Raw genomic sequence first — 576,716 nt, 5'->3', positions numbered from 1 at the left:
ATATGGCAGCACCACTGGACTGGACTTATACGGCAGCACCACTGGACTTATGGCAGCACAGGACATTACCACTGGACTTATGGCAGCACAGGACACCACCACTGGAGTGACTGGACGGATGCAGCACAAGACAGCACCACTGGATTGAACTTATACAGCACCACTGGACTTATACGGCGGTACCCCTGGACTTATGCGGCAGTACCCCTGGACTTGCCCTCCTATGCTGTCTCCTTGAAGCCATGCTCGTACTGATGGTGACCAAGTGTAATTCTCATAATGAAACACATTTACGTTGGTCTAAAAATATGCATGCTTCCTGGTGTAAATCTCTTGAGAAGCCACATGGGAGTTACGTATGTGTCTGAATACTTGCACCCTATTACATTGCATGAGTTGTGGAAATGTGATCATTGTGATCCCAGTGGTCACCATGCCAACACAGAATCCCAAGCACTCAAAATGCCAGCTGACGGAATGTAGACCTACCTGGTCTATTCCCACTCGTGGATGTGCATGGCACCCATAGAGTGGGAATAGAATCTGTGGCGAGCATAGCAAGCCACGTAGCCCGCTGCGTGGTGAGAGCAGTGAGCTCATAAGGGGCTTTGTTGTGCTCGCCCTCCCTGATGGCATTCTGCTGCCGGGATCCCGGGGTCGGTATGCTAACCGCCGGGATTCCGGCAGCCGGCAATGCGATACCAACCCTTGGAAGCAGCTCAACTAGCACAAAAAATGTACACCCTATTACATTTTGCCCATGGTTTTGACATTATAACTTTGAACATGATGCTCTACCAGTATTTTTAAATTGATAATATTGATACTGTTAAAATGCTTTAAATAACATTACTAGTGTGTCCCCATTCTTTGGTCAACATTACAATACCAACATTCTGACTTTTCACATTCTCACTGCTGACTAAATAACTATGCCCCACTGCAATGGATATTTCACCTTCCCCACTTTTTACAGCCTGTTCTTGACTGCGATGTCCTATATCTGGCAGCATTGTTTACATTTGAGCATATGATACTTTTTGTGGCGCATGTATGCTCATTCCTGTACTGCAGATCATGCAACCATATTTCAATTTAGACATAAATTTGAGTTGTGAACCTTTACGCCTGAACAGACAGAACAAGGTGTACAAGTGTAAGTAAGAACTAGAGAAACTGTCAGTACTTGCCACATGGAGATGCTTCCCATCGATGAGTACAGTATTTCTTGTCATTAAGCCCTGCTCCCTCATGGCAGAGTGCTGTGAATTGTGAAATTATGTACCCTGTCCCACCCATTTCACTTGCAAGTTGGCAGGATGCAGAAGACCGGATTCAGTATGCTTTACCGGCGGCCAGGATGCTTGCCGTCAGTATACCTACAGCGGCATCCTGGCAACCAGTATGCCGGCAGCTACGCTCGCCACAGGTTATACTCGCCCTCTATGGGTGTCGCGGACAGAGGGAAAATAGCCTGTGTCACCGGTTTTCCGGCGTCAGCATTTCACTGCTTGTCGGGATTCCTGTGTATGTATTCTGATCGCCGGGATCCCTTCTGGCGGTATTTTAACCGCTTCCCAGAAGAGCCACCTACTCTTTTGGGAGTGTTTTGGGGCTCTGTGAAAATTTGTGAGACTCATTATGTTCTTATGAAAGATATTTTGTGAGTAATGGAAGGCTGGACTATAAATATGTGATGATAATGATGCCACTAGCAGTCTAGATGGTTTTGATTCAGTATTTAAGTATTGACCCCGCTAGCAGGTATTACATTATTCATTAGTGATGCAGCTATAATATATCCAGTCACCACTGTCTATTAACATTTATTATTTGAAAAAGGTTAGATTTAAAGAAGATTAGAGCAGTAAATTATGGCTGCATGGGTGCTTCAGCCTAATTATATTTTATATGAAAAATACATTGACAGTTATTTAAAACATTGTGAAGACACTTCTTTACATTATATTGTGTATGACTAGGGTAATGTGGTATTGCATTACCTGTCAAACCATATCTCTGTGCTCAGGGGTGTTTTAATAGAGGAGGGGATCCGCGTGCAGTCTCCGTCGCGGGCCCCCTCCTCTCCAGCAGTCAGTAGACTGGCATAATGCCAGAGTCTACTGCGCATGTACAGGTCTCCGGAAATATGGTGCCTGCACCTGGTTCCCTGGGGACATCTCCAGTGCGCGTGCACAAATCACTTGAAAGGTGGCCATATTTTAAGTTATTTGTGTCCACACTGCAGGGCCATCACCATGGAACTCCGGAGGGGAGAGTATAATATATGGGTGTGGGGTGGGTCCCACTGGACCCAGGGCCCCGTGTGCACCGCATACACTGCACCCATTTTAGAAACACCTATGTGTGTGCTATTGTGTGGTGTAAGTATATGCATTTGAGTTAAAGAGGGTAATCCACAGTTTCAAAGGCAGTGGAGAGCTGAAGGGAGATGAGTAAAGTATCCAACGTGTTTGCAAACTAAAGCAAATGCAGTAAATTGTTAAAGAATGCTGTAAGACTGTACCCAACAATCCACCAACGAGAACTTGATAAGGGAGCACATCAAAGACACAGGCTCCTTGGACAGCTTACACAGAGATTTAGGGTTTGATGTACTAATACACCACTTACCATGGATAAAAAGCTGCTACAGTTTTACCTGTTATCCATGCAAATGAGGAGTCAGCTTCCATGATATGTGCTAAAAATAGCCACGCTGAAGAGAGTGAGGAGAGTGAACGTTAATCACCCCCTTGGCAGTGCCAACTGAGATGCACTCTGACTCCTCTTGACTGCAATGTGTGGACTCCCCACTATCCCCTAATGTGCAGCTGCAGCAGTGAGATTTTTTTTCCCCAAAACTGGACAAAAGTGACAGAACTCACTTCCTGGTAGTTCCTGTTTCTTACTGGATTTCAAGCGAGGGGAAGCAAATAACAGCAGCTGGAGCTTATGAAGCCAGCACTGGAGAAGACAGCTGAGTGACCTCTTCTCTTAGTAATAGCTGCGTCACTTAGCACTGCAAAAGTGTCTATGGCAGTGTCGATATTCTAGCTTTCTGTTAGCGCTAGCTGGCAGAAAGCAGAGAAATCTCTTTAGTTCATATTGAGAAGTGAAACTCACTGGTATTTTCTCTCTTTTTTTTTCGTTTGGTCCCCTTATCGCTTAGTACATGAAGCCCATAGAGGTGCATAGTCAGCATAGTCACATCCCTTACTGTATTCAACCTACAGTGTAAGTCAATTCTGTATAATATAAATGAACCAGGCTTTTGTACATAAAACATCTTTTAGTCACTTTAAGGCATTGAGGCTAATTGCAGTGAACCGATCTGCATTACAAATTTTTTTATTGTGTATCTTACAATTGTTTGAAATTAGGTACTATGTTTCCATTTTGCTATTAGAAGGATATAAAGTATCTTCTATAATTTTTAGTCTATTTTTGAAAAAAAATAAGATTTTAAACCTACCGGTAAATCTTTTTCTCGTAGTCCGTAGAGGATGCTGGGGACTCCGTAAGGACCATGAGGATAGATGGGCTCCGCAGGAGACATGGGCACTTTAAGAAAGACTTTAGATCTGGTGTGCACTGGCTCCTCCCTCTATGCCCCTCCTCCAGACCTCAGTTAGAGAAACTGTGCCAAGAGGAGACGGACAGTACGAGGAAAGGATTTTTGTTAATCCAAGGGCAAGATTCATACCAGCCACACCAATCACACCGTATAACTTGTGATATACTATCCAGTTAACAGTATGAAAACGACATAGCATCAGTCCAAGACCGATGAGACTATAACATAACCCTTATTTAAGCAATAACTATATACAAGTCTTGCAGAAGTAGTCTGCACTTGGGACGGGCGCCCAGCATCCTCTACGGACTACGAGAAAAGATTTACCGGTAGGTTTAAAATCTTATTTTCTCTTACGTCCTAGAGGATGCTGGGGACTCCGTAAGGACCATGGGGATTATACCAAAGCTCCCAAACGGGCGGGAGAGTGCGGATGACTCTGCAGCACCGATTGAGCAAACCGGAGGTCCTCCTTGTGAGGATACTGGGTTAAAAATCACTCAAGCTTGGTAGTAGATGAAAAACCAACAGTGGTTTATTGAACAGAATGGGTTATAAACAGCTCAGCACACTTCTGTGATCCAATTCTACACGACAATTCCCTCCTGGAACTCCTGACAGAACATTACTTCTTAGCCAGTCTCCTGCCACTCTCTCACCTTCTCTCCCAGATCCCTCTCAACCCCCTGTTTGCTATTATCAAAACCTTTGTCTTTTCTACCAGAAGGCAACACCCCCAGAACAGTTTCAGAGCAAACCTACTTTCACATGTCCAGGCATGTCCCCTAGGCCACAATAGATGTTAACTAAATTAACCTTACTTAATCTGATTGTGTGGCCAGGAATCCATTGTGTGGGGAAGAATGAGGGGGTTGTATGGCCTGACATCTGAGACTGGCTGTATCTCCAACAGCAAACACACAGGTTATCTGAGCAGTCACATGGGGGGAACATTGTTTTACAAACTATAACACAATAACCAATACATTCATATATATACATCGAAAACATAACTGTACCCTTGTAACAATAACATCATACAATATAATACAATATTGCCTAGTACATAGCCAAATACAGATCAACAATTAGTGTAGTCCATGGGTAAGACCAGGGCTAGGGAAGTAGCTGTGTGTCTTTTACCACTGTGTGACACAACGCGCCGGCTGTGTTGTCACATTTCCTCCCTCTACTTCCAAGCCCGGTGTCCTGGGTGGCTTAAGCTTGCTGAGAGTAATGGTATTCTTCTGTAGCCTGGGTATTGGTAGCGAGGGATCTCCTGGGTTTGCTCAGCACTGGGTCTGGTTCCTGCTGACGGGACAGGCCATCTGCGTTCCCATGATCTCTGCCCTTTTTGTGAGAGATAGAGAAATTGTATAGTTGTAGGGCTAAGCTCCATCTCAGCAGTCGTCCATTGTCTCCGGCAGTGCGCTGTAACCAACTACGGGGACTGTGGTCTGTTACCACTGAGAACTCGCGCCCGTACACATATGCCTGCAATTTCTTGAGTGCCCAGACTATGGCCAGGCACTTCTTTTCAATAGTGGCATAGGCTATCTCACGGTCCATAAATTTTCGGGAGAGAAAGGCAACTGGGTGTTCACAACCATCCTCCCCTACTTGGCTCAACGCAGCTCCTGTTCCACAACCCGAGGCATCTGTTTGCACAATGAACCGCCAGCGGAAGTCGGGGGCTGCTAACACTGGGGATTGGGACAAAATGTCCTTCAGCTGGAAAAAGCCTGCTCACACTCTGGGCTCCAGTCAATTTGTCGGGTGTACTTTTTTGTCGTTAGGTCAGTCAGGGGTTTGGCAATGGTGCTGTACTGGGGCACAAATTTACGGTAGTACCCTGCTGTTCCAAGGAAGGCACATACCTGTTTTTGGTTAGTGGGCCGAGGCCATTTCAGGATGGCCTCAATTTTCGCTGGCTCTGGACGAATATGGCCTATACCAACCCTATGCCCGAGGTACAACACCTCTGCCATCCCCATCTGACATTTGTCAGGTCGGATTGTTAACCCTGCCTTGCTGATCCGTGCCAACACCTGGGCCACATGCTGCAGATACTCCTCCCATGTCTGACTAAAATGGTTATGTCATCAAGGTATGCCTGGGCAAAGTCCTGACACCCTGTCAGTAGGTGATCTATGGTACGCTAAAAGGTGGCTGGGGCATTCTTCATCCCAAAGGGCATGGCTGTAAATTCAAAGAGCCCAAATGGGGTGCTGAATGCAGACCTCTCCTGTGCCTCCCTGGTAAGGGGTATCTGCCAGTATCCTTTGCTAAGATCCAGAGTGGATACATAGCGTGCCATTCCCAACCTGTCTAACAGCTCATCTACCCGGGGCATGGGGTATGCGTTTGTCACTGTCACCTCGTTCAGCCTCCTATAGTCCACGCATAAGTGGGTACTGCCATCTTTCTTGGGCACTAGGACTACGCTGGCGGCCCAGGGACTATGGGACGGTACAATAACACCAAGCGCCAGCATTTCATCGATCTCCCTTTTGATCATATCAATCACCCCAGGGTTCACCCGATAAGCGGGTTGCCTAGTGGGCCGAGCCTCTCCGGTGTTGACATGATGGGCCACTACATGAGTGCGCCCTGGCCTGCTTGTGAATTGTGGCCTCTCTACCTCCAATACCTCCCTCATCTGTAGGGCCTGGGTTTCGGTTAACTGCGAGCCTATGGGCACCGCCTCCACTCATAGGTCCCTCTTGGTGGCTGCTAGAATGTCAGGGATGGGGTCAGTCTCTGGGTCATCCATAGGTGGGCAGCAGATTGCCACCGCCCCTATCTCCCTGGTGACATATTTCTTTAACCTATTTATGTAGTAGGTACCCACCCGCTTCCCTGTTTGGTCTAGGGCAATAATGTAATCTACCCGGCCCTGCCGATCCACTACAGTATAAGGCCCTGCCCAGGTCGCCTGTAACTTATGCTTTCGGGCAGGTACTAGCACCATCACTTTCTGTCTAACCTCTAGTTCCCTGTCCTGCGTTCGTTGGTTATAGTACCGGCACTGTCTTTCCTGCGCGCCCAGGGTGTGGTCATGCGCAAGCTGCATCAGCCTGTGCAGTTTCTCCTTCATTTGGACTACATATTCCAAGATGGGAACCTCAGGTTCCTGAAATGACCCTTCCCAGCTTTCCCTGACTAGGTCAAGTGGTCCCCTTACCCTTCGGGTATATAGTAACTCGAAAGGAGAAAATCCGGTTGAATCCTGCGGCACTTCGCAGTACGCGAATTATAGCTGTTGCAAGGACTTCTCCCAGTCTGCCCCCTCGGATTCAGCAAATGCCCGCAGCAACTGCTTTAGGGTTGAATTGAATCTCTCACAGAGACCATTAGTCTGGGGGTGATAAGGGGTGGTGCGTAAGGGATGGACCCCAAAGTTGTCCCATACTGTCTGCAGCAATTCCCCTTGAAATTGCGTACCCTGATCAGTAACTACTTCTTGGGGAAATCCTACACGACTAAAAATATCCATAAGAGCCTGGGCGATATGTTCAGCATCTATGGATGCCAGTGCCACTGCCTCAGGGTATCTAGTCGCGTAATCAACTACAGTCAGTATGTATCTCTTTCCTGTTCGGCTCGGTTTCTTAAAAGGCCCCACAATGTCCATGGCCACTCTCTTAAATGGCTCACTTATGACAGGCATGGGTTGTAGGGGAACCCGGCGTGGGGGTCCCCCGAGGCGTTGGCAGACCTCACATGACTCTCTATACTGTTTTACCTCCTGGTTAACCCCAGACCAGAAGAAATGTCACAGCAGCCGGGCATGGGTTTTCCAAACCCCTAAGTGGCCTGCTAAGGGAATGTCATGGGCAAGGGCCAGCAACCGGGCACAGTACTGCTGTGGAACAATCAACTGTTTTCTTAGGACCCCGGGCTCTAATGGGTCTGCTTTTGCTGGCACCCAGTACAGTCTCCCCTCCTCCCACATAATGTGAGCCTCCTGAGGCCCCCAATCTGTTCGTCCCGCTGCCCTGCGGAGGCTAGCTAGGGAGGGGTCGGTCCGTTGGGCTTCCCTAAAGGCTACCCTATCTACTTCCCCCAGATTCTCATCACAGTCAGGCAAGTCTGGTACAGGGTTACTCACCGCCAACGGTTCAGGGTTTGTGGCCGTCACTTCCACCGAGACTCCTGGTGCTGGCCTGAGAGGGTCCTCATGCACTGTCTCCAATGCCTGTGCTTAGCTTCGGGTGATAGCTCCCACAAAGTAACTAGACAATCCAGCACCCAGATCGTTGCCCAGAATGACGTGAGTGGGTAATCCATCCAAAAGTCCCACATTTACCTCTCCAGAGTCCAGGCCCCAGTCCAGGTGTACCCTTGCCATAGGTATTACAGTGATCTGCCCTCCTGCCATGGAAATTTTAACTTTCCTTTTCTTCAGTATTTGGCAGAGGGGAATTAATTCTGGCCGGATAAGGGTGATATAAGCTTCAGAGTCTCTCAACCCTTGCAGCTCCTTCCCATTAACGTTTACAGGTTGTAGGTGGGTCTTCATATTATCCGGGGTGGATTTCCCAATAGCTGCTACCACCTCTACTTGGTATGCTACTTCCTCCGCCTCTGGCGCATCAGGAAAGTAGTCCACCTCCCCCATTCCAAATGATTCGTGGCACACAGCCACCCGCGACATGGCAGATTGGGCACCTGGGAATGGCCGTCTTACCCGTGTACAGTCCCGAAGTACATGCCCCACCTGGTCACAGTTGTAGCAGCGTCGGCTTGCAGGTGACGCTGGTCCCCGAGACTTTGAATTTCTGGCTAGAGAAGCTGGGGTATGTATTGGGGCCGGCTGGTGGGGGAGCAATGGTAGATCACGATCCTGCTGGGGCCGTCGGAGGGTTGTCCTCTCCTCTGTGTTGGCACCTCTCCACCGAGGCCTGTTAGCTGTGAACTCATCTGCTAGGTGTGCTGCTTTTTCCGGAGTGGTAGGGTTCCGGTCTGCCACCCACTCCCTGATCTCTGGAGGCATCTTGTTTAGCAACTGCTCCAAAATAAAAGCATTTTTAATGTCTGCTACAGTAAGGGCCTTCTTCACGGCCAGCAACTTATTACGGTTCCTCCACAGCAAGTTATTGAACTCTATAAATGAGGCATCTCCTTTCCGTGCCATAGACCGGAACTTTATGCGATACAATTCAGCGGTCACCGCATATCTGGCAAGCAGCACACTCTGTACCTCCTCATATATCAGGATCTGCTCTGGGCTCAGGGCATGGCATGCCTTCAGTGCCCGTCCTCTCAGACTGGGTATCAAATATCGAGGCCACTCTGCTGCCTCAATTCCATGCATTATCATAACAGATTCAAACATCTGCAAATGAGTATCAATATCCGAACTGACCTCATCAAAAGGTGGGACCTCATTATACCTCAGCCGGGATGTCTGCCTTACCGCTACTGCCGGGGCGGTTATACCGGTCTGCGCCCCCAATGCGGCTCCCAGTACTGATGCTCCTTGTCCTAGTGCTGCCAGCAACTCCCGCAACTGATCTGTACTTCCAACGGCCAGTGCAGGGCTCGTTGTAGCAGTTCCAGTGGTTCCTTGACCCTCGGCCTGCTCTGGGATGCAGTCCTCATCATCCTCCTGCCCAGGGTGTTCTTGGTCCCATTCAGCTAGCTTTGCCATTAAGACTGCTCTGGTGTCCGATGCATTAAACTCAATCTGTCTCGTTCGACAGAGGTCCTGTTGTTGATCCTTCTTGCTGTATCGGTAGCATAGCGGGGCAGAATCCATTGCCTGCTGTGGTTTATTCCTTTCTGCTGGTGTCTTGAGTGATCCCACCGCTGCCGCCAAATGTGGGGATACTGGGTTCAAAATCACTCAGCTTGGTGGTAGATGAAAAACCAACAGTGGTTTATTGAACAGAATGGGTTATAAACAGCTCAGCTCACTTCTGTGATCCAATTCTACACGACAATTCCCTCCTGGAACTCCTGACAGAACATTACTTCTTAGCCAGTCTCCTGCCACTCTCTCACCTTCTCTCCCAGATCCCTCTCAACCCCCTGTTTGCTATTATCAAAACCTTTGTCTTTTCTACCAGAAGGCGACACCCCCAGAACAGTTTCAGAGCAAACCTACTTTCACATGTCCAGGCATGTCCCCTAGGCCACAATAGATGTTAACTAAATTAACCTTACTTAATCTGATTGTGTGGCTAGGAATCCATTGTGTGGGGAAGAATGAGGGGGTTATATGGCCTGACATCTGAGACTGGCTGTATCTCCAACAGCAAACACACAGGTTATCTGAGCAGTCACATGGGGGGAACATTATTTTACAAACTATAACACACTAACCAATACATTCATATATATACATCGAAAACATAACTGTACCCTTGTAACAATAACATCATACAATATAATACAATATTGCCTAGTACATAGCCAAATACAGATCAACAATTAGTGTAGTCCATGGGTAAGACCAGGGCTAGGGAAGTAGCTGCGTGTCTTTTACCACTGTGTGACACAACGCGCCGGCTGTGTTGTCACACTCTCAGCCAGGATATCAAACTTATAGAACTTTGCAAAGGAGTTTGAACCCGACCAAGTAGTAGCTCGGCACAGCTGCAGCGCCGAGACCCCTCTGGCAGCCGCCCAAGAAGAGCCCACCTTCCTAGTGGAATGGGCCTTGACCGATTTAGATAACGGCAATCCCGCCGTAGAATGCGCCTGCTGAATCGTGTTACAGATCCAGCGAGCAATAGTCTACTTTGAAGCAGGGGCACCAATCTTGTTGGTTGCATACATGACAAACAGTGCTTCTGTTTTTCTGACTGTAGCCGATCTGGCCACGTAAATTTTCAAAGCCCTGACCACATCAAGGGACTCGGGATCCTCCAAGTCACGCGTAGCCACAGGCACCACAATAGTTCATATGAAAGGATGAAACCACTTTTTGGCAGGAATTGAGGACGGGTCCGCAATTCCGCTCTATCCATATGGAAAACCAGATAGGGGCTTTTATGTGATAAAGCTGCTAATTCCGACACTCGCCTAGCCGAAGCCAAGGCTAATAACATGACCACCTTCCAAGTGAGATTTTTCAACTCCACCATTTTAAGTGGTTCAAACCAGTGTGACTTAATGAAACTTAACACCACGTTAAGGTCCCAAGGCGTCACCGGAGGTACAAAAGGAAGCAGAATATGCAGTACTCCCTTCACAAAAGTTTGTACTTCAGGGAGAGAGGCCAATTCCTTTTGAAAGAAAATGGATAAGGCCGAAATCTGAACCTTAATAGATCCTAATTTTAGGCCGAAATTCACTCCAGTTTGCAGGAAGTGAAGGAAACGGCCCAGATGGAATTCTTCCATAGGAGCATTACTGGCCTCACACCAAGAAACATATTTTCGCCATATACGGTGATAATGTTATGTCATGTCCTTCCTAGCCTTTATTAGCGTAGGAATGACAAAATCCGGAATACCCTTATCCGCTAGGATCCGGCGTTCAACCGCCATGCCGTCCAACGCAGCCGCGGTAAGTCTTGGAATAGACATGGCCCCTGTTGCAACCGGTCTTGTTTAAGAGGAAGAGGCCACGGATCTTCTGTGAGCATTTCCTGCAGATCCGGATACCAGGTCCTTCGTGGCCAATCTGGAACAATGAGGATTGTTCTCATTCCTCTCCCTCCTACCATTCTCAACACCTTGGGTATGAGAGGAAGAGGGGGAAATACATAGACCGACTGGAACACCCACGGTGTCACTAGGGCATCTACAGCTACTGCCTGAGGGTCTTTTGACCTGGTGCAATACCTCTGTAGCTTCTTGTTGAGGCAGGACGCCATCATGTCTATCTGTGGCAGTTCCCACTGACTTGCAATCTGTGCGAAGGCTTCCTAAAGAAGTCCTCTCTTGGATGCAGGTCGTGTTTGCTGAGGAAGTCTGCTTCTCAGTTGTCCACTCCCGGAATGAACTGCTGAAAATGCGCTTACATGATTTTCCGCCCAGCGGAGAATCCTGATGGCTTCTGCCATTTCCACTCTGCTCTTTGTGCCGCCTTGGCGGTTTACATGAGCCACTGCGGTGATGTTGTCTGACTGGATCAGAACCGGTAGGTCGCGAAGCAATGTTTCCGCTTGCCAAAGGGCATTGTATATGGCCCTCAGCTCCAGGATGTTGATTTGAATACAAGTTTTTTGACTTGACCCAAAGACCTTGGAAGTTTCTTCCCTGTGTGACTGCTCCCCCACCTCGGAGGCTCACGTCCGTGGCTACCAGAATCCAGTCCTAGATGGCGAACCTGCGACCCTGCAGAAGGTGAGCACTCTGCAGCCACCATAGGAGAGACACCCTGGCCCTAGGGGACAGGGTGATTAACTGATGCATCTGTAGATGTGATCCGGACCACTTGTTCCGTAGATCCCATTGGAAAGTCCTTGCATGGAACCTGCCGAAGGGAATGGCCCCGTATGATGCCACCATCTTTCCCAGGACCCGAGTGCAGTGATGCACTGACACCTGTTTTGGCTTTAATAGGTTTTTTACCAGAGTCATTAGTTCCTGGGCCTTCTCTATCAGAAGATAAACCCATTTCTGGTCCGTATTCAGAATCATACCCAAGAAGGGCAGACGAGTCATAGGAACCAACTGTGACTTCGGGATATTGAGAATCCAGCCGAGTTGCTGTGACACCTTCAGCGAAAGTGACACGCTGTTCAACAACTGCTCTTTTGATCTCGCCCTTATTAGGAGATCGTCCAAGTATGGGATAATTGTGACTCCTTGCTTGCGTAGGAGCACCATCATTTCCGCCAATTACCCTGAAATTGGTAATGACAATACTGTACCGTAATTCTCAGGTACGCCTGATGGGGTGGATAAATGGGAACATGAAGGTATGCAGCCTTTATGTCTAGATACACCATAAAATCCCCCCCTTCCAGGCTGGCGATGATCGCTCTGAGCGATTCCACCTTGAATTTGAACCTTTTCAAGTATAGGTTCAGAGATTTTAATTTTAAAATAGGTCTGACCGAACCGTCCAGTTTCGGGACTACAGCCAAGGTTGAGTAATATCCCCTTCCTTGTTGAAGGAGGGGAACCTTGAGCACCACCTGTTGGAGATACAATGTGTGAATTGTATTTAATATTATCTCCCTTTCTGGGGGAGAAGCAGGTAGGGCCGATAAGGAAAAACGGTGAGGAGGCACCTCTTCGAATTCCAGCTTGTAACGCTGAGAAACAATTTCTATTGCCCAGGGATCCACCTGTGAGTGAACTCAGATGTGGCTGAAGAGTCTAAGACGTGCTCCCACTGGGGCGGACTCCCTTAGCGGAGCCCCAGCGTCATGCGGTGGATTTAGTAGAGGCCGGGGAGGACTTCTGTTTCTGGGAACTAGCTGTGCCCTGCGCCCTTACCTCTGGTAAGAAAGGACGCTCCTCGTACTTTCTTGTTTTTCTGCGACCGAAAGGACTGCATTTGATAATGTCGTGCTTTCTTAGGCTGTGAGAGAATATAAGGCAAAAGATCAGATTTACCAGCTATAGCTGTGGAGACCAGGTCCGAGAGCCCTTCTCCACACAATTCCTCACCCTTGTAAGGTAAAACCTCCATATGCCTCTTTTAGTCGGCATCAACTGTCCATTGCATGTTCCACAGGACACGTCTAGCAGAAAATGACATAGCGTTGACTCTAGAACCCAGTAGACCAATGTCTCTTTGAGCATGTCTTATATATAAGACAGCATCTTATATATATCCTAAGGTCAATAACATGGTATCCTTTTCTAGGGTTTCAATCTCCGCTGATAAGGTATCTGTCCACGCTGCTACAGCGCTATAAACCCCTGCCGACACAATCGCCAGTCTGAGTAGTGTACCAGAATGTGTGTAAATGGACTTCAAAGTACTTTTCTGAATGCTATCTGCAGGATCCCTGAGGGTAGCTGTATCTTGGTATGTCAGCGCTACCTTTTGGGTAAACGTGTCAACGCCTTGTCCACCCTAGGGGAGGATTCCCATCGTAACCTGGCCCTAGCAGGGAAAGGATACGCCATAAGAATTCTTTTGGGAAACTGCAGTTTCTTGTCTGGAGATTCCCGCTCTTTTTCACACAATTCATTTGGTTCATGAGAGGGGGGAAATGTTATCTCAGCTTTCTTCCCCTTAAACATGTGTACCTTCGTGTCAGGGACAGATGGGACATCAGTGATATGCAAAACATCTTTTATTACAATAATCATATATTGAATACTTTTCAGCCAGTTTTGGCTGTAACTTTGCATCATCGTAGTCGACACTGGAGTCAGACTCCGTGTCGGTATCAGTGTCTATTATTTTGGATAGTGGGCATTTTGAGACTCTGAAGGTCCCTGCGACATAGGGACAAACATGGGTAGATTCCCTGTCTGTTCTCTAATCTTTTGTGCAATAAATTTACCTCAGCACTTAATTCCACATATCCAGTCAGGTGTCGGCGTTGTCGACGGAGACACCACACACACATTTGCTCCATCTCATCCTTAGAAGAGCCTTTTACCTCAGACATGTCGAGACACACGTACCGACACACCACACACTCAGGGAATCCTCTTATCTGAAGACAGTTCCCCCACAAGGCCATTTTGGAGAGACAGAGAGAGAGTATGCCAGCACACACCCAGCGCTAATACCCCAGGAAAAACACACAATATGTTTGCCCAGTAGCGCTGTAATACTATTATTTGCTGCCAATTATGTACCCCCCCCCTCTTCTCTGAAACCCCCTTTCACCGTGGATAAGCAGGGGAGAGTCCGGGGAGCTTCCTCTCAGCTGTGCTGTGGAGAAAATGGCGCTGGTGAGTGCTGAGGGAGAAGCCCCGCCCCCTCGGCGGCGGGCTTCTGTCCCGCTTAAATATAATAAAAACTGGCGGGGGCTCTTTATATATACAGTGCCTAGCTGTATATATATCTATTTTGCCAGAAATTAGATTTATATTGCTGCCCAGGGTGCCCCCCCTGCGCCCTGCGCCCTTACAGTGACTGCTGTGTGTGAGGTGTGTGGGAGCAATGGCGCACAGCTGCACTGCTATGCGTTACCTCAGTGAAGATCATGAAGTCTTCTGCCGCCTCTGAAGTCTTCTTTTCTTCTCATACTCACCCGGCTTCTATCTTCCGGCTCTGTGAGGAGGACGGCGGCGCGGCTCTGGGACGAACTCCAGGGTGAGACCTGTGTTCTGACTCCCTCTGGAGCTAATGGTGTCCAGTAGCCTTGAAACTCACAGAAGTAGGTCTGCTTCTCTCCCCTCAGTCCCTCGATGCAGGGATGCAGGGAGTCTGTTGCCAGCAGGCTCCCTGAAAATAAAAAACGTAACAAATATACTTTCTGTCAGAAAGCTCAGGAGAGCTTTCTGAAAAGCACCCAGTCTCCACTGGGCACAGTATCAAACTGAGGCCTGGAGGAGGGGCATAGAGGGAGGAGCCAGTGCACACCAGATCTAAAGTCTTTCTTAAAGTGCCCATGCCTCCTGCGGAGCCCATCTATCCCCATGGTCCTTACGGAGTACCCAGCATCCTCTGGGACGTAAGAGAAATGCTGTACACAGCTAGTGTTTCTTATGTATTTATTTGGAGTTATTGTATTGGCCATTTTTATATTTAATAAATGGATACACATCTTTTACATTAACTATATTGGAAGTTTTTGAAACACTTGATCCAAAAACACATGCATATTGTAGTACTATACTATAAGTGCCAGGGACTTACCAAGTGTTGTTATATATTTTATATCAATATTTCAGGGGAACCCTTGATTATATGGTATCTGGACTCTAGGTTGACACCCATTAGGTCGACACCTATTGATCAACAGTGGCTAAGTTGACACTAGAAATAGGTCAACACGGCCATAAGGTCAACATCAACAAGGTCGATATGAAAAAAGGTCGACATGAGTTTTTCAAATTTTTGGGGGACTTTTTCATACTTTCTGATCCACGTGGACCACGATTGGAAACGGTAACCTGTGCCGGGCGCAGCGGTAGCAGAGTGAAGCACCTTGCAAGGGGACGCGGTGCACTAATTGGGGTTCCCGGTCACTTGACGTAGAAAACGACACCCGAAAAAAACATTAAAAACTCATGTCGACCTTTTTTCATGTCTACCTTTTTTTCATGTCGACCTATTTCTAATGTCGACCTAGCCACTGTCGACCAATGGGTGTCGAACTAATTGGTGTTGACCTTGAGTCCCATACCCGATTATATAGATATCTTATGGAAGCTAAATCCATACAAAACACTGGAGCAGCACTGGTATACCCCTTTATCTGATATTAATTGCCCTTACATTTAGAAGCAAGAAGGTCAATACTGTATTTAGTGAAGACAGTTTCAGTGGAGTGGACAGGATAAAAGCCAGACTGAAGAGGGATCATGATATTAGAGCAAATGAGGCACCAAATCCAATAATAGTGTGATGATTTGGTAGCCCAATAATAATTCAATCAAAATTATTATCCTTCATGATGAATGTGTTTGGCAGTCCAAACTGCTGCTCTATACACCAATGTAATTGGTTGACATGTCAACTGCAGTCATATGACTGCTATCAGCCTATGGGCTTGATTCAGAGATGTAACCAAATCTGATATTTATGTAAATCTACGATGTGTAATGTAAATCTATTTTGTGCATATGCAGGAGATGCATTTGCAGTTGGTTCTGTGACATGTACTATTGTACTGTACTCCATGAATGTGCACAATTATGCAAAACCACAGTCATCTTAAGTAAAAAGATGCCCTCTGCTGGCTTTTATGATCCACTGCTGCGTTCGAAGACTGAGCAAAAGATCAACTATGCAAAAAACATGTATGGGGGTAAATGTAATAGCCTGAGAATTGCAGGCAGCTGCAGGTTTTGTGCGAGTCTGACTGTTGTTTTAAAGTAGCAATCATTAAAAAGACAAAACAAACCAGGTTTTGTTTTTTAAATGATTTCTATTTTTTGGTGGGATACAGAAAAGAAAATGAAGGAAGGAGAGGGTATACAGAACCAGGGACAAGGGATGTAGACATATATAGACCAAACATGTCAAACATAAACACATAACAGTGTCAAATAAACATAGGCAATTGCAGTACTTCAGGAAAAGAATATTTAATGAGGCATAAGTCAAGCAGTAAATTATACCAGGAAGTATCGTACAAGACTATAAGTCTATACTGGACAGTAAATAAATTAAGATGTATAGGGGGGAGGCACCATCACCTACTGACATATATTCTAGAGATGAGCGGGTTCGGTTTCTCTGAATCCGAACCCGCCAGAACTTCATGTTTTTTTTCACGGGTCCGAGCGACTCGGATCTTCCCGCCTTGCTCGGTTAACCCGAGCGCGCCCGAACGTCATCATGACGCTGTCGGATTCTCGCGAGGCTCGGATTCTATCGCGAGACTCGGATTCTATATAAGGAGCCGCGCGTCGCCGCCATTTTCACACGTGCATTGAGATTGATAGGGAGAGGAAGTGGCTGGCGTCCTCTCCGTTTAGAATTAGAATAGATTAGAGAGACACTTGATTTACTAATTTTGGGGAGCATTAGGAGTACTCAGTAGTGTACAGTGCAGAGTTTTGCTGATAGTGACCAGTGACCACCACTTTTATTTATAATCCGTTCTCTGCCTGAAAAAAGCGATACACAGCACACAGTGACTCAGTCACATACCATATCTGTGTGCACTGCTCAGGCTCAGGCCAGTGTGCTGCATCATCTATTATCTATATATAATATTATATATATCTGTCTGACTGCTCAGCTCACACAGCTTATAATTGTGGGGGAGACTGGGGAGCACTACTGCAGTGCCAGTTATAGGTTATAGCAGGAGCCAGGAGTACATAATATAATCCGTTCTCTGCCTGAAAAAAGCGATACACAGCACACAGTGACTCAGTCACATACCATATCTGTGTGCACTGCTCAGGCTCAGGCCAGTGTGCTGCATCATCTATTATCTATATATAATATTATATATATCTGTCTGACTGCTCGGCTCACACAGCTTATAATTGTGGGGGAGACTGGGGAGCACTACTGCAGTGCCAGTTATAGGTTATAGCAGGAGCCAGGAGTACATAATATATTATATTGTGAGTGACCACCAGACACACAGTGCAGTTTATTTAATATATCCGTTCTCTGCCTGAAAAAAGCGATACACACAGTGACTCAGTCAGTCACATACCATATCTGTGTGCACTGCTCAGGCTCAGGCCAGTGTGCTGCATCATCTATATATATTATATATCTGTCTGACTGCTCAGCTCACACAGCTTATAATTGTGGGGGAGACTGGGGAGCACTACTGCAGTGCCAGTTATAGGTTATAGCAGGAGCCAGGAGTACATAATATTATATTAAAATTAAACAGTGCACACTTTTGCTGCAGGAGTGCCACTGCCAGTGTGACTAGAGACCAGTGACCTGACCACCAGTATATAATATTAGTAGTATACTATCTCTTTATCAACCAGTCTATATTAGCAGCAGACACAGTACAGTGCGGTAGTTCACGGCTGTGGCTACCTCTGTGTCGGCACTCGGCAGCCCGTCCATAATTGTATATACCACCTAACCGTGGTTTTTTTTTCATTCTTTATACATACATACTAGTTACGAGTATACTATCTCTTTATCAACCAGTCTATATTAGCAGCAGACACAGTACAGTGCGGTAGTTCACGGCTGTGGCTACCTCTGTGTCGGCACTCGGCAGCCCGTCCATAATTGTATATACCACCTAACCGTGGTTTTTTTTTCTTTCTTTATACATACATACTAGTTACGAGTATACTATCTCTTTATCAACCAGTCTATATATTAGCAGCAGACACAGTACAGTGCGGTAGTTCACGGCTGTGGCTACCTCTGTGTCGGCACTCGGCAGCCCGTCCATAATTGTATATACCACCTAACCGTGGTTTTTTTTTCTTTCTTTATACATACATACATACTAGTTACGAGTATACTATCTCTTTATCAACCAGTCTATATATTAGCAGCAGACACAGTACAGTGCGGTAGTTCACGGCTGTGGCTACCTCTGTGTCGGCACTCGGCAGCCCGTCCATAATTGTATATACCACCTAACCGTGGTTTTTTTTTCTTTCTTTATACATACATACTAGTTACGAGTATACTATCTCTTTATCAACCAGTCTATATATTAGCAGCAGACACAGTACAGTGCGGTAGTTCACGGCTGTGGCTACCTCTGTGTCGGCACTCGGCAGCCCGTCCATAATTGTATATACCACCTAACCGTGGTTTTTTTTTCTTTCTTTATACATACATACTAGTTACGAGTATACTATCTCTTTATCAACCAGTCTATATATTAGCAGCAGACACAGTACAGTGCGGTAGTTCACGGCTGTGGCTACCTCTGTGTCGGCACTCGGCAGCCCGTCCATAATTGTATATACCACCTAACCGTGGTTTTTTTTTCTTTCTTTATACATACATACTAGTTACGAGTATACTATCTCTTTATCAACCAGTCTATATATTAGCAGCAGACACAGTACAGTGCGGTAGTTCACGGCTGTGGCTACCTCTGTGTCGGCACTCGGCAGCCCGTCCATAATTGTATATACCACCTAACCGTGGTTTTTTTTTCTTTCTTTATACATACATACTAGTTACGAGTATACTATCTCTTTATCAACCAGTCTATATATTAGCAGCAGACACAGTACAGTGCGGTAGTTCACGGCTGTGGCTACCTCTGTGTCGGCACTCAGCAGCCCGTCCATAATTGTATATACCACCTAACCGTGGTTTTTTTTTCTTTCTTTATACATACATACTAGTTACGAGTATACTATCTCTTTATCAACCAGTCTATATATTAGCAGCAGACACAGTACAGTGCGGTAGTTCACGGCTGTGGCTACCTCTGTGTCGGCACTCGGCAGCCCGTCCATAATTGTATATACCACCTAACCGTGGTTTTTTTTTCTTTCTTTATACATACATACTAGTTACGAGTATACTATCTCTTTATCAACCAGTCTATATATTAGCAGCAGACACAGTACAGTGCGGTAGTTCACGGCTGTGGCTACCTCTGTGTCGGCACTCGGCAGCCCGTCCATAATTGTATATACCACCTAACCGTGGTTTTTTTTTCTTTCTTTATACATACATACTAGTTACGAGTATACTATCTCTTTATCAACCAGTCTATATATTAGCAGCAGACACAGTACAGTGCGGTAGTTCACGGCTGTGGCTACCTCTGTGTCGGCACTCGGCAGCCCGTCCATAATTGTATACTAGTATCCAATCCATCCATCTCCATTGTTTACCTGAGGTGCCTTTTAGTTGTGCCTATTAAAATATGGAGAACAAAAATGTTGAGGTTCCAAAATTAGGGAAAGATCAAGATCCACTTCCACCTCGTGCTGAAGCTGCTGCCACTAGTCATGGCCGAGACGATGAAATGCCAGCAACGTCGTCTGCCAAGGCCGATGCCCAATGGCATAGTACAGAGCATGTCAAAACCAAAACACCAAATATCAGTAAAAAAAGGACTCCAAAACCTAAAATAAAATTGTCGGAGGAGAAGCGTAAACTTGCCAATATGCCATTTACCACACGGAGTGGCAAGGAACGGCTGAGGCCCTGGCCTATGTTCATGGCTAGTGGTTCAGCTTCACATGAGGATGGAAGCACTCAGCCTCTCGCTAGAAAACTGAAAAGACTCAAGCTGGCAAAAGCACCGCAAAGAACTGTGCGTTCTTTGAAATCCCAAATCCACAAGGAGAGTCCAATTGTGTCGGTTGCGATGCCTGACCTTCCCAACACTGGACGTGAAGAGCATGCGCCTTCCACCATTTGCACGCCCCCTGCAAGTGCTGGAAGGAGCACCCGCAGTCCAGTTCCTGATAGTCAGATTGAAGATGTCAGTGTTGAAGTACACCAGGATGAGGAGGATATGGGTGTTGCTGGCGCTGGGGAGGAAATTGACCAGGAGGATTCTGATGGTGAGGTGGTTTGTTTAAGTCAGGCACCCGGGGAGACACCTGTTGTCCGTGGGAGGAATATGGCCGTTGACATGCCAGGTGAAAATACCAAAAAAATCAGCTCTTCGGTGTGGAGGTATTTCACCAGAAATGCGGACAACAGGTGTCAAGCCGTGTGTTCCCTTTGTCAAGCTGTAATAAGTAGGGGTAAGGACGTTAACCACCTCGGAACATCCTCCCTTATACGTCACCTGCAGCGCATTCATAATAAGTCAGTGACAAGTTCAAAAACTTTGGGTGACAGCGGAAGCAGTCCACTGACCAGTAAATCCCTTCCTCTTGTAACCAAGCTCACGCAAACCACCCCACCAACTCCCTCAGTGTCAATTTCCTCCTTCCCCAGGAATGCCAATAGTCCTGCAGGCCATGTCACTGGCAATTCTGACGAGTCCTCTCCTGCCTGGGATTCCTCCGATGCATCCTTGCGTGTAACGCCTACTGCTGCTGGCGCTGCTGTTGTTGCCGCTGGGAGTCGATGGTCATCCCAGAGGGGAAGTCGTAAGCCCACTTGTACTACTTCCAGTAAGCAATTGACTGTTCAACAGTCCTTTGCGAGGAAGATGAAATATCACAGCAGTCATCCTACTGCAAAGCGGATAACTGAGTCCTTGACAACTATGTTGGTGTTAGACGTGCGTCCGGTATCCGCCGTTAGTTCACAGGGAACTAGACAATTTATTGAGGCAGTGTGCCCCCGTTACCAAATACCATCTAGGTTCCACTTCTCTAGGCAGGCGATACCGAGAATGTACACGGACGTCAGAAAAAGACTCACCAGTGTCCTAAAAAATGCAGTTGTACCCAATGTCCACTTAACCACGGACATGTGGACAAGTGGAGCAGGGCAGGGTCAGGACTATATGACTGTGACAGCCCACTGGGTAGATGTATGGACTCCCGCCGCAAGAACAGCAGCGGCGGCACCAGTAGCAGCATCTCGCAAACGCCAACTCTTTCCTAGGCAGGCTACGCTTTGTATCACCGCTTTCCAGAATACGCACACAGCTGAAAACCTCTTACGGCAACTGAGGAAGATCATCGCGGAATGGCTTACCCCAATTGGACTCTCCTGTGGATTTGTGGCATCGGACAACGCCAGCAATATTGTGTGTGCATTAAATATGGGCAAATTCCAGCACGTCCCATGTTTTGCACATACCTTGAATTTGGTGGTGCAGAATTTTTTAAAAAACGACAGGGGCGTGCAAGAGATGCTGTCGGTGGCCAGAAAAATTGCGGGACACTTTCGGCGTACAGGCACCACGTACAGAAGACTGGAGCACCACCAAAAACTACTGAACCTGCCCTGCCATCATCTGAAGCAAGAAGTGGTAACGAGGTGGAATTCAACCCTCTATATGCTTCAGAGGTTGGAGGAGCAGCAAAAGGCCATTCAAGCCTATACAATTGAGCACGATATAGTAGGTGGAATGCACCTGTCTCAAGTGCAGTGGAGAATGATTTCAACGTTGTGCAAGGTTCTGATGCCCTTTGAACTTGCCACACGTGAAGTCAGTTCAGACACTGCCAGCCTGAGTCAGGTCATTCCCCTCATCAGGCTTTTGCAGAAGAAGCTGGAGGCATTGAAGAAGGAGCTAAAAGGGAGCGATTCCGCTAGGCATGTGGGACTTGTGGATGCAGCCCTTAATTCGCTTAACAAGGATTCACGGGTGGTCAATCTGTTGAAATCAGAGCACTACATTTTGGCCACCGTGCTCGATCCTAGATTTAAAGCCTACCTTGGATCTCTCTTTCCGGCAGACACAGGTCTGCTGGGGTTGAAAGACCTGCTGGTGACAAAATTGTCAAGTCAAGCGGAACGCGACCTGTCAACATCTCCTCCTTCACATTCTCCCGCAACTGGGGGTGCGAGGAAAAGGCTCAGAATTCCGAGCCCACCCGCTGGCGGTGATGCAGGGCAGTCTGGAGCGACTGCTGATGCTGACATCTGGTCCGGACTGAAGGACCTGACAACGATTACGGACATGTCGTCTACTGTCACTGCATATGATTCTCTCAACATTGATAGAATGGTGGAGGATTATATGAGTGACCGCATCCAAGTAGGCACGTCACACAGTCCGTACTTATACTGGCAGGAAAAAGAGGCAATTTGGAGGCCCTTGCACAAACTGGCTTTATTCTACCTAAGTTGCCCTCCCACAAGTGTGTACTCCGAAAGAGTGTTTAGTGCCGCCGCTCACTTTGTCAGCAATCGGCGTACGAGGTTACATCCAGAAAATGTGGAGAAGATGATGTTCATTAAAATGAATTATAATCAATTCCTCCGCGGAGACATTGACCAGCAGCAATTGCCTCCACAAAGTACACAGGGAGCTGAGATGGTGGATTCCAGTGGGGACGAATTGATAATCTGTGAGGAGGGGGATGTACACGGTGATATATCGGAGGGTGAAGATGAGGTGGACATCTTGCCTCTGTAGAGCCAGTTTGTGCAAGGAGAGATTAATTGCTTCTTTTTTGGGGGGGGTCCAAACCAACCCGTCATATCAGTCACAGTCGTGTGGCAGACCCTGTCACTGAAATGATGGGTTGGTTAAAGTGTGCATGTCCTGTTTTGTTTATACAACATAAGGGTGGGTGGGAGGGCCCAAGGACAATTCCATCTTGCACCTCTTTTTTCTTTTCTTTTTCTTTGCATCATGTGCTGATTGGGGAGGGTTTTTTGGAAGGGACATCCTGCGTGACACTGCAGTGCCACTCCTAGATGGGCCCGGTGTTTGTGTCGGCCACTAGGGTCGCTAATCTTACTCACACAGTCAGCTACCTCATTGCGCCTCTTTTTTTCTTTGCGTCATGTGCTGTTTGGGGAGGGTTTTTTGGAAGGGACATCCTGCGTGACACTGCAGTGCCACTCCTAGATGGGCCCGGTGTTTGTGTCGGCCACTAGGGTCGCTAATCTTACTCACACAGTCAGCTACCTCATTGCGCCTCTTTTTTTCTTTGCGTCATGTGCTGTTTGGGGAGGGTTTTTTGGAAGGGACATCCTGCGTGACACTGCAGTGCCACTCCTAGATGGGCCCGGTGTTTGTGTCGGCCACTAGGGTCGCTAATCTTACTCACACAGCTACCTCATTGCGCCTCTTTTTTTCTTTGCGTCATGTGCTGTTTGGGGAGGGTTTTTTGGAAGGGACATCCTGCGTGACACTGCAGTGCCACTCCTAGATGGGCCCGGTGTTTGTGTCGGCCACTAGGGTCGCTAATCTTACTCACACAGTCAGCTACCTCATTGCACCTCTTTTTTTCTTTGCGTCATGTGCTGTTTGGGGAGGGTTTTTTGGAAGGGCCATCCTGCGTGACACTGCAGTGCCACTCCTAGATGGGCCCGGTGTTTGTGTCGGCCACTAGGGTCGCTAATCTTACTCACACAGCTACCTCATTGCGCCTCTTTTTTTCTTTGCGTCATGTGCTGTTTGGGGAGGGTTTTTTGGAAGGGCCATCCTGCGTGACACTGCAGTGCCACTCCTAGATGGGCCCGGTGTTTGTGTCGGCCACTAGGGTCGCTAATCTTACTCACACAGCTACCTCATTGCGCCTCTTTTTTTCTTTGCGTCATGTGCTGTTTGGGGAGGGTTTTTTGGAAGGGACATCCTGCGTGACACTGCAGTGCCACTCCTAGATGGGCCCGGTGTTTGTGTCGGCCACTAGGGTCGCTAATCTTACTCACACAGTCAGCTACCTCATTGCGCCTCTTTTTTTCTTTGCGTCATGTGCTGTTTGGGGAGGGTTTTTTGGAAGGGACATCCTGCGTGACACTGCAGTGCCACTCCTAGATGGGCCCGGTGTTTGTGTCGGCCACTAGGGTCGCTAATCTTACTCACACAGCTACCTCATTGCGCCTCTTTTTTTCTTTGCGTCATGTGCTGTTTGGGGAGGGTTTTTTGGAAGGGCCATCCTGCGTGACACTGCAGTGCCACTCCTAGATGGGCCCGGTGTTTGTGTCGGCCACTAGGGTCGCTAATCTTACTCACACAGCTACCTCATTGCGCCTCTTTTTTTCTTTGCGTCATGTGCTGTTTGGGGAGGGTTTTTTGGAAGGGACATCCTGCGTGACACTGCAGTGCCACTCCTAGATGGGCCCGGTGTTTGTGTCGGCCACTAGGGTCGCTTATCTTACTCACACAGCGACCTCGGTGCAAATTTTAGGACTAAAAATAATATTGTGAGGTGTGAGGTATTCAGAATAGACTGAAAATGAGTGTAAATTATGGTTTTTGAGGTTAATAATACTTTGGGATCAAAATGACCCCCAAATTCTATGATTTAAGCTGTTTTTTAGTGTTTTTGGAAAAAAACACCCGAATCCAAAACACACCCGAATCCGACAAAAAAAATTCGGTGAGGTTTTGCCAAAACGCGTTCGAACCCAAAACACGGCCGCGGAACCGAACCCAAAACCAAAACCCGAAAAATTTCAGGCGCTCATCTCTAATTATATTCATGCCATGGCATCCATTTAACCATTGGAGAGGAAGATGAAGAGGAATAAGGCATAAACTCTGTTTCCATGGTGGAGTGGAATTGTATCTTATTAATAACCAGAGTTATAGGAGGGGCAGAAGATTGCTTCCAATGTTGGACTATTGCCACCCTAGCTGCAATACATATGTGTCCCAACATATACCTGTGACGAGATAATACATCCACAGGGAAAATATGTAGTAAAGCTAAAGCCAGAGATGGGAGTAATGACAAGTGCAATACTTTGTTAATCAACTTAAATATCTCAACCCAGAAATTTTGGATGGAGGGACAGGTCCAGAAAATATGAAAGCTATTGCCTACTTATCCACAAATACTCCAGCAGTAATTAGAACAGGATTGCCAGAAAGTGTGCCGTCTATCAGGAGTCAAGTATAATCTATTTAGAAGTTTTATATGCATCTCTGTGTGATTCAGGCACCTTGACATACGATAAGATGATGTCAATATCTGTTCCCACTGAGCATCAGATAGTGGAAGTCCTAAGTCCACCTCCCATTTCAACTGTGCATGTGACTTAGAAATATGGATCAAGCTTAATAGAGTCTGGTACCAAAAAGATATATCTCTGTTCGAGTTACTGTGGGAGAGACGCGCTAAAATGGACTTAGATATTGGACACATTGGGGGTAATTCTGAGTTGATCGCAGCAGGAACTTTGTTAGCAGTTGGGCAAAACCATGTGCACTGCAGGGGAGGCAGATGTAACATGTGCAGAGAGAGTTAGAATTGGGTGGGTTATTGCAATTTAGATTGCAGATTGAACACACCACACCCAACTGCTAACAAAGGCCATCATTCCGAGTTGTTCGCTCGCTAGCTGCTTTTAGCAGCATTGCACACGCTAAGCCGCCGCCCTCTGGGAGTGTATCTTATCTTAGCAGAATTGCGAACGAAAGATTAGCACAATTGCGAATAGAAATTTCTTAGCAGTTTCTGAGTAGCTCGAGACTTACTCCTACACTGCGATCAGTTCAGTCAGTTTCGTTCCTGGTTTGACGTCACAAACACACCCAGCGTTCGCCCAGACACTCCCGCGTTTTTCCCAGAAACGCAAGCGTTTTTTCGCACACGCCAAGAAAACGGCCAGTTTCCGCCCAGAAACACTTACTTCCTGTCAATCACAGTACGATCACCAGAACGATGAAAAATCCTCGTTATGCCGTGAGTAAAATACCTAACTTTTGAGTAAAATAACTAAGTGCATGCGCTCTGCGAACCTTGCGCATGCGCAGTAAGCGACTAATCGCAATATAGCGAAAATCGGCAACGAGCGAACAACTCGGAATGACCACCAAAGTTCCTGCTGCAATCAACTCAGAATTACCCCCATAGCCTCCACTTGTTTAAGTAAACCTTTGTACCAGTGCTGAACCTGAATATAATGAAATAATTTCCTACTTGGGAGGTTGAAACGGGACTGCAGTACAGTACAGAATATGGAAGGATATTATTACCGTCCAAAAGATCACCTAAAACACTCATATTGCAAGCATACCATATAGAAAGATTAAGATTAGGAATTATTTTAGCTATAGCACGCAATGAAATTGAAGCATAGGGAAATAAATGAGCAGGGATACGACATATCAATTTGTCCCAGATCTTCAAAGTTGTTTGTACGGATGGGAGAAGTGTTAAGAAAGAGGGTCTTAATCTCGGTTGTATTTTAAGAAGGTCATCTAAAGGAAAAACTGAACTACTCACATTTTCTATGAACACCCAACTCGCTTCAGGTGACACATCCAACCAATGTTTAAGCTGAGCTAATACACAGACCTCCTGGTAAAGAACTAAGTCAGGCATACCTAGTCCTCATTTCTACGAGGCAAAATCATTTTGGTTGGGGCTAATCTAGGCGGGTGTGTTTTCCACACATAACGTAATAGGATAGAATGACACTTATCTAAATACTTTTTGGGGAATAAGAAGGGAATAGTGTGGTATAAATACATGAGTTTGGGCAGGAGAGTCATTTTGAAAGCCGCTAGGCGGCCTAACCAGGAGATATCATAAGATAACCATGAAGTAGTCAGACCTAGAAAATTATCAAGTAAAGGGAGTAAGTTGACTTCAAAGACAGAGCAAGTAGAGGGAGGAATATGGATCTCTTAAGTATTGAAGGGAAACAGAGCACCAATTATATGGATATTGTGATCTAAGGGTGGATATTATCAGGGCTGGGATATTAATAGGGAGAGCGTCTGTTTTTGTCTCGTTCATTTTATAGTATGATGCTTCACTATATTTTTGCAACAAATCATGTAAGCATGGGTAGAGAGGATAGCGGATAAGTGACGACTAAAAGGACGTTGTCTACAAACAGGCATAATTTATGTGAATAATTGCCATTCAACACCCCTGGGAAGCCACTGACCATACAAATTTTTTCAGCAAGAGGCTCAATGCCCAAAGTAAATATCAAGGGTGACAAAGGGCAGCCCTGCCTTGTACCATTAGTAATTGGAAATATATCGGACAGGAAGCCATTGCTAAATACCCATGCAGAGGGAGAACTATATAGAGCTAGCACCGAAGAAAGAATTAGACCAGTAAAACCAAACTTTTCCAAAACCGAGCGCATATAGAACCAATTCAGCCCGTCAAAAGCTTTCTCTGCATCTAAAGAGAGGAGGAGAAAGCTAGAGTTGGGAGTAATAAAATCAATGATATCAAATACTCTATGGGTATTGTCAGAGGCTTGTCTACCAGGTACGAATCCAACCTGGTCAGGATGGATCAGGGATGGCAAAAATTAATTCAAGTGAGTAGCAATGAGTTTAACGAATATTTTAACATCTACATTCAAGAGAGCAATGGGCCTATAATTTTGGCAATGCGCTGGGTTTTTACCTGGTTTAGGAATGGTTATTACCTTCTGCTCCACGGGAGGTTTCTATCCTCCCTGAGCTCGCCTTTCGGAAAAACGCCAAGAGAAGACACTTTATTATATAGTGAAGTTAAGGTATGGGACGTATGGTTGCTCATAGAAACATAGAACTCATTAATGAAACCATCCGGGCAAGGGGCGTTACCATGAGGGAGTGATTTCAACACCTTTTCTACCTCCTGAGAAGTCCATGGGGCATCCAGTAATTCTAGTTGGTCTGTTTTAAGAGAGTGGAGGTCAATATCCGCTAGAAAGGATTGTACAGAATCATGAGTGGGTTGAAAAGTTAAAGGGTCAGATGCAAGATCTTATAAACTAGTATAGTATTTGGTGAACTGATTTGCTATATCATATGGGTTGGACAATTTATCAACGTGGGGAGAGATCAGAAATTTGATCCTATTCCTGGCCTGGAGAGCACAGCGTTTGCGAGCCAACATTCTACCCGATATGTTACCAGACAAATAGAACATCTGCTTCAACCTATTTAAAGCAAATTGGGTCCGTCTCAGAAGGAGTTTTTGGAGTTGACTTCTAATATCATCTAGTTTTTTGCGAAGGGATCTAGAGGGATGGATCTTATTTTTGTCCTCAACTTCTTTAAATTTAGTCTCTAAGTCCTTTTGTTGTTGTACAGCTTGTCTATTAATTCTAGCGCCAAATTGCGGTTCCCCATACTATCGCCTTAAGTGCGCACCAAAAAGTGGTGATGGAGGTATCTGAAGGGGAGTTGGTATCCATATACATAGAGATGCTATCAATAATTGCTCTCTTAGAAGTAGGGTCTGATAGTACAATGATTACTCCCTCGCTACTTACATCTAAGCTGTATTATGTTTTGAGAATTGTGGTGCTCTTTGTAACCTGCACTCTATTTTTGTTATTTATTTACTGTTATGCTAAGTTTTGTCTCCCTGTACTGACCTTTGTACAGCGCTGCGAAACACGTGTGGTGCCTATAAATAAAATGTAATAATAATAATAATAATAGGAGATGTGGGGAAAGGCGCCTTGGTCTTGGCGGTATATATTGATGGGAAATATTCCATGTCCAGAGAAGTGGAGCATGGTCTAACCAAGAAATAGGCAAAATATCAACCTGGCCCGAAAGTTGCAAAGTCCATTTATCACATAATATGACATTTATGCGAGAGTAAGACTTGTGGACTGGTGAGAAGTAGATATAATCATGTCCAGAAGGAATCTGAACTCTCCAGAGATTGTATAATATAGATCATACTCCGCAAGTAAGTTGCGAAAAGCTAAGGAAGGGCCAATCTGTGATTTAGCTGTCTGAGAAATGGGCTGGGAGGATCTATCTAATTTCGGGTCCAACACTAACAAAGTCACCCATAACAATTAGAGCGCCTTGACAGACTTTCGTTATAGCCGAACAGAGTTTTCTTAGGAACGGGACTTGGTTGGAGTTTGGAGCATAAAGGGAGACTATTGTGACCAATTTATCTTCCAGTCTTCCAGTTAAAATAAGGTAGCGACCATTTTTGTCAGCTGTTTGAGAATGTAAGTCAAAGGAAACAGAGCTCCGAAAAAGAATGGCCACTCCGTTTCTTTTGAAGGGCCATTTGCAAAGAAACTGATAGGCGCGGCGGTCTTCGGCCATGCCCTGACTGAGCAGCGGTCACGGCCGCCGTGCCTCTCTCCTTCCCTGTCCCCCGCACGGTGCTTAGCAACGCCAGGACGCCGTGCGCACGATAGCCGCCGGGTCCCTGGCAACGCAGGACGCCGTGCGTGCAGGGCCGCCGGGTGCATAGCAACGGGGATGCCACAGGTGGACTGCGTTCCCCGTTGCTAAGAATAGTTAATTAGGTTGCTCGTGCAGCAGGGCAGCTGCACGGCAACTAATAATTAGGGTCTGGGGGTTGGTCCTGCTGGCCCTCCTGTTATTGGCCAGCAGGACCTTTTTATGTGAGCCAGCACACTGCAGCCCCGCCGGTGATAGCTTCTTGTATGCTGTTCCTGTCTTGCAGAACTCTGTTCCTGTCAGCCGTGTTTGGTGGATCTTACTCCCTGCCCTTTGGTACTTTGGAGGTCCGAAGCCGGTCCTGGGAATCCTTCTAGTCCTTGCGAACCTGTTTGTCATCTGGGGTTCTCGCCAGGTTTCGTGAGTAGCGGCTTCTGCCGCATGTTGCGGCCTATGCCGCTTAGTGTTTACTTTACTGTGAATTGGTGCATTTGCGGAGGTTTCCGCTTTCACTGTCCTTCCCGGAACTCGGCGGTGCCGTGTAGGGGAGTGGACAGTGGTTTCTTTGTAGTTCTTTTCCCTTTGGCGGCGTGCCGCACATACGTTTAGTTTTTAGGTAGTTTATAGCCCCTAGCGTGGTTGTTTCAGTTAGAGGTCCCCTTGTTATTACCCTGTCTCAGTTCACGCCTTGTCTCTCTTTAAGACCTGAGGGGGCATCGGAGTTGGGCAGACCTAATCCGCCCTTCAAACGCGGCTGCCATGGGCCCAAGAAACCATAGTCGTTCAGGCGTGAATTGATAACACGGGTAAGACAACGGAGATAGGGTGCTAGGGGCTATTTCCTTCCCATTTCCCAATCCCAGCATTCCGTCTTGGTGCTCAGGACTCACTACATAAGATCTCCCCTGTCCTGAGCATCAGGATCGTAACATTATCACCGGCCCACATAAAAAAAAAAGGGGGTTTAATTTTTTCCGTTGTTTTGGTGGGCCTAGAAATTCAGCCTCATGAATCCGGCAGGTTTAGGGCCAAACCCCAGTCAGCTTTTGGTTAACCAAATACAGGAATTAACTCAGATGGTTCAGGACTTTACTCTTCGGGTGAGATCGCAGGAAGATCTTTTGCGAGCCTCCCCGAGTATGGTTCCAGAACCAAAGATGCATTTACCTGACCGTTTTTCGGGTAACCGAAAGGATTTTTTTAATTTTAAGGAAGCTTGTAAGCTTTATTTTCGTTTAAGGCCCCGTTCCTCTGGTACTGAGTCTCAGCGGGTCGGGATTGTGATGTCTCTACTTCAGGGTGATCCACAGACCTGGGCGTTTGGGCTAAGAGCGGATGATGATGCTTTGTTATCAGTAAACGCCTTTTTTAAATCCTTAGGCCTCTTATATGATGACCCAGATAGAGAAGCATCAGCTGAGAGTCACCTGCGTGCCCTTAAGCAAGGCAAAAATCCAGCAGAGGTGTATTGTACCGAATTTGGCCGTTGGTCGAACGACTGTGGCTGGAATGACCCGGCCCTGCGCAGTCAGTTTCGCCTCGGACTGTCGGAAGTGATTAAAGACAGTCTCCTTCAGTACCCCGCTCCTGAGACTCTAGACAAACTCATGGAGCTCGCTATTAAAATTGATCGTCGTCTCCGAGAGCGGAGGGCTGAAAGAGGAACAACTTTTAGGCCTAATCCATGTGTATATACTTTTCCTGAGGACGTCGAGGAGCCCATGCAAATGGGTCTCTCCCGGCTGTCCCCAGAGGAAAGAACCAGAAGGTTAAGTTCTGGTCTTTGTTTGTATTGTGGTGGTAAGGGACATATCGCACATAACTGCCCGAACAAGCCAGGTAACGCTCTGGCCAAGTGAATTGTGAGGGGGTTCACTTGGGTCTGCAGTTAATCTCCTCTAATAATTCTCTATTAGTTCCGGTAAAGATTTCCTCTGGCAGCCTCAGTTCGTTGGTGTCGGCCTTCGTCGACAGTGGAGCTGCAGGAAATTTTATGGATTTAGCTTGGGCTAAGGCTTTATGCGTTCCACTGATACCCTTAGATAGACGTATCACCATGCACGGCTTGGATGGGGGTCCGCTTTCCAATGGGGTTATTACTCACCGCACACCTCCAGTATTGCTGACAGTGGGGGCCCTACATTCAGAAGAAATAGAATTTTACCTTACACATTGTCCGGCAGTTCCAGTAGTTTTGGGTCACCCCTGGCTTGCCTTTCATAATCCCACCATAAATTGGCGGTCTGGGGAGATTTCCCAATGGGGTCCTTTTTGTGTTAAGGAGTGTATTTCCCATCCTGTCCGGGTTGCGGCAGTTACCCCAGAACTTATTCCTCTGGAATATCAGGATTTTGCTGATGTGTTCTCCAAGGGTAATGCGGACGTTCTGCCTCCCCATCGGTCCTATGACTGCGCTATAGATTTAGTTCCCGGGGCCACTTTACCTAAGGGGAGATTATATGCCCTCTCCGGGCCAGAAACCACGGCTATGGATAATTATATCCAGGAAAGCCTGAAAAAAGGCTTCATTAGGCCTTCGAAATCTCCTTTGAGTGCAGGATTCTTTTTTGTTGAGAAAAAAGATGGGTCACTCAGACCATGTATTGATTTTCGGGCCCTGAATAAAATTTCTGTTAAAAACACCTACCCGTTGCCTTTGATTTCAGTACTTTTTGATCAGTTACGCTCTGCCGTTATCTTCTCAAAAATCGATCTTAGAGGAGCTTACAATCTCATCCGAATAAGATCTGGGGATGAGTGGAAGACGGCTTTCAGCACACAGTCGGGTCATTATGAATACCTGGTGATGCCCTTTGGGCTGTCAAATGCTCCTGCGGTATTTCAAGACCTCATCAATGATGTTCTTCGTGACTTTCTTGGAAAGTTCGTTGTCGTTTATTTAGATGACATTTTGATTTATTCTGAGTCTATGGAACAACATATTACCCATGTGCGTCTGGTTCTTCAAAAACTACGGGAGAATCATTTATACGCAAAACTAGAGAAATGTGATTTTCACATCACGGAAGTGTCCTTCTTGGGGTATATTATTTCTCCCCAGGGATTTTTCATGGAACCGAAAAAACTCCAGGCCATCCTTAATTGGGCGCAACCCACAAATTTAAAAGCAATTCAGCGCTTTTTAGGGTTTGCAAACTATTATAGGCGGTTCATTCATACCTTTTCTGATTTGGTCGCTCCTATAGTAGCATTGACTAAAAAAGGAGCGGACCCTTCCAATTGGTCGCCTGCAGCCGAGTCTGCCTTTCAGGCCTTAAAGCAGGCCTTTGTCTCGGCTCCTGTTCTCAGGCACCCTAACCCGGAGCTCCCCTTTATAGTCGAGGTAGATGCCTCAGAGGTTGGAGTGGGGGCTATTCTATCTCAGGAAGATCCGGAGTCTCAGGAATTACACCCTTGTGCCTTCATGTCCAGGAAATTCTCCTCCGCAGAATCCAACTGTGACGTTGGTAATCGAGAATTGCTGGCAGTTAAATGGGCTTTCGAGGAGTGGAGGCATTGGCTGGAGGGAGCTAGGCATACTATTACAGTGTTTACTGACCATAAGAACCTGCAGTATATTGAGTCAGCTAAACGGCTTAATGCTCGGCAGGCACGTTGGGCATTGTTTTTTACTCGTTTCAGGTTTATTATCACCTTCAGGCCCGGTTCCAAAAATACTAAAGCTGATGCTCTGTCACGTTGTTTTCTTCCGGTTCACAATAACCATCCTGCTACTACCCCCATAGTTCCATCATCTGTCATCCGGGCAGGCCTCACACAGGATTTATTTACTCAGTTAGTCCAGCTTCAACAGCAGGCTCCTAAACCGACTCCTGCTGATCGTCTCTTTGTCCCTGAATTTCTGAGAGGCACTGTTTTAGCTGAGTTTCATGACAACAAAGTCTCTGGTCATCCAGGTATCACTAAGACCTTGGAGTTAGTCTCTCGCTCGGTGTGGTGGCCTAGTCTTTCTAAAGATGTAGGGGAATTTGTCCATTCCTGTCAGGTTTGTGCACGGCATAAGGTTCCTCGTTTATTGCCGATCGGGCAACTCGTACCTTTAGCCGTTCCTCTCAGGCCATGGTCACATATATCCATGGATTTCGTGGTGGACCTTCCTCTTTCAGCCGGATTTCGAGTCATTTGGGTGGTAGTAGATCGTTTTAGTAAGATGGCTCATTTCATTGCTCTTCCCCGATTACCCTCTGCTCAAGGGTTGGCAGTCTTGTTTCTCAGTCATGTGTTCAGGCTCCATGGGATGCCCAGGGATATTGTCTCTGATCGGGGTCCGCAATTCATTGCTCGTTTCTGGAAACGTTTTTGTGCCTCATTAAATATGAAACTCTCTTTAACATCTGGGTACCATCCACAATCTAACGGACAAACCGAACGAGTTAACCAGTCATTAAAACAGTATTTACGGTTGTATTCGGTCAAACTCCAGAATGATTGGTCTGAATTTCTTCCGTTAGCCGAATTTGCTTATAATAACTCTTGTCATTCTTCCACCAAGGAGTCCCCATTCTTTTCAGTCTTTGGCTTTCATCCTAGAGCCAACTCTTTTTTCCTCATTCTCCAGTCTCCTCGATGACCTTAACCTCCCATCTCAGAACAATTTGGAGAAAGGTGCACCTTGCCTTGAGAAAAGCTGCCTTCCAAGAAAAGAAATTTTCTGATAGGCTCCGACGTCCTTGCACTTTTAAGGTGGGAGATAAGGTATGGTTGTCAACTTGCAACATCAAGCTCCGACAACCTTCGGCTAGATTGGGACCCAAATTTATTGGACCATTCCTTATCATTAAGAAGGTCAACCCAGTTGCTTTTCGGCTACGCTTGCCGAGATCTCTCAAAATTGGCAATACTTTTCACTGTTCTCTGTTGAAACAGTATTTTTCTTCCAGGAGATTTCCTCGAAGGACTTCCCAGGGTAGATCTCCCGTGGATGTTCAGAGGCAACAAGAGTTCTTGGTGGAGAAGGTTTTAGATTCTAAGATTTCTCGGGGTCGGCTCTATTTTTTGGTCCACTGGAAAGGTTATGGCCCTGAAGAAAGATCTTGGGTGTTGGATAAAGATTTACATGCTCCCAAGCTGAAGAGGATTTTCTTTCAGGAGTTTCCTCAGAAACCTGGCTCTAGGGGTTCTTTAACCCCTCCTCAAGGGGGGGGTACTGTTAGGCGCGTGCCCTGACTGAGCAGCGGTCACGGCCGCCGCGCCTCTCTCCTTCCCTGTCCCCCGCACGGCGCCTAGCAACGCCAGGACGCCGTGCGCACGGTAGCAGCCGGGTCCCTGGCAACGCAGGACGCCGTGCATGCAGGGCCGCCGGGTGCATAGCAACGGGGACGCCACAGGTGGACCGCGTTCCCCGTTGCTAAGAATAGTTAATTAGGTTGCTCGTGCAGCAGGGCAGCTGCACGGCAACTAATAATTAGGGTCTGGGGGCTGGTCCTGCTGGCCCTCCTGTTATTGGCCAGCAGGGCCTTTTAATGTGAGCCAGCACACTGCAGCCCCGCCGGTGATAGCTTCTTGTATGCTGTTCCTGCCTTGCAGAACTCTGTTCCTGTCAGCCGTGTTTGGTGGATCTTGCTCCCTGCCCTTTGGTACTTTGGAGGTCCGAAGCCGGTCCTGGGAATCCTTCTAGTCCTTGCGAACCTGTTTGTCATCTGGGGTTCTCGCCCGGTTTCGTGAGTAGCGGCTTCTGCCGCGTGTTGCGGCCTATGCCGCTTAGTGTTTACTTTACTGTGAATTGGTGCATTTGCGGAGGTTTCCGCTTTCACTGTCCTCCCCGGAACTCGGCGGTGCCGTGTAGGGGAGTGGACAGTGGTTTCTTTGTAGTTCTTTTCCCTTTGGCGGCGTGCCGCACATACGTTTAGTTTTTAGGTAGTTTATAGCCCCTAGCGTGGTTGTTTCAGTTAGAGGTCCCCTTGTTATTACCCTGTCTCAGTTCACGCCTTGTCTCTCTTTAAGACCTGAGGGGGCATAGGAGTTGGGCAGACCTAATCCGCCCTTCAAACGCGGCTGCCATGGGCCCAAGAAACCATAGTCGTTCAGGCGTGAATTGATAACACGGTTAAGACAACGGAGGTAGGGTGCTAGGGGCTATTTCCTTCCCATTTACCAATCCCAGCATTCCGTCTTGGTGCTCAGGACTCACTACATAAGATCTCCCCTGTCCTGAGCATCAGGATCGTAACAGAAACCAGTTGAATACCGTCTATCTTTCAAAGTGGGGGGACCTGTCAATGAAAAATGGGTTTCTTGTAAGGCTACAATGTCAACTCTATGTTTATGAAAGGTAGAGAGCGCTAATTTACGTTTATTAGGGGAATTTAACTCCTTAACATTCAGTGAATAAACCCGTACCATTTACAGCAGAAAAAAAAGGAAAAAAATTAAGGCTTACTGAAAGCACAGCAGATAGAAAATATGAAGACATCTGACATCCCAAGTACAAAGGAAGGAATAAACTAAGGGAAAAAAAAGGAGGAACATTTTGGGGAAAAACCAAAAGGGCCCAGTATATCGGGCCCGCATTACTACTGCAGGGGACAAATATGCAGTAGGAAAAGTTCAGAGGTGTGGCATTAGCAGCACCACTCAGGGGCAACAGAAGTACATGTATATAGAAAATATGGAATTACATCCTATGTATGATCAACAGTCGGGGCACAAGTAGTTATACATCCTATTACTATGTAAACTGAAAAACGTAGCCTCAACATATAGTAAAAAAGAAACATGCAAGCAAACTATTAAGAGACAAAATAAACAGTGTGACATATGTAGTAACCAAAGGAACCAAAAGCATACATGAACACATTATATGAACTCACGTGACAAAACAGAGTTTTGAGAGGTCGGAAACCACAAAGGAGTAAGAAAAGTGTTCGGAGACCACATGAAAGGGACATTGAAATAGTGAATCAAGTAGTTGACCACTCCTATGGAGGGGAGGGGGGTTTCTTTGATGCTGAAGGCACTTTAATGGAGATGTCCCAATCAGTGAGGAGCTTGACACCTGTGTCCACATTAAACGCTACATAAGAGAAATTCTTGTGCGTAATAATCGGCTTCACTGGGAAGCCTTATCTGTATCTGATTTCCTGAGAACGCAGTGCCTCTGTGATAAAAGCAAAGGATCTGTGTTTAGAGATAGTCAGTGCGGAGAAGTCCAGAAATATTTGAAGACCTCCAAGAGCATCCGAGTCAGATGCAGATCTTGCGGCCTGCAAAATCTGCTCCTTGGTCGTAAAGAAATGAACTCAGAGGAGCGTATCTTGTGAGTATGAGGCAGAGACTTAGGAAGGTGGTGGATCCGGTCAATGAGTAGATCTCTATCTTCCATCTCTGGGAGTAGTTTGCGGAACAATTGCATGGCATAGTCCAGGAGTTCCAAATTAGCCAGAGTCTGGGATCCCACGGATCTTGATATTGTTCCCTCTTGATCTGTCCTCGATATCCGCCATTTAATCCTTAAATGCTTCTAGTTCAACTTGCTGCTGGAGATAAGCTTATTGTGGGAAGACACCAGTTCTTCCATCTTGCGCTCAAGGTAGTTCGTTCTGTCTCCTATAGCAGACATTTCCACTTTAACTTCATGTATAGCAGCGGAGAGGTCCTGGGTGAGCTCGGGTTTAAAGCCCGCAAGGACTTGACACAATGGGTGGAATTCAAATGTTTGAAAAGTCGGTTGCGTGTCTGTTTTTTCCTGTCTATTAGATAGGAAAAAACAGACTCCCAACTGACTTTACAAAAATTTGAATGTCCCCCAATGTCTTGAAAGTAAGGGGGTCTGTAAAGTTGGGGTCCACTCCAGGGACAACTAAAGAATGAGCAGTGCCTTCCACAGTGTGTTCAGATCTACCTGGTGGAGTGTGGCCGCCAGTAGATGAGGTTGAGGCACGGACACTGTTTTGATTAGAAAAGGACACTGGTGGCGGGAGTGCGCATTTGATTTTCTTAGGAGGCATTTCCAGATGGATTTTATGGAGAGATATGTGAAAAAGGAATAAAGGGACAGAGGCTGAAAATGCAACACAGTCCCTGCAGACAAGCTAGCATGCTGGTGGTAGTATGGAGAGGCTATATATGTATAGTAACCCCGAGTGGAGGCGTAGAGAGGCCGCAGGGCATCATACCGTTATCCAAACATGAGTACACAGGCTTCCCGTGAAGGGTTGTCCAGAGAAAAGTCAGATATAAGAGAAGATATGAGGTCAAATACTAGAGGATCCCAAGGTAAATTTCTTCAGCAAGGTACTCACATATCAAGTAACAGACTTCAGGAGGGGCCTTACATCATAGTATAATGGTGAGATATTCCCATCAGAACAAGGTGGTGAAGATAGGTGGTGAAGGACAGCTCAGGGCAGAGAGCACCTGTCCAGGACCTGCCGAATGCTGGGTCTCTGACTCTGAGTGTGTGAGGACTGGAAGCTGCAAGCTGCACCAGGATCCAACATGGCCACCAGCTGTTACAGTCTACTTGTCATGCAGGCCATTGCAGTGCACTTTCCCGGCTGCTGTGAGGGAAATCTCAGCATACACAGGGCCCACGGACTTTGGGGGTTGCTAGGGGAGCTTCCAGGGATAGACACAGCAGACTAGGGCCGTCATGCGTAGCCACGGGGTGATTTTCCCTGCTCCGGAAGTCCGTCCCGGGAAGGCTAAGAAATTTAGTGCCCGGCTTCTGGGCAGCGATTAGGCTGCAATCCGCGGGAGCGTCTGAGACGGCTCCCCGATTCCGCGGTTGCTAGAAACTGGTCCCAGCAGTGTGCAGTGACCGAGGAGGGCTCAGAGGAGTGAACTGGAGTGGCGGCTGGAGGGGCAGAGAGTTTAGAAGAGTGGAACGCTACAGAGCTCCACTCACACACATCTGCTCCCTTAAGCAGCTAGGCCACGCCCCCCCCTGATTTCTATTTTAAAACATTGGGCAGACTCACACGAAAATCACCAAAGCCTGTAGTTTGCAGGCTTTTATATGTACCCCATGGAGTGAATGCTGACAAATTAGACTTCTGAGGTGTGGCAACAACACTCAGCATGATTTAATAAGGATACATTTTTACTTTGTGAGTATTGCAAATCAGAACAATACTTTGAGTTTCTATCAAAGAAATATAATCGGTTATAACAAGTATTTACGTGAAGTAATAGGAGGAGAAGGAATGAAAATGAATGGGATGTTTTGTCTAATGCACCTGAAAGGTTTGATAAATTACCCTGCTTAGTGTATGATCTGAAACAATCCAGATGGCTGTACCGTCATAACAAAGATCTGTATCCGACAACACTAGGTTGAGGGGGAATGCTGCCAGGAACTTCTCATTAAACAGGAGCACTGGAGTGTGAAAGGTTTGTCCCACTATTTATCCTAATGTCAGTAGTACTGCCAGGGAGTTGATTCTACAGATAGGCTTTTAGGGCTTAGAAAAGATCTTTTAATCTATTTATATAAGGTCTGGCTAAATATTCAGATCAGCAGAATATATAACAAGGGAACAATGCCAGACAACACATGAAGGTTGATAGTAGCCGGTCAATCTAAAGCCAGGAGGTATTAAAGTCCAACTTTGGTTAGACCACATATTAATTTGCTTTTTCTGATGCAGTTTTAAAATCCGTAGTATATGTACGCATAAAAAGCATAAATACAAATTTCAGAATAAAGGAAATTGCAACTAGAAAATTTTACAATTAAATCAGTTGCAGGGTACAGAAAACGTTGGTATTATGTATTTAAGAAGCATGTACTATATTCACAACCAAATTCAGGTTTTATTTGCAACTTTGAAAAGAGGGGGTTTGATTGGTGAGTTTACTCCATTATACATATAGAAAGTTAAAAAACAAACAAAAAACAACAACATTCCTTAAGGGGGGTACTCACGGAGCGATATTCTAAGCAATCTGACTAGAATGCTTAGAATATAAGCCTGATCGCTCCGTGTGTAGCCCTTACAGCGATAGCGATGCGCAGCCCCGCGCATCGCTATCGCTGCTGCTAGATTGGCCTGCCGTGCAGGCCAATCTAGCGGGTCGCTCACTTCACCCTCTGGGTAAAGTGAGCGGCCGCCCCGTCTCCCCCCGCACGCTCAGCACAGATCGCGCTGTGCTGAGCGGCAAGAGAGATGTGTGCTGAGCGGTTCGCTCAGCGCACATCTCTCCCCGCATCGGCCCATCTATATGGGCCTTTAGTTCCACCAAAAGAGCTTGCAATGGACACGTATTCCCCAGGCCATATAATTTTTTTTAATCTAATCAATATAAACTTTATTAAGTAAATTAATGTATGAATAATGTATGAATGTTTTTTTTTCATAACCTCATAATCTCTCATTTCTAACACAATCTACCTTAAATTCCATTTCTGCAACCATCTAATCTTTTAGCTTGATATGAAATAACTGCTGTTGAACACACAGTTATCACCTGCATTTCTGCAATTATTTTGCTCTGTCTCTCATTCAGCCACCACTTTGTTTTCAATTTTCCACCCCTATTTACCTCATGTCCAGGGTGACAACAACATCCCGCAACACTCCTTGTCTACCTAATCCTTTATTTTGCCCCTGGTACCACCTCTATCCTTCTCTCCTAGTTTCCTACATCTCCTCCTCTCTCCTCTCCTCTGTCTCACATCCTCCTTTCTGCTTCCTTTCCCTTCCATGTTATATGCCTCTTCCAGCCCGTTCATCTTCTAGTAGCTGTCATTTACCATCCCCCTGCCATTCATTTCAAGTTCCTTGACAACTGTGCTTCCTGGCTTCCTCACTTCCTCTCTTCTGACATTTCCTCCGTTATCTTAGGAGATTTCAACATCTCAGTTGATACCCCCACAAAATTCCCTACCTCTAAACTCCTTAACCTCAGATCTTAACTTGGTCTCTTGGTCTCTTAACTTGACCTCTTCACCCTCCCATGTGAATGGGAGCTCACTTGATCTGGCCTGCACTCACCATTGTGATAATTTCTGATTTCTCTAACTCCCACTTTCCCCTCTCTGACCAAGATCTGCTCTCTTTCAACTTATCTCTGCTTCTTCATCTCTAACTCCTAAGGCTACCATCACTAAGCGTAATATTGAGGCTATTAACACCACATCCCTAGACTCACTTCTCTCTCCTGGAGGTATATTTACTAAAATCCGATTTTGGAAGGGGTTTTATGAATCTTCCAAATGTATTGAAATTAATTCTATTTGGTCTTTCTAAACTTTTTGAATTTGACCTTATTCACTAAAAATCGATTTTGCATTCGATTTTAAAATCTAAATCGATGTTAATTCATGTTTAAAAGTGTTTTAGAATTGAATCTATGAAATCCATTCCTAAGTCGAACCTCAAATCCCCATTGAAATCCCCAGCCAAATAGAATGTAAAATCGAATGTAACATCCTATTGGTCTAAATGTATCACATGCTCACTAATTAAACGGGTAACACACTTATTACATTGTTTTATACATGAAAATATATTTTTTATTTTCTATTATTTTTTGCACGATTATGCAATAGACGGAAGTTGAGCAAAAAGACGATTTTTTTAAATATTGATTAACAAATATGCAATTTATAAAAAATATTATTGGAATCAAACAAAGGATTGGGTGGCTATATGTGCCTCTATTTTTTTTTTTTAATTAACACATACTGCTATCTTACCCAACAACCACACATTATTAATGGCCTGTGTGGCAATATGTGTATAAGGGCATTACTAATGTGGCAATATGTGTATAAGGGCATTACTAATGTATGGCAATATGTTTATAAGGGCATTACTTATGTGTGCCATTATGTTTATAAGGTGCGCTACTGTGTTATGTAACATGTAGAAAGGGCACTACTGTGTGGTGTAATGTGAATATGGAGTAATACGGTGTGGTATAATGTGAATAAGAGGCACTACTGTGAGGGAGTAACGTGCATGTTGTAAAGGGGTACTACTATGTGACGTAACCTGAATACGGGACACTATCGTGTGATACAATGTAAATAAGGTTGCACTACTGTGTGGCATAATTTGAATTGGGGGTAATATTGTGTACCCACTCCCCTTCCCAGCAAGAACATGCCTCTTTTTCAGGGTGCTCGCTGAAGGCACACGCTATTCCTATTTAAAATATATGGGGTGGGGGCACCAATGCTCTTACTGGCACAGGGCACCAAAGTGAAGACTGCTATGGGTGAGGGAAGATGGTGCTGGGAAATTGGTACAGGGTAAGAGGGAGAACTAATGGCTGTGCTAGGGGGCACCTGCCAAAATCTTGCCTTGGGCATCACATTGGTTAGGTCCGGCTCTGCTCCCCCTGTCCGCCGACTGACTGAGACACACGGACCGTGTATTTGATCTTCAGCCAGGAAGGAGGCAACAGAGCTGTGCTGCTGACCGAGGGAAGCATGTCCTGCTACTCGGACTGGCTGTATGGAGGGGTGGACCCCAGGACAGCAATGGGGGAACAGAGTGCACGTCCTTGTTGCTCACAGGGGAGTGGCTCAGTGAGAGCCTGGTCCTGCTGCTGCTGTCACTGCTTGAGATCAGGCTTTTTCTGTGGAGGAACGCCAGGGGAAGCTGCGGGACAGGGCACTGCCAGCAGACGCTACACGCCCAGACAGCCTGGGCAAGAACCTGCTGCTGGTGGCATTTGGAGCAGAGGTCAGCTTTAAATTTGCCACCAAAACTGTCATATACCTGCTGAACCACTGTCATCCAGTCACCTAATAATACAGTAATGATACACCCACACATATGATTAGCATGTCACCCAATGTCACAGTGTGCTTGGAAGCTAGGGGCGCCAAACTGAATTTATATCTTGCCCCCAACCTAAAAATGTTCAGATTCCCCTGATTTGAAGATCCATTTCAAATCGAACCTTAATAAATTAGGGGATCTCATGTTGTTCTGTGGGAAAACATTGATGGTTTTTAGAAATTTGATTTCTATTGGGATATGATTTGCATCTGCCAATAGAATCAATTTGACATTCGATTTGGGCTTTAGTAAATCTGTTCAACCCAAATCAAATGGAAATCAAATTGAAACAGAATCTAAAATCCCTTGAATCACCAAAATCGAACTTTAATAAATTTTGCCCCTATTCTCTCTCATGCCATGAACAAGCCACTTCCCTATATAATGCATCCCTTACTTCTGCTCTTGACTCTGTTGCTCTATCGACCACTATTCACCCTCGCAGATCAATGCCTCAACTCTGGTACACCAAATGCACCAGATATCTGCAAAAATGGTAACGCACTGCCGAGCGACAGTGGAGGAAATCATGCTCTAAGGCAGGCCTGGCCAACCTGTGGCTCTCCAGATGTTGTGAAACTACACATACCAGCATGCCCTGCCACAGTTTTAGCATTCTCTAATAGCAAAACTGTTAAAAAGCATGATGGGACTTGTAGTTTTACAACAGCTGGAGAGCCACAGGTTGGCCAGGCCTGCTCTAAGGCAAGCTTCCTCCATTTCAATCTTTTGCTCTCTTCAGTGCTGCCCATTCCCTTGCTAAACAGTCGTACTTCAAGAACCTCATCTGCTCCCAGTCTTCGAACCCCCAGTGCCTCTTTGCCACTCTCAACTCACTCCTTTGCCCAGCCCTACCTCATCTCCCCTCCTCACTCTCTGCCCTTGACTTTGCCACTTCATATCCAAAATTGACTCCATACATCAGGATATCACATCCCACCAAAACATCTGCAACCAGCCACCTCCTTTGCCCTACCTCCCCTCCCCATCCCTCTTACCAATTCTAACATCTTTCTCCCATGTATCTGTTGACGAGGCTATGTCCTTCGTTCGTTCCTCCACCCTCCACCTCAACACATGACCATATCCCCTCCTGCCTCCTCTGCTACTTCTTTCCCCCTGCCTGTTCCTATCTTACCCACCTCTTCAATCTTACCTCTCATCTGGCACTCTCCCATGTGTAAGACATTATTGGGGATGATGCTCCTTCTGTTCTTTATGTTCCTCAGAGAAAAAAAGGGTAAAAGATAATGGGGGATAATTTAGAGTTGATCGCAGCAGCAAATTTGTCAGCAGTTGGGCAAAACCATGTGCACTGCAGTAGGGCAGATATAACGTTTAATGGCCCTCATTCCGAGTTGATCGGTCGCAAGGCGAATTTAGCAGAGTTACACACGCTAAGCCGCCGCCTACTGGGAGTGAATCTTAGCTTCTTAAAATTGCGACCGATGTATTCGCAATATTGCGATTACTAACTACTTAGCAGTTTCAGAGTAGCTCCAGACTTACTCTGCCTGTGCGATCAGTTCAGTGCTTGTCGTTCCTGGTTGACGTCACAAACACACCCAGCGTTCGCCCAGGCACTCCCACCGTTTCTCCGGCCACTCCTGCGTTTTTTCCGGAAACGGTAGCGTTTTCAGCCACACGCCCCTGAAACGCCGTGTTTCCGCCCAGTAACACCCATTTCCTGTCAATCACATTACGATCGCCGGAGCGAAGAAAAAGCCGTGAGTAAAAATACTTTCTTCATAGTAAAGTTACTTGGCGCAGTCGCAGTGCGAACTTTGCGCATGCGTACTAAGCGGATTTTCACTGCGATGCGATGAAAAAGAACGAGCGAACAACTCGGAATGAGGGCCAATATTTTTTCTGTGCAGGGTAAATACTGGCTGCTTTATTTTTACACTGCAATTTAGATTTCAGTTTGAACACACCCCACCCAAATCTAGCTCTCTCTGCACATGTTTTATCTGCCCCCCCCTGCAGTGCACATGGTTTTGCCCAACTGCTAACAAATTTGCTGCTGCGATCAGCTCTGAGGGGGTCATTCCGAGTTGATCGCTCGCTAGCTACTTTTAGCAGCCGTGCAAACGCATAGTCGCCGCCACGGGGGAGTGTATTTTTTCATTGCAAGCGTGTGAACGCTTTTGCAGCCGAGCGCAGCAAAAACATTTTGTGCAGTTTCAGAGTAGCTCTGGACTTACTCAGCCCTTGCGATCACTTCAGTCTTTTTGGTGCCGTCAAACACCCACCCTGCAAACGCCTGGACACACCTGCGTTTTCCCAAACACTCCCAGAAAACAGTCAGTTGATACCCATAAATGCCCTCTTTCTGTCAATCACCTTGCGTTCAGCTGTGCGAATGGAATCTTTGCTAAATCCCCATCGCCCAGCACCAGTCCTCTTTGTACCCATACGACGCACCTGTGCATTGCGGTGCATATGCATGCACAGTTTTGCTGTTTTTTTACCTGATTGCTACGCTGCAAAAATCAGCAGCGAACGATCAACTCGGAATGACCCCCTGAATTAGGCCCATAGTGTAGATTGTCTTTTTGAGCTATAATCCACTTTATGTGAAAAGCACTCCACTCATTAGGATGTATAGATACTTAGAGGAAATATCCGACCACAGGAGTATTTGAAAACACACCTTTTAACTCCTTATGGTCAGGAGGTTTTTTTTTTAACCTAATATATTTTTGAGATTAAACAGCATGAATTTACATATGAACAAGTATAGGAATAATACACAATCCTTCTCAATACTAATTTTCTCCCGACTGCACCCCTTATGGTAGTGAAATTACCTGGTTCTAAACCCCAAACAAATTAGATTTATACAACACAATATGATTTCTCCAGTGACAAACATGTATGTAAAAATGTTATTAGGCTTCCACTTCACCACTCCATCAGTATATAGCATAAACAACATGTCATAGTGTAATACTGCATAAAAACATATATTAATTCTAAAAACATCCAAAGAAGACATAAAAACAAAAAGATCCCAGTGAGTCAATGGGACTAATTCAGACCTGATCGCTGCTGTGCGTTTTTACACAGCAGCCGATCAGGTCTGAACTGTGCATGCACCGGCGCAAAAGTGTGCCGGCGCATCCCAGACAACAGATGGCCATCTCAGCCCAGGGATCAGGCAGAGGCGGTCGATGGGTGGGAGGGGGCAAGCCGGTGGTGCTTGGCAGCCGTTTTGGGGGGGCACAGTCCGGGCAACGCCACACGCAGCTGATGCGACCCGGAGAGCGACGGGTAGCTCCCTGCCAGCACGCAGGAGCTGTGCAGGTATGCAGCTACTCGTCAAGTTAAGTACAAAAGCATTGCCGCTGTGCGATTCTTTTGTACTTGTGCGGGGGGGCTAGGGGCAGACATGTGGGATGGACTAGCCATGTCTGAGTAACCGATCATAGCCGTGCAAAATTTTGATGGCACTACTATTTTATCTAGCCCCAAGTGTGCTGTCTCGGAGTAACCCTTCAAAATTCCCTCTCCTTCAAAACGCACATTCAGCACCTCTCACAAACCTGCCATTTTCATCTCAAGATATTTCCAGGATCAGACCCTTTCTCACCCAAGATGATACTAAGACCCTAATACACTCACTGGTCATCTCCAGACTGGACTACTGTAATCTCCTCCTGTGTGGCATCCCTGACAAATGCCCTTTCTCCACTCCAATTTATCCTCAATGCTACAGCCAGGCTCATCTTCCTTACCAAATGTAAAATGCCCACCTTCTCTCTATTACAAGCCATTCACTGGTTCCCCTTCCTTTTCAGAATCCAATTCAAGCTTCTCACACTCACTAACAGAGCCCTCACCCACTCCTCTCCCATTTACATCTCTGACCTAATCTCCCTTTACACTCCCACCCATCCTTTTTGCTCTGCTAATGCTTGCCGTCTCTCCTGCCTACTGATTACCTCCTCCCACTCCTACCTCCAAGATTTTTCATAATGCTGATGCTAGTATCACATTATTACCGGGGCATTTATATTACTTATTTTAAAGCTGGTTGGTATACATTTCTATTTTATTTTATATGTTTTTATTATTTAGTCTACTTTTAAAACTGCCGTCATCATTTTTTAGATGATGAGGGTGACTTTTGTACTTTGGTGCTTAGAGTGTATCTTTATGTTGACCTAAACTTAAAGCAGATTTTCAGATTCAGATTATCCAACAGACATTAGGCTACAGTTTTTTTAGCCATGTGTAAACTTAAGGGGCCTATACACTAGAACGATTTTTCTCAATTTAAGCTCAATTCGGTCATTCAGGACGATATATATTGTGTAATCGTGCATTTTTGCTGTGTATCTGATCCGATGCGCGGCCCCGTGAGCGCCGGGTCGACTCCTCCAGGTCGTTGGTGCTACACTGTTTATTTGTCGTGATCAAATGGAATTCTATGGAAATCGTACGGAAAAAAGTGTGCTTTTTGCGCTTGCGATATATCACATGCGATCTATAGTAGAAAGTTTGACTGTCATTTTCAGGACACTCCCATCAGCGGCAGCCGCAGCAGCAGCACAGCACGCGACGAAGCAAACAGCAGGAGAGGAGCGCAGATCCTTCCAAATCAGATATTTTAGAGCCCAAGTAGGTATATTTCCAATTGATCATACTACAACACCAATGTATTCACAGTACTGACCACCAATGTAATCACACTGAACATCAATGTATTCACACTGACCACCAATGTAGTTATTGTTCACATTTTATTACTTTCATGTGGGCCCAAAGTCATTGTAAACCCCCCTACCGGCCATGTGTTTTCCCCACCACTGTACCCCCATGCTGCACAATGTGTTTCAGGGCCCCAAAGTAATTCAACCCCCCTTATGGCCATGTGTTTTCCCCGCCACTGTACCGCCATGCTGCACCATGTGTTTCAGGGCCCCAAAGTCATTTAACCCCCCCCCCCCCCCCCCCCACCCTTATGGCCATGTGTTTTCCTCGCCACTGTATCGCCATGCTGCACCATGTGTTTCAGGGGGCCCAAAGTCATTTAACCACCCTAATTGACCATTAACACCATTGAGGTTTGTGTAATGAGGAAAGTATTTACTAAAAACAAAAACTTTTTATTCAAAACATATATTATTTCAAATTAAACACCATGTAACCAAAAAAACATTTAACAATATAAACATTTAACCATATACCTTAAACCAAACCATTTGTAAAACTCTAATATGCCCCCCACTTTTTTTACATTACAGATATGTCTACCGATTCTGACCTTTTGGAGATGTACCATGGCCACGAATGTTTGTGGAAAGTAAAGGCCAAGGGATATTCGGATAAAGTCTGTCGCAATGCAGCATTGGATGAGTTAGTGGCGTACTGCAAGCCCTTTGTGTCCAGTGCTGACAAACAATGGGTGAAAAAAAAGTTACAGAACCTGCGCATGGTGTTCCTTAAAGAACTAGGGATGTGTACCGGAAATTTTTCGGGTTTTGTGTTTTGCTTTTGGATTCGGTTACGCGGCCGTGTTTTGGATTCGGACGTGTTTTGGCAGAACCTCCCTGAAAATTTTTTGTCGGATTCGGGTGTGTTTTGGATTCGGGTGTTTTTTTTACAAAAACCTCGAAAAAACAGCTTAAATCATAGAATTTGGGGGTCATTTTGATCCCATAGTATTATTAATCTCAATAACCATAATTTCCACTCATTTCCAGTCTATTCTGAACACCTCACACCTCACAATTTTATTTTTAGTCCTAAAATTTGCACCGAGGTCGCTGGATGACTAAGCTAAGCGACCCAAATGGCCGACACAAACACCTGGCCCATCTAGGAGTGGAACTGCAGTGTCAGACAGGATGGCAGATTTAAAAAATAGTCCCCAAACAGCACATGATGCAAAGAAAAAAAGAGGTGCACCAAGGTCACTGTGTGACTAAGCTAAGCGACCCAAGTGGCCGACACAAACACCTGGCCCATCTAGGAGTGGCACTGCAGTGTCAGACAGGATGGCAGATTTAAAAAATAGTCCCCAAACAGCACATGATGCAAAGATAAATTAAAGAAAAAAGAGGTGCAAGATGGAATTGTCCTTGGGCCTTCCCACCCACCCTTATGTTGTATAAACAGGAAATGCACACTTTAACAAACCCATCATTTCAGCGACAGGGTCTGCTACACGACTGTGACTGAAATGACTGGTTGGTTTGGGCCCCCACCAAAAAGAAGCAATCAATCTCTCCTTGCACAAACTGGCTCTACAGAGGCAAGATGTCCACCTCCTCCTCATCGTCCGACTCCTCACCCCTTTCACTGTGTACATCCTCCTCCTCACAGATTATTAATTCGTCCCCACTGGAATCCACCATCTCAGGTCCCTGTGTACTTTCTGGAGGCAATTGCTGCTGGTGAATGTCTCCACGGAGGAATTGATTATAATTAATTTTGATGAACATCATCTTCTCCATATTTTGTGGAAGTAACCTCGTACGCCGATTGCTGACAAAGTGACCGGCTGCACTAAACACTCTTTCGGAGTACACACTGGAGGGGGGGAAACTTAGGTAAAATAAAGCCAGTTTGTGCAAGGGCCTCCAAATTGCCTCTTTTTCCTGCCAGTATACGTACGGACTGTCTGACGTGCCTACTTGGATGCTCCACCATTCTTTCAATGGTGACAGAATCATATGCAGTGACAGTAGACGACATGTCAGTAATCGTTGGCAGGTCCTACAGTCCGGACCAGATGTCAGCACTCGCTCCAGTCTGCCCTGTATCACTGCCAGCGGGTGGGCTCAGAATTCTTAGCCTTTTCTTCGCAGCCCCAGTTGCGGGAGAATGTGATGGATGAGCTGTTGACGGGTCACGTTCCACTTGACTAGACAATTTTCTCACCAGCAGGTCTTTGAACCTCTGCAGACTTGTGTCTGCCGGAAAGAGAGATACAACGTAGGTTTTAAATCTAGGATCGAGCACGGTGGCCAAAATGTAGTGCTCTGATTTCAACAGATTGATCACCCATGAATCCTGGTTAAGCGAATTAAGGGCTCCATCCACAAGTCCCACATGCCTAGCGGAATCGCTCCATTTTAGCTCCTCCTTCAATCTCTCCAGCGTCTTCTGCAAAAGCCTGATGAGGGGAATGACCTGACTCAGGCTGGCAGTGTCTGAACTGACTTCACGTGTGGCAAGTTCAAAGGGTTGCAGAACCTTGCACAACGTTGAAATCATTCTCCACTGCGCTTAAATCAGGTGCATTCCCCCTCCTTTGCCTGTATCGTAGGTAGCTGTATAGGCTTGAATGGCCTTTTGCTGCTCCTCCATCCTCTGAAGCATATAGAGGGTTGAATTCCACCTCGTTACCACCTCTTGCTTCAGATGATGGCGGGGCAGGTTCGGGAGTGTTTGCTGGTGCTCCAGTCTTCGGAACGCGGTGGCTGAATGCCGAAAGTGGCCCGCAATTCTTCGGGCCACCGACAGCATCTCTTGCACGCCCCTGTCGTTTTTTAAATAATTCTGCACCACCAAATTCAATGTATGTGCAAAACATGGGACGTGCTGGAATTTGCCCACATGTAATGCACGCACAATATTGGTGGCGTTGTCCGATGTCACAAACCCACAGGAGAGTCCAATTGGGGTAAGCCATTCTGCGATGATGTTCCTCAGTTTCCGTAAGAGGTTGTCAGCTGTGTGCCTCCTATGGAAAGCGGTGATACAAAGCGTAGCCTGCCTAAGAACGAGTTGACGTTTGCGAGATGCTGCTACTGGTGCCGCCGCTGCTGTTCTTGCTGCGGGAGGCAATACATCTACCCAGTGGGCTGTCACAGTCATATAGTCCTGAGTCTGCCCTGCTCCACTTGTCCACATGTCCGTGGTTAAGTGGACATTGGGTACAACTGCATTTTTTAGGACACTGGTGACTCTTTTTCTGACATCTGTGTACATTCTCGGTATCGCCTGCCTAGAGAAATGGAACCTAGATGGTATTTGGTACCGGGGACACACTACCTCAAGTAATTCTTTAGTTCCCTGTGAATTTACACTGGATACCGGACACACGTTTAACACCACCGAAGCTGCCAAGACCTGAGTTATCCGCTTTGCAGCAGGATGACTGCTGTGATATTTCATCTTCCTCGCAAAGGACTGTTGGACAGTCAATTGCTTACTGGAAGTAGTACAACTGGTCTTCCGACTACCCCTCTGGGATGACGATCGACTTCCAGCAGCAACAACAGCAACGCCAGCAGCAAAAGGCGTTACACTCAAGGATGCATCGGAGGAATCCCAGGCAGGAGAGGACTCGTCAGACTTGACAGTGACATGGCCTGCAGGACTATTGGCTTTCCTGTCTAAGGAGGAAATTGACACTGAGGGAGTTGGTGGTGTGGTTTGCAGGAGCTTGGTTACAAGAGGAAGGGATTTAGTTGTCAGTGGACTGCTTCCGCTGTCACCCAAAGTTTTTGAACTTGTCAATGACTTCTGATGAATGCGCTCGAGGTGACGTATAAGAGAGGATGTTCCCAGGTGGTTAACGTCCTTACCCCTACTTATTACAGCTTGACAAAGGCAACACACGGCTTGACACCTGTTGTCCGCATTTCTGTTAAAATAATTCCACACCGAAGAGGTGATTTTTTTGGTAATTTGACCAGACATGTCAATGGCCATATTCGTCCCACGGACAACAGGTGTCTCCCCGGGTCCCTGACTTAAACAAACCACCTCACCATCAGAATCCTCCTTGTCAATTTCCTCCTCAGCGCCAGCAACACCCATATACTCATCCTGGTGTACTTCAACAGTGACATCTTCAATTTGACTATCAGGAACTGGACTGCGGGTGCTCCTTCCTGCACTTGCAGGGGGTGTGCAAATGGTGGAAGGCGCCACCTCTTCCCATCCAGTGTTGGGAAGGTCAGGCATCGCAACCGACACAATTGGACTCTCCTTGGGGATTTGTGATTTAGAAGAACGCACAGTTCTTTGCTGTGCTTTTGCCAGCTTAAGTCTTTTCATTTTTCTAGCGAGAGGATGAGTGCTTCCATCCTCATGTGAAGCTGAACCACTAGCCATGAACATAGGACAGGGCCTCAGCCGTTCCTTGCCACTCCGTGTCGTAAATGACATATTGGCAAGTTTACGCTTCTCATCAGACGCTTTTAATTTTGATTTTTGGGTCATTTTACTGAACTTTTGTTTTTTGGATTTTACATGCTCTCTACTATGACATTGGGCATCGGCCTTGGCCGACGACGTTGATGGCATTTCATCAACGTCTCGGCCATGACTAGTGGCAGCAGCTTCAGCACGAGGTGGAAGTGGATCTTGATCTTTCCCTATTTTACCCTCCACATTTTTGTTCTCCATTTTTTAATGTGTGGAATTATATGCCAGTAATATATCAATAGCAATGGCCTACTGTACCATACTGCTATATATTATATACTGGTGGTCAGCAAAATTATGCACTGTCCTCCTACTATATATACTGCTCACAACTAAAAAGCACCACAGGTATGGATGGATAGTATACTTGACAACACAGAGGTAGCTAGAGCAGTGGCCTACTGTACCGTACTGCTATATATTATATACTGGTGGTCAGCAAAATTATGCACTGTACTCCTACTATATATACTGCGCACAACTAAAATGCACCACAGGTATGGATGGATAGTATACTTGACGACACAGAGGTAGGTAGAGCAGTGGCCTACTGTACCGTACTGCTATATATTATATACTGGTGGTCAGCAAAATTATGCACTGTACTCCTACTATATATACTGCACACAACTAAAATGCACCACAGGTATGGATGGATAGTATACTTGACGACACAGAGGTAGGTAGAGCAGTGGCCTACTGTACCGTACTGCTATATATTATATACTGGTGGTCAGCAAAATTATGCACTGTACTCCTACTATATATACTGCACACAACTAAAATGCACCACAGGTATGGATGGATAGTATACTTGACGACACAGAGGTAGGTAGAGCAGTGGCCTACTGTACCGTACTGCTATATATTATATACTGGTAGTCAGCAAAATTATGCACTGTACTCCTACTATATATACTGCGCACAACTAAAATGCACCACAGGTATGGATGGATAGTATACTTAACGACACAGAGGTAGGTAGAGCAGTGGACTACTGTACCGTACTGCTATATATTATATACTGGTGGTCAGAAAAATTATGCACTGTACTCCTACTATGTATACTGCGCACAACTAAAATGCACCACAGGTATGGATGGATAGTATACTTGACGACACAGAGGTAGGTAGAGGAGTATCCTACTGTACCGTACTGCTATATATTATATACTGGTGGTCAGCAAAATTATGCACTGTACTCCTACTATATATACTGCGCACAGCTAAAATGCACCACAGGTATGGATGGATAGTATACTTGACGACACAGAGGTAGGTAGAGCAGTGGCCTACTGTACCGTACTGCTATTTATTATATACTGGTGGTCAGCAAAATTATGCACTGTCCTCCTACTATATATACTGCGCATAACAACTAAAATGCACCACAGGTATGGATGGATAGTATACTTGATGACATAGAGGTAGGTAGAGCAGTGGCCTACTGTACCGTACTGCTATGTATTATATACTGGTGGTCAGCAAAATTCTGCATTGTCCTCCTACTATATATACTGCGCACAACAACTAAAATACACCACAGGTATGGATGGATAGTATACTTGATGACACAGAGGTAGGTAGAGCAGTGGATTACTGTACCGTACTGATATAATACTGGTGGTCACTGGTCAGCAAAATTCTGCACTGTCCTCCTACTATATACTGCAATGCAGCATAGATATGGAGCATTTTTCAGGCAGAGAACGTATAATACTGGTGGTCACTGGTCAGCAAAACTCTGCACTGTCCTCCTACTATATAATACTGGTGGTCCCCAGTCCCCACAATAAAGCACACTGAGCACAGATATTTGCAGCACACTGAGCACAGATATTTGCAAGCACACTGAGCACAGATATTTGCAGCACACTGAGCACAGATATTTGCAGCACACTGAACACAACTGAGAGAACGCTGCACGTCCTCTCCCTATCATCTCCAATGCACGAGTAAAAATGGCGGCGACGCGCGGCTCCTTATATAGAATACGAATCTCGCGAGAATATGACAGCGGGATGATGACGTTCGGGCGCGCTCAGGTTAACCGAGGAAGCCGGGAAGATTCGAGTCTGCCTCGGAACCGTGTAAAATGGGTGAAGTTCGGGGGGGTTCGGATTCCGAGGAACCGAACCCGCTCATCTCTATACAGAACATAAAAAAATCCAAGAATCCAAAAAGTCAGGAGCAGGTTCGGCCCAGATCCACAAAACAACGCTGTGGTACTACAGCATGCTCGAGTTTGTCCTGGACCAGGAGCATACCCGGACGGGTTTCACCTCCCTCCCTCAGACTGCCACACCAGACCCTGAAGAAGTTGACCCATCTCTGTCGGCATCTGTTAGTTTTATTTTTAAAATAAATTTTTACGTTTTGCAAAGTTCCACCAAGAGTCCAACACATGACACTAATTAAATGTGGTCCTCCTGCCAATAGACTGCACCCACCCCGTTAAAATAGGCCAGGTACTAGTCCCTGACCTGTTTTGCCCGTAGACTCGCCCTCGAATGAAGTGGAGGTGGTTCCACAGAGGGAAATTATGAATTCTTGTCTGGGTGTTCAGGGTCTGGGTCTCCTGGCGTTCCTCTGGGCTGTGTCCTATGCTGGGTGGTTTTGCTGCGCAAATAGTTATGCAGGACACAGCACGCAGTCACCACCAAATCATCTATCGCTCCACCACAGTTTGGGAAATGCCAGGTGGTGGCAAACTCCTCTGCCACAGCTTGCCATTCAGATGTGCTTGCAGGGAGCTATAATAAAAGAGATAAAAAAATATAGAAAACATGTATTTCAACTATGTTTTTTGTTTCTAACCACTACAGAATACAAGTGTGGAGATTTCCCCCACCCCAGACCTGAGCCTCAGCTTGGAGCCGGAGGATTCCCAGCCACAACTACTGACCCCAGAAACACCTGACACCTCTGACACAGCAACAGCACCAGCTTCTCTTGCGCCCCCCCCCCCCTTCCGAAAGAGAGCACAAAAAAAGAAACACACCGGCCAGGAGGGCAAAGATCTCATCTTTGAAGAGCTGAAGTCCAGACTTGCCCGCCCCCTCCCGACCACTTCTCTAATTTTGGCGTCTTTACAGCATCATCCATGAGGAAACTGCCTTCCGACCAGACGGAGCAGATTGAGAGGCTTTGTTTAAAAATAATCAACAAAGCACGAAAGTCTCAACTGCACGACAATGTGGTCCTATTTGACCACCGTCACCTCCCTATAACAACCCACCCTCCGCACCCTAGTAATGTCCCCCAGTAGTTTGACCCCCAGTAGATGCCCCTCAGTAGTAATGCCCCCCAGTAGATGCCCCTCAGTAGTAATGCCCCCCAGTAATTAACCCCCAGTAGATGCCCCTCAGTAGTAATGCTCCCCTGTAATTTGCCCCCAGTAGATGCCCCTCATTAATAATTCCCCCCAGTGGATGTGGCACTACAGAAAGGAAAAAAACAAAACAAAAATCACAATACTCACCGAGCCCCACTCCCGTGTCCGGACGGTGCAGTCCTCTGGACGTCATAACGTCTCTCCCATAGCGCACAGTGACAGTGCCAGAAGCCGTCAGTAGTGAGTTCCTGCCTCTGGCTGCCACTGTGGAGAGGAAGCCGGGCGCCCGCTGGTAACACAATCTCACTGGGCGCCCGGCATCTCCCTGCAGCGCCGGCCACACATCAGGTTAGGTGAGCCGGAGGAGGCGGAACTGCGTTCCGTCTCCAAGTGGAACTGACGGAACGCAGTTCTGCCCCATTCTGGCTCACTTTAACCCCTGCCTAAATCCCCCCCAAGGCTAGGGGGCTGCGAGATCCTGACAGGGGTAACCAATTCCATACACACATTATTGGAGAGTGCAGAACAGAGCCAAATTTAAACCTCACAGGCCCCTAGACGAGATACTCAATTGGGGTCCCCATTATGACACACACAGTAATGCCCAATATGCCACAGACAGTAATTCTCATTATAACACATTATGCCACACACAGTAATGCCATTACAACATATTATGCCACACACAGTAATGCCCATTACAACACATTATGCCACACACTATAATGCTCATATGCCACACACAGTAATGCCCATTATAAACACATTATGCCACACACAGTAATGCCAATTATAACACATTACGGCACACACAGTAAAGCCAATTATGGCACACACAGTAGTGTCCATTATGCCACACACAATAATGCCCATTATAACACATAATGCCACACACCATAATGCCCATTATGCCACACACAGTAATGCCCATTTCAACACTTTATGCCACACACAGTAATGCTCATATGCCACGCACAGTAATGCCCATTACTAGAGATGTGCGGCTGGCACTTTTTGTGTTTTGTGTTTTGGTTTAATTCCACTTTCGTGTTTTGGTTTTGGCTCGGTTTTGCCAAAACCACCCTTTCGTTTTTTGGTTTTGAATCTGGATGATTTTTGAAAAAAAAACATAAAAACAGCTAAAATCACAGAATTTGGGGGTAATTTTGCTCCTACGGTATTATTAACCTCAATAACAATCATTTCCACTCATTTCCAGTCTATTCTGAACACCTCACACCTCACAATGGCCCTCATTCCGAGTTGTTCGCTCATTGCCGATTTTCTCTATATTGCGGTTAGTCGCTTACTGCACATGCGCAATGTTCGCAGAGCGCATGCGCTTAGTTATTTTACTCAACAGTTAGGTATTTTACTCACGGCATTACGAGGATTTTTCTTCGTTCTGGTGATCGGAGTGTGATTGACAGGAAGTGGGTGTTTCTGGGCGGAAACTGGCCGTTTTATGGGTGTGTGTGAAAAAACGCTGCTGTTTCTGGGAAAAATGCGGGAGTGGCTGGAGAAACTGGGGAGTGCCTGGGCGAACGCTGGGTGTGTTTGTGACGTCAAACCAGGAACGAAACTGACTGAACTGATCGCAGTGGCAGAGTAAGTGTCGAGCTACTCAGAAACTGCTAAGAAATTTCTATTCGCAATTTTGCGAATCTTTCGTTCGCAATTCTGCTAAGCTAAGATACACTCCCAGAGGGCGGCGGCTTAGCGTGTGCACTGCTGCTAAAAGCAGCTAGCAAGCGAACAACTCGGAATGAGGGACAATATTGGGGGTAATTCTGAGTTGATCGCAGCAGGAACTTTGTTAGCAGTTGGGCAAAACCATGTGCACTGCAGGGGAGGCAGATATAACATGTGCAGAGAGAGTTAGATTTGGGTGTGGTGTGTTCAATCTGCAATCTAAATTGCAGTGTAAAAATAAAGCAGCCAGTATTTACCCTGCACAGAAACAAAATAACCCACCCAAATCTAACTCTCTCTGCACATGTTATATCTGCCTCCCCTGCAGTGCACATGGTTTTCCCCAACTGCTAACAAAGTTCCTGCTGCGATCAACTCAGAATTACCCCCATTGTTTTTAGGCCAAAAGGTTGCACCGAGGTTGCTGGATGACTAAGCTAAGCGACACAAGTGGACAACACAAACACCTGGCCCATCTAGGAGTGGCACTGCAGTGTCAGACAGAAGGGCAGATATAAAAAAAAAAGTCCCCAAACAGCACATCATGCAAAGAAGAAAATAATTGCAATGAGGTAGTTGTATGACTAAGCCAAGCGACACAAACAATTGGCCCATCTAGGTGTAGCACTGCAGTGGCAGACAGGAGGGCAGATACAAAAAAAGGACCCAAACAGCACATCATGCAAAGAAGAAAAAGAATTGCAATGAGGTAGTTGTATGACTAAGTCAAGTGACACAAACAATTGTCCCATCTAGGCGTGGCACTGCAGTGTCAGACAGAAGGGCAGATATTAAAAAAAAAGGCCCCAACAGCACATCATGCAAAGAAGAAAAATAATTGCAATGAGGTAGTTGTATGACTAAGCCAAGCGACACAAACAATTGGCCCATCTAGGCGTGGCACTGCAGTGGCAGACAGGAGGGCAGATACAAAAAAAAGGCCCCAAACAGCACATCATGCAAAGAAGAAAAAGAATTGCAATGAGGTAGTTGTATGACTAAGGCAAGTGACACAAACAATTGTCCCATCTAGGCGTGGCACTGCAGTGGCTGACAGGAGGGCAGATATTAAAAAAAAAAGCCCCCAACAGCACATCATGCAAAGAAGAAAAATAATTGCAATGAGGTAGTTGTATGACTAAGCCAAGCGACACAAACAGTTGGCCCATCTATTTGTGGCACTGCAGTGGCAGACAGCAGGGTAGATATGCAAAAAAAAGGCCCCAACAGCACATCATGCAAAGAAGAAAAATAATTGCAATGAGGTAGTTGTATGACTAAGCCAAGCGACACAAACAATTGGCCCATCTAGGCGTGGCACTGCAGTGGCAGACAGGAGGGCAGATACAAAAAAAAGGCCCCAAACAGCACATCATGCAAAGAAGAAAAAGAATTGCAATGAGGTAGTTGTATGACTAAGGCAAGTGACACAAACAATTGTCCCATCTAGGCGTGGCACTGCAGTGACTGACAGGAGGGCAGATGTTAAAAAAAAAAGCCCCCAACAGCACATCATGCAAAGAAGAAAAATAATTGCAATGAGGTAGTTGTATGACTAAGCCAAGCGACACAAACAGTTGGCCCATCTATTTGTGGCACTGCAGTGTTAGACAGGAGGGTAGATATGCAAAAAAAAGGCCCCAACAGCACATGATGCAAAGAAGAAAAATAGGTGCACCGAGGTTGCTGTATGACTAAGTTAAGCGACACAACCACCTGGCCCATCTAGTAGTGTCACACAGTGGCTGAATGTCGAGAGTGGGCCGCAATTGTTCGGTCCACTGACAGCATCTCCAGCACGCTCCAGTCATTTTTAAAAAAATCTGCAATTGGGGGACTAATACGACAGTACCCCAGGACTAATACAGACGTACCACTGGACTCATACAGCAGTGTCAGATAGGATGGCACTTTTCAAAAACTAGGCCCTAAACCGCACCTCATGCAAAGATGTCGAAGAGGTGCAATGAGGTAGCTGTATGACTAAGCCAAGCGACACAAACAATTCCAACTGGAATTATAGGTCCAAATCACTGGAATTATACGTCCAACTCACTGGAATTATTTGGCTAAATCACTGGAATTATATGTCCAAATCACTGGAATTAATTGGCAAGATCACTGTAATTAATAATTATACGTCCAAATCACTGTAATTAATTGGCAAAATCACTGGAATTATACGTCCAAATCACTGTAATTAATTGGCAAAATCACTGGAATTAATAATTATACGTCCAAATCACTGTAATTATACGTCCAAATCACTGTAATTAATAATTATACGTCCAAATCACTGGAATTAATTGGTAAAATCACTGTAATTAATAATTATAAGTCCAAATCACTGGAATTATACTGCAAAATCACTGGAATTATACATCCAAATCACTGGAATTAATTGGCAAAATCACTGGAATTAATAATTATACGTCTAAATCACTGGAATTATACGTCCAAATCACTGTAATTAATAATTATATGTCCAAATAACTGGAATTAATTGGTAAAATCACTGTAAATAATAATTATACGTCCAAATCACTGTAATTATACTGCAAAATCGCTGTAATTATACATCCAAATCACTGGAATTAATTGGCAAAATTACTGTTATTAATAATTATATGTCCAAATCACTGGAATTATACTGCAAAATCACTGTAATTATACGTCCAAATCACTGTAATTAATTGGCAAAATCACTGTAATTAATAATTATACGTCCAAATCACTGGAATTACATGGCAAAATCTCGGTATCGCCTGCCTAGTGTTATGATTCCAGCACTCTGGTCTGGGGAGATCTTATAGCAAGGACCTGAGCACTGGAACGTAATGCTGGGAAAGGGAGCGGGAACGGGAATAGCCCCTGGTGCCCTAACTCCGTTGTCTCGCCCGTGCTGTCAGAAATCTCTTGCGAGACTATAGTTGCTTGAGCCCATGGCAGCCGCGTTTGAAGGGCGGATTACGTCTGCCCAACTCCGATGCCCCCTCAGGTCTTAATGGGAGACAAAGAGAAATCCGAGACAGGGTGATAACAAGGGGCCTTCTAACTAAACAACCAAGCCAGGGGCTACAAACTAACCTAAAACTAGAATATGTGCGGAAAACCGCCAGGGAAAAGGACAACCAAAATACCCACTTGTCCACTCTCCTACCCGGCACCGCTGAGTTCCGGAGAGGACTTGTGGATGCGGAAACCTCCGCAAATGCTCCGAAACAGAATACAAAATGAAGCGGGCTAGGCCGCAGCACGCGGCAGAGCCGCAACTCACGAAAACCACACGAGATCCTCTGGCGACTATTGCGGGCAATTGAGGACCAGAAGACTCCTTGGGATGAGATGACAACTCCAAGATTCAGGAACTCTGAGGACAGGAATGACCGGACACAGCAGGACTGGAACAGACGTTCAGCAAACCTAAGCAGCATGCAGGAAGCTATTACCGGCGTCTGTGTGAAGCACTGAGAAGGTATTTAACAGGGAGTCCTCCAATCAGATGTTCAGAGCCTGATTAGCATAAATGCCGTGCAGCTGCCTTGCTGCACGACCAGAAGACAAGTGTATGAGTGGTTAACTTGATTGACCCTGCAACGGGGAGCACGGTCCGCCTGTGGCGTCCCCGTTGCTAGGGTCCAGGCGGCTCAGCGCGGCTCAGCGCGCCCAGCGTCCCAGCGTTGCTAGGGAGCCTGCGGCTCAGCGCGCACGGCGTCCCAGCGTTGCTAGGGACCCGGCAGCTAGCACGCTCGGCGTCCCTAGTTGCTAGGCGCCGGGCCGCGAGAACATCGCGGACCACGGCGCCTAACAGTACCCCCCCCTTGAGGAGGGGTCAACGAATCCCTAAAGCCAGGTTTCTGAGGAAATTCCAGAAAAAATGCTCTCTTGAGTTTAGGGGCATGAAGATCCTTATCCAGGACCATAGCCTTTCCAGTGAACCAAAAAATAAAGCCGACCCCGGGACATTCTAGAATCAAGAACTTTCTCTACCAAGAACTCCTGTTGTCCCTGCACATCCACTGGAGATCTACCCTGAGAGATCCTCCGAGGAAATCTACTGGAAGAAACATATTGTTTCAACAGGGAACAGTGAAAAGTATTTCCAATTCTGAGAGATCTTGGTAAACGTAGCCGAAAGGCAACTGGGTTGACCTTCTTAATAATAAGAAACGGTCCAATAAATTTGGGTCCCAGTCTAGCCGAGGATTGTCGAAGCTTGATGTTGCGAGTAGACAACCACACCTTATCTCCCACCTTAAAAGTGCAAGGACGTCGGAGCCTGTCAGAAAATTTCTTCTCTCGGAAGGCCGCTTTTCTGAGAGCAAGGTGCACTTTTCTCCAAATTGCTCTGAGATGGGAGGTTAAGGTCAGCGAGGAGACTGGAGAATGATGAAAAAAATAATTGGCTCTGGGGTGAAAACCAAAAACTGAAAAGAATGGAGACTCTTTGGTGGAGGAATGACAAGAGTTATTATAAGCAAATTCAGCCAAAGGGAGAAACTCGGACCAATCATTCTTGAGTTTGGCTGAATACAAACGTAAATATTGTTTTAATGACTGGTTGACTCGTTCGGTTTGCCCGTTAGACTGTGGGTGATAACCAGATGTTAAAGACAGTTTCATCTTCAATGAGGCACAAAAACGTTTCCAGAATTGTGCGATGAATTGTGGACCCCGATCAGAAACAATATCAGTGGGCAAACCATGAAGCCTGAACACATGGCGGAGGAACAAAACTGCCAACCCTTGAGCAGAAGGCAATCGGGGAAGAGCAATAAAATGAGCCATTTTACTAAAACGGTCCACTACCACCCAAATTACTCGGAATCCGGCTGAAAGGGGAAGGTCAACCACGAAATCCATGGAGATATGAGACCATGGCCTGAGAGGAACAGTTAAAGGCATGAGTTGCCCGATAGGCAACGAACGAGGAACCTTATGCTGTGCACAAACCTGACAGGAATGGACGAATTCCTTAACGTCTTTAGAAAGACTAGGCCACCACACTGAGCGAGAGACTAACTCCAAGGTCTTAGTGATACCCGGATGTCCTGAGACTTTGTTGTCATGAAACTCAGTTAAAACAGTGGCTCTCAAAAATTCAGGGACATAAAGACGACCAGCAGGAGTAAGTCTAGGAGCTTGGTGTTGAAGCTGGTTTAACTGGGTAAATAAATTCTGTGTGAGGCCTGCCCGGATGACCGAAGATGGAACTATGGGGGTAACAACAGGATTGCTATTGTGAACCGGAAGAAAGCTACGTGACAGGGCATCAGCTTTCGTATTCTTGGAACCAGGCCTGAAAGTGATGATAAACCTGAAACGAGTAAAAAATAATGCCCAAGGTGCCTGCCGAGCATTAAGCCGTTTAGCTGATTCAATATATTGCAGGTTCTTATGGTCAGTTAAAACCGAAATAGTATGTCTAGCTCCCTCCAGCCAATGCCTCCATTCCTCGAAAGCCCATTTTACTGCCAGTAACTCCCGATTACCAACGTCATAGTTGGATTCAGCGGAGGAGAATTTCCTGGACATAAAGGCACAAGGATGTAACTCCAGAGACTCCGGATCTTCTTGAGAAAGGACAGCCCCCACTCCAACCTCTGAGGCATCAACCTCCACAATAAAGGGCAATTCCGGATTAGGATGTCTGAGGACAGGAGCCGAGACAAAGGCTTGTTTCAAGGCCTGGAAAGACAACTCAGCTTCATGCGACCAATTGGAAGGATCCGCTCCTTTTTTAGTCAGAGCTACTATGGGAGCAACCAGGTCAGAAAAAGAATGAATGAACCGCCTATAATAATTCGCAAACCCTAAAAAGCGCTGAATTGCTTTTAAATTAGTGGGTTGCGCCCAATTAAGAATGGCCTGGAACTTCTTCGGTTCCATGGAAAATCCCTGGGGAGAAATTATGTACCCTAAAAAAGATACTTCTGTGATATGAAAATCACACTTCTCCAGCTTGTCATATAAATGATTCTCACGTAACTTTTGAAGAACCAGACGCACCTGGGTAACATGTTGTTCCATCGATTCAGAATAAATCAAGATGTCGTCTAAATAAACGACCACAAATTTCCCTAGGAAGTCACGGAGAACATCGTTAATGAGGTCTTGAAAAACTGCCGGAGCATTTGACAGGCCGAACGGCATCACCAGGTATTCATAGTGACCCGACTGAGTGCTGAAAGCCGTCTTCCACTCATCCCCAGATTTAATTCGGATGAGGTTGTAAGCTCCCTAAGGTCAATTTTAGAAAAAATCACGGCGGAACGTAACTGATCAAAAAGCACAGAAATTAACGGCAAAGGATAGGTGTTTTTAACGGAGATCTTATTCAGAGCCCTAAAATCAATGCATGGTCTAATCGAGCCATCTTTTTTCTCCACAAAGAAAAAAACAGCACTTAAATGAGATTTCGATGGTCTAATAAATCCCTTCTTTAGGCTTTCCTGAATATAATTATTCATGGCCGTGGTTTCTGGCCCGGACAAGGCATATAATCTCCCTTTAGGCAAAGTGGCACCTGGAACTAGTTCAATTGCACAATCATAGGGCCGATGGGGAGGCAGACTGTCCGCATTGCCTTTGGAGAAGACATCGGCAAACTCCTGGTATTCCACAGGAATGAGCTCTGGGATGACTGCTGCAACTCTGACTGGATACGAAATACATTCTTTAACACAAAAAGTACCCCATTGGGAAATCTCCCCGGACCGCCAAACAATGGTGGGATTATGAAAGGCAAGCCAAGGGTGACCCAAAACAACAGGAACTGCCGGGCAATGTGTAAGGTAGAATTCAATATCTTCAGAATGTAAGGCTCCTACTGTAAGTACTACTGGAGGTGTACGGTGAGTAATTACCCCATTGGAAAGCGGACCCCCATCTAAGCCGTGCATGGTGATACATCTATCTAAGGGTAAATGTGGAATGCCTAAGGCCTTAGCCCAAGTTAAATCCATAAAGTTTCCTGCAGCTCCACTGTCGACAAAAGCCGACACCAAAGAACTGAGGCTGCCAAAGAAAACCTTAACAGGGACTAATAGAGAGTTGTTTGAGGAGATAAGCTGCAGACCTAAGTGAACCCCCTCACAATTCACCTGGTCAGAGCGTTTCCCGACTTGTTCGGGCAGTTACGAGCAAAATGTCCCTTATTCCCACAGTACAAACAAAGACCGGATTTTTGTCTTCTGGTTCTTTCCTCAGGAGACAGCCGGGAGAGACCTATCTGCATGGGCTCCTCGACGTCCACTGGGAAGGTATAAACACAAGGACTAGACCTTACAGTTGTTCCTCTTTCAGCCCTCCGCTCTCGGAGACGACGATCAATCTTTATAGCAAGCTCCATGAGTTTATCGAGAGTCTCAGGAGCGGGGTACTGGAGGAGACTATCTTTAATAAATTCAGATAAACCGAGGCGAAACTGACTGCGCAGGGCCGGGTCATTCCAGCCACAGTCGTTCGACCAACGGCGAAACTCGGTACAATAAACCTCTGCTGGATTTCTACCTTGTTTGAGAGCGCGCAGATGACTCTCAGCGGACGCCTCTCTATCTGGGTCATCATACAAGAGCCCTAATGACTTAAAAAAGACGTCTACAGATAACAACGCAGGATCCTCAGCTTTTAAACCAAATGCCCAGGTCTGAGGATCCCCCTGGAGTAAAGAAATAATAATCCCAACCCGCTGAGATTCGGTACCAGAGGATGTAGGTCTTAAACGAAAATAAAGCTTACAGGCTCCTTTAAAATTAAAAAAATATTTTCTGTCACCGGAAAAACGGTCGGGCAAATGCATCTTTGGTTCAGGGACTACCTTCGGGGAGGCTCGCAAAAGATCTTCCTGCAATCTCACCCGAAGAGAAAGATCCTGAACCATCTGAGTAAGTTCTTGAATCTGGTTGACTAAGAGCTGACCGGGATTTGGCCCTAAACCTGTCGGATTCATGAGGCCGATAAACTCTCACAAAAACAGAATGAGAAAAAATTAAACCCCGTTTAATTTTAAGTTTTGGTAGGGCCGGTAATAATGTTATGATTCCAGCACTCTGGTCTGGGGAGATCTTATAGCAAGGACCTGAGCACTGGAACGTAATGCTGGGAAAGGGAGCGGGAACGGGAATAGCCCCTGGCGCCCTAACTCCGTTGTCTCGCCCGTGCTGTCAGAAATCTCTTGCGAGACTATGGTTGCTTGAGCCCATGGCAGCCGCGTTTGAAGGGCGGCTTACGTCTGCCCAACTCCGATGCCCCCTCAGGTCTTAATGGGAGACAAAGAGAAATCCGAGACAGGGTGATAACAAGGGGCCTTCTAACTAAACAACCAAGCCAGGGGCTACAAACTAACCTAAAACTAGAATATGTGCGGAAAACCGCCAGGGAAAAGGACAACCAAAATACCCACTTGTCCACTCTCCTACCCGGCACAGCCGAGTTCTGGAGAGGACTTGTGGAAGCGGAAACCTCCGCAAATGCTCCGAAACAGAATACAAAATGAAGCAGGCTAGGCCGCAGCAAGCGGCAGAGCTGCAACTCACGAAAACCACACGAGATCCTCTGGCGACTATTGCGGGCAATTGAGGACCAGAAGACTCCTTGGGATGAGATGACAACTCCAAGATTCAGGAACTCTGAGGACAGGAATGACCGGACACAGCAGGACTGGAACAGACGTTCAGCAAACCTAAGCAGCATGCAGGAAGCTATTACCGGCGTCTGTGTGAAGCACTGAGAAGGTATTTAACAGGGAGTCCTCCAATCAGATGTTCAGAGCCTGATTAGCATAAATGCCGTGCAGCTGCCTTGCTGCATGACCAGAAGACAAGTGTATGAGTGGTTAACTTGATTGACCCTGCAACGGGGAGCGCGGTCCGCCCGTGGCGTCCCCGTTGCTACAGTCCAGGCGGCTCAGCGCGCCCGGCGTCCCAGCGTTGCTAGGGAGCCGGCGGCTCAGCGCGCACGGCTTCCCAGCGTTGCTAGGGACCCGGCGGCTAGCACGCTCGGCGTCCCTAGTTGCTAGGCGCCGGGCCACGAGAACATCGCGGACCACGGCGCCTAACACCTAGTGAAGTGGAATCTAGATGGGATTTGGTACCGGGGACACAATACCTCCATCAATTGTCTAAATCCCACTGCACTAATGGTGGATACCGGACGCACGTCTAACACCAACATAAGTGTCAAGGCCTCAGTTATGAGGGCTTCCATCGTCATGTGAAGCTGAACCACTAGTCATGAACATAGGCCAGGGCCCCAGCCGTTCCTTGCCACTGCGTGTCATAAATGGCATATTGACAAGTTTACGTTTCTCCTCAGACCATTTAAATTTCTTGTTTTGGGTCTTTTTACTGAACTTTGGCTTTTTGGATTTTACAAGCCCTCTACTATCACATTGGGCATCGGCCTTGGCAGACGACGATGGCATTTCATCGTCTATGTCATGGCTAGTGGCAGCAGCTTCAGCACTAAAAGGAAGTGGTTCTTGATCTTTCCCTATTTTATTCTCACATTTTTGTTCTCCATTATGTTTCTGGAGTTATATAACACAATATGCGGCACAGGAATGACTGATGGCTGATGGCCAGGACACTACCACTGGTCTGATGCAGGACAACACAGCAACACTGTGAGGGATTTGTTGTTGCTATTATTATAATACTGTAGCAGTGGACATATAGCAGCAGCGTATACCACTGTGACTGCCTGGTCACTGGAATGACTGATGGACAGGACACTACCACGGGTCTGATGCAGCACAACACAGCACCACTGTAAGGGACTTGTTGTTGTTATTATTATTATTATATGGCAGCAGTGGACATATAGCAGCAGTGTATACCACTGTGACTGCCTGGTCACTGGAATGACTGATGGCCAGGACACTACGACTACCGCTAGGACACTACCACTGGTCTAATGCAGCACAACACAGCAACACTGTGAGGGACTTGTTGTTGTTATTATTATTATATGGCAGCAGTGGACATATAGCAGCAGCGTATACCACTGTGACTGCCTGGTCACTGGAATGACTGATGGCCAGGACACTATAACTGTTCTGATGCAGCACAACACAGCAACATTGTGAGGTACCTGTTGTTATTATTATTATTATTATTATTATTATTATACAGCAGCAATGGACATATAGCAGCAGTGTATACCAATGTGACTGCCTGGTCACTGGAATGACTGATGGGCAACACTACCACTGGTCTGATGCAGGACAACACAGCACCACTGAAAGGGACTTATACAGCTACACTGGATATATGGCAGCAGAGGACACCACCACTGTGACTGATCACTGGACTGATGCTGCACAAGACACTACCCCTGGTCTGATGCAAGACAACACAGCAAAAATGCAAGGGACTTATACAGCAGCCAGCAGCACTGGGGACATATAGCAGCAGAGGACACCAACACTGTGACTGGCTGGACTGATGCAGCACAATACACTGACTACACTGGACTGGACTGAGCAGCACAACACAGCACAAGACTCGCCACCCCACTTTACCGCCTCCACACAAACACTGAGGACGGAGACACGTCCTCTCACTACACTCTCCGAGACTGGAGTGAAAATGGCCGCGACGCGCGGCTCCTTATATGGAATCCAAATCCCGCGAGAATCCAAAAGCTGGATGATAACGTTTTGCCTCATTCGGGTTTCCGAGTCAGGCGGGAAAACCCGAGCCGGGCTCGGAACCGGACTCGAATGGTGAAGTTTGTTACGGTACGGTTCTCTGAGAGCCGAACCCGCTCATCTCTAATTATAACACATTATGTCACACACAGTAATACTCATACTACACATAGTAATGCCTAATATAACGCATTGGGGTCATTCCGAGTTGTTCGCTCGCTAGCTGATTTTAGCAGCATTGCACACGCTAGGCCGCCGCCCTCTGGGAGTGTATGTTCGCTTAGCAGAATTGCGAACGAAAGAGTAGCAGAATTGCGAATAAATAATTCTTAGCAGTTTCTGAGTAGCTCGAGACCTACTCCTACACTGTGATCAGCTCAGCCCGTTTCGTTCCTGGTTTGATGTCACAAACACGCCCTGCGTTCGGCCAGCCACTCCCCCGTTTCTCCAGACACTCCCGCGTTTTATCCTGGCACGCCTGCGTTTTTCCGCACACTCCCAGAAAACAGTCAGTTTCTGCCCAGAAACACCCACTTCCTGTCAATCACACTCCGATCACTTCAACAATGAAAATTCTTCGTTCGGACGTGAGTAAATCTACCAAGTTTTGTGCTAAATTACCTAGCGCATGCGCACTGCGTACCATGCGCATGCATATTTTTGCCTTAATCGCTCCGTTGCGAAAATCGGCAATGAGCGAACAACTCGGAATGACCCCCCTTGTGCCTCACACAGTAACGCCCACTATAACACATTATACCACACACAGTAATGCCCATGATAACACATTATGCCACACACAGTAATGCTCATTATGCTACACACAGTAATGGCCATTATACCACACACAGTAATGCCCATGATAACACATTATGCCACACACAGTAATGCTCATTATACCACACACAGTAATGGCCATTATAACACATTATGCCACAGGGTTCAGTATGATTCGCAGATGAACGGTATGCAGGCGGTCAGATTACCGACAGCGGCATCCCGGTCATCAGAATCCCAACAGCTCTCTGTAAAGTACCCTAACCCTCCCTTGTGGGTGCCTAAACCTAACCCTCCCCGGTGGTGCTTTACCCTAACCTCCCCTTCTAAGTGCCTAAACCTGACCCTCCATCCCTAGTACCTAACCTTAACCTTCCCATCCCTGCACCCTAACCATAACCCCACTTCTCATCCCTAAACCTACCACACCCCACCCCGGGAGGACGCCAGCGCGTCCCGCTGAAAGGACCTTTGGAATTCTGGCTGTCGGTATCCTGAGAGGCGTCGGTATCTAGACACACACAGTAATGCCCATTATAAAATATTATGACACAGACAGTAATGCCCACTGTGCCACACACAGTAATGCCCATTATGCCAGACACAATAATGCCTATTATAACACATTATGCCAAACACAGTAATGCCCATTATGCCACACACTTAGCCTCTGATAATATACTACCACTTTTACACTCGCAGGAAAGTTCATTCCCGGGAATGTGTCCCGGTATATTTGCCGGGACACATTCCCGGGAATGACCCTTTCACATTAGCGGGCTGACCCGGCATATTGCCGGGTCAGTGACGTCACCGCCGAGTCTCCCAGAGGCGGTGCTTGGAGATAATCTTCTCCAAGCACCGCCTCCTCCTATGAAGAGAACGGGTGCCGGGTCGCCTTGACCCGGTATACCCGTTTACACTGGCAGCTTCCCGGGACGGTCCCGGGTTCAACCCTGCTTTTGACCTGGGATGAAATCCCGGGATGCTCGTCCCGGGAAATTGTCCCTGTACCCATTTACACTGAGAAGAATCCCGGGATGATGCGCGTTCACGTGCAATATCCCGGGATTTTTCTGCGAGTGTAAAAGGGGTAATTCACTTGAATCATTACAAGACTCTTCATTGTTTGCTTATTTGATCATTACAGTTTCCTAGTACTTGGGGGATTCTTCAGCTGTCTGCACAAAAATCATCTATCTATTAAAAGGGAATCTAAAACCATTTTCTTTCCCACATGAGATTGTTACTTCCATTATTTATTGCACAATGAATTTAGGCCCTCATTCCGAGTTGATCTCACCAAGCAACTTTTTGCTGCTGGCGCGATCAACTAATCTCCGCCTATGGGGGAGTGTATTTTAGCTTAGCAGGGCTGCGAACGCTTGTGCAGCTCTGCTATGCTAAAAAAGTTTCACACAAAACAAGACTAGCCCTACACCTACTTACCCTGTGCGACGGATCCAGCAATGCAGGTCCCGGCTTTGACATCAGACATCCGCCCTCCGTTCACCTGGACATGCCTGCATTTTTCTTACCACTCCCCGAAAACGGCTGGAAACGGTGAGTATACGCCCCGGAACGCCTCCCGCCTGTCCATCTTCTTGCGTTCGCCGCTGTGATCACATTTGTCACTGGTGGCGTCGTTGCTCACCGGGCAACGATGCGCAAAGCATCCGCCGTGCATGCGCATTTCCGACCCGTTCACACCGCAGCGAAGACCCACTGCGTGAGAACGGGTCGGAATGACCCCCTTAGTCTCCAGAAGCTGAGAGGTTATCTCAACCTGGAACTTTTTTTTGTCAATGCAGTAGGCAGTTCAGTTCCATTGTCCGTTATAAGAGCAATACCACAGATAACTGAATTGAAGTTGTTATTATACCCGTGTCTTTTTCTCTAGTTTAATGACTGCCCCATAAAAGAAATATTACAGTATATGGGAAGAACTATTAGCCACCATGGCTGCTTGCACTTGGATGGAGACACCTGTAGGGGGTTATACATGCCAAACAATTGCAATGAGGGATCACTAAAACATAATTTTTTTGAGAGCAAAAAATTAAGCAAAATTAATCGCTGCTGTGCGATGCCTTTGCACTTCTGCACAGCTACGATCAACTCAGAATGATGACCCCCATAGTTTTGCCCAATTGCTAACTTTTTTGGTTTTCTAACAAACCTGAATAACCCACTATGGGCCTAATTCAGATCTGTAGCAGTAAATTTGGTAGCTAATGCGCAAAACCATGTGCAGTGCAGGGGAGGCAGATATAACATGAGTGGAGAGAGTTAAGGTGTGTACACACGGTGAGATTTTTTCTTGAGATTTTGACTATATAGTCAAAATCGCAAGAAAAGTTAGTGCAAATCGCAAGGTGAAAGTCACCTTGCGATCCCGATGCGCGGCCCCGCCAGGTCGGCATCGCAAGAAAAGATAGACTGTGCAGGCAAGTCAATCCTTGCTAGATCGGTGTACTATCTAGTTCATCTCACATGTCAATGACATCTCACATAAGCCAAAATCTCACATAAGCCAAAATTGTAAGCACACATAGTCCATATCTCAAGAAAAGTTAGTCAAAATCTGTCCTATCTGGGCTCCGGGGAGTTCAAGGGAAATCGCAAGTAAAAATCGAACATAGCAAGGATCTCACCGTGTGTACACACCCTTAGATTTGGGTGTGGTATGTTCAAACTGAAATCTAAATTGCAGTGTAAAAATAAAGCAGCCAGTATTTACCCTGCACAGAAACAAAATAACCAACCCAAATCTAACTCTCTCTGCAAATGTTATATCTGCCACCCCTGCAGTGCACATGGTTTTGCCCATTAGCTAACAAATTTTCTGCTGTGATGAGATCTCAATTAGGCCCTATGGGGGTCATTCCGAGTTGATTGCTCGCTAGCTAGTTTTAGCAGCCGTGCAAACGCCATGGCGCCGCCCACTGGGAGTGTATTTTAGCTTAGCAGAAGTGCGAACAGTTGTATCGCTGAGCGCCTGCAAAATTTTTTTTTGTAGTTTCAGAGTAGCTCAAAACCGACTCAACCCGGGGGCGTGGCCTGGACGCAGCAAGGAGAGGTTGTGCTGCAACAAGAGCTCCTGCTAAAGTGGGCTAAAAAGACTAATTCTAGTGGTGCTTTCTGCCCAGACCCACTCTAACTGATATACCCCACGGCCGTGGGCTGCGTTCTGAGTGAGGAGACCCTGCCCGGTGGCCGCTGCACCACTTTACCAACTACGGCCTAATCTGAAATCACAAGCCGGGGTCTTGAGTTTGGGGCCTACCGGACTCCGAGCTCCGGACCCGGAACACGTCCTGAACGGGACCCAGGGAGACGAGCCTTCCCATCTGGACCTACCCGCAATCCTTTCCACCCCGTGCCTGACCGCCGGCCGCTACATTACCGAGACAACTTCACTGCCTCGCGGGAGATGTGACAGCCGCACAGATCCCCCTGCTCGTCCCGCTGCCGGCGGCCATCTTGAGGTGAGAGCTGACGCCGGACGCGGCTTGCCGCTGCCCCGCTGCACTCCACACCAGCTTACCTCCCTCCACATCTCCCCACTTGTCTGGGTGCCCCGACCTTCGGGACCCACACATCAGGCGATAGACGCCACAGTCAGCGGCCCGCCACACGGCCCTTGGTCCCCGGCTCCTTTCACCCCGCCTGAGCTCTGGCGGTCAATCCCACCGGGAATACACCCTGAGACCTACCCGCCAGGTGTCTCCCCTAAACCCTGGGAATCGGTACGTTCAAGTGAGGTGCCCGCCGGCCGGCGGCGCCCAGGAAGAGAAGGTAGCAGACATCTACCCCCTCCCCCCACCAGACGTCCCAACCTGTGGAGATACACAGTCACCAGCCCAGCTTACCCCATGCATCAACACTGAGGGGGCACAGTCTGAACATTCTCCATTATCATCACCCCCTACACGGAGAAGACAAGGCCTGCGCTTTGGGGGACACACTCAGGGAGAATCACAGTCTTCCTCACGTCTCCCGGAGATTGGATTAGAGGACAGAGAACACCAACTACCGTTGCCTTGCGGTCCCTAATGGGGGAATCCCCACCCTCCTGGAACCATTGATTTGTGTGCTAACCCACCCCACTTCGATCTTATCCTATACTTTCAAGCTAACTGCTCTGCGACCCCGATGTCCTACATCTGCGAAACCTCCAAAATGTAAGAGCTCTTAGATCCGACCACCGCCACTCATGTTTGCCTAAACAACACGTACATATTATCAATGTGACTGAGTTCTCCTGTTTCACTATAATTCATTGATTGGACCCAGCCACGAGGTGCGCCTCTTAGTGCTTTCTACATACGTCCCTACTGGCGAGAAATGGCTCCTAAAAAAAACAAAGAGGTAATACCTCCTAAGGTTTCCTTCCCCCCTCAGAAGCCCTTCCAAATTTCCCCTCTACAAAATGCCTCTTCCCCCTCTGTCATGCTAGACCACACGGGATCAAGTGTCCTGACTTCCGCCCTTTTAGTGTCTGGAGTGGACTGCGAATCAGACGCCCCCCTGACCGTGAGATCCCTCTGCCAGATCCTATCCACCTTCAAGTCTGAACTTTCTAAAGATCTGACCTCTGCCATCCGCGAAGTCAAGACTGAGCTGGTGGCACTGGGAGACAGGACAGACCATTTAGAACGCAAGATGGAAGAATTGGTCACTTCCCACAATGATCTCCTCTCATCCCATGATCACCAACAACAAGATCTGGACCAATTTAAGTCCAAGCTGGCAGATATGGAGGACAGATCACGGAGGAATATCGTCAAGATCAGAGGCATCCCAGACTCAGTCACCAACTCTGAATTGGAGCCCTATGCCACTGCTTTATTTAAGAAGCTTCTTCCAGCTGCAGACTCCGCGGAACTCCTGATCGACCGCATCCACCGACTCCCTAGACCATGCAACGTCTCATCTGACCTCCCTAAAGACACCCTCCTCCGAGTGCATTTCTTCCCAGTTAAGGAGCGTATTATGAGGGCCGCTAGAGAATCCAAGAACTCCGATACTTTAGGAGGTCTTCAAATATTTCAAGATTTCTCGGCTGCCACCATAGCAAAGAGACGTGCTTTTACTCCTATCACCCTCGCCCTAAGATCTCACGACATACATTACCGCTGGGGATTCCCGGTCAAACTGATAGTCACCTACGAAGATTCGACCTATATCATCTCCTCCCTAGACGCGGGTGTGAAGCTATTACTTGATTGGGACATATCTATCCAGAAACCACCTACTTCGTCCCGAGCTGCTGCCATCCGCCAGGAATGGTCGACTAATTGAGCCTCTGGACTACTGTATCAGGTCCTTTCAAATTTTTCCTATTGATATCTCCGGTTCACAGAGAATGTAGACCTCTTCCCCTCTACTGAGAGGGGAAGGATTTTTCCATTTTCTAACACCATTGTATACCTAATTACATGTTTCATATCTAGGTCTACAAGTTACAGGTTTACTCTTTCACAAGTTGTTTAATTATTGCCCTCTATTAAGGGGCTTTAGTTTGTTTTGTCATAACTACCTATTGAACACCTGTTATTGCCCCATGTGCACTCACCTGCTAATTAGTGAGGATTATACTATATGTACGTGCTTTAGTTCTACCCTTTTAGAAGTTATATTAGAGTGGCGGTGCATGTTACTCCAGCCTGCCCCCGCCTTTTTCTGTACTACTGCAAACCCCTGAACCTTTTCCCCTTCCCTGCAGTAGTCATGCAGGTCCAATATACCGGACCTTTTCTTTTTGTTGTTTACCTCCTACTTTCCCGATTTGATCCTTCCCCACGTTATCCCCGCATGCCTCCCTCCCCCCTGAGCTCCAGACATGGCTCACACCTCCATCCACAGGTGCACCCTAGTATTCGGTACATGTCCTCTATATTGGTTCAATATAGATCTCTATCTCTCATCTCTGATATATGTTTGCAATGCTGAACCTTCTATCCCTCAATGTCAAAGGCCTGAACTCGCCTAACAAGCGTAGACTGGCCCTCACATCCTTCCACCAACAAAAAGCAGACGTGGTCGCACTGCAAGAAACACACTTCTCTTCTGTTAACCCTCCCCTTTTTAAGAGCAGTTACTTCCCTGTGGGGTACTACGCAAATGGTCCATTTAAAAGGAACGGGGTGGCTATCCTTTTTAGCAAAAATGTCTCTTTTACCCTCCATTCCCAACTCTCAGACAAAAGTGGCCGCTACCTTATCCTCACTGGTCTGCTGATGACAAGCCTGTCACATTGGTATCCCTATATGCACCTAATTCTAACCAAGTCCCCTTCCTGCCTAAATTATTCCTCACCATACGTAACACACTGAAGGGCTCCCTAGTTATTTTGGGTGATTATAACCTTGTTCTAGATCCGAAAATGGACAAATCCCGCCAACCCTCCCAATCTGTTTCATCTGCTCACTCCGGCCCCTCCTCAGCCTTTCGCAATCTACTTGCGGAATTCGACCTTTACGATGTCTGGAGGTCTCATAATCCCTCGGGTCGGGAATATACATTCCACTCCCTTGACCATAATACCTACTCCAGAATAGACTTGATTCTATGCGACAAATGGTCTCTCCAGAGAACTAAGGACGTCGATATTTTGCCAATTACATGGTCTGACCATGCCCCAGTTCTCTGGAAATGGAACCTACACGATCTCCGCAACCCACCCCGCCAATGGCGCTTATACCCGTATCTCCTAAATAACCCTGTGTCTAAGAAAATTATCTCTGACTCCATCAACTCTTACTTAGCCACTAACTCTCCCCAGGACACCTCCTCTATTAACCACTGGTGTGCCTTTAAGGCAGTCACTCGCAGAGCTGCCATTCAAGCAGGTGCCACTCTCAAAAAACAAGCCCACCAACTGCAAGCGAAACTAGAAGCTGAACTGTTAGATCTCGAAACTCAAAGTATAACCCATCCATCTAGAACTCTTAAAAATGAAATCTCCAAGGTTCGAGGTCAACTCCAAAAATCGCTTCTTGCCCGCACCCAAGCGGCTCTGAATAGGATGCGCCACAAATTCTACCTCCTTGGCAATAAAGCCGGCAGAATGTTGGTGCGTAAATTACGGGTTCAGCAAGCCAGAAACAAGATTAAGTGTATCTACTCTCCCACCAAACAGAAGATATTGAACCCCAGAGACATAACGAATCAATTTGCAAAATATTATGCCAAACTATATAATCTAGCAACTGACCCTTCAACTCCTCAACCCACCTCTTCTTCTATCTCTTCCTTTTTAGATAACCTCTCTTTCCCCACTCTCACCCAGGAGCAAGTAGCTACACTCAATGCCCCATGGTCGGCGGAGGAAATCTCCACAGCTATCAAATCCACTCCTAGAAATAAGGCCCCTGGCCCAGATGGATTTGTCTCCGACTTTTATGCCACTTTTCATGACGTTCTCTCTCCCCACCTGACTGCCCTCTTCAATGCATTTTCTGACCACGGCACTCTCCCTCCAGAACTCCTCGAAGCGTGCATTGTTACCATCCCTAAACCCGGAAAAGACCCTGCCTATGTGCATAATTACCGGCCTATCGCACTACTTAACTGCGACATCAAACTCTATGCCAAAATGATTGCAACACGCATTAATAGATTCCTCCCACTGCTGGTACACCCGGACCAAACTGGCTTCGTGCCTGGAAGACAAGCGTCTGATAACACGCGAATTGTCTTTAACCTGATAGACTCCCTATCTGGAGATCAGGGCCTTCTCTTGCTGTCCATGGATGCTGAGAAGGCCTTTGACAGATTAAATTGGGAGTACATGCGGGAAGCCCTCCTCCGATTCGGATTTAGAGACCGAATATTAACCTCTATTCTGACACTATATAGTTCTCCTACGGCCCGGGTGTTCAGCAATGGCTTCTTATCTGATTCTTTCCCTATCACAAATGGTACTAGACAAGGTTGCCCTCTATCCCCCCTAATATTCGTCCTGTCAATCGAACCCCTTGCAATCACAATACGAGATAACCCCCTTATTCCGGCTCTACAATTTGGTTCATCCTCCCATAAACTAAGCCTCTTTGCAGACGATGTCCTCCTCTTCGTCTCTGAACCCGCTACAACCCTACCTGTCTTACACTCTATTCTGGATACCTATAGCCTAGCATCCTACTATAAACTCAACACTACCAAAACGGACGCCCTCCCCTTCAACATACCCCACTCCCTCCCAACCCTCCAATCCTCCTTTCCATACAATTGGCGGAAACACACGATAAAATATTTGGGTATCAACATCCCTATCTCCACTACTGACGTCTTCACTGTCAACCTCTCCCCCCTAATAGAGACGCTAGAAGCCCTAACAAACTCCTGGTCATCCTATGAGGTCTCCTGGCTGGGACGTATGGCAGCATTTAAAATGTCCCTACTACCCAAACTAATGTACCTTTTCCGCACAATTCCATATACTTTTCCAAAAAAGACCCTACAGACATGTTCCTCTGTCATGTCTAAATATGTCTGGTCCTCAAAACCACCCTCACTGGCTCTCTCCAGAATGGTCCTGCCGAGAGCATTCGGAGGTCTCTGTCTGCCTAGTATCCCCCTATACCAGGAGGCCTCTCTTTTAGCCCCCACTAAATATTATTTTGAGGCCCATTCACACTTGGGTTGGGTGGAGCTGGAACAAAATCGAGCAAACCCATTTCCTCTAGCTGATCTTTTCCGCATCCCAAAGCCGCTTCGACCCACCCTTATGACTCTCCTTCCCTCCACGCAAGCCACACTTCAAACCTGGGACAAATTATCCGCCAATCTTCCATCCCCTATATCTCACATTTCTCAGATCTCCATTACTACACTAGCACTAATGATACCCCATCTTAATCTATCTAAATGGAGACGTGCAGGTATACTCTGCTTAGGTGACCTACTCGACGGACTCTCTTTATTATCATTCTCAGCTCTTCAGTCACAATTTTCTTTACCCGCCACAGAACTCTTCCACTATATGCAAGTTGCACACTGGTGGAGATCAATCCCCTCTACCTACTCAACGCTACACACAACTTCATATACCCTCTTCTCTCGTCTCTCCCTAATTGAATCTAAAGGCGACATTACATACTGGTACAAACTACTGATAACCCCTACCTCCCACACCAAATCGAATGCTCAATTGACTTGGGAACAAGACCTGGGAAGAACTCTGACACCAAATGACTGGCGTCTCATTTTCTTAACTTCCTACTCCATGTCCAAATGCTTAAACCACACTGAAATGCATATAAAACTGATACACAGACTTTACCTGACCCCTGATCGGCTCCATAAGTTCTGGCCCTCCCATAGCAATAAGTGTTGGAGACTATGTGGCTCGGTAGGCCATATCTACCATATATTCTGGTCGTGCCCAGTGATTGCCGATTATTGGTCACAGGTATTTGACCTGATAAACAAGGTTTTGTCCATTCATATCACGTCAGACCCGATCCTTGCATTATTCCATGTTGTCCCTCCTTCTGTTCCCCCATCCGCCAGATATGTTCTGGGTCACATCCTAATAGCCGCCCGCGCCAACCTGGCTCAACTATGGAAACAACCCTCACCCCCTACCTTGCTAAAAGTTATTCATAAGATGAATCATCACTTCCTCGTGGAAACGGAATATATTCCCCCCCCACCAACACCACCTCCCCCAAAGCAAGCTGGTCCCTATGGCGTCGCTATGTCTCCACCGATGAAGGATCTCAATATTTTCATAAATCAACTATACACAACACAACCCAATTTAGCTTAATTGAACAACCAGACGATACCTGATGACATATAGTATTGGCTGTTAGGCTACTCTCCCCTATCACTGTAATCCTATACCCTCCCTACCCCAAACCGAGGCAACCTCAGTCTAGAATTTCCTCCCTACCTTCTACCAATCTATACCTATATACCTTGACCCTCAGAGCTAGAGCCCTATTTTCCTGAGGCACTGTAACGGTCTCTACTATGCATAAATATAATTATTGTATTATATATATTTGGTTCCGATGTACTAGTCCCCATCCTCAGTCTGGATGCTCCCCCCCCCCTCCCACCCCCCACAGTGGCAAAGGCAGGATTTGCATGGGGGGGTTTCCAGAACTGGGCGGAGCCAATCACGGGGGTGGGGACTGAGGTGACCCAGTATATGCTGGGTCCGTAAAACTAGTGTGTCTGTGTGTGTGTGTGTGTATATATATATATATATATATATATATCTATCTACACACACACACATATATATATATTGTAACACTGTAGGGGTGCAAGGCGCCTTTTCCTGGGGAATATGGCCGCACGCAGCAGCTGAGGAACAACACAAGTCCAGTTTCTGGTACAACTGACCCCGGCCAGTTTTATTGAAACAGAAAATAAAACAAACCCCAAAATAAAAATACCTTGCCTGTCCGGCACTAACTAAACATAAGATATTCCTAACTGTCACTAAACAAAACACAGAGTTCGTCAGTACATACTGTATAGCTTACTTGCATCAGAAAGCGTGTCTCTCACACACAGATCCTGCAGCCTTCCCAGGCAGTCTGCCCATACTAATCAGGTTAGAAGCACTATAACACTCTTACACAGCTGAAACCCTGATTAGCCCTCTGTGAGGCCAAAGACCCGAACTGGGCCCAATGTCTAGAACTCGCCTTATCTCTCTCTCAGAGCCTTTACCCAGCTTTTACAGCAAACTGAAAAGGTTCAGACAAAACAAAAAGCATTTTTCCTAGAAGTTAACATTTTCTAAAACATGTAAGACAAGAACCTGGGACAAATATACCTGCCCTCAAACACTATCCCAGTGTTCTTGTCACATATCCCCCTCCCCTGTTTCGACCTAGGGGCCGGAACACTTGTAGCCCCCAAACAGAAGATGCGAGACAATGCATCTGCGTTGGTCAATTGTGTTCCCGGTCTATGTTCGACAGTAAACTTAAAGTCCTGCAACGCTAGAAACCATCTAGTTACACGAGCATTCTTGCCTCTATTTACATACATCCATTTTAAAGGGGCATGGTCTGTCACTAGTCTGAATTGTCTACCCAAGAGGTAATATCTCAAGGTATCTAGTGCCCACTTAATGGCCAAAGCCTCCTTTTCCACAATGGCATACCTTTTTTCATGCTCATTGAGTTTCCTACTCAAATAAATGATAGGGTGTTCGTCCCCATCTCTGGTTTGGGACAGCACAGCACCTATCCCTACCTCTGAGGCATCTGTCTGTACCACAAATTCTTTTGAAAAATCTGGTGTTATCAACACCGGTTGTGAACACAAAGCCACTTTTAACGCTTGGAACGCCTTTTCTGCATCAGGGTTCCATTTCACCACATTTGACTGCTTCCCTTTGGTAAGGTCTGACAACGGCACCGCTGTGGTCGCAAAATTAGGAATAAACCGTCTATAGTACCCAGTAATTCCCAAAAAAGCCCTTACCTGTTTTTTATTCACTGGACGAGGCCAGTTTTGAATAGCATCAACTTTATTCAATTGGGGCCTAATCAGACCTCTGCCTATGGTGAAGCCCAAGTATTTGACCTCCTCCATTGCGAGGCAGCACTTCTTTGGGTTAGCAGTTAACCCTGCCTCTCTGATTGAGTCCAGTACTGCTTGTACTTTAACCAAATGGGACCCCCAGTCTGTACTGTGAATTACCACATCATCCAAATAGGCAGCTGCATATTTTCTATGGGGCCTCAAAATTTTATCCATCGCCCGTTGAAAGGTTGCTGGAGCCCCATGCAACCCAAAGGGTAACATCTTATACTGGTACAGCCCCTCCGGAACCGAAAAGGCTGTTTTTTCTTTGGCGCTATCAGATAAAGGTATTTGCCAGTAACCTTTGGTCAGGTCCAATGTGGTGAGAAACCTGGCTGTTCCCAGCCTTTCTACAAGCTCATCCACACGGGGCATGGGGTATGCGTCAAACTTGGACACCTCATTTAACTTACGAAAGTCATTACAGAAGCGTATGCTACCGTCGGGCTTCGGGATGAGCACTATGGGACTGGACCACTCACTGTTAGACTCCTCTATGACTCCCAGTTCTAACATGGTTTTAACTTCCTTAGAAATAGCTTCTCGCTGAGCTTCAGGAATCCTATATGGCTTTAAATGAACCCTGACCCCTGGTTCTGTGACAATGTCATGTTTTATTATGGTCGTTCGGCCAGGCAGCTCTGAAAATACCTCCCTATTTTGGATGAGAAATTCTTTAACCTGATTGTTCTGATCAGCTGATAATGTCTCTGACACCTTCACTGCGGGAAGCAACCGGGGTGAAGACACCGAAGGGCAAGGCTCCGCTGACAGAGACAACCTATCTTTCCAGGGTTTGATTAAGTTAACATGGTAGATCTGTTCGGGTTTTCTCTTTCCCGGCTGGTATACTTTGTAATTAACCTCATTCATTTTTTCCCTAATCTCAAATGGACCCTGCCATTTAGCTAGGAATTTGCTTTCCACAGTGGGTACCAAAACAAGAACTCTATCGCCAGGAGCAAATTCCCGTATCTTGGCACTCCGGTTATAGACCCTCTGTTGAGCACTTTGGGCCTGTTCCATGTGCTCTCTGACAACAGGTACCACGGCTGCAATCCTATCCTGCATTTGTGTTACATGCTCAATAACGCTTCTATAAGGAGTGGGCTGTCCTTCCCACGTCTCTTTGGCAATATCCAACAGCCCTCTGGGGTGTCTACCATACAACAAATCAAATGGAGAAAACCCCGTAGAGGACTGAGGAACTTCTCTGATGGCCATTAACAAGTAGGGCAACAAACAATCCCAGTTTTTCCCATCTCTCTCAACAACCTTTTTTAACATACTTTTTAATGTTTTATTAAACCTTTCCACCAACCCGTCAGTTTGGGGATGGTAGATGGACGTCCTGAGGTGAGTGACCTTAAATAACTTGCACAACTCTTTCATGATCCTTGACATAAATGGAGTACCTTGGTCAGTCAAAATTTCTTTTGGTATTCCCACTCTACTAAATACCTGCACCAGCTCCCTAGCTATCGCCTTGGTTGTGATAGTGCGTAAAGGGACAGCCTCAGGATATCGAGTGGCATAGTCCATAATTACCAGGATATACTGATGGCCCCGAGCAGACTTTAACAAGGGCCCCACGAGATCCATGGCTATTCTGTCAAACGGGACCTCTATAATAGGCATGGGAACTAGTGGGCTCCTGAAATGGGGTCTAGGGGCATGATACTGGCATTCAGGACAGGAAGAACAATATTCAGACACTTCTTTATAAACCCCTGGCCAAAAGAACCTTTGTAAAACTCTTTCAGTGGTTTTTTCTGCCCCTAAATGTCCTGCGGTAACGTGACTATGAGCTAAATCTAGTACCGTTCTCCGATAAGGCTGGGGAACTACCAGCTGTTCCACCACATCCTCACCCCTTTTGACAATGTGGTACAAGAGCTCATTACAGATGGCCATGTGGGGATACGTAACCCTGTCACCTGGTACCACAGGTTCCCCATTAACAATCTTAACATTCTCTCTAGCCTTTATTAAGGTAGGATCCTTTAACTGTTCAGACGCAAACAGATCCTTCTTTACCTCCAGGTCAGGCACGCTTTCAGTTCTAACTACTATGTCTCTGTTCCCGGCAAGAGGGTCCTCACTGGACTCCCCATCTGTCACTTCCCCAGCCAAACTAGCAAAAGGCAAAGGGCCAGAAAGTTCCGAAGACCCACGTACATCCATAAAATCACCGGTATTATCAACTGGCTTTTTACTTCTCACATCTGTTGATAACCGTGATTCCCACAGTTTCCAAAAATGAGGAAAATCCCTCCCTATTATGGCCTCATGCACTAAGGTAGGGACCAGTCCCACTTTAACCATTGCTGACCCACAACAAGTTTCTATATTCACCTCAGCAGTGGCATAATGTTGGGTATCCCCATGTATGCAAGTTACCCCAATAGGTATTTGCTGGACCTTTAAGGGGTTCACTAACCCAGCTTTCACGAGGGTAACTAAACTTCCTGAATCTAGCAAGGCCTCTACCCGGTTACCCTCTAAGAACACATCACACATTTGTTTTTCCAGCTCAGGTGAAGGTACCACAGTACAGGCTAACCTAGCAAAGAAAGACATTCTGCGACATTCAAAGGCAGCATCACATTGCATGGGTTCTTGCGTGACTGGGCAATTGGCAATAACATGACCTGGCATACCACACCTAAAACATTTAACCACACGATTATCAACCCGTTTGGGCAGCATAGACCGTTCTAGCCCCATTGGCCTGTCTCCAGGGCCAGTGTTTACAGTCTCTCCAGCCTTGCGTTCTCTTAACCGCCCAGCAACGTTTTCCCACGGAACAGTCTTACCAGTCTTTACTGAAGGGCGCTGTCGAGGATCTATGGGTTGCTGGGTGGTCATCAGTAGTTCCTCTGCTGCCAAATACCTCTCTACCATGTCCACTAATTGGTCAGCAGTACCCGGGTTTCCATGGCTCACCCACTTGCGCAGGACCATGGGCAAAGATCTCAAGTAGCGGTCCATGACGACTCTTTCCACCATCTGGGGACCAGTTAATGTCTCTGGCTGTAGCCATTTTTTTGTTAGCTGAATAAGGTCGTGCATCTGGGAGCGCGGAGGCTTCTCCATGGCGTACAGCCAACGGTGCACCCGTTGTGCTCGTACTGACAGCGTGACTCCCAGGCGGGTCAGGATCTCAGTCTTTAGTTTATCATAGTCCCGAGCCTCAGCAGGGCTTAAATCAAAGTAAGCTTTTTGGGGCTCACCTGACAGGAAAGGTGCCAGCAGACTGGCCCACTGTGCTTTCGGCCAGTTCTCACGCTCGGCAGTCCTTTCAAACGTGGTCAGATAGGCCTCCACATCATCAGCCTCTGTCATTTTCTGCAGGAAGTGACTGGCCCGTATAGAACTAGAGCTGGTTGGAGCACTGACGGCCACATCTCCAACCCGAGCTGCAAGTCTCTGCACCACTTCTGCTAAGGCCTCTCTATCCTGACGCTGTTGCCTGTAAAGTTCATCAACAACTGCCTGCTGTTGTCTCTTATTTTCCTCCATTGCCACCTGCTGCTGTCTTATATTTTCCTCCATTGCCACCTGCTGCTGTCTGTTGGCCTCCTGCTGTAGTCTCCAATTTTCCTCCATTGCCACCTGCTGTTGTCTCCTATTTTCCTCCATTGCCACCTGCTGTTGTCTCCTATTTTCCTCCATTGCCACCTGCTGCTGTCGGTTGGCCTCCTGCTGAGCCGCTGTAGCTTGCAGCAAGGCTTTAAGCAGATCCTCCATGTCGACAGATTTTTCAGGCGGCTTTGTAGCTGCTTTCACCCAAGACATATATCAAACCCTCAGGGGTGAGTCTCAGTAACTTCACACTGGGCTGTATCTGCATAAACCACCGTTTTCTGCAGGCCTCACAAAGCTGCTGCTTTCACTTATGCGCAGAACGGTGTGCTCGCATTCTCCACCAAGTTGTAACACTGTAGGGGTGCAAGGCGCCTTTTCCTGGGGAATATGGCCGCACGCAGCAGCTGAGGAACAACACAAGTCCAGTTTCTGGTACAACTGACCCCGGCCAGTTTTATTGAAACAGAAAATAAAACAAACCCCAAAATAAAAATACCTTGCCTGTCCGGCACTAACTAAACATAAGATATTCCTAACTGTCACTAAACAAAACACAGAGTTCGTCAGTACATACTGTATAGCTTACTTGCATCAGAAAGCGTGTCTCTCACACACAGATCCTGCAGCCTTCCCAGGCAGTCTGCCCATACTAATCAGGTTAGAAGCACTATAACACTCTTACACAGCTGAAACCCTGATTAGCCCTCTGTGAGGCCAAAGACCCGAACTGGGCCCAATGTCTAGAACTCGCCTTATCTCTCTCTCAGAGCCTTTACCCAGCTTTTACAGCAAACTGAAAAGGTTCAGACAAAACAAAAAGCATTTTTCCTAGAAGTTAACATTTTCTAAAACATGTAAGACAAGAACCTGGGACAAATATACCTGCCCTCAAACACTATCCCAGTGTTCTTGTCACAATATATATATATATATATATATATATATATACACATACACACACACATACATATACATGGGTGGTCTTCAGTATGCCGGCGGTCGGGCTCCCGGCGACCAGCATACCGGCGCTGGGAGCCTGACCGCCGGCATACCGACACTTATTCTCCCTCGTGGGGGTCCACGACCCCCCTGGAGGGAGAATAGAATAGTATGGCGCGCGTAGCGTGGCGAGCGCAGCGAGCCCGCAAGGGGCTCATTTGCGCTCGCCACACTGTTGGTAAGCCGACGGCCGGCCTCCCGGCGCCGGTATGCTGGTCGCCGGGAGGCCGGCCGCCGGGAGATCGTAGTGAACACATATACATAGCATATTAAACATGCATACATAATTTTATATATATATATATATATATATATATATATATATATACACACACATACAGTACACATATATATACACATGTATATATTTATATCATGTGTGTGTGTGTGTTTATATGTATGTATGTATGTATGTATGTATGTATATACACGTGTATATATGTAGGCACATGGATATATATGTACTATAATTAAAATAAAGTAAACTTTTATTGCACTTGCAAGTGCCACCAGGAAGACAGCAGGCTGTAGAGGACGCTAGACAGTCATTAATAATACTCATGCAGCTAAAGAAAAAAAAAAATATTTTTTTTTTAGTGGAGGGGGGTTTCTGGGTACTCGGAAACCCCCCCTGGGTGCGCCACTGCCCCTTGTACCCCCTTTCATATCTGCCTCTGTATTGAGTTGTTATGTAACCCCTCTTTTTTTGTTCTGTATCCCATAAAAGTGATTTTTCTTTCTTAATAAAAACTATTGATGTTAAAAAAAACCCCGACTCAACCCTTGCGATCACTTCAGACTATTCAGTTCCGGATTTGACGTCAGACACACGCACAGCTTTCACCCAGCCATGCCTGCGTTTTTCTGCACACTCCTTTTAAACGGTCAGTTGCCACCCAGAAACGCCCACTTCATGTCAATCACTCTGCGGCAATCAGTGCGACTGAAATGCATCGCTAGACCCTGTGCAAATCTACATCATTTGTTGTGCCCGTACATTGCGCGTGCGCATTGCACCGCATACGCATGTGCAGAACTGCCGTTTTTTAGCCTGATTGCTGCGCTGCGAATAAATGCAGCTAGCGATCAACTCGGAATGACCCCCAATGTCCTTGGCAAAACAGATAGGGTTTTTCTATAGGGAGTATGTTTTGCTTAGGCACTACTCTTAATTACTTTACCATCCCGTATTTAGGTCTAAGTAAATTAAATATCCTGATGCCTTGGTTTGGATTCCTATTGATTCTTAGAAGACTAACATTTATTAAATAATATTTGCAGGTTAGCTGCAAATATTATATATTACGTATCCCTGAAATGTATAAAGGAGGGATCGAAGAAGGTGTCTCCGATACCTGCTGTGATCCCTCCATTTCAACCAGCAGCCATATCGTCCATAGGTTTCTATGGGGATGTGATGCTGCCCGATGTATCAATATACAGCAATCTTTAGATTGCGGTAGCCCAGCCCATTGTAGCCTATGGGCTACGGTTTGCATAAAGAAGTTCCGGCTGGGTTCCCTGGAACCCTCCACTGGAAATGGCCTCAGTGCATCACGTGAGACCATGGTCACATGAGATTGTGCATGCGCAGGACCCCTGGCAGCCCACAGAGCACACCGCAAGGACAGGTTCCTTTTGACGCCCCGGTACCTGCGGGTGTCGAGCAGGGGCATCTCTAGAGAGGAGGGGACCCATGTGCAGACTCCATGTGTGGGCCCGCTCCTCTCCCGTAGCTGTCGTGCCACTGCTAGCGCTCTGAGCGCTGTAGACTCTGGCACAGTGCCAGAGTCTGCAGCGCATGCGCAGGACTCCGAAAAATGGCAGCGACGGCTACGGGAGAGGAGGGGGCCCACACAGAGTCAGCAATGGACTCCAGAAAGGTAAGTATAGGAGAAATGGGTGCAGTGTGTGCGGTGTAGGCCCCCCATGGACTCAGGGGCCCGTGTGCACCGCACACACTGCACCCATTACAGAAACGCCAATGGTGCCAAGTAATACATCCACCTGAAGGGATTGCATATTGCAATGCGATCCTGGGTCGTATAATCCTGCCCAGATCACATTCAGTATTTGATCCATGATAAATGGGCTTCTAAATTACTTTTTGCAGGTTAGTATAATGCTGTACTTGATGAAACAGTTTAAGTGTAGATAAGCAAATTGTATCAGTTGTCCTACAAGGTGATTGAATTTCCTGAATTTAATCTAGTGGTGTCTGTTGTGATCTTTGCTTCTAACAACACAGGAGAGGGATAATGTTTGTCTTCTGCTGATCTTATCTTATGGCCTGCAGAGTTGAGAAACCTGTAGATCTTAGTGTGTGAAATCTGTTTTGCAGTGTGGTAAATTATTCATGCCACCCACTATGAGCAGCTGTCCATACTTGCCAGTTAATTTGCACTTCCAAGACAGGGTGGTAGCTGTTTCATGAGCAAGGCATCAAGATGCACCACTAGCTAGTTGAGAGCTGAGTCTTTAGATGCATGTGAATGCAGAACTAATCATTGGATGAATAAAAATTACTATGTTTCTTTTGAAACATGTTTTGTTTTCATACAGACTTTATTAGTAATTCAATACGGTGTTGTGTGTACAGCTGTGTCCTCAAATATTGTTGCAGCGTACCATGTAGCGGGCGCCATGCAACTCGCGTCAGCTCCTTGCGCTATACAGTAACTCACGTTATAAGTTTCGTTATAAATGTAAAGTCACCTTATGATTGTAATGTGCAATACTACTTTCTGTCCACCAGATGTCGCTTATCCTAAACTAAATATATATATCTTTGGTGAACTAAAAGCAAAGATAAGGAGCGCTGGTTTAAAATTCAATTAATAGATTTAATATCAAGTTATAAACACATATAACATAATAAAAACTCAATTGAGTATAAGCTGACACTTCAATATGCTCATAAATGTGCACATAACTCTATTTGAAAGTTCAAAGACATTATGTCCATTCAATGGTAACAAGTTCCAATTGTAGACCACAGAGACAGATATCAAATGGTTTTGCCAGCCAAAGCTTAATTAGCAATCCAGGTTTCCTCTTAACTGCCTTTAAGCTGTGATTGTGTCCTCCAGGTGCGCAAGTACTTAGTGGACATAGAATGGTTTCATGATAATTTAAATTAGAACTCTATACCGGTTCAAGTATCCGTAAAGTGTGACCACATAGACAATGCAAAAGATGGAATTACCAGACCAGGCTGTCACGGAAATTTCACCACCAAATTGCTAGTATTTTTCAAGCTGGCACTGCATGGATACTTAGCGGTATTGGACCCGACAGTCAATGATGTCCCGGGAGGACTCGCCGGATCTGGCGGTCACGGCGCTCGGTCCTCACAGCTGGTGGGCACGGTAAGAACTTGCACACAGAGGAAGCAGCTGGAGTGGAACCGGACTGGCTGCAGCATACACGGTGCACAATGGAGCGTCCTCTACGCGTTTCTCCGCTCTAATGGTAAGCGGTTTCCTCAGGAGATTAGTACAGGTGTCCACAGAAGGTATGTTTTTAAAGTCCATTCAGCCAATAGGAAAGTCCCATTCATTTGGAAATACACCTGTGTCTAATTGATGCACCAGCTTATTCATCCAGAAAAAATAAATAAACCTCTCTATCTTTATGAAAAAAACTTTATCAATCTTTGAAGCATATTTAAAAGAGAATACATGTATCTAAACTCTTTGTTGACACATTAATGATTACATACAGGTATAAAGATTATAATATTCTATATAACCACATTTCTTCATTTTATTTTATTTTATTTTATTTCTGGCATCACAGAGAACATTGGTGTCATCTAAACAAACATAGCACATAACACTCCTAATATTGCAATAGACTCTATTTTGAAGGATTTTGAATCCCGGGTAAGACTCATACCAGCAACACCAATCACACCGTATAACTCGTGATAATATACCCATTTAACAGTATGAACACAACAGAGCCTCTCAAAAGATGGCTCAACAATAACTATATACAAGTATTGCAGACAGTCCGCACTTGGGACGGGCGCCCAGCATCCACTGCGGACTACGAGCAATAGATTTACCGGTGAGTAAAATCTTATTTTCTCTGACATCCTAGTGGATGCTGGGGACTCCGTAAGGACCATGGGGATTATACCAAAGCTCCCAAACGGGCGGGAGAGTGCGGATGACTCTGCAGCACCGAATGAGAGAACTCAAGGTCCTCCTCAGCCAGGGTATCAAATTTGTAGAATTTTGCAAACGTGTTTGCCCCTGACCAAGTAGCAGCTCGCCAAAGTTGTAAAGCCGAGACCCCTCGGGCAGCCGCCCAAGAAGAGCCCACTTTCCCCGTGGAATGGGCTTTTACAGATTTAGGCTGCAGCAGGCCAGCCACAGAATGCGCAAGCTGAATTGTGCTACAAATCCAGCGAGCAATAGTCTGCTTTGAAGCAGGAGCACCCATCTTGTTTGGTGCATACAGGATAAATAGCGAGTCAGTCTTCCTGACTCCAGCCGTCCTGGAAACATACATTTTCAAGGCCCTGACTACGTCCAGTAACTTGGAGTCCTCCAAGTCCCTAGTAGCCGCAGGCACCACGATAGGTTGGTTCAAGTGAAAAGCTGATACCACCTTAGGAAGAAACTGGGGACGAGTCCTCAATTCTGCCCTATCCATATGGAAAATCAAATAGGGGCTTTTACATGACAAAGCCGCCAATTCTGACACTTCCTTGCCGAAGCAAAGGCCAAAAGCATGACCACTTTCCACGTGAGATATTTTAAATCCACGGTTTTGAGTGGCTCAAACCAATGTGACTTTAGGAAACCCAACACCACGTTGAGGTCCCACGGTGCCACTGGAGGCACAAAAGGAGGCTGAATATGCAGCACTCCCTTGACAAATGTCTGAACTTCAGGCAGTGAAGCCAGTTCTTTTTGGAAGAAAATCGACAGAGCCGAAATCTGGACCTTAATGGAACCCAGTTTTAGGCCCATAGTCACCCCTGACTGTAGGAAGTGCCGAAATCGACCTAGCTGGAATTCCTCCGTTGGGGCCTTCCTGGCCTCACACCACGCAACATATTTTCGCCATATGCGGTGATAATGTTGTACGGTTACATCTTTTCTAGCTTTAATAAGCGTAGGAATGACTTCCTCCGGAATACCCTTTTCCTTTAGGATCCGGTGTTCAACCGCCATGCCGTTAAACGCAGCCGCGGTAAGTCTTGGAACAGACAGGGCCCCTGCAGCAGCAGGTCCTGTCTAAGCGGCAGAGGCCATGGGTCCTCTGAGATTAATTCTTGAAGTTCCGGGTACCAAGACCTTCTTGGCCAATCTGGAACAATGAGAATAGTTCTTACTCCTCTTTTCTTTATTATCCTCAGTACCTTGGGTATGAGAGGAAGAGGAGGGAACACATAAACCGACCGGTACACCCACGGTGTCACTAGAGCGTCCACAGCTATCGCCTGAGGGTCTCTTGACCTGGCGCAATATTTTTCTAGCTTTTTGTTTAAGCGCGACGCCATCATGTCCACCTGTGGCTTTTCCCAACGGTTTACAATCAGTTGGAAGACTTCTGGATGAAGTCCCCACTCTCCCGGGTGGAGGTCGTGCCTGCTGAGGAAGTCTGCTTCCCATTTGTCCACTCCCGGAATGAACACTGCTGACAGTGCTAACACGTGATTTTCCGCCCATCGGAGAATCCTTGTGGCTTCTGCCATCGCCGTCCTGCTTCTTGTGCCGCCCTGTCGATTTACATGAGCGACTGCTGTGATGTTGTCTGACTGGATCAGAACCGGCTGGTTTTGAAGCAGGGGCTTTGCTTGACTTAGGGCATTGTAAATGGCCCTCAGTTCCAGAACATTTATGTGTAGGGAAGTCTCCTGACTTGACCAAAGTCCTTGGAAGTTTCTTCCCCGTGTGACTGCACCCCAGCCCCGAAGGCTGGCATCCGTGGTCACCAGGACCCAGTCCTGTATGCCGAATCTGCGGCCCTCTCTGAGATGAGCACTCTGCAGCCACCACAGCAGAGACACCCTGGTCCTTGGAGACAGGGTTATCAACCGATGCATTTGAGGATGCGATCCGGACCATTGGTCCAACAGGTCCCACTGAAAGGTTCTGGCATGGAACCTGCCGAATGGAATCGCTTCGTAGGAAGCTACCATCTTTCCCAGGACTCGCGTGCAATGATGCACCGACACCTGTTTTGGTTTCAGGAGGCCTCTCACTAGAGATGACAGCTCCTTGGCTTTCTCCTCTGGGAGAAACACTTTTTTCTGGACTGTGTCCAGAATCATCCCCAGGAACAGTAGACGTGTCGCCGGAACCAGCTGAGACTTTGGAATATTCAGAATCCAACCGTGCTGTTGTAGCACCTCCTGAGATAATGCTACGCCGACCAACAACTGCTCTCTGGACCTCGCCCTTATCAGGAGATCGTCCAAGTATGGGATAATTAAAACTCCCTTTTTCCGAAGGAGTATCATCATTTCGGCCATTACCTTGGTAAATACCCTCGGTGCCGTGGACAGGCCGAACGGCAACGTCTGGAATTGGTAATGACAAACCTGTACCACAAATCTGAGGTACTCCTGGTGAGGATGGTAAATGGGGACATGCAGGTAAGCATCCTTGATGTCCAGAGATACCATGTAATCTCCCTCTTCCAGGCTTGCAATAACCGCCCTGAGCGATTCCATCTTGAACTTGAATTTTCTTAAATATGTGTTCAAGGATTTCAAATTTCAAATGGGTCTCACCGAACCGTCCGGTTTCGGTACCACAAACATTGTGGAATAGTAACCGCGGCCTTGTTGAAGTAGGGGCACCTTGACTATCACCTGCTGGGAATACAGCTTGTGAATTGCCTCTAACACAGCCTCCCTTTCTGAAGGAGTCGTTGGTAAGGCAGATTTGAGGAAACGGCGGGGGGGGGGGGATGTCTCGAATTCCAGCCTGTACCCCTGAGATACCACTTGAAGGATCCAGGGATCTACCTGTGAGCGAGCCCACTGATTGCTGAAGTTTTTGAGACGGCCCCCCACCGTACCTGGCTCCGCCTGCTGAGCCCCAGCGTCATGCGGCGGACTTAGCAGAAGAAGCGGGGGAGGACTTTTGTTCCTGGGAAGTGGCTGTATGCTGCAGCTTTTTTTCCCCTACCTCTGCCTCTGGGCAGAAAGGACGCGCCTCTACCCCGTCTGCTCTTTTGGGGGCGAAAGGACTGCACCTGATAATACGGTGCTCTCTTTGGTTGTGAGGGGACATGTGGCAAAAATGCTGACTTCCCAGCTGTTGCTGTGGACACTAAGTCTGAAAGACCATCCCCGAACAACTCCTCACCCTTATAAGGCAAAACTTCCATGTGCCTTTTAGAATCTGCATCACCTGTCCACTGCCGGGTCCATAACCCTCTCCTGGCACAAATGGACAGTGCACTTATTTTTGATGCCAGCCGGCAAATATCCCTCTGTGCATCTCTTATGTAAAAGACAACGTCTTTAATATGCTCTACGTTTAGCAATATAGTGTCCCTGTCTAGGGTATCAATGTTTTCTGACAGGGAGTCTGACCATGCAGCTGCAGCACTGCACATCCACGCTGAGGCAATAGCTGGTCTCAGTATAATACCAGTGTGTGTATATATAGCTTTCTGGAGAGCCTCCTGCTTTCTGTCAGCAGGTTCCTTTAGGGCGGCCGTATCCTGGGACGGCAGTGCCACCTTTTTTGATAAGCGCGTAAGTGCTTTAACCACCCTAGGGGGTGTTTCCCAACGTGACCTATCCTCTGGCGGGAAAGGGTACGCCATTAGTAATTTTTTTGAAATTACCAATTTTTTATCGGGGGAAGCCCACGCTAGTTCACACACTTCATTCAATTCTTCAGAAGGGGGAAAAACTACTGGTAGTTTTTTCTCCCCAAACATAATACCCTTTTTTGTGGTACCTGGGGTCACCTCAGAAATGTGTAAAACATTTTTCATTGCCTCAATCATATAACGAATGGCCCTATTGGACATTACATTAGTCTCTTCGTCGTCGACACTGGTATCAGTATCCGTGTCGACATCTGTGTCTGCCATCTGAGGTAGCGGGCGTTTTAGAGCCCCTGATGACTTTTGAGACGTCTGGGCAGGCACGGGCTGAGAAGCCGGCTGCCCCGCATTTGGCATGTCGTCAAATTTTTTATGTAAGGAGTCGACACTTTTGCGTAATTCCTTCCACAAGTCCATCCACTCCGGTGTCTGCCCCGCAGGGGGTGACAACACATTTATAGGCACCTGCTTCTCCTCCACATAAGTCTCCTCATCAAACATGTCGACACAGCCGTACCGACACACCGCACACACACAGGGAATGCTCTGACAGAAGACAGGACCCCACAAAGCCCTTTGGGGAGACAGAGAGAGAGTATGCCAGCACACACCAGAGCGCTATATAAATCAGGGATTAACTAAATTATATCCCCTTATAGCTGCTATATGTATAATGCGCCTAAATTTAGTGCCCCCCCTCTCTTTTTTACACTTTTCTGTAGTGTAGACTGCAGGGGAGAGCCAGGGAGCTTCCTTCCAGCGGAGCTGTGAGGGAGAAATGGCGCCAATGTGCTGAGGGAGATAGCTCCGCCCCTTTTTCGGCTGACTTTTCTCCCGCTTTTTTATGGATTCTGGCAGGGGTATTTATCACATATATAGCCTCTGGGGCTATATATTGTGATATATTTGCCAGCCAAGGTGTATTTATTGCTTCTCAGGGCGCCCCCCCAGCGCCCTGCACCCTCAGTGACCGGAGTGTGAAGTGTGTATGAGGAGCAATGGCGCACAGCTGCAGTGCTGTGCGCTACCTTGGTGAAGACTGATGTCTTCTGCCGCCGATTTTCCGGATTCTTCTTGCTTCTGGCTCTGTAAGGGGGCTGGCGGCGCGGCTCCGGGACCGAACACCAATGGCCGGTTCCATGCGGTCGATCCCTCTGGAGCTAATGGTGTCCAGTAGCCTAAGAAGCCCAAGCTACCACCAGTTAGGTAGGTTCGCTTCTTCTCCCCTTAGTCCCTTGCTGCAGTGAGTCTGTTGCCAGCAGATCTCACTGTAAAATAAAAAACCTAAAATATACTTTCTCTCTAGGAGCTCAGGAGAGCCCCTAGTGTGCATCCAGCTCAGCCGGGCACAGGATTCTAACTGAAGTCTGGAGGAGGGTCATGGTGGGAGGAGCCAGTGCACACCAGGTAGTCCTAAATCTTTCTTAGCTGTGCCCAGTCTCCTGCGGAGCCGCTATTCCCCATGGTCCTTACGGAGTCCCCAGCATCCACTAGGACGTCAGAGAAATAATCATGAAACCATTCTATGTCCACTAAGTACTTGCGCACCTGGAGGACACAACCACAGCTTAAAGGCAGTTAAGAGGAAACCTGGATTGCTAATTAAGCTTTGGCTGACAAAACCATTTGATATCTGTTTCTGTGGTCTACAATTGGAACTTGTTACCATTGAATGGACATAATGTCTTTTAACTTTTAAATAGAGTTATGTGCACATTTATGAGCGTATTGAAGTGTCAGCTTATACTCAATTGAGTTTTTATTATGTTATATGTGTTTATAAATTGATATTAAATCTATTAATTGAATTTTAAACCAGCGCTCCTTATCTTTGCTTTTAGTTCACCAAAGATATATATATTTGTTTTATTTGACATCCAGAGTGTCTTATAGGAGCTGCGATTGGAAGCTATTTATTACATGTATTGACAAAATTTTTTTCATGTGTATACAGGTAGTTTTATTTGTTCTTGTGCGCCTGATTAACTATTCATATACACTCAAGTAACGTTGAGTGCATTTTGAAAAGTAAAGCTTATCCTAAACTGTACAGCGCATGCCTAAATAGCCAACGGACCCTTCCTAGCGCCACTTGCTGATTGGCAGACATTTATTGTGACAATAAAGAACCATTAATTACTTCCCTTTATATGAAAAAAAATCCCTTTCTACAAAATACAATGCTACACTGCCGCCTGTTAACACTATTCATTTCTCTTACGTCCTAGAGGATGCTGGGGTCCACATTAGTACCATGGGGTATAGACGGGTCCCTTGGGAGCCATGGGCACTTTAAGAGTTTAATAGCGTGGGCTGGCTCCTCCCTCTATGCCCCTCCTACCAGACTCAGTTTAGAAAATGTGCCCGGTGGAGCCGGTCACAGCTAGGGGAGCTCCTAGGAGTTCTTTTAGTTTTATTATTTTTTTAAAGAGTTAGGTACAGGAAGACTGCTGGCAACAGCCTCCCTGCTTCGTTGGACTTAGGGGGGGGAGTAGGATCCAACCCTATTGGTTAATGGCCCCTATCTCCGCTGACAGGACACTGAGCTCCTGAGGGTGTTGATCGCAAGCCCCCGAGGCGACCGCTCACTCCTGCAGCACTGCCGCCACCCCCTAACAGAGCCAGAAGATCGAAGTGGTGAGTATGACGCCGGTGCCCCGATAAGCGGGTCACCGGTGAGAATGGCGACACAAGGGAAGGAGCGCAGCGCTGTAAGGCTGCGCTCCGGAGTGCTCAGAGGTACTGTTGTGTGGTGCTGTGAGGGGCACCCTGGGACAGCGCAATACCCTAAACACTGGTCACTATGACTATCAGGGACTGTGTACTGCTGCTAGCAATGCTTTACCTCAGGCCAGTATAAAATCAGAAGTGCGGGAAGAAGTGCCATTACAGGGGGCGGAGCTTCTCCTCAGAGTGGATCCACAACTCACCAACACCATTTTCTCCCTGCAGATCACAGCCAAGAGACGCTGACAGGGAGCGCTGCCCTCCACATAACTCCAGCTATCCTGTGCGGTACCATGGGGTTATAGAAGGGGGGGGTAGTGTTATTTACTGTTGTTCCTGCTGTGTAATCTATTAAGGTTACTCAGTCAGTGCCAGGCATTTATACATATAACTGCCTACTGGGGCGCTGTGTGTGCTGGCTCCTTATACTCTGTGTCTCTCTGATGGTACTCTGTGGGAAATTGTGTCTGACATTTTCCTGTGTGTGTGTATGTTTATATATCTCACATTACCATGTCTAGTGACTCTGTTTTTTTGTGCTGCAGAGTGTGTATCTTCTCCAGAGGAGTCTATTCCATGTACACAGGAATGCAATATACTGTGCAGCCCTCTGAATCCGAACCCCAAAGGGTGGCTTCTCTTAAGGGAATGATATCCCAGATTCCATCTAGGATAGCTCATAATGAGACTGAAACACAGGTTATGAAAATATCTGTAGAGGTTTTGTCATATTCTACTCCCACTACCTCATCCAAGACCCCTGATGTATATCATAAAAAGCGTGCTCTTGCAACAATAATGCATGTCGACATGCATACCGACTCTGATTCAGGGGACGGTGATGGGGATATACGGGAGGGGAGAGGCATCCCTTGCTAAGGAAGTGCAACTCATGATTGGGGCTATTAGGGATGTTTTACACATTACTGATAAGGTTCCTGAGCAGGTGGAGGAGGCTTACTTTACTGACAATAAGAAAGCCTCCCTTACCTTCCCTGCGTCTAAAGAATTGAATGCATTGTTTGAAAAATCCTGGGAAAACCCGTAGAAAAAAATTCAGATCCCTAAAAGGGTACTTATTGCTTTTCCTTTTCCTGAGGAGGACAGGAAAAAGTGGGAAAACCCGCCGGTGGTAGGTTGGTGGTAAGTGGGGGCACCCCTGGTGTATATGTGATGTGTTTTGTCTGATTTGAGTTTTTAAAAAAAAGTCGTACTGAATCCGCCAAACGTGGTGGCACAGCAATGAAGACCATCTGGAAGTCATATTAATGAGATATGGACCGAGTGGCATAGTGCATTACATATTTCTGTCCATTTGATAGCAACTAAACCTCAAATTCTTTCCGAGATAATAAAGCTGTTTATGCTAATAAAATTCAGGATTTAGTACACAATGTAATGACAAAATGAATTGTGTGAACCGGCGGCAGCGTGGCATTGTATTTTGTAGAAGGGTACTTTTTTTTATAAAGGGAAGAACGTGATTGGCCAGGCTCCCACAGATCACTGCCTACTGCCACAGCATTTTATTCAACACTGTAGTCTTAACTTAGTCTTAACGTGGAGCATTCGCCACCCAGAGGTTAAACTGTGTATTACAATGCACGCCATAACATTATTTACAACTCGCGACTTTGGACCCTAAATAGTGAACTATGAGCAACGATGTTTGTGGACACATCTGTATTTATATGACTATGAAAATATGGAAATGTTACCATTTTATTATTATTATTATTATTATTACATTTAATTTATAAGTTGCCATAAGTGGTTTGCATCTCCGTACATATGGCATACAGAACAATACAGGGTACACAGCAACATTATAGTAACTGAAAAACAGAGCACAGGTAACAATGCACACCACAATTCACAGTACACAATACAGCTGAGATGTACAGAAGCAAAGGAGTAATCTGCATTCTACCAGTAGTGGGCAGCCATTGGAAGAGATGAACGGGTATACACAGTAGCTGAGTAGGAGAGAGCTGTAATTGAAGTGCGAGACAAGAGGGCTGTGAGAACAGGAGGGAAGAAGGCCCTGCTCAAAGGAGTTTACAATATAGGGGGAGGCGGGAAACAGGTGACATGAGGTGCAAGCAAGTGGATCGTGGCCTGATACCAGGAAGTAAGCAAGGCAGAGATGGGCAAAGCATGAGGCAGGGGGTTGGGATAGTAGCTTCGAGACTAGGTTATGCAGAAGGATACGCTTTGATGAACAAGGTTTTTAGGGCCCATTTGAAGCTTTGCAAGGTCAGGGAGAGTCTAATAGAGTGAGGGATCTCATTCCAGTGAAGGAGGCAGCATGGGCAAAATCTTGTCTACAGCTTTATGTACATTATAGGCATCATTACAATTAGGAATTTTGAAATGTATTCACAACTATAAACTGACATACACAAAGTGTTCACTACACCCATTTACTGTCTTACGATTTCAGATGGGCAAACTGCAAAGAATGTGGTGATAGGTTTGTGTTAGGGTCGCCAAACCCGGGATTAAGATTGATGGGATCCCAGGATCCCGGCCTAAAATTGGCTGGGATTCAATCCTGGGATTGGAGCTCCCAATCCCGGGGATTTCGGGATTGGCCAGCAACCTCTTTTTGGATATGTTGGGTAGCGTTGAGCATCCTGAGGACACTCTGCTGCCCGGCTCCCCCTGCTTACTTTCCCCAGCTCCAGCTGGCTTGTGCAGTGTGATGTGAAGTCAGAGGTCACGCTGCGCAGCTGCTCACTCAGCCACCGGATCTCACCGCCGCACTGTCCGCCCAGCAGCCGGATTGCTTAGGAAGTGTCCCACCCTCCCTCCCGGCCAGATTGCTGTAAATTATCTGTCTCGGGCAGGGCAGGGGGGGTGGGGGGGGGTTACATCAAAATGCAGCCAATCCCAGGTATCCTGGGAATCCCAGGTTTGAAATTTTTTCAATCCCGATTCCCGAGCACATTCAAACAAGACATTTCTTGCTCATTATTAATATCTAGAGGCAATTGTGCACTCAAAATAACAGAGCTTTATTCCAAATTCCAATACACAGACGAAGCGAATTACTGAGACGGCTACAACATCCCAATCACATGACCAACTGAGACGGAAGCAGGAAGTAGAGGTGGACGGTGTGAATGAACCACGGCTGCTGGATGCGTGCGGTGAAGATGGACGGTAGAGGACGCTGGGACACAGAGCAGGAGATACAGGTAAGACTCTGTAAGACGGGTGATCAGCACAACGGACAGTCCTGAAAAGGTCTAGAAGTTGTGCTTTTCCCCGTCTAAGACTGTGACCTCCTCCTGGTGCATCGACGGCTGAGGTACGCCTGAAGCAAGGCGCTACCCCGGTACATGCCGAGTCTCCAGTGAGGAAGGTCAGTCCGGAGTCCGTACACTTGTATCGCTGCCTGTTCCCTCCGCTAGCACACCAGGGGTACCCCTCATAACTACAATTAAACGCATCAGTCAGCCTGCTTATTTAGACCATATCCTATTCTCATCAGATATATTTAACTTTTGCATAAACTCTGGACTTTAACTGATTCAGTAAAAACTGACATCACAATACAGAGTGGTGGGAAGTCACACTCTGTAGTGGACAATATTTAGTATACAATCAGTGTGTACTTCTCTGAAGTGCATTCAAATCTACATACCCCTTATCCTTTATACCCCTGTATGTGTATATGTTGTGAATGTATGTCACATTTTATTAGCCTTTATCAATAGTAAAGATTTTTGGATTTACAAATACTGATCCAAATAATTTATTACAACATTACTCAGGTGCATTAACAGACCTCTTTCAGATTGTATGTATCATTATTGAAGCTTTTTGGATTTATAAATACTGATCCGAATAATTTATTACAACATTACTCAGGCGCATTAACAGACCCCTTTCAGATAATATTTCAAACTGTGTTAGTACAGCAAGCTGCATATAGAAACAAGGATGGTAGTAGCTACTGTTCCACTTCCTAGTGCTTAACAAGGCAGCATAGAAAATAAGCCTGTTTAACCTGATTTCTCAGATTAATAGAGACAGTCCTAATCCTTCGAATCACAGTGAAAGTGATATTACAAGTATTGCTTGTAAGACTGGGGTCCTAATTATCCAGCTAAAAGTATATACTATTCGAATCCAATAGATACCTAGTATTTGCGGGCTTACGATTGTTACAAAACAAGACCTCCAGTGGTGTGAAACATTGTATCTGTTTATGTGACTGTTATTACACAGCTATATTACAGAGATCTAATAACGGAACTTCAAACAGCTTTCAAATATTATGAATAGCTACATATTGAAGTAATGCTGGCCCAATAGTGATCCAATTGAATCAATTTTATATATACAGGTTGAGTATCCCATATCCAAATATTCCGAAATACGGAATATTCCGAAATACGGACTTTTTGGAGTGAGAGTGAGATAGAGAAACCTTTGTTTTCTGATGGCTCAATGTACACAAACTTTGTTTAATACACAAAGTTATTAAAAATATTGTATTAAATAACCTTCAGGCTGTGTGTATAAGGTGTATATGAAACATAAATGAATTGTGTGAATGTAGACACACTTTGTTTAACGTACAAAGTTATAAAAAATATTGGCTAAAATGACCTTCAGGCTGTGTGTATAAGGTGTATATGTAACTTAAATGCATTCTGTGCTTAGATTTAGGTCCCATCACCATGATATCTCATTATGGTATGCAATTATTCCAAAATACGGAAAAATCCCATATCCAAAATACCTCTGGTCCCAAGCATTTTGGATAAGGGATACTCAACCTGTATGTATATATATATATATATATATATACATACACACACACTTTTTTATATAGTCTTACTGATATCAGTATATGTAACATTTTATATATATGTTTTATGTAATGTTTTTTTTTCTTTTTAATTGAACAATTAAATATTATAACCTCATCGGCTCTCTGTATATATGCTTCGTGAGTTTTGATCCCATGAGCGCCACTATTTTTTAATTCTTGTCCGTTCTAATATAATTAGGGGTAAACACAGCCCCTATATAGAGGCGAACATGGGCTCATTATCTCTTAGTTTACAAAGTGTAAAGTGTGAACTGAAACAGTAATCTTAAAGACACAGGCGCTTCAAAATTCGTTTTGTTTATGCAGAGGTGGAAGCTGACTGTGGAAGGAGTTGTAGCAGAGCAGGATGACTGGAGCCTGTAGTTCCATGAGACACTGGAGCAAGGAAATTACTGTACACAGGAGACTGGAGCCAGGAGACGCTGTACACTGGATGTGACGCGTTGTTCAAGGCGATGAGACTGAGCTGATGTTCTGGATTTATACCCCCTGGTTAGCAGGAATTGGATGATTGAATCATGTGTGCAGACACAGTGCAGGATTGGGTGTTTGCAGGTCAGCTGACCGCAAGGGTCATGGCGGCACCCATGCTGCATAGATGGTGGGTACACACTAGATGGACTTCAGGGGTACACAATGACAATGGGCACCGTGCCCGCGGGCAGAGCATTCATGCAGCCGCAGACTGCGGCCGTGACCTCTGGAGGCCTGCACACCAGCGCGCTGGTATGTGAGATGCCACTGAACGCCGATTCCTGACACAATGGCTATATTATCAACTTTGGTATTCTGGTATATGGTTAGCTCAAATGAACAAGGATCACTTCCCTTTTAGTCTGGGAGTGATTGATCTTGTAGTCAGAAAGTGACTGATCAAGGGTTCTTAGTCTTTGACATTGATCTGTCAAATACAGGTATAAGTATAACAGTAAGCAAGGTTTGTGGTGTTCCATGAGGAGGCTTTATTGAACGAAGTATTGAATAAAGCAGCAGCGGGATTCGTATTGTAAGTATTTGTGTCAAAATATAATTATCAGAAGCTAAATGAGACTCAAAGGTGATGTAATTTCAATATCACCACAGGGCGGCAGTATAGACACAGGGAAGATCTGCACTGTGGGGGTAATTCTGAGTTGATTGCAGCAGCAAGTTTGTTAGCAATTGGGCAAAACCATGTGAACTGCAGGGGGAGCAGATATAACATTTGCAGAGAGAGTTAGATTTGGGTGGGTTATATTGTTTCTGTGCAGGGTAAATACTGGCTGCTTTATTTTTACACTGCAAGTTAGATTTCAGTTTGAATACACCCCACCCAAATCTAACTCTCTCTGCACATGTTATATCTGTCCCCCCCTGCAGTGCACATGGGGGGTAATTCCAAGTTGATCGCAGCAGGATTTTTGATAGCAATTGGGCAAAACCATGTGCACTGCAGGGGAGGCAGATATAACATGTGCAGAAAGAGTTAGATTTGGTTGGGTTATTTTATTTCTGTGCAGGGTAAATAATGGCTGCTTTATTTTTACACTGCAAATTAGATTGCAGATTGAACACACCCCACCCAAATCTAACTCTCTCTGCACATGTTATATCTGCCTCCCCTGCAGTGACCATGGTTTTGCCCAATTGCTAACAAAAATCCTGCTGCGTTCAACTTGGAATTACCCCCCATGGTTTTTCCCAATTGCTAACATATTTGCTGCTGCGATCAACTCAGAATTAGGCCCTATGGGGGTCATTCCGAGTTGTTCGCTCGCAAGCTGCTTTTAGCAGCTTTGCACACGCTAAGCCGCCGCCTACTGGGAGTGAATCTTAGCATATTAAAATTGCGAACGAAAGATTAGCAGAATTGCGAATAGACACTTCTTAGCAGTTTCTGAGTAGCTTCAGACTTACTCGGCATCTGCGATCAGTTCAGTGATTGTCGTTCCTGGTTTGACGTCACAAACACACCCAGCGTTCGCCCAGACACTCCTCCGTTTCTCAAACCACTCCCGCGTTTTTCCCAGAAACTGTAGCGTTTTTTCACACACTCCCATAAAACGGCCTGTTTCCGCCCAGAAACACCCACTTCCTGTCAATCACATTACGATCACCAGAACGAAGAAAAAACCTTGTAATGCCGTGAGTAAAATTCCTAACTGCATAGCAAATTTACTTGGGGCAGTCGCACTGCGGACATTGCGCATGCGCATTAGCGACTATTCGCTCCGTTGCGACAAAAAAATAACGAGCAAACAACTCGGAATGACCCCCTATGTCTTCAGATCAACTTAAAACAGAATCAGATAAACAAATAATAAATGGTAAGGGAAAGTCAATAAATGCAGTGAAGAAAGAAGTTTCAATAGTCTTTCAATTCAGTTGAATATATACTGTACAGTCCCCTCCAGTGTACCGAACAGGTCACGTGTATAATAGATGTTCATATGTACATGCGGGAGAAAACTGGAGCCTCCTCAAGACCAGTCAGTAAAACATCAATATGCAGCCCACTCTGCAGCTCTCTGCAAGTTTTTGAACGTGAGATGACAGATCTCTGGTCACTGTGTAAATACCGTCGTTCAGAAGTTACAAAGAAATCAGAGAAAGAGGGACACCAAGAGGGAAGGAGAGTTATTCAAAAGGTGTTAGTGGAGAGGAGAAAGGGGTGAACATACAAAATTAATGCCTGGTGGAGAGCGATCGTAAATGCTTTGATTAGTGGCTATAAGTTGTGGAGTTGCGCTGTAGTGAGTCTTGGTTGCGGGGTCCAGGCACCCCGATCCTGTTGTCACCCCCGCAGAGCACCAAAACAGTAACCGATCTCCCCTCAACCTCCAGACTCCCGTATGTGGCCGTATAACTCCACCACGCAGCACCGCTAGTGTCAGCCGTAGTGAAGCTCCCTCAGATCAGAGTGGCTCCCACCAGGCACTGCGCAGGACGGACAGAGTCAGGTCAGTAAGCGGTCACACACCCACTGTTATTGGGCCATACAGTGTCCCTCAGTAGTCAGCTTTCGTCCGCTGACTCCCGCAAGCAGGCGGCCAAAACCGTCTCAACAGCTTTCGGGTGGATTTTACCTCACGGGGGATGCTCCCGGATTGGAGCGCAGCACACTCCGGACCCGGCTTGGCTAGGTGGGAAGCCCTCCGTCACTGCACCACTTGACTCTGCCACTCGCACCGGTGGTTTCCCCATCGATCAAGTAAGGCTGTAGGACGAGGGATCTCCATCACCAAGCGCTGAGAGACAGCTTTCAGTGTCTTGAGGCCGCAAGTGTCCCGCTGTACAGCCGGCTTCCATTTCGCACTAATGCCATGTTGGCAGTCATGCTGGCCGTCTTTACCGATAGCCGGACTCCAGGGCAAACAATGTTGTACCCCAACAATTTTGGTCTCCCTAAAACTTCAGCAACAATGGTGTATTATCCTTCCTGATGTCAGGATTATTGTTGAGAACAGAGGATTGCTGGGGATATTGCAGCATCCCAAGGGAGATGTGTTAAAAAGCAGCCATGCTTTCTGGCTCTGCCCCCATAAACTCTAATTTCTATCTTTTAATTTCTCTAACGTCCTAGTGGATGCTGGGGACTCCGTAAGGACCATGGGCACTTTAAGAAAGAATTTAGATTCTGGTGTGCTCTGGCTCCTCCCTCTATGTCCCTCCTCCAGACCTCAGTTTGAATCTGTGCCCGGACGAGCTGGGTGCTGTTCAGTGAGCTCTCCTGAGCTTACTGTAAGAAAGTATTTTGTTAGGTTTTTTATTTTCAAGGAGCTCTGCTGGCAACAGACTCCCTGCATCGAGGGACTGAGGGGAGAGAAGCAGCCCTACTCTCTGAAGCTAGGTCCTGCTTCTTAGGCTACTGGACACCATTAGCTCCAGAGGGATCGTACACAGGATCTCACCCTCGTCGTCTGATCCCAGAGCCGTGCCGCCGCCCCCCTCGCAGAGCCGGAAGACAGAAGCCGGGTGAGTATGAGAAGCAAGAAGACTTCGAAATCGGCGGCAGAAGACTCCGTTCTTCACATGAGGTAACGCACAGCACTGCAGCTGTGCGCCATTGCTCCAAACACACCTCACATACTCCGGTCACTGTAAGGGTGCAGGGCGCAGGGGGGGCGCCCTGGGCAGCATATGGACCTCTTTTGGCAAAAGTACACATATATACAGTTGGGCACTGTATATATGTATGAGCCCCCGCCAAGAAAATGTATATTTAAGCGGGACAGAAGCCCGCCGTTGAGGGGGCGGGGCTTCTTCCTCAGCACTCACCTGCGCCATTTTGCTCCACAGCTCCGCTGAGAGGAAGCTCCCCAGGCTCTCCCCTGCAGATACACGGTAGAAGAGGGTAAAAAGAGAGGGGGGGCACATAATTAGGCGCAAAAATCTATATAAACAGCAGCTACTGGGTTAACATTAAGTTACTGTGTTATTCCTGGGTTTATAGCGCTGGGGTGTGTGCTGGCATACTCTCTCTCTGTCTCTCCAAAGGGCCTTGTGGGGGAATTGTCTTCAGATGAGCAATCCCTGAGTGTGTGGTGTGTCGGTACGTGTGTGTCGACATGTCTGAGGTAAAAGGCTCCCCTAGGAGGAGATGGAGCAAATGTGTGTGTGAGTGGTGTCTCCATCGACAACGCTGACACCTGTTTGGATATGTGAAATTAAGTGCTAAGGTAAAATTATTGCACAAAAGATTAGAGAACAGACAGGGAATCTACCCATGTCTGTCCCTATGTCGCAGAGACCTTCAGAGTCTCACAATGCTCACTATCCAAAATAATAGACACTGATATCAACACAGAGTCTGACTCCAGTGTCGACTACGATAATGCAAAGTTACAGCCAAAATGGCAGGAAAGTATTCAATATATGATTATTGTAATAAAAAATGTTTTGCATATCACTGATGACTCATCTGTCCCTGACACAAGGTACACATGTTTAAGGGGAAGAAAGCTGAGGTAAATTTCCCTCCTCTCATGAAGAAAAAGAGCGGGAATCTCCAGACAAGAGACTGCAGTTTCCCACAAAGAATTCTCAGGGAGTATCCTTTCCCTACTAGGGCCAGGATACGATGGGAATCTTCCCCTAGGGTGTCACGTTTGCCTAAAAGGTAGCGCTGACTTAACAGCTATCCTCAGGGATCGTGCAGATAGCATGCATTAAAAGTACTTTGAAGTCCATTTACACACATTCTGGTACTCTACTCAGACCGGCGATTGGGTCGGAATGGGTGTATAGCGCTGTAGCAGCGTGGACAGATACCTTATCAGCAGAGATTGAGACCCTAGTATGTATATATATATGTATATATATATATATATATATAAAAGATTCTGTCTTAGATATATATATAAAACATGCCCAAAGAGACATTAGTCTACTGGGTCCTAGAGTCAACGCTATGTCGATTTCTGCTTGACGTGTCCTGTGGAACATGCAATGGACAGGTGATGCCGACTTAAGAGGCATATGGAAGGTTTACCTTACAAGGCTGAGGATTGTGTGGAGAAGGGATCTCGGACCTGGTCTCAACAGCTATAGCTGGTAATTCTGATCTTTTGCCTTATATTCCAGCACAGCCTAGGAAAGCACGACATTATCAAATGCAGTCCTTTCGATCACAAAGAAACAAGAAAGTCCGAGGTGCGTCCTTTCTTGACAGAGGCAGGGGCAGAGGAAAGAAGGTGCACAACACAGCTAGTTCCCAGGAACAGAAGTCTTCCCCGGCCTCTACAAAATCCACCGCATGTCGCTGGGGCTCCACAGGCGGAGCTAGGCCCGGTGGGGGCACGTCTTTGAAATTTCAGCCACAAGTGGGTTTACTCCCTGTTGGATCCCTGGGCAATAGATATTGTGTCTCAGGGATACAAGCTGGACTTCGAGGAGATGCCCCCTCACCGACGGCCCTGCCGGCTTCCCCCCACAAGAGGGAAATAGTGTTAACTGCAATTCACAAATTGTATCTTCAACAGGTGGTGGTCAAGGTTCCCCTCCTTTAACAAGGAAGGGGTTATTATTCGACCATGTTTGTAGTCCCGAAACCGAACGGTTCGGTCAGACCCATATTGAATTTAAAATCCCTGAACATATACCTGAAAAGGTTCAAGTTCAAGATGGAATCACTGAGAGCGGTCATCGCAAGCCTGGAAGGAGGGGATTTTATGGTGTCTCTGGACATAAAGGATGCATACCTTCATGTCCTCATTTATCCACCTCATCAGGAGTACCTCAGATTTGTGGTACAGGATTGTCATTACCAATTTCAGATGTTTCTGTTTGGTCTCTCCACGGCACCGAGAATAATTATCAAGGTAATGGCGGAAATGATGGTACTCCTGCGGAAGCAAGGAGTCACAATTATCCCATACTTGGACGATCTCCTCATAAAAGCGAGATCAAGAGAGCAGTTGCTGATCAGCGTAGCACTTTCTCTGGAAGTGTAACGGCAACACGGCTGGATTATAAATATTCCAAAGTCGCAGTTGGTTCCTAGGGCTCGTCTGCCTTTCCTAGGCATGATTCTAGACACAGACCAGAAAAGGGTTTATCTCCCAATAGAGAGAGCTCAGGAGCTCATGACACTGGTCAGGAACCTATTAAAACCAAAACAGGTGTCAGTGCATCACTGCACCCGAGTCCTGGGAAGGATGGTGGCATCATATGAGGCCATTCCCTTCGGCAGGTTCTATGCGAAGACCTTTCAATGGGACTTACCTGACATGTGGTTCGGATCACATCTTCAGATGCATCAGTTAATCACCCTATCCCCCAGGGCCAGGGTGTCTCTCCTGTGGTGACTGCAGAGTGCTCACCTTCTCGAGGGCCGCAGATTCGGCATTCAGGACTGGATCCTGGAGACCACGAATGCAAGCCTCCGAGGGTGGGGAGCAGTCACACAGGGAAGAAATTTCCAAGGTCTGTGGTCAAGTCAGGAGACTTGCCTTCACATCAACATCTTGGAACTAAGGGCCGTATACAACACCCTACGTCAAGCGGAGACCCTGCTTCGCGACCAACCGGTTCTGATTCAGTCAGACACCATCACCTCATGTAAACCGACAAGGCGGCGCAAAGAGCAGGGTAGCGAGCCACCAGAATTCTTCGCTGGGTGGAAAATCACGTAAGCGCACTGTCAGCAGTGTTCATCCCGGGAGTGGACAACTGGGAAGCAGACTTCCTCAGCAGACACGACCTCCACCCGGGAGAGTGGGGACTTCATCAGGAAGTCTTCGCACAGACTGCAAGTCGGTGGGTACTGCCACAGGTGGACATGATGGCATCCAGCCTCAACAAAAAACTACAGAGGTATTGCGCCAGGTCAAGAGACCCTCAGGCGATAGCTGTAGACGCCTGGTGACAGCGTAGGTGTTCCAGTTGGTCTATGTATTTCCCCCTCTTCTTCTCATACCAAGGTGCTGAGAATAATAAGAAAAAGAGGAGTGAGAACGATACTCATTGTTCCAGATTGGCCACGAAGGACTTGGTATCCAGATCTGCAAGAAATGCTCACAGAGGACCCGTGGCCTCTTCATCTAAGACAGGACTTGTTGCAACAGGGGCCCTGTCTGTTCCAAGACTTACCGCGGCTGCGTTTGACGGCATGGCGGTTGAACGCCGGATCCTAGCGGAAAAAGGCATTCCGGAGGAGGTCATACCTACGCTGTTAAAGGCTAGGAAGGACGTGACAACTCAACATTATCACCGTATATGGCGAAAATATGTTGCTTGGTGTGAGGCCAGGAATGCCCCTACGGAGGAATTCCAGCTGGGCCGTTTCCTTCACTTCCTACAGTCAGGAGTGAATTTGGGCCTAAAATTGGGGTCCATTAAGGTCCAGATTTCGGCCCTATCCATTTTCTTTCAAAAGGAATTGACTTCTCTACCTGAAGTTCAGACGTTGTAAAGGGAGTGCTGCATATTCAGCCCCCTTTTGTGCCTCCAGTGGCACCTTGGGATCTTAACGTGGTGTTGAGTTTCCTGAAATCCCACTGGTTTGAACCACTCAAAACGGTGGAATTGAAATATCTCACGTGGAAGGTGGTCATGCTGCTAGCCTTGGCTTCGGCTAGGCGTGTGTCAGAATTAGCGGCTTTGTCACATAATAGGCCCTATCTGGTTTTCCATGCGGATAGAGCAGAGTTGCGGACCCGTCCACAATTCCTGCCAAAAGTGGTTTCATCTTTTCATATAAACCAACCTATTGTGGTGCCTGTGGCTACTACTGACTTGGAGGATTCCGAGTTGCTTGATGTGGTCAGGGCTTTGAAGGTTTATGTAGCCAGAACAGCTAGAGTCAGGAAAACAGACTCTTTGTTTATCCTGTATGCTTCCAACAAGCTTGGTGCGCCTGCTACAAAGCAAACTATTGATCGCTGGATCTGTAACACGATTCAGCAGGCTCATTCTGCGCCTGGATTGCCGCTTACAAAATCAGTTAAGGCCCATTCCACTAGGAAGGTGGGCTCTTCTTGGGCGGCTGCCCGAGGGGTCCCGGCATTACAGCTGTGCCGAGCGGCTACTTGGTCAGGTTCAAACACTTTTGCAAAGTTCTACAAGTTTGATACCCTGGCTGAGGAGGACCTTGTGTTTGCTCATTCGGTGCTGCAGAGTCATCCGCACTCTCCCGCCCGTTTGGGAGCTTTGGTATAATCCCCATGGTCCTTACGGAGTCCCCAGCATCCACTAGGACGTTAGAGAAAATAAGATTTTACTTACCGGTAAATCTATTTCTCGTAATCCGTAGTGGATGCTGGGCGCCCGTCCCAAGTGCGGACTTCTTCTGCAATACTTGTATATAGTTATTGCTGCAATAAGGGCTATGTTATGGTTGCATCAGGGTTGAACTGATGCTCTGTTGTTCATATTGTTGATTGGGTAAGTTTATCACAAGTTATACGGTGTGATTGGTGTGGCTGGTATGAATCTTGCCCTGGATTACCAAAATCCTTTCCTAGTACTGTCAGCTCTTCCGGGCACAGTTTCTCTAACTGAGGTCTGGAGGAGGGACATAGAAGGAGGAGCCAGAGCACACCAGAATCTAAATTCTTTCTTAAAGTGCCCATGTCTCCTGCGGAGACCGTCTATTCCCCATGGTCCTTACGGAGTCCCCAGCATCCACTACGGACTACGAGAAATAGATTTACCGGTAAGTAAAATCTTATTTTCTCTGACGTCCTAGTGGATGCTGGGAACTCCGAAAAGGACCATGGGGAAAAGCGGCTCCGCAGGAGACTGGGCACAACTAAAGAAAGCTTTTAGGTCACCTGGTGTGCACTGGCTCCTCCCACTATGACCCTCCTCCAAGCCTCAGTTAGATTTTGTGCCCGGCCGAGGTTGGATGCACACTAGGGGCTCTCCTGAGCTTCTAGAAAGAAAGTATATAATTAGGTTTTTTATTTTACAGTGAGACCTGCTGGCAACAGGCTCACTGCAGCGAGGGACTAAGGGGAGAAGAAGCGAACCTACCTGCTTGCAGCTAGCTTGGGCTTCTTAGGCTACTGGACACCATTAGCTCCAGAGGGATCGACCGCATGGAACTGGCCTTGGTGTTCGGTCCCGGAGCCGCGCCGCCGTCCCCCTTACTGAGCCAGAAGCAAGAAGAGGTCCGGAAAATCGGCGGCAGAAGACATCAGTCTTCACCAAGGTAGCGCACAGCACTGCAGCTGTGCGCCATTGCTACTCATGCACACTTCACACTCCGGTCACTGAGGGTGCAGGGCGCTGGGGGGGGGCGCCCTGAGCAGCAATAAAAACACCTTGGCTGGCATATATATCACAATATATAGCCCCAGAGGCTATATATGTGATAAATACCCCTGCCAGAATCCATAAAAAAGTGGGAGAAAAGTCCGCGAAAAAGGGGCGGAGCTATCTCTCTCAGCACACTGGCGCCATTTTCTCTTCACAGTGCAACTGGAAGACAGCTCCCCAGGCTCTCCCCTGTAGTTTTCAGGCTCAAAGGGTTAAAAAGAGAGGGGGGGCACTAAATTTAGGCGTAATATTGTATATACAAGCAGCTATTGGGAAAAATTCACTCAATATAGTGTTAATCCCTAAATTATATAGCGCTCTGGTGTGTGCTGGCATACTCTCTCTCTGTCTCCCCAAAGGGCTGTGTGGGGTCCTGTCCTCAGTCAGAGCATTCCCTGTGTGTGTGCGGTGTGTCGGTACGGCTGTGTCGACACGTTTGATGAGGAGGCTTATGTGATGGCAGAGCAGATGCCGATAAATGTGATGTCGCCCCCTGTGGGGCCGACACCAGAGTGGATGGATAGGTGGAAGGTATAAACCGACAGTGTCAACTCCTTACATAAAAGGCTGGATGACGTAACAGCTATGGGACAGCCGGCTTCTCAGCCCGCGCCTGCCCAGGCGTCTCAAAGGCCATCAGGGGCTCAAAAACGCCCGCTCCCTCAGATGGCAGACACAGATGTCGACACGGAGTCTGACTCCAGTGTCGACGAGGTTGAGACATATACACAATCCACTGGGAACATCCGTTACATGATCCCGGCAATAAAAAATGTGTTACACATTTCTGACATTAACCCAAGTACCACTAAAAAAGGGTTTTATGTTTGGGGAGAAAAAGCAGGCAGTGTTTTGTTCCCCCATCAAATGAGTGAATGAAGTGTGAAAAAGCGTGGGTTCCCCCGATAATAAACTGGTAATTTCTAAAAAGTTACTGATGGCGTACCCTTTCCCGCCAGAGGATAAGTTACGCTGGGAGATATCCCCTAGGGTGGATAAGGCGCTCACACGTTTGTCAAAAAAGGTGGCACTGCCGTCTTAGGATACGGCCACTTTGAAGGTACCTGCTGATAAAAAGCAGGAGGCTATCCTGAAGTCTGTATTTACACACTCAGGTACTAGACTGAGACCTGCAGATAGTGCTGCTGCAGCGTGGTCTGTAACCCTGTCAAACAGGGATACTATTTTGCGAACATAAGACGTCGTCTTATATATGAGGGATGCACAGAGGGATATTTTGCCGGCTGGCATCCAGAATTAATGCAATGTCCATTCGGTCAGGAGGTTATTAGAGACCCGACACTGGACAGGTGATGCTGACTTTAAAAGGCACATAGAGCCTTATAAGGGTGAGGAATTGTTTGGGGATGGTCTCTGGGACCTCGTATCCACAGCAACAGCTGGGAAGAAAAATGTTTTACCTCAGGTTTCCTCACAGCCTCAGAAAGCACTGTATTATCAGGTACAGTCCTTTCGGCTTCAGAAATGCAAGCGTGTAAAACGAGGGAAGAGGGAAAAAGCTGCACCAGTCAGCCAGTTCCCAGAATCAAAATTCTTCCCCCGCTTCCTCTGAGTCCACCGCATGACGGGGGGGCTCCACAGGCGTAGCCAGGTACGGTGGGGGGCCGCCTCAAAAATTTCAGCGATCAGTGGGCTCGCTCACAGGTGGATCCCTAGATCCTTCAAGTAGTATTTCAGGGGTACAAGCTGGAATTTGAGGCGTCTCCCCCCCGCCGTTTCCTCAAATCTGCCTTGCCGACAACTCCCTCAGGCAGGGAGACTGTGCTAGAGGCAATTCACAAGCTGTATTCCCAGCAGGTGATAGTCAAGGTGCCCCTACTTCAACAAGGACGGGGTTACTATTCCACACTGTTTGTGGTACCGAAACCGGACGGTTCGGTGAGACCCATTTTATATTTGAAATCCTTGAACACATACATAAATTCAAGTTCAAGATGGAATCGCTCAGGGCGATTATTGCAAGCCTGGAGGAGGGGGATTACATGGTATCCCTGGACATCAAGGAGGCTTACCTACATGTCCCCATTTACCATCCTCACCAGGAGTACCTCAGATTTGTGGTACAGGATTGCCATTACCAATTCCAAACACTGCCGTTTGGACTGTCCACGGCACAGAGGGTCTTTACCAAGGTAATGGCAGAAATGATTATACTCCTTCGAGAAAGGAAGTTTTAATTATCCCGTACTTGGACGATCTCCTTATAAAGGCGAGGTCCAAGGAGCAGTTGTTGGTCGGAGTAGCACTATCTCGGGAAGTGCTACAACAGCACGGATGGATTCTATACATTCCAAAGTCACAGCTGGTTCCTACCACACGCCTACTGTTCCTGGGGATGGTTCTGGACACAGAACAGAAAAAAGTGTTTCTCCCGCAGGATGAAAGCCAAGGAGCTGTCATCTCTAGTCAGAGACCTCCTGACACCAAAACAGGTATCGGTGCATCACTGCACATGAGTCCTGGGAAAAATGGTAGCTTCTTACGAAGCAAAATTCCATTCGGCAGGTTCCATGCAAGAACCTTTCAGTGGGACCTCTTGGACAAGTGGTCGGGATCGCATCTTCAGATGCATCGGCTGATAACCCTGTCTCCAAGGACCAGGGTATCTCTACTGTGGTGGCTGCAGAGTGCTCATCTTCAAGAGGGCCGCAGATTCGGCATACAGGACTGGGTAATGGTAACCACGGATGCCAGCCTTCGAGGCTGGGGGGCAGTCACACAGGGAAGAAATTTCCAAGGACTTTGGTCAAGTCAGGAGTCGTCCCTACACATAAATATTCAGGAACTGAGGGCCATTTACAATGCCCTAAGTCTGGCAAGGCCTCTGCTTCAAAACCAGCCGGTACTGATCCAATCAGACAACATCACGGCAGTCGCCCATGTAAACCGACAGGGCGGCACAAGAAGCAGGATGGCGATGGCAGAAGCCACAAGGATTCTCCGATGGGCGGAAAATCACGTCTTAGCACTGTCAGCAGTGTTCATTCCGGGAGTGGACAACTGGGAAGCAGACTTCCTCAGCGGACACGACCTACACCCGGGAGAGTGGGGACTTCATCCAGAAGTCTTCCAACTGTTGGTAAACCGTTGGGAAAGGCCACAGGTGGACATGATGGCGTCCCGCCTAAACAAAAAACTAGAGAGATATTGCGCCAGGTCAAGGGACCCTCAGGCGATAGCTGTGGACGCTCTAGTGACACCGTGGGTGTACCAGTCAGTTTATGTGTTCCCTCCTCTGCCTCTCATACCAAGGGTACTGAGAATAATAAGAAAACGAGGAGTAAGAACGATACTCGTGGTTCCGGATTGGCCAAGACGAGCGTGGTACCCGGAACTTCAAGAGATGATGTCAGAGGACCCATGGCCTCTGCCGCTCAGACAGGACCTGCTGCTGCAGGGGCCCTGTCTGTTCCAAGACTTACCGCGGCTGCGTTTGACGGCAGGGCGGTTGAACGCCGGATCCTGAAGGAAAAGGGCATTCCGGAGGAAGTCATTCCTACGCTGATTAAAGCCAGGAAAGATGTAACTGCAAAGCATTATCACCGCATATGGCGGATGTATGTTGCTTGGTGTGAGGCCAAAAAGGCCCCAACAGAGGAATTTCAACTGGGTCGATTTCTGCATTTCCTACAAGCAGGAGTGACTATGGGCCTGAAATTAGGCTCCATTAAGGTACAGATCTCGGCTCTGTCGATTTTCTTCCAGAAAGAACTAGCTTCACTACCTGAAGTTCAGACGTTTGTTAAGGGAGTGCTGCATATTCAGCCCCCTTTTGTGCCTCCAGTGGCACCTTGGGATCTCAACGTGGTGTTGAGTTTCTTAAAATCACATTGGTTTGAGCCACTTAAAACCGTGGATCTAAAATATCTCACGTGGAAAGTGGTCATGTTATTGGCCTTGGCTTCAGCCAGGCGTATGTCAGAATTGGCGGCTTTGTCATGTAAAAGCCCTTATCTGATTTTCCATATGGATAGGGCAGAATTGAGGACTCGTCCCCAGTTTCTCCCTAAGGTGGTATCAGCTTTTCACTTGAACCAACCTATTGTGGTGCCTGCGGCTACTAGGGACTTGGAGGATTCCAAGTTGCTGGACGTAGTCAGGGCCTTGAAAATTTATGTTTCCAGGACGGCTAGAGTCAGGAAAACTGACTCGCTATTTATCCTGTATGCACCCAACAAGCTGGGTGCTCCTGCTTCTAAGCAGACTATTGCTCGCTGGATTTGTAGCACAATTCAGCTGGCGCATTCTGCGGCTGGACTGCCGCATCCTAAATCAGTAAAAGCCCATTCCACAAGGAAGGTGGGCTCATCTTGGGCGGCTGCCCGAGGGGTCTCGGCTTTACAACTTTGCCGAGCTGCTACTTGGTCAGGGGCAAACACGTTTGCAAAATTCTACAGATTTGATACCCTGGCTGAGGAGGACCTTGAGTTTTCTCATTCGGTGCTGCAGAGTCATCCGCACTCTCCCGCCCGTTTGGGAGCTTTGGTATAATCCCCATGGTCCTTTCGGAGTTCCCAGCATCCACTAGGACGTCAGAGAAAATAAGATTTTACTCACCGGTAAATCTATTTCTCGTAGTCCGTAGTGGATGCTGGGCGCCCGTCCCAAGTGCGGATTGTCTGCAATACTTGTACATAGTTATTGTTAACTAAAGGGTTATTGTTGAGCCATCTGTTGAGAGACTCAGTTGTTTTCATACTGTTAAACTGGGTATAGTATCACGAGTTATACGGTGTGATTGGTGTGGCTGGTAAGAGTCTTACCCGGGATTCAAAATCCTTCCTTATTATGTCAGCTCGTCCGGGCACAGTGTCCTAACTGAGGCTTGGAGGAGGGTCATAGTGGGAGGAGCCAGTGCACACCAGGTGACCTAAAAGCTTTCTTTAGTTGTGCCCAGTCTCCTGCGGAGCCGCTATTCCCCATGGTCCTTTCGGAGTTCCCAGCATCCACTACGGACTACGAGAAATAGATTTACCGGTGAGTAAAATCTTATTATTTTGCTTTTTAACTTGATTAGGTGGGGGATTTATTTCATTTATATATATCTAATAAAAGTAAATTTTTTAAAACTTATCCTAGGCCATATCGACAATACTACCCCCTTTTTTTCTTTGCAGTATATATGTACAACAGGTAGCAGGTAGCACGGGGTGTGTGCACAGATCTTTTGGGTCAATATTTTGAAGTGGGGGTTGTTCGTCGAATTTAACCTGTGCGGAAACCTTTGTGTTTTCTGTTCTGTATAAGGGACCCTAAAAGACACATATATATATATATATATATATAGAAACAGTATCCTTTCCCACCTGTGGCTCAGGTGTTAGCAGCAAAGGAAATGAGGCGGCACTCCATGGACTTAGGCAAAAAACGTTATTTGTGTTCAAAACATAGTGACATCAAGATAACATCGTGTCAATCAAATCAAAAAAAGGGGGGGCAGGTATCTTACGACGTTTCAAGGCATAGCAGCCTTTTCATCAGGTAAGTTAACCCCAGTGCAGCACTGGGGTTAATTTACCTGATGAAAAGGCTGCTATGCCTTGAAACGTCGTAAGATACCTGCCCCCCCTTTTTTTGATTTGATTGACACAATGTTATCTTGATGTCACTATGTTTTGAACACAAATAACGTTTTTTGCCTAAGTCCATGGAGTGCCGCCTCATTTCCTTTGCTGCTAACACCTGAGCCACAGGTGGGAAAGGATACTGTTTCTGTATTATCATTAGGAGGGCACCCTGGCATTTTGTCCATTGTTTCGTGAGTGCCGGATAGCTTTGTTTTTTATATATATATATATATATATATATGCATACACTGCTCAAAAAAATAAAGGGAACACTAACATAACTCATCCTAGATCTGAATGAATGACATATTCTTATTAAATACTTTGTTCTTTACATAGTTGAATGTGCTGACAACAAAATCACACAAAAATTATCAATGGAATAAAATTTATTAACTCATGGAGGTCTGGATTTGGAGTCACACTCAAAATTAAAGTGGAAAAACACACTACAGGCTGATCCAACTTTGATGTAATGTCCTTAAAACAAGTCAAAATGAGTCTCAGTAGTGTGTGTGGCCTCCACGTGCCTGTGTGACCTCCCTACAATGCCTGGGCATGCTCCTGATGAGGTGGCGGATGGTCTCCTGAGGGATCTCCTCCCAGACCTGGACTAAAGCATCCGCCAACTCAACTCCTGGACAGTCTGTGGTGCAATGTGGTGTTGGTGGATGGCGCGAGACATGATGTTCCAGATGTGCTCAATTGGATTTATGTCTGGGGAACGGGCGGGCCAGTCCATAGCATCAATGCCTTCGTCTTGCAGGTATTGCTGACACACTCCAGCCACATGAGGTCTTGCATTAGGAGGAACCCAGGGCCAACCGCACCAGCATATTGTCTCACAAGGGGTCTGAGGATCTCATCTTGGTACCTAGTGTCAGTCAGGCTACCTCTGGCGAGCACATGGAGGGCTGTGCAGCCCCCCAAAGAAATGCCACCCCACACCATTACTGACCCACTGCCAAACCGGTCATGCTGGAGGATGTTGCAGGCAGCAGAACGTTCTCCTTGTGGTTTCCAGACTCTGTAACGTCTGTCACATGTGCTCAGTGAGAACCTGCTTTCATCTGTGAAGAGCACAGGGCGCCAGTGGCGAATTTGCCAATCTTGGTGTTCTCTGGCAAATGCCAAACGTACTGCACAGTGTTGGGATGTAAGCACAACCCCCACTTGTGGACGTCGGGCCCTCATATCCCCCTCATGGAGTCTGTTTCTGATCATTTGAGTAGACACATGCACATTTGTGGCTTGCTGGAGGTCATTTTGCAGGGCTCTGGCAGTGCTCCTCCTGTTCCTCCTTGCACAAAGGCGGAGGAAGCGGTCCTGCTGCTGGGTTGTTGCCCTCCTACGGCCTCCGCCACGTCTCCTGATGTACTGGCCTGTCTCCTGGTAGCGCCTCCATGCTCTGGACACTACGCTGACAGACACAGCAAACCTTCTTGCCACAGCTCGCATTGATGTGCCACTACCTGAGCCACTCGTGTGGGTTGTAGACTCCGTCTCATGCTACCACTAGAGTGAAAGCACCGCCAGCTTTCAAAAGTGACCAAAACATCAGCCAGAAAGCATAGGAGCTGAGAAGTGGTCTGTGGTCACCACCTGCAGAACAACTCCTTTATTGGGGGTGTCTTGCTAATTGCCTATAATTTCCACCTGTTGTCTATTCCATTTGCACAACAGCATGTGAAATTGATTGTCAATCAGTGTTGCTTCCTAAGTGGACAGTTTGATTTCACAGAAGTGTGATTTACTTGTAGTTACATTGTGTTGTTTAAGTGTTCCCTTTATTTTTTTTTTGAGCAGTGTAATATATATATATATATATATATATATATATATATATATATAGCCAGTAGGCCTCTCATCTACAGTTTATGAAATCTATCACCTCCTCTTTTCGTGACCTTAATCTGTTCTATAGTGTTTATAGATATATAATTTATACTATAGTTTTGACACAATGTGATAAGTTTCGAAAAGACGGTGTGTTTTTATACCTCCCAAAATATTACGCATTTATTATACTTTTATTCTGTCCACTGGTTCTTTTATAAGAAAAATGGCTAGATAACAGTTTCTATCTAAGGTTTTCAGCTTTCCCGGAAAATTACTTTCCCTTCCAAATTGATTTAATTTCTTAATACTTCCTCTTGCATTAACACTGATGTTTACTTCTTAATTATATTTTAATATCTTTAGCATAGCTATTAAACTGTATAATAAATGTTGCTGTGCTTTCATTAAATCCCTTTTTCACTTCCTGTTTCCCTGCCTCGTCCTAAGTATTAGCTCTCTATCAATTCCGTTAACTTTCTCATATGCATCTTGTACTATTTTTTCCAGCTATATCTGTTCAGAATATCTCATTAGTTATGTCACCTGTCTATTATAGGCTGCTTCTGAAGAGCGGTTATGCTTAAGTTTCACTAGTTGTCCCTTGGGGATATTCTTTCCACACTCTTGCGTGTGTGCTTCTATAATCCAAATATCTATTTTGATCAACAGGTTTAATATATATCTGTTTCTAATTTATCTCCTACCCTGGAGAGTGAAACATCCAAAATAGGGATAGAAGTGAAATCATAAGTGCAAGTAAATTTCAAACTGAAATGATTGTGTTTAGACTTTTGGTGAACAAGTGTAAAGAATCTAAATCCCCATCCCAAATTATAAATACATCATCAATAAATCTGTTTTAGAGGACCAGATTCACCCCAAATCGCCCATGCCACACATGTTTGTCCTCAAAGTCATCCATGTATAGATTGGCAAAACTGGGGAGATTCTGATCCCCATTGCAGTCCCCTTTGTTAGCAAATAAAATTGTGACTCAAATATAAAATAATTGTTTTTAAAATAAATTTAATAGACTGCAGTACAGTCACAGAGAGAATCTGAAATAACGCTATCATTTTGAGGTAATATTCTATTGAGTTATACCCACCTTATGATGGATATTAGAATACAAAGCCTCTACATCACAGGTCAATAATAGAAAATGTTATTTCCACTTTACCTTATTGATCATATTTAAAATATGTTTAGTATCTTTGATGTGAGACCTTAGATTTTCCACGTGACTCAGCAGGTAATAATCAACAAATGATAAATTATTAGTGATGGAAACAACACCAGAAATAATAGGGTGCAAAGGAAAAGTGTCCAGTTATTTGTGAATTTTGGGCAAATAATAAAAGCTAAGGACCACTGGATGTGAACTATGGAAAAATGAATTAATATCTTTGGATATTGCACCTATGGTGAATGCCTCATCAAGTAGATTTTTTAGTTCTCTTTGATAAAGTGGGGATGGGACTGTCAATCTGTTGTAAAGTACACTGGCATTCAACTGTCTATATGCTTCCTTGGTATAGTCAACTGTATTGAGAATTACAATCCCACTACCCTTATCTGCTGGCTTGATAACATTAATCTGCATATAGTTATTTAAATGCTGTTCTTTAATGTTCCCGGTGGAAACAGTTATAGGGTGATACGAGTGCAATGGAGTATTAGGTGAATGCAAAAATACACGCAGCAATATATGAAAAATACAGTTTAATATTCAATGGGGTCGATTCTATTCGGCAACTAATGAATAGCGCCGGGAATTAGCTCCCGACGCTATTCAATACAGCAACTAATTACCTGCAATTGTCGGGAATTCTTCTCTCATCCCCGGGGGATGAGAAGAGAAACCCGACAAAAGTGCTGCCTCGCGGCCGGCGCGAGGCTGATTCTGTCGGGAATCAGCCTCGCGCCGGGGAGTTAAGTCGGAGAATGTCCGTTCTCCCGACAATTCAACCTGTTTTGTCGGCGAGAACGGGCCATCGCCGACGTAACTAGTTGCTGAATTGAATAGCGTCGGGAGCTAATTCCCGGCGCTATTCATTAGTTGCCGAATAGAATCGACCCCAATGTACTTAGCTGCCCATTTCCATTCAGTCAGAAAATGTTCGGTTACAGCAATTCATAATCCAGGAGCCCCTTGTCAAAGTCAAAAATATTACATAGAGAAAACATACAAACTCCACACATTATGAGTCACTGCTTGCGAATACGTGCAGCGAGCACAGCAATATATGGTAACATATGCACTTACACAGACAAGCCACAAGGATATTTCTCTATCGTCCTAGTGGATGCTGGGGTTCCTGAAAGGACCATGGGGAATAGCGGCTCCGCAGGAGACAGGGCACAAAAAGTAAAGCTTTAGGATCAGGTGGTGTGCACTGGCTCCTCCCCCTATGACCCTCCTCCAAGCCAGTTAGATTTTTGTGCCCGGCCGAGAAGGGTGCAATCTAGGTGGCTCTCCTAAAGAGCTGCTTAGGAAAGTTTAGCTTAGGTTTTTTATTTTACAGTGAGTCCTGCTGGCAACAGGATCACTGCAACGAGGGACTTAGGGGAGAAGAAGTGAACTCACCTGCGTGCAGGATGGATTGGCTTCTTGGCTACTGGACATCAGCTCCAGAGGGACGATCACAGGTACAGCCTGGATGGTCACCGGAGCCTTGCCGCCGGCCCCCTTGCAGATGCTGAAGTAAGAAGAGGTCCAGAATCGGCGGCAGAAGACTCCTCAGTCTTCTAAAGGTAGCGCACAGCACTGCAGCTGTGCGCCATTTTCCTCTCAGCACACTTCACACGGCAGTCACTGAGGGTGCAGGGCGCTGGGAGGGGGGCGCCCTGGGAGGCAAATGAATACCTATTTTGGCTAAAAATACCTCACATATAGCCTCCGGAGGCTATATGGAGATATTTAACCCCTGCCAGAATCCGTTAAGAGCGGGAGACGAGGCCGCCGAAAAAGGGGCGGGGCCTATCTCCTCAGCACACAGCGCCATTTTCCCTCACAGAAAGGCTGGAGGGAAGGCTCCCAGGCTCTCCCCTGCACTGCACTACAGAAACAGGGTTAAAACAGAGAGGGGGGGCACTAATTTGGCGATATGCTTATATATATATTAAGATGCTATAAGGGAAAACACTTATATAAGGTTGTCCCTATATAATTATAGCGTTTTTGGTGTGTGCTGGCAAACTCTCCCTCTGTCTCTCCAAAGGGCTAGTGGGTCCTGTCCTCTATCAGAGCATTCCCTGTGTGTGTGCTGTGTGTCGGTACGTGTGTGTCGACAGGTAGGAGGACGATGTTGGTGAGGAGGCGGAGCAATTGCCTGTAATGGTGATGTCACTCTCTAGGGAGTCGACACCGGAATGGATGGCTTATTTAGGAAATTACGTGATAATGTCAACACGCTGCAAGGTCGGTTGACGACATGAGACGGCCGACAAACAATTAGTACGGTCCAGACGTCTCAAAAACACCGTCAAGGGTTTTAAAACGCCCGTTTACTTTAGTCGGTCGACACAGACACAGACAGGGACACTGAATCCAGTGTCGACGGTGAATAAACAAACGTATTCCTTATTAGGGCCACACGTTAAAGGCAATGAAGGAGGTGTTACGTATTTCTGATACTACAAGTACCACAAAAGAGGGTATTATGTGGGATGTGAAAAAACTACCATAGTTTTTCCTGAATCAGATAAATTAAATAAAGTGTGTGATGATGCGTGGGTTCCCCCCGATAGAAAATTATGGGCGGTATACCCTTTCCCGCCAGAAGTTAGGGCGCGTTGGGAAACACCCCTTAAGGTGGATAAGGCGCTCACACGCTTATCAAAACAAGTGGCGGTACCGTCTATAGATAGGGCCGTCCTCAAGGACCAGCTGACAAGGCTGGAAAATATAATAAAAAGTATATACACACATACTGGTGTTATACTGCGGCCAGCGATCGCCTCAGCCTGGATGTGCAGAGCTAGGGTGGCTTGGTCGGATTCCCTGACTAAAAATATTGATACCCTTGACAGGGACAGTATTTTATTGACTATAGAGCATTTCTATATATGCGAGATGCACAGAGGGATATTTGCACTCTGGCATCATGAATAAACGCGATGTCCATAACTGCCAGAAGATGTTATGGACACGACAGTGGTCAGGTGATGCAGATTCCAAACGGCACAGTATGGCCGTATAAAGGAAGAGGACTTGTTTGGGGTCGGTCCATCGGACCTGGTGGTCACGGCAACTGCTGGAAAATCCACCGTTTTTTACCCTAAGTCACATCTCTGCAGAAAAAGACACCGTCTTTTCAGCCTCAGTCCTCTCGTCCCTATAAGATCATATCTGCCCAGGGATAGAGGAAAGGGAAGAAGACTGCAGCAGGCAGCCCATTCCCAGGAACAGAAGCGTTCCACCGCGTCTGACAAGTTCTCAGCATGGCGCTGAGACCGTACAGGACCCCTGGATCTTACAAGTAGTATCCCGGGGGTACAGATGGGAATGTCGAGACGTTTCCCCTTCGCAGGCTCCTGAAGTCTGCTTTACCAAGTCTCCCTCCGACAAGGAGGTAGTATGGGAAAAAATTCACAAGCTGTATTCCCAGCAGGTGATAATTAAATTACCCCTCCTACTACAGAAAAGGGGTATTATTCCACACTATATTGTGGTACTGAAGCCAGAAGGCTAGGTGAGACTTATTCTAAAAAAAATTTTTTGAACACTTACAAAGGTTCAAATTAAGATGAAGTCACTCAGAGCAGTGATAACGAACCAGGAAGAAGGGGACTATATAGTGTCCCGGGACATCAGGGATGCTTACCTCTATGTCCCAAATTTGCCCTTCTCACTAAGGGTACCTCAGGTTCGTGGTGCAGAACTGTCACTATCAGTTTCAGACGCTGCCGTTTGGATTGTCCACGGCACCCCGGGGTCTTTACCAAGGTAATGGCCGAATTGATGATTCTTCTTCGAAGAAAAGGCGTCTTAATTATCCCTTACTTGGACGATCTCCTGATAGGGGCATAGTCCAGGGAACAGTTGGAGGTCGGAGTAGCACTATCTCGGATACTGCTACAATCAGCACGGGTGGATTCTAAATATTCCAAAATCGCAGCTGATCCCGACGACACGTCTGCTGTGCCTAGGGATGATTCTGGACACAGTCCAGAAAAAGGTGTTTCTCCCGGAAGAGAAAGCCAGGGAGTTATCCGAGCAAGTCAGGAACCTCCTAAAAACAGTGCATCATTGCACAAGGGTCCTGGTAAAAATGGTGGCTTCCTACGAAGCAATTCCATTCGGCAGATTTCACGTAAGAACTTTTCAGTGGGATCTGCTGGACAAATGGTCCGGATCGCATCTTCAGATGCATCAGCGGATAACCCAATATCCAAGGACAAGGGTGTCTCTCCTGTGGTGGTTATAGAGTGCTCATCTTCTAGAGGGCCGCAGATTCGGCATTCAGGATTGGATGCTGGTAACCACGGAGCCCAGCCTGAGAGGCTGGGGAGCAGTCACACAAGGGAAAAATTTCCAGGGAGTGTGATCAAGTATGGAGACTTTTCTCCACATAAATATACTGGAGCTAAGGGTAAATTTATAATGCTCTAAGCTTAGCAAGACCTCTGCTTCAAGGTCAGCCGGTATTGATCCAGTGGGAAAAACATCACGGCAGTCGCCCACGTAAACAGACAGGGCGACACAAGAAGCAGGAGGGCAATGGCAGAAACTGCAAGGATTTTTCGCTGGGCGGAAAATCATGTGATAACACTGTCAGCAGTTTTTCATCCCGGGAATGGAAACTGGGAAGCAGACTTCCTCAGCACGACCTCCACCCGGGAGAGTGGAAACTTCATTGAGAAGTTTTTTCCACATGATTGTAAACCGTTGGGAAATACCAAAGGTGGACATGATGGCGTCCCGTCTGAACAAAAAACGGGACAGGTATTGCGCCAGGTCAAGAGACCCTCAGGCAATAGATGTGGACGTTCTGGTAACACCGTGGGTGTACCAGTCGGTGTATGTGTTCCCTCCTCTGCTTCTCATACCTAAGGTGCTGAGAATTATAAGACGTAGAGGAGTAAGAACTATACTCATGGCTCCGGATTGGCCAAGAAGGACTTGGTACCCGGAACTTCAAGAGATGCTTACAGAGGTCTTATGGCCTCTGCCGCTAAGAAGGGACTTGCTTCAGCAAGTACCATGTCTGTTCCAAGACTTACCGCAGCTGCGTTTGTCGGCATGGCGATGGAAAGCCGGATCCTAAGGGAAAAAAGGCATTCCGGAAGAGGTCATTCCTACCCTGGTCAAAGCCAGAAAGGAGGTGACCGCACAACATTATCACCACGTGTGGCGAAAATATGTTGCATGGTGTGAGGCCAGGAAGGCCCCACAAAGAAATTTCAACTCGGTCGTTTCCTGCATTTCCTGCAAACAGGAGTGTCTATGGGCCTCAAATTGGGGTCCATTAAGGTTCAAATTCGGCCCTGTAAATTTTCTTCCAGAAAGAATTGGCTTCAGTTCCTGAAGTCCAGAAGTTTGTCAAGGGAGTATTGCATATACAAACCCCTTTTTTGTGCCTCCAGTGGCACTGTGGGATCTCAACGTAGTTCTGGGATTCCTCAAATCACATTGGTTTAAAACCAGTCAAATATGTGGATTTGAAGCATCTCACATAAAAAGTGACCATGCTCTTGGCCCTGGCCTGGACCAGTCGAGTGTCAAATTGGTGGTTTTTTCTCAAAAAAGCCCATATCTGTTTGTCCATTCGGACAGGGCAGAGCTGCGGACTCGTCCCCAGTTCTCTCCCTAAGGTGGTGTCAGTGTTTCACCTGAACCAGCTTATTGTGGTGCCTTGCACCTACTAGGGACTTGGAGGACTCCAAGTTGCTAGAAGTTGTCAGGGCCCTGAAAATATGTTCCAGGACAGCTGGAGTCAGAAAATCTGACTCGCTGTTTATACTGTATGCACCCAACAAGTTGGGTGCGCCTGCTTCTAAGCAGTCGATTGCTCGTTGGATTTGTAACACAATTCAACTTGCACATTCTGAGGCAGGCCTGCCACAGTCTAAATCGGTTAAGGCCCATTCCACAAGGAAGGTGGGCTCATCTTGGGCGGCTGCCCGAGAGGTCTCGGCATTACAACTCTGCCGAGCAGCTACGTGGTCAGGGGAGAACACGTTTGTAAAATTCTACAAATTTGATATCCTGGCAAAAGAGGACCTGGAGTTCTCTCATTCGGTGCTGCAGAGTCATCCGCACTCTCCCGCCCGTTTGGGAGCTTTGGTATAATCCCCATGGTCCTTTCAGGAACCCCAGCATCCACTAGGACGATAGAGAAAATAAGAATTTACTTACCGATAATTCTATTTCTCGGAGTCCGTAGTGGATGCTGGGCGCCCATCCCAAGTGCGGATTATCTGCAATACTTGTACATAGTTACAAAAATCGGGTTATTATTGTTGTGAGCCATCTTTTCAGAGGCTCCGCTGTTATCATACTGTTAACTGGGTTTAGATCACAAGTTGTACGGTGTGATTGGTGTGGCTGGTATGAGTCTTACCCGGGATTCAAAATTCCTCCCTTATTGTGTACGCTCGTCCGGGCACAGTACCTAACTGGCTTGGAGGAGGGTCATAGGGGGAGGAGCCAGTGCACACCACCTGATCCTAAAGCTTTACTTTTTGTGCCCTGTCTCCTGCGGAGCCGCTATTCCCCATGGTCCTTTCAGGAACCCCAGCATCCACTACGGACTCCGAGAAATAGAATTATCGGTAAGTAAATTCTTATTATTCAACACATATTTCATACCACACATAAATTAAACATGTCAAGCACCAGACATTATAAGGTTTTAAATTATATAATGGAGTATAACATCATGTATGTGTATTGTTGGAGTGGAGCAAGATGGACATGTCATGCTTGGTGTCAAAGTAATCAGATTAATGAGTATGTTAATTTGATACTGGTGGTTAGATTGTAGCACATTGCAATGAGTAGTTATGATTGAATGTAGGAATATAAAGCCACAATTCTGAAGTGAACAAAAGGACATTCCTTAAAGGAGCATGTGTGGGCAGAAACAAGAGGCCAACCCTTTTGATGTCTTCTTCAAGGCTTGCATATGAACTGACCAATGACTCATCATTAATGAGAAAGTTCCCTCCCCTGGACCAATAATAAAAGACCCAGTCCCAGACCTGTACTCCTCTAATATACACAGTGTATAGCTGATCCCAGAGACAAGAAGTTGTGTTTTGTTGTTACTCTGCTACTGTGAGGATGGAGAGAGAGAGAGATATGGAGTGGAGTGTGCATTGAGGGAGATGGTAATTGTATGCTGGCCGTGACTGTATGAATTCTTTTGTAACAATTGCTTCCTATGAAAATGTACTCTGTAACCATATATATACTGTACATGTGATATATTGTATACATATCCTTTTAATATGAAATATATACATCAATGAGCTTTGGAACAGACAAATGTGTGCGTGTACTTGTTTTCTCTTAAGGGATGTAGTGTTTGCTATGTACAGTGCACTTTTATCGTATATGGTAATAAGATGCGCCTGGCATCCGCAGCATATATTAGCGCTGGCATTTTAAATATATTTATTAGAAATTAATTTGACTTTATCACCCTCCCTACCATGTAGGCTGGATACGTCAAATCTCCCAGTATGTCTGCAGTCAGTCTGGGTGTAAGGCTCCTGACCCACCTGAAGGTCACATACTTATAGGGCTACTGGCCAGACTCAGATGTGACAATACCATAAAAGGGCATAATCCTAAAGATCACAAACTGATAGGGTTACGGACCAGCTTCAGATGTGGAAATACCATAAAAGGGCATAATCCTAAAGCTCACATACTGATAGGTCATGTAGCAACAAGATATATGATGCACAAAAGAATGTGCAATGCTGTATGCAAAGTCCTTTTATCCATGCTCACCAAAGCATTAAAAGTACAAAGGAACAATAAATCCACAAAATGGCAGTAGAGTCAATTGTCCCATATCACACTCAACCCTTACTTTTAGCGGGTGGTCTTCTGTATGCCGAATGTCGGGATCCCGGCGCACAGTATACCGGCGCCGGAATCCCGACATTCGGCATACCGACAACTATTTTCCCTCGTGGGGGTCCCACGACCCCCCTGGAGGGAGAATAAAATAGTGTGGTGCGAGTAGCGCGCCACCGTGCCCGCAGCATGGCAAGCGCAGCAAGCCCGCAAGGGGCTCCTTTGCGCTCGCCACGCTGTCGGTATGCCGGCGGTCGGGCTCCCGGCGCCGGTATGCTGGTCGCCGGGAGCCCGAGCGCCGGCATACCGTACTACACCCCTTTTAATGCGTGATATTGTGATAAGTGTCTGTGCAAGGATGGGGTTGCTCATGAACCCGTCTGACTGGATACATTTTTTGTTCTCTCAATAGTGTCACACAGCTTCCCCATAACCCACATTACTATTTTTAAAAGGACATATAACCCCAACAATAAAAGCATCGCATACCCCACCATATGCAGTATGCCTACTACCCATCCTTTGATACCTGTGAACCAGTTGGCTGGGTTCACCCAGGACAACCAATTGGGATCTACATCATATTCGGGGTCATTGTGTTCATCCAAAATTCCTCTTTTACATTTTTTATCTCTTGTAAGTGTGCAGATATGGGATCACTGAAATTATCAGCTATTTAACTACAAGAAGCTGGACCTACTATTTGCCATAGACCACCCTCTGCAGAAGTCAGGTAATCAAGTACCAACTGATGCTGTCTCAATATTTTAACATGGTATTTCAGAGTCTCAGGGGTGATGTCCAACACATCCAAGATCTGAGCTGTCACATTATCAAATAGTTTGGCTAAAACTTCAATATCATGGCTATTTCTCTGACGTCCTAAGTGGATGCTGGGACTCCGTAAGGACCATGGGGAATAGCAGCTCCTCAGGAGACTGGGCACAACTAAAGAAAGCTTTAGGACTACCTGGTGTGCACTGGCTCCTCCCTCTATGACCCTCCTCCAGACCTCAGTTAGAATTTTGTGCCCAGCTGAGCTGGATGCACACTAGGGGCTCTCCTGAGCTCCTAGAAAAAGAAAGTTTATTTTAGGTTTTTTATTTTCAGTGAGATCTGCTGGCAACAGACTCACTGCTACGAGGGACTAAGGGGAGAGAAGCGAACCTACCTGCTTGCAGCTAGTTTGGGCTTCTAAGGCTACTGGACACCATTAGCTCCAGAGGGATCGAACACAGGGCCCGACCTCGATCGTCCGGAGCCGCGCCGCCGTCCCCCTTACTGAGCCAGAAGCAAGAAGAGTCCTGGAAATCGGCGGCAGAAGACTTCGGTCTTCAAACAAGGTATCGCACAGCACTGCAGCTGTGCGCCATTGCTTCCCATGCACACCTCACACTCCGGTCACTGATGGGTGCAGGGCGCTGGGGGGCGCCCTGGGCTGCAATATTAAGTACCTTGGCTGGCAAAAAAACACATAATATAGTCATAGAGACTATATATGTGTAAAATACCCCTGCCAGATATACATAGAAAAAAGCGGGAGAAGCCCGCCGAAAAAGGGACGGGGCTATCTCCCTCAGTACACTGGCGCCATTTTCCCTCACAGCTCCACTGGAAGGATCGCTCCCAGGCTCTCCCCTGCAATTTCCAGACTACATAGGGTAAAAAAGAGAGAGGGGGCACTAAATTTAGGCGCAATATTGTGTATACAAGCAGCTTTTGGGAAAAATCACTCAGTTATAGTGTTAATCCCTGTGTTATATAGCGCTGTTGGTGTGTGCTGGCATACTCTCTCTCTGTCTCCCCAAAGGGCTTTGTGGGGTCCTGTCCTCAGTCAGAGCATTCGCTGTGTGTGTGCGGTGTGTCGGTACGGCTGTGTCAACATGTTTGATGAGGAGGCTTATGTGGAGGCGGAGCAAGTGCCGATAAATGTGATGTCACCCCCTGCGGGGCCGACACCTGAGTGGATGGACTTGTGGAAGGAATTACGTGAAAGTGTCAACTCCTTACATAAATGGTTTGACGACATATCAGATGTGGGACAGCCGGCTTCTCAGCTTGTGCCTGCCCAGCGGTCTCAAAAGCCATCAGGGGCTCTAAAACGCCCGCTACCTCAGATGGCAGACACAGATGTCGACACGGATACTGAATCCAGTGTCGACGACGATGAGACAAATGTACATTCCAATAGGGCCACACGTTACATGATTGAGGCAATGAAAAATGTGTTGCACATTTCTGATATTACCCCAGGAACCACAAAAAAGGGTATTATGTTTGGGGAGAAAAAACTACCAGTGGTTTATCCCCCATCTGAGGAATTAAATGAGGTGTGTGAAGAAGCGTGGGCTTCCCCCGATAAGAAACTGGTAATTTCTAAAAGGTTACTAATGGCGTACCCTTTCTCGCCAGAGGATAGGTCACGTTGGGAAACATCCCCTAGGGTGGATAAAGCGCTCACACATCTGTCAAAAAAGGTGGCACTACCGTCTCCGGACACGGCCGCCCTAAAGGAGCCTGCTGATAGGAAGCAGGAGGCTATCCTGAAGTCTGTATATACACACTCAGGTATTATACTGAGACCATCTATTGCTTCAGCGTGGATGTGCAGTGCTGAAACTGCGTGGTCAGATTCCCTGTCGGAAAATATTGATACCCTAGACAGGGACACTTTATATTGCTATCCATAGAGCATATAAAAGACGCAGTCTTATACATGAGAGATGCACAGAGGGATATTTGCCGGCTGGCATCTAAAATAAGTGCAATGTCCATTTCTGCCAGGAGAGGATTATGGACTCGGCAGTGGACGCATGATGCAGATTCTAAAAGACACATGGAAGTTTTGCCTTATAAGGGTGAGGAGTTCGGGGATGGTCTCTCGGACCTCGTTTCCACAGCGACAGCTGGGAAGTCAGCATTTTTACCCCATGTTCCCTCACAGCCAAAGAAAGCACCGTATTATCAGGTACAGTCCTTTCGGCCCCATAAAGGCAAGCGGGTTAAAGGCGCGTCCTTTCTGCCCAGAGGCAGAGGTAGAGGGAAAAAGCTGCAGCATACAGCCAGTTCCCAGGAGCAAAAGTCCTCCCCCGCTTCCTCCAAGTCCACCGCATAACGCTGGGGCTCCACAGGCGGAGCCAGGTACGGTGGGGGCCCGTCTCAAAAACTTCAGCAATCAGTGGGCTCGCTCACGGACGGATCCCTGGATCCTTCAAGTAGTATCTCAGGGGTACAAGCTGGAATTCGAGACATCTCCCCCCCGCCGTTTCCTCAAATCTGCCTTGCCAACAACTCCCTCAGGCAGGGAGGCAGTGCTAGAGGCAATTCACAAGCTGTATTCCCAGCAGGTGATAGTCAAGGTGCCCCTCCTTCAACAAGGACGGGGTTACTATTCCACAATGTTTGTGGTACCGAAACCGGACGGTTCGGTGAGACCCATTTTAAATTTGAAATCCTTGAACACATATATAAAAAAATTCAAGTTCAAGATGGAATCGCTCAGGGCGGTTATTTCAAGCCTGGACGAGGGGGATTACATGGTATCACTGGACATCAAGGATGCTTACCTGCATGTCCCCAATTACCATCATCACAAGGAGTACCTCAGATTTGTGGTACAGGATTGTCATTACCAATTCCAGACGTTGCCGTTTGGTCTGTCCACAGCACCGAGGGTATTTACCAAGGTAATGGCCGAAATGATGATACTCCTTCGAAAAAAGGGAGTTTTAATTATCCCGTACTTGGACGATCTCCTGATAAAGGCGAGGTCCAGGGAGCAGTTGTTGGTCGGGGTAGCACTATCTCGGGAGGTGCTACAACAGCACGGTTGGATTCTAAATATTCCAAAGTCACAGCTGGTCCCTACGACACGTCTACTGTTCCTGGGGATAGTTCTGGACACAGAACAGAAAAAAGTGTTTCTCCCGGAGGAGAAAGCCAAGGAGCTGTCATCTCTAGTCAGAGGCCTCCTGAAACCAAAACAGGTGTCGGTGCATCACTGCACGCGAGTTCTGGGAAAAATGGTAGCTTCCTACGAAGCAATTCCATTCGGCAGGTTCCATGCAAGGACTTTTCAGTGGGACCTGTTGGACAAGTGGTCCGAATCGCATCTTCAGATGCATCGGCTGATAACCCTGTCTCCAAGGACCAGGGTGTCTCTGCTGTGGTGGCTGCAAAGTGCTCATCTTCAAGAGGGCCGCAGATTCGGCATACAGGACTGGGACCTGGTGACCACGGATGCCAGCCTTCGAGGCTGGGGGGCAGTCACACAGGGAAGAAACTTCCAAGGACTATGGTCAAGTCAGGAGACTTCCCTACACATAAATATTCTGGAACTGAGGGCCATTTACAATGCCCTAAGTCAGGCAAAACCCCTGCTTCAAAACCAGCCGGTACTGATCCAGTCAGACAACATCACGGCAGTCGCCCATGTAAACCGACAGGGCGGCACAAGAAGCAGGACGGCGATGGCAGAAGCCACAAGGATTCTCCGATGGGCGGAAAATCACGTGTTAGCACTGTCAGCAGTGTTCATTCCGGGAGTGGACAACTGGGAAGCAGACTTCCTCAGCAGGCACGACCTCCACCCGGAAAAGTGGGGACTTCATCCAGAAGTCTTCCAACTGATTGTAAACCGTTGGGAAAGGCCACAGGTGGACATGATGGCGTCCCGCCTAAACAAAAAGCTAGAAAGATATTGCGCCAGGTCAAGAGACCCTCATGCGATAGCTGTGGATGCTCTAGTGACACCGTGGGTGTACCGGTCGGTTTATGTGTTCCCTCCTCTTCCTCTCATACCCAAGGTACTGAGGATAATAAGTAGAAGAGGAGTAAGAACTATACTCATTGTTCCGGATTGGCCAAGAAGAGCTTGGTACCCAGAACTTCAAGAAATGATCTCAGAGGACCCATGGCCTCTGCCGCTCAGACAGGACCTGCTGCAGCAGGGGCCCTGTCTGTTCCAAGACTTACCGCGGCTGCGTTTGACGGCATGGCGGTTGAACACCGGATCCTGAAGGAAAAGGGCATTCCGGAGGAAGTCATTCCTACGCTGATTAAAGCTAGGAAAGAAGTGACCGCAAACCATTATCACCGCATTTGGCGAAAATATGTTGCTTGGTGTGAGGCCAGGAAGGCCCCAACAGAGGAATTTCAGCTGGGCCGTTTTCTGCACTTCCTACAGTCAGGGGTGACTATGGGCCTAAAATTGGGTTCCATTAAGGTCCAGATTTCGGCTCTATCGATTTTCTTCCAGAGAGAACTGGCTTCACTACCTGAAGTTCAGACTTTTGTTAAGGGAGTGCTGCATATTCAGCCCCCTTTTGTGCCTCCAGTGGCACCTTGGGATCTCAACGTGGTGTTGGATTTCCTAAAGTCACATTGGTTTGAGCCACTTAAAACCGTGGAATTAAACTATCTCACGTGGAAAGTGGTCATGTTGTTGGCCTTGGCTTCGGCCAGGCGTGTGTCAGAATTGGCGGCTTTGTCATGTAAAAGCCCTTATCTGATCTTCCATATGGATAGGGCAGAATTGAGGACTCGTCCTCAGTTTCTCCCTAAGGTGGTATCAGCCTTTCATTTGAACCAACCTATCGTGGTGCCGGCGGCTACTAAAGACTTGGAGGCTTCCAAGTTGTTGGACGTAGTCAGGGCCCTGAGAATTTGTTTCCAGGACAGCTAGTGTCAGGAAAACTGACTCGTTGTTTATCCTGTATGCACCCAACAAGCTGGGTGCTCCTGCTTCAAAGCAGACTATTGCTCGCTGTATCTGTAGTACGATTCAGCTTGCACATTCTGCGGCTGGACTGCCGCATCCTAAATCAGTGAAAGCCCATTCCACGAGGAAGGTGGGCACTTCTTGGGCGGCTGCCCGAGGGGTCTCGGCTCTACAACTTTGCCGAGCAGCTACTTGGTCGGGGTCAAACACATTTGCTAAATTCTACAAGTTTGACACCCTGGCTGAGGAGGACCTAGAGTTTGCCCATTCGGTGCTGCAGAGTCATCCGCACTCTCCCGCCCATTTGGGAGCTTTGGTATAATCCCCATGGTCCTTACGGAGTACCAGCATCCACTTAGGACGTCAGAGAAACTAAGATTTTACTCACCGGTAAATCTATTTCTCGTAGTCCGTAGTGGATGCTGGGCGCCCATCCCAAGTGCGGATTGTCTGCAATACTTTTATATAGTTATTGTTTAACTAAAGGGTTATTGTTGAGCCATCTGTTGAGAGGCTCAGTTATTGTTCATACTGTTAACTGGGTATAGTATCACGAGTTATACGGTGTGATTGGTGTAGCTGGTATGAGTCTTACCCGGGATTCAAAATCCTTCCTTATTGTGTCAGCTCTTCCGTGCACAGTATCCTAACTGAGGCCTGGAGGAGGGTCATAGAGGGAGGAGCCAGTGCACACCAGGTAGTCCTAAAGCTTTCTTTAGTTGTGCCCAGTCTCCTGCGGAGCCGCTATTCCCCATGGTCCTTACGGAGTCCCAGCATCCACTACGGACTACGAGAAATAGATTTACCGGTGAGTAAAATCTTATTTTCACCGAACTGGCAGAATGAAGAAATTTCTTGTAGCAGGGCGTATACACTAAATCATGTGCATGTTCTTTCTTGACTATTAATGCCCTCTTGGCTCTCATATGAGCTGGGCTTGCTTGCAGGTTTATGGTCTCCTGTACCCACATGGCTGAACTGAGTCTAGCTACCGTGCACATCCCTGTGCCTCCAATTGGTAGGAATTGATATGCTTGGTGGCCGCATACATAATAATAACTGTATGGTAATTGGATTTGGCCTCCTCTTACTATGTCATTTGCATACCACAATAATGCTGAGGTGGCCTTCTCCGGACACCACCCTTGCACTGCTACACCTTGGGCCACGGACACATCATCACCACACCATGTACCATTGCTGGTAATAGACTGGTTAAGTACATTTTCCATTTTTGGGACGGGTTATGATATTTCAATGTTGTGTATAAACCAAATGTTACCTTTACAGATTCTAACAATATCCCCAGATTATTAGTGGTAGCATTAACTCGGATACATTTCCCTTCACTGGATGTCTTTCTACATATTTATATTGGGTACTGGGACTGGGCAGAACGGTTGGCTGACCACCATGGTGGCTCTACCCATCCCACCACATACAAAGCTACTTTGGTATTATTGAAATGTGAGGAAGTCAATTTAGTAGGGGCCATCCATGTCTGCATCATCTACTTGTGAGCACCCCTGCTCCATTCAGTCAGTTCATCCCAAGATACTGGCACAGCAACATATGGAATAGTCTGAAATTATATGGGAGAAAGTGTGCAGATCCAACAATTTTTCTTGGGTATCTATGACATCAGTAGATAGTGCATGTAAATGAATTTATTGTTCCATTCGTCCTGCATAGAATCATGTAGTTCTCTTTTGGACCGGTTGGGCCTAGTGGCATTGTTATGGAGTAGATCCGTTGTCTCTAAATTCATCCAGACAGTAAACCCAATAGCTACCGTGATAGCACTGGACACCAGGATACATCCTCAGAGGTAATGTATACACAGTCATTATGTTGTTCTAGGGTATAACCCGTGGGAATGCAAATAAACAAGATTAGTATCACCCTCCAGCAATACATGATAGATCCTGCCTAAACCTTCTGCCACTATTTCTCCCTTTAATTTTTCTGTTTGCTGTCCAGCAGGAAGCACCCAAACCTTCCCACCAGGTACAGAGTATTCAATTTCTTGTCTAACGTACAGCTGATTTTGCATAATCAACAGATAACCTACTGGTTCTCCTTCTGTGAGTTCCAGTTTTTCACAAACACCTATGTACTCTCCATCCTCTCCCATTATGACCTTGTCTTGCCAGGTACATCTAATCTTTATTTTTTCTGTGGGAAGGAAGTAAATGACTTCCCCATCTTCCAACCTGGTAATACCTGTGGAGTACAATAACAAACATACTGGTATTCCCACCCTTGTATCATCAGGGATATCCTACCCAAACACTTCACTAAAGGGAGCTTTCACTACCAGATCATGACTGCAAGTCTGGTCTATGTGTCTTTTGGTCCTAATGATGACAGTGTGAGGTGGTCTTGGGTTGGGGTGTGTAAGCAACCTTTCATAGGGTGATATATCTCTCCCCACTAATCTTTCATTCAAACACTTCACAGCCTCCTGAAGGACCTTGTCCCATCCCTGTAAGAAATTAGTGGGCGTCTTTTTCCTAATCTGGTCCTTCAGGAATCCTTTAAAGTGCTCTATTAGGCCTGCTACCAGTGGGTAATATGGAATGTGGTAGACCCAGTATATGCCCTTTTCAGCGGCCCACTGTTTCACTTATTTGCCAGTGAAGTGCATTCCATTATCAGACTGTATTTTTTTGTTGCATCCTATAATGGAGTTATAAATCTTACAGCCGTTTCAAGGTTGCTGCTTGGTCTGCATGCTTGCTGGACTTCACCACTGGAACTCCTGAATAGGTGTCAACCATGGTGCAACAGAACTTCACCCCTCCTACTCCAGTAGGTAGGGGCCTTATGAAATCAATCTGCCACACGTATCCTGCGCTTTCTCCTCGGTATACTAAGCCGATATCTCCCGACAATTTCTTGAGATAGTTTAACAGTTGGCACGTTTCACAGTTCTCCACTATTTGCTTGGCTATAAACTGGGTCATTGGGATGCCTTTTCTTTGTGCCCACTGATTCCTTCAGCTCCTCTGTGCCCAGACTGGGCATGAGCCCATTCACCAAGATTGTATAGTTCTTTGTGTTCTGCATCCATGAGGCTAGCTGTCTTCACCTGGACCAGTGCATTTGCAATTTCATTGCCTTCTAGGCGAGTATGGGCATTGACATGACCCAAGGCCACAGGCCGCTCATGAAACTGGTTCCAGATCTTTGTCCAAAGAGCTGTTCCACCCCATATCACCTTTTTCATGGACTTTTGTTGTCATTTTGTTGCCACGTAGCCATCCATAGAGGGAGACCCTGAAACACTGCCCAGCTGTCTGTGTAGATTATCACTGGACTTTTTGTTTCTTCTAACACCATCATCACTGCTCTTAATTCTGCATAGTGGCTGAATCCTCCTTCTCCACTTTCATGGACCAGTTCTTGTGATTGAGGCTGGTATGCTGCTGCTGCCCAATTTCTTCATGAGTTAGTAAGGATTGCTGAGCCATCTGTAAACCAGGTGTATGGTAATTGTTCTGGTGACAAAGTGGCAAATGGTTCTGCTACTGCCACTGGTCCTCCTCTGATTTGAAGAGGGGGCAGTTCTTTTTCTTCACTTTCATAGTTCACCATCCCGGCTAAATTATTGAACAATTGAGAGGGTTCTTGACTTGAAATTCCTCCTCTTTCTTGGAGATACCTCTTCCATTTCATCAGTGTGGATTTCTGTGCCACTGCTGTATGTGCTCCCAAACCTTCTTGTCGCAGCCATCCAGCCACAGGTAACTCAGTTCTGATTGTCACACTTTGCTGCTTGGTAGTGCTTTCCACACGTTGAAGGGCTGTATATGCAGCTAATAGTGTCTTCTCCAGAGGAGTGTATCTTGACTGGGCTGGTGCAAACTGTTTTACCCAGAAACCATTGGGGATTTTCTTTTTTCCACTGTTGGGGTTTTTCTGCCATAGACCCCAATACATACCTTGTTGTGTTACCGTCACGTCCAAGAAGAATGGCTGGTTTCCCTGGATGGGGCCCAGGGTGTTATGCGCCTGGAGAGCTTGCTTTGCTGCTTGAAAAGCATCCTCTTGTTCACTTGTCCATACAAACTCTGTCTACTTGCGAGTGATATTGTATAAAGGCCGCAGAATGAGGCCTAAATGCGGGACAAAAGATCTCCAGTATCCCATGGTGCCCAGAATTTGTTGTGCTTCTTTTGCTGATGTAGTAGTTTTCATCTGTGTTATTGCCTCCAACACAGGCTCTGGTATGGTTATCTTGGGTCCTGTCCATATCATCCCCAGGAACTTCACAGTTTAGGGCTGAGCCTTGTACCTTGTCTTTGTTCACAGCCCACCCCCAGTTTACCATATGTTTTATCAGCACATGCAGATCTGTGGTCTCCTCTTCTGCAGATTCACCAGACAGCATGATGTCATCTATGTAATGGTATATCTGACACTTTAATTTTTCTTGTATGTTGGCCAGGTCCCTGGACACCAGGCCATGGCAGAATGATGGACTGTGTTTGTAGCCCTGGGGTACAATGGTGGGGACACATTGTCTCCCATCCCAAGTAAAAGCAAACTGATCTTGACTCTCTCTTGCAATGGGTATGGAAAATAATGCATTGGCCAAGTCTATCACTGCATGCCATTCTCTTGGCGTGTCTTGAATCTTTTCCACAATGGTTGTCATATCAGAGACTGCTGCTGCCAGATGAGGGGCTACTTTGTTGAGACCCCTGTAATCAATCGTCAGTCTATATGAACCATCTGGCTTTTTCACAGGATACACCAAAGCATTATAGGGGCTGCAGGCTGGCCTGAATACTCCCATTTTCACTAATTCAGCAATGGTTTGAAATATTTCTTCATGGCCTCCATGGATGCGGTATTGCTTTAAATTCACTGGCTCTGGTGGTGGGGGTATGTATATGGGTTCCCACTTCGCATTTCCCCATACTACCGGCTTCACTGCAGAGATAGTAATGGCTTTTATGGCACAACCAAACATATAAGTACCTATGGACTGTCCCTTCAATATGTCCATTCCAATTATATTTTCTGATAGGTCAGAGACCAAAATTTCAGCATGGAACCAGGCCTTTCCCTAACCGCATCTTGCAGTGTAAGCGGGCCGCCGACGTTTGCTGATCCTCCAATCCTTCTACTGCTACCCAGGTAGTTTTTCTCTGACGTCCTAGTGGATGCTGGGAACTCCGTAAGGACCATGGGGAATAGCGGCTCCGCAGGAGACTGGGCACAACTAAAAGAAAGCTTTTAGACTACCTGGTGTGCACTGGCTCCTCCCACTATGACCCTCCTCCAAGCCTCAGTTAGATTTCTGTGCCCGGCCGAGCTGGATGCACACTAGGGGCTCTCCTGAGCTCCTAGAAAGAAAGTTTATTTTAGGTTTTTTATTTTACAGTGAGACCTGCTGGCAACAGGCTCACTGCATCGAGGGACTAAGGGGAGAAGAAGCGAACCTACCTGCTTGCAGCTAGCTTGGGCTTCTTAGGCTACTGGACACCATTAGCTCCAGAGGGATCGACCGCATGGAACTGGCCTTGGTGTTCGTTCCCAGAGCCGCGCCGCCGTCCCCCTTACAGAGCCAGAAGCAAGAAGAGGTCCGGAAAATCGGCGGCAGAAGACATCAGTCTTCACCAAGGTAGCGCACAGCACTGCAGCTGTGCGCCATTGCTCCTCATACACACTCACACTCCGGTCACTGAGGGTGCAGGGCGCTGGGGGGGGGGCGCCCTGAGCAGCAATAAAAACAGCTTGGCTGGCAAATATATCACAATATATAGCCCCAGAGGCTATATATGTGATAAATACCCCTGCCAGAATCCATAAAAAAGCGGGAGAAAAGTCCGCGAAAAAGGGGCGGAGCTATATCCCTCAGCACACTGGCGCCATTTTCTCTTCACAGTGCAGCTGGAAGACAGCTCCCCAGGCTCTCCCCTGTAGTTTGCAGGCTCAAAGGGTTAAAAAGAGAGGGGGGGGCACTAAATTTAGGCGCAATATTGTATAAGCAGCTATTGGGGAAAATTCACTCAATATAGTGTTAATCCCTAAATTATATAGCGCCCTGGTGTGTGCTGGCATACTCTCTCTCTGTCTCCCCAAAGGGCTGTGTGGGGTCCTGTCCTCAGTCAGAGCATTCCCTGTGTGTGTGCGGTGTGTCGGTACGGCTGTGTCGACACGTTTGATGAGGCTTATGTGGTGGCAGAGCAGATGCCGATAAATGTGATGTCGCCCGCTATGGGGCCGACACCAGAGTGGATGGATAGGTGGAAGGTATAAACCGACAGTGTCAACTCCTTACAAAAAGGCTGGATGACGTAACAGCTGTGGGACAGCCGGCTTCTCAGCCCGCGCCTGCCCAGGCGTCTCAAAGGCCATCAGGGGCTCAAAAACGCCCGCTCCCTCAGATGGCAGACACAGATGTCGACACGGAGTCTGACTCCAGTGTCGACGAGGTTGAGACATATACACAATCCACTAGGAACATCCGTTACATGATCCCGGCAATAAAAAATGTGTTACACATTTCTGACATTAACCCAGGTACCACTAAAAAAGGGTTTTATGTTTGGGGAGAAAAAGCAGGCAGTGTTTTGTTCCCCCATCAAATGAGTGAATGAAGTGCGAAAAAGCGTGGGTTCCCCCGATAAGAAACTGGTAATTTCTAAAAAGTTACTGATGGCGTACCCTTTCCCGCCAGAGGATAAGTTACGCTGGGAGATATCCCCTAGGGTGGATAAGGCGCTCACACGTTTGTCAAAAAAGGTGGCACTGCCGTCTTAGGATACGGCCACTTTGAAGGTACCTGCTGATAAAAAGCAGGAGGCTATCCTGAAGTCTGTATTTACACACTCAGGTACTAGACTGAGACCTGCAGATAGTGCTGCTGCAGCGTGGTCTGTGACCCTGTCAAACAGGGATACTATTTTGCGAACATAAGAGCATATTAAAGACGTCGTCTTATATATGAGGGATGCACAGAGGGATATTTTGCCGGCTGGCATCCAGAATTAATGCAATGTCCATTCTGTCAGGAGGGTATTAGAGACCCGACACTGGACAGGTGATGCTGACTTTAAAAGGCACATAGAGCCTTATAAGGGTGAGGAATTGTTTGGGGATGGTCTCTGGGACCTCGTATCCACAGCAACAGCTGGAAAGAAAAATTTTTACCTCAGGTTTCCTCACAGCCTAAGAAAGCACTGTATTATCAGGTACAGTCCTTTCGGCTTCAGAAAAGCAAGCGGGTCAAAGGCGCTTCCTTTCTGCACAGAGACGAGGGAAGAGGGAAAAAGCTGCACCAGTCAGCCAGTTCCCAGAATCAAAATTCTTCCCCCGCTTCCTCTGAGTCCACCGCATGACGCGGGGGCTCCACAGGCGTAGCCAGGTACGGTGGGGGGCCGCCTCAAAAATTTCAGCGATCAGTGGGCTCGCTCACAGGTGGATCCCTGGATCCTTCAAGTAGTATCTCAGGGGTACAAGCTGGAATTCGAGGCGTCTTCCCCCCGCCGTTTCCTCAAATCTGCCTTGCCGACAACTCCCTCAGGCAGGGAGGCTGTGCTAGAGGCAATTCACAAGCTGTATTCCCAGCAGGTGATAGTCAAGGTGCCCCTACTTCAACAAGGACGGGGTTACTATTCCACACTGTTTGTGGTACCGAAACCGGACGGTTCGGTGAGACCCATTTTAAATTTGAAATCCTTGAACACATACATAAAAAAATTCAAGTTCAAGATGGAATCGCTCAGGGCGGTTATTGCAAGCCTGGAGGAGGGGGATTACAAGGATGCTTACCTACATGTCCCCATTTACCATCCTCACCAGGAGTACCTCAGATTTGTGGTACAGGATTGCCATTACCAATTCCAAACACTGCCGTTTGGACTGTCCACGGCACCGAGGGTCTTTACCAAGGTAATGGCAGAAATGATGATACTCCTTCGAAAAAAGGGAGTTTTAATTATCCCGTACTTGGACGATCTCCTGATAAAGGTGAGGTCCAAGGAGCAGTTGTTGGTCGGAGTAGCACTATCTCGGGAAGTGCTACAACAGCACGGATGGATTCTATACATTCCAAAGTCACAGCTGGTTCCTACCACACGCCTACTGTTCCTGGGGATAGTTCTGGACACAGAACAGAAAAAAGTGTTTCTCCCGCAGGAGAAAGCCAAGGAGCTGTCATCTCTAGTCAGAGACCTCCTGAAACCAAAACAGGTATCGGTGCATCACTGCACACGAGTCCTGGGAAAAATGGTAGCTTCTGACGAAGCAAAATTCCATTCGGCAGGTTCCATGCAAGAACCTTTCAGTGGGACCTCTTGGACAAATTGTCGGGATCGCATCTTCAGATGCATCGGCTGATAACCCTGTCTCCAAGGACCAGGGTATCTCTACTGTGGTTGCTGCAGAGTGCTCATCTTCAAGAGGGACGCAGATTCGGCATACAGGACTGGGTCCTGATAACCACGGATGCCAGCCTTCGAGGCTGGGGGGCAGTCACACAGGGAAGAAATTTCCAAGGACTTTGGTCAAGTCAGGAGTCGTCCCTACACATAAATATTCTGGAACTGAGGGCCATTTACAATGCCCTAAGTCTGGCAAGGCCTCTGCTTCAAAACCAGCCGGTACTGATCCAATCAGACAACATCACGGCAGTCGCCCATGTAAACCGACAGGGCGGCACAAGAAGCAGGATAGCGATGGCAGAAGCCACAAGGATTCTCCGATGGACGGAAAATCACGTCTTAGCACTGTCAGCAGTGTTCATTCCGGGAGTGGACAACTGGGAAGCAGACTTCCTAAGCAGACACGACCTACACCCGGGAGAGTGGGGACTTCATCCAGAAGTCTTCCAACTGTTGGTAAACCGTTGGGAAAGGCCACAGGTGGACATGATGGCGTCCCGCCTAAACAAAAAACTAGATATTGCGCCAGGTCAAGGGACCCTCAGGCAATAGCTGTGGACGCTCTAGTGACACCGTGGGTGTACCAGTCGGTTTATGTATTCCCTCCTCTGCCTCTCATACCAAAGGTACTGAGAATAATAAGAAAACGAGGAGTAAGAACGATACTCGTGGTTCCGGATGGGCCAAGAAGAGCTTGGTACCCAGAACTTCAAGAAATGATATCAGAGGACCCATGGCCTCTACCGCTCAGACAGGATCTGCTACAGCAGGGGCCCTGTCTGTTCCAAGACTTACCGCGGCTGCGTTTGACGGCATGGCGGTTGAATTCCGGATCCTAAAGGAAAAGGGCATTCCGGAGGAAGTCATTCCTACGCTGATAAAAGCCAGGAAAGAAGTAACCGCAAACCATTATCACCGTATTTGGCGAAAATATGTTGCGTGGTGTGAGGCCAGGAAGGCCCCAACAGAGGAATTTCAGCTGGGTCGTTTTCTGCACTTACTACAGTCAGGAGTGACTATGGGCCTAAACTTGGGTTCCATTAAGGTCCAGATTTCGGCTCTGTCGATTTTCTTCCGGAAAGAACTAGCTTCACTGCCTGGAGTTCAGACATTTGTAAAGGGAGTGCTACATATTCAGCCCCCTTTTGTGCCTCCTGTGGCACCTTGGGATCTCAACGTGGTGTTGAGTTTCTTAAAATCACATTGGTTTGAGCCACTTAAAACTGTGGATTTGAAATATCTCACGAGGAAAGTGGTCATGTTATTGGCCTTGGCTTCGGCCAGGCGTGTGTCAGAATTGGCGGCTTTGTCATGAAAAAGCCCTTATCTGATTTTCCATATGGATAGGGCAGAATTGAGGACTCGTCCCCAGTTTCTCCCAAAGGTGGTATCAGCTTTTCACTTGAACCAACCTATTGTAGTGCCTGCGGCTACTAGGGACTTGGAAGATTCCAAGTTACTGGACGTAGTCAGGGCCTTAAAAATTTATATTTCCAGGACGGCTGGAGTCAGAAAAACTGACTCGCTTTTTATCCTGTAGGCACCCAACAAAATAGGTGCTCCTGCTTCTAAGCAGACTATTGCTCGCTGAATTTGTAGCACAATTCAGCTGGAGTATTCTGCGGCTGGATTGCCGCATCCTAAATCAGTAAAAGCCCATTCCACGAGGAAAGTGGGCTCATCTTGGGCGGCTGCCCGAGGGGTCTCGGCTTTACACCTTTGCCGAGCTGCAACTTGGTCAGGGGCAAACACGTTTGCTAAATTCTACAAATTTGATACCCTGGCTGAGGAGGACCTTGAGTTCTCTCATTCGGTGCTGCAGAGTCATCCGCACTCTCCCGCCCGTTTGGGAGCTTTGGTATAATCCCCATGGTCCTTACGGAGTTCCCAGCATCCACTAGGACGTCAGAGAAAATAAGATTTTACTCACCGGTAAATCTATTTCTCGTAGTCCGTAGTGGATGCTGGGCGCCCATCCCAAGTGCGGATTGTCTGCAATACTTGTATATAGTTATTGCCTAACTAAAGGGTTATTGTTGAGCCATCTGTTGAGAGGCTCAGTTATGTTTCATACTGTTAACTGGATATGGTATCACGAGTTATACGGTGTGATTGGTGTGGCTGGTATGAGTCTTACCCGGGATTCAAAATCCTTCCTTATTGTGTCAGCTCTTCCGGGCACAGTATCCTAACTGAGGCTTGGAGGAGGGTCATAGTGGAAGGAGCCAGTGCACACCAGGTAGTCTAAAAGCTTTCTTTTAGTTGTGCCCAGTCTCCTGCGGAGCCGCTATTCCCCATGGTCCTTACGGAGTTCCCAGCATCCACTACGGACTACGAGAAATAGATTTACCGGTGAGTAAAATCTTATTTTCCTGCTGGTAGGCGTGACCTGTCAAATAATGAAACCTCTGCCCCTGTATCTAGCAAAGCTGTGCATTGAGTGATTGTGTTTCCATTATCCCAACTCAAAATGCATTTTACGTAAGGGCATCGGTCCCCAGCTTTCATTGCTCCCACTTGATAACGTACCACCTCTATGTGAGGTGGAAGTTCCAAAGCCAATGACATGCCTTCATCTCATAAGGGTTGTGACACCTTCCATGCGTTATGCTTAGGGGGTGCACACTGCATTTCCTCTAGTGCCTTCCTTGCTTTCTGATAGGGTGACGGGTGGACCATGGGAGGGACTGTTGGACCGACCCTCTCTGTCACTTCCTCATCCACATCACTCTTAGCAATACCAGGGCCGAAACTAGACTTGTCAGCACCCGGGGCAAGGAAGCATTTTGGCGCCCCCCCCCCCCCCCCCCCCCCCGCATTACACAAAAAATTATCATGTTATCAAATATTTAGAAAGGGGATACCATTGAACAAAATTGCGCCTCATGTGCCCCAAATGTCCTAAGCATCTGTCACATAGCCCCTGTGTGTCACCACACATTGCACCACATTACTGCACTACATGATTACACTAAGTGCCCTTTATATTGCACTACACTACGTACATGCCCCTATATGCTGCACTACATTACTACACTATCTCCCATACACTGCACTACATTACATGCTCCTAACACTACGTACATGCCCCTATATGCTGCACTACATTACTACACTATCCCCTATACACTGCACTACATTACATGCTCCTATACACTACACTACGTACATGCCCCTATTAGAGATGAGCGCCGGAAATTTTTCGGGTTTTGTGTTTTGGTTTTGGGTTCGGTTCCGCGGCCGTGTTTTGGGTTCGACCGCGTTTTGGCAAAACCTCACCAAATTTTTTTTGTCGGATTCGGGTGTGTTTTGGATTCGGGTGTTTTTTTCAAAAAACACTAAAAAACAGCTTAAATCATAGAATTTGGGGGTCATTTTGATCCCAAAGTATTATTAACCTCAAAAACCATAATTTACACTCATTTTCAGTCTATTCTGAATACCTCACACCTCACAATATTATTTTTAGTCCTAAAATTTGCACCTAGGTCGCTGGATGACTAAGCTAAGCGACCCTAGTGGCCGACACAAACACCGGGCCCATCTAGGAGTGTCACTGCAGTGTCACGCAGGATGTCCCTTCCAAAAAACCCTCCCCAAACAGCACATGACGCAAAGAAAAAAAGAGGCGCAATGAGGTAGCTGTGTGAGTAAGATAAGCGACCCTAGTGGCCGACACAAACACCGGGCCCATCTAGGAGTGTCACTGCAGTGTCACGCAGGATGTCCCTTCCAAAAAACCCTCCCCAAACAGCACATGACGCAAAGAAAAAAAGAGGCGCAATGAGGTAGCTGTGTGAGTAAGATAAGCGACCCTAGTGGCCGACACAAACACCGGGCCCATCTAGGAGTGTCACTGCAGTGTCACGCAGGATGTCCCTTCCAAAAAACCCTCCCCAAACAGCACATGACGCAAAGAAAAAAAGAGGCGCAATGAGGTAGCTGTGTGAGTAAGATAAGCGACCCTAGTGGCCGACACAAACACCGGGCCCATCTAGGAGTGTCACTGCAGTGTCACGCAGGATGTCCCTTCCAAAAAACCCTCCCCAAACAGCACATGACGCAAAGAAAAAAAGAGGCGCAATGAGGTAGCTGTGTGAGTAAGATAAGCGACCCTAGTGGCCGACACAAACACCGGGCCCATCTAGGAGTGTCACTGCAGTGTCACGCAGGATGTCCCTTCCAAAAAACCCTCCCCAAACAGCACATGACGCAAAGAAAAAAAGAGGCGCAATGAGGTAGCTGTGTGAGTAAGATAAGCGACCCTAGTGGCCGACACAAACACCGGGCCCATCTAGGAGTGTCACTGCAGTGTCACGCAGGATGTCCCTTCCAAAAAACCCTCCCCAAACAGCACATGACGCAAAGAAAAAAAGAGGCGCAATGAGGTAGCTGTGTGAGTAAGATAAGCGACCCTAGTGGCCGACACAAACACCGGGCCCATCTAGGAGTGTCACTGCAGTGTCACGCAGGATGTCCCTTCCAAAAAACCCTCCCCAAACAGCACATGACGCAAAGAAAAAAAGAGGCGCAATGAGGTAGCTGTGTGAGTAAGATAAGCGACCCTAGTGGCCGACACAAACACCGGGCCCATCTAGGAGTGTCACTGCAGTGTCACGCAGGATGTCCCTTCCAAAAAACCCTCCCCAAACAGCACATGACGCAAAAAAAAAAAGAGGCGCAATGAGGTAGCTGTGTGAGTAAGATAAGCGACCCTAGTGGCCGACACAAACACCGGGCCCATCTAGGAGTGTCACTGCAGTGTCACGCAGGATGTCCCTTCCAAAAAACCCTCCCCAAACAGCACATGACGCAAAGAAAAAAAGAGGCGCAATGAGGTAGCTGTGTGAGTAAGATAAGCGACCCTAGTGGCCGACACAAACACCGGGCCCATCTAGGAGTGTCACTGCAGTGTCACGCAGGATGTCCCTTCCAAAAAACCCTCCCCAAACAGCACATGACGCAAAGAAAAAAAGAGGCGCAATGAGGTAGCTGTGTGAGTAAGATAAGCGACCCTAGTGGCCGACACAAACACCGGGCCCATCTAGGAGTGTCACTGCAGTGTCACGCAGGATGTGCCTTCCAAAAAACCCTCCCCAAACAGCACATGACGCAAAGAAAAAAAGAGGCGCAATGAGGTAGCTGTGTGAGTAAGATAAGCGACCCTAGTGGCCGACACAAACACCGGGCCCATCTAGGAGTGGCACTGCAGTGTCACGCAGGATGTCCCTTCCAAAAAACCCTCCCCAAACAGCACATGACGCAAAGAAAAATTAAAGAAAAAAGAGGTGCAAGATGGAATTGTACTTGGGCCCTCCCACCCACCCTTATGTTGTATAAACAGGACATGCACACTTTAACCAACCCATCATTTCAGTGACAGGGTCTGCCACACGACTGTGACTGAAATGACGGGTTGGTTTGGACCCCCACCAAAAAAGAAGCAATTAATCTCTCCTTGCACAAACTGGCTCTACAGAGGCAAGATGTCCACCTCATCATCATCCTCCGATATATCACCGTGTACATCCCCCTCCTCACAGATTATCAATTCGTCCCCACTGGAATCCACCATCTCAGCTCCCTGTGTACTTTGTGGAGGCAATTGCTGCTGGTCAATGTCTCCACGGAGGAATTGATTATAATTCATTTTAATGAACATCATCTTCTCCACATTTTCTGGATGTAACCTCGTACGCCGATTGCTGACAAGGTGAGCGGCGGCACTAAACACTCTTTCGGAGTACACACTTGTGGGAGGGCAACTTAGGTAGAATAAAGCCAGTTTGTGCAAGGGCCTCCAAATTGCCTCTTTTTCCTGCCAGTATAAGTACGGACTGTGTGACGTGCCTACTTGGATGCGGTCACTCATATAATCCTCCACCATTCTTTCAATGTTGAGAGAATCATATGCAGTGACAGTAGACGACATGTCCGTAATCGTTGTCAGGTCCTTCAGTCCGGACCAGATGTCAGCATCAGCAGCGCTCCAGACTGCCCTGCATCACCGCCAGCGGGTGGGCTCGGAATTCTGAGCCTTTTCCTCGCACCCCCAGTTGCGGGAGAATGTGAAGGAGGAGATGTTGACAGGTCGCGTTCCGCTTGACTTGACAATTTTCTCACCAGCAGGTCTTTCAACCCCAGCAGACTTGTGTCTGCCGGAAAGAGAGATCCAAGGTAGGCTTTAAATCTAGGATCGAGCACGGTGGCCAAAATGTAGTGCTCTGATTTCAACAGATTGACCACCCGTGAATCCTTGTTAAGCGAATTAAGGGCTCCATCCACAAGTCCCACATGCCTAGCGGAATCGCTCCGTGTTAGCTCCTCCTTCAATGTCTCCAGCTTCTTCTGCAAAAGCCTGATGAGGGGAATGACCTGACTCAGGCTGGCAGTGTCTGAACTGACTTCACGTGTGGCAAGTTCAAAGGGCATCAGAACCTTGCACAACGTTGAAATCATTCTCCACTGCACTTGAGACAGGTGCATTCCACCTCCTATATCGTGCTCAATTGTATAGGCTTGAATGGCCTTTTGCTGCTCCTCCAACCTCTGAAGCATATAGAGGGTTGAATTCCACCTCGTTACCACTTCTTGCTTCAGATGATGGCAGGGCAGGTTCAGTAGTTTTTGGTGGTGCTCCAGTCTTCTGTACGTGGTGCCTGTACGCCGAAAGTGTCCCGCAATTCTTCTGGCCACCGACAGCATCTCTTGCACGCCCCTGTCGTTTTTTAAAAAATTCTGCACCACCAAATTCAAGGTATGTGCAAAACATGGGACGTGCTGGAATTTGCCCATATTTAATGCACACACAATATTGCTGGCGTTGTCCGATGCCACAAATCCACAGGAGAGTCCAATTGGGGTAAGCCATTCCGCGATGATCTTCCTCAGTTGCCGTAAGAGGTTTTCAGCTGTGTGCGTATTCTGGAAAGCGGTGATACAAAGCGTAGCCTGCCTAGGAAAGAGTTGGCGTTTGCGAGATGCTGCTACTGGTGCCGCCGCTGCTGTTCTTGCGGCGGGAGTCCATACATCTACCCAGTGGGCTGTCACAGTCATATAGTCCTGCCCTGCTCCACTTGTCCACATGTCCGTGGTTAAGTGGACATTGGGTACAACTGCATTTTTTAGGACACTGGTGAGTCTTTTTCTGACGTCCGTGTACATTCTCGGTATCGCCTGCCTAGAGAAGTGGAACCTAGATGGTATTTGGTAACGGGGGCACACTGCCTCAATAAATTGTCTAGTTCCCTGTGAACTAACGGCGGATACCGGACGCACGTCTAACACCAACATAGTTGTCAAGGCCTCAGTTATCCGCTTTGCAGCAGGATGACTGCTGTGATATTTCATCTTCCTCGCAAAGGACTGTTGGACAGTCAATTGCTTACTGGAAGTAGTACAAGTGGGCTTACGACTTCCCCTCTGGGATGACGATCGACTCCCAGCAGCTACAACAGCAGCGCCAGCAGCAGTAGGCGTTACACGCAAGGATGCATCGGAGGAATCCCAGGCAGGAGAGGACTCGTCAGAATTGCCAGTGACATGGCCTGCAGGACTATTGGCATTCCTGGGAAAGGAGGAAATTGACACTGAGGGAGTTGGTGGTGGGGTGGTTTGCGTGAGCTTGGTTACAAGAGGAAGGGATTTACTGGTCAGTGGACTGCTTCCGCTGTCACCCAAAGTTTTTGAACTTGTCACTGACTTATTATGAATGCGCTGCAGGTGACGTATAAGGGAGGATGTTCCGAGGTGGTTAACGTCCTTACCCCTACTTATTACAGCTTGACAAAGGCAACACACGGCTTGACAAATGTTGTCCGCATTTCTGGTGAAATACTTCCACACCGAAGAGCTGATTTTTTTGGTATTTTCACCAGGCATGTCAACGGCCCTATTCCTCCCATGGACAACAGGTGTCTCCTCCGGTGCCTGACTTAAACAAACCACCTCACCATCAGAATCCTCCTTGTCAATTTCCTCCCCAGCGCCAGCAACACCCATATCCTCCTCATCCTGGTGTACTTCAACACTGACATTTTCAATCTGACTATCAGGAACTGGACTGCGGGTGCTCCTTCCAGCACTTGCAGGGGGCGTGCAAATGGTGGAAGGCGCATGCTCTTCACGTCCAGTGTTGGGAAGGTCAGGCATCGCAACCGACACAATTGGACTCTCCTTGTGGATTTGGGATTTCGAAGAACGCACAGTTCTTTGCGGTGCTTTTGCCAGCTTGAGTCTTTTCAGTTTTCTAGCGAGAGGCTGAGTGCTTCCATTCTCCTGTGAAGCTGAACCACTAGCCATGAACATAGGCCAGGGCCTCAGCCGTTCCTTGCCACTCCGTGTGGTAAATGGCATATTGGCAAGTTTACGCTTCTCCTCCGACAATTTTATTTTAGGTTTTGGAGTCCTTTTTTTACTGATATTTGGTGTTTTGGATTTGACATGCTCTGTACTATGCCATTGGGCATCGGCCTTGGCAGACGACGTTGCTGGCATTTCATCGTCTCGGCCATGACTAGTGGCAGCAGCTTCAGCACGAGGTGGAAGTGGATCTTGATCTTTCCCTAATTTTGGAACCTCAACATTTTTGTTCTCCATATTTTAATAGGCACAACTAAAAGGCACCTCAGGTAAACAATGGAGATGGATGGATACTAGTATACAATTATGGATGGACTGCCGAGTGCCGACACAGAGGTAGCTACAGCCGTGGACTACCGTACTGTGTCTGCTGCTAATATAGACTGGATGATTGATAATGAGATGAAATCAATATATATATGTATGTATATATAATATCACTAGTACTGCAGCCGGACAGGTAGATAATATATTTATTAGGTATTGGTAATGATGACTGATGACGGACCTGCTGGACACTGTCAGCTCAGCAGCACCGCAGACTGCTACAGTAAGCTACTATACTATAGTAGTATGTACAAAGAAGAAAGAAAAAAAAAAAACCACGGGTAGGTGGTATACAATATTATATATATATATATATTATATACAATTATATATATATTAAACTGGTGGTGATTGATTATTAAACTGGTGGTCAGGTCACGATGCAACTTGCAACTAGTACTCCGAGTCCTAAGCAGACAATCACAAAATATATTATTATACTGGTGGTCAGTGTGGTCACAACAATGGCAGTGTGGCACTGACTCTGGCAGCAAAAGTGTGCACTGTACGTTATATGTACTCCTGAGTCCTGCTCTCAGACTCTAACTGCTCCCCACTGTCAGTGTCTCCCCCACAAGTCAGATAATACACTTACAGTCACACTATCTAATCTATAAATATCACTTCAGCAAGTAGTATAGTAGTATACAGTATAGTAGTACTCCTCCTAATAATGCTCCCCAAAATACTGTGTCTCTCTCTTCTCTAAACGGAGAGGACGCCAGCCACGTCCTCTCCCTATGACTCTATAAATATCACTTCAGCAAGTAGTAGAGTAGTATACAGTATAGTAGTACTCCTCCTAATAATGCTCCCCAAAATACTGTGTCTGAGTAGTATACAGTATAGTAGTACTCCTCCTAATAATGCTCCCCAAAATACTGTGTCTCTCTCTTCTCTAAACGGAGAGGACGCCAGCCACGTCCTCTCCCTATGACTCTATAAATATCACTTCAGCAAGTAGTAGAGTAGTATACAGTATAGTAGTACTCCTCCTAATAATGCTCCCCAAAATAGTATACTGTGTCTCTCTCTTCTCTAAACGGAGAGGACGCCAGCCACGTCCTCTCCCTATGACTCTATAAATATCACTTCAGCAAGTAGTAGAGTAGTATACAGTATAGTAGTACTCCTCCTAATAATGCTCCCCAAAATACTGTGTCTCTCTCTTCTCTAAACGGAGAGGACGCCAGCCACGTCCTCTCCCTATGACTCTATAAATATCACTTCAGCAAGTAGTAGAGTAGTATACAGTATAGTAGTACTCCTCCTAATAATGCTCCCCAAAATACTGTGTCTGAGTAGTATACAGTATAGTAGTACTCCTCCTAATAATGCTCCCCAAAATACTGTGTCTCTCTCTTCTCTAAACGGAGAGGACGCCAGCCACGTCCTCTCCCTATGACTCTATAAATATCACTTCAGCAAGTAGTAGAGTAGTATACAGTATAGTAGTACTCCTCCTAATAATGCTCCCCAAAATACTGTGTCTCTCTCTTCTCTAAACGGAGAGGACGCCAGCCACGTCCTCTCCCTATGACTCTATAAATATCACTTCAGCAAGTAGTAGAGTAGTATACAGTATAGTAGTACTCCTAATAATGCTCCCCAAAATAGTATACTGTGTCTCTCTCTTCTCTAAACGGAGAGGACGCCAGCCACGTCCTCTCCCTATGACTCTATAAATATCACTTCAGCAAGTAGTATAGTAGTACACAGTATAGTAGTACTCCTCCTAATAATGCTCCCCAAAATACTGTGTCTCTCTCTTCTCTAAACGGAGAGGACGCCAGCCACGTCCTCTCCCTATGACTCTATAAATATCACTTCAGCAAGTAGTAGAGTAGTATACAGTATAGTAGTACTCCTCCTAATAATGCTCCCCAAAATACTGTGTCTCTCTCTTCTCTAAACGGAGAGGACGCCAGCCACGTCCTCTCCCTATGACTCTATAAATATCACTTCAGCAAGTAGTAGAGTAGTATACAGTATAGTAGTACTCCTCCTAATAATGCTCCCCAAAATACTGTGTCTCTCTCTTCTCTAAACGGAGAGGACGCCAGCCACGTCCTCTCCCTATGACTCTATAAATATCACTTCAGCAAGTAGTATAGTAGTATACAGTATAGTAGTACTCCTCCTAATAATGCTCCCCAAAATAGTATACTGTGTCTCTCTCTTCTCTAAATGGAGAGGACGCCAGCCACGTCCTCTCCCTATGACTCTATAAATATCACTTCAGCAAGTAGTATAGTAGTATACAGTATAGTAGTACTCCTCCTAATAATGCTCCCCAAAATACTGTCTCTCTCTCTTCTCTAAACGGAGAGGACGCCAGCCACGTCCTCTCCCTATGACTCTATAAATATCACTTCAGCAAGTAGTAGAGTAGTATACAGTATAGTAGTACTCCTCCTAATAATGCTCCCCAAAATACTGTGTCTCTCTCTTCTCTAAACGGAGAGGACGCCAGCCACGTCCTCTCCCTATGACTCTATAAATATCACTTCAGCAAGTAGTAGAGTAGTATACAGTATAGTAGTACTCCTCCTAATAATGCTCCCCAAAATACTGTGTCTGAGTAGTATACAGTATAGTAGTACTCCTCCTAATAATGCTCCCCAAAATACTGTGTCTCTCTCTTCTCTAAACGGAGAGGACGCCAGCCACGTCCTCTCCCTATGACTCTATAAATATCACTTCAGCAAGTAGTAGAGTAGTATACAGTATAGTAGTACTCCTCCTAATAATGCTCCCCAAAATACTGTGTCTGAGTAGTATACAGTATAGTAGTACTCCTCCTAATAATGCTCCCCAAAATACTGTGTCTCTCTCTTCTCTAAACGGAGAGGACGCCAGCCACGTCCTCTCCCTATGACTCTATAAATATCACTTCAGCAAGTAGTAGAGTAGTATACAGTATAGTAGTACTCCTCCTAATAATGCTCCCCAAAATACTGTGTCTCTCTCTTCTCTAAACGGAGAGGACGCCAGCCACGTCCTCTCCCTATGACTCTCAATGCACGTGTGAAAATGGCAGCGACGCGCGGCTCCTTATATAGAATCCGAGTCTCGCGAGAATCCGACAGCGGGATGATGACGTTCGGGCGTGCTCGGGTTAACCGAGCAAGGCGGGAGGATCCGAGCCTGCTCGGACCCGTGGAAAAAAGCTGAAGTTCGGGCGGGTTCGGATTCAGAGGAACCGAACCCGCTCATCACTAGCCCCTATATGCTGCACTACATTACTACACTATCCCCTATATGCTGCACTACACTACTACACCATCCCCTATATGCTGCACTACATTACATGCTCCTATACACTGTACTACATACCCTATATGCTGTACTATATATTACTTCATTACACTACACTACACTACATCTACATTACCAACAATAACACTGCAGGCAGGTATCCCCATTTTACACAGTGTGGCAGGCAGATATCCCCATTTTACACAGCGCGGCAGGCATATATCCCCATTTTACACAGTACGCAGGCAGATGCCCCCATATTACACAGTACGCAGGCAGATGCCCCCATATTACACAGTACGCAGGCAGATGCCCAGATATTACACAGTACGCAGGCAGATGCCCCCATATTACACAGTACGCAGGCAGATGCCCCCATATTACACAGTACGCAGGCAGATGCCCAGATATTACACAGTACGCAGGCAGATGCCCCCATATTACACAGTACGCAGGCAGGTGCCCCCATATTACACAGAACGCAAGCAGGTGCCCCCATATTACACAGTACGCAGGCAGATGCCCCCATATTACAGAGTACGCAGGCAGGTGCCCCCATATTACACAGTACGCAGGCAGGTGCCCCCATATTACACAGTACGCAGGCAGATGCCCCCATATTACACAGTACGCAGGCAGATGCCCCCATATTACACAGTATGCAGGCAGGTGCCCCCATATTACACAGTACGCAGGCAGATGCCCCCATATTACACAGTACGCAGGCAGGTGCCCCCATAATACACAGTACGCAGGCAGATGCCCCCATATTACACAGTACGCAGGCAGGTGCCCCCATAATACACAGTACGCAGGCAGGTGCCCCCATTTTACACAGTGCGGCAGGCAGGTATCCCCATAGGCAGGTGTCCCCATTTTACACAGTGCGGCAGCGGCAGGCAGGTTTCAAGTTGGGGGGAAGGAGGGGGGGGGGAGAGAGAGAGAATACTTACATCTTCCCGCTCTTCGGTCCCGCCGCCTCACGTCCCTCGCGCCGGCCGCCTCCTCCTTCATGCTTATCGCCTCTCCCCGAGCGCTCCTGCTCGGGGGGCGGGGCTTCGCGGAATGACGCGTTTGCGTTGTGACGTCACGACGCAACGCGTCATTCCGCGAAACTCCGCCCCCCGAGCAGGAGCGCTCGGAAGAGGCGATAAGGAGTAGAAACGGCACTGCCGCCGGGTCTCTCTCAGCGCCCCTCTAAATCCTGCGCCTGGGTCACATGCCCCCCTAGCCCCCCCCCTAGTTTCGGCCCTGGCAATACGCTTGGAGGGTGCTGAGCTAATACCCTGTTTCTGTAGCTTTTGCTGCAGCACTCTCCAACTTTCAAACAAATCCTCCTTTTAAATGCCATCTATTTCTGTGCAGGGAACTCCAGCATTCAGTAAATCAAAAAAACATTTGCTTACGTGATGTTTTATAATGCTTAGAGGGAGCTGTTCCCTTCTGTGCAATCTGCCTGTGTTGTTTGCGAGAATCACTCATGTTCCTATCACCTCCTAATGCTGCGAGGTTTTCCAGACTCTCACACAACTCCCACACAGTGCGCTTCTGCGCTCCAATCTCTCCTAGCACCAGAAACAAAGATGTTTTGTACACTTGCTGGGCAAGTTTCCCAAAGAGTTGCAACATCCTATCATCTAAACATGTCATATCTGGCGCTTCCCAATTCCAATCTAACAGTTTCTGGTAATTTTTCTCTACACCTAACACCCGACACACAGCCTAACAATTGCAGCCTATGTATACCTGCACTAATGTCTGGCCATGGGGTGCTTGGCACTAAATCAGAAGGATATGTGTGCACATCAGCAATAGCTTTATGTATTATGCTAAGCACTGACCACTCCACAGCATCTGTTCGTATTAGCTGTAAGCGTAACCGCACCTGGGGGTCTGTGCTCATGGACCCCAATTGTGCAGCTTCTGGTGCTTCCAACATAATACTGTAACCTCCTTCCTCCCACACACTTAACAACCAATCAAACAATCCTTCCTGACTCCTTTGTTTAAACCTGAAGCCCATCTGCACTAATTCATTGGGAGACCAATTCCTTTTTTCTATCACAGCCCCATCTACTTCAGTGCTCTCATGTTCAGCCCGCATATCACCCCCTGTCCCACTATGCGTTGCACGGGAGGAGGAGGTTTTATATTTAGGGTTTATTACATATGCTGGGACCGTGTCCCCAGACTCCCCTGTGACCTTGACATGTGAATTATCATCCTTATTTATCAGGGGCAAAAATTGTTCATGTCCTGAGCTGACTCATCAACCAGAAACCCAGTATTTGCTGTTTTCAATGCAGACTGAGCCTGTGTGTGTTCACTACACTGGGTTTTTGTTGTAATTGGTCTCAGTTGTTTCCCTGACATTTCATACTCAATTTCCTCATCAGAGGATTCACAATCCTTTAATGTCTGCCACTGCTGCCCCACAATCAAAGTTCTAATTCGGACAGTATCCGCATTAGGCAGTGGTGCAAGTAGAAAAAATGTCTTACGGGTACTGTGTGCGCGCGCCGAAGGCGCGCGCGCAAAAAAATGGGTGTGGCCAAATGCCACATGGGGCGTGGCCAATGAAAATGGGGGCGTGATACACATATGGGGGAGGGGCAGATCACATATGACCCCAATAGTGCCAGATACACGTTGCCCCACAGTGCCAGATATACATTGCCCCACAGTGCCAGATACACATTGACTAACAGTGCCAGATACACATTGCCCCACAGTGCCAGATACAGAAATGCCCCCAGAGTGCCAGATATACATTGCCTCGCAGTGTCAGATACACGTTGCCCCACAGTGCCAGATATACATTGCCCCACAGTGCCAGATACACATTGCCCCACAGTGCCAGATACACAAATGCTCCCACTGTGTCAGATATACATTGCCCCCCGTGCCAGATACAGAAATGCCCCTACAGTGCCAGATATGCCCCCAGTGCCAGATATCCCCCAGTACCAGGTATACATGCCCCCCCAGTGCCAGATATCCCCCAGTGCCAGGTATACATGCCCCCCTGTGCCAGATATCCCCCAGTGCCAGGTATACATGCCCCCCTGTGCCAGATATCCCCCAGTGCCAGGTATATATGCCCCCCAGTGCCAGATATCCCCCAGTGCCAGGTATATATGCCCCCCAGTGCCAGATATCCCCCAGTGCCAGGTATATATGCCCCCCTGTGCCAGATATCCCCCAGTGCCAGGTATATATGCCCCCCAGTGCCAGATATCCCCCAGTGCCAGGTATATATGCCCCCCCAGTGCCAGATATCCCCCAGTGCCAGATAGAAATGCCCCCCCAGTGCCAGATATCCCCCAGTGCCAGGTATAACATGCCCCCCCTCCCCCCCCCCTTCCCTGCTCACCGCTGCCGCTGGCCGCTGCCGTCCTGTGTGAGGGAAGGAGAGCGCAGCCTGTGCCTCTCCTTCCCCTCAGTCTCCGGTGGGTGTCTCACAGTTTAATTCAGCGCCGATCCGTGAGCCAATCAGAGCTCGCACGGCGAGCTCTGATTGGCTCACGGATCGGCGCTGAATTAAACTATGACACCCACTGGAGACTGAGGGGAAGGAGAGGCACAGGCTGCGCTCTCCTTCCCTCACATCAGCGGCGGTGCGAGGAGCGGCGGCCCGTCGGTGTGGGTACGGCGTACCCACGGCTAAATTCTTACGGGTACGCCGTACCCACCCGTACCCGCCCACTTGCACCACTGGCATTAGGTCTCTTACGGCGTTTCTGCCGCTTATTCCCAGTTTTAACAACATAATGCTCGCCTCAAACTGCATCTTCAAATCTTTTGCACATTCATCCTGCGATCGTATACATGACCTCAGTACACAATTCTGTTCACGGAGTGAGTCCGTTTCTACCTGCAGATCTTGCAGGCGTGAATCCAGCTCACACACTGCTTGTGCTGCCAGGCTAAGACTTGAAGATGCAAATCTTGCTTCTGACTTTGAAAATACCATCATATCAATCTTTTGCAAATCTTCAACCGCACTTCTACTTTGTACAGGCTGTGAATACTGACGGGCAGTCCGCATCATTGGCACCCAGGGTCCAGAGCTAAGAAGCCAAGAGGGGGACTTCCCTGCTTTTTCTGACTTAAACATTAAACAACGACGGCTGGCATGTACCGGTGCACTGCGGCGCTGGCGCATGCGCAGTACCGACCCGATCGCTGCGCTGCGATAAACTGCAGCGAGCGATCGGGTCAGAATGACCCCCATTGCCTCTTGTAAAAGTTGTATTCTAACCTCTGTTTCTGAATCAATCTTTTCTATAATTCTTATGTTGTACAAATCTATTTTGTAGTGAGTATGTACTTGCATTTTGAAATCTAACATTTTTACTTTTTCTCCAACATTAGCTTCGTACTGTTTGGCTCTAAATATGTGTGTATAGTTTCTTTCTCTGCCTTTTTTATTTTAACTATGTACCTCCTCTTTTTCATAATCTTTATCCATTTTATTTTCTTTCCAAAAAATACGATTCTGCTCAAATTCTTCAATTTTCTTATTCACCTTTATATCTCTTTTATTTATATTCTCTTTTATTTATATTCATTCTTTGTTGGAATAAATATATAATAATGACGGGCTATATGTATTGGATTTATCCTTTAAATAAGAAAATTAAGAAAAACACAAAAGCTAAATAAAATAACTAAATAAATAAAAAGTTAATGAAATTACTAAAAAGAAAAATATAATATAAATTTATATAGAATATATTAATAAACTACTAGGAATTCTAAAAATAAATTGAGAGACTGCAAATTAAGAGCACCATGTTCCCAGAGACCTGCACCTGCGCAGTAGACTCTGGCACAATTGCAGAAGGTACTGCACCACCAGTGGTGCAAGCAGAAGAAATGTCTTGAGAGTACTGTGGCGCGCGTGCCAAAAATGGGTGTGGCCAAATGCCACATGGGGTGTGGCCAATGAAAATGGGGGCGTGATACACATATGGGGGAGGGGCAGATCACATATGACCCCAATAGTGCCAGATACACGTTGCCCCACAGTGCCAGATATACATTGCCCCACAGTGCCAGATATACATTGCCCCACAGTGTCAGATACACATTGCTTCACAGTGCCAGATACACATTGCCCCACAGTGCCAGATATACATTGCCCCACAGTGCCAGATACACATTGCTTCACAGTGCCAGATACACAAATGCTCCCACTGTGTCAGATATACATTGCCCCCAGTGCCAGATACAGAAATGCACCCACAGTGCCAGATATGCCCCCAGTGCCAGATACAGAAATGCCCCCAGTGCCAGATACACATGTCCCCCCAGTGCCAGATATGCCCCCAGTGCCAGATACACATGTCCCCCCATTGCCAGATATGCCCACAGTGCCAGATATGCCCCCAGTGCCAGATACACATGTCCCCCCTTTGCCATATATGCCCCCAGTGCCAGGTATACATGCCCCCATTGCCAGATATGCCCCCAGTGCCAGGTATACATGCCCCCAGTGCCAGATACACATGTCCCCCCTTTGCCAGATATGCCCCCAGTGCCAGGTATACATGCCCCCATTGCCAGATATGCCCCCAGTGCCAGGTATACATGCCCCCAGTGCCAGATATGCCCCCAGTGCCAGATACACATGTCCCCCCTTTGCCAGATATGCCCCCATTGCCTGATATGCCCACAGTGCCAGATATGCCCCCAGTGCCAGGTATACATGCCCCCATTGGCAGATATGCCCCCAGTGCCAGATACACATGTCCCCCCTTTGCCAGATATGCCCCCAGTGCCAGGTATGCACCCAGTGCCAGGTATTCCCCCAGTGCCCGGTATACAGGCCCCCCTTTTTTCCCATACATGCCCCCATTGCCAGATATACATGCACCCAGTGCCAGGTATACCCCCCCCCCCGCTGTCTTGTGTGTGAGGGGAGGGGAGCGCAGCCTGCGCCTCTCCTTCCCCTCAGTGTCCGGTGGGTGCGGGTGTGTCTGTTCAATTCAGCGCCGATCCGTGAGCCAATCAAAGTTTGCGGTCCGGCAGCCTTGGCTGCCGGTCCGCGAGCTCTGATTGGCTCACGGGCGGCGCTGAATTAAACGAAGACACTGAGGGGCAGGAGAGGAGCAGGCTGCACTCTCCTCCCCTCACATTAGCAGCGGTGCGGCGGTGAGCGTCGGGAAGCGGCGGTGAGCAGCAGAGGGAGAAAGGGGGAGACGGGGTGCGGCGAGGTGCGGCAGCCCGTCGGTGTGGGTACGGCGTACCCACGGCTAAATTCTTAAGGGTACGCCGTACCCACCCGTACCCGTACACTTGCACCACTGTGCACCACCACCACTGCGCATGCGTTCCAAACTAAAGAGAGGTTCGGGTGCATCGCATTGCACATGTGCAAAAAGAAGCCAAGAGGGGGACTTCCCTGCTTTTTCTGACTTAAACATTAAACAACGACGGCTGGCATGTGCCGGTGCACTGCGGCGCTGGTGCATGCGCAGTTCCGACCCCATCGCTGCACTTCGATAAACTGCAGCGAGCGATCGGGTCAGAATGACCCCCATTGCCTCTTGTAAAAGTTGTATTCTAACCTCTGTTTCTAAATCAATCTTTTCTATAATTCTTATGTTGTACAAATCTATTTTGTAGTGAGTATGTACTTGCATTTTGAAATCTAACATTTTTACTTTTTCTCCAACATTAGCTTCGTACTGTTTGGCTCTAAATATGTGTGTATAGTTTCTTTCTCTGCCTTTTTTATTTTTAACTATGTACCTCCTCTTTTTCATAATCTTTATCCATTTTGTTTTCTTTCCAAAAAATACGATTCTGCTCAAATTCTTCAATTTTCTTATTCACCTTTATATCTCTATTATTTATATTCTCTTTTATTTATATTCTTTCTTTGTTGGAATAAATATATAATAATGACGGGCTATATGTATTGGATTTATCCTTTAAATAAGAAAATTAAGAAAAACACAAAAGCTAAATAAAATAACTAAATAAATAAAAAGTTAATGTAATTACTAAAAAGAAAAATATAATATAAATTTATATAGAATATATTAATAAACTACTAGGAATTCTAAAAATAAATTGAGAGGCTGCAAATTAAGAGCACCGTGTTCCCGGAGACATGCACCTGCGCAATAGACTCTGGCACAATTGCAGAAGGTACTGCACCACCACCACTGCGCATGCGTTCCAAACTAAAGAGAGGTTCGGGTGCATCGCATTGCACATATGCAAAAAGAATGATAACGGGATTTAACCGGAGGCGACGGCAGACCACACTATGACTTCTATGATGCATCAACACTTTTAGAGATTATGCACACTGGCCGGATTACCTATACGCACATGCATAGTCAAACGCAGAGGGGGTTTCTGGTTGCCCGGAAACGCCCTCCTCTTGGCCAGTGGCTCAAATTATGACAATAGCAATAGTAGATAATACGATTCCTAGAGCTGCTGCCACATCATGCAGTTTAAGGGACAGAGCAGACCTGCTACACATGCCCAGTGGTAGCAGCTTATTCTACCTAGTTTGCCGTGTGTGGATCTGAGTCCTCAGTCAGTACACTGGACCAGAGAGTACCTACCAGGCAGAAGAGACAGGAGCCTTACCATGATGTGGGAAAATGTGTGCTTAGAAAGTGCAGTACTGGTACCATTATGTTTGTGTATTTATATATTATTTAAATATGTTTGCTATAGCCTATACTATTGTGTTAGATATTAGTACTGTATTCCATAAAGTATCCAGTGTATAAAAAGACCAATGTTTACATTAATATCCATGGTCGTTAGTAGGTTCTTCTACCACTCTTCCAGACTCCTGCACTTGCTCCAATGTTCCGCAGAGTAGGAGATTGTGGATTGCATTTGGAAATCCCCCTCTAGAAATCCTGCATTTGCCACTGACATGGGCATTGAATCTCCTCTATAAAGAAACTCTGGAAAGGACTGCACTTTCGGATAAGCACCAGCAGACGGGAGTTACACCAGTGCTGGAGATAGGAGGCAGTGGGATTCATATCTGAGTTATTACAGTTATAAAAAAAACTGTCTGACCAGGTTTATATAAGCAATACAAGGTAATTTCACTTTTACTGTGATTTGGAGGATTATGACTGTCTCTATTAATTTGAGAAGCCAATATAAACAGGTTTATTTTCTATGCTGGCTTGATAAGCACTAGGAATAGTAGCTACTACCATCCTTATTTCTATATGCGGAGTTGCTGTACTAACACAGTTTGAAATATTGCTTTATACAAAGGAACTGTTCACTTTGTAACAACACAGCTAATCACTTTCTATACTATTAACTGCTGCTACTTCAATACTAGTACAATAATTGCTGCTATCTGATTATGTATGCAAACTGCTTTCAATATTAACTAGCTGTATTAGTGGGAGGAGCCATTCTATTGCACAGTGGAATTGTTTGCTTATTAAACTTTCTGGACTATCATAATAATTTAGAGAATATATTAACTGAGGACTGGGTGACGATTATCTTCACTGTCTAAATAGACATATTTTTAGAAATAAGATATTTATGAATTTTTGTTATTTTAATGTAATCTTTATTGTATGCTGGTTGGTGTATTTGTAATTATTAGAATGTACTAATTTGATTTAAAGTATTAAATAACCTATTCCAAAGCACTGTCTCCTAAATTTACTCTCTTTGTTCTTGATATATATATTAAGGGTTATCCCTTAGGAAACAGCTGTAAGGTGGACAGGTTTAAAGACACCTGATCAGCGCTCAGTCATTTCAGTTTTTTTAAAGTATGTTTCTAACCAGGGAGAGCAATTTCTCTTGCACATTTGGAAGCAACGTTGCATTGCTCCCAATATTATTATTATTATTATTATTATTAATGTTTCAATAATTGTTATGAATTTATCCATTCACAATCCATTTATCCAAAATGAATTAATCAGTAGCTACAACAATACTTTAATTGCTAAATATGCCATCTGCATAATTACTGGATTTATGTTTTGCCAATAGCAAATTTCTCCTACAGTAACACCTTAAAGTTGTGTCCAAGTGATGAATATAAAATGTTTTTTTTCTAGAATAGTGGATTCACACGATTCATAGAAACTAGCCACACAGACTATGTCATATATGGCATTGTATGCAAGTGCAACCTACTATATATAGGAAAAACCACACGCCAAGTAAAAATTAGATGGTCTGAACATGTGAGAAATATCACCAATGGAAATATTAATCATCCTTTCTCTGACGTCCTAGTGGATGCTGGGGACTCCGTCAGGACCATGGGGAATAGCGGCTCCGCAGGAGACAGGGCACAAAAGTAAAAGCTTTAGGATCAGGTGGTGTGCACTGGCTCCTCCCCCTATGACCCTCCTCCAAGCCTCAGTTAGATTTTTGTGCCCGGCCGAGAAGGGTGCAATCTAGGTGGCTCTCCTAAAGAGCTGCTTAGAGTAAAAGTTTTGTTAGGTTTTTTATTTTCAGTGAGTCCTGCTGGCAGCAGGCTCACTGCATCGAGGGACTTAGGGGAGAGAAGTGAACTCACCTGCGTGCAGGATGGATTGGCTTCTTAGGCTACTGGACACCATTAGCTCCAGAGGGAGTCGGAACACAGGTCTCACCCTGGGGTTCGTCCCGGAGCCGCGCCGCCGACCCCCTTGCAGATGCCGAAAAGTGAAGAGGTCCAGAAACCGGCGGCAGAAGACTTTTCAGTCTTCATAAGGTAGCGCACAGCACTGCAGCTGTGCGCCATTGTTGTCAGCACACTTCATAGCAGCGGTCACTGAGGGTGCAGGGCGCTGGGGGGGGCGCCCTGGGCAGCAATGATAGTACCTTATTCTGGCTAAAAATACATCACATATAGACCCTGGGGGCTATATGGATGTATTTAACCCCTGCCAGGTCTCAGAAAAACGGGAGAAGAAGCCCGCCGGAAAGGGGGCGGGGCCTATTCTCCTCAGCACACAGCGCCATTTTCCCTCACAGAAATGCTGGTGGGAAGGCTCCCAGGCTCTCCCCTGCACTGCACTACAGAAACAGGGTTAAAACAGAGAGGGGGGGCACTTATTTGGCGATATGACTATATATATTAAAATGCTATAAGGGAAAAACACTTATATAAAGGTTGTCCCTGTATAATTATAGCGTTTTTGGTGTGTGCTGGCAAACTCTCCCTCTGTCTCCCCAAAGGGCTAGTGGGGTCCTGTCCTCTATCAGAGCATTCCCTGTGTGTGTGCTGTGTGTCGGTACGTGTGTGTCGACATGTATGAGGACGATGTTGGTGAGGAGGCGGAGCAATTGCCTGTAATGGTGATGTCACTCTCTAGGGAGTCGACACCGGAATGGATGGCTTATTTAAGGAATTACGTGATAATGTCAACACGCTGCAAGGTCGGTTGACGACATGAGACGGCCGGCAAACCAATTAGTACCTGTCCAGGAGTCTCAAACACCGTCAGGGGCGTTAAAACGTCCTTTTACCTCAGTCGGTCGACACAGACACGGACACTGACTCCAGTGTCGACGGTGAAGAAACAAACGTATTTTCCTTTAGGGCCACACGTTACTTGTTAAGGGCAATGAAGGAGGTGTTACATATTTCTGATACTACAAGTACCACAAAAAAGGGTATTATGTGGAGTGTGAAAAAACTACCTGTAGTTTTTCCTGAATCAGATAAATTAAATGAAGTGTGTGATGATGCATGGGTTTCCCCCGATAGAAAATTATTGGCGGTATACCCTTTCCCGCCAGAAGTTAGGGCGCGTTGGGAAACACCCCTTAGGGTGGATAAGGCGCTCACACGCTTATCAAAACAAGTGGCGGTACCGTCTCCAGATAGGGCCACCCTCAAGGAGCCAGCTGATAGGAGGCTGGAAAATATCCTAAAAAGTATATACACACATACTGGTGTTATACTGCGACCAGTGATCGCCTCAGCCTGGATGTGCAGCGCTGGGGTGGCTTGGTCGGATTCCCTGACTGAAAATATTGATACCCTTGACAGGGACAGTATTTTATTGACTATAGAGCATTAAAAGGATGCATTTCTATATATGCGAGATGCACAGAGGAATATTTGCACTCTGGCATCAAGAGTAAGTGCGATGTCCATATCTGCCAGAAGTTGTTTATGGACACGACAGTGGTCAGGTGATGCAGATTCCAAACGGCACATGGAAGTATTGCCGTATAAAGGAGAAAAAGACAACGTCTTTTCAGCCTCAGTCCTTTCGTCCCCATAAGGGCAAGCGGGCAAAAGGCCAGTCATATCTGCCATGGGATAGAGGAAAGGGAAGAAGACTGCAGCAGGCAGCCCATTCCCAGAAACAGAAGCCCTCCACCGCTTCTGCCAAGTCCTCAGCATGACGCTGGGGCCGTACAAGCGGACTCGGGTGCGGTGGGGGGGGTCGTCTCAAGAGTTTCAGCACGCAGTGGGCTCACTCGCAAGTGGACCCCTGGATCCTACAAGTAGTATCCCAGGGGTACAGATTGGAAATTCGAGACGTCTCCCCCTCGCAGGTTCCTGAAGTCTGCTTTACCAACGTCTCCCTCCGACAGGGAGGCAGTAGTGGAAACAATTCACAAGCTGTATTCCCAGCAGGTGATAATCAAAGTACCCCTCCTACAACAAGGAAAGGGGTATTATTCCACACTATATTGTGGTACTGAAGCCAGACGGCTCGGTGAGACCTATTCTAAATCTGAAATAGTTGAACACTTACATACAAAGGTTCAAATCAAGATGGAGTCACTCAGAGCAGTGATAGCGAACCAGGAAGAAGGGAACTATATGGTGTCCCGGGACATCAGGGATGCTTACCTCCATGTCCCAATTTGCCCTTCTCACGAAGGGTACCTCAGGTTCGTGGTACAGAACTGTCACTATCAGTTTCAGACGCTGCCGGTTGGATTGTCCACGGCACCCCGGGTCCTTACCAAGGTAATGGCCGAAATGATGATTCTTCTTCAAAGAAAATGGACGATCTCCTGATAGGGGCAAGGTCCAGAGAACAGTTGGAGGTCGGAGTAGCACTATCTCAAGTAGTTCTACGACAGCACGGGTGGATTCTAAATATTCCAAAACCGCAGCTGTTTCCGACGACACGTCTGCTGTTCCTAGGGATGATTCTGGACACAGTCCAGAAAAAGGTGTTTCTCCCGGAGAAGAAAGCCAGGGAGTTATCCGAGCTAGTCAGGAACCTCCTAAAACCAGGAAAAGTGTCAGTGCATCATTGCACAAGGGTCCTGGGAAAAATGGTGGCTTCTTACGAAGCGATTCCATTCGGTAGATTTCACGCAAGAACTTTTCAGTGGGATCTGCTGGAAAAATGGTCCGGATCGCATCTTCAGATGCATCAGCGGATAACCCTGTCTCCAAGGACAAGGGTGTTTCTTCTGCGGTGGCTGCAGAGTGCTCATCTACTAAAGGGCCGCAGATTCGGCATTCAGGACTGGGTCCTGGTGACCACGGATGCCAGCCTGAGAGGCTGGGGAGCAGTCACACAGGGAAATTTTTTTTTCCAGGGAGTGTGATCAAGTCTGGAGACTTCTCTCCACATAAATATACTGGAGCTAAGGGCAATTTACAATGTTCTAAGCTTAGCAAGACCTCTGCTTCAAGGTCAGCCGGTATTGATCCAGTGGGACAACATCACGGCAGTCGCCCACGTAAACAGACAGGGCGGCACAAGAAGAAGGAGGGCAATGGCAGAAACTGCAAGGATTCTTCGCTGGGCGAAAAATCATGTGATAGCACTGTCAGCAGTGTTCATTCCGGGAGTGGACAACTGGGAAGCAGACTTCCTCAGCAGGCATGACCTCCACCCGGGAGAGTGGGGACTTCATCGGGAAGTATTCCACATGATTGTGAACCGTTGGGAAAGACCAAAGGTGGACATGATGGCGTCCCGCCTGAACAAAAAACTGGACAGGTATTGCGCCAGGTCAAGAGACCCTCAAGCAATATCTGTGGACGTTCTGGTAACACCGTGGGTGTACCAGTCGGTGTATGTGTTCCCTCCTCTGCTTCTCATAACCAAGGTACTGAGAATTATAAGACGTAGAGGAGTAAGAACTATACTCGTGGCTCCGGATTGGCCAAGAAGGACGTGGCACCCGGAACTTCAAGAAATGCTCACAGAGGACTCATGGCCTCTGCCGCTAAGAAGGGACTTGCTTCAGCAAGTACCAGGTCTGTTCCAAGACTTACCGCGGCTGCGTTTGACGGCATGGCGGTGGAACGCCAGATCCTAAAGGAAAAAGGCATTCCGGAAGAGGTCATTCCTACCCTGGTCAAAGCCAGGAAGGAGGTGACCGCAAAACATTATCACCACATGTGGCGAAAATATGTTGCGTGGTGTGAGGCCAGGAAGGCCCCACGAAGAAATTTCAACTCGGTCGATTCCTGCATTTCCTGCAAACAGGAGCGTCTATGGGCCTCAAATTGGGGTCCAATAAGGTTCAAATTTCGGCCCTGTCAATTTTCTTCCAGAAAGAATTGGCTTCAGTTCCTGAAGTCCAGAAGTTTGTCAAGGGAGTATTGCATATACAACCCCCTTTTTGTGCCTCCAGTGGCACTGTGGGATCTCAACGTAGTTCTGGGATTCCTCAAATCACATTTTAAACCGCTCAAATCTGTGGATTTGAAATATCTCACATGAAAAGTGACCATGCTGTTGGCCCTGGCCTCGGCCAGGCGAGTGTCAGAATTGGCGGCTTTGTCTCACAAAAGCCATATCTGATTGTCCATTCGGACAGGGCAGAGCTGCGGACTCGTCCCCAGTTTCTTCCTAAGATGGTGTCAGCGTTTCACCTGAACCAGCTTATTGTGGTACCTGCGGCTACTAGGGACTTGGAGGACTCCAAGTTGCTAGATGTTGTCAGGGCCCTGAAAATATAGGTTTCCAGGACGGCTGGAGTCAGGAAAACTGACTCGCTGTTATCCTGTATGCACCCAACAAACTGGGTGCTCTTGCTTCTAAGCAGACGATTGCTCGTTGGATTTGTAGCACATTTCAACTTGCACATTCTGTGGCAGGCCTGCCACAGCCTAAATCTGTCAAGGCCCATTCCACAAGGAAGGTGGGCTCATCCTGGGCGGCTGCCCGAGGGGTCTCGGCATTACAACTCTGCCGAGCAGCTACGTGGTCGGGGGAGAACACGTTTGTAAAATTCTACAAATTTGATACCCTGGCTAAAGAGGACCTGGAGTTCTCTCATTCGGTGCTGCAGAGTCATCCGCACTCTCCCGCCCGTTTGGGAGCTTTGGTATAATCCCCATGGTCCTGACGGAGTCCCCAGCATCCACTAGGACGTCAGAGAAAATAAGATTTTACTTACCGATAAATCTGTTTCTCGTAGTCCGTAGTGGATGCTGGGCGCCCATCCCAAGTGCGGATTGTCTGCAATACTTGTACATAGTTATTGTTACAAAAATCGGGTTATTATTGTTGTGAGCCATCTTTTCAGAGGCTCCGCTGTTATCTTGCTGTTAACTGGGTTCAGATCACAGGTTGTACAGTGTGATTGGTGTGGCTGGTATGAGTCTTACCCGGGATTCAAAATCCTTCCTTATTGTGTACGCTCGTCCGGACACAGTATCCTAACTGAGGCTTGGAGGAGGGTCATAGGGGGAGGAGCCAGTGCACACCACCTGATCCTAAAGCTTTTACTTTTGTGCCCTGTCTCCTGCGGAGCCGCTATTCCCCATGGTCCTGACGGAGTCCCCAGCATCCACTACGGACTACGAGAAATAGATTTATCGGTAAGTAAAATCTTATTTTTTCATTACACTTCAAAGAGAAACATGACAAGTCAGTGAAAGGAATAAAAAGTTTTTGTGCCCTAAAATGGATAAAAAACAATTGGAGGACTAGAGATAGAGATAATAGGTTGGCAAAAGCAGAAATGAAAAACATCTATGAATTTAATAGCCTTAAGCCACACGGTTTGAATCATGATTTTGAAATCAGATGGTTTTTGTGATTTTTCAAATATTTTTTGGTGTTCTTTTTTCACTGTCTGTATACCATGTATGTTCCATCAAGTAGATATATATCTCTAGTTTTGGTTTATATATCCTATTGGTATTTAATAAGAGCAATTTCAGACAATGGTAGCCATCTTTGTTGTGGGCAATTATTATCCCATATGCAAAGCATACTTGTCCGTTCTCATTACCTATAAATAGAGGAGAGCGATATACTCTGCCCAGGTTAAATGTATATGTGGTTGGGAGGCTTATATCTTATGCCCAGCTGTACAACGTAGGACGGTATATTTTAAAGCACTTTCAAGCCGTCCGCGGTTGCTATGGCAACGCGACGCGTCATCATTAGATAGACGTAAGAGGGGCGGGTCCGGCTATTATGGGCGTTGAACCTGAGGAGGTGACGTGTCAAAGTAGTTCCGGCCGGTGGTTATAGCAACCGTATACAACTCCACATTGCTAACCCGGATGTAAAATTACAGCTGACCGGCGCTGCGCAGCTGTATGTTATTTATGTATAATACAAAGGTTGAGTGAAACATCATTGCATAGTGTATGTGAATAGGTTTAGGGTGAGCCGCTACCATTATTATGTAATGCGGACTCAGTTATGTTAAGTACCAGACGGGAGGAAGCGACTTGTAGTACTTCCGGGTGGTTGTCTTGCCAACCAAACGCGGAGTTGTATTATTAGCCTGGATGTTAAATCGCAGGATGCTAATGCAGGGCAATATCTTGAAGGGGATTTAAGTTTGGCGCCCATTATGCAAATAAGTTTCAATTTCTGATTGGTGTATTTAAACGTCCATCAAAGCATATTTACAACTCATTGGATAATTGATTAATGATACACCAGGTTCTTGTTATTTAAGAGAAGACAGTCAGTGTATCATTTCATTCAGCTGACTAGACAGGAGATGCTTCACACCAGTGGTATGTTCCATGTGTTATTTTGTGATTTTTTATTTTAGTTGTTTTATCAAAAGTATAAAATGTACCTTTGTTATTTTAGTGAAATACACTGTTTTATCTTGATAAAGACGCCGCAGAGCGTCGAAACGCGTCGACACAGTGTTATTTTGAAATCCTATACCAGTGTATTCATTGAGGGGAGCATATGACCTTGTTATATCCGGATGTAACTTTGTCAGCTGAAATCCATCTCTGTTTCCCACTCTGGGTACGTTTGGTTGTTTGTATCTTTTTAAAAAATAAAAGGGGTTTTCTTTGCCCTAATTTGGCTTCCCCTCTTTTAATTTCCACATTACACTTTCCATGAGTGGTATCCATCCATATTACACGACTTAAAGAGAAAGGAAGAAATACCTCCTCTAAAGAAACCTTTACGTGTGTTCTACCATACTTTTACAAGTAAGCATACATGTAAGAACCCATTGTTAAGATATCATCACATCATTTCGGGTGATCCCATAAGAAGGTGGACGTCTGATCTCTACTGGGACTTTTTTTCCATCACTTATTATCTCCGCTGCACAAGGGAAAAATAACTTTTATTTACCAACAGTATTACACTATATTGTGTTTTATTTTCTGTTTTATGTACCTATCATCGATGTGAGGATTATCCAAGTGAAGGGACATTTGGAGCGCAAACAGTGAGATTGTACCTTTTCTTTTTACTCCATTTTCTCTAACGTCCTAAGTGGATGCTGGGGACTCCGTCAGGACCATGGGGAACAGCGGCTCCGCAGGAGACAGGGCACAAAAATAAAGCTTTAGGATTAGGTGGTGTGTACTGGCTCCTCCTCCTATGACCCTCCTCCAAGCCTCAGTTAGGTTTTTGTGCCCGTCCGAGCAGGGTGCAATCTAGGTGGCTCTCCTAAAGAGCTGCTTAGAAAAAGTTTTTAGGTTTTTTATTTTCAGTGAGTCCTGCTGGCAACAGGCTCACTGCATCGAGGGACTTAGGGGAGAGAATTTCAACTCACTTGCGTGCAGGATGGATTGGATTCTTAGGCTACTGGACACCATTAGCTCCAGAGGGAGTCGGAACACAGGTCTCACCCTGGGGTTCGTCCCGGAGCCGCGCCGCCGACCCCCCTTACAGATGCTGAAGATTGAAGGTCCGGAAACAGGCGGCAGAAGGCTCTTCAGTCTTCATGAAGGTAGCGCACAGCACTGCAGCTGTGCGCCATTGTTGTCACACACTTCACACCAAGCGGTCACGGAGGGTGCAGGGCGCTGCTGGGGGCGCCCTGGGCAGCAATATTTAATACCTTTATGGCAAAAGAATACATCACATATAGCCATTGAGGCTATATGTATGTATTTAACCCATGCCAGATATCTAAAACTCCGGGAGAAAAGCCCGCCGAAATAGGGGGCGGGGCTTATTCTCCTCAGCACACAGCGCCATTTTCCTGCTCAGCTCCGCTGTGAGGAAGGCTCCCAGGACTCTCCCCTGCACTGCACTACAGAAACAGGGTAAAACAGAGAGGGGGGGCATTTTTTGGCGATATTTTGATATATTTAAGCTGCTATAAGGAACAACACTTATATAAGGTTGTTCCCATATATATTATAGCGCTTGGGTGTGTGCTGGCAAACTCTCCCTCTGTCTCCCCAAAGGGCTAGTGGGGTCCTGTCTTCGATAAGAGCATTCCCTGTGTGTCTGCTGTGTGTCGGTACGTGTGTGTCGACATGTATGAGGACGATGTTGGTGTGGAGGCAGAGCAATTGCCGATAATGGTGATGTCACCCCCCAGGGAGTCGACACCGGAATGGATGGCTTTGTTTATGGAATTACGTGATAATGTCAGCACATTACAAAAATCAGTTGACGACATGAGACGGCCGGCAAACCAGTTAGTACCTGCCCAGGCGTCTCAGACACCGTCAGGGGCTGTAAAGCGCCCTTTACCTCAGTCGGTCGACACAGACCCAGACACAGACACTGAATCTAGTGTCGACGGTGATGAAACAAACGTATTTTCAAGTAGGGCCACACGTTATATGATCACGGCAATGAAGGAGGCTTTGCATATCTCTGATACTGCAAGTACCACAAAAAGGGGTATTATGTGGGGGGTGAAAAAACTACCTGTAGTTTTTCCTGAATCAGAGGAATTAAATGATGTATGTGATGAAGCGTGGGTTAACCCAGATAGAAAAGTGCTAATTTCAAAAAAGTTATTAGCATTATACCCTTTCCCGCCAGAGGTTAGGGCGCGCTGGGAAACACCCCCTAGGGTGGATAAGGCGCTCACACGCTTATCAAAACAAGTGGCGTTACCGTCTCCTGATACGGCCGCCCTCAGGGATCCAGCTGATAGGAGACTGGAAACTACCCTAAAAAGTATATACACACATACTGGTGTTATACTGCGACCAGCCATCGCCTCAGCCTGGATGTGCAGTGCTGGGGTCGTCTGGTTGGATTCCCTGACTGAAAATATTGATACCCTGGATAGGGACAGTATTTTATTGACTATAGAGCAATTAAAGGATGCTTTCCTTTATATGCGAGATGCTCAGAGAGATATTTGCACTCTGGCATCGAGAGTAAATGCGATGTCCATATCTGCCAGAAGGAGTTTATGGACGCGACAGTGGTCAGATGATGCGGATTCCAAACGACATATGGAAGTATTGCCGTATAAAGGGGAGGAATTATTTGGCGTCGGTCTATCGGATCTGGTGGCCACGGCAACTGCCGGAAAATCCACCTTTTTACCTCAGACCCCCTCCCAACAGAAAAAGACACCGTCTTTTCAGCCGCAGTCCTTTCGGTCCTATAAGAACAAGCGGACAAAAGGACAGTCATATCTGCCTTGGGGCAGAGGAAGGGGTAAGAGAGGGCAGCAAGCAGCCCCTGCCCAGGAACAGAAGCCCTCCCAGGGTTCTGCAAAGCCCTCAGCATGACGCTGGGGCCTTACAAGCGGACTCAGGAGCGGTGGGGGGTCGACTCAAGAATTTCAGCGCACAGTGGGCTTGCTCACAGGTGGACCCCTGGATCCTGCAGGTAGTATCTCAGGGTTACAGGTTGGAATTCGAGAAGTCTCCCCCTCGCAGGTTCCTAAAGTCTGCTTTGCCAACGTCTCCCTCAGACAGGGCGACGGTATTGGAAGCCATTCACAAGCTGTTTTCTCAGCAGGTGATAGTCAAGGTACCCCTCCTACAACAGGGAAAGGGGTATTACTCCACGCTATTTGTGGTACCGAAGCCGGACGGCTCGGTAAGACCTATTCTAAATCTGAAATCTTTGAACCTGTACATACAAAAATTCAAGTTCAAGATGGAGTCACTCAGAGCAGTGATAGCGAATCTGGAAGAAGGGGACTTTATGGTGTCCCTGGACATAAAGGATGCTTACCTGCATGTCCCAATTTGCCCTTCACATCAAGGGTACCTCAGGTTCGTGGTGCAAAACTGTCATTATCAGTTTCAGACGCTGCCGTTTGGATTGTCCACGGCACCTCGGGTCTTTACCAAGGTAATGGCCGAAATGATGATTCTTCTGCGAAGAAGAGGCGTATTAATTATCCCTTACTTGGACGATCTCCTGATAAGGGCAAGGTCCAGAGAACAGCTGGAGGACGGAGTAGCACTAACCCAACTAGTGCTGCAACAACACGGGTGGTTTCTGAATTTTCCAAAATCTCAGTTGACCCCGACGACACGTCTGCTGTTCCTGGGAATGATTCTGGACACGGTTCAGAAAAAGGTGTTTCTTCCGGAGGAGAAAGCCAGGGAGTTATCCGAACTTGTCAGGAACCTCCTAAAACCAGGGAAAGTGTCTGTGCATCAATGCACAAGAGTCCTGGGAAAGATGGTGGCTTCTTACGAAGCGATTCCATTCGGCAGATTCCACGCACGAACTTTTCAGTGGGATCTGCTGGACAAATGGTCCGGATCACATCTGCAGATGCATCAGCGGATAACCTTATCGCCACGGACAAGGGTGTCTCTTCTGTAGTGGTTGCAGAGTGCTCATCTGTTAGAGGGCCGCAGATTCGGCATACAGGACTGGGTCCTGGTGACCACGGATGCCAGTCTGAGAGGCTGGGGAGCGGTCACACAGGGAAGAAACTTCCAGGGAGTATGGTCAAGCCTGGAGATGTCTCTTCACATAAATATACTGGAGCTAAGAGCGATTTACAATGCTCTAAGTCTGGCAAAACCCCTGCTTCAGGGTCAGCCGGTGTTGATCCAGTCGGACAACATCACGGCAGTCGCCCACGTAAACAGACAGGGCGGCACAAGAAGCAGGACAGCAATGGCAGAAGCTGCAAGGATTCTTCGCTGGGCGGAAGATCATGTGATAGCACTGTCAGCAGTATTCATTCCGGACACGATCTACACCCGGGAGAGTGGGGACTTCATCCAGAAGTCTTCCACATGATTGTGAACCGTTGGGAAAAACCAATGGTGGATATGATGGCGTCCCGCCTCAACAAAAAACTGGACAGGTATTGCGCCAGGTCAAGAGACCCTCAGGCAATAGCTGTGGACGCTCTGGTAACACCGTGGGTGTTCCAGTCAGTGTATGTGTTCCCTCCTCTGCCTCTCATACCAAAAGTACTGAGAATTATACGGCAAAAGGGAGTAAGAACGATACTAGTGGCTCCGGATTGGCCAAGAAGAACTTGGTACCCGGAACTTCAAGAGATGCTCACGGAGGATCCGTGGCCTCTACCTCTAAGACGGGACCTGCTTCAGCAGGGACCGTGTCTATTCCAAGACTTACCGCGGCTGCGTTTGACGGCATGGCGGTTGAACGCCGAATTCTAAGGGAAAAAGGCATTCCGGAAGAGGTCATTCCTACACTGGTAAAAGCCAGGAAGGAGGTGACTGCACAACATTATCACCGCATTTGGAGAAAATATGTTGCGTGGTGTGAGGCCAGGAAGGCCCCCACGGAGGAATTTCAACTGGGTCGATTCCTACATTTCCTGCAAACAGGATTGTCTATGGGCCTCAAATTGGGGTCCATTAAGGTTCAAATTTCGGCCCTGTCGATTTTCTTCCAGAAAGAATTGGCTTCAGTTCCTGAAGTCCAGACTTTTGTAAAAGGAGTACTACATATACAGCCCCCGGTTGTGCCCCCAGTGGCACCGTGGGATCTTAATGTAGTCTTGGATTTTCTCAAATCCCATTGGTTTGAGCCGCTCAAATCGGTGGAGTTGAAGTATCTTACATGGAAAGTAACCATGCTACTGGCCCTGGCTTCAGCCAGGAGAGTATCAGAATTGGCGGCTTTATCATATAAGAGCCCATATCTGATTTTCCATACGGACAGGGCAGAACTGCGGACGCGTCCTCATTTTCTGCCTAAGGTGGTGTCAGCGTTTCACCTGAACCAGCCTATTGTGGTGCCTGCGGCTACTAACGATTTGGAGGATTCCAAGTTGTTGGACGTGGTCCGGGCATTGAAAATATATATTTCAAGAACGGCGGGAGTCAGAAAGTCTGACTCACTGTTTATATTGTATGCACCCAACAAGATGGGTGCTCCTGCTTCTAAGCAGACGATTGCTCGTTGGATTTGTAGCACAATTCAACTTGCACATTCTGTGGCAGGCTTGCCACAACCTAAATCTGTCAAGGCCCATTCCACAAGGAAAGTGGGCTCATCCTGGGCGGCTGCCCGGGGGGTCTCGGCATTACAACTCTGCCGAGCTGCTACTTGGTCAGGGGCAAACACGTTTGCAAAATTCTACAAATTTGATACCCTGGCTGAGGAGGACCTTGAGTTCTCTCATTCGGTGCTGCAGAGTCATCCGCACTCTCCCGCCCGTTTGGGAGCTTTGGTATAATCCCCATGGTCCTGACGGAGTCCCCAGCATCCACTTAGGACGTTAGAGAAAATAAGAATTTACTTACCGATAATTCTATTTCTCGTAGTCCGTAGTGGATGCTGGGCGCCCATCCCAAGTGCGGATTGTCTGCAATACTTGTACATAGTTATTGTTACAAACAAATTCGGGTTGTTATTGTTGTGAGCCGTCTGTTCAGAGGCTCCTACATTTGTCATACTGTTAACTGGGTTCAGATCACAAGTTATACGGTGTGATTGGTGTGGCTGGTATGAGTCTTACCCGGGATTCAATATCCTTCCTTATTGTGTACGCTCGTCCGGGCACAGTATCCTAACTGAGGCTTGGAGGAGGGTCATAGGGGGAGGAGCCAGTACACACCACCTAATCCTAAAGCTTTATTTTTGTGCCCTGTCTCCTGCGGAGCCGCTGTTCCCCATGGTCCTGACGGAGTCCCCAGCATCCACTACGGACTACGAGAAATAGAATTATCGGTAAGTAAATTCTTATTTTTAGCTACACAATTTGATACAATGGCAGAAGTAAGGTCTGCAAGATGATTTAAAGGAACCAGGAGAATTTGTTTATGCTTTTTGACCACTTGCATGGCATGATCGCAAGTGCTTTATCTGACCTGGTCGCACAGGATGCGACCAGACAGTGTTTACTGTTTGCAGCTGCAGTGAAGGGAAACTTCCCTCCGCTGCTGCTGACAGAGGGACTCGAAGGTCCCTCTGCCTCCCTGCACCCTACCCCAGTATTTGCCATGCTGCTGATCACTGCTGATCGCAGGGACGTGCGGTGAGCTAAATGGCTCAGGAGGCACTGGCTAACCCCAGAGCCAGATCTACATGCAATATATAAGCCAAAGGGTACATCTTGGCATTATAAACAGGTGCAGCATTATAAACTCCTGGAAATCTGGTGAGTTTTGATTAGAGATGTGTGGAAAGGATACACAGGTGAGGCACTGCCTCACCTGCCATAGACTTTTTACTCCAGAGTTTGGGATATAAAAATTATTAGAATAATGCAAAGAAGATATTTCAAACAAATTATCAGTATTTTTCATATATTCTATACAGTCAAAACTCTGGTTTAAACGTAAGTATGACAGGAAAGGCTCTGCCTCACCTGCCTCACCCCACCGCACGGATCGGTCAGCATGGCAGGACCCCAGGTAATATCTACAGATAATAGCCACTGGGGAAGTGTAAATTACCCTCCCCCCAAGCCCCTTCTGTGTACCTTGTGGCTGTACTAACTGTCAAAATGAAAGTTGTGATGGTTCTGATGTTTCCGATGACCAATAATCCGATGTTTGGGGGGGAAAAAACTATTTTCTCTGACGTCCTAGTGGATGCTGGGAACTCCGTAAGGACCATGGGGAATAGACGGGCTCCGCAGGAGACTGGGCACTCTAAAAGAAAGATTAGGTACTATGTGGTGTGCACTGGCTCCTCCCACTATGATCCTCCTCCAGACCTCAGTTAGATTTCTGTGCCCGGCCGAGCTGGATGCACACTAGGGGCTCTCCTGAGCTCCTAGAAAGAGTTTATTTTAGGTTTTTTATTTTACAGTGAGACCTGCTGGCAACAGGCTCACTGCATCGAGGGACTAAGGGGAGAAGAAGAAGCGAACCTACCTGCTTGCAGCTAGCTTGGGCTTCTTAGGCTACTGGACACCATTAGCTCCAGAGGGATCGACCGCATGGAACTGGCCTTGGTGTTCGTTCCCGGAGCCGCGCCGCCGTCCCCCTTACAGAGCCAGAAGCAAGAAGAGGTCCGGAAAATCGGCGGCAGAAGACTTCGGTCTTCACCAAGGTAGCGCCCAGCACTGCAGCTGTGCGCCATTGCTCCTCATGCACACTTCACACTCCGGTCACTGAGGGTGCAGGGCGCTGGGCGGGGCGCCCTAAGGGCAATATATGACACCTTGGCTGGCAAATCTACATCATATATAGTCCTAGAGGCTATATAGATGTAAAATTACCCCTGCCAGTATTCCAGAAAAAGCGGGAGAAAGTCAGTTGAAAAAGGGGCGGGGCTTCTCCCTCAGCACACTGGCGCCATTTTCTCTACACAGTGCAGCTGGAAGACAGCTCCCCAGGCTCTCCCCTGCAGTTTTCAGGCTCAAAGGGTTAAAAAGAGAGGGGGGGCACAACATTTAGGCGCAATATTGTATATACAAGCAGCTATTGGGAAAAATTCACTCAATATAGTGTTAATCCCAAAATTATATAGCGCTCTGGTGTGTGCTGGCATACTCTCTCTGTCTCCCCAAAGGGCTGTGTGGGGTCCTGTCCTCAGTCAGAGCATTCCCTGTGTGTGTGTGCGGTGTGTCGGTACGGCTGTGTCGACACGTTTGATGAGGAGGCTTATGTGATGGCAGAGCAGATGCCGATAAATGTGATGTCGCCTCCTGTGGGGCCGACACCAGAGTGGATGGATAGGTGGAAGGTATAAACCGACAGTGTCAACTCCTTACATAAAAGGCTGGATGACGTAACAGCTATGGGACAGCCGGCTTCTCAGCCCGCGCCTGCCCAGGCGTCTCAAAGGCCATCAGGGGCTCAAAAACGCCCGCTCCCTCAGATGGCAGACACAGATGTCGACACGGAGTCTGACTCCAGTGTCGACGAGGTTGAGACATATACACAATCCACTAGGAACATCCGTTACATGATCCCGGCAATAAAAAATGTGTTACACATTTCTGACATTAACCCAAGTACCACTAAAAAAGGGTTTTATGTTTGGGGAGAAAAAGCAGCCAGTGTTTTGTTCCCCCGTCAGATGAGTGAATGAAGTGTGAAAAAGCGTGGGTTCCCCCGATAAGAAACTGGTAATTTCTAAAAAGTTACTGATGGCGTACCCTTTCCCGCCAGAGGATAAGTTACGCTGGGAGATATCCCCTAGGGTGGATAAGGCGCTCACACGTTTGTCAAAAAAGGTGGCACTGCCGTCTTAGGATACGGCCACTTTGAAGGTACCTGCTGATAAAAAGCAGGAGGCTATCCTGAAGTCTGTATTTACACACTCAGGTACTAGACTGAGACCTGCAGATAGTGCTGCTGCAGCGTGGTCTGTAACCCTGTCAAACAGGGATACTATTTTGCGAACATAAGACGTCGTCTTATATATGAGGGATGCACAGAGGGATATTTTGCCGGCTGGCATCCAGAATTAATGCAATGTCCATTCTGTCAGGAGGGTATTAGAGACCCGACACTGGACAGGTGATGCTGACTTTAAAAGGCACATAGAGCCTTATAAGGGTGAGGAATTGTTTGGGGATGGTCTCTGGGCCTCGTATCCACAGCAACAGCTGGGAAGAATTTTTTTTTACCTCAGGTTTCCTCACAGCCTAAGAAAGCACTGTATTATCAGGTACAGTCCTCTCGGCTTCAGAAAAGCAAGCGGGTCAAAGGCGCTTCCTTTCTGCACAGAGACGAGGGAAGAGGGAAAAAGCTGCACCAGTCAGCCAGTTCCCAGAATCAAAATTCTTCCCCCGCTTCCTCTGAGTCCACCGCATGACGCGGGGGCTCCACAGGCGTAGCCAGGTACGGTGGGGGGCCGCCTCAAAAATTTCAGCGATCAGTGGGCTCGCTCACAGGTGGATCCCTGGATCCTTCAAGTAGTATCTCAGGGGTACAAGCTGGAATTCGAGGCGTCTCCCCCCCGCCATTTCCTAAAATCTGCCTTGCCGACAACTCCCTCAGGCAGGGAGGCTGTGCTAGAGGCAATTCACAAGCTGTATTCCCAGCAGGTGATAGTCAAGGTGCCCCTACTTCAACAAGGACGGGGTTACTATTCCACACTGTTTGTGGTACCGAAACCGGACGGTTCGGTGAGACCCATTTTAAATTTGAAATCCTTGAACACATACATAAAAAAATTCAAGTTCAAGATGGAATCGCTCAGGGCGGTTATTGCAAGCCTGGAGGAGGGGGATTACATGGTATCCCTGGACATCAAGGATGCTTACCTACATGTCCCCATTTACCATCCTCACCAGGAGTACCTCAGATTTGTGGTACAGGATCGCCATTACCAATTCCAAACACTGCCGTTTGGACTGTCCACGGCACCGAGGGTCTTTACCAAGGTAATGGCAGAAATGATGATACTCCTTCGAAAAAAGGGAGTTTTAATTATCCCGTACTTGGACGATCTCCTTATAAAGGCGAGGTCCAAGGAGCAGTTGTTGGTCGGAGTAGCACTATCTCGGGAAGTGCTACAACAGCACGGATGGATTCTATACATTCCAAAGTCACAGCTGGTTCCTACCACACGCCTACTGTTCCTGGGGATGGTTCTGGACACAGAACAGAAAAAAGTGTTTCTCCCGCAGGAGAAAGCCAAGGAGCTGTCATCTCTAGTCAGAGACCTCCTGAAACCAAAACAGGTATCGGTGCATCACTGCACACGAGTCCTGGGAAAAATGGTAGCTTCTTACGAAGCAAAATTCCATTCGGCAGGTTCCATGCAAGAACCTTTCAGTATGACCTCTTGGACAAGTGGTCGGGATCGCATCTTCAGATGCATCGGCTGATAACCCTGTCTCCAAGGACCAGGGTATCTCTACTGTGGTGGCTGCAGAGTGCTCATCTTCAAGAGGGCCGCAGATTCGGCATACAGGACTGGGTCCTGGTAACCACGGATGCCAGCCTTCGAGGCTGGGGGGCAGTCACACAGGGAAGAAATTTCCAAGGACTTTGGTCAAGTCAGGAGTCGTCCCTACACATAAATATTCTGGAACTGAGGGCCATTTACAATGCCCTAAGTCTGGCAAGGCCTCTGCTTCAAAACCAGCCGGTACTGATCCAATCAGACAACATCACGGCAGTCGCCCATGTAAACCGACAGGGCGGCACAAGAAGCAAGATGGCGATGGCAGAAGCCACAAGGATTCTCCGATGGGCGGAAAATCACGTCTTAGCACTGTCAGCAGTGTTCATTCCGGGAGTGGACAACTGGGAAGCAGACTTCCTCAGCAGACACGACCTACACCCGGGAGAGTGGGGACTTCATCCAGAAGTCTTCCAACTGTTGGTAAACCGTTGGGAAAGGCCACAGGTGGACATGATGGCGTCCCGCCTAAACAAAAAACTAGATATTGCGCCAGGTCAAGGGATCCTCAGGCAATAGCTGTGGACGCTCTAGTGACACCGTGGGTGTACCAGTCGGTTTATGTATTCCCTCCTCTGCCTCTCATACCAAAGGTACTGAGAATAATAAGAAAACGAGGAGTAAGAACGATACTCGTGGTTCCGGATGGGCCAAGAAGAGCTTGGTACCCAGAACTTCAAGAAATGATATCAGAGGACCCATGGCCTCTACCGCTCAGACAGGATCTGCTACAGCAGGGGCCCTGTCTGTTCCAAGACTTACCGTGGCTGCGTTTGACGGCATGGCGGTTGAATTCCGGATCCTAAAGGAAAAGGGCATTCCGGAGGAAGTCATTCCTACGCTGATAAAAGCCAGGAAAGAAGTAACCGCAAACCATTATCACCGTATTTGGCGAAAATATGTTGCGTGGTGTGAGGCCAGGAAGGCCCCAACAGAGGAATTTCAGCTGGGTCGTTTTCTGCACTTCCTACAGTCAGGGGTGACTATGGGCCTAAAAGTGGGTTCCATTAAGGTCCAGATTTCGGCTCTGTCGATTTTCTTCCAGAAAGAACTGGCTTCACTGCCTGGAGTTCAGACATTTGTAAAGGGAGTGCTACATATTCAGCCCCCTTTTGTGCCTCCTGTGGCACCTTGGGATCTCAACGTGATGTTGAGTTTCTTAAAATCACATTGGTTTGAGCCACTTTAAAACTGTGGATTTGAAATATCTCACGTGGAAAGTGGTCATGTTATTGGCCTTGGCTTCGGCCAGGCGTGTGTCAGAATTGGCGGCTTTGTCATGTAAAAGCCCTTATCTGATTTTCCATATGGATAGGGCAGAATTGAGGACTCGTCCCCAGTTTCTCCCTAAGGTGGCATCAGCTTTTCACTTGAACCAACCTATTGTAGTGCCTGCGGCTACTAGGGACTTGGAAGATTCCAAGTTACTGGACGTAGTCAGGGCCTTAAAAATTTATATTTCCAGGACGGCTGGAGTCAGGAAAACTGACTCGCTTTTTATCCTGTAGGCACCCAACAAAATAGGTGCTCCTGCTTCTAAGCAGACTATTGCTCGCTGAATTTGTAGCACAATTCAGCTGGAGCATTCTGCGGCTGGATTGCCGCATCTTAAATCAGTAAAAGCCCATTCCACGAGGAAAGTGGGCTCATCTTGGGCGGCTGCCCGAGGGGTCTCGGCTTTACAATTTTGCCGAGCTGCAACTTGGTCAGGGGCAAACACGTTTGCTAAATTCTACAAAATTGATACCCTGGCTGAGGAGGACCTTGAGTTCTCTCATTCGGTGCTGCAGAGTCATCCGCACTCTCCCGCCCGTTTGGGAGCTTTGGTATAATCCCCATGGTCCTTACGGAGTTCCCAGCATCCACTAGGACGTCAGAGAAAATAAGATTTTACTCACCGGTAAATCTATTTCTCGTAGTCTGTAGTGGATGCTGGGCGCCCATCCCAAGTGCGGATTGTCTGCAATACTTGTATGTAGTTATTGCCTAACTAAGGGTTATTGTTGAGCCATCTGTTGAGAGGCTCAGTTATATTTCATACTGTTAACTGGGTGTAGTATCACGAGTTATACGGTGTGATTGGTGTGGCTGGTATGAGTCTTACCCGGGATTCAAAATCCTTCCTTATTGTGTCAGCTCTTCCGGGCACAGCATCCTAACTGAGGTCTGGAGGAGGGTCATAGTGGGAGGAGCCAGTGCACACCAGATAGTACCTAATCTTTCTTTTAGAGTGCCCAGTCTCCTGCGGAGCCCGTCTATTCCCCATGGTCCTTACGGAGTTCCCAGCATCCACTACGGACTACGAGAAATAGATTTACCGTGAGTAAAATCTTTTTTTTTTTAAGTCATCTTGAATAATGTTAAATACACATTCTACACCTAATTCACTCATAAAAAACAACAATTTCTGAGTGGTTTTGGGGAAAATAAATCGTCAGTTAAGTGGTTAATTAAGAATCAAAGCTATACTGAGAAACCCAGCCAGGTACCATCCAGAGAACATAGCATAGGTGAAGAAACAAAATAACTCCCCTAAAAAAAAGTGCACTACTTTTTATTATTATCCTTTATTGATATGGCGCCACATGGGATCCGCAGCGCCCAATTACAGAGTACATAAACAAATAAGCAAAACAACAAAACAGTGACTTACAGTTCAAGACAATTTAGGACAAGTACAGGTTATATAAACATAGGCGCTTCAGCAGACAACACTGAAATAAATACCAGGGCTGCAGAAAACCAAGGTACTATATTTGGTGCCATCAAAGGAAGTATTGAAAAGAAGCGACGGAAAAACACATGAGGTATCATAGTATCATAGTTGTTGAGGTTGAAAAAAGACAAATGTCCATCGAGTTCAACCTATTGTACATTACATTATTTATTTATTTATTTATTTTAAATATTAATTAAATGCTGTATCCCTGGATATTTTTTTCAGCTAGGAATTTATCTAATCCATTTTTAAACTTATTGATTGTGTCCACCATTGCTACCTTCTCTGGCAGAGAATTCCAAATCCTTACTGCTCTTACTGTGAAGAATCCTTTTCTCCGTTGGGTATGGAATTTTTTCTCCTCTAACCTCAGGGGGTGTCCTCGTGTCCTATGTAGTGTTTTTTTGGTAAACAAATCGTTTGATAGATCCTTGTATTGTCCCTTAATGTATTCATAAATATTAATATGTCCTCTCTCAGTCACCTCTTTTCCAGTGTGAACATATCAAGCTAAGAATGCCAAATTGATTTCTCACAAATATTTAAAATGCCCGCTCTAATATATATTGCAGACGCCAGGCGCATCTTATTACCATATACGATAAAAGTGCGCTGTACATCGCAAAACACTGTATCCCATAAGAGAAAACAATACACCCACACATTATCTGAGTTCCAAAGCTCTTGAAGTAAATATTTGCTATTAAAAGGATATGGATTCAATATATATTACAATGTACAGAATACCTATAGTTACATGAATACAACTCACACAGTAAGCAGTTAAAACATAGTTACATACAATTACATACAGTTACATGCAGTTACAGGCCAGCGATACAATACCATTCCCCTCAATGCTTATGTCTCTCTCTTTCTGTAAAATCATGCCGGGACTCCATCTTATGCTGAGACCAAAACAGGAACTGAGCTGGCAATAACTCCATCATCGTCTCAGACCTTACAGCAACTCTGAGACCAAAACAGGAACTGCCTTCCTGTGTGATCAGTGTGTTATCTAGTTTCTGGGGGAGGGATTCACGATGAGTCACCAGTTCCTTTGTATGTGCTGAACAGGCTCAGCCCTGGGGACGTCCAAAGGGGCTGGCCTGAGCTTCCTGTCTACTGTCCCATTCGGAACATCCATTGTTCTAACAAAAGTGATCCCAGCTTCCATACTTCTAATCATAACCATCTGTCACAATGTCCCACAACTCAATAACAAGTATCAAATTAATCTACACATTAAGCTGGTTGTTTTAATAGTAAATATGACAGGTCTATCTTGCTTAGTTCAAATAATACACATTCATGACATTAATTCATTAGATATAATTTTAAATCATCATGATGTCTGGCGCTTGATATTATTATAATTATGTACTGTATGAAATAAGTGTCGAATCTATCTCTGTGACATGTCCATGTAAATGCGTGTGTTACCATATATTGCTGTGCTCGCTGCGCGTATTTGCAAGTATAGCGACTTATATGTGTGTATAGTTTGTATGTTCTCTTTATGTCAATTTTTTTACTTCGACAGTCCACCCTTTGGCAGTAAACAATAACTGCCATCAATTATTAACATAAGAAAAAATATTTTATACCATAATCGGTGACCTAGACACAAGTATGTATGCATTTCGCAAATCAGACACTTGACTATACTTGGGGAAGACAGGGAGGAGGACGAGACATCCTCTATATGCACTCGGCGGTCACGGGACCACTGGTTGGGTGTGGGACAACATTCAACCTATAGAGTATGCTGGGACAGTGCTTTGGCCTTTCATGTCTGATTTGCGATGAACATTTCACACATACATGTACCTACGTTTTTGTACACTGATGTTTGGATTCAATCGAGGTTCTGCTTTGTAGGTGAAGAAGACACAAACAAATCGTGACAGTGACATAAAATTTTCATGATCTACATATTCCTATCATTTTCTGTGTTTCCATTTCTGGAACGTATGCTAGGTCTGTTTAATCATTGAACAAGGGTTATAAGTAGTGTCCTTCCTAAATAACGTAAACCTTCGGAGTTCGGGGAGAGCCACTCATAAACCTTTCTTCCACATATATTAATGAGCTCTTTATCTGCAATGTGTGAATAGCCATTGTCTGACTGTTCCTGATTACCTCTGAACTCCATAACTACTAGACCTTTGATTTTTCTCTGATTTTAACAAACTGATCGGCTAATCCTGGGATCCTATAAGGAAATCACTCCTTCCTACAGAACCAGTTCCAGTCCCACACTCGACTCCTCATAAAAAAACCTCGCAAAAATAGAATATCCTGAAAGAAAATGTTTGTCAGCGGGAAAGAGAGAAAAGAGAAACAGAACAAAACAACTCTTGTTCATAACAAATCAATTACAATGACTGGTCTTTCTGCAGTCCTTTGGTATGCTCAGGTAGTGTCCAACAGTGCCGCCTCTCAGTCTTCACGGAACAGAGTCTTTGGTGATACGAGGTTCTCTTTGCCTTGCTCTTTGGACACAGTTCACTTGGAACACACAGTTCACTTTGCTCTCCACCTTGCTCTTTGAACACACAGTTCACTTGGAACACACAGACTCGATGAATGTGAGCAATAAACTACTTTGTCACAAGTTCTCTCTGGGTCAGCGACCTACTTGCAGTGGGACGAGTGGACCCAAATCTCTTTCGACGACCTTTAGTGCTGTCAACAAATCTTGGTATGGTCCTTCCCACCTGTCTATTAATCAACCTGAGCGTAAGAACAATCACACAGTCTCTTGGTTCACAATCAAGACAGTTAGCATTTGGCATACCAGCAATCAACAGTTTCAAGGGGGTCATTCCGAGTTGTTCGCTCGGTAAATTTCTTCGCATCGCAGCGATTTTCCGCTTAGTGCGCATGCGCAATGTTCGCACTGCGACTGCGCCAAGTAAATTTGCTATACAGTTAGGTATTTTACTCACGGCTTTTTCTTCGTTGAGGCGATCGGAGTGTGATTGACAGGAAGTGGGTGTTTCTGGGCGGAAACAGGCCGTTTTATGGGCGTGAGGGAAAAAACGCTACCATTTCTGGGAAAAACGCGGGAGTGGCTGGAGAAACGGAGGAGTGTCTGAGCGAACGCTGGGTGTGTTTATGACGTCAAACCAGGAACGACAAGCACTGAACTGATCGCAGATGCCGAGTAAGGTTGAAGCTACTCAGAAACTGCTAAGAGGTGTTTAATCGCAATTTTGAGAATTCTTTCATTCGCAATTTTACTATGCTAAGATTCACTCCCAGTAGGCGGCGGCTTAGCGTGTGTAAAGCTGCTAAAAGCAGCTTGCGAGCGAACAACTCGGAATGAGGGCCCAAGTTCTTTTGTCAAGTTCTCAAATGCTGGCTCATCTCAACAATGTACTGTACTGTCACCTCATTGGTGTATCTCTGATCATTGTGCGGATCAATCATGACATGAGGTTGTCTTCCAAAAACAACCCAAAAAGACACAAATACCAAAACAAAAACAAATTTTGAAGATTGTGATTCATCGAGTGAAGATCTGGGAGTGGTTCCGAAGCTACATAATACTAGTGGCAGTATCTATGATTACAATAGTACAATTTCAAGCTTTGCTCCTACTTCTAGGGGTACCATTATCTACACACAAATTTCTGCGCAATTTTTCTTTGTGGTAAACACAGCAGCATCCGTGGCGGCAGGAAATGCCTCTACCCAGTTTGAGAAAACATCAGTGCACACCAATACATAACAATAATTCCTAAAGGGTGTTAACTGTACGAAGTCGATTTGTATTTCCTGAAAAGATCCGTCTGCAGGAGGGATATGGGATGGCTCTTTTGGTATTGCTTTACCAATATTCTTCCTCAAGCAAGTAAGACAGGTCATTGCTCTCTTACCTGCATGAGAATAGAATCCTGGCACACACCAGTAGACTCTCATCAGCCTGCACCTACCCTCTTTGCCTAGATGAGTCAGACCGTGTGCCACCTCAGCTAGACTTGGAAGGTATGCTCCGGGGGCTACTGGCTTACCGTGTCCACCTGCCCACAGTCCTGAGGACTCCTTGCCATACCCCTTTGTCCTCCAGACTGCCTCTTCCTGCAGGGAACACAAATTTTTGTATCTTAATTTAACTATCGTGTGTTTGCAATGTAGAGTACCATGAGCATAACTCAAAAAAAAAAAAACATCTCTAGAGGAGAGAAGAAAATGAAAAAGAAAATGTCAGGTTTGCCATTCACCAACCGGCATATCAGTGTCTATTCAAAATTTCCCTTCACCAGTATTCCCATTCTCCACCCTTTGTGCATGACAAGGCACACTGCAGTAATACTGGTGTCATCGTGCTGTTGAGATATACTGGGTTTGGGCAGAACTCTGAAGGACCTAGGCATATGGAGTTTGAACTGTACTTGGGTCCATGTATTGTACCACCCTGTGTGAATGCAAAAGATGAAGAGGAAACTGTATAGAAACAGAATAGAGGTTGGTGACAGATGAGTTTGTAGAGGTGAAGAAGATTTTATAAAAATTTGACAACTGGATTGGGCACTACGGAGAAGTGATTCTCTACTTGGTCTACTCCCCTTAAAAAAAATTTCTGTGTGTTTTATCTCTACTGGGACTATCCCAGCCATCAATCCAGTGTCCTGTCCATCCTAAGTTCATAGGGAACCCGGTATCTGTGAGTTAATTTTCTCTACCTGTGATGGACATGCATCTAGAACAGCGAAATGTAACATTAGTAAGTTGCATTTATTCTGTTCTTCCCATTAGCCAAATCTGTGTTTTCTATATGGCTTATGATTCCTTACTATATGTCCCTTGGTCCCGTCTATGTGTTTAATAATGTGGCTTGTGTTTTCTGTCTAGGGGATCTATATTGACTGTGTCCTACTACTTCTACAATCTCTGGCAAAATGCCCTTCCTTCCTACAAGTGTAACATATTATTGACCATTAGGGACCTGGGGTTTGGGCTGATGTGTCTTTCCTGTATGTGCCAGTATACTTACCGTCCTCAACCTCTCCACCTGTTGTTCTCTGCGCCTAACACTATTCTTGTGATGTTTAATAGCACACTATCTAAAATTAGCTACTGTGACCTTTCCAATTTTGCAAAGAAGTCTGCACCCTGACACTCAATGCCTTATTGAGCCCGTCCATTTGCACAGAGAAAGCCACCTCCCATTTGCCGAATTAGTGTTTACCAGTGGTCTTATCCAGATGGAGAGTTTTCTATTACTGCAAGAGACAAAAACAAAAAAAAGTTTAACAAGCTACTAGGTCATGCGAAGTATTTCATTCAATCCTTCTCATCCCGTATTAAGGGTCTGTACATGGTCCAACAAACATTTCCAAGCTCATCTTTACTAGGGGCATTACTAGGAATGAATACTTCTTATATGGTAACTGAAAGAAATACCCTGGGGTTACCTTGTCTCTGCCCGCTTTCCTACTGGCAAATACTAAATATGCAGACATGTTTTTTTTCTCCATTTCTGATGTTACTTTCTTGATTTTTGTTGTTTTATTTTGGGGTTTTACTATATATGTACACGAATGATACCATACAAACCTGTTCCACTGGTCTCAGCCACTTCCCCCACAGGCTACTGCTCTTCTTTTACCGGTTGGATACTCCTCTGGGTGCATGAGAAATGGCTGAAAACGATCAGGTCACCTTCTCCTCCTAAATAAAACTTCAACACAACATTCATTAGTACATATATAGGTTACAGTCATCTTTTTCATATTCTTATTATTTTCTATAGTTTGTATGCTGGCCGTAACTGCTTCCACATCTACATAAGGCGGTATAGTTGCATTCTCTTTTTTTTTCCTACTTATTGTTGCTTCAAGTTCAAACAGTTCTTATATTTCCATTATTGTCTTATATGACTTTGGTTAAACATACCACCTGCAATACCTTAGGATCAAACTCACCAACCCCTCTTGCTGTCACAGGTTTAAACACTTTGTATGTCTGACCCTTTGTTTTCGGGATTTTATCAGACATATTCTTATCCTTAAGTTCTGCAATACCTCTAGTTCAAAGCTGCCCACTTTAGGGAATGGTACCCTATCTTTGTCAGTCATACATACCCATTCATTGCAAAAAGCCTCCGTGTGTGACCCATATTTTTCACACATAATAAACCTCGCTGACCCCCTGGGCCGCGGCACCTCAACCTGAACCCTAGTTTCTAAACGCCCACTGCTTGTGCAATTGGATCCCATCGTGGACTTTTTGCCAATAAATGCAATCCCTAATGCACACCGCAGATAGACGGTGAAAGACACCTAGCGCTTTCACTCGCTCATGCCCACGTTGGCCAGTACTACCATACACTGTCGATAGCGAAGGCAATGTGCCCAACCTAGGGCCCTATCTGACCTATATTTACTGGAAGTTTTTTAGTAATAACTTACCCTTTCCAGTAAATATACACCGCTGGAGATTTTCCTGAGAGAGACCAGCGAAAACTCCCTATAACCTTATACACAAATCACACTTGCGTATGCTCTATACCAGTGGCTCTCAAACTCGGTCCTCAGGACCCCACACAGTGCATGTTTTGCAGGTAACCCAGCAGGTGCACAGGTGTATTAATTACTCACTGACACATTTTAAAAGGTCCACAGGTGGAGCTAATTATGTCACTTGTGATTCTGTGAGGAGACCTGCAAAACATGCACTGTGTGGGGTCCTGAGGACCGAGTTTGAGAACCTGTGCTCTAAACAGCGCTAATGGTACCACGATTTTACGCAAAAGCTTGTAAAGGGGTATCCAGTTGCGCTATATATATCGCACCCACAAATGCGCGGTCCAATCGCACAGCATATAGGTACTTGTTACTTATCTGCCGTACGACCACGGGTCGTTGTACAAACTGGGACCCTCAGTCCGGAGCGTAATACCAAAAAAACCTTTTTACTTCAATACTTCGCAATACAATGCACTATCACGCTCCTCTACAAATCACCTCATGATTTGCGTATTTCAATCTATATTAACGTGAGTCAGCCACTTCACGCCACCAAGCCTCCTCTTACTTGATGTACCATGGGACCCGACTTCCGGGGTTCAGTTCCACTCACTCCTACGTTCGCTCGCTCAAGTACACTTTGTATTTTCTGTACAGAAAATTTGGATTCATTCAGATAAGCAGCTTTACCCCAGAGGCACTACAGTTTTTAAACTAAATTTAGAGTAACCTGCTTTTGAAATCTGATAGTTATGTGCTATTGTATTAAATGTCTACTATCCCACCTTTGAACTAAATGACACTATTGTATAATTTGTACTTAGCGCCCGAATTCTTACGCACTTTGCGCAAACACGCGACCGTGCGTGTCTCTTACGCTGCATGCGCAGTCCTTTACTTTGCCCGAGACACGTGTACAAAACCCTGCGTCCGCAATAAAACAAATCACACAGCTTCTATAAATGTGAGCAATACTAACTACTATTGCCCACTAGACACAACTTGTTCTGTATAAACTTTTATGCAGACCTGCGTTTGTGTCTTTATACTTACTTCCTTAGACATTTATTTTAGTTGTAACTATATAGCAACAAATGTATCCTATTTCACACAGATCTATAATGACTCTAGCAATAATCAATAATTTAAATGATATGATTCAGATTGGGTAGCTATCCTGCAGAACATACACTGATATAAATATACACATAATTATAATAATTATATATATGTACCATTCACTGGTCTCCTATGAGACTCATTTACCCATTCAGTGCTTCTAATTTGCATATCAAAGCTATGTGCTTTTTGCCTGCCTGTAAAAGTGGGTTTTCACTGCTAAGAAAAAGCAGTTACACAGGTTAATTTGCATTTCAATGGCTATCTTAAACTAGCAAGCAGATTTTAACTAAATCCTAGAGGTAAAAGAAAAAAAAACTTTTTCTTTTTTATCTGTGTGTAATTCTTACATCAAGTATTCATCTCTTAACTCTCACTAGGCCCAGGTTAAACTATTTGTAATTGACTATGGCATGGGTTAAATAAATGCATTGGTAACTCATAAATGGTGTTTGATGTGACCAAGGAAAGCTGATTATTCTGAGCAGTGAAAATAAGCCATTTAGAAAAATGACCTTCCCAAAATGGCCGCTGCTCCTCCCCCTTCCACATCCATGAGGGTTACACAAAATGGTGGACAGGCCATGTGGTTAGTCCAAAATGGAGGAAAAATTCTTTGTCACAAAGAAATCACACACCATACAAGCATCAGAAGTTATTTTAGGCCAGAGTTAAAAATAAAAATTATATCAAGGCTATGCAGCAACTTTTAAATATACTTTTAAACCTACTTAAACAGATAAACAATCCAATCTGAATCAAACACAATATGACTTATTTGAACCTTGTTTTGCAACAATAAAAATAAATTTTAGCATCTTAAATATTATGAGAAACGCACTGTCTCTTGAAATTTCATATTATTGGCTTACTGATAACACAACAATACATTAACGTGGATGTTATTTTCATCAGCTTCTCAATGCGTCCATTGGAGCCAGTCAATTACAGCCGCATTTGTAATGTACAGTGCATCATTAAGACCCTGATATTTCGTAAGAGCCCTCATCTAAGAATGCCAAATTGATTTCTCACAAATATTTAAAATGCCCGCTCTAATATATATTGCAGACGCCAGGCGCATCTTATTACCATATATGATAAAAGTGCGCTGTACATTGCAAAACACTGTATCCCATAAGAGAAAACAATACACCCACACATTATCTGAGTTCCAAAGCTCTTGAAGTATATATTTGCTATTAAAAGGATATGGATTCAATATATATTACAATGTACAGTATACCTATAGTTACATGAATACAACTCACACAGTAAGCAGTTAAAACATAGTTACATACAATTACATACAGTTACATGCAGTTACAGGCCAGCGATACAATACCATTCCCCTCAATGCTTATGTCTCTCTCTTTCTGTAAAATCATGCCGGGACTCCATCTTACGCTGAGACCAAAACAGGAACTGAGCTGGCAATAACTCCATCATCGTCTCAGACCTTACAGCAACTCTGAGACCAAAACAGGAACTGCCTTCCTGTGTGATCAGTGTGTTATCTAGTTTCTGGGGGAGGGATTCACGATGAGTCACCAGTTCCTTTGTATGTGCTTAACAGGCTCAGCCCTGGGGACGTCCAAAGGGGCTGGCCTGAGCTTCCTGTCCACTGTCCCATTCGGAACATCCATTGTTCTAACAAAAGTGATCCCAGCTTCCATACATCTAATCATAACCATCTGTCACAATGTCCCACAACTCAATAACAAGTATCAAATTAATCTACACATTAAGCTGGTTGTTTTAATAGTAAATATGACAGGTCTATCTTGCTTAGTTCAAATAATACACATTCATGACATTAATTCATTAGATATAATTTTAAATCATCATGATGTCTGGCGCTTGATATTATTATAATTATGTACTGTATGAAATAAGTGTTGAATCTATCTCTGTGGCATGTCTGTGTAAATGCGCGTGTTACCATATATTGCTGTGCTCACTGCGCGTATTTGCAAGTATAGCGACATATGTGTGTAGAGTTTGTATGTTCTCTTTATGTAATATTTTTTTTTTAACTTCGACAAAGCCTTTTAAGTCTTTTCTCATAGTCCAGTGCCTCCAACCCCATAACCAGTTTAGTGGCTCGCCTCTGAACCCTTTCGAGTTCCAAGATATATTTTTTATAATATGGTGCCCAAAACTGTACACAATATTCCAGTTGTGGTCTCACCAATGATTTATACAGAGGCAGGATTACACTTTGATCCCTTGTCTCCATACCCCGTTTTATGCATGATAACACCTTATTAGCCTTTGCTACTGCATTTTGACATTGCGTACTGCTACCAAGTTTATTATCGATGAGCACACCTAGATCTTTTTCAACTACCATTAATACTACATTTTCCTCATTTAGTTTATAGGCTGCCTGATTGTTCTTAGTCCCAAGGTGCATATCTCTACATTTGTCTATATTGAACCTCATTCTCCATTTGTCTGCCCAGGCCTCCAGTCTAGATAAGTCATTCTGTAGAGACTCAGCATCCTTGTCTGAATTAATTATTCTACATAATTTAGTATCATCTGTGAAAATTGACACTGTGCTTTCCAGTCCCTCACCTAAGTCATTAATGAATATATTAAACAGCAATGGCCCGAGTACTGAGCCCTGCGGTATTTCACTGAGTACTGGAGCCCATTCAGGGTACAACCCATTAACCCCCACTCGCTGTTCCCTATTAAACAGCCAATTACTCACCCAAGTACAGATAGTGTTTCCTACCCCAAGCTCTCTTAGTTTGAGAATTAGTCTCCTGTGTAGAACTTTGTCAAAAGCCTTAGAGAAGTCTAAAAAGATCACATCCACTGCTTGACCCTTGTCAATATTATTGCTCACTTTCTTGTAGAAGCTTATTAAGTTAGTTTGACATGACCTGTCCTTCACAAATCCATGTTGATTCCTAATAACCTTGGAGGTATCCAAGTACTCTAGAATGCTATCCCTTAATATACCTTGTAGTATTTTACCCACTATAGAAGTCAAGCTAACCGGTCTATAGTTCCCGGGGAGCGTTTTAATACCCTTTTTAAATATTGGAACTACCTCTGCTATACGCCAGTCCTTTGGCATCATTCCTGATCTAATTGACTCACTGAAGATCAAATATAGAGGTTTCGATATCTGTACATTGAGTTCCATAAGAACCCTAGGGTGGAGTCCATCCGGCCCAGGAGATTTATTTATCTTAATTTTACTTAGTTTCTCCCGGATTACTCCCTCGTTTAAGCAAGTACTAAGCAATGGGTCATTATTATTATTTATGTTATGCCTTATTCTCGTCAACCTGTCCTCTTTCGTGAATACTGATGAAAACAATTTATTAAATAAATCTGCTTTTTCCCTATCATCATTAATCAAGACATCCAGCTTACCCTTTAAGGGCCCAATATTCTCCCTATTCAACCTTTTACCGTTTATATACTTAAAGAACTTATTCGTGTTTGTTTTACTCTCTTTTTTGATTTGTTTTTCGTTTTCTATTTTAGCTGCTCTAATCGCTTTTTTGCATTTTTTTGTTACATTCCTTGTAGAACTGGAATGATTCCACCTTTCCGTCAGACTTAAATGCTTTGAAAGCACGCCTCTTTTTATCCATTTGTTCCTTGACCTTTTTATTAAATCGGTTTGGATTTCCTACTTCTGTTTTTGTTGACTTTGGGAATATATAAATTAGTGTACTTATTGAGTGCAGTTGTAAAAATGTCCCACATTTCAGCAGTATTCTTACCATGAAATACAATTTCCAAATTAATCTCCTTCATTGCTTGTTTCAGCAATGTGAAATTTGCTTTCCTAAAGTAAAAAATCTTGGTTAAACCCTTATATTGTTGTTTTTGAAAGCTGTTAGAGGATCCTGCTCGTGAAAGGTTACATTCTAATGGAGAGTGGCAGACAGACAGGGGTGACACAGATGGGGTAGAAAGTGAGCATGAAACAGAGGGCTTAGGATGAGAGACAGCTGGGTTTCGTAAAAAGTGGATCTTGAAATCCTATTTGAAGTTTTGTAGAGATGTGGAGAGTCTGAGTGGGAGAGGTAGAGAATTACAGAGAAAGGGAGCAACACGTGCAAAATCGTGGAGGTAAGAGTGGGAGGAAGTAATCAGTAGACAGGAGAGGCGGCATGCATTAGCGGAGTGAAGAGGATGGCAAAGAAATGCATCTGAATTGGAAGTGTGCTGGAACCTGTGGATTCAAACTGAAATCTATAGAAAACTGTCCCTGATTCATGTTTGTAAACAAAGCAAAAAAAGCAAGAAACTGGGCCATGCTGCACTGTAAGTGGGGCAGATGTAAAATGTGCAGAGAGATTATATTTGGGTGGGGTGTGTTTAAACTGAAATCTAAATTTCAGTGTAAAAATAAAATTACAATAAAGCTGTCTAACATTTGAGGGCTACATGCAAAAGCAGCCAGTATTTACCCTTCACAGAAACATTATATATGTATTTGCTCCCCTAGCATGGCAACATCTCTTCTTGTCACCTACAGGTAATTACAATTGACTACAACCACCAACATATTCTGCTGCACTATATCTATCTATGCAAAGCTAATTTGCTAGGTAATTACAATTGACTACAGCCACCAACATATTCTGCAGCACTATATCTATATATGCAAAGCTAATTTGCTAGGTAATTACAATTGACTACAACCACCAACATATTCTGCTGCACTATATCTATATATGCAAAGCTAATTTGCTAGGTAATTACAATTGACTACAACCACCAACATATTCTGCTGCACTATATCTATATATGCAAAGCTAATTTGCTAGGTAATTACAATTGACTACAACCACCAACATATTCTGCTGCACTATATCTATATATGCAAAGCTAATTTGCTAGGTAATTACAATTGACTACAACCACCAACATATTCTGCTGCACTATATCTATATATACAAAGCTAATTCTGCTAGGTACTTACAATTGACTACAACCACTAACATATTCTGCTGCACTATATCTATATATGCAAAGCTAATTTGCTAGGTAATTACAATTGACTACAACCACCAACATATTCTGCTGCACTATATCTGTATATGCAAAGCTAAATCTGCTAGGTAATTACAATTGACTACAACCACCAACATATTCTGCTGCACTATATCTATATATGCAAAGCTAATTCTGCTAGGTAATGCAAATTGAAACATTATTGCATAGTATGTGATTTTGAAGTACTATCTCTGACGTCCTAGTGGATGCTAGGTACTCCGTAAGGACCATGGGGTATAGACGGGCTCCGCAGGAGACTGGGCACTCTTAAAAGAAAGATTAGGTACTATATCTGGTGTGCACTGGCTCCTCCCTCCACGCCCCTCCTCCAGACCCCAGTTAGTATCTGTGCCCGGCCAGAGCTGGATGCACCCTAGGGGCTCTCCTGAGCTTCCTAGAAAAGAAAGTATTTGTTAGGTTTTTATTTTCAGTGAGATCTGCTGGCAACAGACTCACTGCTACGTGGGACTGAGGGGAGAGAAGCGAACCTACCTGCTTGCAGCTAGCTTAGGCTTCTAAGGCTACTGGACACCATTAGCTCCAGAGGGATCGAACACAGGCCCAGTCCTCGGTCGTCCGGTCCCGGAGCCGCGCCGCCGTCCCCCTTGCAGAGCCAGAAGAACGAAGAGAAGTTGAAAATCGGCGGCTGAAGACTCCGGTCTTCATTAAGGTAGCGCACAGCACTGCAGCTGTGCGCCATTGCTCCCTTAGCACACCACACACTCCGGTCACTGATGGGTGCAGGGCGCTGGGGGGGGGGCGCCCTGGGCAGCAATTAGATTACCTTACTTGGCGAAAAGCACATAATACAGCCTGATAAACTGTATATGTGCATTAACCCCCGCCATTAAAGTACATAAAAGGACAGAAGCCCACCGCTGAGGGGGCCGGGCCTTCTTCCTCAGCACACCGGTGCCATTTTCTCTTCACAGCTCAGCTGGAAGGAAGCTCCCCAGGCTCTCCCCTGCAGTATCCTGGTACACAAAGGGTGAAAAAGAGAGGGGGGCACATAAATTTAGGCGCAAAACTGTGTATATAAGCTGCTATAGGGGAAAAATCACTCAGTATAGTGTACATACCTGTATTATATAGCGCTGTGGTGTGTGCTGGCATACTCTCTCTCTATCTCTCCAAAGGGCCTGGTGGGGGAACTGTCTTCAAATAGAGCATCCCCTGTGTGTGTGGTGTGTCGGTACGCGTGTGTCGACATGTCTGAGGTAAAAGGCTCCTCTAAGGAGGTGATAGAGCGGATATGTGTGTGGGAGGGTGTCTCCGTCGACAACGCCGACACCTGTTTGGATATGTGTAAGTGCTGAGGTAAAATTATTGCACAAAAGGTTAGGGAACAGAAAGGAAATCTACCCTGGTCTGTCCCTATGTCACAGAGTCCTTCAGAGTCTCTCTATGTTCACTATCCAAAATAACAAAGTATCGACACGGAGTTTAACTCCACTGTCGACTACGATAATGCAAAGTTACAGCCAAGAGGGCTAAAAGATATTCAATATATGATTATTGGAATAAAAGATGATTTGCATATCACTGATGACTCATCTGTCCCTGACACGAGAGTACACATGTTAAGGGGAAGAATGCTGAGGTAAATTTCCCTCCTCTCATGAGGAAAAAGAGCGGGAATCTCCAGACAAGAGACGGCAGCTTCCCACAAGAGAATTCTCAGGCTGTATCCTTTCCCCACTAGGGCCAAGATGTGTTGAGAATCTTCCCCTTGGGTGTCCTGTTTGCACTAGCTATTCTCAGGGATCCTGCAGAAAGTGTGCACATTCTAGTATACTACCCAGACCGGCGATTGTGTCGGCATGGGTTTATAGCGCTGTGGCAGCGTGGACAGGTACCTTATCAGCAGAGATTGAGACCCTAGTATGCATATAAATATTTTAAGATGCTGTCTTAAGTGATAGATATATAATTATAAAGCATGCCCAAAGGGACATGAGTATACTGGGTCCTAGAGACAAAAGCTATGTCGATTTCTGCTTGACGTGTCCTGTAGAATATACATTGGACAGATGATGCCGACTTAAGAGGCATATGGAAGGCTGAGGATTGTGTGGAGAAAGGTTCTCGGCCTGGTCTCCACAGCTATAGCTGGTAATTCTGATATTTTGCCTTATATTCCTGCACAGCCTAGGAAAGCACGACATTATTAAATGCAGCTTTTTGAATAAAGAAACAAGAAAGTCTGAGGTGCGTCTTTCTTGTCAGAGCCGGGGGCAGAGGAAAGAAGCTGTACAACACAGCTAGTCCCCAGGAACAGAAGTCCTCCCCGGCCTCTACAAAAATCCACCGCATGTCGCTGGGGCTCCACAGGCGGAGCTAGGCCCGGTGGGGACACACCTTCGTAAGTTCAGCCACAAGTGGGTTCACTCCCTGTTAGATCCCTGGGCAATAGAAATTGTATCGCAGGGATACAGGCTGGACTGTGAGAAGATGCCCCCTCACCGAGGACCCGGCGGGCTTCCCCCCAAGAGAGGGAGCCAGTGTTAACTGCAATTCATAGATTGTATCTTCAACAGGTGGTGGTCAAGGGTCCCCTCCTTCAACAAGAGGGTGTTATTATTCGACCATGTTATAATCCCGAAACCAGACGGTTCGGTTAGACCCATATTTTATTAAAATCCCTGAACATATACCTGAAAAGGTTCAGGTTCAAGATGGAATCGCTAAGAGCGGTCATTGCAAGCCTGAAATGAATCGGGACATAAGGGATGCATACCTTCGTGTCCCCATTTATCCACCTCATCAGGCGTACCTCAGAATTGCGGTACGGGATTGTCATTATCAATTTCACCAAGGTAATGGCGGATATGATGGTGCTCCTGCGGAAGCAAGGTGTCACTATTATCACATACTTGGATGATCTCCTCATAAAAGCGAGATCAAGAGTGCAGTTGCTGGACAGCGTATCACCTTCTCTGGAAGTGAAACGGCAACACGACTGGATTCTATATATTCCGAAGTCGCAGTTGGTTCCTACAGCTCATCTGCCTCGCCTAGGCATGATCCTAGACACAGACCAGAAGAGGGTTTATCTCCCGATAGAGAGAGCTCAGGAGCTCGTGACACTGGTCAGGAATCCATTGAAAACCAAAACAGGTGTCAGTGCATCACTGCACTCGAGTCCTGGGAAGGATGATGGCATCATACGAGGCCATCCCCTTCAGCTGGTTCCATGCAAGGACAATGGAACTTACTGGACAAGTGGTCCGGATCACATCTTCAGATGCATCGGTTAATCACCCTATCCCCCAGGGCCAGGGTGTCTCTCCTGTGGTGGCTGCGGAGTGCTCACCTTCTCGAGGGCCGCAGATACGGCATTCAGGACTGGGTCCTGGTGACCACGGATGCAAGCCTCCGAGGGTGGGGGGCAGTTACACAGGGAAGAAAATTCCAAGGTTTGTGGTCAAGCCAACAGACTTGCCTTCACATCAATATCCTGGAACTAAGGGCCATATACAACGCCCTAAGTCAAGCGGAGTTCCTGCTTTGCGACCAACTGGTTCTGATCCAGTCAGACCGCAGGGGCTCATGTAAACCGCCAGGGCGGCACAAGGAGCAGGGTGGCGAGGGTAGAAGCCACCAGAATTCTTCGCTGGGCGGAGAATAAAGTAAGCGCACTGTCAGCAGTGTTCATTCCGGGAGTGGACACGACCTCCACCCGGGAAAGTGGTGACTTCATCAGGAAGTCTTCACGCAGTTTTGCAAATTGATGGAAACTGCCTCAGGTGGACTACATGGCGTCCCACCTCAATAAAAAGATAAACTAGTAACACCGTGGGTGTTCCAGTCGGTCTATATATTCCCTCCTCTTCCTCTCAGACCCAAGGGCTGAGAATTGTAATAAACGGAGGAGTGTGAACAATATTCTTTGCTCCGGATTGGCCAAGAAGGACTCGGTACCCGGAACTGCAATAAATGCTCTCAGAGGACCCATGGCCTCTGCCTCTCAGTCAGGACATGTTGCAACAGGGACCCTGTCTGATCCAAGACTTACCGCGGCTGCGTTGGACGGCATGGCGGTTGAACGCCGGATCCTAGCGGAAAAGGGGCATTCCGGATGCAGTTATTCCTACGCTGATAAAGGCTAGGAAAGACGTGACAGCAAGACTTTTTCACTGTATATGGCGAAAATAGGTTGCTTGGTGTGTGGCCGGGAAGGCCCTACAGAGGAATTCCAGGTGGGTCGATTCCTGCACTTCCTACAGTCAGGAGTGACTATGGGCCTAAAATTAGGATCCATAAAGGCCAAGATTTCGGCCCTATCCCTTTTTCTCTCAAAAAGAACTGGCTTCACTGCCTGAAGTTCGGACGTTGTTACAGGGGTGCTGCATATTCAGCCCCTTTTGTGCCTCCAGTGGCACCTTGGGATCTTAACGTGTGTTGGATTCCTAAAATTCCACTGGTTTGAGTCACTTAAGACCGTGGAGCTAAAATATCTCACGTGGAAAGTGGTCATGCTTTTGGCCTTAGCTTGGACTAGGCGTGTGTCAGAATTGGAGGCTTTGTCATGTAAAAGCCCATATCTGATCTTCCATATGGAAAGGGCAGAATGGAGGACTCGTCCCCAATTTCTCCCTAAGGTGGTATCATCGTTTCATTTGTACCAACCTATTGTGGTGCCTGCGGCTACTAGGGACTTGGAGGATTCCAAGTTGCTGGACGTAGTCCGGGCCCTGAAACTTTATGTTTCCAGGACGGCTAGAGTCAGAAAAACTGACTCGCTATTTATCCTGCATGCACCCAACAAGCTGGGTGCTCCTGCTTCAAAGCAGACTATTGCTCGCTGGATCTCTAGCACGATTCAGCTTGCACATTCTGCGGCTGGACTGCTGCATCCTAAATTAGTAAAAGCCCATTCCACGAGGAAGGTGGGCTCTTCTTGGGCGGCTGCCCGAGGGGTCTCGGCTTTACAACTTTGCCTAGCTGCTACTTGGTCGGGTTCAAACACTTTTGCAAAATTCTACAAGTTTGATACCCTGGCTGAGGAGGACCTTGAGTTTGCTCATTCGGTGCTGCAGAGTCATCCGCACTCTCCCGCCCGTTTGGGAGCTTTGGTATAATCCCCATGGTCCTTACGGAGTACCCAGCATCCACTAGGACGTCAGAGAAAATAAGAATTTACTCACCGGTAATTCTATTTCTCGTAGTCCGTAGTGGATGCTGGGAGCCCGTCCCAAGTGCGGACTCTCTGCAATACATGTATATAGTTATTGCTTAACTAAAGGGTTATTGTATGAGCCATCTGTTGAGAGAGGCTCAGTTATTGTTCATACTGTTAACTGGGTATAGTTATCACAAGTTGTATGGTGTGATTGGTGTGGCTGGTATGAGTCTTACCCTGGATTCCAACTCCTTTCCTGGTAATGTCAGCTCTTCCGGGCACAGTTTCCCTAACTGGGGTCTGGAGGAGGGGCATGGAGGGAGGAGCCAGTGCACACCAGATATAGTACCTAATCTTTCTTTTAAGAGTGCCCAGTCTCCTGCGGAGCCCGTCTATACCCCATGGTCCTTACGGAGTACCCAGTATCCACTACGGACTACGAGAAATAGAATTACCGGTGAGTAAATTCTTATTTTTTTAAGTTTTGAATGATATAGACCCAGTTTAATCTTTGTGGAATGCCTGGTTGTTGTTTTTAAGGTAATTTATTGCCTGGCATTTGAGGGGGTGGGGTGTGGTTACAGATTTCAATTATTGGTTTCACTTGTAATAGTCTTCTACTTAAGTCCAATGGTGTAGGCTGTGCAAAACCGTTTGGCTGTGCATTTATTGATCTAAGCGTGCATTTTTATCAAAGCGTGATAAAATTGACACATAACAGCAGCGTTCAATCAGCGTTCAATCGAAGTGAAAAAGAAGAAAAACAGAAGCACACCAATCAAACACAACAAAGAAAACTGAAGAACTAATAACAAATGTGAGTCACTTACTCCTCAGATCACTCACCTCCTGATTGTTGCATCTGATTAAATAGCATGGAACAACCTTACTTGGACATTTCAAAAACCGTCCAATTCACCTACAAATGCTTGTATCTGTATTATTGTAATTTTGTTTTTTAAGCACAGCTGCACCAATGCAATTTTACCTGCAAACACTTAAAAAATCTAACATAATTAACATTGCTTCTTAAACCTCCCACAATCCTTTCATTTCTTACACTCCAAATACATTTCTGCACCCACTTTATCTACGCTTTTGACTCATTTCATACTAAATCTACACCCCTTGAGCCTACACTGCTTTTCTCACCTGCATTTCTGCAATTCTTCTGCTCGGATTCCCTTACAGTCTCCTCTCCTACTTCCACTTTCCCTCAACCTATTTACCTACTTAACACTATGTCAAGGCTTTCTTATACTCCCCACATCACTCAGTGTCTACCTAATAATGTATCTTTATCCTTCCCCCCTAGTCTCATACACCTCCTCCTCTCTCCCCTCCTCTGTCTCCCCTCCATCCCTCTGTTTCCTTCCCCCACCTTTTCTGTTACCCCACTTTCATTCACCTCTGCCCCGTGGTCCTGCTACCCTACAACTCAGCCCTGCTCCCTCTCTCCCTTCCCTGTCACCTGCCCACCCCCCCATCCACATCACACTGACCTCCCTCCCTGCCCACCTCCTGCAGTTTCCCCTCCTAGCTCAGGCACCCGTACCATCACTACTCTCTCATCATCCCTGCCCTCAAAGTTAATCCCACCTCATCGCTACAGCAACCCTGAAAATCTCATTCACGTCTCTCCCACAAACTCATACCCCCTATCCTGTGCCCTCTGGAATGCCAGATCTGTTTGTAACAAACTGGTCCCCACTCATGACCTTTTCATTTCCAACACCCTACACCTACTAGCCATTACTGAAACTTGGATTACGCCCTCTGACACTACTTCTGCTGCTGCTCTCTCTGCTGGGGGCCTCACATTCATACACCCCCCCCCCCCCCCCCGACCTGGTGGTCGCCTTTGGGGTGGTGTAGGGGTCCTTTTACCTTCTAGTTAGTCCTACCAACTCATACCACCAGAACCATCCCTTATATTCTCTACATTTGAGGTCCACGCCATACGCCTCTTCCAACCAGTCCGTCTTAGAGTAGCTGTCATTTACCGCCCCCCTGGCACTGCTTCCAAATTCATCATCAACTTTGCTTCCTGGCTTCCTCACTTCCTCTCTTCTGACATTCCCACCATTATCCTAGGCGATTTCAACATCCCTATTGACATCCCCACACAATCCCCTGCCTCTAAACTCCTTAACCTCACCTCTTCACTTGGTCTCTACCAGTGGACCTCCTCATCCTCCCATGTGAATGGGAGCTCACTGGATCTGGTCTTCACTCACCGCTGTGATATTTCTGATTTTTCCAACTCCCCATTTCCCCTCTCTGACCACCACCTGCTCTCCTTTAACCTATCTCTCTCGACTTCCCCATCTCTACCTCCTAAGGCTACCATCACTAAGCGTAACATTGAAGCTATTGACACCACATTCCTTTCCTCCCTGTTTGACTCGCTTCTCTCTCCTATTCTCTCTCTCTCTCATGCCCTGAACAAGCCACTTCCACATACAATGCTTCCCTTACTTCTGCTCTTGACTCTGTTGCTCCACCAACCACTATTCACCCTCGCAAATTAACACCTCAACCCTGGCACACCAAATGCACCAGATATCTGCAAAAATGCTCACGTACTGCTGAGCGACACTGGAGGAAATCACGCTCTAAGGCAGACTTCCTCCATTTCAAACTTATGCTCTCATCCTTCAGTGCTGCCCTTTCTCTTGCTAAACAGTCATACTTCAAGAACCTCATCTCCTCCCAGTCTTCCAACCCCCGGCGCCTCTTTGCCACTCTCAACTCACTCCTCTGCCCACCTCCACCTCGTCTCCCTTCCTCACTCTCTGCTCTTGACTTTGCCACTTACTTCACATCCAAAATTGACTCCATACGTCAGGACATCACATCACACCAGACCATCAGTAACCAGCCTTCTCCCATCCATTACCAACCCTCCCCATCCCTCGCACCAACTCTGTCTTCTTTCTCCCATGCAACTGGAGAGGAAGTCATGGCCCTCATTTGTTCCTGTCCCCTCACCACCTCCCCACTTGACCCTATCCCCTCCCACCTCCTCTGCTACCTCTCTTCTTCTGCTTGTTCCCATCTTTCCCACCTTCTCAATCTCTCCCTCTCATCAGGCACTGTCCCCTCTGCCTTCAAGCACGCACTCATCTCTCCTATTCTTAAAAAAACCTACCCTTGATCCAAACACTCTCTCCAACTACCGACCCATCTCTCTCCTCCCTTTTGCCTCCAAACTCGTTGAGCGTATTTTCTACAACCGCCTTACTTCCTTTCTTTCCTCACACTCACTGCTTGACCCATTCCAGTCTGGCTTCCGTCCTCTCCACTCCACTGAAACTACCCTTACAAAAGTATTCAATGACCTCCATGCTGCTAAATCTAAGGGACACTACTCTCTACTTATTCTACTTGATCTCTCTGCTGCTTTTGACACTGTGGACCATCCTCTCCTACTGCAAATCCTTCACTCCATTGGTCTGCGTGACACTGCCCTCTCTTGGTTGTCGTCCTACCTTTCTGACCGTTCATTCTCTGTCTCCTCTCATGACTCCACCTCCCCCTCACTTACACTAACTGTAGGGGTACCCCAAGGTTCTGTCCTTGGTCCTCTTCTCTTCTCTCTCTATACGTCCTCACTAGGTAAGCTCATTAGTTCTTTTGGTTTCCAATATCATCTCTATGCTGATGACACTCAAATCTATCTTTCCTCTCCAGACCTCTCCCCTACTCTCCTCACTCGTATCTCCAACTGTCTCTCTGCTATCTCTTCCTGGATGTCCCAGCGCTTTCTTAAACTTAACATGTCTAAGACCGAGCTGATCATCTTCCCTCCCTCCGGCATAACCTCACCTCCTACAATCTCATTATCTATTGATGGCACTACTATCTCCTCTACCCCCCAAGTGCGCTGTCTGGGAGTAATCCTTGACTTCTCCCTCTCCTTCAAACCACACATTCAGCACCTCTCACAAACCTGCCGTTTTCATCTAAAAAATATTTCCAGGATCAGACCCTTTCTGGCCCAGGACGCTACTAAGACTCTTATCCACTCACTGGTCATCTCCAGACTGGACTACTGTAATCTCCCCCTGACTGGCATTCCTGACAAATACCTCTCTCCACTCCAATCTATCCTCAATGCTGCTGCCCGGCTCATTTTCCTCACCAAACGCACTACGTCCACCTCTCCTCTCTTACTAGACCTTCACTGGCTCCCCTTCCCTTTCAGAATCCATTTCAAGCTTCTCACACTTGCTTACAAAGCCCTCACCCACTCCTCTCCCATCTACATCTCTGATCTTATCTCGCTTTACACTCCCACCCATCCTCTTCGCTCTGCTAATGCTTGCCGACTCTCCTGCCTACGGATTACTTCCTCCCACTCCTACCTCCAAGATTTTTCACGTGCTGCACCACTTCTCTGGAATTCCCTACCTCTCCCCCTCAGACTCTCCACCTCTCTACAAAACTTCAAACGGGCTCTCAAGACCCACTTCTTCACCAAACCCAGCCAAATCTCATCCTAAACCTCTGTTCCACGCTCTCTATGTACCCCATCTGTCTCACCCCTGTCTGTCTACCCCTCCCCTTTAGAATGTAAGCTCTCACGAGCAGGGCCCTCTTCCCTCATGTGCTTACCCTTTCCTTACTTTAATAATCTTCAGCTGCACCAAATCCAGCAGTCTTCTGCCACCTGATACTTATTCCAGTGTCATCTGCTGATGTAGCTATGTTTATTTACCCTGTACTTGTCCTATATTGTCGTCAACTGTAAGTTGCTGTTTTCCTGTTTGATTATTTGTTTATGTACTCTGTAATTGGGCGCTGCGGAACCCTTGTGGCACCATATAAATAAAGGATAATAATAATAATAATAATAATAATAATCCATGACATCTTTTGTAATTAATTCAACCTCCACAGCCTGTAATAGAATCTCAATAAGACGTTTCCTACAATTCACAGTCGGATTGGTGTGTAACTTAATATATACATCAGAACAAGATAACTGGCGCAAAGCTTCCAAATTATAGTCACTAAAGTCTTGCAGTACTATCGCACCCCCCTTGTCCGCTGGTCTAATGATCAGTTTATCATTCTTAGATAATGCCTGTAGAGCCTCTCTTTCAGCCTTAGTGAGATTGGGATATACTTTTTCACCAGAGCCAACAACATCTTTAACTTCATGTTCAAGGACTCTCATAAAGGTTTTTAAGCTTGCATTGTTTGACAGAGGATCAAAAACTGACTTGGGGCGAAAAGGGAGAAGTTTAGTAGGCATAGAACTATGAGTGACACCACTTGTCTGATCACCAAAATGTTCTCTTAGTTTGACTTTACGTTGAAGTTTGTATTTTTCTATATTCCACTGTAAATTACTATAAGACTTTAGTGACTATAATTTGGAAGCTTTGCGCCAGTTATCTTGTTCTGATGTATATATTAAGTTACACACCAATCCGACTGTGAATTGTAGGAAACGTCTTATTGAGATTCTATTACAGGCTGTGGAGGTTGAATTAATTACAAAAGATGTCATGGATTATTATTATTATTATTATTATTATTGTTATCCTTTATTTATATGGTGCCACAAGGGTTCCGCAGCGCCCAATTACAGAGTACATAAACAAATAATCAAACAGGAAAACAGCAACTTACAGTTGACGACAATATAGGACAAGTACAGGGTAAATAAACATAGCTACATCAGCAGATGACACTGGAATAAGTATCAGGTGGCAGAAGACTGCTGGATTTGGTGCAGCTGAAGATTATTAAAGTAAGAAAAGGGTAAGCACATGAGGGAAGAGGGCCCTGCTCGTGAGAGCTTACATTCTAAAGGGGAGGGGTAGACAGACAGGGGTGAGACAGATGGGGTACATAGAGAGCGTGGAACAGAGGTTTAGGATGAGATTTGGCTGGGTTTGGTGAAGAAGTGGGTCTTGAGAGCCCGTTTGAAGTTTTGTAGAGAGGTGGAGAGTCTGAGGGGGAGAGGTAGGGAATTCCAGAGAAGTGGTGCAGCACGTGAAAAATCTTGGAGGTAGGAGTGGGAGGAAGTAATCCGTAGGCAGGAGAGTCGGCGAGCATTAGCAGAGCGAAGAGGATGGGTGGGAGTGTAAAGCGAGATAAGATCAGAGATGTAGATGGGAGAGGAGTGGGTGATTCTATTACAGGCTGTGGAGGTTGAATTAATTACAAAAGATGTCATGGATGTTTTGGTACCTCAGTTTCCTGTAGTCCCTTTATTTTATTTATTACCAAAGATCCACAAGGGAACAAATCCTCCCCCTGGTCGACCCATTGTGTCGGCAAGAGGGTCGCTTATGCAAGCTGTGTCGGTCTTTTTGGACTATTTTTTACAACCGTTGCTTTGTGAGGAACCTAGTTTTTTAGTTGACACCACTGCATTCTTGAATAATCTCCGATTAATCATCATTACCTGACGATTGTTGGCTGGCAACGGTCAATGTAGTCAGTTTGTACACATCTATTCACCATGCTATGGGGTTGACAGCTGTTAGAAGATTTCTCATTAGAAAACAAGCTTTTGATGCTGGTAAAATTGAGTGATTCTACTATTGTTAGAATTGGTTTTGACTAATAATTTTTTTCTTTATGGGAAGCAATTTTACCTGCAAGTCCAAGGCTGTGCGATGGGATCTGCTGTTTCTCCCACGTACGCAAATATTGTTATATTTTCAGTCGAAGATGATTTGTTTTACAGCAATGATACATTCAGATCAGGAGTAATTCTCTTCAATCGCTATATAGATGACTTGTTCATTCTTTGGAAAGGCGATAAGGCTAATTTGATTGATTTACTGGAGGTATGCAATTCAGGTGCCAGTACGATTAAATTTACATTTGTGTCGAATCAGCATGTAATTAATTTCCTCGATGTCACGGTGACGATTCAAAATAATCGTGTCATTACATCAATCTACATGAAGCCAACCGACCGCAACCAATTATTGCATGCACATAGTTGCCATCCTCCTTCTTTGAAAAGAGGGTTGCCATATTCTCAAATGATCAGGATCAGGAGAATTAATAGCAATGTAGAATTGGCCTCACGGCAGATTGATGCATTGATTGTTAAATTATTGCTGAGGGGTTATTCTAAAGATTTACTACAGTCAGCCAAAATAAAAGTTATGGACATGGATAGAACAGCTTTATTACAGAAGAAATCGAAAACGGTGGAACAACATATTACATTTCCATGGGTCAATAAATTCAACACTAAATCTGAGACTATTACCAGAATTGCTAAAAAGCATTGGCCTCTGTTGGAAACGGACGAGCAGTTGCATTTGTCTGGTTCTAAATTGATGCCCTGCTATTCCAAAGGGAAAAATTTAAGAGATTATCTTGTAAGAACGGATGTCTCAGGCATGTTGATGGACACATCAATACCGACTCATTTTTTGTCAGCACAGAATGCTAGATTGGGGTGCTTTAAGTGTACATGTGTCACCTGCCAATATTTATTGGTGGGGGATTCATTCAATCATCCGCAAACTGGCAAGAGGATAATGATCAGACATCAATTAACATGCAATTCTACGTTCATTATTTACCAGATAGTGTGCCCCTGTGGGCTTAGCTATATTGGTAAATCTGAACGTAAATTTAAAGAGAGAATGACTTGTCATAGGTCTGCTATAAGAAATGCTTTAGACACAGGGAGCAGTGAACAGCCTGTGGCTAGACACTTTGCTGCTTGCAGGCATTCCATCAATAGCATACGCTATAGGATGATCGACCACGTCCCCAAAAATATCAGGGGTGGTGATCGTGCTTCTAAATTATTGCAAGTGGAGGCGAGGTGGATAGCCTATTTGGATGTGATTTACCCGAAGGGTCTTAATGAGCAGTTCTCCTATGCATGTTTCCTATAAAATCATTTGCTATAGTGGTGGCATGATGATGAGTCCATGCGTTGACTTACACTTACACGAATTTGGTTCGGCCGTTAATTGATTTATACCAGTATAGGTATTTGTTAAGAAAATGTTCTATTAATTTTTTGAACAATCGGAATTTCCCTAATGGCTTGCAGTATTGCTATTATGTATGTATTAATATTTCAACATTTGATACTGCTCAGCACTCTGTATTTATTGGTTGCTATTCAAGATCCTGTATTTTGTAGCAATGTTCGGTTTATGCTTTACCGCTAGCGACCTGGTTTCCATGGTAATGGGTTTCTTTCTTTCAGTGCGCTGACGGCACTTTCACATCATTTCCGTTTCCTTTACCGGATGTTCGGGTCCGGACCGTTTTACAACATGCACGTGGGGGTTCTATAAAGGTAGGATTGTTTTTAATTTATATTAATAAAGCCTGACAACAGTGGGGTGCCACTGAAATGTTGCTCTGCTACAAATTATCGTTGTGGTCGTGATTATTGAAGTTTGCCGTGAGTGCCACGTTTTTCTCCTATATATATATATATATATATATATATATAAATAAAACAAACATCCTCCAAAAATCAGCAGCACTCTGAGACTTGATTTGTCACACTATGAATCTCAATAAAGTGCATTTAATAAATCATCCTGTGAGCCAACGTTTCGAGGCCAATAACGCCTCTTTGTCAATGTGTCATCACCTTCACAAAGGGGCATTATTGGCCTCGAAACGTTGGCTCACAGGATGATTTATTAATTGCACTTTATTGTGATTCATTGACAAATGAAGTCTCAGAGTGCTGCTGCTTGTTGGAGGACGTTTGTTTATTACTACATTTTCCAGATGGTACCTGAGCATTGCTGACTGTTAGAGTCCTTCCACATCGTGTGTATATATCTATATATAATTTATTTTTATTTTTATATATATATTTATTTCAATTCATTTTAATTTTTTTATTTAATTTATTTTTTTATTTCTTTATTATAATTTTATCATTATTTGTGTATATATATATATATATATAGACAAACGGATCCTTCCCAAGTCCTATGTAGAGCTTTGTAGAAGGAAACACAGGCGGCACTCCAAGGTCTTGTTAAATAGGTCTGTATTGAAAAATTACAGCAACGTTTCAAGACCATTACGGTCTTTTCATCAGGCTGTGCATCTTAAATGGTGATACAAGTGACTAAAGAGTGCTAAAGTGTGCTTACCTGTGTTATATACCTGTGTGTGCAGCGTGCGGTGTCTCTCGGAGTCCCGGGCCGTCGGCTTCCGGGTGCGTCAGCAAGTCGCTCCGTTCGTGACGTCATGGTTGCTGGGCAACCCGATCAAGCTTCGGGACCCGTTGCGCCGGGAGAACCTGAAGTGTAAAAATAAAGATCAAGCTTCAATATTACAAATGCTTGTAAATAAGCTTGAATGTTGATGATGAGTGATAGAATGTAAGCTCTCACGAGTAGGGCCCTCTTCCCTCATGTGCTCACCCTTTTCTTTAATAATTCTCAACTGCCCAAATCACAGTTTTTGGGCCACCTGGAACTTATCTCTGTCATTTACTGGTGTAGTTATGCTTAGTTACCCTGTACTTGTCCAAAATTGATTTCAACTGTAAGTCACTGTTTTGATTATGTGCATATGTACTCTGTAATTGGGCGCTGCGGAACCCTTGTGGCGCCATATAAATAAATGATAATAATAATAAATAATAATAATAAAGAAATAATGTGAAAGTGAATTTAAAAATTACGATTAAAAACTGAGGGTACAAATGCTCTACCATAATAAATTATAAGTTCCTAGGTGATACAAAAAATACGTTATTGAAGTATATGCATAATAACAATCTACTTCTATTCATAATTGCATTTAACTAACATTTATATTTTAGGAGCATAATTTTAATTAATATGGTGAGCTATTTCAAGTTAGAAAGGTATTCCAGGTGAATTTTTCATTTAATCCATTGGGTGCTAACGCTCCCAGCAGGAATATCCATTTAGATTCACATTTGGTCAGGAGTTTTTAACGGTCACCCCCTCTTGTCAAGGCTGGGATATGGTCTATGATTTTGCAGCGAAGATCTGACAGACGATGTCCATGTAATCGGTAGTGTCTCGCTACTGGTTGGTCTATATTTTTGCCTTCTAGCGCTGCTTTAACTGCCGATCTATGTAGGGCCATACGGTCACGTAGATTGCGTATAGTTTGTCCCACGTAAGTGAAACCACAAGGGCATGTGATAGTGTACACAATATACGGTGTGGTGCACGTCACTACATGTTTTATTTTATATTTATGTCCGGTTTGTTGGTTGGCAAAGAAATGTCCTGGATCCATGTATTTACAAGTGGTGCAAGATATGCACCTATAGCATCCCGGTTTTTTAGTAATAGTACCTAATGATGTTGCATTCATTTGTGCGGTGATGTTGGTTTTTACTAATCGATCTCGAATGCTTCGGCCTCTTTTATAACTGGGCATAATGCGGGTGTTTTTAAATACTGGTAAATCTTTGTCTCCTGTGACAATTGGCCAGAGGGCCTTGGTTGCTTGTGGGATCACTGCACTGGCTGTGTTGAATGTTGTCACAAAGGGTATTTTGATTCTATCATCCTTTTTCTTGTTCTGTATAGGTTGCAGCAGTTGTTCACGTGGCATATGTAGTACTGTGTTTTTCATTTCTAACAGCTCTCTGTAATGATATCCTCTGGAAGCAAATTTTTCCACCATGTGTGACAGTGCTTGTTCTAGATCTTCTGGATTACTTGAAATGCGTGCTGCCCTAATCATTTGTGATCGTGGTAGCCCTTTGATCAAGGCAGGTGGATGACAACTACTATGTAATAACATGGTATTCCGATCTGTGTTTTTAGTATATAGAGAGGCTCTAAGTTTACCTTGATGGATGCTTATAGTAACATCTAGGTAATTGATACTGGAAGTGCTGAATTGATGAGTGAATTTTATGGGGTTATCCATATTGTTGGTATTGGAGATCAATAAGGTTAAGGTTGATAACGGACCCGTCCACACTATCAGGAGATCGTCGATATATCTTGTGTATAATAAAATAAATTGTGTAACATCTGGATCCGAAAAGAAGAAAGTTTGTTCTTGTTGAAACATATACACATTGGCAAAAGAAGGGGCTACGTTGGACCCCATGGCACAGCCCTTGGTTTGAACATAATACTGACCATTATGTATAAAATAATTGTTGACCAAAGTACTTTTTAACAACTGTAGAAATAACGGAATGGGGATGTCTGAAAAATTGTGTTTGTATAAGAACAATTCCATGGCTTTAAGGCCTCCTTCATGAGGGATCACTGTGTATAAATTTTTTACATCTAATGTACACAGTATGGTATTTTCTGGAAGTTGAGGTAAAGACTGTAATTTGAGTAAAAGTTGTGTGGTGTCTTTTAAGAAGGTAAGCTGTTTTAAAATAAATGGTTAAATAAGGCCATCCAAAAATTTGGACACTGGTTGCAGCAATGACCCTCTTGCTGAGATGATGGGGTGAGGGGGTGGATTACAGACATCTTTATGTAATTTTGGTACAGTATATATTACAGGAGTGATGGGATGTTCTGTGCTTAATGCTTTAAATATCCTATTGTTGATTTGTTGTGTATCATGGGCATATTTTAGGATACTATCCAGTTGTGTTTTATACTTATCAGTTGGATTAATGGGTAATTTACTGTAGGTGGATGTATCTGACAACAACATGTCAATATTTTTTATGTATATGTCCGTGTCCTGCAGCACTATGCCTCCTCCTTTGTCCGCTGAGCGGATTATGATGTTATTCAAAGCCGATAATTCATTAAGGGCTTGATATTCCTGTTTGGTGAGATTGGAGCAAATTTTTGGTTTTGCTCCATGGTATTTGGTCACAGATTCGTCTAAGAGTCTGTTATAGGTTTTTAAGGAGGGGTTCATAGATGCCGGATCAAAGGTAGATCGTTTATGAATTAATTGATATTTTGGCCCCACTTCAGATGTTGATGTTTGATGCTGAAAAAATTCTTTTGTTTTTAGCGTTCGATAATGTCCGTAAAGATCAATTTTCCAATTAAGATCGTTATGGTATGTAGTGGGGACGAATGATAATCCTTTGTTCAGGACTGCTGATTGCGCTGTAGTTAAAGAGTGAGAGGATAGATTAAACACTATTTCTTCTTTTTTATGTTTACTGGCGGTTTGGTAGATTCTTTGGTTTTGACCGCCTCTCCTGGTTCTTCTGTTGAACGATGATCTGCCCTGGTTCTTGAAGCTCGATCTAAAGGGATCTCAGATGTTTTGGAAGGGTCGTCAGAGTCATTAATATGAAAATCGCTGTCACTGTTAGATTGGGAGCGTTGTCTGAAGTTGGTGTTTCTGGTGTCACATCTGTCTCTCCATGATACTTTCGAGCGCGATCTGGAGCGGCCAGGAATAAAGTCGGTGCCACTAAGCCATCTATATACTCTGAATTCTTCGTAATCTGTTTGCACAGTAATGAGTTTTTTGTTTTTAAATTTAAGAAGCTCTTGTCTGTAATTATTACATTGTGTTTCCATTTTTGCCCACATTGTTTGATGTTTTTTATCTTATAATACTGGCTTATGTGTGGCTGTGGTAGTATTTAATTTTTCTTTCGTTTCTTTGAGGATTCTGGCCGACTCTTCAATCACTAGCAACATGAGATCGAAGCTACATTTGTTCAATACAGATATCCACTTATGGCAAAAATTTGCATTATTGCGGCCGATGGTAGGGGTGTTTCTAATGCGAAAGCCGCGTGGTATCATTTTTGCTCGAAAATAATTTGAGAGAGATGTTCCGTGTAAGAGATAATCCGTTTCTTTATTTTGTAGTTTCAGAATGATGTTGTATACTTCATCAGCTGTTGGAACATTTTGTGTAGGGTGAAGATCTTCCTCAAACAAAATGGTGTCAGCATGTTCTTGTGTGAACGTCAAAGTTTCATCCAGATGTGATTTAAGGTCTATGAATGACTTGACCTCACTGCAAGCCATTTGTGAATCTGTGTTATGAGTGGCAATATAGCAGCGTTTAATTGAATCATCTGGAAAAATTTGTAGATGGTAAACAACAAGACTGTAGTCAATTGTAAAAGTCCAAGGTAAATGATGTAGTAATCAATGTAATTAAGAGAATTGATTAAAGTTCTCTTAATTACATTAGTAATGGATTAGTGGCACCGACTTCATTCCTGGCCGCTCCAGATCGCGCTCGAAAGTATCATGGAGAGACAGACGTGACACCAGAAACACCAACTTCAGACAACGCTCCCAATCTAACAGTGATAGCGATTTTCATATTAATGACTCTGACGACCCTTCCAAAACATCTGAGATCCCTTTAGATCGAGCTTCAAGAACCAGGGCAGATCATCGTTCAACAGAAGAACCAGGAGAGGTGGTCAAAACCAAAGAATCTACCAAACCGCCAGTAAACATAAAAAAGAAGAAATAGTGTTTAATCTATCCTCTCACTCTTTAACTACAGCGCAATCAGCAGTCCTGAACAAAGGATTATAATTCGTCCCCACTACATACCATAACGATCTTAATTGGAAAATTGATCTTTACGGACATTATCGAACGCTAAAAACAAAAGAATTTTTTCAGCATCAAACATCAACATCTGAAATGGGGCCAAAATATCAATTAATTCATAAACGATCTTCCTTTGATCCGGCATCTATGAACCCCTCCTTAAAAACCTATAACAAACTCTTAGATGAATCTGTGACCAAATACCATGAAGCAAAACCAAAAATTTGCTCCAATCTCACCAAACAGGAATATCAAGCCCTTAATGAATTATCGGCTTTGAATAACATCATAATCCGCTCAGCGGACAAAGGAGGAGGCATAGTGCTGCAGGACACGGACATATACATAAAAAATATTGACATGTTGTTGTCAGATACATCCACCTACAGTAAATTACCCATTAATCCAACTGATAAGTATAAAACACAACTGGATAGTATCCTAAAATATGCCCATGATACACAACAAATCAACAATAGGATATTTAAAGCATTAAGCACAGAACATCCCATCACTCCTGTAATATATACTGTACCAAAATTACATAAAGATGTCTGTAATCCACCCCCTCGCCCCATCATCTCAGCAAGAGGGTCATTGCTGCAACCAGTGTCCAAATTTTTGGATGGCCTTATTCAACCATTTATTTTAAAACAGCCTACCTTCTTAAAAGACACCACACAACTTTTACTCAAATTACTGTCTTTACCTCAACTTCCAGAAAATACCATACTGTGTACATTAGATGTAAAAAATTTATACACAGTGATCCCTCATGAAGGAGGCCTTAAAGCCATGGAATTGTTCTTATACAAACACAATTTTTCAGACATCCCCATTCCGTTATTTCTACAGTTGTTAAAAAGTACTTTGGTCAACAATTATTTTATACATAATGGTCAGTATTATGTTCAAACCAAGGGCTGTGCCATGAGGTCCAACATAGCCCCTTCTTTTGCCAATGTGTATATGTTTCAACAAGAACAAACTTTCTTCTTTTCGGATCCAGATGTTACACAATTTATTTTATTATACACAAGATATATCGACGATCTCCTAATAGTGTGGACGGGTCCGTTATCAACCTTAACCTTATTGATCTCCAATATCAACAATATGGATAACCCCATAAAATTCACTCATCAATTCAGCACTTCCAGTATCAATTACCTAGATGTTACTATAAGCATCCATCAAGGTAAACTTAGAACCTCTCTATATACCAAAAACACAGATCGGAATACCTTGTTATTACATAGTAGTTGTCATCCACCTGCCTTGATCAAAGGGCTACCACGATCACAAATGATTAGGGCAGCACGCATTTCAAGTAATCCAGAAGATCTAGAACAAGCACTGTCACACATGGTGGAAAAATTTGCTTCCAGAGGATATAATTACAGAGAGCTGTTAGAAATGAAAAACACAGTACTACATATGCCACGTGAACAACTGCTGCAACCTATACAGAAAAAGAAATAGGATGATAGAATCAAAATACCCTTTGTGACAACATTCAACACAGCCAGTGCAGTGATCCCACAAGCAACCAAGGCCCTCTGGCCAATTGTCACAGGAGACAAAGATTTACCAGTATTTAAAAACACCCGCATTATGCCCAGTTATAAAAGAGGCCGAAGCATTCGAGATCGATTAGTAAAAACCAACATCACCGCACAAATGAATGCAACATCATTAGGTACTATTACTAAAAAACCGGGATGCTATAGGTGCATATCTTGCACCACTTGTAAATACATGGATCCAGGACATTTCTTTGCCAACCAACAAACCGGACATAAATATAAAATAAAACATGTAGTGACGTGCACCACACCGTATATTGTGTACACTATCACATGCCCTTGTGGTTTCACTTACGTGGGACAAACTATACGCAATCTACGTGACCGTATGGCCCTACATAGATCGGCAGTTAAAGCAGCGCTAGAAGGCAAAAATATAGACCAACCAGTAGCGAGACACTACCGATTACATGGACATCGTCTGTCAGATCTTCGCTGCAAAATCATAGACCATATCCCAGCCTTGACAAGAGGGGGTGACCGTCAAAAACTCCTGACCAAATGTGAATCTAAATGGATATTCCTGCTGGGAGCGTTAGCACCCAATGGATTAAATGAAAAATTCACCTGGAATACCTTTCTAACTTGAAATAGCTCACCATATTAATTAAAATTATGCTCCTAAAATATAAATGTTAGTTAAATGCAATTATGAATAGAAGTAGATTGTTATTATGCATATACTTCAATAACGTATTTTTTGTATCACCTAGGAACTTATAATTTATTATGGTAGAGCATTTTTACCCTCAGTTTTTAATCATAATTTTTAAATTCACTTTCACATTATTTCTTTATCACTCATCATCAACATTCAAGCTTATTTACAAGCATTTGTAATATTGAAGCTTGATCTTTATTTTTACACTTCAGGTTCTCCCGGCGCAACGGGTCCCGAAGCTTGATCGGGTTGCCCAGGAACCATGACGTCATGAACGGAGCGACTTGCTGATGCACCCGGAAGCCGACTGCCCGGGACTCCGAGAGACACCACATGCTGCACACACAGGTATATAACACAGGTAAGCACACTTTAGCACTGTTTAGTCACTTGTATCACCATTTAAGATGCACAGCCTGATGAAAAGACTGTAATGGTCTTGAAACGTTGCTGCTTTTGCACCATGCTGTAATTTTTCAATACAGACGTATTTAACAAGACCTTGGAGTGCCGCCTGTGTTTCCTTCTACAAAGCTCTACATAGCACTTGGGAAGGATCCGTTTGTCTATATGCCAATAGAGGAGGGCACCCAGGCATAAATAACACCATTCATCCAGAGTGCCGGATAACACACACATATATATATATATATATATATATATATATAAAAGAAAAATTAAGAACAAGCGCCTGATGGTGCAGTAATTTTTGGACTTTGATTTCTGTCACGACAACACTCATATAGGTATTAAGCGTACCTGATGAGGAGATTTTAGCATGCACATCAAAAGCTGTTGTCTTCCATCTGTTCCTCACAGCCTGGGGGGTCGGAAAACTTAAAAGGTAACGACACATCACGGGGAGTCTTTAATCCTCCAAAGCTCAAGGTACGATAGAATCAGCTCACAGCACAGGGGTTCATAGTAGTAGAGAAAGACCACCTTTCTGTCAAAGTGACCGTTGCTCCACCCCCTTTCTCCTGGGCAAGCCCCCTTTAATATTAAATTATAGTGTTTGATATCGCTTTTATATAAAATTTTATATAAAATTTATAGAGTTCGATATTAAACCGTATTAAAAGACAATGGCTTTGAAAAGAGTGTCACGTAACACCAGTCGCAGAATACGCCATAAAGCTGTATCACAAACCAGCTTGTGATGAAAAAATTCACTGTTTTGACTAGTCTGTACACTTTACATTACAGTGTTATAGTTCACATGTTATAGTTCACACATTCCAGCAATTTAAACTTCATGCTTGACACACATGGTACAGGTTTAAAAAGCATAATGACTAATGACCGTGTCCATTTTCTTAGATGCACGGAAGCATCACACATGACACTTATTTAAAAAGCATATTGATTTTAATGACCATGCATGATTAATGATGACAGCACAATTTCAAAAACCTTAGATGTACGGGCTACCCGTGACCGCACAATTTCAAAATCCTTACAGCCACGAACTACCACGCTTGTAACAAAAACACCTGGTTATTAATGTTAATCTCTGCAAAAGAACATTAGCGCCACCTACAGGTCTATGTGTTGACTCAAAATGACATCTTAATTTTAAACTATTGTGCTTTTAAATAAAAAGATATATATATATATTAAACCGTATTAAAAGATAATGGCTTTGAAAAGAGTGTCACGTAACACCAGTCGCAGAATGTCACGCAACGCAGCGCGTCAAATCAAGCAGATGAAAGATGCATATTACACAGTGTTAAAACCAGGTAGTTTTAGTGGCATTGATAAATATTATGGGATGGTTAAAAATAAATTTAAAAGATCAGACGTAAGAAAGTGGTTACAAGAACAAGACGCATACACGTTGCACAAGCCAGCAAGAAAAAACTATAAAAGGAACATGATTTGTGTATCGGGTATAAACCAACAGTGGCAATGCGATTTGGTTTCGCTGATAGATCTGTCAAAATACAACGATGGTGTTAAATACATATTAACAATCATCGATATATTCAGTAAGAGGGTGTGGGGTGAAAGTCTGACCGCTAAGAACGCCGCAACAGTCGCTAATGCTTTTGAAAAAATATTCCAGCGGGGTGCTGTGCCGATGAAGCTACAAACCGATAATGGTAAAGAGTTTCTAAACAGAAACCTAAAAAAGGTGTTAGAAAAATACGGTATAAAGCATTTCACGACCAATAACGATGTGAAAGCGGCGGTTCAATAGGACTTTAAAAACACGCATGTGGTGCTATTTCACGGCAAAGAATACCTACAGATATATAGACGTTTTACAAGACTTCATACGCAGCTATAATAACACATACCATAGAACGATTAATTGCGCTCCAAACGATGTGAATGACTCTAACGCATTAAGTGTCTTCAAAACGACCTATGGTGATTACTTTAGAAGTAAGAAAGCCCCCGTTTGTTTAGGAATCGGTGACCACGTCCGTATTTCTAAATATAAGGACATATTTCAGAAAGGTTACGAACAGAGTTTTTCTGAGGAGATATTTGTTGTACATAGTGTGAACACTAAAGGGCTTAAGCCGCTTTATAAGTTGGCAGATCTGTACGGTGAAGTTATAACAGGTAGTTTTTACCCCGAAGAGCTTCAAAGCATACCAAAAAACTATAACAGAGTTTACAAAGTGGAAAAGATTTTAAAAAATAAGACGTCAGAGGCCGAAAATACGCGTTAGTCAAGTGGCGCGGGTACCCCGCAAAATTTAACATTTGGGTTACGGCATCGGTGATAAACGACATATAAAGCTCATCACTATCTAAACAAGATGAGCGATGGATGACAAGTCGTTCTACATAACCTTACCTAGCAACGCCTCGGCGGTTACTTTCCCGCAAAATAAGATTTCTAACTATACGACAAAGTTGGCTAAACCGATAGACTTAAATGGCGAATGGGAAGTAGCACTTACTGAGATACAATATCCGCACATGTGGAATACATTGGATTTACAAGATTATAGACTGCAATTATCATGGGATGGAACGGCGGATCAGCCGGTGGCGAGAGTCGCGAGTTTGTGCATTAAACCGGGTTTTTATGAAACAATCGAAGCGTTACTGAACGTAATCAACGCTGAAATTGTACAACTGAAACTGGACGTTGGATCCGTTTGCACGCGTTGTAACATGCGACAGTAAGCTGTTGTATCAAATCCACGCCGGTTCTAAGCTGACATGGATACTGGGTTTACAACCTAAAACTAAGATTTCTAAACCATGCGCCGACATCAAAGGTGGCCAATATACGATGTACGTGTACACAGACATTATCGAACACCAACGGGTCGGGGATAGTTATGTACCGCTACTTCGCACTGTTGAAATGAAGGGTTATAACAATGAGGTGATCACAATACGATACGAGAAGCCCGATTATGTACCATTGTGCAAAACACATTTTGACACGATAGCCATAGAGATAAAGAACGACCAGAATGAGAACATGGCATTTAAGTTTGGGAAAGCGATCGTGAAGCTACACTTCAGACGCCGCAAAACTGAATTTTATTAACTAAGCAGAATGGTCGCTGTTAAAAATTATGGCGATCCGGGCCTCTACGCGCAATATTATAGATCTCAAGCCGGTAATGGATTACCAGGTTTTCACGGCAGCGCGTACATGTACGGCTGCAGTTTAGGCGGTATTTTTTCAGAAAAGCTGTACCTCTTTTCCGGAGAGGTTTAGAGTTAGCTAAACCGCATATGAAGATCGCGGCACGTAATATAGCGAAAGATGTTATCGGGCAAGCCACAACGGCCGTGGTGAATAAGATACACGAGGCGAACCAAGCAAAGCAAGACGGTTCAGGACTAATATATACAAGAAAAGGCGTGTCTAAAAGAAAACGGAAGCGTATGATAGCGCTTCCGCCTTGGGACATACCCTTTTTAAATAAAAAACAGAGACGACGCAACTCAAAGAAGAAGAGAAAGCTGAAGCGCTCCGTTGGTGATATTTTTTAAACATGTCTTTCATACACCACGAGTCCGTTGAATGTGCAAAAACAGAGCTGGATCTTTTTGACGTGCCCCCGACACAAACTAGCATAGAGAAAAGTCTATACGTCGAAGTTCAACCTTTAGCGGCATTATCCGACACAGCTCCGCTTGAATTTTATATAGCAGCCAGCGGTGAACACTACTACGATCTGAACAACACGCTGTTGTACGTGACATGCAAGATCGTACGAACCGATAACACACCGATACCGCAAGGTGCGCGGGTCGCACTTATTAATTACCCAATAGCGACTTTATTCAACCAAGTGGATGTAACTTTGGGCGACAGGCTCATATCACAATCCAACAATCTTTACGCATACCGCGCATACATTGAGACTATATTGAATTACAGCTCGGATGCATTGTCAACAAAACACACAACAGGCTTATTTTACAAAGATTTGGCTGGTGAATTTAACAACACGGCGCTGGACGGTCCGAATACGGGGTTCAAAAAACGAGCAGGAGCAACAGAGCAGAGTCGCACGGTTGAATTGCTAGGACCGCTTCACTGCGACCTTTTCCATCAACATAAACTAATTTTAAACGCCGTTGATCTGAAGATTAAACTAACCAGAAACAAAGACGCATTCTGCTTAATGTCGTCTGAAGCGGATGCCTTTAAAATACAGATCACAGTGGCATCCCTGTTCGTGAAAAGAATTCAGGTCTCACCAGCCGTGCGGATTGGGCACGCGCAGGATCTGTTAAACGGTAACGCGAAATACGCGATTGACCACGTTGGGATGAAAATCTACAGCGTACCAACAGGCAGTAGAGTATTTAATCTAGAAAATCTATTTTTAGGTCAAGTGCCGAAAACAGTTATAGCCTGTTTTGTGGATAATGAATCATTTTCAGGAATCCATAACCGGAATCCCCTTTGCTTTGAACATAAAAATGTAAGTTTTGCGTCCCTTTATCTGGATGGAACACCGCACCCCGCCAAACCATTTCAACCCGACTTTGAACGCGGTAATGCTGTAAGAGAGTATATGTCACTCATACAGATCACAAATAAGCAGAAATCTGACAATGGTATACTGATTGACCGCGAAGAGTACCTGATAACATCATCGAGATTAATCAAAGGCGCGATGTGCTGTACGATTATCTATAAATGAAATAAACTAACACTACGCTGCTGAAAAAATGAACACATTACAGATAAACTGTATTCTGTACGCTGTGCAAAGCACACGGCATATTTTTAAAGGAACGTATCCGTGCGATATGTTACTGGTCAGTAAACTGGCGCAATAACCCTGCGCGTTTGTAATTAATACGCATAGCAGCGGGCCGCCGGGTGCGCACTGGTTGGCCGCTTATTTTAACGAACAGCGTGAATGTTACTTTTTTGATTCTTACGGGTTAGCCCCTGACAGCCCCCTATTCCCAAAAGCTATAATACATTTTTTAAACTTGAATTCAAAAAGTGTTTATCACCAAAATAAGCAGTTGCAAAATTTTAACAGCACCGTTTGCGGTCAATATTGCGTATACATTATATTTTACATGTGTAAAAAATACAAATATGTGGATGTACTGGCCCGTTTTAGTGATGACACAAAACGTAATGATTGTTTTGTTTCAAATTTTGTAAGACGGCTCCCAAGAAGCCATTGTCTGAGTCATTATGCAGATAGATATATACAGAATTGTGTAACTTGTAACCAACACAACGTTGAAGCGTTTTATGTACAACACTGTATTGTTTGTGTAACTTGTAATCAACATTCTGTTTGTTGCGTTTTATGTACAACGCATCATATCTATGATGTTTTTCTAATAAACAACGTTGTTTATTAAACTTTATATCGCGTGCTTGAAATTTCTTCCGTTTACAGCAATAGAAACAAAGAACAAAACGTTGTTTTATAAATCATAAGCATATTTTATTGATATATATATAACACGGTAAAGACACATTTAAAACACTACATAAAATATTATTGACATAAGTTAAACATTGTGGCGCAAAATGCCAACACAAAATACAGTGTATAAAAATATTATAAATTAGTTATATGTTATAGTTTCAGCCACTGTGAATCCTGAAATAGATTTACGGATCTTTTCCTAGGCAGTAAGTAACTGTGCGGTGTTGTTAACCCTGGGGGACTTAAAACATTTATTCGACCTTTGTTAAGGGTTTGTAGCGACATGGGCAATGTCACAGCGCCATCAGAGGCCTCCTGCTTCTCAGCTTTTAAGCGTTCTAAGCACATTCTATTTGCAGCATTGGCTATGACGGTTGAGGAAATATTTAATTCAGACATAGCCCGCATAAATTCAGGCCACCCGTTCGGTATATTACGGATCGACACACCGTGGCTTTGCGTGATGCTTCTTATTAAATCTAACATGTTGGAACCAGGCACAGCGATGCCTTTGTACAGAAACTCCCCTTTACTGTTCCAGTCTGTGATGTGTTTAGAGCGTGTCATTTTACTCAATAGTATTTCACAGTTTTTTTTATACCGGGCATTAACACCGCTCAAAAGCTCATGATAAACAGCATCGGGCGCAACAGGTTGTGTCGTGTTATTTGATTCATCAACAGATTTTGCAACGAGGGGGTAAAAGAGCTAAAGTTGACATTTCACTATCAGCCTGTTTACTCAACACCAGATATCTCTGCAACAACATTGTATATCGCTTTGCTTTTTCATATTCTGATAAATCATTATTCTGTAGTATTTTCACGATCTCTACATCTAGACCGTGTGTTGCTGTTTTACGTATGTCGTCGCTGTTCGGTTTGTTATGTAAACGGTCTATCTGATTCTGAGGCACCAGATACATTTTCTCAGCGTACTCCATCAGTGATTAGACAATAGTCCTGTAATTAGCGGTATAGCAAAACCAAGCAGCATACCGATTAAACCACCCGAATGTTTAACCAACCTCTTCTTTTTTCCAATGGCACATTTCTTATTACAAAGTGATTTTATAAGCTCTCGCTTCTTTTTAAGGTAGTTCAACTGTCGTTGAGACAGCGGTATTTTACCTTTAAGCGTGTTGAGCGCTATCTCACAAATAGCCGTGACTAAATCGTTTGAAGCGTTGGATAAAATAGCGTTTCTTTGGGTTGGTGTTGCTTTAATTAACGTTTTTAAAAGCACCCAATTACGTCTTATCCGTCCAGACATGTTCACCGTTGTTAGAATGACAACAAATGACTAAAGGTTGTACGGTTATAGCTTTATAGAACCGCGCTTCTTAATGACAAAAGCGACAGGTGTGTCTGGTGGGAATAAGCCGCTTCGTAAATGATAATCGTCAAGAGCGTTGTTTCTTAAATCAACCAGTGAATACCCATAAGGGGCAGCCGTCGCGGATTCATAGGATTCGAGAAAAAAACAATGTTTCGATGGGTACATTTGTCTAGCCAGAATCCCCACCTGCATTTTATCCCTGGGGTTTTTGAACAGGACCATATAATTTGTGTTTAAATGTATAGTTTTGCTCTTTTTACCTTGACAAAATATGTTTTGGACAAGGTACAGGATACTGAGATTACGATGATGTACATACTTTGTGAAAGCTTTCTCAACCTCAGAATTATTACTTGCTGCGTCCATCAGATCATCAATCACTGTTAAATTAATCTTATCAGGGGGAAAAAGTTGATCATCGCTAAAAGACTCTGGTAAACCCTTTATAAAACGCGTACCGGGGTAATCACACAGAAGTTGGTCGTATATAGGCTGCCAACAGGTGTAAAAACAAACAACATTATCAGGTACATGAGTCATATGTGTTGCAGCGTGCTGCAACAGAGTTTTCACAAAATAACTTTTACCCGAATTGGACGGACCCGCTAAAATACATGAGAAAGGGTGCTGAAATCTGGTGTCCATCTTAATAGCTGAACGGCAGTGTTGTGAAGTTGTCCGTAAGAGACTGTTTAGTATAAACACACCTTTGCGTCTTCTGCAAAGTACGCGTCTCTATCTGCCAGCACTTTTTCACACGTACTATACCGGGTTGACGGATCACAACCTTTTTCTGGTCGTCGCCTTCGGGGTTTAAAGGATAATCTAAGACCAGTTCTTTCAGGCTGTCAAAGTTAACGTGCTGCGCATTATAAACATTGAGCGTTATACCTTTAACAGGTCTTTCCGTTGTTTAGTCGATAGCCGTATGACTTGGGACCGGCTGAGACAAATTCTGTTATATGGGTGCCTGTGGGTAGTTCGCTGGTCAACTTGCCTAAATAATCACCCAATGGCGGGCTCCAGTCACCGGGTCTACTGACAAAAATTACAGAATCTGTGTCGTGATAAAGACATCTATCTTGTAATCTATACAGTAGTTTGTACAGTTCAACAGGTGCATAAGCAGTTGTAAAGATGGCTATAGTTACATTTGAAATTGCGCCCCTGGTGTAATGGTCTTTGGCATACTTCCAATTTACCATAACGGTATCATCGTCAACAAAGTCCAAAGCAGACACATCATAGTACGGTAAGAACGCGTATTTAAAAAGTTTGTCCGGATCGGTCACTAGACACGTATTGGGCATGTTGCTACGTTGACCAAATTTACCCCATAAGGAATTTAAAAACAATTTTGAAATTTGTCTTTTAGCGGGGTTGATTTTTATGTGATCGGGTCGTAAAGACACGCCTTCATTTTTTTGATAGGCGTCTATATACTCTTTGCGTTTCACGGCGTCTGTACACCATTCGGGATAACCAGAGGCCTCTTGTTTATCCCTGAGGTGCGTTTTAATGTAACCTGAAAACAACTTGTCAGATCTCTCATAAAAATGCCACACCTCATAGATTTTACACACCATGTAACCCATTTCTACAGCCAAGTTTAGTTCCACGGTACACCATGTACCGATGAGTGCACGTTTTTCTGAATCATGAACGCACGGCTCAGTCTGTCCAGACTCGGCGCATGTGCGACATAATGGAAACATTAACTTGCCGCCCATTTTAACCGGCAGAACCGGAAAGAATAGACCACGAGGCGGGTAAACTTTAACCCTGGCAAAACCTAAATACTTTGTGACATCACCAAAATCCTTATAAATAATGCGTGGGTGCTGTATAGGATACATTTTGGTTTTGTTAACAAAAGGGTACAGGCTGGTAAAGTCAAAATAGTGAATTTTTTCATCACAACCTGTTTTGTGATACAGCTTTATGGCGTTTGTGCGCCAGCCATAAAGAGCATCACGTGGCTCCAAGGGTTCGGGTAATTCTTTTCCCTTCAGAAAAGCCTGTAGATCCACATCAGACTCTAGCATAGACTTCCATTCACAACCCCAGATTTCACGTATCTGAAATCCACATCGTTTAAGGTAGTGCAACTTTACCTGCGTCTTGTGGTGTAATTGACCGTAGGTCATTTTAGTCAGTTTGTTTTTATCATCGGCGTTGTAACAAGCACCACAGCCGTGATAAAAATAACCTTGGAATTCAAAAGCAGTGGGTGTGCCGTTAATCACGGCGTAACCATCCAGGCTGTATTTACCAACTTTCTTCTCGCCCCCTTGTAAAGCGTGTCTTATACTCACACCTTCTTTGTGCTCTATGTACATTAACCACTGTATGGCTGGCGTTGAGTAACGCTTCTGAGTCTTGTGATAGTTATCACCCGGTACAAGGGCCAGTGTCTTTTCCTGTAAAAATTTACAACGGTACATGGACATGCAGACGGATGCCAACATGACTAATTGAAAAGCCTTGATGTGACGTTTAACCACAACCTTTTTTTTCCCCTTTGTTATTAGAAACTCCTGTTCTGTCATGGCTATAACAGCCGATCTGAAAGCATCACAAGCTTTTTGTAGTATTTTTACATCGTCTTTACAATATCGTATGAGCTCTTTTTGAAAGTTAAACGGTTTGTGTACACACTGTTTATACCAGGCTGTAAACTCAGATAATTCATCATGCATCATGTATTGTGGACCAAAATACTCTATTGACGGCATAGCCCCTATGTAATTTTGGTTATCAGCTGTGGGAAAATGTGGGAAATAACCTTTGGTACCGTCAAACCCCATCGCCTTTGGTAACTTGCTAAGCCGCATGGGTAAAAAATTAAAAGAGTCGATAAATCTTATCTTCAAATCTTTTACCGTGATGCACATTATGTTGCCGCCTCTAGATAATAATTCCATCTTTAATTTTTCCTTAATCAGCTGGCGCAGCACAAAATACGCATCATAGCGACCTGCATTATGGGCTATGAATGTGTAATGCGCAAATTTTGGTTTCATGAACGTCTTTACAAAGTCTTCGATACACGCAACACCCTTAAACTCCCAATCTTTCTCCCCCGGTAATGTTAAAGCGTAACAGTAGTTTGGTATGTGCACACCCGTCTCCTGCATACACTCAAAATCATAAAAGATGTATTTCTTTGTGGGCTCTTCCGGCTTGATGGTTTGTATATAGCACAAATGGTTCGAAAACCCTTCAACGAACACCTTACAAATGGGACACTTTAGGCCTTGGCAGTTATGATTTGTTCGCCGGTAGAGACAACACCTGTCACAATATACATGTTCAAGACAGGATATTTTGTGATCAAGAGCTAAAGCTTTGTGTAGCCTAAACATTCGTTTGATCGACAAAATACCCTACATACTGAACACCTTAACGCCGTCACACCGTCGTCAATACAATCCGGCCTGTGACAAGCCTTACAAAAGAAAAGACAATCATGATTATTTCTATGATGATAAGCGCTATGACAACGGATGCAATAATATCGGGCTCCAAGAAACGCTTTGATATCGAGTATCCCATAAAAGTGACAATCGTGATATAGCACAAACAGCATGTCTTTGTAACGGCTGTCCGTACAGTAATATTTCCAATCGCCTTGATTATAATAGAGGAGATTGATCGAAACATTTAAATAATTTTCAAAAAATGCAACATCGCTAAAGCTGACCGCTTTATCAAGCGGCAGATTCAAAGCTTTATGTAGTTGGATCGCTCTCTCCTGTATTACATGGTCATTGGCATTGTTACCTTTATCCAGAAGTTTACAGACGCTAGCGGCCAAACACAGGTTATTACCGATATTACTGAAATCATAGAGATATCTTTTACGTTTAATAATTATTAAACTATAGGGTAAGCGGTGTAAACTTCTACCGGTCAACCCCCTTACCGTCCTGTTCCTAAAAATACTAATCACAAACCTTAAACCTGTGGATAATAAGAATTCAGCGTTACTTTGAAGCGCGTTTGTAATCTGGTTCAAAAAACTGGTAGCGTCTAATGTTTCTTGCGGCTTACGATGCGAATAGATGGCGTTGTGTAACCCACCCCCCTCCAATCTAAGCTGAACGCAGTCGGCAGGATCCACGCCCGCAAGGACGCCATCGAGTATGGCCTGTATAGCAGTATGAACGGCTCGAACTCCCTCTACAAATGATGTAACCCTGTCCAAATTAACAAACCGATAGTGGTTGTGGTACTCAACGGCTCTGAAATTCGGTCGTTGTCGTTCATAACTGTTAATTGCTTCTAAGTATACATGTTGCCGACCTTCGTCATTACCGGGTGACTCAACGCCGCATGCCTCATTATATATGGGGCTTGCAATGCGCTCTATATTGTCAGGCTGTGATTCGTCAATCGGTAATGCTTGGGGTAGCGATTGATCTAAATCTACATGCCTCGCGCTCTGCTTCCCGCCTTCCACATGTTCCCTGTGTCGCTTGCGCTTTCTCAATCTGGTTAATGTTGTTACAGCCTGTTTCACCTTTGCACGTCGGAATAACTGAGATCTTGTATGTTGCACAAGGTTTAATTCGTGGATTTTTTTTACAGGCATTTAAATTTAAAACACGTTTTAAACCATTGCCTAACATGCCTAGTCACAACTCAGTTTCATTTATTTCTGCAAAATGATGTATGTTGGCTTTAATAAATTCAGTTGTCTTAAATGACCGATCAATGCATTTTGACATGACATTCATATACGTCTCAACAACTTCTTTAACAATGTCTTGTTTACATTTACCACCGTGGCTCACACATTTAATGTGTTTTAACAAATATCCGGCTTTTATGCCCACGTTCTCAAGATCTTCCCGTATCTTACCCAACAACGCGTAAAATTATATTTCAGCGTCTTGGCCTAATTGCTCTGTATTTTGACTTCCATCAACTATGTCGGGCGCTATCCCGTGCGCCGGTGCACAAGCCGATGCGTGTACCACGGCTGTTGTTGTAAAAATATTGGGCATTGATGTTACACAATGAACCGTTGTAGTATTACCAGGAATTCCTGCAACGGCTGATAATACTTCATCAGAACTATTCTGCGGTTCTTGTGTCGTTGACTCTACACAGTGTGTAATAAGCTCTTGCCCATTTATGTCATCAATATCTGAAATCACAGGATTACCAGCTATGTGTCTTGTTTCTGTTTCAGAGCAATCCTGTGTATCAGGAATAGTGATTACATCGGATTGCGACAATTGCTTAACATTACTTCTTGAGTCAACATTTGATAACACACCAATGCCTGCTATGTGTCTTGTTTCTGTTTCAGAGCAACCCTGTGTATCGGGAATTGTGATTACAGCTGATTGCGACAATTGCTTAACATTACTTCTTGAGAGATGCGATGCCCTCTTAACCTTTACAGTCTTTGTATTACCAGCGACATCCCGGTCTGCAGTGTTAAATGATGTATGTTTTGATGTTACAGCACCATCGTTACTTACGCTTGATACAGTTTGTAACGCGATCCTTCTCCGTTGCGGCGTATCATTTTCGGAATACGACAATTTTCTTTTAAGATCGGTAAATGCTGAATTATGACTTCTCTCATTCGTTCTTGGTCGAGCCGGCCTTCGTTTGTTTGGGTTGATACATCTGTTATGCACCCCCATAACCGATGACCTAGCATGCTCCTTTAGGCTGTTATGTACAATCGACGGCGTTGCGAATTGATGGTTCTCCGTTTCAGCGGCGGTTGAGCGTTTTGATGTTTTCCCGCTTGTACTAGGCCTGTGTATTTGCGCGACTGTATCACGACCTACTGGTATCGTAGGTTCATACCGTCTTGCTACAGCATCATCTGTAATACATATTTTATAAAATAAATATAAACATCGATGCACGTAAATCAGCATTTAAACCACTGCATAACAATATACCATATAACAGTGTTTGATTACACACCTCCTGTTGCGAATTGATGGTTCTCCGTTTGAGCGGCGGTTGTGCATTTTGTTGTTTTCCCGCTTGTACTAGGCCTGTGTATTTGCGCGACTGTATCACGACCTACTGGTATCGTAGGATCATATCGTCTTGCTACAGCATCATCTGTAATACATATATTATAAAATAAATATAAACATCGATGCACGTAAATCCGCATTTAAATCACTGCATAACAATATACCATATAACAGTGTTTGATTACACACCTGCTTTATATTCCGATGCACGTAAATTAACATTTAAATTACTGCATAACAATATACCATATAACAGTGTTTGATTACACACCTGCTTTATATTCGAATGTTTGAGCCCGGCCCCCTGTCGAATGGGGAAAAAACGGTCGCTCATCAACAGCATTGCCGGTCTGTATAGCTGTGTTGTGACAATATTCAGGTGTGTTCAATATGTCCCGCAGAATACTGTCAGCCGTCGCATCATCCATTTTTGTGGAATCTTTATCCGGTGAAAAAATGAAAAATAAATATTACATACGGTATAAATTAGAATAACATGAAAAAGAGTTGTATTATTGAGAATATAAAGTGTGTACAGGTGACAACAAAACAGCACAACGGTACAAGGTTTATTTTTAATTCTTTAGCCGGTGGAAAATAAATAAATAATAAAAAAAAAAAAATTACAGGCGTTAAACATCATTTATTTTTTATTTATTTTAAAATATAAATCTTTTTAATTATTATTATTATTATTATTATAATAAGCTATTACATGTTACTCATAGGCAGGAGCCAATTCCAAAATATTAGTAAAATCTGGTATCATGCTGAAATCTGAACCAAATGGACTCTCTCCAACATCATCGAAATTCTCTGTGTTTGTGGTGTCTGTAATTTAATTGTGAGAAATAAAAATGAGAAATTAATTTTTTAATTACTTATCAACGTTGTATCCAGACTGTTGTACGTTCAGACTATTTAAACTTTTAAAAATAAGTAAAAATGAACAAATTGTAGACCCTGACTATAATTTCGTACTATTTAAACTTTTAAAAATAAATAAAAACGTGTCAATGGTATTTATAGACTTAGCTTACCATGGTTCATTTGATAACTTGGCAAATCACCATCTTCGGATCCGGATGTGCACATGATGTTATCTTTGTTGTTGATTGTCTGCATTGTCTGTCGCTGAACCAATAATGAAAATGAGATATGATTAATATCAGTGCTCTATTAAACTATTCACACATTAAATGATCGCGTACATTGAGACTATATTGAATTACAGCTTGGATGCATTGTTAAAATGCGCCGCTAGATGGTACTATTACCACATATTTAAACATCCTTCAGTGAGTCACAATTATACCTATTTCACAGCCATATTTGTAAAATAAAAAAATATAACATTTGTATAATATACATCTACACGGTATCCCTGCAACACAATCATTAGAGCCATAATGGTAATAATAATAATAATAATAATAATAATAATAAAATAATAATAAATAATAATAATAATAATTTTAACCCCATCACAGCCCGATCGCGTACAAATATTTGTAAAATAAAAAAATATAACATTTGTATAATATACATCGACACGGTCTCCCTGCAACACAATCATTAGAGCCATAATGATAATAATAATAAAATAATAATAAATAATAATAATAATAATAATAACAACAACACTTACCATGATGCCTTTGCTTGTGTATAGCGATGTAACTTCAGTTGAAATTCCTTCTCAGAGCTGTGTCCCACTTCAGAGCTGTGTCCCATTCTTATAGTCATGGATGTGAGCCAAATGACCCCCACCAACCTGTGGTATGCCGTCCCACATTTCCAAGATGCTGGGGCGGGATTTTTAAACATATAAACTTTGGTGTATAATTTAGTAATTGTGATAATTCTTTTCAGTTACAATGAAAATATAATCTGTTAGCGGGTTCTTAAACGTCGTACTCAGCACTTCAAAAATATACCAAATACTTATATATATATATATATCTTTTTATTTAAAAGCACAATAGTTTAAAATTAAGATGTCATTTTGAGTCAATACATAGACCTGTAGGTGGTGCTAATGTTCTTTTGCAGAGATTAACATTAATAACGGATGGTGTAATGGTTAGCATTACTGCCTCACAGCACTGAGGTCATGGGTTCGATTCCCACCATGGCCCTAACTGTGTGGAGTTTGTATATTCTCCCCGTACTTGCGTGAGTTTCCTCCGGGTACTCCGGTTTCCTCCCACAATCCAAAAATATACTGGTAGGTTAATTGGCTCCCAACAAAATTAACCCTAGCGTGAATGTGTCTGTGTGTACATGTGGTAGGGAAAATAGATTGTAAGCTCCACTGGGGCAGAGACTAATGTGAATGGGCAAAATATTCTCTGTAAAGCGCTGCAGAATATGTGTGCGCTATATAAATAACTGATAATAATAATAATAATAACCAGGTGTTTTTGTTACAAGCGTGGTAGTTCGTGGCTGTAAGGATTTTGAAATTGTGCGGTCACGGGAAGCCCGTACATCTAAGGTTTTTGTAAATTGTGCTGTCATCATTAATCATGCATGGTCATTAAAATCAATATGCTTTTTAAATAAGTGTCATGTGTGATGCTTCCGTGCATCTAAGAAAATGGACACGGTCATTAGTCATTATGCTTTTTAAACCTGTATCATGTGTGCCAAGCATGAAGTTTAAATTGCTGGAATATGTGAACTATAACATGTGAACTATAACACTGTAATGTAAAGTGTACAGACTAGTCAAAATAGTGAATTTTTTCATTACAAGCTGGTTTGTGATACAGCTTTATGGCGTATTCTGCGACTGGTGTTACGTGACACTCTTTTTAAAGCCATTATCTTTTAATACGGTTTAATATCGAACTCTATAAATTTTATATAAAATTTTATATAAAAGCGATATCAAACACTATAATTTAATATTAAAGGGGGCTTGCCCAGGAGAAAGGGGGTGGAGCAACTGTCACTTTGACAGAAAGGTGGTCTTTCTCTACTCATAGTGATTTCATAGCACTGGCTCCTGGCTAGGTCCCATAGAACACAGGTATATACCCCCATATAATAATGACACAGCTCTCAGCTATGGCTCCTGGATATATATCCACATGCTTCTATGCCCCTGTGGTCTTCCATACGTGGGCATGACCACCTGTTCATTCAGAGAGCGGATGGCTAACCACCATAATGACACAGCTCTCAGCTATGGCTCCTGGATATATATCCAGGAGCCATAGCTGAGAGCTGTGTCATTATTATATGGGGTTATATGCCTGTGTTCTATGGGACCTAGCCAGGAGCCAGTGCTATGAAATCACTATGAACCCCTGTGCTGTGAGCTGATTCTATCATACCTTGAGCTTTGGAGGATTAAAGACTCCCTGTGACGTGTCGTCACCTTTTAAGTTTTCCGACCCCCCAGGCTGTGAGGAACAGATGGAAGACAACAGCTTTTGATGTGCATGCTAAAATCTCCTCATCTGGTACGCTTAATACCTATATGAGTGTTGTCGTGACAGAAATCAAAGTCCAAAAATTATTGCACCATCAGGTGCTTGTTCTTCATTTTTCTTTTCTAGATTTCTTCCACTACTACCTAGTAGCTTTTCGAAGGACGGAGCTGACATCCATAGGTTCTCCTGTGGAATACGGGTGCTAAAACAGACAGACTACAGGAAAGACTCATTCATTATATACTTGATTGTGGATAGAGGGGAAGTAGCTCATTGACCACTTTTTGATTCTCATATATATATATATATATATATATATATATAAAAAAATTTTTTGGGGGGGGCGCGCTACATTGCCGCCTTGCCCCTCGGTACTGAAAATCCTAGTTTCGGCCCTGCCCTATGTACCACCAAATGAACACGTGTAACTTTGACAGAGAAGGTGGGCTCCTCTCAGCTGTGGGCCCCATAGCAGCTGCACTCCCTGCACCTATGGCAGATACGCCCTTGTCTCTCACTGTTCTCCTGTAATTAGTGTTGAGCATGCGCACAGACAGGTCATGCATGCTTTGTATTGTTTGCTACTATGAGTGCTAGTGTTTCAAAGCTAATATATATTACTGGCTTCCACATTATACTACCAGCTTTTTAAACTCCATTTACATGGGGCTTAATTCAGACCTGATCGTAACCGTGCAAAATTTTACACGGCTACGATCAGCCACCCTGACATGCAAAGGGACGCCCAGCATAGGGCTAGTCCGCCACGCATGTCTGGACCTCCCCCCGCCATACAGGTACAAAAGCATGGCACGGCGGCGATGCTTTTGTACCTGAAGAGTAGCTCTCTACCAGCGCAGCTCCTGCGCGCCTGCAGGGAGCTACCCGTCGCTCTCCGGGTTGCAGCGGCTGCGTGTGACATCACACAGCCCCCACGGCCCGCCCCCTGCAAGGTCCAGACACACCTGCGTTGCCCGGACCACGCCCCCAATACGGCGGCCCAACGCCACCGTCCCATTCCAGTGAACGCCTCTGCCTGTCAATCAGGCAGAGGCGATCACTGGGCAGAGATGCCGATCACATCTCTGGCATGCGTCGGTGCACTGCGGTGCCGGCACAGTTTAGACCTGATCGCCCGCTGTGCGAAAACGCAGTGCAGCGATCAGGCATGAATTAGCCCCATTATACTGTGTAACACACATTGCCCAGTGTATATTATATTACCATCTTATATTATACACTATACACATATTTTAAATATACTGCACAGCAAAATTCCTTGATACACCCCCATTTATTTATTTAACTTTTTAATTGAAGCAGTGCAAATCAAATGTACAACACCTCTTAAACAGCATTAGCACTGCAATGAAATATTGACATTGTTCATTTATCAGAGTACATTAAACATTAGTAGTACAGTAAAGTTATAGTAACTAGTATACAATCTATCCCGTTGACAAGTACTATTATGTTAGCAGCTGTATTGAGTCATATTATTGGAGTCCTGGAGGGAGACGCCAACCAATATCATATCCTTTCATTTATTGGTGGACCTTGAATCGCCATTCTTGTGATACTCCTTACTATATTAATAATATATGGGAGCAAAATTCCCACAATGTATTCCGGGATTAGCACCTGCATATGCAGGGTCACTTCACTAATATATGTGCTGCTGCAGGACAGAGCAGGGGTGGAGGCATAGTGATCCAGTCGTGGGGATGGTATGGGCAGCAGGCAGTCAGTAGTGACCTGACATATGCATATGCCAGGTCACATCACTAATATATGTGGACAGAGCAGTGACATGGGTGGGGTACGAGTGAGCCAGGCGCAGGAGGGTACAGACAGCGGGCAGTAAGAATTCTGAAGTGACTCAGCAAGACTTTACTGTTTACGCAAGCATTTCCGTAATGTCCCTTTAGTATCTCCATGCTCTCTGTATTTTTTGAAAAGCTTTTCTTTACTTCATTGTTTTTGTACTGTATTATGTTCATTTTATCTGTCAAGCGCCTTGAGTCCTATTGGAGAAAGACCGCTATATAAATAAAATTATTATTATTATTATATGTCAGGTCACTTCAACATACACTCTCTCCATCAGTGTCCCAGACACATAAGAAGCAGGGGCAGATTTTTTTTCTCTGCCATTCTTTCCCTGGGCACCTTAATTGGCTGGTGACAGAGAAGGGGACAGAGAGAAGGGGGAGGAGGCAGGTAGACAGCAATCTTCTCTGCTTTTCTCCCCTCAGCAGACTCTTCAGCTGAGCTTTCCGTGCTTCTCTGAATTGCTCTCCCCATACTAATGAATGGGAAAGTAATATGTACAGCTGGAGAAATCTGAGATTTATCCATGTTAATCCTTTCTCTGAGTGGGGCAAAACAGTGAAAAGCCCTGTTATCACCAATAAGGAGCTTTTCACTGCTACGCGAATAGACTCCATAAACCGAAAACCAGTATCTGTATGGAAAACCAGGAAACAGTTCCATCAAAACGGTACTCAAGATGAGGAGTCTAACAGTGAGTGAACTGACCCGCTACTGGACATACAGTATGTAGGGAGAAGAGAATATAACTCTATACTGTCTGATGGAATGTGGAGTATCTGTTCTGCATTATTTGTTCATCTAATGGGAGTGTCATAGGTATGTGCTACTTTAAGGTGTGTGCACGAAGAAGGCCCGCCAATTTCTGATGGATCCTTTGATGAATTCTTTTCACCCAGCATGGAGCTGTCGTATGTGCTGATAGTAATTATAACTGCTGCTAATATAAAAACAGTGGAGGTGTGACCATACACACAAAGATGGATGGATACTCATATAAGCATAAGGTAGTAATATATATGACCCAGAATCAGGCCCTTCATTTTGCAATGTAAATATTTGGATGAAACTTTTTTTATTTCATTGCTCACTTAAAATGACATTTCTGAAAAAAATCTGACATTTGCTAATTAACCAAATAAAGATGTTTTATGACTAATAAAAACTTACCCTGTACATCCTCATAAATTTTATAATCCACAGACCACCACAATCCTGTAGAGTCCATGATGCAGCTTGGTAGCTGTAACTGGTAAGAAAGAACGGATTGGACTGTTGTTAAATACAGAACAGAGAAGCAGTAAGACCAATACATAAATAGCACATACAGTATCAAGACTGCCCTATTAAACAGCAGCTGCTTCAACACAATTTAAAGAGTCACTACACCTGAAATAGAAGTTGCCTTATATAAATGAGCTAATACTATTCACAGATATATTGTAGACCTTGAATGATTTTAAAAATATATCAAACAAAATTGACTTTCTAATTTTTTTATTATACAGACATCTTATGACTCCATTTATCTCTCAGGTCAGGGGAGGAGGATTTGCTTCACTAAGAAACATTCCTATTTTTTACAGAGCTGGGCTGTTGCTGTTTTTTTTAATTTTTTTTTAGGGTCTGGGCACCGCCATCAGCACTAATAAGGAGATTTATGGTAAGACTTACCATTGTTAAATCTCTTTCTGCAAGGTACACTGGATTCCACAGGGAATAACATTGGGGTGTAGAGCTGGATCTTGATCCGAGGCACCAACGGGCTAAAGCTTTGACTATTCCCGGGATGCACTGCACCGCCTCCTCTATATCCCCACCTGCAGGCGCTGGAGCTCAGTTTTGTTAACCAGTCCAATGCAGTAGCAGGTAAAAGAGACGACAGTAGTTAGTAGCCACAGACAACCACATTCTTATGACAGGAGAAGGTTCCAGCGGCTAATGCCATACAAACCCAAAGAAGCTAAGTGCGTCAGGGTGGGCGCCCTATGGAATCCAGTGTACCTCACAGAAAGAGATTTAACAATGGTCTTACCATGAATCTCCTTTTCTGCAGCGGGGTACACTGGTATTCTACAGGGAATAACATCGGTGATGTCCTAAAGCAGTTCCTCATGGGAGGCAATGCACCGTAGCGGGCACAAGAACCCGGAGTCCAATGGAAGCATCCTGGTAGCCGGAAGTATCAAAGGCATAGAACCTGATGAATGTGTTCACTGAGGACCATGTAGCCGCCTTGCACAATTGTTCTAGGGACGCACCACGACGGGCTGCCCAAGAAGGTCCAACAGACCGAGTAGAATGGGCCTTGACAGTAGCAGGAGCTGGAAGTCCAGCCTGTACATAAGCTTGTGCAATCACCATTCTAATCCATCTAGCCAAGGTCTGCTTATTCGCAGGCCAGCCACGTTTGTGAAAACCAAAAAGGACAAAGAGAGAATCATCTCTAAGAGAGGTGGTTCTCTTCACATATATACGGAGAGCCCGTATCACATCCAAAGACTGTTCTTTGGAGGACAAACCAGGAGAGATAAAGGCCAGAACCACAATCTCTTGGTTAAGGTGGAAAGACGACACCACCTTAGGCGAGTTATAAGAACTGCACGGTTACGGTGAAAAATCAGAAAGGGTGACCGACAGGATAAGGCACCCAAGTCTGAAACCCTTCTAGCAGAGGCAATAGCTAGCAAAAATAATACCTGAAGTGTAAGCCATTGAAGGTCCACAGACTCAAGAGGTTCAAATGGAGACTCTTATAGGGCATCCAGAACAACCGACAAATCCCAAGGTGCCACAGGAGGGACATAGGGAGGTTGAATCCGTAAAACGCCTCGAGTAAAAGTATGAACATCAGTCACAATTTTTCTCTGAAACCATACCGACAAGGCTGAAATATGAACCTTGAGGGAGGCAAAACGAAGGACTAAGTCCATGCCCTGTTGCAGAAAAGCCAAAAGTTTGGCAGTACTGAACTTGTACGCATCATAATTCTTAGCCGCACACCAGGTGAAGTAAGAATTCCAGACCCTATAATAAATCAGAGCCAAAGCCGGTTTACGGGCTTTCAAAATAGTTTGAATGACCGCCTCAGAAAATCCCTTGGCCTTCGGAACTGAAGCTTCAAGAGCCACGCTGTCAAAGCCAGTCGGGCCAGATCCTGGTAGACACAAGGGCCCTGAACGAGGAGGTCTGGGTGTTGCAGAAGTAGAAGAGGACGCTCTATCGAGAGACCCTGCAGGTTTGAGAACCAATGCCGTCTGGGCCCTGCTGGTGCGATTAGAAGTAGTAATCCTCCTTCTTACTTGAACTTCCTTATTACCCTGGGCAGTAGTGACACTGGAGGGAACACGTATGGCAGACGAAAGTTCCATGGAATAGCCAGGGCGTCCATGAACGCTGCTTGAGGATACCATGTCCTTGCTCCGAAGACCGGAACCTTGTGATTGTGTTGAGACGCCATCAGGTCTACATCTGGTAGGCCCCACTTGTCCACTAAGAGTTGAAAGACTTCCGGATGAAGGCTCCACTCTCCGGCGTGTATGTCCTGACGACTGAGGAAGTCCGCTTCCCAGTTGAGGACCCCCAGAATGAACACTGCCGATATGGCTGGGAGATGGCGTTCTGCCCATAGAAGAATCTTTGATACTTCCATCATTGCCATGTGGCTTCGAGTGGCGCCTTGATGATTTATGTACACCACCGTGGTGGCGTTGTACGACTGTACTTGAACAGGCCTGTGCTGTACCAGAGGCAGGGCCAGTGTCAAAGCATTGAACACTGCCCGCATCTCCAGAATGTTTATTGGAAGGAGAGATTCCTCCCTGGTCCACCGACCCTGAGGAGAGTGTTGCTCCAACACCATGCCCCAACCCCGCAGACTGGCATCCGTTGTTAGGAGGACCCAGTTGGAGATCCAGAAGGTACAACTGCTGCTCAATTGTTGGTCCTGGAGCCACCAGCTCAGAGACAAACAAACTTCCGGAGTCAAGGAAATCATGTGAGACCTGATCCGTTGAGGCAGGCCGTCCCATTTGGAAAGGATTAACCACTGCAGATGGCGAGAATGAAATTGAGCGTACTCTACCATGTCAAAAGCCGACAACATGAGGCCTAGTATTGCATCGCCGAGTGTATCGTCACACGAGGGCGAGAGAGGAAGCATTGTATCCTGTCCTGAAGTTTCAGGACCTTCTCCGGAGACAAGAACAACCGTTGGTTGTGTGTCCAGTAACGCCCCCTGGTGTACCATGCTCTGAGCAGGAACCAGCGAGGATTTCTTCCAGTTGATGAGCAATCCGTGGGCTTGCAGGAATTGGACCGTTAGTTCCAGATGACGGAGAACCTCAGGGGAGTTCGCCAGGATCAATAAGTCGTGCAGATACGGCAGTATACTGATTCCCTGATCGCGGAGAAGAGCCGTCATGACCGCCATGACCTTGGTGAAGATTCGCGGAGCTGTGGTCAGTTCAAAAGGCAAGGCCTGGAATTGATAATGTAGGTTGCCAATAGCAAACCGCAGATATTGCTAATGCGACATGGCAATAGGTACTGTATATGTAGGTAAGCATCCTGTATGTCCAGGGATACCATATAGTGCTTGGGCTCCAAGGCCAGAACAATAGTCAAAGAGTTTCCAAATGGAATTTGGATACCTTCACAAATTTGTTCAAAGACTTGAGGTTGAGAATGGGTCTTGAGGATCCATTCAGATTCAGAACTAGGAACAGCGTTGAATAGTACCCCCTGTCTCTTTGAGCCATAGGCACCGGCACTATCACTCCTGTGTCCAGGAGAGATTGTACCACCAATTGCAAAGTTTTTGCTGTCAATGGATCCGAAGGGATATTTGTCGAGCAAAACTGGCGAGGGGGACGTTTCTTGAATGAGATGGCGTATCCGTGAGTGACGACTTCCCTCACCCAGACGTCTGAAGTGGTCTGTAACCAAACCTAGGCGAACCGCAGAAGTCAGCCTTTTACCCTGGAGAACCCCAGGGGGAGGCCCGCCCTGTCATGCAGCAGACTTGTCTGGTTTGGAAGCAGGCTGACGGACAGCCCAGGAATGTTTATGTTTGGGCTCAGAGGTTTTGGAAGTGTGAGCCTGTTTCGGGTACGCCTGACCTTTTGCTTTACTTGGAGGTCGAAAGGAACGAAAGGTGGTACTTTTAGCCTTCGGAGCCGAAGGATTAGTACTCGGCAGACATGAAGTTTTAGCAGACGCTAAGTCAGCAACAATATTGTTCAGATCTCCCCCAAAAAGGATGTTTCCCTTAAAAGGGATCACCTCCAAGGTCTTTTTAGAGTCCAGATCCACAGGCCAGGACCGCAACCACAGAATCCGGTGAGCCAGAATGGACTTAGTAGACGCTTTGGCTGCCAGCACACCGGCATCAGAGGCCACCTCCTGAATGTAATGAGAGGCTGTGGTAATATATGAAAGACACTGTCTGGCATTATCAGAAAAATTAGGATGTAGCTCCGCTTCAACTTTTGAACCCAGGCTTCAATAGCTTTTGCAGCCCAAGAAGCCGCTATAGTAGGTCTATGTACAGCACCCGCAAGAGTGTAAATAGACTTCAAGCAACCATACACAAGTTTATCCGTTGGTTCCTTCGGAGAGATGACAGTAGTGACAGGCAGAGTAGAAGACACCACCAGACGTGCCACATGTGAGTCCACCGGCGGCGGTGTTTCCCAATTTCTTCTTAACTCTGCAGCCTGGGGATAACGAGCTAGCATCTTTTTAGACAGGGAGAATTTCTTTCCTGGAGACTCCCAGGATTCCTGACGTTTGTCATCTAAATTGTCTGAATGTGGCAAAACTAATTTAGTAACCTTCTGACGTTTGAACTTATCGGGTTTCTTAGACGTAACTGGAGGTTGAGTCATCATCAATCTGAAGAATAAGTTTGATAGCCTCCAAAAGGTCAGGAACATCCACCTGTGAAATAGATTCCCCATCAGAAGCATCTGCATCAGTGTCTGATGGGTTAGTATATACGCCATCTTCATCAGATGAAGTATCCGAAACGTGTGGATTGTGAGGAACAAAATGGCCCACTTAGATGACCCTTTGGTCCTAGGGGGGCGAGGGTCAGGCTTTTGTTTAACCAAGGACTGATTTAACTGCTGTAACTGAGTCGACAGAGAATCCACCCATGGTGGATTTACAACAGGGACAATTTGTGATTTTACAGATACAGGAGGTCCCATAGGGGACGCAAGTCTCATTACTAGCACAGTCAGTAAATTAGAAAAAAACAGCCCACGGTGGGTCTTGGTGTGCCACCGGTGCTGCAGGCTGACCGTGGGGTACAGAACCCCCAATACCTGGACCCTCAGCTGGAATATTTTCCTCAGATAAATCTGCGGTGTCAGCACTGCATGACGCAGGATCAGCCACAGATCTCCCGCCCTGTGACGCAGACATTATTGGAGAATGTAGCTCTAGGGCATAACAGTACAATATAGCCAGACACAGTACCTGACAAAAAAACCCTGTGGAGTGTGATTGCAATGCAGATCACAAACAGAGGATTTAAGTGGTATAAGGTGACTGAAATACACAGAGAAAAATACCAAACAGTATATCCTGCGAAACACTATATATATAGGACCCTGATGCACTTAGTCAGCGTACAGAATATAGGGATAGCAATATGTGTGAGATACAAGGAATAGGAAACACACAGCAGCTATTGGCACACACAGTCACATGTATAATGCAGAAATTATTACAAACAACTATAAAACTGCACTGGACTAGCAATACTAAGTAAAGCTATGTATACAGATACAACAATGCACAGTAAATACTGGATGTATATCACAGGATACTTGTACTAAATATCCCTATAGTTATGCACTTGTTCTTAACTAACACTGTCTAAATGACATGTAGAATACTTAAGTGTCCTGTAAATGCACAGCGCTGATGAGGCAGGCGGCTTTACAGAGGAGACAGGGCCCAGCAGTCCCAGAATCAGCGCAGCTCTGTGTAATGGCGCCCAAACGCTCACAGGGAGTGAGGGAGAGAGAGAGAGATGCAGCTCCAGGGCAGGAACATCTGCTGTAGATGGCACCTGGGGCTGGGGGAGGGGCTACAGGTCAGAACCTTATCCCCTCTGCTGGACTTTACCACCGGGTACTATGGAGCCTGTAACAAATAAGATTTTAAACCTACCGGTAAATCTATTTCTCCTAGTCCGTAGAGGATGCTGGGGACTCCGTAAGGACCATGGGGTATAGACGGGCTCCGCAAGAGATAGGGCACCTTAAAAGAACTTTGACTATGGGTGTGCACTGGCTCCTCCCTCTATGCCCCTCCTCCAGACCTCAGTTAGAGAACTGTGCCCAGAGGAGATGGACAATACAAGGCAGGATTTAGCAATCCAAGGGCAAGATTCATACCAGCCCACACCAATCATACCATGTAACCTGGAACATACATAACCAGTTAACAGTATGAACAAACGACAGTAACGGTCCAAGACCTATTCCAACTGTAACATAACCCTTATGTAAGCAACAACTATATACAAGTCTTGCAGAGTTTCCGCACTGGGACGGGCGCCCAGCATCCTCTACGGACTAGGAGAAATAGATTTACCGGTAGGTTTAAAATCTTATTTTCTCTTACGTCCTAGAGGATGCTGGGGACTCCGTAAGGACAATGGGGTTTATACCAAAGCATCCAATCGGGCGGTAGAGTGCGTATGACTCTGCAGCACCGACTGAGCAAACGCTAGGTCCTCATCAGCCAAGGTATCAAACTTGTAGAATTTAGCAAAAGTGTTTGACCCCGACCAAGTCGCCGCTCGGCAACGCTGTAATGCCGAGACGCCTCGGGCAGCCGCCCAAGAAGAGCCCACCTTCCTAGTGGAATGGGCTTTAACCGAATTTGGTACCGGCAATCCAGCCGTAGAATGAGCCTGCTGAATCGTATTACAGATCCAGCGAGCAATAGTCTGCTTCGAAGCAGGTGCGCCAATCTTATTAGCAGCATACAGGACAAACAGAGCCTCTGTTTTTCTAATTTTAGCCATTCTGGCTACATAAATCTTTAAGGCCCTGACTACATCCAGGGATCTGGAATCCTCCAGGTCACTTGTAGCCACAGGCACCACAATAGGTTGATTCATATGGAAAGAAGAAACCACTTTAGGCAAAAATTGCGGACGTGTCCTCAATTCAGCTCGATCCACATGAAAAATCAAGTAGGGGCTCTTGTGTGACAAAGCCGCCAATTCAGACACTCGCCTTGCTGATGCCAAGGCCAACAGCATGACCACCTTCCAGGTAAGAAATTTCAACTCAACCTTGTTAAGCGGTTCAAACCATTGTGATTTTAGGAACTGCAACACCACGTTCAGGTCCCATGGTGCCACTGGAGGCACAAAAGGGGGCTGGATACGCAGCACTCCCTTTACAAACGTCTGGACTTCTGGGAGAGAAGCCAATTCCTTCTGAAAGAAAATCGAGAGGGCCGAAATCTGTACCTTAACAGAGCCTAATTTCAGGCCCATATCCACTCCTGTCTGTAGGAAGTGGAGAAAACGACCCAGATGAAAATCTTCCGTAGGTGCATTCTTGGTCTCACACCAAGACACATACTTTCGCCAGATACGGTGATAATGCTTAACCATCACCTCCTTCCTAGCCTTTATTAAAGTAGGGATGACCTCTTCCGGAATACCCTTTTTCGCTAGGATTCGGCGTTCAACCGCCATGCCGTCAAACGTAACCACGGTAAGTCTTGAAATACACAGGGCCCCTGTTGCAACAGGTCTTCCCTCAGAGGAAGAGGCCAGGGATCTCCTGTGAGTATCTCTTGTAGATCTGAGTACCAGGCCCTTCGAGGCCAGTCTGGGACAACGAGTATTGTCTGTACGTTTCTTTGCCTTATGATCCTCAACACTTTTGTGATGAGAGGAGGAGGAGGAAACACGTAGACCGATTTGAACAGCCATGGTGTTATCAGAGCATCTACTGCCACTGCCTGAGGGTCCCGAGACCTGGCACAGTACCTCCGAAGCTTTTTGTTGAGGCGTGACGCCATCATGTCTATTTGAGGAGTTCCCCAAAGACGTGTTATGTCTGCAAAGACTTCTTGATGAAGACCCCACTCTCCTGGATGGAGATCGTGTCTGCTGAGGAAGTCTGCTTCCCAGCTGTCCACTCCCGGAATGAAGACAGCCGACAGAACGCTTACATGATTTTCCGCCCAGCGAAGAATCCTTGTGGCTTCCGCCATCGCGACTCTGCTTCTTGTCCCGCCTTGGCGGTTCACATGAGCCACTGCTGTGACATTGTCTGATTGAATCAGAACCGGTAGGATTCGAAGAAGACTCTCCGCTTGTCGAAGGCCGCTGTAAATGGCCCTGAGTTCCAACACATTGATGTGTAAACAGAACTCCTGGTCTGACCAAAGACCCTGAAAATTTTTTCCCTGAGTGACCGCTCCCCATCCTCGGAGGCTCGCGTCCATGGTAACCAGGATCCAATCCTGAATTCCGAACCTGCGACCCTCCAGCAGGTGAGCACTTTGCAACCACCACAGGAGAGACACTCTGGCCCCTGGGGACAGAGTTATTTTCCGATGTAAGTACAGATGGGACCCGGACCACTTGTCCAGAAGGTCCCATTGAAAAGTCCTTGCATGGAACCTTCCGAAGGGAATGGCCTCGTAGGCCGCCACCATTTTTCCCAGAACTCAAGTGCATTGGTGAACTGACACCCTTTTCGGTTTTAGCAGGTTTTTGACCATATTCTGGATGTCCTGGGCTTTCTCTATTGGGAGGAAGACCTTCATTTGTTCCACATCCAGTATCATACCTAGGAACGGTAGTCGAGTTGTCGGAATCAACTGTGACTTTGGTAGATTTAGAATCCAACTGTGTTGCTGGAGCACTCTCAGAGAGAGCGCCACACTGCTCAGCAATTTCTCCCTTGATCTCGCTTTTATCAGGAGATCGTCCAAGTATGGGATAATTGTGACTCCATGCTTGCGCAGGACCACCATAATTTCCGCCATTATCTTGGTGAAAATCCTCGGGGCCGTGGAAAGTCCAAACGGCAACGTCTGAAATTGGTAATGACAATCCTGTACAGCGAATCTCAGGTATTCCTGATGGGGGGCATATATGGGGACATGAAGGTACGCATCCTTTATGTCCAGAGACACCATAAACTCCCCCTCCTCCATGTTGGCTATTATCGCTCTGAGTGATTCCATTTTGAATTTGAATCTTTTTATGTACAGGTTTAGGGATTTCAGATTCAAAATAGGTCTGACCGAACCGTCCGGTTTTGGGACCACAAATAGGGTTGAGTAGTAACCTCTTCCCTGCTGGTGCAGGGGAACCTTGATTATCACTTGCTGTATACACAGCGTTTGAATTGCAGCTAACACTATATCCCTTTCCGATGTGGAAGCTGGTAGGGCCGATTTGAAAAATCGGCGCGGGGGCACCTCCTCGAATTCCAATTTGTAACCCTGGGAAACTATTTCCAACACCCAGGGATTCAGGTCTGAACTGACCCAGGCCTGACTGAAAAGTCGAAGACGTGCCCCCACCGGTGCGGACTCCCTCAGGGGAGCCCCAGCGTCATGCTGTGGGTTTTGGAGCAGCCAGGAAAGACTTTTGTTCCTGGGCACCTGCCGAAGCAGGTGCTCTTTTGCCTCTGCCCTTACCTCTGGCGAGGAAAGAGGATCCCCGACCTCTTCTGGACTTGTGCGACCGAAAGGACTGCATCTGATAGGGTGTTACTTTCTTTTGCTGTTGGGGAATATATGGTAAAAAATTTGATTTACCTGCTGTAGCTGTGGAAACCAGGTCCGTCAGCCCATCCCCAAACAATACATCACCGTATAGGGTAGTACTTCCATATGTTTTTGGGAATCCGCATCACCCGTCCATTGGCGAGTCCATAAGGATCTTCTCGCTGAGATAGACATGGCATTGGCCCTAGAAGCTAGCAATCCAATGTCCTTTTGAGCATCCCTCATAAATAAGACTGCGTCTTTTATATGGGCTAGAGTTAAGACTATAGTATCCTTATCCATATTATCAAATTGATCTGTCAGCTCATCTGTCCAAGCTGCAATTGCGCTACACACCCATGCCGACGCAATTATCGGTCTTAGCACAGCACCCGTATGAGAATAAATACACTTTAAGGTAGTTTCTTGCCTGCGATCTGCAGGGTCCTTAAGGGCCGCTGTGTCAGGAGACGGTAGCGCCACTTTCTTGGACAAGCGCGTCAGGGCCTTGTCCACAGTGGGGGATGATTCCCAAAGCTCCCTGTCCTGCTTAGGGAAGGGGTATGCCATATAAATTCTTTTGGGGATCTGCGGTCTCTTTTCCGGAGTCTCCCAAGCTTTTCCAAAGAAATCATTTAATTCATGAGATGCGGGAAAATTAATAATCTGTTTCTTTCCCTTAAACATGTGTACCCTTGTGTCGGGTACCGAGGGTTCATCCTCAATATGCAACACATCCCTTATTGCCACAATCATACACTGAATGGTTTTAGTCACCCTAGGGTGCAATTTTACTTCGTCGCAGTCGACACTGGAGTCAGAATCCGTGTCGGTAGTAGTGTCTTGTGGTAAGGGACGCTTTTGAGACCCCGACGGGGCCTGTGATTCGGTCCAATCCGAGGATTGACTCCCTGATGTCCCCCCTAATTCAGCCTTATCAAGCCTTTTATGTAAAGATGCCACACTTGCATTCAACATATGCCACATGTCCATCCAATCCGGAGTCGGCACAACCGACGGGGACACACCACTCATTTGCTCCACCTCCTCCTTGGAGAAGCCTTCCGCCTCAGACATGTCGACACACACGTACCGACACCCAACACACACAGGGATTAACCTATAAGGGGACAAAACCCCAACCAGGCCCTTAGGAGAGACAGAGAGAGAGTATGCCAGCACACACCAGCGCTTAAAAACACTGGAAAAAAATATGACCAGATAGCGCTTTTTTATATATAATATACCAATTGCCACTCACTGCGTCGCTAATGTGCCCCCTCCTCTTTTTTCCAGCCTGTGAAGTTCAGCAGGGGAGAGACCAGGGAGCCAGCGTTCATGCATGCAGCTTCTGTGGAGAAAATGGCTCTGGTTAGTGCTGAGGATCAAGGCCCGCCCACCCGACGGCGGGCTTCGGTCCCAGTGACTTTTCTATTAAAATGGCGGGGGATCTTAGATTTACTGCCACCGCAGCCTAATCTATCTGAATTTGCACAAAAGTGAGGAATATTGCTGCCCAGGGCGCCCCCCCCTGCTCCCTGCACCCTTCAGTGCTGCTCTGTGTGTGTGACTGGGAGCAATGGCGGGCAGCTTACCGCTGCGCACCTTACCTCATGAAGATCTGATGTCTTCTGCCGCCTAAGATGTCTTCTGCCTTCTCATCCGGCCTTCTCATCCGGCCTCTGGAGCCAGGGCCGGCGCCACCATTAGGCAGCTTTAGGCAGCTGCCTATGAGCGCCGGCCACTAGAGGGCGGCATGCTCCCTTTGAATCCATTTAAAAAAAAAAAAACATTTTGCTACAGTGGGTTAGCCTACGGGCGGCCGCGGCGAGGGTCTTGTAGCGGGACATGCCGTGTGCTTCAATGAATGAATGAATTCATGCATGGCGCCTGCCCCCTGGCCTGTCAGACAGTTCCCGCTTCTCAAAACTCAGCAGCACTGGGACTCGGGACATCCTCCATGCGCCCTCTCAGCCGGCAGTTCCCTGTTCCTCCCCCCTGCTGTTGCTGCAGTGGCCGATCCTGATGAGCGGAGCCGAGCTTCTCCTAGCCGCTGAGCAGCCGTCACAAAACAGCTACTGTACCACGTGACTCCTGTGTTTCAAGCGCTGGACCCATTACCCCTGCGGATGACAGCTGCTGCCCAGGCTCATCGCAGCCAGCTGCACAGTGCAAGGTGACGCTAGGTGGGCACTACTGTGTGAGTGTGTGTGACAATGGGTGACTGCTGAGTGTGAGTGTGTGTGACAATGGGTGACTGCTGAGTATGAGTGTGGGTGACTTGTGAGTGTGTGTGTGTGTGTGTGTGTGTGTGTGTGTGTGTGTGTGTGTGTGTGTGTGACAATGGGTGACTGCTGAGTGTGAGTGTGTGTGACACTGGGTGACTACTGAGTATGAGTGTGTGTGACTTGTGAGTGTGTGCGACAGTGGATGACTGCTGAGTGTGAGTGTGTGTGACAGTGGCTGATTGCTGAGTGTGACAGTGGGTAACTGCTGAGTGTGTGTGACAGTGGGTGACTGCTGAGTGTGTGAGACAGTGGGTGACTGCTGAGTCTGAGTGTGTGAGACAGTGGGTGACTGCTGAGTGTGTGTGATAGTGGGTGACGTGTGTGATTGTGAGTGTGTGTGACAGTGGGTGACTGCTGTGTGTGAGATAATGGGTGACTGCTGAGTGTGTGTGATAGTGGATGACGTGTGTGTGACAGTGGGTGACTGCTGAGTGTGAGTGTGTGTGACAGTGGGTGACTGAGTGTGTGTGATTGCTATGTGTGAGTGATAGTGGGTGACTGCTGTGTGGGTGACTGCACCAACTTTGAACTGCCACTGCCACAGTGCCGTAACTAGCTATGGGCCAGCGGTGCCTGGCACACAGCGCAAGAGCACTGTGGGCACAGGCCCGCCGGCCGAACCCTCAGGGCTGCGGCGCTGACCACTGCTCCCTCTCTCTGGCCACAGCGCTTCCACTAACAACAGCAGCCTATCCGAAGCGCTGCACCCGCCGGCAGCCACTGACAGCCGCCCGTCATAGTTCTGTCAGTGCCTGAGTGCTGGGCTGTTTGCGCTGGCGGCAATCTAATTAGGATAGATTTAAAAGCCTGTGCCTCCGCAGCCGCACTGACTGCAGGGAAGGAGCCGGGGAAGGCGCTGGGTCAGCAGCAGCCGTTTGCTGGGCAGGGTAACACGCGGACTGGGAGCACCTGACGGGCGGGCAGCCGCAATTGAAAGTGCGCCGGCTGTCTTCTGCTGAGGACTCCGTGTGGATGCTGGATCGTGGCCTCCCCCCAGGCGAGTAGACACACACACACACACACACACACATACACACTCTCTCACCTCTGCCTGCTTAATGTGTAATAAGGGGGACGCTGTTTGCCGTAATGTGTAAAAAGGGGACGCTGTCTGCCGTAATGTGTAGCAAGGGCACGCTGTCTGCCGTAATGTGTAATAAGGGGACGCTGTCTGCCGTAATGTGTAATAAGGGGGATGCTGTCTGTCGTAATGTGTAGAAAGGGGACGCTGTCTGCCGTAATGTGTAAAAAGGGGGACGCTGTCTGCCGTAATGTGTAAAAAGGGGGACGCTGTCTGCCGTAATGTGTAAAAAGGGGGATGCTGTCTGCCGTAATGTGTAAAAGGGGCTCTACCTGGTGGAGGCGCAGGCTTTTAAATCTATCCTGATTAGATTGCCACCGGCGCAAACAGCCCAGCACTCAGGCGCTGACAGTACTATGACGGGTGGCTGCCGGCGGGTGCAGGGTGCATCGCTTCGGATAGGCTACTGTTGTTAGTGGAAGTGCTGGGGCCAGAGAGGGGGAGCAGTGGTCAGCGTCGCAGCCCTGTGGGTTCGGACGGCGGTCCTGCGCCCACAGTGCTCTTGCGCTGTGTGCCAGGCATCGCTGTATAGCTAGTTACGGCACTGAGTGGCGCTACTGTGCGGCATAATTTGAATAATGGAGACTACTGTGTACCGTGGTATGAATTGGTATTATTCCATACCCTACAAAGCCACGGCCCTAATGTTTTTGCGCGCACCGCCCATATTTTGCATATAGGGTGTGTGTGTGTGGGGGGGGGGGGGGGGCGCCAATGCCGTTTCTTGATGCCTAGTGCAGGGGTTGAGAGGGAAGTGCAGGGGTTGAGAGGGAAGAAGGGGATGAAAGGGTAGCTGGCAGTTGGAGTTGCAGGGGGTAAGTAAAGGTGAGAGACGCAGGCGATCAGACACAAAGAAGAGCATGTGGAGAGTAGGAGAATTACCTAGGATGATGGCGGGGGTTCAGTTTATACTTCCATATTCCCACTTCACACATTGACAGTATATGTATTTAGGATTGGCTGCATTTTATCATGTGTGCATTTAATGTAAGACAGTATGTCATAAGGTTTTCTTTTATTTTGCCGCTTTAGGATGATCATAAACATTATTTACACATCCTCTAGAACGTGACCACTCACACACTTCATGTCTTTACTGTATATATATTTATGATGTCGTTTCTGATGCAGTCTCTTCCCTCCAAACACATCGCAGGCGGTCTAATTGCACACAAATAAGGTATATCGCCCGCTCTAGTGAACGGGCAATGTATATCTGTAGCATACTTGCCTAGCTGACCCTCTCCATGAGGGAGAAAATGCTCTGTTCCTGGACTTTCCTGGTAATGTATGATTGCCATCACCTGTGGTGAGCTAGTTAATTGATAAGAAAGGTGTTTCACCGCAGGTGATGGCAATCATACATTACCAGGAAAGTCCAGCAACAGAGCATTTTCTCCCTCATGGAGAGGGTCAGGTAGGCAAGTATGAACTGTAATGCATCAGTGGTTGTGTACACTTGTTATGTCTGTGAAGGCACCGTTCATATACATATTGCGTCAACCCTGCAGCACCGCTGATGCTGATATATCTTGCAGATGTATCGGCCTGTCTGGCTGTGTGTATGGGCGACCGTACGCTGACTGCACGGACTGACATCACAGCTGGGCCAATTCCATACCTCCTAACATGACCTCTCCACAATGCTCTGCTCCTGCACTTCTCTCTTAATTTATGATTGCCATCACCTGTGTTGAACAGGTTACTGGATAAGAAAGGTGTTTCAGCACAGGTGATGGCAATCATAAATTAAGAGAGAAGTGCAGGAGCAGAGCATTGTGTCCCTCCTGGAGAGGGTCATGTTGGGAGGTATGCAATTCAAATGCCCGTCCAGTTGTGATGTCTGCACAGACACATCAACTGGCTGATTGGTAAGTGTGTATGCTTTCATTTGCCTAGTGTGCGCTAAACCTCAGATCAGCAGCAAACTTTGGTTGTGTGTAGGGTGGCCAATCCCGGGATCGGGATCGGCGGGATCCCGGGATTTGGGGCCAAAATTGCCGGGATTTCAATCCCGGGATTGGAGCTTCCAATCCCGGGATTTCGGGACTGTGCTGCGCCTGCGCTGTCTCATATCTCTTCCAGGCAGCGCTGAGCACTCGGCTCAGACACTGCCTGGCTGTGCGTGGCGCTGCATGATGTCAGGGGTCACATGGCGCATCGCAGCCACATGCTGTCTCGCCCCTTTCAGCAGCTCCCGCCAGCGGCCAGTCATCTTAAGCAGAGGTGGAGACTGCCTCTGCTTGTCACAGCGCGGCATGACAGATCCTGTCAAAAACAACAGGGGGCTCATCAGTAATGGACGTATGGCCGGCACTGGACTCAAGTGGTAGTCAGGAGTGGGGACTAGAGGAGGACGGAGCCCTGCTGCTGCAGCTGCCGACAACTGCCTGCAGCAGTGTCAGAACAGCGCCACACTGTCCAGTAGTCCCATGCCCAGTTAGGAAGTGCATGCTGCTCTTTTGTAGAGGAGAGACTTAGAAGATTGCTACTGTATTCAGACTGGGTGAGTCAGTAAAGTTATTTTATTCCTGGGGGTGGGTAGGGGTAAAGGGGTGGTAGGGTTGTGTGCAATGGCCATGATTCTGATAGTTCCTGTCACCCTGTGTTGTGAAGGGAGGGGAGGGGAGGGGGGGGGGGGGGGCTGGGACCATGAAAGATACTGTATTCCTGTGGGGGACTGGAGCAGGGTCCATGAAAGGTATTTCTGTTTTTTACTGTGGGCCTGTGCTGGGCCATGATTGTTATTTATTTTATACCTGTGGTGTTGGGGACCTGGATGAGCCCTAACACCTCAGGAATAAAATAACATTCATGGCCCAGCACAGGCCCAAAGGAAAAAGATAAGACTTTTTTTTTTTTTTTTTTTCTGTGGGCCTGTGCTGCTGGGCCATAAATGGTGACTTTTTCCTGTGGATACTGTTGTTTCAAAGCATAATTTGTGCTAGTCAGTCATTTCTATTTTAGAAAAAGTAAAAAATACATATTTTTCTCATTGACCTACTCAATCCCAGGGATCCCGGGAATCCCGGGATTGAGCATTTTTCAATCCCGAATCCCGGGATTGAAAAAACGGCCCGGGATTGGCCTCCCTAGTTGTGTGTGTAGACCAGTGTGTAGATATTTTTATGCAATTGCACAACACGACCACTATACCAGCAGAGGGATCTGCAGATGTATGCTTGAACGCCGAACAGAAAATAATAATAAATAAAAGAAATTGTAACTTTTAAAACAAATCAATACTGCAGCTGCCAGCTTTACTTAGAGGTCAGGGGTGGGGAGGGGGTAGGCTATAGTTTTGCCTAGGGTGCCAAGAAACCTTGCACCGGCCCTGTCTGGAGCTAATGGTGTCCAGTAGCCTTAGAAGCAGTGCCCAACTTGACAAGCCAGCTCTGCTTCTCTCTCCTCGGTCCCACGATGCAGGGAGCCTGTTGCCAACAGGACTCCCTGAAAATAAAAAACCTAACAAAATTCTTTTTCAACAGAAAACTCTGGAGAGCTCTCTGCAGTGCACCCATTCTCCTCTGGGCACAAGATCTAACTGAGGTCTGGAGGAGGGGCATAGAGGGAGGAGCCAGTGCACACCCATAGTCAAAGTTCTTTTTAGGTGCCCTATCTCCTACGGAGCCCGTCTATACCCCATGGTCCTTACGGAGTCCCCAGCATCCTCTAGGACGTAAGAGAAAACGGATTTTAGTAAATCCGACCTGTGCTCCTTGCCCTGGTGGATATAGTGGGGTCCCTGCACGGCCACAGTGTCCACACCAGCAGCGCGGTCAGTCTCCGGAGACCGCGACCGGATCGCGATTTCGTCGGGTCCCGCCTGGGGGACCCTCTTACCTACTCCATATCGTGCGGCCACACGATCCAGGAGAGCAGCGGCAATATGTGTGCCTGATGAGACTGGAGCGCCTCCGCTGTAAGTACCCGGCAACCAGGGCGCGGGACTATACAGCGCCGCTGGGGGAGGTGAGGGAGCCGCAGCACGATATGTCAGTATGACATATAGCATCAAGTGCCTATGCTGCGGCCCTTGAAGTCTTCTTTCTTGTCAGAAAAGCTCTTTTCAGGGCTGCCTAGCGCAACCCTCCCTGTTAGCTGCCTGCACCAACTTACAAACTGAGCTCCAGTGCCTGGAGGCGGGGATTAGGAGAAGGCAGTGCATCCTGGGAACAGTCAAAGCTTTAGTCTGTTGGTGCCTCGAATCAAGATCCAGCTCTACACCTCAATGTTATTCCCTGTTGAATACCAGTGTACCCCGCTGCAGAAAAATTAATTCTCACCAGACACTTCTCTGGGCCTAATTCAGGCCTGATCGCAGCAGTACAATTTTTCTCTAATGGGCAAAACCATGTGCACTGCAGGTGGGGGGAGATATAACGTGCAGAGAGCTAGATTTCGGTGGGGTGTGTTCAAACTGAAATCTAAATTGCAGTGTAAAAATAAAGCAGCCAGTATTTACCCTGCACAGAAATTCTCTGCACATGTTATATCTGCCACCACGGTTTTGCCCATTATAGAAAGATTTTGCTGCTGCGATCAGATCTGAATTAGGCCCTCTATGGGGGTCATTCCGAGTTGGTCGTAGCTGTGCTGAATTTAGCATAGCTACTAACATCTTCCCTGACATGCGGGGGTCGCCCAGCACAGGGCTAGTCCGCCCCGCATGTCAGTCCGCCTCCCCCCCTCCCGCACAAATACAAAAGCATCGCCCAGCGGCGATGCCTTTGTATTTGAGGAGTTACTCCCGGCCAGCGCAGCTCCTGCGGCTGGCCGGGAGTTAATTGTCGCTGCCCGCAGCGGCTGCGTGAGACGTCATGCAGCCGCCGCGGCCCGTTCCCCCAACGGTCCGGCCACGCCTGCGTTGGCCGGACCGCTCCCCCTAAACGGTGGTTTAACGCCGCTGTTCAGCCCTCTCCCGCCCAGCGACCACCTCCGTCTCAGAGGTGATCGATAGGCAATGGAAGCTGCCATGCTGGAGAGAACTGTGTAAATTACACTCCCTATGCAGTGCTCAGGATCCCTAACAGTTGGTGGGAATTTGGCCAGTAGTGCTAGCTATTTCCTCATATTCAACTGCAATTAACTGAATGTATGGGACATTATTTTCCAAACCACATCCAGCCCTTATAATTATAGGTGGACCGTGCTGTAACCCTATTTGAGTTAAAGGTTAATAACAGAACAACAAAACAATAACTTGCACACTGCTGTTTAAGAATGTCAATTTCCTAAGGTTATGTAAAGATATGGGAACACATATATATATATATATATATATATATCATAACATATTTCATGCTCAAATAGTAATCATATAAAATTTCATTAATTCAAGTCCATATAAAAAGTCCAATTTTGCTGCAGCTGTCGCAGCCCCCCTACCAGTGGCGTAAGTTCGTCACAGTTGCCCGGAGGCAAGATAAATATTGGTGCCCCCTATTTCCTATATTAAGGTGTGTGTGTGTGTGTGTGTGTGTGTGTGTGTGTGTGTGTGTGTGTGTGTGTGTGTGTGTGTGTGTGTGTGTGTGTGCGCAGTGTTCTGAAAAAAATGTATATACTGCATTTATACATTTAATTGTCTTTTATTTTAAATCACAAATTTCTTAGCAGTCATACCCAGGATTAGAACCCATGACCTGTTACACCAGGCATTCCCAACCACGGTCCTCAAGGCACACCAACAGTGCAGGTTTTAGTGATATCCAGGCTGCAGCACAGATGGTTAAATCAAAATAACTGAGCTACTAATTAAGTCACCTGTGCTGAAGCCTGGATATCACTAAAACCTGCACTGTTGGTGTGCCTCGAGGACCGTGGTTGGGAATGCCTGTGTTACACTGACAGCAGACACTTTACTGATGGAGTTATTTGCTCCTGTAGGGGAAGCATGAGAATTCTTACTATATGAAGTTACGTGTAATTGTCAGAGAAGTATCTTCATATAGTTAAAATTCTCATATTTCCTATATAGGAGCAAATAGCTTCATCAGTAAGGTGTCTGCTTCCAGTGTAATAGGTTGTGGTTTCTAATCCTGGGTGTGATACTTGCAAAATGTGTATATTCAGTATAATAAAGAGGGTGTGATTTGTAAGGTGCAGGGACCAATGAGGAGGTCGGCCACTGAAGAGACAGCGACAGCTATCAATTAACTTAATTCAATGGTGTCACAGAATGGGAGGAGAGGTGCCCCCCTTCAGAGCAGGAGCCCGGCGGCAGATGACTCCGTTGCCTCCCAGAGTTCTACCTCTGCCCCCCTACACACCCTTCCCAAGAGTAACTGATAGTCCTGATATAAACTCATATGGGGTCCAGTGCAGTACTGTTAAAAACATTTATAAGTTCACTTCAATTTTGCATTTACATGTAAAATATTTTAAAAAACTATATCACAATGGAGATTACTTTAGTTGTCCAGGGCACAGGGAGTTTCTAATCAACCCTCATTTATTGGGGTATATTCAAATGTTTGAAAAGTCGGATGTGCGTCTGTTTTTACCTGTCTATTAGATAGGAAAAATAAAAAACACCTAACTGACTTTTCAAACAATTGAATACCGCCCATTAATTCCAGCAGCAGCAGCAGTCATCTCCCGATACAGCAAATCCTGCGTCTCTGTTTTCCTTAGCTGTATAGTGCACTTGGCTCCAGACTTCCGATTCTCCACTGGAAAGCACTCCTCAGACAGAATTGGATTATGAATGACTACAGAAAGAAGAAAACAGCGGTGCTCCAGGACTTTTATAATCAAAACAAACTCTTGTATTAAAGCATTACAAAAAATGCAGGTGCCAAAGTTTCCGGGCCCGTAGCCACTTCGTTAAGGTGAGTATATACAATGTTTTGATTATAAAAGTCCTGGAGTGCCGCTGTTTTCTTCTTTCTGCATATCCATACTACTTGACGAAGGCACCAGAGCTGATATTGTAGGGAGTGCCGGACTATCTCCATGATATATACTGTATATATATATATATATATATATATATATATATATATATAGAAACAAGGAAAGGAGCGGCACTCAGAGTCTCCAAATACTTGTGCAAAACAAGCTGTGAAGCTTTTAATCAACGTTTCGGGGTTTCCCCCTTCATCAGGATAATATACAAGACAACAACAAAACATATTTATACATACCAACACCAATCTGATCCTCCGGCACCCCCCCGGTCACAGCACTTGACGGAAGTGACGCGTACGCTCCTGGCCGGCGGCGGGCCGTTGCCTAGGTACCAGCACACCACTGTGTTGTCCAGGCAACATGTAAACAGTTGTCTACCAGGAAATTTACTAGCTGCTATCTGTGTCAGCCGACACAACCAAAACAGATTACCACATGTGAACTACTCTGGACATAAACCACCATGTGAGGCGCTGGCTCCTGGTAGTAAATACAATTAAAACATATAAGATAAAAACAAAATCATAATATAATATAGAAATGTACATACAGATGAACTGTACAGCAGTATAAAACACATTTGGGTATTGCTGAATCAATATATATAATTTTTTTATGGGCTATATTGGTTCATAAATTATGCATCAAATATAGTACTAATTAACCCTTCTAATCAGGGGTGGCCTTGTAATCCCTGCAGCAGCAGTGTGGCCAAAACCCATATTAAGGCTGCAATGTGCAGTGACAACCTACTTAGAATTTATGGATTGACAAAACTGACAAACATAAAAATGAAGATGGGGATAAGACTTATATACAATATATATTAAAGGTGCTCTATTACAAAAAACAACTTAGCTCCAAATGTTCATTTAAACCAGGGGTTGGGAACCTTTTTTCTACCAAGGGCCATTTGGATATTTATAAAATCCTTCGGGGCCCACACGAAAATTCTCAACTTATAATATTACCCTGCCCCCCAGTAGGACTGCCCCTCAGAGGTACTGTGTGCGTGCGCCCAAAAAATGGGTGTGGCCAATTAAAATGGGACGTGATACACATATGCCCCCAATAGTGCAGTACAAGATCCACAAATGCCCCCACGATGCCAGATCCACAATTGCCCCCACAGTGCCAGATCCACAATTGCCCCCACAGTGCCTGATCCACATTTGCCCCCACAGTTCCAGGTATACAAATGCCCCCACAGTGCCAGGTATACAAATGCCCCCACAGTGCCAGATCCACAAATGCCCCCACAGTGCCAGGTATACAAATGCCCCCACAGTGCCAAATCCACAAATGTCCCCACAGTGCCAGATCCACAAATGCCCCCACAGTGCCAGGTATACAAATGCCCCCACAGTGTCAGGTATACAAATGCCCCCACAGTGCCAGGTATACAAATGCCCCCACAGTGCCAAATCCACAAATGCCCCCACAGTGCCAGGTATACAAATGCCCCCACAGTGCCAGGAATACAAATACCCCCACAGTGCCAGATCCACAAATGCCCCCACAGTGCCCCCCCCCCACCCCAACTGTGCTGCTTACTGCTGCTGCTCTATCCGGCGGCATGTCTCGGGAGTCAGGGGGTCAGGACAGGGAAGAGAGCGCAGCTATGTCGGGCGGCTGCGTGTAGGACCTCAAACCAGCCGCCGGTTCGTGAGCTAATCAGAGCTCGCGGACCGGCAGCGCCGGCTCCTGATTGGCTGCCAGTCCACGAGCTCTGATTGGCTCATGAACCAGCGAATGGTTTGAGATCTTACCTGCCGCCAGACATAGTAGCTGCGCTCTCCTCCCTGCCCTGACAGCTGAGCAGCGGCGTGTCTCACTGACACAAGCAGGGTGGGCCGGAACAAACGGCTTTGCGGGCCTTATGCGGCCCGCAGGACGGAGGTTCCCCACCCCTGATTTAAACCTGTGAGAGTATCTAGTTTAAGTATCCAGCGGGCCTCTAACTGAAGCAGTCTTTTGTGTCTATTACCCCTGCGTAGTGTAAGTGGTACGTGATCAATGATCTTGTACCGGATAGTGACTACCCCATGACCCTTGGCTGCAAAATGTCAGGCCACAGGTTGTTCACCGTAACCTGTGGCAATGGCTGATCTAATAGCCGTTCTATGTTGCGCCATCATCTCTTTGAATTGACAAGTAGTTTTACTGACGTATTGCATCCCACAGGGACAAAAGAAAACATATACTACAAACCTAGAGGTGCAAGTCAGGGGCCAATTAATTTTAAATCTCTTCCCTGATTGGGCATACACCACTGTATCCCCAGTTTGGAGATAGCCACAAGTGGTGCACCCCAAATAGCGGAAACAGCCATTCTTACAACTTAAGAAATGTTTGATTTTCCAAAACCAGAAATGTCAGTTTTTACCACAACATCCCTGATGTTACGACTTCTGGTATGCCCTGCTAGTAATCGTGTCCCTTGTAATGAAGTAAGATCAGGATCAGTGGCTACTACCGGCCACAGGGCTCTGACCTTTTTTATGATGTTCTTACTTTGCGTTTTATACTTACTGATCCATGGTATAAGGTTGGCCTGTTGTTTTTTCTTTTTATCTTTAGGAAGATCCTGCCAGTTGTTATTAAGTGTTTTTTTTCTAGCAATCTCAAGTTCATCTGTCGGGTACCTTCTATCAACAAATTTTTTAAACATAATCTCCAGTTGTTTACCCATCTCCACTGAGTTGCTTGAAATACGGCACACCCGGAGGAACTGTGAATATGGTAACCCTAACACAGTGGGATGTGGGTGAAAACTATTGTGTCTCAACAGATTGTTCCTGTCTGTCGGTTTGGTGTAAAGAGTGGCCTGAATTGTATTGTCTTGAATCAAGATATTCACATCCAAATAATTTATGCTGTTGGTCCTGGTACTGTATGTCAATTTGATGGGACTAGAAGTCAAATTATGCTCGTCAACAAGTGATGTCAGCACTGTGACGTCGCCTTGCGAGAAGATGAGCAAATCATCATATATAACGATAGTATAAATATATGCTATCAGTTATATCAGAATTTTCAAAGAATATGTCCCGCTCTATCTCCCACATATAACTATTTGCAAATGACGGGGCGACCACCGATCCCATGGCACACCCCATATTTTGGCGATAGATTTTCCCATCAAATAAAAAATAATTGTGTTTTAATGTAAACATCAGCAATGTCAGAAAAAACTCAATTGCCAAGCCTTTATATAAAGGATTATTAACTACCAGATGTCTCACTGCCTCCACACCTGCCTGATGAGATATGCAAATGCATAAGCTGGCTACATCTAAAGTGGCCATGGTGACATCATCTGGTACCCACTGGAGATCGTTAAAGTGCCTAAGTAACATAGAAGTATCCTTCAAGTGAGTAAATGTATTTCTCTGACGTCCTAAGTGGATGCTGGGACTCCGTAAGGACCACGGGGAATAGCTGCTCCGCAGGAGACTGGGCACAACTAAAGAAAGCTTTAGGACTACCTGGTGTGCACTGGCTCCTCCCACTATGACCCTCCTCCAGACCTCAGTTAGAATCTTATGCCCGGCTGAGCTGGATGCACACTAGGGGCTCTCCTGAGCTCCTAGAAAAGAAAGTATACTTTTAGGTTTTTTATTTTCAGTGAGATCTGCTGGCAACAGACTCACTGCTACAAGGGACTAAGGGGAGAAGAAGCGAACCTACCTGCTTGCAGCTAGCTTGGGCTTCTTAGGCTACTGGACACCATTAGCTCCAGAGGGATCGAACACAGGCCCAGCCTCGGTCGTCCGGTCCCGGAGCCGCGCCGCCGTCCCCCTTACAGAGCCAGAAGGAAATCGGTGGCAGAAGGCTTCGGTCTTCAACAAGGTAGCGCACAGCACTGCAGCTGTGCGCCATTGCTCCTCATGCACACCTCACACTCCGGTCACTGATGGGTGCAGGGCGCTGGGGGGGGCGCCCTGAGCAGCAATATTAAATACCTTGCTGGCATAAAACTCACATAATATAGTCTTAGAGGCTATATATGTGAAAAATCCCCCTGCCAGATATCCATAAAAAAGCGGGAGAAGTCCGCAGAAAAAGGGGCGGAGCTATCTCCCTCAGCACCCTGGCGCCATTTTTCCTTCACAGCTCCGCTGGAAGGATCGCTCCCAGGCTCTCCCCTGCAGTTTCAAGACTACAAAGGGTAAAAAAAAGAGGGGGGCACTAAATTTAGGCGCAGTAGTATACATATAAGCAGCTATAAGGGAAAAATCACTCAGTTATAGTGTTAATCCCTGTGTTATATAGCGCTCTGGTGTGTGCTGGCATACTCGCTCTCTGTCTCCCCAAAGGGCTTTGTGGGGTCCTGTCCTCAGTCAGAGCATTCCCTGTGTGTGTGCGGTGTGTCGGTACGGCTGTGTCGACATGTTTGATGAGGAGGCTTATGTGGAGGCGGAGCAGATGCCGATAAATGTGATGTCACCCCCTGCGGGGCCGACACCTGAGTGGATGGACTTGTGGAAGGAATTACGTGAAAGTGTCAACTCCTTACATAAAAGGTTTGACGACATAGCAGATGTGGGACAGCCGGCTTCTCAGCTCGTGCCTGCCCAAGTGTCTCAAAAGCCATCAGGGGCTCTAAAACGCCCGCTACCTCAGATGGCAGACACAGATGTCGACACGGATACTGAATCCAGTGTCGACGACTATGAGACTAATGTAACTTCCAATAGGGCCACACGTTACATGATTGAGGCAATGAAAAATGTGTTGCACATTTCTGATGTTACCCCAGGTACCAAAAAAAGGGTATTATGTTTGGGGAGAAAAAACTACCAGTGGTTTTTCCCCCATCTGATGAATTAAATGAGGTGTGTGAAGAAGCGTGGGCTTCCCCCGAACATCCCCTAGGGTGGATAAAGCGCTCACACGCCTGTCAAAGAAGGTGGCACTACCGTCTCCGGACACGGCCGCCCTGAAGGAGCCTGCTGATAGGAAGCAGGAGGCTATCCTGAAGTCTGTATATACACACTCAGGTAATATTTTAAGACCGGCTATTGCTTCAGCATGGATGTGCAGTGCTGCAGCTGCGTGGTCAGATTCCCTGTCGGAAAATATTGATACCCTTGACAGGGACACTGTATTGCTAACCATAGAGCATATAAAAGATGCAGTCTTATACATGAGAGATGCACAGAGGGATATTTGCCGGCTGGCATCTAAAATAAGTGCAATGTCCATTTCTGCCAGGAGAGGGTTATGGACTCGGCAGTGGACAGGGGATGCAGATTCTAAAAGGCATATGGAAGTTTTGCCTTATAAAGGTGAGGAGTTGTTTGGGGATGGTCTCTCGGACCTCGTTTCCACAGCGACAGCTGGGAAGTCAGCTTTTCTACCCCATGTTCCCTCACAGCCAAAGAAAGCACCGTATTATCAGGTACAGTCCTTTCGGCCCCAAAAAGGCAAGCGGGTTAAAGGCGCGTCCTTTCTGCCCAGAGGCAGAGGTAGAGGGAAAAAGCTGCAGCATACAGCCAGTTCCCAGGAACAAAAGTCCTCCCCCGTTTCCTCTAAGTCCACCGCATGACGCTGGGGCTCCACAGGCGGAGCCAGGTACAGTGGGGGCCCGTCTCAAGAACTTCAGCAATCAGTGGGCTCGCTCACGGGTAGATCCCTGGATTCTTCAAGTGGTATCTCAGGGGTACAAGCTGGAATTTGAGACGTCTCCCCCTCGCCGTTTCCTCAAATCTGCCTTGCCAACAACTCCCTCAGACAGGGAGGCTGTGCTAGAGGCAATTCACAAGCTGTATTCCAAGCAGGTGATAGTCAAGGTGCCCCTCCTTCAACAAGGACGGGGTTACTATTCCGCAATGTTTGTGGTACCGAAACCGGACGGTTCGGTGAGACCCATTTTAAATTTGAAATCCTTGAACACTTATATAAAAAAATTCAAGTTCAAGAGGGAATCGCTCAGGGCGGTTATTTCAAGCCTGGACGAGGGGGATTACATGGTATCACTGGACATCAAGGATGCTTACCTGCATGTCCCCATTTACCATCCTCACCAGGAGTACCTCAGATTTGTGGTACGGGATTGTCATTACCAATTCCAGACGTTGCCGTTTGGTCTGTCCACGGCACCAAGGGTATTTACCAAGGTAATGGCCGAAATGATGATACTCCTTCGAAAAAAGGGAGTTTTAATTATCCCGTACTTGGACGATCTCCTGATAAAGGCGAGGTCCAGGGAGCAGTTGTTGGTCGGGGTAGCACTATCTCGGGAGGTGCTACAACAGCACGGTTGGATTCTAAATATTCCAAAGTCACAGCTGGTCCCTACGACACGTCTACTGTTCCTGGGGATGGTTCTGGACACAGAACAGAAAAAAAGTGTTTCTCCCGGAGGAGAAAGCCAAGGAGCTGTCATCTCTAGTCAGAGGCCTCCTGAAACCAAAACAGGTGTCGGTGCATCACTGCACGCGAGTTCTGGGAAAAATAGTAGCTTCCTACAAAGCAATTCCATTCGGCAGGTTCCATGCAAGGACCTTTCAGTGGGACCTGTTGGACAAGTGGTCCGGATCACATCTTCAGATGCATCGGCTGATAACCCTGTCTCCAAGGACCAGGGTTTCTCTGCTGTGGTGGCTGCAGAGTGCTCATCTTCAAGAGGGCCGCAGATTCGGCATACAGGACTGGGTCCTGGTGACCACGGATGCCAGCCTTCGAGGCTGGGGGACAGTCACACAGGGAAGAAACTTCCAGGGACTATGGTCAAGTCAGGAGACTTCCCTACACATAAATATTCTGGAACTGAGGGCCATTTACAATGCCCTAAGTCAGGCAAGACCCCTGCTTCAAAACCAGCCGGTACTGATTCAGTCAGACAACATCACGGCAGTCGCCCATGTAAACCGACAGGGCGGCACAAGAAGCAGGATGGCGATGGCAGAAGCCACAAGGATTCTCCGATGGGCGGAAAATCACGTCTTAGCACTGTCAGCAGTGTTCATTCCGGGAGTGGACAACTGGGAAGCAGACTTCCTCAGCAGGCACGACCTCCACCCGGGAGAGTGGGGACTTCATCCAGAAGTCTTCCAGCTGATTGTAAACCGTTGGGAACGGCCACAGGTGGACATGATGGCGTCCCGCCTAAACAAAAAGCTAGAAAGATATTGCGCCAGGTCGAGAGACCCTCAGGCAATAGCTGTGGACGCTCTAGTGACACCGTGGGTGTACCAGTCGGTTTATGTGTTCCCTCCTCTTCCTCTCATACCCAAGGTACTGAGGATAATAAGAAAAAGAGGAGTAAGAACTATACTCATTGTTCCGGATTGGCCAAGAAGAGCTTGGTACCCGGAACTTCAAGAACTGATCTCAGAGGACCCATGGCCTCTGCCGCTCAGACAGGACCTGCTGCAGCAGGGGCCCTGTCTGTTCCAAGACTTACCGCGGCTGCGTTTGATGGCATGGCGGTTGAACGCCGGATCCTGAAGGAAAAGGGCATTCCGGAGGAAGTCATCCCTACGCTGATTAAAGCTAGGAAAGAAGTGACCGCAAACCATTATCACCGCATATGGCGAAAATATGTTGCGTGGTGTGAGGCCAGGAAGGCCCCAACGGAGGAATTTCAGCTGGGCCGTTTTCTGCACTTCCTACAGTCAGGGGTGACTATGGGCCTAAAATTGGGTTCCATTAAGGTCCAGATTTCGGCTCTGTTGATTTTCTTCCAGAAAGAACTGGCTTCACTGCCTGAAGTTCAGACATTTGTTAAGGGAGTGCTGCATATTCAGCCCCCTTTTGTGCCTCCAGTGGCACCTTGGGATCTCAACGTGGTGTTGGATTTCCTAAAGTCGCATTGGTTTGAGCCACTTAAAACCGTGGATTTGAAATATCTCACGTGGAAAGTGGTCATGCTGTTGGCCTTGGCTTCGGCCAGGCATGTGTCAGAATTGGCGGCTTTGTCATGTAAAAGCCCTTATCTGTTTTTCCATATGGATAGGGCAGAATTGAGGACTCGTCCCCAGTTTCTCCCTAAGGCGGTATCAGCTTTTCATTTGAACCAACCTATTGTAGTGCCTGCGGCTACTAAAGACTTGGAGGATTCCAAGTTGCTGGACGTAGTCAGGGCCCTGAAAATTTATGTTTCCAGGACAGCTAGTGTCTGGAAAACTGACTCGCTATTTATCCTGTATGCACCCAACAAGCTGGGTGCTCCTGCTTCAAAGCAGACTATTGCTCGCTGGATCTGTAGTACGATTCAGCTTGCACATTCTGCGGCTGGACTGCCGCATCCTAGATCAGTGAAAGCCCATTCCACGAGGAAGGTGAGCTCTTCTTGGGCAGCTGCCCGAGGGGTCTCGGCTTTACAACTTTGCCGAGCAGCTACTTGGTCGGGGTCAAACACATTTGCAAAATTCTACAAGTTTGATACCCTGGCTGAGGAGGACCTAGAGTTTGCTCATTCGGTGCTGCAGAGTCATCCGCACTCTCCCGCCCGTTTGGGAGCTTTGGTATAATCCCCATGGTCCTTACGGAGTCCCAGCATCCACTTAGGACGTCAGAGAAAATAAGATTTTACTCACCGGTAAATCTATTTCTCGTAGTCCGTAGTGGATGCTGGGCGCCCATCCCAAGTGCAGATTGTCTGCAATACTTGTATATAGTTATTGTTTAACTAAAGGGTTATTGTTGAGCCATCTGTTGAGAGGCTCAGTTATATTTCATACTGTTAACTGGGTATAGTATCACGAGTTATACGGTGTGATTGGTGTGGCTGGTATGAGTCTTACCCGGGATTCAAAATCCTTCCTTATTGTGTCAGCTCTTCCGGGCACAGTATCCTAACTGAGGTCTGGAGGAGGGTCATAGTGGGAGGAGCCAGTGCACACCAGGTAGTCCTAAAGCTTTCTTTAGTTGTGCCCAGTCTCCTGCGGAGCCGCTATTCCCCATGGTCCTTACGGAGTCCCAGCATCCACTACGGACTACGAGAAATAGATTTACCGGTGAGTAAAATCTTATTTTTGTATACAAGGCTGCAAAAACATATCTAAATAAATAGAGATAGGTTCACTCAGGGACTCCCTTGCTGACACAATAGGCCTGCCGGGGGGACACTGAGGATCTTTGTGCATTTTAGGTATACTATAAAACACAGGGATTTTAGGAAATTCTGCCTTTAGTTTACAACATACAAATTGAGATATGAACAGTTTGCCATTATATATTGCAGTTCAGAGAGGCATAGATGGAGGCAGCATTAGGAGGGCATGCTGGGTTCTGTAGTGCCATTTGGAGCACATAGGGGTGACTCCAGGTAAGCTAGCTCTCAATCTGGATATATTTTGTATGTGCCATTACCATGTGGCCATACATTAAGCAATTATATGACCCATAGTGGATATAATTATTATTATTCTGTGTCTGGGTTTGGGGAGTGGTACCCCCAGGTCTGGTGTGACGGGGCTACCTTGGGGTAGCTCGCCATAATATTTATTTAGCACTTGTGTAACACTTATTTTTTCACTACTACTACTCTTTTGAGTATTTTACTAACACCCTTTTTTGTATAACTTTCTAACACATAGCTCCTGCTTCTTTCTTATTAACACTTCTTAACACTTTAGTATTTCAATGGAGTGCTGCCCTGGGGTGGTTGGGCCTGAGCTGACTGTGTGGGGTCCATGCCCTGGACTTATACTTAGTATTAGGGACCTTCAGCAATAGGGCTGCCATGAAGTGACCTGGAGGTTTATCATATTTTTTGCAAAATATATGTAACTAAGAGCTCTAAATTTTCTATTATTATATAGTTTACAGTTCTTGTTACTAACAGCCCTCAGAGTGTGTGGGAAAAATCCTTTTGTTTTTCTATACTGGATAGTAAGCATGATCCAGCAAGAAATTGTCTGCTTAGAAGCAGGACACCCAATCCTGTTGGGATCATAAAAACGAGATTTATGGTAAGAACTTACCGTTGTTGAATCTCTTTCTGCGTGGTACACTGGACTCCACAAGGAAATAACATCGGGGTGTAGAGTAAGATCTTGATCCGAGGCACCAACAGGCTCAAAGCTGTAGACTGTTCCCAAGATGCACAGCGCCGCCTCCTCCTCTATAACCCCCGCCTCTATGCCAGTAAGCTCAGTTTAGTTAATCAGCCCAATGCAGAGAAGTACCAGAGACGACAACCCCTCGTAGCCAATTACACCACACACTCACCGCAGTAGAGGGTGTCAGCGGCTATGTCAATACCAACCCAAAAAGCTAAGTGCGTCAGGGTGGGTGCATTGTGGAGCCCAGTGTACCTCGCAGAAAGAGATTTAACAACGGTAAGTTCTTACCGTAAATCTCGTTTTCTGCTGTGGGGTACACTGGGGGATGACCTAAAGCAGTTCCTTATGAGAAGGGACACACTGTAGCGGGCACAAGAACTCGGCGTCCATAGGAAGCATCCTAGGAAGCGGCAGTATCAAAGGCATAGAACCTAATAAACGTGTTCCTCGAGGACCACGTAGCCGCCTTCCACAATTGTTCAAGGGTCGCACCACGGTGGGCTGCCCAAGAAGGTGCAAATGACCAAGTAGAATGGGCTTTGATGGTAGCAGGAACCGGACGACCAGCCTGTACATAAGCATGTGCAATCACCATTCTAATTCATATGGCCAATGTCTGCTTATAAGCAGGCCAGTCACGTTTGTGAAAACCAAACAACACAAAAAGAGAATTGGATTTCCTAATGGAGGAAGTTCTCTTCACATAGATACGGAGAGCCCGTACCATATCCAAAGACCGCTCTTTGGAAGATAACTCAGGAGAATTAAAGGCCGGAACCACAATCTCCTTGTTAAGATGGAAAGAAGACACCACCTGGGGTAAATAACCTGGGCGTGTCCGAAGAACCGCCCGGTCACAGTGAAAAATCAAATAGGGGGACATATAGGATAAGGCACCCAAGTCCGAGACCCTACTAGCTGAAGCAATAGCCAGCAAAAACAACACCTTAAGGCAGGGATTTTCAACCTTTTACAACTCGCGGCACACTGAACAAGATTTAAATATTGCCAAGGCACACTCAAATATAATGGTGATGCATTGTGCAGTTGCGTGTCCTAGGATGTCATGTCACAGCTTCTCCATAGGTAACGCCTGAGCCACATCTGAGAAAGCCAGAAGAGCCCAACACTGCCTGGGCCTAAAATTAGAACTGGCTCTGCAACCACTATACCCACCAGTACTGATCGTTCCAGGGCCTCAGTAGCGGTAAAACACTGATGGGCCTGGCTCTGCTTCTGTGGCAGCACACCTGGAGACTGCTCAGGGCACACTAGTGTGCCACGGCACAGTGGTTGAAAAACACTGCCTTAAGGGATAGCCACTTAAGGTCAGCAGAGGTAAAAGGGCTCTTGTAAGGCCTCCAAGACCACCGACAGATCCCAAGGGGCCACAGGTGGTACATAAGGAGGCTGAATCCTCAGCACACCCTAAGTGAATGTATGGACATCAGGTAGAGTAGCGATCTTTCTCTGAAACCAAACCGACAAGGCCAAGATGTGAACCTTGAGGGAGGCCAGATGCAGGCCTAAATCCAGGCCTTGTTGTAGAAAGGCCAATAGTTTGGCCGTACTAAACTTGAAAACGTCATGATTGTGAGACGCACACCAAGTAAAGTAAGCTATGGTATATCCAAACAGAAGCCGGCTTACGGGCCTTCAACATAGTTTGAACGACCGCCTCAGAAAAACCCTTGGCTCTCAGGACGGAAGCTTCAAGAGCCATGCCGTCAAAGCCAGACAGGCCAAATCTCGGTAAACACAAGGGCCCTGAACGAGGAGGTCTGGTCGTTGTGGAAGTAAAAGGGAACGATCCAACGAGAGGCTCTGTAGATCGGAGAACCAGTGCTGCCTGGGCCACGCTGGAGCGATCAGAAGTAGGTTTCCTCCTTAATGCTGGAACTTCCGTATTAGTCTGCGCATCAGGGACACCGGAGGGAACACATATGGCAGCCGAAAGTTCCACGGGATTGATAGAGCATCCACGAACGCTGCTTGAGTATCCCTTGTCCTTGCTCCGAAGACCGGAACCTTGTGATTGTGTGGAGATGCCATCAGGTCCACATCTGGGAGACCCCACTTGTCCACGAGAAGTTGAAACACCTCCTTATGTAGGCTCCATTCTCTGGCATGCACGTCATGATGACTGAGATAGTCCGCCTCCCAGTTCAGAACGCCCAGAATGAACACTGCTGATTTGGCCGGCAGATGGCGTTCTGCCCACTGAAGAATCCTTGAAACATTCCTCATTGCCATGCGGCTTCGAGTGCCGCCCTGATGATTGATGTACGCCACCGTGGTGGCGTTGTCCGCTTGTACTTGAACAGGTCTGTTCTGTATCAGATGCTAGGCCATTGTCAACGCATTGAACACTGCCTGCAGTTCCAGAATGTTTATAGGCAGTAGAGACTCCTTGCCGGTCCACCGACCCTGGAGAGAGTGTTGTTCCAACACCGCGCCGCAACCTCTCAGACTGGCATCCATCATCAGCATGACCCAGTTGGATATCTAGAAGGGACGGCCCCTGCTCAATCGTTGGTCCTGAAGCAACCAACTCAGTGACAGACGGACCTCCGGAGACAGGGTGATCATGTTAGATCTGATCCGGTGAGGCAGGCCATCCCACTTGGACAGAATCAACTTCTGCAGGTGTTATGAGCCACGGCTGTGGCTCATTCCTGTTGTGCATTTTGGTTATGTATTTTATGTTATACTTCTGTTTCTGTTCCCCGTGGGTGTCATGGGGTGTTCGGAGCCCACCCTTAAGGAGAGGGTACTATTATGAACCACAGGTAGTGGTTCATTCCTATTTTGTATCTTATAGTTCTCTCGCAGGCCAGGATTTCCCGTTGCTCTGGTTTGCTGCCAGTGGTGAGTCTGTGTAATTGCAGCTTGTTCCCATGTGTTCAGCCTCACCTGTCTGTTAATTGCACCTCTCAGTTGTGCAGCAGGGCAGCTGCACGACATAATTAATTAGGGTTCTCTGTTATATTCTGGCTCAGTGCAATACACAGACGCCGGTGATAGTTCTTGAGTTCTGAGCTAGTTCCTGAGTGTCGGTTCCTGAGTGTCGGTTCCTAAGTGTCGGTTCCAGTGTCGGTTCCAGTGTCTGATCCAGTGTCTGATCCCATGTCCTGCCGTGAAGCGTTCCTGTCCAGAAGTCCTGTGGCTTTGTCTGTGCCTGGTCGAGTATCTGGCTTCTTGGTGTCCACCGGTCTGTCGTTTGGGATTGTGCCTGTCCTCCGGTTCTGAGAGCCTGTGTCGGCTACATTGGGGGTTCCTGTCCGTTTGCCAGTATTTGTACCGGTTCCGTGAGTAGCGGCATTGCCGCATCCGTCGGAACCGTCGGTTATATCTGTTACTGGTGTTTTGCAGAGGGTACTGCATATGCTGTCACCGCCGGTACACAACAGTATAGTGTCGGCGTGTGGACAGCATTTCCTTTGTTGTTCTTTTCCTTTGGTGGCGTGCCGCACATGTATTTAGTTTTAGGGTTGTTAGTAGCCCCTAGCCTTCTGTTTGCTTTAGTTAGAGGTCCCCTTGTTATTATCCTGTCTCGGTTCACGCCTTGTCTCACTCTAAGACCTGGGGGCATCGGAGTTGGGCAGACCTAATCCGCCCTTCAAACGCGGCTGCCGTGGGCCCAAGAAACCATAGTCACGCAGGCGTAAACTGACCACACGGGTGAAACAATGGAGGTAGGCTGCTAGGGGATATTTCCATACCTCACCTTATTTCAGCGTCACGTTTTGGTGCTCTGGACTCACTACGCAACATCTCTCTTGTTCTGAGCACCAGGAACGTAACAGCAGGGGGCGAGAATGGAATTGAGCATACTCCACCATGTCGAAAGCCGACACCATGAGACCTAGCACTTGCATCGCTGAATGAATCGACACTTGCGGACGGGAGAGGAAGCATCGGATCTTGTCCTGAAGCTTCAGGACTTTCTCCTGAGATAGGAACAACCGCTGGTTGTGGGTGTCCAATAACGCTCCCAGGTGTATCATGCTCCGAGCCGGAACCAGGGAGGATTTCTTCCAGTTGATCAGCCATCCGTGGGCTTTCATGCACTGGATTGTCAAATCGAGATGACACAGTAGAAGTTCTGGGGAACTCGCCAGGATCAACAAATCGTCTAGGTATGGTAGTATCCTGACCCCTTGACGGCGTAGCGTGGCCGTCATGACCGCCATAATCTTGGTGAAGACTCGCGGAGCCGTTGTCAAGCCAAAAGGTAACGCCCAAAATTGGTAATGAAGGTTGCCCACTGCAAACTGCAGGTACTGCTGATGAGATACCGCAATAGGAATATATAGTTAGGCATCCTGTATGTCCAGGGAGACCATATAGTCCCCAGGCTCCATGGCCAGAACAATAGAGCGCAGCGTTTCCATCCGGAACTTGGAAATTCGCACATGCTTGTTCAAGGACTTCAGATTTAGAATGGGCCGCGAGGACCCGTTTGGTTTCGGGACTGCAAACAGCGGTGAATAGAACTCCTCGCCCCTCTAAGTCAGAGGCACCTGTACCACCACTCCTGTGGACAGGAGGGAACGTACCACCGAGTGCAACGAGTTTGCTTTTGCCGGATCCAGAGGCACATCTGTTATGCAAAATCGATGAGGGGGCGATTCTTGAAGGGCATGGCGTAACCTCAAGCAACGACTTCCCTCACCCAGGTATCCAAAGTGGTCTTTAACCATTCCTGGGTAAAACCTAGAAGTCGGCCCCCCACCCTGGGATCCCCCAGGGGGAGGCCCACCCCATCATGTGGCAGGCTTATCAGTTTTTTAAGCAGGCTGACGGGCGGCCCAAGCAAGCTTCGGTCTGGGCTTGGCAGGTCTAGAAGCACGGGCTTGCTTTGGGTACGCCTGACCTTTTGCTTTACCTGGAGTACGAAAGGGCTGAGGGAAAGTTCTTTTAGCCTTCTGTGCGGAAGGAGCCATACTAGGTAGGCAGGCTGTTTTAGCAGTAGCCAGGTCAGCCATAATCTTATTGAGGTCTTCTCCAAAGAGAATGTCTCCCTTGAAAGGAAGAACCTCCAGGGTTTTTCTGTAATCCAAATCCACCGACCAGGATCTTAACCAAAGGATACGTCTGGCCAAAATGGACGTAGTAGCAGCCTTGGCCGCGAGCACCCCGGCATCGGAGGCCGCCTCCTTAAGGTACAGAGAAGCCGTGGCAATATATGAGAGACATTGTCGAGCATGCTCAGAAGCATCAGAAGGCAGTTCCGCCTCGAGTTCCTGAGCCCACGCCTCAACAGCTTCAGCAGCCCAAGGACCCAATTCAGGGACTAACACATAATCTCAATAATGAGAATATACTACTGATAGGTACTTATTTAAGCGAGGAAGTAGTCTGTGACCGATTAAAACGTTTAAAGATTAATAAGTCACCAGGTCCCGATGGTATTCACCAAAGGGTTCTAATGGAGCTTCACTCTGAACTTGCAAAACCACTATTTTTGATCTTTAAGGATTCAGTAATATCAGGTATGGTTCCCAAAGACTGACGTATAGCGGAAGTAGTGCCTATATTCAAAAAGGGAAGTAAAGCTGAACCACGTATTTATAGACCAGTAAGTCTTACATCTATAGTGGGGAAAGTATTGGAAGGTATTCTAAGAGATAGTATTCAGAAGTTCCTTGAAGTCAATAAGGTCATTAAAAGGAATCAACATGGGTTTATGAAGGACAGATCCTGTCAAACCAACTTACTTGGCTTTTATGAAACAGTAAGCGCAAACCTAGATCAGGATAAAGAGGTGGATGTAATCTTTTTAGATTTTGCCAAAGCATTCAACACTGTACCACACATGAGACTTATCTACAAGCTACAAGAATCAGGGCTAGGAAGCACAATATGCACTTGGGTAAAAAACTGGTTAGATAATAGGGAGCAGCGCATTGTGGTTAATGGATCTTTTTCAACTTGGACTGAAGTGCTAAGTGGTGTGCCGCAAGGCTCAGTATTAGGACCGTTATTGTTCAATATTTTATTAACGACCTAACAGAAGGTCTAGAGAGCATGGTGTAAATTTTTGCAGATGATACCAAATTGTGTAAAGTTATAAATGCGGAGGGGGATGCTGAGTCGCTTCAGAATGACTTAGTTAAATTAGAAGCTTTGGCAGCGAAATGGAGAATGCGCTTCAATACAGACAAGTGTAAGGTAATCCACTGTGGTAACAAGAACAAAAATAACACCTACCTACTAAATTGGGTAAAATTAGGGGATTCTGTACTGGAAAAGGACTTAGGTGTCCTCATAGATAGCAAACTAAGCAGTAGTACCCAAAGTAGGACTGCAGCAAAGAAGGCTAATAAGATATTAGCATGCATAAAACGGGGAATTGATGCTAGGGACGAGAGTATTATACTCCCGTTATATAAATCACTTGTGAGGCCACACCTTGAATACTGTGTACAATTCTGGGCACCTTACTACAAAAAGGATATCCTGGAGCTAGAAAATGTTCAAAGGCGGGCGACCAAACTAATTAAGGGTATGGAGACGCTGGAATACGAGGAAAGACTTGCAAGACTAGGCATGTTTACACTGGAAAAGAGGAGATTAAGAGGGGACATGATCAACATTTACAAATATATAAGGGGACAATATACAGATCTTGCGCAGGACCTGTTTTTGGTTAGATCAACACAGAGAACTCGTATACACTTGCTCAGGTTAGAGGAGAGGAGATTCCGCACAAAACGGCGTAAAGGCTTTTTTACGGTAAGGACAATACGTGTTTGGAATTCCCTGCCTGAGGGAGTTGTAATGGCAGACTCAGTCAACACCTTTAAGAATGGGTTAGATAAATTCCTAATGGATAAGGATATCCAGGGTTACGGGGCATAGTCACGCACTATGGTTATTATAAAAAAGAGGGGTAAACATAACGGCAGTCATCAACTTCAGTCAAAATTTTATACAAAATAATCGTGCATAGGAGACCACAAATAGGTTGAACTCGATGGACAATTGTCTTTTTTCAACCTTAGATACTATGTTACTATGTTACAATAGTTGGCCTTTGAACAGCCCCAGACAGGGTATAAATCGCTTTTAAACTTCCCTCCACCCGACGATCCGTCGGTTCTTTCAGAGAGGTGACGGTAGTTACTGGCAGGGCAGAGGAAACAACCATACGCGCCACATGAGAATCTACAGGTGGAGGGGTTTCCCAATTTTTACACACCTCTGCAGAGAGAGGATAGCGAGCCAACAGTCTCTTATTCGGTGTAAACTTTGTCCCCGGATTTTCCCAGGATTCCTGACGTATGTCAATCAGGTGTTTAGAGTAGGGTAGAACCTGCTCAACCACCTTCTTATGCTTAAACCTATCAGATTTCTTGTTGGAGACAGTCGCAGGCTCAGAATCATCAGCCACCTGTCAGCGTCCGGAGTCTTACCGGTACGCTGTGGCCGCAAGGCTGGCTTCCTTGGCGATGTGCGGGCAGCGGCGGAGGTGGGCTGCTGTGCCGGATCCATGGGCAGCAGTAGCGGCGGCGGGACGCCACTACAGCGGGTCGCTCTTGCTGAGCCTTTGCTAGGAGACCAGGGGCAGTGAGCAATGTGGCTTTGCAAAAAGGTCTGCAATACTGGGCGCCGCCATGTTGGAGACCAAGTTTTAAGCATAGTTCCTGTTTCCTGTTTCTTCCAGCCAATCCAGGGGAAGCTCTCCCTATAAAAGGGGGCTGGTTTAGGACAGGGACGCCAGTGCTTCAAGTTACAACCCTGTTGTAGGTGCTTTAGCCTGTGCTCCCAGGATTCCTGCTGTATTCTGGTTCCTCCTGATCCTGCTTGGTCGGTTCTCTGTTGCTGCTGCAGCCCTGCCGTTTCTGGCCTACTACTGCCTGTGGAAGCGCTCCTGGAAAACCCGGTCCAGTAAGACTCTTTGGGCACAGTCGGCCCCGGGTCTTCTGCCTCGTCTTTCAAGCCACACTCCACAGATCTCCTTCACCAGTCCCACCTTTGTACCACCGACCACAGCCTGCAGATTATTATCTTCAGCCTTGTTTTCCAAACCACAGTCCACAGTCCTTGTCTCCAGCCACGTCTTCAATCATCATCCACAGTTCCACAGTTCATCATCTACAGTCTCATCTTTCAAATCACAGTCCACAGTTCTTCGTGCTCCAGCCTCGGTACTCTACCTCAGCCCTGTACATAATAAATACTTTCCATTGACTCTCAAACCCCGCCTACGTTCTTCATTGCTCTGTGTCCCATGCGAAGGAACTATATCCAGCCCCCTCATCTTGTTCATTCACAGCCTGCTACCTCCTCGGGCAAATCTCAGCTGCCGGATCCTCAAACTTAAATAAGCAGAAGGCCACACAATCTCAAATCATGCAGTTCATGCAGAGTATGTCCGAACGTCTCGATTATCTCTGTGTTGCCATGACGGCCCCTCAAGTATCTACAGCTGCTCCCACATTAGCACCTCAGGTCCCACTTCCTCCTGTACCAGTACCACTTCCACGGTTGCATTTGCCACCTCCCAGTAAATTCGATGGGAATCCAAAACAATGCCTCGGGTTCCTTAACCAGTGCGAAATCCAGTTCGAACTACAGTCGGCCAACTTCCCATCAGCACGAACCACAGTAGCCTATATAATTTCTTTACTTACCGGGCAAGCGTTGGAATGGGCTTCACCTTTGTGGGAGAGGATGGATCCCATCTTAACTAACTATCCAGAATTCGTGGCCACCTTTCGAAGAGTCTTCGACGAACCGGGCAGGACTTCTGACGCCTCATTGGAGATCCTGCGCCTGCGTCAGGGCACGCATACGGTCAGTCAGTACGTGATCCAGTTTCGCACCCTTTCCTCAGAACTGAACTGGAACGAGGAGGCTCTCATTGCAGCTTTCTGGAGCGGTCTCTCCGAAAGGATCAAAGATGACCTCGCAACTCAGGACATACCTGATAAGTTGGATAAACTAATTTCTTTATGCAATAAGTTAGACCTGAGGTACAGAGAATGCTGTATGGAGAGATTGCGGTCAGATCGCCCTAAGCCTAGAGTTGTTCTTCCACCAACACAATCCTCACCAACTGCGGAAGAACCCATGCAGATTAATCGCTCCCACCTCCCCAATGAAGAACGTCAGAGACGGCGACAAGGGAACCTCTGCCTGTATTGTGGTGCATCTGATCAGTTTGTTAAAACTTGCAATCTACGTCCGGGAAACGCCCGCTCCTAGTTTGTGCTGGAGAGGTCAAGCTAGGAGAATTCTCAGAATTACATAGCAAGAAAGAGTCTGTCCTGTTAACCCAATTGGAGCTCCCTTCTTCTTCTCTTCTCATCCCTGCACTACTCGACTCCGGAGCCACCGAAAGCTTCATTACGTCAGCTCTGGTCAAACGATTTGGAATACAAACAGTTCCTTTGGATCGTACCATTTATGTTACCGCAGTGGATGGAAGTTATATCCCTGAGGGTATTATATCCTTTCGTACTATTCCTCTCAAGATGAAGGTCGGAGTTCTCCATTCAGAAAAAATCTCTTTCCTTGTAATTCCTAAAGCCTCTCATGAACTAATCGTAGGATTTCCATGGTTAATCAGACACAATCCCCACATAGCTTGGCAAACTATGGATGTTCTCTCTTGGGGACAAGACTGCTTTCAGAACTGTTTACCTTCAGTTAGACCTCTCTGTTCTTCCAGCCCTTCCAGCCTTCCTGTGGAGTACCAAGCTTTTCAAGATGTTTTCAGTAAGCATGGGGCGGACACCTTGCCTCTGCATCATACTTGGGATTGTCCCATTGAGCTAGTACCCGGTAAGATTCCTCCCCGAGGTCGAATTTACCCTCTCTCACTTCCCGAGACACAGGCCATGTCGAAGTATATCCGGGAGAACTTGGAGAAAGGGTTCATCAGGTCTTCTACATCTCCGGCCGGGGCAGAGTTTTTCTTCATCAAAAAGAAGGATGGGGGTTGTGGCTCTGTATTGACTATAGAGGTCTCAATGACATAACAGTTAAGAACAGATATCCGTTACCTCTGATTCCATAACTGTTCAACCATGTTAAAGGAGCTACTGTATTTACTAAGTTGGACTTACGGGGGGCCTACAATCTTATACGTATTTGCCCAGATGGCTATTACGAATACCTGGTAATGCCTTTTGGCCTATGTAATGCCCCAGCCGTCTTTCAAGAGTTCGTTAACGAAATCTTCAGAGATCTCCTCTATGACTGCTTGGTAGCGTATCTGGATGACATCCTTTTTTCTAGGGATCTAAAGACTCATCGGGAACAAGTCAAAGAAGTGTTAACTCGTTTACGAAGGAATCAGTTATTCTGTAAGTTAGAGAAGTGCACCTTTGAAGTACCCACGATTCCATTCCTCGGTTACATTCTTTTAGGGCAGAGGTTACAGATGGACCCCGCTAAAGTCCAGGCGATTCAGGATTGGGCGCTTCCAGCTACCCTTAAAGGAATTCAACGTTTCCTGGGGTTTGCTAACTTCTACCGACGATTCATTAAAAATTATTCTTCTGTCATAGCTCCTATAACCGCATTAACTAGGAATGGAGCCGATCCTGCCAAGTGGCCTCCAGAGGCTTTGGAAGCTTTTTCATCTTTAAAGGAGGCCTTCACGACTGCTCCAATTCTTCGACAACCCGATCTCAGCCGTCCGTTCTTGGTGGAGGTTGATTCCCCTACTGTAGGAGTAGGAGCAGTATTATCCCAGCTTTTCGAGTACAAGAAGGTCCATCCTTGTGCATTCTTCTCACAAAGATTCTCCCCTGTTGAACAGAATTACGCTATTGGGGAACAGGAATTACTGGCAATTAAGTTGGCATTTGAGGAGTGGAGGTATTTGTTGGAGGGAGCTCAGCATCCAATTTCGGTGACCACGGATCACAAGAACCTCCTGTATCTACAGTCAGACCGATGTCTGAACCCATGCCAAGCAAGATGGGCACTCTTCTTTACCCGTTTTAATTTTAAACTCAGTTACCGACCAGGTTCCCTCAACAAAAAGGCAGATGCATTATCTCGGTCCCTAAATTCAGAAGAACCCTCTGACCGTTCAAAAGAGCAATTTATCCTGGAATCCACCTCTTTTTCTGCAACTAATACCTCTCCACTTCCTCCTCCAGAGAAGATCTTCGTTGCACCAAATCTTCACAAAAAACTTCTTACATGGGCTCACTCCTCCTCCTTTATGGGCCATGCGGGCGGTCATAAGACACTTAAATTAATTCAGCGCTCCTACTGGTGGCCTCATCTCAGGACTGACGTTCAGGAATTCGTAGCTGCCTGTCCAAAATGTGCCCAGCATAAAAGTCCCAAAGGTCCACCAGCTGGGTTACTCCATCCTTTGCCGGTACCACTAAGACCATGGACGCATATTTACCTACGTCTGGTGGGCGGAACACCGTATGGGTCATAGTTGACCGATTCTCTAAAATGGCACACTTTGTTCCTCTGGCTAATCTTCCATCTGAATCCCAGTTGGCAAAATTGTTTATAGCAGACATCTTTCGACTCCATGGTCTACCACAGGAAATCGTGTCTGATAGAGGTCCTCAATTTGTGGCCAAGTTTTGGAGATCCCTATGTTCTGCTCTTGGCATGAAATTAAACTTCTCCTCAGGATATCATCCCCAAACGGATGGTCAAACAGAGAGAGTGAACCAGGATCTGGAGACTTTTCTGCGTTTATTCATGTCCTCCTCACAGGACGACTGGCTGGACTTCCTCCCGTTCGCAGAATTTTCCCATAACAATCTTTATCACTCTGCCACAAAATCTTCTCCATTCTTCATTAATTATGGTTACCATCTAAGAGTTCCTGACTTCCAACTTCTGCCTACGCTCGAGGTTCCTGCCGCAGAGTCAACACTTCGACAATTTACTGAAGCCTGGAACAAGTTCACAAGACTTTGCTCAAGTCATCCAAGAGATATAAGACCTATGCAGATCTGAAACGAAAAGCTGTACCAAGCCTTAAGGTAGGAGATCGAGTTTGGGTTTCCACACGTAACCTACGATTAAAGGTTCCTACAAAAAAGTTTATCCCAGATTTATTGGGCCTTACCCAATCGAAAAAGTGTTGAATCCTGTGGCTTACAAAGTGAAATTACCTCCGCAGTTAAGAATTCCTACTGCATGTCATATTTCTCTCTTAAAACCATTGGTACTTAATCGGTTCAGAGCCGCTCTGCCTAAATCACCCAAGATCCAATCAGCACATAGAGACAAATTTGAGATTCACAAGATCCTTGATTCTCGCAGACGTTATGGTCGCATCCAGTACCTTGTTGATTGGAAGGGGTATGGGCCAGAGGAGAGATCTTGGCTAGATGCAGAGGATATCCATGCTCCAAGACTTCTTCAGACATTTCATGCCAAGTTTCCAACGAAACCACATAGGTGTCCGGAGTCCAACCGCAAAGGGGGGGGTACTGTCAGCGTCCGGAGTCTTACCGGTACACTGGGGCCGCGGGGCTGGCTTCCTTGGCGATGTGCGAGCAGCGGTGGAGGTGGGCTGCTGCACCGGATCCGTGGGCAGCAGTAGCGGCGGTGAGGGGGTCCGCTCATGGCGTTGCTAGGAGACCAGGGGCAGTGAGCAATGTGGCTTTGCAAAAAGGTCTGCATTACTGGGAGCCGCCATGTTGGAGACCAAGTTTTAAGCATAGTTCCTGTTTCCTGTTTCTTCCAGCCAATCCATGGGAAGCTTTCCCTATAAAAGGGGGCTGGTTTAGGACAGGGACGCCAGTGCTTCAAGTTACAACCCTGTTGTAGGTGCTTTAGCCTGTGCTCCCAGGATTCCTGCTGTATTCTGGTTCCTCCTGATCCTGCTTGGTCGGTTCTCTGTTGCTGCTGCAGCCCTGCTGTTTCTGGCCTGCTACTGCCTGTGGAAGCGCTCCTGGAAAACCCGGTCCAGTAAGACTCTTTGGGCACAGTCGGCTCCGGGTCTTCTGCCTCGTCTTTCAAGCCACACTCCACAGATCTCCTTCACCAGTCCCGCCTTTGTACCACCGACCACAGCCTGCAGATTATTATCTTCAGCCTTGTTTTCCAAACCACAGTCCACAGTCCTTGTCTCCAGCCACGTCTTCAATCACCATCCACAGTTCCACAGTTCATCATCTACAGTCTCATCTTTCAAATCACAGTCCACAGTTCTTCGTGCTCCAGCCTTGGTTCTCTACCTCAGCCCTGTACATAATAAATACTTTCCATTGACTCTCAAACCCCGCCTACGTTCTTCATTGCTCCGTGTCCCATGCAAAGGAACTATATCCAGCCCCCTCATCTTGTTCATTCACAGCCTGCTATCTCCTCGGGCAAATCTCAGCTGCTGTATCCTCAAACTTTGCTAGACGTGACACCACCTGAAGAATGAGCCGTATCTCCACAATCAAATCCGAGACATCCACGGATGATTTCCCATCCCCATCGGAAACAGCAGCGTCAGCGTCAGTGTCCGAGTAGTCAGTATAAGCACCGTCCTACTCGGAGGATGTGTCAGTTAAGGGCGCGGATCTGGAGGAGGTAATGGCCCTTTTAAAAGATGACTTAGTCTTATGTGGGCGAGAGTGACCCTTGGATTTGGAAATGGATCGGTTCAAATGCTGTAACTGAGTGGAAAGCTGATCCGCCCATGGCAGGTTCACAGCGGGGACCATAATCTGTGGTAGCGGCACAGGTGGTCGAACAGGGGCGTCAATTTAGTTACAAGTATGTTAAACAACGTGGAAAATGTAGCCCAAAGTGGTTCTTGTGATGCCCCGAGTGCTACCGACCCACTGGGGGGCAAGGAAGCCCCTGAACCTGAACTCTCAATGTTGCACACGCTAGACCGCCGCCCTCTGGGAGTGTATCTTAGCTTAGCAGAATAGCGAACGAAAGATTAGCAGAACTGCTACTAAATAATTATTTGCAGTTTCTGAGTAGCTCCAGACCTACTCACAGATTGCGATCAGCTCAGTCCGTTTAGTTCCTGGTTTGACATCTCAAACACGCCCTGCGTTCGGCCAGCCACTCCCCCCTTTCTCCAGCCACTCCTGCGTTTTTCCCTGACACGCCTGCGTTTTTTAGCACACTCCCGGATAATGCTCAGTTACCACCCAGAAACGCCTCTTTCCTGTCAATCATTCACCGTTCAGCAGTGCAACTGAAAAGCGCCGCAGGATCCACAGCAAAACTGCTAAGTTTTTAGTTAAATAACTAAGCGCATGCGCCCTGCGTGCCTTGCGCATGCGCAATTAGCAACAAATCGCAGCATAGCGAAAATCGGCAACGAGCAAACAACTTGGAATGACCCCCTATATGTGATAATAATAGATATAACAAACACAGTATACACTGGATGTATATCACAGTGTGTTTGTACCAAACAACCCTGACAGTATGCACTCTTTCTTAACTAGCACAGCACTGGCAGTCAGGCGGTTCTACAGAGGAGGATTTGCCCCAGCAGTCCTAGAAACAGCTCAGCTCAATCTGTGATGGCCGCTGGTCAGGAGTGAGGGAGAGATATGCAGCTCCAGGGTGGGAACATTGAAGAAAAGGTGCACTGGGGCTGGGGGGAGGGGCCTCAGGTCCGGCCTGCTCCTCCTGCTGGCATCCCACCAGGCGTGCGGGCAGTGAAACAAAAGCGGTGGGGTAATGGTACAACGTCCCCCCTGACCTGTGCCCATATAGAAACACCCTGGTGGCTAGTCGAACATCAGCCCAGTAATCTGCATCCACGCCAGCGCACGCACGGCCCGCCTCCAACGGCCGCGCGGGATCGCAGTACAAAGTGCGGCACAGATTCGCTTATCTCCCCCTTGACAGCGGCCCCGCGATCCGGGAGACGGCGGCGTGTGACTCAATGGAGGACATAGGAAGAAGCCGGCGCCTCTGCTGTAGTGACCCGGCAACCGCGGCGCGGGAGTATACAGCGTTGCTGGGGGTGATGGAGCTGCAGCAGATTCGTCAATCAGACACAGCCTGCTGCAGCCCTTTGAATAGTCCTCTTCTGTCTGTAAAGTTTAAGCTAAGAATAGGCTGCCTGAAGCAGCCACCTGTTAAGTGACCTGCTACTGCAGGCAGCAACTACAAACTGAGCTCACTGGCATGGAGGTGGGGTTATAGAGGAGGCGGCGCTGTGCATCTTGGGAACAGTCTAAAGCTTTGAGCCTGTTGGTGCCTTGGATCAAGATCCTACTCTACACCCCGATGTTATTATCTTGTGGAGCCCAGTGTACCCCGCAGCGGAAAGTACAAATAGCGCGTCCGACTTCCTGTGACGAGCAGTCCTCTGCACATATATCTTCAAAGCCTGAACGACATCCAAGGACTTTAAGGGAATCTAGGTGTCAGTAGCCACTGGCACCACAATGGGTAGGTTGATAAGAAAAACCAACACAACCTTTGGAAGAAATTGCTGACGCATTCTGAGTTCAGCTCTATCTTCATGGAAAATCAAATAGGGGCTCTTGTGCGACAATGCCCCTACTTCAGACACACGTCTTGCAGATGCCAATGCCAACAGTGTGACTGCCTTCCAAGTAAGAAACTTCATGACCACCTCCCGTAAAGGTTCGAACCAATCCGATTGCAGGAACTGCAGCACCGCATTAAGATCCCAAGGTGCCATAGGAGGCACAAAAGGTGGTTGGATGTGCAGAACTCCTTTCAAGAATATTTGAACCTCAGGGAAAGCAGTCAATTTTTCTGGAAGAAAATGGACAAGGCCGAAATCTGGACCTAAATGGAGCCCAAGCGTAGGCCCACATCCACACCTTACGGATGAGGAGAAAACATCCCAGTTGAAACTCCACCATAGGAAACTTCCTGGATTCACACCAAGACATATACTTTTTCCAAATCCGATACTACTGCTGAGACGTTACCCCCTTCCTAGCTTGGATCAGAGTAGGCATGACCTTGTTCAGAATGCCCTTCTGAGCTAAGATCCGGCGTTCAACCTCCATGCCGTCAAACGTAGCCGTGGTAAGTCTTGATAAGCGAACGGCCCCTGTAGTAGAAGGTCTTCGCGAAGAGGAAGAGGCCTCGGATCCTCCAGCAGTAATGCCAGAAGAGCCATGTACCAAGCCCTTCTTGGCCAGTCCGGAGCAATGAGGATGGCCGGAACACTTGTTCTTTGTAGTAGTACGAGAATCCTTGGGATGAGTGGAAGTGGAGGGAACACATACACTGACTGGAACATCCACGGAGTTACCAGGGCGTCCACAGTTGCGCGTGTGGATCTCATGACCTGGATCAGTACCTCCGAAGCTTCTTGTTGAGGCGAGAGGCCATCAAGTCTATCTGAGGTACACCCCATCGGCTCGTTACCTCTGCAAAAACCTCCAGGCAGAGGCCCCATTCTCCTGGATGGAGATCGTGTCTGCTGAGGAAGTCCGCTTCCCAGTTGTCCACTCACGGAATGAAGATTGCTGATAGCACCAGAGCGTGCTTTTCTGCCCAGAGGCGTATTCTTGTTACCTCTGATATTGCCGCTCTCCTCTTCGTTCTGCCCTGTAGGTTTATGTTGGACACTGCCGTTACATTGTCCGACTGAACCTGAATGGCCCGATCTTGCAGAAGATGTGCCGCTTTGCATCCATGGTTAGAAGGATCCAATTCTGAATCCCGAACCTGCGGCCCTCGAGTAGGTGAGAAGTTTGCAGCCACCAGAGGAGTGAAATTCTGGCTTTCGGCGACAGGAGTATCCACTGGTGCAGGTGAAAATGTGATCCTGACCACTTGTCCAGGAGATCCAGCTAGAAAAACCTTGCATGGAATCTTCCATACTGCAAAGCCTCTTAGGAGGCTACCATCGTTCCCAGAAGGCGAATGCACCGATGAACCTATACCTGTGCTGGCTTCAAACATCCCGGACCTTTGATTGGATCACCAACGCTTTCTCCAGTGGTAGAAACACCCTCTGCACTTCCGTGTCGAGTATCATTCCCAGGAAGGACAGACTCCATGTTGGTTCCAAATGTAACTTCGGAAGGTTCAGGATCCACCCATGATCCCAGAGCAGTCGAATTGAGAGTGCAATACTCTGCAACAGCTTCTCTACGGAAGATGCCTATATCAGCAGATCGTCCAGATCTGGAATTATGTTCACTCCCTGTTTCCAGAGGAGGAGCATAATCTCCGCCATGACCTTGGTGAATACCCTCGGTGCTGTGGAGAGGCCAAATGGCAATGTTTGGAACTGATAGTGACAGTCCAGCAGTGCAAACCGCAGACAGCCTGGTGAGGCGGCCAGATCGGAATGTGAAGGTACGCATCCTTGATATCCAGGGATACTAGGAATTCCCCTTCCTCCAGACCTGATATAACTGCTCTCAGAGAGTCCATCTTGAATTGGAAAACCCTCAAGTAGGGGTTCAATGACTTCAGGTTCAATATAGGCCTTACCGAACCATCCAGTTTCGGTACCACAATCAGGTTTGAGTAATAACCTTTGGGTTTTAGGTGGAACTGGGACAATGACATTTGTTCGTACCAATTTTTGAATGGCTTCCTGCAGGATAGCACTTTCTGTCAGCGAAGCTAGTAATCCTGATTTGAAGTATCTGTAAGGTGGGAGTTCCTGAAACTTCAGTCTGTAGCCCTGGGCAACAATGTCTGTCACCAGATCCGGCGGAACCCACTCAGCAAAGGGATGCAGTGCAGGGAGGCGCATGCCTGGAGAGGCGCTCTCACTGCTCTGCATCCCTTGATGTGCGCAGTTGCTGCCGGCTGCGCCTATCACGGTAAATGCATACCGGCTCTTCAAGTCCCCACTCCCACGCCGCTGATGTAATCTCCTCCCGTCCAGTGCCAGCGCAGTGGCTCTAGCAGTGGGAGGTGTGTGGGCGGGACTGACGGACAAAGGACTGCTTCGGGAGCAGAGAGCTGCAGTGACTACTGTACTTGACTGCAGTACTGCCAGGAGCCACTAGATGCCCCCATATCCATGGAGCCATCTCATCACCTACCAGGACTGAGGAACAATAGAGATACTGCCCGGGAGGTTGTGTCTATCAGAGGAACTAAGTGAGTATTTTGTATGTTTGACTATCTATCTATCTATCTATCTATCTATCTATCTATCTATCTATCTATCTATCTATCTATCTATCTATCTATCTATCTATCTATCTATGTATCTATCTATCTATCTATCTATCCATCCATCTATCTATGTTTCTGTCTGGTTTTTTTTCAGTCTGTCTCTCTTTGTTGAAGGGGTCGATGCCTGCTATAATGTGTAAAATGGGGACACTGCTATAATGTGTAAAATGGGGACACTGTCTGCTATAATGTGTAAAATGGGGAATGTACTGTCTGACAGGCGGCACACGGCAGTGTTACAATGTAGCGCCTATGCGCTCCATTATAACCAATGGTGGGAACTTTGTGGTCAGCGGTTGACCGAAAGTAACCTCACCGCTGACCACAAAGTTCCCACCATTGGTTATAATGGAGCGCATAGGCGCTACATTGTAACACTGCCGTGTGCCGCCTGTCAGACAGTACAGGAGCACACAGCCGATCAGGAGGATGCCACAATGTGGCGTTCCCTGATTGGCTGAAGAAACCCTCTTAGACATAAGTCAGAGGGGGTTTCTGGCATTCGGGGAAAGGGGTCCCATGTGAAAACATGGGGCCCCTTTCAGTTCGAGGTCGGGTGTCCGTTTTTTTATTTTGACAAGTACCTGGATTACAAATGGATTACAAGCAGAAGAGTCTTCTACCCTGGATTTTGTGAGTATAATTTTTTCAACAGGTACACCATGGATTCTACATGGAGAAGAGGACCGACCCTCGTGTGAACATAAGGTAAGTATGTGTATATGGTGGTGTGGATGTATGTATTAAAGTTATACTTTCAAGGTGTGTGTCTTATGTCTTTATTGGGGTATTTTTTTAGTTGTAGTGCTACAGGTACCAGCGGGCCCGGTTTTCTGCTGCATGCTGGTACTTGTGGTTCTCCAAGTACCAGCTTGCGGGGGAGGCTTGCTGGGACTTGTAGTACTGCTACTAAAAACAATATTCAACACTTTCAACAAAGGCTATCAGCCCCCCATCCGCAGCCCTTGGATGGGGGGGACAGCCTCGGGCTTCACCCCTGGCCCTTGGGTGGCTGGAGGGGGGGACCCCTTGATTTAAGGGGTTCCCACTTCTCAGGGTACCCACGGCCGCAGGGCGCTGTATAAAAGTGACCCCCGGCTGTGGCACTATCTGTCCAGCTAGTGGAGCCCGGTGCTGGTTTAAAAAATACGGGGGAGCCCTACGCTTTTTGTCCCCCGTATTTTTGGAACCAGGACCAGGCGCAGAGCCCGGTGCTGGTTGTTTAAATATGGGGGAACCCCTGTCAATTTTTCCCCCATATTTTTGCAACCAGGACCGGCTCAAAGAGCCCGAGGCTGGTTTGGCTTAGGAGGGGGGGACCCCACGCATTTTTTTTTAACAAATTCAAACATTTCCCACCCCTTCCCACTGAAAAACATGCACGGATCTCATGGATCCGTGCATGCCTATCCAATCATGGTAAAAAAAAAGCAGGTCTGGTTTTTTTTAGCACTTTTTCACGAATTGTATTTCAGCACGGCAGTGTTTGGCTATTGTCGGCAGTGTTTGTGATTTGCACTTTTTAGTAAATGACTGATTTCTACCAAATTGCTGGCGTATTTGACCGATGGTGTATTGATTCGTGATTTTTTCCAAGGACTTCCAAAATATTACGAATGCCCTCATCACTGCCGTGATTTTTGCTTAGTAAATTACCGAGATGACACTTTGAAGAAAAAATGGCATCTCGGTCAAAATCGGGAGCTTAGTAAATATACCCCACTGTCTGCTATAATGTGTAAAATGAGGACACCTGCCTGCTATAATGTGTAAAATGGGGACTCTTGCCTACTGCAATGTGTAAAATGGGGACACCTGCCTGCCGCAATGCATAAAATGGGGACACCTGCCTGCCGTAATGCGTAAAATGGGGACACCTGCCTGCCGTAATGTGTAAAATGGGGACTCTTGCCTGCCGTAATGCGTAAAATGGGGACACCTGTCTGCCGTAATGTGTAAAATGGGGACACCAGCCTGCCGTAATGCGTAAAATGGGGACACCTGTCTGCCATAATACGTAAAATGGGGACACCTGCCTGCCGTAATGCGTAAAATGGGGACACCTGCCTGCTGTAATGCGTAAAATGGGGACACCTGCCTGCTGTAATGCGTAAAATGGGAACACATGCCTGCCCTAATGTGTAAAATGGGAACACCTGCCGGCCGTAATGTATAAAATGGGGACTCTTGCCTGCCGTAATGTATAAAATGGGGACGCTTGCCTGCCATAATGTGTAAAGTGGGTACTGTTGCCTGCCGTAAAGTGTAAAATGACAGTCGGAGTACCGACAGCGGTGAATCGAGTTACCTCTGTGCGCTATGCGCGGTGTAAATGTATGGAGTAATTTGAATTGGTACTATTGTGTGATCACGCCCCACCTGTTTTTTTGCGGCGTGAGACTTCATACTGCATTGTCTCTTTATTTAGTATGGGAGATTTATAGTTTGCAGGAGGGCGCCGAACACCCTTGCACCGGCCCTGTCTGTCACCCAGGGGTCTAGGCATGATGACGCCCAGACGTGACTGAAATCTTTCAGTCTTGCTCTCACCTGCCCAATCTCTAGGCTGAGAGGTCCACTGTCATGCTGAAGATGTGGAGGAAGCAGAACCTGGTTTCTGTTCCTGGGAACCTGTTGGTGCAGGTTTTCTGGATTTTCCCCTACGTCCTCTAAAGAAGAGGGGGGTGGGTGTTAGGATTTGTTTAAATTTTGCGGTCCGAAAGGACTGCAGTGTAGGCGTAGTATAAGATTTCCTAGCTAGTGCAGCTGCGGAGGGAAGAAATGTCGACTTACCCGCAGTCGCTGTGGAAATCCACGCATCCAATGCAACCCCAAATAGTGCCTGACCTGTGAAGGGCAGGGTCTCCACACTTTTCTTGGATTCTGCATCCGCAGTCCATTGGCGTAGCCAGAGTTCTCTGTGTGCCAATACTGCCATGGAAGTGGCCCTTGCGTTAAGCAGGCCAATGTCCTTCATGGCCTCCATCATGAAACCTGCAGAATCCTGTAAGTGAGGTAAAAACAAATCAATGTCACTCCTATCCATAGTATTTAATTTTACTATGACTTTAGAAATCCATGCACAAGCAATAATGGGCCTTAAACCCACGCCTGTAGCAGTGTATAGTGATTTGAGTGTAGTCTCAATCTTGCGGTCAGTCGCTCCTTTAAAAACCACGAGGTTAAGTGGGGTCACTCTTGTGGTTGGCCCCACTTAACCTCGCGGTCTACCGCAGACCGCAAAGTTCCCACCATTGGACACAATGGAGCGCCTATGTGCTACATTGTATCTCTACAGTGTGCAGCTTGACTGGCAGCTCAGGCGCGCACAGCCAATCAGGAGAGTGCCATGACGTGGCGCTCCCTGATTGGCTGAAGGGACCCTCTTTGACAGGAGTCACGGGGGGTCCCGCCAGTCGGGGAAAGGGGATCCATGTGTAAAACATGGATCCCCTTTCAGTGCGTTGTCCGGGTAATCCGTTTTTTTATTTTGCCAAGTCCCTGGATTACAAATTTAAAGAAGAGGACCGATCTACACAGGATTGTTGTGAGTATAATTTTTATTTACAGGTACCCCTGGATTCTACTGTAGAAGAGGACCGACTCTTCGTGTCAACATAGGTAAGTATGTTTGAATGTAAGTGTGCATGTATGTAATAAAGTTGTACTATCAAGGTATGTGTGTTTTGTTTTTATTTGGGTATTTTTTTTGTAGTAGAACTACAGGTACCAGCTGGCCCGTTTCCCCCCCTCATGCTGGTACTTGTGGTTCTCCAAGTACCAGCTTGCGGGGGAGGCTTGCTGGGACTTGTAGTACTGCTACAAAAAACAATGGGGGTAATTCCAAGTTGATCGCAGCAGGAATTTAGTTAGCAATTGGGCAAAACCATGTGCACTGCAGGGGGGGCAGATTTAACATGTGCAGAGAAAGTTAGATTTGGGTGGGTTATTTTATTTTTGTGCAGGGTAAATACTGGCTGCTTTATTTTTACACTGCAAATTAGATTGCAGATTGAACTCACCACACCCAAATCTAACTCTCTCTGCACATGTTAAATCTGCCTCCCCTGCAGTGCACATGGTTTTGCCCAACTGCTAACTAAGGCCCTCATTCCGAGTTGTTCGCTCGCAAGCGGATTTTAGCAGATTTGCTCATGCTAAGCCGCCGCCTACTGGGAGTGAATCTTAGCATCTTAAAAATGCGAACGATGTATTCGCAATATTGTGATTACACACCTCGTAGCAGTTTCTGAGTAGCTCCAGACTTACTCGGCATCTGCGATCAGTTCAGTGCTTGTCGTCCCTGGTTTGACGTCACAAACACACCCAGCGTTCGCCCAGACACTCCTCCGTTTCTCCGGCCACTCCTGCGTTTTTTCCGGAAACGGTAGCGTTTTTTCACACACGCCCATAAAACGGCCTGTTTCCGCCCAGTAACACCCATTTCCTGTCAATCACATTACGATCGCCAGAACGATGAAAATGCCGTGAGTAAAATTCCTAAGTGCATAGCAAATTTACTTGGCGCAGTCGCAGTGCGGACATTGCGCATGCGCATTAAGCGGAAAATCGCTGCGATGCGAAGATTTTTACCGAGCGAACAACTCGGAATGAGGGCCTAAATTCCTGCTGCGATCAACTTGGAATTACCCCCAATATTCTTTTTTTTACACAAAAGGCTATCAGCCCCCCCATCCGCCGTCCTTGGATGGGGCGGACAGCCTCGGGCTTCACCCCTGGCCCTTGGGTGGCTGGAGGGTGGGACCCCTTGATTTAAGGGGTCCCCACTCCTCCAGGGTACCCCGGCCAGGGATGACTAGTTGGTGATTTAATGCCAGGGCCTCAGGGACCAATATGAAAGTGTCCCCCGGCTTTGGCATTATGTCTCTGACTAGTGGAGCCCGGTGCTGGTGTGAAAAATACGGGGGACCCCTACGTGTTTTGTCCCCCGTATTTTTGGCACCAGGCACAGAGCCCTGTGCTGGTTGTCAAAATATAGGGGAACCCCTGTCAATTTCCCCCCCGTATTTTTACAACCAGTACCGGCTCAAAGAGCCCGTGGCTGGTTATGCTTAGGAGGGGGGACCCCACGCAATTTTTTTTTCCTGATTTTTAACACTTTCCATACTTCTTTTAAGGTACACAATGAAGCCCTGCACGGATCACACTGATCCGGCCGGGATTCATTGTGTTAAGTCCGGCAGTGTTTTACTAATCACTCCCGTAAAACACTGCCAGACATTACGAATGACATCGACATCGGAAAACACGACAATGCAGAATACGACAGCATAGTAAATGAAGCGTAAAAAAAACAAAAAGTTGCAAATTATCACTCCCGATGTCATTCGTGTTTAATCTTCAACCAAATTCTGAACATTACGAACAGAGCCGGCGCTAACCGCTCATCAAAGGGATGCAGTGCAGGGAGGCGCCAAACTGAAGAGGCGCTCAGCCTCTCCCTGCTCTGCATCCCTGCTGCTGCCAGCTGCTGCTGTGCCTGTCACACTGGATGACAGGTAGCGGCGCTGGCAGCGAGCAGCGCGGCTCACTCCCCTTCTCCTCCTCCCCAGACAGCGTGCACGCAGTGTGCGGCCTAGGCCCACACACAGCGCCGCTGCCACTGACATCCGGAGTTGCCTAGTGGGTTGGGGGCGTAGCCTAATCGCGGGAGCCGTAGCCACGCCCCTTTACAGAAAAATTCGTTTAAAAAACAGTATTTGCTGTACAGAGCAGGGTAGGTGTAGTCCCTGAGCCCCCAGACCTCAGCCCCTGAGCCCCTCAGCCGGGATCAATTCGAGGGGGGAGTGTGATCACTGTGATCACAATCCACTCACCCATACAGGAACAATAACAATAGCAGCAGCCTCTCTGCCCCACTGCAGCACAGCACACTGCAGCATGCTGCTGCTGCTGCCCTGTAAGGTGGGAGGGGGTTGGGAGTGCAGGGGACCAGGGCCCCTCTGGGCCCCTCCATCAGTCCCAGGCCCAAGTAATTAGTACCCACTCCCTCCCCCTCTCGGGGTCACTGACAACATCCTACAGAGCCACTGGAGTAACGGATCCTGTGAGAAACCGGAGAAGAAGGAAGAGGAGGAGCAGCGCCCGAGCCGGGACCTCCTGCAGGTACCGGGGCCGCACTGTGAAGGAAATGAGGGCTGTACCTGGCATAGGGGGTAATTCAGAGATGAACGCAGATCGCTGCATACGCATCCGGATCTACGTTCATCTCTGCACATGCTCAAGGCCGCCCTGCCGGACACAACTGTGCAATGTAATGTGACTAGCGGACACTACTGTGCGGTGTAATGTGACTAATGGACACTACTGTGCGGTGTAATGTGACTAGCGGACACTACTGTGCAGTGTAATGTGACTAACGGACACTACTGTGCGGTATAATGTGACTAACGGACACTACTGTGCGGTGTAATGTGACTAACAGACATTACTGTGCGGTGTAATGTGACTAACGGACACTACTGTGCGGTGTAATGTGACTAACGGACACTACTATGCGGTGTAAAGTGACTAATGGACACTACTATGAGGTGTAATGTGACTAACGGACACTACTATGCAGTGTAATGTGACTAACGGACACTACTATGAGGTGTAATGTGACTAACGGACATTATTATGCGGTGTAATGTGACTAACGGACACTACTATGCGGTGTAATGTGACTAACGGACACTACTATGAGGTGTAATGTGACTAACGGACACTACTATGAGGTGTAATGTGACTAACGGACATTACTATGCAGTGTAATGTGACTAACGGACACTACTATGCGGTGTAATGTGACTAACGGACGCTACTATGCGGTGTAATGTGACTAACGAACACTACTGTGCGGTGTAATGTGACTGACGGAAACTACTGTGTGGTGTAATGTGACTAGCGAACACTACTGTGCAGTGTAATGTGACTAACGGATACTACTGTGCAGTGTAATGTGAATTGTTACTATTCTGTGGCCCCTATATTTTTGGCTCTTCCCCCTGCTGGGGGAAGTGGCATGTGTAAAAGGGTGCTCTACCTGGCGCAAAGTGTAAAAGGGAACTCTACCTGGCTCAGTGTGTAAAAGGGCGCTCTACCTGGAATAATGTGTGACTGGATCTACCTGGTGCAATATGTAACAGGGGGCTGTATCTGGCATAATGAATATAAGGGGCACTACCTGGCGTAATGTATATAAGTGGTACTATTGTGTGGTGTCATTTTGAATAGTGTTGACCACTGTGCATCATAATTATTTTACGTCCCTATATTTTCGGTAATTTTTTTATGACCGTATATTTATGGATCTTGAGGGAAGTGGGGGGCACCAAAATGTCTAGTTACAGCTCTGAGGATGAGATCGGTCACATTTGTATTTGTAGCTAGGCGCAAAATTGATAGGTTGCAGGAGGGCGCCTAACACCCTAGCACCGGCCCTGATTACGAATCTTAGTAAATATACCCCCTAGATACAGAAGCGTCTACTATAGGTGGGTTTTCCCACTTCTTTCTATCCTCTTCAGGGAAATTGAAAGCAATGAGAATTCTTATAGGGATCTGGAATTTTTTTCTCTGGGATCTTCCAGGATTTTTCAAACAAGGAGTTTAACTCCTTAGAATCAGGGAAGGTAAGCAAGGATGTCTAAGTTACTGTAAAATAAGATTCCTCTTCCTGCTCAGGTAACTTCTCAGAAATATGCAAAACATCCCTAATGGCTTCAATCATCAGTTGCATCCCTTTAGCAAGGGTTGCATCTCCTCCCTGCATATCCCCATCACTGTTCCCTGTATCAGAGTCGGTATCAGTGTCAGCTTGCATTATCTGGGCAAGAGTACATTTTTGCGGGTATGTAGGTGGAGGTTTAGATGAAGTAGTGGGTGATGAATACTTCAAACCCTCTACAGATTTTCTCAAAGACTGCGTCTCATTCTCAGTATGTGACATCCTAGTTGCATTCTGGGATATCATTCCCCTTAAAGAATCTACCCATTGGGGTTCGGATTCAGACGGCTGAGACAGTATAGTGCAGTTCTGAGTACATGGAATAGACTCCCCAGGAGAAGATAAACACTCTGCAGCACAGGACACAGAGTACTTAGTCACGGTAATGTGGATATACACTTACACACACACACAGGAAAATGTCAGACACAGTTTCCCCCAGAGCACCTTCAGAGAGTCACAGAGTATAAGGAGCCAGCCACACAGCGCCCCTGTAGGCAGTTATCATGATAAAAGCCCGGCGCTGACTAACCAACCTTAATAGGTAAATTAGTACTACTCCCCCCCGTCTATGATCTGCAGGGAGAAAATGGTGCTGGTGAGTGCTGGATCCGCTCTGAGAGGAAGCCCCGCCCCTTGTAATGGCGCGCGGCTTCCTGCAGTAATTGTTTATACTGGCCTGAGGTTTCTTTGTGCTAACAGCGGGATTAGCCCCTGTTAGCTGCGTGACCAGTGTAGGGTGAATCCGCGCTGGCTCAGGACGCCCCTCAAAGCGCCTACACAGTGTGTTGCTGATCCTTCCCGGAGCGCAGCCTGTCAGAGCTGCGCTCCCACCTTTGTGCCGCCATACCCGCCGGCGACACGCTAACCGGGACGCCGGCACTGTACTCACCACTCTTCTTTTTTCTGGCTCTGTTAGGGGGTGGCGGTCGTGCTGCGGGAGTGAGCAGTCGCCTAGTGGACTTGCGATCAGCACCCTCAGGAGCTCAGTGTCCTGTCAGTGGAGATAGAGAACCATTAACTTCTAGAGTTGGTTCCTACTCCCCCCCTAAGTCCCACGAAGCAGGGAGGATGTTGCCAGCAGCCTCCCTGTATCTAACACTCTTAGAAAAAAAATAAAACCAGAAAAACTCCTAAGAGTTCCCCTAACTGTGACCGGCTCCTCTGGGCACATTTTCTAAACTGAGTCTGATAGGAGGGGCATAGAGGGAGGAGCCAGCCCACACTATTAAACTCTTAAAGTGCCAGTGGCTCCCAAAGGACCTGTCTATACCCCATGGTACTAAATTGGACCCCAGCAACCTTATACCATGGATCAGTGAGTATAATACGCAAAGTAAGAACATCATAAAATAGGTCAGAGCCCTGTGGCCAGTAGTAGCCACTGATCCTGGTCTTACTGCATTACATGGGACACGATTACCAGCAGGGCATACCAGAAGTCGTAACATCAGGGATGTTGTGGTAAAAACTGACATTTCTGGTTTTGGAAAATCAAACAAACATAATTTCTTAAGCCGTAAGAATGGCTGCTTCCGCTGTTTGGGGTGCACCACTTGTGGATATCTACTAACTGGGGATACAGTGGTGCATGTCCAATCAGGGAAGATATTTAAAATGAATAGGCCCCTGACTTGCACCTCTAGGTTTGTAGTATATGTTTTATTTTGTCCCTGTGGGATGCAATACGTCGGCAACACTACTTGTCAATTCAAAGAGAGGATGACGCAACATAGAACGGCTATTAGATCAGCCATTGGCACAGGTTACGGTGAACAACCTGTGGCCCGACATTTTGCGGTTGCCACTATCCGGTACAAGATCATTGATCACGTACCCCTTACACTACGCAGGGGTAATAGGCACAAAAGACTGCATCAGTTAGAGGCCCGCTGGATATTTAAACTAGATACTCTCACGCCCAAAGGTTTAAATGGACATTTGGGGCTAAGTTGTTTTTTGTAATAGAGCACCTTTAATATATATTGAATATAAGTCTTATCCCCATCTTCATTTTTATGTTTGTCGGTTTTAACAATCCATCATAAATTCTAGGTAGGTTGTCACTGCACATTGCAGCCTTAATATGGGTTTTGGCCACACTGCTGCGGCAGGGACTAGAAGGCCACCCCTGATTAGAAGGGTTAGTAAGTACTATATTTAATGCATAATTTATAAACCAATATAGCCCATAAAAAAATTATATATATTTATTCAGCAACCCCCAAATGTGTTTTATACTGCTGTACAGTTCATCTGTATGTACATTTTTATATTATATTATGATATTGTTTTTATCGTATATGTTTTAATTGTATTTACTACCAGGAGCCAGCGCCTCACATTATGGTTTATATCCAGACCGAGTAGTTTGCATGTGGTTATCTGTTTTGGTTGTGTCGGCTGACACAGATAGCAGCTAGTAAATTTCCTGGTAGACAACTGTTTACATGTTGCCTGGACAACACAATGGTGTGCTGGTTCCTAGGCAATGGCCTGCTGCCGGCCGGGAGCGTATGCGTCACTTCCGGTTCTGGCAAGTGCTGTGACCGAGGGTGTGGCGGCTGGGCCCGGGACGGACGGCGGGAGCTGCCGGAGGATCAGATTGGTGTTGGTATGTATAAATATGTTTTGTTGTTGTCTTGTATATTATTCTGATCAAGGGGGAAACCCCGAAACGTTGATTAAAAGCTTCACAGCTTGTTTTTCACAAGTATTTGGAGACTCTGAGTGCCGCTTCTTTCCTTGTTTCTGCACTAAGAGGGCACCAGAGCAAGCTTGAGAGGTAATCCGCAAGAGTGCCAGATCTTACAAGTGGATATATATAATATATACATATATATATATATATATATATACAGTCACAAATGGTGGCACTCATAGGACTTATATCAGTAATAAATGACTCGGCGGTCAAGTATATTCATTTAGATTGAATATACTTGACCGCCGAGTCATTTATTACTGATATAAGTCCTATGAGTGCCACCATTTGTGACTGTGTATCTGGTTGCTTAACCAAGCTGGGAGGCACCAAGGCATTTATACATATAAGGAGAGAGTGCCGGCTATTTGCTGTATATATATATATATATATATATATACACACACAGTGGTCAAAGTGGAAATTTTGAAGTAAGGGTATGGAAAAGTGAAGGCTGTGATTATGTGCGCGCTCTGGAAAAGGGGGTGTGGAAACTCAAAAGGAGGCATGTCCTTAAGTGTACTGTACCACACCGTATACCCCTTTCACATTACGCCACACAGTATGAGCCAAAATTCACATTACGCCACACAGTATGAGCCAAAATTCATATTACGCCACACAGTATGAGCCAAAATTCAAATTACGCCACACGGAATGAGCCAAAATTTACATTACGCCACCTGGAATGAGACAAAATTTACATTACGCCACCTGGAATGAGACAAAATTCACATTATGCCACACAGAATGAGCCAAAATTCACATTATGCCACACGTAATGAGCCAAAATTCAGGGACAGGGAGTGTGACAGCAGGGACAGGGAGAGTGACAGCAGGGACATAGGGACAGAGAGATGACAGAGGGACAGGGAGAGTAACAGCAGGGACAGGCAGAGTGACAGAGAGAGGGACAGGAAGGACATACAGTAGGGAGAGAGAAATGCAGAGAGAAATGCAGCAGGTTATGATTACCTAATGGGCGGGGGCGAGGAGGAGGAGGCTGTGGTCAGCTGCAGTGGCGGTGCGGAGGAGGCTGTGGTCGTAATCGGCGGTACAGAGGAGGAGGCTGTGGTCAGCTGCAGCTGCTGTGTGGAAGAGCAGGAGGCTGGGGTCGTCGTCAGTGGTACGGAGGAGGAGGCTGTGGTCGGCGGCGACGGATGCTGTGGCCAGCAGTGTGGCTCTAGTTGTGAAGCCCCCCCTGCGTCCAGTCCGCCTACAATTACAAACCTGTCACGGACCGGCAGACAATAAGGAGCAGCCGTATGGCTCATTGGCTGCCGGTATGATAGCTCCAATTGGCGCTTGAATAGCCTAAATTCTAAAGGATAGTGGCGGCGGCAGCGGGGGTCTTTAGCAGTCAGTGCTCAAAGTGCCGGTATACCATACCGATGTATAACAGCGCACTTCGAGCACTGTATATATATGTATACACACACACACACACACACACACACACACACACACACACACATACACAGTACTGTGAAAAAGTTTTAGGAAGGTGTGGAAAAAAGACTGCAAAGTAAGATTACTGTAAAAAGTAGGAGTGTTAATGGTTTATTTTTATTAAATAAAATGCAAAGTGAACGGCCAGTCAGTACCTATTCAGGGAACACAACAAAATCATGCTTTTATATCTGTTGATTCAAGTACATCAAAAATATCTGTGAAACCTTTTCATAAGCCCCCTACACATTAGACGATTTGCCGCCGAGGTGCCCGGTGGCTGATACGGACGACCCGGCGGTGGGGGGAGTGAAGTTCCTTCACTCCCTGACGTCACCCAGCCCCATAGCCCTGCTTGCTAATATGGACGATAGTGTCCACATTGGCTTGCAGGCATAAACGACCTGGCAGCGCATCGTTCATCATTGGTGCCTACACACTGAGCGATATGAACAATTTATCGTTCATTAATGAACGAGATTGTTCATATCGGGCGCACACATCGACAAGTGTGTAGGGCCCATAAGGCTACAAAGTCATCTAGAGTATTCATTACAAGATCTCAAGACAAACTCCAGTTGACACAAATGGGTGGTCTTCAGTATGCCGACTGACGGGATCCCGGCGCACAGTATACCGGTGCCGGGATCCCGACAGCCGGCATACCGACAGTTATTCTCTATCGTGGGGGTCCACGACCCCCCTGGAGGGAGAATAAAATAGCGTGGCGTGCCACCGTGCCCGTAGCGTAGCGAGCGCAGCGAGACCGCAAGGGGCTCAATTGCGCTCACCACACTGTCGGTAAGCCGGCGGTCGGGCTCCCGGCGCCGGTATGCTGGTCGCCGGGAGCCCGACCGCCGGCATATCGTAGTGAACCCACACAAATAAATGGCTATTTATCCATTGTGTATAACAAGAAATGATGGCTATTATGTTGTATATCATCAGAAAGGGCATGAAAACACAGTAAAATGACACCCCTTCCACCTCTCTAGCCTAATTAGGAGAGCTGCTATGGAATTTGAAAATATGAAGGTTGTGTGTTTTTGACAGATTTTTGAAAAATTGACATAGCCACAACTTGGAAACGGTATGAGATATTTAAATAAAGGTTTGTATTTTTCTTAAACGACATATATACTCTCCATATACCAAATTTGAATAAAATCTGAGCTGGTGAGGTCAAATTTTAACAAAAAGTGTGTTGATTTGACATGGAATGACCCTGTAGATGTGTATTTACATAAATGTGAAAGCCCTCACTCACTGACTCTAATGGGTAAAAGGAGGTTTAAGGTAGACTTACCATTGTTAAATCTCTTTCTGCGAAGTACATTGGGTTCCACAGGGAAACATCGGGTGTAGAGTGGATCTTGATCCAGAGAGGCACCAACAGGCTAAGGGGGTCATTCCGAGTTGATAGTTAGCTGCATTTGTTCACAGCGCAGCGATCAGGCTAAAAAACTGCAGTTTTACGTATGCGGCGCAATGCGCACGCACGACGTACGGGCACAACGAACGATGCAGTTTTGCACGGGGTCTAGCGAAGCATTTCAGTCGCACTGGTTGCCGCAGAGTGATTGACATGAAGTGGGCGTTTCTGGGTGGCAACTGACCGTTTTCAGGGAGTGTTCGGAAAAACGCAGGCGTGCCAGGAAAAACACAGGCGTGGCTAGGCAAACACTGGGCGGGTGTATGACGTCAAATCCGGAACTGAATAGTCTGAAGTGATCGCAAGCGCTGAGTAGGTTTTGAGCTACTCTGAAACTACACAAATTTTTTTTGCAGGCGCTCTTAGTGTATGCAAAGCTAACATACACTCCCAGTGGGCGGCGGCATAGCGTTTGCACGGCTGCTAAAAACTGCTAGCGAGCGATCAACTCGAAATGACCCCCTAAAGCTTTAGTCCAGTGATCGCCAACCCGTCGTTCGCGAGCTACCGGTAGCTCCCTGCAGTAATTTCGGTAGGTCGCAAAGTGCATGGGATCGGACAATCACTGGCATGGCACTCCCTTCATTTTTAATATGGTCCCGGCCATCAGCCAATCAGAGCTTGTGGACCGGCAGTGGCGGCACCTGATTGGCTGTCGGACTGCAAGCTTTGATTGGCTCACTTACCGGCGCCATATTTCAAATGCCGGCCACCGCCGTCGGGGACCATCACCCTCACCGTCCCCTGGATGTCACAGACAGGAGAGTCGCGCGGCGCTCTCCTCTCCTCCCGTCCCTCAGAGAAGAAGCCAGCAGCGGTGAACATTGTGCGGGGTGGGGGCACTGTATCTGGCACTGTGGGGGCACTGTATCTGGCCCTGTGGGGGCACTGTATCTGGCACTGGGGGCACTGAATCTGGCACTGCAGGGGGCATTGTATCTGGCACTGCAGGGGGACACTGTATCTGGCACTGTGGTGGCACTGTATCTGGCACTGGGGGCACTGAATCTGGCACTGCAGGGGGGCATTGTATCTGGCACTGCAGGGGGGCATTGTATCTGGCACTGTGGGCATTGTATCTGGCACTGCAGGGGGCATTGTATCTAGCACTGCATGGGGGCACTTTATCTGGTACTGGGGGCACTGAATCTGGCACTGCTGGGGGGCACTGTGTCTGGCACTGTATCTGGCACTGGTGGCACTGTATCTGGCACTGCAGGGGGGCATTGTATCTGGCACTGTGGGGGCAATGTATCTGGCACTGCAGGAGGGCATTGTATCTGGCACTGCAGGGGGGCACTGTATCTGGCAGTGGGGACACTGAATCTGGCACTGCAGGGGGGCATTGTATCTGGCACTGCTGGGGGGCATTAGTTGTGTATCTGGCACTGCTGGGGGGCATTATTTGTGTATCTGGCACTATGCGGGGGGGTAATACTTGTAGTTGTGAGGCCACACCCACTTTTGCAGGAATGCGCAAATTGGGGGTAGCTCTTTCAGAGGTTTTATTTTCCAAAAGTAGCTCACACCCCAATTAAGGTTGGAGACTACTGTTTTAGGCTGTCCCAGGATGCATTGTGGGGCCTTATCTATAACCCCGTCTCCAGGCACTGTGAGCTCAGTTTTTTTAACCAGTCCAATGTAGGAGCAGGCAAAAGAGAAGGCAGATGTTAGTCACATAGAACCACTTTCTGACAACAGGAGAAGGGACCAGCGGCTAATGCCACACAAACCCATAGAAGCTAGGTGCGTCAGGGTGGGTGCCCTGTGGAACCCAATGTACTTCGCAGAAAGAGATTTAACAATGGTAAGTCTACCATAAATCTACTTTTCTGCAGCAGGGTACATTGGTTTCCACAGGGAAACATTGGGTGATGTCCTAAAGCAGTTCCTCAAGGTAGGGGACACGCCTTAGCGGGTATGAGAACCCGGCATCCAAAGGAAGCATCCTGGGAGGCGGAAGTATCAAAGGCATAGAACCTAAGGAATGTGTTCACTGAGGACCACATAGCCACCTTGCACAATTGTTCAGCAAACGCGCCACGGCGGGCCGCTTGAGAAGGTCCAACAGACCGAGTAGAATGGACAATAATAGCAGCAGGAACTGGGAGTCCAGCCTGTGCTTAAGCTTGTGCATTCACCATTCTAATCCATCTGGCCAGGGATTGCTTATTTGCAGGCCAGCCATGTTTGTGAAAACCAAACCGTACAAAAAGGGAATCTGACCTCCAGATAGAGGCATGCCTCTCCACTTATATATGGAGAGCCCGTATCACATACAAAGACCGCTCTTTGGAGGACAAACCAGAAGAGATGACGGTCAGAACCACAATCTATTGGTTTAGGTGAAAAGATGATACCACCTTAGGTAAATAACCAGGCCGAGTTCTAAGAACTGCCCGGTCACGGTGAAATATCATGAAAGGTGGACAACAGAACAAAGCGCCTAGGTCTGACACCCTCCTAGCAGAGGCAATAGCCAGTAGGAACAGGACCTTGACCGTTAGCCATTTAAGGTCCACTGATGCAAAACGTTCAAATGGAGACTCTTGCTGGGCATTCAGGACAACAGACAGATACCATGGAGCTACCTCCTGTACATAGGGAGGTTGAATCCGTAAAACACCCTGAGTGAAAGTATGAACGTCAAGAATAGATGCAATTTTTCTCTGAAACCACACCGACAAGGCAGATATATGAACCTTGAGGGAGGACAGATGAAAGCCGAAGTCCAGGCCATGTTGCAAAAAAGCCAGAAGTAATTCTTAGCAGCACATCAGGTGAAGTAAGAATTCCAGACCCTGTAATAAATCCGTGCAAATACCGTTTTTTGGGCCTTTAGCATAGTTTGGATAACCACCTCGGAGAATCCATTGGCCCTCAGGAGTGATGCTTCAAAAGCCACGCCGTCAAAGCCAGTCTAGCCAGGTCCGGGTAGACACAAGGGCCTAGAACGAGGAGGTCTGGGCTTTGAGGACGTAGATGAGGACGCTCTATCGATAGACCCTGCAGGTCTGAGGACCAATGCCGTGTATCGACACTCTTGGGCGAGAAAGGAAGTATCTTGTCCTGAAGCTTCAGGACCTTCTCTGGAGACAGAAACAGCCGTTGACTGTGTGTGTCCAGCAGTGCTTCCAGGAGCACCATGCTCTGAGCAGGGACCAGCGAGGACTTCTTCCAGTTGATGAGCCATCTGTGGGCTTATAGGAAGTTTACCGTCAGTTGCAGATGACTGAGGAGAACATTGTGGGAGTTTGCCAGGATCAGCAAGTCGTCCAGATACGGCAGGATCCTTACTCCCAGGCGACAGAGTTGGGCCGTCATCACGGCCATAACCTTGGTGAAGATCCGAGGGGTTGTGGCTAGTGCAAACGGCATAGCCTGGAAATGATCGTGAAGGTTGCCAATAGCAAACCGCAGATATTGCTTATGCGATATTGCAATAGGTATATGCAGATAAGCATCTTGTATATCCAGGGATACCATATAATCTCCGGGTTCCATGGCCAGTACAATTGAGCGCAGTGTTTCCATACGGAACTTGGATACTCTCAAAAACTTATTCAGTGTTTTGAGGTTGAATATAGGCCGGAAAGACCCATTGGGTTTCGTACTAGAAACAGGGTTGAGTAGTATTCTCTGCCTATCTGGGATAGAGGTACTGGCACCACCACTCCTGTATCCAGGAGGGAACTCACAACAATTTGTAGAGCTTGCGTCTGTAACGGATGCAAAGGGGTAACCATTGTGCAGAACTGGCGAGGGCGATGCCTCTTGAAAGAGACTGTGTACCCGTGAGAGACAACTTCTCGCACCCATGCATCTGAAGTGGTCTTTAACCAGACGTGGGTGAATCATAGAAGTCGGCCTCCCACCCTGGGATCCCCCAGGGGGAGGTTTGTCCCGTCATGCACCAGGCTTGTTGTGTTTAGAAGCAGGCTGATGGGATGCCCAGGATTGTTTAGCCTTGGGCTTTGTGGTTTTGGAAGAACGAGATTGTCTCGGGTATGCCTGACTTTTTGCTTTCCCTTGAGGCTGAAAGGAACAAAAAGTGGTACCTTTTGCCTTCTGTGCAGAAGGAGTAGTGTAAGGGAGAAAGGCAGTCTTAGCAGCCACCAAGTCAGCCACAATTTTATTGAGGTCTTCCCCAAACAGGATGTCTCCCTTAAAAGGGAGTACCTCCAAGGTCTTTTTGGAGTCCAGGTCCACCTTCCATGACCTCAACCACAGAATACGGCGAGCCAGGATGTAGTCGATGCCTTGGCCGCCAAAACACCAGCCTCAGAGGATGCCTCCTGAATGTAATAGGTGGCGGTGGTCATGTGAGACAGGTACTGTCTGGCAATGTCAGATATATCCTGAGGCAGCTCTTCCTCTAATGCCTGCACCCATGCTTCAATTCCTTTTTACAGCCCAAGAGGCTGCTATAGTGGGTCTATGTACAGCACCTGTAAGGGAGTAAATAGACTTCAGGCATCTTTCCACACGCTTATCTGTTGGTTCCTTCAGTGAGGTGACAGGCAGAGTAGACAACACCACTAGACGGGTGGCATGGGAATCCACCGGTGGTGGATTTTCCCACTTGTTACACAACTCTGTAGGGAGAGGATAGCAAGCTACCATCCTTTTAGACAGGAAGAATATCATTCCTGGAAAAGACCAGGGTTCTTGTCATATGTCCACTAGATGGTCAGAAGTAATAACGTTTTAGTTACCTTGTGACTTTCAAACCTATCAGGTTTCTTAGACACTGTAGAGGAATCCTCATCATCATCATCATCATCATCAGTGATTTGTAGGATCTGCTTAATAGCAACCACTAAGTTAGAGACATCAACCTGAGTTGTGGATTCCTCGTCAGAAGCAACTGTGTCAGTGTCTGACGGGACAGTATACTCCCCATCCTCATCAGAAGAATCTTCTGAGAGATTAGTGGATTGTGAGGAGGTAGTAGCCCGCTTAGATGACCCTGTGACGTGAGAGTGACTTGGGGCAGTTTTATGTCTAACCAAGGAGTGACTCCATTGTTTCAACTGGGTACACAAATTATCTGCCCAAGGCGGATTTACCATAGGGTCAATATGTGGCTGTAATTGCACAGGAGGTCCCATAGGGGGCGTAAGTCGTGTCACAAGCGTATTGAGCATAGTTGAGAACGCCGCCCAAGGTGGCTTCTGATTGGTTACAGGAGCCACGGTCTGACTTGGAGATGTATGGCACATAGTACACAGAACGTCATACAAAACTTCCCTCTCAGGCAAATCCTTGGCGTATGCGCTGCAGAATGCAGGTGCATCCTCGGATTTCCCGCCCTTTGTGTGAGACATTTTCAGAGAATGCAACCGCAGAGCGTATTAGTATGATACAGACAGACAGAGTGCAATACCTGCTGTGACAAGAACACTGGAACATCTTCTGTTTGGGGGCTATAAGTGTTCCGGCCCCTAGGTCGAAAAAGGGGAGGGGGATATGTGACAAGAACACTGGAATAGTGTTTGAGGGCAGGTATGTTTGTCCCAGGTTCTTGTCTTACATGTTTTAGAAAATGAAAACTTCTAGGAAAATGTTTTGTTTTGTTAGAACCTTTTCAGTTTGCTGGAAAAGCTGGATAAGAGAGAGAGAGGGCAAGTTCCAGACATTGGGCCCAGTTCGGATCTTTGGCCTCACAGAGGGCTTATCAGGGCTTTCAGCTGTGCAAGAGCCTTATAGGGCTGCTAGCCTGATTAGTGTGTGAGAATCTCTGTGAGAGAAATACGCTTCCTTATACAAGTGAGCCATACAGTGTTTACTGGAGAACTCTGTGTTTTTGTTTAGAGACAGTTAGGAACGTCTTGTGTTTAGTTAGTGCCGCACAGGCAAGGTATTTTCTTTTGATGTTTGCTTTATTTTCTGTTTAATAAACTGGTTGCGGTCAGTTGCACCACAAACTGGACTTGTATGATTTCTCAGCTGCTGCCTGATGCCATCTACCCCAGGAAACGGCGCCCTGTTCCCCTACAGTGTTACAACTTGGTGGAGAATGCGAGCATTCCGTTCTGCGCATAAGTGAAAGCAGCAGCTTTATGAGGCCTGCAGAAAACTGTGGTTTATGCGGATACAGCCCAGTGTGAAATTGCTGAGACTCACCCCTGAGGATTCGATATATGTCCTGGGTGAAAGCAGCTACAAAGCCGCCCAAAAAATCTGCTGACATGGAGGAACTGCTTAAAGCCTTGCTGCAAGCTACAGTGGCTCAGCAGGAGGCCAACAGACAACAGCAGGTGGCAATGGAGAAAAATAGGAGACTGCAGCAGGTGGCTATTGACGAACTTTACAGGCAACAGCGTCAGGATAGAGAGGCCTTAGCAGAAGTGGTGCAGAGCCTTGCAGCCCGGATTGAAGATGTTGCCGCTAGTGCTCCGACCAGATCTAGTTCTATACGGGCCAGTCACTTCCTGTAAAAAATGACAGAGGCTGATGATGTGGAGGCCTATCTGACCACGTTTGAAAGGACTGTCGAGTGTGAGAACTGGCCGAAAGCACAGTGGGCCAGTCTGCTAGCACTTTTTCTGTCAGGTGAGCCCCAAAAAGCATACTTTGATTTAAGACCTGCTAAGGCACGGGACTATGACAAACTAAAGACTGAGAACCTGACCCGCCTGGGAGTCAAGCTGTCAGTACGAGCACAACTGGTGCACCGTTGCATGTATGCCATGGAGAAGCCTCCTCACTCCCAGATGCACGACCTTATTCACATAACAAAAAAATGGTTACAGCCAGAGACATTAACTGGTCCCCAGATGGATGAAAGAGTCGTCATGGACCGCTATTTGAGATCTTTACCCGTGGTCCTGCGCAAGTGGGTGAGCCATGGAAATCCGGATACCACTGACCGGTTAGTGGACATGGTAGAGAGGTATCTGGCGGCAGAGGAACTACTGATGATCACGCAGCAACCCATAGATCCTCAACAGTGCCCTTCAGTAAAGACTGGTAAGGCATTTCCGTGGGAAAACGTTGCTGGGCGGTTAAGGGAACGCAAGGCTGGAGAGACTGTAAATACTGGCCCTGGAGACAGGCCAATGGGGCTAGGAAGGTCTATGCCACCCAAACGGGTTGATAATCGTGTGGTTAAATGTTTTAGGTGTGGTATGCCAGGTCATGTTATTGCCAATTGCCCAGTCATGCAAGAACCCATGCAATGTGATGCTGCCTTAGAATGTCGCAGAATGTCTTTCTTTGCTAGGTTAGCTTGTACTGTGGTACCTTCACTTGAGACAGAAAAACAAATGTGTGATGTGTTCTTAGAGTGTAACCAGGTAGAGGCCTTGCTAGATTCAGGAAGTTTAGTTACCCTCGTGAAAGCTGGGTTAGTGAACCCCTTAAAGGTCCAGCAAATACCTATTTGGGTAACTTGCATACATGGGGATACCCAACATTATGTCACTGTTGAAGTGAAGATAGAAACTTGTTGTGGGTCAGCAATTGTTAAAGTAGGACTGGTCCCCACCTTGGTGCATGAGGCCATAATAGGGAGGGATTTTCCTCATTTTTGGAAACTGTGGGAATCACGTTTAGCAACAGATGTGAGAAGTAAAGAGCCAGTTGATAATACCGGTGATTTTATGGCTGTACATGTGTACTCGAAATTTCTAACCCTTTACCTTTTGCTAGTTTGGCTGGGGAAGTGACAGATGGGGAGTCCAGTGAGGACCCTCTTGCCGGGAATAGAGACATAGAAGTTAGAACTGAAAGAGTGCCTGACCTGGAGGTAAAGAAGGATCTGTTTGCGTCTGAACAGTTAAAGGAACCTACCTTAATAAAGGCTAGAAAGAATGTTAAGGTTGTTAATGGGGAACCTGTGGTACCAGGTGACAGTATCCCCACATGGTCGTCTGTAATAAGCTCTTGTACCACATTGTCAAAAGGGGTGAGGATGTGATGGAACAGCTAGTAGTTCCCCAGCCATATAGGAGAACGGTACTAGATTTAGCTCATAGTCATGTTACAGCAGGACATTTAGGAGCAGAAAAAAACACTGAAAGAGTTTTACAAAGGTTCTTTTGGCCAGGGGTTTATAAAGAAGTGTCTGAATATTGTTCTTCCTGTCCTGAATGCCAGATTCATGCCCCTAGACCCCATTTCAGGAGCCCACTTGTTCCCATACCTATTATAGAGGCCCCGTTTGACAGAATAGCCATGGATCTCATGGGGCCCTTGTTAAAGTCCGCTCGGGGCCATCAGTATATCCTGGTAATAATGGACTATGGCACTCGATATCCTGAGGCTGTCCCGTTACGCAATATCACAACCAAGGCAATAGCTAGGGAGCTGGTGCAGGTTTTTAGTAGAGTGGGAATACCAAAAGACATTTTGACTGGCCACGGTACCCCATTTTTGTTGAGGTTCATAAAAGAATTGTGCAGATTATTTAAGGTCACTCACCTCAGGACATCCATCTACCATCCCCAAACTGATGGGTTGGTAGAAACGTTCAATAAAACATTAAAAAGTATGTTAAAAAAGCTTGTTGATAGAGATGGGAAAAACTGGGATTGTTTGTTGCCCTACTTGTTAATGGCCATCAGAGAAGTTCCTCAGTCCTGTACTGGGTTTTCTCCATTTGATTTGTTGTACGGTAGACACCCCAGAGGGCTGTTGGACATTGCCAAAGAGACGTGGGAAGGACATCCCACTCCTTATAAAAGTGTTATTGAACATGTAACACAAATGCAGGATAGGATTGCAGCCGTGGTACCTATTGTCAGAGAGCACATGGAACAGGCCCAAAGTGCTCAACAGAGGGCATATAACCGGAATGCCAAGATACGGGAATTTGCTCCTGGAGAGAGAGTTCTTGTTTTACTGTGGAAAGCAAGTTCCTAGCAAATTGGCAGGGTCCATTTGAGATTAGGGAAAAAATGAATGAGGTTAACTACAAAGTATACCAACCGTGAAATAGAAAACCTGAACAAATCTACCATGTTAACTTACTCAAACCCTGGAAAGATAGGTTGTCTCTGTCAGCAGATCCTTGCCCTTCTGTGTCTTCACCTCGGTTGCTTCCCGCAGTAAAGGTGTCAGAGACATTATCAGCTGATCAGAACAATCAGGTTAAATCATTTCTCATCCAAAATAGGGAGATATTTTCAGAGCTGCCTGACTGAACGGCCATCATAAAACATGACATTGTCACAGAACCAGGGGTCAGGGTCAATTTAAATTGTGAAAAGAATTTTATAAACAGTACCCAACAGTACACAGTGGCAACTAATCAGTGCAGTATCTTAAAAATGGGTCTTTTCCAACCCCCAAAAATATGTGATGAAAACAAGAAGGAAAAGATACTACTTCACCAGCGCCTGCCTCGTTTAGAGCAGAGCAATCCACCTCTTACTGTCCGTCGACTTCTCCTAATTAGGAGTATTCATATCAATTAGTGACCGGAAAGAGAGGAGAATGCAGAGAATAGTGTGATACCATAAAAACAAATATTTAATAACATCAACCTTCTCAAAACACATGATCAAGATATTCCAATATGGAAAATGCTGGTATAATGACACAACATGTGTCACAATGGACAAAGACATTCACTGAAAAGAATCCACCCTCATGAGAAAACAGAAGCAATGGCTGATTACCGATTCCTGGTGAACTGATTTGCGTCAGTTCTAAAGCGCATGTGAATCCAGATGATTTCTCCCAGCTGCAGCAAGGGGATCTCCTGGTCTCAGTTCTTTCCAGGCGTAGGCTCAGTCCATAGACATCAGCATCAGCATGTGGGGGGTATTTACAAGCAGGACACCCACGCGTTCCGACCCGCCTCGGGTCTTTCTCAAGGTCTGCTTTCAAAGCCGAATGTCTCACTGGCACCAATAGCCCTGTTTTTATCCCCACCCTCCGGATCCTATTGGTCCCCAGGGTCAATTTAAAGCCATATAGGATTCCTGAAGCTCAGCGAGAAGCTGTTTCTAAAGAAGTTAAAAACATGTTAGAACTTGGAGTCATAGAGGAATCTAACAGTGAGTGGTCCAGTCCCATAGTTCTCATCTTGAAGCCAGACGGTAGCATACGCTTCTGTAATGACTTTTGTAAGTTAAATGAGGTGTCCAAATTTGACGCATACCCCATGCCCCGTGTGGATGAGCTTATAGAAAGGTTGGGAACAGCCAGGTTTCTCACCATGTTGGACCTGACCAAAGGTTACTGGCAAATACCTTTAACTGATAGCGCAAAAGAAAAAACAGCCTTTTCGGTTCCAGAGGGGCTATACCAATATAAGATGTTACCCTTTGGGTTGCATGGGGCGCCAGCAACCTTTCAACGAACAATGGATAAGATTTTGAGGCCCCATAGAAAGTATGCAGCTGCCTATTTGGATGATGTGGTAATTCACAGTACGAACTGGGGGACCCACTTGGTTAAAGTACCAGCTGTACTGGACTCAATCAGAGAAGCAGGGTTAACTGCTAACCCAAAGAAGTGCTGCCTCGCAATGGAGGAGGTTAAATACTGGGGCTTCACCATAGGTAGAGGTCTGATTAGGCCCCAATTGAATAAAATTGATGCTATTCAAAACTGGCCTCGTCCAGTGAATAAAAAACAGGTAAGGGCTTTTTTGGGAATAACTGGGTACTATAGATGGTTTATTCCTAATTTTGCGACCACAGCAGTGCCATTGTCAGACCTTACCAAAGGGAAGCAGTCAAATATGGTGAAATGGAACCCTGATGTAGAAAAAGTATTCCAAGTGTTAAAAGTGGCTTTGTGTTCACAACCTGTATTGATAACCAGATTTTTCAAAATAATTTGTTGTACAGACGGATGCCTCAGAGGTAGGGATAGGGGTTGTGTTGTCCCAAACCAGAGATGGGGACGAACACCCTATCATTTATTTGAGTAGGAAACTCAATGAGCATGAAAAAGAGGTATGTTATTGTGGAAAAGGAGGCTTTGGCCATTAAGTGGGCATTAGATACCTTGAGATATTACCTCTTGGGTAGACAGTTCAGACTAGTAACAGATCACGCCCCTTTAAAATGGATGTATGTAAATAGAGGTCAGAATGCTCATGTAACTAGATGGTTTCTAGCGTTGCAAGATTTTAAGTTTACTGTCGAACATAGACTGGGTACACAATTGGCCAATGCAGATGCATTGTCCCGCATCTTCTGTTTGGGGGCTATAAGTGTTCCGGCCCCTAGGTCGAAAAAGGGGAGGGGGATATGTGACAAGAACACTGGAATAGTGTTTGAGGGCAGGTATGTTTGTCCCAGGTTCTAGTCTTACATGTTTTAGAAAATGAAAACTTCTAGGAAAATGTTGTGTTTTGTTAGAACCTTTTCAGTTTGCTGGAAAAGCTGGATAAGGGCCCTGAGAGAGAGAGAGAGCGAGGGCAAGTTCCAGACATTGGGCCCAGTTCGGATCTTTGGTCTCACAGAGGGCTAATCAGGGCTTTCAGCTGTGCAAGAGCCTTATAGGGCTGCTAGCCTGATTAGTGTGTGCAGACTGCCATGGGAGATTGCTGAATCTCTGTGAGAGAAATAAGCTTCCTTATACAAGTGAGCCATACAGTGTTTACTGGAGAACTCTGTGTTTTTGTTTAGAGACAGTTAGGAACGTCTTGTGTTTAGTTAGTGCCGCACAGGCAAGGTATTTTCTTTTGATGTTTGCTTTATTTTCTGTTTAATAAAACTGGTTGTGGCCAGTTGCACCACAAACTGGAATTGTATGATTTCTCAGCTGCTGCTTGATGTCATCTAACCCCAGGAAACAGCGCCCTGTTCCCCTACAGTGTAACACTGCGAATAAATTCCCTAGTATGCGACTGCGTACACAAACACCAGCGAATAAGTCCGGCATTATGTGACTGAGTACACAGTGGAGTACACTTTAATCAGTAAATACTGTGAAGCACTATATGTGGACCCTGATGCACCTAGTCCTTTAGGATACAGAATACAGTGATAGATATATCTGGGATACACTGAAAGTGAAATCTATACAGCAGGTACAGGCACACACAGTCCGAGTGACAATGCAGATAATTATTTTAGTAATACAATAAAACTGCACTGGACTAGTATATGTATATTATATATAACAATGCACGGTCTGAGACTGGATGTATATATCAGAATACTCGTACAATATATTCTGGAACAGGTACACTTGTTCTTAACTAACGCTGTCTTAATATCGACATGTAGAATGCTTAAGTGCTTGTAAAACCACGGTGCTGATGTACAGGCGGGTTTACAAAGGAAATACAAAGAATAATCCCTTTCACAGGGCCTATAAATCGGCAGATTGTCTCTCCCTCGTGGTGTACACCTGCACCAATCAATCACATACAATTTAGAACAAATGAGGTTGAGCTCCCAGCGCTGACCTTTACAATGAAAATGAAGTATTTAAATGCTGAACTTCAAAAGTATTTCACAATCTCCATAATATCAGGAATAAAAAGCCGCAAATGGATCCCAGCAAATGGAAGTGTCCTGTTCTTTCCCTATGGACTGACACTTACTTTTAAACCACTTGTGACGTTCGCCAAAAGGTATCTTTTCAGTTCCCCAATCTTTCAGCTAGCTTGCACAGAGGAGAGGAGACCCGATTCATCATACCTGCAGCCATCCAGACACCAAACAACAATGGAAGATTAAAAACCCAGAAATGAAGACCCACAGGCACCAGCAGGCTAGTCCAACATTTCGCTTTATAATCACCTTCATCAGGGTATCCCTGAGAAATGGTATTATGAAGTAAAATATTGGAGTAGCCTGTGGGCATCTGTGGGTCTTCATTTTTCATTTCTATATATATATATATATATATAAGGAACAATGTGTCCGGCACTCCTGTGATGTAGATTACCTTCACCCGGTGCCCTCGCAATGAACAGGATGCAGGCAGGCGATGGCGCGGCACTCAAGGTTAGAGGAAGAAGACAATGGGCGACAACCAGGTCTGCAACATCGTTTCAATCTTATTGGATTTTCATCAGGTTACAATCACCTGATGAAAATCCAATAAGATTGAAACGTTGTTGCAGACCTGGTTGTCGCCCATTGTCTTCTTCCTCTAACCTTGAGTGCCGCGCCGTCGTCTGCCTATATATATATATATATATATATATAGATACAAAAAAAAGTCTTCCACCACGCGCTCAACCCACCAGCAGCAATATGGAGAAAGTCCCTGTTAGTGAACTTTCAAAGAATAACATAAACAAAACAATAACCAATTGCGCTTGGTATAACTTTAAAACACTCAGATTTTAGTATTTCCAGTAGCTGTTCTTCCACGGTGTGGATTCTTATAACTGGTATCACCTGCAAGTATACCCTCACACCAGAGAACACACCCGAACAAAAAGACGGCCAGAATGGCCTAAATTAGATATGATACCAATTTGTTTTTATAAAAAAATAAAATATAGAATTCCATAAATTCATATGAACATTTTTTTACAAATAAAAGGTTCCATACATTCATATAAACATTCTTAAAAGAAATACATCCAGATACAGTCAATAGGTTTTCTGTTCAAGCCTTTAAAGAACACCCTCACCCTTATAGGTGTATATTCTGTAGGGTGTACTGATGAACTAGATAAGAGACCGTAACTGATTCGACCCAACGCGTTTCGTCAGAACGACTTCATCAGGGGTTTCTGTATGGTATCACAAAAAAAGGAACAAAGGCCTTCATGGATATAAAACATCCATAGTCCATATATATAGGACCAACTTTTAATAGAGATAGATAATTCACCCAGAATGGTTGTAGGATGGTAAAACCAAGCATAAACGCATACGCCTTTAAGGGTATTCAGCTAGTTAATGAACCTGATTGCAGACTCTTTTCAGTTTGTATGCAGGGTCTGTTAAATTTGAACCTGCAGCCACCAGGAAAGAGACACAAGTAACAGCCAAATCCAAAATGCTTCGTCCGTCAGCATCCAGACTTCATTGATTCACCCTTGATGAAGTCTGGATGCTGACGGACGAAACGCGTTGGGACTACCTACAGACATCTCCTATTAAGGACAGATAAGCCTAATACATCTTTTATCTTGTACGCATTTTATTCGGCTACTCTTCTATGGCATATTGGATAGAATTGACTGCTGATATTCCATATATGGACAGATAAGCCTTATATATTTTGCTATCTTGTACGCATTTTATTCAGCCATTTTATGTTTGTGTATTATATTTATGTTTTTTAACAAAATTATACTGTCTAGGCTATATATTGCATATATTTGGGAAAATGCTGATTCCCTAATTAGGCCTACAAGACAGTGGTATACTTTGAAGTTTTAAAACGGTATACACTATGTTTTGCTGTTTCTTCTCTTACATGTAACTAAACCATAAGAGAGGGCTCCATGACAAAAAGCTTCTCTATTTTCAGATAAGTGTTCTAAGCCGGTTTATATCACCATCTTTTTGCACCCTTCCCTCCCTGCATGTATATTAATTACACTCGTGGGCGCTTGTTTTCATCTATTCTTTTATATATATATATATATATATATATATATATATCAAGAGAGAGAGAGAGAGAGAGACTTCAAACAAATGCACACTCCCCAGCAATTCTCAGGTGGTGCTCCCTTAAGTCCGTTCCTTCACAGGTCCAGGATATTTAAACTTTGTAGTCAAAGGGCACTCAAACTTCTTAATTAATATATGAAAGTTTATTATTTCCAAAAAAGACACTTTTTAAAAAAAAAAATATCAAATGGCAATGGTGAAGGAAAAATGCTTATATATCCATAAATTTTTAAGCCAAAAAAGCAAATGCTTCTCTCCAATCCAAGAGATTTTCAACATCAATGCAGCACTTTAGAAATATATAATAGAAAGTCAAAATTTATCCATTGTCGACCTCGGTCATCTAGTGACCGTCAAAGACTCCTGCATCACCCCATTGCCACTGCCATACACACACACCTCTCTGGGAACAAGTCGTATATACCAAGTGAACAGGGATAATTCAAGCCAGCGTGCGTTCCAGCACATTGCGCATGCGCGTCGCCGGCCAAACAGGTTACTTTCTGTATCAGCGTCTCCTAGGTAACAAGAAGATGATCAAACCGCTCGCCCGCGCATCCTGCGTGAGTCATCACCTAGCTCACGTCCGGGGGCGGTACTGGCTCCTGCTGCTGAATACTCATATTAGCGGTTACCATGGTAACCCGTTGTAAGTGAACCACCGGTACAATCCCGTGGCTCACAAACAGGGGAACCTCACCACTGTCAGTGCCCAGCATATACCATCTCTATTCCAAGTAACATTCATATTCCAGCGGATGATAATGATATTTCATTCTGAACACACATCAGCAATATATACCAAATTCAAGTTATTATCCACAGCTACCGCTATGTGCTTGCTCCAGGTACAATCCTGCTATCATACCTCAGGTAGACACTTATCATTAAAATACAACATATAGACCGGGCCGGAGCACCGTTCCGCTGTCAGCACCACTGGATAACGAGTAAAGCATGTCTCATAGAGCCTCCTGTGTATACAGCCAATAAATCAATCAAATTCACAAAAACGCTGTTTGTAAACGATGATTTAAACAACAATATATTCCTTTATCCCTAAGTGCCTGTGACAACAGTTTTGTTTTATTTTTTAAATTTAATTTTTTTTTTACCCAATGTAACAAATATCATACCATTCTATATAAAAACACTGTTAATATATAAATATCCTAGGGCTAGCACACACACAGATGTAATATGATCTTCCATAGTTACTTAATAATCCCTATTTTAATCTAATAATGTGTATGCGATGCATATATAAACTGTCCGCATCCTCCATTGAATATTCACAAAAAACAATGAAAATTAATGTTGTCATTAAGGCCCCGTGGTATCCTTGTATCAAGTCTGTACATCCACGTGGCCTCCCTTTGTAAGAGTAAACGTCCACGGTCACCACCCCGACTTGATTTCGGGATATGGTCTATAATCATACTTTTCAGAGAAGCAACTTGATGACCATTTTCCAAGAAATGTCTTGCTACCGGCTTGTCACTCTGTTTGCTTATCAAGGCTTGTCTAATGGACAGACGATGATTAGCCATTCTCTCATGGAATATTGTAGTAGTATTCCCTACATAATAAAGCCCACAAGGGCATATTAAGATGTAAATTATATGAGTGGTCAAACACGTCACATAATGCTTAATGGGTATTTTCTTCCCATTGTGGGGATAAGCAAAGGTCTTTCCTATCAACATGCCATTGCACGTCGTACATCCATGGCAACGATAGCAGCCTTGTTTGTTTACGTTAAGCCAAGTCCGTTGTGCATTGATGTCAAAATGTTTAGTGGGTTGCATTAATAACTGCTTTAAATTGGGTCCTCTCGAGTAGGAAATCAGTGGCTTATTGCTAATCTGTTTGAATGCTTATTCCGTGCCCACAATCGGCCAATTTTTCTTGACTGCCCGTGCAAAGGCTGGTGCATTCACATCATACTGGGTAGTGACCACCATTCGGTTAGTAATTTTTGATGTTTTCTCCTTGTGTCCCTGAGAAAAAATGTGTCTCGCTCTTTTGAGTGCCCTTTTAATTATCCCAGGTGCATATCCTCTCTGTTCAAATTTCACAGCCATTTCACTCAATTGTATCTCTGCCAGTTCACTTTGGGTATTATTTCTAAGAACCCTAAGGAACTGAGAGATAGGAAGTCCATCCTTCAAGGATTTCGGATGATGACTTGTAGAATACAATAAGGTATTTCTATCGGTATCTTTTCGATAAAGTGTTGTGCCTAGTTTATTATTCTGATGGAATATAGATACATCAAGAAATTAAATCTGGTCCGGCTGGATATTATACGTGAAATGATAGGGGTATCAAGGCAGTTCAGTGTGTTCACCATGTCAATGAAACTGTCTCTAGTACCCCCCCAAATGATGAAAATGTCATCTATAAATCTATAATAGTGCAGAATGCTGGGACCGAAGGCAGGATAGATGTATCTTTCCTCATATTGCGACATGAAAATATTCGCATACGCCGGCGCCAAATTAGAACCCATCGCGGTCCCAGCATTCTGCACATAAAACGACTCTCCATATTGGAAATGATTCAGAGTGAGAACAGTCATAATCATCTCACATAGGAACTCAATTGTTGGACCAACAAAATCAGCATCCAATACTGCTCGTCTTATTGCATCCACCCCTGCCTCATGCGGTATCACAGTGTACAGAGATGAGACATCCATTGTTGCAAATACACAGTGCTGCATAGATAGATCTATCTCCCTAAGTCTGTTGAGAAAATCTTCTGTGTCCTGAATATAGCTCCTGCTACCTACAACAATAGGTTGAAGCAAGAAATCTATATACTTTGCAAGTGGTTGTAAAACTGATCCTTCAGCTGAAACTATCGGCCGACCAGGGGGTCTCTCAACAGACCTATGAATCTTAGGAATGCAGTACAAGATGGGACATACCGGATTTTCAACCGTCAACAATGAGACCAACCTCTCATCCAACCAATTATTTTTTAAACCCAAATTCAACAGTTCATCAACCTTTTTCTTGATGTCACTCATAGGATTATATGCCATTTTCCTATAGGTTTGACTATCTGCCAACTGGGACCTCACGTCATCATCATAGTACTGAAAGTCCAGAACAATAACACCTCCTCGTTTATCCGCATTGCGGATAACTATTTATTGATTGGCCTGTAATGACTTAATGGCCTTCTGTTGCTCTGGACTAATGTTACGATAATGACGTGACGATTTAGTCATCTCCATAAAATCACTCTCTACCATTCTTATAAATGTTTTTATGCTCGGATTTGTGCTTGATGGGTCAAAATTGCCTGGGTTGTAATGGCTAGTAATGTCTTTAATCTGTGTCAATATGAGTTGACGGGGGCAGAATTATCATTGCTGGCATTGGGATTGTCGTTTGTTCATACATTTACACGTGAATCATTTGACGTACAGGTTGATTTGTACAAAATGGGTCGCAAATTGCGGTTGAGGGAATTTTTTAAAGACGCACAGTCTACGGTTATAGAGGCCAATTCTTTTGGATTGTCAAACCCAAGCAATTTTGACCCATCAAGCACAAATCCGAGCATAAAAACATTTATAAGAATGGTGGAGAGTGATTTTATGGAGATGACTAAATCGTCACGTCATTATCGTAACATTAGTCCAGAGCAACAGAAGGCCATTAAGTAATTACAGGCCAATCAAGAAATAGTTATCCGCAATGCGGATAAAGGAGGAGGTGTTGTTGTTCTGGACTTTCAGTATTATGATGATGACGTGAGGTCCCAGTTGGCAGATAGTCAAACCTATAGGAAAATGGCATATAATCCTATCTGCCAACTGGGACCTCACGTCATCATCATAATACTGAAAGTCCAGAACAACAACACCTCCTCCTTTATCCGCATTGCGGATAACTATTTCTTGATTGGCCTGTAATTACTTAATGGCCTTCTGTTGCTCTGGACTAATGTTACGATAATGACGTGACGATTTAGTCATCTCCATAAAATCACTCTCCACCATTCTTATAAATGTTTTTATGCTCGGATTTGTGCTTGATGGGTCAAAATTGCTTGGGTTTGACAATCCAAAAGAATTGGCCTCTATAACCGTAGACTGTGCGTCTTTAAAAAATTCCCTCAACCGCAATTTGCGACCCATTTTGTACAAATCAACCTGTACATCAAATGATTCACGTGTAAATGTATGAACAAACGACAATCCCAATGCCAGCAATGATAATTCTGCCCCCGTCAACTCATATTGACACAGATTAAAGACATTACTAGCCATTACAACCCAGGCAATTTTGACCCATCAAGCACAAATCCGAGCATAAAAACATTTATAAGAATGGTGGAGAGTGATTTTATGGAGATGACTAAATCGTCACGTCATTATCGTAACATTAGTCCAGAGCAACAGAAGGCCATTAAGTCATTACAGGCCAATCAATAAATAGTTATCCGCAATGCGGATAAACGAGGAGGTGTTATTGTTCTGGACTTTCAGTACTATGATGATGACGTGAGGTCCCAGTTGGCAGATAGTCAAACCTATAGGAAAATGGCATATAATCCTATGAGTGACATCAAGAAAAAGGTTGATGAACTGTTGAATTTGGGTTTAAAAAATAATTGGTTGGATGAGAGGTTGGTCTCATTGTTGACGGTTGAAAATCCGGTATGTCCCATCTTGTACTGCTTTCCTAAGATTCATAGCTCTGTTGAGAGACCCCCTGGTCGGCCGATAGTTTCAGCTGAAGGATCAGTTTTACAACCACTTGCAAAGTATATAGATTTCTTGCTTCAACCTATTGTTGTAGGTAGCAGGAGCTATATTCAGGACATAGGAGATTTTCTCAACAGACTTAGGGAGATAGATCTATCTATGCAGCACTGTGTATTTGCAACAATGGATGTCTCATCTCTGTACACTGTGATACCGCATGAGGCAGGGGTGGATGCAATAAGACGAGCAGTATTGGATGCTGATTTTGTTGGTCCACCAATTGAGTTCCTATGTGAGATGATTATGACTGTTCTCACTTTGAATCATTTCCAATATGGAGAGTCGTTTTATGTGCAGAATGCTGGGACCGCGATGGGTTCTAATTTGGCGCCGGCATATGCGAATATTTTCATGACGCAATATGAGGAAAGATACATCTATCCTGCCTTCGGTCCCAGCATTCTGCACTATTATAGATTTATAGATGACATTTTCATCATTTGGGGGGGTACTAGAGACAGTTTCATTGACATGGTGAACACACTGAACTGCCTTGATACCCCTATTCGTTTCACGTATAATATCCAGTCCGACCAGATTGAATTTCTTGATGTATCTATATTCCGTCAGAATAATAAACTAGGCACAACACTTTATCGAAAAGATACCGATAGAAATACCTTATTGTATTCTACAAGTCATCATCCGAAATCCTTGAAGGATGGACTCCCTATCTCTCAGTTCCTTAGGGTTCTTAGAAATAATACCCAAAGTGAACTGGCAGAGACACAATTGACTGAAATGGCTGTGAAATTTGAACAGAGAGGATATGCACCTGGGATAATTAAAAGGGCACTCAAAAGAGCGAGACACATTTTTTCTCAGGGACACAAGGAGAAAACATCAAAAATTACTAACCGAATGGTGGTCACTACCCAGTATGATGTGAATGCACCAGCCTTTGCACGGGCAGTCAAGAAAAATTGGCCGATTGTGGGCACGGACTAAGCATTCAAACAGATTAGCAATAAGCCACTGATTTCCTACTCGAGAGGACCCAATTTAAAGCAGTTATTAATGCAACCCACTAAACATTTTGACATCAATGCACAACGGACTTGGCTTAACGTAAACAAACAAGGCTGCTATCGTTGCCATGGGTGTACGACGTGCAATGGCATGTTGATAGGAAAGACCTTTGCTCATCCCCACAATGGGAAGAAAATACCCATTAAGCATTATGTGACGTGTTTGACTACTCATATAATTTACATCTTAATATGCCCTTGTGGGCTTTATTATGTAGGGAAGACTACTGCAACATTCCGTGAGAGAATGGCTAATCATCGTCTGTCCATTAGACAAGCCTTGATAAACAAACAGAGTGACAAGCCGGTAGCAAGACATTTCTTGGAGAATGGTCATCAAGTTGCTTCTCTGAAAAATATGATTATAGACCATATCCCGAAATCAAGTCGGGGAGGTGACCGTGGACGTTTACTCTTACAAAGGGAGGCCAAGTGGATGTACAGACTTGATACAAGGATACCACGGGGCCTTAATGACAACATTAATTTTCGTTGTTTTTTGTGAATATTCAATGGAGGATGCGGATAGTTTATTTAGAGATGAGCGGATTCGGTTTTACTCGGTTTTACTCGATTCTCAAAACGGCATCCGATTGGCTATCCAAAACACGTGACATCAGTGAGCCAATAAGATGCCGTTTTGAGAACCGAGTAAAACCGAGTAAAACCGAATCCGCTCATCTCTAGTTATATATGCATCGCATACACATTATTAGATTAAAATAGGGATTATTAAGTAACTATGGAAGATCATATTACATCTGTGTGTGTGCTAGCCCTAGAATATTTATATATTAACAGTGTTTTTATATAGAATGGTATGATACTTGTTACATTGGGTAAAAAATGTTTTTTAAAATAAAACTGTTGTCACAGGCATACCACACACACTTAGGGATAAAGGAATATATTGCTGTTTGAATCATCGTTTACAAACAGCGTTTTTGTGAATTTGATTGATTTATTGGCTGTATACACAGGAGGCTCTATGAGACATGCTTTACTCGTTATCCAGTGGTGCTGACAGCGGAACGGTGCTCCGGCCCGGTCTATATGTTGTATTTTAATGATAAGTGTCTACCTGAGGTATCATAGCTTGCTGTGATGTGAGCATCAGGATTGTACCTGGAGCAAGCACATAGCGGTAGCTGTGGATAATAACAACTTGAATATGGTATATATTGCTGATGTGTGTTCAGAATTAAATATCATTATCATCCGCTGGAATATGAATGTTACTTGGAATAGAGAGGGTAAATGCTGGGCACTGACAGTGGTGAGGTTCCCCTGTTTGTGAGCCACGGGATTGTACCGGTGGTTCACTTACAACGGGTTACCATGGTAACCGCTAATATGAGTATTCAGCAGCAGGAGCCAGTACCGCCCCCGGACGTGAGTTAGGTGATGACTCACGCAGGAAGCGCGGGCGAGCGGTTTGATCATCTTCTTGTTACCTAGGAGACGCTGATACAGAAAGTAACCTGTTTGGCCGGCGACAGCGCATGCGCAATGTGCTGGAACGCACGCTGGCTTGACGAGGGGCATGTTCAGAGCACCTGTGTGATGGGCAGGTGTGAATTAGGGTAATTGAATGATCCCTGTTCACTTGGTATATAGGACTTGTTCCCAGAGAGGTGTGTGTGGATGGCAGTGGCAACGGGGTGATCTGTGCTTGGATGCAGGAGTCTTTGACGGTCACTAGATGACCGAGGTCGACAATGGATAAATTTTGACTTTCTATTATATATTTCTAAAGTGCTGCATTGATGTTGAAAATCTCTTGGATTGGAGAGAAGCATTTGCTTTTTTGGCTTAAAAATGTATGGATATATAAGCATTTTTCCTTCACCATTGCCATTTGATATGGTTTTTTAAAAAAGTGTCTTTTTTGGAAATAATAAACTTTCATATATTAATTAAGAAGTTTGAGTGCCCTTTGACTATAAAGTGCTATGGCTAGTGCCTGCAAAGTCCAACAATATAACACATCAAAGATGCAGCACACAGCACAATAAAGAAGACATAACGAAGGTAGTTTTTGTCAACGTTTCAGTGTTGCCACTATCATCCATGACCACTATCATCCATGACCACTATCATCCATGACGATAATGGCAACACTGACACGTTGACAGAATCACTTTATTATGCTTAGTGCTGCAATTTTGACGTGTTGTTACTGTATATAGGTGATTATGATGCAGGATTACTCACATTGTCCCTGGCCTCCCTTTGTTGTGACAGGCTGTCATTGTGTTGTGGGTCCCTATGCTGCTCAGACAGCAATCCAAGGAACTGGATTATCTAACAACTTTCTGTCCCCCTTCCTCAGTGCCCCCGCCCCCTCCCCCAAGCGCCGCACACACACTGCAGCATAATGCAGGTGCCATCTTTACCTGCTGCTGTTGGGATGGTCGGGACTCAGAACAGGAGCACAGTGCCACGCTTTCTAGTTATCCAGCCCCATAGGAACTACAGTCCCTGGGAGGAGCTGTGCGCTACCGGTGCAGCTGGAGGAGGCAGCTGCAGCGTCACCTGTCACGACCGGGATCGCTGAGAACGGAAGCAGCAGCTCACTCCTTCCCTCTGATCGTGAGTTCTGCCGGCGGCTCTCCTCTCACCCGATCTCCGCAGATCTCTTAGGAGGAGAGCAGCAGCAGAGATATCGCACCAAGCCACTGCCAAGCTCTACCCCCAAACCGCTGCTTCGTCTTCCCCCCAAAGAAAATCAGTCTCCTACAGCGTTGGATCGGCGGCGGCAGGGGGGTTTCTAGGTACTCGGAAACCCCCCCTGCGTGTGCTAGTGCCACTTGTCCGAGAGATCTAGCTGGAAGAACCTTGCATGGAATCTTCCGTATTGTAGAGCCTCTTAGCAGGCAACCATGTTCCCCAGAAGGTGAATGCACTGATGAACCAACACCCGGGCTGGCTTCAAGACATCCCGAACCATTGATTGGATCACCAACGCTTTCTCCACTGGCAGAAACACCCGCTGCACTTCCGTGTCGAGTATCATCCCCAGGAAGGGCAGTCTCCTTGTCAGCTCCAAATGTGACTTTGGAAGGTTCAGGATCCACCCGTGATCCTGGAGTAGTCGAGTTGAGAGAGCAATACTCTGCAACAACCTCTCCCTGGAAGATGCTTTTATCAGCAGATCGTGCAGATATGGAATTATGTTCACCCCTTGCCTGCGAAGGAGTAGCATCTTCTCTGCCATGACCTTGGTGAACACCCTCGGTGCTGTGGAGAGGCCAAAAGGCAGGGCCTGGAACTGATAGTGACAATCCAGCAGCGCAAATCGGCGGTAAGCCTGGTGAGGCGGCCAGATCGGAATGTGAAGGTACGCATCCTTGATATCCAGGGATACTAGGAATTCCCCCTCTTCCAGACCTGAAATCACCGCTCTCAGAGACTCCATCTTGAATTTGAATTCCCTCAAGTAAGGGTTCAATGACTTTAGTTTTAATATCGGCCTTACCGAACTGTCTGGTTACGGTACCACAAACAGGTTTGAGTACTAACCCTTGTGCTTTAGGTGAGGTGGAACTGGAACAATAACATTTGTTCGGACCAATTTTTGAATGGCTTCCTGCAGGATAGCACTTTCTGTCAGCGAAACTGGTAAGCCTGATTTGAAGAATCTGTGAGGTGGGAGTTCCTGAAACTCTAGTCTGTAGCCCTGGGTAACAATGTCTGTCACCCAGGGGTCTAGGCCTGATGACGCCCAGATGTGACTGAAATTTTTTAGTCTCGCTCCCACTTGCCCGATCTCCAGACTGGGAGGTCCACCATCATGCTGAAGATTATGAGGAAGCAGAACCTGGTTTCTGTTCCTGAGAAACTGTTGGTGAAGGTTTTCTGGATTTTCCCCGACCACTCCTAAAGAAGGTCGAAGGGGATTTGAATTTTTTAAATTTTGCTGTCCCAAAGGACTGCAGTGTAGATGTAGGATAAGATTTCCCAGTCGTGGTGCTGCTGAGGGGAAAAAGGTTGATTTACCCGCAGTTGCCGTGGAGATCCATGCATCCAATGCGTCCCCAAACAGAGCCTGACCTGTGAAGGGTAGGTTCTCCACACTTTTCTTGGATTCTGCATCCATAGTCCATTGGCGTAGCCAGAGTCCTCTGTGCGCCGAAACCACCATGGAAGAAGCCCTCGCATTCAGCATGCCAAGGTCCTTCATGGCCTCCACCATGAACCCAGCAGAATCCTGTATGTGATGCAAAAATAGGATTTTGGTTACCTACCGGTAAATCCTTTTCTCGTAGTCCGTAGAGGATGCTGGGGTCCATATTAGTACCACGGGGTATAGACGGGTACACCAGGAGCCATTGGCACTTTAAGAGTTTAATAGTGTGGGTTGGCTGCTCCCTCTATGCCCCTCCTACCAGACTCAGTCTAGAAACTGTGCCCGAGGATATGACATACTTCGAGAGGAGGAATTACACAGATAGTGGCGAGATTCATACCAGCTCACACAAACATGAAAATCCGGCCAACATGCTGGAACAACTCAGCAACAGCTGAAACAGTAAATAACGCAGAACTTACCTAGGAACCAGGTAACACTGAACTATAAAACCAATGCAGGAAACGAAGCGCTGGGCGGGCGCCCAGAATCCTCTACGGACTACGAGAAAAGGATTTACCGGTAGGTAACCAAAATCCTGTTTTCTCTAACGTCCTAGAGGATGCTGGGGTCCATATTAGTACCATGGGAATGTACCAAAGCTAACAAGTACGGGAGGGAGAGCGCGGAGGCTCCTGCAATACTGCATGACCAAACTTGAGGTCATCAGAGGCCAAAGTATCGAACTTGTAAAACTTGGCAAACTTGTTCGACCCAGACCAAGTAGCTGTTCGGCAGAGTTGTATCGCCGAGACACCTTGGGCAGCCGCCCAGAAAGAACCCACTTTACGAGTAGAGTGGGCCTTTACGGATTTCGGACACGGCAATCCTGCCATGGAACAAGCATGCTGGATAGTGAACCTGATCCAGCGTGAAATCAACTGCTTAGAAGCAGGACATCCAATTTTCTTTGGATCATAGAGGACAAACAGAGAGTCACTTTTCCTATGACGAGCTATCCTCTTATTGTAAATCTTCAAAGTCCTCACTACATCCAAGGCCTTTGAAGTAATTGAGGAGTCAGTAGCCACTGGCACCACAATAGGCTGGTTGATGTGGAAAGCCGACACAACCTTAGGCAGGAACTGTGGACGAGTCCTAAGTTCTACCCTGTCTTCATGGAAGATCAGATAGGGGCTTTTACAAGATAAAGCCCCCAATTCCGACACGAGTCGCGCAGAAGCCAAGGCCAACAAGGTGACCGCCTTCCATGTGAGAAACTTGAGATCAGCCTCATGTAAAGGCTCAAACCAAGCAGATTGTAGGAACTGCAACACCACCTCAAGATCCCACAGAGCCGTGTCAGGAATCTGCATTCTCCATCGCATTACTTACTGTGGAACTACAGGTTCCAGCAGTTCAGTTCCAATTCCAGTTTTCAGTCTACTGCAGCCTGGAGTACACAGTGCTTCAGCTAACTCACAGCTGATCTGAACACCCAATCCAGCGGGGTGTGTGCTCACAGAGATGCAACATCCAATCATCACAGACCAAGGGGTATAAACTCCAGTTCCTGGCTCAGTCTCATCGCTTTGGACAACGCGTCACATCCTTTGAACAGGCGTCTCCTGTCTTCAGTCCTCTGTCTGCAGAGATTCCCCAGTGTATTGGACCTGTGGAACTACAGGTTCCAGCAGTTCCATTCCAGTTCCGTTTCCAGTTCCAGTCTGCAATCCCCTGTTTCCAGCTATCTCCTATTTCTGGCATTTCCAAGTTGTTTCCCTGTTCCAGTGTTCCTGTGGAACTACAAGTACCAGCATCCATTCCAGCTTTCTTACGAGTCACATTCGGTGTATAAGTTCTCCTGGTTCATGTGTTCCTGTTTCCTTGTTGTCATTCTTCAGTCTTCAGTTTGCTATGAACTCCAGCCACAGTTTGCCACAACAACCTGCAGTAAGAGACTTTCTTCAGGTGTTCTTCCATTACTCAGCCTGTGCACCTGATTACCAGCATCTAGCATTGTGCATTGCATTCAGCACTTAACAACTTGCTGTGTTAGAACTGTCTCCTGCTAGGGCCTTGCTTGGCTTAAAAAGGTGTGCTTCTACAGAGACTGTGTGCTTTGATTGCTATTTGTTATATATCGGAGTTTCGTTTGCTGCATCTGATTTCATTATTGCCTTATCATTTATATCAAGTTACAAGTTCATCTTCATTGCTCATTTGTTACCAGTGACTTTTGAAATATTCATTTATCGGATTAAGTTATTATTCATTGTTCCTGTCATCCGTTATCCCTGTGTGATAATAAATATCAAGAGCACATGCGCGGAACTTTTCGGCAGTCTCCCCGTTTCCTCTATCACTCCTACACTGACCCACTAGTGCCCCCTCCGGGGACAGACAAAGTTACAGGATCCTGACAGTTTGTCCAAGGTGATGAGACTGAGCCAGGAACTGGAGTTTATACCCCTTGGTCTGTGATGATTGAATATTGCATCTCTGTGAGAACACACCCCGCTGGATTAGGTGTTCAGATCAGCTGTGAGTTAGCTGAAGCACTGTGTACTCCAGGCTGCAGTAGACTGAAAACTGGAACTGAACTGAACTGTTGGAACCTGTAGTTCCACAGTAAGTAATGCGATGGAGAATGCAGATTCCTGACAGTACCACCCCTTTTATGGGTGGGCACCGAACACCCATGCTGGAACTTGGCGGATCCTAGAAGAAGAACTTTAGGAATACACAAAAGCAGAGGTCCTCAAAAGTCTTCCCAACTTTCATCTTCATTGCTCATTTGTTACCAGTGACTTTTGAAATATTCATTTATCGGATTAAGTTATTCATTGTTCCTGTCATCCGTTATCCCTGTGCGATAATAAATATCAAGCGCACATGCGCAGAACTTTTCGTCAGTCTCCCCGTTTCCTCTATCACTCCTACACTGACCCACTAGTGCCCTCTCCGGGGACAGACAAAGTTACAGGATCCTGACATTCATATGCTGCAGAGGATTTATCTTCCCAGGAAGACTCCATTCCATGTAATCAGGATTGCACTGTTTTAGCGCAGATCCCAGCTAGAGAGCCAGAATGGTTAGTCTCTCTGAGGGGGACTATTTCTCAGATTTCTGATAGACTTGCTAGGACTGAGTATGCCACTCAGGTCCTCCAGTCCACTATGGTGGTATGGTCTGATCCTGCCTCCTCGGGGTCCCCTGCGGTACATTCTCAAAAACGAGCACTTGCAATTATGCAGGATGACACGGACACCAACTCTGTCGCTGCATACGGCAACGAGGATGTGTTGAGGGGGACGGCATCACTTGCCAAGGGGGTGCAGTTGATGCTCGAGGCTGTTAGGGATGTTTTACATATTTCAGACACAGCTCCGGAACAGGTGGAGGAGGCCTTCTTTACAGATCAAAGAATTGAATGCTATCTTTGAAAAGGGATGGGAAACTCCGGAAAAGAAATTCCAGATTCCCAAGAGGGTCTTGGTGGCTTTTCCGTTCCCGGATGAAGATAGGAAGAGATGGGAGTCCCCGCCGATAGTCGACGCCTCTGTCTCCAGGCTGTTTAAACAGGTGGTATTACCGGTCCCGGGATCTACCACGTTAAAGGACCCGGCAGATCGCAAGGTGGATGCTACCAGAAATTCCATTTACACGGCTTCAGGGGCTATATTGCGGCCTACTATAGCCTGTGCTTGGATTGCTAAAGCTATTGCCAGGTGGTCAATCACTCTGCAGGAGGAATCGACTACGTTGGACAAAGGTGACGTTGAGTTATTTTTACGTAATATTCAGTACTCTGCAGGGTTCCTGGTGGATTCCATGAAGGACCTGGGTTCCATGGCTGTGGGGATCTCCTCCATGTCCGTCTCGGCTCGCAGTGGTCTCTGGCTGCACGCGGAATCCAGGAAGTATGTGGAGGGCCTGCCATACAAAGGTCAGGCTCTCTTTGGGGAGGCACTGGATGCGTGGATTGCCACGGCTACCGCGGGTAAGTCTCCTTTTCTCCCCTCAGCAGCACCGGCTACGAAGTAGCCTTTTTTCTCTACCACGTCACAGTCCTTTCGGCCCGCAAGGGCTAGAAAAAATAAGCCTTCAAGCACCTTCTTCAGAGGTGGTCGTGCCAAAGGAAAGAAACCTGCTCCCGCAGGTTCCCAGACCCAGAAGCCCGCTTCTAATACCCCTAAGTCCTCCGCAGGATGGTGGACAGCTCGGCCTGGAGGAAGGTCAGGTGGGGTCAAGACTCCAGCAGTTCAGCCACGTCTGGGTGTCATCGGGTCTGGACCCCTGGGTACTGGATATAGTGTCCAGGGGGTACAGGCTGGAGTTTCAAGATCCCCCGCCTCACCGCTTCTTCAAGTCAGGCTTGCCAGCCCTGCTGGCAGACAGGACAATTCTTCTGGAGGCCATCAAGAAATTGGTGGTGTCAGAGGTCATTGTTCCGGTCCCACTTCAACAGTGGAACAAGGGTTATTATTCGAACCTTTTTGTGGCCTATTCTAATGTTAAAGTCTTTGAACCATTATCTCCAGGGAGTTCAAATTCAAATTCAAGATGGAACCTCTAAGAGCTGTCATCTCAGGACTGGCAGAGGGGGGGGGGGGGGGGTACCTGGTGTCTTTGGACATCAAGGATGCTTACCTCCACATTCCCATTTGGGCGCCGCATCAAGTATATCTCCGGTTTGCTCTGATGGACGATCACTATCAGTTCCAGGCGCTGCCATTTGGCCTCTCCACAGCACCGAGGCTCTTCATCAAGGTGATGGCGGAGATGATGGTTCTCCTCCGCAAATAGGGGGTGAACATAATTCTGTATCTGGACAATCTCCTGATCAAGGCGTCGTCCAGGGAGAGGTTGTTGCGGTCCATCGCGCTCATGACACACCTGCTCAGGAGGCACAGTTGGATCCTAAACCTTCCAAAGTCTCACCTGGAACCGTCAAAGCGGCTGTCTTTCCTGGGAATGATCCTCGACACGGAAGTGCAGAGGGTATTTCTCCGGGTGGAGAAAGCGTTGGTGATTCAAGCAATGGTCCGAGGTGTCCTAAGGCCTACCCGGGTATCGGTTTATCAATGCATACGCCTTCTGGGGAAGATGGTTGCCGCCTACGAGGCTCTGCAGTACAGCAGGTTTCATGCTCTTCCTTTTCAGCTAGACCTATTGGAACAGTAGTCGGGCTCTCACCTACACATGCACAAGAGGATACGCCTGTCTCCGAAAAGCCAGGATTTCACTCCTCTGGTGGCTGCAACTTCCTCACCTTCTGGAAGACTGAAGGTTCGAAATTCAAGACTGGATCCTTTTAACCATGGATGCAAGTCTAAAAGGATGCGGAGCAGTCGCTCTAGGGGAAACCTTCCAAGGAAGGTGGTCGAGTCAAGAATCTCTTCTCCCAGTAAACATCCTGGAGATAAGGGCTGTGTACAATGCCCTTCTGCAAGCAGCACACCTTTAACAGGATCGGGTTGTTCAGGTGCAGTCGGACAATTTGACCACAGTGGCCTACATAAACCGACAAGGCGGAATGAAGAGCAGGGCTGCCATGTCATAGGTGTCAAGAATCCTCCTCTGGGCAGAAAGGCACGCTGTAGCGATGTCGGAAATCTTTATTCCGGGAGTAGACAACTGGGAAGCGTACTTCCTCAGCAGACACGATCTCCATCTAGGGGACTGGGGCCTCCATCCGGAGGTGTTCGAGGAGGTAACTGGTTGGTGGGGGGTTCCTCACATAGACATGATGGCCTCCCGCCTCAACAAGAAGCTGGGGAGGTACTGTTCCAGGTCGAGGGACCCGCAGGCAGTGGCGGTGGACGCACTAGTAACACCGTGGGTGTTCCTGTCAGTGTCAGTGTTCCCTCCACTTCCTCTGATTCCAAAGGTCCTTCAGCTGGTAAGAAGTACAAAGGTTCTGGCAATCCTCATTGCTCCGGACTGGCCAAGGAGGGCTTGGTATGTTGACCTACTGGATCTTCTGCTGGAAGATCCAAGGCCCTTACCTCTTCGGGAGGATCTGCTGCTGCAGGGGCCGTTCACCTATCAAGACTTACCATGGCTATGTTTGACGGCATGGCGGTTGAATGCCAGATCTTAGCTCGGAAAAGTATTCTGAGTGAGGTCATTCTTACCCTGATTCAGGCTAGGAAGGGGGTGACGTCTAAACATTATCACCGTATTTGGAAGAAATATGTTTCTTGGTGTGAAGCCAGGAAATTTCCTGCGGTGGAGTTTCAACTTGGACGTTTTCTCCTTTTCCTGCAGGCAGGTGTGGATATGGGCGTGAGATTGGGATCTATCAAGGTCCAAATCTCTGCTTTGTCCATCTACTTTCAAAAACAATTGGCTGTCCTCCCTGAGGTTCAGACCTTTTTAAAAGGGGTTCTGCATATCCAGCCTCCCTTTGTGGCGCCCACGGCACCCTGGGATCTAGATGTGGTGTTGCAGTTCTTACAATCCGCATGGTTTGAGCCTCTACTGGAGGCTGACATCAAGTTTCTCACGTGGAAGGCGGTCACTCTGTTGGTCTTGGCTTTTGCTCAACGCGTGTCTGAATTGGGGGCTTTATCTTGCAAAAGTCCTTATCTGATCTTCCATGAAGACAGGGCGAAACTTAGGACTCGTCCACAGTTCCTGCCTAAGGTTGTATCGGCTTTCCATATTAACCAACCTATTGTGTTGCTAGTGGCTACTGACTCCTCAATTGCTTCAAAGGCCTTGGATGTTGTACGGGCTTTAAAGATCTATGTGAAGAGGACTGCTCGTCATAGGAAATCTGACTCTCTATTTGTCCTCTACGATCCCAAGAAAATTGGGTGTCCTGCTTCTAAGCAGTCGATTTCGCGCTGGATCAGGTTCACTATCCAGCATGCTTATTCAACGGCAGGCTTGCCGTGTCCAAAATCTGTTAAGGCCCACTCTACTCATAAAGTGGGTTCTTCCTGGGCGGCTGCCCGGGGAGACACCGCTTTACAGCTTTGTCGAGCGGCTACTTGGTCAGTATCGAACACGTTAGCTAAGTTCTGCAAGTTCAATACTTTGGCCTCTGAGGACCTAAAGTTTGGTCAATCGGTTCTGCAGGAGCCTCTGCGCTCTCCCTACCGTACTGAGAGCTTTGGTACATCCCCATGGTACTAATGTGGAACCCAGCATCCTCTAGTACGTAAGAGAAAATAGGATTTTAATTACCTACCAGTAAATCCTTTTCTCGTAGTCCGTGGAGGATGCTGGGCGCCTGCCCAGCGCGTCGTTCTGCTGCAATTTGTTACTTAGTTAAGTACTGCCTTGTTACTTGGTTAAGTACTGTTGTTCAGCCGTTGCTGAATTGCTTCAAGCTAGTTAGCTTGGATTTCTGTTATGTCTGAGCTGGTGTGAATCTCGCCACTATCTGTGTATTTCCTTCTCTCGAAGTATGTCCGTCTCCTCGGGCACAGTTTCTAGACTGAGTCTGGTAGAAGGGGCATAGAGGGAGGAGCCAGCCCACACTAATAAACTCTTAAAGGGCCCATGGTTCCCAAGGGAACCGTCTATACCCCATGGTACTAATGTGGACCCCAGCATCCTCTATGAACGTAAGAGAAAATAGGTATTTAATTACCTACCGGTAAATCCTTTTCTCGTAGTCTGTAGAGGATGCTGGGCGCCCGCCCAGTGCTTTGTTTTCCTGCAGTTGTTACTTGGTCCAGTACTGCCTTGTTACTTGTTTAAGTACTGTTGTTCAGCCATTGCTGACTTGTTTCAAACTGGTTTGCTTGTTATGTGTGAGCTGGTGTGAATCTCATCACTATCTGTGTATTTCCTTCTCTCGAAGTATGTCCGTCTCCTTGGGCACAGTTTCTAGATTGGGTCTGGTAGGAGTGGCATAGAGGGAGGAGCCATCCCACACTATTAAACTCTTAAAATGCCCATGGCTCCCAATGGACCCATCTATACCCCATGGTACTAATGTGGACCCCAGCATCCTCTACGGACTACGAGAAAAGGATTTACCAGTGGATAATTAAAATCCTGTTTTTGGGACCTTTTCTGGATTGGGGAAGTCTTTGGATCAGGCACCCCAGTGGATGTGACGATACAGTTTCTGAGTGCAACTTTGTGTACTAACTATATATATATATATACACACACACACACACACACACACACACGCACTGTATAGAGCTTCTTTGTATTCCAGCGCGTGATGAGACGGCTGTGCAGCATCATGTGTCTCCTTGACAACGTCTGCACGGCATCTCATGACGCGCCAGGAAGGCGCCGCAGCAGGAGACGGGATACACAGGTCTACATCGGTGCGTCACGTTGGCAGGCTTCTTTCAGGAATTTAAGGCATGTTTTGTTTATATATCATTGTTTGCTCACCTGGACAAAGGTGCGTTGGTGTCTGGCATGATGTCGTTTTAATACACTTTTGACTGATTTAAGTTCTCTGAGTGCCGCTGCCTTTGTATTCACTATATATATTGTTAAGTTCGATTATCTTACAGGAAAAGAGCAATACCTTAAATGCACAAATTTTCAGGCCGCTGCGACCGCTAAGTGTGTGTGTGAAACCCCTATGAAATGTGTATACGTTGCGTAAGCACGCCGTCACGCTGTAAGCACAAAGTAGCTACACGTACGGCGTAATACACTTTATAACCCCTAACAGGAAAGGAATGCGACACCAATTGTATATGTAATGTTGAGGTCCAACCCAGCAACAAATATTTACTTAAAAGGGGGTTACAAGAGGAATACAATAACACAAGAGAATAAGCTACAACCAACGATACATACGTTTGTTCCCCAGCGCCACTCGGTTCCGGTCCTCAGTCAATTTGGATAGATGACCTTCAGAGAATGTGTCTGACCGGCCAGGAGGCTTGGCTTTATACAATAGTCCAAAGTGTGAAACAAAGGAAACTGTAATCTCTTCATCCATAGGTCAAAGGACTGGTCATTTACAGTACATGAGGGGTCATAGGTGGGTTTGAATAGGTGGGCGATGCCTGGTCCAGGTGCACTTGCAGATGTCCTCCACTGGGTTCCCGCCGAATATCAAGAGTACAGTAAATACAGTGTGATATCTATGCGCAGGAGCATGCTACTATCTGCAAACTACCATCGGAATATTGCCCTTGAAATTCTGTACAGCTGGATATCAAACACCACCTCCTAACCTAATTCTGTCCCCTCATATCCTGTAAAGTCAAATTCCTCTGTTGTTATACCTCTGAAGCAAATGTAACTTGCTGGTGTGGTGAGTGTAGGCTATGTGTAAATTATGTACTATGTGGATTAAATATGAGATATGACTTTGTGGCTTTTCCATGCGAATGCGTATGCTACCGTATTTACTCATACCACGCGTTAATACGCAGGACCTCGTGAGCCAATATACCCAATGTGCGGGTTTGCGCACGCACGGCAGAACAAGCACGTGCACGGAGGCCACTCTGTGTGGTGTTTGCACGTGGTGCATGTGGCTATAATATTTTCGACTTCGACGGTCCAACCTTTGGCAATAAACAATAACTGCCACACATAATTAATAAAACTGAAAATATTACATATACATTATATACAAAGTTCAAATATCCGGGGAAGATTTGTAGGTGGGAAATGTATAGCCTAGTGGGATAGGAAAAAGCATGTTTGTATGATTTAATGTCTGAGGGGCATGTATCATTGTGCCGTATATGTTCTAAGTAAGCTTTGAGGTATTGCGAAGTATACATTAAATCCTTCTCATCCCGTATTAAGGGTCTGTACATGGGCAAACAAACACTACCGAGCTCTTTTTGGGCAAGGGCCATCAGCCCTCACCTTTCTGGCTTCTTATACCAACAAATGGGGAGCACATTTATCTGATGATACATGGAGGGGAAACGTATGTGTGTGCTACTATATGTGATAACATTTATCGACTATGTGTGCTATTAACTGAAGGTAGCAGAGATGAGAGTAAGACACATAAAAATACATTCACATAAATTTTGGGTATGGTTGAATCTTTTCTGGTTGGATGTTTCTGGGTAGAGGGGAAAACAGAAAAACAATGGTGAAAGAAACAGGCCATAAAATTCATTTGCAATCCTTATTATAACACTGTTTCTACGGATGGGTCATAAATCAAATCTGCCGCTGTTGCAACGCACTCGCTCCTTAGACTCATAAAATTTGTCCTGTGTTTGCGCTGCATTAAAATTCGAACACATCTGAATATCAGGCCGATAATTATGACGACAACCAGGATACAAAGGAGAAACTTTCCCACACTCGCAATTACATTTTGCGCTCGCTCTCCTAACCCAGAGAACCATTTGAGTGGGTTCAACCATGAGGCCCAGCTGGTCAGTTCATTACCCACAGCCGTCAAGGTAAGGTTGTGTTTCCTTCTGAACTCCCACTTTAACTGCAAGATCTTATCCATCTTTTGATCGATGATCTCCGTTGGGTCTTTAGTACTATTCATAATATACGTACAGCACTTCACACCATATTGAGTTGCCAGAGTAACACAGTACCCACCTGTCACAGCTGTGACATAATTCAGGACCATCCTGTGCTGGACCAGCTCCTTCTTGTTGGCTTGTAGATCCCTACCCGTATTCCTGAAGGTGTCATCATACATCTCTGTGATATTATCTATCAAGTTCACCAGCGCATGGATGTACTTATAATTAATAGTTCCTCTGGCAGTACGGGTGATATCTAATGCGAGAAGGAACTGAATCCCGGTGGATTCATGGATCAAATCAGAGGCTGCGTGCTCTGTCCTATCTATGAGGTGTCTCTTGATTATGTGTTCATAATGGGTATGAGTATAAGGAGTCTGAGCGTTGCGGTGAATGTCTTTCATTTTGTCGTGTGCTATTGTCATAACCTCTGGTAGTACTCTGCCAATATAACACAACCCTTCAGAGCTCGGAGTAAGCCACTTGTACACTTTCCTTCCACATATGAAATAGGCATCATCTGGAAGAACATAAGGGACAAAATGCAACAGAACCATATCACAGATTTTTCTTATAAAGAAACCAGTCGCCAGTTTTTTCATTTGCTCAGTACAAGTATCGGGCTGGATGTTGTGGGCACAATACCCCTGCAACACTTTTCCATCCCACATGGTTTTGATCCCACGTGTATACCTCAGTGGCGTGCGGTGAGGTCAGTGGCTGGTGAGGCACTATAGCCATAATGTCCGCCGAATCCTGCCGATGGCCCCTACCGCCGCCGAGCCAATGCCCGCTACTTGCCCTGAGCCGCTGCTTGCTGCCACCGCCAATGGCTTACAAACTCACCCACCATCAACTGACCCAGCCCTCCGCCACTAATATGCATCTCAGTCCAATGCCGCCAATGCCTGCTACCTGCCTGCTCATCATACTTGTGATATATTGTACATTTGCATAGAAAATAAATAAATAAATAAATAAATTAGTGTTTGGGAAGGGAGTGGGAGGAGGACATGAATGCAATTTTGTTGTCCAGGGCTTCCATTAACAATGGAAAAGGGTCTGAATGGGTTAAAAAATGGAAAAAAAAAATGTGTGAGGTCCCCCCCTCCTAAGTATAACCAGCCTCGGGCTCTTTGAGCCGATCCTGGTTGTTTAAATACCAGGAAAAAAATTGACAGGGGTTCCCCGTATTTAGACAACCAGCACCGGGCTCTTAGTCCGGTCCTGGTTCCAAAAATACGGGGGACAAAAGATGTAGGGGTCCCCCGTATTTTTAAAACCAGCACCGGGCTCTACTAGCCAGGGACATAATGCCACAGCCGGGGGACACATTTATGTAGGTACTTGCGGCCGTGGCATTACCCCCCCAACTAGTCACCCCTGGCCGGGGTTCCCTGGAGGAGTGGGGACCCCTTAAATCAAGGGTTCCCCCCCCTCCAGGCACCCAAGGGCCAGGGGTGAAGCCCGAGGCTGTCCCCAGCACCCCTGGGCGGTGGGTGCCAGGCTGATAGCCATGTGTGTAAAACAAAAGAGTATTGTTTTTTGTTGTGGAAGTACAAGGCCCAGCAAGCCTCCCCCACTTGCTGGTACTTGGGGAACCTCAAGTACCAGCGTGCGAGGAAATAACGGGCCCGCTGGTACCTGTAGTTCTACAACAACAAAAATACCCAAATAAAAACACAACACACACACCGTGAAAGTAAAAGTTTATTAAAAACACACTCACACATACTTACCTACATCCCACGCCGGTCACGTCCACTTGTTCAGTAGAATCCAATAGGGGTACCTGTAAAAATGAGAGAGAGATTACTTACCTACATCCCACGCCGGTCACGTCCACTTGTCCAGTAGAATCCATTAGGGCCGGCACCTGCAAAAACTGAAAGTTATGCTTATATATATCAATGCACAGGCCGGAGAGAGAGTGAGAGAGAGAGAGGGAGAGGGAGGGGGAGAGGGAGGGAGAGGGAGGGGGAGAGGGAGGGAGAGGGGGAGAGGGAGAGAGAGAGAGAGAGAGAGAGAGAGAGAGGGGGGGAGAGGTAGGGAGAGGGAGAGGGAGGGAGAGAGAGGGAGAGGGAGAGAGAGGGAGAGAGAGGGAGAGAGAGAGAGAGAGAGAGAGGGATGGATGGATGGATGGATGGATGTGCTGTACTCACCACAGGCGCCTCTCACTGTCCCTGCACTCCGGACGCGGCTCCGTTGCACACACAAAGACTCCTGCTGCTGCGGCTGGAGGAGGACAGCGCCAGCCGCCGCTGCTCAACCATCACCACTTGCCTTCAGACGCCGGCTCCAGGAGTGCTGCCGCCACTGTCTTCTACACAGGGTCCCTGACATGATCGCCAGCAGGCAGCAGCAGGTGACGGACTACGGGGGGATGAAGGGAGGGGAGCAGATTACTGTCCCGCCGCCTCGTATGGATGATTGGACCAGCGGATCCAGCACTGGATCCGCTGTCCAATCATTTCTGCCTTGCTGACAGTGATGTCAGCGAGGCACTTCTATAGGTGCCGCTTTGCCTATGTTTTTCAATGGGCTTTTACAGCCCACTTCTTGGCCCCACCCCCCGCTCGATCCCCGTTTCCATTATCTACAGGAGGCACTGCTATCAGTGCCTCCCAAACCTATTTAACCCCTTAAAATTATTAGAATAAAATAAAGAACATACTTATGACACAGAACATGTGTCATAAGTATCTTCTTTTTGTTCTTTTAATAATTCATCACAGGGGAGGCACTGCCTCCCCTGACTGCACGTCCCTGGTATACCTATACTGAAAGTACTTCACACTGGTGGCTATCTTACGTACAAGTTTGGAGTCTATAGGTATTTTATCAGCTCTGTGTGAAAAGGTCATTGTCTGGTTATTCCATGTCACTTCCCAATTTCCTGGTTTCCGGAAATTGGACACATTAAAGCACAACAGTGACCTATCTACGTGGTACCGGTGGAGCTTCAAGCTAGGGGGCCTAGATATATTGAATTTCTTGTCCACCGGTCTCCCCCACCCCCTGTAATTCAAGTACCTCATCCATCGTTAAAGGGTATGATACTAATCCTGACTTACTCTGTCCTTGAGGTACCTGTGAGCACACCCAGCATTCTGTTTGGTTTAAGACCGTCCCCACTAATGAGTGGTAATCACTCAAAGGATGTCGGCCAATGTCGATATTACTGTTTGACTGACATCTCTGGATGCACCCATCTTCGACTATGTTTTCGCAATGTTTACATATGCAGTATTCATCAGACAATAACCCTCCGAGCTCCGTGACTACCAGATCTCTTACTGATACCAGCCTTAACCAAAGTACTAAGCTGATCCTGGGGTCCTACGAATCCATACTATCCATCAGAACCCATTCCAGATCTTTGCTTGACGTCTCGGGGGCCCTCACAAAAACAAATTGTCCTGATCAAAAACAGGGTCACAAGAAAAAGCCGGAACACAGTCTCTTGGTGTGGATCCATTTCGTTAAGGAGCAAAAATAGAATAGGGGGGAAAAAGAAAAATGCAGTGGGGGGTGAAAAAAGAAAAATGGTACAACAACCGTCCTTGACTTTGCTGTTCTCCACGCTCAGGTGCCGTCCAACAGTCCTGCCTCTCAGCTTTCCCCAAACAGACTCTCTAGTGATACGAGGTTCTCTTCACCTTTCTCTTTGTCGCGAGTTTTCTCCGTGTCAGCGACCTTCTTGCAGTGGGACGAGTGGACCCAAGTCTCTCTCTCAGCAACCTTTAGTGCTGTCGTGCTAGTTAACAAAACTTGATACGGTCCTTCCCACCTGTCAATGAGGCAACCTGAGCGTAGAAAATTTAGAATCATCACATAATCCCCAGGTTCAATGTCATGACAATTACTGTTTGGTAGGTCAGGAATCGCCAGTTTTAGATTCCTTTGCTGGTTTCTCAGTTGCTGGCTCATCCTAACCAAATATTGCACAGTTATTTTGTTATTGCACTTCAAATCATCCTAGGGGTCTGTCATTACATGGGGTTGTCGTCCAAAAATAACTTCGAAGGGTGATAAGTTAAGCGGTGACCTGGGAGTGGTTCTGATGCTGTACAACACTAGTGGCAGTGCTTCTGGCCACAACAATCAAGTTTCAGCCATCACTTTGCTCAGTTTGTCTCCACCTTCGCACTTGCCTGTGGCCGGTATGGAGTGTGCAGCTTACTATTAATACCCATCAGTTTGCACATGACCTGAAAGACTTCACCTGTAAAATGGGTACCCCTATCACTTTCAATCATTCTAGGGATACCATATCTACACACAAATTCCTGCACGATTTTCTTTGCAGTGAACACGGCAGTATTTGTGGCAGCGGGGAATGCTTCTACCCAGTTTGAAAAGACATTGGTATATGCTAACACATACTTTAAATTCCTACAGGGTGGTAACTGCATGAAGTCAATTTGTATTACCTGGAAAGGTCCGTCTGTAGGAGGGATATTGGATGGCTCCGTTGGTATTGTCTTACCAATATTCTTCCTCAAGCAAGTAAGACATGTCATTGCTTTCTTACCTGCATGAGAAGAGAACCCTGGCGCACTCCAGTAGGCTCTTACCAATTTGCACATACCTTCCTTACCCAGATGAGTCAGACCGTGTGCCGCCTCAGCTAGGCTTGGGAGATATGCCCTGGGGGCCACTGGCATACCATGCCCATCTGTCCAAAGTCCTGAGGACTCCTGACCATATCCCTTCGCCTTCCAGACCACCCTCTCATGTAGGGAACACAAATTTTGCATTTCTATTTAACTGTTGTGTATTTGTTGTGTGGGGTAAAACATCTCTAGAGGAAATAGAGAAAGGAAAAAAAAATGTCAGGTTTGCGTTCATCAACAGGCTGCACACCATCATGCATATCAGTGTCCGTACACAATCTCCCTTTACCAGTATTCCCATTCTCCACCCTTTGTGCATGACAAGGCACACTGCAGTAATACTGGTGCCATCGTGCTGGTGAGATATACCGGGTTCGGGTAGCACTCTGAAAGAGCGATAAGGCATGTGGTGTATGAACTGTAATCGGGTCCATGTATTGTACCCTCCTGTAGGTGAACGTAAGAGATGAAGAGGAAACCACATAGAGGTTGGTAACAGATAAGTTTGTTAAGGTGAAGAGGATTTTATTAAAATGACAACTAGATTGGACACTATGGGGAATTGATTACCTACTTGGTCTACTCCCTTTAAAATCTGTGTTTGTTGTATCACTACTGGGACTATCCCAGCCATTAATCCAGTGTCCTGTCCATCCTAAGTTCATAGGGAACCAGGTATTTTGCAAGATAATTTACCTGTGATGGACATGAATCTAGAACAGTGGAATGCAACATTAGTCTTTGTGGGGGTCTAACATACTTTGTACTTCCTGAGCGGGAGCACACTATATGTATATCATATCAGGGGTCACCGTTGCTAGGAGAAAAAGAAAAAGTTTAGCATCATAGAGGCCCCATCTTAACTTCAGACGGTTTTGTCAAAGGGTAATGTTGCACTTATCTCGTTCTTCCCATTTGCCGAATTTGTGTTTTCTATGTGGTTTTGAATCCTTACTATATGTCCCTTGGTCCCGTCTATGTGTTTGATAACGTGGCTCGTGTTCTATGTCTATGGGGTCTACATTTACTATGTGTCCCATTACATCTACAATCCCTGGCAAAATGCCCTGCCTTCCTGCAATGGAAACATGTTATTGACCGTTTCTTACCATCAGGGGTCTGGGGTTTAGGTTGATTGGGCAACCCTTCCAGCGCCTGTATGCTTACCATCCTCAACCTCTTCTCCTGCTATTCTCTGCGTCTGGTGATATTCCTGTCATGCTCAATAGCAGACTCCCTGAGAGTATCTACTGTGACCCCTCTCCAATTAGGCAAAGAAGTCTGTACCCTGACCTTCAATGCCTTATTGAGCCCGTCCATTAGCGCAGAGACAGCCACCTCCCTGTAATTCGCATCGTTCCTTATATCTGATAGCCCAGTGTATCTAACCATTATTTGTAAGCCCCTATGGAAATACTCGGATGTCGGTTCATTTTCTCTCTGTTTTATAAAGAAAATTTTATTCCACTGGACAACAATGGGGAAGTACAATCCTATTTGTATGTTAATTTGCCTTACATTCTCCTGGTTGTACTCATCAGTGAGAGGCAATTCTACATCTAGTTTACAATCAGTTATGAATTTTGAGATGTCAATATATGAGGGTAGACTCGCTCTTAACACTGTCCGCCAATCTTAGTTTGTGGGCTCATGGACATTGCCCAATTCTTTAATAAATTTCTGGCATCCGACTAGATCTTTTCTGGGAATTCTGACATAATTGATCTCAGTTCTGATCGGGACCAAGGACAGTGCATTGCAATGTTCCTGATGGGAGTTACTCCCTGATTATCAGCTCTCCCATTGGAGACTGCAATCACCCTGACTGGATTTAACTTAACCACATCATTTCTGTTAGTCTCTGTAATATGGGGAGCTATTGTCTCTGCATAATGGACGGTTCCGTACTTACCGGTGGACACGACCTCACTCGCCCCACTGGAGGGCATCGCCACTGCTCTCACCGGTTGGGCTGTACCCACCTGAGTGTCCTGTATGGAAGCTGCTAGAGAGAGTGCTGGTATCGTGCTAGGCCCGTCATCTTCCTCACAACCTTGGGGAAAATTCAAAACGGGATACAACTTGCACGGGTTAGGGCTAACACATTGATTATGCATATTGCTATCTTTTACCAACGTACCATTGGTTGTAGCCAATTGCTCCCCATCGACATATGGCGGTGGTGGTGCACTCACATTCACCTTCCTGCTAGGTTTGGAACCCGCTGTGCGAGTCAGTTCCCTTTGCACATCTCCCTCTTGTTGCCATATATTTAAACAGTCGTTATGTCTGATCCTTTGTTTCCTAGATTTGATAAGACATATTCTAATCCTTACGCTCTGTAGTACCTCTGGTTCAAAACTACCCATCCTAGGAAATGATGCTTTATCATCAGCAGTCATACATACCCATTCGTCACAAAAAGCCCCCGTGTGTGGACCATACTTCCCACATATTATCAACCTTGCTGACCCCCTGGGCCGCAGCTCTCCAGCCTGAACCCTAGCTACCGAACGCCCCTCGCTTGTGCAATTGGATCCCATCGCGGACTTTTCAAACACAATCCCCAAGCGCACAATACGAGTAGACGGTAAAAGTCAACCTAGCGCTTTTACTCGCTCCTGCCCATGCTGGCCTATACTCCGACCCACTCCACCAGTGGAAAACCCGGTGTACCCAACCTTGGACTCCTATCAGACCCTTCAGCACCGTAATTTTTTTCGGTGGAGGTTCTGTTGGCATATTTTCCTGAGAGAGCCAGCGAAAAATTCCTTTTCGGTATCTTTCCACTGGAATTTTTATAGGGTGAGAAACAGACCCTTTCCCTTTCCAATGGATGTCCACCAGGGAGATTTCCTGAAGAAATCAGCGAAAAACCCCTTGTTTACACAATCACATCTGCGTATGCTTTCCACAGCGCATATAACACACCTGCGCGAAATAACGCAAAAGGTATCACGTTGCGAGTGTATAACACACGGACGTGCGGTCCTATCGCACGGCCTATAGATACTTGTTATCTTTCTGCTGCGGGGTACACTGGGCTCCACAAGAATAGACATTGGGGTGTAGAGTAGGATCTTGATCCGAGGCACCAACAGGCTCAAAAGCTTTGACTGTTCCCAAGATGCATAGCGCCGCTTCCTCTATAACCCTGCTTCCCTGCACAGGAGCTCAGTTTTGTAGTTGGTGCTGCAGATAGCAGGCACATAACAGAGGGGCTGCTACTGGCAGCCCTAAGAAGAGCTTTTTTTTTAAGTAAAGTGAAGACTACAAGGGCTGCAGCAGAGTGTGGATGTCAGGAGACATTCCCTGCTGCAGCTCCATCTCTCCCCAGTAGTGCTGTACACTCCCGTGCCCTGGTTGCCGGGTACCTACAGCAGGAGGCTCTGGTTTTCTTCAAGTTAGACACACACGGCTGGGGCTCTCCGGGATCGCGTGGCCGCGCTTCGGGAGGTGGTAAGTGGTTCCCGTTTGCGGGACCCGCGCCGGTGTGGACACTGTGGCATACTGGCGACCCCACTAGGCCACCAGGGCAAGCGTACAGGTCAGGTTTCTCTTATAAACCATTTTAAATTGGCCCGCAGTACCGGTGGTTAAGTCCAGCAGTGGGATGAGGCTTAGACCTGGAGCCCCTCCCCCAGCCCCAGGGCACCATTTATAGTAAATGTTCCCACCTGGAGCTGCATATCTGTCTCTCCCTCACTCACTCCCAGTCAGTGTTTGGATGCCATTTCTCTCAGCTACACTGTTCCTAGGACTGCTTGGGCCAAATCCCCCTTTGTAAAGCCGCCTGATAGTCAGCGCTGTGCCTTTACAAGACACTTAACTATCACTGTCTAAATGACATGTAGAATACTTAAGAAACAGTGCATTTGGTCAGGGCTATCTGGTACAAGTACCCTGTGATATACATCCAGTCTTTACTGTGCAGTGTTATATCTATTGTTTACAGAGCTATATATAAGCTAGTCCAGTGCAGTATTATTGTTTGTAATAACCTCTGCATTGTACAACTGTGACTATATGTGTGTGCATTAGCTTGCTGGGTGATTTTCATTTCGTGTCTCTCACTCAGCTTGCTATCCCTATAACCTGAGGGGGCTTGGTGCGTCAGGTTTATAATAATATAATATAGGATATTCACAATATATACTCTAATTGTATTTTTCTCTGTGATTTTAGTCACCATATCTCTCCTGTATCCCTGTTGACATACGCAGGGGTTTGGGTCAGGTATTGTGCTGCTGACAATTGTACTGTGTTACCTTATATTGCAAATTATAACATGTCTGCTTCTGAGGGTAACAATTCTGGGGCTGAACACACTAGCAGTGTTGCTGACGCCCCAGTAGCAGTGTTGCTGGTTCTGGGGGCTCCTTGCCCCCCAGTGGGACTGTGGCAACGGGGGTCCATAATGACCCGCCGTGGGCTACTTTCTCCACACTTCTGAATACGCTAGTTACTAAACTAACGCCCCCTATGGGACCTTCCATGCCGGTTCAACCGTATATGGTCCCCGCGGTTAATCTGCCGTGGGCAGATAACTTGTCCGCTCAATTGAAGAAATTGAACCAGTCACTGACTACTAAGAACTCTGACCCTCGCTTGCCTACGACCAAGGGGTCCTCTAAGCAGGCCATTACTTCCTCACAATCCACAGCTGTCACTGACACCTCGTCTGATGAAGATGGCACTTACACTGACCCCACAGATTCTGACACAGATAATACTGATGGGGATGGTGGTTCACAAGTGGATGTTCCTGACCTATTGGAGGCTATTAAGTTGATTCTACAGATCACGGATGATCCCGAGCCATCCGTCCCTCCTAAGAAACCAGATAGATTCAAGCGTCGGAAGGTGGTTAAACAAGTTTTACCTCATTCTGATCACCTGGTGGATATACTGTACGTTAGGAATCCTGGGAAAATCCAGGGAAGAAGTTCGTGCCTCACAAGAAGATGCTGGCTCGCTATCCCCTCGCACCAGAGCTGTCTAAAAATTGGGAGACACCTCCTCCAGTGGACTCGCATGTGGCAAGGATGGTGGTTTCCTCTGCTCTACCTGTCACTACCGTCACGTCTCTGAAGGAGCCTACGGATAAACGTGTGGAGGGTTGTCTGAAAGCGATTTACACCCTTACGGGTGCTGCGCAAAGGCCCACTATTGCAGCGACATGGGCTGCAGAAGCTATTGAAGCATGGGCCCAAGAGTTGGAAGCTGAAATCTCTTCTGACCATGCTAGGCAATGTTTGTCATATATTGTCACAGCTTCTCACTATATTAAAGAGGCAGCTTCTGATGCCGGTGTTCTAGCAGCCAAGGCTTCTACTACATCAGCCCTGGCTTGCCGGATATTGTGGCTGAGATCCTGGTCTGTGGATCTGGATTCTAGAAAAACCCTGCAGGTACTCCCTTTTAAGGGAGATATCCTGTTCGGGGAGGACTTAAATAAGATAGTGGCAGATTTGGCTACTGCCAAAACAGCCTGTCTGCCAAGTACTGCTCCTTCTGTGCCGAAAGCTAAAAGTACTTCCTTTCGTCCCTTTCGTCCTTCAGGTAAAGCAAAAGGTCAGGCGTACCACAAACAGGCCCGCACTTCCAAACCTGGTTAGCCAAAGCCCAAAAGAGCCTGGTCTGCCCGTCAGCCAGCTTCCAAGACCGATAAACCTGCCGCATGACGGGCCAGTCCTCCCCCTGGGGGACCCCAGGGTGGGGGGCCGGCTTCTAGGGTATACCCAGGAATGGTTGAAGACCACTTCAGATGCCTGGGTACAGGAAGTCATCACTCGAGGTGACGCCATAGCCTTCAAAAACCGTCCCCCTCATCGATTTTGCCTGACAGACGTCCCTTCGGACCAGACAAAGGCAAAGACTCTTCATTCGGTGGTACAGACCCTCCAGGACACAGGAGTGGTAGTACAGGTGCCTCTTGCTCAGAGAGGCCAGGGGTACTATTCTCCGCTGTTTCTAGTCCCGAAACCGAATGGGTCCTCCCGGCCCATTCTCAACCTCAAGGCATTGAACAAGTTTGTGAGAGTCTCCAAGTTCCGTATGGAAACCCTTCGCTCTATCGTTCTGGCCTTGGAACCTGGGGATTATATGGTCTCCCTGGATATACAGGATGCTTACCTGCATATTCCTATAGCAGTGTCGCATCAGCAATACCTGAGGTTTGCAGTTGGCAACCTCTATTACCAGTTTCGGGTGTTACCTTTTGGTTTAACCACGGCTCCGCGAGTCTTCACCAAAGTTATGGCGGTGATGATGGTGGTACTCCGCCGTCAAGGGGTCAAGATCCTACCGTATCTGGACGACTTGTTGATTTCCCAGAAATTCTCCTACGTCACCTAGATCTGACTGTCCGGTTTCTGCAAGCCCACGGGTGGCTCATCAACTGGAAGAAATCCTCCCTGGTCCCTGCTCAGAGCATGGTGCACCTGGGAGCGCTATTGGACATTCACAACCAGCGGTTGTTCTTGTCTCAGGAGAAAGTCCTGAAGCTTCAGGACAGGATTTGTTGCTTCCTCTTTCGTCCGCAAGTGTCGATACATTCGGCGATGCAGGTGCTGGGCCTCATGGTGTCAGCATTCGACATGGTGGAGTATGCTCAATTCCATTCTTGCCCCCTCCAGAGGCTGATTCTGGCCAAGAGGGATGGCCTGCCTCACCGGATCAGGTCTCACATGATCTCATTGACTCCGGAGGTCCGTCTGTCGCTGTACTGGTGGCTCCAGGACCAACGATTGTGCAGGGGCCGTCCCTTCTGGATATCCGACTGGGTCCTGTTGACGACAGATGCCAGTCTAAGGGGTTGGGGCGTGGTGTTGAAGCAACACTCCCTTCAGGGTCGGTGGACCAAGGAGGAGTCTCTCCTCCCGATCAACATTCTGGAATTGTGGGCTGTCTTCAACTCATTGAACCTGGCCCAGCATTTAATTCAGAACCGTCCTGTTCAAGTACAGTCGGACAACGCCACCACAGTGCTTACATAAATCATCAAGGCGGCACTCGAAGCCGCTTGGCAATGAATGAAGTCTCACGGATTCATCAATGGGCGGAACGCCATTTACTGGCCATATCGGCGATATTCATTCCTGAATTGGGAAGTGGACTTTCTCAGTCGTCAGGACGTACATGCCTGAGAGTGGGGCCTCCATCCAGAAGTGTTTCTACTCCTAGTGGAAAGATGGGGGCCTTCCAGACGTGGATCTGATGGCGTCTCGACACAATCACAAGGTTCTGGTCTTCGGAGCAAGGACAAGGGATCCTCAAGCAGCATTCATGGATGCGCTGGCTATGCCGTGGAAGTTTCGTCTGCCGTACGTGTTCCCTCCAGTGTCACTCCTGCTCAGGGTAATTCGGAAGTTCAAGCAGGAAGGAGGAATCCTGCTTCACATAGCTCCATCGTGGCCCAGACGGCACTGGTTCTCAGACCTTCAGGTCCTCTCGTCAGAGCGTCCAATTCTACTTCCACAACGCCCAGACCTCCTCGTTCAGGGCCCATGTGTCTACCAGGACCTGGCTCGGCTGTCTTTGAGGGCGTGGCTCTTGAAGCTTCCGTCTTGCGGGCTAAAGGGTTTTCTGAGGCGGTCATTCAAACTATGTTGCAGGCCTGGAAACCGGCTTCTACTCAGATTTACCATAGGGTCTGGCATTCTTACTTTGTTTGATGCGCATCTAACAAATATGATGCTTCCAAGTTTAGTACAAGCAAACTTTTGGCTTTTCTTCAGCAGGGCCTGGACTTAGGCCTACGTCTGGCCTCCCTCAAGGTTCATATTTCTGCCTTGTCGGTGTGGTTTCAGAGAAAAATTGCGACCTTGCCTGAGGTGCATACATTCACTCAGGGTGTTTTGCGGATGCAACCTCCTTACGTCCCGCCTGTGGCTCCATGGGACTTGTCGGTGGTTCTGGAGGAGTTGCAAGAGTTCCCGTTTCAACCTCTTGGTTCAGCTGATCTTAAGTGGCTTTCCCTCAAGGTGGTATTTCTGCTGGCTATTGCCTCCGCTAGAAGAGTGTCGGATTTGGGTGCCTTGTCTTGTAGTTTACCATATCTGATATTTCAACGTGACTGGGCAGTTCTTAGGACTCGTCCCATATATTTACCTAAGGTGGTTTCTTCGTTCCACCTTAATCAGGAGATTGTGGTTCCGGCACTTGTCTCTCCTGATTTCTCTCAAAGAGCGGTCTTTGGATGTGGTACGGGCTCTCCGTATCTATGTGAAGAGAACTGCTTCTATTAGGAAATCTGATTCTCTCTTTGTTCTGTTTGGATTTCACAAACATGGCTGGCCTGCTCACAAGCAGACTTTGGCCAGATGCATTAGAATGGTGATTGCACATGCTTATGTGAGGGCTGGTCTGTCAGCTCCTGCTCACATTACGACCCATTCTGCTTGGTCCGTTGGACCTTCTTGGGCGGCCCGTTGTGGTGCGACTCTTGAACAATTGTGCAAGGCGGCTACGTGGTCCTCAGTGAACGCGTTCATAAGGTTCTATGCCTTCGATACTGCCACTTCCCAGGATGCTTCCTTCGGACGCCGGGTTCTTGTGCCCGCTACAGTGCATCCCCTCCCATAAGGAACATCCCCAATGTCTATCTTTGTGAAGCCCAGTGTTCCCCGCAGCAGAAAATGAGATTTATGGTAAGAACTTACCTTTGTTAAATCTCTTTCTGCGAGGTACACTGGGCTCCACAAGGCGCCCACGCTGACGCAGTTAGCTTCTTTGGGTTGGTATGGCATTAGCCGCTGACACTTCTCCTGTCGTGAGAGTGTGGTGTATGTGGCTACTAATGGTTGTCGTCTCTTTTCCTGCTACTGCATTGGGCTGGTTAACTAAAAACTGAGCTCCTGTGCGGGGAGGTGGGGTTATAGAGGAGGCGGTGCTATGCATCTTTGGAACAGTCAAAGCTTTTGAGCCTGTTGGTGCCTCTGATCAAGATCCTACTCTACACCCCAATGTCTATCCTTGTGGAGCCCAGTGTACCTCGCAGAAAGAGATTTAACAAAGGTAAGTTCTTTACCATAAATCTCGTTATATGCCCTACGATTGCGGGAGTCGAATTCACAAGCTACGCTCCTCAGCCGGAGCATAACACAAAAACCTTAAACTTCAATTCACAATCTATACTCTATCACGTCCTGTGCAAGTTTCCTCACGACTTGCGTACTTCTCTATTAATAACGCAAAGTAGCTGACCTTACGCCACCGAGCCTCAGCTAACTCTGTCTCCACGGGATCCCAATTTCCGGGGTTCAATCCGTTCACTCTTACTTTCAGCTCACACAAATACACAGTGTTTCTCTGACGTCCTAAGTGGATGCTGGGGACTCCGTCAGGACCATGGGGATTAGCGGCTCCGCAGGAGACAGGGCACAAAACTAAAGCTTTAGGATCAGGTGGTGTGTACTGGCTCCTCCCCCTATGACCCTCCTCCAAGCCTCAGTTAGGTTTTTGTGCCCGTCCGAGCAGGGTGCAATTTAGGTGGCTCTCTTAAGGAGCTGCTTAGAAAAAGTTTTTAGGTTTCTTATTTTCAGTGAGTCCTGCTGGCAACAGGCTCACTGCATCGAGGGACTTAGGGGAGAGAAGTTCAACTCACCTGCGTGCAGGATGGATTGGCTTCTTAGGCTACTGGACACTATTAGCTCCAGAGGGAGTCGGAACACAGGTCTCACCCTGGGGTTCGTCCCGGAGCCGCGCCGCCGACCCCCCTTGCAGATGCTGAAGATTGAAGGTCCAGAAACCGGCGGCAGAAGGCTTTTCAGTCTTCATGAAGGTAGCGCACAGCACTGCAGCTGTGCGCCATTGTTGTCACACACTTCACACCAACGGTCACGGAGGGTGCAGGGCGTTGCTGGGGGCGCCCTGGGCAGCAATGTATAATACCTTATTCTGGCTAAAAATACATCACATATAGCCCCTGGAGGCTATATGGATGTATTTAACCCCTGCCAGGTCTCAGAAAAACGGGAGAAGAAGCCCGCCGAAAAGGGGGCGGGGCCTATTCTCCTCAGCACACAGCGCCATTTTCCCTCACAGAAATGCTGGTGGGAAGGCTCCCAGGCTCTCCCCTGCACTGCACTACAGAAACAGGGTTAAAACAGAGAGGGGGGCACTTATTTGGCGATATGTATATATATATTAAAATGCTATAAGGGAAAAACACTTATATAAAGGTTGTCCCTGTATAATATAGCGTTTTTGGTGTGTGCTGGCAAACTCTCCCTCTGTCTCCCCAAAGGGCTAGTGGGGTCCTATCCTCTATCAGAGCATTCCCTGTGTGTGTGCTGTGTGTCGGTACTTGTGTGTCGACATGTATGAGGACGATGTTGGTGAGGAGGCGGAGCAATTGCCGGTAATGGTGATGTCACTTTCTAGGGAGTCGACACCGGAATGGATGGCTTATTTAAGGAATTACGTGATAATGTCAACACGCTGCAAGGTCGGTTGACGACATGAGACGGCCGGCAAACCAATTAGTACCTGTCCAGGCGTCTAAAACACCGTCAGGGGCGTTAAAACGTCCTTTTACCTTAGTCGGTCGACACAGACAAAGACACGGACACTGACTCCAGTGTCGACGGTGAAGAAACAAACGTATTTTCCTTTAGGGCCACACGTTACTTGTTAAGGGCAATGAAGGAGATGTTACATATTTCTGATACTACAAGTACCACAAAAAAGGGTATTATGTAGAGATGAGCGGGTTCGGTTTCTCTGAATCCGAACCCGCACGAACTTCATGTTTTTTTTCACGGGTCCGAGCGACTCAGATCTTCCCGCCTTGCTCGGTTAACCCGAGCGCGCCCGAACGTCATCATGACGCTGTCGGATTCTCGCGAGACTCGGATTCTATATAAGGAGCCGCGCGTCGCCGCCATTTTCACACGTGCATTGAGATTGATAGGGAGAGGACGTGGCTGGCGTCCTCTCCATTTAGATTAGGAGAGAGAGAGAGAGATTGACCTGAGGCTGATACTGTAGAAGAGAGTGCAGAGTTTAGTGACTGACCACAGTGACCACCAGCAGTGCAGTTGTTTTATTTAATATATCCGTTCTCTGCCTGAAAAAAACGGTACACACAGTGACTCAGTCACATACCATATCTGTGTGCACTGCTCAGCCCAGTGTGCTGCATGCCTGCATCATCTATGTATATATTATATATCTGACTGTGCTCAGCTCACACAGCTTATAATTGTGGGGGAGACTGGGGAGCACTGCAGTGCCAGTTATAGGTTATAGCAGGAGCCAGAAGTACAAGACAGTCACATACCATATCTGTGTGCACTGCTCAGCCCAGTGTGCTGCATCATCTATGTATATATTATATATCTGACTGTGCTCAGCTCACACAGCTTATAATTGTGGGGGAGACTGGGGAGCACTGCAGTGCCAGTTATAGGTTATAGCAGGAGCCAGGAGTACATATTATATTAAAATTAAACAGTGCACACTTTTGCTGCAGGAGTGCCACTGCCAGTGTGACTGACCAGTGACCTGACCACACTGGCCACCAGTATAGTTAGTAGTATACTATATTGTGATTGCCTGAAAAAGTTAAACACTCGTCGTGTGACTTCACTTGTGTGGTGTTTTTTTTTTTATTCTATAAAAAACTCATTCTGCTGACAGACAGTGTCCAGCAGGTCCGTCATTATATAATATATATACCTGTCCGGCTGCAGTAGTGATATATATATATTTTTTATATCATTATTTATCATCCAGTCGCAGCAGACACAGTACGGTAGTTCACGGCTGTAGCTACCTCTGTGTCGGCACTCGGCAGTCCATCCATAATTGTATACCACCTACCCGTGGTTTTTTTTTCTTTCTTCTTTATACATACATACTACTACATCTCTTTATCAACCAGTCTATATTAGCAGCAGACACAGTACAGTACGGTAGTTCACGGCTGTGGCTACCTCTGTGTCGGCACTCGGCAGTCCGTCCATAATTGTATACCACCTAACCGTGGTTTTTTTTTCTTTCTTCTTTATACATACATACTACGACATCTCTTTATCAACCAGTCTATATTAGCAGCAGACACAGTACAGTACGGTAGTTCACGGCTGTGGCTACCTCTGTGTCGGCACTCGGCAGTCCGTCCATAATTGTATACCACCTAACCGTGGTTTTTTTTTCTTTCTTCTTCATACATACATACTACGACATCTCTTTATCAACCAGTCTATATTAGCAGCAGACACAGTACAGTACGGTAGTGCACGGCTGTGGCTACCTCTGTGTCGGCACTCGGCAGTCCGTCCATAATTGTATACCACCTACCCGTGGTTTTTTTTTCTTTCTTCTTTATACATACATACTACTACATCTCTTTATCAACCAGTCTATATTAGCAGCAGACACAGTACAGTACGGTAGTTCACGGCTGTGGCTACCTCTGTGTCGGCACTCGGCAGTCCGTCCATAATTGTATACCACCTACCCGTGGTTTTTTTTTCTTTCTTCTTCATACATACATACTACGACATCTCTTTATCAACCAGTCTATATTAGCAGCAGACACAGTACGGTAGTTCACGGCTGTAGCTACCTCTGTGTCGGCACTCGGCAGTCCGTCCATAATTGTATACTAGTCTCCATCCATCTCCATTGTTTACCTGAGGTGCCTTTTAGTTGTGCCTATTAAAATATGGAGAACAAAAATGTTGAGGTTCCAAAATTAGGGAAAGATCAAGATCCACTTCCACCTCGTGCTGAAGCTGCTGCCACTAGTCATGGCCGAGACGATGAAATGCCAGCAACGTCGTCTGCCAAGGCCGATGCCCAATGTCATAGTACAGAGCATGTCAAATCCAAAACACCAAATATCAGTAAAAAAAGGACTCCAAAACCTAAAATAAAATTGTCGGAGGAGAAGCGTAAACTTGCCAATATGCCATTTACCACACGGAGTGGCAAGGAACGGCTGAGGCCCTGGCCTATGTTCATGGCTAGTGGTTCAGCTTCACATGAGGATGGAGGCACTCAGCCTCTCGTTAGAAAAATGAAAGGACTCAAGCTGGCAAAAGCAGTAGCACCGCAAAGAACTGTGCGTTCTTCGAAATCCCAAATCCACAAGGAGAGTCCAATTGTGTCGGTTGCGATGCCTGACCTTCCCAACACTGGACGTGAAGAGCATGCGCCTTCCACCATTTGCACGCCCCCTGCAAGTGCTGGAAGGAGCACCCGCAGTCCAGTTCCTGATAGTCAGATTGAAGATGTCAGTGTTGAAGTACACCAGGATGAGGAGGATATGGGTGTTGCTGGCGCTGGGGAGGAAATTGACCAGGAGGATTCTGATGGTGAGGTGGTTTGTTTAAGTCAGGCACCCGGGGAGACACCTGTTGTCCGTGGGAGGAATATGGCCGTTGACATGCCTGGTGAAAATACCAAAAAAATCAGCTCTTCGGTGTGGAACTATTTCAACAGAAATGCGGACAACAGGTGTCAAGCCGTGTGTTCCCTTTGTCAAGCTGTAATAAGTAGGGGTAAGGACGTTAACCACCTCGGAACATCCTCCCTTATACGTCACCTGCAGCGCATTCATAATAAGTCAGTAACAAGTTCAAAAACTTTGGGTGACAGCGGAAGCAGTCCACTGACCAGTAAATCCCTTCCTCTTGTAACCAAGCTCACGCAAACCACCCCACCAACTCCCTCAGTGTCAATTTCCTCCTTCCCCAGGAATGCCAATAGTCCTGCAGGCAATGTCACTGGCAATTCTGACGAGTCCTCTCCTGCCTGGGATTCCTCCGATGCATCCTTGCGTGTAACGCCTACTGCTGCTGGCGCTGCTGTTGTTGCTGCTGGGAGTCGATGATCATCCCAGAGGGGAAGTCGTAAGCCCACTTGTACTACTTCCAGTAAGCAATTGACTGTTCAACAGTCCTTTGCGAGGAAGATGAAATATCACAGCAGTCATCCTGCTGCAAAGCGGATAACTGAGGCCTTGACAACTATGTTGGTGTTAGACGTGCGTCCGGTATCCGCCGTTAGTTCACAGGGAACTAGACAATTTATTGAGGCAGTGTGCCCCCGTTACCAAATACCATCTAGGTTCCACTTCTCTAGGCAGGCGATACCGAGAATGTACACGGACGTCAGAAAAAGACTCACCAGTGTCCTAAAAAATGCAGTTGTACCCAATGTCCACTTAACCACGGACATGTGGACAAGTGGAGCAGGGCAGGGTCAGGACTATATGACTGTGACAGCCCACTGGGTAGATGTATGGACTCCCGCCGCAAGAACAGCAGCGGCGGCACCAGTAGCAGCATCTCGCAAACGCCAACTCTTTCCTAGGCAGGCTACGCTTTGTATCACCGGTTTCCAGAATACGCACACAGCTGAAAACCTCTTACGGCAACTGAGGAAGATCATCGCGGAATGGCTTACCCCAATTGGACTCTCCTGTGGATTTGTGGCATCGGACAACGCCAGCAATATTGTGTGTGCATTAAATATGGGCAAATTCCAGCACGTCCCATGTTTTGCACATACCTTGAATTTGGTGGTGCAGAATTATTTAAAAAACGACAGGGGCGTGCAAGAGATGCTGTCGGTGGCCAGAAAAATTGCGGGACACTTTCGGCGTACAGGCACCACGTACAGAAGACTGGAGCACCACCAAAAACTACTGAACCTGCCCTGCCATCATCTGAAGCAAGAAGTGGTAACGAGGTGGAATTCAACCCTCTATATGCTTCAGAGGTTGGAGGAGCAGCAAAAGGCCATTCAAGCCTATACAATTGAGCACGATATAGGAGGTGGAATGCACCTGTCTCAAGCGCAGTGGAGAATGATTTCAACGTTGTGCAAGGTTCTGATGCCCTTTGAACTTGCCACACGTGAAGTCAGTTCAGACACTGCCAGCCTGAGTCAGGTCATTCCCCTCATCAGGCTTTTGCAGAAGAAGCTGGAGACATTGAAGGAGGAGCTAACACGGAGCGATTCCGCTAGGCATGTGGGACTTGTGGATGGAGCCCTTAATTCGCTTAACAAGGATTCACGGGTGGTCAATCTGTTGAAATCAGAGCACTACATTTTGGCCACCGTGCTCGATCCTAGATTTAAAGCCTACCTTGGATCTCTCTTTCCGGCAGACACAAGTCTGCTGGGGTTGAAAGACCTGCTGGTGAGAAAATTGTCAAGTCAAGCGGAACGCGACCTGTCAACATCTCCTCCTTCACATTCTCCCGCAACTGGGGGTGCGAGGAAAAGGCTCAGAATTCCGAGCCCACCCGCTGGCGGTGATGCAAGGCAGTCTGGAGCGACTGCTGATGCTGACATCTGGTCCGGACTGAAGGACCTGACAACGATTACGGACATGTCGTCTACTGTCACTGCATATGATTCTCTCACCATTGAAAGAATGGTGGAGGATTATATGAGTGACCGCATCCAAGTAGGCACGTCACACAGTCCATACTTATACTGGCAGGAAAAAGAGGCAATTTGGAGGCCATTGCACAAACTGGCTTTATTCTACCTAAGTTGCCCTCCCACAAGTGTGTACTCCGAAAGAGTGTTTAGTGCCGCCGCTCACCTTGTCAGCAATCGGCGTACGAGGTTACATCCAGAAAATGTGGAGAAGATGATGTTCATTAAAATGAATTATAATCAATTCCTCCGTGGAGACATTGACCAGCAGCAATTGCCTCCACAAAGTACACAGGGAGCTGAGATGGTGGATTCCAGTGGGGACGAATTGATAATCTGTGAGGAGGGGGATGTACACGGTGATATATCGGAGGGTGATGATGAGGTGGACATCTTGCCTCTGTAGAGCCAGTTTGTGCAAGGAGAGATTAATTGCTTCTTTTTTGGGGGGGGGTCCAAACCAACCCGTCATATCAGTCACAGTCGTGTGGCAGACCCTGTCACTGAAATGATGGGTTGGTTAAAGTGTGCATGTCCTGTTTTGTTTATACAACATAAGGGTGGGTGGGAGGGCCCAAGGACAATTCCATCTTGCACCTCTTTTTTCTTTTCTTTTTCTTTGCGTCATGTGCTGTTTGGGGAGGGTTTTTTGGAAGGGACATCCTGCGTGACACTGCAGTGCCACTCCTAAATGGGCCCGGTGTTTGTGTCGGCCACTAGGGTCGCTAATCTTACTCACACAGTCAGCTACCTCATTGCGCCTCTTTTTTTCTTTGCGTCATGTGCTGATTGGGGAGGGTTTTTTGGAAGGGACATCCTGCGTGACACTGCAGTGCCACTCCTAAATGGGCCCGGTGTTTGTGTCGGCCACTAGGGTCGCTAATCTTACTCACACAGTCAGCTACCTCACTGCGCCTCTTTTTTTCTTTGCGTCATGTGCTGATTGGGGAGGGTTTTTTGGAAGGGACATCCTGCGTGACACTGCAGTGCCACTCCTAAATGGGCCCGGTGTTTGTGTCGGCCACTAGGGTCGCTAATCTTACTCACACAGTCAGCTACCTCATTGCGCCTCTTTTTTTCTTTGCGTCATGTGCTGATTGGGGAGGGTTTTTTGGAAGGGACATCCTGCGTGACACTGCAGTGCCACTCCTAAATGGGCCCGGTGTTTGTGTCGGCCACTAGGGTCGCTAATCTTACTCACACAGTCAGCTACCTCATTGCGCCTCTTTTTTTCTTTGCGTCATGTGCTGATTGGGGAGGGTTTTTTGGAAGGGACATCCTGCGTGACACTGCAGTGCCACTCCTAAATGGGCCCGGTGTTTGTGTCGGCCACTAGGGTCGCTAATCTTACTCACACAGTCAGCTACCTCATTGCGCCTCTTTTTTTCTTTGCGTCATGTGCTGATTGGGGAGGGTTTTTTGGAAGGGACATCCTGCGTGACACTGCAGTGCCACTCCTAAATGGGCCCGGTGTTTGTGTCGGCCACTAGGGTCGCTTATCTTACTCACACAGTCAGCTACCTCATTGCGCCTCTTTTTTTCTTTGCGTCATGTGCTGATTGGGGAGGGTTTTTTGGAAGGGACATCCTGCGTGACACTGCAGTGCCACTCCTAGATGGGCCAGGTGTTTGTGTCGGCCACTAGTGTCGCTTAGCTTAGTCATCCAGCGACCTTGGTGCAAATTTTAGGACTAAAAATAATATTGTGAGGTGTGAGGTATTCAGAATAGACTGAAAATGAGTGGAAATTATGGTTTTTGAGGTTAATAATAATATGGGATCAAAATGACCCCCAAATTCTATGATTTAAGCTGTTTTTTAGTGTTTTTTAAAAAAAACACCCGAATCCAAAACACACCCGAATCCGACAAAAAAAATTCGGTGAGGTTTTGCCAAAACGCGGTCGAACCCAAAACACGGCCGCGGAACCGAACCCAAAACCAAAACACAAAACCCGAAAAATTTCAGGCGCTCATCTCTAGTATTATGTGGAGTGTGAAAAAACTACATGTGGTTTTTCCTGAATCAGATAAATTAAATGAAGTGTGTGATGATGCGTGGGTTTCCCCCGATAGAAAATTATTGGCGGTATACCCTTTCCCGCCAGAAGTTATGGCGCGTTGGGAAACACACCTTAGGGTGGATAAGGCGCTCACACGCTTATAAAAACAAGTGGCGTTACCGTCTCCAGATACGGACGCCCTCAAGGAGCCAACTGATAGGAGGTTGGAAAATATCCTAGAAAGTATATACACACATACTGGTGTTATACTGCGACCAGCGATCGCCTCAGCCTGGATGGGCAGCGCTGGGGTGGCTTGGTCGGATTCCCTGACTGGAAATATTGATACCCTTGACAGGGACAGTATTTTATTGACTATAGAGCATTTAAAAGATGCATTTCTATATATGCGAAACTCTGGCATCAAGAGTAAGTGCGATGTCCATATCTGCCAGACGATGTTTATGGACACGACAGTGGTCAGGTGATGCAGATTCCAAACGGCACATGGAAGTATTGCCGTATAAAGGGGAGGAGTTATTTGGGGTCGGTCAATCGGACCTGGTGGCCACGGCAACAGCTAGAAAATCCACCTTTTTTACCCCAAGTCACATCTCAGCAGAAAAGGACATAGTCTTTTCAGCCTCAGTCCTTTCGTCCCCATAATATCTGCCCAGGGATAGAGGTAAGGGAAGAAGACTGCAGCAGGCAGCCCATTCCCAGGAACAGAAGCCTTCCACCGCTTCTGCCAAGTCCTCAGCATGACGCTGGGGCCGTACAAACAGGTGCGGTGGGGGGTCGTCTCAAGAGTTTCAGCACGCAGTGGGCTCACTCGCAAGTGGACCCCTGGATCCTACAAGTAGTATCCCAGGGGTACAGATTGGAAATTCGAGACGTCTCCCCCTCGCAGGTTCCTGAAGTTTGCTTTACCAACGTCTACCTCCGACAGGGAGGCAGTATTGGAAACAATTCACAAGCTGTATTCCCAGCAGGTGATAATCAAAGTACCCCTCCTACAACAAGTAAAGGGGTATTATTCCACACTATATTGTGGTACTGAAGCCAGACGGCTCGGTGAGACCTATTCTAAATGGAGTCACTCAGAGCAGTGATAGCGAACCAGGAAGAAGGGGACTATATGGTGTCCCTGGACATCAAGGATGCTTACCTCCATGTCCAAATTTGCCCTTCTCACAAAGGGTACCTCAGGTTCGTGGTACAAAACTGTCACTATCAGTTTCAGACGCTGCCGTTTGGATTGTCCACGGCACCCCGGGTCTTTACCAAGGTAATGGCCGAAATGATGATTCTTCTTCAAAGAAAAGGCGTCTTAATTATCCCTTACTTGGACGATCTCCTGATAAGGGCAAGGTCCAGAGAACAGTTGGAGGTCTGAGTAGCACTATCTCAAGTAGTTCTACGACAGCACGGGTGGATTCTAAATATTCCAAAATCGCAGCTGTCTCCGACGACACGTCTGCTGTCCCTAGGGATGATTCTGGACACAGTCCAGAAAAAGGTGTTTCTCCCGGAGGAGAAAGCCAGGGAGTTATCCGAGCTAGTCAGGAACCTCCAAAAACCAGGAAAAGTGTCAGTGCATCATTGCACAAGGGTCCTGGGAAAAATGGTGGCTTCTTACGAAGCGATTCCATTCGGCAGATTTCACGCAAGAACTTTTCAGTGGGATCTGCTGGACAAATGGTCCGGATCGCATCTTCAGATGCATCAGCGGATAACCCTGTCTCCAAGGACAAGGGTGTCTCTTCTGTGGTGGCTGCAGAGTGCTCATCTACTAAAGGGCCACAGTTATGCATTCAGGACTGGGTCCTGGTGACCACGGATTCCAGCTTGAAAGGCTGGGGAGTAGTCACACAGGGAAAAAATTTCCAGGGAGTGTGATCAAGTCTGGGGACTTCTCTCCGCATAAATATACTGGAGCTAAGAGCAATTTACAATGCTCTAAGCTTAGCAAGACCTCTGCTTCAAGGTCAGCCGGTATTGATCCAGTGGGACAACATCACGGCAGTCGCCCACGTAAACAGACAGGGCGGCACAAGAAGCAGGAGGACAAGGGCAGAAACTGCAAGGATTCTTCGCTGGGCGGAAAATCATGTGATAGCACTGTCAGCAGTTTTCATTCCGGGAGTGGACAACTGGGAAGCAGACTTCCTCAGCACGACCTCCACCCGGGAGAGTGGGGACTTCATCGAGAAGTTTTTTCCACATGATTGTGCACCGTTGGGAAAGACCAAAGGTGGACATGATGGCGTCCCGCCTGAACAAAAAAAAAAAAAAAAACTGGACAGGTATTGCGCCAGGTCAAGAGACCCTCAGGCAATAGCTGTGGACGTTCTGGTAACACCATGGGTGTACCAGTCGGTGTATGTGTTCCCTCCTCTGCTTCTCATACCAAAGGTACTGAGAATTATAAGACGTAGAGGAGTAAGAACTATACTCGTGGCTCCGGATGGGCCAAGAAGGACTTGGTACCCGGAACTTCAAGAGATGCTCACAGAGGACTCAGGGCCTCTGCCGATAAGAAGGGACTTGCTTCAGCAAGTACCATGTCTGTTCCAAGACTGACCGCGGCTGCGTTTGACGGCATGGCGGTTGAACGCCGGATCCTAAGGGAAAAAGGCATTCCGGAAGAGGTCATTCCTACCCTGGTCAAAGCCAGGAAGGAGGTGACCGCACAACATTATCACCACATGTGGCGAAAATATGTTGCATGGTGTGAGGCCAGGAAGGCCCCACGAAGAAATTTCAACTCGTCGATTCCTGCATTTCCTGCAAACAGGAGTGTCTATGGGCCTCAAATTGGGGTCCATTAAGGTTCAAATTTCGGCCCTGTCGATTTTCTTCCAGAAAGAATTGGCTTCAGTTCCTGAAGTCCAGAAATTTGACAAGGGAGTACGGCATATACAACCCCCTTTTGTGCCTCCAGTGGCACTGTGGGATCTCAACGTAGTCCTGGGATTCCTTCAAATCACGTTGGTTTAAACCGCTCAAATCTGTGGATTTGAAATATCTCACATGGAAAGTGACCATGATGTTGGCCCTGGCCTCGGCCAGGCGAGTGTCAGAATTGGCGGCTTTGTCTCACAAAAGCCCATATCTGATTGTCCATTCGGACAGGGCAGAGCTGCGGACTCGTCCCCAGTTCTCCCTAAGGTGGTGTCAGCGTTTCATCTGAACCAGCTTATTGTGGTACCTGCGGCTACTAGAGACTTGGAGGACTCCAAGTTGCTAGATGTTGTCAGGGCCCTGAAAATATAGATTCCAGGACGGCTGGAGTCAGGAAAACTGACTTGCTGTTATCCTGTATGCACCCAAAAAACTGGGTGCTCTTGCTTCTAAGCAGACGATTGCTAGTTGAATGTGTAGTACAATTCAGCTTGCACATTCTGTGGCAGGACTGCCACAGCCAAAATATATAAATGCCCATTCCACAAGGAAGGTGGGCTCATCTTGGGCGACTGCCCGAGGGGTCTCGGCTTTACAACTTTGCCGAGCTGCTACTTGGTCAGGGGCACACCCTGGCTGAGGAGGACCTGGAGTTCTCTCACTCGGTGCTGCAGAGTCATCCGCACTCTCCCGCCCGTTTGGGAGCTTTGGTATAATCCCCATGGTCCTGACGGAGTCCCCAGCATCCACTTAGGACGTCAGAGAAAATAAGATTTTACTTACCGATAAATCTATTTCTCGTAGTCCGTAGTATGCTGGGCGCCCATCCCAAGTGCGGATTGTCTGCAATACTTGTACATAGTTATTGTTACAAAAAAATCGGGTTGTTATTGTTGTGAGCCGTCTGTTCAGAGGCTCCTACGTTTGTCATACTGTTAACTGGGTTTAGATCACAAGTTATACGGTGTGATTGGTGTGGCTGGTATGAGTCTTACCCGGGATTCAATATCCTTCCTTATTGTGTACGCTCGTCCGGGCACAGTATCCTAACTGAGGCTTGGAGGAGGGTCATAGGGGGAGGAGCCAGTACACACCACCTGATCCTAAAGCTTTAGTTTTGTGCCCTGTCTCCTGCGGAGCCGCTAATCCCCATGGTCCTGACGGAGTCCCCAGCATCCACTACGGACTACGAGAAATAGATTTATCGGTAAGTAAAATCTTATTTTTTCTGTACAGAAAGATATCACTACCTTTGATTGATAGTCTATCCCAGAGGTAGTACAGTTTAAACAAAATATTACAATAATCTGCTTTTGAAATTGGATAGTTATATGCTATAGTAGTAAATGTATTCTATCCCGCCTTAAATTGAACTGCTATTGTGCGGTTATACCTTGCGCTCGCAACTCTATGCAACCTTGCGTAAACACGCGACCATGCGTGTCTCTACGTCACGTGTGCGACCCTGCGCCACGTGCGCGCTTCTGTACGCTGTCCTCACATACCGTACCACGTGTACAAACGTGCATTCGCAATTCAATAAACCACACTATCGATAAATGTGAGCAACAAAACTACTATTGCTCACTAACACAACACACAATTGTTCCATACGCTCGCCGGAAGTCACCCCCACGGGCAATCCTCTTTTGAGTGTAAACCTAAACGTTTAGGCCGGAACTGCATTTCGTGTTTTACAATTATTCTCTTAACATACTGTTTCAAATATATATATATATATATATATATATATATATACACATAGAGGGTACCGGCTCTCCCATAAGCACTTTACAGCTGAGCGCCGGGTGCCTGTGCAGTAAGGCGTATGTACATACAGAGAATGGCACAGCACTCCAAGGCGACTTTGAAATGAATCACCATGGTAACCAGATGCACTGCAATTGGACATCATTGTGGATTATCATTGTGTACTATTGTAGCTAAACTGTGTCCAATTGCAGTGCATCTGGTTACCATGGTGATGGGGAGCACATGGATGACGTCATCTTTGACGTTCACGCCGCTGGGCGGGTGTTTGTCCCGTTTCCGGAAGGACGGCGTTCTGCACCGGGTGAGAGTCTACTATATATGTAAGTAATGTCTTTATATCTGTTAAGCCTGAGGAAAATGTTAATACATTGAAACGTTGCTGTATCCCTGCTGACTGAGTGATTCATTTCAAAGTCGCCTTGGAGTGCTGTGCCATTCTCTGTATATATATATATATATATATATATATATATAGCAAATAAATGTATCCGATTTCACACATATCTAAAAATGACTAATAACTTATGGCAACAATATGTGAGAATGTATGCAAAGTTTCGGTACGCTTTGAGTACGCTTTCGCAACAGAAAAATTACACACAAATAATAAACAGCTTTTTTCCCTGTTTGTCCCTTGGGTTACACCAGCACCTCTAAGACTATACAGAACAGACGTGGTTTAACAACACAAACTGGTTTCAAACACAATGCAAGGTTACTTAACATGCGTCTCCAACCTTTGTTGGTAGATCAAAGTCTGTTTATGGCCTGCAAGTCTGTGAGTGTCAGATAAACCGGACAGAGCTCCCAATTGTTAAGTTCGATTAACTTACAGGAAAAGAGTAATATCGTAAATGCACAAGTGTTCAGGCCGCTGCGATCGCTAAGTGTGTGTGTGTAAAACCCCTATGAAATGTGTAAACGTTGTGTAAGCACGCCGTCACGCTGTAAGCACAAAGTAGCTACACGTGCGGCGTAATACACTTTATAACCTCTAACAGGAAAGGAATGCAACACCAATTGTATATGTAATGTTGAGGTCCAACCCAGCAACAAATATTTACTTAAAAGGGGGTTACAAGAGGAATACAATAACACAAGAGAATAAGCTACAACAAATGATACATACGTTTGTTCGCCAGCGCCACCCGGTTCCGGTCCTCAGTCAATCTGGATAGATGACCTTCAGAGAATGTGTCTGACCGACCAGGAGGCTTGGCTTTTATACAATAGTCCAAAGTGTGAAACAAAGGAAACTGTAATCTCTTCATCCATAGGTCAAAGGACCGGTCATTTACAGTACATGAGGGGTCATAGGTGGGTTTGAATTGGTTGGCGATGCCTGGTCCAGGTGCACTTGCAGATGTCCTCCACTGGGTTCCTGCCGAATATCAAGAGTACAGTAAATACAGTGTGATATTAATATTATACTCCTGCGCATATCTATGCGCAGGAGCGTGCTACTTTCTGCAAACTGCCATCTGAATATTGCCCTAGAAATTTTGTACAGCTGGTTACCAAACACCACCTCCTAACCTAATTCTGTCCTCTCATATCATGTAAAGTTGAATTCCTCTGTTGTTATACCTCTGAAGCAAATGTAACTTGCTGGTGTGGTGCGTGTAGGCTATGTGTAAATTATGTACTATGTGGATTAAATATGAGATATATCTTTGTGGCTTTTCCATGCGAATGCGTATGCTACCGTATTTACTCATACCACGCGTTAATACGCAGGACCTCGTGAGCCAATATACGCAACGTGCGGGTAAGCACACGCACGGCAAAACAAGCACGCGCACGGAGGCCACTCTGTGTGGTGCTTGCACGTGATGCATGTGGCTATAATATTTTCGACTATATATATATATATATATAGTTATATACATATATATATATATATATATATATATGCAGCCTGCCTATATTGATGCACAGGACACAGCCACTTTTGAATTAATGAAAGTTAACTTACTTTTTAAAAGTGTCCTTCTGGTGTTGGGGGGATTGTTTGTGGTTGCTCAGTGCCCGGACCATGGGGGTAGGAGCTGCTGCGGCTGAGCATGCGCAGCAGCCCTCCTCTGAACCTTCGGCCATATTTGTTGGGGGCAGCCAGGAGCGTCTGTTCCAACGCCAGACTGTCTTCACCTGCTGCGGCACTGCCGCAGGTGGCTCTGCTCACTTAGATGTTCAAGAGCAGAGCTGCCAGCTGCCGATCAACTGGTTCCATACGGACCACCAATGTTTGTTAAGCTGCCTCCTAGACGTAGGCAAGTGACCTATGCAATTGCCTAGTTTGCCTATGGTTAGGGCCGGCTCTGGTTGGGAGGCAATAGTGAAAGCAATGAGGGGTAATTCCAAGTTGATCGCAGCAGGATTTTTGATAGCAATTGGGCAAAACCATGTGCACTGCAGGGGAGGCAGATATAACATGTGCAGAAAGAGTTAGATTTGGGTGGGGTGTGTTCAATCTGCAATCCAAATTGCAGTGTAAAAATAAAGCAGCCAGTATTTACCCTGCACAGAAATAAAATAACCCACCCAAATCTAACTCTTTCTGCACATTATATCTGCCTCCCCTGCAGTGCACATGGTTTTGCCCAATTGCTATCAAAAATCCTGCTGCGATCAACTTGGAATTACCCCAAATGTCTGCATTTAGGGACTTTGGTGTGATAACCAGAAGTTACATTTACTGTTATATAAACAAACTACTTACAACTTGTCTTGCTAGTTAGAAGAGGAGTTCGTGAGTACTGTACATCTTGTGATCCTGTGTTCATTTTTCTGGCCAGAGCAATCTCCTTCTTGTTTCTATGAACCAAGAAATATGCATGTCACACTTCACAAATAAATCGAAGAATTTGCCTCTGTTTTTTAAAGTTATCAGTTGCGGTAGCTGTATAGAGGGTGATAATGAGCCAAGGACTCTGTGTGGAGCTGGTGGGATCTGCCACCCAGGGAAAAAAGGCAGATATGACCACATCTAATGGGTATTGGTGAATAGGTCGACCACACTTAGGTTGACAGTCATTAGGTCGACCACTGTTGGTCGACATGCATTAGGTCGACATGGTCACTAGGTCGACATGGACATTAGGTCGACATGAACAAGGTCGACATGGATGAAAGGCGACATGAGTTTTTTTACTTTTTTTTGGTGTCGTTTTCTTTGTAAAGTGACGGGGAACCCCAATTAGTGCACCGTGTCCCCTCACATGGCTCGCTTCGCTCACCAAGCTTCGGCCAAGGTGCCTCGCTCAGCATAGGTTTCTATTCGCAGTCGTAGACCACGTCGATCGAAAAGTATGAAAAAAAAACATAAAATAAAGTGAAAAACCACATGTCGACCTAGTACATGTTGACCTAATGACAATGTCGACCTAATGACCAGGTCGACCTAATGCATGTCGACCAATAGTGGTCGAACGAATGACTGTCGACCTAAGTGTGGTCGACCTAATGACCTTATCCCACATCTAATGGCTGCTGCTGGAAAGTGCAGACAGTTCAGGTGTGGGACTGGGCAGCCAGTGAGGCTGCTACGAAGTATATACATCCTGGGAGGGACTGTGGAGGGCAAGTTAGGCTGTCCTGTGGAGACAGAGCCCGATGTACCAGGATGCCAGACCAGTGGGCATTAAGTGTTACTCTCTGACACCTGTTTAGAATAGAGTGTTCTAAGGATAGTCTTTGACCATCAATGGTTTGCAACAATCAAAGGGAAGTGGAGGGCTCAATTCCGCAAATCAGCGGTGGCATTATGATGATGTTGGCAAGGTTGGACTGGCCCACAGAAGCCCAGGGGGAACCCCCAGTGCCCCCCTTCTTCCCCTTAGGGATCAAGTTCCAGACTTCACTTGAATCATACATTATATATATATATATATATATGTTACCTTATACTGCACAGGACTATTGTGTATTTGCTACAGTGTATTGCATGCATGCACTAGCTATATTTACTATATATATTTCAAGGGGCCCAGACCACGCATTCTCTCTTGGTTAGGTAAATCCATCCATTGTCTGGCCACACCCCCCTCTGTAGACTCTCCACCCCCCTACACATGGGCCCCTACTACTGCATTCCCCTTGTGGGCCCTTCGCGCCTCAGTCTAACACTGGTCGTCGGTGTGCGCGGATGCATTCTCTGAATGCACAGCACTGGACATTTGAAGGCTAAATCATCAATGGTTTCCTAAATATGGCTATAAACCATTAACCTTAAATGGCATGTGCCTCAATGGGCAACCCTAGTCTATTCTACAGTAGCTCATTGTAGTACAACACATCATAATGGTTACAGTACTGAAGACTTTGTTAAATCCAGAACATGGTAAGTGTTTAATTTTGTAAGTGTAACATGTTCTTACAAATGAGTACATGTTGGAACATGTAATAGTCTTGTCTTGGCACCTTCAATGTAGTTAGGGGTTAGTTACACAGTATCAAAATGGGTGTAATTACACCTAATTTGCTTGTAAAAAGAGTGCTAGTAATCTATATGCAGTGTTCATGCTCAAGATGCATTTTGATTAACAACAGCAGTATATGGACCCACGTTACACTGCGTACATATCATAGACACTTATGAACCACGTGCGACCTTGTTGTAAACCATTTCCTATACATGCAAGAAATGTATTTCACTGGCTCTTAAATTTTCAGATGGTATGCCTTCTTTATTGATCATGTCTGAGCTTAAGGTTGCTGGCTTGGACACAGTTTGATTTGTTATCCAGTAAAGACCGCTCCTGACCACAAATTAATATTATTGCAGAAGCCTCAATGGGTTGGTTTCGGATTGCCAGCGGTCGGGATGCAGGCAGTCAGAATACTGACCGCAGAAACCTGACAGTGAGAATCCCTTTACTTACCCCAATGGCCCCCTAACCCTCCCTTCCCATATTCTAAACCTAACCCCCCCTTTCCCTCAACCTAACCCTTCCCGGTGGTGCCTAACCATAACCCTCCCTTCCTGCCACCTAAACCTAACTGTTCGCCCCCTGAAGCCTAACCCTAACTCTCCCTAGGAGTGCCTTAACGTAACACCCTCTTCTTGCAGCCTAAACCTAACCCCTCTCCCAACAGCCTAACCCTAAACCTCTCCCCGCAGCCTAAACCGTAACCCCTCCCCCTACGGCTAACCTCTCCTGGCAGGGTCTCATTCGGTATCCCGAATGTTGGGATGTCGGCGCTGGGATTGTGATCCCAGTCAGTATTCCAAGCGGTGCCGGGATTCCGGCATCTGTATTTCGGCTGCCGGGATCCAGACCGTCAGGATCCTGACTGGATTCTGCCTCAGCATACCCAGTTAATGGAGCTTTGCATTAAAACCTAATTTAAACCCATATTTTTTGTTGTGCAATGCTTCCCTTGCAGATGAATTCTACTTTCCACAGAAGTCCACCAAACTATCTTGCAAAACATCAATCACATATTTCCTAATCCATTTACCATGAATGGTTCTGTGCAGTCTGCCACAGACAGAGCCTTTGAGGACTTCAACAGGACACAGTTGGTAAGACGATGGCTATGTTTTATATTTTCTCATTCTCATTAAGTATAATGTTTACAGTTTGTGGTGCATTTACTGGAAATTATAGTAATATAAAATTTAATGGCAAAAATAAATTAAATTATCTAGGCTAATATTATACCTTTGTTTGTCCTAGAGTACATTGCAATAGTCATGTGTCTCTTATGTACTCCTGACTTTTTTAAGCAAAACTGTGGGCTTCATTTAGAGTTAGGAGCAGTGGCAGAATTTACCTAGTGGCTGTAGGGCTGCCCCCCCCCCCCCCCCCCCCCCATTTCCCCATCCTAGTGAAATCCAACACCCCAGGACAGGCTGTCTGGCAGTGGCTTACCATTGGAAGTGCTCCCTGCTAATCACAGTCACAATAGGAGGTGGTTTCTCCCATTGGTACTGCCAGTGTAGAATTCAGTCAGCAGAGATAGTGTTTCCAATGGGAATCCACTGCCCTGTAATAATGGCAGCACTATCTGGCTTCTAGCGGCTGCAGCTGATACAGTAACTAGAAATGGGATAAGAAAAAGAGAGTGGCTGCGCAATGTGTAAGAGCATATATATGCTAATTAGGAGCTGACATGTAAGAATGTAGAAATGTTTTATTATATAGATAGCATTGATTAAGCACGTAAAAACAATATTATAGTGCAATATAGTAAAATATAAAACAGAAACACCGTGACTTAAAATTGTATAATGTCCTCCGGTTTTAATGAGGAAGCAGATCAAATTGAATGTCCATATGCGGATCCACAATCAGGTAAGCAGCTGAACAACAGATGTTAATAAACGGAGGCCGTAATAGGAAGTCTGAGTGTGGCAACAAACAAAACTGCTGTATGAATAAATACCTCTCCGTGGGCTGGTCCCGACCGAGCGTCCTCGGTCGTATGTTCCTGCAGTGCCCAACGCTGAATAATGCAGCAGAAGGAGAGAGTGTGTTTATCCCTGAATGGATGGAAGCAGTTGATCAGCAGCGTGCTGACGGAGGTCACCGGCGGCAGTTAGCAAAGCCGTGACCGGAGCCGAGGTCTCTCTGTAATTCACCCAGAGGATGGAAATCACCGGCAGCAGGTGGATAAGCCGGGACGGGAATCCAAGTGTGATAAACTCAGCAAGCAGATGGAAATTACCGGAGGTGGAGGAGGAAGCCAGGGCGAAGGCCGAGTTGTCACAGGCTATGGACAGCAGCTTGCTACCTGTGTGATAAGATGAAGTCAAGGTGTGCAAGTAGGCGGGGTCCTGACGCGTTTCGTCACAGATCATGTGACTTTATCAAAGGTGTATCCCAGCCTGTAGGACTAGCAGTATTTAAAGCCCAAATTTAATTAGCAACATATGTCAACAATTAACAATCTATTAAACAGATTACAAGTCAGCTCCTAAGAACTTAATTGATTATTGGTCCACATAAGAAAACAATAATCAGCAGATGAGTGTATATAGAGAACAGCTATAGTGAGAGATAAAACAATATCGGTTTACATAATGCAAACTGAATGAATTTAAATCATTTAAATACGGTTCCAAATTAGGGGTTAAATCCTAGTTATAGCAATGTGCATTTAAACACATAATCAGACAGCATAACAAATAAATAATACATAACTAAAATAAATCCAGAGCTAAGGTTGTGTGAGGATAATATACCAAAACACAGCTACGATATATATAGGTCTATTAAAAATAAAAAACAATATTTAAAAAGTATATAAAAAGGTATATAAGAGACAACAGCATGGAGACATAATAAAATAACAACTGAGGATCGAACACTCGGCTATGCCGTATAGTTGGAGTTCATAGAGAGAGATATATATAGTGTAGTCCTCTAGCCCGTTGAGCCACAGGGCTCACTAGTGAATAACTAGATGCAATAGAAACATTTAAGATGGATGAAAAGCCAACAGATATTGTAGATCTATGATCAGGAGCAGAGTTATACGTATCATTAGTATAACCTAAAAAAGAGTTTCCAGAACTTCTGCATTGATGTAGAGTATACATTAAATGATAAATAATAATTGAGTCTGTGACTTCAATAATATTAATCTATATGAAATATGTATATTAGTTGTCAGATATAACAATTGAACACAAATGTAAAATAAATAAATAAATAAATAAAGAATAAAACATGAAAAAGGGTAAGGAATATGGAATAAAAGGTTTACAAAAAATGATGGCAGTATCATATACTATAATAGATGATGTCTATGTTAGACAAATATTAAGGTGATTAATCAAATGAATGAATAATCAATATAATAAAGATGTTAATCAAATTATTTGTTGTTTAATGGTAATTTTATTGTAAAAAAAAAAAAAAAAAAGGGAGACAAATAGTTAAGCTGGTAGAGGAGGACCGCAGGAATAGAGTCAGGGTTAGCATAAATCCATTTCAATGGATTCATTCAATCCCTCAGGAACTAGAGTTTTAAGTTTATGAATCCAATAGTTTTCCCTGAGGCATAACTTTCTGTATCTATCTCCACCACGATCAGTAGGAGAGATGGTCTCAATACCAATAAATTTAATTTCCTCAGGATTTTTTTGATGTGTTTCTGAAAAATGTCTTGAGACACTATGAAAAAGGAATCCTTTAAGAATATTCTGTCTGTGTTCTAGAAATCTGATACGTAATCTGCGTGTCGTTCTACCTACATAGATGAGATTACAACTGCAAATTAATATATATATTACATAAGTGCTGTTGCAATTAATGAAGGAACGTATGTTGAATGGTGAGTTGTCAGATGAAAAAAACTTCTTAGGGTTATTCTGAATGTAAGAGCAAGAGATACATTGTTTGGAACTGCATTTGAAACAGCCTATAGTTTTGGGAAGCCAATGTGACGTTTTATCTAAGGTATCGGAAATTTTGGGGGTCCTTTTATCTGTAAAAAAACTAGGAGCAAGATGTTGCTGAAGACTGTTCGACTTTTTAAAGATCACTGACGGGGTCTCACTCAATTCAGTTCTTAAAGCTTGATCCGTGAGAAGAATGGGGTAATTGTTGTGAATAATCCTCCTAATCTTTGAAGAAGAACTATTGTATTGTGACATGAAATGTGGTTGATCATGATCAAATATTGAATGATTTTTCTTATTATAGGTTAATAAATCTTTTCGATCTAAAGCATCAACTTTTTCACGAGCTGTTTGAATAAGAGACAATGGATATCCTCTGTTACAGAGTGACAGAGATAGATCATCTGCCTGTGATCTGTAATTGTCATCATTACTACAGTTACGTTTGATGCGTCTTAATTGACCATAAGGAATGTTGTTTAACCAAGGTTTATAGTGAGAGCTATCATAGTGTAAGAAATTTTGAGTATCAACATCTTTCCTAAAAGTTTTAGTAGAGATTTGGCCATCAATTATGGTCAGGGAAATATCCAAAAAGGAAATCGAGAATTTGTCCATGGTACTAGTGAAGCACAAATTAAAAGCATTATCATTAAGTGTATTGGAAAAATTGGAAAAAAGTGAAATATCCCCATCAAAAATAAAGAAAAGGTCATCTATATAACGGCCATAGTAGACGAGGTCCGCGCCGAAGTCCCGCCCCCACAAATGGGCATCCTCAAAGGCACCCATATATAGGTTGGCGAAACTCGGCGCGAACCTCGTCCCCATGGCCGTTCCAAGTATCTGTAAATAATATTGTTTATTAAAGATAAAATAATTATGGGATAATATGAAGGTAATGGAATCAAGAATAAATTGTTGTAAATCTATGTCTATGGATTCTGATTTAGCAAGATAATCAGCAACAACAGAGATGCCCTTCTGATGAGGGATATTGGAATATAGCGCTTGAACATCACAAGTCAAAAAGAAGAAGGAATCTTTCCATTTAATATTGGAAATTTCATTTAAGAAAAAGGTGGTGTGTTTGATATGTGAGCGAAGTGAAGATGCAATCGGCTGCAAAAAGTGATCAACAAAATGTGATAAATTGGAGGTGAGGGACCCCACACCAGAAATAATAGGTCTCCCTGGAGGTGCAGTGAGTGACTTGTGTATCTTGGGTAAATGATAATAGGTGGGAGTGATGGGGTGAGTGGGTAATATATATCTCGATTCCTGTTTGGATAAAATTCCTTTCAATGAAGCATCATTGACCATTGTGGTCAAGAGTTTATGGAATTCTTGAGAAGGATTAGTGGACAGCTTAACATAGGTTTTGTCATCACCAAGCTGTCTCAGAGCCTCATTGAGATAGTCTTCTGTGTTTTGAATAATGATGCCCCCACCCTTGTCAGCTGGCTTGATGACAAGGGTGGGGTCATTGGCCAACTTCTGAAGAGCAAATCTTTCCTGAACAGATAGATTATTCCTATATTTAAATTTTTTACTTTCTTTCTGACAAAGAATGTTGAGATCATTTAATGTTTTTTTTATAAAAGATATCAATAGGAGGACTTTTATGATGTAATGGAAAGAATTGTGATTTATTCTTAAATTTTAACATACGTTCACTATTATGATCGTGACTATATATTGGAATGGTGGTTGTATTATTTTCCATAAGGAGTGATTCCAAAATATCTAAGCCATGCTTATCCATATCATCCAGAACAATCGGTATGCCATCCAATTTACGTGAGGCTAGTTTTTTTGTCGCAAAGTATCTTTTGCGAGTTAAGGTGCGGACATATCTATTAAGTTCTACAAAAAGATTAAAAAAGGTTGGTGGTTTGGAAGGGGCGAATTTAAGGCCTTTTGATAATAACTGTATTTCTGTTTTACTAATTTGGGCTGAGGATAAGTTATAGATGTTGGTTGAGTTTAAGGTCTCTGATCTCGTTTTTTTTCCCTGTAGCCTGCGTCCTCCTCTACATCCTCTATGCTTTCCTCTCTTGCTCTCTTTGGCGAGTCTATTCTGAGGAGTTCGTAATGGTTTTGGGAATGATAGGGGGGCTTTGGCTTGTAGATCTTCTGATCTTTCTCTAAAAAATGGGAATTCACTGACATATTGTTAGTTGAAAACCCATTCGTGGAGTGAGAGTTCCCATAGGGACGGTGTTTTGGTCTAACTGATGCGTCTGAATACGAATATCTGGTAGGAGAAATTGGTCTCGCCTTAGTGGTAGAAATTTTGGGGGAACTGAATCTAGTAACGGGTTGGACCCTTTGATCCTGCCTAGGGTGCAGTCTATTCCTAGAATTATTGTGTGATCTATTACGTCTCCAATTGGATGTACTACGAGATCTGCCTCTATTAGATTGATTACCTCTCTTGTTAAAACTACGAACTCTGTCTGAGTTATAGTCATCTGTGTCTCTAAGAAACTTTTTATTTTTACCCTCTATGACCTCTCTCTCGTATTGTTCGAGTTTAAGATTAAGTTTAGAATCATTAGACTTGAATTGTGGATGGTCAGAGAAGGCATTCAGACATTTCTTAGTATCTTCTATTGTATTTTTAAGTTGAATTGTTTTATCTCTCCTATAATTGACCAGTAACTCCATTAATGAAAAGGAGCAATTGTCTAATAAAATATCCCATTTTTCTTTTAGTGAGGGATCATCAATAAAGGCCACAGAGAGGTATTTATTCATACAGCAGTTTTGTTTGTTGCCACACTCAGACTTCCTATTACGGCCTCCGTTTATTAACATCTGTTGTTCAGCTGCTTACCTGATTGTGGATCCGCATATGGACATTCAATTTGATCTGCTTCCTCATTAAAACCGGAGGACATTATACAATTTTAAGTCAAGGTGTTTCTGTTTTATATTTTACTATATTGCACTATAATATTGTTTTTACGTGCTTAATCAATGCTATCTATATAATAAAACATTTCTACATTCTTACATGTCAGCTCCTAATTAGCATATATATGCTCTTACACATTGCGCAGCCACTCTCTTTTTCTTATCCCATTTCTCGTCCTTGAACACACACACAGTGTTCTGTGGCAGCGCATGTGGCAGAGCAACTATTAAATTATACAACCATTGGGTAGTGTTTTCCTAGGCGCTTTGTGGCAATATCTTGTTTGTGTTTCTTGTTTTTGAATTTGTGTGTATTTTGCCAGCAGCCTTGGTTATATCTACTATTTGGTAAGATCCATATTTTTATATCATGATAGATTTAACTTGCTTATCGGAATGTGCAAAAAGGAGACAGCAATATGAGGCCGATTTCAATGTAGATTCTGAGACCATTTCCTGTTCATTAATTCCAAATGATAACGAGAGGGAATTTAATAACCTATTCTATAAACTAGAAGATCTTATGAAAGCAGAAACCCGACATTGGTGGGATATGGTCACATTACAAAAATATATTAAAACCAAGAAAATTCCTAGAGGTCTCAGAATCTTCAAGACATTGGCCTTTATTGATGATCCCTCACTAAAAGAAAAATGGGATATTTTATTAGACAATTGCTCCTTTTCATTAATGGAGTTACTGGTCAATTATAGGAGAGATAAAACAATTCAACTTAAAAATACAATAGAAGTTACTAAGAAATGTCTGAATGCCTTCTCTGACCATCCACAATTCAAGTCTAATGATTCTAAACTTAATCTTAAACTCGAACAATACGAGAGAGAGGTCATAGAGGGTTAAAATAAAAAGTTTCTTAGAGACACAGATGACTATAACTCAGACAGAGTTCGTAGTTTTAACAAGAGAGGTAATCAATCTAATAGAGGCAGATCTCGTAGTACATCCAATTGGAGACGTAATAGATCACACAATAATTCTAGGAATAGTCTGCACCCTAGGCAGGATCAAAGGGTCCAACCCGTTACTAGATTCAGTTCCCCCAAAATTTCTACCACTGAGGCGAGACCAATTTCTCCTACCAGATATTCGTATTCAGACGCATCAGTTAGACCAAAACACCGTCCCTATGGGAACTCTCACTCCACGAATGGGTTTTCAACTAACAATATGTCAGTGAATTCCCATTTTTTAGAGAAAGATCAGATGATCTACAAGCCAAAGCCCCCCTATCATTCCCAAAACCATTACGAACTCCTCAGAATAGACTCCCCAAAGAGAGCAAGAGAGGAAAGCATAGAGGATGTAGAGGAGGACGCAGGCTACAGGGAAAAAAAACGAGATCAGAGACCTTAAACTCAACCAACATCTATAACTTATCCTCAGCCCAAATTAGTAATACAGAAATACAGTTATTATCAAAAGGCCTTAAATTCACCCCTTCCAAACCACCAACCTTTTTTAATCTTTTTGTAGAACTTAATAGATATGTCCGCACCTTAACTCGCAAAAGATACTTTGCGACAAAAAAACTAGCCTCACGTAAATTGGATGGCATACCGATTGTTCTGGATGATATGGATAAGCATGGCTTAGATATTTTGGAATCACTCCTTATGGAAAATAATACAACCACCATTCCAATATATAGTCACGATCATAATAGTGAACGTATGTTAAAATTTAAGAATAAATCACAATTCTTTCCATTACATCATAAAAGTCCTCCTATTGATATCTTTTATAAAAAAAACATTAAATGATCTCAACATTCTTTGTCAGAAAGAAAGTAAAAAATTTAAATATAGGAATAATCTATCTGTTCAGGAAAGATTTGCTCTTCAGAAGTTGGCCAATGACCCCACCCTTGTCATCAAGCCAGCTGACAAGGGTGGGGGCATCATTATTCAAAACACAGAAGACTATCTCAATGAGGCTCTGAGACAGCTTGGTGATGACAAAACCTATGTTAAGCTGTCCACTAATCCTTCTCAAGAATTCCATAAACTCTTGACCACAATGGTCAATGATGCTTCATTGAAAGGAATTTTATCCAAACAGGAATCGAGATATATATTACCCACTCACCCCATCACTCCCACCTATTATCATTTACCCAAGATACACAAGTCACTCACTGCACCTCCAGGGAGACCTATTATTTCTGGTGTGGGGTCCCTCACCTCCAATTTATCACATTTTGTTGATCACTTTTTGCAGCCGATTGCATCTTCACTTCGCTCACATATCAAAGACACCACCTTTTTCTTAAATGAAATTTCCAATATTAAATGGAAAGATTCCTTCTTCTTTTTGACTTGTGATGTTCAAGCGCTATATTCCAATATCCCTCATCAGAAGGGCATCTCTGTTGTTGCTGATTATCTTGCTAAATCAGAATCCATAGACATGGATTTACAACAATTTATTCTTGATTCCATTACCTTCATATTATCCCATAATTATTTTATCTTTAATAAACAATATTATTTACAGATACTTGGAACGGCCATGGGGATGAGGTTCGCGCCGAGTTTCGCCAACCTATATATGGGTGCCTTTGAGGATGCCCATTTGTGGGGGCGGGACTTCGGCGCGGACCTCGTCTACTATGGCCGTTATATAGATGACCTTTTCTTTATTTTTGATGGGGATATTTCACTTTTTTCCAATTTTTCCAATACACTTAATGATAATGCTTTTAATTTGTGCTTCACTAGTACCATGGACAAATTCTCGATTTCCTTTTTGGATATTTCCCTGACCATAATTGATGGCCAAATCTCTACTAAAACTTTTAGGAAAGATGTTGATACTCAAAATTTCTTACACTATGATAGCTCTCACTATAAACCTTGGTTAAACAACATTCCTTATGGTCAATTAAGACGCATCAAATGTAACTGTAGTAATGATGACAATTACAGATCACAGGCAGATGATCTATCTCTGTCACTCTGTAACAGAGGATATCCATTGTCTCTTATTCAAACAGCTCGTGGAAAAAGTTGATGCTTTAGATCGAAAAGATTTATTAACCTATAATAAGAAAAATCATTCAATATTTGATCATGATCAACCACATTTCATGTCACAATACAATAGTTCTTCTTCAAGGATTAGGAGGATTATTCACAACAATTACCTCATTCTTCTCACGGATCAAGCTTTAAGAACTGAATTGAGTGAGACCCCGTCAGTGATCTTTAAAAAGTCGAAGTCTTCAGCGACATCTTGCTCATAGTTTTTTTACAGATAAAAGGACCCCCAAAATTTCCGATACCTTAGATAAAACGTCACATTGGCTTCCCAAAACTATAGGCTGTTTCAAATGCAGTTCCAAACAATGTATCTCTTGCTCTTACATTCAGAATAACTCTAAGAAGTTTTTTTCATCTGACAACTCACCATTCAACATACGTTCCTTCATTAATTGCAACAGCACTTATGTAATATATATATTAATTTGCAGTTGTAATCTCATCTATGTAGGTAGAACGACACGCAGATTACGTATCAGATTTCTAGAACACAGACGGAATATTCTTAAAGGATTCCTTTTTCATAGTGTCTCAAGACATTTTTCAGAAACACATCAAAAAAATCCTGAGGAAATTAAACTTATTGGTATTGAGACCATCTCTCCTACCGATCGTGGTGGAGATAGATACAGAAAGTTATGCCTCAGGGAAAACTATTGGATTCATAAACTTAAAACTCTAGTTCCTGAGGGATTGAATGAATCCATTGAAATGGATTTATGCTAACCCTGACTCTATTCCTGCGGTCCTCCTCTACCAGCTTAACTATTTGTCTCCCTTTTTTTTTTTTTTTACAATAAAATTACCATTAAACACCAAATAATTTGATTAACATCTTTATTATATTGATTAATCATTCATTTGATTAATCACCTTAATATTTGTCTAACATAGACATCATCTATTATAGTATATGATACTGCCATCATTTTTTGTAAACCTTTTATTCCATATTCCTCACCCTTTTTCATGTTTCATTCTTTATTTATTTATTTATTTTATTTTACATTTGTGTTCAATTGTTATATCTGACAACTAATATACATATTTCATATAGATTAATATTATTGAAGTCACAGACTCAAATATTATTTATAATTTAATGTATACTCTACATCAATGCAGAAGTTCTGGAAACTCTTTTTTAGGTTATACTAATGATACGTATAACTCTGCTCCTGATCATAGATCTACAATATCTGTTGGCTTTTCATCCATCTTAAATGTTTCTATTGCATCTAGTTATTCACTAGTGAGCCCTGTGGCTCAACGGGCTAGAGGACTACACTATATATATCTCTCTCTATGAACTCCAACTATATGGCATAGCCGAGTGTTCGATCCTCAGTTGCTATTTTATTATGTCTCCATGCTGTTGTCTCTTATATACCTTTTTATATACTTTTTAAATATTGTTTTTTATTTTTAATAGACCTATATATATTGTAGCTGTGTTTTGGTATATTATCATCACACAACCTTAGCTCTGGATTTATTTTAGTTATGTATTATTTATTTGTTATGCTGTCTGATTATGTGTTTAAATGCACATTGCTATAACTAGGATTTAACCCCTAATTTGGAACCGTATTTAAATGATTTAAATTCATTCAGTTTGCATTATGTAAACCGATATTGTTTTATCTCTCACTATAGCTGTTCTCTATACACACTCATCTGCTGATTATTGTTTTCTTATGTGGACCAATAATCAATTAAGTTCTTAGGAGCTGACTTGTAATCTGTTTAATAGATTGTTAATTGTTGACATATGTTGCTAATTAAATTTGGGCTTTAAATACTGCTAGTCCTACAGGCTGGGATACACCTTTGATAAAGTCACATGATCTGTGACGAAACGCGTCAGGACCCCGCCTACTTGCACACCTTGACTTCATCTTATCACACAGGTAGCAAGCTGCTGTCCATAGCCTGTGACAACTCGGCCTTCGCCCCGGCTTCCTCCTCCACCGCCGGTAATTTCCATCTGCTTGCTGAGTTTATCACACTCGGATTCCCGTCCCGGCTTATCCACCTGCTGCCGGTGATTTCCATCCTCTGGGTGAATTACAGAGAGACCTCGGCTCCGGTCACGGCTTTGCTAACTGCCGCCGGTGACCTCCGTCAGCACGCTGCTGATCAACTGCTTCCATCCATTCAGGGATAAACACACTCTCTCCTTCTGCTGCATTATTCAGCATTGGGCACTGCAGGAACATACGACCGAGGACGCTCGGTCGGGACCAGCCCACGGAGAGGTATTTATTCATACAGCAGTTTTGTTTGTTGCCACACTCAGACTTCCTATTACGGCCTCCGTTTATTAACATCTGTTGTTCAGCTGCTTACCTGATTGTGGATCCGCATATGGACATTCAATTTGATCTGCTTCCTCATTAAAACCGGAGGACATTATACAATTTTAAGTCACAGTGTTTCTGTTTTATATTTTACTATATTGCACTATAATATTGTTTTTACGTGCTTAATCAATGCTATCTATATAATAAAACATTTCTACATTCTTACATGTCAGCTCCTAATTAGCATATATATGCTCTTACACATTGCGCAGCCACTCTCTTTTTCTTATCCCATTTCTCGTCCTTGAACACACACACAGTGTTCTGTGGCAGCGCATGTGGCAGAGCAACTATTAAATGATACAACCATTGGGTACTGTTTTCCTAGGCGCTTTGTGGCAATACCTTGTTTGTGTTACAGTAACTAGAAGCCTGGGCTGTTTGTTAATTTGTGTACATGTGCGGTATTGCGATTCCGTGCATGCGCAATAGCCACACATTTCAGAGAAGAGCAGACTCCAGACAGAGAAGCAGACACCTAGGAATTACAGGAAGGATTTGCCACTGGTTAGGAACAAATTAGCTAAAGGGCATAAATTTACCCTGGACAAACCACATTGGAATGCAGGCGATGCAAGTGTTTGATTTTTTTGCAGGTTACAGTTGATCTAGAATGCGCTTGTCTACACGGTTTAGTTTTATACCCCTTACAGTATAATACAGTTTTGCCAATGTGCACAAGTTCCCTATTCTTGGGCACTTATGCACTCCTGACTTATTTAAGCAAAACTGTAGGCTTCATTTACAGTTAGGAGCAGTGGCAGAATTTACCTAGTGGCTGTAGCCCCCCCCCCCCCCCCCCCCCTGAAACCCCCACCCCCCTCTTTCCCATCCTAGTGAAATCCAACACCCCAGGACAGGCCGTCTGGCAGACATAATAGAATAGAATGGCAGAATAGAACTTAAGTAGAGGAATACTACTAGTGAAACCGATAAATGAAATTTCCAACCACACCCCACCCCCTAAAATGCCAGGCAGTAAATTACCTTACAAGAAGTTCCCTTCTATGGGCAGTACGAATGGTGTAATGGTTAGCATTACTGCCTCACAGCACTGAGGTCATGGGTTTGATTCCTACCATGGCCCTAACTGTGTGAAGTTTGTATATTCTCCCCGTACTTGCGTGGGTTTCCTCCAAGTACTCCAGTTTCCTCCCACAATCAAAAAATATACTGGTAGGTTAATTGGCTCCCAACAAAAATTAACCCTAGTGAATGTGATTCTGTACATGTGATAGGGAATCTAGATTGTAAGCTCCACCAGGACAGGGACTGATGTGAATTGGCAAATATTATCTGTAAAGTGCTGCGGAATATGTGTGCACTATATAAATAACTGATAATAATAATATTCTTATGGATTTACTCCTAAATGAAAATGAGACACCCAATTGTTTGAATAGTACTAATTTGTAGAGAAGACCAAAATGCTCAAAACTGTTATGCAAATTATTCTCCTTACTTCACATGTGGCAATTTTGCTGGTGGGATTTGGTGTATAGTGTCCCCATACCCTAACTATACCACAAAGCTAAATTAATTGACCACCATTTCCTCAGACTACAAATTTAGCAAAATATATATTCCAGATTCCCTTTTTATTCACTGTTAGGCAAAGTTATGTCTTTCTCCTTTCTACTTGTCACCATTTCCATTGCTTTTTATTACTATAGACCAGAGCATCAGAAGCAGTCACATGCAGAAGTTGGTACTGGAAATATTCTGCAAATAGAGAAGTGCACACTCACAAGAGAATCGTGGGGGGAGAGTAGAAATATTTTGGAGAATTATTTATTCGTCAAAAATAAGAATTTATTCACCGGTAATTCTATTTCTCGTAGTCCGTAGTGGATGCTGGGAACTCCGTAAGGACCATGGGGAATAGACGGGCTCCGCAGGAGACTGGGCACTCTAAAAGAAAGATTAGGTACTATCTGGTGTGCACTGGCTCCTCCCTCTATGTCCCTCCTCCAGACCTCAGTTAGGGAAACTGTGCCCGGAAGAGCTGACACAACAAGGAAAGGATTTGGAATCCAGGGTAAGACTCATACCAGCCACACCAATCACACTGTACAACTCGTGATAACCATACCCAGTTAACAGTATGAACAACAACTGAGCCTCATTTAACGGATGGCTCATAACAATAACCCTTTAGTTAAGCAATAACTACATACATGTATTGCAGAGAGTCCGCACTTGGGACGGGCGCCCAGCATCCACTACGGACTACGAGAAATAGAATTACCGGTGAGTAAATTCTTATTTTCTCTGACGTCCTAGTGGATGCTGGGAACTCCGTGAGGACCATGGGGATTATACCAAAGCTCCCAAACGGGCGGGAGAGTGCGGATGACTCTGCAGCACCGCATGAGCAAACTCAAGGTCCTCCTCAGCCAGGGTATCAAACTTGTAGAACTTAGCAAACTTGTTTGACCCCGACCAAGTAGTAGCTCGGCAAAGCTGTAAAGCCGAGACCCCTCGGGCAGCCGCCCAAGAAGAGCCCACCTTCCTTGTGGAATGGGCTTTCACCGATTTTGGATGCGGCAATCCAGCCGCAGAGTGAACCAGCTGAATCGTGCTATAGATCCAGCGAGCAATAGTCTGCTTCGAAGCAGGAGCGCCAATCTTGTTGGCTGCATACAGAATAAACAGCGAGTCAGACTTTCTGACTCCCGCCGTTCTGGAAACATAAAGTTTCAAAGCCCGGACTACGTCCTGCAACTTGGAATCCTCCAAGTCCCTAGTAGCCGCAGGCACCACAATAGGCTGGTTCAAATGAAACGATGATACCACCCTAGGGAGAAATTGGGGACGAGTCCTCAATTCTGTCCTGTCCATATGGAAGATCAGATAAGGGCTTTTACATGACAAAACCGCCAAATCTGACACACGCCTAGCCGAAGCTAAGGCCAATAGCATGACCACTTTCCACGTGAGATATTTTAGCTCCACGGTCTTAAGTGGCTCAAACCAGTGGGATTTCAGGAAATCCAACACAACGTTAAGATCCCAAGGTGCCACCAGTGGCACAAAAGGAGGCTGAATATGTAGCACCCCCGGAACAACGTCTGAACTTCAGGCAGTGAAGCCAGTTCTTTTTGAGAGAAAATGGATAGGGCCGAAATCTTGACCTTTATGGATCCTAATTTTAGGCCCATAGTCACTCCTGACTGTAGGAAGTGCAGGAATCGACCCCGCTGGAATTCCTCTGTAGGGCCTTCCCGGCCTCACACCAAGCAACCTATTTTCGCTATATACAGTGAAAAAGTCTTGCTGTCACGTCTTTCCTAGCCTTTATCAGCGTAGGAATAACTGCATCCGGAATGCCCTTTTCTCTAACGTCCTAAGTGGATGCTGGGGACTCCGTAAGGACCATGGGGAATAGCGGCTCCGCAGGAGACTGGGCACATCTAAAGAAAGCTTTAGGACTATCTGGTGTGCACTGGCTCCTCCCCCTATGACCCTCCTCCAAGCCCCAGTTAGATCTCTGTGCCCGAACGAGAAGGATGCACACTAGGGGCTCTCCTGAGCTTCTTAGTGAAAGTTTTAGTTTAGGTTTTTTATTTTCAGTGAGACCTGCTGGCAACAGGCTCACTGCATCGAGGGACTAAGGGGAGAAGAAGCGAACTCACCTGCGTGCAGAGTGGATTGGGCTTCTTAGGCTACTGGACATTAGCTCCAGAGGGACGATCACAGGCCCAGCTTGGATGGGTCCCAGAGCCGCGCCGCCGGCCCCCTTACAGAGCCAGAAGGCAGAAGAGGTCCGGAAAATTGGCGGCAGAAGACGTCCTGTCTTCAACAAGGTAGCGCACAGCACTGCAGCTGTGCGCCATTGCTCTCAGCACACTTCACACTCCGGTCACTGAGGGTGCAGGGCGCTGGGGGGGGCGCCCTGAGACGCAATAATAAACACCTTGGATGTCAAAAAATGCATCACATATAGCTCCTGGGCTATATGGATGCATTTAACCCCTGCCAAAATACATAAAAAAACGGGAGATAAGGCCGCCGATAAGGGGGCGGAGCCTATCTCCTCAGCACACTGGCGCCATTTTCCCTCACAGCTCCGTTGGAGGGAAGCTCCCTGGCTCTCCCCTGCAGTCACTACACTACAGAAAGGGTTAAAAAAGAGAGGGGGGCACAAATTAGGCGCAGTATTAACTATACAGCAGCTATAAGGGGAAAAACACTTATATAAGGTTATCCCTGTATATATATAGCGCTCTGGTGTGTGCTGGCAAACTCTCCCTCTGTCTCCCCAAAGGGCTAGTGGGGTCCTGTCCTCTATCAGAGCATTCCCTGTGTGTGTGCTGTATGTCGGTACTTTTGTGTCGACATGTATGAGGAGAAAAATGATGTGGAGACGGAGCAGATTGCCTGTAATAGTGATGTCACCCCCTAGGGGGTCGACACCTGAGTGGATGAACTGTTGGAAGAAATTACGTGACAGTGTCAGCTCTGTATAAAAGACAGTGGTTGACATGAGACAGCCGGCTACTCAGCTTGTGCCTGTCCAGACGTCTCATAGGCCGTCAGGGGCTCTAAAGCGCCCGTTACCTCAGATGGCAGATATAGACGCCGACACGGATACTGACTCCAGTGTCGACGGTGAAGAGACATATGTGACTTCCAGTAGGGCCACACGTTACATGATTGAGGCAATGAAAAATGTTTTACACATTTCTGATAATACGAGTACCACCAAAAAGGGGTATTATGTTCGGTGAGGAAAAACTACCTGTAGTTTTCCTGAATCTGAGAAATTAAATGAGGTGTGTGATGATGCGTGGGTTTCCCCCGATAACAACTGATAATTTCTAAAATGTTATTGGCATTATATCCTTTCCCGCCAGAGGTTAGGGTGCGTTGGGAAACACCCCCTAGGGTGGATAAAGCGCTCACACGCTTATAAGGGCTCTATCCTCTCCTGAGATGGCCGCCCTTAAGGATCCTGCTGATAGAAAGCAGGAGGGTATCCTAAAATGTATTTACACACATACTGGTGTTATACTGCGACCAGCAATCGCCTCAGCCTGGATGTGCAGTGCTGGGTTGGCGTGGTCGGATTCCCTGACTGAAAATATTGATACCCTAGATAGGGACAGTATATTTTTGCCTATAGAGCATTTGAAAGATGCATTTCTATATATGCGTGATGCACAGCGGAATATTTGCCGACTGGCATCAAGTCTAAGTGCGTTGTCCATTTCTACCAGTAGAGGGTTATGGACACGTCAGTGGTCAGGTGATGCGTATTCCAAACGGCATTTGGAAGTATTGCCTTATTAAGGGGAGGAGTTATTTGGGGTCGGTCTTTCAGACCTGGTGGCCACGGCAACAGCTGGGAAATCCACGTTTGTACCCCAGGTCGCCTCTCAACATGAGAAGACGCCGTATTATCAGGCGCAGTCTTTTCGTGGATAAGCGGGCAAAAGGTTCCTCATTTCTGCCCCGTGACAGAGGGAGAGGAAAAAGGCTGCAGAAATCAGCCAGTTCCCAGGAACAGAAACCCTCTCCCGCCTCTGCCAAGCCCTCAGTATACGCTGGGGCTTTACAAGCAGAATCAGGCACGGTGGGGGGCCCGTCTCAATGAATTTCAGCGCGCAGTGGGCTCACTCGCAAGTAGACCCCTGGATCCTTCAGGTGATATCTCAGGGGTACAAATTAGAATTCGAGACGTCTCCCCCTCGCCGTTTCCTAAAGTCGGCTTTACCGATGTTTCCTTCTGACAGGGAGACAGTTTTGGAAGCCATTCACAAGTTGTATTCCCAGCAGGTGATAATCAAGATACCCCTCCTGCAACAGGGAACGGGGTATTATTCCACACTGTTGTGGTACCGAAGCCGGACGGCTCGGTGAGACCGATTCTAAATCTAAAATCTTTGAACACTTACATACAGAGGTTCAAATTCAAGATTGAGTCACTCAGAGCAGTGATTGCGAACCTGGAAGAAGGGGACTACATGATGTCTCGGGACATCAAGGATGCTTACCTTCATGTCAAAATTTACCCTTCTCACCAAGGGTACCTCAGGTTTATGGTACAGAACTGTCACTATCAGTTCAGACGCTGCCGTATGGATGGTCCACGGCACCCCGGGTCTTTACCAAGGTAATGGCCGAAATGATGATATTCCTTCAAAGGAAGGGAATTTTAGTTATCCCTTACTTGGACAATTCCCTGATAAGGGTAAGATCCAGGGAACAGTTGGAGGTCGGTGTAGCACTATCTCAGGTAGTGTTGCTGCAGCACGGTTGGATTCTCAATATTCCAAAATCGCAGCTGGTTCCGACGACTTGTCTTCTGTTCCTAGGGATGATCCTGGACACAGTCCAGAAAAAGGTGTTTCTCCCGGAGGAGAAAGCCAGGGAGTTATCCGAGCTAGTCAGGAACCTCCTAAAACCGAGCCAAGTCTCAGTGCATCAATGCACAAGGGTTCTGGGTAAAATGGTGGCTTCCTACAAAGCAATCCCATTCGGCAGATTCCACGCAAGAACTTTCCAGTGGGACCTGCTGGACAAATGGTCCGGGTCGCATCTTCAGATGCATCAGCGGATAACCCTGTCACCAAGGACAAGGGGTCCCTCCTGTGGTGGTTGCAGAGTGCTCATCTTCTAGAGGGCCGCAGATTCGGCATTCAGGACTGGGTCCTGGTAACCACGGATGCCAGCCTGCGAGGCTGGGGAGCAGTCACACAGGGAAGGAATATCCAGGACTTATGGTCAAGCCTGGAGACATCACTTCACATAAATATCCTGAAGCTAAGGGACATTTACAATGCTCTAAGCTTAGCAAGACCTCTGCTTCAAGGTCAGCCGGTGTTGATCCAGTCGGACAACATCACGGCAGTCACCCACGTAAACAGACAGGGTGGCACAAGGAGCAGGAGGGCAATGGCAGAAGCTGCAAGGATTCTTCGCTGGGCGGAAAATCATGTGATAGCACTGTCAGCAGTATTCATTCCGGGAGTGGATAACTGGGAAGCAGACTTCCTCAGCACGACCTCCACCCGGGAGAGTGGGGACTTCACCCAGAAGTCTTCCACATGATTATAAACCGTTGGGAAAAACTCGACAGGTATTGCGCCAGGTCCAGGGACCCTCAGGCAATAGCTGTAGACGCTCTGGTAACACCGTGGGTGTACCAGTCAGGGTATGTGTTCCCTCCTCTGCCTCTCATACCCAAGGTACTGAGATTGATAAGATGGAGAGGAGTAAGCACTATATTCGTGGCTCCGGATTGGCCAAGAAGGACTTGGTAAACCGGAACTTCAAGAGATGCTCACGGAGGATCCGTGGCCTCTACCTCTAAGAAGGGACCTGCTCCAGCAAGGACCCTGTCTGTTCCAAGACTTACCGCGGCTGCGTTTGACGGCATGGCGGTTGAACGCCGGATCCTGAAGGAAAAAAGGCATTCCGGATGAAGTCATCCCTATCCTGATCAAAGCCAGGAAGGATGTAATCGCAAAAACATTATCACCGCAATTGGCGAAAATATGTTGCGTGGTGCGAGGCCAGTAAGGCCCGACGGTGGAAATTCAACTGGGTCGATTCCTACATTTCCTGCAAACAGGAGTGTCTATGGGCCTGAAATTGGGGTCCATTAAGGTTCAAATTTCGGCCCTGTCAATTTTCTTCCAAAAAGAACTAGCTTCAGTCCCTGAAGTTCAGACGTTTGTAAAAGGGGTACTGCATATACAGCCTCCTTTTGTGCCTCCAGTGGCACTTTGGGATCTCAATGTAGTTTGGGTTCCAAAAGTCACATTGGTTTGAACCACTTAAATCTGTGGAGTTAAAATATCTCACATGGAAAGTGGTCATGCTGTTGGCCCTGGCCTGGGCCAGGCGCGTGTCAGAATTGGCGGCTTTATCCTGAAATAGCCCTTATCTGATGTTTCATTCGGGCAGGGCGGAATTGAGGATTCGTCCTCAGTTTCTCCCTAAGGTGGTTTCAGCGTTTCACCTGAACCAACCTATTTGTGGTGCCTGCGGCTACTAGGAACTTGGAGGACTCCAAGTTGCTAGACGTTGTCAGGGCCCTGAAAATATATGTTTCGAGGAGGGCTGGAGTCAGGAAATCTGACTCGCTGTTTATCCTGTATGCACCCAACAAGCTGGGTGCTCCTGCTTCTAAGCAGACTATTGCTCGTTGGATTTGTAGTACAATTCAGCTTGCACATTCTGTGGCAGGCCTGCCACAGCCAAAAATCTGTAAATGCCCACTCCACAAGGAAGGTGGGCTCATCTTGGGCGGCTGCCCGAGGGGTCTCGGCTTTACAACTTTGCCGAGCAGGTACTTGGTCAGGAGCAAATACGTTTGTAAAATTCTACAAAATTGATATCCTGGCTGAGGAGGACCTGGAGTTCTCTCATTTGGTGCTGCAGAGTCATCCGCACTCTCCCGCCCATTTGGGAGCTTTGGTATAATCCCCATGGTCCTTACGGAGTCCCCAGCATCCACTTAGGACGTTAGAGAAAATAAGAATTTACTTACCGATAATTCTATTTCTCATAGTCCGTAGTGGATGCTGGGCGCCCATCCCAAGTGCGGATTGTCTGCAATACTTGTACATAGTTATTGTTACAAAAATCGGGTTATTATTGTTGTGAGCCATCTTTCAGAGGCTCCTCTGTTATCATGCTGTTAACTGGGTTCAGATCACAGGTTATACGGTGTGATTGGTGTGGCTGGTATGAGTCTTACCCGGGATTCAAAATCCTTCCTTATTGTGTACGCTCGTCCGGGCACAGTATCCTAACTGAGGCTTGGAGGAGGGTCATATGGGGAGGAGCCAGTGCACACCAGATAGTCCTAAAGCTTTCTTTAGATGTGCCCAGTCTCCTGCGGAGCCGCTATTCCCCATGGTCCTTACGGAATCCCCAGCATCCACTACGGACTATGAGAAATAGAATTATCGGTAAGTAAATTCTTATTTTCCGCTATGATCCGGCGTTCAACCGCCATGCCATCAAATGCAGCCGCGGTAAGTCTTGGAACAGACAGGGCCCCTGTTGCAACATGTCCTGTCTGAGAGGCAGAAGCCCTGAGTCCTCTGAGAGCATTTCTTGCAGCTCCGGGTACCGAGTCCTTCTTGGCCAATTCGGAGCAAAGAATATTGTTCTCACTCCTCCTTTTATTACAATTCTCAGCCCTTGGGTATGAGAGGAAGAGGAGGGAATACATAGACTGACTGGAACACCCACGGTGTTACTAGTGCGACCACAGCTATCACCTGAGGGTCCCTTGACCCGGCGTAAAACCTTTTTTAGCTTTTTATTGAGGTGGGACGCCATCTAGTTCACCTGAGGCAGTTCCCATCAATTTGCAAACTGCGTGAAGACTTCCTGATGAAGTCCCCACTTTCCCGGGTGGAGGTCGTGCCTGCTGAGGAAGTCTGCTTCCCAGTTGTCCACTCCCGGAATGAACACTGCTGATAGTGCGCTTACTTGATTCTCCGCCCAGCGAAGAATTCTGGTGGCTTCTACCCTCGCCACCCTGCTCCTTGTGCCGCCTTGGCGGTTTACATGAACCCCTGCGGTCTGACTGGATCAGAACCGGTTGGTCGCGAAGCAGGATCTCCGCTTGACTTAGGGCGTTGTATATGGCCCTTAGTTCCAGGATATTGATGTGAAGGCAAGTCTGTTGACTTGACCACAGACCTTGGAAATTTCTTCCCTGTGTAACTGCCCCCCACCCTCGGAGGCTTGCATCCGTGGTCACCAGGATCCAGTCCTGAATGCCGAATCTGCGGCCCTCGAGAAGGTGAGCACTCTGCAGCCACCACAGGAGAGACACCCTGGCCCTGGGGGATAGGGTGATTAACCGATGCATCTGAAGAGGTGATCCGGACCACTTGTCCAGTAAGTCCCATTGGAAGGTCCTCGCATGGAACCTGCCTAAGAGGATGGCCTCGTATGATGCCACCATCTTTCCCAGGACTCGAGTGCAATGATGCACTGACACCTGTTTTGGTTTTAATAGATTCCTGACCAGTGTCATGAGCTCCTGAGCTCTCTCTATCGGGAGATAAACCCTTTTCTGGTCTGTGTCTAGGATCGTGCCTAGGAGAGGCAGATAAGCTGTAGGAACCAACTGCGACTTTGGAATATATAGAATCCAGCCGTGTTGCCGTTACACTTCCAGAGAAAGTGATACGCTGTTCAGCAACTGCTCTCTTGATCTCGCTTGTATGAGGAGATCGTCCAAGTACGTGATAATAGTGACACCTTGCTTCCGCAGGAGCACAATCATATCCGCCATTAACTTGGTTATGACAATCCCGCACCGCAATTCTGAGGTACGCCTAATGAGGTGGATAAATGGGGACATGAAGGTATGCATCCCTTATGACCCGATTCACGATAAAGTCTCCCTCTTTTTAGGCTTGCCCTGACCGCTCTTAGCGATTCCATCTTGAACTTGAACCTTCTCAGGTATATGTTCAGGGATTTTTAATTCAATATGGGTCTGACCGAACCGTCTGGTTTCGGGATTACAACATGGTCGAATAATAACACCCTCTTGTTGAAGGAGGGGACCCTTGACCACCACCTGTTAAAGATACAATTTGTGAATTGCAGTTAACACTGGCTCCCTCTCTTGGGGGGAAGCCCGCAGGGCCGTCGGTGAGGGGGCATCTTCTCACAGTCCAGCTTGTATCCCTGAGACACAATATCTATTGCCCAGGGACCTAACAGGGAGTGAACCCACTTGTGGCTGAACTTACAAAGTTGTGTCCCCACCTGGCCTAGCTCCGCCTGTGGAGCCCCAGCGGCATAGGTGGATTTTTGTAGGGGCCGGGGAGGACTTCTGTTCCTGGGAACTAGCTGTGTTGATCCCGGCTCTGACAAGAAAGGACGCACCTCAGACTTTCTTGTTTCTTTATTCGAAAGGCTGCATTTAATAATGTCGTGCTTTCTTAGGCTGTGCAGGAATATAAGGCAAACTAGCAGAATTACCAGCTATAGCTGTGGAGACCAGGCCCGAGAACCCTTCTCCACACAATCCTCAGCCTTCCATATGCCTCTTAAGTCGGCATCATCTGTCCAATGCATATTCTACAGGACACGTCAAGCAGAGATCGACATAGCTTTGACTCTAGGACCCAGTATACTCATGTCTCTTTGGGCATGCTTTATAACTATATATCTATCACTTAAGACAGCATCTTTAATATATTTACTAGGGTCTCAATCTCTGCTGATAAGGCACCTGTCCACGCTGCCACAGCGCTATAAACCCATGCCGACACAATCGCTGGTCTGAGTAGTATACTAGAATGTGCACGCTATCTGCAGGATCCCTGAGAATAGCAAGTGCTACCGTCTGTGCAAACAGGACACCCTAGGGGAAGATTCTCAACACATCCTGGCCCTAGTGGGGAAAGGATACAGCCTGAGAATTCTCTTGTGGGAAGCTGCCGTCTCTTGTCTGGAGATTCCCGCTCTTTTTCCTCATGAGAGGAGGGAAATTTACCTCAGCATTCTTCCCCTTAAACATGTGTACTCTCGTGTCAGGGACAGATGAGTCATCAGTGATATGCAAATCATCTTTTATTTCAATAATCATATATTGAATACCTTCTAGCCAGCTTGGCTGTAACTTTGCATTATCGTAGTTGACAGTGGAGTTAAACTCCATGTCGATACCAGTGTTTGTTATTTTGGATAGTGAGCATTGTGAGACTCTGAAGGTCTCTGTGACATAGGGACAGACATGGGTAGATTTCCTGTCTGTTCCCTAACCATTTGTGCAATAAATTCACCTTAGCACTTACACATATCCAAAAAGGTGTCGGCGTTGTCGACGGAGACACCCTCTCACACACATATCCGCTCTATCACCTCCTTAGAGGAGCCTTTTACCTCAGACATGTCGACACACGCGTACCGACACACCACACACACAGGGGATGCTCTATTTGAGGACAGTTCCCCCACAAGGCCCTTTGGAGAGACAGAGAGAGAGTATGCCAGCACACACCCCAGCGCTATATAACCCAGGGATTACACTACAACTCAGTGTTTACCCAGTAGCTGCTGTATATACAATTTTTGCGCCTAAATTTATGTGCCCCCCCCCTCTCTTTTCACCCTTTGTGTACCAGGATACTGCAGGGGAGAGCCTGGGGAGCTTCCTTCCAGCAGAGCTGTGAAGAGAAAATGGCGCTGGTGTGCTGAGGAAGTAGGCCCCGCCCCCTCAGCGGTGGGCTTCTGTCCTGTTTCTGACTAAAAATGGCGGGGGTTTTACACATATACAGTCACAGACTGTATTATGTGTATTTTTATGCCAAAGGTATTTTTATTGCTGCCCAGGGCGCCCCCCCCCCCCAGCGCCCTGCACCCTACAGTGACCGGAGTGTGTGGTGTGCTGTGGGAGCAATGGCGCACAGCTGCGGTGCTGTGTGCTACCTTAATGAAGACAGGAGTCTTCTGCCGCCGATTTCATTGCTTCTCTTCTGTCTTCTGGCTCTGCAAGGGGGACTGCGGCGCGGCTCCGGGAACGGACGATCGAGGTCAGGCCCTGTGTTCGAACCCTCTGGAGCTAATGGTGTCCAGTAGCCTAAGAAGCACAAGCTAGCTGCAAGCAGGTAGGTTTGCTTCTCTCCCCTCAGTCCCACGTAGCAGTGAACAAGAAAATAAGGGATCCCTTCTGCGCTCATCCAACAACAATAAACAGTAATGCAATAAATGATAGGTTCCCAATGGATAAGTCTATGACTAAATTATAGTCTCTTTTAGTTCTTATACAAAGCGGAAGTGCTGGATGTAGGGAGACTCAATGCATACCGTACTCACAAGGAGTCGTGGTATGTCCCGCATGTAGAGGTGTCTTAAGTCGCTTGGTTCTTCTTTACCTTCTTCGAGGTGGAAAGTTCTTATCCTCGTAGTTGGATGACCTTAAATGCAGAGATCTGACCCATCTGTGTCTGTCCTGTGCCGCTGTATGTACATCGGGTGACAGCAGCCCATGTGCCGGGGGGAGAGCATGAAAGGGCACGCTGACAGTAGGGAGAGAGCCGGGGCTGGCGGGCGACCTGCTGTCTGTCACCTGACGCCCTGTGTGTGCGGTAGCAGCGCCGGCACTGGAGGGAGCGCTGTGACACTGGCAGGAGATGGGTCAGATCTCTGCATTTAAGGTCATCCAACTACGAGGATAAGAACTTTCCACCTCGGAGAAGGTAAAGAAGAACCAAGCGACTTAAGACACCTCTACATGCGGGACATACCACGACTCCTTGTGAGTACGGTATGCATTGAGTCTCCCTACATCCAGCACTTCCGCTTTGTATAAGAACTAAAAGAGACTATAATTTAGTCATAGACTTATCCATTGGGAACCTATCATTTATTGCATTACTGTTTATTGTTGTTGGATGAGCGCAGAAGGGATCCCTTATTTTCTTGTGCATTGTGTTCCAGGGTGATTGAGTGATCATCTGTTGGTATCCCTACTGCAGCTCTCTGAGGCGCAGCAGTCCTCTACCTCCCCTTTTTTAGATTAGTCCACGTAGCAGTGAGTCTGTTGCCAGCAGATCTCACTGAAAATAAAAAACCTAACAAATACTTTCTTTCTAGCAAGCTCAGGAGAGCCCACTAGGAGCACCCAGCTCTGGCCGGGCACAGATTCTAACTGAGGTCTGGAGGAGGGGCATAGAGGGAGGAGCCAGTGCACACCAGATAGTACCTAATCTTTCTTTTAGAGTGCCCAGTCTCCTGTGGAGCCCGTCTATTCCCCATGGTCCTTACGGAGTTCCCAGCATCCACTAGGACGTCAGAGAAATATAGGTCACCCTTTACTTTTATAAATACTACTAGCCGTTCTATGTTGTTCGCATGGGAGTTTCTGATTTTCACGTTTGTACATTTAAATGAGTGTTATAAATTTGGTAAATTTATAGAGATGTAAATTTGAGACTTTTAATGTAAGTAAATATTAATCCATGGTTCTTGGCGTTACCCGAGGAGCACCCATAGCAGATATGGTAAAAAGTGACAGGACCATTTTTGTAGTTTATAAAATTCTACACGCTGGAAGTGCAATCCAAATGTTGATCCGATTGTCAGTTTCGTTCACGCAACGCAAGAGACATATCAGTAATTACATCATTATGTCAACCCCCTTTTAATCCCCTTAGGGGAGGTTTATTAAAATTCTAATTACGTAGTTTTCCTATTTCCCACCTGAAGAATATCAGATAGAGAGTGTTAGCAGCGGCAGGGAAGAGAATCTTCCCTCCGCTGCTGCTGTCAGAGGGACCAGAAGGTCCCTCTGCCTCCCTGCACTCTCCCCCACTGTTGCCGTGCTGCCGATCACTGCCGATTGGTCAGCACGGCAGGACCCACTCCTCCAGCGGCTGCAGACAATGGCAGCCGCTGCGGAGTGTAAATTACACCATCCCAAGCTACCCCCAGACCCCCCTGTATACCTGGAGGCTGTCCCGGCTTTCAAAATGAAAGCCGTGATGGTCACAATGTTCCCGATGGTCGCGATGTTCCTGATCGATGTTTTGATGTTTTGTATTTTTTTTTAATATATTTTTTCCTTTTTTTTAACTAAAATCATTTGGGATAGGGTTAAATTCATGTTCTTCACCTAATTCACTCATAAAAAACCCCAACAATTTCAGAGCAGTTTTTGGTGAAATAAATCATCAGTTAAGTGGTAAAAAGATACAGTAAGCATGTAGCAGTAAGCATGGCATTGGTTGTTAGAAAGGTGAAATATCTTTTTACAATTTATCTTTCTTTGTTTTTGATCAGTAATATTGATAATATTCAGTATTTTTATTATTGTTATTAATACTATTTTTATTTTACTACAGAACTACAGAAAACTGCAAATATCTGCTCATGTAACAGCTGAGGCAATGAACAGTATTATATTAAATAGTACAAATCACGCATTTCGAAAGTCATGTTACTCTAATTTACAGGTATTTTCTATCAGAAATTAATCAACTGATTCAGTTGGTGACATTTTAAAGTTGATATTCCATAGTTATCAATTCATTAGTAGTCACAAGTTTATTGGTATAAGTATTGGGATTCTGGTGTCGGTATTTCAACTGCCTGGATCCTGAACGAGAGGATCCTGACCAAATCCCATGTGAATGTAGGTGCATCACAAGTGTTGCACATGTGCTTTTTTAAGATATTTTCCCTATATTCTCTGTGAATCGTGTGCATGTCACTATGGTACTTTGCATGGACGTGCTTAATGAAATCCGGAAAAAGTACATTTTATACAGAAGTATGGGATGATCTGGATGGTTCATGGTCATCTTTTACCGCTACTGCATTGATGCAATACTTCATCTAACTGTGCAAAATAGAATGTAAATTTGGTGAGTTGATAGAGCACACTTATTTGTCAAACTAAAAGTGACAGGTGCCCTGCCCCCTTGTACGCCGCCAACATGCCCCTAGAACACCCATAACACACCCCTGACTCTCCCTTTTTTATGTAAATTTGATATACATTTTATATAAATTTTATATAAATTTTTATAGAAATTTGATATAATTTTAATATAAACTTGATACTAAATGATAATTGTTTTAATATTATGTACAGTGGATTACAGTGTGTAAGCTAAATGTAACACATTTGAAAGACTTTTTTTACGTCATTTTCTCTAACAAAAGCATCATACAAGTCGTGTTGTAGCAGATTTGTTTTTGCTTACAACACCACGCCTTTGTGTCTGATATCAAATGATAGTTGTTTTGGTATTATCCCTTTGACGGTTCATCGGTTTGAAAAGACCCGTGGGGATATTCAATTTGCCTCCAAGAAGACATCAGGAGTAAAAAACCCCAATGTTTCTTCGGGTGCTGCTGTCGGGCTATTTAATTAGCTTGGCCGGTAACGAGTGCAGTTACACATGTAAACACAAAGGTTCAGTGAAACCTGTGTGTTTTCAAGTGAAATAGCCCCGTTTTCGTATGAAAACAGGGCTGTTATTGGACATTTTGCTTCGCCTGCCAGAGGTGAGGCAAAATCCCCGATAAGCCGCGGCATGCACCGGCTTATCGGGGCTAATTAGATCACCCGATCACCCGCAATCGTTGCGGGCAAATTGAATATCCCTCACAGTATGATACATAACTATTCGAAAAAAAATGGTATTACAAGGTATTAAACTTTGGCAGTTATTGCACCGTTGATAAATATTATAAGGCTAATTGAAGTGATTTTAAAACATTGGAAATTTAAAAAAATGGCATCAAGATGCCTATACGCTGCATATACCAGTGAGTAAAAACTATAAAAGTAACATTATTTGCGTATCGGCTATGAATCAGTAATGGCAATGCAATCTGGTCTTGCTCATAGACCTTGTGAAGTACAATGATGGTTTTAAATATATATTAATCATTATCGATATTATTTATTTATTAACAGTTTCTTGTATAGTGCAGCAAATTCCGTTGCGCTTTACAACTAGACACAATTAGAAGACAAAACTGGGTAAAAACAAACAGTCATAGGAGGTAGTAGGGCCCTGCTCGCAAGCTTACAATCTATGGGGAAATAGGCATTGATACACAAGGTTAGGTGCTATCTATTGCATAGTTGTCCACCAGATTGTAATGGTTCTTGGTGGGCTGCATGATATCACATCACAGCAGTAATCAACCAGGGTCAGGAGGAAAGGAGACTAAAGAAAGAAAATATGTGAGGATAAGTGTGGACTGTACTGTGGGGAAATAATTGGATAGGAAAGCTATGAAGGTAATGTGAGTGGTTCTGGAATTTGATAAGCTTGTCTTAATAGGTGAGTTTTAGAACGCTTGAAGGTTTGAAGACTAGAGGAGAGTCTAATTGTTAGGGCATTCCACAGGGTGGGTGCAGCCCGAAGAAAGTCCTGTAATCGTGCATGGGAGCAAGTAATAAGTGTGGATGAGAGATGTAGATCTTGTGAAGAGCGAATGGGCTGGGTTGGGAGATATTTTGAGATAAGTGAATAATCGATATGTTCATTAAGAGAACGTGGGCTGTCAGTCTAACAACTAAAAATGCTACAGCAGTCGCTAATGCTTTTGAAAAAATATTTCAGCTGGACTTGCTACCAAAGAAGTTTCAAAATGGTCATGGTAAATAGTTTCTAAACAAAATCCTAAAAAAAAAAAATTCTAGAAAAGTATGGTATACAACATTTTTCTGACCAATAACGATGTGAAAGCTACCATTATAGAATAATTCAATAGGACTTTAAAAACACGTATGTGGCACTATTTCACAGCTCAGAATACTAACATACATAAGTATACTTACAGTGCTCTGATTGGTTCACGGCCGGCTCTATAGTCATGATACTGCTGTGGCTCTGTGCCTCCAGTGGCTGCCTGCCGGTGCACAGCTAAGCGGGCCCCATCTCTGTCTTGGCCTGAGACTGAAGTTCTGACCATCCCCCCTTGATGGCGGGCCTAGTGAGCATATCCGGGCTCTTTTAACAAAGCATATTATAATGCTAAGGAGTACAGGCATCCTGCAGCTTTCACACTGCTGTTATCACACTGGTACAGGCACTCTTATATGGTCAAACTGGAAGCTATATTCACATGGTATTGCTCTGCCAAGTCCAGACTAAGAAATCCTGGTTGAGGTGTGTCATTTATTGAAAGTATATGATTGCTAACTCTGCAGCGATCGTGATGTAAATGCAGTCACATGCTCATGATCAACATTACTGTGGTTGTCTGTTTCTTTTCATGGGTGAGCCCACATCCCTTTTAGTTTTAATGCAAACAGGGATTCCATACTAACTGTGGTGATTACTTTTATCTAGTTAATGTTATATTTTATTCTCTCCCACAAGTTATATATTTGTATTTTAGATTTATATAGGCACTCCAAAACAACATAGGCAATGGTGCTGCTACCCTCACAGATAAAGCAAATTGTAAATCCAAGGTGCTGCACTCAGCATACGATAAATGTGTTAAAGCTGGTTAACTTACAGAACGAAAAAGCAATACCTTTTACACTAAAGTTCGAGCCGCTGCGGCCGCTGAATATAATCCTTAACCTACGTACTTTTACCCACTTAGCGTACACAGGCCCGTACCGTGTACGTACTTTGCGTACTCACGCCGCAACGGACGTACAAAGTACACACTTTGCGTACACACCCACCAACAGGCTGTGAGCACAATGCAGCTACACGTGTGGCTGAAATACACTTTAAACCTTTAGCGGGAAAGGAACACGACACCAATTGTATTTAAAAATGTTGGGATCTGACCCACCACCAGTTATTTACTAAAAGGGGGTTACAACGATAATACAAACACAATAAGAGAAAAGAGGCTACAATCAATGATACATACGTTTGTTTCGCCAGCCCCACCCGGTCCCGGTCCTCAGTCAATCAAGATAGTTGACCTTCAGAGAATGTGAATGACCGGCCAGGCAGCGTGGCTTTTATACATTTGTCCAAATCATGATACAATAGAAACTGTAATCTCTTCACCCATAGGTCAAAGGGCTGGTCATTTACTGTACAGGAGGGGTCATAGGTCAGTTTGAATAGGTGGGCGATGCCTGGTCTAGGTGCACTTGCAGATGGTCTCCACTGGGTTCCTGCCGAATATCAAGAGTACAATCAATACAGTTAATATTAATATTCTGTCCCTACTCATATCTATGCGCAGGAGCGTGCTATCTTCTGCAAACTGCTACCGGAATATTGCTCTTAAAATACTGTACAGCTGGATACCAAACACCACCTAACCTAATTCTGTCCCCTCATATCCTGTAAAGGTGAATCCCTTTGTTGTTGTACTTTTTAAGCAAGTGTAACTCGCTGGTGTGGTGCATGAGGGTTATGTGTAAATCGTGCACTATGTGGATTAAATATGAAATGTGTCTTTGTGGCTTTTCCATGCAAATACATATGCTACCGTAATTACTCAAGCCACCCGCTAATACGCACTACCGCGTGAGCGATTTTACGCAACTTGCGGGCATGTGCACGTACAGCAGAACAAGTACACGCACGGAGTCCATCTGTGTGGTGTTTGTACTTGATGCGTGTGACAATAATATTTTCGACAAATGGGCATGACAGCTGTGTGTCCAACTATCAATGTTTCAGCATTGAAACGTTAATAATTAACACAGCTGTATATATATATATATATATATATACACATACATACATACACCATTGGCGGCACTCCAGTGGTCTTGTACAGAAAGTGAAGTGTATTAACACCTAAAAAAACGTTCCAATGTTTCGAGGCTCTTGCAGCCTCTTTATCAAGGCATAAACAGAAACATTATAAACTTACCACTTAAATAGATTGAAAAAGAAAGGAAGAAGCCCGCTGTGAGACACGCTCCCAGGTCCGGTGGCGCATGGTGTTTCCGGTGCTGGGGAATGACGTCAGCACGACCATGGCATCCGGTTGTCAAGGCAACCCGGTCCGCTCACCGCCGCGTCTGCTGTCACTCCTGCAGCAGGAAGAAAGAACACCTATTCGAATGAAAAAAAGCACAGTGGCACGTTAATTAAATGAGCGCTAAGTGAAAGGAGACAAAAATACACAGTCCCACATATATATAATATAGAAAAAATATATATAGAAAATATAGCCTTCTTAAAGGTGACTCAAAAAGAGAGCACAGATAGTGTCAAACCTCTAGTTCTGTCATACTTAGATACATTCGCCAACAAGGGTCAAAAAATTCTTATAGTTTAATAAGAGGTCCAAAGAGTCAAAGTCAGTATAACCTAATAAAGTAAATGCAGCTCTGATTCATAATTCTACACATTTTTACCTGAATTCAGCATTGTCTACTGGCGACTACATCGCAAAGGGGTGTAGTATTGTATGCTGGCGGCCCGGGCTCCCGGCGACCAGCATACCGGCGCCGGCATACCGACAGCATGGCAAGCGCAAATGAGCCCCTTGCGGGCTCGCTGCGCTTGCCACGCTGCGCGATATTTATTCTCCCTCTAGGGGGTAGTGGACCCCCAAGAGGGAGATAAAGGGTCGGTATGCTGGCTGTCAGGATTCCAGCGCCGGTATACTGTGCGCCGGGATTCCGACAGCCGGCAAACTGAAGACCACCCATCGCAAAGGAAGAAAGATGTGACACTGTGTATAAAAGGTTAAAGGGCATATGTGGACCAGTTAATTTACCCAGGCTCCTGTAAACCAAGTAATCCAGAAAACGGTATGAAAAGGACTGATACGAATGGCTATAACCGAATGGTGTGTAAACAGATCAAATTGAATCTAAAACAACAAAGCCCAAAAGATAGAAAATTAGAAAACATTCCAAGACACTTTCTCATTAAGTCCCCATGGATTAACTGTGTTTAAGGTGTAGATCCACTTGGTTTCAACTTGTAGTAACCTTTTATCACGGTCGCCACCTCAGATGGAATCAGGGATATGGTCTATAGTCATATGGCGTAAACTGGTCATCATATGTTTCATCTCCGCAAAATGTCTTGCGACTGATTGATCTGTTGTTTTACCCAAGAGTGCCGCTTTGATGGCCGATCAATGTAAAGCCATTCTCTCTCTCATGGTCCTTGTCGTCTTGCCTATGTAAAAAACGCTGCATGTGCAGATGATCACATATACTATGTAGGACGAAGTGCAAGTTAATATATGTCTGATCTTGACATCTAGATCTTTATGCGGATGCTTAAAGGAAGGGCCGGTCAGCATATTCTGGCATGTTGTGTATTTCAAACATTTGTAACAGCCAGGGCCTTTTACGAGAAATCCCGTGGTTGGGCGTCAAAACCAGTAATGTCCATGTGGACAATCATGTCCTTAATGTTCCTACCCCTGGTATAACATGGCATAGGTTTGATGTTTCTGAAGCAGGGGAGATCCTTATCGTCATCACAATGGGCCATAAGGCCCTAGAAGCTCTTGGTATAAATGGGCTGGCAGTGTTAAACCTTGTTACTAGTTGAATGACATCTCCCGTTTTCTTCAATAAAGAGGTCAGTAGTCGTTCCCTGGGTATGCCCATAACTTCCCTTTTCTGGATCGCCAACAGTTTGGGATCGTAACCCCTATTAATTAATTTTTCTACTACCTTGTCAAGCTCACTTTCCAGAGAAAGAGGATTGCTGTTTATACGTGTGACCCTAATTAACTGAGATCTCAGTAGGCCCCTTATGGGTGCACGTGGGTGATGGCTGCTAGCCCTAAGGAGAGTATTTTTATCTGAGCGCTTGGAGTAGACCCCTGTAACAATTCTTCCATTTTTGATGGACACCTGTACATCTAAGTAATTATTCGATGTCAGGGAAGATTACCAAGTGACCTTGATGCTTGATTCTCTGTCATAAGTGGCTGCACCTAGTTGGTTGAGGGCATTAATGCCCCCCGTCCATAGGAGGAACAGATCATTGAAAACATCAATATCTTGAAAACATTAGGATATTAGCTGAAATGTCCGGGTTGTTGAAAAATACCCCCTCCTCTTCATTAAACATGTATACATGAGCAAAAGACGGCGAGACATTACTCCCCATAGCACAACCTGTGGTCTGGAGAAAGAACTTGCCATCAAATAAGAAGTAGTTCCTGGTTAATGTAAGTCTTAACAAATACAAAAACAGATCAAGATCCGCATCCGAGATTCCCTCTTTTATCAAAAAGATGTCATCACCTTTAAACCCGTTTCACGAGGAATGTTCGTGTATAAACTACATACGTCCATTGTGCACAACAAAGTGCCTTCCTGAATAGAAGTAATGCCATTTAGCAACTGTAGAAAGCTAGTTGTATCCTTAATGTATGTTGTCTGTTTCATAATTAATGGCTGTAGGATGCCATCCAGAAATTGTGATATTGGTTGAAAAATAGACTGGTGCTAGATAATTGAGCTGAGATAATTGGCCTGCCGGGTGGATGCAACAGTTTTCGGGACAGTTAAAAAAAATGGGCACTTCTGGGTATTCTTGTGTCAGTGCCATCTTCAACTTTGATGATATCAGGCCATCAATGTGCAGTAGGATCAGATGGTAATGTTTTGTATGTACTCCCATCGGATAGCTGGTTAAGGATTTCCGTCCTATACTCCTGCAAATCCAAAATGACTATTATGCCCCCCTTGTTGGCAGGGCAGAGGGTGATGATGTCTCTATATGTACCCAGGTTCTTCAAGGCCAACCATTCAGATTTCGATAAATTGTGATGAGGTACAGTTGACGCCGGCGCATATTTGATGACTGCTTCATCCAACAACCTGGTAAAGACCTTGATAGAGGCATTTTTTGATTTAGGGTCAAATTTTGAAGTAGACCTGTTTGAAATAAAATTCTGATGGTGGTCCCTGCTAGTTTCCACTGGTTGGGCTTGAAAAAAATTCACGTTGTCTGAGTTTGCGGGAAAAACGATGTAGTTCAATTTTCCAATTAAATTAAGGACCCTTAACTCAGTTTCCGATAATTGGCGCTTGGAAAGATTGTAAATCAAACTTTGTTCTTTGCTACCTGATCTCTGGGTTCTCGAGTTCTGGCCACTCTTGTGGGTGGTCGCCCTCTTCCTCTTTGTTCTTTTGTGGCTGCTATAGTCGGTCCTAAAGGGACTGTTGAAGCATCTTGGTATCCTTCTGAATCGCCCATGGCAAATTCACTGTCGCTATTTGATGATTGAGGCTCCCTAGAGCTTACTTACCTGCGACGTCACCAACCAGGCTTTGACATCCAACGTTGTTGGTTACGGTTGTCTGGATCCCCCCCATAAACCATCTGTATACTCGGTTGCTCTCGTAGTCCTCCCTTACTGTGGGAAGTTTATTACGTTTAAATTTTATTAATTCTCGGGGTTATACCGCCCGATCGTTGGCACATTTTTAACTCTAAATCCCCATGGGATTAATTTTTCTGTAAAATAGTCCGATAGAGAAATTCCATGGAGGAAAAAAATAGGATTTTAATACCTACCGGTAAATCCTTTTCTCTTAGTCCGTAGAGGATGCTGGGGACACTTCAGGAACCATGGGGTATAGACGGGATCTGCAGGAGACATGGGCACTTTAAGACTTTGAAAGGGGTGTGAACTGGCTCCTCCCTCTATGCCCCTCCTCCAGACTCCAGTTATAGGAACTGTGCCCAGGGAGACGGACATTTTGAGGAAAGGATTTATTGTTAACTAAAGTGAGATACATACCAGCTCACACCTCAAGCGTGCCGTACAACATGGCATTTAACAGAAACCCAGTCAACGGCATGAACAATGTCAGCAACAGGCTGACTACAACATAACACACCTTGTGTGTAAACATAACTAATAACTGCAGATAGAGTCTGCACTGGGACGGGCGGCCAGCATCCTCTACGGACTAAGAGAAAAGGATTTACCGGTAGGTATTAAAATCCTATTTTCTCTTACGTCCTAGAGGATGCTGGGGACTCCGTAAGGACCATGGGGTATAGACGGGCTCCGCAGGAGACATGGGCACTCTAAAGACTTTAGAATTGGTGTGCACTGGCTCCTCCCTCTATGCCCCTCCTCCAGACCTCAGTTAGATCCTGTGCCCAGAGGAGACTGGGTGCACTGCAGGGGAGCTCTCCTGAGTTTCTCTGAAAAAAGACTTTTGTTAGGTTTTTTATTTTCAGGGAGCGCTGCTGGCAACAGGCTCCCTGAGGGGAGAGAAGCAGACCTACTTAAATGATAGGCTCTGCTTCTTAGGCTACTGGACACCATTAGCTCCAGAGGGTCGGAACGCAGGTCTCACCTTCGCCGTTCGTCCCGGAGCCGCGCCGCCGTCCTCCTCACAGAGCTGGAAGATAGAAGCCGGGTGAGTATAAGAAGAAAGAAGACTTCAAAGGTGGCAGAAGACTTCAGATCATCACTGAGGTAACGCGCCATTGCTCCCACACATACACACACAGCGGGCACTGTAAGGGTGCAGGGTGCAGGGGGGGCACCCTGGGCAGCAATATTAACCTCAAGGGACACTGGCATATAGATTAGATACTGCGGAGGCGGTATATTAAAAAAAACCCGCCAGCATAAATAATTTGAGCGGGACCGAAGCCCGCCGCTGAGGAGGCGGAGCTTGATCCTCCAGCACTAACCAGCGCCATTTTCTCCACAGCACACTGCAGAGAAGCTGGCTCCCCGGACTCTCCCCTGCTGAACACGGTTACAGAGGGCAAAAAAGAGGGGTGGGGCACATTTAATTGGTGCAGTGAGTGTAATTATATATATTTATGTAAAAGCGCTGTACTAACTGGGATTTTATTCCAGTGTCCGGTGGCGCTGGGTGTGTGCTGGCATACTCTCTCTCTGTCTCTCCAAAGAGCCTTATTGGGGGACTGTCTCCATATAGATATATCCCTGAGTGTGTGGGGGTGTCGGTACGTGTGTGTCGGCATGTCTGAAGCGGAAGGCTCATCTAAGGAGGAGGTGGAGCAGATGATTGTGGTGTCTCCGTCGGCAACGCCGACAGCTGATAGTTGGACATGTGGAATGTTTTAAATGCAAATGTGTCTTTATTACATAAGAGATTGGACAAAGCAGAGTCCAGGGATAAAACAGGGAGTCAATCCATGGCTTTGACTGTGTCACAGGGCCCTTCAGGGTCTCAGAAACTTCTGCTGTCCCAAGTAGCAGACACTGATACCGATACGAATTCTGAGTCCAGTGTCGACTACGATGATGCGAGGTTATACCCAAGGGTGGCCAAAAGTATTCATTATATGATTATTGCAATAAAAGATGTTTTGCATGTTACAGATGACCCCTCTGTCCATGACACGAGGGTATGCATGTTTAAGGAAAAGAAACCTGAGGTAACCTTTCCTCCATCTCATGAGCTGAATGAGTTATTTGAAAAAGCTTGGGAAACTCCAGACAAGAAACTGCAGATTCCCAAGAGAATTCTTATGGCGTATCCTTTCCCGGCACAGGACAGGTTACGGTGGAAATCCTCACCCTCGGTGGACAAGGCTTTAACCCGCTTGTCCAAAAAGGTGGTGCTACCGTCTCCAGACACGGCAGCCCTCAAGGATCCTGCTGATCGCAGACAGGAGACTACCTTAAAATCAATTTATACACATACGGGTGCCTTGCTCAGACCGGCAATAGCGTCGGCTTGGGTGTGTAGCACTGTAGCAGCTTGGGCAGATACATTGTCAGCCGACATTGATACCCTAGACAGGGATAGCATTTAGGTCACATTAAAGACGCAGTCTTATATATGAGAGACGCTCAGAGAGACGTTGGGCTGCTAGGTTCAAGAGCCAACGCCATGGCGATTTCTGCTAGGTGAGCCCTGTGGACCCGCCAATAGACGGGTGATGCTGACTCAAAGAGGCATATGGAAGTTTTGCCTTATAAGGGTGAGGTTTTATTTGGGGAAGGTCTCGCGGACCTGGTTTCCACAGCTACCGCAGGTAAATCTATTTTTTTACCTTATGTTCCCCCACAGCAAAAGAAAATCACCACAATATCAGATGCAGTCCTTTCGGTCGCATAAGTCTAGAAGAGGTCGGGGCTCTTCCTTCCTCGCCAGAGGTAAGGGTAGAGGGAAAAGAATGTCTGTTACGGCTAGTTCCCAGGAACAGAAGTCCTCCCCGGCTTCTACTAAATCCACCGCATGACGCTGGGGCTCCACTGAGAGAGTCCGCGCCGGTGGGGCACGTCTTCGACTCTTCAGCCACGTCTGGGTTCAGTCAGATGTGGATCCTTGGGCAATGGAAATTGTATCCCAACGCTACAGGCTGGAATTCGAAGACGTGCCTCCTCGCCGTTTTTTTCAAATAGGCTTTACCAGCTTCTTCCCCAGAAAGGGAGATAGTGTTAGCTGCAATTCAAAAACTGTGTCAACAACAAGTGGTTGTCGAGGTTCCCCTGGTTCAACAGGGGAAGGGGTACTATTCAATCCTATTTGTGGTCCAGAAACCGGATGGCTCGGTCAGACCCATTCTAAATTTAAAATCCCTAAACCTATACTCGAAAAAGTTCAAATTCAAGATGGAATCGCTCGGGGCAGTTATCTCCAGCCTGGAAGGGGGGGATTTTATGGTGTCACTAGACAAAAAGGATGCATACCTTCATGTCCCCATATATCACCCTCATCAGACGTACCTGAGATTCGCTGTACAGGACTGTCATTACCAGTTTCAGACGTTGCCGTTTGGGCTTTCCACGGCCCCGAGGATTTTTACCAAAGTAATGGCGGAAATGATGGTGCTCCTGCGCAGACAGGGAGTCACAATTATCCCGTACTTGGACGATCTCCTGATAAAAGCGAGATCGAGAGATCAATTGCAGAAAAGCGTGTCGCTCTCCCTGAGAGTGCTGCAGCAGCATGGCTGGATTCTAAATCTACCAAAGTCACAGTTGATTCCAACGACTCGTCTATCTTTCTTAGGCATGCTTCTGGACACGGAACTAAAGAGGGTTTTTCTCCCAATGGAAAAAGCCCAGGAACTCCAGAACATGGTAAGAGACCTGTTAAAACCGAAAAGAGTGTCAGTCCATCAATGCACTCGAGTACTGGGAAAAATGGTGGCGACCTACGAGGCCATCCCCTTCGGCAGGTTCCATGCGAGGACGTTTCAGTGGGACCTTCTGGATAAGTGGTCGGGGTCCCATCTACAAATACATAGAAAAATAAGCCTGTCCCCCAGGGCCAGGGTGTCTCTCCTGTGGTTGCTGCAGAGTGCTCACCTTCTCGAGGGTCGCAGGTTCGGCATTCAAGACTGGGTTCTGGTGACCACGGACACGAGCCTCCGAGGATGGGGAGCAGTCACACAAGGAAGAATTTTTCAGGGATATGGTCAAGCCAGGAGGCTTGTCTACACATCAACGTACTGGAATTGAGGGCCATATACAACGGCCTACGACAAGCGGAGAATATTCTTCGCGACCTACCGGTTCTGATTCAATCAGACAACATCACAGCTGTGGCTCATGTAAACCGCCAAGGCGGGACAAGGAGCAGAGTGGCAATGGCGGAAGCCACCAAGATTCTTCGCTTGGCGGAAAATCACATAAGCGCTCTGTCAGCGGTCTTCATTCCGGGAGTGGACAACTGGGAAGCAGATTTCCTCAGCAGGCACGATCTCCATCCAGGAGAGTGGGGACTTCATCAGGAAGTTTTTGCAGAGATAACAAGTCAGTGGGGACTAACACAAATAGACATGATGGCGTCACGCCTCAACAAGAAGCTTCAGAGGTATTGTGCCAGGTCAAGGGACCCTCAGGCAGTAGCGGTGGACGCCCTGGTGACACCATGGGTGTTTCAGTCGGTCAATGTGTTCCCTCCTCTTCCGCTTATCTCAAAAATACTGAGAATCATAAGACGAAAAAGAGTGCAGACAATACTCATTGTTCCAGATTGGCCTCAAAGGGCCTGGTATTCAGATCTTCAGGAAATGCTCACAGAAGATCCGTGGCCTCTTCCTCTCAGGGAAGACCTGTTGCAGCAGGGGCCCTGCGTGTTCCAAGACTTACCGCAGTTACGTTTGACGGCATGGCGGTTGAACACCAAATCCTAGCGGGGAAGGGTATTCCGGAGGAAGTTATCCCTACTCTGATTAAGGCTAGGAAGGAGGTGACGGCGAAACATTATCACCGCATCTGACGGAAGTATGTATCTTGGTGTGAAGCCAAGAATGTTCCTACTGAGGATTTCCATCTGGGCCGTTTTCTCCACTTTCTACAGACAGGAGTGGATATGGGCCTAAAGTTAGGCTCCATTAAGGTACAGATTTCGGCCCTATCAATTTTCTTTCAGAAAGAATTGGCTTCTCTCCCAGAAGTCCAGACTTTTGTAAAGGGAGTGCTGCATATCCAGCCTCCTTTTGTGCCCCCAGTGGCACCATGGGACCTTAACGTGGTGTTACAGTTCCTAAAATCTCACTGGTTTGAGCCTCTTCAAACAGTTGAATTAAAATTTCTCACTTGGAAGATGGTCATGTTGTTGGCCTTGGCATCTGCAAGGCGGGTGTCCGAATTGGCGGCTTTGTCTCACAAGAGCCCCTATCTGATTTTCCATGTGGATAGAGCAGAATTGAGGACTTGTCCTCAATTTTTGCCTAAGGTGGTTTCATCTTTTCATATGAACCAACCTATTGTGGTACCTGTGGCTACGGGTGACTTGGAGGATTCAAAGTCCCTTGATGTAGTCAGGGCCTTAAAAATGTATGTAGCTAGGACAGCTCGGGTTAGGAAAACAGAGGCACTGTTTGTCCTGTATGCAGCCAACAAGGTTGGTGCTCCTGCTTCTAAACATACTATTGCTAGCTGGATCTGTAATACGATTCTGCAGGCTCATTCTACGGCTGGATTGCCGTTACCAAATTCTGTAAAGGCCCATTCCACTAGGATGGTGGGCTCTTCTTGGGCGGCTGCCCGAGGTGTCTTGGCATTGCAGCTTTGCCGAGCGGCGACTTGGTCGTGGTCAAACTTTTGCTAAATTCTACAAGTTTGATACCTTAGCTGAGGAGGACCTCATGTTTGCTCAATTGGTGCTGCAGAGTCATCCGCACTCTCCCGCCCGGTCTGGAGCTTTGGTATAATCCCCATGGTCCTTACGGAGTCCCCAGCATCCTCTAGAACGTAAGAGAAAATAAGATTTTAAACCTACCGGTAAATCTTTTTCTCCTAGTCCGTAGAGGATGCTGGGTGCCCGTCCCAGTGCGGACGAAGTTCTGCAAGATTTGTATATAGTTATTGCTTACATAAGGGTTATGTTACAGTTTTGATCAATCTCTGGCTGATGCTGTGTTGTTTCATACTGTTATCTGGTTCATATGTTCCAAGTTGTACAGTGTGGATTTTGTGGGCTGGTATGTATCTTGCCCTTGGATTAACAAAAATCCTTTCCTCGTTCTGTCCGTCTCCTCTGGGCACAGTTCTCATAACTGAGGTCTGGAGGCAGGGCATAGAGGGAGGAGCCAGTGCACACCCTTTCTAAAGTCTTTAGAGTGCCCATGTCTACTGTGGAGCCCATCTATACCCCATGGTCCTTACGGAGTCCCCAGCATCCTCTACAGACTAGGAGAAAAAGATTTACCGGTAGGTTTAAAATCTTATTTTCTCATACGTCCTAGAGGATGCTGGGGATGCTTCAAGAACCATGGGGTTTATACCAAAGCTCTAGAACGGGCAGGAGAGTGCGGATGACTCTGCAGCACCGATTAACCAAACATGAGGTCCTCATCAGCCAAGGTATCAAACTTGTAAAATTTTGCAAAAGTGTTTGAACCCGACCAAGTAGCTGCTCGGCAGAGTTGTAATGCCGGGACTCCTCGGGCAGCAGCCCAGGATGAGCCCACTTTCCTGGTAGAGTGGGCCTTCACTGATTTCGGTAACGGCTATCCAACCCTAGAATGACCATGCTGAATCATACTGCAGATCCAGCGCGCAATAGTCTGCTTTGAAGCAGGCGTTCCAATCTTGTTGGCAGCATACAGGACAAACAGAGCTTCCGCTTTCCTAAGTTGAGCTGTTCTGGTGACATAAATCTTCAAGGCCCTGACAACATCAAGAGATTTTGATTCCTCGAAGGCGTCAGGAGCCACTGGTACCACAATAGGCTGGTTCATGTGGAACGATGAAACCACCTTCGGCAGAAATTGTTGACGAGTCCTCAACTCCGCTCTATCTTCATGGAAGATTAAATAAGGACTCTTGTGAGACAAAGCTGCTAACTCAGACACCCGCCTTGCGGATGCCAAGGTTAATAGCATGACCACTTTCCAAGTGAGAAATTTCAAATCAACCTTCTGTAAAGGTTCAAACCAATGTGATTGAAGAAAATGCAACACCACGTTAAGATCCTATGGTGCCACTGGGGGCACAAATGGAGGTTGGATGTGCAAAACTCCTTTCACGAAAGTCTGAACTTCTGGAAAGGAGGCCAATTGTTTCTGAAAGAAAACCGATAAGGCCGAAATTTGTACTTTAATGGAGCCTAACTTTAGACCCGCATCCACACCTGCTTGCAGGAAATGGAGAAGACGCCCTAGCTGAAATTCTTCCGTAGGAGCCTTCTTGGATTCACACCAAGACACATATTTCCTCCAAATACGGTGATAATGTTTAGACGTTACTCCTTTTCTAGCCTGAAGAAGTGTGGGAATAACTTCACTGGGAATACCCTTTCGTTAAACGAAGCAACAGTAAGTCGTGGTACACGCACGGCCCCTGCTGTAACAGATCCTCTCGTAGAGGAAGAGGCCAGGGATCTCTTATGAGTAATTCCTGAATATCTGGATACCAAGCCCTCCTTGGCCAGTCTGGAGCAATGAATATCACCTTTGCTCTTCTTATGATCTTTAACACCTTTGGAATGAGTGGCAGCGGAGGAAACACGTACACCAACTGAAACACCAGCACGTCCACCGCTATTGCTTGAGGGTCCCTCGACCTGGAACAATATCTCTGAAGTTTCTTGTTGAGGCGAGACGCCATCATGTCTATTTGAGGAATTCCCCAAAGACTTGTCACTTCTGTGAAAACCTCTTGATGAAGACCCCACTCTCCTGCATGGAGATCGTGTCTGCTGAGGAAGTCTGCTTCCCAGTTGTCCACTCCTGGAATAAAGATCGCTGACAGAGCGCTTGTATGTCTTTCCGCCCAGCGGAGAATTTTTGTGGCCTCTGCCATTGTTGCCCTGCTCTTTGTTCCGCACTGGCGGCTTATGTGCGCTACTGCTGTTATATTGTCCAATTGTATTAGGACGGGCCTGTTGCGAAGAAGACGTTCCGCCTACAATGTCTACAATGGGAGGTGACTCCCACTTTTCTCTATCCCCAGAGGGGAACGGATACGCCACTTGAATCCTTTTGGGAATCAGAAACTTTCGGTCAGGATTTTCCAACATCTTTTCAAAAAGGGCATTCAGTTCATGAGAGGGAATAAACGTTACCTCAGGTTTCTTTCCCTTAAACATACAGACCCTAGTATCAGGAACCGCAGGGTCCTCGTGATATGCAACACGTCTTTTATTGCCACAATCATGTACTGAATGCTTTTCCAATTTTGGGTCTAATCTGGTATCACTATAGTCGACACTGGAGTCAGTGTCCATGTCAGTATCTGTGTCTGCTAACTGTGCAAACGAACGTTTATGTGACCCCGAGGGGGTCTGTACCTGTGATAACACATCCTCTACCAATTTCTTCCATACCTGGTTCTGAGATTCAGATTTATCTAGTCTCTTATTAATAAAGAGCCACATTAGCATTCAAAGCATTCAACACATTTACCAAGTCAGGAGTCGGCGGTGCCGACAGGGTCACTCCCACAGCCATTTCTGCCCCCAACACAGTCTCCTCCTGGGAAGAGCACTCCACCTCAGACATGCCGACACCTGTACTGACACCCACAGGCACACTGGGCCAAAAGGGGGACAGACCCACAGTAAAGCCTGTCAGAGAAACACAGAGGGAGTTTGCCAGCTCACAACCCAGCACCTGTCCAGATTCTGAAACTTTATATATATTGCCTCAGACCCTGCAGCGCTTTACAATAATTTCTTTTTGCACCAAATTTGCTGTGCCCCCCCCCCCCCCCCCGTTTTGCACCCTGTTACTTGTGATAGCAGTGGTGAGGAAGGACCAGCATCTCTGCAGCTCCTGGAGAGAAAATGGCGCTGATGAGAGCTGTGAGGGCTAAGCCCTGCCCCCTACATGGCGCGCTTCAGCCTGCTCTTTTACAAACAAATAATGCCAGCGGGAGTATGAATTTAGTGCCAAAGCACTTCCATATCACTCTGCCAGCCTTTAAAGAGGTGTTTTAATGCTGCCCAGGGCGCCCCTGCACCCTGCACCCTGCAGTGCCGCTGTGTATGGGAGCATGGTACGCAGCGCGATCGCTGTGCGGTACCTCAGAAAGCCGTCACTGAAGTCTTCTTTCTTCTTCTACTCACCTGTCTTCTGGCTCTGCAAGGGGGGTTACGGCGGGCTCTGGGAGTGAACCCCTAGGCGTACTTAGTGCTCCAAACCCTCAGGAGCTAATGGTGTCCTGTAGCCAAGATGCAGAGCCTTTAACTCCCTAGAAGTAGGTCTGACTTCTCTCCCCTAAGTCCCATGATGCTGCTCCCTGAAAATAAAAAATCTAACAAAGTATTTTCTGAGAAGCTCCGGAGAGCTCCTCAGTTGTGCATCCAGTCTGCCTGGGCACAGATTCTAAACTGAAGTCTGGAGGAAGGGCATAGAGGGAGGAGCCAGTTCACACCCCTTTCAAAGTCTTAAAGTGCCCATGTCTCCTGTGGATCCCGTCTATACTCCATGGTTCTTGAAGCGTCTCCAGCATCCTCTAGGACGTATGAGAAAGTCAATTTCCCTACACTTTAACTTCAAGAGCTGATGGTATAAATCCACCATTTCATGATGTTTGCCCTGGGGTGTGAGATGTTCCATGAATAATACTCAATCCGCATCCTCATCAGTGAAGTTGAAAATGTTACCTTTGGTAATATCGATACCTCTGCATCCCTGTAGGTCATCATGGAGAGGTGTGGTTATTGATGCCTCCATAAGTCACAGAGTTCAGTGAAATCCGTCCCCTGAACTCGGTGACTTATGAAGGCATCAATAATGGATGTATGGAGTGAGAAGGATGTTGGAACAAGGTGGGATTGTTGTGGTGACCGAATGGGATGGTTGTGGGCACCGAGCATGATGGGTGCACTACATAACTGCTCAGACCTTCAGTTGCATAAACTGCATGTGTGTATTCCAATGAGCACACAAATCTGTGAATTAGCAGCTCCACCATTGTGTGAGTGACAGCAATCATACTCTGTAAGAGTGCTGAATCTGCACTTACCCACAGGCTGTGATGGCACACCATATCTGTATTGCGCAAGGAACACATCCATTAAGCCCTCAGCCTTAATGTTCGGAATTTCATTGCTTTTTGGAGTTTGAGTGGAAGAGTTACAATAGGTTTCTGAAATGCCAGATCATGTGTAAGAAGCCTTAATGGGACTTGTAAAGCCGTAAAGTTTTTTGTCTATGGAATTTCATAGCTTTTTTAAATTTATTTTTTTTAAATTCAGAAATGTAATATTTCACTGTAAGAATAAACATTTGGGGCCAAATGTAATGGAGTGTGATTTTTCAGGTGTAAAAAAAAAATTGCATCATGCTTCTGTACTGAACAGTTAAGAATTAGTAAAAAAAAAACGATGTGCATGTCCCCCCCAAAAGCACAACCAGCCTCAGGCTCATTGAGCCCGTCCTGGTTGCAAAAATCTGGGGGGGGGATTGACTAGGGGTTCCCCGTTTTTCAAGAACCAGCACCAGGCGATTGGACCGGTCCTGGTTCCAAAAATATGGGGGACAAAAATAGTAGGGGTCACCCAAAATTTTTAAAACCAGCATCGGGCTGTCATGACTGTGGTTTTTGTGAACCCGGTGTTAGTGAAGTCTGTGCAGGTAACTGGAGGACTATGTGAATATTAGGCTGGTCTGTAGGAATCAGTGAGAAGAAGGAGCAGTCCCTGACCGGGGATCGAATCCGGGACTCGGCAGAGGAAGCAGTATCCTGACCACTAGATCACCAGGGACTTTGATAGCAGGATGATGAATGTATAGCTGAGACTGTACTGGATATAGTGTCACAGGAGTAGGTACTTATGTACTCAAGGTTACTGGCAAAATAGTAAGACGGACTGGTTACTGGTGAGACTGATAACCGGGCTGGTTACCGGTGAGACTGGGATGCAACTGTAATGCGGGCTGGTACCGGATATAACTGGAAACGCAACTGAAAGTAGAATGATGACTGTGGCTGTAACTTTAGGACGAGGCTGAAGAACCCTGCGGCTGTGACGGTAGAATACTGCAGCTGTGGTTTTAAGTTGAGACTGTGGAATACTGCGACTTTAAGATGAAACTATGGAATACTGCAGCTGTGGCTTTAAGTTGAGACTGTGGAATACTGCAACTGTGCCTTTAAGATGAAACACTGCAACTGTGCCTTTAAGTTGAGACTGTTGAATACTGTGACTGTGCCTTTAAGATGAAACACTGCAACTGTGCCTTTAAGTTGAGACTATGGAATACTGTGACTGTGCCTTTAAGATGAAACTGTAGAAATACTGGATATCAATGGTAACACAAATGTAATCCAAACTGGGTAGCAAAGGAACCAAAGTACAAGGGTTATCTTCAGGGAGCTCAGCTTCAAAGCTCACACAGAGCTGTGTGTGACACGAGGAACTGGCAGAGTTTCCAACTCCAGTCTCCAGACTTATACTTCCTGGTCCTTGGTGATTGGTGAGCAGTATCAGGTGATTCAGAGAGTCTCAGGCTGGCACAGGATTGGACAGCTCTGGGTCAGGTGAACAGTCACTGTCATGTGAGTACTCTAGACTAGGCTGTGAAGTGGAGTGAGGCCTAGCAGGCCGAGAGAACACTGGAGTCTGAACTTCTTGCAAACAAACAGAGGATGCTGGCTTTTAGGCCTAAACTTCAGATTGCTGAATTCAGACTCACACTGAAGATCACCACAGGTGGAGCTCGTTAACTATTACATTCCAGGCAGAGAACTCAGGACTCAGGAAACTCATGGTATTGGCAAGCTATTTATCCCAGTGAGCAGAAAGATGCAGGATCCAGGATAGAGATGGCAGAGGTAAGTCACCAAATATGAAAACTACAGTCAGGATTGTGACACGGGCTCCACTATCCAGGGAGGTAATGCTGCAGCTGTAGGACACTTTTATACAGGTCCCTGTGGCCGTAGCATCACTCACCCCAACTAGTCACCCCTGGTCAGGGTTCAATGGGGGAGTGGGGATCCCTTAAATAAAGGGGTCCCCCCCTCCAGACACCCATGGGACAGGGATGAAGCCTGAGGCTGTCCCCAGCACCAGTGGGCTTTGGGTGCCAGGCCGATAGCCATTAAAAGTGTACATTAAATAAATATGGTATTTTGTTGTGGAACTGCAGGTCCCAGCAAGCCTCCCCCTCATTCTGGTATATGGAGCATACGGGGCACTAAAGGGCCCGCTGGTACCTGTAGTTTCACAACAAAAGGAATATTTAAATAAAGCCAAACACACCATGACAGTATAAGTTTATTAAAACACACTTACAAACTCACACATACTTACCTACATCTCACGCTGCCATTCATGTCCCCTTCTCCAGTAGAATCAATTAGGGTACCTGTAAAAAAAATAAAAATATATATATATATTTTGACAAGAACACTGGAATAGTGTTTGAGGGCAGGTATGTTTGTCCCAGGTTCTTGTCTTACATGTATTAGAAAAATGAAAACTTCTAGGAAAATGTTTTGTCAGAACCTTTTCAGTTTATTGGAAAAGCTGGATAAGGGCCCTGAATGAGAGATAGGGCAAGTTCCGGACGTTGGGCCCAGTTCAGGTCTTTGGCCTCACAGAAGGCTAATCAGGGTTTCAGCTGTGTAAGAGTGTTATAGGGCTGCTGGCCTGATCATTGTGTGCAGACTGCCTGAGGAGACTGGAGAATCTCTGAAGAGAGAAACACGCTTCTTTATGCAAGTGAGCCATACAGGGTTTACTGGAGAACTCTGTGTTTTTGTTTAGTGATAGTTAGGAACGTCCTGTGTTTAGTTAGTGCCGGACAGGCAAGGTATTTTCTTTTGATGTTTGTTTTATTTTCTGCTTAATAAAACTGGTTGTGGCCAGTTGCACCACAAACTGGACTTGTATGGTTCCTCAGCTGCTGCTTGCTGCCATTTACCCCAGGAAATGGCTCCTTGTTCCCTTACAGTGTTACTATATATATATATATATATACTCACCAACAATCCTGTGGATATCAGTCGTCTTTGTACCAAGTAGGCATCCACAGGGTAAAAAACAAAATGAAACAACCTGGTCCTCGCAACTAAAGGGGATAGATGTTTACACATGTGACTCCTGTCCCTAGAGGACTCGGCAGCCAATCAGGGAGCACCACATCATAGCGCTCTGCTGATTGGCTGTGCACTCCTGGCCTGTCAATCAGGCCGGGAGCGCATAGGCAATAATGGAGGATCGAGATCTTCCATTATACTCAATGGTGGTACCTTTGCGGTCTGTGGTAGACCGCAAGGTTAATTGAGGTCACCCACAAGAGTGTCAGGTCCCGCGCGTGTATATACATGTGGTGCAGCCGTACATGTGTGAGGTGCCACATGCGTCAGGTGCCTCGCATATATAATGTATGTGTGTGTGTTAAATGCTACGTGCGTGAATGTGTGTGTATCAGGTACTGCGTGTGTATATTAGTGTCTGATGCTGTGCGTGTATACAGTATGTGTGTCAGATGCTGTGTGTATGTGTGTGTCAGGTGCTGCGTGTTTATATTAGTGTGTCTGATGCTGCCTGCGTATGCGTCAGCTGCCTTGTGTGTGTGTCAGGTGCTGTGCGTGTATGTGTGTGTGTGTCAGGTGCTGCGCATGCATATGTGTGTGTCAGGTGCTGCGCATATTTATACGTGTGTGTCAGGTGCTGCACGTATATATGTGTATGTTGTCAGGTGCTGCTTGTATATATGTGTGTTTCAGATGCTGAGCGTGTATATGTGTGTCAGGTGCTGCACATGTATATGTGTGTGTGCCAGGTGCTGTGCGTGTATGTGTGTGTGTCAGATGCTGCTTGTTTGTTAAATACCACGTGTGTATATGTGTGTCAGTTGCTGCATGTGTATATTAGTGTGTCTGATGCTGTGCATGTATATGTGTGTGTCAGGTGATGCCTGTTAATGTGTGTGTCAGGTGCTGCATGTGTATATGTGTTTAATGTGCTGCATGTATATTTGTGTTTCAGGTGCTGCATGTTTATATTAGTGTGTCAGCTGCCGCATGTACAGTATAAGTGTGTTTGTCAGGTGTTGCACGTGTATGTGTGTGTGAGTGTCAGGTGCAATGCATGTGTGTGTGTCAGGTACTGCACGTGTATGTGCGTGCGTGTCAGTTGCTGTGCATGTATGTGTGTTTGTGTCAGTTGCTGCATGCGTATGTGTAAGTGTCAGGTGCTGCGCATGTATATGTGTGTGTTAGGTGCTGTGCATGTATAGGAGTGTGTGTGTCAGATGCTGCGTGTGTTAAATATCACGTGTGTGTATGTGTGTGTCAGTTGCTGCATGTGTATATTAGTGTGTCTGATGCTGCGTGTGTATGTGTCAGCTGCCATGCATGTGGGTGTGTCTGGTGCTGTACGTGTATATCTGTGCGTCAGGTGCTGCACGTGTATAAGTGTGTGTGTGTCAGGTTCCATGTGCGCGCACGTGTACAGAGTACAGGGTCCTAGCAAATGCCCAGGCCACATGCTACGGAGGGGGAGGGGACTGCAGCTCAGGTGGATGCAGTGGTGCAAGTAGAAATATTCTGTTATTGGTACAGAGTTCCCAAAAAATGGGCGTGATTATGTATTGTGAGGGGGCATGACCACATGACACTAGGGGGAGTGGCTACATGAAACTAGCGGCGTGTTTACATGACACAACCCCTTTTCATAGCACTGTGGAGGCAAGGCTTGAAATATATAGTAATGCCTCCAGTATAATAGAAATATATAGTAATGCCTCAAGTATAATAGAAATATATAGTAATGCCACCAATTTAATAACAATATATAGTAATGTCTCACTCTCCATTAAAACAGAAATAGATACTGTAGTAGTGCCCCTGGTATAATAGAAATATATAGTAGTACCCCCATAATAATAGAACTATATAGTAGTGTCCACATTATATTAGAAATTAATTACCCCACACAGTGAAGCCAGAGACATACTCAGCAGCCCAGTCTGTGAAGAACAAAAGCCACTCAGTGCCGATGCGTCACACGAGCAGAATGAAGTGAAACAGATGCACTATTGCACCCATTAAGGGACGCTGCGAAAAAGTGCACCCAGGCTCCTCTCTTCACACCAGTCATGGCCGCCAGAGGAGGAAGCGTGATGTGATGTCATGATGTCACCGTCACACTCCCAGTAACCCAGACAAAGTGGGAGGCTCTGCCATGCTGCCAAGCACCATGGTCTTGTTGCTCGATGGCACATAATAATTGTGGTAATGGAGGTCATGGGTTCAAAGTGTGTGGCGAGTGGTAGTACGTACCCGCTGCCAAATTTTTAAGGGTACTCCGTACCCGAGCGTACCCGCATACTTGCATCACTGGGTCGATGCCAATCAAAGCATTAACTTCCAATTAAAGCATCAACTTCAAATTGTATCTGAAAGATTAGCCTAGGACCTAAGGGCAGACACATCAGTTGGAGCTCAATTGTTGATCAGATCACATCTTAAGGTGCATACACATGGAACGATAGAAACCACAATGTGGGCGTTCCCGATCAAAATGAACTACACATCGTGTACATCGTTCCGTGTGAATGAACGATGACAATGCCGATGCGCGCATATGCGGGTGCCTGGGGCGGCCTGACCCCTAAATCTGGCTCTGCTCTCCTGTGAAGTACAGTACTAGGCAATTTCCACGAGAGCAGGTGCTTTCCCCAGCTGAGTGCTACTTCACACAAATCCTATTTTAGCATTACAAGCGCAAAAAAACAAAAGTAAGACACAGGACACTACTGCTTTGCAGCTTCTTTTCTCTCTACAAATGTCACTCGTCTTTTTATTCATGAAGCCCGGCTCGGTGTGTACTAAAGGCACCCAGAGCCCAGGGGAAGCCTCCTGGTGTCATAGTAACACAGCTAGACTAACATCTTAATGTAAGCATCAGGGCTGTGTGCCGGGAACTGCGAGGCATGATGAGACCCAGTCTGCGAGTACAGGGCAGAATCCATGTCACATGCACCCTCTGCCTTGTCACTTGAATGTGCTATATACTGTCAGCATAGAGCCCCGGGTGCAGTGACCCTGCTGCAGCGCCGGTGCTACAGTGTTCGACTCCCCCCTGCAAACAATAAATTTGCGCCCTCCTATACGTATTAAAGGGATTGGCACGTGCCACAAAAAGGGTTTCTAGCCACACACTAGTACCCCCAATTCAAGTTACGCCACAGTAATACAATCTTATTCACATTACACCACACGTAGTGCCCATGATTCATATTTTACCACATAGTAGTGTACCTTATTTATGATACCACACACAGTAGTGCCCCTTATACACATAATGCCCACAGTAGAAGCACCACACTAATGGGGAGATGTACTAAGCAGTGAAAGAGTGGAGAAGTGTGCCAGTACAGAAGTTGCCCATGGCAACCAATCAGCATTAAAGTAACAATTAGAATTTGCATACTATAAAATGATACAGAGCAGCTGATTGGTTGCTATGGGCAACTTCTCCACTGGCTCACTTCTCCACTCTTTTCACTGCTTAGTGCATCTTCCCCATAATGCCCACAGTAGTATTGCCTCTTACACTTATGTTCACAGGAGGTGATGGGAGAGAGGGGGAAGTGCGGTGCTACTTACACGAGAGGACCTCCGAGAGCTGCAACCGCCATCTTAACAGCAGAGTAGGCCCCCGGGCAAAGCAATGCACAGGACCGCCTACTGGCGGCGGTTGTGTGGGAGGGGTAAGGGGTCTGCTACTGGCGTCTGTGATGTCTAGGGGAGTGGGGAACTATCAGCGGCATTAGCAGTGATCTTTGGGGGTGTGTGTAGTTGAATGTGTGCCAAATGCATAGAACACGTTTTACTAACTTATATTTCTCTGACGTCCTAGTGGATGCTGGGAACTCCGTAAGGACCATGGGGAATAGACGGGCTCCGCAGGAGACTGGGCACTCTAAAAGAAAGATTAGGTACTATCTGGTGTGCACTGGCTCCTCCCACTATGACCCTCCTCTAGACCTCAGTTAGATTTCTGTGCCCGGCCGAGCTGGATGCACACTAGGGGCTCTCCTGAGCTCCTAGAAAGAAAGTTTATTTTAGGTTTTTTATTTTACAGTGAGACCTGCTGGCAACAGGCTCACTGCATCGAGGGACTAAGGGGAGAAGAAGCGAACCTACCTGCTTGCAGCTAGCTTGGGCTTCTTAGGCTACTGGACACCATTAGCTCCAGAGGGATCGACCGCATGGAACTGGCCTTGGTGTTCGTTCCCGGAGCCGCGCCGCCGCCCCCCTTACAGAGCCAGAAGCAAGAAGAGGTGCGGAAAATCGGCGGCAGAAGATATCAGTCTTCACCAAGGTAGCGCACAGCACTGCAGCTGTGCGCCATTGCTCCTCATACACACCTCACACTCCGGTCACTGAGGGTGCAGGGCGCTGGGGGGGGGGGCGCCCTGAGCAGCAATAAAAACACCTTGGCTGGCAAATATATCACAATATATAGCCCCAGAGGCTATATATGTGATAAATACCCCTGCCAGAATCCATAAAAAAGCGGGAGAAACGTCTGCGAAAAAGGGGCGGAGCTATCTCCCTCAGCACACTGGCGCCATTTTCTCTTCACAGTGCAGCTGGAAGACAGCTCCCCAGGCTCTCCCCTGTAGTTTGCAGGCTCAAAGGGTTAAAAATAGAGGGGGGGGGCACTAAATTTAGGCGCAATATTGTATATACAAGCAGCTATTGGGAAAAATTCACTCAATATAGTGTTAATCCCTAAATTATATAGCGCTCTGGTGTGTGCTGGCATACTCTCTCTCTGTCTCCCCAAAGGGCTGTGTGGGGTCCTGTCCTCAGTCAGAGCATTCCCTGTGTGTGTGCGGGTGTATCGGTACGGCTGTGTCGACACGTTTGATGAGGAGGCTTATGTGGTGGCAGAGCAGATGCCGATAAATGTGATGTCGCCCCCTGTGGGGCCGACACCAGAGTGGATGGATAGGTGGAAGGTATAAACCGACTGTGTCAACTCCTTACATAAAAGGCTGGATGACGTAACAGCTGTGGGACAGCTGGCTTCTCAGCCCGCACCTGCCCAGGCGTCTCAAAGGCCATCAGGGGCTCAAAAACGCCCGCTTCCTAAGATGGCAGACACAGATGTCGACACGGAGTCTGACTCCAGTGTCGACGAGGTTGAGACATATACACATCCACTAGGAACATCCGTTACATGATCCCGGCAATAAAAAATGTGTTACACATTTCTGACATTAACCCAAGTACCACTAAAAAAGGGTTTTATGTTTGGAGAGAAAAAGCAGGCAGTGTTTTGTTCCCCCATTAAATGAGTGAATGAAGTGTGAAAAAGCGGGGGTTCCCCCGATAAGAAACTGGTAATTTCTAAAAAGTTACTGATGGCGTACCCTTTCCCGCCAGAGGATAAGTTACGCTGGGAGATATCCCCTAGGGTGGATAAGGCGCTCACACGTTTGTCAAAAAGGTGGCACTGCCGTCTTAGGATACGGCCACTTTGAAGGTACCTGCTGATAAAAAGCAGGAGACTATCCTGAAGTCTGTATTTACACACTCAGGTACTGGACTGAGACCTGCAGATAGTGCTGCTGCAGCGTGGTCTGTGACCCTGTCAAACAGGGATACTAATTTGCGAACATAAGAGCATATTAAAGACGTCGTCTTATATATGAGGGATGCACAGAGGGATATTTTGCCGGCTGGCATCCAGAATTAATGCAATGTCCATTCTGTCAGGAGGGTATTAGAGACCCGACACTGGACAGGTGATGCTGACTTTAAAAGGCACATAGAGCCTTATAAGGGTGAGGAATTGTTTGGGGATGGTCTCTGGGACCTCGTATCCACAGCAACAGCTGGGAAGAAATTTTTTTACCTCAGGTTTCCTCACAGCCTAAGAAAGCACTGTATTATCAGGTACAGTCCTTTCGGCTTCAGAAAAGCAAGCGGGTCAAAGGCGCTTCCTTTCTGCACAGAGACGAGGGAAGAGGGAAAAAGCTGCACCAGTCAGCCAGTTCCCAGAATTAAAAATTCTTCCCCCGCTTCCTCTAAGTCCACCGCATGACGCGGGGGCTCCACAGGCGTAGCCAGGTACGGTGGGGGGGCGCCTCAAAAATTTCAGCGATCAGTGGGCTCGCTCACAGGTGGATCCCTGGATCCTTCAAGTAGTATCTCAGGGGTACAAGCTGGAATTCGAGGCGTCTCCCCCCCGCCGTTTCCTCAAATCTGTCTTGCCGACAACTCCCTCAGGCAGGGAGGCTGTGCTAGAGGCAATTCACAAGCTGTATTCCCAGCAGGTGATAGTCAAGGTGCCCCTACTTCAACAAGGACGGGGTTACTATTCCACACTGTTTGTGGTACCGAAACCGGACGGTTCGGTGAGACCCATTTTAAATTTGAAATCCTTGAACACATACATAATAAAATTCAAGTTCAAGATGGAATCGCTCAGGGCGGTTATTGCAAGCCTGGAGGAGGGGGATTACATGGTATCCCTGGACATCAAGGATGCTTACCTACATGTCCCCATTTACCATCCTCACCAGGAGTACCTCAGATTTGTGGTACAGGATTGCCATTACCAATTCCAAACACTGCCGTTTGGACTGTCCACGGCACCGAGGGTCTTTACCAAATTAATGGCAGAAATGATGATACTCCTTCGAAAAAAGGGAGTTTTAATTATCCCGTACTTGGACGATCTCCTTTATAAAGGCGAGGTCCAAGGAGCAGTTGTTGGTCAGAGTAGCACTATCTCGGGAAGTGCTACAACAGCACGGATGGATTCTATACATTCCAAAGTCACAGCTGGTTCCTACCACACGCCTACTGTTCCTGGGGATGGTTCTGGACACAGAACAGAAAAAATGTTTCTCCCGCAGGAGAAAGCTAAGGAGCTGTCATCTCTAGTCAGAGACCTCCTGAAACCAAAACAGGTATCGGTGCATCACTGCACACAAGTCCTGGGAAAAATGGTAGCTTCTTACGAAGCAAAATTCCATTCGGCAGGTTCCATGCAAGAACCTTTCAGTGGGACCTCTTGGACAAGTGGTCGGGATCGCATCTTCAGATGCATCGGCTGATAACCCTGTCTCCAAGGACAAGGGTATCTCTACTGTGGTGGCTGCAGAGTGCTCATCTTCAAGAGGGCCGCAGATTCGGCATACAGGACTGGGTCCTGGTAACCACGGATGCCAGCCTTCGAGGCTGGGGGGCAGTCACACAGGAAAGAAATTTCCAAGGACTTTGGTCAAGTCAGGAGTCGTCCCTACACATAAATATTCTGGAACTGAGGGCCATTTACAATGCCCTAAGTCTGGCAAGGCCTCTGCTTCAAAACCAGCCGGTACTGATCCAATCAGACCATATCACGGCAGTCGCCCATGTAAACCGACAGGGCGGCACAAGAAGCAGGATGGCGATGGCAGAAGCCACAAGGATTCTCCGATGGGCGGAAAATCACGTTTTAGCACTGTCAGCAGTGTTCATTCCGGGAGTGGACAACTGGGAAGCAGACTTCCTCAGCAGACACGACCTACACCCGGGAGAGTGGGGACTTCATCCAGAAGTCTTCCAACTGTTGGTAAACCGTTGGGAAAGGCCACAGGTGGACATGATGGCGTCCCGCATAAACAAAAAACTAGATATTGCGCCAGGTCAAGGGACCCTCAGGCAATAGCTGTGGACGCTCTAGTGACACCGTGTGTGTACCAGTCGGTTTATGTATTCCCTCCTCTGCCTCTCATACCAAAGGTACTGAGAATAATAAGAAAACGAGGAGTAAGAACGAAACTCGTGGTTCCGGATGGGCCAAGAAGAGCTTGGTACCCAGAACTTCAAGAAATGATATCAGAGGACCCATGGCCTCTACCGCTCAGACAGGATCTGCTACAGCAGGGGCCCTGTCTGTTCCAAGACTTACCGCGGCTGCGTTTGACGGCATGGCGGTTGAATTCCGGATCCTAAAGGAAAAGGGCATTCCGGAGGAAGTCATTCCTACGCTGATAAAAGCCAGGAAAGAAGTAACCGCAAACCATTATCACCGTATTTGGCGAAAATATGTTGCGTGGTGTGAGGCCAGGAAGGCCCCAACAGAGGAATTTCAGCTGGGTCGTTTTCTGCACTTCCTACAGTCAGGAGTGACTATGGGCCTAAACTTGGGTTCCATTAAGGTCCAGATTTCGGCTCTGTCGATTTTCTTCCAGAAAGAACTGGCTTCACTGCCTGGAGTTCAGACATTTGTAAAGGGAGTGCTACATATTCAGCCCCCTTTTGTGCCTCCTGTGGCACCTTGGGATCTCAACGTGGTGTTGAGTTTCCTAAAATCACATTGGTTTGAGCCACTTAAAACTGTGGATTTGAAATATCTCACGTGGAAAGTGGTCATGTTATTGGCCTTGGCTTCGGCCAGGTGTGTGTCAGAATTGGCGGCTTTGTCATGTGAAAGCCCTTACCTGATTTTCCATATGGATAGGGCAGAATTGAGGACTCGTCCCCAGTTTCTCCCTAAGGTGGTATCAGCTTTTCACTTGAACCAACCTATTGTAGTGCCTGCGGCTACTAGGGACTTGGAAGATTCCAAGTTACTGGACGTAGTCAGGGCCTTAAAAATTATATTTCCAGGACGGCTGGAGTCAGGAAAACTGACTCGCTTTTTATCCTGTAGGCACCCAACAAAATAGGTGCTCCTGCTTCTAAGCAGACTATTGCTCGCTGAATTTGTAGCACAATTCAGCTGGAGCATTCTGCGGCTGGACTGCCGCATCCTAAATCAGTAAAAGCCCATTCCACGAGGAAAGTGGTCTCATCTTGGGCGGCTGCCCGAGGGGTCTCGGCTTTACAACTTTGCCGAGCTGCAACTTGGTCAGGGGCAAACACGTTTGCTAAATTCTACAAATTTGATACCCTGGCTGAGGAGGACCTTGAGTTCTCTCATTCGGTGCTGCAGAGTCATCCGCACTCTCCCGCCCGTTTGGGAGCTTTGGTATAATCCCCATGGTCCTTACGGAGTTCCCAGCATCCACTAGGACGTCAGAGAAAATAAGATTTTACTCACCGGTAAATCTATTTCTCGTAGTCCGTAGTGGATGCTGGGCGCCCATCCCAAGTGCGGATTGTCTGCAATACTTGTATGTAGTTATTGCCTAACTAAGGGTTATTGTTGAGCCATCTGTTGAGAGGCTCAGTTATATTTCATACTGTTAACTGGGTATAGTATCACGAGTTATACAGTGTGATTGGTGTGGCTGGTATGAGTCTTACCCGGGATTCAAAATCCTTCCTTATTGTGTCAGCTCTTCCGGGCACAGTATCCTAACTGAGGTCTGGAGGAGCGTCATAGTGGGAGGAGCCAGTGCACACCAGATAGTACCTAATCTTTCTTTTAGAGTGCCCAGTCTCCTGCGGAGCCCGTCTATTCCCCATGGTCCTTACGGAGTTCCCAGCATCCACTACGGACTACGAGAAATAGATTTACCGGTGAGTAAAATCTTATTTAATGCAATGCTGCACTATGCTGCTGCTATTATTAGTATTATTAATAATAATAAAAATAATAATAATATAATTCTTAGGAAATTATTACTAACAATGACAACTCTGCAACCATGGCTGGGGAACTGAATGTCAGAACCACTATAGCAGAGCTATCACTGTGTAATGAGGAAGCGGTTAAGATACCTGCTGTTGGAATCCCAGCAGTCAGAATCCCGACGCCTGAATCCCGACACCCGTCAAAATGCCAACACCTGAATCCTGACAGGGTCAGGAGAATGAAGCAGAGATTTTAAACGTCAGTATGTGTCCCAGTGATCACGCCGAGTGAAAAAATATGTGGGTACCAGCAGTGGCGGATCCAGGGGGGGGGGCACTCGGGCCCGTGCCCCCCCTGTCAATTGTGGCCTCCCCCCGTCCCCATCCCCCCCGCGGCGTCGGCGCCGCACAGGGAGATGACGGGCGCCCGCTGAGATTGTGTTACCAGCGGGCGCCCGTCTCCCTGCACATCGGTAGCCGGAGCTCAGTACTGAGCTCCGGCTTCCGGCGCTGTCACTGCGCCGTGCTCTATGGGAGAGACGTCATTCATGACGTCTCTCTCATAGTACTGAGGAGAGGACGCCAGCCAGGAGGAGGACTGCAGCGGCGCGGGAACGGGGCTCGGTAAGTATTATGTTTTTTTCTTCCTTAATGCAGCGGGGGCATCTCCTGGGGGAAAACTACGGGGGGACATTACTACTGTGGGGGCATCAACAAGGGGCATTACTACTGGGGGGGGGATTACTACTGGGGGCATTATAACTGGGGGCATTATAACTGGGGGTATCACTACTGGGGGGGCAGCTACTGGGGGCATTATTACTGGGGGGCACTTACAGGGGGCATTACTACTGGGGGGTCATCTATTGGGGCACCTAATGGGGGACATTTTTACTGGGGGCATTATTACTGAGGGGCATCTACTTGGGGCATTACTACTGGGGGGGTCATCTATTGGGGGCAGCTACTGGGGGCATTATTACTGGGGGGGTATCTACTGGGGGCATTACTACTGGGGGGTCATCTATTGGGGGCAAAGTCCTAGGGGGCATTACTACTGGGGGCAAACTACTGGAGGACATTATTACTGGGGGACATCTACTGGGGGCAAACTACTGGGGGGCATCTACTGGGGGCAAGCTACTGGGGGACATTATAACTGGGGGACATCTACTGGGGGCAAACTACTGGGGGGCATCTACTGGGGGCAAGCTACTGGGGGACATTATTACTGGGGGCCAACTACAAAGGTGGTAACTACTGGGGGCATACTACAGGAGGGCATTGCTACTGGCGGCTTAACTACAGGGGCATTACTACTTGGGGGCTAAACTACAGGGGCATTACTACTTGGGGGCTAAACTACAGGGGCATTACTACTTGGGGGCTAAACTACAGGGGGGCCAAACTACTGGGGGCATAACTACAGGGGCCAAACTACTGGGGGCATTACTACTGGAGGCTAAACTATAAGGGGGGCATAACTACAGGGGCTAAACTACAATGGGGCAAACTACAGGGGGGCATTACTACTGGTGGCTAAACTAGTGGGGGCATTACCACTGGGAGGCTAAACTAAAGGGGGAAGTAAACTACTGGGGTCATAACTGCAGGGGCATTACCACTGGGGGCATAATGACTGGGGGCATTACTACAGGCAACATTACTACTGGGAGCAATACGGACATTGCATAAAGGACACCACTACTATGGGGTCTATATAAGGGGCACTACCAGTACAGTGGACATTGCATAATGAGGGCTACAACTGTGGGCATTGTATAAGAAGCGCCACCTCACATGCACCGAAGCCGCACGCAAATGTACTTGCCCCTTCCATGGTGCCCCCCCTATCATTTTCTTCTGGATCCGCCCCTGGGTACCAGGGACCCCTCACTTTTGGGGTCCTACTCCACTGTTTTTGGGTCCCATCACAATTTATGCTTTATAGGCAGTGCTGGGGGCAGGCGGCAGTTGGGGTAGAGCTGGGGGATAAAGCAGGGAACAATTCGGGTAGGGAGGGGGTTAAGGGCAGGCAGTGATGGAGGTAGGGAGGGGTAAAGGGCAGGCAGCAGTTGGGAAACAACTGAGGGCAGTCAACAGTTTGAGAAGTGCTGTGAGCAGGTGGCAGTTGGGATACAAGGAAATAAGGGCATACAGTAAATGGTGTAGGGAGGGGGTAAGAAAAGGCAGCAGCTGGGGCAGTGCCTGGGTAATGCTGGTGGTAGGAAGGGTGTGCGTGTAGGTAGCTACTGGGGGCAGTACTGGGGAAGGGGTAGATTGCAGCTGAGGCAGTACTGGGGGTAAGGTGTGGGCTAGGGGCAGACAGTACTGGTGCAGTGCTGGGGGTAGCGAGGGGGTAAGATTGAGGGTTTGAAAGTATACAGCTTTGTACTTATATACCAGTAAATCACGATGAAAGGTAGCTTTCTATTGCCGAGTTAATTGGTGATAGAAAACCAGAGCGATAGGGTGATGCCTGATGCCTTGGAGAGGCAGAGGGTGACACGAGAGAGAGAAAGTGATGGGGACATAGTGATGCAGGGGAGAAGCAGAGGGTGAGGCAGTGGATGACGGAGAGGCAGAGGGTGACAGGAGATTGTCATAGTGAGAGGTAGTGGGCGACACCTGGGAGTGGGTGACGGGGAGGCAGTGGGTGACAGAGGGTAATGGGGAGAGGCAGTGGGTGATTGGGGAGTGAGGTGATGAGTAGTGACAGTAGGAGACAGAGAGGCAGTGGGTGACAGAAAAGGGTAATGGGTAGAGACAGTGGTTGACAGTGTGTCACGTCTCTACATGCACAGATGAAGCTTAGGCATACACTCCAGTTGCTTCCATTGTGATGGATATGGGACAGACCAAGAAGAGAAGGGCCAGCTGTTAAAAATGGGATAAGGGAACTTGGGTAAAGGGGGACCAGACATAGTGGTGGGGATGGAGCCATGACATATAAGGGGTACGGGGGAAGACTGGACAGGGTGAGTTGGGGCAGACACTGGGTGATGGGCCCAAGATGCTAATATGCAGAATGTCCATAAATAATAATTAGAACACTCTGGGGATAATTATGGAACCACTGATTGCAACAATGTCTCACCTTGCTAGTGCACCTCCAGGGCCCCAGAGCCCTCAGCTCATCCACTGACACCGGATGCTGCAAATGCAGCAGGTGAGACTTCCTCCAATCCTACCACAGTCATTCATGCTGCCGGCTTCGAGTCATCTCAATCTGTACCCACAGAACCAGATGAGCAGCAACACTCCCAGTGTCAGTGAACCAGAGTGAGCTATTACACAGTGCACACAGCTTCTCTGACACAGCCACAGCCAGAAAGGGGGCAAAGCTGCGGCTTCAGTTCCTAGTGCAGACTCGGCTGCACTGCTGGCTACAGTGATCGGGACACAGTGCGAGAGAAGACGCACTCCGTCGCCAGTTGGGAGGGGGGTGCCGTGGACTGCCCGATCACTGGCCCTCATTCCGAGTTGTTCGCTCGCTAGCCGCTTTTCGCAGCAGTGCACACGCTAAGCCGCCGCCCTCTGGGAGTGAATCTTAGCTTAGCAGAATTGCGAACGAAGTATTCGCAATATTGCGAATAGATTTTTCTTTGCAGTTTCCTGAGTAGCTCGAGACTTACTCTTCCAGTGCGATCAGTTCAGTGCTTGTCGTTCCTGGTTTGACGTCACAAACACACCCAGCGTTCGCCCAGACACTCCCCCGTTTCTCCAGCCACTCCCGCGTTTTTCCCAGAAACGGCAGCGTTTTTTCACACACTCCCATAAAACGCCCAGTTTCCGCCCAGAAACACCCACTTCCTGTCAATCACACTACGATCAGCAGAACGAAGAAAAAACCTTGTAATGCCGTGAGTAAAATACCAAACTTCTTAGCAAATTTACTTGGTGCAGCCGCAGTGCGAACATTGCGCATGCGCAGTTAGCGGAAAATCACACCGATGCGAAGGAAAATAACGGGCGAACAACTCGGAATGAGGGCCACTGTGACCAGCAGTGAACGGGACATGCTGGAGGTGGAGCTGCGGGTGCAGGGGGACTTGGTCTCAAGTGGTGATTGAATGGGCAGAAAAGAGACACTGCCAGCAGTGATTAGTTGTAAAGACGGGGGACACTGCCGGCGCTGGTGATTGGTTGTGAAGACTGGGGAAGGGGGTCTGTGGGCGGTGATTGGTTCAGACGGGTGACACTGCCAGCGATGCTTGGTTGGGGAGACAGAGCGCGTATTGCAGGACCTGTTATATGCAGGGCCGGATTAATAAGGGGGCTGATGGAGCTGCAGCTCCAGGCCCACACTCCAAAATAGGCCCATCGCATATGGACCAAGTTTCTGATCTGTAAATAGGAAAAAAAAAATCTTTTAACAGCAGTGTCCTAGGCCCTGCTGCCCCCTCCGGTATCAACAACTCCCACTCCCTGGCTGCAGCGCCAGTGGAATAACAGCTGCTGTGGCGGCTTGCATACTGTAGATGTCTCTGATAGCGAAGGCAGCAGAGGCTTTCATAGCCCTCCCTGCACCGCATACTCGCTGGGTCCCCGCTTCTCCTGCGCACACATCACGCTACATAGGTGCCCGCTTCCCCGCCACAGTCGCGCCCAGATCCCCAGAGGCCCACCCCCAGACTCCACAACACAGCACCTTGGCTGCCGGCCTAAAAACTCTGAGGTGGGGAATGAAACAGGCAGAGTGGGTGACTCCGCAACATGTTATGTCTGGACACTGCAGATTTTAAAGGTGAGAGTGTTCCGCTGTGCAATGTCAGAAGCGAACTGAGGTCCAGGAAAGTGTGTTGCTGGGGGCAAACATACCTACACCTCCCCACACTGTTGATGTGTGTGGAGTCAGGTTGTCACCACTTCCACCGCTGGTCACAACCACCAGAGCCCCCATAGTTTAACGGTTCCCACGGGACCAAGAGCAGGATCAGCACACTGCGTTATCTAATCAGTTACTCTTCTCTGTTCACTAGGTCTCTGCCCCCAGAGTCCACCCCCTACACTACTTTCCCTTCTCTCCTCCCTCAGCTTCCTCACTGGGGACTTTTGTAAGGCACAAAGCCCAAAAAAATACTGCATCTCTAAATCTCTATATTCCCTCCCTACCACTCTGTGCCCTCTCAACCGCCCTGCATCTCTCAATGCCCTCCCAACTGCACTGCATCTCTTTATCCCCTCCCTACCACCCTTAGTTTCTCTATCCCGTTCCTACCACCCTGCGTCTCTCTATGCCCTCTCAATCGCCCAGCGTCTCTCTCTATTCCCTCCCTACCACCCTTCGTCTCTCTATCCTTTCCCTATCATCCTGCGTCTCTCTATCCCCTCCCTACAGCTCTACATTTCTATATGCCCTCCCTACTGCCCTGCATCTCTCTATTCCTTCCCTACCACCCTTCGTCCCTCTATCCTTTCCCTATCATCCTGCGTCTCTCTATCCCCTCCCTACAGCTCTACATTTCTATATGCCCTCCCTATCGCACTGCGTCTTTCTATGCCCTTGCAACTGCCCTGCGCCTCTATATTCCGGTGCTTCCTCCCTGCATCTCTTAATTCTCTGCCTACCGCCCTGCATCTCTATGTTCCCTCCCTACCACCCTTCATGTCTGCCCGTCTCCCTGTCTTTATCTCTATACTATGCAGTTTAGTGTATGTGCCTCTGCCTCCCATGCCAAATCCCATGTGTGCCTCTGTCCTTTCTTCACTTCCCACATGTGTCTATGCACCTCCTTCACTCCACAGCAGCCTGTCACTTTCTTCCTCTCTGTCACATTATACCGTCTTTCTCCCCATCCCATCTGTTCCGCAACCTTCTTCTCCTACTGGATCACTTTGCTCTTATGCCACCCCCCCCCTCCCCCTCCCCTCCTCTTTGCTTCCATTTCTTCCCTCGTCCCCTCTTTATGGGTGGGATGTAAAAACCTGTTGAAGTACATTCCGTCACACACTGCACCGCCACTAATCCCATATGTACTAACATATGCAATTAATTTTGCGGAGGACCACTCTTTCTATCAGAGCTGTCCTTTGCGATGTGCTGCGGCTGCTGGACTTCTGGGTCTATGACCAGGGAGTCCAACTGCGCATGAGCAGACCAGCGGCGGCCACTGGAGATGCTAGGAGGGTTCTGTGATGGAACCATCTCCACATTGCATTGCGGAAGAAGCCCTATAGGCTTCTACAGGTTAACCCTGCGTAGGTAGGTAGTAAGTACATAAGAAAATGCAGTAAAACCCCCCAAAACTTGGTTTTCACTGCATTTTCACTTTAGTACATCCCACCCTGTGTCTTTCCATCCTTACTTTCTGGATGTTGTACATAGAATCATAGACATAAGGGACACGTTGGGCCAATGTGTTTTTTCTCTGACGTCCTAGTGGATGCTGGGGACTCCGTCAGGACCATGGGGATTAGCGGCTCCGCAGGAGACAGGGCACAAAAATAAAGCTTTAGGATCAGGTGGTGTGCACTGGCTCCTCCCCCTATGACCCTCCTCCAAGCCTCAGTTAGGTTTTTGTGCCCGTCCGAGCAGGGTGCAATCTAGGTGGCTCTCCTAAAGAGCTGCTTAGAAAAAGTTTTTAGTTTTTTTATTTTACAGTGAGTCCTGCTGGCAACAGGCTCACTGCAACGAGGGACTTAGGGGAGAAGAAGTGAACTCACCTGCGTGCAGGATGGATTGGCTTCTTAGGCTACTGGACACCATTAGCTCCAGAGGGATCGAACACAGGCCCAGCCATGGAGTCCGGTCCCGGAGCCGCGCCGCCGACCCCCTTGCAGATGCCGAAAAGTGAAGAGGTCCAGAAACCGGCGGCAGAAGACTTTTCAGTCTTCATGAGGTAGCGCACAGCACTGCAGCTGTGCGCCATTGTTGTCACACACTTCACACCAGCGGTCACGGAGGGTGCAGGGCGCTGCAGGGGGCGCCCTGGGCAGCAATGAGAATACCTTGTTCTGGCTAAAAAATACATCACATATAGCCCCTGGGGCTATATGGATGTATTTAACCCCTGCCAGGTCTCACAAACTCCGGAGAAGAGCCCGCCGAAATAGGGGGCGGGGCCTATCTCCTCAGCACACAGCGCCATTTTCCTGCTCAGCTCCGCTGCGAGGAAGGCTCCCAGGACTCTCCCCTGCACTGCATTACAGAAACAGGGTAAAACAGAGAGGGGGGGGCACTTTTTTGGCGTTTTTTTATATATATTAAGCTGCTATAAGGGAGACAACACTTCTATAGGGTTGTTCCTATATATATATAGCGCTTGGGTGTGTGCTGGCAAACTCTCCCTCTGTCTCCCCAAAGGGCTAGTGGGGTCCTGTCTTCGATAAGAGCATTCCCTGTGTGTCTGCTGTGTGTCGGTACGTGTGTGTCGACATGTATGAGGACGATGTTGGTGTGGAGGCGGAGCAATTGCCGGTAATGGTGATGTCACCCCCTAGGGAGTCGACACCGGAATGGATGGCTTTGTTTATGGAATTACGTGATAATGTCAGCACATTACAAAAATCAGTTGACGACATGAGACGGCCGGTAAACCAGTTAGTACCTGTACAGGCGTCTCAGACACCGTCAGGGGCTGTAAAACGCCCTTTACCTCAGTCGGTCGACACAGACCCAGACACGGACACCGAATCTAGTGTCGACGGTGAAGAAACAAACGTATTTTCCAGTAGGGCCACACGTTATATGATCACGGCAATGAAGGAGGCTTTACATATCTCTGATACTGCATGTACCACAAAAAGGGGTATTATGTGGGGTCTGAAAAAACTACCTGTAGTTTTTCCTGAATCAGACGAATTGAATGAAGTGTGTGATGAAGCGTGGGTTAACCCCGATAGAAAACTGCTAATTTCAAAGAAGTTATTGGCATTATATCCTTTCCCGCCAGAGGTTAGGGCGCGCTGGGAAACACCCCCTAGGGTGGATAAGGCGCTCACACGCTTATCAAAACAAGTGGCGTTACCGTCTCCTGAAACGGCCGCCCTCAAGGATCCAGCGGATAGGAGGCTGGAAACTACCCTGAAAAGTATATACACTCATACTGGTGTTATACTGCGAACAGCCATCGCCTCTGCATGGATGTGCAGTGCTGGGGTGGTTTGGTCGGATTCCCTGACTGAAAATATTGATACCCTAGATAGGGACAGTATTTTATTGACTTTAGAGCAATTAAAGGATGCTTTTCTTTATATGCGAGATGCTCAGAGGGATATTTGCACTCTGGCATCGAGAGTAAGTGCGATGTCCATATCTGCCAGAAGAAGTTTATGGACGCGACAATGGTCAGGTGATGCGGATTCCAAACGGCATATGGAAGTATTGCCGTATAAGGGGGAGGAATTATTTGGGGTCGGTCTATCGGATTTGGTGGCCACGGCAACAGCCGGGAAATCCACCTTTTTACCTCAGGTCCCCTCCCAACAGAAAAAGACACCGTCTTTTCAGCCGCAGTCCTTTCGTTCCTATAGGAACAAGCGGGCGAAAGGACAGTCATATTTGCCCCGAGGCAAAGGAAAGGGTAAGAGAGTGCACCAAGCAGCTTCTTCCCAGGAGCAGAAGCCCCCCCCGGCTTCTGCAAAGCCCTCAGCATGACGTTGGGGCTTTACAAGTGGACTCAGGGGCGGTGGGGGGTCGACTCAAGAATTTCAGCGCACAGTGGGCTCACTCACAGGTGGACCCCTGGATCCTGCAGATAGTATCTCAGGGTTACAGGTTGGAATTCGAGAAGTCTCCCCCTCGCCGGTTCCTAAAGTCTGCTCTGCCAACGTCTCCCTCAGACAGGGCGACGGTATTGGAAGCCATTCACAAGCTGTATTCTCAGCAGGTGATAGTCAAGGTACCCCTCCTACAACAGGGAAAGGGGTATTATTCCACACTATTTGTGGTACCGAAGCCGGACGGCTCGGTAAGACCTATTCTAAATCTGAAATCTTTGAACCTGTACATACAAAAATTCAAGTTCAAGATGGAGTCACTCAGAGCAGTGATAGCGAATCTGGAAGAAGGGGACTTTATGGTGTCCCTGGACATCAAGGATGCTTACCTGCATGTCCCAATTTGCCCTTCCCATCAAGGGTACCTCAGGTTCGTGGTGCAAAACTGTCATTATCAGTTTCAGACGCTGCCGTTTGGATTGTCCACGGCACCTCGGGTCTTTACCAAGGTAATGGCCGAAATGATGTTTCTTCTGCGAAGAAAAGGCGTATTAATTATCCCTTACTTGGACGATCTCCTGATAAGGGCAAGGTCCAGGGAACAGCTGGGGGACGTAGTAGCACTAACCCAAGTAGTGCTGCAACAGCACGGGTGGATTCTGAATTTTCCAAAATCTCAATTGACCCCGACGACACGTCTGCTGTTCCTGGGAATGATTCTGGACACGGTTCAGAAAAAGGTGTTTCTTCCGGAGGAGAAAGCCAGGGAGTTATCCGAACTTGTCAGGAACCTCCTAAAACCAGGGAAAGTGTCTGTGCATCAATGCACAAGAGTCCAGGGAAAGATGGTGGCTTCTTACGAAGCGATTCCATTCGGCAGATTCCACGCAAGAACTTTTCAGTGGGATCTGCTGGACAAATGGTCCGGATCGCATCTGCAATGCATCAGCGGATAACCTTATCGCCACGGACAAGGGTGTCTCTTCTGTGGTGGTTGCAGAGTGCTCATCTGTTAGAGGGCCGCAGATTCGGCATACAGGACTGGGTCCTGGTGACCACGGATGCCAGTCTGAGAGGCTGGGGAGCGGTCACACAGGGAAGAAACTTTCAGGGAGTATGGTCAAGCCTGGAGATGTCTCTTCACATAAATATACTGGAGCTAAGAGCGATTTACAATGCTCTAAGCCTGGCAAAACCCTTGCTTCAGGGTCAGCCGGTGTTGATCCAGTCGGACAACATCACGGCAGTCGCCCACGTAAACAGACAGGGCGGCACAAGAAGCAGGAGAGCAATGGCAGAAGCTGCAAGGATTCTTCGCTGGGCGGAAGATCATGTGATAGCACTGTCAGCAGTGTTCATTCCGGGAGTGGACAACTGGGAAGCAGACTTCCTCAGCAGACACGATCTACACCCGGGAGAGTGGGGACTTCATCCAGAAGTCTTCCACATGATTGTGAACCGTTGGGAAAAACCAAAGGTGGACATGATGGCGTCTCGCCTCAACAAAAAACTGGACAGGTATTGCGCCAGGTCAAGAGACCCTCAGGCAATAGCTGTGGACGCTCTGGTAACACCGTGGGTGTTCCAGTCAGTGTATGTGTTTCCTCCTCTGCCTCTCATACCAAAAGTACTGAGAATTATACGGCAAAGGGGAGTAAGAACGATACTCGTGGCTCCGGATTGGCCAAGAAGAACTTGGTACCCGGAACTTCAGGAGATGCTCACGGAAGATCCGTGGCCTCTACCTCTAAGACGGGACCTGCTTCAGCAGGGACCGTGTCTATTCCAAGACTTACCGCGGCTGCGTTTGACGGCATGGCGGTTGAACGCCGAATTCTAAGGGAAAAAGGCATTCCGGAAGAGGTCATTCCTACACTGGTAAAAGCCAGGAAGGAGGTGACTGCACAACATTATCACCGCATTTGGAGAAAATATGTTGCGTGGTGTGAGGCCAGGAAGGCCCCCACGGAGGAATTTCAATTGGGTCGATTCCTACATTTCCTGCAAACAGGATTGTCTATGGGCCTCAAATTGGGGTCCATTAAGGTTCAAATTTCGGCCCTGTCGATTTTCTTCCAGAAAGAATTGGCTTCAGTTCCTGAAGTCCAGACTTTTGTAAAAGGAGTACTACATATACAGCCCCCGGTTGTGCCCCCAGTGGCTCCGTGGGACCTTAATGTAGTTTTGGATTTTCTCAAATCACATTGGTTTGAGCCACTCAAATCGGTGGATTTGAAATATCTTACATGGAAAGTAACCATGCTACTGGCCCTGGCTTCAGCCAGGAGAGTGTCAGAATTGGCGGCTTTATCGTATAAAAGCCCATATCTGATTTTCCATTCGGACAGGGCAGAACTGCGGACGCGTCCTCATTTTCTGCCTAAGGTGGTGTCAGCGTTTCACCTGAACCAGCCTATTGTGGTGCCTGTGGCTACTAGCGATTTGGAGGATTCCAAGTTGCTGGACGTTGTCAGGGCATTGAAAATATATATTTCAAGGACGGCTGGAGTCAGAAAATCTGACTCGCTGTTTATACTGTATGCACCCAACAAGCTGGGTGCTCCTGCTTCTAAGCAGACGATTGCTCGTTGGATTTGTAGCACAATTCAACTTGCACATTCTGTGGCAGGCCTGCCACAGCCTAAATCTGTCAAGGCCCATTCCACAAGGAAGGTGGGCTCATCCTGGGCGGCTGCTCGAGGGGTCTCGGCATTACAACTCTGCCGAGCAGCTACGTGGTCGGGGGAGAACACGTTTGTAAAATTCTACAAATTTGATACCCTGGCTAAAGAGGACCTGGAGTTCTCTCATTCGGTGCTGCAGAGTCATCCGCACTCTCCCGCCCGTTTGGGAGCTTTGGTATAATCCCCATGGTCCTGACGGAGTCCCCAGCATCCACTAGGACGTCAGAGAAAATAAGATTTTACTTACCGATAAATCTATTTCTCGTAGTCCGTAGTGGATGCTGGGCGCCCATCCCAAGTGCGGATTGTCTGCAATACTTGTACATAGTTATTGTTACAAAAAAATCGGGTTGTTATTGTTGTGAGCCGTCTGTTCAGAGGCTCCTACGTTTGTCATACTGTTAACTGGGTTCAGATCACAAGTTGTACGGTGTGATTGGTGTGGCTGGTATGAGTCTTACCCGGGATTCAAAATCCTTCCTTATTGTGTACGCTCGTCCGGGCACAGTATCCTAACTGAGGCTTGGAGGAGGGTCATAGGGGGAGGAGCCAGTGCACACCACCTGATCCTAAAGCTTTATTTTTGTGCCCTGTCTCCTGCGGAGCCGCTAATCCCCATGGTCCTGACGGAGTCCCCAGCATCCACTACGGACTACGAGAAATAGATTTATCGGTAAGTAAAATCTTATTTTTTCCATGGTGGGCTTTCAAGTGTTTGGCCCACAAAGTTCTAGTTACGCCCCTGTGTATGTAATATTATAATGGCATGTTGAGATCACCCGCTGTGGCAACCCAGGCTCTCACAGACTTCTCAAATGCAGGTGTAATTATGAACCTTTGCTGCAGGAGATTATTGCTTAATTAGAAACATGGGGGAACTCAATTGTTATTAGCGCTGGCAGCCAGCAGATGGCGCCCAACGGAACAATCGGCTACTGGCCCCAGCAAAATTGAAATGCGTGAAAAATGACCAGTTTCAGCACTCAAACAGGACTTTTTCGCATTGCGCCCATTTGTTTGGTCGGGTTTAGCTGCTTTATGCATTTGACATTTAATAAAGTCCGGTGAGTGCCCTCTCCTCCATCTAATGGAATAATTACTAAAAACTGGTACAACGCATGTGTTACACTGTATAATGGGTACACTGGGTAATTCAGATTTGATCCCAGCAGCAAATTTGTTAGCAGTTGGCCAAAACCATGTGCACTGCAGGGGGGGCAGATATAACATGTGCAGAGAGAGTTAGATTTAGCTGGGCCCGTGGTGTGTTCAAACTGAAATCTAAATTGCAGCGTAAAAATATAGCAGACAGTATTTACCCTGCACAGAAACAAAATAACCCACCCAAATCTAAATCTCTCTGCAAATGTTATATCTACCACCCCACCCCACCCCCACCCCTCGCAGTGTACATGTTTTTGCCCAAATGCTAACAAATTTGCTGCTGCGATCAACTCTGAATTACCCCCAAAGGCTCTGTAGTAGTTGAGATGCATGGTATCAGAAATGTCTTGGAAAATTACTGAGCGTTTTTGAGTAGTGATTGGGAGGTTGCTATTAATGTGCACAAAAAGGGGTCTGAAGTGCTTGTTATGGGAGTGTCATGGGGCATGACACTAAAGTTTTTTCCTACACAGATGTTTCATCCTTCACATAGGAGGCCATACGCAGATGGAAAATCTGCAACTACCATAGGGTTGGTGCAAGTTTCCTTAGTGTGACCAACAGCGGCACCTAAAGCCCGATATCGGCGGATTGCCCAGATAATTGTAGCATGTATGCGACTGACTGATCCGAAAATATCGATCAACTGACGGATATTTCCTCTGTTACTTCACGTTTCCTCCCTGGCGTGGAGCACCGATATCATGTGACATACACTGTGAGAGATCTCACAGTGCATGTCCCTGATATCTGCAGTGTCAGCGACTGCCAGATAAAATGCATGTTGGTCTGATAGGCATTTTATCTGTACGTGTATGCCCAGCATAAGGACTGTGTGTATAGATGCTGAAAGTTGGCATGTCAGTCCTTGTAAATCTAGGCGCATACTTGGACACAAGGGAAGGGCTTTGTAGCGGCATTTGCATAAAGTCGCAGATGAGCAATCACCAAATGTGCAACTGCCAAAAGACGCAGCCGTGACTGCTGCTGAATCCACTTCAAATGATATATCATGCCCAATCTTCTTTCTAAAGTGATCCCCGTTATCTCGCATATCGCGCCCATAGTAATCAGGTTTAGCTGCATAAAGGGTTGGGCGCGCTCGCTACCCCGGGGGTATCAAGCTGAAATGATTATACAACACTCGTCAGCAGAAACAGGACGGGTGTGGAAGGGGGTAAAAATTATTGAATACCACCCTATAGGGCAGATGTATTAACCTTGAGAAGGCATAAGGAAGTGATAAACCAATATGTGCAAGGTGATAAAGGCACCAGCCAATCAGATCCTAACTGCTAATTTACATAATGGAGCTGATTGGCTGGTGCCTTTATCACCTTGCACATATCACTGGTTTATGTGTGCTTTCCTGTTCTGTTTGATGTACCATGGAGCTATATTTTTTGTGTATCTTTTTATTTGTTTCAATAATTGATTTGTTGGAGGGGCATTTAAGTGATGAGTTTTTTAAACACGTGCATACATAGACGCAAATATGCACACATACAAAATACTTATACAGCACTTATCACACTCACATATCAGTATCCACACACCCGCCATGCTGGTCACACCTCCTGCAGTGGCACATAATAGGCCCTGCAGAAATTTCAGCTCCAGGCCCACGAGGACCTTAATCTGGCACTGGTTATATGGATTAAGCCTATTTGCCCTAATAACCCCATACCCACTTCTGCACGTGGGTGCTGCCTCTTGCATTCCCTTTGCTTCCACTGAGCCCTTCCAAGCACAGAAGTAAGGGAGCTGGTGACACACTATGGGGGGAATTAAGTTATCTGTGGGACTGGTACTTGCCATCGGCTTTTGGCTCTCGGGACAAGTGCTAAAAGTCCTATTCAATTCTATCATGTTGTAGTCCACGTTGCTAGCACATGGTAAGGCATAGATTCTGGCTTAAGCGACCAGAGTTATGCAATTACAGCATGCATCGAGTACCAAAGGCGAATTTAACACCGATTTATGTTGGCACCCTCCTAAGGTGCGAACAGAAATGCATTATACCCCTTTCACATTGCAAATGCCGGGTCCCACCCGGTAATTGGAAACAGATCCTTACCGGGTGGAACCCGGCATTTGACCCTATACACTGCCATTCCGACCCGGGTCGGGTTGCTATACAGGGGTGGGGACAAATCATCGGCGGTGGGGCGGAGCTGGAGATGAGCTCATCTCTGCACAGTCCTCTCCCTAAGTAGTGAACGGGTCCCATCGAACCAGCAACCCGTTCACACTGCCACTGACCCGGTATTCAGCCCGGGAATAACACTGCTTTATTCCTGGGTTGAATTACTGGATCAGGCGACTCTGGAATTTGCCATGGGTTCTTTCACACCGCACAGCGACCCATGTCGACCCGGGGTTATTTGTGCGGTGTGAAAGGGGTATTAGATACACCATCTGGACTTACTGCTGGCACTAATTTAATAGCTACAGGCTCTTAACCCAGGAGCTAAAAGCCCGCTGTAAGCCCCACAGCTGACAGAATACCTCCAACTATATGTCAAATATGATTGCAATAGATGTGCATTGCTATTTTTTTATCACCAGCGTGTAATCATCATAAAGTTGGTACAAAGTAACTGATATTTTGGAGGAGTAAATCAACAGTGATTTAGGAGATTTTAACTATTTGGGCAACAGTAGCTGGCAAGAAAAAAAAAAGTTCACCTGTGAGATATATATACATATATATATATATATATATATATAATGTGGATGTGGTGGGCGGCACTCATTCAGACTCCACAACGTGAGCAACAAAGGTGTAGATTTATTCAGCCAACATGTTTCGGGGAACGTAGCCCCGTCCTCAGGGCCAGACAACACATACATAATAGTGACATGACTTATATAGTGAGAACAACACTGAAACACTAAGTGCAAATCATACTCACCTGCCACGAGGCGCCGCCGCCCGCCGGACCGTCCAGCCACACTTCCGTGTCTCCTTCCAGTGACGTCAGCGGCGCGCCGCGTCGCAGGCGAGTATCCCAGGGAACCAGACTGTTTACACTGGTGGTCGCCTAGGAAACATTGAAGACAAAAACTTTAGCAAAACTGACATGTATAAACTAACAGTAAAAATGTTGATGGATTAACGTTAGTGAACCAACATTAATAAACCAACACAAAATGAACATAATAAAAACAAGGGGGACTCTAGTTATGTCTAGGACTGTCATAGCTGCAATACTGGACCTGATGAAAAAAGTCAATACTGCTATATAATTACTATCAGGCGATTAAGGGTATAAGATTGTTGTGGTACCAGGTTACAAAGAATGATAATAAAGGTAACATGGATAAAGGAGGATCAAAAATGGGTCAAAAATGGAAAAGATGTAAACGAAGCTAGGGGAGCATGAATGAGGCCAAGGTGAAAAAAAAAAAAAAAAAAAACCTTTAAAGAAAACATTTAGAGAAAACATTGCAACCCCAAATTTTCGTTAAGGCCACCAGGTGATAATGTCCCCAACTTGTAGATCCATCTGGACTCTTTTTGTAGCAGGGCCCTGTCCCTGTTACCACCTCTAAGTTTATAGGGAACATGATCTATGAGAATGGCCCTGATGCTTGCTACCCTATGTCCCAACAGGAATATGTTACTAAAGTATCAGAGCTTCCATCCAGCCCCCTTACGCAAGGGACTCCCGTACTCGCAATTTTTGCGAGCATGGAGGATTACATCTGACCCAGAAGAATCCTCTAGAGCATTAGATTGCATGAAGCATAAGTTTGTGGAACGAGGCTACCCCATAGTAGATCTTGAGGTGTCCAAAAGACGGGTTTTAGACATGACCCGCCAACAAGTTTTGGAACCCAGTAATGCTAACAAACGACCCAACAGGGTAGTATTCCCTTGGATTAATAAATACACTACCTGTAGTAAACAACTGGTAAAAAAAGCTAAGCAGATGTGGCCAATAATCCAAACAGATGTATCCTTGTCCTCCCTGTCTAATACAGCACTTTTACCCAGTCACACTAGGGGGAGGAACATAGGTGACCGAGTAGTAAAACTGGATATCACCAATATGGCCAAGGAAAGGGAGTCTCACTTTTTGAGAGCAAAAAATGGGTGCTATCGATGTTTGGGGTGCGCAACATGTAATACATTGCTAGTGGGAACCTCATTCAACCATCCGTCTACGGGTCGTAAAATACCCATTACACACCGTTTGACGTGCACCACGACACATGTGGTGTACCTTCTTACATGTCCCTGTGGACTAGCCTATGTAGGCAAAACCATTAGGCAGTTCCGAGAGAGAATGGCTCTCCATAGGAGTGCTATTAAAAAAGCCTTTGAGAAGAAAGAGAGCGAACAACCGTTCGCTCGGCATTGTTTACTAATGGGACATAGGGTAGCAAGCATCAGGGCCATTCTCATAGATCATGTTCCCTATAAACTTAGAGGTGGTCCTGCTACAAAAAGAGTCCAGATGGATCTACAAGTTGGGGACATTATCACCTGGTGGCCTTAACGAAAATTTGGGGTTGCAATGTTTTCTCTAAATGTTTTCTTTAAAGGTTTTTTTTTTTTTTTTTTCACCTTGGCCTCATTCATGCTCCCCTAGCTTCGTTTACATCTTTTCCATTTTTGACCCATTTTTGATCCTCCTTTATCCATGTTACCTTTATTATCATTCTTTGTAACCTGGTACCACAACAATCTTATACCCTTAATCGCCTGATAGTAATTATATAGCAGTATTGACTTTTTTCATCAGGTCCAGTATTGCAGCTATGACAGTCCTAGACATAACTAGAGTCCCCCTTGTTTTTATTATGTTCATTTTGTGTTGGTTTATTAATGTTGGTTCACTAACGTTAATCCATCAACATTTTTACTGTTAGTTTATACATGTCAGTTTTGCTAAAGTTTTTGTCTTCAATGTTTCCTAGGCGACCACCAGTGTAAACAGTCTGGTTCCCTGGGATACTCGCCTGCGACGCGGCGCGCCGCTGACGTCACTGGAAGGAGACACGGAAGTGTGGCTGGACGGTCCGGCGGGCGGCGGCGCCTCGTGGCAGGTGAGTATGATTTGCACTTAGTGTTTCAGTGTTGTTCTCACTATATAAGTCATGTCACTATTATGTATGTGTTGTCTGGCCCTGAGGACGGGGCTACGTTCCCCGAAACATGTTGGCTGAATAAATCTACACCTTTGTTGCTCACGTTGTGGAGTCTGAATGAGTGCCGCCCACCACATCCACATTGGTTATCTGGGATTGCGTTGCATTTCCCACAGGAATGGCACCTCAGCAGCTGTGATTATAAGGAGTGGAGTGCCGGGACGTTCTCTATTTGGTCTATATATATATATATATATATATATATATATATAGCACAGGTGAACATTTTTTTTTCATATAGCACAGGTGAACATATATTAGAGATGTGCGGCGGGCACTTTTCATGTTTTGTGTTTTAGTTTTGGTTCTAATTCCACTTTCGTGTTTTGGTTTTGGTTTTGGCTTGGTTTTGCCAATACCACCCTTTCGTGTTTTGGTTTTGGTTTTGGATCTGGATGATTTTTAATTTTTTTTAAAACAGCTAAAATCACTGAATTTGGGGGTACTTTTGCTCCTACGGTATTATTATCCGCAATAACATTAATTTCCACTCATTTCCAGTCTATTCTGAACACCTCACTCCTCACAATATTGTTTTAGGCCTAAAAGTTGCACCAAGGTGGCTGTATGACTAAGCTAAGCAACACAAGTGTGCGGCACAAACACCTGGCCCATCTAGGAGTAGCACTGCAGTTGCAGACAAAATGGCACTATTCAAATACTAGTCCCCAAACAGCACATGATGCAAAGAAGAAAAAGAGGTGCAATGAGGTAGCTGGATGGCCAAGCTAATAGGGATGTGCACTTGAAATTTTTCGGGTTTTGTGTTTTGGTTTTGGGTTCGGTTCCGCGGCCGTGTTTTGGGTTCGACCGCGTTTTGGCAAAACCTCACCAAATTTTTTTTGTCGGATTCGGGTGTGTTTTGGATTCGGGTGTTTTTTTCAAAAAACCCTAAAAAACAGCTTAAATCATAGAATTTGGGGGTCATTTTGATCCCAAAGTATTATTAACCTCAAAAACCATAATTTCCACTCATTTTCAGTCTATTCTGAATACCTCACACCTCACAATATTATTTTTAGTCCTAAAATTTGCACCGAGGTCGCTGGATGACTAAGCTAAGCGACCCTAGTGGCCGACACAAACACCTGGCCCATCTAGGAGTGGCACTGCAGTGTCACGCAGGATGGCCCTTCCAAAAAACACTCCCCAAACAGCACATGACGCAAAGAAGAAAAAAAGAGGCGCAATGAGGTAGCTGTGTGAGTAAAATAAGCGACCCTAGTGGCCGACACAAACACCTGGCCCATCTAGGAGTGGCACTGCAGTGTCACGCAGGATGGCCCTTCCAAAAAACACTCCCCAAGCAGCACATGACGCAAATAAAAATGAAAGAAAAAAGAGGTGCAAGATGGAATTGTCCTTGGGCCCTCCCACCCACCCTTATGTTGTATAAACAGACATGCACACTTTAACCAACCCATCATTTCAGTGACAGGGTCTGCCACACGACTGTGACTGAAATGACGGGTTGGTTTGGACCCCCACCGAAAAAGAAGCAATTAATCTCTCCTTGCACAAACTGGCTCTACAGAGGCAAGATGTCCACCTCATCATCATCCTCCGATATATCACCGTGTACATCCCGCTCCTCACAGATTATCAATTCGTCCCCACTGGAATCCACCATCTCAGCTCCCTGTGTACTTTGTGGAGGCAATTGCTGCTGGTCAATGTCTCCACGGAGGAATTGATTATAATTCATTTTAATGAACATCATCTTCTCCACATTTTCTGGAAGTAACCTCGTACGCAGATTGCTGACAAGGTGAGCGGCGGCACTAAACACTCTTTCGGAGTACACACTTGTGGGAGGGCAACTTAGGTAGAATAAAGCCAGTTTGTGCAAGGGCCTCCAAATTGCCTCTTTTTCCTGCCAGTATAAGTACGGACTGTCTGACGTGCCTACTTGGATGCGGTCACTCATATAATCCTCCACCATTCTTTCAATGGTGAGAGTATCATATGCAGTGACAGTAGACGACATGTCCGTAATCGTTGTCAGGTCCTTCAGTCCGGACCAGATGTCAGCATCAGCAGTCGCTCCAGACTGCCCTGCATCACCGCCAGCGGGTGGGCTCGGAATTCTGAGCCTTTTCCTCGCACCCCCAGTTGCGGGAGAATGTGAAGGAGGAGATGTTGACAGGTCGCGTTCCGCTTGACTTGACAATTTTGTCACCAGCAGGTCTTTGAACCCAAGCAGACTTGTGTCTGCCGGAAAGAGAGATCCAAGGTAGGTTTTAAATCTAGGATCGAGCACGGTGGCCAAAATGTAGTGCTCTGATTTCAACAGATTGACCACCCGTGAATCCTTGTTAAGCGAATTAAGGGCTCCATCCACAAGTCCCACATGCCTAGCGGAATCGCTCCCTTTTAGCTCCTCCTTCAATGCCTCCAGCTTCTTCTGCAAAAGCCTGATGAGGGGAATGACCTGACTCAGGCTGGCAGTGTCTGAACTGACTTCACGTGTGGCAAGTTCAAAAGGTTTCAGAACCTTGCACAACGTTGAAATCATTCTCCACTGCGCTTGAGACAGGTACATTCCACCTCCTATATCGTGCTCAATTGTATAGGCTTGAATGGCCTTTTGCTGCTCCTCCAACCTCTGAAGCATATAGAGGGTTGAATTCCACCTCGTTACCACTTCTTGCTTCAGATGATGGCAGGGCAGGTTCAGGCGTTTTTGGTGGTGCTCCAGTCTTCTGTACGTGGTGCCTGTACGCCGAAAGTGTCCCGCAATTCTTCTGGCCACCGACAGCATCTCTTGCACGCCCCTGTCGTTTTTTAAAAAATTCTGCACCACCAAATTCAAGGTATGTGCAAAACATGGGACGTGCTGGAATTTGCCCATATTTAATGCACACACAATATTGCTGGCGTTGTCCGATGCCACAAATCCACAGGAGAGTCCAATTGGGGTAAGCCATTCCGCGATGATCTTCCTCAGTTGCCGTAAGAGGTTTTCAGCTGTGTGCGTATTCTGGAAACCGGTGATACAAAGCGTAGCCTGCCTAGGAAAGAGTTGGCGTTTGCGAGATGCTGCTACTGGTGCCGCCGCTGCTGTTCTTGCGGCGGGAGTCCATACATCTACCCAGTGGGCTGTCACAGTCATATAGTCCTGACCCTGCCCTGCTCCACTTGTTCACATGTCCGTGGTTAAGTGGACATTGGGTACAACTGCATTTTTTAGGACACTGGTGAGTCTTTTTCTGACGTCCGTGTACATTCTCGGTATCGCCTGCCTAGAGAAGTGGAACCTAGATGGTATTTGGTAACGGGGGCACACTGCCTCAAGAAATTGTCTAGTTCCCTGTGAACTAACGGCGGATACCGGACGCACGTCTAACACCAACATAGTTGTCAAGGCCTCAGTTATCCGCTTTGCAACAGGATGACTGCTGTGATATTTCATCTTCCTCGCAAAGGACTGTTGGACAGTCAATTGCTTGGTGGAAGTAGTAAAAGTGGGCTTACGACTTCCCCTCTGGGATGACCATCGACTCCCAGCAGCAACAACAGCAGCGCCAGCAGCAGTAGGCGTTACACGCAAGGATGCATCGGAGGAATCCCAGGCAGGAGAGGACTCGTCAGAATTGCCAGTGACATGGCATGCAGGACTATTGGCATTCCTGGGGAAGGAGGAAATTGACACTGAGGGAGTTGGTGGGGTGGTTTGCGTGAGCTTGGTTACAAGAGGAAGGGATTTACTGGTCAGTGGACTGCTTCCGCTGTCGCCCAAAGTTTTTGAACTTGTCACTGACTTATTATGAATGCGCTGCAGGTGACGTATAAGGGAGGATGTTCCGAGGTGGTTAACGTCCTTACCCCTACTTATTACAGCTTGACAAAGGCAACACACGGCTTGACAAATGTTGTCCGCATTTCTGGTGAAATACTTCCACACCGAAGAGCTGATTTTTTTGGTATTTTCACCAGGCATGTCAACGGCCATATTCCTCCCACGGACAACAGGTGTCTCCCCGGGTGCCTGACTTAAACAAACCACCTCACCATCAGAATCCTCCTTGTCAATTTCCTCCCCAGCGCCAGCAACACCCATATCCTCCTCATCCTGGTGTACTTCAACACTGACATCTTCAATCTGACTATCAGGAACTGGACTGCGGGTGCTCCTTCCAGCACTTGCAGGGGGCGTGCAAATGGTGGAAGGCGCATGCTCTTCACGTCCAGTGTTGGGAAGGTCAGGCATCGCAACCGACACAATTGGACTCTCCTTGTGGATTTGGGATTTCGAAGAACGCACAGTTCTTTGCGGTGCTTTTGCCAGCTTGAGTCTTTTCAGTTTTCTAGCGAGAGGCTGAGTGCTTCCATCCTCATGTGAAGCTGAACCACTAGCCATGAACATAGGCCAGGGCCTCAGCCGTTCCTTGCCACTCCGTGTGGTAAATGGCATATTGGCTAGTTTACGCTTCTCCTCCGACAATTTTATTTTAGATTTTGGAGTCCTTTTTTTACTGATATTTGGTGTTTTGGATTTTACATGCTCTGTACTATGACATTGGGCATCGGCCTTGGCAGACGACGTTGCTGGCATTTCATCGTCTCGGCCATGACTAGTGGCAGCAGCTTCAGCACGAGGTGGAAGTGGATCTTGATCTTTCCCTAATTTTGGAACCTCAACATTTTTGTTCTCCATATTTTAATAGGCACAACTAAAAGGCACCTCAGGTAAACAATGGAGATGGATGGATACTAGTATACTTATGGATGGACGAGCGACTGCCGACACAGAGGTAGCTACAGCCGTGGACTACCGTACTGTGTCTGCTGCTAATATAGACTGGATGATAAGGAGATGAAATTAATATATATATATATATATATATAATATCACTAGTACTGCAGCCGGACAGGTATATATATTTATTATGTAATGACTGATGACGGACCTGCTGGACACTGTCAGCTCAACAGCACCGCAGACTGCTACAGTAAGTTACTATAGTAGTATGTATAAAGAAGAAAGAAAAAGAAAAACCACGGGTAGGTGGTATACAATTATGGATGGACGAGCGACTGCCGACACAGAGGTAGCTACAGCCGTGGACTACCGTACTGTGTCTGCTGCTAATATAGACTGGATGATAATGAGATGAAATCAATATATATTATATCACACTAGTACTGCAGCCGGACAGGTAGATATATTTATTATGTAATGACTGATGACGGACCTGCTGGACACTGTCAGCTCAGCAGCACCGCAGACTGCTACAGTAAGCTACTATAGTAGTATGTATAAAGAAGAAAGAAAAAAAAAAACCACGGGTAGGTGGTATACAATTATGGATGGACGAGCGACTGCCGACACAGAGGTAGCTACAGCCGTGGACTACCGTACTGTGTCTGCTGCTAATATAGACTGGATGATAATGAGATGAAATCAATATATATATATATATAATATCACTAGTACTGCAGCCGGACAGGTATATATATTTATTATGTAATGACTGATGACGGACCTGCTGGACACTGTCAGCTCAGCAGCACCGCAGACTGCTACAGTAAGCTACTATAGTAGTATGTATAAAGAAGAAAGAAAAAAAAAAAACCACGGGTAGGTGGTATACAATTATGGATGGACGAGCGACTGCCGACACAGAGGTAGCTACAGCCGTGGACTACCGTACTGTGTCTGCTGCTAATATAGACTGGATGATAATGAGATGAAATCAATATATATTATATCACACTAGTACTGCAGCCGGACAGGTAGATATATTTATTATGTAATGACTGATGACGGACCTGCTGGACACTGTCAGCTCAGCAGCACCGCAGACTGCTACAGTAAGCTACTATAGTAGTATGTATAAAGAAGAAAGAAAAAAAAAAAACCACGGGTAGGTGGTATACAATTATGGATGGACGAGCGACTGCCGACACAGAGGTAGCTACAGCCGTGGACTACCGTACTGTGTCTGCTGCTAATATAGACTGGATGATAATGAGATGAAATCAATATATATATATATAATATTACTAGTACTGCAGCCGGACAGGTATATATATTTATTATGTAATGACTGATGACGGACCTGCTGGACACAGTCAGCTCAGCAGCACCGCAGACTGCTACAGTAAGCTACTATAGTAGTATGTATAAAGAAGAAAGAAAAGAAAAAAACCACGGGTAGGTGGTATACAATATTATATATATATTATATACAATTATATATATATATATATATATATATATATTAAACTGGTGGTGACTGGTGGTCAGGTCACTGGTCACACTATCAGCAACTTGCAAGTAGTACTCCTAAGCAGACAATCACAATATATATTATACTGGTGGTCAGTGTGGTCACAATGGCAGTGTGGCACTCTGGCAGCAAAAGTGTGCACTGTACGTTATATGTACTCCTGAGTTCTGCTCTCAGACTCTAACTGCTCCCCACTGTCAGTGTCTCCCCCACAAGTCAGATAACATACAGTCACACTATCTATCACTTCAGCAAGTAACTAGTACTCCTCCTAATGCTCCCCAAAATTACTACTGTGTCTCTCTCTACTGTCTCACTCTCTTCTCTATAAAAGGAGAGGACGCCAGCCACGTCCTCTCCCTATGAATCTCAATGCACGTGTGAAAATGGCGGCGACGCGCGGCTCCTTATATAGAATCCGAGTCTCGCAATAGAATCCGAGCCTCGCGAGAATCCGACAGCGGGATGATGACGTTCGGGCGCGCTCGGGTTAACCGAGCAAGGCGGGAAGATCCGAGTCGCTCGGCCCCGTGTAAAAAAACATGAAGTTCGGGCGGGTTCGGATTCCGAGGAACCGAACCCGCTCATCCCTACAAGCTAAGCGACACAAGTGTGCGGCACAAACACCTGTCCCATCTAGGAGTGGCACTGCAGTTGCAGACAGGATGGTACTTAAAAAAAAATTAGTCCCCAAACAGCACATCATGCAAAGAAGTAAAAGACGTGCAATGAGGTAGCTGTATGACTAAGCTAAGTGACACAAGTGTGCGTCACAAACACCTGGCCCATCTAGGAGTGGCACAGCAGTTGCAGACAAGATGGCACTTAAAAAAACTATGCCCCAAACAGCACATCATGCAAAGAAGAAAAAGAGGTGCAATGAGGTAGTTGTATAACCAAGCTAAGCGACACAAGTGTGCGGCCCAAACAACATGGGACGTGCTGGAATTTGCCCAGATGTAATACACGCACAATATTGGTGGCACAGGATAGCGTACCCCTAAACCACACACACGGCAAATACCCATTTTATTTGGAGCTATATTTAATAATACTAGGTGATTCATCCCGCCCTACGGGCGCTCTTCACACTGTCGTAAGCAGCAGCGTATACCTCTGTGACTGCCTCGTCACTGGAATGACTGATGGACAGGACACTACCACTGGTCTGATGCAGCACAACACAACAACACTGCAAGGGACTTGTGGTTGTTGTTATTAATATTATAATACTGTAGCAGTGGACATATAGCAGCAGCGCATACCACTGTGACTGCCTCGTCACTGAAATGACTGATGGACAGGACACTACCACTGGTCTGATGCAGCACAACACAACAACACTGCAAGGGACTTGTGGTTGTTGTTGTTGTTATTAATATTATAATACTGTAGCAGTGGACATATAGCAGCAGCGTATATCGTCACTGGAATGACTGATGGACAGGACACTACCACTGGTCTGATGCAGCACAATACAACAACACTGTAAGGGACTTGTGGTTGTTGTTGTTATTATTATTATAATACTGTAGCAGTGGACATATAGTAGCAGCGTATATCGTCACTGGAATGACTGATGGACAGGATACTACCACTGGTCTGATGCAGCACAACACAACACCATTTTATACAGCTGCACTTGATATATGGCAGCAGAGGACACCAACACTGTGACTGGCTGGACTGATGCAGCACAATACAATGACTACACTGGACTGGACAGCACAACACAGCACCACTTTATACAGCTACACTGGATATATGGCAGCAGAGGACACCAACACTGTGACTGGACTGATGCAGCACAATTCACTGACTACACTGGACTGGACTGATCAGCACAAGACTCACCACCCCACTTTCCCACCCCCACACCGACACTGAACACTAAGGACACGTCCTCTCAATACACTCTCCGAGACTGGAGTGAAAATGGCTGCGACGTGCGGCTCCTTATATGGAATCCAAATCCTGCAAGAATCCGACAGCGGGATGATGACGTTTTACCGCATTCGGGTTTGCGAGTCAGGCGGGAAAACACGAGTGTGGCTCGGAACCGAACTCGGAAGGCAAAGTCCGGTAGGGTTCGGTTCTCTGAGAACCGAACCCGCTCATCTCTAATATATATATATAGATATATATATGTGAACAAAGGATGAGGTAGTAAAGGCGACCGCTGGTGTCAATCAAATGCAGAGAATAGGCAATTACATAAAAATTTATCATTTATTTAAACTGTGGTGCACTAAAACAAAATCGAGTAAAAAAATGGAAGTTGACACAGTAAAAATATAATATGCACAGGGGGGTGAATAAAATGCTTAAAAGATTACAATTGACATAAAAAATGGTACATGGGACATAAAAACATATAGGATTAAAAGAGTCAAAAAGTTCAAAAAAGGTTGAGGTTTAGATCAAAGCAGCACCCAACGCGTTTCGTCCTGTCTGGACTTCATCAAGGGGTATATATATATATATATATATATATATATATATATAGAATATATAATGCTGTATTATGATGAGTGTCCTGTGTATACTACACTAGTGCCATACTGCCCTGCTGCAGCCACGCTTCTCCCCATGCAGAGCGCTATCATACCTGTCACCGCACGGCCCCGCTCCCTCCATGCCTCTCACTTTGACAGAGTTCACCGGTTACATGACTGAGCACTCCGGGATTCCTGCCGCGGCTTCGGCTACCATGTGCGTCAGTGTGGACACCCGTCTGTCAGACTCTCGCCGTCGTCCCCAGGCAGTGAGGGCGCCTCCATTGGGATACCGGCGCTTCAAAGCTCAATGGACAGGGGCGGCACGGAGCCCTCTCCCCGGTAGAGTGAGCAGGCCGAGCTCTGCTCGCTGTGTGCAGCCAGGATGCCACGCACAAACTGACAGGGGCCAGGGGACGAGAGGTTAGAAAGAGGTGGGGCCAGTGGACCATGCATAGAAAGCGCAGCCACGGCGTCCCTCTACCTTGGAGATTGGTTCAGACTGGGGACGCTGGCGGAGATGGTTGTGTAGTCACAGTGCATCCTGAAGGACCCACTCATATTTCAAAATGGAGTTCTTCACTGCCTATAGCACGTAAAATACGCACTATAGCGCATTTTTGTGAACACTGCGTCCTGTCTGCTGTCTAATAGCACAGCACACAGGGCACCACAACAGTGCCCAACACTATGCATACTGCAGCTATCTGCCCCTGACTCACCCAAAGCGGTCACCTGGGATGGTACACGGGCACCGGTCTCTTATTAGAAGGAAGATGCGTGGGTGTGTTACCAGCCTGCAGTGCACAAGGGTGAAAGTCACTGCACACCAATCCCTCCAGATCCCACTGCTGCCGCTTGGGATACATGGTGTGTGGTGCGGGGGAGGAGTCCACGGTGCAGGGTGAATGAGATGTCCTCTGTGGGGGCAGCGCTGCTAAGCTGCAATGAAGGAGGGGGAGGGAGCCGGAGGGATCTGAATGTGAGCCGCACTTCCTGCTACCGGTAGCTACTGCAGAGTATGTAGCAAAGCGGGGAGAGCACCTCTTCAACCCAGCGCCTCCCTGCTTTGCAGGATCTGCTCAGCAGGTTGCGCTGGCTCTGATGCCATTGCCGCTGCTGCTGTTCCCATCTCCCCCCCACCCCACCCCCGGTTCCGTACTGAGGCTGTGCTGCTGCCACAGCAGTGCTGTGTGTCAGGTACGGGACCACTGATCCTCCTTGCGCCAAAACCACCTCAGTCCGCTGATCCAGATGTCTCCTTTTGCTGCTGCCTGACTTCCTCCGTGCAACGCAGCTATCTCATCCTGTTGCCGCTCCTGCTTCAGGTGTGGGGGTACCACACCGCTCAGTAGAGAAGGGCTGTCAGGGCTGTATCACACACGCTGGTTTCTCCCGGATGGCAAAAAGCCGGACAAACTTCGTACGGCTTTTTGCCATCCTGCAGAGTATCTCACACACAACGGCTTTGAGCTGTGTGTGATGCTGTGCGCATGCGCAGCATTAGACACGGCTTGGAAAAAAACCATTGTGTGTGAAAGCTCCCATTCACACACACGGTTCACTGGCTGCAAAGACGGCACGGCCCCGGCCTGGCAGCCGGACCTTCAAGTGGATATTTCCGGCTGCAACCCAGCAGCCGGGCCGGGGCCGTGCACTGTGAAAGGACCCTACACCTCACACTGCTCATTACAATGCCGGCACGGGAAAAAGCCATCCAGCTTTTTCCCGGCCGGCAAAAGCCGGCTCATGTGTTTTAGCCCTCAGTCAGGACCTTATTACCCAGCGCTGCGCCTGATGTCTCCTCCTCCTAGTGTTTAACTTTCTCCTGCAGTGCAGCACCGGCTTTCCTCCCGCTGCGGTTCCCACTTCGGGTAAGGGGACCACATTGCTCAGTAGGGAGCGGTTTTGTTATGCCTGCTTCAGCCGCTGCTGTGGGTAAACAATAGGGGAGATAAAGCAACTTTAAAGCTTTCATCCCACATTTTCTGTGTTTTGAAAATTTCTGTAGTGTAGTACCTGGATAGGGTGGGGCTTAATGATGTAATTGACCTACAAAGCCCCAGCGGTATCCGATCTTAAAGTCAACACACAGTAACCATGTTGACATTCACTAATCTTTAGTTATAACTAATGAATGATTTAATTTGAAATCTCTTTTTAGGTACAGAAGAGTGTACACATTTGGCTTTATTCAGGACATATAAGCACATAGTGCATCTAGTATGATTACATTTAAAAAAAATCCCCAAATGTGTGACCCAGTAATAGTTTTTGACAAACGTCCACTTGGAACTTTTCTATGATTTTCTGGTCATTTTCAAATCACAGTATGTAAAGGAGTGCAAGTGGTGGTGCCACAAGTTGATATTTTAACATTCAATGTAATAGCTAGTCTAATGACCTGTCAACGGGCCAAATAACTCAATACAGAACCCTTGCTCTCTATACGGTTGCACCAGTTGCACACCCCTAGTTACGGCACTTGTTTGAACCATGTCGATATTATCACACTGACATTGTGGTGGTGACATTATGAATGTCAATATGGTTACTCTGTGTGGACCTTAAGATTGGGCTTTGTAGGTCAATTACATCATTAAGCCCCACTCTATCCTGGTTCTACGCAGCAGAAATTTTAATAACATTTTCTTCCTAATACAGGGGCTGCATTAACCCACTGGTGTTATTTTTTTGTCTGGGAGCACAGCCACTAGACTGCCAGGGCAAATCTGAACAAAAAACAACAACTTGTGTGTGTTGAGGGCCAGGCCATGCCCCACTGCGTTCATACATATAAAACTGTGAGTGTGCAGTGTGAGTTGTCATTTGTTGAAAAACAGTAATAGTTGTTTTTATTATTTGTACAACTTGTGTGTACAATTAAGCTCAATATGCACCGTGAGTTATCATCTGTAAAAAACAAAACAAAAAAAAAGTATTGTTTTGTACAACTTGTGTGTTCAATAAAGCTTAATAGGTGCAGTGCTACACTGCGTTCATAAATATAAGCACTATGACTCTGCAGTTGTCTTTCTTTTTTGTACAGTACTTGTTGTGACTGGCTGCACCTCGCTGCCTGCACCAAGCGATCACATGTTGGTTTTTAGTTGCACGGGACCTGGGCCAATACGGGATTCCTGCTTACTGTCAGTAACCACATGTACTGATTTCACACAGTGCACAGTGGGTGGGTATTTTGTTGCCACCACCAGACTCCTCCCACTGGCACTGGGGAAGGACAGCTCAGCTACCCTGTGGTGATGGGAGAGGAACTCCCAGTTCCCAGCAGTTGACACTCCCAGTCCTGCAGCCCCAGGACTGTGTCCCTGCTACAGCTCCTGAAACATAGTTTATGAGGTTGAAAAAAGACAATTTGTCCATCGACTTCAAGCTATTTGTGATTCTGGCCAGGAAAGGGGTCCTATTTTTAGGACTAATTTTATCTGTTGTGAAAGTCGGGTGTTTTGTTTTTTCCTTTTTTTTAACTATAGTGCGTGATCATCAGTGCATCTGCCTGCTAGGGAAGATAGTACTCCTTCATATAAACATTCTGGAATTAAGAGCTGTGTATAACAGCCTTCATCAAGCGGCACACCTTCTTCAAGGTCATCTCATACAGATCCAGTCAGACAATGTAACGGCAGTAGCTTACATAAACTGCTAGGGTGGAACAAAAAGCAGAGCGGCAATGGCAGAGGTGACAAAGATGCTCCTCTGGGCAGAAAGACATGCAAAAGCTCTGTCTGCAATTTTCATTCCGGGAGTGGACAACTGGGAAGCAGACTTCCTCAGCAGACATGATCTCCATTCAGGAGAATGGGGCCTCCACACAGAAGTCTTTGCAGAGGTAGCAGATCGTTGGGGCGTTCCTCAAATAGATATGATGGCATCACGTCTCAACAAGAAGCTTCAGAAATATTGCTCCAGGTCGAGAGACCCACAAGCAATAGCAATGGATGCACTGGTGACCCAGTGGGTGTTTCAGTCGGTGTATCTGTTCCCTCCAATTCCACTAATACCAAAAGTTCTCAATATCATCAGAAGAACAAGGGTTCGAGCAATTCTCGTTGCTTCAGACTGGCCAAGGAGGGCTTGGTATCCAGATCTTCAGGAGTTATTACTGGAAGATCCTCAGCCTTTTCCTCTTTGCCAGGACCTGCTTCAGCAGGGGCCGTTTGTTTATCAAGACTTACCGCGGCTGTGTTTGATGGCATGGCTGTTGAATTCCAGATCCTAGCCCTTAAGGGTATCCCCAATGAAGTCATCCCCACACTTATTCTGGCCAGGAAAGGGGTAACATCCAAACATTACCATCGTATTTGGAGAAAATATGTATCTTGGTGTGAATCCAAGAAATCTCCTGCGGTGGAGTTTAAATTAGGACGTCTTCTCCTATTTCTACAGGCGGGTGTGGATACTGGCTTGAGATTAGGGTCTATCAAGGTCCAAATTTTGGCCCTGTCCATTTTCTTTCAGAAACAGTTGGCTTCCCTTCCTGAGGTCAAGACGTTCGTGAAGGGGGTTCTGCGCATCCATCCTCCCTTTGTGCCTCCTGCGGCGCCATGGGATCTTAATGTGGTGTTGCAGTTCCTTAAATCAGACTGGTTTGAGCCTCTACAAGAGGTAGAGTTGAAGTTTCTCACTTGGAAAGTGGTCATGCTGTTGGCCTTGGCCTCAGGCAGACGAGGGTCTGAATTAGGGGCTCTGTCACACAAGAGTCCTTATTTGATTTTTCATGAAGATAGAGCTGAACTGCGGATGCGTCAGCATTTTCTTCCAAAGGTTGTGTCTTATTTTCATATCAACCAACCTGTGGTGGTGCCAGTGGCTTCTGACACCTCAGCCATTTCTTGGATGTCGTCAAAGCGTTGAGGACTTATGTTGCAAGAACGGCTCGGATAAGGAAAACAGAATCTTTGTTTGTCCTCTATGACCCCAACAAGATTGGGGGTCCTGCTTCTAAGCAGACTATTGCGCGCTGGATCAGAGGTACCATTCAGCACGTTTATTCCATGGCAGGATTGCCGTTACCGAGTTTGGTAAAGGCCCACTCTACAAGAAAAGTGAGTTTTTCCTAGGCGGCTGCCCGGAGTGTCTCGGCGTTGCAAATTTGCCGAGCAGCTACTTGGTCAGGGGCAAACACCTTTGCTAAGTTTTACAGGTTTGACACCTTGGCTGCTGACGACTTTCAGTTTGGTCAGTCAGTTCTGCAGGAACATTAGCACTTTCCCGCCCGTACTGGGAGCTTTGGTACATCCCCATGGTTCTAAAATAGACCCCAGCATCCTCTAGGACGTAAGAGAAAATAGGATTTTAATTACCTACCGGTAAATCCTTTTCTTGTAGTCCGTAGAGGATGCTGGGCGCTCGCCCAGTGCTAATTTTTCCTGAAAATTAAGTTTTGTCTTTTTACACAGGTTCTCATGTGTTAAGATGTTTTACAGCAGTTGCTGTTACATTATGCATGCACATTAACATGGGTTATGTTAAAGGCCATGTTAGGTGACATGTTTTTGGTATGGTGTGAGCTGGTGTGAATCTCGCCACTAGTTTAATGTAAGTTCTTCTCTCGAAGTTGTCCGTCTTCTCGGGCACAGTTCCTATACTGAGGTCTGGAGGAGGGGCATAGAGGGAGGAGCCAGTTCACACTGTTGAAAATTCTTAAAGTGCCGAAGGCTCCTGCGGAACCGTTTATACCCCACGGTACTAAAATGGACCCCAGCATTCTCTACGGAGTACGAGAAAAGGATTTACCGGTAGGTAATTAAAATCCTATTTTTACTGATACTGTACCACAAAACTAGTCATTTACCTATATGTGCACTATATGCCATTAAAGTACCAAATATTGGATTTCATTCACACAAAGAATACTGCTTATTAATGTTTATTTAATTTTGCAATTTCCCCCCCAAAAAAAATGTCCTTTGTGTCAGTGGAATTAGTTTTGACACTCCTATACATAGGCAATCATATACATTTACAATAATTGACACATGTACAAACTAATACAACTTTATTTACAACAATGAAACTAGTGAACATTTAAGATTTGGTCAATCAAGGATTATTATTTGGGGGCCACAGCTGTCTAATGCTCTGGCCACCAACACTGTTTTTTTTTTCTATGCTGATGTTTTTCCAAGGTGATTACTCAAATGTATGTCCTCTGGCCACCCCCACTGTTACGGGTGGACAGAATAATAAGAGCCCAGTTAGGCTCCCATTATTTGGGGGCCACAATTGTCTAATAATCTGGCCACCTCCACTGTTGGGGGAGGCGAGAATAATGTCCTTGCAATAAAATGACTCTCTTTTCTTTCTAGATATGTCTCTGGATCAGGAGAGAGGTTTAATCTCCGGATTTATCGACCTCTATAAATCTATTAAATTCCTGTGGCTTGTACATTCATGGGAGTATGCAAACAAGAATAAAAGAAACCATTCCTATGAGGAGCTCGCCACCTACAGCAAGCCTTACTATGATGCAGCATCAGTCTTATGGGTTCGGAAGAAAAAACAAAATCTTAGGACTGTGTTCTTGAAGGACCTACAAACAACTATTGTTCACAGTCCATGCAGGAACCAGTCAACAGATCTGTAGTCCTCATGGCCGAGACTGAAGAGGGCAGTGCCGAGGAAGAGGATCTGGTTGAATCTCCTGAAGCCTCATCATCAAGTAGAGTCCCAGCAATCTCAAATGTCAGAAATGACAATTGTTCCACAGTCCCCTCCACTTCCCCATCACTTTATCTTGTATACTCTTTCGGCCACAGCCCGGCACCAGTAGGCCATATATTCCTCTTCGACCTTTTTGGCCAGAGCAGTTCCGGTTTCGGTCACTGGTGGAACACTGGTTCAGCGACTGAGGGGAACTAAACCTCTTCAGGATGATCTGGGTCTTCCACCGAAGCTGTGCCCACTGTCCTTTGCTAGGTGGCTTTCTTGTGAAGGAAGTTGTGCAGGACACAGCATGCAGTGACAACCCAGTCAATCTTCTCCACCTTCAAATTAATTGCCATGTGAAAGATCCGGAATCTGTTGCTCAAGATCTCAAAGGCATTCTCTACAATGCGCCTAGCCAGAGACAGCCAGTAATTGAAGACCCGCTTCTCTTTATTGAGGGCCCTTTGCGGGAATGGCTTTGTGACATGCTCATGAAGGGCAAAGGCCTCGTTGGCAATGAACACAAGGTTTAGGTCATGCTTTGCATGCCTCTGTACACGGCAAATGCAGGGTCTTGGTGGTGATCTGGCTGTAGAATGCTGTGTTCTTAAACGAGCCACCATCAGAGGCACGGCCATTTTTCCCCACATCTCGAACAGAAACTTGTAGTTGGCGTTCACCACTGCCATTAGAACCACGCTGAAGTACCCCTTGTAGTTATAGTAGAAGGACCCGCTGTTGGCAGGTGGGGTAATACGGATATACTTGCAGTCAATAGTACCTTCGCAGTTAAGGAACTGCCAATGGCTCTCAAATTCATCCCCAGTGGCTATCCACTCTTTCGTGCTTGTAGGGAACTGTAAAAGAAACAGAAAAAAAAGGATATATATTAATGCATGCATTTGTTTTAGTTTTTTTCTCTTTTAACAGACACCTATCATTCCCATCACCCCTCTACAAGTCTCACCACCACCCACCAAAGAAACAGCGCCCAAAAAAGCAGCAATCCCAGGGGGAGGACCCTCTTTTAAAACAGGCAAGTGATGCTTTATTGAAGCCAGCAGATGACAGTGACTCTTTCGGAACAGATGTCGGAAATGTGCATCGAGCCATGGACATTGAAAAGAGATTGTTATTTGCACAATTAACGTTCAAGCTAATTTCTCTGACGTCCTAGTGGATGCTGGGTACTCCGTAAGGACCATGGGGTATAGATGGGCTCCGCAGGAGACTGGGCACTCTTAAAATAAAGATTAGGTACTATATCTGGTGTGCACTGGCTCCTCCCTCTATGCCCCTCCTCCAGACCTCAGTTAGTATCTGTGCCCAGCCAGAGCTGGATGCACCCTAGGGGCTCTCCTGAGCTTCCTAGAAAAGAAAGTATTTGTTAGGTTTTTTATTTTCAGTGAGATCTGCTGGCAACAGACTCACTGCTACGTGGGACTGAGGGGAGAGAAGCGAACCTACCTGCTTGCAGCTAGCTTGGGCTTCTAAGGCTACTGGACACCATTAGCTCCAGAGGGATCGAACACAGGCCCAGTCCTCGGTCGTCCGGTCCCGGAGCCGCGTCGCCGTCCCCCTTGCAGAGCCAGAAGAACGAAGAGAAGTTGAAAATCGGCGGCTGAAGACTCCGGTCTTCATTAAGGTAGCGAACAGCACTGCAGCTGTGCGCCATTGCTCCCTTAGCACACCACACACTCCGGTCACTGATGGGTGCAGGGCGCTGGGGGGGGGGGCGCCCTGGGCAGCAATTAGATTACCTTACTTGGCGAAAAGCACATAATACAGTCTTATAAACTGTATATGTGCATTAACCCCGCCATTAAAGTACATAAAAGGACAGAAGCCCGCCGCTGAGGGGGCCGGGCCTTCTTCCTCAGCACACCGGCGCCATTTTCTCTTCACAGCTCAGCTGGAAGGAAGCTCCCCAGGCTCTCCCCTGCAGTATCCTGGTACACAAAGGGTAAAAAAGAGAGGGGGGGGCACATAAATTTAGGCGCAAAACTGTGTATATAAGCTGCTATAGGGGAAAAATCACTCAGTATAGTGTACATCCCTGTATTATATAGCGCTGTAGTGTGTGCTGGCATACTCTCTCTCTGTCTCTCCAAAGGGCCTGGTGGGGGAACTGTCTTCAAATAGAGCATCCCCTGTGTGTGTGGTGTGTCGGTACGCGTGTGTCGACATGTCTGAGGTAAAAGGCTCCTCTAAGGAGGTGATAGAGCGGATAAGTGTGTGGGAGGGTGTCTCCGTCAACAACGCCGACACCTGTTTGGATATGTGTAAGTGCTGAGGTAAAATTATTGCACAAAAGGTTAGGGAACAGAAAGGAAATCTACCCTGGTCTGTCCCTATGTCACAGAGTCCTTCATAGTCTCTCTATGTTCACTATCCAAAATGACAAAGTATCAACACGGAGTTTAACTCCACTGTCGACTACGATAATGCAAAGTTACAGCCAAGAGGGCTAAAAGATATTCAATATATGATTATTGGAATAAAAGATGATTTGCATATCACTGATGACTCATCTGTCCCTGACACGAGAGTACACATGTTAAGGGGAAGAATGCTGAGGTAAATTTCCCTCCTCTCATGAGGAAAAAGAGCGGGAATCTCCAGATAAGAGACGGCAGCTTCCTACAAGAGAATTCCCAGGCTGTATCCTTTCCCCACTAGGGCCAGGATGTGTTGAGAATCTTCCCCTTGGGTGTCCTGTTTGCACTAGCTATTCTCAGGGATCCTGCAGATAGCGTGCACATTCTAGTATACTACCCAGACCGGTGATTGTGTCGGCATGGGTTTATAGCGCTGTGGCAGCGTGGACAGGTACCTTATCAGCAGAGATTGAGACCCTAGTATGCATATAACTATTTTAAGATGCTGTCTTAAGTGATAGATATATAATTATAAAGCATGCCCAAAGGGACATGAGTATACTGGGTCCTAGAGACAAAAGCTATGTCGATTTCTGCTTGACGTGTCCTGTAGAATATACATTGGACAGATGATGCCGACTTAAGAGGCATATGGAAGGCTGAGGATTGTGTGGAGAAAGGTTCTCGGGCCTGGTCTCCACAGTTATAGCTGGTAATTCTGATATTTTGCCTTATATTCCTGCACAGCCTAGGAAAGCATGACATTATTAAATGCAGCTTTTCGAATAAAGAAACAAGAAAGTCTGAGGTGCGTCCTTTCTTGTCAGAGCCGGGGGCAGAGGAAAGAAGCTGTACAACACAGCTAGTCCCCAGAAACAGTAGTCCTCCCCGGCCTCTACAAAAATCCACCGCATGTCGCTGGGGCTCCACAGGTGGAGCTTGGCCCGGTGGGGACACGCCTTCGTAAGTTCAGCCACAAGTGGGTTCACTCCCTGTTAGATCCCTGGGCAATAGAAATTGTATCGCAGGGATACAGGCTGAACTGTGAGAAGATGCCCCCTCACCGAGGACCCGGCGGGCTTCCCCCCAAGAGAGGGAGCCAGTGTTAACTGCAATTCGTAAATTGTATCTTCAACAGGTGGTGGTCAAGGGTCCCCTCCTTCAACAAGAGGGTGTTATTATTCAACCATGTTATAATCCCAAAACCAGACGGTTCGGTTAGACCCATATTGAATTAAAATTCCTGAACATATACCTGAAAAGGTTCAGGTTCAAGATGGAATCGCTAAGAGCGGTCATTGCATGCCTGAAATGAATCGGGACATAAGGGATGCATACCTTCGTGTCCCCATTTATCCACCTCATCAGGCGTACCTCAGAATTGTGGTACGGGATTGTCATTACCAATTTCACCAAGGTAATGGCGGATATGATGGTGCTCCTGCGGAAGCAAGGTGTCACTATTATCACATACTTGGATGATCTCCTCATAAAAGCGAGATCAAGAGAGCAGTTGCTGGACAGCGTATCACCTTCTCTGGAAGTGAAACGGCAACACGACTGGATTCTATATATTCCGAAGTCGCAGTTGGTTCCTACAGCTCATCTGCCTCGCCTAGGCATGATCCTAGACACAGACCAGAAGAGGGTTTATCTCCCGATAGAGAGAGCTCAGGAGCTCATGACACTGGTCAGGAATCCATTGAAAACCAAAACAGGTGTCAGTGCATCACTGCACTCGAGTCCTGGGAAGGATGATGGCATCATACGAGGCCATCCCCTTCGGCTGGTTCCATGCAAGGACAATGGAACTTACTGGACAAGTGGTCCGGATCACATCTTCAGATGCATCGGTTAATCACCCTATCCCCCAGGGCCAGGGTGTCTCTCCTGTCGTGGCTGCGGAGTGCTCACCTTCTCGAGGGCCGCAGATTCGGCATTCAGGACTGGGTCCTGGTGACCACGGATGCAAGCCTCCGAGGGTGGGGGGCAGTTACACAGGGAAGAAAATTCCAAGGTTTGTGGTCAAGCCAACAGACTTGCCTTCACATCAATATCCTGGAACTAAGGGCCATATACAACGCCCTAAGTCAAGCGGAGTTCCTGCTTCGCGACCAACCGGTTCTGATCCAGTCAGACCGCAGGGGCTCATGTAAACCGCCAGGGCGGCACAAGGAGCAGGGTGGCGAGGGTAGAAGCCACCAGAATTCTTCGCTGGGCGGAGAATCAAGTAAGCGCACTGTCAGCAGTGTTCATTCCGGGAGTGGACACGACCTCCACCCGGGAAAGTGGTGACTTCATCAGGAAGTCTTTACGCAGTTTTGCAAATTGATGGAAACTGCCTTAGGTGGACTACATGGCGTCCCACCTCAATAAAAAGATAAAAAAGGTTTTACGCTGGGTCAAGGGACTCTCAGGCGATAGCTGTGGTCGCACTAGTAACACCGTGGGTGTTCCAGTCGGTCTATATATTCCCTCCTCTTCCTCTCAGACCCAAGGGCTGAGAATTGTAATAAACGGAGGAGTGTGAACAATATTCTTTGCTCCGGATTGGCCAAGAAGGACTCGGTACCCGGAACTGCAAGAAATGCTCTCAGAGGACCCATGGCCTCTGCCTCTCAGTCAGGACATGTTGCAACAGGGACCCTGTCTGATCCAAGACTTACCGCGGCTGCATTGGACGGCATGGCGGTTGAACGCCGGATCCTAGCGGAAAAGGGCATTCCGGATGCAGTTATTCCTACGCTGATAAAGGCTAGGAAAGACGTGACAGCAAGACTTTTTCACTGTATATGGCGAAAATAGGTTGCTTGGTGTGTGGCCGGGAAGGCCCTACAGAGGAATTCCAGGGGGGTCGATTCCTGCACTTCCTACAGTCAGGAGTGACTATGGGCCTAAAATTAGGATCCATAAAGGCCAAGATTTCGGCCCTATCCCTTTTTCTCTCAAAAAGAACTGGCTTCACTGCCTGAAGTTCGGACGTTGTTACAGGGTTGGTGCATATTCAGCCCCTTTTGTGCCTCCAGTGGCACCTTGGGATCTTAACGTGTGTTGGATTCCTAAAATCCCACTGGTTTGAGCCACTTAAGACCGTGGAGCTAAAATATCTCACGTGGAAAGTGGTCATGCTTTTGGCCTTAGCTTGGACTAGGCGTGTGTCAGAATTGGCGGCTTTGTCATGTAAAAGCCCATATCTGATCTTCCATATGAAAGGGCAGAATGGAGGACTCGTCCCCAATTTCTCCCTAAGGTGGTATCATCGTTTCATTTGAACCAACCTATTGTGTGCCTGCGGCTACTAGGGACTTGGAGGATTCCAAGTTGCTGGACGTAGTCCGGGCCCTGAAACTTTGTTTCCAGGATGGCTAGAGTCAGAAAAACTGACTCGCTATTTATCCTGCATGCACCCAACAAGCTGGGTGCTCCTGCTTCAAAGCAGACTACTGCTCGCTGGATCTGTAGCACCATTCAGCTTGCACATTCTGCGGCTGGACTGCCGCATCCTAAATCAGTAAAAGCCCATTCCACGAGGAAGGTGGGCTCTTCTTGGGCAGCTGCCCGAGGGGTCTCGGCTTTACAACTTTGCCGAGCTGCTACTTGGTCGGGTTCAAACATTTTTGCAAAATTCTACAAGTTTGATACCCTGGCTGAGGAGGACCTTGAGTTTGCTCATTCGGTGCTGCAGAGTTATCCGCACTCTCCCGCCCGTTTGGGACCTTTGGTATAATCCCCATGGTCCTTATGGAGTACCCAGCATCCACTAGGACGTCAGAGAAAATAAGAATTTACTCACCGGTAATTCTATTTCTCGTAGTCCGTAGTGGAAGCTGGGAGCCCGTCCCAAGTGCGGACTCTCTGCAATACATGTATATAGTTATTGCTTAACTAAAGGGTTATTGTATGAGCCATCTGTTGAGAGAGGCTAAGTTATTGTTCATACTGTTAACTGGGTATAGTTATCACGAGTTGTACAGTGTGATTGGTGTGGCTGGTATGAGTCTTACCCTGGATTCCAAATCCTTTCCTAGTAATGTCAGCTCTTCCGGGCACAGTTTCCCTAACTGAGGTCTGGAGGAGGGGCATAGAGGGAGGAGCCAGTGCACACCAGATATAGTACCTAATCTTTCTTTTAAGAGTGCCCAGTCTCCTGTGGAGCCCGTCTATACCCCATGGTCCTTACGGAGTACCCAGCATCCACTACGGACTACGAGAAATAGAATTACCGGTGAGTAAATTCTTATTTTTTAAAGGGTGCAACTGTCTCCCGACTATAGAGACAAACATAACATCTGGCCCCATTGTTCTTCCCCTGCTATACTCCCCACCCCACCCATACTATTCCACCCAAACATACCCCCAGACATACTTTGCACCAATGCCCGACTACACCCCCCTCCTACCAACATGCTCCAACACCCACCTTCTCCTACCAACCTGGTCTCCAAACAACTGCCTCCTGCCAACCAGTTCACTAACCAGCCCCCTACAGCCAGCCTGCTGCACCACCCACCTCCTCCAACCAACCTGCTGCTGTACCACCCAACTCCTCCAACCAACCTGCTCCACCACCCTCCCACCCCACTATATTTTCTGCTCTTATGTAATCTGAGGAGGACAGTCTGGAATTGTTTGCACCCCCCCAATCATCTGCAAGGATCCTAATCCCTGATAATTATAGGGCTGTCTGCTGCACGGTACTTTTTGGCACAGATTCAGGCCAAAACACATGTTCCAAGTGCAAATGAATGTTGGGACCATTGAGGTTGTACCTGCAGCATGTGTTTTGTTCTTCACCCTAAAATGTGTTAAAACCACCGAGCAGCATACCACCCTATATTTGTCAGGGATTGGGATACTTGTACATCCTTTTTGCAGACCAAAAAAAGTTTCTTACAAAAACAAATGTGTCTTGTGGGCATTGTTTTACTAATTTTACATATTTGTTGCATTTTGTACATGTAATTATATTCAAATTAACTAAACTTTTTCACTGAGGTTACTATTAATAAAAAGTTTCATAAAACATTTTGTGGTTTCACTACAGTGTGGTTTGTGTGTGGTTTTTTTTGTGTGTTTTTTTACTTACCTTACAGTAACGGAACTGCAGCACCTTGATTATAGCCTTGCAGGTGTCAGGAGTAATGCACCCCAAAGCTTGAGCGGAGATACAAGTCCCAAACTTAGATCCTCAAATGATCATCCTGTCGCAGGGGACCTCAGCGTAGCCACAAACCTCTCCTCAGCAGGGATGGCCCTCCGGAACTTGGTGTCTTGCCTCCGGATATAGGGTGTCACCAAAAGCAGCAACTCCTGGAAGGTGGTGTCGTCCATTTGCAGGAAGTTGCAATAATCCCCAGGGTTATTCTCCCTAATCGCCACCAGCAGGGGCATGTAGAAATGACTCTCCCTCTCTAGCAATCAATCCTTGGTCCAGCAGGACTTCGCCCTTCTCCGCCTATGCTGGGCCGTCTCCTCACTCAGTTTGAGCATAGCATAGGACATCAGAGCGCTATAGCATCAGGGATCCATCACCACAGAAGACAGAATAGAGCACAGGAAATAAAGCAGTATAAAGCACTTTGTAATGCCAGGCAGAACAAAGCAATGCACAGTAGCTAGCAATGTGGAGCATTCAGCAGGATAAAAACCAAGCCTCACTAGTCACAGAGCAAACAAGAGTGCACAGAGCTAAACTGTGCCTGCTTATATACCCCCTAGTGAAGACCAGCCCACTATGTTAATTTAGCTCACATCTGAAGATTGTGTTTTTCTGTGATGCATACAATAGGTCATGAGTCGTTCTGTCGTATGGGGGCATACGAGTGGTCGTATGATGGTATGCCCAAGTCATGTGTCCAGGAGCTGCCAGGAGGTTAAAGGAGAATCCAGAGATGGATCGGATGCTGATGTATGGCCAGTATTACAGTTACACACAGTTTCCCTGACAGACAGAGTCTGTGGCAGTGCAACTCCTTCCACTGCTGCCTCACCAGACTCTGCTCTCCTCTGAAACTTTCTCCACCACATAGCTGGTTCACTCCTGGCTCTACGCCTCTGACACAGTGCACTTTAATCCTGCATTTCAACTGTTGCTGCTGAGCATTGGAGCTTCATTTTTATATTCATCTTGGCTCAGTTCCCAGATATTTCCTTCTCTGTCTCTGTTATGTGATGCCCTACTTTGGGGGTATCACACCAGCAGCATTACTTCCACCTCTTAAGAAAGCTGTGGAAAAACGTGTTGAGGATACTGAGAAAATGGGAAATGTTCATCACAGATGTCCTCAGCAGTGTATTACATTACAGTTCCCTCCTGCCCCTAATACTCATCAGACCTCCCCCACCTCCAACCACCGCCAGCCCCCACTCATCTGGTTCCTGCAAGAGAGAGTCTGGGAGTGCATAGTGCAGTGTGCTCCCCTCCGCATTCAGACAGAGAGAGTGGGCAAATCAATGACAATGAGGACAAGCAGAAAGGTGAGTGAGAGTCTCCTCTGGGAGGTGAACCAGTGTGCCAAGCCTCTTCTCCTCTGAGCACTGAACAGCAGCAGGCTGTCAGAAGCAGAGTGCGGAATGCATTAGTGTGTAAGCGGCGACCAGTGTCATGGAGGACTGAGACGGCGCCCTCCTAATTGTGGCTTACCTGTGTTCAGTGCGTGCAGACAATCCTCCCCAGCACTGACGTCCCAGGTCTCTCCAGTGCTACCGCTAAATAGCTCTACATCATTAAACACTGCCAGGATGGCCAATCGGGGGCACACAGCACACGATGCGTCCACACCTAGTGCAAGTGTGCTAAGTGCCAGGCACACTCGGCACACACCTAGTTACGACCCTGGGCTGACGTGAGCTCTGCAGCATCAAAGCAGATGTTCAGTTACTTCCTTCTACCTTACTTTGAGATTTAGGGATCCTACTGGCAAATTTTGTGACTAGCAGCAGCAATCTAACCACATCTACAATACAGGGTCTTCCTACTATTCTTAAAATTCTAATTGCAAGCACATACCAGTTCAAGGTGTCAAGGGAATTACCCTGTGATTACAAACATCCTTAAGAGACCTCTTGTAGCTACCTTGTGAAGCTATTAAATATACTAACAAATACATTTAGGATTACCTTATTGTATGCTTTAGAGCATCACATAATTTAAGGTTGAGAACAGATACAAAGGTCAGTGTGATTGTAAATTGTGTTTTAATTATTCTGGATTTGCCTATTGGCAGGTAATACATTTAACACTACTTATTTGTCACCCATGGATCTATCCTAACGGATATGATACTGTATACAGTATTTTTTGAACAAAACATTGTTTTTACGTAGCATGTATACACTATTTTGCTCTGTGTGACTTTTGATGATCAAAAAACTATACTTCCAGATCTCAGACTGCTTATTGATTTAATTTGTTTGTACCTATCAGCAAAACATGTAATTAGACACTAAACTATTTGCAACATAATTTTAGAAAACTGTCAGCGTTTACTCTGATTTGATATTTTGTGTTCTATCAGGCAAACACCTGCTGAGTATCTATTGCTGAATATATTGTTACCAATAGTCATACATCTTTACAGCCAGACTAATATAAACAGCTTTAAGGGGCCTACACATGGGCCCTCATTCCGAGTTGTTCGCTCACTAGCTGCTTTTAGCAGCATTGCACACGCTAAGCCGCCGCCTACTGGGAGTGTATCTTAGCTTAGCAGAATTGCGAACGAAAGATTAGCAGAATTGCGAATAGAAATTTCTTAGCAGTTTCTGAGTAGCTCGAGACTTACTCCTACACTGCGATCAGTTCAGTCAGTTTCATTCCTGGTTTGACGTCACAAACACACCCAGCGTTCGCCCAGCCACTCCCCCGTTTCTTCAGACACTCCCGCGTTTTTCCCAGAAACGCAAGCGTTTTTTCTCACACTCCCAGAAAACGGACAGTTTCCGCCCAGAAACACAGACTTCCTGTCAATCACACTACGATCAGCACAGCGATGAAAAATCCTCGTTAGGCCGTGAGTAAAATACCAAACTTTTGTGTAAAATAACTAAGCGCATGCGCTCTGCGATCCTTGCGCATGCGCAGTAATCGACTAATCGCAGTATAGCGAAAATCGGCAACGAGCGAACAACTCGGAATGACCCCTATGGTACGATTCTGCCTACAGGACGATTTTGACTTTGTGATTTCCCTTGAACTCACTGGAGCCCAGTACCACCGATATTGACTATACACATGGTGCAATTTTGACTATGTACAATTTTGACTATATGCAATGTTGACTATACTAGAAACTAGATTGTACACTTTCTAGTCAAAATTGACCTGCCTGCACAGTCTATTTTTTCTTGTGATCCCGACCCTGCGAGAGCATGCATGGGCATTGCAAGCTGTATACACACAGTGATATGTACTAAGGGGGTGATTCAGATCTGATCGCTGGGCTGCTAACTTTGCTGTTCTGCGTTCAGATAGTTGCTGCCCTCAGGGGGTGTGTAAATTCGCCTGCAAGTGTGCAATCTCATATGTACACCGAGCTGCAAAAATCCACTGTGTGCAATCTCTGTGCAGCCCAGGACTTACTCCTACAGTGTGATGAGAACAGGTTGATCGTGGCCGGAGCTGACATCGGACACCCTCCCTGAAAACGCTTAGGCACACCTGCGTGTTTCCGGACACTCCCAATAAACAGTCAGTTACCACCCACAAACGGCCTCTTGTCAATCACCTTGTAAACGCCCGTGCAATCGGATTTTTTGCACCATCCCGCTATTATGAACCACAAGCAGTGGTTCATTCCTGTTCATGTATTTTATGTTATAGTTCTCTTGCAGGCCAGGATTTCCCTTTGCTCTGGTTTAGAAGACTCTTGTTTGCAGCCGGTGGTGAGTCTGTGTAATTGCAGCCTGTTTCCATGTGTTTAGCCTCACCTGGCTGTTAATTGCACCTGTCAGTTGTGCAGCAGGGCAGCTGCACAACATAATTAATTAGGTTCTCTGCAGCTATTGGAGGGCTTCCTGTTATATTCTGTCTCAGTGCATTACACAGACGCCGGTAATAGTTTCTGTCTAACCTTGAAGCATTCCTGTCCAGGAGTCCAGTGTCTGATCCAGTGTCTGATCCAGTGTCTGATCCAGTGTCTGTTCCTGATCCTGATTCCGTATCCTGTTCCTTGGTGTCCCCTGCTCAGTCGTTGGAACTCTGCCTGTCCTCCGGTCCTGAGAGCCTGTGTCAGCTATATTGGGGGTTCCTATGCGTTTGCCAGTACTTGTACCGGTTCTGTGAGTAGTGGCTTTGCCGCGTCCGTCGGCCAAGGCCGCTGTATTCTTTAGTTTCTAGTTACTGGTGTTTTGCAGAGGGTTCTGCATATGCTGTCACCGCCGGTACACAACAGTATTGTGTCGGCGTGTGGACAGCATTTCCTTTGTTGTTTATCCTGGTGGCTGTGCCACATATACGTTTAGTTTTAGGTCTCTTTGTAGCCCCTAGCTTTCTGTTTGGTTTAGTTAGAGGTCCCCTTGTTATCATCCCGTCTTGGTTTACGCCTTGTCTCACATTAAGACCTGGGGGCATCGGAGTTGGGCAGACCTAATCCGCCCTTCAAACGCGGATGCCGTAGGCCCAAGAAGCCACAGTCTCACAGGCGTAAACTGACCACGCGGGTGAAACAACGGAGGTAGATTGCTAGGGGTTACCATCACACCTGGCCATTATTTCAGCGTCACGTTCTGGTGCTTTGGAGTTGCTACACTACACCTCGTTGTTCAGAGCACCAAGAACGTAACACCCGCCACTGACCTTTGATGCCCTTTGTTGTTGTTTGTAGAGATGAGCGCCTGAAATTTTTCGGGTTTTGTGTTTTGGTTTTGGGTTCGGTTCCGCGGCCGTGTTTTGGGTTCGAACGCGTTTTGGCAAAACCTCACCGAATTATTTTTGTCTGATTCGGGTGTGTTTTGGATTCGGGTGTTTTTTTCCAAAAACACTAAAAAACAGCTTAAATCATAGAATTTGGGGGTCATTTTGATCCCAAAGTATTATTAACCTCAAAAACCATAATTTACACTCATTTTCAGTCTATTCTGAATACCTCACACCTCACAATATTATTTTTAGTCCTAAAATTTGCACCGAGGTCGCTGTGTGAGTAAGATAAGCGACCCTAGTGGCCGACACAAACACCGGGCCCATCTAGGAGTGGCACTGCAGTGTCACGCAGGATGTCCCTTCCAAAAAACCCTCCCCAAACAGCACATGACGCAAAGAAAAAAAGAGGCGCAATGAGGTAGCTGTGTGAGTAAGATTAGCGACCCTAGTGGCCGACACAAACACCGGGCCCATCTAGGAGTGGCACTGCAGTGTCACGCAGGATGGCCCTTCCAAAAAACCCTCCCCAAACAGCACATGACGCAAAGAAAAAAAGAGGCGCAATGAGGTAGCTGACTGTGTGAGTAAGATTAGCGACCCTAGTGGCCGACACAAACACCGGGCACATCTAGGAGTGGCACTGCAGTGTCACGCAGGATGTCCCTTCCAAAAAACCCTCCCCAAACAGCACATGACGCAAAGAAAAAAAGAGGCGCAATGAGGTAGCTGTGTGAGTAAGATTAGCGACCCTAGTGGCCGACACAAACACCGGGCACATCTAGGAGTGGCACTGCAGTGTCACGCAGGATGTCCCTTCCAAAAAACCCTCCCCAAACAGCACATGACGCAAAGAAAAAAAGAGGCGCAATGAGGTAGCTGTGTGAGTAAGATTAGCGACCCTAGTGGCCGACACAAACACCGGGCCCATCTAGGAGTGGCACTGCAGTGTCACGCAGGATGTCCCTTCCAAAAAACCCTCCCCAATCAGCACATGATGCAAAGAAAAAGAAAAGAAAAAAGAGGTGCAAGATGGAATTATCCTTGGGCCCTCCCACCCACCCTTATGTTGTATAAACAAAACAGGACATGCACACTTTAACCAACCCATCATTTCAGTGACAGGGTCTGCCACACGACTGTGACTGATATGACGGGTTGGTTTGGACCCCCCCCAAAAAAGAAGCAATTAATCTCTCCTTGCACAAACTGGCTCTACAGAGGCAAGATGTCCACCTCATCTTCACCCTCCGATATATCACCGTGTACATCCCCCTCCTCACAGATTATCAATTCGTCCCCACTGGAATCCACCATCTCAGCTCCCTGTGTACTTTGTGGAGGCAATTGCTGCTGGTCAATGTCTCCGCGGAGGAATTGATTATAATTCATTTTAATGAACATCATCTTCTCCACATTTTCTGGATGTAACCTCGTACGCCGATTGCTGACAAGGTGAGCGGCGGCACTAAACACTCTTTCGGAGTACACACTTGTGGGAGGGCAACTTAGGTAGAATAAAGCCAGTTTGTGCAAGGGCCTCCAAATTGCCTCTTTTTCCTGCCAGTATAAGTACGGACTGTGTGACGTGCCTACTTGGATGCGGTCACTCATATAATCCTCCACCATTCTATCAATGTTGAGAGAATCATATGCAGTGACAGTAGACGACATGTCCGTAATCGTTGTCAGGTCCTTCAGTCCGGACCAGATGTCAGCATCAGCAGTCGCTCCAGACTGCCCTGCATCACCGCCAGCGGGTGGGCTCGGAATTCTGAGCCTTTTCCTCGCACCCCCAGTTGCGGGAGAATGTGAAGGAGGAGATGTTGACAGGTCGCGTTCCGCTTGACTTGACAATTTTGTCACCAGCAGGTCTTTCAACCCCAGCAGACCTGTGTCTGCCGGAAAGAGAGATCCAAGGTAGGCTTTAAATCTAGGATCGAGCACGGTGGCCAAAATGTAGTGCTCTGATTTCAACAGATTGACCACCCGTGAATCCTTGTTAAGCGAATTAAGGGCTGCATCCACAAGTCCCACATGCCTAGCGGAATCGCTCCGTGTTAGCTCCTTCTTCAATGCCTCCAGCTTCTTCTGCAAAAGCCTGATGAGGGGAATGACCTGACTCAGGCTGGCAGTGTCTGAACTGACTTCACGTGTGGCAAGTTCAAAGGGCATCAGAACCTTGCACAACGTTGAAATCATTCTCCACTGCACTTGAGACAGGTGCATTCCATCTCCTATATCGTGCTCAATTGTATAGGCTTGAATGGCCTTTTGCTGCTCCTCCAACCTCTGAAGCATATAGAGGGTTGAATTCCACCTCGTTACCACTTCTTGCTTCAGATGATGGCAGGGCAGGTTCAGTAGTTTTTGGTGGTGCTCCAGTCTTCTGTACGTGGTGCCTGTACGCCGAAAGTGTCCCGCAATTTTTCTGGCCACCGACAGCATCTCTTGCACGCCCCTGTCGTTTTTAAAAAAATTCTGCACCACCAAATTCAAGGTATGTGCAAAACATGGGACGTGCTGGAATTTGCCCATATTTAATGCACACACAATATTGCTGGCGTTGTCCGATGCCACAAATCCACAGGAGAGTCCAATTGGGGTAAGCCATTCCGCGATGATCTTCCTCAGTTGCCGTAAGAGGTTTTCAGCTGTGTGCGTATTCTGGAAAGCGGTGATACAAAGCGTAGCCTGCCTAGGAAAGAGTTGGCGTTTGCGAGATGCTGCTACTGGTGCCGCCGCTGCTGTTCTTGCGGCGGGAGTCCATACATCTACCCAGTGGGCTGTCACAGTCATATAGTCCTGACCCTGCCATGCTCCACTTGTCCACATGTCCGTGGTTAAGTGGACATTGGGTACAACTGCATTTTTTAGGACACTGGTGAGTCTTTTTCTGACGTCCGTGTACATTCTCGGTATCGCCTGCCTAGAGAAGTGGAACCTAGATGGTATTTGGTAACGGGGGCACACTGCCTCAATAAATTGTCTAGTTCCCTGTGAACTAACGGCGGATACCGGACGCACGTCTAACACCAACATAGTTGTCAAGGACTCAGTTATCCGCTTTGCAGTAGGATGACTGCTGTGATATTTCATCTTCCTCGCAAAGGACTGTTGAACAGTCAATTGCTTACTGGAAGTAGTACAAGTGGGCTTACGACTTCCCCTCTGGGATGACCATCGACTCCCAGCGGCAACAACAGCAGCGCCAGCAGCAGTAGGCGTTACACGCAAGGATGCATCGGAGGAATCCCAGGCAGGAGAGGACTCGTCAGACTTGCCAGTGACATGGCCTGCAGGACTATTGGCATTCCTGGGGAAGGAGGAAATTGACACTGAGGGAGTTGGTGGGGTGGTTTGCGTGAGCTTGGTTACAAGAGGAAGGGATTTACTGGTCAGTGGACTGCTTCCGCTGTCATCCAAAGTTTTTGAACTTGTCACTGACTTATTATGAATGCGCTGCAGGTGACGTATAAGGGAGGATGTTCCGAGGTGGTTAACGTCCTTACCCCTACTTATTACAGCTTGACAAAGGGAACACACGGCTTGACACCTGTTGTCCGCATTTCTGGTGAAATACCTCCACACCGAAGAGCTGATTTTTTTGGTATTTTCACCTGGCATGTCAACGGCCATATTCCTCCCACGGACAACAGGTGTCTCCCCGGGTGCCTGACTTAAACAAACCACCTCACCATCAGAATCCTCCTGGTCAATTTCCTCCCCAGCGCCAGCAACACCCATATCCTCCTCATCCTGGTGTACTTCAACACTGACATCTTCAATCTGACTATCAGGAACTGGACTGCGGGTGCTCCTTCCAGCACTTGCAGGGGGCGTGCAAATGGTGGAAGGCGCATGCTCTTCACGTCCAGTGTTGGGAAGGTCAGGCATCGCAACCGACACAATTGGACTCTCCTTGTGGATTTGGGATTTCAAAGAACGCACAGTTCTTTGCGGTGCTTTTGCCAGCTTGAGTCTTTTCAGTTTTCTAGCGAGAGGCTGAGTGCTTCCATCCTCATGTGAAGCTGAACCACTAGCCATGAACATAGGCCAGGGCCTCAGCCGTTCCTTGCCACTCCGTGTGGTAAATGGCATATTGGCAAGTTTACGCTTCTCCTCCGACAATTTTATTTTAGGTTTTGGAGTCCTTTTTTTTCTGATATTTGGTGTTTTGGATTTGACATGCTCTGTACTATGACATTGGGCATCGGCCTTGGCAGACGACGTTGCTGGCATTTCATCGTCTCGGCCATGACTAGTGGCAGCAGCTTCAGCACGAGGTGGAAGTGGATCTTGATCTTTCCCTAATTTTGGAACCTCAACTTTTTTGTTCTCCATATTTTATAGGCAGAACTAAAAGGCACCTCAGGTAAACAATGGAGATGGATGGATTGGATACTAGTATACAATTATGGACGGACTGCCACGGTTAGGTGGTATAAAAAAACCACGGTTAGGTGGTATATAATACAATTATGGATGGACGGACTGCCTGCCGAGTGCCGACACAGAGGTAGCCACAGCCGTGAACTACCGCACTGTACACTGGTTGATAAAGAGATAGTAGTATACTCGTAACAACTAGTATGACGACGGTATAAAGAATGAAAAAAAAACCACGGTTAGGTGGTATATATTATAATACAATTATGGTTGGACGGACTGCCTGCCGAGTGCCGACACAGAGGTAGCCACAGCCGTGAACTACCGCACTGTACACTGGTTGATAAAGAGATAGTAGTATACTCGTAACAACTAGTATGACGACGGTATAAAGAATGAAAAAAAAACCACGGTTAGGTGGTATATATTATAATACAATTATGGATGGACGGACTGCCTGCCGAGTGCCGACACAGAGGTAGCCACAGCCGTGAACTACCGCACTGTACACTGGTTGATAAAGAGATAGTAGTATACTCGTAACAACTAGTATGACGACGGTATAAAGAATGAAAAAAAAACCACGGTTAGGTGGTATATAATACAATTATGGTTGGACGGACTGCCTGCCGAGTGCCGACACAGAGGTAGCCACAGCCGTGAACTACCGCACTGTACACTGGTTGATAAAGAGATAGTAGTATACTCGTAACAACTAGTATGACGACGGTATAAAGAATGAAAAAAAAACCACGGTTAGGTGGTATATATTATAATACAATTATGGATGGACGGACTGCCTGCCGAGTGCCGACACAGAGGTAGCCACAGCCGTGAACTACCGCACTGTACTGTGTCTGCTGCTAATATAGACTGGTTGATAAAGAGATAGTATACAATACTACTAATATACTGGTGGTCAGGCACTGGTCACCACTAGTCACACTGGCAGTGGCACTCCTGCAGCAAAAGTGTGCACTGTTTAATTTTAATATAATATTATTTATCATGTACTCCTGGCTCCTGCTATAACAACCTGCAGTGCTCCCCAGTCTCCCCCACAATTATAAGCTTTATATACAATACATTGATGTGCAGCACACTGGGCTGAGCAGTGCACACAGACTGAGTCACTGTGTGACTGTGTATCGTTTTTTTCAGGCAGAGAACGGATATATTAAATAAAACAAACAACTGCACTGTCTCTGGTGGTCACTGGTCACTGTGGTCGTCAGTCACTAAACTCTGTCTGCACTCTCTTCTAATCTACAGTATCACAGCAATCTCTCTCTCTCTCTCTCTTCTAAATCTAATCTAAATGGAGAGGACGCCAGCCACGTCCTCTCCCTATCAATCTCAATGCACGTGTGAAAATGGCGGCGACGCGCGGCTCCTTATATAGAATCCGAGTCTCGCGAGAATCCGACAGCGTCATGATGACGTTCGGGCGCGCTCGGGTTAACCGAGCAAGGCGGGAAGATCCGAGTCGCTCGGACCCGTGAAAAAAAAAGTGAAGTTCGTGCGGGTTTGGATTCAAAGAAACCGAACCCGCTCATCTCTAGTTGTTTGATGCACGTGCACATTGTGGTGCATACGCAAGTACAGTTAGGACCTGATCCCCCGCTTTGCGAAACTGCACAGCAGTGATCAGGAATGAATCAGGCCTTATGTTTTCTACTGATATGGACTATATAGTCTATATCGGTAGTTCAAATTGCACCGTGTTTGTGCACCTTTAGGGGGATATTCAATTGTTTCAAAAGTCAGTTGGGTGTCTTTGTTTTTTCCTGTCTATTAAAACAGACACCCAATTGACTTCTCAAACAATTGAATTCCCCCTAAGTGTCTATTCTAAAAACAGTCGATTACCTTACATAATTATTAACCTCTCTTTGGTACACAGACAACAAAACTGACCTGTTGCCCATGGAATATGGCAGGTAATTCCACAGAGATTATACTTATGTGGATATTCAGAACCTAATTTTGATTGCATACTGATTACATTGGAAGTGGTATATAGTGGGCTGGTTATGTCCCTATATGGACAAACCAAGTAATATGTCCAGTTATATGTTGCATGTTTTGTCTTGTTTTGTCCCCATTTACTAAATCTTTTAACTAATATTAATAAATGCTAAGTTTTAAAAACAGCATTCTTATAAATGGGTAGGTGAGTGCTCTGCCAAGAGAGTACTTTCCTTATTTTTATATTCCGTTACTCTATACTCCTATACTCTCAAGGGTGCATCTCCACAACTTGATATATACACATCATACCTGGTATTTTACATATGTTGTATTAGTGGAGATACCTACCCTCTTTGTCCGATTGTACTACTTATTTGTTGAAGACACCAGTGCTCCATTCCTCCCCATACCCTCACCCTACCAAGCCACAGGAATACAATTGTGTCCATTAATTTGTTGTCTGAAAAAATGGGCTCACAATTTTTTGCCCAATTGTTTTATTAGGCGATTCAATTGCAGACCATTTTTTTTCATATGAAAAGTTACCCATTTTCATGTGACAACACATGGATCCTGGATCAGTACCTGGATCCATGTGTTTTTGTGACTGCAATTGCGAAAATTAGTCCGTTATCGAGGAAACAAAAACCGTCATAGTGCCCACTGGGAGAACACTTAGCATGGTAATTTACCTCAACTAATTTATTTCCACTCTTAATGAGATATTTTGTTCTCTCTCTGCAGATATATATATATATATATATATATATATATATATAGAATGAAATTATTCGGCACTCAATGTTGATAAACTGTGGTAATCTGCTCCGGTGCCCTGCCCACGGTTGTCTTGATAAAAGGGGTAACACCCTGAAACGTTGGCATCAAACTATGTAGTTTGAATGGTTTATTTTAAGTCTCTGAGTGCCAGCTCATTTTTCTTGCTATATATATATATATATATATATATATATATATATATATATATATATATATAATCACATATATAAGCTTTTAGGTATATTAATAGATATACATTTATTTAAGATATTGGTGTCTATATACCCTATGTATCAGGCACCACCTATTTTTCTCTTGTTACTACTTCTATGAGATGCCTATGACACTTCCATAACATACCTATAAGATGTTGCTTCTGAATAGCCACCTCCCAGTCACTTTTCCGTAAGGCAGATGTACTAAGTCTCAGAGAATGATAAAGTGGAGAGCAGGGATGTGTGGTGAGGTAAATGGCTGAGGAGGTGCTGGCTAGTACCAAAACCAGATTTACAAACAATTTATGAGCCAAAGGGTTCATGTGGGCATTATACAGAGGTGCAGCAGTATATACTGCTGGAAATTTGGTGAGCTTTGATCAGAGATGTGCAGAAAAGGTAGTGCCTCACCTGCCGTATACTTTTTACTCCTGAGTTTTGACTATACAAATCATTAAAATAACACAAAGATATTTATAATATATTCTTTGTATTTTTCATATGCGTTATAATGTGAAAGCTATAGTTTAAATATTAGTATGACAGGAAAGGCTCTGCCTCACCCCACCGCAAGCCACTGGTGAAGAGAGATAAACTACCAACCAATCAGCTCCTATCATTTTTCAAACACAGCCTGTAATATGGCAGTAAGGAGCTGAATGGCTGGTTATCTCTTTTCTTTATCACTTGGCTTGGTACATCTCCTCCCATGTGTCAGTTGTGCAACTCTATGCACATGGGTGGTCATTCCGAGTTGTTCGCTCGCTAGCTGCTTTTAGCAGCATTGCAAACGCTAGGCCGTCGCCCTCTGGGAGTGTATCTTAGCTTAGCAGAATAGCGATTGAAAGATTAGCAGAACTGCTACTAAAAAAATTAATGCAGTTTCTGAGTAGCTCCAGACCTACTCCTAGATTGCGATCACCTCAGTCCGTTTAGTTCCTGGTTTGATGTCACAAACACGCCCTGCGTTCGGCCAGCCACTCCCCCATTTCTCCATCCACTCCTGCGTTTTTACCTGGCACGCCTGCGTTTTTTAGCACACTCCCTCAAAACGGCCAGATTCCGCCCAGAGACACCCACTTCCTGTCAATCACACTACGATCACTCGAGCGATAATAAAACGTCGCTCGAGCTTGTGTAAATCTACAAAGTTTTGCGTTAAATTACTGAACGCATGCGCGCTGCATACCATGCGCATGCACATTTTCCACCTAATCGCTCCGTTGCGAAAAACGGCAACGAGCGAACAACTCACAATGACCACCATGGTATGAAGATCTCTGGGTAATTTCTAATCCTGGCTAGCGGTAGTTATAGTACATGGTAAGTGTAGTGGCTCACTGTGAAGTTTGAGGGTCCACTAATGTTAGTATTCTGCCTTAAATAGAGTTTTATACAAAGCCAGATTTTAGAATGAAGCTCAGTGCAGTAATAAGTATTTGAATATAAGGGAACAGACATTTGTGTTTAGAATGTAACTAAATGAATGGATATGCTATTTAAACACTCAGGTTCTCTGATATCTAAGCGTACCTGTTGATATTCACTTACTGTTGTAAGGTGTAAGTCAGATGTACAGTATCTTCTACTTTTAGGTTTGCAAAACAGGCAGAGTTACCAGCTCAATTCAAAAGATGTTTATAAATTCAGTATGCTGCCAAGTCTCAAACACAAGAGCAAGCGACATTGAAATGGTGGGTATATATTGGTTCATTTGGTACTTTAATAAGTATGGGAAATAGCAGAAGTGTTTGGAGAGTGTATATGTATGTTGTGTCAGAGCTCAGTAGAAGTAGCATCACTGACATTTGTGGGAGAGGACAGAGGTCAGAGTTAAGATACACTGTCATTAAACTTACCCTATTTGCAGCCCAGTGGACCTGCTCCACATCTGGTCTGTCCTATAGCTGCAGTGGTAGATGTTGGGGGGATACAGACCACAAATCACAAATGCACGATACAGGTGGGACAGCTTAGAAGTTAGAACATCACATTATATAATACCTGTTCTCAAAATGTTTGTCCTTATTGGCCCCTTCTCCTGGAGTCACTAGGCTCCATCACATCAGCATATTGCAGGACCCCATCACTGATGCAGTCAGAACACAAAACCATAGTTGAATTAACATGATCACCAAAGCTTTGGCTAGGAGGCTATTCAGGAATGGAAGGGAGACAGTGTCATGAATTGGAAGGTACAACTGTACTCAGCATATAGAGGTATTGAGGCATTCATCAATACTCGTACAATTTCACAGTCACAGCAGTGGGAGATGTGGTGGTATGGCATACTGCCTGGGAATGTGTTCTTCAAATCAAGGGTAAAATGATAATGGCAAACACCATAGTGAAAACATACAAAAGCACAAACTATAAAATATTATCTGTATTTTGAGTGCTAAACAATCTCATATTGCCATAATAGGGGAGATAAACAACTGAATCTCCCCCAGTGACTCCTACGTGTTTTGTCTATTAATTTCAGAATACCTCAGTGGCAATGTTTATTAGTAGGTTCTTCACTTCTATTTATGTTTCTTTCAGTCCACAAAACCTTGATATATATTAAGGCTGCCAAATGACTGAACTGTTGTCAGGCTCAGTGTTGTCTATTCTTTACCCAATTTCAGTTGCATGTGACATACTGACTTAGCACTTGCAATGCAAGGGCTAATGCATTATCATGTGAATTTGAAACATCAAGCACCTTACCCCGCTCTCTGGAACTTGTCCTCCCTAAAGACACCATCATTGCAATGGTCTTTTCCGCACTCTTGTCATAGCTGCTACCATAAAGGTTCCTTATTTTCTGAATTCCAAAGAGATATCCTGGAGTAATGATTCAAGCTGATGTACAGTATGTCTGCTCTACATGACTAGACTGTTTACCCTTGCAAAAAATTGTAACAACAAGTTTAATCTCAATTTCACCATGCTGTCATAGCTGGGAACTTAGTGGTTTAAAAATTTGGTGTAATTGATAAGTCAACACTATTAATGGCCTACTATCTGACAAACAGTGCAACAGTACTTTGCAGCTTGTCCTAACTGTGCCAAGACAAAGGTCCCACATAGTTGCACAGCTGGACTACAACAATTGCATTTCTTGAGAACCAGGGATATTCATTTCTAATGGAGTTCATCACCTCCCTCTCCATGAGTACAATGCCAACTTTTTAGTCCTTGCCCAGGTCACCAGTCACATTGTTATATTGAAAGGTCTGCTCTAAGCTCCTCTTACTGCACATTTTTTTATTAAAGAAATGTACTGCATCCATTGGTACACATAGGGCATTATTTCAGATAGGGACATCCACTTTACTTTACAATTTTGGAAGATTTATGTGACTTGTCACATGCTGCAGACAAAAAGCTCCTCACTACTTACCACTTACAGTCCCACTTATCAGTCAAATAGACATACATTAATTTCCAACAATAAATAGTCTCATGGCAAATTTGTGTACAGCATTGTTTTAATCTGTCCACAAATCAAACACCATTTCTCTCTAAGTATGGTTTTCATACATGGCTTACCCTACTTTCTGCATTGAGTGTCCTCTAACAGCTTCTTCAGAGATCCACCAAGTCAGTCACAAAACCCTTAAGTGCTAAAATCCCAATGTTACTATGGGACTCAGATAAGATTTTTTTCCGCTACATATCCATACAAGGTTGGTAAGGGTAGATGGGAGGGGTGCCAATACCAAAATGAAGGCACCTCACCTTCAAGTGTATAATATCTACATAAATATAGAGGAAAGGGAGGGAGGAATTGTACTGCACACCATATTTTAAACATAATGAAAGTTCTACCATGTTGAGGCTTCTAGTACTACACTAAAGAAAAATGCTGAAGCACACTCTATGCACTAACAAATACTGATAGTGAAAAATAATTGTGATACTCTCTTACAAGTAACATGGAGTATAAGTGAAGTTCTTGGCACAAAATTGGCCAAATATTTGGACCCATCCACCACATCCAGGTGACCTTCATTATATGTGTCCCTAACATCTCTAATACGAACACATTTATATATTGTGGTATTGACACCCCTCCCATCTTCCCTCACATGTTTTAATTAGCACAGGTTCCTACATTGATGACGACATATTAGAATGGACTCTATTTAAAGGTAAGACATAGATAAATGTATATAATGTGTTAGTATTAGAGTTGTTATGGACCCATCTAATGAAGTTCACTTTCAGATTTAATACACTAGGTGTTTGCTAAACATTAGAATTTCAGTTAAGAAATGCCATTAAGTTATATTGCCAACAGTGCATGGTAATTTTCTGCTGCAGTTGTTGTGCTTGTGTTATAGGATCTAATTCATGTTTGGATGGAATTACACAGCCTACAGTCTGTAAACACCTTCTGCATTTGTGAGATCTGAGTGCTGTGTCTGAGGACACAGCCTTGGATCAACATTATAACCATCAATTGTGTTTCATGATGTTTCCAAGCAGCTTACTTAGGATGGCTTTAGGATCTGCACACTTGGGTCCGACAACGCAGGCTGTGGACATGTCATGCCTTTAAAGCAGGGGCAACACGCACCTATTTTGAAGAACAGTGCCGGGTGCAGTCCCGCTCCACTCCCCAAATGCCTCATGTCAATTATGCTGCAACTGACAGTTGGCTGCAGGTGTTATCGCAAGACCTGTTCTGTAGATGCACATCAGATTTCTATATAAACCATTGGGTTTGTGTACAAATCTGAAATAGGCCCAAAGTGCATTGCACAATTGATTTTCCTCCTATTACTAGATTGTTGCTTTACACAGTCATAAACCAGATCACATGGAGTTACAGAAGCAGAAGCATTCACTTGTAGGCGCTACTATATCAATAAACATTAAGTATTATTAAAAGTGAAAAATTTATAATGTACCCCTTTTTTTCTGAAGTCAGTATTGGTCTCCAATCCTGTTCTTCTTTCCTGGACCCTTTCTTAGAAGCTTGATCAACACTCCTGAACATGGAAAGAAATAACATAAAAGAGCTAAAATGTGTAGTACATTTTGTCAATTGTAATATAATTTTTGAATTTCACCCCAAATTGCATATAAATGGACGGGAATGTTGTGGTTACAAGCATATCCAAACCCATGCTTTTAAGAGTGACATCATGCATATCAGGTTTTTGGGGTAAGGGAGTAAATAACACCACCAGTCAACAATTATTTACTCCCCCCCCCCCCCACCCATTCTTCCACAATCTTTCCACCACCCAAGTGTGCTGTAGCTGCTTATCCTGTCCCACTCGTTCTGTTCTGTCTTCTCCCTGCCCTGTCTGACAAACTCCCCTGCTCACATATTTACCCGACTCCTCTCCTAAGTCTGTCTCATCTCAGTGGGAGCTAAAAAGATGTGTAAATGCATATGTGTTTTCTCATCAGGACTTGACAGTAGTGGAAAAGGCACTTCCACATGGAATACAAAGTGGAGGCTCCTCACAATCTAATGACTCATATGAAGACGATGATATTACCGTGGGTATGACACATCTGTTTATTCTGCTTGGAATGTTTTATTGGTAGTTGTATACTGATGAGATGTTTGCAGTTATTGCACAAACATCTGTATAATACATTCTCAATACAAAATCAGCTTTTTTACTCTGAAATTATAAATAATACATCCTTTATATTAAAACTTATTTTAAGTAAATAAATAAGTAAAGCTCTGTCTCCTGTGCTCATCCTAACCTTAACTAACATCTGTAATCTCTCTCTCTACTGGTATCTTTCCTTCACTGTTCAAGCATGCAGTGATTACTCCCATTCTGCAAAAACAAAATTGTGACCCTAACGCTCTCTCAAACTACTGTCCCATCTCTCAGCTCCCATGTCTCTCCAAGCTACTTGAGAAATTTGCCTACACTTGCCTCACACACTTTCTTAATTCATACAACTTATTGGACCTACATCAATCAGGCTACAGAGACAGCACTTACTAAAGTAGTGAAGTCTAAAGGCCATTACTCATTAATTATTCTTCTAGATCTCGCTGCTGCTTTTGACACTGTTGACCACTCTCTTCTCACACAAACACTGCAATCCCTAGGTCATCAGAACAAGGCCCTCTCTTGGTTCCTATCCTTCCTATCTAATCGTTCTTTTAGTGTCCGTTTCTCTGAATCCACCTCCTCTTCGCTACCTTTTTCAGTTGGAGTACCGCAGGGCTCAGTCTTAGGTCCTCTGCTTTTCTCAATCTATACCTCATCTCTTGGGAAACTAATCAGCTCTTCTGGATTTCAGTATCATCTGTACACATGATACTCAAATCTACCTATTCTCCCCTGATTTGTCTTTATCTGTATTGGGCCGCGTCATTGAATGCCTTTCCGCTGTTTCATCTTGGATGTCATCTCGCCACCTCAAATTTAATATTTCTAAAACATTATATTTCCACCAGCCAACCTGATATTTCTATCACTGTTGAGAACTCTACAATCAACCCTAAACCACAAGCTCGCTGCCTAGGTGTAATACTTGAGTCAGAACTGTCCTTTGCTCCCCACATTCAATCTTTCTTAAAATCATGTTACATGCATCTAAGAAACATATTCATAATACGATCATATCTTACACAAGACACTGCTAAAAGCCTAATCCATGCTCCATTATCTCCCGCATTGATTATTGCAATAGTCTTCTTCCTGGTCTTACTAAGAAGAGACTATCACTATTACAATCCATTCTAAATGCAACTGCAAGGCTAATATTCCTCGCTAGATGTTCATCGTCTGCAGACCCACTATGTCAGTCCCTCCATTGGCTACCTGTATTCTACCGTATTCAATATAAAATACTGTTACTTACATACAAGGCTATTAAGCATACTACACCAACATATATCACTTCGCTTATCTCAAAATATCTCCCAACACGGCCCCTTCACTCTTCACAAGATCTACGTCTCTCATCCACACTCATTACTTGCTCCCATGCACGATTACAGGACTTTCTTCGAGCTGTGGATTGCCCTACCACGTACATTAAGGCTCTCTTCTAGTCTTCAAACATTCAAGCGTTCCCTGAAAACTCACCTATTCAGACAAGCTTATCAAATTCCACAACAGCTCACATTACCTTCATAGCTTTCCTATCCAATTATATCCCCACAGTACAGTCCACACATATCCCCCACATATTTAATTCTTCACTCTCCCTTCCTCCTGACCCTGGTTCCTCACTGCTGTGATGTGATATCATGCAGCCCACCAAGAACCTTTGCAATCTGGTGGACAACTATGCAATAGATAGCACCTATTCTTGTGTATCAATGCCTATTTCCCCATAGATTGTAAGCTTGCGAGCAGGGCCCTCCTACCTCTATGACTGTTTGTTTATAACTAGTTTTGTCTTCTAATTGTGTCAGTTGTAAAGCGCAATGGAATTTGCTGCGCTATATAAGACACTGTTAATAAAATAAATAATAAATAAAACCTAGTACAGTAGGTTTGCGGTTTAAACATTTAAAATGCAATATTATACAGTAATATATTAAAACATGTAATTTAACATTGTACCCTGAAAGACATATCGTTAAGTAAAAGCAATAACATTTGGGGAAGCAAGGTAGGAACAGAAAGGGGCTCTCTTGTTTGGGGCACTTTACCTATGTCTCTAATACAGGTTGAGTATCCCTTATCCAAAATGCTTGGGACTAGAGGTATTTTGGATATGGGATTTTTCCGTATTTTGGAATAATTGCATAGCATAATGAGATATCATGGTGATGGGACCTAAATCTAAGCACAGAATGTATTTATGTTTCATATACACCTTATACACACAGCCTGAAGGTAATTTTAGCCAATATTTTTTATAACTTTGTGCATTAAACAAAGTTTGTGTACATTCACACAATTCATTTATGTTTCATATACACCTTACACACACAGCCTGAAGGTCATTTAATACAATATTTGTAATAACTTTGTGTATTAAACAAAGTTTGTGTACATTGAGCCATCAAAAAACAAAGGTTTCACTATCTCACTCTCACTCAAAAAAGTCCGTATTTCGGAATATTCCGTATTTCGGAATATTTGGATATGGGATACTCAACCTGTATAACTTTTCTTGGATATGCATTAAAATAGTAGTCATCTAAAAGTGAACAAAATCCACATATGGGGGTATATTTATTATGATTCGTGTTTCTGCAGAATTGATGGGAGTTTGAACTCTAATTTTATCGGTCGTATTTTTCGGCAACTTTTTTAAATCATTTTCGGGAATTTACTAAGCTGCCGAGTTTTGCTTTTTTGTATTTTCCGATGTCGATGTTATTTGTATTGTCGTCAGTGTTTTACGGGAGTTATGAGTAAAACACTGCCGGACAAAACACAATGAAGCCTTCATTGTGTACAGTATTAAAAGAGTTAAGTGTTAAAAAAAAATTGCGTGGGGTCCCCCCTCCTAAGCATAATCAGCCTCAGGCTCTTTGAGCCGGTCCTGGTTGTTTAAATACCGGGGAAAAATTTACTGGGGTCCCCCCCGTATTTAGACAACTAGCACCAGGCACTTGGCCCAGCCCTGGTTCCAAAAATATGGGGGAACAAACGACGTAGGGGTCCCCCATATTTTTAAAACCAGCACCGGGCTCCACTAGCTGAGAAGATAATGCCACAGCCGGGGGGACACTTTTATACTGGTCCCTGCGGCGTGGCATTACCCCCCCCCCCCCCCCCCAACTACTCACCCCAGGCCATTAAATACAGACTTAGATACCAGAATATACACAGAAAAATGAAAAATACATCATTGTAAAGTACAACAAAAGATAGCAATAGTGTTGCAAACTATTCCATTCAACTCAAACAGATACTATAATATATTATCAGAGAGGATTCTCTTAATTCTAACAATAGCTATTGCACTGATTGCTCATAAGCCATAATTAAACAGTCAATAGATTTTTTAACCCTCATATACAGAGTCTAATGGAAAAAACTCGAGTTTTAAAACAACTCCAAAAAAGGGACTAATTGGGATGTACCATTCCCTTTTAATAATTTAGTCACAATACGCAGAAAAGAATTAGCTACAAAGCAGTCCCACATACAGTTATCAAAATACATGTAAACCCGGATTCTCGTTTAACCCCTTCGGAGCAAGGGTATTGAGTTTAAAAATCCACTCAGCTTCGCGCTGTAACAAAAGGCGTGACCTATCCCCTCCGCGTGGATTAGCTGGAATATGATCTATAATCCTATAGCAGAGGGATGCTAAATTGTGTTTAGCATTTAAAAAATGCCTGGCAACAGGTTGATCTGCTTTACCTTTCTCCAAAGCTTGTCTAATTGAAGTACGATGCATGGTCATTCTTTCCTTAAACATTCTATCGGTTTTACCGATGTACACTAAACTGCAAGGGCAAATAATCATATACACCACAAACTTTGTGGTGCATGTCACCGCTTGTTTAATGGGAATAACTTTACCCGTATGCGGATGTCTAAATGAACTACCACTAAGCATATAGCTACATGTGGTGCAATGAGGACATTTAAAGCAGTCCAATTTCTTGGACCTTAGAAAATGACCCGTCAGCCGATTAGGATCAGTAATGTCAGTTTTTACAAAAAAATCGCGAAGGCTACGGCCTCTGGTATAGCATGGCATGATGTTACATGTAGCTAGTGATTTGAGATCCGGGTCACTTTTGACAATGGGCCATAATGATTTAGTTCGTTTTTTAATCATCTGACTCGAAGTGTTATAATGATCATCAGTCCTATCAATGGGAGATAACAGCTCGCTTCTAGCTTTCTTAAGTGCTTTAGTTTTTTGTTTTAACAAACTGCTGAGACTATAGACCCTATTGAGAAATTTCGAAACCATATTATCTAATTGGACCAGAGCTTTACCTCTGTCACTGGTAATACGAAGAACCCTTAAAAACTGAGAATAGGGTAACCCTTCCTTTAATGACAAAGGATGGCAACTTTGGTACTTCAACAGGTTGTTACGATCAGTGGGTTTAGTGTAATTGTCTCGACTGAGTTATCCATTTTTTGAATTGTTACATCAAGAAAATTAATCTTATCCAAACTCATGTCATAGGTGAATTTAATTGGATGCTGCCTTTGATTATGCTTGTCAAAAATTGATTTTAAATCCTCCGCAGCCCCCGACCATATGATAAATAGGTCATCTATATATCTTAGAAAGACCTTTAGGTCCCTACTGCAATCTTGAACAAATGTTCACTAGACCTGATTGTGTTGGTTATTGAGGAAGCAACCCGTGAACTTAATACCACCAAAGCTAAATTGGAAACATTTGAAATAGCAAACAAGCCGACTTTAGAAGCTGACTGTTCAACTATATGGCTTGATAAACTGAAGGAGCAAATGGACAAATACACTGCTGATCTCATTAAGTTTAAAAAGTCCAAATTTTGCAAAGTTAATGAAGATTATGAAAAACAAAATGTATATACGTGGTTAACAGGTGTAAAACCAACTCAGCCTAGAAATTATAGACAACGACGATGGTTTAATTCTGCCTATTATACTGGTTCATCAGCTGAATCAGGAACTGGTAACAGTGATTCTGATCATTCAGGCATGCAATTTGGTGACAACCGCAACCCTTTATGGGTCAGCACAAGAGCTTTGATGTCCAGCCGAAGAGAACCTACACGCGCAGGGCGGGGCAGAATAAGAGGCAGAAGAGGGGCGTGGAGACCCCCGCTCCCTCAGAGTGTCAGGTCCGGGTGTTTTTGTGAATCCGTTAACCCGGGACCAACCACAGGTGTAGGTGCTGGGGTATGAAGAAAGCAGGGAGGACGAAGAAAGTTCCGTTTCATATATTTATTGATAACAATTCAGTAAAATGGTAAATGGCAATTTATTAATCACCATAATATACTGACGTATTGCATGAATAATAGAAATAATATGCAGGATATATCTTAAAGAAAAATAAAAGAAATGTTCATGGAATTGCGTTTAAAACAGGCTGGAGAATAAATGTTAAATTGTCCAAATATAAACAAGCTTTGATGCTGAACTGTAGAATGTGTTTAACTGGGTAATGCAGACATGAAGAAATAACTGTAAGGATTTGCAATGAAGTTTTGAGAGTTAACTTTAATCATCTGACTCGAAGTGTTATAATGATTAACCCAAATGAATTTGGATTGATCATCAGTCCTATCAATGGGAGATAACAGCTCGCTTCTAGTTTTCTTAAGTGCTTTAGTTTTTTGTTTTAACAAACTGCTGAGACTAAATCATTATGGCCCATTGTCAAAAGTGACCCGGATCTCAAATCACTAGCTACATGTAACATCATGCCATGCTATACCAGAGGCCGTAGCCTTTGCGATTTTTTTGTAAAAACTGACATTACTGATCCTAATCGGCTGACAGGTCATTTTCTAAGGTCCAAGAAATTGGGCTGCTTTAAATGTCCTCATTGCACCACATGTAGCTATATGCTTAGTGGTAGTTCATTTAGACATCCGCATACGGGTAAAGTTATTCCCATTAAACAAGCGGTGACATGCACCACAAAGTTTGTGGTGTATATGATTATTTGCCCTTGCAGTTTAGTGTACATCGGTAAAACCAATAGAAAGTTTAAGGAAAGAATGACCATGCATCGTACTTCAATTAGACAAGCTTTGGAGAAAGGTAAAGCAGATCAACCTGTTGCCAGGCATTTTTTAAATGCCAAACACAATTTAGCGTCCCTCCGCTATAGGATTATAGATCATATTCCAGCTAATCCACGCGGAGGGGATAGGTCACGCCTTTTGTTACAGCGCGAAGCTGAGTGGATTTTTAAACTCAATACCCTTGCTCCGAAGGAGTTAAACGAGAATCCGGGTTTACATGTATTTTTATAACCGGATGTGGGACTGCTTTGTAGCTAATTCTTTTCTGCGTATTGTGACTAAATTATTAAAAGGGAATGGTACATCCCAATTATTCCCTTTTTTGGAGTTGTTTTAAAACTCAAGTTTTTTCCATTAGACTCTGTATATGAGGGTTAAAAAATCTATTGACTGTTTAATTATGGTTTATGAGCAATCAGTGCAATAGCTATTGTTAGAAATAAGAGAATCCTCTCTGATAATATATTATGGTATCTGTTTATGAGTTGAATGGAATAGTTTGCAACACTATTGCTATCTTTTGTTGTACTTTACATTGATGCATTTTTCATTTTTCTGTGTATATTCTGGTATCTCAGTCTGTATTTAATTATTGGTGATGGTATTCACATGTTATGTTCACGTCATTCCGGCCACGTCGGTGACGGGCTGGGGGCGTGTTTTTCACTTGATGGGTGTATTTAAGTGTAGGTTGTGTTACTTACCTTTATCCTGACGAAAATCTGTGAATAAGATTGAAACGTTGAACTCTATGCTGGGATCCGTGTGATTCTTACAAGCCGTCCTGGGTGCCGCCTATGTCTGGTATGTGTGGTGATTGACCGCTTGTGGCCTAATACACCTGGAAGGCACCAGATGCAAATTTCCTGCTCATGTACAGAGGGGAGTGCCGGCTTCACGTTTGCTGATATATATATATATATATATATATATAATATAATACAGATGGGTCCATGTTTATCTTGACCTTTAATAGGATTAACTGAGACTGGGTAGTCGGACTTAATCCCCTGCTGTAATGACTTAATCCCCTGCTGTATTGTTCTCTGTATTGTATTGCAGCTGAGAACAATAGATGAAGGGTTTATGACTTTATGTTAATAAACCATGATGTGCCTAGGTGCAGCAAACTAGTCGAGATAACCGTGGACTCATCTGTATATATGTGTGTGTGTATGTATATATATATATATATATATATATATATATATATATATTATATACATCCAAAACCAGATGATAAGTCCACCTTAAAGTCTGTTGCTGCCAGCAACCACTATGCATACAAATGAGCACTACTTTGTTAATATAATAAGTGGTCATGTAACAGTAAACACATAAGTACACTAACGCATCACAATTATGCCAGTGGTGGCATATGTCCCTTACATGAGCTACGCAGCTGAGTAAGGCGCCACAGTCAGGACGGTGCTAGGCAGCCTGGACCACGCCCCCAGCCCACTTAGGAAACCCATGCTGCATCACAGTTCCTGTAGTGTTCCCTGCTCAGCTGGTCCCCCTGAGACATGCCATAGTCTGGATGGAGAGTGTCAGCGCAGCGCGCTGAAGTGATTTAACGCTGCTGCTGTGGTAGTGCCAGAACATACTAGGAAGAGACGCATTAAAAATGTGACAGCCACAGATGTTTGCTGGGGAGTGGAGCTGTCACTCTGGGAATGGTGGTCTCACCATGGAAGAAAGGTGAGCGTCCTGTGGCATGGTCTCCTCATACTGTGTGTCACGGGCTCCCAGTCACTGCTGCTGGCTGAGTGTGTCTCAGGACTTGGGAAAGGGGGCTTCCAAGGAGGGGTTAGAGACCCCTATATATATATATATATATATATATATATACATACATACATACATGAGGACAGTTATTGTATGTAAAAATAAAGATATGCAGAATATATATTTTTTTTCCAATACACGTTTGCCATTTTGCTAACATTGATGTCTCCAGAGTACCTTCTTACATGGATTTATGTTTTACTTGATGTGGCACCAGAGCAAATTGTACTTTTAGTGGAGTGCCGGCAGTATATGGTTCTATATATATATATATATATATATATATATATATATATATATATATATAAGCAAGAGAATCAGCGGCACTCTGCAGACTTGTAGTAAAGTAAAAAAGTCTTTAATCCGGATTAAAGACTTTTTTACTTTACTACAAGTCTGCAGAGTGCCGCTGATTCTCTTGCTTCTATATTGGATCTTGCCTTTGATCCTCGGAGGGTACCGCAGCAAGTAAATTGATATCCCCACTTTTGAGTGCAGAGCCACAGCCGCTACATATATATATATATATATATAATACACTCGCACCTTGTGTCCACTGATGTGCTGGAGTTCTTCGTGTTCTTTGAAGTTTATTAGCATGCACATAGAAGTAACCAATGTTTCGATCCCATTATGGAACCTTTGTCAAGGCTTCGTGATTTGTACAGTAAATTGTGGGATCACACCATGTGTGTCGGTGCATGCTTAGGGTAGCCGTTCCATGGAGAACAGTCCCTGTTAACGCGGCTTCCTTTCTTTCCGGACAGGCAGCTATTCCCTTTGTGCAATGAAGGGTGATGCTGTGGCTGTGGATAAATTCAAATATTGCCTCTCCCTCTCTGCCTTTATCTTGCAGACTTGTGACTAACGGCGGGGATATGGGTGAATGGTGCAGGTCAGAGTATCTTGATACAGTGGAACCCAATGCGTTTCAGTCGACGGCTAAGCAGATCTGTTGCAGAAAAACTATTTGGTCTTTTGTTTTTTTTGGATAGTACTCAGAAAACCCCCCCATGCATGTGTGAGAGGGGTGGTGCGGTGCCTGCTGCTGTGCAGGTGTAAACTTGCTTCTACCTGGTGATGCACTCTCTCAACTTCAGGCTGTATGAGAAACAGATGGTCTTGGGACTCCGAATGGATCCGGACATGATGTTCTAGGAGAGAGGAGATGGTATGAGTGCTGTTCCTACTGACTGCAGACCTAAACGCATATTGCACAATAGGGATTTCAAGCCTAAGTGATAGTCATCACCGGCACTCTTGGCATCAGACACCGAATTATCACCTATTAATACTCACGCACCAAGTGAAGATTCAACCTTGCTCCGGGGTGCAAGGACCACTGTCTGCCCAGAAGGAGGGAGGATAGGCAGGGACATACAAACACAGAGACGGTTCATATCATCATCAATCTTGCATATTCGTCTGCTTCTCCACTTACAGGTCCCTGCAAAGAGATGAAAACACCACCGCCATGCAGGGCCCAACTCTAGCCTGGTGTCACTACACTAATTGCAACAACAGTACCCTTAAACTAACTTTGGGTGTGTGCTGCAACAAGCTCTAAACAAAAACCGTTCTAAGTAACTTTGCCCTGCACGGAAATAACAATACAGTACAGTACAAGAATGAAATACGGCTCTGTCCCTTTAAATCCCTACCTACAGCTTTTCCATCCTCCTACCTATCCAGAGCAGCTATGGATGGCTTAGGTGGGGGCCTGGCAGCCCTCAGCATGAGGGAAGCAAGTTACTATTAAGTGTGTGGATCTGGACCGCTCCTTCACACAGCGGATTTTACTTGTACCACTGGAGTGTAGGTGCAGCATAGCCTGCCCACCTCCCCATGCACTTATTTGAGCTTGCTGCCTACATCTTCAGAGTGGCTCAGGCTATTGCCTGCCCAAACAAGGGGCTCAGAGTGTGCTGGGCCTAATGGCCAGATCACTTTATTAAATGTGGGCACAGGAACACTGCCCGCCTAATATGGGACAGGTTGGAGGGACCTGGGCCTAGTGCCCGCCTATTACATCCCGGGCCACGGGACCCACCTATCGCACCACAGGCCTAGTGCCTGAATGTCTCCATGGGCCTGGTGCCCGATTCCTGATGGTCTAGGGAGGAAATGGGTGACAAGAAGACCTCCCCGAGGGCCTACCTGTAACTTTTTACGAGACTGCTGTGGGGAGCTTCATTAGCTCTTTTTCTTCCTGCACTGCAGCACTCCCCGGTTCTCAGCCGCGCTCTTCTGCCACTGGCCTGTCCTGGCCAGTAGCGCGCTTCTTCTTTTCTTCATCCAGATTATGGTAGCCAATCTCGGGATCTGCGGGATCCCAGGATTTAGGGCCAAAAATGGCTAGGATTCAATCCCGGGATTGGAAGCTCCAATCCCGGGGATTGGGGGATCAACATTGAGCGTCCACAGGACGCTCAGACGCTGCCCGACTTCCTCCTCCCGGCTCCCCAACGCAGCGTGAGAGGTCACACTGCACAGTCAGCTGCTGCAGGGAGCCGCCAGGATAGATCAGAGGTTGTTCCCCACCTGCCTGCCCCCGGTATATGGTGATTTATGTGTGTGGAGCGGGCGGGGCGGTGTGGGGCGAGAGGGCAGATACATAGCTAAAAGCCAATCCTGGGTATCCCGAGGGATCCCGGGATTGGCTATTTTTCAATCCCGATTACCCGGGATTGATAAAATGGCCCAGGATTGGCTTCCCTAATCCAGATGCTGGTGCCAATCTTTTTTGTTGAGCCCGGGGTCTTCTGGCCTTTTCTGTGGCCTCGTGAACTCTTCCGGCGTCAGCTCTCCTCCACCATGCTTTCTATTCTCCTGGGCGGCATCGTCTCCCTTCCACTGTCAGGAGGCGTCTGATGTCACATGCCAAGGGTGGGGCCAGCTACAGCGCAGCAAACTCTGATCAGCTCACCATGGCTGTTTCCGATTGGCTCACAGAGGGTGCCGAATTTTAAATCCTGCAGCCACTTTTCATTGGCTACCAGATTGGCCCCAATGTTTAAATACCACTGCCGTGGCACTGCCCGGTGCCGCTTAACCACTTCAGTGGTGAGTTTCCAATTTAAAAACACACCCTGGGGTGTGTGTTTTTAAATTGGCATGGGAGCAGGGGGAATGGCGCAGTGGGGGCGAGTGACGGGGCAGAGCGAGGTTATCGCCCGCGGGGATCACCAGCCCCAGCGCTGATTTCCAGCTACCTTGCGGCGCCCGGGAATCAGCAGAGGCCATTAAACAGCTAAACTCCATAATAGAGTATGCTGATTCCTGCTGCACGGCTGTCCCCAGGAAATCAGGAGGTAGTATGTACGAAAATCTTCCAGGGTAGCCAGCGCTGGGGAGGCAGAGTTTCGCAGATTGACGCGGTTGCATCTCATGAGCAGGTATTGTGGTAGGGGGATTGTCTTGCTTGGTCAGTGGGGTCAATTCAGCAATTATTAAACACTGGAGATTGCTCTGGGAGCTGTAATACTATATGAGGCAGCTGTTTAGATAGAGTTCCGCTTAAGTGGCAGGCAGGGAATGTGTTAATTTGGTGTTAACACCCACCTCTGTCTGATGTCATAGGACATTTATAAATGCTGTTTCACAACTCTGAACTGTAATGTCTTAGATCTGAATTTCTATGTCATACTGGACTTTATGGATGTTATTTTTTTTAAATCATTGCACTTTAAGCAAAAGGTTTGCTTTTGTGGGGCATACAGTGCCTAGCTAAAGTATTCACCACCCTTTGCATTTTTCATGTTTTGTTGCCTCACAGCCTGGAATTAAAATGAATTGTTTGAAGGTTTGCATAATTTCATTCACAGAACATGCCTACAACTTTGAAGATGCTCTTTTTTTTTTTTTTTATTGTGAAGGAAGCAACAAATTGGACAAAATAACAGAAAACTTCAGCGTGCATAATTATTCACCCCCCTAAAGTCAGTATTTTGTAGAGCCACCTTTTGTGGCAATTACAGCTGCAAGTCGCTTTGGATAAGTCTCTATGAGCTTGCCACATCTTGCCACTGTGATTTTTGCCCATTCCTCAAGGCAAAACTGCTCCAGCTCCTTCATGTTGGATGGTTTCCGCTTGTGAACAGCAATGTTCAAGCCTGACCACAGGTTCTCAATTGTTTTGAGATCTGGGCTTTGACTAGGCCATTCCAACACATTTAAATGTTTCCCCTTAAACCACTCGAGTGTTGCTTTAGCAGTATGCTTCCGATCATTGTCCTGCTGGAAGGTAAACCTCCATCCCAGTCTCAAATCACAGGCAGACTGAAACAGGTTTTGCTCAAGAATTTCCCTGTATTTAGCATCATCCATCTTTCCCTTGACTCGAAACAGTTTACCAGTCCCTGCTGCTGAAAAAGATCCCCACAGCATGATGCTGCCACCACCATGTTTTACTGTGGGCATGGTGTTCTTGGGGTGATGGGATGTGTTGGGTTTGCGCCAGACATAGCGTTTTCCTTGGTGGCCGAAAAGTTACATTTTAGTCTTATCTGACCAGAGCACCTTCCTCCCTACATTTGGGGAGTCGTGCACATGCCTTTTGCCAAACTCAGAACTTGCCTTCTTATTTTTAACACTAGGTAATGGCTTTTTTTTCTGACCACTCTTCCATAAAGCCCAGCTCTATGAAGTGTACGGCTTATTGTGGTCACATGCGCAGATACACCAGTCTCCTGTGCTGCCTCTCTAATTAATGCCCTTCTTGCCCTTTGGTCTCTGTGCTGCCTCTCTGATTAATGCCCTCCTTGCCTGGTCTGTGAGTTTTGGTGGCCGGCCCTCTCTTTGCAGGTTTGTTGTGGTACCAGGTTGTTTCCATTTGAAGATGATGGATTTGATGGTGCTCAGGGGATCATCAAAGATTTGGATATATTTTTATAACCCAACCCTGACTTGTACTTCTCAACAACTTTGTCCCTAACCTTGTTTGGAGAGCTCCTTGGTCTTCATGGTGTGATGCCTCTTGCTTAGTGATGTTGCAGCCTCTAGGGCCTTTCAGAAAAGGTGTGTTTATACTGACAGATCATGTGACACTTAGATTGCACACAGGTGGACTTAATTTCTCTTACATCCTAGAAGATGCTGGGGTCCATATTATACCATGGGGTATAGACGGGTCCTTTAGGAGCCACTGGCACTTTAAGAGTTTAATAGTGTGGGCTGGCTCCTCCCTCTATGCTCCTCCTACCAGACTCAGTTTAGAAAATGTGCCTGGAGGAGCCGGTCACAGCTAGGGAAGCTCCTAGGAGTTTTTCTAGTTTTATTATTTTCCAAGAGTTGTTAGGTACAGGAAGGCTGCTGGCAACAGCCTTCCTGCTTCGTGGGACTTAGGGGTGGAGTAGGAACCAACTCTAGAAGTTAATGGTTCTCTATCTCTGCTGACAGGACACTGAGCTCCTGAGGGTGATGATCGCAAGCCCACGAGGCGACCGCTCACTCCCGCAGTATGGCCACCACCCCCTAACAGCCAGAAGAGAGAAGAGTGGAGAGTATGATGCCGGCGGCCCGGGAAGCGGGTCGCCGGTGTGAATGACGGCAGAAGGGTGGGAGCGCAGCTCTGACAGGCTGCACTCCGGAAGGCTCAGCGGCACACTGTGTACGGCGCTGTGAGGTGCATCCTGGGCCAGCGCAATCACCCTACACTGGTCACATAATGCTAACAGGGGCTAATCCCACTGTTAGCAGCAAATTACCTCAGGCCAGTATAATCTGTTAAATGCGGAGACGTGCCACTACAGTTGGCGGGACTTCTTCTCAGAGCGGATCCAGCACTCACCAACGCCATTTTTTCCCTGCAGATCACACAGATGACACGCTGACAGGGAGCGCTGCCCTCCTCATAACTCCAGCATACCTCTGCGGTACCAGGGTGTTATAGACAGGGGGGGAGTGTGTTATAACAACTGTTTATCCTATTAAGGTTAGTCAGTCAGCGCCGGCCGTTTATTCTATTAACTGCCCACAGGGGCGCTGTGTGGCTGGCTCCTTATACTCTGTGACTCTCTGAAGGTACTCTGGGGAAACTGTCTGACATTTTCCTGTGTGTGTGTATATGTGCATTTATCCACATTACCATGTCTAAGGGCTCTGTATCCTGTGCTGCAGAGTGTGTATCTTCTCCTGAAGAGTCTATCCCATGTACTCAGGACTGCAATGTGCTTTCACAATCTGTCGAATCCGAGCCCCCATGGGTGGATTCTTTAGGGGGAATGATATCACAGATTTCATCTAGGATGTCACATAATGAGAAAGAAACGCAGTTTTTGAGGAAGTCTGTAGAGGGGTTACAGCATTCAGCTCCTACTCCCAGGCTTGGACTGGCCCACAGGGGTACAGGGGAAACCACTGGTGGGCCCCACTGCCTGGGGCCCCACCTCCTGCTCCAAGGATCAGGTTCCAGTCTGTGCACTTGAATTATACATTATACACATTACCTTATACTGGACTATGGTGCATTTTCTACAGTGCATTGCTGTTATTAATCTGGCACATTATTATTGATGCTGCAGCTTAAATTTACTGTATATATTTATGAAGGGGCCCAGATGCACTCTCTAATGGTTAGTCAACCCAATGAGGTGGCAGACCACACCCCCTCTGCAGACTGGCCACACCCCTAACATGGGCCCCTACCACTGCATACCCCCGGTGGGCCCTACATACCCCAGTCAGACACTGCCTACTCCCTCCCAAACCCCACCTACATACTACCTAAGAAACGTACACTTGCCCAAATAATGCAAGTTGACACTGATGCCGACTCTGATACAGAGGACGGTGATGGGGATTTGCAGGGGGGGATGCATCCCTTGCTAAGGGGGTGCAATCGATTGAAGCCATTAGGGATGTTTTGCATATTACTGAGAAGGTACCTGAGCCGGAAGAGGAATCTTATTTTACAGAAAATAAGAAATCCTCTCTCACCTTTCCTACTTCTAAAGAGCTGAACTCTTTATTTGAAAAATCCTGGGAAATCCCAGAGAAAAAATTCCAAATCCCTAAGAGAATTCTCATTGCTTTTCCTTTCCCTGAAGAGGATAGGAAGAAATGGGAAACACCACCTATAGTAGATGCTTCTGTATATAGTTTGTCTAAAAAGGTGGTTTTACCTGTCCCTGGTTCAACCGCCTTAAAGGAGCCGGCTGACCGCAAGTTTGAGACTACGCTCAAATCTATATACACTGCTACAGGCGCGGCTATTGCTTGTGCGTGGATTTCTAAAGCCATAGTAAAGTGGTCAGGCACATTACTAGAAGAATTAGATTCTATGGATAGGTGTGACATTGATTTATTTTTGCGTCACATACAGGATTCTGCAGGGTTCATGGTGGAGGCCATGAAAGACCTTGGAACGCTGAACGCAAGGACTACTTTCATGGTGGTTTCAGCATGCAGAGGACTCTGGCTACACCAATGGACTGCGGATGCAGAATCCAAGAAAAGTGTGGAGAACCTACCCTTCACAGATCAGGCTCTGTTTGGGGACGCATTGGATGCGTGGATTTCAACGGCAATTGCGGGTAAGTCAGCCTTTTTACCCTCAGCAGCTCCACTGACTAGGAAATATTATCCTACGTCCACACTGCAGTCCTTTCGGACCGCAAAAGTTAAAAAATCCAAATCCCCTTCCACCTTCTTTAGGGGTGGTCGGGGAAAATCCCAAAAAATTGCACAAACAGGATCTCAGGAACAGAAACCAGGTTCTGTCTACTCAAAATCGTCAGCATGATGGTTGACCTCCCAGCCTGGAGATCGGACAGGTGGGAGCAAGACTAAAAAATGTCAGTCACATCTGGGCGTCATCAGGCCTAGACCCCTGGGTGATGGAAATCGTTTCCCAAGGCTACAGACCGGAGTTTCAGGAACTCCCACCTCTCAGATTCTTCAAATCAGGCTTACCAGTTTTGCTGACAGAAAGTGCTATCCTACAGAAGGCCATTCAAAAATTGGTCAAAACAGATGTTATTGTCCCAGTTCCACCTCACCTACACCACAGGGGTTATTATTCCAACCTGTTTGTGGTGCTGAAACCAGATGGTTCGGTAATGCCGATTTTAAACCTAAAATCATTGAACCCTTACTTAAGGGAATTCAAATTAACGATTGAATCTCTGAGAGCGGTGATATCAGTTCTGGAGGAAGGGGAATTCCTGGTATACCTGGATATCAAGGATGAGTACCTTCACATTCTGATCTGGCCGCCTCACCAAGCTTATCTCAGATTTGTCTACTGGACAATCTACTGGATTGTCACTATCAGTTCCAAGCACTGCCATTTGGCCTCTCCACAGCACCGAGTGTGTTCACCAAGGTCATAGCAGAGATGATGCTACTTCTCCGCAAGCAGGGAGTGAACATAGTTCCATATCTGTACGATCTCCTGATAAAAGCATCTTCCAGAGAGAGGTTGTTGCAGAGTATTGCTCTCTCAACTCGACTACTCCAGGATCATGGGTGGATCCTGAACCTCCCAAAGTCACATTTGGAACCAACAAGGAGACTGTCCTTCCTGGGGATGATACTCGACACGGAGGTGCAGAGAGTATTTCTACCGGTGGAGAAAGCGTTGGTGATCCAATCAATGGTACGGGATGTCCTGAAGCCAGCCAGGGTATCTGTTCATCAGTGCATTCACCTTCTGGGGAATATGGTAGCCTGCTAAGAGGCTCTTCAGTATGGAAGATTACACGCGAGGCCCTTCCAAATAAAAATATCTAGAGAATATATAAAAATCCAGCGCTTACATAACGCACCAAAAGCTGTTCGATTCATTCATATATACCAATATCTTGCAGCTCCCACAGGTAGTATTGTTCTATATATCCTCTGACGAAACTGCTGGTCTAAATAGCGGAGAAACGCGTAAGAAAGGCATCATCAATTGGACCTTGTTGCCCGGATTACCTCTATCACGATTCCCAGTGCTAAATACAAGTCCGCCGATGAGCTACTGAACAGGGGACCAAGCTGACGTGAGACCTGGTTAAGGAGGTCCGCACCCCATGCAAGAAAGGCAGATTACGGCCGTGAGTATCCGGCACTATCAGGTGCGGCTGCTACTAACAGGGGTCATAGCATGCCGCTGTGAACAGTCATCTTACACAGCGCTCTCCCCCTGCTAGCAAAATATAAAGTGGTATCTACACAGACTGCATTGTTATAATTACTCCGGCTCAAAGCAATTACCGCTGTATCCAACTAAGGAACTTTGATACTAAAAGTTGCAATCTATTAATAAAGTGGATGCAGGAAGTGGAGCTCAGAGGGACACTTTTAACTTTTAATTATTTGGAGTATAGGGCAATCGATCTAGTTACAATTGAACGTATACATTTATTTAACATTTTTTAGATATTATTCTTGTATGTGTATTATATGTAAGTAAATGTGATGTGAATAAATTTACCAAAATCACTGCGCTCCTTTGATAGTTTTTATTATCTCAGTGGTCTGAGGCCCTTCCAACTGGATCTCCTAGACAAGTGGTCAGGATCACATCTTCACATGCACCAGCGAATACGCCTGTCGCCGAAAGCCAGAATTTCACTCCTCTGGTGGCTGCAAACTTCTCACCTACTCGAGGGCCGCAGGTTCGAGATTAAGAATTGGATCCTTCTAACCACGGATGCAAGTCTCAGAGGTTGGGGAGCAGTCACCCAAGAGGAAACTTTTCAAGGAAAGTGGTCAAGTCTGGAATCCATACTTCCGATAAACATTCTGGAACTAAGGGCCATATACAACGGCCTTCTACAAGCGGCACATCTTCTGCAAGATCAGGCCATTCAGATTCAGTTGCACAATGTGACGACAGTGTCCTACATAAACTGACAGGGCGGAACGAAGAGCAAAGCGGCTATGACAGAGGTAACAAGAATCCTCTGGGCAGAAAGGCATGCGGTGGTGCTTTCAGCAATCTTCATTCCGGGAGTGGACAATAGGGAAGCGGATTTCCTCAGCAGACACGATCTCCATCAAGGAGAATATGGCCTCCATCTGGAGATGTTTGCAGAGGTGACAAGCCATTGGGGTGTACCTCAGGTAGACATGATGGCCTCTCGCCTCAACAATGAGCTTTGCAGTTACTGTTCCAGGTCAAGAGACCCACAGCAGTGGCGGTGGACGCACTAATAACTCCGTGGGTGTTCCACTCAGTGTATGTGTCCCCTCCACTTACAGTTATCTAAAGGATTCTCAAACTAATAAAAAGAACAAGAGTTCAGGCAATCCTCATTGCTCCGAACTGGCCAAGGAGGGCTTGGTACGCGGATGTTCTGGAATTACTGCTGGAGGATCCGAGGCCTCCTCCTCTTCGTGAGGACCTTCTTCAACAGAGGCCGTTCGCCTATCAAGACTTTCCGCAGCTACGTTTGATGGCATGGAGGTTAAACGCCAGATCTTAGCTCGGAAGGGCATTCCGAAAAGGGTTATTCCTACCCTAATTCATGCCAGGAAGGGAGTTGCGTCTAAACATTACCATCGCATTTGGAAAAAGAATGTTTCTTGGTGTGAATCCAAGAAGTATCCAACGGTGGAGTTTCAACTAGGGCGGTGTCTCCTCTTTCTGCAGGCTGGTGTGGATGTGGGCCTACGCTTGGGCTCCATTAAAGTCCAGATTTCAGCCTTGTCCATTTTCTTCCAGAAACAATTGGCTGCCCTCCCTGAGGTTCAGACTTTCTTGAAAGGGGTTCTGCACATCCAACCTCCCTTTGTGCCTCCTACGGCACCTTGGGATCTTAATGTGGTGCTGCAGTTCCTGCAATCAAATTGGTTCGAACCTTTGCAGGAGGTGGACGTCAAGTTTCTTGCTTGGAAGGCGGTCACACTGTTGGCATTAGCATCTGCTAGGCATGTGTTAGAATTAGGGGCATTGTCATGCAAGAGTCCCTATTTGATTTTCCATGAAGATAGGGCTGAGCTCAGAACGCATCAGCAGTTTCTTCCAAAGGTTGTGTCAGCTTTTCATATCAACCAACCTATTGGGGTGCCAGTGGCTACTGACTCCTCAATTACCTCACAGTCCTTGGATGTGGTGAGGGCTTTGAAGATTTATGTGAAGAGATCCCCTCATCACAGGAAGTCGGACGCTTTTTTCATCCTTTATGATCCCAACAAGGTTCGGACACGTTTGCTAAGTTCTACAAGTTCGATACTTTGGCCTCTGAGGTCCTAAAGTTTGGTCAATCTGTTCTGCAGGAACCTCCGCACTCTTCCTCCTGTACTGGGAGCTTTGGTACATACTCATGGTACTAATATGGACCACAGCATCCTCTAGGACGTAAGAGAAAATAGGATTTTAATTACCTACCGGTAAATCCTTTTCTCGTAGTCCATAGAGGATGCTGGGTGCCCGCCCAGTGCTTCGTATTCCTGCATTGTTACTTGGTTCGGTATTGTTGTTTCAGCTGTTGCTGAATTGCTCCAAGTTGGTGTGAATCTCACCACTATCTGTGTTTTTCCTACTCTCAAAGTATGTCCGTCTCCTCGGGCACAGTTTCTAGACTGAGTCTGGTAGGAGGGGCATAGAGGGAGGAGCCAGCCCACTCTATTAAACTCTTAAACTGCCAGTGGCTCCCAAAGGACCCGTCTATACCCCATGGTACTAATATGGACCCCAGCATCCTCTACTGACTACGAGAAAAGGATTTACCGGTAGGTAATTAAAATCCTATATTTACTAATAATGTGACTTCTGAAGGTAATTGGTTGCACCAGAACTTTTGAGGGGCTTCATAGCAAAGGGGGTGAATACATATGCACATGCCAATTTTCAAATTTTTATTTCTAAAAATTCTTTTTTATATAATTTTTTTCTCATTTCACTTCACCAACTTAGACTATTTTGTCACATAAAATTCAGATTTAAAAAAATTAAATTACAGGTTGTAATGTAACACAATAGGTAAAAAGCCAAGGTGGGGGTTACTACTTTAACAAGGCACTGTACAGTGAAACTGTCAGGGGCCCCAAGCCCCTGTTTTTGTATCAAAAAGTAATTAGCAATACCTGCAGCTGCCTCTTCCCAATCAGATTCTAGTTCATCTTTATTACCAAAATAATGAATATATTTCCCTAACAAGAATCTACTACAGTCACTTTTTTGGCCAGATGGAGCAATGATATGAAATAAGCATTAATCTTTGATAAATTGTTGTCAGCACTGACATAGACCAGAAAACGCTTTGCAGCTTTTAAATCAATACTTTCTCAGTATCAGTGACGTAACTCCCAGATGCAATTGAGACATTGGCCTCCAGGCGCGAGCTGTCAGTGGGGCACAGAGAAGCAGGCATGATGTCCCTGAGATTATAGCAAAAGCTATCCATAACAGCTGCTTGTGCTCTGAGCCCTGATGATCCATTGATATCCGCTGATCACTTCTGTAGTGAGGGTTAGGGTACCAGCCGCTGCTGCAGTTGTGACAGCAGAGTCCCTGGAGCCTATGTATTTTTTGAGTGTGGTATAGAAGTTAGCCAGTTAAGAGATAGTCAGTCATTAGGTCGACCCCATGAGGTCGACAGTGAAAAGGTTGACAGGGTCAAAAGGTTGACACCAGTTTTTATTTTATTTATTTTTTAACCAGCTTTTTACCCAAATTTGTTGAAATGCAGCCCCTCACAGGCTTGCTTCGCTAGCCATTCTTTGGTCTTGGTGGCTCACTCCGTTTCGCTTGCCACAAGGTTACCATGCCACAATAGTTTGTGACATGGATCGTAAATGAGACAAAAGTTGTACAAGAATGAAAAACAAAACTAAAAAACATGTTTTAACCTTTTGACCCTCTTGATCTTTTGACTGTCGACCATACGGTGTCAATCTAATGACTGGCTATCTTTTAACTGTCTAGCTATACACTGAAACCCGTATTTCTACTGCTGCTTGACACACAGGGAAGCAGCTGCTTCTGCAGTGTCACCGGCCACATCTAGGAAGAACCATGACCCTTCTGTGGGGAAAGTTAGACCACTTTAGCTCAAGACCAGTATTCCATTGCACAGAGAGTGGCGGTGCCCCTGCTGCATCTATTGAATTGGTGACTGAGGCCTGGGGAGCACGCTTGATCCTACAACAAGACACAGGGTACATAACCTGCTGCAGACTCCAGATTCTATTACAGAACAATAAAGACACTAAGTACAGGAGTTCCTATGTCTACTGCAGAGCCATAAGGGTGCCCAAATGTGCATTCTCTTCATTTAAAACTTGTTTATGATATGTACCTGAACTTGACATGCAGGATTGCCATCAGAAGAGGCTGTTCCACAAACTGTTTCCTGGGCCATCAACAGTATCTGCCCTAGCCCCCACCACCCACCTTTCTATGTGTATACTCTGTGTTTTCTGTTTGTTACTCTTGGATTGTGTTTACTATCTATATATGTATGCTATGTAGAAGGCCCTAATCCCTCACATCTATCACATAGATCCTGTAAGTTACACCCCTGAATATTATCAACCCAGGATATACAGATATGTCGTACATCTAGCCTCAATACACCATGCAGTGTGAGATGCCTGGCGCGAGTAAGCCACCAGGTCCGATGCAACCATAACATCGGGTGTTTTTTATTGCCAAAAATGCCTTCGTCTATCTCACCTCCGGGTATCTGATATGAACTTACGCACCTACTAATTATGCATTTGAAAACTGATTAAGTCACCCAGAGGTTTTATTATCCCATATAATAATTTAACATACTAAGTAGAAATAAACACATGGACAACTGAAATGAGATTAGAAATCACAGTCAGAATTATTAAATCAGATCTGAATTTAAATTACAGTATGTAAGGGTGGCAAGAAAGAATAGTGCGAACCTCAGCTACAGTTGAAAAAAGGTATTTAGATAAATGGGGTGCCAAAAAAAGGGAGTGCCACCTTACTGCTCTTGTGCTAATTTGGCCAGGGAGCGCTGCTTCTTTGATTAATTATTCGCAGTATTGACAAAGACCAGAAAGTGTTTTGTAGCTTTTAGACCAATGGGCTGTGGACAGTAAAGTGTTGCCAGTATTACTCAGTATGCATTTGAAAACTGATTTCAGCAACAATTTATTCCAGGAATTCAACCTGCAACTGTTTAATAACACATTTTACAAGTTTCATGTATAACTAATTTCCCTGATGACATTGTAGGAGAGAAAGGAATTCTAACTGATACATTAGAATATTAGCTAAATAAACAATAACTAGTAAATATAGTCCTGGAAAATGTAAATAACTAAATATTGAAAAGACTGCTGGGGAATTGCCGGCAAGGTTGTATCTACCCATTGGCTAGATTGGCACTCGCCAGGGGCACCAGCCGAGCAGGGTGCGCTGCCCGACGGTGTCACCCTCAGCCAATTGGTGGAATCCCTTAAGTAGTGTCTAGCAATACCTGCTGTGCCGAGCTGCCTGTGCATTGCCTGGGATGGAGGGCGGAGGATCGCTCAGCAGGCAGGAGCTGGCGCCGGTGTCCGGCACCGCAATGCACTACAGGGAAGAAACTGAAAATAAACTACAACTCCCAGCAACCCTTGCTGTCGGGATCTCCCGGCGGCAAGGGCTGCTGGGAGCTGTAGTTTAATTTTCAGTTTCTTTACATAGTTTGGTGCGGTGCTGGACACCGGTGCCTGCTCCTGCCTGCTGAGCGATCCTTCGCCCTCCATCCCAGGCAGCTTGACACAGCAGGTATTACCAGACACTATGGCTATCTGCTGGGATGTTGTGGAGTGGGGACTAGGGCTATGTGCTGTGTGGGGAGGCTATGTATGTGCTGGGATTGGGGAAGTCTACTACTATGTGCTAAAGTCGGACTACAGCTATGTGCTGGGGGGGACTGTGGCTATGTGCTTGGGGAGGTGAGGGGCTATGTGCAGGGAGGGGGACTAAGGCTATCTATGCTGGCAGGGAACTATTGTTTTGTGATGGGAGGGGGGCGGGGACTACTATATGACTGTTTTGGGAGAGGTGGAGACTACGGCTATGTGCTGGGAGGACTACGGCTATTGCTTGGGGAGGTGGGGGCTATGGCTATTTACTGGGAAAGGACTATGGCTATGTGCTGGAAGAGGGATGGGAACAATGACTATATGACTGTGGGGGCTTATCTGGCACTGTGAGGGCATATGTGTATCTGGTACTGTGGGGGCATATCTGGCATCATGAGGGCATATCTGGCACTGTGGGGCATATATGTATCTGGCACTATGGGGGCATATCTAGCACTGTAGGGGCATATCTGTCACTGTGGGGGCATATGTTTATCTGGCACTGTGGGGGCATATCTAGCAACATGGGGGCATATCTGGCACTGTGTGGGCATGTGTGTGTATCTGGCACTGTGGGGGCATATGTGTATCTGGCACTGTGGGGGCATATGTGTATCTGGCACTATTGAGGGCATATGTGTATTTGGCACTGCATTATTGGGGTCATATGTGTATCACACTCCCATTTTCATTGGCTGTGCCCCATGTGACGTGGCCACACCAAGTTTTGTGGCGTGCGTGCCCACACAGTACCCCTAACAAAAAATTTCTACTTGCACTACTGAGTAATGTGCTCTACTGCACTTCTCTGCACTACTATATGATTATACTACCTGGCCTTGGGTGACATTGCCTCCTCATCCAGGCCAGGCACTGCTGATGTCTCCTCAGTGTTATAAGAATTACTGTGTGGGCATAATGTGTAAAGGGAACTGCTACTGTGTGGGCATGATGTCTATAAGGGTTACTACTGTGTAGCATAATTTGAATTGGGGGAACTATTGTAGGGCCATCTCCATTTCCCACAAGATCATGTTCCTTTTTTGCACATGCACCTTCCCTATTTCAAATATGGTGGGGGCAGTCCTTTACTTTGCCAGGGACGCCCGGACCTCTAGATACACCCCGATTGCCGGTCTGAAATTCTTACCTGTCAGCAGAGGCTGCAGCTCTTCTCCTTAGCCCAGCACGAATGCTGTGTGCTGGGCTGTAATATGGCCAGGGAGGCGCTTAAAATACAGTTTGTTTCTGTATTTTTTTCTAAGGGTGCATGGCCACACCTCCTGTGTCTAGGCCACACACCCTGCACCTAGCCAGGCTCTCTGCTGACCTGATTTAGGTTTACAAACAACTATGTCTCGATGAATTGGTCAAAGTTGTCTAAGATCAAAGTAGGATGGTATCAATTTTGGTGGGATATTTTTTTTCCCGATTTCCTTTTGTGAATACGGGATATAAAAAAAAAGTCTTCTTTCTCTGACGTCCTAGTGGATGCTGGGAACTCCGTAAGGACCATGGGGAATAGACGGGCTCCGCAGGAGACTGGGCACTCTAAAAGAAAGATTAGGTACTATCTGGTGTGCACTGGCTCCTCCCTCTATGCCCCTCCTCCAGACCTCCGTTAGATTTCTGTGCCCAGCCGAGCTGGATGCACACTAGGGGCTCTCCTGAGCTCCTAGAAAGAAAGTATATGTTAGGTTTTTTATTTTACAGTGAGACCTGCTGGCAACAGGCTCACTGCAACGAGGGACTAAGGGGAGAAGAAGCGAACCTACCTGCTTGCAGCTAGCTTGGGCTTCTTAGGCTACTGGACACCATTAGCTCCAGAGGGATCGACTGCAGGACCCGTCCTTGGTGTTCGTTCCCGGAGCCGCGCCACCGTCCCCCTTACAGAGCCAGAAGCATGAAGATGGTCCGTAAAATCGGCGGCAGAAGACTTCAGTCTTCACCAAGGTAGCGCACAGCACTGCAGCTGTGCGCCATTGCTCCTCATACACACTTCACACTCCGGTCACTGAGGGTGCAGGGCGCTGGGGGGGGGGCGCCCTGAGCAGCAATAAAAACACCTTGGCTGGCAAAATAATCACAATATATAGCCCCAGAGGCTATATATGTGGTAATTACCCCTGCCAGAATCCATAAAAAAGCGGGAAAAAAGTCCGCCGAAAAAGGGGCGGAGCCATCTCCCTCAGCACACTGGCGCCATTTTCTCTTCACAGTGTAGCTGGAAGACAGCTCCCCAGGCTCTCCCCTGTAGTTTTCAGGCTCAAAGGGTTAAAAAGAGAGGGGGGGCACTAAATTTAGGCGCAATATTGTTTATACAAGCAGCTATTGGGGAAAATTCACTCAGTGATAGTGTTTATCCCTACATTATATAGCGCTCTGGTGTGTGCTGGCATACTCTCTCTCTGTCTCCCCAAAGGGCTGTGTGGGGTCCTGTCCTCAGTCAGAGCATTCCCTGTGTGTGTGCGGTGTGTCGGTACGGCTGTGTCGACATGTTTGATGAGGAGGCTTATGTGGAGGCGGAGCAGATGCCGATAAATGGGATGTCGCCCCCTGTGGGGCCGACACCAGAGTGGATAGATAGGTGGAAGGTATTAACCGACAGTGTCAACTCCTTACATAAAAGGGTGGATGACGTAACAGCTGTGGGACAGCCGGCTTTTCAGCCCGCGCCTGCCCAGGCGTCTCAAAGGCCATCAGGGGCTCAAAAAACGCCCGTTACCTCAGATGGCAGACACAGATGTCGACATGGAGTCTGACTCCAGTGTCGACGAGGTTGAGACATATACACAATCCACTAGGAACATCCGTTGCATGATCTCGGCAATAAAAATTGTGTTACACATTTCTGACATTAACCCAAGTACCACATAAAAGGGGGTTTATGTTTGGGGAGAAAAAGCAGCCGGTGTTTTGTTCCCCCATCAGATGAGTGAATGAAGTGTGTGAAGAAGCGTGGGTTCCCCCGATAAGAAACTGGTAATTTCAAAAAAAAAAAAAAAAATTACTGCTGGCGTACCCTTTCCCGCCAGAGGATAGGTCACGTTGGGAGATATCCCCTAGGGTGGATAAGGCGCTCACACGTTTGTCATAAAAGGTGGCACTGCCGTCTTAGGATACGGCCACTTTGAAGGAGCCTGCTGATAAAAAGCAGGAGGCTATCCTGAAGTCTGTATATACACACTCAGGTATTATACTGAGACCTGCAATTGCCTCAGCATGCATAGTGCTGCTGCAGCAGGGTCTGATACCCTGTCAGATAATATTAATACCCTAGACAGGGAGAATATGGTGCTAACATAGAGCATATTAAAGACGTAGTCTTATATATGAGGGATGCACAGAGGGATATTTGCCGGCTGACGTCCAGAATTAATGCAAGGTCCATTCTGCCAGGAGGGTATTAGAGACCCGGCAGTGGACAGGTGATGTTGACTTTAAAAGGCACATAGAGCCTTATAAGGGTGAGGAATTGTTTGGGGATGGTCTCTGGGACCTCGTATCCACAGCAACAGCTGGGAAGAAAATTTTTTACCTCAGGTTTCCTCACAGCCTAAGAAAGCACTGTATTATCAGGTACAGTCCTTTCGGCTTCAGAAAAGCAAGCGGGTCAAAGGCGCTTCCTTTCTGCACAGAGACGAGGGAAGAGGGAAAAAGCTGCACCAGTCAGCCAGTTCCCAGAATCAAAATTCTTCCCCCGCTTCCTCTGAGTCCACCGCATGACGCGGGGGCTCCACAGGCGTAGCCAGGTACGGTGGGGGGCCACCTCAAAAATTTCAGCGATCTGTGGGCTTGCTCACAGGTGGATCTCTAGATCCTTCAAGTAGTATCTCAGGGGTACAGGCTGGAATTCGAGGCGTCTCCCCCCCGCCGTTTCCTCAAATCTGCCTTGCCGACAACTCCCTCAGGCAGGGAGGCTGTGCTAGAGGCAATTCACAAGCTGTATTCCCAGCAGGTGATAGTCAAGGTGCCCCTACTTCAACAAGGACGGGGTTACTATTCCACACTGTTTGTGGTACCGAAACCGGACGGTTCGGTGAGACCCATTTTAAATTTAAAATCCTTGAACACATACATAAAAAAATTCAAGTTCAAGCTGGAATCGCTCAGGGAGGTTATTGCAAGCCTGGAGGAGGGGGATTACATGGTATCCCTGGACATCAAGGATGCTTACCTACATGTCCCCATTTACCATCCTCACCAGGAGTACCTCAGATTTGTGGTACAGGATTGCCATTACCAATTCCAAACACTGCCGTTTGGACTGTCCACGGCACCGAGGGTCTTTACCAAGGTAATGGCAGAAATGATGATACTCCTTCGAAAAAAGGGAGTTTTAATTATCCCGTACTTGGACGATCTTCTTATAAAGGCGAGGTCCAAGGAGCAGTTGTTGGTCGGAGTAGCACTATCTCGGGAAGTGCTACAACAGCACGGATGGATTCTATACATTCCAAAGTCACAGCTGGTTCCTACCACACGCCTACTGTTCCTGGGGATGGTTCTGGACACAGAACAGAAAAAAATGTTTCTCCCGCAGGAGAAAGCCAAGGAGCTGTCATCTCTAGTCAGAGACCTCCTGAAACCAAAACAGGTATCGGTGCATCACTGCACACGAGTCCAGGGAAAAATGGTAGCTTCTTACGAAGCAAAATTCCATTCGGCAGGTTCCATGCAAGAACCTTTCATTGGGACCTCTTGGACAAGTGGTCGGGATCGCATCTTCAGATGCATCGGCTGGTAACCCTGTCTCCAAGGACCAGGGTATCTCTACTGTGGTGGCTGCAGAGTGCTCATCTTCAAGAGGGCCGCAGATTCGGCATACAGGACTGGGTCCTGGTAACCACGGATGCCAGCCTTCGAGGCTGGGGGGCAGTCACACAGGGAAGAAATTTCCAAGGACTTTGGTCAAGTCAGGAGTTGTCCCTACACATAAATATTCTGGAACTGAGGGCCATTTACAATGCCCTAAGTCTGGCAAGGCCTCTGCTTCAAACCCAGCCGGTACTGATCCAATCAGACAACATCACGGCAGTCGCCCATGTAAACCGACAGGGCGGCACAAGAAGCAGGATGGCGATGGCAGAAGCCACAAGGATTCTCCGATGGGCGGAAAATCACGTCTTAGCACTGTCAGCAGTGTTCATTCCGGGAGTGGACAACTGGGAAGCAGACTTCCTCAGCAGACACGACCTACACCCGGGAGAGTGGGGACTTCATCCAGAAGTCTTCCAACTGTTGGTAAACCGTTGGGAAAGGCCACAGGTGGACATGATGGCGTCCCGCCTAAACAAAAAATTAGATATTGCGCCAGGTCAAGGGACCCTCAGGCGATAGCTGTGGACGCTCTAGTGACACCGTGGGTGTACCAGTCGGTTTATGTGTTCCCTCCTCTGCCTCTCATACCAAAGGTACTGAGAATAATAAGAAGGCGAGGAGTAAGAACGATACTCGTGGTTCCGGATGGGCCAAGAAGAGCTTGGTACCCAGAACTTCAAGAAATGATATCAGAGGACCCATGGCCTCTACCGCTCAGACAGGATCTGCTACAGCAGGGGCCCTGTCTGTTCCAAGACTTACCGCGGCTGCGTTTGCCGGCATGGCGGTTGAATTCCGGATCCTAAAGGAAAAGGGCATTCCGGAGGAAGTCATTCCTACGCTGATAAAAGCCAGGAAAGAAGTAACCGCAAACCATTATCACCGTATTTGGCGAAAATATGTTGCGTGGTGTGAGGCCAGGAAGGCCCCTACAGAGGAATTTCAGCTGGGTCGTTTTCTGCACTTCCTACAGTCGGGAGTGACTATGGGCCTAAAATTGGGTTCCATTAAGGTCCAGATTTCGGCTCTGTCGATTTTCTTCCAGAAAGAACTGGCTTCACTGCCTGAAGTTCAGACTTTTGTAAAGGGAGTGCTTCATATTCAGCCCCTTTTGTGCCTCCTGTGGCACCTTGGGATCTCAATGTGGTGTTGAGTTTCCTGAAATCACATTGGTTTGAGCCACTTAAAACTGTGGATCTGAAATATCTCACGTGGAAAGTGGTCATGTTATTGGCCTTGGCTTCGGCCAGGCGGGTGTCAGAATTGGCGGCTTTGTCATGTAAAAGCCCTTATCTGATTTTCCATATGGATAGGGCAGAATTGAGGACTCGTCCCCAGTTTCTCCCTAAGGTGGTATCAGCTTTTCACTTGAACCAACCTATTGTAGTGCCTGCGGCTACTAGGGACTTGGAAGATTCCAAGTTACTGGACGTAGTCAGGGCCTTGAAAATTTATGTTTCCAGGACGGCTGGAGTCAGGAAAACTGACTCGCTTTTTATCCTGTATGCACCCAACAAAATAGGTGCTCCTGCTTCTAAGCAGACTATTGCTCGCTGGATTTGTAGCACAATTCAGCTGGCGCATTCTGCGGCTGGATTGCCGCATCCTAAATCAGTAAAAGCCCATTCCACAAGGAAGGTGGGCTCATCTTGGGCGGCTGCCCGAGGGGTCTCGGCTTTACAACTTTGCTGAGCTGCAACTTGGTCAGGGGCAAACACGTTTGCTAAATTCTACAAATTTGATACCCTGGCTGAGGAGGACCTTGAGTTCTCTCATTCGGTGCTGCAGAGTAATCCGCACTCTCCCGCCCGTTTGGGAGCTTTGGTATAATCCCCATGGTCCTTACGGAGTTCCCAGCATCCACTAGGACGTCAGAGAAAATAAGATTTTACTCACCGGTAAATCTATTTCTCGTAGTCCGTAGTGGATGCTGGGCGCCCATCCCAAGTGCGGATTGTCTGCAATACTTGTATATAGTTATTGCCTAACTAAAGGGTTATTGTTGAGCCATCTGTTGAGAGGCTCAGTTATATTTCATACTGTTAACTGGGTATAGTATCACGAGTTATACGGTGTGATTGGTGTGGCTGGTATGAGTCTTACCCGGGATTCAAAATCCTTCCTTATTGTGTCAGCTCTTCCGGGCACAGTATCCTAACTGAGGTCTGGAGGAGAGGCATAGAGGGAGGAGCCAGTGCACACCAGATAGTACCTAATCTTTCTTTTAGAGTGCCCAGTCTCCTGCGGAGCCCGTCTATTCCCCATGGTCCTTACGGAGTTCCCAGCATCCACTACGGACTACGAGAAATAGATTTACCGGTGAGTAAAATCTTATTTTTTCTTGACAAAGAAAAACTCCGTTCTAGCAGAGGAGATTGATTTGCAGATTAATCTCGTCAAGTTCTTCTTAATGTAAAATCAAATTTTCAAGTTCTTAAATGGCGTGTTTATAGAAAGGGTATACACATTAAGACTAATACTTAGTAGAAAACACATCTGAAGCAGTAATATACAGTATGCACCAGCTTTATGTATACACTTACACGTGTTTAAATTATTTGTTTTGAGTGTGAAATCTATATTCACTATTAGGCAGAACTTCCCTAATACAGCAGAAACAACTTTAATCTTGTATATGTAAAAAAAAAAAAAAATCTCGCAATCTCCACACAAAAACATAATATATGCAAGACATCATCATTGATGCATTTAGATTCAGCCAATCAGAAGCAGTTCCCTAGTGCTGGCGACTGTCATCATCATCATCATCATCATCATCATCAATTGGGACAGTGATAGCCAGGGCTGATGCAAGGGTAATATTGTAAAATGGGCAGCTTAAAGGAAAGAAGATTATGGTCAGTGAGAGGCTATGGGGAATTGGTGGAATCAGAGATATCACATTGAAGAGTGAGTGTGAATTCGAATTGGAGGACGGGGAGGTCCATTGAGATAGAAAAAAATATGATGTGAAGGAGAGATGGTCAAAAGAGAGGAAGTTTGGGAGCCAGGTGACAAAGTTATCTATAAATTTGTAGACATGGCCCGGGGGGCAATAAATGGCTGCTTCATGTAGGTGAGCAGGGTGGAAGAAGAAGCAAATTGCATGAACCATAAATGAAAAGAATGATGAGTGTTCTAGGGTAAGAAATGGAAGGGACAGCATAGGGAAAGAATGACCACACCACCGTCTTGTAGACCCCTAGGGAGAGGTGTGTGAGAACGTGAGGTCACCAGAGGAGGTCAGCAGGAGAAGAGGGCCTTATGAAGAGATTAAGGTTCAGTAACCTGGCATTCCAGAGGCTGCAAGAAGAAGGGAAACAATCAAAAGGAGGGATGTGGAGATTTTCAGAGTTGCTGGTGCACGGTGTTGAGCTAGATTTGGGGCACAGAGATGGTGAAAGCATTGGAATATGGTGGGAGCTAGAGTAGGGAGAAGATATGGCCAGTGGAGGGCTAAGAGGGATTTCAGTGAGAGGTGGGTGGAGGTGAGAATAGGTGTTGAGAAAGATGGGCAGGAACTGGGCTTAGGGAGGAGGCAGTGGCTGGTGAAAGAGATATGATTGATAGTTATGGGAAGGAAAGAGATGGTAGCATATCGAAGGAGGGAATATAGGGACAACAGGTGGGAGACTAGACCAGAAGGTGAGGAGGAAGATGTGGAGGGAGCAAGACGTGTCCAGCTCGTATGCTTGAGAAGACATGGTATGAATGAGCATTTTGCAATGGTTTAATCAAGGATGACAAGAAACTAGTAAAACAATGATACAGCAAATACTGGATATAAATATAATGAGGACAATTATAGCCTATGCAATGAGAACAGTAGTATCAGATGCATTTGGGACAAATGCATCAGAAGCAATACATACAATCATATCAGATATAATGGGAAAAACGTTATCTTATGCAAATAGGAAAAATGGTTTCAAATGCAATGCGGACAACAGAATCAGATGTAATAGGGAAAAGAGCATCAGACTCAATGGGTTAAACAGTATGAAATGCAGTGGACAATGGTATCAAATTCATTGGAGACAACATATCAAATACCTCGGGATCAAGTGGTTTCCACCTCATTTGAGCATGAAACTCTAGGGGTTAGACGAGTGTTGATAATCTTATAATGATTGATTGCCATGAATTGTACATAAATGATGTAGAAGAGCCTCTGACATCAATAATTAATAATAATTTCATTTATATAGCGACTCAACAGAGGATACTTTCTCTTACGTCCTAGAGGATGCTGGGGTCCATTTAGCACCATGGGGTATAGACGGGTCCTTTGGGAGCTACTGGCACTTTAAGAGTTTAATAGTGTGGGCTGGCTCCTCCCTCTATGCCCTTCCTACCAGACACAGTTTAGAAAATGTGCCCGGAGGAGCCGGTCACAGCTAGGGGAGCTCTTAGGAGTTTTTCTAGTTTCATTTTTTTTCTAAGAGTGTTAGGTACAGAGAAGCTGCTGGCAACAGCCTCCCTGCTTCATGGGACTTAGGGCGGGAGTAGGAACCAACTCTAGAAGTTAATGGTTCTCTATCTCTGCTGACAGGACACTGAGCTTCTGATGGTGCTGATCGCAAGCCCACGAGGCGGCCACTCACTCCCGCAGCATGGCCGCCACCCCCTAACAGAGCCAGAAGAAAGAAGAGTGGTGAATACGGTTAGCGGGTCGCCGGCATAAATGGCGGCAAAAGCGTGGGAGCGCAGGTCTGACAGGCTGCGCTCCATACAGGCTCAGCAACATGCTGCTGAGGGGCGTCCTGGGCCAGCAAGATCACCCTAACACTTGTGTATATAGCTAACAGGGTCTAATCCCACTGTTAGCACCATGAGACCTCAGACCAGTATAATCATTGTGCAGGAAGCCGTGCCATTATAGGGAACGGGGCTTCTCCTCAGAGCAGATCCAGCACTCACCAGCGCCATTTTCTCCCTGCAGAACACTGAACAGGACGCTGAAAGGCAGCGCTGAACCCCACATAACTCCAGTTACTGCGGTAGTAGGGTGTTATAGATGGGTGGGAGTGTAGTTAGTACTATTCAACCTATTAAGGTTGATTAGTCAGCGCTGGGCTTTTATCATAATAACTGTCCACAGGGGCGCTGTGTGGCTGGCTCCTTATACTCTGTGACTCTCTGAAGGTACTCTGGGGAAAACGGTGTTTGACATTTTCCTGTATGTGTGTGTGAGTGTATATATCCACATTACCATGTCTAAGGGCTCTGTAACATGTGCTGCAGAGTGTGTATCTTCTCCAGAGGAGTCTATTCCATGTACTCAGGACTGCAATGTGCTTTCCCAGCCTTCTGAATCTGAACCCCCATGGGTGGATTCTTTAGGGGGAATGATATCCCAGATTTCATCAAGGATGTCCCATAATGAGAAAGAGACACAGTTTTTGAGAAAATCTGTAGAGAGGTTGCAGCATTCAGCTCCCACTACTTCCTCTACTAAACCACCTACATACCCAAAGAAGCATACACTTGCCCAGATAATGCAATTTGATACTGACTGATTCTGATACAGGGGACAGTGATAGGGATATGCAGGGGGGTGATGCATCCCTTGCTAAGGGGGTGCAGCTAATGATTGAAGCCATTAGGGATGTTTTACATATTTCTGAGAAGGTTCCTGAACAAGTAGAGGAATCTTATTTTACGGAAAATAGAAAATCCTCGCTCACCTTCCCAGCTTCTAAGGAGTTAACTACTTTATTTGAAAAATCTTGGGAAAACCCAGAGAAAAAAATCCAGATCCCTAAAATAATTATCATTGCTTTCCCATTCCCTGAGGAGGATAGAAAGAAGTGGGGAAAACTCACCTATAGTAGACGCTTCTGTTTCTAGGTTGTCTAAAAAGGTGGTTTTACCTGTCCCTGGTTCAACCTCCCTAAAAGACCGCAAGATTGAGACTACACTCAAATCTATATACACTGCTACAGGCGTGGCTTTAAGGCCCACTATTGCTTGTGCGTGGATTTCTAAAGCCATAGTAAAGTGGTTGTCAGTTTCTGTCTAGTTTGTGTTCCCGGAGGGGGCGCTAGTGGGTCAGTGGAAGTAGGATGGAGGAAGTGAGGAGGCCGGATTGGATCCCTGCGCATGTGCGCAACGTTGTTTATTAAACAGTAGGTTTAAACAATATGGCAGCAAGAATACTTGATAACAACAGTAACAAATGCAATTGTGAATGTGCAGCGTGGAAGCTGAGAGTCTATGGCAAAGTCTGTATGGTAGGTTCAATCGATCAAGGGATCGATGTGTCGGTATGGGAACCGATAGTTGTTGGACCGTGGAGCCAGCAGGGATGATGGTGGGAATAGCAAGCCTGGTAGCAATTGCAGGAGACAAGTATTAAAGTTCTCAGTGCAGTTAGAAATAACACTGGCAGCTTGCAGGCTGATGAACAGGTGTAGATAACGAGATGCACCTGGAGGAGAGTCTCTACTGCAAAGGGCTGGAGCACACTGTAGCTGGTAAAGGTGTGAAGCTTGATCACAAGTACAAGGATTGCTGGTGCTTGTGGTTCCACGGTAGTACAGGTTCGAACTGGAAGGTAGAGCAGGTAAACAGAGGAACTGGAGAACGAGCCAGAGACACAGGTCATAGGAGTGACACGAAGTCCAGGACAAGGACTGACTCACCCTGCTGCTCCTGATATACCCCCCGGTCTGTAGGTATTGGTTGGAAGTGAATGAGGAGGTGCGGCCAAGCTCCGGATTGGCTGATGCGGTAGTCTGATGGAAACTGTCATGGTGGTGCCCATGCCACGGCCCGGCGGGAACGCGGCGTGCATGCACGCCCGCTGACAACAGGGGTGTCCTTAGGCCCAAGATGACATCCGGAGACAAGGTGACCAGTGACAGCGAGACGTAGGGACCCCGGACGGAGACCGCACCGACGGACAGATGCAGCTGTGGTAAGTCGATTCCTGACAGTACCCCCTCCTTTACGGGTGGGCACCGAACACCCACGTGGCTTGGAAGGATGAGTTCTGTGGAAAACATGGACCAACCTTGGAGCATGGACATCTGTAGCATTTACCCAACTCCTCTCCTCAGGACCATAACCGGACCAGTCAATGAGGTATTGCAGATGACCGTACCGGCAACGGGAATCCAGAATCTTCTCTATTTCGAACTCAATGCCCCGTTGGGTTCGTACTTTGGGGCCAACTGGAAGAGCTCTTTGGAAACGATTCAGGATCAAGGGTCTAAGGAGAGAGACATGAAAGGCATTAGGTATCCGCAAATAAGGAGGCAATCTGAGCTTGTACGCTACAGGACTGATGACTTTGTCAATGGAAAAAGGACCAATGAAGCGTGGTGCAAATTTCATCGATGGCACTCTGAGACGAAGGTTCCGGGTGGAAAGCCAAACCCTATCATTAGGTTTTAGGCTGGGAACTGCACGTCTTTTGCGGTCGGCAAAGAACTTGTATCGACTTGTAGCCTTTTTAAGGGAAACATGAATTTTTCTCCAAGTAGATGAAAACTGGTAGATCTTGGAAATCTGGGACACGAGGATGTTGCCCATATACAGCAAAGAACGGGGTGGTCTCCGTGGCAGTATGATAGCGAAAGTTATGAGCAAATTCAGCCCACGGGAGCAGGTCTACCCAGTCATCTTGGGAAGAGGAAACATAAAGTCTCAAGAAGGTCTCCAATTCTTGATTCACCCTTTCCGTCTGTCCATTCGTCTGAGGGTGGTAGGCTGACAAAAACTTAAGTTTAACTTGTAGGGCAGAACACAGGGCTCTCCAAAACCTTGCTACAAACTGAACTCCACGGTCAGATATGATTTCAGTAGGCAGTCCATGTAAGCGAAAAAACTCCCGTAGGAAGACTTGAGCAAGTTTTGGAGCGGAAGGAAGACCTTGAAGTGGAACAAAATGGGCCATTTTGGTAAACCTGTCGACAACTACCCAGATGGTATTGAATCCTTGAGAAGAGGGTAGATCGGAGATGAAGTCAATGGACAGGTGAGACCAGGGACGGCTGGGTACTGATAATGGTTGTAACTGACCTGCCGAAGACTGTCAGGGAGTCTTATGCTGGGCACACTTGGGGCAGGATGCCACGAAGTCCTTGATGTTGACCTTCATTTTCGGCCACCAGTAACTTTCAGACAGGAACTTGAAAGTCTTTAGGACACCAGGATGCCCTGTGAACTTAGACTGATGAGCCCAAGACAGCAACTTAGAACGAAGCTCAGGAGAAACAAAAATCTTGCCAGGAGGCGGAACAGGAGTAACTTGAGACGAGGCAAACACAACTGGATTCAAAACGGAATGCGGAACTGGATCGGAAATCTCCTCTTCGGATTCCATAGAACGGGACAGAGCATCAGCTTTGGTATTCTGAGAACCTGGACGGAAATGAAGCTTAAAGTTGAAACGAGAGAAGAACATTGCCCACCGGGCCTGGCGAGGATTAAGACACTGGGCTGCCTTTAGGTAGAGCAGGTTCTTGTGATCCGTGTAGATGTTAAATGGGAACTTTGCTTCTTCCAGGAGATACCTCCACTCCTCAAGAGCCAGCTTGATCACCAGTAATTCTTGGTCACCGATGGAGTAATTAGCTTCCGCAGGAAGGAATTTGTGAGAGAAGAACCCACAAGGATGAATCTTTCCATAAACCCCTACTTGGGAGAGAACAGCTCCAACTCCCACTGTAGAAGCATCTACCTCCAACTCGAATGGCTTGTTAACATCTGGTTGTGACAGAACTGGGGCGGACATAAAAGCCTGCTTGATTTTCTGAAACGCAGCCAAGGCATCTTCTGACCAGTTGGAATGATCTGCCCCTTTTCGAGTTAAGTTGGTAATAGGAGCAATGAGAGTTGAGAATCCTCTGATGAACTTCCTATAATAATTAGCGAACCCCAGGAATCGCTGAATGGACTTGAGAGTATTCGGAATAGACCAATTAGCAATAGCTTCTAATTTTGTCGGCTCCATCTGGAGATCCGATCCGGAAATTACATACCCTAGGAAGGGTATGGAAGAAACTTCGAAGGTACATTTAAACAACTTGCCGTAGAGACGGTTCTCACGAAGACGTCGGAGGACCTCACGAACTTGTAGGCGATGCGAGGAGAGATCTTGAGAGAAGATAAGGATATCATCCATATAGACTACAAGATATTTATACAGGACATCACGGAAAATTTCGTTAACAAAGTGCTGGAACACTGCTGGGGCATTACTCAACCCGAATGGCATTACTAGGTACTCGTAATGACCATCCCGAGTATTAAAGGCAGTTTTCCATTCATCACCACTTCGAATCCTGATGAGATTGTAGGCACCGCGGAGATCTAACTTAGTGAAAATGCGGGCTCCCTTGACTCTGTCAAATAATTCAGTGATGAGAGGTAGTGGATAGCTGTTTTTGACGGTAATATCGTTGAGCCTCCGGTAATCGATGCACGGACGTAATCCTCCATCTTTCTTTTTAACAAAGAAAAAACCCGCTCCGGCGGGCGAAGACGAAGGGCGGATGAATCCTTTCTGTAGATTCTCCCTGATGTACTCACTCATTGCCTAGGTTTCAGGTACAGATAACGGATAAGTACGCCCTCTAGGTGGCTTCTTGCCGGGGATGAGATCGATGGGACAATCCCACTCTCTATGGGGCGGCAGAACATCGGCGGCCTTTTCGCTGAAGACGTCAGAGAAATCTTGGTAGGCCACAGGAAGACTTGACTGAATTTTAACTTCTGAAGACCTCACAGGACGAACTTGGGCTAGGCAGGACTGATGGCAGTGTGAACCCCAAGAAGTCATTTGTAACGTGGACCAGTCAATCTGCGGATTATGTAGCTGGAGCCAGGGCATACCCAAAACGATCTCCTGTGTTGCCTGAGGGATGACTAGGAACTCAATTAATTCAGAATGCAGGAACCCGACTCCCAAAACAACTGACTTGGTTTGATGAGAGATGGAACCCTTGGAAATTCGGCTACCATCCACTGCAGTGATATAGGCTGGATATGTGAGTTCGCAGATAGGCAGACGGAACTTATTAACTGCAGCTTGAGTAATGAAGTTTCCAGCAGCTCCACAGTCCACTAACGCGGATACAGACTGGAGTCCAGCCCTAGTCTCTAAAGTCACAGGAAGGATAAGGTCTTGGTTTGAAGGAGCTTGTCTAGAAGATCCCAACTTGACTCCTCCTTTACAAGTCAGGATATGGCGTTTCCCGAACGCGCTGTACAAGAATTAATTTGGTGACCTGTAGCCGCACAATAAAGACACAGTCTCTCTCGAAATCTTCTTGACCGCTCCTCAGGGGTTAAGCGGGACCTATTAATTTGCATAGGCTCGTCAGAAGGTGGAGGCTGAAATTGTGTCGGAGGTACCATTCTCGGCTTGCGAGGCTCACTACGAGCACGCTCACTGTTGCGTTCGCGAATGCGAGAGTCCAACTTGATACACAAAGAAATTAAATCTGATAATTGCTCAGGAATGTCACGAGTAGCTAATTCATCTTTTATCCGATCAGAGAGTCCATGCCAGAAGGTTATTCCATTGAATCTCTGCGGCCAACGTCTGGAACTGGATGACGTATTGACCCATGCTACGGGTACCTTGACGGAGTTGGATAAGATCTGCAGAAGCTGATGTTGCGCGACCTGGTTCATCAAAGATGCGTCTGAAGGTTGACACAAATTCGGTATAGTTATTCATAAGAGGGTCAGCATGCTCCCACAGAGGAGACACCCAACTCAAAGCTGACCCAGAGAGCAGTGATATAATGTAAGCAACCTTGGATCTTGGCGTGGGGAAATTGTGTGATAACAACTCAAACTGAATTTCACATTGATTAAGAAACCCACGACATAACTTGGGGCTGCCATCATATTTGCTGGGCACGGGCAGGTGCAAGCGTGACACTGGAGTTGATGCAGCCGGTGAAGGAGAACCCGCTGCACTTGCAGGAGCAGGGGTGACTGGAACTGAAGAAACGAGAGCACTGGGCAGAGATTGTTGTAGTGTATCGAAACGGGAGGACATTCCTTGCAGGAACTGGAACATCTGCTGCTGCGCAGCCTCTTGACCATCCAAGCGGGAGACCAGATTTTGTAAGGCCCCTGACCCCACATTCTGACCACCATCCGAGTCCATCGGTCCTGGACTTACTGTCAGTTTCTGTCTAGTTTGTGTTCCCGGAGGGGGCGCTAGTGGGTCAGTGGAAGTAGGATGGAGGAAGTGAGGAGGCCGGATTGGATTCCTGTGCATGTGCGCAACGTTGTTTATTAAACAGTAGGTTTAAACAATATGGCAGCAGGAATACTTGATAACAACAGTAACAAATGCAATTGTGAATGTGCAGCGTGGAAGCTGAGAGTCTATGGCAAAGTCTGTATGGTAGGTTCAATCGATCAAGGGATCGATGTGTCGGTATGGGAACCGATAGTTGTTGGACCGTGGAGCCAGCAGGGATGATGGTGGGAATAGCAAGCCTGGTAGCAATTGCAGGAGACAAGTATTAAAGTTCTCAGTGCAGTTTGAAATAACACTGGCAGCTTGCAGGCTGATGAACAGGTGTAGATAACGAGATGCACCTGGAGGAGAGTCTCTACTGCAAAGGGCTGGAGCACACTGTAGCTGGTAAAGGTGTGAAGCTTGATCACAAGTACAAGGATTGCTGGTGCTTGTGGTTCCACGGTAGTACAGGATCGAACTGGAAGGTAGAGCAGGTAAACAGAGGAACTGGAGAACGGAGCCAGAGACACAGGTCATAGGAGTGACACGAAGTCCAGCAAAAGGACTGACTCACCCTGCTGTTCCTGATATACCCGACGGTCTGTAGGTATTGGTTGGAAGTGAATGAGGAGGTGTGGCCAAGCTCCGGATTGGCTGATGCGGTAGTCTGATGGAAACTGTCATGGCGGTGCCCATGCCGCGGCCCGGCGGGAACGCGGCGAGTGTCCTTAGGCCCAAGATGACATCCGGCGACAAGGTGACCAGTGACAGCGAGACGTAGGGACCCCGGACGGAGACCGCACCGACGGACAGATGCAGCTGTGGTAAGTCGATTCCTGACAGTGGTCAGGCACATTACTAGAGGACTTAGATACTATGGATAGGTGTGACATTGAATTGTTTTTGCGTCACATGCAGGATTCTGCTGGGTTCATGGTGGAGGCCATGAAGGACCTTGGCATGCTGAATGCGAGGGCTACTTCCATGGTGGTTTCGGCGCGCAGGGGACTCTGGCTACGCCAATGGACTGCGAATGCAGAATCCAAGAACAGTGTGGAGAACCTACCCTTCACAGGTCAGGTTCTGTTTAGGGACGCATTGAATGCATGGATCCCCACGGCAACTGCAGGTAAGTCAACCTTTCTCCCCTTAGCAGCACCACCGACGAGGAAATCTTATCCTACGTCTACACTGCAGTCCTTTCGGACCAGAAAATGTAAAAAATCCAAATCCCCTTCCACCTTCTTTAGTAGTGATCGGGGAAAATACAGAAAACCTGCACCAACAGGTTCTCAGGAACAGAAACCAGGTTCTGTCTCCTCAAAATCTTCATCATCCCCTGGGTTACAGACATTGTTACCCAGGGCTACAGACTGGAGTTTCAGGAACCCTCACCTCACAGATTCTTCAAATCAGGCTTACCAGTTTTGCTGACAGAAAGTGCTATCCTGCAGGAAGCCATTCAAAAATTGGTCTGAACAAATGTTATTGTTCTAGTTCCACCTCACCTAAAACACAAGGGTTATTACTCAAACCTGTTTGTGGTACTGAAACCGGACGGTTCGGTACGGCCGATATTAAACCTAAAGTCATTGAACCCCTATTTGAGGGAATTAAAATTCAAGATGGAGTCTCTGAGAGCGGTGATCTCAGGTCTGGAAAAGGGGGAATTCCTAATATCCCTGGATATCAAGGAGGCGTAACTTCCGATCTGGCCGCCTCACCAGGCTTATCTGCGATTTGCGCTGCTGGATTGTCACTATCCGTTCCAGGCACTGCCTTTGTGGCCTCTCCACAGCACCGAGGGTGTTCACCAAGGTCATTTCAGAGATGATGCTACTCCTTCGCAGGCAAGGAGTGAACATAATTCCATATCTGGATGATCTGCTGATAAAAGCATCTTCCAGGGAGAGGTTGTTGCAGAGTATTGCTCTCTCAACTCGACTACTCCAGGATCATGGGTGGATCCTGAACCTTCAAAAGTCACATTTTGAGCTGACAAGGGGACTGCCCTTCCTGAGGATGATACTCGGCAAGCACTGGCGGATACGCCTGTAGCCGAAAGCCAGAATTTCTCTCCTCTGGTGGCTGCAAACTTCTCACCAACTCAAGGGCCGCAGGTTCAAGATTCAGAATTGGATCCTTCTAACCATGACAGCAAGTCTCAGAGGTTGGGGAGCGGTCACCCAAGAGGAAAACTTCCAAGGAAGGTGGTCAAGTCTTGAATCCATCCTTATACAACGGCCTTCTTCAAGCGGTGCATCTTGCCATTCAGGTTCAGTCGGACAATGTAATGGCAGTGTCCTACATAAACCGACAGGGCAGAACGAAGAGCAGGGCGGCAATGTCAGAGGTAACAAGAATCCTCCTCTGGGCAGAAAAGCATGCGGTGGCGCTATCAGCAATCTTCATTCCGGGAGTGGATAATTGGGAAGCGGACTTCCTCAGCAGACACGATCTCCATCCAGGAGCATGGGGCCTCCACCTGGAGGCATTCGCAGAGGTGACAAGCCAATGGGGTGTACCTCAGATAGATATGATGGCCTCTCGCCTCAACAAGGAGCTTCGTAGGTACTGTTCCAGGTACAGAGACCCTCAGGCAGTGGCGTTGGACGCACTGGTAACTCCGTGGGTGTTCCAGTCAGTGTTTGTGTTCCCTCCACTTCCACTCATCCCAAGGATTCTCAAACTAATAAAAAGAACAAGAGTTCAGGCAATCCTCATTGCTCTGGACTGGCCAAGGAGGGCTTGGTACGTGGATCTTCTGGAATTACTGCTGGAGGATCCGAGGACTCTTCCTCTTCGCGAGGACCTTCTGCAACAGGGGCCGTTCGCCTATCAAGACTTTCCGCGGCTATGTTTGATGGCATGGAGGTTGAACGCCAGATCTTAGCTCGGAAGGGCATTCTGAAAAAGGTAATTCCTACCCTAATTCAAGCTAGGAAGGGAGTTACGTCTAAACATTACCATCAGATTTGAAAAAAGTATGTGTCTTGGTGTGAATCCAAGAAGTATCCAATGGTGGAGTTTCAACTGGGACGGTTTCTCCTCTTTCTGCAACTAGGTGTGGACGTGGGCCTCCGCTTGGTCTCCATAAAGATTCAGATTTTGGCCTTGTCCATTTTCTTCCAGAAGCAATTGGCTGCCCTCCCTGAGGTTCAGACATTCTTGAAAGGGGGTCTGCACATCCAACCACCCTTTGTGCCTCCTATGGCACCTTGGGATCTTAATGTGGTGCTGCAGTTCTTGCAATTGGATTGGTTCGAACCTTTGCAGGAGGTGGACGTCAAGTTTCTTACGTGGAAGGCGGTCACACTGTTGGCATTTGCTAGACGTGTGTCAGAATTGGGGGCATTGTCATGCAAAAGCCCCTACTTGATTTTCCATGAAGATAGGGCTGAGATCAGAACACGTCAGCAATTTCTTCCGAAGGTTGTGTCAGCTTTTCATATTAACCAACCTATTGTGGTGCCAGTGGCTACTGACTCCTCAATTACCTCAAAGTCCTTGGATGTGGTGAGGGCTTTGAAAGTTTATGTGAAGAGAACTTCTCGTCACAGGAAGTCGGATGCTTTATTTGTCCTTTATGATCCCAACAAGGTTGGGTGTCCTGCTTCTAAGTAGACATTTTCTCGCTGGATCAGGTTTACTATCCAGCATGCTTATTCGATGGCAGGCTTGCCGTGTCCAAAATCTGTTAAGGCCCACTCTACTCGTAAAGTGGGTTCTTCCTGGGCGGCTGCCCGGGGTGTCTCGGCTTTACAGCTTTGCCGAGCAACTACTTGGTCTGGGTCGAACACGTTTGCTAAGTTCTACACGTTCGATACTTTGGCCTCTGAGGACCTAAAGTCTGTTCTGCAGGAACCTCAGCACTCACACTCCCGTACTGGGAGCTTTAGCACATCCCCAGGTACTAAATGGACCCCAGCATCCTCTAGGACGTAAGAGAAAATATGATTTTAATTACCTACCGGTAAATCCTTTTCTCGTAGTCCATAGAGGATGCTGGGCGCCCGCCCAGTGCTTTGTATTCCTGCATTGTTACTTGGTTCAGTATTGTTGTTTCAGCCATTGCTGAATCGTTCCAAGTTGGTTAGCTTAGCTTTCCTTTTTGTTATATGTGTGAGCTGGTGTGAATCTCACCACTAACTGTGTATTTCCTTCTCTCGGAGTATGTCCGTCTCCTCGGGCACAGTTTCTAGACTGAGTCTGGTAGGAGGGGCATAGAGGGAGGAGCCAGCCCACACTATTAAACTCTTAAAGTGCCAGTGACTCCCATAGGACCCGTCTATACCCCATGGTACTAAATGGACCCTAGCATCCTCTATGGACTACGAGAAAATGATTTACCGGTAGTTAATTAAAATCCTATTTTTTCAGGAAAAAATACTTTCTTTCCTTTAATCATTTCAGTTCTGAGATAATTTTGATTGAACAGATAAGAAGTTTCTTATTCTATGATGTTTTATCAGGCCCGTAACTAGGGTATTGTGACATGTGCTACTGCACAGGGCAATATAAGACAGGGGCCACTGTTCTGCAGCACCTGTCAAATTTTCTGTTTTAATCAGTCTCACTTTCAACTTCCTCCAGCTTTAATCCCTGGGATCACCTGGCTGCCCCCATCTCCCCCTCATGTCCCTAAGTACCATCAGTCACACACTCCCTTATTTAAAGCACACATTTAAAAATATTCTCATACTTCCCATACAGGAGAAAATAGCTCAATGAATGTATGCAATATGGAAGCTCATGGGTTTGAATTCTGACAGTATTTTAAAATGTGTGCTTAAAATAAAGGAGGATGTGACTAAAGATCCTTGGTATGACTAAGGGGCCCTACACACTGGCCGACCCGCCGCCGAGCTGCCCGTCGGCGGATACGGCCGACGAGCGACCCGGCGGCGGGGGGGCAGTGACGGGGGGAGTGAAGTTTCTTCACTCCCCCCGTCACACGGCTCCATAGAACTGCAGGCAAATATGGACGAGATCGTCCATATTGGCCTGCATGCACAGCCGACGGGGGACCAGCGATGAACGAGCACGGGACCGCGCATCGTTCATCGCTGGAGCCTCCACACTGAAAGATATGAACGAGTTCTCGTTCATTTATGAACGAGATCGTTCATATCTTTCAAAAAATCGGCCAGTGTGTAGGGCCTATAAGATATGTGTGATTTAAAATAAAGGATAATGTTACTAAATGACAAAGAGCTCTCAAATTTGTGCATAAATGATGGTGCAAGAGGATAGATGTCCAAATCCATTTTCTAGGGTTTATTCTGTAAGGATAGGTACTCTATATATACCACAGCGGGACAAATTCTGTCTCTCCTATAAGGCACTTGCATGTCCTGAAGATGGGTCCCACTGTGGTCCCGAAATGCTGCATCGATACGGTGCATGTGCTGTACTGTATGTTTTCTGTATATGAAATATCCGACATGTATCACAAAATGACTGGTTTTAGCCCATATGCCATGGGTAATTTATTTCATGTGACTTTTTTTGAATATATATTCACAGTATTTATTCCTGGAGTGCCGTGTTTTTTTTGAACTACAGTGGTTCTTAACTTGCTATGTATTACATGTATAACAAAGGCACACAGGCAGATGAAGTTTATATATTGAGTGCCGGATTTTTTTGGATTGTGTGTGTATATATTGTGGCAGCAGAGGTACTTTGCCACCTGTAAGCTACACACAGGGTCCTGGGGGTAAATCGGAAGTGTGGCTGGACTGGGTTCCCATCCATTGGGCCCAGACCAGGTCTTATAGGCTTCTTAGCCCAAGAAGCTGCTTCATCAGCCAGCACCTGGCTGCTGGGTTTAAAGCAGAGTCTCTACCATGAGTCGGGGCTACAGACGGCAGTTAGTGCCCAGGTGATAGGTCTGCTAGGGACAGTGGAATCCGGAAGACTGGGGCACTAGTGTCAGGTTGCCGGGACCTGAAGGGTTCCTTATTAAGTAAAAGGGAGTAAGGCAGGGCCTAACCTCCCTGGTTGTTTATACTAGAGACAGTAATCTTTGTTTTATGGGCATCTTTGTATTTGAGCAACCTGAATAAAAGGTATTTGTTGTTTTTGCACAAGCCTGCAGTCTGTCTCTGGTGAAATTTTTGTAGCAGAGCGCATTCTAGCCAGACTCCTGTTACAAATGGCGCCCGAACAGGGACCCTTCTGCTAGTCGTGTTACACAAGGAAGAGGACCCAACAGCCGTAAGTTAGCGGCACACATACCAGCGAACTCCAGACCAAGCTGAACTCATGGGCATCAGTACCAGACCAAGGGTGTTGTGAGTAGTGGTTAAAACCAACCCCACAGGGTAAAAATAATATGTTTTGTTTAAATTTAATGTGTTTGATTTTGGTGCAAAGGTTGGCATTGGCAGAAAAGAGGTTAAACAGGGTGCATGGACTGTTCTGTCTTTCCTCCTTCGCACTATTCATTGAAAGTAGCTGTGTTTATTTGCTCTAAGGGGTTGCAAGCATCTGATAATTTATGACTGAATTTCTTTTCCAAGCTTATTTTAACCTGTATCTGCAAAATCTGATAGAGGAAGTCTGGTGTCCCTGTTAATTAGCTTAATAAGACCAATCAAGCAAAGTTGAAACCTTTCATAAATGTGGTTCTATTTAAATAGAGAAATTTTGTGGCACTATGTGTCCCAGCAATCCCTGAGTTCTAGTTTTAAAAGCCTGAAGGGAGATGTTGTTTATTTGCACTAGCAGTGTAAGGTATTTGTGACCACTATGTACATGCTACCTTTCAGTGCTTTGCTAAAAGCTTAATCTGTGCTAGAAAAAAAAAAGAAAAAAGGAATTTTTATTTTCCCTTTCACTTAGTTTTCAAAAGTAACCGGGTGAATAAAGATTTTGAGATATACAGCATATTCTGAAGTGTCTCTTCAAATAGGTAACAAAAAGAGAATTCATGCTAAAAAAACAAAAGGGGTGACAGCTCTAACACCTCAGGTCAGGAACTTATGTGACCCTATTAAAGCCCCACAGTTCGAGAGTGAATTGGAGAACTTATTGGGGAGTAATCCAGATCTTGGGGAATATTTTAGCATGGAACCTTTTTTTTGGTGTCACATGATAAGTGACCTTGAAAGGAATGCCCAATTAAAGGACCAGGAGCTAGAAGAGCTTAAGGAAAAATTTGATTTTCTTCAAGAGCAGGTGAACACCTTAATGCAAAAGGTGGAGGAGAAGGAATCTATTTTGTCTGACTCTATGACCAAATTGAGTAGAGAAGAGATTGCCAAGCTCTCAGGCCAGGTGTCAGAGTTGCAGAAAACCTTGGCAAAGGCTAAACCCAGATGTGAAAACTTTGTAGTACATAGCCAAGGACTATTAGAGGAAATCTCCTGTGACCAGACACGATATGGGAGTCTGGTGCTGGTCAATAAGGCTCGGTCGCAAGACTTGGCGGAGCTTCAGGAGGAGGTTTCTAAGCTAAAACAGTTGGCTATGCCTAGTTTCAGTTCAGAGACAGGTGTAGCTACACCAATTGCTGAAGACGTTATGCCGAATGTTGGGTCAGAGACATTACAAGCCGAAATGGAGATGCCATCTTCGGGGGAATTGATGCCGATGTTGGTGCAGGCTGCAGAAGAATGGTACCATACTGCAGTGGGATCCGGCTATACTGGATTGCCTGGAGAGTGGAAATGAGGGCCCTTCCTCAGAGGTAGAGCATTTACAGGCACTAATGTGCATTCAGTTGGTATTGCCATTCCAGTGCATGGAGGAAACTGCAGCCATTATTGCACAGCACACAGAAAATCCATTTGAATTTTTCAAGCAGCAAGAGAGAGCCACATCAGATGGCAGTGTTTTGTTGTTAACCCCTAGGCGGGCAGTGAGAAGTTCCTCCGAAGCAGGACCACCTCTTTCTTCGGAAAAAGAACATCGTAGTAGCTTGGGTGAAGAGTGGAACACAGCACTGAGTTCAATGAAATCTGTTCAAGATGGAGCATGGCAGCCACAGGTGCTCACAGAAGATGTGTTTATGGAGACACAAGATGAGAATGTGGGATTCCCGGCTGCTCCTCAGATGACAGGGAGTGAGGAGGAAGCGGTAATGGAGCTGGGAGAGGTTGACTTGATGTCAAGTGATCATCCACCTCCAAAACAAGAATCCTCTAATCTGCTGGATCTGTGGCAGAATGGTGAACCCCAGGAATCTACCTGGACAGATGGCAATTTGATGACTACTCAAGAGCCCATCCTAGAACAGGAAGTCTTAACTGAGCTGGAGATTTCTTCTGTTGAGGTCTTGGAAACCCAGGATCCTTCTCCTGTTGATGCGATGTACATTCAGAAGTTAATCCCTGATGGGACATCACAAGTTAAGAAGCCCCCGGTTCTGGACATCTACTGCACATGTCAGACTTTCTCTGACGAATGACAGACAAAGACCGTACCTTTGGAGGTGTCTCGCCTACGTGAGCTAGTCATGGCTAAGCTAGTTGCAATACAGGAGTCCACTTCCGAAGTCATCCAGGAATCTGCTTCTGAAGGGGTTCCCCTTGTGTATGAGGAGGATAAGGTGCAAGATTTCAATCTTGGGGTTGTTACACCCCGGCATGATCCACCACAAGAGGCTCAAGATATAATTGCTGAACTGGGACAGTTCATAATGGATACACTAAGTAAGGAGCAAGAACCTGTCTCAGAGGAATGGGTGCAGAGTCCCATTTCTGAGGTTGCTCTACCCAGGGAGAGTTCTCTATATGAGACACGAGAGCTGGAAAATTTGAGGGGATAGTTCCAAAAGCTGGCCCTAAGTAACAGCCAGCTAAAAGAAACAGTGAAGGAGATTCCTAAACTACGGAGTTGAATAAGAGACCTGGACAAGAGACTCAAAATGGGTTATGTGCCAGTCATAGAACAGCAGGAGTCGGTGATTAGGGTCAAAGATGGGAGTTCGGAGGATGAAGCAGTCAAGTTAATGAAGAACATTTTATCAAAGCTGGAAAGACTGAAGGAAGCACTAAAAGTTCAACAAATGAAAGGACTTTCTGAGACTCAGGACCAATGCCTCACTCTGAGGGAAAGTGTGGGGGCAAAGTTGGACCATGACCTCAGAACAATTAAAGTCAGGGCAGAGACTGAGTGTTACCGGTGCTAAGAGCTTGGCCATAAAAGGTGGAATTGTCCATACAGGCCAAGACCAGTGAGGACCGGGGTGACTACTATGCCCACAGTGAACTTAAAAACCTTCCACAGTACAGAGTTGGTTAAGGTCAGGTGTCACAAACACCCAGACAAGAATGAAGCGAGTTCCTCAGTAGCCAGTAAATCCGAGCCAGATAAGGGAAACATTCCTAAAGATGGAAATGTGAAGAGGAGGGGAAGTTTAGAGGGCAATGGGAAGTTGTCCATTAAAATGACCACTTTGGCCACTATGCCAAGGTGGAGGGAAAGGGAAGGTGGCCCAGTGGAGTCTGTGCCACCAACCTTTAATGGAAATAGATTCCAAGGCCAGTTAAAAGGGCCTTGGACGTATACTTGGGAGAGGAACTTCGGACCTAGGTGTATGGGCCCAAGTTATGTCCCAAAGATTTGACAGCCCAAAATAATTGGGTGAAACCTTGCCAATTTCACATGCCGCTTTTCTGAGCCATGAAAAGCTGAGGGAAAGGGTATGTTGCAGGAGAGGTACTTTGCCACCTGTAAGCTACACAACAGGGTCCTGGGGGTAGGTGGGAAGTGTGGATGGACCGGGTTCCCATCCATTGGGCCCAGACCAGGTGTTATTGGCTTCTTAGCCCAAGAAGCTGCTTCATCAGCCAGCACCTGGCTGCTGGGTTTAAAGCAGAATCTCTCCCATGAGTCAGGGCTACAGACGGCAGTTAGTGCCAAGGTGATTGGTCTGCTAGGGACAGTGGGATCCAGAAGATTGGGGCACTAGTGTCAGGATGCCAGGACCCGAAGGGTTCCTTATTAAGTAAAAGGGAGTGAGGCAGGACCTAACCTCCCTGGTTGTTTATACTAGAGACAGTAATCTTTGTTTTATGTGTATCTTTGTATTTGAGCAACCTGAATAAAAGGTATTTGTTGTTTTTGTACAATCCTGGAAACGGTCGCTGGTGGAATTTTTTTAGCAGAGCACATTCTATCAAGACTCCTGATATATATATTGATCCAGCTCCCATTCCTTGACAGTGGTCCTCTTGATTGCAGGGACTGCAGTTACACCGGTTGTCTGATATGAGGATAGTGGGCCATCTAATCCCCTGTTCTGAGACTGTTACATTGAGCAGGTCGTAGGACCACAGGGCCACTTGTCTGTGGATTTGGTGCTAAATGCATGACTTATATTTGCTGATTTGACTTCTATGAATTGGAAAAATTTATGGCTTGTCTTGAAAAAGGCTCGTATTGTTGAGCCGAAACGTCACTGAATAAAGCCTGTGATGACACCTTGAAGTGATGTTTTGATCCATTTTCTTAAGGAGAGTGCCCTTCCAGGATACTGGAACTTTTTTGTCTATATTTGTGGACCTACCTATTATTGGTGGATCTCACTGGGAGCACCTCAAACAGTAATGAATGACAGATGAGAGTGCAGGATCTACGCGTATATATATATATATATATATATATATACACACACACACATACATTACAGTTCAAAAGTTTGAGGTCACCCAGACGATTTCGTGTTTTCCATGAAAACTCACTTTTATTTATCAAATGAGTTGCATAATTAATAGAACATACAGTATAGTAAAAACATTGCCAAGGTTAGAAATATTGATTTTTATTTGACATAATTTTTCCTTCAAACTTTGCTTTCGTCAAAGAATGCTCCCTTTGCAGCAATTACAGCATTGCAGACCTTTGGCATTCTTGCTGTCAATTTGTTGAGGTACAGTAATCTGAAGAAATTTCACCCCACACTTCCTGAAGCACCTCCCACAAGTTGGATTGGCTTGATGAGCACTTCTTGCGTACCATACAGTCAAACTGCTCCCACAACAGCTTAATGGAGTTGAGATCCGGTGACTGTGCTGGCTACTCCATTACAAAACAGAATACCAGCTGCCTGCTTCTTCCCTAAATAGTTCTTGCATAATTTGGAGGTGTGCTTTGGGTCATTGTCCTGTTGTAGGAGGAACTTGGCTCCAATCAAGCGCTGTCCACAGGCTATGGTATGGTGTTGCAAAATGGAGTGATAGCCTTCCTTATTCAAAATCCCTTTTACAAATCTCCCACTTTACCAGCACCAAAGCAGCCCCAGAGCATCACATTACCTCCACCATGCTTGACAGATGGCGTCAGGCACTCTTCCAGCATCTTTTCACTTGTTCTGAATCTCACAAATATTCTTCTGTGTGATCCAAACACCTCAAACTTCAATTTGTCTGTCCATAACACTTTTCTCCAATCTTCCTCTGTCCAATGTCTGTGTTCTTTTGCCCATATTAATCTTTTCCTTTCATTGGCCAGTCACAGATATGGCTTTTTCTTTGTCACTCTGCCTAGAAGGCCAGCATCCCGGAGTCGCCTCTTCAGTGTAGACATTGATGCTGGTGTTTTGCGGGTACCATTTAATGAAGCTGCCAGTTGAGGACCTGTGAGGCGTCTATTTCTCAAACTAGAAACTCTAATGTACTTGTCTTCTTGCTCAGTTGTGCACCAGGGCCTCCCACTTCTCTTTCTACTCTAGTTAGAGCCTGTTTGTGCTGTTCTCTGAAGGGATTAGTACACACCGTTGTAGGAAATGTTCAGTTTCGTGGCAATTTCTCACATGGAATAGCCTTCCTTTCTAAGAAGAAGAATAGACTGTCGAGTTTCATTTGAAAGTTCTCTTTTTCTTGCCATTTTGAGAGGATAATCGAACCCACAAATGTGATGCTCCAGATATTCAACTCCTCAAAGGAAGACCAGTTTTATAGCTTCTCTAACGAGCAAACCCGTTTTTAGCTGTGCTAACATAATTGCCCAAGGGTTTTCAAGGGTTTTCTAATCATCCATTAGTCTTCTACCATGATTAGTAAACACAATGTACCATTAGAACACTGGAGTGATGGTTGCTGGAAATGGGCCTCTATACAACTATGTAGATATTCCATTAAAATCCAGACGTTTGCAGCTAGTATAGTCATTTACCACATTAACAATGTATACAGTGTATTTCTGATTAATTTAATGTTCTCTTCAATGAAAAAAACACAGTGCTTTTCTTTAAAAAAAAAAAGGGAAATTTCTAAGTGACACCCAAACTTTTGAACGGTGGTGTGTATGTATGTGTGTGTGTGTGTGTGTGTGTGTGTGTGTGTGTGTGTATATATATATATATATATATATATATATGAAATAGTGGTAGTACGGCGCCACAGGTTTGTGAAGGTAGATTATATATAGGGTTATAACAATAGACCCAACCGTAGACACTCCTTTATAAGTATAAGGTGTCAGCTAGCCCCCAAACAGTTTAGGCAGTGATAAGCTGTCTATAATTTAAGATAAAAAAAAGGGGGGGGATGGGGGCGCCAGCGACCAATGGTGTCTAATTGTTTTTAGATAAAATATGAAGAAATGGCTGGATACGTACAGATAAAATTATAAAATTCAATTTAATTTATAAAAGAAAGGGGTGGGATAAAAGTTTACAAGCATAGGGTAATATTTAAGAATACATCAAGAAGATTTTTAAAAAACGGATACACAAAATATGAGGATAAAAAATATATATAAAAAATATCAATATTCTAAAAAGATAAAAAACGCAATGCTTATCTTTTAAAATGGAGGGTCAGTTTAGAGGTACACCCAACGCGTTTCGTCCATCAGACTTCATCAAGGGGTAGGGTGCTTAGATAATAATGTCTATCCAAGAGAGTGATAGGCCTAGATCATTGGCCGAATAGGTTCATACGCGGGCTTCCAAACATCAATGAGGCGTGAAATAAGGGCATAAAGTCAGCCTCGTGAATCTGGTAACTCAGATTACGAAGAGCTCAAAAGGGAAGCATTCGTATGAAAAAAAGAGGAATCGGCAACTTCATGCACACATGGAGGACCTCAGAAGTCACAATACAGGTGAAAAATGCAGAAATCTATATGGTATCCTATGGATATGATACCTTCCAAATAGTGATCAGCAGTGAGCCATTGATCATGCATGATTGTATTGTGACTTCTGAGGTCCTCCATGTGTGCATGAAGTTGCTGCGTTGCCCGGACCACACCCCCTAAATGGCGGCCAAATGTCACTGGACCGCCCCCTCCCGCCCAGTGACTGCATCTGCCTGTCAGTCAGGTAGAGGCGATCGCAGGGCTAAGGCAGCCGTCGGCGCATGCGCAGTTCAGACCTGGTCGCTGCTGTGTATGTCAGGTCTGAATTAGTCCCAATGTCTAAGACTGCCACACTTCCACTACCAGGAGCAGTTTCTCTTCTGAATGCAATGGACCGTAAATGTGAGAACATTTTGAAGGCCATTTATTTTGCTGCAGTGGTGGCACTCAGGCCTAATTTACTGTCAGTATGAGTTCTGAAAGCTCTAGATTAATAGCTTGAACTATTTTTTTTGAAGAATTGCAGTCAAGCTGTGTCCTAGGTCTTGTCAGGCTCCAGAGCCTTACCTACGGCGGGTACTCCCGTGGGTCCTTCTGGACGGATGTGCGGCTGCCAAGGGCCGGGGGCCAAGGGTCTGGAGAGCCGGGCTCTGCGGCGGAGATCGCTGTGGTAAGGTCCTCTAGTGGAGACACAGTATAGTGTGTCAGAGACAGAAGCTGGCTAAAGCTGTGTGCTAACAGCTAAGTATGTCTCCTGTGCTGGGGGCAGCCATGTTGGAGACCAGAGTATTACCAATGAAGTTCCCAATCTGTGTGCAGCCAATCCTGCATGTTCTCCCCTTACAAAAGGGGGCTGGCTCAGAGGGAGAGTGCCAGCGCTTCATGTTACCTCCTTGTGAAAGCTTCTCCAGCTTTGTGCTCCCAGATTACTTCTGGTTCCCTGGTCCTGGTTGCTCTCATCCATCGGTTACCTAAACGCTGCTGCAGTCCTGCTGTCTAAGTCCGTTGCCACTCGTGGAAGCGCTCACGGGGTCCCAGGTCGTAGAGGAGCTCCAGGTGCTAACGGCGGTTCCCGCAGACGTCTTCATTTCTTCAAAGTCCAAGTTCTTCAGCCTCGTCTTTCAATCACAAACGACAGTCCTCATTTCTTCAAAGTCCAAGTTCTTCAGCCTTGTCTTTTAATCATAAAAACACATTTCTTCTTTACTGGAGTTCTTCAGCTTCACTCTTCAAGTCATTTAACCATAGACTCTAATTCTTCCAGTTTCTTTAATTGCTCCAATATTCGTGTACAGCCTGATTATTCATTAAAACTACAGTTTCCTTCCTACGAAGTCCTCCTTTTCTTTACTCCCTCCGGCCAACGTTAACACTTAGTTTGGCTTCCACTCCATAAGGAGGTATTACATTCAGCCACCTCGTTTACTTTCCTCACAGGTAGCTGTCCCTTCAGCCAAAACTCGGTTGTCGGAACCCCAACTTACGCCGAGCGTGACAGTAAGCACAGGCCCAATGGATCCGGCAAGTGAGCAGGCTACCGGGGGGCAATGCCTCTGTGGATATTCTGTCTCGTCTAAATAAACAGGAGGCCATGCAGGCACAGATTGTACAGTTCATGCAGAATATGTCCACTCGTTTGGATTCTCTTCACACAGCCATTTCCACATCTCTGACTCCATTTCCAGCTTCCAATCCACCAGCACCTAATCCTCTAGTGTCGATTCCAGTTCCTCGTTTACAACTACCACCACCCAGTAAATTTGACAGTAGTCCAAAGCAAAGCCGAGGATTCCTCAATCAATGTGAGATCCAGTTTGAGCTTCAGTCAGCTAACTTTCCTTCTGATCGGACCAAAATCGCATACATCATTTCACTTTTTGACTGGACCAGCTCTGGATTGGGCTTCACCCTTATGGGAGAGAACTGATCCCATACTCTCGAATTACCGGAATTCGTGGCAACTTTTCGTAAAATCTTTGACGAGCCAGGCCGGACCACCTCTGCCTCTTTGGAGATTCTGCGCTTGCGTCAGGTAACCCGTTCCATCGCCCAGTAGGTGATCCAATTCCGTACTATGTCTTCCAAAGTGGGCTGGAATGAAGAGGCTCTCATTGCCACCTTTTGGAATGGTCTCTCTGACAAAATTAAAGATGACCTGGTCACTCAGGATGTGCCAGTTAAGCTCGATCATCTTATTTCTTTATGTAACAAGATTGATCTAAGATACAAGGAGCGCTGTCTTGAGAGAACAAGGTTCGAGCGACTCAAATCTCGGGCCTGTCCCACTCCTAGACCATCCTCACCGTCTACTGAAGAACCCATGCAGGTCAACCGTTCTCGTCTCACCAATGAGGAACGTCAAAGACGCAGACAGGGAAACCTTGGCATGTATTGTGGGGCGGCCAACCACTTTGTTAAGTCTTGTATTCAACGACCGGGAAACTCCCGCTCCTAGCTTATGCAGGAGAGGTTAAGCTAGGAGCATTCCCCAACCAATTTACCAGGAAGGAATCACTGTTGGCTGTATGTCTGGAACTTCCCTCTACCTCCTTTCATGTTATAGCACTTTTGGATTCTGGAGCTGCAGAAAGTTTCATTACTTCCGCCTTAGTCCGACAGTCTGAAATACCAACCACTCGTTTGGAGCGAGCTATCTCTATCACAGCGGTTGACGGAAGTTATATCCTTGAAGGGATCATCACCCACCGTACAGTTCCTCTAAAGATGAAAGTTGGTATTCTCCATTCAGAAGTTATCTCTTTCCTGGTAATTCCCAAAGCCTCTCAAAAAATAATCCTAGGAACCCCCGCTTGGATTGTCAAACTATGGATGTACTCACCTGGGGGGATTCGTGTTCTCAAAGCTGTTTATCCACCGTCAAGCCACTCTTTACCCTACACTCCACTGATCTCCCAGATACCTATCAGCCCTTTCTGGACATGTTCAGTAAGCAAGGGGCGGATACCTTGCCTCCCCACCGAATTTGGGACTGCCCTATCGATTTTCTGTCTGGTAAAACACCTCCCAGAGGCTGTACGTACCCATTATCTCTCCCAGAAACCCAAGCGATGTCTGAGTACATACAGGAGAATTTGGCCAAAGGGTTCCTTCGCCCTTCCTCTTCTCCAGCCGGAGCAGGGGGTTTTTTTGTTAAAAAGAAGGAAGGGGGCCTACGGCCTTGCATCGACTACCGGGGCCTCAACGAAATTACAGTTAAGAATAGATACCCCTTGCCCTTGATTCCCAAACTATTTGACCATGTAAAGGGGGGAACCATTTTCACCAAATTGGACCTGCGGGGGGCTTATATCCTCATACGCATTCACACAGGAGACAAGTGGAAGACTGCGTTCAATACTCGCGACAGGCATTACAAATATCTGGTGATGCCCTTTGGCTTATGCAGTGCTCCAGCAGTCTTCCAGAATTATGTCAACGAGTTATTCTGAGATCTCCTCTATAAGTGCCTGGTTGTGTATCTGGACAATGTTCTAATATTTTCCAAAGATCTGAATGTCCATCGGGAACAAGTCAGAGAAGTCTTGAGATGTCTAAGGGAAAATCGACTCTTTTGTAAACTAGAGAAGTGCACGTTTGAGGTTCCCTCCATCCCTTTTTTAGGTTACATAATTTCCGGGAGGGAATTACAGATGGATCCTGCCAAAGTCCAAGCAATCAGAGATTGGATCCTTCCTACCACTCTGAAGGGAATCCAGCGTTTTTTTGGGTTCGCCAATTTCCATATGAAGTTTATTAAAGAGTATTCCTCCATCATTGCCCCAATTACAGCATTAATAAGAAAAGGGTCTAATTCTGCAGCTTGGCCACCTGAGGCACTAAAAGCCTTTTCGTTTCTAAAAGAGGCCTTCGTGTCTGCTCCTATCCTTCGGCAACCTGACCTCAGTCGTCCTTTTCAGGTGGAGGTGGCTCCTTCTTCAGTAGGAGTGAGGGCCGTCTTATCCCAGTACTTTGAGGATCAGAAAGCTCATCCTTGTGCTTATTTTTCCTGAAGATTCTCTCCGGCAGAACAAAACTATGCCATTGGAGAACAATAATTGCTTGCCATAAAATTTGCTTTTGAAGAGTGGAGGTACTTACTGGAAGGAGCTCAGCACCCAATCTCAGTAACCACAGATCACAAAAATCTTATATCTTCAGACCGCCCAATGTTTAAACTCACGGCAAGCTAGGTGGGCACTGTTCTTCTCACGTTTTTCTTTCAAGCTCAGTTATCGTCCAGGGTCTCTTAATCGTAAAGCAGATGCGCTCTCTCGTTCATTGAGTTCAGATGAGTCCACAGATCTTCTGGACAGACAATTCATCCTAGATCCGGCCTCCTTTGCTGCAACTCGTACTACTCCGCTTCCGCCACTGGGAAAATCCTTAATTGCACCAGAACTCAGGAAAAAACTGCTCACCTGGGCTCATACCTCACCGTGTATGGGACACGCAGGTAGCCTCAAGACTCTTAAGTTCATTTAATGCTCCTATTGGTGGCCTCATCTGAAGACGGATGTTTTGGAATTCATAGCTTCCTGCCCAAAATGCGCCCAACATAAAAGTCCAAGAGGATCACCATCGGGTCTTCTTCATCCTCTATCGGTTCCACAAAAACCCTGGACACACATCTCCATGGACTTTATAACTGACCTACCTGTCTCCAGAGGACAAAACACCCTTTGGGTCATTGTGGACCGATTTTCCAAAATGGCGCACTTTGTCCCACTCACAGGTCTTCCAACCGCTCCACAACTATCAAAAATGTTCATATCAGACATCCTCCGGTTACATGGACTTCCACAAGAGATAGTTTCCTATCGAGTGCCTCAGTTTGTGGAATGAAATTAAGTTTCTCTTCTGCATACCATCCCCAAACGGATGGCCAGATTGAGAAAGTGAACCAAGAGTTAGAGACTTTCTTACGAATCTTCATGTCTTCTTCTCAGGATGATTAGCTGGACTATCTTCCATTTGCTGAATTTGCTCACAATAATCTCTACCATTCCGCTACTCATTCCACACCCTTTTATGTGGATTATGGACTTCATCCACGTGTTCCTGCTTTCCAATCTCTCCCAGCTCTCGAAGTACCTGCTGCAGAGTTAGCCCTTCAGCAATTCACTAAGATGTGGAAACAAGTTCATGAGGCTCTGTTTAAAACGTTGAATAAATACAAGTTTTTTGCAGATCAGAAACGGAAGGCTGTTTCTAGTCTCAAAGTCGGTGATCAAGTCTGGATTTCCACTCGAAACTTAAGACTCAAGGTCCATTCCAAAAAATTTCCCCTCAGATTCATTGGACCATATCCTGTTGAAAAAGTATTGAATCCAGTAGCATACAAAGTGACGTTGCCTCTGTACTTGAAGATCCCAAATGCATTTCACATCTCCTTACAGAAGCCTCTCATACTGAACCGTTTTTGGGCTGCGCTCCATAGACCTCCCAAGGTGCAAGCTGCTCAGAGAGAAGAATTTGAAGTTCATAGGATCCTTGACTGTCGTAAAAGATATGGTCGTCTCCAATATTTTATTGATTGGAAGGGATATGGGCCGGAGGATAGGTCCTGGGGTTCTGAAGAGGACGTCCATGCTCCAAGATTAGTCCGGGCCTTTCATACCAAGAATCCGATGAAAGCACAAGGGTGTTCAGAGCCCACCCTAAAAAGGGGGGGTACTGTTAGGCTCCGGAGCCTTACCTCTGGCGGGTGCTCCCGCGGGTTACCATCCCGCTGGTTGGCGCGGCTGCGACGGCAGGGATCTGCTGGCGGTGGGTTCTTCTGGACGGATGTGCAGCTGCCAAGGGCCAGGGGCCGAGGGTCTGGAGAGCTGGGCGCTGCGTCAGGGATCTCTGTGGTAAGTTCCTCTAGTGGTGACACAGCATAGTGTGTCAGAGACAGAAGCTGGCTAAAGCTGTGTGCTAACAGCTAAGTATGTCTCCTGTGCTGGGGCAGCCATGTTGGAGACCAGAGTATTACCAATGAAGTTCCCAATCTGTGTCCAGCCAATCCTGCATGTTCTCCCCTTACAAAAGGGGGCTGGCTCAGAGGGAGAGTGCCAGTGCTTCATGTTACGTCCTTGTGAAAGGTTCTCCAGCTCTGTGCTTCCAGGTTACTTCTGGTTCCCTGGTCCTGATTGCTCTCATTCATCGGTTACCTAAACGCTGCTGCAGTCCTGCTGTCTAAGTCTGTTGCCACTCGTGGAAGCGCTCACAGGTGCTAATGGCGGTTCCCACAGACATCTTCATTTTTTCAAAGTCCAAGTTCTTCAGCCTCGTCTTTCAATCACAAACCACAGCCCTCATTTCTTCAAAGTCCAAGTTCTTCAGCCTCGTCTTTCAATTACAAACCACAGCCCTCATTTCTTCAAAGTCCAAGTTCTTCAGCCTCGTCTTTCAATTACAAACCACAGTCTTAATTTCTTCAAAGTCCAAGTTCTTCAGCCTCGTCTTTCAATTACAAACCATAGTCTTCATTTCTTCATAGTCCAAGTTCTTCAGCCTTGTCTTTCAATTACAAACCACAGTCTTCATTTCTTCAAAGTCCAAGTTCTTCAGTCTCGTCTTTCAATTACAAACCACAGTCTTCATTTCTTCAAAGTCCAAGTTCTTCAGCCTCGTCTTTCAATTACAAACCACAGTCTTCATTTCTTCAAAGTCCAAGTTCTTCAGCCTCATCTTTCAATTACAAACCACAGTCTTCATTTCTTCAAAGTTTAAGTTCTTCAGTCTCGTCTTTTAATCATAAAAACACAGTATTCAGTTCTTCTTTACCGGAGTTCTTCAGGTTCACTCTTCAAGTCATTTAATCATAGACTCTAATTCTTCCAGTTTCTTCAATTGCTCCAATATTTGTGTACAGCCTGATTATTCATTAAAACTACAGTTACCTTCCTACGAAGTCCTCCTTTTCTTTACTCCCTCCGGCCAACATTAACACTTAGTTTGGCTTCCACCCTATGAGGAGGAATTACATTCAGCCACCTCGTTTACTCTCCTCACAGGTAGCTGTCCCTTCAGCCAAAACTCGGTTGTCGGAACCCCAACTTACGGCGAGCGTGACAGGTCTGAGCTTATGTTAAGCAAATTATCTTCATTTTACCTTTTTGCTGTAGCCTTTGTTACAGCTCTTATTAACATATATGCACTTTGGGTCTGATTATGAGTTCCACATATGCCCATTGTTGGAGTGTATTTTGTATATTTTCGGGCTGCGCAACTTCTGGAACTGAGCATATGTTGGGTAGTATGCATTTCATTTGCATCTCCATTTATGACAGAAGAAGCGTAACAGGTGTGTGATGGACAAGGCCATCTTATTGTCGGCCCTGGGCAAAGCAATACACTAAGCAATATACAAAGCAATCCCATTCATGGGAACAAATAAAAAAAAATCTATAACTTACCCCTCCTGTTGTCCCATGTTGTCTCCCTACATAATAATAATAATAATAATAATAATAATAATTTTATTTATAAAGCGCTCTTTCTCCAATAGGACTCAAGACGCTTAGCAGATACATAGCATAATATAGTACAGAAAATAATGAAGTACAGAAAAGCTTTTCATAAAATACAGAAGCATGTAGATGCTAAAGGGACATTATGGAAATGCTTGAGTAAACAGGAAAGTCTTGAGTCTACTTTTGAAGGATTCTATAGTTGGGGCCTCTCGCACTGTGCGGGGAAGTGAGTTCCATAGAGTCGGAGCTGCATGACTAAAAGCTTGACCCCCAGATGAATTACGGGAGATTCTAGGTACTGTTAAATTCCTTCATCTACAGATTGTAGTAATCGAGTGGGGCAGTATGGGGTCAGAAGCTGCTTCAGGTACCTTGGGACCTGGTCATGTAATGCTTTGAAACTCAGTAAGCCAATTTTGATGATTCGCCATCTTACAGGCAGCCAGTGAAGAGTATGGGTGTTATATGGCTATAACGGGGCTGGTCGGTTAGCAGCCTGGCAGCTGTGTTTTGCACCAGCTGTAAGCGGTGCAATTCTTTTGCTGGGAGACCAAGGTAGAATGATGATACAAATGCATGGATGACTTTTGGCAGATCATCTGAGGGAATTAAGTGCTTGATTCTGGTTATGTTCCTCAGGTGAAAGAATGAGGATTTTATTGTGGCTGATATCTGATGTTTAAGTGTCAAGCCATCATCCAGGACAACGCCAACATTCCGCACACAATCAGTGGTTTGTAATTCTGAATCCCCAAGCGTAAGTCCAGTTGGTTGGCTATGCTGCAGTCTTGTCCTTTGATGTTTTGGTCCTATCATAAGGACCTCTGTTTTATCCGGGTTCAGTGGCAGCCAACTGTCACTCATCCACTCCTGGAGTTCAGGGTTGCTATTGGGTTATCAGTGCCCGCCGCAAAGGACAAGTACAGTTGTGTATCATCTGTATAGAAGTGGTAGACCAGCCCATGGCGCTTGATTATTTCACCCAGCGGGTGTATGTATACTGCAAAAAGCATGGGGGATAGTATAGAACCTTGTGGTACACCACATGGCAATGGCACTGATGGTGATGAGTATACTCCAGACGATACTCTCTGTGACCTGCCTGTGAGAAATGATTTGAACCAGCTTAGGACTGTGCCATCCAGTCCACAAAAATAAGTCAGTCGCTCAATCAGAAGCCCATGGTCCATGGTATCAAATGCTGCAGATAGATCCAGAAGGATTAATATTGAACAGTCACCTCTGTCTCTTGCCATCAGAAGATCATTTAACACACACACACACACACACACACACACACACACACACACACACACACCAGGGCTGTTTCAGTGCTATGCTGGACCACCTCCTTCCCGTCAGCAGGATTCCCACAATTAACGTTTGGACATTTCCTATTGGGCACCGTCTTGGTTTTTTTTTACATCACCATCTGTGGAGATCGCATTGCCATCGTGAGGATATTCCACCCCCAGAATATGCAGGTTGTGGACAGCAATTTTCCTCCAGCGGTCATTGTGTGGTAACATTACCTATAAAAATCATAAGCGCTTTACAAAGTGACTGTAATATTTCCAAGAACTGTCCATACTAATTGGAACAACGAAAGCGGGAGATTCTGCACAATTGTACGGGATTCAAAGGAAATATATAAGAATTGACTACGCTTCTTTAGCAGCTGCTATTGGAAAGCCGACCCTTATCAAGCGCCGAAGTACCTTCTTTGGTTAGGTTTGTTCTCGCTGTTTCAGTGCTATGTCTTCTCTTGAATCCTGATTGGAATGGATCATAGATATCATGGCTTGTCAGGCGGGTTTCCAGTTGATTTGCAACCACTTTCTCAATAACCTTTCCTAAAAAAGGAAGGTTTGATACCGGTCTGTAGTTGGTCATGCAGTCGGGATCTAAATTAGTTTTTTTAAGAAGAGCTCTAACAAGTGCTTCCTTTAGGGGTCCAGGAAAAATGCCTGTATGCAAAGAGCATTGAACACTTTTTGCAAAGACAGGACAAATTATATCCATACAACCCATTAGAAGCTTGGATGAGGCAGGGTCCAGATCACAGGTGGTGGGACGCAAAATGTGAGCAATTTCAGCAATGTCCTTTACATCCACTGGGTTAAAGCTGGTCCATGAAGGCAGGTGACATATATTGGCAGGCTTTCTAGTTTGGTAGTCCTTTGATGGCACTGTGGAGATTCCAGCCCGGGTGGTGAATATTTTATCTACAAAGAAGTTTGCAAACTCGTTGCATTTTGCCTGGGAGAGGGTTTCATCAGTCTGCAGGCATGCTGGCTTTCAAAGCATCTCCACTGTGCGGAAAAGTTGAGCTGGCCTATTTGCTGCCGTGATCTCATTTGACAGGAACTGTGATTTCTTACTGGTGATTGTCGATTGATATTCTTCGTTAGCTTTATTAGTTTTATTTTGTCATCCACTAAGTTAGTCATCCTCTATCGTCTTTCCAGTCTAAAACCCCTTTTCTTGAGCTCACTAACACTGTCGAACCAGGGAGCTCGATACGCACAGGGGCGATAATATCAATTGCAGCCATAACATCACTATTATAATTATGGACTAGGCACCCAGTATAGCAGAGAGATCCAGATTTGCTGCTAGAGCCTGGGGAGTCATACCCCTCCTTGGACGATACCTGGTCAACTCCATGGGCAGAGATCTTATTTGAGGGGTTGCAACTGAGAACCAAAAGGAGTGGTGGTCTTACCAGATGACTGGGTTTATTTTTAGGTCAGTGACTTCTAATACAATCTGAAAGACAAGACTGGCCTATACAGATTTGGAGATGGGCCCTCATTCCGAGTTGATCGCTCGCTAGCAGCCGTGCAAACGCATAGTCACTTCCCACGGGGGAGTGTATTTTCGCTTTGCAGGAGTGTGAATGCCTGTGCAGCAGTGCGCCTGCAAACACATTTTGTGCAAAACAAGACCAGCACTGTAGATACTTATTCTGTGAGATGATTGCTGCGACGAGTGACACGGTAATGACGTCAGATACCCGCCCAGCAAACACCCGGCCACGCCTGCATTTTTCCAAACACTCCCAGAAAACGGTCAGTTGACACCCAGAAACTCCCACTTCCTTTCAATCTTCTTGCGACCACCAGTGCAACTGAAAGCGTCACTAGAACCTGTGCAAAACCACGATGCTCGATGTACCCGTATGTCACTCGTGCGCATTGCAGTGCATGCGCAGATTTGCCATTTTTTTTAACTGAACGCTGCGCTGCGAAAAACGACAGTGAGCGATCAAATCGGAATGACCCCCATGATACATGCTTTCAAATGCATCTTTTGTACTTGGTAGAAGATTGTACAACGTCACACTAATGAATATTACTAGTATTAGGCCACATGTACTTACAGGTGGCAAGATGAGTAAAACTCTGCTTACAGGCAAATATAAAGGGGTTTTTTTTGTACACTGTGCAAAAATACATGTGCTAGATTTGACTGTAGCCATATGCATACCAATAATTGTGGTTTTTCCTATAGGTTTATTAGCTAACTCTAATGTTATTTGCTATATAAGTTTGTCTATAGTAACCTGCGTTGATATTGTGTCTAGGCTGTTCCTATCATCATTTGGAAAAAAGAAGATGTATACTGGAGACCTCTAAAGAAGATTCATATCAAGCTGAACAAAGTGATCAAGATTATTTATCTGATGGTTTTGTTCAATTCTCATATATTCATGGCAGAACCTATGGAGATGATACTGAGAATCTCACATTTAATGAATCAGAGGACTCTGAAGAAAGCACTCATCAGGTTTTGTATACATGGAACTATGTACTACCGAATTTTCTAAAATCCTATTTTTATTAAAAGATTAAACTGCATAGTTAATTTATATCTCATCAAAGTTTAAACACCAACTTTAACAGTGCTAGATTGACCTGTTCCCTCAATCTGAAAAAAAAGGTTCTTTAGGAGTTTTGTAAATTATTAATGACAATGCCAGCTGTAATGGGGTATTTTCCAGTAAAGTCTTGACACAGTTGTAAATAAACATACTAGCACTTTATGAAGTAGTCACAGCAGCACAGTAGTTTTTCAGCAGCAAGGCATTGTTAAAGTTCAGTATAGCAGTACTGCAGCATAATAGTAACCGTATAGTTTAGTATCATAGCATGGCAGGATTACAGCCGACCACATAAAAGCTCACAGGTATAGGTCCATCGAGAGAACAAACACAATTCAATTAAACAGACCTTGAATTAACTAGGTGTGAGGGAGCGGTGGAGTCGCCACCTGAACCCCATGAGGTTAACCTCTTCCTCATGTGTAGGCAGTCTGTCACTCTGGGCCTGATTCAGAGGCAGATGCTAATGCAGCAGTAACTGCGGCTATAATCCACTGATGTGTCCAAATAGTCGCATCATCGAGCAGACATCAGCCAAAACACCGGACATTAGAGCAACCCTATATTAAACTCTGCATTCACAAAGAAGTGGGTGGGATGCAAGAGGGGTACCAACTCTTAACAGGGCTGCGGGGGACTACCCCAAAAATCAGGTGTCTCCAGGCTTGGACTGGCCTGCCGGGGTTCCGGAGATTCACCAGTGGGCCCCGGTGATTGATGACCATGCCCACTTTTGCATAGAGACAGGTCACATATCATTGGGCCACTGCAGGCACTTTGTTTACTAGCTGCAGCTGCTTGCCGTGGCAGGCCAGTCAACAGTTGTTGACTGACCCCGGCCCGGCGGCAGCAGGCTGCGTGGAGCTGGCGAGGGGAGCAGGCCGCCGTGTGCTGGTATCAGGTGATATTATGGGGTGGAGCTTAGCCAGGCTGCACTGCAGTCTCTCCCTTTTGTCCGGCGTTCAGGCTTCGCAGCTCACTGCTAAGGCATCTGGCAGCAAAGAGGTTTGTGTGCGTGAGTGAGTGTGTGTAATAAGCAGCAGAGGCAGCAGCAGATTCTTGTAATTTTGTGGGTAGGGAAGAGGAGCCCAGCCACAGGCAAGAAAGTACTGTACACAGTCACAGAGGAGCCTGTAAATCTACCATTAGGTAGACCCATGGAGACCTAGCACACTTACTGGCCTTAAGACAAAAAAATAAGATTTTACTCACCGGTAAATCGATTTCTCGTAGTCCGTAGTGGATGCTGGGGACTCTGTAAGGACCTTGGGGAATAGCGGCTCCGCAGGAGACTGGGCACAGCTAAGAAAGATTTAGAACTACCTGGTGTGCACTGGCTCCTCCCACTATGACCCTCCTCCAGACCTCAGTTAGGATACTGTGCCCGGAAGAGCTGACACAATAAGGAAGGATTTTGAATCCCGGGTAAGACTCATACCAGCCACACCAATCACACCGTATAACTCGTGATATGATACCCAGTTAACAGTATGAACATAACAGAGCCTCTCAACAGATGGCTCAACAATAACCCTTTTAGTTAACGATAACTATATACAAGTATTGCAGACAGTCCGCACTTGGGACGGGCGCCCAGCATCCACTACGGACTACGATAAATAGATTTACCGGTGAGTAAAATCTTATTTTCTCTGACGTCCTAGTGGATGCTGGGGACTCCGTAAGGACCATGGGGATTATACCAAAGCTCCCAAATGGGCGGGAGAGTGCGGATGACTCTGCAGCACCGAATGAGAGAACTCAAGGTCCTCCTCAGCCAGGGTATCAAATTTGTAGAATTTTGCAAACGTGTTTGCCCCTGACCAAGTAGCAGCTCGGCAAAGTTGTAAAGCCGAGACCCCTCGGGCAGCCTCCCAAGAAGAGCCCACTTTCCTCGTGGAATGGGCTTTTACAGATTTAGGGTGCGGCAGTGCAGCCGCAGAATGTGCAAGTTGAATCGTGCTACAGATCCAGCGAGCAATCGTCTGCTTAGAAGCAGGAGCACCCAGCTTGTTGGGTGCATACAGGATAAATAGCGAGTCAGTCTTCCTGACTCCAGCTGTCCTGGAAACATATACTTTTCAGGGCCCTGACTACGTCCAGTAACTTGGAATCCTCCAAGTCCCAAGTAGCCGCAGGCACCACAATAGGTTGGTTCACATGAAAAACTGATACCACCTTAGGAAGGAATTGGGAACGAGTCCTCAATTCCGCCTTTCCCATATAAAATACAGATAAGGGCTTTTGTATGACAAAACCGCCAATTCTGATACACGCCTGGCCGACGCCAAGGCCCACAGAATGACCACTTTCCACGTGAGGTATTATAGCTCCACGGATTTAAGGGGCTCAACCCAATGCGACTTCAGGAAATCCAACACCACGTTGAGATCCCACGGTGCCACTGGAGGCACAAACGGGGGCTGACTATGCAGCACTCCCTTAACAAAAGTCTGAACTTCAGGCAGTGAAGCCAGTTCCATTTTGGAAGAAAATCGATAGAGCCGAAATCTGGACCTTAATGGAACCCAATTGTAGGGCCATAGTCACCTCTGACTGTAGGAAGTGCAGAAATCGACCTAGCTGAAATTTCTCCTTTGGGGCCTTCCTGGCCTCACAGTACGCAACATATTTCCGCCATATGCGGTTATAATGGTTAGCGTTCACTTCTTTCCTAGCTTTAAATAGCGTAGGGATAACTTCCTCCGGAATTCCCTTTTCCTTCAGGATCCGGCGTTCAACCGCCATGCCGTCCAACGCAACCGCGGTACGTCTTGGAACAGACAGGCCCCCTGCTGCAGCAGGTCCTGTCTGAGCGGCAGAGGCCATGGGTCCTCTGAGATCATTTCTTGGAGTTCTGGTTACCAAGCTCTTCTTGGCCAACCCGGAACAATGAGTATAGTTCTTACTCCTCTCCTTCTTATTATTCTCATTACCCTGGGTAAGAGAGGCAGAGAAGGGAACACATACACCGACTGGTACACCCACGGTGTTACCAGAGCGTCCACAGCTATCGCCTGAGGGTCCTTGACCTGGCGCAATATCTTTGTAACTTTTAGTTGAGGCGGGACGCCATCATGTCCACCTGTGGCCTTTCCCAACGGTGTACAATCATTTGGAAGACTTCTGGATAAAGTCCCCACTCTCCCGGGTGGAGGTCGTGTCTTCTGAGAAAGTCTGCTTCTCAGTTGTCCACTCCAGGAATGAACACTGCTGACAATGCTAACACTTGATTTTCCGCCAATCGGAGAATCCTTGTGGCTTCTGCCCTCGCCATCCAGCTTCTTGTGCCGCCCTGTCGTTTACATGAGCGACCGCCGTGATGTTGTCTGCCTGGATCAGCACCGGCTGGTGTTGAAGCAGGGGTCTAGCCTGACTTAGGGCATTGTAAATGGCCCTTAGTTCCAGAATATTTATGTGTAGGGAAGTCTCCTGACTTTTCCATAGCCTTGGAAGTTTCTTCCCTGTGTGACAGCCCCCCAGCCTCGAAGGCTGGCATCCGTGGTCACCAGGACCCAGTCCTGTATGCCGAATCTGCGGCCCCCTAGAAGATGAGCACTCTGCAGCCACCACAACAGCGACACCCTGGCCCTTGGAGACAGGGTTATCCGCCGATGCATCTGAAGATGCGACCCGGACCACATGTCCAACAGATCCCACTGGAAAATCCTTGCATGGGACCTGGCGAATGGAATTTCTTCGTAAGAAGCTACCATCCTTCCCAGGGCTCGCGTGCATTGATGCACCGACACCTGTATACGTATTAGGAGGTCTCTGTCTAGAGACGACAACTCCTTGGACTTCTCCTCCGGGAGAAACCCTTTTTATCCTGTTCTGTGTCCAGAACCATACTCAGGAACAGTAGACGCGTCGTAGGAACCAGCTGCGACTTTGGAATATTCAGAATCCAGCCGTGCTGTTGTAGCACTTCCCAAGATAGTGCTACTCCGCCGAACAACTGCTCCCTGGACCTCGCCTTTATAAGGAGATCGTCCAAGTACGGGATAATTATTTCGGCCATTACCTTGGTAAATACCTCGGTGCCGGGGACAGACCAACGGCAACGTCTGGAATTGGTAATGACAATCCTGTACCACAATTTTGAGGTATTCCTGGTGAAGAGGGTAAATAGGGACATGCAGGTAAGCATCCTTGATGTCCAGTGATACCATGAAATTCTCCAGGCTTGCAATAATCGCCCTGAGCGATTCCATTTCGAACTTGAACCTTCGTATATAAGTGTTCAAGGCTTTCAATTTTAGAATGGGTCTAACCGAACCGTCTGGTTTCGGTACCACAACATTTTGGAATAGTAACCCCGGCCTTGTTGAAGGAGGGGTACCTTGATTTCACCTGCTGGAAGTACAGCTTGTGAATTGCCGCCAGTACTACCTTTCTCCGAGGGCAGTAGGCAAGGCTGATGTGAGGTAACGGCGAGGGGGAGTCGCCTCGAACTCCAGCCTGTATCCCTGTGATACTATTTGCAGAACCTAGGGATCCACCTGTGGGCAAACCCACTGGTCCCTGAAGTTCCCGAGACGCGCCCCTACCGCACCTGTCTCCACCTGTGGAGCCCCAACGTCATGCGGTGGACTCAGAGGAAGCGGGGGAGGATTTTTGATCCTGGGAACTGGCTGCTGGTGCAGCTTTTTCCTTCTTCCCTTGTCTCTGTGCAGAAAGGAAGCGCCTTTGACCCGCTTGCTTTCTGAAGCCGAAAGGACTGTACCTGAAAATACGGTGCTTTCTTAGGCTGTGAGGAAACCTGAGGTAAATAATTTTTCTTCCCAGCTGTTGCTGTGGATACGAGGTCCCAGAGACCATCCCCAAACAATTCCTCACCCTTATAGGGCAGAATCTCCATGTGCCTTTTATAGGCAGCATCACCTGTCCACTGCCGGGTTTCTAATACCCTCCTGGCAGAATGGACATTGCATTAATTCTGGATGCCAGCCGGCAAATATCCCTCTGTGCATCCTTTATATATAAGACGACGTCTTTAATATGCTCTATGTTAGCAAACTATTATCCCTGTCTTAGAGTATTAATATTATCTGACAGGGTATCAGACCACGCTGCAGCAGCACTATTTATGCTGAGGCAATTGCAGGTCTCAGTATATAACCTGAGTGTGTATATACAGACTTCAGGATAGCCTCCTGCTTTTTATCAGCAGGCTCCTTCAAGGTGGCCGTATCCTAAGACGGCAGTGCCACCTTTTTTGACAAACGTGTGAGCGCCTTATCCACCCTAAGGGATATCTCCCAACGTGACCTATCCTCTGGCGGGAAAGGGTACGCCATCAGTAACTTTTTAGAAATTACCAGTTTCTTATTTGGGGAACCCACGCTACTTTACACACTTCATTCATTCATCTGATGGGGGAACAAAACACTGGCTGCTTTTTCTCCCCAAAAATAAAACCCCTTTTATGTGGTACTTGGGTTCATGTCAGAAATGCGTAACACATTTTTCATTGCCGAGATCATGTAACGGATGTTCCTAGTGTATTGTGTATATGTCTCAACCTCGTCGACACTGGAGTCAGACTCCGTGTCGACATCTGTGTCTGCCATCGGAGGTAATGGGCGCTTTTTTGAGCCCCTGATGGCCTTTGAGACGCCTGGGCAGGCGCGGGCTGAGAAGCTGTTTTACGTCATCCAGCCTTGTAAGGGAGTTGACATTGTCGGTTAATACCTTCCACCTATCCATCCACTCTGGTGTCGGCCCCACAGGGGACAACATCCCATTTATCGGCCTCTGCTCCACCTCCACGTAACCTTCCTCATCCCACATGTCGACACAGCCGTACCGACACACAGCACACACACAGGGAATGCTCTGACTGAGGACAGGACCCCACAAAGTCCTTTGGGGAGACAGAGAGAGAGTATGCCAGCACACACCAGAGCGCTATATAATGCAGGGATTAACACTATAACTGAGTGATTTTTCCCCCAATAGCTGCTTGTATAAACAATATTGCGCCTAAATTTAGTGCCCCCCCTCTCTTTTTAACCCTTTGAGCCTGAAAACTACAGGGGAGAGCCTGGGGAGCTGTCTTCCAGCTGCACTGTGAAGAGAAAATGGCGCCAGTGTGCTGAGGGAGATAGCTCCGCCCCTTTTTCGCAGACTTTTCTCCCGCTTTTTTATGGATTCTGGCAGGGGTATTTATCACATATATAGCCTCTGGGGCTATATATTGTGATATATTTGCCAGCCAAGGTGTTTTTATTGCTGCTCAGGGCGCCCCCCCCCAGCGCCCTGCACCCTCAGTGACCGGAGTGTGAAGTGTGTATGAGGAGCAATGGCGCACAGCTGCAGTGCTGTGCGCTACCTTGGTGAAGACTGATGTCTTCTGCCGCCGATTTTCCGGACTCTTCTTGCTTCTGGCTCTGTAAGGGGGCCGGCGGCGCGGCTCTGGGACCGAACATCAATGGCCGGTTCCATGCGGTCGATCCCTCTGGAGCTAATGGTGTCCAGTAGCCTAAGAAGCCCAAGCTACCACCAGTTAGGTAGGTTCGCTTCTTCTCCCCTTAGTCCCTCGCTGCAGTGAGTCTGTTGCCAGCAGATCTCACTGTAAAATAAAAACCTAAAATATACTTTCTCTCTAGGAGCTCATGAGAGCCCCTAGTGTGCATCCAGCTCAGCCGGGCACAGGATTCTAACTGAGGTCTGGAGGAGGGTCATAGTGGGAGGAGCCAGTGCACACCAGGTAGTTCTAAATCTTTCTTAGCTGTGCCCAGTCTCCTGCGGAGCCGCTATTCCCCATGGTCCTTACGGAGTCCCCAGCATCCACTAGGACGTCAGAGAAAGTTAGTAGTTGTTATAGAGGAAATTCCCCATTGCCCCTCCCCAGCATCACTCATTGCCCCTCCCCAGTGTCACCCGCTGCCCATCCCCAACGTCACCCACTGCCCCTCCCCAGCATTACCCGCGGTCCGTCTCCGGCATCACCCACTGGCCGGCCCCAGCGTCACCTGCTGCCCACCCCAGCGTTATCCACTGCCCCTCCCCAGCTTTACTTGATGCCTCCCCCCAGCATCACCATCCACCGCCTCTCCCCGGCGTCACCCACTGTCTGTCATCTACTGGCTCTCCCCAGCATCACCCACTGCCTGTCATCTACTGCCTCTGTCCAGCTTCATCCACTGCCTGTCTGCAGCGTCACCTGCTGCCCATCCCCAGCATCACCCAGTTCCCCCGTCCCAGCTTCACCCACTGCCTCTCCCCGGCGTCATCCACTGCCTGTCATCTACTGCCTCTCCCCAGTGTCACCCGCTACCCCCCCAGCATCACTCACTGCCCCTCCCCAGCTTCACCCGCTGCCTCACCCCAGCATCACCTACTGCCTGTCACCCAGTGCCTCTGCCCAGCGTCACCCACTGCCCCTCCCCAGCATCACCCGCTGCCCATCACCAGTGTCACCCGCTGACCCTCCCCAGCATCACCCACTGCCCCTCCCTAACTTCACCTGCTGCCTCATCCCAGCATCACCTACTTCCTGCCACCCACTGCCTCTTCCCAGCATCACCCACTACCTTTCCCCAGCGTCACCTACTGCCTCACCTCAGCGTCACCCACATTTCCATGTCTCCCGCTGCCTCTCCCCAGCATCTCCTGCTGCCTCTCCCCAGCGTCACCTACTGCCTCTCCCCAGCATTACACACTACCTATCCTCAACATCACCCGCTGCCACTCCCCAACAACTCCCTCTGCCTCTCCCCAGTGTCGCCTACTGCCTCTCCCCAGCATTACACACTACCTCTCCTCAGCATCACTCACTGTCTGTCACCCGCTGCCTCTCCCCAGCATCACCTACTGCCTCTCCCTGGCATTACACACTACCTGTCCTCAGCGTCACCCACTGCCTGTCACCCATTGCCTCTCCTCAGTGTCACCTACTTCCTACCTCCCACTGCCTCTCCCCAGCATCTCCTGCTGCCTCTCCCCAGCGTCACCTACTGCCTCTCCCCAGCATTACACACTACCTATCCTCAACATCACCCGCTGCCACTCCCCAACAACTCCCTCTGCCTCTCCCCAGCATCACCTACTGCCTCTCCCCGGCATTACACACTACCTGTCCTCAGCGTCACCCACTGCCTGTCACCCGTTGCCTCTCCTCAGTGTCACCTACTGCCTACCTCCCACTGCCTCTCCCCAGCATTACACACTACCTATCCTCAACATCACCCGGTGCCACTCCCCAACAACTCCCTCTGCCTCTCCCCAGTGTTGCCTACTGCCTCTCCCCAGCATTACACACTACCTCTCCTCAGCATCATTCACTGTCTGTCACCCGCTGCCTCTCCCCAGCATCACCTACTGCCTCTCCCTGGCATTACACACTACCTGTCCTCAGCGTCACCCACTGCCTGTCACCCGTTGCCTCTCCTCAGTGTCACCTACTTCCTACCTCCCACTGCCTCTCCCCAGCATCTCCTGCTGCCTCTCCCCAGCGTCACCTACTGCCTCTCCCCAGCATTACACACTACCTATCCTCAACATCACCCGCTGCCACTCCCCAACAACTCCCTCTGCCTCTCCCCAGCATCACCTACTGCCTCTCCCCGGCATTACACACTACCTGTCCTCAGCGTCACCCACTGCCTGTCACCCGTTGCCTCTCCTCAGTGTCACCTACTGCCTACCTCCCACTGCCTCTCCCCAGCATCACCCGCCCCCCAGCATCCCCCACTGCCTCTCCACAGTGTCTTCCACTTCCTGTCACCTGCTTCCTCTCCCCAGCGTCACCCATTGCATCTCCCTAGCGTCACACTCATGAAAGAATAGGGCCTTTACTAGAGTTTTCCTAATGTAGCCTCCAAATATGGGAAAATATCTTAAAAACACTTAGGCGTGATTCTGAGTCACCCACAGCAGCGTGAGTTTCTATTGGTAGTCGCCTGTCTGTGAGTTTATACAAATAGCCCACAAACTCCTTCCCTTGTGTACATCCATGTAGCTGAATGTGTGAGGACTGAGGGCCTAATTCAGAACTTGTCGCACGCAGGCTGTTTTTTGCACTGCTGTGACTAGGTAATCGCCGCCTACAGGAGAGGGGGCAATCGCTGTGCAGAGAGCTGCACAAACAAAAGTTTGTGCAGTTTCTGCACAGTCCAGAACTTACTCAACCGCTGCGACGATCTGGGCTGTTGCTGACGTCAGGAACCCTCCCTGGAAACGGCTGGGCACGCCTGCATTTTTCCGGACCCTCCCAGAAAATGGTGAGTTTCTGCCCACGAACACCTTCTGCCTGTCAATCTTCTTGCAATCGCTGGTGCGATCGCTTTCTTCGTAAGATTTGTTGCTGCCTGGTGGTGGCCGGCGCCGGCGGCCGACGCGCCTGCGCATTGCAGGTCACACGCATGCGCAGTTCAGACCCGATCGCGCGGCTGCGAAAAAAGCAGCATGCGATCAGTTTTGAATGACCCCCTGAGACACCCACTTATAGTGCCTCTGCACACTGTAACACTGATTGCTACATCCTTGGTACACCACCATCTCTCACACCATCCATACTATGATGCTTCTATAATGGCTGGCTACTCCTCTATGGTGGTTGTCCACACCCCCTCTGGAGATTGGCCACACCCCTTAGAGGGCCCCTATGATTGCCTTCACCTGGTGGGCCCTTCATGCCCCAGTCTGACACTGGGTGTCTCCCGCAGGATCTGGGAGAGTAGGCAAGTATGATTATACAACATAGAGCAATATTCTTGAACAAGCCTTTAAACTGTTTTTGTGGAGTCAAGACATTATTGTGCGTGCTTACCTCCCAGTGGGTCCTCCTCCTCTCCTGCTAGGGTCTGTCTCGTTGCTTTAGCAGTGGAGCTGTTTGAAGGAGGCCCACTGCCCGGTTCCCACTGTGCATTTAGGGGGTAATTCCAAGTTGATCGCAGCAGAAATTTTTTTAGCAATTGGGCAAAACCATGTGCACTGCAGGGGAGGCAGATATAACATTTGCAGAGAGAGTTAGATTTGGGTTGGTTATTTTGTTTCTGTGCAGGGTAAATACTGGCTGCTTTATTGTTACACTGCAATTTAGATTGCAGATTGAACTCACCACACCCAAATCTAACTCTCTCTTCACATGTTATATCTGCCTCCCCTGCAGTGCACATGGTTTAGCCCAACTGCTAAAAATTGTCCTGCTGCGATCAACTTGGAATTACCCCCTTAATACACAAATAAAAGGGTTTTACTTCTCACTCTGTCAATACTTAAAATCTGGGACTGTCACTTATTTTTAGAGCCCATAATATATGTGTTTACTGGATTGAGTGAGAGAATACAGTAGGAGTTATCTGCTAAAGAGTTTTCATTTTCAGGTGCTTTGAAAAATGTATATAATGAATGAAGCGACGGGGGATGGGAGCTTGGTCAGAGTGAAGGAGGGTGGGAGTAAGGTGACCTGGGTCCAATACACTAGTATGTATGTAATTTGCTAACAAAAACTAATATAATAATGCATTATTTATTATCAGTATTATTATTACATGGAGGATTCAAATTTATTAAAATATTTTTCTTTAACCATAGGAAGAAAATGCTTGGCTCAAAGAAGTGTGCAATTTGGCTTATTGGTAAAAATGGTCCAGTAATGATGTTTTTTTTTCAAGCCAATTTTTTTGTTGACTAAATGTTGACATTATTCATAGGGCTCTTGCATAAATGATCTCACATGCTTGTGTGAATACATTCTTATTTTTATGTTTTGTTGACTAATGTTGATATTATTGGCAGGTCCCCTGCATGAATGTATCTTTTTTTTTTTTTTCAAAGTAAGTAAAACTATTTCTTAAGCAGAAATCTGCCTGCCTGTGTAGTAAATGGGTATCATCCACTTATACCCCTTTCACACCGCAGCTTGTACCCGGTAATTTGCCGTTTTTACTGGCTTCCTAAACGGTTCGAGCTGCGATGTGAAAGGGTCACCTTCAATTTACCATTTACAAAATACCGGTATTTTGAAACGGTAAAAAAGCAGGGTCCTACCCGTTTCAGACCCGTTTAATTGTGCAGTGTGAAAGGGTCTGAAACGGTATTTGCAAGCCCCAGAAGGTGATAGGCTGTCTCCATGTGTGATCTCACCAGGCAGAAGCAGGAAATAAACATTTAAAATGACAACCACTGTTTTGTATGGGTGAAATGGGTTCAGTGTGAAAGGTACCAAAACGGTAATGAAATGGTAATATACTGGTTAAAAGAACCGTAAAAGGTTTAAAGAACCGTTTCAAAAGCAGGTTTTGCGATGTGAAAGCAGCATTATTGTATCATCTGTCCATGTTACTACAGGTTGAGTATCCCTTATCCAAAATTCAAAATCCCACATTTTTGGTTCCCCTACTGACAAAATGACATATATATTATATATTATGTGTATAGCTTTCACTGTGCATATCTGTTTGTGTGTGTTACTATATATCCCTTTATATGAATATACATATGAGTCTATTAAAGTGTTGCGATGCCATTATATGCAACATAATTAAATAACATTACAAAACAAATCTAAAATTATGTTAAACCATTTAATATGTGAATAGCGCCCTTACACATACAGAGGTGCTTGAAAGATTGTGAACCCTTCAGAATTTTCTATATTTTTGCCAAAATTTGGCCTAAAACTACCTCAGATTTTCCTGAAAGGAGATAAACAGAACCAAATCAAACAAATGAGACAAAAAATTAGACATGCTCATTTTTTGTTGTTGAGGAAAATGATCCAATATCACATATCTGTGAATGGCAAAAGTATGTGAACCTTTGTTTTCAGTATCTGTATAACCCCCTTATGCATCAATAACTGCATGTAAACATTTCTGGTAAACATGGAATATGACGACAGATAAGAACCACTTGGCGCATCTAGTGTGCCACTTTCTTTTAACCATATTATTACCTCAAACCCTATTTAATTTTTATGTCTATCCCATGCATGTTTAAATTGATCTACTGTCTTGGCCTCTACCACCTCTCCTGGGAAGCTTTTCCACTTGTCCACTACCCTTTATGTGAAGTAATGTTTCCTCAAATTTCCCCTTAATCCATACCTCCCAACTGTCCCGATTTTCGCGGGACAGTCCCGTTTTCTGGGGACTGTCCCGCTGTCCCACCCGCGGGCTGCAGTGTCCCGCGGTGGGGGGGCAGTTGGGAGGCTCTGTCTCGCAGCGGTGAACAGACACTGTATGCGCACGCGCACAGCGTCTATTCATTGCAGACAGAGGGAGAGAGGGCATGCCAGCGGCTCACAGAGCACTGGGCATGCCCCCTCAGTGATGAAACCGGGGGCGTGGCTCACGATCGCGGGTCCTCCGCGAAGCCACGCTCCCTTTTCCATAGGCTGTGTCCCTCTTCACCTCAAAGTTGGGAGGTATGCTTAATCTACCTCACTCCAGTTTCTGTGCATGTCCTTGTGTTCTAATACTTCTCTTCTTTTGAAAAATGTCTCCCTCCCCTCTACCTTGTTAAAACCCTTGATATATTTGAAAGTTTCTATCATGTGCCCCCTTTCCCTTCTCTACTCCAAACTGTACATGTTAAGATCTTTTAGTCTTTCCATGTATGTTTTGTGATGTAGGCCATGCATCAATTTAGTTGCCCTTCTTTGTACAGTCTAATGTATTAATATCCTTTGGGAGGTATGGCCTCCAGAACTGAATACAGTATGCTAGGGGAGGCACTCAATATCCCGGCTGTTGGGATCCCGGCACTCTGCATACCGGAGCCGGGATCCTGACAACTATTCTCCCTCTTGCGGTGTCCACGACACCCCTGGAGTGAGAATAAATAGCATGGCGTGCATACCGTGCCCACAGAGTAGCAAGCCCGCAATGGGCTCTTTTGCGCTCGTCCCGCTGCCGGCATTCCGTCGGTCAGAATCCCAATGCCGGGAAATCATAGTACACCCATATTCTAGATGAAACCTTACCAATGACATATACAGTGGCATTATACTTCTTTCTTTCTGCTTCTGCTTCCTCTCCCTATGCAATCAAGCATCTGACGTGCCTTCCTCATTGCTTTGCTATATTGCTTACCTTCCTTCAAATGAATTTAGTGACTCCTAGATCCGTTTCCTCCTGAGTAGTTTCTAAAATAGTGTCATTAATACTATATTTAGCCTTTGTATTATTAAGACCCAAGTGCATGAGTTTGCATTTTTTGGCATTAAACTGTAATTGCCACACTCTTAACCATTCATCTAGTCTACCTACTGTAGATCCTCAATCATTTGTTTTACCCCTCCAGTGTGTCTACCCTGTTGCATACCTTTGTGTCATCTGCAAAAAGGCATAATTTTCCTTCAATACCATTTGCAATATCACCAATAAAGCTTTTGAAAAGCACAGGTCCAAGTACAGAGCCCTGGGGTACTCCATAGGTAACATTTCACTCCTGTGAATGCACTCCATTAACTACAACTCTTTGTTTTCTATCCTGCAACTAAGATATTATCCATTCAACCATTTTAGTATCCAATCCCATGCTTTCAAGTTTATTTAGCAGTCTGTAATGTGTGACAGTGTTAAAAGTCTTACTAAAGTCTAGATAAGCTAAATCTATGGCTGTACCTTTATCAAGTACTTTAGTCACCCAACCAAAAAAGCCAATAAGATTTCTCTAACGTCCTAGTGGATGCTGGGGACTCCGTAAGGACCATGGGGAATAGACGGGCTCCGCAGGAGACAGGGCACTCTAAGAAAGAATAAGGACTACTGGTGTGCACTGGCTCCTCCCTCTATGCCCCTCCTCCAGACCTCAGTTAGAATCTGTGCCCGGACGAGCTGGGTGCTACTTAGTGAGCTCTCCTGAGCTTGCTAATAAGAAAGTATTTTGTTAGGTTTTTTATTTTCAGAGAGATCTGCTGGCAACAGACTCTCTGCTACGTGGGACTGAGGGGAGAGAAGCAAACCTACTAACTGCGTAACTGCGGATAGGTTGCGCTTCTTAGGCTACTGGACACCATTAGCTCCAGAGGGATCGAACACAGGATCTCACCCTTGGTCGTCCGTTCCCAGGCCGCGCCGCCGTCCCCCTCGCAGAGCCAGAAGACAGAAGCCGGCGAGTGAAACGAGAAGACAGCAAAATCGGCGGCAGAAGACTCCTGTCTTCATATGAGGTAGCGCACAGCACTACAGCTGTGCGCCATTGCTCCCACACTAACCCACACACTCCGGTCACTGTAGGGTGCAGGGCGCAGGGGGGGGGGGGCGCCCTGGGCAGCAATTGAGTACCTCCTGGCAAAATAGAGCATATATACAGCTGGGCACTGTATATATGCATGAGCCCCCGCCATTATTTTACACAAAATCGCAGGACAGAAGCCCGCCGCTGAGGGGGCGGGGTTTCTTCCTCATCACTCACCAGCGCCATTTTCTCTCCACAGCTCCGCTGAGAGGAAGCTCCCCAGGCTCTCCCCTGCAGAAGCACGATAGAAGAGGGTGAAAAAGAGAGGGGGGGGCACATAAATTTGGCGTAAAAACAATGTATACAGCAGCTACTGGGTTAACACTACGTTACTGTGTGATTCCTGGGTAATATAGCGCTGGGGTGTGTGCTGGCATACTCTCTCTCTGTCTCTCCAAAGGGCCTTGTGGGGGAACTGTCTTCAAATAGAGCATCCCCTGTGTGTGTGGTGTGTCGGTACGTGTGTGTCGACATGTCTGAGGTAAAAGGCTCCCCATAAGGAGTAGATGGAGCTAATATGTGTGTGAGAGGGTGTCTCCGTCGACAACGCCGACACCTGTTTGGATATGTGTAAGTGCTAAGGTGAATTTATTGCACAAAAGATAGAGAACAGACAGGAAATCTACACATGTCTGTCCCTATGGCGCAGAGACCTTCAGAGTCTCACAATGCTCACTATCCAAAATAATAGACACTGATATCGACACAGAGTTTGACTACTGTGTCGACTACGATAATGCACAGTTACAGCCAAAGTGGCAGAAAAGTATTCAATATATGATTATTGTAATAAAGATGATTTGCATATCACTGATGACTCATCTGTCCCTGACACAAGGGTACACATTTTAAGGGGAAGAAAGCTGAGGTAAATTTCCCTCCTCTCATGAGGTAAAAGAGCGGGAATCTCCAGACAAGAGACTGCAGCTTCCCACAAAGAATTCTCAGGCAGTATCCTTTCCCCACTAGGGCCAGGATGTGATGGGAATCTTCCCCTAGGGTGTCACGTTTGCCCAAAGGGTAGCCCTAGCTATTGTCAGGGATCCTGCAGATAGCGTGCACATTTTGATACACTACTCAGACCGGCGATTGTGTCGGCATGGGTTTATAGTGCTGTGGCGGCGTGGACAGGTGCCTTATCAGCAGAAATTGAGACCCTAGTATGTATGTATATATATATATATATATATATATATATAGACATACAACTCAGCCGGCACTCAGATCCACAAGGCAACGCGCCCCGGTGCCATAATCCTGGAAGAATACACCGCTCCAATGGTGGACAATGAGGCACTCCAGAGGCTTGGTATAAGCAATTGAATGTATTGACAAAAGCGACGTTTCGGAGCAGAGCTCCTTCCTCAAGGCATACCAATACAAAAGTGAATTACAAACACTTACCCACTAAAATACCCCACCGGGCCCGATGCGCCGTCCTCCACGTCTCCCGCCGCGTCTCCGTCTCTGTTCGCCGCCGCATACTACTTCCGGGTCCCAGCCTGACCTGGTTACCATAGCAACCGCGGCTGTGTGCGTTCCACCATGAAGGAAGCGTGCGGTTCACAGCACGTAGCGCCGGCCAGGGGGGCGGAGGAGTCGTGCACCTCTAGATGGCCCTGCAACAAGACACACATATGAAAAGTACACATAAATGAAGTTAAAAACATAACGACCAGGTCAAAGAGCATATAGAGAGCATACTGAACAGCACAATTGATTACACAGCATCACATAGATCAATTTACATTAATGGAAATAATGATAACAAAAATAAACCTTTAGATTCAGATGTACCAAAAGCTATATTAAATTACATAATACTATTCCAGTTGATCTTATCGTTCAAGCCCAAAGGAGACATAGTATTAAGGCGGAAGATCCACCGGGATTCAGCCAAAAGAAGTGCTTTATGGCGATCACCACCCCTTAAAGATATTGGGATGTGGTCAATCATAAAGTACCTAAGCATAGATAAAGTGTGACCCTTTTCTCTGAAATGACGGGCCACCGGTTGTTCTAGATTCCTGCCCGATAGATGGATGGCCGACCGGTGGAGGGCCATCCGATCCCTAAAAGGTCTAGAGGTTTGGCCTACGTAGTACAACCCGCAAGGACAGCATATGATATATACCACGAAATCTGACCTACATGTTAAAATATGTCTGATCTCGTACATTTTATCAGAATGTGGATGTTTAAATATACGGCAAGGTTGCATATATTTGCACGTAGTGCAATTGTGGCAGCTATAGCACCCCGGAGGTTTATAGTACACATTTGGAATCACACCTTTCCCCATGCCAGAAATATCCGTTCTCACCAGCCTATCGCGAAGATTGCGGCCTCGCTTAAAGGCTGCTAAAGGTCTAGTATCTTTAAACGCTGGCAATTCACTATCTGATTTCATAATTGGCCACAAAGCTAATGATGCTTGATGGATAATTGGACTAGCTGTCGTGAACTGGCTGACCCACGGGATACACTTATCCTTAGTTCTGGCTTTAGGTTTTAAGAGGCAAGACCGTGAAGTTTGTAGTACTTGCTCTTTCTGTAAGTATAAATTCTTAGGGTCATAACCCCGGGCTACAAACTTTAAGATCAATTCATCCAGCCTATCAGGTAGTATAATGGGATCACTCACTATCCTAGCGATTCTCATCATTTGGGATAGCGGTAAACCTTTCTTAAGAGCTAAAGGGTGATGGCTCTCTGCTCGGAGAAAAGTGTTGCGGTCAACATCCTTATGATAAATATCAGTACTAATGATACCATCCCTGATCATGACTTTCACATCCAGAAAGTGCATCATCGTGGCACTACAAGAATAGGTATATTTGATTGAAGAGTCAAATTGATTAGCTTTTAACATCAATGCATCCAAACTATCCTGACCCCCGGTCCATAGGATAAAAATATCGTCTATGTACCGGGAGTAGAGTAGAAGATGCTGACTCACTTCTGGACAATTAAGGAACAAAAGTTCTTCCTGCGCAAACATAAACACATTTGCATATGAGGGGGCCACAGCCGACCCCATGGCACATCCCCTCAATTGCAAAAAGAACTGACTGTCATGCAGAAAATAGTTCCTGCGGAGAGTCCGCTCCAAAAGACAAATAAATAAATCATGATCAAATATATCGAGATCTAGATGGTCACGTAGGAACCTACGCATAGCCGCCACACCATCCACATGTTTAATGGAGGTTTATAGGCTACACACATCCAGGCAACACATAATCGTGCCCTCCGGTACCACCTGTAAATCAAGTAAAAGGTTAATAAAACTAGTGGTATCCTTCAAAAAAGATTTTTTTAGTGGAAGTAAAGGCTGCAAAAGAAAATCAAGCATTTGAGCTATAGGTTGTAATAACGAGTTCCGGGCGGATATAATAGGCCGGCCTAGCGGATTGACACTGTCCTTGTGAAGTTCCGGTAGTGTATATAATACCGGAGTTACCGGATGCTCATTAGTGAGAATCTTTTGTAAGGCAGGAGTAAGCAAGCCATCCTGTACAGCTGTATCCAGTATGGCACGGACCTCACACTGATACTCTTTGGTAGGATCACACTGTAACTTTTCGTAGACACCAGGTTCCTGGAGTTGTCGTTCAATCTCACTTCTGTAGTCAGTGATATTCTGTACCACAATGGCCCCGCCCTTGTCGGCCGGCCTGATGATAATATCATCATAACCGGCTAGATCCTTTAATGCGATGGTCTCGGTGTGTGATAGATTTTTACGTATACGACCTGGTGCTGCGACAAATCTGGAGACGGAGTCAACAAGCTCTGCTCCGAAACGTCGCTTTTGTCATTGGAGCGGTGTATTCTTCCAGGATTATGGCACCGGGGCGCGTTGCCTTGTGGATCTGAGTGCCGGCTGAGTTGTATGTCTACGTATGGGAATCTCATCTTGATGGATTCCATGTAGCATGGCACCTAATTGATTTTTTCATTATATATCATTGGGACTACCATTATTCATACCCTGGATAATACTGGCAGTGCTTGCCATTGTTTTTAAAACACTGGGAGAGGTGTATATGTTTAACCAGTGACCATGGAAGGAGCATCAAGTGCATCAGCATCGCAGGATGCCACAGGATGTCACAATTTCATTACACCCCCTGGTGAAACTTTCTCCTTTACGCCTGAGCAAATTGAAGGGATTTTACTGAAAGAGAAAGTACCTGGCCATGATACAAAGCATACCATGGAGGATGTTTATTTTCAGCTTTTCAAACTGAAGCGCAGGGAAATTGACTTTCTGCTGCATGCCGCCTCGCTTACAGAGTATTATAAAGACAGGAAGATTCCCAGGGGTTTTCGGTGCAGAAACTCCCCTACCATAGGGAGAAATAACCCTGAATTTATCAGAAAATGGGTGGGCATACTCAACCGATGTGCCCTGGACCTTATGGTCCTGGTGATTGAAGAGTCACGTCGGGAGCTGGATAATACCAGAAGTAAAATCAAAATACTGGAAAAAGAATCTAAGAAATTATTGAGTGATCCCGTGAACAACAGCTGGGTGGGCAAGCTGGAGCAGAACTGTGACCAATATAGGAGGGATCTCCTAAAGTTTAAAAGAAACAAGCGTTCCACGGTGGATAATGACTACGAGGAGAATAAGGTCTACCGGTGGCTGTCAGGTAATGACAATGAGTCCCGGAGTAAACCTCGTTTTCAAACAAGGAGACCTTAGCAAAAGAAACAATCTAAACAAGTTACTACCAATAGCCAAAGTGATAGTGACTTTTTGATTTCGGATTCCGATGACTGTGTTCCCAGCACGACCGCCCCTTTAGGGACGGGCCCCCAACGTACAAGCGATCTTCCACCCGCCGGGGGGGCCAAAACCAGAGGCGTCAAAAGTGCAGACAAAAAGAAGACACGTTAGTATTCAACTTATCGAACAGAAGTCTATTGGATGCTGAATTAAGGGTTCTACAGAAAGGGCTATCATTTGTACCCACCAATATGTATGATGGCTTTGAGTGGCAACGAGACCACCATAAGCTAGCACGTAAATTTTGTCTTAAAGAATTCTTCCATACACGTCCCACCCAGGTTGGACAATCTCAACTTGATGGCTTTCTGCGAACCCATTCTAAATCCAGCTTTGACCCGACATCAACGAATTCGTCATTAAAAACCTTTAACAGATTGCTTGATGACTTCGTCTCCAGATTTGTCGCAGCACCAGGTCGTATACGTAAAAATCTATCACACACCGAGACCATCGCATTAAAGGATCTAGCCGGTTATGATGATATTATCATCAGGCCGGCCGACAAGGGCGGGGCCATTGTGGTACAGAATATCACTGACTACAGAAGTGAGATTGAACGACAACTCCAGGAACCTGGTGTCTACGAAAAGTTACAGTGTGATCCTACCAAAGAGTATCAGTGTGAGGTCCGTGCCATACTGGATACAGTTGTACAGGATGGCTTGCTTACTCCTGCCTTACAAAAGATTCTCACTAATGAGCATCCGGTAACTCCGGTATAATATACACTACCGAAACTTCACAAGGACAGTGTCAATCCGCCAGGCTGGCCTATTATATCCGCCCAGAACTCGTTATTACAACCTATAGCTCAAATGCTTGATTTTCTTTTGCAGCCTTTACTTCCACTAAAAAAATCTTTTTTGAAGGATACCACTAGTTTTATTAACCTTTTACTTGATTTACAGGTGGTACCGGAGGGCACGATTATGTGTTGCCTGGATGTGTGTAGCCTATACACCTCCATTAAACATGTGGATGGTGTGGCGGCTATGCGTAGGTTCCTACGTGACCATCTAGATCCCGATATATTTGATCATGATTTATTTATTTGTCTTTTGGAGCTGACTCTCCGCAGGAACTATTTTCTGCATGACAGTCAGTTCTTTTTGCAATTGAGGGGATGTGCCATGGGGTCGGCTGTGGCCCCCTCATATGCAAATGTGTTTATGTTTGCGCAGGAAGAACTTTTGTTCCTTAATTGTCCAGAAGTGAGTCAGCATCTTCTACTCTACTCCCGGTACATAGACGATATTTTTATCCTATGGACCGGGGGTCAGGATAGTTTGGATGCATTGATGTTAAAAGCTAATCAATTTGACTCTTCAATCAAATATACCTATTCTTGTAGTGCCACGATGATGCACTTTCTGGATGTGAAAGTCATGATCAGGGATGGTATCATTAGTACTGATATTTATCATAAGGATGTTGACCGCAACACTTTTCTCCGAGCAGAGAGCCATCACCCTTTAGCTCTTAAGAAAGGTTTACCGCTATCCCAAATGATGAGAATCACTAGGATAGTGAGTGATCCCATTATACTACCTGATAGGCTGGATGAATTGATCTTGAAGTTTATAGCCCGGGGTTATGACCCTAAGAATTTATACTTACAGAAAGAGCAAGTACTACAAACTTCACAGTCTTGCCTCTTAAAACCTAAAGCCAGAACCCAGGATAAGTGTATCCCGTGGGTCAGCCAGTTCACGACAGCTAGCCCAATTATCCATCAAGCATCATTAGCTTTGTGGCCAATTATTAAATCAGATAGTGAATTGCCAGCGTTTAAAGATACTAGACCTTTAGCAGCCTTTAAGCGAGGCCGCAATCTTCGCGATAGGCTGGTGAGAACGGATATTTCTGGCATGGGGAAAGGTGTGATTCCAAATGTGTACTATAAACCTCCGGGGTGCTATAGCTGCCACAATTGCACTACGTGCAAATATATGCAACCTTGCCGTAAATTTAAACATCCACATTCTGATAAAATGTACGAGATCAGACATATTTTAACATGTAGGTCAGATTTCGTGGTATATATCATATGCTGTCCTTGCGGGTTGTACTCCGTAGGCCAAACCTCTAGACCTTTTAGGGATTGGATGGCCCTCCACCGGTCGGCCATCCATCTATCGGGCAGGAATTTAGAACAACCGGTGGCCCGTCATTTCAGAGAAAAGGGTCACACTTTATCTATGCTTAGGTACTTTATGATTGACCACATCCCAATATCTTTAAGGGGTGGTGATCGCCATAAAGCACTTCTTTTGGCTGAATCCCGGTGGATCTTCCGCCTTAATACTATGTCTCCTTTGGGCTTGAACGATAAGATCAACTGGAATAGTATTATGTAATTTAATATAGCTTTTGGTACATCTGAATTTAAAGGTTTATTTTTGTTATCATTATTTCCATTAATGTAAATTGATCTATGTGATGCTGTGTAATCAATTGTGCTGTTCAGTATGCTCTCTATATGCTCTTTGACCTGGTCGCTATGTTTTTAACTTCATTTATGTGTACTTTTCATATGTGTGTCTTGTTGCAGGGCCATCTAGAGGTGCACGACTCCTCCGCCCCCCTGGCCGGCGCTACGTGCTGTGAACCGCACGCTTCCTTCATGGTGGAACGCACACAGCCGCGGTTGCTATGGTAACCAGGTCAGGCTGGGACCCGGAAGTAGTATGCGGCGGCGAACAGAGACGGAGACGCGGCGGGAGACGTGGAGGACGGCGCATCGGGCCCGGTGGGGTATTTTAGTGGGTAAGTGTTTGTAATTCACTTTTGTATTGGTATGCCTTGAGGAAGGAGCTCTGCTCCGAAACGTCGCTTTTGTCAATACATTCAATTGCTTATACCAAGCCTCTGGAGTGCCTCATTGTCCACCATTGGAGCGGTATATATATATATATATATATATATATATATATATATATATATATAGATTAAAGATGCTGTCTTAAGAGATATATATCATAAAACATGCCCAAAGAGACATGAGTATACTGGGTCTTAGAGGCAAAGCTATGTCGATTTCTGCTTGACGTGTCCTGTAGAATATGCAATGGACATATGATGCCAACTTAAGTGGCATATGGAAGGCTGAGGATTGTGTGGAGAAGGGTTCTCGGACCTGGTCTCCACAGCTATAGCTGGTAATTCTGATATTTTGCCTTATATTCCTGCACAGCCTAGGAAAGCACGTCATTATCATTTGCAGCCTTTCGACAAAGAAACAAGAAAGTCCGAGGTGCGTCCTTTCTTGCCAGAGGCGGGGGCAGAGGAAGCAAGCTGCACAACACAGCTAGTTCCCAGGAACAGAAGTCCTCCCCGGCCTCTACGAAAATCCACTGCATGTCGCTGGGGCTCCACAGGCGGAGCTAGACCCGGTGGGGGCACGCTTTCGTAAGTTCAGCAACAAGGGGGTTCACTCCCTGTTAGATCCCTGGGCAATAGATATTGTGTCTCAGGGATACAAGCTGGACTTTGAAAAAAAAAAAAAAAAAAAGATGCCTCCTCACTGACTGCCCTGCCGGCTTCCCCCCACGAGAGGGAAACAGGGTTAACTGCAATTCACAAATTGTATCTTCAACAGGTGGTGGTCAAGGTTCCCCTCCTTCAATAAGGAGGGGGTTATTATTCGACCATGTTGTAGTCCCGAAACCAGATGGTTCGGTCAGACCCATATTGAATTTAAAATCCCTGAACATATACTTGAAAGGGTTCAAGTTCAAGATGGAATCGCTCAGAGCGGTCATCGCAAGGGAGGGGGATTTTATGGTGTCTCTGGACATAAAGGATGCTTACCTTCATGTCCCCGTTTATCCATCTCATCAGGAGTACCTCCGATTTGTGGTACAGGATTGTCATTACCAATTCCAGACGTTGCCGTTTGGTCTGTCCACGGCACCGAGAATATTTACCAAGGTAATGGCAGTAATGATGGTGCTCCTGCAAAAGCAAGGAGTCACAATTATCCCATACTTGAACGATCTCATAAAGGCGAGGTCCAGAGAGCAGTTGCTGATTAGTGTAGCACGCTCTCGGGAAGTGTTACAACAGCACGGCTGGATTCTGAATATTCCAAAGTCGCAGCTGATTCCTACGACGAGTCTGCCCTTCCTGGGCATGATTCTGGACACAGACCAGAAAAAGGTTCTTCTCCCGACGGAGAAGGCTCAGGAACTCATGACACTGGTCAGAGACCTCTTAAAACCAAGACAGGTGTCGGTGCATCACTGCACGAGAGTCCTGGGAAAGATGGTGGCGTCATACGAGGCCATTCCCTTCGGCAGGTTCCATGCGAGGACCTTTTCAATGGGATCTGTTGGACAAGTGGTCCGGATCGCATCTACAGATGCATCGGCTGATCACCCTATTCCCCAGGGCCAGGGTGTCTCTTCTGTGGTGGCTGCAGAGTACTCACCTTTATCGAGGGCCGCAGGTTCGGCATTCAGGACTGGGTCCTGGTGACCACGGATGCAAGCCTCCGAGGGTGGGGGGCAGTCACTCAGGGAAGAAGTTTCCAAGGGCTGTGGTCAAGTCAGGAGACTTGCCTTCACATCAATATCCTGGAACTAAGGGCCATATACAGCGCCCTAAGTCAAGCGGAGACCCTGCTTCGCAACCAATCGGTGCTGATTCAATCAGACAACATCACCGCAGTGGCTCATGTAAACCGCCAAGGCGGCACAAGGAGCAGGGTGGCGATGGCGGAAGCCACCAGAATTCTTCGATGGGCGGAGAATCACATACGAGCACTGTCAGCAGTGTTCATTCCGGGAGTGGACAACTGGGAAGCAGACTTTCTCAGCAGGCACGACCTCCACCCTAGAGAGTGGGGACTTCATCAAGAAGTCTTCGCGCAGATTGTAGGTCGGTGGGAACTGCCACAGGTGGACATGATGGCATACCGCCTCAACAAAAAGCTACAGAGGTATTGCGCCAGGTCAAGAGACCCTCAGGCGATAGCTGTAGACGCACTGGTGACACCGTGGATGTTCCAGTCGGTTTATGTGTTTCCTCCTCTTCCTCTCATACCCAAGGTGCTGAGAATCATAAGGAAAAGAGGAGTGAGAACAATACTCATTGTTCCGGATTGGCCAAGAAGGACTTGGTATCCAGAGCTGCAAGAAATGCTCACAGGGGACCCATGGCCTCTGCCTCTAGGGCAGGATCTGTTACAACAGGGACCCTGTCTGTTCCAAGACTTACCGCAGCTGCGTTTGACGGCATGGCGGTTGAACGCCAGATCCTAGTAGAAAAAAGGGATTCCGGATGAGTTTATTCCTACGCTGATAAAGGCTAGGAAGGACGTGACGGCTAAACATTATCACCGTATACGGCGAAAATATGTTGCTTGGTGTGAGGCCAGGAATGCCTCTACAGAGGAATTCCAGCTGGGCCGTTTCCTTCACTTCCTACAGTCGGGAGTGACTTTGGGCCTAAAATTGGGGTCCATTAAGGTCCAGATTTCGGCCCTATCCATTTTCTTTCAAAAAGAACTAGCTTCTCTACCTGAAGTTCAGACGTCTGTAAAGGGAGTGCTGCATATTCAGCCCCCGTTTGTGCCTCCAGTGGCACCTTGGGATCTTTACGTGGTGTTGAGTTTCCTGAAATCACACTGGTTTGAGCTGCTTAAAACCGTGGAGTTAAAATATCTCACGTGGAAGGTGGTCATGCTAGTAGCCTTGGCTTCGGCTAGGCGTGTGTCAGAATTGGTGGCTTTGTCACATAAAAGCCCCTATTTGGTTTCCATATGGACAGGGCAGAATTGTGGACTTGTCCGCAATTTCTGCCAAATGTGGGGTCATCTTTCATTTGAACCAATCTATTGTGGTGCCTGTGGCTACTCGTGACTTGGAGGATTCAGAGTTACTGGATGTAGTCAGAGCTTTGAAGGTTTATGTAGCCAGAATGGCTAGAGTCAGGAAAACTGAGTCACTGTTTATCCTGTATGCATCCAACAAGCTGGGTGCTCCTGCTTCAAAGCAAACTATTGCTCGCTGGATCTGTAACTTGATCCAGCAGGCTCATTCTGCGGCAGGATTGCCGCTTCCAAAATCAGTAAAGGCCCACTTCACAAGGAAGGTGGGCTCTTCTTGGGCGGCTGCCTGAGGGGTCTCGGCATTACAGCTTTGCCGAGCGGCTACCTGGTCAGGTTCAAACACCTTTGCAAAGTTCTACAAGTTTGATACCCTGGCTGAGGAGGAGCTTGTGTGCTCATTCGGTGCTGCAGAGTCATCCGCACTCTCCTGCCCGTTTGGGAGCTTTGGTATAATCCCCATGGTCCTTACGGAGTCCCCAGCATCCACTAGGACGTTAGAGAAAATAAGATTTTACTTACCGGTAAATCTATTTCTCGTAGTCCGTAGTGGATGCTGGGCGCCCGTCCCAAGTGCGGACTTCTTCTGCAATACTTGTATATAGTTGTTGCTTAAATAAGGGTTATGTTATGGTTGCATCAAGTTTGTCTGATGCTCTGTTGTTGTTCATACTGTTGACTGGGTATGTTATCACAAGTTATACGGTGTGATTGGTAGTGATGAGCGGGTTCGGTTTCTCGGAAACCGAACCCCCCCGAACTTCAGCCTTTTTACACGGGTCCGAGCCGTGCTCGGATTCTCCCGTGTGGCTCGGGTAAAACGAGCGCGCCCGAACGTCATCATCCCGCTGTCGGATTCTCGCGAGATTCGGATTCTATATAAGCAGCCGCGCGTCGCCGCCATTTTCACACGTGCATTGAGATTGATAGGGAGAGGACGTGGCTGGCGTCCTCTCCGTTTATATAGTTGATAATAATTAATTATATACACTTACAGTTGATCTGATTGCTTATGCTTAGCTTATTGTGGGGAGGATTGGGGAGCAGCTGTTAGGAGGAGTACAGTGCAGAGTTTTGCTATCCGTTCTCTGCCTGAAAAAAATGCTCCATACCATATCTGTGCTCAGCCTCAGTGTTCTGCATGATATATCTGACTGTGCTGAGTGCTCACACTGCTTAATTGTGGGGGAGACTGGGGAGCAGCTATAGCAGGAGTACAGTGCACAGTTTTGCTGACAGTGACCACCAGTATACGTTTGTCTGCCTAAAAAACACTCCTGTGGTGTCTTTTTTTCTTTATACTATAAGTATAAACGCAGTCTGCTGACAGTGTCCACCAGGTCCATTATACTGTATATAGCAGTACGGTAAGCCACTGCTGTACCTACCTCTGTGTCGTCACTCGTCGACATACATAAAGTATACTAGTATATCCATACATCTACATTGTATACCTGTGGTGTCTTTTTTTTCTTTATACTATAAACGCAGTCTGCTGACAGTGTCCACAAGGTCCATTATACTGTATATAGCAGTACGGTAGGCCACTGCTGTACCTACCTCTGTGTCGTCACTCGTCGACATACATAAAGTATACTAGTATATCCATACATCTACATTGTATACCTGTGGTGTCTTTTTTTTCTTTATACTATAAACGCAGTCTGCTGACAGTGTCCACCAGGTCCATTATACTGTATATAGCAGTACGGTAGGCCACTGCTGTACCTACCTCTGTGTCTTCACTCGTCGACATACATAAAGTATACTAGTATATCCATCCATCTACATTGTATACCTGTGGTGCCTTTTAGTTGTGCGCATTAAAATATGGAGAACAAAAATGTGGAGGTTAAAAAAATAGGGAAAGATCAAGATCCACTTCCACCTCGTGCTGAAGCTGCTGCCACTAGTCATGGCCGAGACGATGAAATGCCATCAACGTCGTCTGCCAAGGCCGATGCCCAATGTCATAGTACAGAGCATGTAAAATCCAAAACACAAAAGATCAGTAAAAAAATGACCCAAAAATCAAAATTAAAAGCGTCTGAGGAGAAGCGTAAACTTGCCAATATGCCATTTACGACACGGAGTGGCAAGGAACGGCTGAGGCCCTGGCCTATGTTCATGGCTAGTGGTTCAGCTTCACATGAGGATGGAAGCACTCAGCCTCTCGCTAGAAAAATGAAAAGACTTAAGCTGGCAAAAGCACAGCAAAGAACTGTGCATTCTTCGAAATCACAAATCCCCAAGCAGAGTCCAATTGTGTCGAGTCCAATTGTGTCGGTTGCGATGCCTGTAGCCCAACACTGGACGGGAAGAGCTTGCGCCTTCCTCCATTTGCACGCCCCCTGCAAGTGCTGGAAGGAGCACCCGCAGTCCAGTTCCTGATAGTCAAATTGAAGATGTCAGTGTTGAAGTACACCAGGATGAGGATATGGGTGTTGCTGGCGCTGGGGAGGAAATTGACAAGGAGGATTCTGATGGTGAGGTGGTTTGTTTAAGTCAGGCACCCGGGGAGACACCTGTTGTCCGTGGGAGGAATATGGCCATTGACATGCCTGGTCAAAATACAAAAAAAATCAGCTCTTCGGTGTGGAATTATTTCATAACAAATGCGGACAACAGGTGTCAAGCCGTGTGTTGCCTTTGTCAAGCTGTAATAAGTAGGGGTAAGGACGTTAACCACCTCGGAACATCCTCCCTTATACGTCACCTGCAGCGCATTCATCATAAGTCAGTGACAAGTTCAAAAACTTTGGGTGACAGTGGAAGCAGTCCACTGACCACTAAATCTGTAACCAAGCTCCTGCAAACCACACCACCAACTCCCTCAGTGTCAATTTCCTCCTTACCCAGGAAAGCCAATAGTCCTGCAGGCCATGTCACTGGCAAGTCTGACGAGTCCTCTCCTGCCTGGGATTCCTCCGATGCATCCTTGAGTGTAACGCCTACTGCTGCTGGCGCTGCTGTTGTTGCTGCTGGGAGTCGATCGTCATCCCAGAGGGGAAGTCGGAAGACCACTTGTACTACTTCCAGTAAGCAATTGACTGTCCAACAGTCCTTTGCGAGGAAGATGAAATATCACAGCAGTCATCCTGCTGCAAAGCGGATAACAAAGGCCTTGGCAGCCTGGGCGGTGAGAAACGTGGTTCTGGTATCCATCGTTACTTCAGAGCCAACTATAGACTTGATTGAGGTACTGTGTCCCCGGTACCAAATACCATCTAGGTTCCATTTCTCTAGGCAGGCGATACCGAGAATGTACACAGACCTCAGAAAAAGAGTCACCAGTGTCCTAAAAAATGCAGTTGTACCCAATGTCCACTTAACCACGGACATGTGGACAAGTGGAGCAGGGCAGACTCAGGACTACATGACTGTGACAGCCCACTGGGTAGATGTATTGCCTCCAGCTGCAAGAACAGCAGCGGCGGCACCAGTAGCAGCATCTCGCAAACGCCAACTCGTTCCTAGGCAGGCTACGCTTTGTATCACCGCTTTCCAGAATACGCACACAGCTGAAAACCTCTTACGGCAACTGAGGAAGATCATCGCAGAATGGCTTACCCCAATTGGACTCTCCGGGGGATTTGTGGCATCGGACAACGCCAGCAATATTGTGCGTGCATTACATCTGGGCAAATTCCAGCACGTCCCATGTTTTGCACATACCTTGAATTTGGTGGTGCAGAATTATTTAAAAAACGATAGGGGCGTGCAAGAGATGCTGTCGGTGGCCAGAAGAATTGCGGGCCACTTTCGGCGTACAGGCACCGCGTACAGAAGACTGGAGCACCACCAAAAACGCCTGAACCTGACCTGCCATCATCTGAAGCAAGAGGTGGTAATGAGGTGGAATTCAACCCTCTATATGCTTCAGAGGATGGAAGACAGCAAAAGGCCATTCAAGCCTATACATCTGCCCACGATATAGGCAAAGGAGGTGGAATGCACCTGTCTCGAGCGCAGTGGAGAATGATTTCAACGTTGTGCAAGGTTCTGCAACCTTTTGAACTTGCCACACGTGAAGTCAGTTCAGACACTGCCAGCCTGAGTCAGGTCATTCCCCTCATCAGGCTTTTGCAGAAGAAGCTGGAGACATTGAAGGAGGAGCTAAAACAGAGCGATTCCGCTAGGCATGTGGGACTTGTGGATGGAGCCCTTCATTCGCTTAACCAGGATTCACGGGTGGTCAATCTGTTGAAATCAGAGCACTACATTTTGGCCACCGTGCTCGATCCTAGATTTAAAACCTACCTTGTATCTCTCTTTCCGGCAGACACAAGTCTGCAGAGGTTCAAAGACCTGCTGGTGAGAAAATTGTCAAGTCAAGCGGAACGTGACCCGTCAACAGCTCCTCCTTCACATTCTCCCGAAACTGGGGGTGCGAGGAAAAGGCTACGAATTCCGAGCCCACCCGCTGGCGGTGATGCAGGGCAGTCTGGAGCGAGTGCTGACATCTGGTCCGGACTGAAGGACCTGCCAACGATTACTGACATGTCGTCTACTGTCACTGCATATGATTCTCTCACCATTGAAAGAATGGTGGAGGATTATATGAGTGACCGCATCCAAGTAGGCACGTCAGACAGTCCGTACGTATACTGGCAGGAAAAAGAGTTAATTTGGAGGCCCTTGCAGAAACTGGCTTTATTCTACCTAAGTTGCCCTCCCTCCAGTGTGTACTCCGAAAGAGTGTTTAGTGCCGCCGCTCACCTTGTCAGCAATCGGCGTACGAGGTTACTTCCAGAAAATGTGGAGAAGATGATGTTCATTAAAATGAATTATAATCAATTCCTCCGTGGAGACATTCACCAGCAGCAATTGCCTCCAGAAAGTACACGGGGACGTGAGATGGTGGATTCCAGTGGGGACGAATTAATAATCTGTGAGGAGGGGGATGTACACAGTGAAAGGGGTGATGAATCGGAGTATGATGATGATGTGGACATCTTGCCTCTGTAGAGCCAGTTTGTGCAAGGAGAGATTGATTGCTTCTTTTTTGGTGGGGGCCCAAACCAACCAGTCATTTCAGTCACAGTCGTGTGGCAGACCCTGTCGCTGAAATGATGGGTTCGTTAAAGTGTGCATGTCCAGTGTTTATACAACATAAGGGTGGGTGGGAGGGCCCAAGGACAATTCCATCTTGCACCTCTTTTTTCTTTCATTTTTCTTTGCGTCATGTGCTGTTTGGGGAGTATTTTTTTGAAGGGCCATCCTGCGTGACACTGCAGTGCCACTCCTAGATGGGCCAGGTGTTTGTGTCGGCCACTTGGGTCGCTTATCTTAGTCACACAGCTACCTCGTTGCGCCTCTTTTTTTCTTTGCGTCATGTGCTGTTTGGGGAGTATTTTTTTGAAGGGCCATCCTGCGTGACACTGCAGTGCCACTCCTAGATGGGCCAGGTGTTTGTGTCGGCCACTTGGGTCGCTTATCTTAGTCACACAGCTACCTCATTGCGCCTCTTTTTTTCTTTGCGTCATGTGCTGTTTGGGGAGTATTTTTTTGAAGGGCCATCCTGCGTGACACTGCAGTGCCACTCCTAGATGGGCCAGGTGTTTGTGTCGGCCACTTGGGTCGCTTATCTTAGTCACACAGCTACCTCATTGCGCCTCTTTTTTTCTTTGCGTCATGTGCTGTTTGGGGAGTATTTTTTTGAAGGGCCATCCTGCGTGACACTGCAGTGCCACTCCTAGATGGGCCAGGTGTTTGTGTCGGCCACTTGGGTTGCTTATCTTAGTCACACAGCTACCTCGGTGCAAATTTTAGGACTAAAAATAATATTGTGAGGTGTGAGGTGTTCAGAATAGACTGAAAATGAGTGGAAATTATGGTTATTGAGGTTAATAATACTATGGGATCAAAATGACCCCCAAATTCTATGATTTAAGCTGTTTTTTAGGGTTTTTTGAAAAAAACACCCAAATCCAAAACACACCCGAATCCGACAAAAATATTTCGGTGAGGTTTTGCCAAAACGCGTTCGAACCCAAAACACGGCCGCGGAACCGAACCCAAAACCAAAACACAAAACCCGAAAAATTTCCGGTGCACATCACTAGTGATTGGTGTGGCTGGTATGAGTCTTACCCTGGATTCCAAAATCCTTTCCTTGTAATGTCAGCTCTTCCGGGCACAGTTTCCTTAACTGAGGTCTGGAGGAGGGGCATAGAGGGAGGAGCCAGTGCACACCAGTAGTCCTAATTCTTTCTTAGAGTGCCCTGTCTCCTGCGGAGCCCGTCAATTCCCCATGGTCCTTACGGAGTCCCCAGCATCCACTAAGGACTACGAGAAATAGATTTACCGGTAAGTAAAATCTTTTTTATTTGACATGATCTCCCACCAATGAATCCATGCTGTTTGGAATCCTGTAAATTGCTGGATTTTAGATAATCTACAACTCTTTCTTTTAAGAGTGTTTCCATCAATTTCCCTACTACTGATGTAAGACTCACTGGTCTGTAGTTGCTTGCCTCTTCCTTGCTTCCACGTTTGTGCACTGGAACTACGTTTGCTCTTTTCCAGTCTTCTGGAATTACTCCTATTGTTAGTGACTGGTTGAATAATTCTGTTAATGGTCATACCAGCACCCCTTTATGCTCTTTTAGTATCCTTAGATGTATTCCAGCTGGCACCATTGATTTATCCACTTTGTTTAGAGAGTTCTGTTAGGATTCTCTCTTCTGTAAATGGACTCGTTTTTATCTAATTTTTCTGAATACACATACAATCAACTGTGGCCCCTTACACTCTCTTTTAGTAGTGAATACTGAGCAAAAATAATTAAGATGATCTGCTATTACATGGTCTCTCCCAACAAGACTCCAAGGGGTATGTGTATACTAAATTCCCGATTTCGTTAGTTTTCCATCGATGTGTTGATTTTTTTCTAAGTGCCAATTCGGCCATTTACAAAAGCTTGAGTTCGGCAGTGTTTGTAGCATTCATATTTTTTTGCACTGTCGCACACAGAAATACGAATACGTATGAATACACCATCGGTCAAATGCGCCTGTAAATTAATAGAACTCGGTGATTTACCAATGTTTCGTATGCTTAAATGCAGCCGCAAAACGTATCGAATCGTACTTTTTTGCACTTTTCAAATAGAACTTCTTTTTCCAGGCGTGTTTAACACTTCACTACTCTACAATGTGTATTTTTTGCCTCAACATACGTATTGGTGGTTTGGGATGTATTTTGGGTGTATTTGTGATTACCTGTAATGTTTGTAAATACACTCACCTTATTTGTCCAGAATTGTTTAAATTTGGAAATCACCAAAAAAAGTTAAACATGAAAGTTACATAGCATTTATGTTTCAGTCATTGACAAATGCAAATGAGGCCTAATGATGAAACGTCTACAGTAGTAAAAAGCACCAAACATAATTTCCCAATAAACCAGTCAAGTTCTTTTAAAAAAACACGGAACCTCTGCTGCATAATTACTGATTGTCACATAATTACCACCGTGCATATTGTAATATTTAACTGTTAATATTATGTTCAGCTTGCAAAAACACACAATATTTTTTTTTTAAAGGACTGCTTTACTTGTGCTTTTGTCTCCAAAATGTATAACTGTGAATGTTTACAATTATCCACAAAATGATAACAAATAAACTATATAAACAAAACAAAATTATTTATCCTTGTGACCCTTTTCAGTGGATGTCCCCTTTCCACTGGAGTGTCTCCGAGTTCGGGCAGAACGTCTGGGTGGTGACGTGACAGGAGTCACTATGGGTGTTGTTGTTGTACAGCTCCAGCTTGTGTGGGCCCCTTGATGTGTTAAATGCATTGTTAGATTTGTAAGAGTCAAGTTTAAGTCTCTTGTGGCCAACGTTTGACTCTCCATCATTCGGACCATGTTGTCTTGGGTTGTTTGTTTGGCCGAAAAAAGCTGCAAGTAGCCTTGATGGAGCCTATGATTATCATCCATCACTCGTTGGTAGATGTCGATCAGTCTATTGTTGTCTGCCCTCATGAATTCCACTGTGTTGGCCACTCTTGTTAGCTCCATCGTTTGCCTGCTGCTGGTTCTGCATAGGCGTGGTATGTGATGGGCTACACTTGCAATGGCCTGTGTTTGTTGGTGTAAGCAGTCCAAAGTATTGGTCTGCTGGCTAGCCCAGCAGGCTTAAAAAACTTGTTCTTGAGCCTGTGGTGTTTGGGGGGTTGTGCTTGTGTCTGGATCAGGTGTCTGTGGAGTGGGAGGTGTAGCAAACTGAGCAGGAGTTTGCTCCTGCGGTGGTATTGGTGTTAACTGTAAGATGAATGTATCCTCAGTTGTTGATTGCTGGCGTTGGGCAGGCTGACTTTGCATCACAATGTCCTCCGCTGTAGAAATAAATCAGGTTTCTGTAAGTATATATTTGTGTTGACATTTGTCGTAATAGTGATGTCTACTTTGGCCCACATTTAATCCACAATGTTAAGCTAAGTTTGTGAAGCATTAATGTTTGTGGATTTAACATTTTAAATTTTACTAAAAACATGTTTTTATTTACAATTACAATGTAACACTACACTTTTTGTCTAATACAGATGAACTCATCTTTATCCTTGTCCTTCCAAGGTGTTTATTTGCCACGACAGGCAGACTTTATACTCTAATGTAATTATATACTCCACGGATTATTTGATGTGTGACTACTGTTAGTATGCCATAAACAATACATGATTGCCTTAGGATAAATCACCATGGTGTGTCTTTGCGCCACAGAGATTACCAGATTACCAGATAAAGATGGCTGTATCTGTATCTGTGTTTTAGCACTGCTTTTGTTCTTAGAAACAGTACTTATAACCAACTTTCATGTGTTTACTAATTTTTTTTAATTGTTTTTAATATAGTGTTAAAGGTACCTTTATGCTAAATTTTCAGATAAAAATGTGCTTGTGATTTCAGCAACAATATGAAGGCTGCATTTGTAACCTGTAAAGGGAGTATAATAAACAAATTTGTGAGGTGTGATTTTGCTAAAAAAAAAATTCACCAGGCAAGTGTGGCGAATGCGGGGACATGGGTGGCGGACTCTCGATCAGTTGCTGTGGTGGTAAGTCTGCGTCTTGGTGATGTCTGTGGAGCTGGTCTGGAGGCCCCAGTCACACTTATCCTCCTTGTCAGTTCGACCAGTGTGGATGTTCTTGTGTGTGGTGTTTAAAATGAAATTTCTAGCCACATTGTTTACTGAGGATTACAAAAAAAAAAACAATTACCTGCAGCAACAGAATGTGAACAGCCTGGGTCGTAGATCCCTTTACACTTTTATGTCCTAAAATAAATGAGTACACAATTTCATGTTCAAAACCTATTTGTGCATTTATTTACTAATAAGTAGTTAATTTTTAACATTTAAATAAATTATATTTTCTAAAGCATACAAAAAGGCAAAAAACAGTAAACCTTACACCTTTCCCAAAAATACAAGTACGCATTAATAATACACTCTTCCACAAACATTTTACAAAACAACAACATAACACTTACATCATACACAATGCGAAATGCAACATTAAATACATTACAAACCAAAAAATATAAACTTACCAGCCTTCTTTGGGCAATCACATAAGTCCCCCTCACTACCTCTGACGGAATGAGGTTCTGCAGGGGCAACTCATAATCCAAATACGTCGCCACAAAAGGGGCACCACCACCAGTTTGGGGTGTAAACTTGGCCTCCCTTGCCATTTTTGATTTGACACGACGCTCACGCTTTATGTCATAAAACCTTTTCCTGCAGGTCTCCTCGGTTCGCCTCACTATGCCCTCACAATTGACTGCAGCAACCACCTTCTGCCACATTTGTGACTACAAATTGGACTGAAGTGTTAATTGGTGTGCCACAAGGCTCAGTATTAGGACCGCTATTGTTCAATATTTTCATTAACGACCTAACAGAAGGTCTAGAGAGCATGGTGTCAATTTTTGCAGATGATACCAAATTGTGTAAAGTTATAAATACGGAGGTGGATGCTCAGTCGCTTCAGAACGACTTAGTTAAATTAGAAGCATGGGCAGCGAAATGGAGAATGCGCTTCAATACAGACAAAGTGTAAGGTAATGCACTGTGGTAACAAGAACAAAAATAACACCTACATACTAAATGGGGTAAAATTAGGGGATTCTGTACTGGAAAAGGACTTAGGTCAGGGCCGAAACTAGGATTTTTGTCACCCGGGGCAAGGCAGTAATTTTGCGCCCCCCCCCCCCCCCCCCCCACACACACACACACACACACACACACACACACACACACACACACACACACACACACACACACCTTCCCCCCCCCAAAAAAAAAAATCATACAAAACAAAAAAACAAAAAAACTCTATCAGACTAAAATAGTTAGATTATCAAAAATGTTGAAAAAAGGGATACTACTGAACAATATTCCCCTATGTGCCTCAAATGCCCTATGCGTCACATGCCCAGCCAGTGTGTTCAATTACATGCTCCTCTGTGTGTCCTCATACATTGCACTATATCATAACACTTCATGACTGCACTACATTCCCCTGTCCACTGCACTACATCACTATACTACATCCCCTACACGCTGAATTACATCACTACACTACATGCTCCTATGCACTGCACTACATACCCTATATGCTACACTACATCACTACACTACATCCCCTTATATGCTACACCACATCAGTGCACTACATGCCCCTATATACTGCAATACATGACCACACTAAATATCCTATATGGTACACTACATCACTGCACTACACCCCCCTATAAGCTACACCAAATCCCCCCATCTGAGAGGAAAAGTGGAGATTGATACTGCTAACTGGGTGCACAGTGCGCTTCTCTAGCTTGTACGGTACATTGCATGCTAGTTGCAGCATTGCATGGCAAAGAAGAGAGTTTAAGACAGTAGCCAACATGGAAGAGATAACAGGTACTGGAGCTCACCCACACAGCATCGGAGCCAGCTGCGGGCAGACATGTGGGTCAGATACATTGCCCTGGGAGCTGTCTGCTGTCTCACTGGAGCAGCACTGCCGGTAAAAAAACAAGACAAAAAAATCTGCTCCTCAGTAACTCCTTGGCGCCCCCTCAAATCCTGCACCCGGGGCACATGCCCCCTTAGCAACCCCCTAGTTATGGCCCTGCTTAGGTGTCCTCATAGATAGCAAACTAAGCAGTAGTACCCAAAGTAGGATTGCAGCAAAGAAGGCTAATAAGATATTAGCATGCATAAAACGGGGAATTGTTGGTAGGGACGAGAGTGTTATACTCCCGTTATATAAATCACTAGTGAGGCCACACCTTGAATACTGTTGTGTACAATTCTGGGTACCATACAACAAAAAGGATATCCTGGAGCTAGAAAAGGTTCAGAGGCGGGCGGACAAAATAATTAAGGGCATGGAGGCGCTGGAATACGAGGAAAGGCTTGCAAGGGTAGGCATGTTTACATTGGAAAAGAGGAGACTAAGAAGGGACATGATCAACATCTACAAATATATAAGGGGACAATACACAGATCTTGCGCAGGACCTGTTTTTGGTTAAATCAACACAGAGAACTCGTGGACACTCGCTCAGGTTAGAGGAGAGGAGATTCCGCACAATACGGTGTAAAGGCTTTTTCATGGTAAGGACGATACGTGTTTGGAATTCCCTGCCTGAGGGAG

General features: G+C 46.1%; 1 protein-coding gene and 1 long non-coding RNA gene across 3 annotated transcripts in view; one reads left to right on the top strand and one right to left on the bottom strand.

Moving 5' to 3' along the window:
• Nucleotides 1–101,960: 101,960 nt before the first annotated feature.
• LOC134970092 (uncharacterized) lies at nucleotides 101,961–551,004 on the top strand. Of its 2 annotated transcripts, XM_063946171.1 has the most exons (9): nucleotides 101,961–102,555; nucleotides 206,937–207,029; nucleotides 214,668–214,816; nucleotides 362,381–362,519; nucleotides 388,513–388,623; nucleotides 473,229–473,327; nucleotides 477,043–477,139; nucleotides 539,934–540,136; nucleotides 550,773–551,004. In XM_063946171.1, exons 4-9 carry the CDS (start codon nucleotides 362,457–362,459, stop codon nucleotides 550,818–550,820), a joined length of 621 nt encoding a protein of 206 aa, XP_063802241.1. In that variant the 5' UTR covers nucleotides 101,961–102,555; nucleotides 206,937–207,029; nucleotides 214,668–214,816; nucleotides 362,381–362,456; the 3' UTR covers nucleotides 550,821–551,004. The 2 variants fall into 2 exon arrangements, with proteins under 2 accessions (XP_063802241.1, XP_063802242.1); XM_063946172.1 differs by lacking the exon at nucleotides 214,668–214,816.
• A 21,196-nt stretch (nucleotides 551,005–572,200) lies between these two features.
• Nucleotides 572,201–576,716, bottom strand: part of LOC134970091 (uncharacterized) — a 15,105-nt gene continuing 10,589 nt past the window's right edge. The window contains exons 2-3 of the long non-coding RNA XR_010189653.1: nucleotides 574,276–574,331; nucleotides 572,201–573,393 (exon numbers count right to left, since the gene is read on the bottom strand). This is a non-coding gene — a long non-coding RNA (uncharacterized LOC134970091). The remainder of the gene's footprint in view (nucleotides 573,394–574,275; nucleotides 574,332–576,716) is intronic.

Source organism: Pseudophryne corroboree, chromosome 11 (genome assembly GCF_028390025.1).
Source record: "Pseudophryne corroboree isolate aPseCor3 chromosome 11, aPseCor3.hap2, whole genome shotgun sequence".
NCBI classification, from domain to species: domain Eukaryota; kingdom Metazoa; phylum Chordata; class Amphibia; order Anura; family Myobatrachidae; genus Pseudophryne; species Pseudophryne corroboree.
Note: the sequence above shows the minus strand (reverse complement) of the source record. Positions and strands in the feature narration are given on the sequence as shown.

Excerpts from the sequence above, each read along its gene's own strand:
- LOC134970092 (XM_063946172.1), top strand. The coding sequence starts at position 362,457 with ATGAATGGTTCTGTGCAGTCTGCCACAGACAGAGCCTTTGAGGACTTC. Across the intron at positions 473,328-477,042 it reads GAGCAAGCGACATTGAAATG|GACTTGACAGTAGTGGAAAA; the intron begins GTGGGTATATAT and ends TTTTCTCATCAG. Across the intron at positions 540,137-550,772 it reads CTGAAGAAAGCACTCATCAG|GAAGAAAATGCTTGGCTCAA; the intron begins GTTTTGTATACA and ends CTTTAACCATAG.